General features: G+C 43.9%; 3 protein-coding genes, 3 long non-coding RNA genes and 2 pseudogenes across 16 annotated transcripts in view; 4 read left to right on the top strand and 4 right to left on the bottom strand.

Moving 5' to 3' along the window:
- The window catches only part of MELK (maternal embryonic leucine zipper kinase), a 98,610-nt gene extending 21,907 nt beyond the window's left edge, over window positions 1–76,703 (top strand). For 2 of the 4 annotated variants that reach the window (XM_060609305.3, XM_060609307.3), the window contains exons 8-18: window positions 2,042–2,140; window positions 23,204–23,272; window positions 24,865–24,963; window positions 36,107–36,193; window positions 43,938–44,069; window positions 47,909–48,031; window positions 52,957–53,188; window positions 56,526–56,622; window positions 58,237–58,405; window positions 66,985–67,088; window positions 69,464–69,991. In XM_060609305.3, the coding sequence (XP_060465288.1) occupies window positions 2,042–2,140; window positions 23,204–23,272; window positions 24,865–24,963; window positions 36,107–36,193; window positions 43,938–44,069; window positions 47,909–48,031; window positions 52,957–53,188; window positions 56,526–56,622; window positions 58,237–58,405; window positions 66,985–67,088; window positions 69,464–69,641 (1,389 nt within the window). In that variant the 3' untranslated portion in view covers window positions 69,642–69,991. Of the gene's footprint in view, window positions 1–2,041; window positions 2,141–23,203; window positions 23,273–24,864; window positions 24,964–36,106; window positions 36,194–43,937; window positions 44,070–47,908; window positions 48,032–52,956; window positions 53,189–56,525; window positions 56,623–58,236; window positions 58,406–66,984; window positions 67,089–68,421; window positions 68,508–69,463; window positions 69,992–76,436 lie in introns of those variants that run through there. The other 2 variants (XM_060609308.3, XM_060609309.3) reach the window with 2 other exon arrangements.
- LOC132663761 (14-3-3 protein epsilon pseudogene) lies at window positions 20,371–23,052 on the bottom strand (annotated as a pseudogene).
- A 36,393-nt stretch (window positions 76,704–113,096) lies between the features above and the next one.
- Window positions 113,097–195,671, top strand: LOC132663206 (uncharacterized). 3 transcript variants are annotated; one of them, XR_009602977.3, is made up of 5 exons: window positions 113,097–113,666; window positions 122,702–122,917; window positions 149,724–149,957; window positions 188,802–189,460; window positions 190,888–195,671. It is a non-coding gene; the product is annotated as an uncharacterized LOC132663206 (long non-coding RNA). The 3 variants fall into 3 exon arrangements; XR_014135964.1 differs by having other exon boundaries at window positions 188,802–189,085; XR_009602976.3 differs by having other exon boundaries at window positions 188,802–195,671.
- Window positions 195,672–196,350: 679 nt separating this feature from the next.
- PAX5 (paired box 5) lies at window positions 196,351–390,834 on the bottom strand. 4 transcript variants are annotated; one of them, XM_081790913.1, is made up of 11 exons: window positions 389,949–390,255; window positions 376,437–376,602; window positions 370,805–371,002; window positions 363,084–363,148; window positions 359,288–359,416; window positions 326,718–326,893; window positions 287,771–287,827; window positions 281,638–281,767; window positions 242,826–242,927; window positions 209,382–209,468; window positions 196,351–203,223 (listed from the first exon to the last, which is right to left on the bottom strand). In XM_081790913.1, exons 1-11 carry the CDS (start codon window positions 389,992–389,994, stop codon window positions 203,147–203,149), a joined length of 1,233 nt encoding a protein of 410 aa, XP_081647039.1. In that variant the 5' UTR covers window positions 389,995–390,255; the 3' UTR covers window positions 196,351–203,146. The 4 variants fall into 4 exon arrangements, with proteins under 4 accessions (XP_081647039.1, XP_081647040.1, XP_078292803.1 ...); XM_081790914.1 differs by lacking the exon at window positions 389,949–390,255 and adding an exon at window positions 382,389–382,550; XM_078436677.2 differs by lacking the exons at window positions 287,771–287,827; window positions 389,949–390,255 and adding an exon at window positions 382,389–383,608 and having other exon boundaries at window positions 196,359–203,223.
- Window positions 354,177–357,547, top strand: LOC145713028 (uncharacterized). The gene is made up of 2 exons (XR_014135965.1): window positions 354,177–356,260; window positions 357,289–357,547. It is a non-coding gene; the product is annotated as an uncharacterized LOC145713028 (long non-coding RNA).
- Window positions 390,835–426,943: 36,109 nt separating the features above from the next.
- On the bottom strand, window positions 426,944–428,065 carry LOC132663819 (large ribosomal subunit protein uL11 pseudogene; annotated as a pseudogene).
- A 3,737-nt stretch (window positions 428,066–431,802) lies between these two features.
- The window catches only part of ZCCHC7 (zinc finger CCHC-type containing 7), a 253,514-nt gene continuing 108,600 nt past the window's right edge, over window positions 431,803–576,716 (top strand). The window contains exons 1-2 of one of the 3 annotated variants that reach the window (XM_060609299.3): window positions 431,803–431,916; window positions 436,736–437,366. In XM_060609299.3, coding sequence (XP_060465282.2) covers window positions 436,757–437,366 — 610 coding nt within the window. In that variant the 5' untranslated portion in view covers window positions 431,803–431,916; window positions 436,736–436,756. Of the gene's footprint in view, window positions 431,921–435,127; window positions 435,230–436,735; window positions 437,367–576,716 lie in introns of those variants that run through there. The other 2 variants (XM_060609300.3, XM_078436676.2) reach the window with 2 other exon arrangements.
- Window positions 434,363–512,022, bottom strand: LOC132663204 (uncharacterized). The gene is made up of 4 exons (XR_009602975.3): window positions 511,810–512,022; window positions 491,406–491,579; window positions 487,254–487,373; window positions 434,363–434,762 (listed from the first exon to the last, which is right to left on the bottom strand). It is a non-coding gene; the product is annotated as an uncharacterized LOC132663204 (long non-coding RNA).

The raw sequence follows: 576,716 nt of genomic DNA on the forward strand, positions 1-576,716 counted from the left end.
TCAGATGCTTAACTGACGGAGCCATCCAGGCGTCCCAATGCTAGATGCTTTTTATAATTTTCATTTAAATGAAATCCAAAAATCCTTTGGAGTGAATACTGTTATTCATTTCATTAAAGTAAGAAGTTGAAGAAACTGAGGCTCAGAAATTGCCTTCACAAGGTCACACACCTGGTAAACAACAGGTCAAGATTTGAACTGAGGGAGGCTTCACTGCATACCTGTACATTCTCTTTCTCTCTCTCTTCTAAATTATATGGTAATTTTTTTTAAGTAGGCTCCACACCCAATGTGGTGCTTAAACCCACGACCCTGAGATCAAGAGTCACATGCTCTACCAACTGAGCCAGCCAGGCACCCCAATAATTTTTAATAGAAGTTTAAAAGCATTTTTAACCGCTTTTATTTTAATTTTTTAAAAGTTTATTTATTTTGAGAGAGAGAAAGAGAAAGAAGTAGGGGCAGAGAGAGAGAGAGAGACAGACAGACAGATAGAGAATCCCAAGCAGGCTCCATGCTGTCAGCACAGACTCCCCCCTACACTGACTTGATCTCATGGTCTCATGAGATCATGACCTGAGCTGAAACCAAGAGTTGGATGCTTAGCCAGCGGAGCCACCCAGGTGCTCCTTTCCTTATCTTTTTGTTTAACCTCAGATATAACCTCTCTGTTGACCTCTTCTTGTGGCATTTGATGAGGCCATGCTAGCCCAGTATTTCCTGTGCAGCCTTTTTGCTTTGAATTGAACACCCTGGTCAAGGGTGCCATACTATCCAGGCTGAATTTATAGATCAATTATTTGACATCTCTGAGTCATAAATAGTTAATTTCTGACCTCCTGCAACTGGGAAGAAAAAAATGAGGTGTTTGCCTGAAAGTAGATCATTCACTTGGGGCATCTTAATAATTTGATGTGACTTGGTAGACAGGACTAGGCATTAGATTTGGGTTACTTAGTATAGGTATTACTTAGATGTGATGCCGCTTGAGTTATTTTAACTCTTGTTTCTCTCCTCTTCCTACCCCTCCTGCCTTAAAAAAAAAATGCTGCTCTTTTTACCTCTTAAAATTTTCCTAAGGCTCAAGTGATAGTGGGAGCTGGGATTTCTCCTCAGTCAGCAGCCGTGTCATTATTGACTAAGGCCAAATACCACTTGAATTAGTAGTTCGTGCTTAGGACTCACGGGACACATGGATATCTTATACAAAGGTTAAGCTCCTTTCTGGGATTTTGAGATTTGTAGGGGTGTTTGTGCTGGCAGGCTAATTTCTAGCTTCTATATTTGAGAAGTCAATCGTTGAACTTTATTAAGTTTTCTTTACGTAGAGAGGAATTTACAGCACAGCTTAGTTACATTTGTAGGTTATCAGTAGTAAATTTTAAGGCTTGTTTTGACATCCTCATGCATGTTTATATAACCCTCAACAGCACTACAGAATTGTCTTTCAGAATCAGAGACCTGGCCTCATCTCCTTTCTTTTTTTTTTTTTTTTTTTTAATTTTTTTTTTTTAACGTTTATTCACTTTTGAGAGAGAGAGAGAGAGAGACAGAGGGTGAGTAGGGGAGGTTACAGAGAGAGAGAGACACAGAATCTGAAGCAGACTCCAGGCTCTGAGCTGTCAGCACAGAGCCCGACGTGGGGCTTGAACCCATGAACTGCAGATTCATGACCTGAGCCCAATCAGATGCTCAACCAACTGAGCCACCCAGGCGCCCCTCATCTCCTTTCTTATCATACCCAATCCAGCCCAGCCAACTGGGAATTATTTTCTATTGAACATTACAGTCCAACACTGGGAGAGAGTGCACTGAACTAAAAGTCGGGAGACCTACCTGGGTGGCCTGCCATTGACTGGGTGACTTTGAACAAGCCTTCCTTTCTGGGCTTTAGGTTCCTTGTCTGTAGAACGAGCAGGTTGAATTGGATGATCTCTGCACCATTTTTCAGCTCTGTGAAGATTCTGTTAAGTGTACTGTCGCTTAATATGTCTGTAATATGTTCTCAATTTTTAAAAAATTATTTCTTTCTCCCACTCAGGCAGATGTTTGGAGTATGGGCATACTCTTATATGTACTTATGTGTGGCTTTCTACCATTCGATGATGATAATGTCATGGCTTTGTACAAGAAGATTACGGTGAGTGTTACAAGGCATGCATAGAATTTCACTGTAACAGTTCTGTTAACTATTTGCTTCTATTTATAAGGCAAAAACAGGCAGAAGTAATGTATGCTGTTAGAAGTCAAGATGGTGGTTACACTTTGGAGGAGGGGAGTGATTGGAAGAGGGGTATGGAGGGGGATTCTGTTCTTTCTTGATCTGGATGTTGGTTATGTGTGTGTATTCAATTTTTGAAAACTTGCCATGGTGGACCCTCAATACGTATACTGTTCTGTATGTATATTATACTTCTGTAGTAAAATGCTTAACAGAACAAAAACAAATGGGAACACAAACATGGAAGATGATTTTTCTGGTAACAGTTTTTACTTTGTATCCTGAAATGATACCTTAGTAAGTTACTGTGTTAAATCACATTTTTCTGTTGGGTTCTGATAAAATAAGAAACTGCTTCTTTTTGAAGGTAACATTTGGCTTTAAGGTTTAATAAAACCATAGTTAAGAGTGCTGTAGGCTTTGTTAAAATCATATATATCAGAGACAGAAAGATTTGTGGTTGTGGGGCTTGGGGATGGAGTGGCAGTGGGGAGTAACCCTTAATGAATACAGGGTTTATTTTGGGGGTGATGAGAACATCCTGGAATTATATGGTGGTAATGATTGCACAACTTTATGAATATAAAAACTAAAAATCACTGAATTGTACACTTTTAAAGGGTGAATTTTATGTTTGTGACTTAAATTCAATGTAAAAAACCTCTCAAAACCATATATACCAAGGAAACAGTAAAATTCATTTTAAAGATTTAACATTCAAAGCAAGCTAACACAAGAAGATATGTAAAGAGGAAGAAAGAACACCATTTTGTATCCCTGGCAAACCAGGATCAGACCAACAGAGCAACTTCCCTGTGTGTGACTTGAATTCAGTTCTGTTGAACAAATATTTCCTGAAGGTCTTCTTTGTATAAGATACTGGAAGGCATGAACAAGAATCTGTGAAACTTGTTCATTGTCCACCAGGGCCTGATTTCTTGTTGGAGACAGATACAAGGTTATCTAAAAAGGACACAGGGTCAGGGATGCCATATTATTACAGAGATATAAATGAATGAGATACAGGAATGGGTGAGGGGTTTGGGAGAACATGTTAGAGGAAGTGAGGTTTGAGCAAGGCTTTCATAAGGGGTAGAAGTACTTCAGAAAGGGATGTGGGAGAGAGCATGTTTGGTAGAGTAGACAGTATGAGCAAAGACAGAGGATAGGAGAAGCATGGGGGAAGATGGTCGGATATTTTATGTGGCTGGGCCACTGGGTCTCTAGCACCCTTTAGGTAGGGAGACTACCTAAATCAACTCGCATTTTGGGGACACAGTACACTGAATTGAAAGTGGTAATCCCAGTTGGCTCATTGCTTGCCCTATAGAACAAGTTTAAAGGCACTGAGTTCAATATTCAATTTTTAAATTTACTTAATAGTTATTTCCTATATCCCCTTCTCCCAGAAAAACCTTTAAAATCTATGCCAAAATTAGAAATGGAATTGTAGTAGTTTCAACTCCTCGAAGGCTAGGAGTTCTAATTCTGCAGAGTCAAATGGAAGTTAGGTCGACATAGCTGTTACCACTGCTTTGGGGAACTGTGTGCATATGCTTCTTCTTGGGAAGGAGAGATGGATGAGGCAGGAGGCTGGAGGCCAGCTTCCTGGGGCTGGGTGGGATAGCCAAGACAGCCTGTATTTCCTCCCATCCCCTCTCAAGAAGCCCCCGCTAAGCTTCGCAGGGTAGCAGTTGTTGCTTTGGCTGAACTCGCTCACTGTGGCCACAGTTCTGACTACAGAGAGCCACACCCTACTGTGTCAACAGCAGGATACGGGAGAGAGTAGTGTTAGGATCGCTTCGTAGCCTCAGCTTGCTTTAACAGAAGTAGAGTGGGAAGGAGGCTGGTCTTTGGGCAGTTCAGCAACAATTTTCCAGTTACGCTTTTTTAGAAAAATATTAGGTTGGCCTCTTCAATTATTCACTCTTTTTGCTACTCTTTTCTGTAAAGCAGAGCTATGTTTCTCGCTCTGAAAATAATTTTAGTATTATAAGCTACTAGTATATTTTACTACACTCTTTTTTTGGGCATTCCATGACAGAGAAATAAACTGACAGACAAATTTCTCCAAAGATGAACTGGAATTGGATCTGTTAGGTGGTGTAGCATGAAATCTTACACCTTTTAGAATTCTAGAAAGTGTGGGGACACATAATCATAGAATTGCACTGTTGGAAAGGATCTTATAAATCATGTTTTCTCACCTCTGCTTTTTGTTTCATATTTAAATCTTGACTAAAACATCTGCCTTAGCTTTGTCCATGTAATTTCTCTCAGGGTGGGGGAAGCCTTAGATACTGGATGTAGAACGGTGGTTCACAACACTGGCTGCACATTAGCCTCACTTGGCTGCTTTAAAATATATTGGGTCCAGCCCCCAGAGCAATGAAATCAGAATCTCATTGGTATTACTAAAATCCAGGATCTCTGCTTTCTGTCTGTGGCCAGAATTTGGCAAGTTACTTTGCCTTTCTGAACCTTAGTTTCTTCCCCTATAAAATGGGTAGAATGATAGTTTTTACAGTATAGGGTGGTTAGGGTTAAATGAGTTAAGCCATGCACAGTATTTAGAGTAGTGCTAAGTAAATGTTAGCTAGTATTATTAACATACCTGTCTAAATTTGGTTTGCCAGTATTTTGTCCAGGACTTAAAATTTGTTCAGAGATTAAGATGTACTTTTCTTTCTCAAACTGTTTTATTTGTTTGTTTTTGTTTTCAATGTTTTATTAGCCACATAAAGTTAATTGAAGGGTTTTCTCCCATTTACTGGTTTTTTTTTTTTTTTTTTTTTTTTTTTTTTTGGCGGGGGGAGAGTTTAAAATTAGTACTTTTAGTTCCTTTGGTGTCTTATGGAATGTGCTTGTAAGTCCATCTCCACCAGGGTCTTCTTTATGGGAAGCTTTTGAAGTAGCGTGTAAGTCTGATCAGAAACTTTCCAGTGGCTGCTTTTTCATCTCACTCCAAGTATAAGCCACAGGTTGCGCTGTAGGCTGTAGGCTTCAACCCTTGTGAACTGGCCTCCTATTAACCTCAGTGCCCTCATCACCTACTATTCCCCTCCTCACTTGCTCCGTGTACCTGTACTCCTTGTTTCTTTTCTTTCCTCAGTGGTTACTTGAATGCGCCAAGCATGCACCTGCCTCAGGGCATTTGCACTTGCTCTTTCTTTCACCTGAAATCGTTTTGTCCCATATGGTTGCTTTGTGCTCTCCTTTCCTTCAGGTCTCTATTTGAATGTTCTTTAATTAGAAAGGCAACCCTACACTGTATATTAACTAACTTGAATTCAAATAAATAGATTTAAAAAAATAGAAAGGCAACCATTCATGTGTGTTTGTTTGTACTTTTGTTTATTTATTTTTTTTATTCATTCATTCAGTGTTCTTTCAACTTTTGAAACAATTAAATATTTATTGAAAACCTAATCTGTGCAGGCATTTTCTAGATACTTGGAATATATCACTGAGTAAAACAGATGGAAGATCCCTGCCTTCATGGAGTTTATATTCTGGTGGTAGGGATATAGAAAAAAACAATAAACACACTAAATAAGTAAATTATATTAAAAGATGCTACTTGCTTTGGGAAAAAGAAAAAAAATTGAGCAGGGTAAAGAGTAATCAGAACAGATTCGGGAGGTATGGAGGAAAAGGGGGGCAAGTTGCATTATTAAATATTAAGTAAGGTGGTCAGAATAATCCTCACAGAGGTGAGATTTGAGCAAGACTTGAAGGAGATGAGAGTGTTAGTCAGTGGATATCAAGGAGGAGAATGTTTCAGGCAGAGGAATTGGCAAAGACCACTAGCTAGAAGCACCTACTGTAGTCCAGGGAGGTCAAGAGCGCTGGTGTGATGGACTGAGAAATCAGGAGAGTCGTAGGAAATGAAGTCTCAAGAAATAGGATATCCAATTGTCATTGGGCTTCATAGCATGTCATAAGGACTTTGGCTTTTTCCCTAAGTGAAACAGGGAGCCATTGGAGGAATTTGAGCAGAAGGGTGATGTCTGGTTTAGGTTTTAATAGGATCATACTGGCTACTGTAGGAAGCAAAAGAGAACTAGGGAGACCAGTTAGGGTATTGTAGTAATATCCTACAGATAAGAGATGGTGGTGAGAATGGTTGGATTCTGGGTTTCTTTTATATTAAAAAAAAGTATTTAATTTAAAATGTAATTAAAAAAACTTTTTTAAAGTTTATTTACTTAGAGAGAGAGAGAGAGAGAGAGAGAGAGAGAGAGAGAATCCCAAATGGGCTCCATGCTCAGCACGGAGCCCAACATGGGACTCAATCCCACAACTGCAAGATCATGACCCTGGGCCAAAATTAAGCACTGAACCACCAAAAAATTATTTTCGCTTTTATTTTTTTAAATGTATTTATTTTTTAAAATTTATTTATTTTTGAGAGAGAGCATAAGCAGGGGAGGGGCAGAGAAAGATGGAGACACAGAATCCGAAGCAGGCTCCAGGCTCCGAGCTGTCAGCACAGAGCCTGACGCAGGGCTCAAACCCATGAAACCGTGAGATCATGACCTGAGCCAGAGTCAGATGCCCAACCAACTAAGCCACCCAGGAGCCCCCCCAAAATTATATTTATTTATGTATGTATGTATGTATGTATTTTTAATGTTTATTTTTGAGAGAGTGAGACAGAGCATGAGCAGGGGAGGGGCAGAGAGAGAGGGAGACACAGAATCAGAAGCAGGCTCCAGGCTCTGAGCTGTCAGCCCAGAGCCCGATGTGGGGCTCGAACCACAAACCATGAGATCGTGACCTGAGCCGAAGTCAGACGCTCAACCAACTGAGCCACCCAGGTGCCCCAAAAATCATTTTTAAATTAACAGAGTAAAATTTACTTTTTGTGTATGTGTACAGGTCTACAAATTTTAACATGTATCTAGACTCGTTTAACCACCACCACAGTCATGACACATGTTTAGACTAGTCCATAGTCTTTTGAAGGTATAGGTAACATGATTTGCTGATAGATAGGATGGGAGAAATAACCTCAGCGATTAGAAAGTTGGAGCTTCCATGTACTGAGATGGGGAAGACTCTTGGTAGAGCAGGTACAATCAAGAGCTCAGTTTTGGACACAAAAAAATGTGCCCAATTTGTCTAATTTCTCGAAGTTATTGGTATAAAGTTATTTACCTGTGACAGAGTATCAGAATTTTATGTACTTTTTCTGCTTATACTCATATAAGGAATTATGTATTTTATCTCTTTATGCTATTCCCTTTCCAGTTTTTTCCCACAGATGGGAGCATACAACAAACACTGCTCTGCATCTTGTTTTCCTCCCTTCACAGTGGGTCTTGGAAATCATACCCCTTCAGAACAGCTCAGAATAGAATCGAGGTATATACATGTACCTTAATTTTTTTAACCAGTCCTGGGTTAATGGACATTTAAGTAATTTCCAAGTAGTCATTTTTTGTACGTTGTGGATAGATCTGTAAGAAAATTCCCTGAAGAGTTTCTGGGTTAAAGGGTATGTGAATTAGTAATTTTGATAGATATTTCTAAATTGCTTCCTGATGAAGTTCTATCAGTTTTAACAATAGCATGAAAATGCATGTTTCTCTATATCCACATCAATAAAGTGTACCTTTTTTTTTTTTAAAGTTTCTTTATTTTGAGAGAGAGCAAGAGTGAGTGCATGCACAAGTGGGGGAGGGGCAGAGAGGGAGGGAGAGAGAATACCAAGTAGGCTCTGTGCTGTCAGCTCAGAACCCATCATGGGGCTCAGTCTCACAACTGTGATATCATGACCTGAGCCAAAATCAAGAGTTGGATGCTTAATCAGCTGAGCTACCCAGGTGTCACTGAGGCTAATTTTTAACAATAATGTGCATAAGTCTGTATTTCAAATAGTCTTGGTAATTTCAGGGTTTGAGACAACTTGTTGGATTTGTTTAGGTCTTTTTTTTTTTTTACTTTGTGTTTTGGCTGGTGGGCTCACACTAACCAATGAGGTGTTAACTCTGGTATTATTCACTTGTGCTTATATTCCTAGTCTTTAATCTGTGGGTTTTTTTTTTTTTTTTTTTTACAAGAATCTTTATAAGCCATTTGGCTGTTTTGTGAGGATTTAGTTTAAGTTAAGTACTATGATCTGTAATTAATTTAACTGGGCTCAGGTAAAGCACAGTACTTTGCAGTATATGGAGAGTGGTGCAAGATGGAGCCACTCTCTGATGTCACTCTCAGTCAAGGAAGAATTACCATATATTATAGGTTCTATAGGACTAGTGAAGGTGCCAGTGCCAAATGATATAGCAAATATTAATAAAGAGTAATTTTTGTTTTTAGATAGAATATGAATATAAATAGAAGTCCTAATACACTCTTCCCACATCTTACTGTATCTTTTTTGTATGTAAATTTTTAAATTTTCATTGCTTACAAATAGTATTTTGTCTTGACTTTTTTCCATACCATTATTTATTTAGTTATTTTTATTGAATTGTAATTGATGTACAATATTATTAGTTTCAGGTGTACAACATCATGATTTGACCTTTGTATACATTGCAAAGTGATCACATCAATAATTCTAGTTATCATCCATGACATACAAGTTAATACAATATTATTGCCTGTATTGCCCATTTTGTACATTACATGTACTTATATTACATGTACATTACATGACTTATTTTAAAACTGGGAGTTTGTCCTTCTTGATCTCCTTCACCCATTTTGCACTCTCCCTCAAGCAGCTCTCCCCTCAGGCAACCATCCATCTATTCACTGTATCGATGAGTTGGGGTTTTGTTTTGTTCTGTTTGTTTTGTTTTTTAGATTTAAGTAAAATCATACAATGTCTTTCTCTGACTCATTTCATTTAATGTAAAAACCTCAAGGTCAATGCTGTCACAAACGGCCAGATTTTATGCTTTTTTATTGCTGAGTAGTATTCCATTGCATGTGCATGCATGTGCGTGCATGCATGTGCACGCACACACACACACACACACACACACACACACACTCTTTATTCATCTGTTGATGGACACTTAGGTTGTTTCCATATCCCTGCTATTTGCTAATTGCAAATAATGCTGCAGTGAACATAGGGGTACATATAGCTTTTCCAATTAGTTTTGTTTTTGTTTTCTTTGGGTAGACACCCAGAAGGGGAATTATTGGATCATGCAGTAGTTGTTTTTCATGTTTTGAGGAGCCTCCATATTGTTTTCTATGGTGGTTGCACCAGTTTATATTCCCACCAATGCTGCACTTTTTTCTACATCCTTACCAAAATTTGTAATTTCTTGCCTTTTAGGTAATAGCTATTTTGACAGATGTAAGGTGATATTTCATTATGGTGCATGTGCACTTGAGACAGATATGTATTTTGCTGTTGTCGGATAGAATGTTCTATATATGTCTGTTAGGTATATTCAAATGTACCTAACAACAAATGTCTGTTGTTCAGATCTACAGTTTCCTTATTGAATATCTGTCTTTATGATCCACCCAGTGATGAGATTTGGGGTATTAAAATCCACTACTATTGTATTTCTGTCCATTTATCCCTTCATGTCTGTTAGTATTTGCTTTATACATTTAGGTGCTTCTGTTTTAGATGCACAAATAGTTCAATTGTTATATCCTTTTGTTGGGATTGACCTCTTTACGTAGTGTATCTTCTTACATTCCTTCTGGGGTGCACATGCCCCACCTTTGAAGACCACCATTCAGGGAGAATGGATGGTTGACTCTATATATTCTTTTTTTTTTTTTTTTTTTTAAGTTTAAGAGAGGGGGGAGGGGCAGAGAGACAGGGAGAGACAGAAAATCCTAAGCAGGTTCTGCACTGTCCATGTGGAGCCTGATGTGGGGCTTGAACTCACGAACCATGAGATCATGACCTGAGCTGAAATCAAGAGTTGGATGCTTAATCGACTAAGCCACCCAGGCACCCCGACCCTGTATATTCTTTAGTAGACCCTCAATTAATGTAATCCCTCTCAGCCAAGTTATTGAGTGTGTCAGTAAATTAGGGATTATTGTCCCTGGAAATTTCCTGAAGTTATGGCTATGCTAAGGGCAAAAGTGACTGTCAGTATAACCAGGGCTAGGATTGACATTCTTTTGTGAACATGGAGTCTTCTAAGGATACTTGGATTCATGATAATGACTGTTTGGGAATTTCAGTAAGACATTATGCCATAAAGGATCACTACAATGATTTTATCCAGGAAAAGGTTTGAATTCTCACCTTGGCTGTACAAAGTCTTAATAAAGATATCTGACTTTGAAAAGTCTAATTTCTATATACTCCATAGATAATACACCTAGTAAAACAAAATGAGGTACTGTATGGATTTACCAACTATAAACTTTAATTTTAGAATAATTATATCTCTTCTTTATAGTGATGAGTATACAGGCTGTAATCTTTGATTTGCAATGTTAAAACGATGTAATCCACATGTAAGGACATTACTTGGCAGGAGGGCATGCATTCAGCTCTTCCAAGTAATATCCAGCCATTAGGGGCAAGTTAAACAGAAGAGGTAGGTGGGCCAAGGATTGAGGGGGGGATATATTGTTGTCTTATCCTATTGGAAAATACTGGTTGATCTGTCAGGAAATTTTTCCTACGGACCCTGACTCAAGTAAGTAGCATGATGCAAAATCCTTACAGATATGTGAATAGCTGGGAATCTGTGTTGCAGCTTAACTTACTCCTTTCTAGGGGGCTAAAGGCAAGGAAAGGTTGGTTGAAACTTCAATCAGTCTTTTTGGCCAGGTGATATAAAGTAGAGGATGGCAAACTATGCTACAAGCCAAGTCTGGCCCACCACCTGTTTGTTTAAATAAAATTTTTATTGGAACATAGCCATACCTGTTTGTTTATGTCATCTGTGGCTGCTTTTGCACAACAGTGGTGGAGTTGAGTAGCTGTGACAGAGATTGTATGGCTCAGAAAACCAAAAATATTTACTATCTGTCCCTTTTCAGAAAAAGTTGGCTGACTCCTGGCTTAGTTGTAGTGACCTGTAGCAGAATGATCTTTCCCAGAGCCTGCCTGGTCTTTTCCTAGAAAATTGGTCTGAAATACCCAGGCTTGTAGCTTATCAAGAGCTGACATTTAGTTATTTTTTTTTATAGTGAGACATTTAGTTAATTGTTTTTATAGTGAAAAACAAAGCATCTATGGTAAAATGCTAAAACAGTACTAAGAAGTATATAGTTAAACCCCAAAACATTCTGCTCACCTAGCCCTCTGTTTTCTTCCACAGAGACAACTAGTTAGAAATTTCTTCTATACATTTATAAGAATTATTTGTATTTATGCAAATCTTTATATATCTGTATATATCCTTTGGGATTATATAATCTGCACAGTGTATGGATCTTGCCCCCTCCTCCTCTTTAATTTTAATACTTTACTTTGAAGATTGTTTCATATTGGTACTTAGCAGCATGTGTAGGTTTTCATTGTTTGTTTAATGGCTGCATAGTATTTATTGTGAAATTTCCTTTATTCTAAGTTTGTGGACGTCATTTAAAAAGTTTTTTAATTACACAAGTAGTGTGTGAAAACATTCTCCGTATAAAGAACTAAAACATCACTGGTAACTGAAGTTCTCTTGGCCTCTCACATAGGTAATTACAGTTAACACTTTGGTTCTTCCAGATGTTTTATTTCTATTTGTAGTCATTTATATTTTTTTCTTAACGTAAATTGTATCATACTGATATTATTTTATATCTTTCTTTACTCAATATCGTATGTGCCATTGTACATATAATATGAACTCATTTTTACAAATAGTTTAACCATTTTCTTGTTGAACATTTTAGGTTATTTTCTAATTTTTTCACTAATATAAGTGATGCTCAGTGAGCATCCTTGTGCATATCTTCTTGCATATACGTACTGAGTAGTAGAATTGCTGGATCCTAGGGTATGACATTTGAAAACTTAACCGATATTGTCAAATTGTGCTCCAGCCTTTTTTTCCCCACATTACACTTCCACCAGCAGTGGTTGAGAGTAGCTGTTTCCCCATGCTGTCTTTAACATTATTATTTATAAAAATTTTGGATATTTATAAAACTTTTGGATCTTGGTCAGTTGAATGGGTGAAAATGGCATTTGATTTTTTAAAATTTATGCCATCTGATGTTTTATTCATGGCTTTAGTAATTAGAGTTTGAACAGAGTTCCCATATATTCCTCACCCAGTTTTCCTATTATTAACATCTTACATTACTATGGTACTTTGTTACAACTAAGGAACCAATGGTAGAATATGACTATTCACTAAACTGTTTACATTATTTCTGTTTCACTAGTTTTTCCCTATGTCCTTTTTCTGTTCTAGGATTCTTTCAGAATATCATATTATATTTAGTTATCATATCTTCTTAGCCCTCTCTGATCTGTGATAGTTTCTAGGGATCTTTTATTTTTAAATAAATAATGACTTATTTATTTTAAAACAAGTAATTTGTTGTCCTAAGACTTCTTACTCAATAGTCTATCACTTTCCTATTGATTTGAAAGGATAGTTTTATTATATATTGAATTTCTACATTTACTATTTTTCATGGTTTTTAATTTTCTGTCTATTTTTGTCTGATACATAAATTATTTTAGTTGCTGTATCTTTATAATACCATTTCTTTAATGTCTTGTAGAATTAGCCTTTCCTTATTCTATTTTTCCTTGGTGTATTGTTTGTGCCACTTTGCATGTTTCTTAAATATCTCTAATCCAAATTGTCGATTAAAAACCTGAATAGAATAAGTGTTTTGAGAATTGGGTTTTGGTCTGTATAAGGTACACTTAACCTAGGTTTTGTGGTCTTATCCACAATGATAAACTGACTATTAATGCCTTACTGAAATTGAACTTTATTATGATGTTCCTCATTTACCAACTTAACTCTAAACTTGGCTTTTTTTTTTAAACCTGTCTGGACCTAAGTGTCCATACTGTTTATTTGCCTTTGCTTGCTGCTCTTTCAAGTTCACATTTATGTGGCAGCCGTGGCATCGGTACCCTTGATTATTAATATATTATTTCACTGCTACAAGGTGAATGTATCAACACGTAATAATCTTCAGTGTTCTTTACATTTATTTATTTGTTTGTTTATTTTAATCCTTTGGGAGGGTAATTTGATATTTTTGGTAAATCAAATATTTCTTCTGTGGAATAAATATGGTATAAAATGTCTAATTCTTGTTCCGTAGAGATTTAACCTTCCTAATTAATATTATTTACTAATGCTGTATATTCTTTGTTTCCCCTACTCTGAATTTCATCTTTTAGTTTTTCATGTATTTGCAAGTTGAAAATTGATTCAAATTAGGACTTTTATGCATTATTGTGGAATTTAATTTCACACATTATAGATTTTGAAATTTATTGTAATCTTGGCTCAGAACTATTGTTCCGAGGCGCGGTGTAATACAGTCTGCTGGTTGAATCTAATTAAGGTGTCGTATCACTCGCATGCAGTATGTATCTTTGTCTAGAATGTTCTAAAATTCCTCAGTTGGGAATAACACTTCCTTCGGTTCTTGGTCGATAGAAAACCCCAGCAATATTTGATATACTATATGTAACTATTTAAGAAGCAGACTTTGTTTATCTTTTGCATTTTTTGATTATTTTAACCAAAATGCTCAGTTGCGGTTTCTAGCATGATTACCGACAGATTGGGCATTAATCTTATTAATGTCACCTATATTCATTTACCATCACTGTGTTCAAAGACAAGCATGACCATACTCCAGTTTGGGGTACACAAATATTATAGAAGTATAAATAATTTAGTAAATGAAAGTTGAATAGCTTGCAAGTAAAATTGCTTTCTAACAAGTATAATTTATAATTTTAAAGAAAATGAGCACATTATCTTTTTATGAGATTATATTTTACAATTATTGAGTTGACTATATACTGTAATTATGTGTTGGAGAGATGGCCTGCTTTCTTACAACCATGTGAAAACGAGCAATTTCAAGCTGTCTAGAATTCCCAGGATTATCTTGCTTGGCCCACAGGGTTTTTTCCCCCTTCTTTCTTGGTTTCTGTCTCTGTTACCCATTTCTTGCTCTCATTTGCAAGGTAATCGTCCCTTAAATAAACAGGAATTCTCTAAAGACTGAGCAGAAACCAGGGTTAAGTTGCACAGCCCTGGCCGACAGGGCCTTTTGTGGACATGTTCTTCTCCAGCAGAATTGCTTGTCTCGAGGTCTTTTCTATTTGCTCTTTGCGTATGCTTCCAATATTTAAATAAGGAGCCTTTTCTCCCTGTTTACGTCTAGGCTTCCTTAGACTTTCCAGCACAGTACAATAGAATAAGTATTGTATGTCTCTCCTAGTCCCATCTCCACCCCTTTTTACAGTGTTTTCAACTTAGGCACTATTGACATTTTGGACTACATGATTCTTTGCTGTGGGGGCTGTCGTATGCATTGCAAGAAGTTTAGCAGTGTCCCTGCCCTTTACTCACTAGATGCCAGTAGTAACTCCCAAGTCATGACAGTAAGAAATGTCTCCAGTTGCTAAGAGAGTAGATCTTAAAAGTTTTCATCATAAGAAAAACACTAAGCAAACAAAACTAGTAACTATGTGTGGTGATGGGTATGAACTAAACTTATTGTGGTAATCATTTCATAATATATACATATATCAAATCATTATGTGGCACACATAAAAAAGTCTCCACACAGTGCTAGATGTCTCCTAGCAGTGGGGAACAAAATCGCACCAGCTGAGAACCAGTGCCTTATGATATTGAACAAATGCTTGAATTCCCTGGCTGAGACTTAGATTCTTCATCTGTGTTATGTGGTTAATAATCCTTGCTTACTGCACAGGTTAAAATACAATAAAAATGTATTTTAAAGGATCATGTACAAATAAGAGGTTGGGTTAGGCCTGGCAGCAGAACTCGGCTCTGAATTCCGTTTCTGTCATATCCCAGTGCAGAGAATGAAGCTAAGAATGTCAGGTCTTGGTGATGGGTCACAGGCCTCATGACTTCCAGTAGATGGTACTCTGCAGAGCTCTTCTGTCCAAACAGGGAAAGTGGGTGGGTACACTTCAGGAAGTTAAAAGGAGCAGTGCTTGACTAGATGATGTATGTGTTCCTTCCCAGGCTGTCTGGTGGCAGCTGCAGTGGGGCAGGGCTCCATTGGGAGGACATGTGGCATTCCTCAGAATGACTCTAGCCTTTTCCACGATACTGAGTATTTAGCACTCTGGCGTGCATGGTGTTTGGCCAGCCTACCCATCTCTGGTCCATTACTATTTTGGGCATCCCTATCTCCTTCCTATATATTTCAGGTTCAACAAACATTTATTGTGTCTAATGTGCAAGGCATTGTGTTGAGTGCTTTCACATATTCTCTTTTACTCCTTTTATAATCCTATAGGTGGAATTACTTGTTTCACAGGTAGTAACAACAGTAGTGGTAATACTAGTATTAGTAATAGAGGCAGCAGTAGTAGAAACTAACATACATGGAGTTCTTACTGTATGCCTGGCACTGTGCTCAGTGCTTTTCTGTATTAAAGCACTGAATCCTAGCAACATTTTTTTGTGTGGGCACTATTATTTTGCTTCTTTTTACAGGTGTGGAAACCAAGGCACAGTGAAATTCAAAGGCTCATCCACACGGCTAGTAAGAGGTAGATTTTGGATTCGAATCTAGGCAAATTGTCTCCAGAGCCTATTTTCTTAGGAAACAATGTCAGAGAGATTAAGTAACTTGTACAAGTTCATGGAACTACTATGAAGTAGGCTGGGATTCACATGATGACTCCGGTCCATCGCCGTTTCCAGCGTGCCAAGCACCACACTTATCATTCACCTGTTCTTGCCTCTTTCTGGGTAGGATAGCTTCTCTGGTGCTAACTTATAGCACAATAAGAGGATCTATTAGAAGTTAGGTCATGAATTCAAGATGGGATGATAAAAGGGGTGATAACAAGAGGCAGAGAGGAACTTGGAATCAGCCTGGTGGAGCTTTTCTTATTCAGTACTTTGGTCTGGAAGGTACTTTCTGAATTTAAAGTCATAACATTTCTTTTATTTTGATAGATCTGGTGATGGGCCTATTATCTGTGTTGGAGCAGACCAGAAAGGGCCAGAACCTAGAACCAGACTTATCCCCGGGGTGGGCAGGTGCTGGTGGGAGAGAAGTATGTGAGGAGTTAAACCCTTATAGATGGTGTATTAGTTTCCTAGGGTTGTTGTAACAAAGCACTGCAAGGTAGTGCCTTAAAGTAACAAAAATTTATTCTCTCACAGTTCTGGAGGCTAGAAGTACAAATCAAGGTGTCGATAGGGCCATGTTCTCTTTGAAGGTTCCAGGGGAGAATCCTTCTTGGCCTCTTTCTAGCTTCTGGTGTTTTCTGGCAATCTTTGGAAGTCCTTGAATTGTAGACGCATCACTCTAGTCTCTGCCTCTGTCTTCACACGGCCTACTTCCTTGTGTGTTTGTGTCTTTGTGTCCAGATTTTCCTCTTTATAAGGACACCAGTCATACTGAATTTAGGGTCTACTCCTACCCAGTATGACCTCATATTAATTTAATTACATCTGCAAAAGACTCTATTTTAAAATAAAAATGCATTCACAGGTTCTGAGTGGACATGTGTTTTGAGGAGCAACATTTAACCCAGTGCAGATGGTATCCAGGGAATAAGCAGCAAAAGGCTCCACAATCAGCTTGAGGGGAGACCCACCAGAGTACATGGGGGTTCTGACCAGTGAGTGAAGCATGACAGAGAATATCTAGGAACAGGTTGTGATCAGAGATTCAGCTAGGTCAAAACCATTTATTTGATCAGTGTAAGCAGATAGGAGAAGCTTTACCCTAGGCCGGTCTCTACTTTCTTTAGGACAATGGCAAGAGCAAGCCAAACTGTTTGAGAGAACAGGCAAATGATCAGGTTGTTAAGAAAGAGAACAAGTTAAGACACCCAGGATTTGAATCATGAGAGGCCTTGGTCTCAGGAATAAGGAAAAGCTCAGGCATGAGGGTGGGACCAACTAGGTCAGGGCCAGTCCCTCAGCAATTGATTTACTGCTCAGTCCTAGAGAGTTGGCAGAAGCAGCTAAAAATCCCCACTTCCTAGGGATGGGCCTGGAGGCCAGGCGGCATGGAGCAAGGAGTGAATGAAAGTCTTTATCAATGTAATTTGGAAACAGATTGTCAGTTTTCAACACTGGCTAGTGTTAAGGTGCCCTAGTAAGGTGGAAGTAATAGTGGGCTCTCTGGATGATACTGAGTGCTGGACAAAGGATCTTGAAAAACTTAATGATATTAAATGTCATTTGTAAAATGAAAGAAAGCTCTTATCCTTCCTGGGAAACACTTTGTAAGGTTAGCCTCTCTGCTCTCATCAGAGTAGCTGAGTCAGAGACTGAGTTGTTTTGACATTGACACCTTTTCTTTTTTTAAAAAAATTTTTCTTAATGTTTGTTTATTTTTGAGAGAGAGAGAGAGAGAGAGAGAGCAAGCACGAGTTGGGGAGGGGCAGAGAGAGAGGGAGACAGAATCTGAGAGGGAGAGCTTCAGCACAGAGCCCGATGCGGGGCTCAAACCCAGGAACCCTGAGCTGATGTTGGATGTCTAACCGACTGAGTCACCCAGGTGCCCCATCGATACCTTTTCTTTTAAAATGTATTGCTTGATAATGCTTCTTTGGAACTTTGATTATTTCTTTAATACAATTAAAATCCAGCCTGCCATGTAGTTCTAGGACTCTGAGCAACCCATATTGTGTCTGTTTCTCCTCTTACCTTGGGGTTGGGCTGATTTCTGTGAGGATTGTGTCCTAGACAGCTTATAAGAACAGAGAACCCCAATGCTTGTGCTAGTCAATGGCTTCTCCATCTACCTGCCTCTACTCTTCTAGCCTTATTTAAACACTAGGCTTTATGCACGCACGTGCATGTTCATGTGTGCTTGCCTTTGTCTCCCTGGATGTATATCATGTTTATTTCATTTTTATTTTTTTTTTGAAAGAGAGAGAGGGCATAAGTGAGTGAGGGGCAGAGAGAGAGAGAGAGAGAGAGAGAGAGAGAGAGAGAGAGAAGTGGGGTCCACCTGAAGCGGGCTTGTATTCACCTGAACTGGGGATCAAACTCACCCGATGTGGGACTTGAGCTCATGAATCGTGAGATCATGACCTGAGTCGAAGTCAGATGCTTAATGACTAAGGCACCCAGGTGCTCTTGTATATTATATAACTCAGGATCCTTTAAAAAAATTTTTTTTGACATTTATTCATTTTTTGAGAGAGAGAGACAGAGCATGAGCGGGGGTGGGGCAGAGAGAGAGGGAGACACAGAATCCGAAGCAGGCTCCAGGCTCCAAGCTGTCAGCACAGAGCCTGATGTGGGGCTTGAACACACAAACTGTGAGATCATGACCAGAGCTGAAGTCGGTCTCTCAACTGACTGGGCCACTCAGGTGCCCCTCTAACTCAGGATCCTTATTCAGTGCATTTTGTCTTCTGTCATTAGTTTTGGTGACCCTCTGGAATTTGCCAGTAGTCTATGTCCCTTAGTTCCCAAAATTATCATAAGCAATTCTGTGATGAATGTTACTGTTCATATATTTTATATACCAAATTGTTTGCTTAGGATAAATTGCTAGCAGTGAAATTGCTGGATCAAGGATATGCAGTTTTGAATGTTTTTTTAAATGTATTTCACAATTATTCTCCGGGAAAGCTTATATTCTCTAGTTGTATATATAAGCCCTCTTGTTCCTGAACTCTTAGTAATACTAAATGTTTTTCTTAAGTTTGTCAGTTTGATAGATAACAGATGGTACCGTATTCTTGTTTAAACTATTACTTTTTAATTACTTGATTATTTGGACATATTTTCGTGTTTATTGGCCATTTAAAAGTTCTTGTTTTAGGAATTACCTGTGAATAGTTTTTGCTCATTTTCCTTTGGAGTGTGCTTTTCATCCTCTTCCTTCATTTATTAAACAAATATTAATTGAGTACTTTTTCTGTGCCAGGGCCAGGTACTGTTCTTTGTGAGCAGCCCTGATAAGATCTCTGTGATTAAGGAGCTTACATTCTATTGTAGTGAGACAGAAAATAAACAAATATGTAATATGATGAGTGGGGATAAGGACTGAAGGTAAAGTAGGCATGAAAGGGAGGTAGCAAATGATTGTGGGGGATGCTGTGTTATGAAATGGGTCATGGGAGTCCTCACTGACACCACTAGTATATAATAAGTGGAGACCTGAAGATAAAGGCAAAAGCTCTGCTGATTTTGGGGGAAAGCATTATAAGACAGAGGAGACAACCAGTGCAAAGGCCCTGAGGTTGGACTGTGTTTGACATGTGACCATAGTTTGGTGAATGAAGGGGAGAGTTAGGAGGCGAGTCTGAGAGGCAGACTCAGCAGCAAGGAGTTGAATGGATATGGGGATGTAGAGCATGCATGCAGGGCTTTGGAACCAGAGTAAGGTATTTGGATTTTATTCTGAGTGATCTGGGGGAGCACTGAAGAGTTTTGAGTGGTGAAGTGGCATGTTTTAAGAGATGTTTTAAGAGAACATTGGTGGTAGTAAGTGGAGACTAGACTGGGAGGTGGTCAGTAGTGGAATCTGGAAGATCAGTCAGGAGCCTCTTGCAATATGCCAGATGGGAGACACTAGTGGTGTGGTGGAAGTGACAAGTGATTCTGGATAGATTTTCCAACATAGAACCAATGGATTTTGCTGATGGAGATGATGTGAAGTGTGAGAGAAAGAGGAGTTAAAGATGACTCTGGTTTTTGGCCATTTGAGGAGATGGGGGAAATGTGGGCAGAACAGGTTGGCTGGTAAAATCTTAGTGATTTGTAAGAGCTTTTTATGTGATGAAGTTTATTAATATTTAGTCATTTAGGTGGAAAAAGTTTTTTTTCCTCAATTTGTTGTTAGTTAACTTTGTTAGTGCTGTTTTGTTGTACAGAAATGTCAACTGTTAGTCTTTACAGGTTTTGGTTTTGCTGTCATGTTTAGAAAGATTCTAAAATAATCACCTAGTCTTGATCCTCTATGGTTTTGTATTTGCATTCACCCTTTAATCTGGATGGAGTTAATTTTGGTATAAGCTTAATTAAAATCTTAATTTTTTTTTGGCATTTTTAATTTAGGTTTGTTTTATTTAAGTTTAATGTTAATTCCATGCTGTGTTTCAGTAAGAACAATACAGATTCTGTATCTGTGGCTCCAGTCAGATATCCAGTAGTACAAATTAGCTTCAAGTTACACATACTGAACAAAAGAGGTTGAGCGAGCGAAGTAGGGAAGGGGGGGCCCAGGGGGGAGAGGGAAGGAGAAGAAACAAAGAATTGAACACGCATGCAGGCTTTTCCATACCACCTTCAATGCTAACCTGCTTTAGAGGGAGAGTAAAAGCAGGCAAGAATGAGCAGCCACGGATTGTTGAACTGTTACCAGCACCATGCTTTTCAGCAACATTTCAGCAGAGTTTGAAACACTTTTTACAGCAAAACCATTACAACTCTCCGAACAACTTTTAACCACCTCAAGCCAACACCCAATTAATTTTAAACATTGGTATAAAATTCAATTTAAACAATTAGAAAAAGGAAAAATAATACCACAATGCCTCATAGTGTGATTAACCTCTCTCTTAGATGCTCGCGTCACCTAGAAGTCTAATAGCTTTCAAATATCATTTCCATTTCTAATGGTGATCTTGCCCCACCTGGCAGGAGACAATACAGTAATGCTGAAAAAGCCTCTATGCAGTCCTGTTAGTGTCTTAAAGAACCTAAAAGCTGGGACCAGTAAAATCCACAGAAATTCACTCTTGCCTTTAAGAACTTTTGAAAACTGTTTAAAAAAAAAAAAAACAACAAAAAAAAAACCAACAGGGCAGGAACCTAAATTCGGAGACCAAATGTAAAAGTCAGATTTGGTGGTTCTCAGTGACAATGGGGGAATTTCCAATGGGGGTGGGATGGGATGGGAAGGAATGGGGTGGTCAGAGATGGTTTCTCTTGTTGGCTTTTATGTCTCACTGATTTTCATCTTCCACATCCTGCAGCGCTTCTTTATTCTGCTCTTCACCATCACCCTGCATGTCTGAAGTCCATAGTGTCAGATTATCACGTAACAACTGCATGATAAGTATAGAGTCCTTATAGCTTTCTTCACTCAGCGTATCCAGTTCTGCAATTGCATCATCAGAAGCTGCTTTTGCCAACCTGCAGACACGGTCAGGGGAATTAAGAATTTCATAGTAGTGGGGCGCCTGGGTGGCGCAGTCGGTTAAGCGTCCGACTTCAGCCAGGTCACGATCTCGCGGTCCGTGAGTTCGAGCCCCGCGTCGGGCTCTGGGCTGATGGCTCGGAGCCTGGAGCCTGTTTCCGATTCTGTGTCTCCCTCTCTCTCTGCCCCTCCCCCGTTCATGCTCTGTCTCTCTCTGTCCCAAAAATAAATAAAAAAACATTGAAAAAAAAAAAATTAAAAAAAAAAAAAAAAAAAAAAGAATTTCATAGTAGAATACGGAGAAATTGAGAGCAAGACCTAAGCGAATAGGATGCGTTGGTGGAAGTTCTGTCATTGCAGTATCACTAGCAGCTTTATAAGCCACAAGGCTGTTCTCCGCAGCTTCCTTCCTGTCATTTCCTGTGCAATCCTGTGCCAATCCTGGCAAATTCAGCCAGATACCTGTGGTAGTCCCCTTTCATTTTATAATAGAAAACCTTGGACTCGCCAGTGTTAGCTGCTGGAATGAGGTGTTTGTCCAGTACATCCAGAATGTCACAACAGATTAACTTTAGCTCAGTCTCAACCATTTGCCGATATTCCCGAATCATTTTTAGTGTGTCTTCTCCTCCCTTGTTTTCTTCTTTCTGTTAAATGCTGCTGATTATTCTCCAGGAAGCTCTTCCTGGCTCCAATCACATTTTTATATGCAACAGATAGGAGCTTTCTTTCTTCAACTGTCAACTCCACATCCATCCCTGCTACTTTCTTCATCGATTCCACCATTTCATCGTATCGCTCAGCCTGCTCGGCCAGCTTCGCCTGGTACACCAGATCCTCCCAATTATCCGTAGCGGAAGTGGCTCCGGAAGGGTCTGCGTGACGGCTGGAAGCGGATAGTGTCTCCGACTCTCTCAGTCTCTCGCTCCGTGTCTGGGCAGCAAAAATGGCGGCGCCTCCAAATCTTAATTTTTTTCAAATAATTAACCTTTTATTCTAGCATCATTAAACAGTTTGTTCTTTACTAAGAGAAATGATTGTATCATTGCCTCTGAATTGGGAAAGAGGGGTATGTGGCAAGTTGTGTAAAAAGATATTTTATTACATATTAGTGTTTGGCAAGCCCCTTGTCTTATCTTTGGCTGATGACTTGGTGCCTATAATTTCTGATTATCCTAGATTGTAAACATTTGTCTCCTGAGTCTCTTTGATCCCCAAAGAAGGTACTTGGCTTAGAAAACGGCTTGCGTCAGTTTCCCTCATTGCTTGTGAATTCTGTCCTGTGGATGAAATGTGACCTGTTTTTAACCACAGCCTATGACTTGCCACCAAATACTATTTTCTACTACTTAATTTTTTGTCAACTGATAATTGTTCTGAGATTATGAACTAAAATTTGCTCTAGCAATGCAAAAATTGACTACAATGTATACTTGTTGTCCATTTAATCACACTACAGATTCCAAAGCCCTCCACATTTATGTATTCCATACATTCTCTCTGCTCTAGTCCTTCTCTGATATGTGGATAATTTAGAGGGGACGATATTTAGTTTACTGAATTTTCTTCTTTAGGGTCAGAAACATAGTTCCTATGTTGTTAATAATGTTTACCAAATCTTATAGTTGGGTTAAGTCTTTAAGCTTGGAAGTACACCTCCAGCATTTTGTTACTTAGAAATTTATTTCAAGGCTGATTGAACCTAAATCTCTTAACTGTTTCTTTGTTTTTTTGTAGCGAGGGAAATATGAGGTTCCTAAGTGGCTCTCTTCTAGTAGCGTTCTGCTTCTTCAACAGATGCTACAGGTAAACTTGGTTATTTATACTTAAATAATAGAAGTCTACTGCAGTTGTTTGATCCAACTTTAAGATGTCTGTGGTGCTGCTGTATTGGGAAGACAACACCGTTTTCCTATTAGCTTAAAAAAATTCCATTCAGTATATCTACTGCCCTCTACTAGATGTTTTCTTTTCTTTTTATTTATTCTAAAGTTTATTTATTTAAGTAATCTCTATACCCAGTGTGGGGTCCGAACTCTCATGACCCCGAGGTCAAGAGTTGTATGCTCTTCCAACTGAGCCAGCCAGGTGCCCCTTTTTGAAAATGTATTTTTATTATTTTTTTTTAAGTTAGATGTTTTCTTAATTATGTTGCAAATGCATTTTCTTGTAGACCTCTACCATGTCTTTGCTGATGTGGTTTTCCTTCCTTTTTCTTGAGCATTGTCTGTTTTCTCTGACTAACTCGACCACCGTGTTCCATTTTCTTGCTCCCGCTCTTGCACATTAAGTGTATAGTAGATAGGGAATAAATGCTTGAATGAGCTGATACACAGTCAAGTGGACCCTATGACCTAATGCGATGATTCTCAAGCTTTAGCACGTATCAGAATTGCCAGGGGCTCATTAAAACACAGACTGCTAGGTGCCACCCTGAGAGAGTGTCTGATTCAGTAGATCTGGGGTAGGACTAGGAATTTGCCTTTCTAACAAGCTTCCAGATGCTGCTGATGCTGCTGGTCTTGGGACCACACTTTGAGAACCACTGATTTAGGGGAATGGCTTCTGAGGTCTAGGTATCTACCCTGGCAATCAATAGGCATGCCACTAACCTGGTTCTCATCTGTGAAATGGGGATTCTGACACTGGCCTTACTGCTATGTAGTGTTATGAGGGTAAAATGAGATAAATAGGAAACACTTTGAAAATAGGAGTACCTTATTAGTGCAATATTTTTTTCATTATTATGTATTCAGAGTATCTTCCAGTTTTTCCATCTATTAAGCCATCTCCAGTTTTTATTCAAAATTTACTTCAGGCTCACCCACCTTGATTAAGTAGGGCCAGACCACCAAATCTCCATAATGAGATTGAAAACACCTCATCTTTCTTCTGGACTCCAAAAAACTTAATCTTTGTTGATTAATTTTCCTCTCCTCACATTTGAAAATTACAAATGGAAAAGAAAGGTGTGCTTTTCAACTTGTTCTATGTGATTGTAAGCTCATCAGAGGTAGAGATTGCATATTCACTATGAATGCCCTGCATTGTGGCTGCTTGAATATTAAATTGGTGAATATTTCCTGTGAATAGGTTTTCCAGCAAAGACTATTACATCATACAATAGATTGACTGAACTTCATGAATAATGTCCATACCAATGAAGTTCATGTTTGTTAAACATTTATCTTCTAAGCCCGTGTTGGTTGCTATAGTTTTCTTGCCTCTATTGCCTTTTTTAAAGAATTTATTCCAAGGCCATTTTAAGGTCTTTGACAGCGTTTTTGTGATGATAAAGTTTACATCTGTTCTGATGAATTTTGAGTTCTCAGGAGTAAAGGAGTTCTGTGTTCCCTATTTGAAATGTTAACCTCTAGCTACTTCTCAATGGCCACTAGGTGGACCCAAAGAAACGGATTTCTGTGAAAAATCTATTGAGCCATCCCTGGATCATGCATGATTACAACTGTCCTGTTGAGTGGCAAAGCAAGAATTCTGTAAGTAAAATGAAGTCTGGTAGAATTTTTCAAAAAACCTTGTTTGATCTTTCTGTGGATTCAGGAACTACACTGATGTGGTTTAAATATAAAAGAAAATGTAGTTTGTAGACTTGTTCATCAGATTGGTGTTTGTGAAGCTTGTAACCTAATTATATATTTGCCTGTTAATCTCTAGGACAGTGGCTCTTAACTTAGGCCGCACATGAGAATCATTGGGACCTTAAAAAAAAATGTCAGGGCATCTGGGTGGTTCAGTTGGTTGGGTGTCTGACTTCAGCTCATGTCATGATCTCATGATTTGTGAGTTCGAGCCCCGTGTTGGGCTCTGTGCTCACAGCTCGGAGCCTGGAGCCTGCTTCCGATTCTGTGTCTCCCTTCCCTCTGTCCCTCCCCAGCTTGTGCTGTCTCTCTGTCTCTTTCAAAAAAAATAAATAAATATTAGAAAAAAAAAAAATGCCTGTGCCCCATCCCAGAACAATTAGTGGATATTTTTAAAACCTTCCATGTGTTTCTTGCCTGTAGTCAGGATTGTGAACAGTGCTCTGGAAACCAAAGCAAGTTGCCTAACTCTGCCAAATCTATTTATTTGTCTATAAAAAGCAGATTAAACCAGTTCTGTCTACTTCCCAGAGTAGTTATGAGGTTATAGTGGTTCTCAAACTTTTAAGTCGGAGGACTCCTTTATACTCTTAATATTTATTGATTGATTCATTTAAAAGTAACAGTAGCGAACCTATTATATTTTGTCTCAAATTAATATCTTCTGAAAAATAACCTTAAAAAATAAATGTAGCGAAAAGAGTAGCATCTTTGCAAGCTTCTTTGTAGTCTAGCTTGATAGAAGACATTTGGATCTCATCTGCTTCTGTATTCAGTCTGTTTTGATATGTTGTTTTGATTGAAGCATATGAAGAAAAAGCCTCACAGATATGTACTAGGAAAAGAGATAAACACTTTAAAAACTTTTTCAGATAATTAGGGATATTCTGTGATAGTCCATTAAAACTTGACAACTGGTAGTTTCTGAAAGGTTAGTTGATTGTGGAATATGAAAGCACATCAATGAAGCTGTCGTACTCTGTTCCATTCAAATCCATCGGTCTGTCCATTGGATTCCTTCCTCATGTAATATTATGCATTGGTCATTTGGAAACTATTGGTTCACTGAGTTATGCATATCTTCCAGATGTTAACACCTTTCAATCATACACTAGAAAAAAATCATATTCCTTTTTTTAAAGTTTATTGATTTGAGAGAGAGAGAGAAGAGAGCACACGTTCTAGTGGGGGAGGAGCAGAGAGGGGGGGAGAGAGAATCCCAAGCAGGTTCTGTGCTGTCAGTGCAGAGGCTGATGCAGGGCTCAATTCCACAAACCGTTAGATTGTGACCTGAGCCGAGATCAAGAGTTGGATGCTTAACCGACTGAGCCATCCAGGCACCCCAGAATCACATTCCTTAAAATCACTATTGATCTCATCAGAAAAGTCTTTAAGATTTGGAAAGCTGTTAAACTAATAGTGGCAGATACAAAGTTTCCAAAATGTTAATTTTTGCTTGAAAGCTCAAATTATATCATTGGCAGCAAATACTGTCAGTTTGTTTTCCTTGAAGTGGCAAATTCATTTTGTTCATTTTTGAGAAAATGCCAAATACCCAAGTCTAAATAATTATAGTTTGCCATTGTTCTTTCAAGTAAAAATGGTGTTTTATGAAGAAAACAGGTAATTCAACTCATAACTCAGTTACACAGGCACTTTTCCTCTAAGAACCATCATATTTTGGTATACATAAGTGCTTTATGCACAGTTCCCATTTTGTCACACAGAATATAAAAAATACATGTACTCAGTGTCCAAGATTTAATAAAATTAGTACTTTTTACTGCTTCGTCAATGATATTCTTTTTTTTTTTTTTTTTTTGAATGTTTATTCATTTTGAGAGAGAGAACGTGCATAAGCTGAGGAAGGGCTGAGAGAGAGAATCCCAAGCAGGCTCTGAGCTGTCAGCACAGAGCCCAACGTGGGGCTTGATCCCACGAAACGTGAGATCATGACGAGCCAAAACCAATAGTCGGATGCTTAACTGACTGAGCCACTCAGGCGTCCTACATTAATGATCTTCTTAATTGAAACTGACTTAAAAATTTTTTTTTTGAACTGTAAGTGCATGACAAAGAATATAGTATTTTAGTATAGTTTGGTGCCACTGCGTTGATTTGTACTAAGGCACAGCAGTGTTATTCATCATTGCTTTTGCACCATCACTGCAAATGTTAACATTGTGAAAAATGAAAAACAGTATTATTATAAAAAACAGTTTTGACCTTGGAGATCCTCAAGGGGTCTGTGGACTACACCCTGAGAACTAGTCTAATATATATATGAAATATATATATGTGAGTTATTTAAATAATTATTATATTAATATTTAAGTCTTTTTTAACCAATAGCAACTTGAACTTGGCAAAAATGTGACTATTGCAAAAGGATATGTGCTTTGATATTAACTGTTAGTATGTAAAATAAAATCTCAAAATTTAGTGACTTAAAATGATTATAACCTCTAATTTTGTGGATCAGCAATTTGGGTTGGCTCAACCAGGCAGTACTTGTGCCCGTCTTACCTGGGTCACTCATGTGTCTGTAGTCACCTGTGACTTAATTGTGGCTGTACGGTCCAAGCCTTACTCAGAAGATCAGCTGTTTGTGCTGGCTGTTTGTGGGGCTGCATTGTGTGCAGCAGGCTAGTTGGGGCTTCTTGAAATGGTGGCTGGATTCCAAAAGAGGCAAGAAAGTGGGAAAGCTCTAATACTTTTCAAGCATTTTCCAAGTCTCTGCTTGCATCATGTTTGCTTATATCCCAGTCACCAAAGTGAGCCACATGGCAAAGCCTGGAGCCACTATGAAAGGTGTACCATTCTAAGTCCAAACAATTCTTATCCCCTATGTATAGATAAGGAGATCAAGAAATGAAAAATAATGACTTAAAAAATAAATTTGAAAGAGTGGCATCGCTTTACATCTTTGCAGATTAAGTCTGACTTAATAGAAGACACTTGGATTTGTATCTGCTTTTGCATTCAGTCTGTTTGCATTCTGTTGTTTTGATTGAAGCATACGAAGAAAATGTAGCCTCACGTAGGTATGTGGTTAGAAAAGTATTTTAATACTTTAAAGGAGAAGTATTTTAATGGCCTTTTCAGATAATTTGGCATGTTCTCTGATAATCAGCTAAAACTTAGACAGCGTAGTGGGGTATGTGCATGGGTCAACAGAATAGCTTGGATGTTTCTCAGACATGTCACAGTATGGACTTGGTACAGCTGTGAGGTATTTGCTTTCTGGAGTAATCACCTTAATACATGCAGATACTCTTCCCAGTGGGCTACCTGGTCTTGGAAAAATAAATGAAGCTTGTTTTTAGCTTCTTCTTACTAGTTTGCCCACTGTTAGAAATCCCTTCTGATTCTCCTATGACTGTCAGCTCCTAACGTTTTTCTTCTCCATGTTCCCTTCAGTCCTCCAGGACATCTTTAGTATTTATTGAGCAAATGCAGTTAGAGAGGCAACTTAATTCTTTTTTTTTTTTTAAGTTTTTATTCACATTCCAGTTTGTTAACATACAGTGTAATATTAGTTTCAGGTGTACAACATAGTGATTCAGCACTTCCATATAGCACCCAGTGCTCATCAAACAAGGGTACTTATTTATTTTTTTTCAACGTTTTTTATTTATTTTTGGGACAGAGAGAGACAGAGCATGAACGGGGGAGGGGCAGAGAGAGAGGGAGACACAGAATCGGAAACAGGCTCCAGGCTCCGAGCCATCAGCCCAGAGCCTGACGCGGGGCTCGAACTCACGGACCGCGAGATCGTGACCCGGCTGAAGTCGGACGCTTAACCGACTGCGCCACCCAGGCGCCCCAAACAAGGGTACTTCTTAATCCCCATCACTTATTTAACCCATCCCCCCACCCACCTCCCTTCTGGTATCCATTAGTTTGTTCTCTGTAGTTAAGAGTCTGTTTCTTGGTTTGCCTCTCTCTCTCTCTCTCTCTCTCTCTCTCTCTCTCTCTCTCTTTCTTTCTCTCTCTCTCTCTCTCTCTTTTTTTCCCTTTGCTCATTTGTTTCTTAGATTCCACATATGAATGAAATCACGTGGTATTTGTCTTTCTGTGACTGACTTACTATGTTGTTGCAAATGGCAAGATTTCATTCTTTTTTTATGGCTGAGTAATATTCCATTGTATATATATATATATGTATATGTGCGTGCGTGTATATATACGCATGTGTGTGTATATATATATGTATATATATGTGTGTATATATATACATACGCATATATATATATATATATATATATACACACACATCTTCAATTGATGAATTGATGGACACTTGGGATCTTTCTGTAATTTGGCTATATGCTGCTATAAACATTGGGATGCATGTATCCCTTTGAATTAGTATTTTTGTATTCTTTGGGTAAATACCTAGTAGTGTGATTGCCAGATCGTAGGGTAGTTCTATTTTTAACTTTTTGAGGAACCTCCACATTTTCCACAGTGGCTGCACCAGTTTGCATTGCCACCAACAGTGTACAAGTGTTCGCCTTTCTCCACATCCTTGACAACACCTGTTGTTTCTTGTGTTACTGATTTTAGCCATTCTGAAAGGTGTGAGGTGATAGCTCATTGTAGTTTTGATTTGCATTTCCCTGATGATGTGCAGAGTTGAGCATCTTTTCACATGTCTGTTGGCTTTCTGTGTGTCTTCCTTATAAAAATGTCTATTCATTTTCTGCCCATTTTTTAATTAGATCATTCATTTTTGGGGGTTTTGAGTTTGATAAGTTCTTTATATAATTTGGAAACTAACCTTTTATCAGAATATGTCATTTGTAAATATCTTCTCCCATTCCCTAGGTTGCCTTTTAGTTCTATTGATTGTTTCTTTTGCTGTGCAGAAGCTTTTTATTTTGATGTAGTTCCAATAGTTTATTTTTGATTTTGTTTCCCTTGCCTCAGGAGATATATCTAGAAAGAAGTTGCTACTGCTGATGTCAAAGAAGTTACTGCCTGTGTTCTCTTTTAGGATTCTTATGGTTTCAGGTTTCATATTTAGGTCTTTAATCCATTTTGAATTTATTTTTGTGTATGGTGTAAGAAAATGGTCCAGTTTTATCCTTTTGCATGTCGCTGTCCAGTTTTCTCAATAGCATTTGTTGAAGAGACATTCTTTTTCCCATTGGATATTCTTTACTGCTTTGTTAAAGATATAATTGTGGATTCATTTCTGGGTTTTCTCTTCTGTTCTATTGATTTATGTATCTGTTTTTGTGCCGGTACAATACTGTTTTGATTACTGTAGGTTTGTAATATAACTTGAAGTCTGAAATTGTGATGTCTCCAGCTTTGTCTTTCCTTTTCAAAGTTGCTTTGGCTAGTTGGGGTCTTTTGTGGTTCCATACATAGTTTGGGGTTGGTTCTAGCTCTGTGAAAAATACTTTGGTAGTTTGATAGGGATTGCATTAAATGTATAGATTGCTTTGGGTAATATAGACATTTTAACAATATTTGTTTGTCCAGTCAGTGAGCATGGAATGTCTTTCCATTTCCTTGTGTCATCTTCTTCAATGTCTTTCATCAGTATTTTATAGTTTTCAGAGTACAAGTCTTTTATCTCTTTGGTTAGGTTTATTCTTAGGTATCTTATGTGTTTTTGGTGCACTTGTAAATGGGATTGAGTCCTTAATTTCTTTTTCTGCTGCTTCATTATTGGTGTATGGAAATGCAGCAGGTTTCTGTACATTTTTATCTTGTGACTTTAGTGAATTCGTGTATCAATTCTAGCAGTTTTTTGGTGGAGTCTTTTGGGTTTTCTATATACAGTATCATGTCGTTTGCAAATAGTAAAAATTTGACTTCTTCCTTGCCAATTTGGATGCCTTTTCGTTTCTTGTTGTCTGATTGCTGTGGCTAGAACTTCTAGTATCATGTTGAATAAAAGTGATGGGAGTGAACATCCTTGTCTTTTTCCTGACATTAGAGGAAAAGCTCTCATTTTTCCCCATTGAGGATGATATTAGCTGTGGGTTTTTCATATATGGCCTTTTATTATGTTGAGATATATTCCCTCTAAACCTACTTTGTTGAGGGTTTTTATCATGAATGGATGTTGTACTTTGTCAAATGCTTTTTTCTGTGTCTACTGGTCATATGGTTCTTATCCTTTCTCTTATTGATGTACTGTGTCACGTTGATTGATTTGTGAATATTGAACCAGCCTTGTAACCGACTAATAAATCCCATTTGATCGTGGTAAATGATTTTTTTAATGTATTGTTGAATTTCGTTTGCTAGTATTTTATTGAGAATTTTTGCATCTATGTTCAGCAGGGATATTGGCCTGCAGTTCTCTTTTTCAGTGGAGTCTTTATCTGGTTTTGGTATCAGGGTAATGCTGGCCTCATAGAATGAATTTGGAAGTTTTCCTTTTTTATGTTTTGGAATAGTTTGAGTAGTATAGGTATTAACTCTTTAAATGTTTAGTAGAATTCTCCTGTGAAGCCATCTGGTCCAGCTCTTTTGTTTGTTGGGAGTTTTTGATTACTGATTCACTTTCTTTGCTGGTTATTGGTCTGTGCAAGTTTTCTATTTCTTCCTGTTCCAGTTTTGGTAGTTTATATGTTTGTGGGAATTTATCCATTTCTTCTAAGCTGTCCAATTTGTTGGCATATAGTTTTTCATAATATTCTCTTTTAATTGTTTGTATTTTTGTGGTGTTATTTCTCCTCTCTCATTTGTGATTTTATTTATTTGAGTCTTTTTTTGATCAGTCTGGCTAGAGGTTTATCACTTTTATTAATATTTTTCAAAGCACCAGCTCCTGGTTTCATTGATCTGTTCTATTTTTTTTTTTTTTTTAGTTTTTATATCATTTATTTCTGCTCTAAAATGTATTATGTCCTTCCTTCTGCTGGCTTTAGTCTTCATTTGTTAATCTTTTTCTACCTCCTTTGGGTGTAAGGTTAGGTTGTTGAGCAGCAACTTCATTCTAACAACTATCAACACTGAGAGCCTAAGAAAAGCAGAGCGTGCAGGTGTGAGAACGGTGCAGTAGCAGGGCGGGGAAACTGGGATGTGCCCCTTGTGAGGTGGAGGGAGTGGGTGGTGCAAATGCCTGTGTTCAACCATTGGGGGTCATTGTTTCTCCATGTGTGGGAGGGCTTTGCATGTCTTCTCAGCCATAATCCTAATAGAGGATCCACTATACTTCCAGTAGAACAGATGCCTAAATGAAGAAGGTCTCTGATTTCACCAACACAAAAATTATTTTAAATTTGGGTGCAGTATAAAGTAAAATATATAGTTTTGAGTGTTCAAAGAATTTGTAAATTTTCTTATATCTTAGTATAGTAATTATTTTTTACTGAATACTTACTATAATCATATAGTGTGCTATTATAGTAAGAACTCTCTATGTATTATACCACAACGTAATACAGAGCCCTTAGGGTATTACCTATAAGAGTCAGGTGATATTCTATGGCTTTGTGTTTTTAACTCTTTTAACTCATTTAATCCACATACCAACCCTCTGAGGTAGATAGTATTGTTGTCCCCATTTTGCAAATGAAGCAACTGAGACACAGAATCATAAGGTAACTTCCCCAAGATCAAACAATTAGTAAGTGTAGAACCAGGATTTGAACCTAGACAGAAGGCCTCCAGAATGAAATGGATCTGGTAGGTCAAATAATTCAAATTTAGGGCCTGCATCCTGCATAGCTGTGGCCTTTGTGACGAGGACCAGGCCATGCGTCTGGTTTCTGTTGAAATAGCTATTGGAGCAGCGTCATGGAGAGGTGGCACTGTGGTGTGACAGAACAAACTCTGGGCTAGGAATGAAAAATGCCAGTCTTAGGCACATCACAGGAATTTTTCTGAGTATTTTCTCACCTCTAATGTGGGTATTCTAACATCAGTCTCTTGTGTATATTTGGGTTATATTTTCCCCTTTATAGAGTGCCTTTACATGTTGTGTCATTCATCTGTCTCGCCTGCCTTATAGTATTGCTTCAGGGATCAAATGAGTTATATACAGAAGAGCTATAAGGGTTTATTGTTGCTTTTCAAAGTATTTGCTTTTTCTCCCTCATTATTATGTTTTGTCAAGAGTGAATTATAAAAAATAATTCAGATTTACTTGGATATTTAATGTATAGGTGCTATTCTATAACTCTATGCATGATCTCCTTCTATCATTTTCACACATAACTCTAGTACCCAAGTGTTGTATCAAATAGAAGTTATATTCAGTTCCATTTTCTGCCCTACTGAACAGGAAATGTAGTAGGCACGGATAATCCAAAATAATTGGCTAGCTTTTGGTATTCATTTTTGTACTTAATTTAACTTGAGTCCGTGTGGCTGAGAATTTAGAGTACAGATCTTCCTTGACTTAAAGGGTTACACCCCAATAAACCTGTCGTAAGTTGAAAATATCTTAAGTCGAAGATGCATTTAATACACCTAACCTGCTGAACAGCATAGCTTAGCCTGACCTACCTTAAACATGCTCAGAACACTTACATTAGCCTACAGTTGGGCAAAATCATATAACACAAAGCCTATAATAAAGTGTTTAATATCTCTCGTAATTTGTTGATTATTGTACTGAAAGTGAAAAACAGAATGATTATATGGGTACAGAATGGTTGTAAGTGTATTGGCTCTTTACTCATGTGGTCGCGTGGCTGACTGGGAGCTACAGCTTGTTGCTGCCCAACATCACAGAGAGGATCATACCGTATATTGTTAGCCTGGGCAAACATCAAAATTCAAAATTTGAAGTATGGTTTCTACTGAATGTGTATCACTTTTGCACCATTGTAAAGTTGAAAAGTCATAAGTTGAACCATTGTAAGCCTGGGACCATCTAAAAGTATTGAGCCTCTTTGGAAAACCCAGCTCGAGACAAGCCATATCTATATATTTAATGTTTATTTATATTTGAGAGAGAGAGATAGAGACAGACAGACAGACAGACAGAGTGTGAACTGGGGAGGGGCAGGGAGAGTAGGAAACAGAATTTGAAGCAGGCTCCAGGCTCCACAGAGCCCGATGTGGGGCTCAAACTCTCGAACCATGAGATCATGACCTGAGCTGAAGTCGGATGGTTAACTGACTGAGCCACCCAGGTGCCCCTAGATAAGCCATAGTTTTAAGACTTGATGTCTTGTCTACCACACTCTTCATTCGTTCCAGTTCAAGAGTCCAGTAAAGAAGCTAGCAGCTTCTTCCTACCCTTCCCTCCTTTCCCACACACACCTGTGGTAAAGGCACAAAGTAGGAGGCTATGGGAGAGAGAGAAAGATTGTTTGTTTGTTTGTTTGTTTTTAGGATAGTAACTTACAATTATGGAGGGAACCCCAGAAATCTTTTCCTTCTCATTTGAGCAGTGGTGGCATCAACTGGTGTCAAAGAAGATGCCCAACTGGTGGTAAAGTGTCTGGGCTTCTGAGGTTGGGACCTTCCTGAAGGGGGAATCTATAGTAGGGGAAACTGCTAAGGTCAAAGCAATACAGTGAAAACTTACCTTAGCATTTTGGACTTTTATAGAGCCATTAGTATAAGCCTCTGTGTCTCCACATTCTCTGTAGCCCGTGAGGTTGTGCTTATACAACGTTGTTTCTAGTGTTCTTCTATTTTCATGATGGCAGCATGACTTTCTCTTGAGTCCGTTATTACAAGTGTGGGGTCCGGAACAAGGGAAGGTTCATGATATTGCTCTGCTTTGCGCTGGGCAAACCTCTCTTGGCATACTATGTTTGGTTCTCAGCACTTCACACTGAGGGTCAGTGACAACCTAGTGTGTGTGATCTAAAGAAAGGGCCAAGATGGTAAGGGACGTTAATCATTGGAATGGTGGTTAAAGAAAGTGGAAAAGAGAAAACTTGAAGAGGAAATGTTGTTATAATAGGAATATTCAAATTTCTGAAAAGCTCTTACACCGAAGAGGAAGTAAAATTATGATTGTTAGTAAAATTCGTTAACCACTTTTTGAGAGTCTACTCTGTTTAGATATTGTACTAGGCATTCCACGTATGTTGTATGTATTGCAAGACGAAGTTCCATTTCTATTTTATAGATGATGGAACTGATGCTCCGAGAGGTATAGTAACCTGCTGAAGGCCACACAGTTATTTAATGATTTCACAATTCAAACCAAGGTTTTTCTGATTCCAAAGCCTGTTAGCTGTAAGAGTGTATGGACTCACAGCAAATACAGATCATAGGGAGACAGACCTTAGGGGACAGGTGCGAGAAGCTAGCCATCCCTGTTCCCTGGAGAGGAGGGCTAGGGCAGAAAGTGAGAGATCACTTATTGGGACTGTTGTGAAGAGAATTCATACGTGGAGAAGATGACTTTAAAATTACATTCCTTTGAATCTCTTCCACTGTGATCTCCTGAACTCCTGTTCCAGGTCCACTCTAGGCCCATTTGGCCTTTTGGTTCTCAGTGATTCTCATTTGGTTCTCAGAACCTACTTCTGTCCCCTCGTGCATGGGTCAGCATACTTGGATAATTTCTATCCTGAAGCAAAATAAAGTTTGTACAGAGGCTGTTTTTTTAAAATCATGCTTTGCTAGTACCTTCAGCATAATGGTGATTGTGTGTCACCTATGGCACCATCACAAGGGCTTCTTGGATTGTTGTGGAACCCAAACACAGCTGTAGGTGCACTGTACTGCAAGTTTGAGCCACTCTGACCAGTCTGTTGTGTAGCTGCTGGTTTTAGTGCCTAGATGCTCTTTGCTGAAGATGCCATGCTGGCCTTACCATGTAGGGAAGGAGCATGTAGGGCCTTGGCTAGATAACAGTTTTAGCAATCGATCACACAGTGATGGAATGTGAAAGGCTGGGAAAGAACTCTTCTTCCTGAACTGCTTATTGTCATCTGTTGATATCTTAAAAAATTCTGGAGAATGTTTATTGTTACTGAAGAATTTGACGGACTCCTGTTTTTTTACATATTGGCATTGATTTTACAAGGCAGTTTTGCTAGTTTAAAAAGTTTAAAAACAAATATATTTCTAATTTTTTGTTAATAAAATTTGTATTTTTTTGTAGCTTATTCACCTTGATGAAGATTGTGTAACAGAACTAGCTGTACATCACAGAAATAACAGGCAAACAATGGAGGATTTAATTTCATTGGTAAGAAATATGACATGAATTTGAGAATAATATCTTTTGTTTTATTGTTCTTTATTGATAAAAGAAATATCCTGATAAAGTACATGGAAAATAGTATAGCATTTTTCAGACCTATGATTTTATCATGGATGTAACTATTCCACTCAATTCTTTTCTCATGTCTGCTGGAGATCCTCTTTAAAAATGACATTGATTGGGGCGCCTGGGTGGCTCAGTCGGTTGAGCATCCGACTTCGGCTCAGGTCACGATCTCGCGGTCCGTGAGTTCGAGCCCCGCATTGGGCTCTGGGCTGATGGCTCAGACCCTGGAGCCTGCTTCCGATTCTGTGTCTCCCTCTCTCTCTGCCCCTCTGCCGTTCATGCTCTGTCTCTCTCTGTCTCAAAAATGAATAAACGTTAAAAAAAAAAAAAAAAAAAAAAATAAATAAATAATGACATTGATTTGGGTTTGACTCTTGATTTTGGCTCAGATCATGATCTCATGGTTCATAGGATCGAGCCCTACATCAGGCTCTGTGCTGAGCATGCAGCCTGCTTGGGATTCCCTCCTTCCCTCCCTCCCTCTCTCCCTCCCTCTTTCCCTCTCTCCCTCCCTCTTTCCCTCTCTCCCTCCCTCTTTCCCTCTCTCCCTCCCTCTTTCCCTCTCTCCCTCCCTCTTTCCCTCTCTCCCTCCCTCTTTCCCTCTCTCCCTCCCTCTTTCCCTCTCTCCCTCCCTCTTTCCCTCTCTCCCTCCCTCTTTCCCTCTCTCCCTCCCTCCTTCCCTCTCTCCCTCCCTCCTTCCCTCTCTCCCTCCCTCCTTCCCTCTCTCCCTCCTTCTCTCTCCCTCCTTCCCTCTCTCCCTCCTTCCCTCTCTCCCTCCTTCCCTCTCTCCCTCCTTCCCTCTCTCCCTCCTTCCCTCTCTCCCTCTCCTCTCTCTCCCCCTTCCTCCCTCCCTCTACCCCCCCATGCATGTGCACTCTCTCTCAAATAAAGTTTAAAATAAAAAAATATGACATTGATTAAAGAGAATTACAGTGGGAAAAAAATAAATAGAAAAAACTAGTCCACAGAGAATTGACAGAGTTCTGATTTTACTACTTGAAATTCTATACATGGAACTATGGAACTATGATTCTGCTGTAGGAATAGTTAAACACAAAGCAACTTTCTTCTTACCCGAAAGCAACTCCATAGCATCACATCACCCCTAAGCTTGTGAAGCAAATACCATGAAATCATTATCAAGTTATTTCAGAAGCTTAATCTCTAGATCATACATGTGTTTTTTTCCTAGAGATGGAGGCACTCATAGTTGACTCCGAGTATAATTGAACCTGTTAGGCAGGGATTGAGCCCATCTTTTCTCCTGGTTCAGTACTGTCTTTCATTGTCTCTGATTTGTGGTTTGTTTTTTTTTCTTTCCTAATTTGCAAGGTAAAGACTTAAGCAAAATTTTTTTTTTCTAAAAAAAGCTTTGCTAAGCCACAATTCTTTTCAATGAGGAGGAGATATAAAAGATTTCTTTTGGATGACGTAATAAGCAAAGGTTCCGGAATGTGTATGCAAAACAGAATGATAATGTGTTTTGCATGGAAAATGCCTTTGAAGGAATGACAAGGATTGGGAATTGCTGCAAGGCCCTTCCTTAGTCTTTTATAATGAGAACTTGAAGTTTCCATTTAAGCAACTTAAAAATAGAAGTATGACTTTTTCTTTAGGATGATCTTTCATAGAAGACTTTCAGGTACCTAAGATTTCTTTTAAATTTTTCATTTTAGAAGTTTTTAAATGCCTACAAAAGTAGAACAGTTTAACATTGATCTTCCACATACTCATCATCCAGGTTCAACAGCTAATGACATTTTGCCAGTTTTATCTATATCCCAGTCCCCTCTCCCATTTGCCTTTTCTAACTAGGATATTTCAAAGCTCGGCCCAGACATCCTGTCATTTTATTGAGAAAAGATTTGGTGTGTGATCACAGACTTTTATTTATTTATTTTTAAACGTTTATTTATTTTTGAGAGAGAGAAGAGAGAGAGCCGAGCAGGGGAGGGGGAGAGAGAGAGAGAGAGAGACACAGAATCCGAAGCAGGCTCTAGGCTCTGAGCTGTCAGCACAGAGCCCGATGCAGGGCTCGAACCCCCAAACTGTGAGATCGTGACCTGAGCCAAAATCAAGAGTCGGATGCTTAACTGACTGAGCCATCCAGGTGCCCCATATCACAGACTTTTAAAATCTGAATCCTAAAAGTAATATACTTAGAATTTCAAGAACTATTGAAAAATTATCTTTAAAATAGTATCCTTTATGTGATCTTTACATAATTTTCAAACTTAAAAGGGAAATGGGAATAGGAATTATTTTCTTTACTTCTGACATAGGAAAAGTAGATAATGAAGCACGATATTGTTTTCTGGTGTTACATCTCTAAAGCTCTCAGTGATTCTGAAAGCTAGGCATGAACAACATCAAGAATGCTGTGAAAAAAAGGAATAGTTTTTCTTCCTTTGGACTCTTCTCTCATTCTTAAATGTCTGCTTATACTTACTTTCCAGTCCTAGGGATGAGTAGAATATAGGCTATTCATTCTAAATGTGAGATTCTCAACCTTGTGTGAATCCTCTGGGAATCTAAACTAATCCTGATGCCTAGGTCCCACCCCCGGAGATTACGGTTTAATTGGTTTGGTGTGTGTCCTAAACATCAGAATTTTTAAAAGCTTTCCCAGTGATTGCAGTATGCAGCCAGGAGTTGAGAAGTACTACTCTAAATTCTTGCTATTCAAAGTATGCTTTGACCAGCAGCATTAGTGTCACTTGGTGCTTATTAGAAATGCAAACTCTCAGAGCCTACTTCAGACTTATTGAATCAGAATCTGTATCTTAATAAAATCCCTGATACATATGTACATTAAAAGTTGAGAAGCATTGGTCTCAGTCAGTGGTTTTCAACTGGGAGTGATTTTGCCCCTCGGGACATTTTTGGTTGTCACAACTGGGGTGTGTGTACATGATAATGGAATGTAGTGGTTAGAGGCCAGGATGCTGCTAAATATCCCACAATGCACAGAACAGACCCTCACAAGAAAGAATTATCCAGGTCAAACATCACTAGTGTTGGTTGGAGAAATCTTGGTTTAGGTAGTCTCAGGGAATTCACATTGGTCCTAAGAACTTTCCAGTTTAAGGAGCCTCAGGAACAGCAGGTTTGAGATCAGCTGTGTCTGTTATACTTGTTTTTGGCACCTCAGGAGCTTTGCCTTTACTTTGGGGTCTGGTTAGACAGGACAGACAGAGATCAGGTTAGTGTGATCCGTCCTGGGATGGTGCTGCTGATCTTTGTGCAGAGAGAGAAACACTATTATTGTCAAACATTGGCCTCCTAGAAGTCCCGCTTTTATATTATATACATGAGCACTCTTAATCTGCTTTTTATATGCAGCAGTTAGAGTTTCACTGTGTCATGATTTTGGGCTATCCCGCTGTAGCCTGCCCGAGAGCTTCCAGTAGTGGTGCCAGAGCTTCCTTCCACCTGATTGCTTTCCTTACTGCTCCCCTCTTCTTCCAGCTGTGAGTGGCTGTGATTTGTGGGGGCAGCCAGTCATCTGGTATGGGGACTTCATTGAGGGTCACAAGTGCATATGAGAACCAATTCAGACCAAGACAGATCCCTTCCCCCATCCCTGTAGTGCAAATCTCCCTGTATTCTGGTGGCAGAAGTTTAAAGACCTCAAGGACCAAGGTCAAGGGAATGATAGTGAGCCACTCCTCAGTTTCTCAAAACACTCTGTACCAGTAACTTGCCTGCCCTCAGCCCAGGTGCCTGGGCAGTTCTTTAACATTTAGCCTGTGTGAGCAACAGCTGGGGATTTTTAAATGTTTTTTCTTTTTTTAAAAATGTTTTTAGTTGTTGTTTTTAGAAATGCAACCTTCTTCATAATAGGTAAACCTGTTGGAGCTGCCTAAAAGATAATGGAGACATTGGTTGTGTTAGACTTGTGGATTGACATCACCTGAAAATGTAACTAATGTGCCGATTCATCTGTTATTGAACACAGAACTCCCCTGTGCATCTGATTGCGACGAGTTGTATGCAGTGGCTATGGCCAAAAAAAGTTATAAAAAGGATGCTTTTTTTTGCTTAGGGGTAAAGAGGGGTTAGAGTATGGTTGTAAAACTCTGAGGCAGCTTTAGAAAACTCCATCTAAAACTGTCCAGGTATTGTTTACAGTGCCTGGATTGTGCCAAACCATTGTTGGTACGCAAATGGCAACTTGTTTCTGAGCCATTCTGTAATCAGTTTATGGCATCTCTTTCAAAGAGGTAGGGCTATCATACATGAGACCATAGATGTGGCAGGTGGGGAAAAAAAAATCTTGAATGTAGTTTTTGGAAAGTGGAGAGTGGTTATAACTAGATAGTTTTTACCCAGTTCCCAAGTACCTTCTCCATGAAACCTTATCTGACCTTCCCCTGATCCTGTCTGGATTAAAGGCAACATTCTGTGATAATTTATCACAGTATTTTATACCTCTTCCACTCGACTGATAGGTCCGTTATAGATTTCAAAGCATACATGATGACTGTGGCCATCTAAAATATTAACTGATAAAATTTAATAAAAACAGGGTTTTTATTTAGACCTTTTTGGTAGTAGACCTTTTTGGATCATGTGCCTTTTGAGGAGATACGTGCATTAAATATTATTCAATGTTGGGGCGCCTGGGTGGCTCAGTCGGTTAAGCGTCCGACTTCGGCTCGGGTCATGATCTCACAATTCGTGGGTTCGAGCCCCGCACTGGGCTCTGTGCTCACAGCTCAGAACCTGGAGCCTGTTTTAGATTGTGTGTCTCCCTCTCTCTCTCTACCCCTACCCTGCTCACGCTCTGTCTCTCTCTGTCTCAAAAATAAATAAACATTAAAAAAATATTATTCAATGTTATTAAAATTTAATGCTCTTATAGGGTAGAGTCTCCTAGTCTTATGAGTGCATTATTTAGAAACTTTCAGTTATACATAATGGATTGAACAGATATGTTTACATCCAACACTTGCTAAAACCTCACTAAAATAATAATAAAGGGGTAAAAAGGTAAAACATTTCGCAAGCGTGATTGGAATAAAAGAGGAGACAAAAAGTAATGTGAGTAAAATTTTGGGAGTTATAAAATAGGTAAGTGGAAGCTGACATAGCATTTTAGAGAAAGCTGAAAGCTAAGTGCCTGCACTGGGAAAAGAAAATAAACAAATTGATTAGGACCTTAGGCTCCAGAAAAGCTTAGGAATCAGAGGTACTCAGAACCTCTGAAGTTAGGGAAGTAAGTAGGGTAGAACAGGAAGATTGGTTGAAAGTCTGTATGAGAAACAATTGGACCCCTAAATCCCTTTCTTTACTTTGAGTTGTATGATAGCCACGTCTTCCTCACCCCAGCGGAAGATAGGAGATATTGACCAAGAGGCACTGTTGTACCACACACAGCTTGTCCATTTTGAAATGGACGCATGGGCACATGCAGTCCTCAAATTTAACAGTGAACCACTACCTCTAACCCCTTTCCCTCTTCAACTCTGAGAATGCTAGAACCAGGAATTTATCCTGTTTGCAGTGGGGGTGGGGAAAATATTGGAAGACTCATTTCTAGGGAAAAGCCAAGGGGGAGGACCTACTATACCTAATGGTTGGGAGTTTAGATTCCTGTCTGTTCATTATAGAGGGAAGCCCCCAAGCTGATGAGCAGCCTCAAACTACACACAGACCCTTTAATTAGCTGTGCTTTATAATTCCTCCCCTTTAAATAGAGACAGGCAGCCAAAGATTACTAGACATTTGAGGAAAGCCTCTAACATGAAAATCAGAGATCAAAACAAGTGGTGGGGACCAGGGGTGGGGGAAGAGGAAGAAAAGTAAAGATATTCAGAAATAGAAGATAATGCAGGGAGTGGAAGAAAATGGCTAAGAAATGATAATTAATATTCTCAGAGATAAGAGAAGCTATTTCTTTTTCGAAATAAGAATAAGATGACTAAAAAGGAACATTTCAAGAGATAGCTCTTGAAAGTTTAAGATATGACGACAGAAATGAAAAGCTTAGTAGAAATGATTGAAAATGAAATTAAAGGAAAATCTTTCAAAAGTAGAACTTAAAGACAAAGAGATGCATAAATAGAAGAGAATGGGTAAGAAAGGTCCAACATACAAATAATAGAAGTTGCAGGAAGACAAAACAGAAGGAAGAATGGAAGAAAGCATCAAAGAAATAATACAAGAAGAAATATTCCAGAACTGAAGGTTTCTAAGGTAGTAGAACTGAGTTTTTAAGAATGAAGGGGCTTAGCCAGGGTTTGGAAATGTGGATGAAAATAGATCTCCACAAAGTGGAATTTCAGAAAAGTGGGGGAAAAGGGAATATCCAAAAAATATCTAGAGCCAAAAACAATCCCCAAAAGATCATAAACAAAGGCTTGGAATCGGAAAGACTTTGGATTTTTCAGTAGTTATATAAGAAGTGAGAAGACCATGGAATAGTGTTTTCAAAACTGAAAATTATTATCATCCTAAAACTATATATTCAGCCAAACCAGAATCAAGTGTGAGGATGAAATGCAGTCAGTCACCAGGCATGCAAGATCGCAAAAAATTTACCTCCCATCCATCTACCTTCAGGAAGTTACTGGAGAATATATTGCACCCAAACAAGTGACCAAGAAAGAGGAATCCTTAGGATCTAGGAAACTGGTGACACATTGTAGAATAGAGGTGAAGGTAATCCCTAGACTGACAGTTAAGTTGCAGGTTGAGAAAGAAGCCAGTCCAGAGTGGAGCATGGAATGCACACATCAGGTGGAATGTCTCCAAAATGGCAGTGGAGTGGGGGCCAGATCGGCTGGTATACGTGGACATGTTGAGGGGAGGTGAAGAGTGCTGGAGAGTGTGCAGATGAATTAGTAAGACGAATAACTGCCTCTTTTTTATTTAACTTCAGGAAAAACCAAGATATTAAAGAAGGAAATGCGAAGATAGTACCCTGCATGGTTTAGGTGCAATTCCATATTGGTTGTTAAGATATTAGAATACTTATATCCTCACTGGTAAAGAACTGCTACGAGTGCCCTCCCCGTAGCCCATTACCTCCCTTAGGTCCCGTGGGCACCTCCCTCCAGTCTCCCCTGGAACCCAGTGATTAAAAGGTTAATAATTGTCATGGCACAGGTCCCCCAGGACCCTACTCACTCTCAGCCTCTGTTCTAATTGCTTAGAGTCAGGGTACCAATTAAATATTTCGAACATTACCCTTACTTAGTTGTGAATACTATTTACATAATCATAGTAGTATAAATATTGATTTAACTAAAAATTGTCATAAAATTATAGTGGGAGGATACAGGGAGGAAGAATGTATGGGGCAGGAAGGAAAGTTCTTATTTTCCATACTAGGAAATTCATAGATAATATCTGAAGCTGAAGAAAAATTTTAAAGCCATTAAATTTAAATTAAATTATAAGCAACATAGAAACATAGACCAAATAGCTTAAAGTATTTAAAAGTGGTTCCCTCTGGGGAGTGGAAAGTGTGTGTGTGTGTGTGTGTGTGTGTGTGTGTGTGTGTGTGTGTGTGTCTATGTCTGTGTGTATGAGAGAGTGAAGGAGACACGGTGCAAGGGACGGTTATTTTTTCTGAATGGAAAAAAGTTAATGTAAAATAAAACATTATTTCAAAAAACAACTTTCATCTTGTAAAGAACTTTGATTTTCTTTTTTCCAGTGGCAGTATGATCACCTCACAGCTACCTATCTTCTGCTGCTAGCCAAGAAGGCTCGGGGAAAACCAGTTCGTTTAAGGCTTCCTTCTTTTTCCTGTGGACAAGCCAGTGATACCCCGTTCACAAACACCAAGGTAAATGTTAGAACCTTTTGTGTGAACACCGACTGCTCTGGCCTCACGCCTGCTCCATTCATGAGTGGGTCCACCACTGGTGTCAAGGAGCCAGAGGCAAGACATTTTATGATTTAGATATTTTTGGTGAGGAAAATGGGAAATTCAGAACTTGAACTCTAAAAATTTCAAAGTTAACATGGCATGGAAATAATCCTCTCTTCCCCTTTGTTTTTCACAAAAATAATTTTTGATTGTTGTAGAAGAATTTTAAGTCACAGATAAGCTAAAGGAAAATAGAACTTATGCATAAACCTACTCCCTGTAGATAATATAGTTTTATTTGACTATGACTTTCCATTCTTTTTTGGTGTGTTTATTTATATAATTTATTTTAAATGTTCAGTTTTGAGAGGCAAAGTGTGAGCGGGGGAGGGGCAGAGAGAGAGGGAGACACAGAATCTGAAGCAGGCTCCAGGCTCTGACCTATCAGCACAGAGTCTGACACGGGGCTTGAACTCATGAACCACAACACCATGGCCTGAGCCGAAGTTGGACGCTTAACTGACTGAGCCACCCAGGTGCCCCTATTTATATAATTTATGTATATAATTAATACAAGTGCTTTTAAAGGACACTTGTATTATTGGGTTGGGGATAAAAATTTTTAAAAATTATTGGGAGTAAGATTTCTGAAAATAGGATGTATTGTCTTTTATATGACATGAAATACTTTAATGAATATTTTGATACTCATTTATGTTGATGGTTTAGGTTTTTGTTTTGAGCAATAGTTATAGCTCATATAACTCAAATACCTTGTATGAATTTGTTGTGACCATATTTTTTCTACTTTTGTCCTTTTTGTCTCATTTTTCTTTGTCATGAGTGTTTAGAATGATGGAGAAGCTTTACATTTTTGGAAGCACCATGTCATTCCTAAGAACTCCCATTAGTCTCTATCTTCTGAGTTTTTGTTACCTCCCATGGTTTAAAATACTGCCTTCCAAATCCTTTGCTGGATGCGTGTGGGAACTTTGGAATATAATCAGTCTGATTAATTTAGGTTGCAATTTAAATTATTCTAGCACTAGGAAATTGTACTTTTATTATTCTCAGAGAGAGAGGTAGTTAGCTCTCTTTATTTAATCCAGTATAGCCCAAATGACTATGTGTGAGGTGATTTTATTTCTCTGCCTCTCAAAATTATGTCAAAAGAAAAGCTACCTTTTTCATGATCTTGTGTTAAATCTCCCTCTGACCTCCCTGAATTCCTTTAATGTTTCATTTAGATCTCTCTCTCTTTTTTTTTTAAATGTTTATTTATTATTGAGAGACAGAGACACAGAGCGTGAGCAGGGGAGGGGTAGAGAGAGGGGGAGACATAGAATCTGAAGCAGGCTCCAGGCTCTGAGCTGTCAGCACAGAGCCTGATGCGGGGCTCGAACTCACAAACTGCAAGATCATGACCTGAGCCAAAGTCGGTCGCTTAACCAACTGAGCCACCCAGGCGCCCCTAGATCTCTCTTTATGGCACTTATCAATCATGTGCTGCAGGTATAGGGAATCTTATGTCCCTTCCAGACCCTGTCAGTCTCTGCCTCTCTCCTTTCCTCCCTAGTTGGTCTTTTGGCCAAACTAAGCACTAAAAGTGCCAGGAGCTTTACTTAAAAGTGTACGGGTTTGTTTTTTTTTTAAGTACCAGGAGCTACACTTAAAAGTGTAAAGGGATCTCTGAAGTGAAATAATGTCATTCCTGGGATGGTTTTCTAGTCTATTCTTGGAGAGTTTTGTTGGATTGGTGAATACACCATGCCCAGACAGATCTTTTACCCATGGACTCCGTGAGTTGTCCTGTCACTCATCCTGCCCACATTTCCAGACCCTTTAAACTTTCAGACTGAAGTGAAGATCTTGGGGTCAAAGAGAACACAAAATCATGAACTCTGTTTCTGATCAAGGTAATTGCAGAATGGCGTTAGATAAGTCTGTACCTAGAATAAACTTCAGCAAAATTTTTACATTTATGACACCTTTGTTAACAGTTCTGAGATATTTTCCTAAGCCATTGAATTTTCTTACATCTGGATTGGCCCAATCTCAATTCACCTGCTTCTAAGAATTATGAAGTATTCAAGTATCTGGGAAGATACTTACTCTTTTCTTTCAACTAATGAGCATTGACCCTGATCGTGTAATTATTTGGGCATTATTGAATCAATTTTTATGGTAGGTAGATATTTTAATAATAAGCAATAGTGTAGAAATAAAATTTTGGGTTATTTTCTGCTTTTTATGCAAATCATTAAAACTTGAAACATAGTTTCTTTGTACTGTTCTCCCCTTAGGTAGAATCACCCTTTTTTCTCTGAGGTGTTGTTTATAAGAAAGTAAGTAATCCTGAACTGCTAATCAACAGATGGCATTTTCAGCAAGACAATAATACAGTCTGATCCAGGAATCAGATTGGTTAAAGATTTGGTTTGGCTAAAGATTGAGAGGTCAAGAGGGCGAAAGTAAGAGGAAGAGAAGGAGGGAGTGAGTTGGGAGGGTAGGTGAGAGCTAGATTGTAGAGAGCTTTGAAATGCCATGTCAGAAGGGTTAGACTTTATGCTATATGTAATGGGAACCATTGATTTTTGAGCAAGATAGGATAAGTCACTTGACAGGACTGTAATTTTGAAAAATGTATCCAGTGGTATATAGACTTGTTCAGTTAGGGATGTGTGTGTGCTGTTACTCTCTATGGCAGTGCTCGGGATGGCCATCGTTCGTTACTTTTCTCCACTGAGCCTAGATTTAGCTTTAGTATTTTTCTCCGGCTAGCACTCCATGTAGCCAGTTCTAGTTGATGATAATTGGAGAACTCTGTCATCCCTGGTTGAGAGGGTAGAAACACTGGTGGCACAGACCATACTGTCTGTTTGAATAGTTCAGGTCTGAGAAGATGTGTCCTTGAATTAGAACAGTGGCAGTGGGACTGGAAAGTAAATGGTGACGTATGAGAAATTCAAGTAAAATTGTCTGGCTGGCTTAACTAGATGTTGAATTTCGGAAATGGAAGGAGGGAGAAATAAAAGATCCAATTACACTCCATAGTCTTAGAATTTAGGGTGTGTCTAGTATACCCTTAGTTTATGGAGGCGGGGGAGATAAATGACTGTGGGGGTATTGTTAGCACAGGACCCCAAATACTCTGTCCCCAGGAGACCTGTCTTAAAGCTAGTTTATTCTTACTGGGAAAAATTGCTACATATTCTGCATGTATTTGCAAAAAAAGAAACCTGTATTTCAAAGTCATTTCTTTTATGTTTTCTACTTTGTTAGAACGCTTTTTTTTTTTTTGAAACATTTATTTATTTTTTGAGAGACAGAGTGAGCAGGAGAGGGGCAGAGAGAGAGGGATTCACAGATTCCGAAGCTGACTCCAGGCTTGAGCTGTGAGCACAGAGTCCAATGGGGGGCTTGAACTCACAAACCATGAGATCATGACCTGAGCCAAAGTCGGATGTTTAACTGACTGAGGCACCCAGGCACCCCAGAGCTTTTTTATTTGTAGATTTGCAGTCGAGTTGTTTCTCTGGTGTTATAGTGATTATCTGATAATAAAGCCAAATTTATCTTTGGCTAAAGAGTATATATGTAAACATGTTCCAAGACATGTTTGAGAGTCAGAGATTCTCCTCATAATTTGTGTTGGCATTTTTTGACTTCCTGTTTTCTGTCCTGGACAGTGAGCTCCTTTAGTATACTATCTGATTTGTTTCTGCTTCCAGGGCCTTGCCCTGTGCCTTGAACATAATCTTTTAAAAATTGAACCATGATGGCGTTGTCTCTGAGTTCTTCTATTTTTTGAATAGTCAAAGAATCTGAGTCTAGAAGATATGACAACAAGTGATGAAAATGATGTGGCTGGATTGATAGACTATGACTGGTGTGGAGACAGTTCATCAATAGGTGTGACCACCCCACAAACACCACAGGTTGGTTATTTATTTTACTATTTAAAGCAGTGTATGTTGCCTAAATTATAAAAACATCTAGACTCTAATGTGAGTATGTATAGTAAGTCTGTGTAATATACGGTATTGGGTGTGTGCTTGCAAATTTAATGAATTCCTAAGCCATTGAAGACATTAATGAGAGATTTGTTGGAATATGAACAAAAGGGAAGCCATTTATTTCTAAGTTGAACAAAGCCAAGATTCCATTTTAGAGCACTTTACTGTTCCTCTTTTCGCTTGTCTTTTTTCCCCCTGCCCTCCCTTCCCCTCCCCTCCCCCTTTCCAAAAATGAAGTACAGCTTACATATAGTTAACTATTTGTTAACACTGTTTTAGTGTGCAGTTCTGTGTGTTTTGACAAATGCATACAGTCCTGTGACCACCATCAAAATCAAGAACAGTTCTGTTGCCCCCTCTCCTAGAGTCCCTCATTGTAGCCAACTCCCTATTCCCCCCAACTCAGAGTAGCAACTGATCTGTTTTCTTCTCCTTTTGATAATCTTTTTTTTTTTTTTTTAATCTTATTTGGCATTTGTTGAACTTATTAGATGTACAGTGAATGTTATTCCTCCACTCTCTCTGAGGGGGCCACGGAGAGTGCACTCTCTTTGACAGCAGTGAAATACAGGAGCAGGTGTGCATGTTTCTACTCAGGGAAGCTCACTAGAGACTTAGAATCCAAAGTTTTTACTGGGGCTGGTTACACAGGCTCTCTATGTTGGTGGAATTCGTCACAATCACAGAAATTCTAGACTTCTAGAAGAAAAGCTGTCATTCATCATAAATCACACTGCTTGTAGTCTGTACAGTCTGGTACAGCAGGGTTTGGTGCTCCAGCCATACAAACAAACTTATCCCAACAATGTTGGGAATTTTCTAAAAGCTGGGTTACCTAGCTTCCATCCAGGACCTGCTAGGCTAACTCTTGTGTGCAGCAGGGCCCCTATTACATATGTGTAAGAGTGCTACCATATATATACTTAGGAGTGGAATGAGTATCTTCAGCGTTAACAGATAATGCCAGTTTTTTCCCCAAAGTGGTTTTATTAAGTATACTTCAACCAGAAGTAGAAGACTGTTCCCATTGCTTTACATATTTATTAATACTTGATATTTTTGGCTATTTAATATTTTAATATTTAAATATTTGCTAATCTGGTGAGTATTAAGTTACATCTCCTACATTGAAAAGTCCATTCTTTCACCACCAGATCTACAGTGGTGCTTTGATCATATATCAAGTTGTCATAGGAGTGTATCTGTTTCTGGGCTATATTTTGTTTTATTGATTTTTTTTCACCAGTACTACACATCTTAATTACTTTAATTTTGTAATAGTTCTTCTCTCTGGTTGGCCAATTCTTCTTTAAGAATGTCTTGGCTACTCTTGTCCCTTTGCATTTCCATATACATTTTAGAATCATTTGGACAAACTTCACATACACTCAAAAATTGAAATTGCATTGAATTTAAGATTCAACTTGGGAAAAATTGAAATCTAGACCCTCAAATCCCCCTATCCATAAACATAGTATATCTCTTCATTTATTAGGTTTTAGTTAATTGCTTTTAATAAAGTTTTATAAATTTCCCCAGAAAGGTCTTATATTTTTATTAGATTTATTCCTAAATACTCTTATTTTTTTATTGCTGTTGGGAGTGGTAGGTCTTTTAAAATCACAGTTTTGTATCTGTTACTGGTGTATAGATATGAAATTGATTTTTGTGAATGATCTTATATTCAGTAACTTTCCTAAACTCTTAAATTCTTATAATGTGTCTGTGTATTTTTTTGAGTGTTCTGTGTACAAAAATATATCATCTATGGGTGGCAGTTTTGTTTCTGCTTTCTAATTCTTTTATTAACATTTTATTTATTTATTTATTTATTTTTTTTGAGTGATTGAGAGAGAGACTGTGAGCAGGAGAAGGGCAGAGAGAGAGGGAGACACAGAATCCAAGCAGGCTTCAGGCTCTGAGCTGTCAGCACAGAGCCTGATACGAGGCTCGAACTCATGAACCATGAGTTCATGACTTGAGCCAAAGTCAGATGCTTAACCAAATGAACCACCCAGGCACCCCTCTTCCTTTCTAATTCTTAAACCTTTAATATCTTTTGTTTTTTTTTATTACTGCACTTAGTAGACCTAGCAATATAGCAGACACTGTTTTTCCAAGTTGTAAAAAAGAATACTTCTTTTATCATTAAGTATGATGTATGTTCTCTCTTTCCCTCTTAAACCTTCCCCTTCCCACTCTCCCTCACTCTCCTTCTCCTTGTCAGCCTTCCTCTCTCCACTGCACCTCCCACCCTGTCTTTTTCTTTTTTTTTTTTTTTAAATTTTTTTTTTTTTTCAACGTTTTTTATTTATTTTTGGGACAGAGAGAGACAGAGCATGAACGGGGGAGGGGCAGAGAGAGAGAGGGAGACACAGAATCGGAAACAGGCTCCAGGCTCCGAGCCATCAGCCCAGAGCCCGACGCGGGGCTCGAACTCACGGACTGCGAGATCGTGACCTGGCTGAAGTCGGACGCTTTAACCGACTGCGCCACCCAGGCGCCCCCACCCTGTCTTTTTCAAGTTAAGACCTGTTTTTCATTTAGTTCTGGTCTGCTAAGATTTGTTTAAATTTTTCTTTTATAGTGTTTGTTTATTTTTGAGACACAGAGTGTGAGCAGGGGAGGGGCAGAGAGGGAGGGAGACACAGAATCTGAAGCAGGCTTCAGGCTCTGAGCTGTCAGCATAGAGCCTGACGCGGTACTTTGAACTCACCAATACGCGAGATCATGACCTGAGCCTGTGTTGGACGCTTAACCAACTGAGCCACCAGGCATCCATCCCTAAGATTTGTTTAAAGTCATGAATCTGTATTGTAGAAAATACCTATTGAGAAAATCATCTATTTTTGTTTCTTTCACTAGTTGATATAATTAACTACATTAAATAATGTAGTTTGTTATATGTTATATCAATAGTTATGATGTTAAGCCAGTCTTGTATTCTTTATAGAAGCCCAGTTTACTACCTTTTTAATACACTGCTGGGGTTAGTTTGCTAATATTTTGTTTAGAATTTCTGCTTCTTTGTTCTTAAATGAAAATGTCCTATAGTTTTCTGTCTCATATAAGTCTTTTTTTCTTTTGAAAATTTTAGTTTTATTATTACAGACATTATACATGGATACATTCATCTTGTAAAACATTTAGACAATATAGAACAATGTCAAATAATGCATGAAAGTCTTTCTTCTCCTCTACTTGCATTCTATTCCATCCATCTGATTTTGGTATTGTGATTATAGTAGTCTTCTAAAATGAATTGGGATGTGTTCCTTTTTTATTCTCTGGAATGGTTTTTAAGAGCTAGGGATTGTATTTTCCTTGAATGCATATAGGACCATGCAGAGAGTATGAATTTGGTCCCTAAAATTGCAAATTATTAAAGGAGAATTTTGCTTCTCCAGAGTTAAGCCTAGGACAGACAACATTGTTGTGCTGTCCTCTTTACAGGGCGGATTTATATTTAATTCACAGTTTGATTTTAGATTTTTTAAAATAATTTTTTTAATGTTTAATTAATTAATTATTTTTAACGTTTATTTATTTTTGAGACAGTGCAAGAGACAGAGTGCAAGCAGCGGAGGGGCAGACAGTGGGAGACACAGAATCTGAAGCAGGCTCCAGGCTGTGAGCTCTTAGCCCAGAGCCTGACGCGGGGCTCGAACTCACAAACTGCGAGATCATGACCTGAGATGAATTCGGACGCTTAACCGACTGAGCCACTCAGTCACCCCAATGTTTATTTATTTTTGAGAGAGAGGGAGAGAGAGAGAGGAAGAGTGGGAGGGGAAGAGAGAGAGGGAGACACAGAATCTGAAGCAGGCTTTAGGCTCTGCACTGTTAGCACAAAGCCTGATGTGGGGCTCGAACCCATGAACCATGAGATCATGACCTGAGCCAAAGTCAGAGGCTTAACTGACTGAGCCACCCTGGTGCCCCTAGTTTTGTTTTGTTTTTTAAGTCTATTTGTTTTGGAGAGAGAGAAACCACAAGTGGGGGAGGGGCAGAGAGAGGGAGAGAGAGAATCCCAAGCAGGTTGTGTCCTATCAGCAGGGAGCCTGACAAAGCCTTGTCGTGGTGGTCATGGGGCAACCGTGAGATCAAGACCTGAGCTGAAGTCGGATGCTTCACTGACTGAGCCACCCCACCCTGCCTTTCATTTTAGTTATAGCCCCCTCTGGCTTTTCATGAGCACTTTGGTTCTAACTTACCACCTTGCGTAGGCCTAAGGCTTCCATGGCTGTTAACGTCCATGCTGCCGGTTATCCCAGGTGGTAGGTAGATGGCCTTAGAGCAATGGACAGCTTCAGCCTTTATTATATCTCTGGATTCATGCTCCTCTTCTTAGTTTAGCCTCTGAGGATTTTCCTTACTTTTTTGCAAGCTCAACCATAAATCCAAAATGATTAAAAAATATTTTGTATGCAACATTTCTGTTAAGAGTATTTTAACATGGTTTTTCTGCTGTAATCACTAAACACTTAGTTTTTGGTACACATTAGAGACAAACCATGGGAATCTAGGCATGGGAAACAATTCCTCAGGGATTTAATTGTGACCATTCTCAGTATTGCCTGAGATCTGGGTGTGTTTGATTTAACACTCAGCCTAAAACATGTTGAAAATGATCTGTCAGTAGAACAGACTAAAGTGATCTACGTGTACTAAAGAGAATTGAATATACATTTTTAAATTTCCTGGTATTGCCAATAATATCCTTTTGAGAGTATTTCATTTTAGTAAAAATGGTGCATGGTAATTTGCAAATGATTAAGGCATGTTGTAGAGAAATTGACTTTTCTTCTTCTTCATTGTGCTTTATCCAGTAACTTTTTTTTTTCCAGTTTGCCAAGCATTGGACAGAATCAAATGGTCTGGAATCTAAATCATTAACTCCAGTATTATGCAGAGCATCTGCCAATAAATTAAAGAACAAAGAGAATGTATATACGCCTAAGTCTGCTGTAAAGAATGATGAGTGCTTTGTATTTCCTGAGCCAAAGACTCCAGTTAATAAGAACCAGCATAAGAGAGAAATACTCTCCACACCAAATCATTACACTACACCCTCAAAAGGTATTTGCTATATACTGATCAGTGGTAAAGTACCTTCAAATTCTATTCTTACCATCTAAGCACAGAATAGGTCGGAAATGGCTAGCATTGCCCTCAGGAATTTATGCTTTTTTTATCCTATATTATTTGCATTGGTTGAAATGAAAACATATTAGTCAACTTCTATTGATATTTTTTCTCTTTTTCACATATGTAAAGTTGAAGTATAGCATCATAGAATATCAAAGCCGAAAGGCAAGTTAGAGCTCATTTCATCCGAACCTGTTTTTTTTCACAGCTGAAGAACACAAGGCTCAGACGAGTGATTTGCCCAAGGTCATATATCCAGATTTAGACTTTGTTTTCTCCTTTGCCCCCACTTATGGTGACTAAAACTGAAGTCTCTGCTGAGCCCTGAGATCTCACTCATCTGGATCTCTAGTTCTGGTATCTGATCCTGCCCTTGCTCATATTTCAGAAGCACTCATAGTCATGTCCTTCTAGAGATCTAGATCTGCGTCCAGATATTACAACTTTCTCATTGTCCTTGGTTTCCTTATCAGCTCAGTCATCACCAATTATTTAAGTGGTTTCTTTTATGACACCTCAGTGTTTTCTTGCTGGCCTCATTTAGGCACATTCTATTTTGTCAGTTCCTAGAACTGAACGCAGTTTTCTAGTGCTGGGTCTCATCAGGATAAGACTGTAAGCATCATGAGAGTAGAGATTCTGTCTGCCATTTTTGCAACATGGCATAGTATATGGTAGGGGTTGTCTTTATTGTCTGGTACTTAGTAGGTGCCCAGTGCCTGGTATATAGTGGGGCCATATCTGTTGAAAGAAAGAATGAATTAGAGAGAGCCTGAAGGGGTTTTATTTATTGTGATCTAGTCTATGTCACTTTTTAAAAAATTGTTATTTTTAGAGAGCATGATCGTGAGTGGGGGAGAGGGGCAGAGGGAGAGAGAGGGAGAGGAAGAGAGAGAGAGAGAGAGAGAGAGAGAGAGAGAGAGAGAGAATCTTAAGCAGGCTCCACGTTCAGCATGGAGCCTGACACAGGGCTCGTTCCCACAAACCTGGGATCATGACCTGAGCCCAAATCAAGAGTCGGATGCTCAACTGACTGAGACACCTAGGTGCCCCCAAGTCACTTTTTAAAATGACTCCTAAACCTTTTTGGCCTTTTTTTCTAGCAATTGTAACCTACTCTTGTTTTATGTTAAGAGTCTAATGAACCCAAACTCCAAGACCTTGCCATGTGAAGTGCTGCTAAATCATGTCCTGCCATTGTGCTTCTAATTTGCTAATGGGCCTGATAGCCAGTTCCAGAGCTTTACTTCTTGTAAAGATATTATGATCAACTTTGTCAGAATATTTACTGGAAGTTCTGTTATTCTGTTAATTGCATTCTCTCGTTCATCAGCTCAAACAACACTTTCCCCAGAATTGTGAAGCTAGCTAGTTTGGTGTGATAAGTATGTATAGCTGCCTGGGGTTATTATGAGGGTTCAGTGAGGTAACATTTGGATATTAAGGTCGGATGTTACTAGTAGTAGCTGCTATTGCATTTTTTTCCTAATGGGGTATTTCTCTTCTGTTACTTGTTAATATAGCTACAGTATCGTTTGTGAATCGGGGTTGGGTAGGGAGATAAGATGGACTTTAACTCATTGAGGGATTTTTTTTTTTTTAAATTTTAAATGTTTATTTATTTTTGAGAGAGACAGAGACAGACTGTGAGCGGATTAGGGGCAGAGAGAGAGGGAGACACAGAATCCGAAGCAGGCTCCGGGCTCCGAGCTGTCAGCACAGAGCCCGATGCGGGGTTCAAACCCACGAGCTGTGAGATCATGACCTGAGCTGAAGTCGGAGGCTCAATAGACTGAGCCACCCACGCGCCCCAGAGGGCTTTTTTTTTTTTTTTAAGCCTTTGATGCTTATAGTTCCTTCTATTATTGAGTATGTGTTTTTAACTTAAAAAAAAATTTTTTAATGTTTATCTTTGAGAGAGAGAGAGAGAGACAGACAGAGTGTGAGCGGGGGAGGGACAGAGAGAGAGAGAGAGAGGGAGACACAGAATCTGAAGCAGGGTTCAGGCTCTGAGCTGTCAGCACAGAGCCCGACACGGGGCTTGAACCCACAAACCACAAGATTATGATCTGGGCTGAAGTTGGATGCTTAACCAACTTAGCCACCCAAGCGCCCTGTGTGTTTTTACTTTTTATGTAATTCTGAAAGTTTTGAAACATGGATAGTTTGGAATTTATAATCTTAATGTATCATCAGTTTGCATAGAAAACTTCCTCTCAGTTTGTGAGAAAGATTGTGTTGGTCTAAAGTTATTATTGGCTATTTTTCTTTAAACATAAGAGCCACCTACAGAAGCTACTGGCTAAAGCCCTGATTGATAGCTTCCATTAGTGCTGTGTACTTTACTTTCTTTCATCTGAGTCATTTTTCACATAAGCATTAATCACTTTTCTTAATCTGGTACAATACAGTCAGCAATACTTCATCAACGAGTAACTATGTATAATAGTAGATACTCCTTGTATACAAAGATGAAAATATTTTCAGATACTATTTTCTTGTTCTCATGGAACCAGTGAAAATAGTCCTGATAGTCATAAACAAAACAAAACAAAATCTTTAATATCATCTTAAAAACTTGATATCATATGCTTGTTATAAAGTGTTGTTCCCTCTAAAGGGTATGTAACTTTTAGATCATAAACAAAAAGTTAACTAAATAGTGGTAACCAGATTTGTTATTGTGAATTTGTCACAAATTATCTGGATACAAATACCCTACTAGAATGAAACACAAAATTCTAGAATAGAATTTATATTCTAGAATATAAAAATAACAAAAGCTCACACTGTTTAAAGCTTTTGTCAAGCCTTCATGGGGACTGTTCTCTTTGCCTAACAGGAGTTGAATAGGGCAAAGAATTGAATGAATACCTCTCAATACTATTTTGAATTAAAAGCACAAATTGGATCCTTGTATAAATACAGATTGACTTTTGTTTATAGAAAGGAGAATCAGTAGTCATAAAATCTGTATTTATATGATCTATTTAAATTTGTCATATAATATTTATAATAAAATTTTAATCATGGACTCGGTTTTGCAGTGAAGGAAAAGAAGAGCCACACATGCAAAGCCAAAATGATTTTGTTTTTATTATCAATCACATGGAAATAATTCTTTAAATAAGTAGAGCCTTAACACCACTGGCCAAGTGATTACAGTATTTCTGAGTCAATGAATAAGTGATGTATGCATTATTGACAAAAATTTTGAAACCATAATATGTCAGCTACATATGGTTTGTGTTTGTTGTTTTTCTAATAGCCAGAAACCAGTGCCTGAAAGAAACTCCTGTTAAAATGCCAATAAATTCAGCAGGAACAGAGAAGTTAATGACAGGTGTCATTAGCCCTGAGAGGCGGTAAGTGTTCTGTTTTTTAGATTCTTTGATCTTTAGTATATGTAGCCAGATTTTCTTTTTTCACGTATGATCAGCCTGATTAAGGTAACAAGCCATTGTGTAAATTATGTCGGAGACTGCAGAAATGTCTAGCTGAATGCGGATGGCCTATGGCCATTACTGTAGCTGTTGTTGCTGCCTTCCTCATGGGGAAGAAATCTGAAACTCTTCAGCAGTAGGACTGGCATCTTAACGTACAGCAGCTTGGGAAGACAGTGGCTCTGGCCCCATCCACATAGTCCCCTTTCTGAGGCCCATCTTTTCTGATGCTTCTCCTGGTAGAGTGTAGACATCCACTGATAGCAGTTCTTCATATAGTAAAGATACCAACTGGTGTGTCAAAGAAAACTCATCCCTCTTGTATGGACATGGACAGTTTGGCAGCATTGGCGTCCCTTCATTGTCTTTATTTTTTAATTTTAAAAAATGTTTATATTATTTATTTAAGTAATCCCTGCGTCCTGTGTGGGGCTCGAACTCACGACCCTGAAATCAAGAGTTGCATGCTCCTCTGAGCGAGCCAGCCAGACGCCCCTCATCGTCTATAATAGCTATTTTTTTATTTTTATTTTTAAATGTTTTTAAAGTTTATTTTGAGAGAGAGAAAGATAGTGTAGGCACATGAACAGGGACGGGGCAGGGAAGAGAGAGAGGGAGAGAGGATCCCAAGCAGGCTCCACACTGTCAGCACAGAGCATGACATGGGGCATGATCAGACACTTAACCAACTGAGTCACCAAGGCACCCCTATAATAGCTATGTTTTATTTATTAAAAAAAATTTTTTTTAATGTTTATTTATTTTTGAGAGAGAGAGAGAGAGAGAGAGAGACTGAGTGTGAACAGGTGAGGGGCAGAGAGAGAGAGGGAGACACAGAATCTGAAGCAGGCTCCAGGCTCTGAACTGTCAGCACAAAGCCCGACGTGGGGCTCAAACCCACAAACTGCAAGATCATGACCTGAGTGAAAGTCGGATGCTTAACCGACAGAGCCACCCAGGCACCCCAGTGTAATAGCTATTTTTTAAAGAAGGATCCATTTTGAGGGCAGTTGAGGAAATTAGACTGTGAACTAGATATTAGACAGTACTGTGGCATTATTATCAATTTTCTTGATGGTATTGTGGTTATGTAGAAAATGTCGTTGTTTGTTGGGTATGTGTGCTGAAGTGTTTCAGAGTGAAGTCTCATAGTATCTTCAGATGGGTTACCTTTAGATGGTTCAGCAAAAATGTGCATATATTTAATGTATTCATTTATATATGTAGAGAAGGCAAATGTGGTGAGACATTAACAACTGTTGAATCTAAGAGGATATATATATGGGGTTCATTGTACTCTTCACCCAACTTTTCTGTATATTTTTTTTAAAAAAGCTAGGGGAAAAATAGTTTTGCCAAGGGGCAGTTGGCTGAGGGGAGGGGTGATGGCTGTGTTCCAGTGGGAGATGGCTTTTGTGCTTCCTGAGTAGTGAGCTGGACTGGCCTTGGCATTCGCCTTGGCATACTTGAACGGCTTGTGACAGCCCCGACTGGCAGGAGGCCCAGTTTTACTCATGGATTTTTTTTCTTTTTAAGATGTCGCTCAGTGGAACTGGATCTCAACCAAGCACACGTAGAAGATACTCCAAAAAGAAAAGGAACCAAAGTGTTTGGGAGCCTTGAAAGGGGGTTGGATAAGGTTATCACTGTGCTTACCAGGAGCAGAAGGAAGGGCTCTGCCAAAGATGGGCCAAGAAGACTAAAGGTAAGTGCACTGGAATTCTTTAGTATGGATTTCAGAAGCTGGCTGCTAACCAGACTATTTTTCTTTTCCAAGAGAAGTACTGAATGAATGAATGAATGAATGAATGAATGATTTTTTATTTTATGCGTTTTGATGCAGTGCGCTTTGAGAATGCAGAGGTAAATTATACAAACTTGCTCTTTCCAAGGAGCGAATAACTATAATCCAAATATTCAAGTGGAGAGATTAATCACAGAGGCAATATGGAGGCAGGGAAACATGGGGCATATGGAGGAACTGAGAGCTGCCTTAAGGATGGGGACTTGAGCTTAATTGTCATATCTCTGGCATGTAGAAGAGTCTCTGACACATGGATATCTCTGTAGGCCCTCACAAAATATTTGAATGCATGGGAAGTGAATTTGAACTTTGAGTGTGGTGTATGTGAAGAAAATACTGAGCAGCACACTGGGAAGGTAGGCTGAGAGGTCCTCACAGGCCTAAGAGGTTTGGAACTTTGATAGTCCTGTCATGCTTCAAAGGCTTAATGTGTCAGTGGTATGGGCAATATGTTCAATGGGGAAAGGAAAGGAAAAAGAAGTGATTAGTAGATATAAAATACTTCTTACTCTCTTGGATTCTCTCTGAGCATTCCTTCAAACATCTAATGAATGACATTTTTGTTTGGGGGAAGTAAGAGGTACAGGTATAAATAAGACTCCACTTGGAAATGACATAGCCCATGTCATTGAGGATCTCATAGAGTGGCAGTGAAGACAGGCAGGGATATTACTCTGTGCTGTAATAAAAACATGTTCCAAGAGGAGGGAAGAGGAGATGGTAGTGTTCTCTGTGATTTGGGGACTGGGTCTCTTCAGGTTTTGCACTGAGACTCTCATTTGGGACAAATCTGGGCCTGTTTGGGGAAGGAAAATGATGAGCTGTTGGATAGAAGTGTGCTTCCGGGGAGAATATTCAGATATGTCCTGTTTTAAAGTGGAAGAAGATAGGACTTATCCATTAATATCTGTTGCCTGTTGAACTTGTATAATGTACTGAAAAGTTTTGCATATGGCTGTTTATTAGGTATATTTTGTTCTTTTGTTCTAAGATTTCTGTAGATGGAGACAGTTATGAAATATTTCAAACACTGACATTGGGATCAAGAACACCATAGTGCTGGGGCGCCAGGGTGCCTCGGTTGGTTAAGTGTCCGACTTCAGCTCAGGTCATAATCTCATGGTTCATGGGTTCGAGCCCCACATTGGGCTCTGTGCTGACAGCTCAGAGCTTGGAGCCTGCTTCAGATTCCATGTCTCCCTCTCTCTCTGCCCCTCCCCTGCTTGCGCTCTGTCTCTTTCTCAAACATGAATAAACGTTAAAAAAAAAAAATTAAGAAAACCATAGTGCCATTTTCCTGAAAAACATTAGATAAAGAAAATTAAGGAAACATGTCCAATCATATACATTATTGAGAAGCTAAGCAGTTGTCAAATACTAGTGGATAATACCCTAAAAATGTTCACCTGTGTAAATTGGTTGGCCCCTGAATGCATTTTCCAGTAGGAACTGCTAAGATGTTAGTTGATTTTCCAGGGATTCTCCACTACTTCCAGGATGTAGGAGAAAAACCACAGATTGGGAATGAGAAGCCTGAGTTCTAGCTTCAGCTTCGTACTTTGTAGCTTGGATAAGTCGTTTTATCCCTGCCTGCCTCAATTTCCTTATTTGTAAAAACTGGAGATAATTTCTACCCCAGCACCTTCATAGAGCCGGGATGCATAAATAAAGCTGCCTCTGTGAAATATACGTGAAATGCTCTATTATATAAGGTATTCCAGTTTTTTTTTTAGTTTTTATTACTGAAGTATAGTTGACATACCATGTTACATTAGTTTCATGTGTACAACATAGTGACTTCATGATTGTGTACATTATGCAGTGCTCACCATGATGAGTGTGGTTATCATCTGGCACCATACTATGTTATTAAAATGTTTTTGACTGTATTCCCTATGCTGTACTTTTCAGAGAGAGAGCATATGCACAAGTGGGGAAATGGGGCAGAGAGAGAGAGAGAGACAGAGAGAGAGAGAGAGAGAAAGAGAATCTTAAGTAGGCTTCATGCTTAGTGTGGAGTCTGATATGGGGCTCTATCCCACAACCCTGGGGTCATGCTTGAACCTAAATCAAGAGTCAGATGCTCAACTGACTGAGCCACCCAGGCATACCAAAGGTGTTCCAGTGTTGAGTGAAATTATCATCCATGTTGAGCATTTTTAACCCTAATGTAGCAGAACCATAGTCCTCATTAACACACATCTAACATCAGAAACTTGATCTAACTTTGGATCTGTAACCCTTTTAAATGGTTTAAGTTTTTGCAGAACTGCAGGCCTCGCTTTAGGAAATTTGTTTCATTTTTTCTACCTACTTCTTTTTATTTTTTAATGTTTATTTATTCATTTTTGAGAGAGAGAAAGAGAGGCACAAGTGGGAGAGGAGCAGAGAGAGAGAGGGAAACACAGAATCTGAAGCAGGCTCTGAGCTGTCAGCACAGAGCCTGAAACGGGGCTCAAACCCACAAACCGCGAGATCATGACCTGAGGCAAAGTCAGACTCTTACCCGACTGAGCCACCCAGGCGCCCTTCTACCTATTTCTTACATTAAAAAATTATAAACTTAGAAAAGTTAGAAGGATGGTACAAAGAACACCTTAGTTTGTTAAGATGAAGATCATGTATAGTTAAGCCTCTTGTAGGCTTTTTTACAGATTGTTGAAAAAAATCTGAAATTTGAACAGATAAATTAGGATTCATTTTTTTAAATGTTTATTTTGAGAGAGAGAGAGAGAGAGAGCGAGTATGTGCACAAACGGGAGGGGCAGAGACAGAGGGAGAGAGAGAATCCCAAGCAAGCTCCATGCTGACAGTGCAGAGCCTGACATGGGGCTCGATCTCACAAACCATGAGATCATCACCTGAGCCGAAATCAAGAGTTGGATGGCACCCAGGCACCCCAGATTAATTCTTTATTTTACACAAGGAATCACTTAAATTGTATTTGGAAGTGTTCTGTTTATTATCTTGACAAAGCCAATTTAGTTTGGTGAAACAGCCCTGGATGGGGACCCAGCAGACAGAGGGTCCTTGTCATAGCTGTGCCACTTGTTCCTTTTATAACTTGAAGCTGGGTCCCTAAACTCTGGTCATTGAACACTCACCTGCAGATGGGCATATCACCTGCACTGCTATTTATCTGGTATTTTCTTTATACTGACTCTTAAAAAAAAAAAGATTTATAGAGGTATAATTGACCTAAATAAATGACCTGTACCTCTTAAAAATGTGTGATTAATATACTTTGGCATTATATAGACACCTGTGAAACTGTCAACACAATCAGGAGGACTAGCTTTTTAAAATCTTAAGTCTATTTATTTAAAATTTGTTTATTTATTTATTTTGAAAGTGAGCGAGTGAGTGCAAATGGAGGGGCAGAAAGAGAGGTGAACAGAGGACCTGAAGTGGGCTCTGTACTGACAGCAGAGAGCCCAATGTCTGGCTCAAACTCATGAACTGTTAGACTATGACCTAAGCTGAAGTTGGACTCAAAATTTTAATTTTTTTTTACATTTATTTTTGAGAGAGAGAGATTGAGAGAGAGAGAGAGAGAGAGAGAGAGAGACAGTGCGAGTAGGGGAGTGGCAGATAGAGAAGGAGACACACAATCTGAAATAAGCTCCAGGCTCCGAGCTGTCAGCACGGAGCCTGATGTGGGGCTTGAACCCATGAACTGTGAGATCATGACCTGAACTGAAGTCAGACTCTTAACTGACTGAGCTACCCAGGAGTCTGATCTTAAGTTCACTTTTAAAGAAACTATATGTTACTAGTTTTTGCTGATTATGTTTTTCTAAATCAGATTGGAACAAATATATAAATACTAAATAAAAATACAGTTGACCCTTGAATGACATGGGTTTGAACTGCATGGGTCACTTACATGTATATTGTTTTAAACAGGTATATTGGGAAAATTTGGGGGGGACTTGCAACAATTTGGAAAAACTCAAAAACGGCGTGGCCTAGAAATATCAAAAAAATTAAGAAAAAGATATGTAGATATTAGTCTATTTGATCATTTACCCTACCATAAGATATAAACAGATATAAAAAGTTAAAATTTATCATAACTTATGCACACAAACACATACTGTACATGGTGCCATTCACAGTTGAGAGAAATGTAAACAAACTTAAAGATGCAGTATTAAATCATAACTGCATAAAATCAACTGTAATATGCTTTACTACTGTAATAATTTCGTAGCTATTCTTCTGTTGCTCTTGCGGTGAGCTTGTGTTGTGAGTATCTGCTTAAAAACGCCGTGTGATGCTAATCGTCTCCATGTGAGCAATTGGTCCCTTCAGTGAATTGCATATCACAGTCAAAAATGATCTTTTGTGGTTCTTGCATATTTTTCACATTTAAATACGTTTAAAATGTATAAATCACGTGTAGCGCAATGCTGTACACCTTGAGTAACACCAGGGGACCTGTATGAAGTGCCAGTAGTGATGCTGGATGTGCTCCCGAGAAGCAGAGAGAAGTCATGACTTTACAAGAAAAAGTTGAATTGCTTGATATGTACCATAGATTGATGTCTGTGGCTGCGGTTGCCCACCATTTCCAGATAAATGAATCCAGTGTAAGGACCATTGTTTAAAAAAAAGAAAAGGGAAGCTCATGAAGCCATTGTGGCAGCTATGCCAACAGGCACAAAAACCTTGCATTTTTTGCAAAATACTTTTTTTAAATCTCGTATTGAAAATGCAGCTTTAACGTGGGTGTAGGATTGCTGTAAGAAGGGCATACCTATAAGCTTTATATGATTTGAGAAAAGATGAAGTCATGTTATGACTACTTAAAACAAAAAGAAGGTGAGGTATCTAAAGCTGGAGAATTTAATGCCAGCAAAGCATGGTTTGATGATTTTAGAAAGAGATTTGGTTTAAAAAATGTTAAGATAAGGGGCGCCTGGGTGGCTCAGTCGGTTGAGTGTCGGCTTGGGTCATGATCTCGCAGTTGACTAGTTCGAGCCCTGCATTAGGCTCTGTGCTGACAGCTCAGAGCCTGGAGCCTGCTTCGGATTCTGTGTCTCCCTCTCTGCCTCTCCCCCGCTCATGCTCTGTCTCTCTCTGTCTCAAAAATAAAGATAAACATTAAAAAAAAAAAAAAAGTTAAGATAACAAGAGAAGCAACTTCTGCTGACCAAGAGGCAGTAGATACTGGTTCCCAGATGCCATTAAGAAAATCATTGAGGAAAAAGAATATCTTCCTGAATAGCAGACAAAATTACCCTATTCCGGGAAAAAAAAAAAAATGCCACAAAAGACATTGACTAGTAAGGAAGAAAAAGAAGCACTAGCCTTTAAGGCAGGAAGGGATAGGCTAGCTCTACTATTCTATGCAAATGCAGTTGGGTTTATGATCAGCACTGCCCTTGTCTTATAAAGCTGCTAACCCCTGAGTCTTGAAGGGAAAATATGACCATCAACTGCCAATCTTTTGGTTGTACAAGAAGATATAGACAATAAGAACTCTCTTTCTGGATAGATTTCATCAATGAAGTCAAAAAGTACCTTGCCAGTAAGGGACTGCCTTAATTTTTTTATTTTATTTTATTTATTTTTAGAGAGAGAGCAGGGGAGAGGGGCAGAAGGAGAGAGAGAGAGGGAGAGAGGGAGGAAGGAAGGATCGATCTTAACTAGGCTCCATGCTCAGTGCAGAGCTGAACGTGAGGCTCCATCTCACCACCGTGAGATGATGACCTGAGCTGAAATCAAGAATCCAAATCAGATGCTTAACCGACCGAATCACTTAGGCACCCCAAGGACTGCCTTTTAAAGTTCTTTTGAACAAACTAAGGGTTGATGGCGGGTGGGAGGGAGAGGAGGGTGAGTGATGGGTATTGAAGAGGGCACCTTTTGGGATGAGCACTGGGTGTTGTATGGAAACCATTTGACAATAAATTTCATATATTGAAAAAAAACCAAAAAAACCCCAAAAAACAAAAAAAAATAAAGTTCTTTTGATATTGGACAATGCCGCTGACCACCCAGAATCCTATGAGATCAACACTGAAGGTGTCGAAGTGGTGTGCTTGTCCCCAGACATGGCATCTCTAATTCCTCCTCTAGAAGAGGGGGTCATAAGGACCTTTAAGGCTCATTACACACAGTACTATGGAAAGGGTTGTCAGCATTATGGAAGAGAATGTCATGAAGGTCTAGAAGGATTACATCATTGAAGATGCCATTGTTGTAACAGAAAAATCATGAAAGCCTAAGCCTAAAACAAATTTCTGCTGGAGAAAACTGTCCACATGTTGTGCATAACTTCACAGGGTTTACGGCAGAGCCAAACAGAGAAATTATGAAAGAGTTTGTGGATATGGCAAAAAAGGGTGTTTGTGGGGCTTCAAGATATGGGGAGAAAGTCAAGAGCTGATAGACACCACGCCAGAAGAATTAACAGAAGATAAGTTGATGGAGAGAAGTGATCTGAACCAGTGACATGATGAGGAAGAACGTGTAGAAGAAGCAGTGCTAGAAACCAAATTGACATTAGACAAACTGGCAAAAGGGTTTTGATAATTCAGGACTACTTTTTACTTCTTTTATGACATGGAGCCTTTTATGATATGGGCACTGAAACTGAAGCAAATGATAGGAGGAGGATTGGTACCGGACAGAAACATTTTTTAGAAAAATGAAAAAGCATAAAGTCAGACAGAAATTGCAATGTATTTCCAGGAAGTTCCACCAAGTGTGCCTGCCCCTTCTCATCCCCTTCTGCCTCTTCCACCTCTGCCACCCTGAGACAGCAAGAACAACCTCTCCTCCTCAGCCGACTCAACATGAAAAAGAGGAGGATGAAGGACTTTATGATGATCCACTTCTACCTGATGAGCAGTAAATAATCACCATGACATACACTTAATAAACTTACCTGTGGTGTATGTGTGTGTGTCATGTGAACGTGTAGTAACTGTATGACAAGAGCCATAGGAGACGTTTTTGTGCCATCATCATCACTACCTGAGTGTTCCTCATGTAGAACCTTGTGTGCAAGACTCATATGGAAGTGGATAGCCTATCTTTACTTAGACACAAGGTGAGTGGTATTTAATATAAAATTAATAATGTGTTAGTTTTCTTACTGTTTCGTGACTTTGTTTTCAAAGAATAACATTACTGTACAGTATGCTTCTCTTGTCTTTGGAGAAACTGCTTATCAGCCTACCATCACCAGTAGGTGTTTTTAAAAATATATGTAACAGTGTTTCTAATACTGTATTATGAATGTGACTGTATTACTGTATCCCATAAAATTTTATAACCATTTATTCATTAGTGTGTAGGCTAAGCTACTGTGAAGCAATCATATTGATTACACCAGGCTACCATGAAGCAGTCATACTGCTGGTTTTTCGTTATCAATGCATGAGTAAATAAATAAATACACCTGTAAATAAATATGAATTTCTTTTCCATATTATCTTTTCATTTTTGATATCTAGTGTTAGTAATACATGTAACATCCGTCATGTTTTGTATCATATAAAACAGTATTTTTGTAGGTACTAATAGAAGATAGAGGATTCATCTTGTAAACAGTGTAAACTTACAGTATTGATAAATATGGTACAGTACTGTAAATATATGTTCCCTTCCCTTTTAAAAAAAAATTTTTTTTAACGTTTATTTATTTTGAGAGACAGAGAAATAGAGCATGAGTGGGGGAGGGGCAGAGAGAGAAGGAGACACAGAATCTGAAGCAGGCTCCAGGCTCTGAGCTGTCAGCACAGAGCCCGATACGGGGCTTGAACTCACGAACCACGAGATCAGAACCTGAGCTAAAGTCGGACGCATAACCGACCTAGCCACCCAGCCTCCCCCTTTCCTTTTTATTTTTTTAACATTTTCTTTTCTCTAGCTTATTATATTGTACAAACTTAGAATATAATACACATAACATACAGAATATGTGTTAACTGATTGTTATGATATCTGTAAGGCTTTCGGTCAACAGGCTATTAAGTTTTGTGGGAGTCGAAAGTTACACGTGGATTTTTAACTGCATGAAGGGTCAGTACTCCTAGCCCTTGCGTTTTTCAAGGGTCAGGTATATATTCAAACCACATTTCCTGGGCCATTTGTTTCATCTCTCACATTTTACATCTTAGGACAATTAATGTTTCTGGCATAGCATAAGAAGGGAGAAACAAGTAAAGCTCAAACAGATAGATGTTAATTAATATTTATGTATTTCATTAAAAAAAATTGGTGGGAGAAGAGGATGAAAAGTTAAATAGGATGATATGGATGTACTTGCTAGTGAAAGTTAATTTCTCCAAGCTTTCCAGTGCCATCTTATTCCAGCTTACCAAGAATTGGTTGTAAATTCAGTATTTTTCTGGAAATGCTTCCATTTGAACTGGTGCTATAATGATTTTGGGATCTCTGAGTTAGGTAGGATGGTGTCTGTGTTGATGTAAAGATTTACTTCATACCCCTTCTTTTTCTTTTTTAAGCTTCACTATAATGTGACTACAACCAAACTAGTGAATCCAGATCAACTCTTGAATGAAATAATGTCTGTTCTTCCAAAGAAGCATGTTGACTTTGTACAAAAGGGGTAAGAAGCACACTTAAAGGCTGTTGCATTTATTTTTTTTTTTAAACATTTTTTTAACGTTTATTCATTTTTTGAGACAGAGACAGAGCATGAATGGGGGAAGGTCAGAGAGAGAGGGAGACACAGAATCTGAAACAGGCTCCAGGCTCTGAGCTGTCAGCACAGAGCCCGACGCGGGGCTTGAACTCACGGACCGCGAGATCATGACCTGAGCCGAAGTCGGACGCCTAACCGACCGAGCCACCCTGGCGCCCCAAGGCTGTTGCATTTATTACTTGATATCTTTTGAGCTTTGAGAAGACATGTATTGATTCTTCTCTTTTTAAAAAAAATTTTTTCCCACCTCATTTTCATCAAAAAAGCTCTTATGGCAGTGTCATTGTTCATAATTTAGCTTCTTTGGTTTTGTATGAGCTAGTGCCATATTGTCACCACTTTCAAAATTAGACTTTTCAAAATAGGAAAAATCTGAACTCCTTCCAGTTTTTTTTTTCCAGTCGAGACACCTCAGACCAATCAGGGGTTTATAGAATCCTTTCGTTTATGACTTGCTGTTGGACAGGACTGGGTTTTCACCATTTTAGGAAATTATTTCACCTTAACTCTTTCCCACCGTTCAGTGAGCTGCCGGCAAAGCCTCTGTGGCTGTGATCTCATGGTCTGAATGGCCAGACCTCTTCTCGTTACCTAAGATGTTCATATTTCTAAGTATTTCCAGTTATGTCTTTCAAATTTCATTATTGAGGCAGATAAAAAGAGCCACTAATTGATATAAAAAACATTTAACTAGATTTCAACGTTCAATAAAAAACATTTAACTAGATGTTCAGTTTAGAGGAAGATTTTAAGAAACAATCTTTTGCAAAAGTAATTTTACTTTTCATTATCTGTACATGTTGGTAAGCATTCCTTACCTGGACCCTGGCTTTCTTCTTTAGGCATCATCAGAACACATATAACTCGCTCTGACCCGTTCTTCACGCTTGCAGTTTAGCGGTGGGTCCAGAACCTCTAGCCAAATCTATATTAGAAAGCCTTCAATAATTCCTTCAGCATGTGATCTTTCTATCAGATCGCCAACTAGCTGTTAACCAATAATTTATCCATCTAACTTACTCATCAACAGCAAAGTGTCTGCCTTGATCCCTTTTTTTCCCTTTTTATCTCTTCTGTTTAACTTCTTTGTGACAAAGAAGAACATCAAAAGCTAAGTTTTTCAGGGATGTGATGTTACTAATCTCAGGTATATTCTATTATTATCTTTTTTCATTCATGAAGAATTGGCTTTTCTCTCCATATGACTGAATTGCCCTATGCTTCATCTTCCCGTCAGGAACCTTAACTACAGAATACTTCTTTTGGCATGTCTGATGATGACTGCTCATTTTTAAGAGATGAAGACCCCAAACACATAACTAAGTAAGAGAAAGAATGATATTTTGTAAAACCTCAAATACATAACAGATACAAGTAATTTCTCCACGCTTCTGTGGAACAGTACCTAATCACGCGCCCCACATATTTAGGGAACTGATATTTAAAATTGATCCTGTTGTCTATTATTTAGTAAGACAAATAAAATGAAAATATTTTGCAAACTAATTAAAAAGTTGATTTACATGAATTCAATTTATGTAACTTTGCAGGAACATACCTGATTCTTAAGTCTTAAGATGTCTTTAAGGCTTCATTTGGCCTGGGCTTTTCCATTTTCAGAATTGTTATATGGCAGTTCTAATTTCATTTATACACACACACACACACACACACACACACACACACCATGTGTTTCAACCATGGAAATGGACCATCTCCATGGGCTTTCTGTTATAACTCTGCCATAAAGTGTAATGATCATAACCTCTTATTACTATTAGAAAAACCTCAGAAACACACACCCTTCTGACAGGTTGGTGGCTTCAGCTTTATTTATATGAAAGAATTTTCTGATGAGGTGCACACAAAAAAATATTCTTAATCTTCCCCGTGCTTTCCTTTGTTGTGAACATTGTGGAAATGGCCTACTGTTCATGGATTACACTGTTGAAAGAGTTGCATAAGGAAGACCAGAAGATTTCTTGAGCGTAAATGGCATTGGTAGCTATGAAAGGAAGGCTTTTCTTTGGACAAGAGAAAGTTCTGGTAAAGCCTTTCATCTTTATTCTTTCTTAAGATCTTAGTTCAGCTTTTGCAAAAACACTAGTCATGCTCCATGATTAAGGTATAGCTAAGTCATTTGGAAACTGTAAGCAGTAAGATATTGCTTAATGAAATAATGGTTCGTTTTCTCCACTGGCCTCCTATGGGCTTAGAGATTTCTTATACAGAATATTCATGGTTCTGCTACTAACTGGCTTCTTATCTTGTTTTCATAGGTATACACTGAAGTGTCAAACACAGTCAGACTTTGGTAAAGTGACAATGCAGTTTGAACTAGAAGTGTGCCAGCTTCAGAAACCCGACGTGGTGGGTATCAAGAGGCAGCGGCTTAAGGGTGATGCCTGGGTTTACAAGAGATTAGTGGAAGACATCCTGTCTAGCTGCAAGGTATAATTGTTGGCTGGTTTACCCCTGCTGGATGAATGAATATGGGTGTGATACAGCCTGTGTGGAGAATGGTATGATTGGTTTGATTTTTAAAGTCCATTGGAACTCTAGACTTGTTTCTAAAGAGCTGTCTTAAAGACAAATATCTTTTTGTTTTTAAACAAAAGATATTTTGCAGATGAGTCTAAGGCAAGCCCATCTGTCATTATCTATTACTGTCTTTTTTAATCATGTGGTTTTGTATATTAATAACTGTTGACTTTCCTAGATTCACTTCCATATGTGAAAATAAGCTCTCAACTATGTCTCCTTTTAATGTGTAATTTCTTTCTGAATAAAATCATTTGTGAATATGGCAGGCTTCTCCTTTTCTTTGTATTTGGTTTTGATACAAATAAAACCTCAAATGGCTTCCTGACAATTAAGTAGAGACTATTTGGAGATGTTTTATCTGTTATCAAATATGCCTTGGGCAGAAAAAACAGATAAGAATTCATTTGCATAATTTTTTCCTGTCTCTGATTTAAGTAGGATTTATTGAGATCGTTAACTAAGTCACAGCTGTGGTTACCAGAGTTAAACAACACATTTAATATGTTGAATAAAAGAGTATTGACTTCAGTAAGTGTGTTCGGTCAACAATGATAAGTATCTGAACTATGAGCCCCCATGAAATGTTACTTTATGGTAATTTTCCTTAAGTCTCAATGTTGGCCCCAGATTTGTATTTTTATTTCATTTTATTGGTCTCTAAAGGCTAGCACTCAAGTTGTATTTGTATGGATTTTACCAATTAAACTAGTTGGAGAAAAAATAGCTGACTACTTCTAGTCCGTAGTGAGGGAGTATTCTGTCACTCATTTATTCAGTAAACATTTACTAAATGGTTTAGGTCCTGGGGCTGAAGATAATACTGTCTAGTAAACTCAAGGAGTTCAGAATCTATTAAGGGGAGATGCTTAAACTAGTATTTATAGCATAGAGGGGATGACCCACTTTGTCTGGAGGACTAAGGATGATTTTTTGGAGGAAACAGTATTTGTCTTGAAGGATATATAGACGTTCATCAGAAAGAGAAGAGGGAATATGACATTCTTGACAACAAGAAGTGTATGTGCAAAGGCATGGAAATCTAAAATGGTCATGCTGTGTTGAGGGCGGAGGCAGAAGGTGGTGCAAGGGGGAAATAGTAGGAGACGAGGGTTAAACACTGAGTTGGAAGTAAGTGACAAAAGAATTTGAAGGAACCTCAATGCTCCAATAAACTGTTTTGGCAAAGGGAAGCCGTTCAAGGGTTTTACATTTTTTATAATAGCTCTATTGAAATATAATTCACATATTGTAATATTCACCTCTTTAAAGTGTACAATTCAGTGGGTTTAATTATAATCACATTTGTGCAGCCATCCCCATAATCTAATTTTAGAACATTTTCATCATGTCAAAGAGAAACCCTGTATCCAGTAGTGGTCACTCCCAGTTCCCCCACCTTACAGCTCCTGGCACCCACTAATCTACTTTCTGTCTCTGGATTTGAGTATTCTGGACATTTCATATGAATGGACTCATACAATATGTGCCTGTTGCGTCTGGCTTCTTTCTCAAGATTCATTATTTTCTATCATGTGTCACTACTTCATTCCATTTTACAGCTTAATATCCCATTGTATGGATATATCACGTTTTGTTTATCCATTTATCAATGGGTAGACATTTGGTTTGTTTATACTTCTTGGCTATTGTGAATAATGTTGCTGTGAACATTTGTGTACAGATTTTTGTGTGGTCATATGTTTCCAGTTCTCTTGTGTGTATGTATACCTAGGAGTGGAATTGCTGAGTCATTTAACATTTTGAGGAACTGACGAACTGCTTACCATTTTATGATCCCACCAGTGATCTATGAGGGTTCTAATTTTTCTCCGTTCTCTATAACATTTGTTATTGTCTGCCCATTTTATTTTAGCTCTGTGAAGTGGTATCTCATTATGGTTTTGATTTGCTTTTCCCTAGTGACTAATGATGTTGAGCATCTTTTCATGTGCTTATTGGTCGTACATCTTTTTGGAGAAATATCTATTCAGATCCTTTGGCCATTTTTAATTGGGTTGTTTATCTTTTTATTATTGAGTTGCAAGAAGTCTATAGCTCCAGCTGTAAGTCCCTTATCAAATATATGATTTGCAAATTTTTTCTCTCATTCTTGTAGGTAGTTTTTTACTTTCTTGATGGTATCTTTTGAAAAACAAAAGTTTAAAATTTTCTAAAGTCCATCTATTTTTATTTTTATAAAACATAAGAGAAGAATCACTCTTCTATCCCAATGGCAGATGGCATGGTCTGGAACAGTGTTTTTCAAAAACTTTTCGCCATGAACCACAGTAAGAAGTCTGTTTTACTTTGGGATGCATTACACATAAATATATTTATAAAACACTGCTTAGCCTTACTATAAGCGTGATACTATTTTCTATTGTTTTTTCCTTTGTAAACATCTATCTTACAATTGCAATCCTTACATTGGAGTTTTTTAGTATATTTACTTTAAAAATTAAAATTAAAAACAAATTTTTTTGGTATTAATTCAGCCTAGAAATGCTGTTATTGGCTCCATCAGACTGGATCAAGTAAAAATAGATACCCTGACTGCTATTTAGCCTAAATCTTCCTTTTCTTTAAGGAAAAGAAATGTTAATGTTTGCCATATCATCTAAAATCTATCACTTAGCTCAAATATTATAGAACCACTTGGAAAATTAAAGGAGTATAGTTGTGAGTTGAGGAAATGAGGCTGCTTTTGTTCGTTTAGATTGTTGGTGCTAAGCTAAATGTGCATAGTTTTAGGTTGGCTTCACTTTCCGTTGTCCAGCCACACCTGGACTTCTTTGGAGGGTGTGTGTGCATTTTATGTCCAGAGGAAGGCAGTGTGAAGTGGGGAGGGAGCCTCTGAGGAACGGTTGAAGGAACTGGGAGTTTGGGGAACAACTTAGGGCACCAACCTCCGAATACCTGAATGTCTGTCATGAAGGGAGAACATGAGGCTTGTTTGGGTGACAGTGGCAGACAAAGTCCAGTGAGAAGTTGGAGGTAGAGGTTATATCTTACTCATCTTTGTGGTCTCCGTATTTACTCAGTATATACTTATGAAGTTGAACCATATTGAAGTTAAGCTTACAGTAAAAGGGCTTTCAGAAAAAGTCCAAGCTTCCTGACAAGAGAAAGGGTGCTAGGAATTTGGTGGTTTCCCTGTCATTGGAGGTGTTCAGACATGTTGGACAGCCATTCATAGGACAGGTTATAAAAGGGATTTAAGTATTGAACCGAACCAGTAGTCCTGAACCTCCTATCTGAACCTCTGTCTGTGATCCAGATGACAGTGTGGAAGATAATGAATCACTTGTTTGCATACTGGGAATAGAGTGACCGAGAAACTTTGGCAGCAGTAGTTTAGGTAATATTGAATATTTTACAAATTGGGAATGATAGAATGGTGAATGAGTCGTATGAGCAATAAAGGATTGTGTTTGTTGGCTGTGATAGGGAAAAAGAGAGTAATGATCATAGTACCTAGTATTGAACACCCACTATGTGCCAGCCACTGCACTGGATGATTTATGTCAGGCGTTAGCAGACTATGGCCTATGGGCCACCTCTATAGCCTCTTTTCATAGTTCTGTTGAAACTCATCTTATCTATGACTGTTTCTGTGCTACAGTGGCAGAGTTGAGTAAATGTGACAGACTGTATGTCCTGCAAAGAATATTTACAATTATAAAGTGTTTACAGAAAAAGTTTGCTGACCCTTGATTTAGATAAATGTTTTTAAATCTAAACATATGAACTCATTTAGTCTTTACACTAACTCTGCATGGTTGGTGGTATCCCTTTTTACAGAGGAGAAAGCTGAGTCTGGGCAAAGTAATAACTCTCTCAAGGTCGTAAAACCTGTAAGTGTATTGGATTTGAATCAGGCATGACAGGCTCCAAAGTCCATGCTCTTTCCTATACTAGAAACAGACGTAATACCTCTCTCCTGAACTTGTATCATATAGGAAAGTATTATTATATATGATACTTATCAAAAGATTGCTTCTTTCTATAGCAGCAATCTTACACAAACAGGTTAAGATGTAGGAAAACTTGGCTAATTCAGACCTTATTACAGTGTAATTTACTACAGCTGAGTGTGTTATGTGATTCTTCTTGGTGAAGGTAATTAGTAAGAATATAGTCTACTAAGGAAATAAGAACTGAAAGACTTTCAGCTTCTTGGTTCCACAGTGATTTTATGCATTTTTAAAGAGCTTGTTTTTGATTATTTTGTAATATGGGCCTGTAGAATTATATATTTTAAAGCCTTTCTGTAGGTTCTGGGTTAGGATCCATTTCCTTACATTTTCTAATTTCTGGAGGCTGCCCACATTTCTCAGTTCATGGCCGTCTTCCTCCATCTTCACACAAAGGCAAGTTGGGTCCTTTTTGCATCACATCACTCCCTCCACAGTCACGTTTCCCTCTGACTCAGAACTCTTCTCTCCCTCTTCCACTTTTAAAGACCGTAATGATTACATTGGGCCCACTCATGTAATGCAGGAGTATTTCCCTGTCTTTTTTTTTTTTTTTTTTTCAACGTTTTTTTATTTATTTGTGGGACAGAGAGAGACAGAGCATGAACAGGGGAGGGACAGAGAGAGAGGGAGACACAGAATCGGAAACAGGCTCCAGGCTCTGAGCCATCAGCCCAGAGCCTGACGCGGGGCTCGAACTCACGGACCGTGAGATCGTGACCTGGCTGAAGTCGGACGCTTAACCGACTGCGCCACCCAGGCGCCCCTCCCTGTCTTAAGGTTAGCTGTTGGCAACCTTAATTCTGTTTGCAAGCTTAATTCTCTTTTGACATGGAACATCATATTCCTAGATCCCAGGAATTAGGATGCAATGTCTATGGTGCAGGGGCATTCTGCCCGTCACAATTGTCAACTGATTTTTGACAAAGACACCAGGACAACTCCGTGGGGTAAAAGAACAAATGGTGTTCAACAAATGGTGTTCAGGGGCGCCTGGCTGGCTCAATTGGTAGAACATGCAACTTTTGAACTTAAGGTTGTGATTTCGTGGGTGTGGAGATTACTTAAAAATAAAATCTTAAAAAAAAAAAAAATGGTGTTCCGGTAATTGGATATCCACATGCAAAAAATGAAGTTGGACCCCTCACACCATATTGAAAAAATTAACTTAAAATGGATCAGAACCTAAATGTAAAGGCTAAAATGATAAAAATTCTTAGAAAAAAAATGTGGGAGTAAAAGAAACCTTTGATTAGGCAATGGTTATATAGATAAGATATGAAAAGCAGAAGCAACAAATGGAAAAATAGATACATTGGACTTCACCAAAATGAAAAACTTTTGTGCTTCAGAGGACACCAAAAAAAAAATGAAAAGAGAACCTACAGAATGGGAGAAAATATTTGCTAAATACATCTGATAAATGACTTGTATCCAAAATATAAAAGAATTCTTGTACGCCTGGGTGGCTCAGTCGGTTAAGCGTCCAACTCTTGTTTCAGCTCACGTCATGATCTTACAGTTTTTGAGTTCAAGCCTTGCAGAGGGCTCTCTCTCTGTGCCCCTCCCACATGCCCCTCCTCTCAAAATAAATAAATAAACCTTAAAAAAAAAAGAATCTGAAAACTGTATGAAAACAGCACAATGTTAAAAATGGGCAAAAGATCTGAACAATACTTCACCAAAGTAGATACATGGATGGCAAATAAATGTATGACAAGATGCTCAACATCATTTGTCTTTAGAGAATTTCAAGTTAAAATAAGATGCCACTACACACCTATTACAATGGCTAAAATCCAAGAAATGGACAATACCAAATGCCGCAAAGGATGTGGAGCAACAGGAACTCTCATTCATTGCTGCTAGAGTGCAAGATAACACATCCACTTTGGAAGACAGTTTGACAGTGTCTTATAAAGCTAAACATAACCTCACTATGTAATTCAGTAATTGTGCTCCTAGGTCTTTGCCCAATGGATTTGAAAACCTAGGTCCACAAAAACTTGTGTGTGAATGTTTATTCATAATTGTCAAAAATTGGAAGCCACAAAAATATTCTTCAATATGTGAGTGGATAAACAGACTTTGGTACATCCATATAATTGAATATTTTTCAACAATAAAAAGAAATGAGGTATCAAACCACAAAAGGACCTGAAGGAATATTAAATGCAAATTACTAAGCGAAAAAAAACCAATCTGAAGAGGCTACCCATTGTACGATTATAATTATATGGCATTCTGGAAGGGGTAAAACTGTAGAGACATTAAAAAAATCAGTGCTTGCCACGGGATGGGAAGTAGTATTGAATCAGTGAAGCATGGGAATTTTTAGGGTGGTAAAACTATTCTGTATGATACTGTAATGGTGGATAAGTACTATTACACATTTGTGAAATCCTATCAAACTTTATAGCACAAAGAGGAAACTCTAGTTTGTCTGAATCTGTTCAGGCTGCTTTAGCAAAGTACCATAGACTGGATGGCTTAAACAGCACTTATTTAAGGGGCTCCTGGGTGGCTCAGTCTGTTAAGCGTCCTACTTTGGCTCAGGTCATGATTTCACGGCTCATGAGTTCAAGCCCTAAATTGGGCTCTGTGCTGACAGCTCAGACCCTGGAGCCTGCTTCATGTTCTATGTCTCCCTCTCTCTCTGCCCCTCCCCTGCTCATGCTGTCTCTCTCTGTCTCTCAAAAATAAATAAACATTAAACAGCACTTATTTTTCACAGTTCTGGAGGCTGAGAAATCCCCCAAGATCAAGGTGCTGGCAGATGCCTGCTGCCTGGTTCAGGCAGCTATCTTCTCCCTGTGACCCTACATGGTGGAAGAAATGAGGAAGCTGTCTGAGGTCTCTTCTGTAAAGGCACGAATCCCATTCATGACGGCTCCATCCTCATGACCTAATCACCTCCCAAAGCCCTACCTCTGGACACCATCACATTGGAGATCAAGTTTTCAACGTATGAATTGAGGATGGAGGGCAGACACAAACATTCAGTCTGTAGTATTACTGTATGTGAATTACATCATTTGAGAAGTTGGGCTGTCTCAGGAAGGAATGTATACTGTGACGAGAAACTATTAAAAAATGTATGAAATAGCCTCACTGAAGAGGGTGGGGGGAAAGGTACAGATCCGAGTAACTTTGGAAATGAGGAGAGTGTGTAAGAAGCAAGACAAAAGGAGTCACACATAAACACTGATGACAAAATGGTTTCCCATGAGAAGACAGGTTAACAGTTCTGATACTTGTATACTGGAATTGAAGTAGATGGATGGTAAATGGTAGAAGCTAGATTTCTCACTGTTGGCGTGGGAATTTACAGATAAGCAAAGGAAGGGGGCTAGAATGATCGATGCCCATGTGGTGATGGATTAGGGAAGGAGACATTAGTAAGAACTCATTTACCTTAATATAGATACAGATGGTTGCATATAGAAATAGCTATAGATATGTATATATTTACAACTTAGTGTTTCTTTGTTCTGTTAGCTGAGAAGCTCTGAAAGGCACTCTGGTAGCAACAAGCAGACCTACTGCCCAGATCTTGGTTTTTCATACCATTCTCCAATAAAAGGTACTAGGACTCCTTGGAGAAATGGCTGACCCTAGGACTGAGGCAGGAAATATGCAAGATGGGTCTGAAACAGTGCCAGAAAGTAAGGAAATGCTGATAACAGCAACACTCACCTTGATGGGAATGTGTCAGTAAGTGGAGAGAACTTGGAGCTGTTGGCAGATTTTTAAAAATGTAAGATTTTTGAAATGACAGTTATTGTGAAAGCTCTGTTACGTCTGAGCAGAGAGATCTTGGGCAGTTGCTTGGCTTCGGGAAGCTTTAGGTTTTCAGCTGTTAAAGGGGAAAAAAAACTGACTCATAATACAGGATCTGTTCAAAGCCCAGAAGATGAGTTTCACAGCATCCTAACTGCACTCTATGTGGAGTGGTCTTGTTAAAACATAAATCTGTTATGTATGCCCATTCCCAGTCCTTCCACTACTGATCTTAATGCCTTCCAAATGATTAGCCCGTTGACTCAAGGCCATTTGTTGAATATGCATTCATTCTTGACTCACTTTTAACTTCATTTAGTTCAGTTATTCAGTTGACATTTATTGAAATTGAACTCCACAGTTGGTGCTAGGTGAGACATGGGAAAGAATACATGTATTGTACTGCCATCAGGGTGCTTAGGGTGTCCATGAGGAACCTGTTGGATAGCGCCAAGATGCATTGACGTTCTCACATGCGGTTTCGGCATCTCCTTTCCACGGGATCCTCTAAGCCAACTTCCCAAGAGCCACCTGTTTCTCATAGCATATGCGAAGGGTCTAGAGTATGACCTCTTGTTCCTACTTTAAGCATTTTGAAGACTTCTCTAAGACCAGCTCTGGCGTTTTGTATCACTGTGAGACTGTGCGCTTTAGCAGGAAGAACACTAGATTCTGGAACTCAGGTACATGGACTTCAGAGCTGATTCTGCTTATGACCTTAGGTAGGTTTCTAGCCATCTCTAGGTTTGTTTTCATAACCATGATACACACATGCAAACACATACAAACCTCTTAGGGTCTCTCCTAGCTGGTGCCACAAATGACATTGATGTTTGATGTGTAATTAGGAGTGACGATTTAAAGTTTCAGCTACGATAAGTAGCTCCAACAGAGCAGCTACAAACACCTCACCATGTGACATAAGTGTATACTAAAAATACAACAGTCCTTACAAAGGACACTCTGGCTTAGACAACACTCATCCTCTATATTTAGGTGTTTATTCTGCTGATCTGTTTGGTGTTCTGAATTCTCAGTCTGGTTTATACATGCTGAGAAGCCTCAGGCATTCACTTGATGGAGAGAAATAACTTGCATAGGAAAAATATTTAGAATTACTTAGCACAGAGTTAGAGAGTAGAAAGATTTAATTCCAAGGGAAACCACAAAGTTTGGTGGTTGATGGGAAATTTCTTGCATTTGTTCTAAAAGACATAAATCATCCAAAAGTCTCGTGTAGTCAGGGTGTACACAGAAATGAGAGTGATACACTTTGATATTTTAATGTCAGAGCTGCAAAAAAAAAAAAAAAGCCTTTGGAGAAGGGTATATCTCTCAGGATTTAATATTTTTATTTTAATATTTTAATGTATTTTAATGTTAAATTGTATTGTTTTGGGCTAGATATTAGAAGGAGGAAACATTGATTTATACACTTTCAGAGCTGAAAGTGGCCCTTGAAATAAAAGCCTACTGCCCTTCTCCCCACCTACCCCGTCCCTGCCATGTCCTTAGCTGAGAGGAGGATCTTTTTTTTTTTAGAGAGAGAGAGATGGAAAGAAATCATAGGGGACAAGTCCAGGGTGACAAGATCCACCATCCATCATTGCTCCTGACCACGAACAGTTGGAGCCTTTCTCTTTACTCTGTGGGTTTTTTTTTAATTAACCTTTTTTCATTTTTCCTACTTTAGAATTTCACAGTATAGTCCTTTGTTCATTCTCCTCTTTTCTCTCGATAATGAAAATGGATATAATATGAACTTAAACTCACTTGCCCTGGGTCATTGCCAGTGCTTAATAAAAGTGTATTAGTATTTGTAGTAATGATAATAACCCGCAGATAATGATGTCGCTAAAGACCAAAGGGTCCCCTTGCATGAGAAGCCCCCCCTTTCAGTCTCCTAGCTTTGCTGGATTTAACGGAGACCTTGACTGCTTCAGATAGTCATTGTCCCTTTTAAATTATCAAGGTTTCATGGAGACAAGCATTCTTCACTTAAGAGTTTTCCAGACTGTCTGATGTGCTGGGCTCTGGATAACCTTGTTCCTATGTCATCATATGTCATGCTGCCTCTCGGAAATTGTTCCCTGATGTTTGCAAAAATGAACTACTTAAGGGAAAACCAGAAGAAATTCCCTTTGTTCACTTACACACACACACACACACACACACACACACGCACGCACACACACTTCACTATTGGAAATGGTTACACTCAGATAAGTGAGTCAGGGTCATGAGGAGATTTGAAGGTGTGTGATATGAGGAATGGCAGAAGAAATGGAGATAGCCAGACTTTATGGAGACAAGACCAAGGAGCAGATGTGACAGGCATCTTCAAAAATCTGAAGATATGTGGAAGCGCATTTGGACTTTCTGGGTGGACCTATTGGGTATAAAGAAGACCAAAGGTATGGGTATAATAAGCTGGATTTGGTTTGATTCGAGGTAGGCCTTTCTTCTTAGTTGCCTAAGAAGGAAACATGCTTGCCCGGAAAGTGGCCAGTCCCCTATCCCTGGAGTGCTCAAACAGCAGCCTCCCAACTGGGACTGTTGAGGGTTATAAGGAGTAGGTGATGTTTGAAATAAATCCCTCAAGGTTCCTTTTAACCCTGAGGGGCAATAATTCTGTTAGGTTCTTGCTATGAGAATTGAGGATCCAATTTCTACATTGTGGAGAGGGGGCCCCAGGGTTTCTTGGTAAAATGTTCAAGTCTGGGATCTGGCCTTAAGAAGGGGAAAATGGCCCTTTCCAATGGCCCAGCATCTCCCCTGGCCCCAGGGTTATATGAGTAGATCTAAGCCCTGGACAAACTGCAGCCATTGCCAACTACATGTCTGAAGAAGAGCGGAAGGAGTTGAAGAGACACAGGAGAGGAAACAACAAATCATCAAAGTTAAGAGAGGAGGCCTTTGAGGGAAAGATAGACAGCAGTCCTGGAGGCTTCTGAGAGGACAAGAAGGCTAAGGAATGAGAAAGGGGCCTTGGATTTGTCAAGCAGGAACCAGGGGTAGGTTCAAGAGTGTGCTGGGACAGAAGCTTGACCTCTGGAACACAAGAGAATTGCTGAGAAGTAGAGGCAAAAAGTTCAGATGACATGTTCATGGATTTGGCTGCAAGAGTGATTGGATGGAGGCTAGACAGGTAAGACCTATGCAGATGAAGACTGAAGGCAGGAGGGAAGGAGAATGAAAATGAGGAGAAATAGCTGATGTTGGAGGCAGAAAGGATGCTGGGTAGGGGAGAAGGATAGAGAGAGAGTGAGAAATCATTTCTGTTTCTCAGATCCACAGATAGACTCCATGCAGATGGGTTTAGGTTTAAAGGGAAGGTGAGAAATCCTTTGGTCTAGGGGCACCTGGATGACTCAGTCGGTTGAGTGTCCAACTTCAGATCAGGTCATGATCTTGCAGTTCGTGGGTTCAAGCCCCTTATTGGGCTCTGTGCTGACAGCTCAGAGCCTGGAGCCTGCTTCAGATTCTGTGTCTGCCCTTGTCCTGCTTGCTCTCTGTCTCTCTCTCTGTCTCTGTCTCTGTCTCTTTCTCTCTCTCTCTCAAAAACAAATATTTAAAAAAAATCCTTTTGTCTAAAGAGGATATGGAGAGGCACCTGGGTGGCTCAGTTGGTTAAGCATCCCACTTTTGATTTTGGCTCCGGTCGTGATCTGTTTGTGAGTTCAAGCCCTGCATCGGGCTCTGCACTGACAGCGTGGAGCCTGCTCAGGATTCCCCTTCCCTCTCTGCCTCTCCCCCGCCTCAAAATAAAAAAATAAACTTAAAAAAAATAATAAAGAGGATACTGGAGTGTCACTGTGGAGGGAACTGCCCAGAGGTACAGCATCTGAGGGTACCATTGTCATGCTTCTTGCTGAGCTCAGTGACTGCGTTGGCTGTTCCCGGCCCCTGACACTGTTGACCATTTCCTCCATTTGGAACTCTCTCTGCTTTTGATTTTATTCTCTTCTGTTTTTCCAGTCATTCTTCAGCCTCATCCTCTGTCTGCCCTTTAGATGTTAATTCCAGGCTTCTGGTTTTGACCCACTTCTCTTCTTGCTCTTCACATTTCTCGTTTCTCTGTGGCTCATAGTGGCTCCCAAATCTGCATCTCTGGCCCAGACCCCTCTCCTCTCAGCTCCATCCTTCTCCTTACTCCACCTTCACCACATAGCTCCATTTGAATCTTCCATAGGCACTTAAAAGGCAACACTTCTAGACCCACCCTTATTATACCCCCAGACTCTATTTTTTTCCCATAGTCCCCATCCTTAGGGTGACCATACATCCCGGGTTGCTGAAATAGTCTCACTTGAAGCCTGTTGTCCCAGCATAATTATTAATAATCCGTCTTTTCCTTTCAGAAATGTTCTGGTTTGAATGATACGTTATAAGGTCACTTTACCCATTTTGGACAACAGCATGACTGCTTAAATGCCCAGGCCAGAAATTTCATGCTATCTGAAACCTCCTCTTGCTCAGTTCTCATGTTCCATATCATTTGCCTCATTCCAGTAGGCTCGGGCAGGGTCCACCAGATGACGGGGACAGTGTCTTATGCATTTGGATAGTCCAGTGCCAGGCAGAGAAACTGGCCTATAGAAGATGCTCAGTAAACGTCAAGTAAAGCACATGAAGATGGAGGTAAGGGATGGAATTAGAAGCCATAGACTGTTAGCTCTGGAAAGAGTGAGCTGTTAAACCTATCTACTCATTTTGTAGATAAGGAAATTAAGGCACAGTGTGGTGAATGGACTTGACCAAAGTCATATGGCCCATTAATGGTAGGGTCAGTCAGTGTTGGACTCCAGATCTGCCAGAACCTATCTAAGGTTCTTTTCTAGGTGGTTTAAATCTTCTTCATTAAGTAGAGAGTAGAGGGACAGCTCAGCAGTCTGCCTTCATTAGACCGTGTGTGTGTGTGTGTGTGTGTGTGTGTGTGTGTGTGTCCTGAGGGTTCGGGGATGTGGCATGGAGGGGAAGAATAGATATTCTTGCTTCCAGTAATGTTCAAAGGAGCTGAGGAGGCCCGTCAGGGTTTATTTGGGAGGCGCTACACTGCATTTCCGCTGGAGACATTTTCACTTTCTTAACATTGCCAGACCAGGTTAAAATAAAATCTGATCTGACAGTAGCTCAGGTGGTGTGTTTTGTTTTTGTTTTTAAACAGAGAATCAGATGCTGTGAAACACATCCTCAGTAAGGCGGGTAATGGGAGGCTATCATATCATTTACTGCTCAATCTGACACTTTTTTGGTGGGCGTGGGGGTTCTGGGAAAGAGGATGTCTGCCCACCTTCAGTGAAGTCATTCTCCCGTCTTTTAGTTCACCTCCAATTCTTCCCTTAGCCCAGTCTTGGTAAATGTATAATTTGATTAAAAAAAAAAATCTCCTTTTCTGAACTTGGCGTTCCTTATTTGTAAGTGAGTAGGTTAGGCTGGATACTCTCATAGCTGCATCTAGCCCTGAGTTCCATCATGTTAAGGCTCCACTGCCCATTGCTCGGAGCCGACTTAGACATTCGTATCTACCACATGTATTTCTAATACACACACACACACACACACACACACACACACACACATTTAAACTATCAAAATCTATGTCTCTGTTTTGTTCTTGGCCAGACTGAATCTCTCCCCTCCTCTTATACTTGATACTTAAATCCATCATTCCTTAAATGCCCAGTCCTCTTTCTTTATAAAACACTCTAAAACGCTTATTATTTCAACCATTTATATTTAACATTAAAGTTTAATCATGAAGTTGTTAACCATAGAAAATTATTAAATAAGTGAGTTTGGAATGAGCATAGAACAGCTGAAAAAAATGAGCGAGTATTTCAGAATGAGTACTTTGGAAAAGAAATTTATGCATAGAAAACAATGGAGAATTACAATTAAGAGCTCTGGGGATCTCAAACTGATGTGTCCAGCTATTACATAGTCATTTCAATTTAAATTAAAATTGTAACTATTTTCTAGTCTACTAAAAATATGAGGTGTCACATTAAGAGTTTTAATGGTGCGTTCTCTGGGGAATGCAAAAATGTGAGATTGTAGCACATAAATAACTATATAGTGAAGAGTGAATAAATTCTCTGCCAAAAATGAATATGATAAAAACAGAAATGACAGTGGATTATTTTATTCCCTCTAGTGAAGCGCAGCTCACACATTAGAGCAAAGAAACAGTTCACAGGGTGTCTAATTCCATATCACTTTGTCAGAGCTGATGAAAAGAACAACACAAAAAATTTTAACTGGTTGATGAACTCAGGCATAAATGAGGCCATATATTTTGTTCCCAAAGTAAAATATTTTTTTTTAGCCACAGAAAGCAGGTTGATATTAATATTTGATAGCCCTGATTCATAGAAAATTGGATTAGTCAAGGTTTTAACCACTGTAGAACATGTTTAAGGCAATCAAAAACTTCTGGAGGGGAAAAAAAAAGATTAAAGTCAAAGCAGATGTGGCTTCCTGGAGTAGGTTGAATCCTGGCACGCGCACGTGTGCGTGTGTGTTCATGTGTGTTCATGTATGTTAGAGTGGTTGCTTAGGTTAGAGTGTGTGGAAGGTCTGGTGATAGGACACAGAAGATTTGGGATTACTGTAGTATAGTGAATTATACACGAAAGAAGTGACATCTGGACATCTGGATAATGGAGAGAGTTAACTGAAGTAAGAACTAGGGGCAAGAGAGTTACTATAACTAAGTTTGGTTGAGCTTCCAGGTAGCTAGAATAAAAAGGAAATTGGTGGGTTTCATAAATCTTGTCGTCGTATCAATGTTTTCCTGTTCCTAAGCTCTTGGAAGAATTTGTTGTTTAGAGCAGTGGTTCTCAAACTTGAGTACACTTAAGAATTATCTGGCCTCTAGAGATTCTGTTTAATTTGTCTAGGACGGGACATGTGCATCAATATTTTTTTTAAAAGCTCCTCAGATGGGGAAAAAAAAAAAGAAAAGAAAAGCTCCTCAGGTGGGTTTGATGCACAGCAAGGCTTGTGGGTTAGTGGTGTAGAACCTTACGGAGAATAAATGAGTAATTGCTGTTCAGCAGAAGATGCAGAAACTCTTAATACAACCAATTATCATATTGATTCTTAATACAAGAGGAGTATTGATTTGTAGTTCAGTGAAGGCATCTCTAAAACAATTCAAATTTAGTTTTCCTGCCACATAAAATTACAGGCATCTGTACTTTGAGTAATCCATTCCTGAAAATCAGACATTTTGCACACACATGCTAACTGGGAGCCAGTTTTTATTATTTTAAATAGGAAAAAAAAATGCAATATGCTCCATGCAGTCCAAATCCCTCAATTAAATTTACTAAAACAATCAAATGCCTTTATAAATTTGAGTTACAAATGATCACATTAGGATATGAAAAGGCTTACAACATTCCATCCTGTCGTGAAATGATAAATAAGGTTTTGAGCAGTCATCTGTGCACGGTGACAAAGCTCCTTTTCCGGCCAGCTCCGTCAGAGACACACCTCCTTTTTATTGTTTCCTGATGTGCTGTTCGAAATTTTGTGAAACTCTGATGGTCTACCAATTGTAGTTGGAAGAAATTTGAGGCTTTTCTCAAGCATAAGGTCACAATGAGTTTTTGTGATAAAGTTTTCAATGAGTTAAAATTTTTTTCCTTTATGAATATTAGCTTACATATTATATTGAAAGATATGTAAATTCTATGATATTTGGGCATTCCTATTCCAAGAGGCATTCTACCAATAAAATGCTAAACAGGGAGAATTCTATTTAGAAATGTACTTAAGGGGCGCCTGGGTGGTTCAGTCAGTTGAGCGTCTGGCTTTGACTCGGGTCATGATCTCGTGGTTCGTGAGTTCAAGCCCCACGTCAAGTTCTCTGCTGTCAGCACAGAACCTGCTTCAGATCCTCTGTCTCCCTCTCTCTCTGCCCCTCCCTCCCCCCTCTCTCTCTCTCAAAAAAAATAGACATTAAAAAAATGTATGTAAAAAGTTCAACCTGGATAATCAGGGTTGAGAATTGAATTAGTGAGGATCTTTTTTGGCTGCAAGTAACATAACAGCCTCCCTCATTAAAGTGGGTATTCATGGCATGAAGCCCAGAGATGGAAGGTCACAGAGTTGGTCCAGCAACTTAATGTTGTAATCAAGGGCTATGGCTATTCCCACCTGCTTGATGCTTTACTCAATTCATGGTATTTGTGATGTCTCCCCTCTCAGTCACAAGATGACTGCAGCAGCCCAGATACCGTGCCTTCTGTCAGCAGAGTCCAGAAGTAGGAAGGGAGGGCAGTGAGAGAACTCATCTTATTCAGTCTGTCTCTGTATCAGGAGCAAAGTTCTTCTCACAAGCCTTGAAACAGAATTCTAACATCTCATTAGCAGAAATGGGTTATATGGCCATCCATAGCTATAAAGGAGGCTGGGAGAGTGGTTATCTTGCATCTGCAACCTCTATCATGCAGGGAAGATGGGGGAGAGGAAAGGCCAGTGGGAAGGTCAATAGAGTCCGAATTCTATCATTAATGAGCTGTGTGTCCTTGGGCAGGTCTCTTACCCTCCATAAATTGACAGGGTTTTCTGACAGAACATTTGCTTGCATTTTAAGACATTACTTGTAAAGGTTTGTCTTGATTGGAAAAGAATCTCTTTGGAGATAGGACACCTTGGCATATAAAAATTGCTAACAAGTTCTGCAGCAAAGAGAACAATTTAACTGTCCAACCCAGTGTTTCTAAAATGGATTTGACTATAGAACCTTTTTTTTTTAATGTTTACTTATTTATTTTTGAGGGAGGAAGGGAGAGAGAGAGATAGAGCACACGCGAAGGAGCAGAGAGAGAGGGAGACACAGAATTCGAAGTAAGCTTCAGACTCAGAGCTGTCAGCACAGAGCCCGATGTGGGGTTTGAACCTATGAACCATGAGATCATGACCTGAGATGAAGCTGGAGCTTAACTGACTGAGCCACCCAGGTGACCCTGACTATAGAACCTTTTATAGAAACCAGGAACTTGTGCATCCGGTATTCTATGGAACTCATCAGGAATCACGGCCCTGTTAGACTGAAGTTTCTTAAAAATAGGGTCTTCATCTCTAAATGTCCCAGAGTCTGCAGCAGTTTCCAGATACACTACTTATCCCTCAGGCAAGGCTTTAACCTCACTTCCTCAGGGAAGATATCTCATCCATCCAAACTAGGTTAGTATATATCCTGACCTATATTGGCATGTATCCCGTATAAATATATCCTGTCCTCCTCCTTTATGACACCTCAATTGCAAAAAATTGTGGTTTGTTATTATGATTATGTACAGTCTGTCTTGCCAGTGGACTGTAAGCTCCCTGAAAGCAGCGGTACTGTCTTATTTACTGCCTTGAACCCACTGCAGTGGCTAACGCATACATGCTCAATATATATTTTTGAATAAATGCCTCACACATGGTGGACTATGATCCCAGCACTGATGCCCCAACCATTCTCTTTTAGGATTGCTGCCTCCCACTCCATTCCATCTGTAAGGTTGTTCCCACTAGTGATTGGCTCAGGAGATGGGTCCCTGGGCCAGTAAGCCCTCTCTTAGGGCTTATAAAATTTGGGAAAGAAGAAGGGCCAGATTTATTTCTTCCCAACCGTTGAAAACATAGGTGGTAAAACTCAGGAACTGTTGACCACCATATTTCCTTCTGTTTGAACCAGAGAAGTGGAGAAGACGATCAGGGAAGGCAGAGAGAGAGAGAGATGATAGATAGATAGATAGATAGATAGATAGATAGATAGATAGATAGATAGATAGATAATACAGAGAGAGAGAGAGAGAGAGAGAGAGAGAGAGAGAGAGATACAGAGACAGAGAAAGAGAAGTCACTGATACCCAGCCAGAGAAGGGAGATGAAGACAGTGCTGAGCAAGACTGAGCTGCTAGGTTTTATACCTGGGACCCTGCCACCTTCTTATTCTTGGGTTTCATGAGACCTTCTTTAATACTTCCTCTTTTTTGCTTAAGCTTATTTGAGTTGGTTTTTGGCTTCTTGAGAATCCTAACTAGTTTAATTTGCCAAATGAATTAATTATTGAGTATGGATAAAGAAAGGAGATATAGGGCATTTGGGTTCATGAGTGTATATAAAACAGTCAGCAGAGGGACCGAGTTGAATTCAAACTTGGTGAACGAGGACGCAAGCAGAGCGTGCCAAATTCAGGATAAGGAAACATTCAATCTGTTTATGTACAAGGTGGTTTTGAGGATCAAATGAGTTAGGAGGCGTAAATGTGCTTTAAAAACTGAAATGGAATTTTTTCAATACACCCAAAATATGCAGCCGGGGGTGGGTGGAGGTAAAAGACTATAAAGAGCCCCAACCACAGGCCTTACCATGAAACCTGATGGCCATCATTCTGCAGCCGTCATCATCCCCTTGAATGCCTAGACCTCTCCTGCCTTCTCTGCAAAGAGCACTCAGCCCCACGCTGCCACAGCACCTGGCTCGTCTGCACTCTGCAGGTGTGTTCAAAGTCATTCCGCTTCTTATTCCTTGTCTGCCCTGCCTGGAGACACTCAGACTGTGTGAAGGACACCATCAGGGCCACTGTGGGGTGACTCTGGTGACTGAATAATGCATGAAACCAGCAGTGGCCAAGGGGGAGCCTTCCGAAGTGGGTGGTGGGTTGAGGACAGGGTCTGGTCTCCATCTGTGGGGACCCGACTTTCCTATCCATGGGGTTTTTCAGATTGATGGCTCAGTCCATATGGATGAGGTTCCTTTAGTAGGTTTCCTGGAATGTTTATTAGCCGTGCTGGAAACAGGTATGGACTGACAAATTAGACAGCAGTGCTTAACGGTTTGCAAAGGATGTTCATGTCCCTCCAGTTCATTTCATCTGGGCCTCACAAATGCTCTGGGAGATAGAGGGGTCAAGAGTTGTTGCCTCTCATCTGTTGACAAGGGAACTGAGACCCCAAGAAAGCATGACTTGCTCAAGAGAAGATCAATCTTCTGGGGTGACTTATTTTTTCTTAATGTTCCTAGATTAACTGAATTCACAGTATTTTTCTGTTCTTAAAGCAAATTGGAATGCTTTGCCTGCTCTCCTGTTCCTATTTAACGTTTTTAAAACTCGTGGTGAAGTATACATAACAAAATTTATCATCTTAACCATTGTTAAGTGTATGATTGAGTAGCATTAAGTACTTTCGCAATGTTGTGCGTCCATCACTTATAATTTCAGAGCTTTTTCGTCACCCCACATAGAAACCCTGTACATTAAACATTAACACCCCAGCCTTCCTTCCCGCCAGCCCCTGGCACCCATCATTCTACTTTCTTCTCCATGAGTTTGCCTATCTTCGGCCCCTCATGAAGAGGAGTCATACAATATTTATCTTTTGTCTCTGGCTTTTTTCACTCAGTGTAATGTTCTCGAGGTTCATCCATGTTGTAGCGTGTATCAGGCAGGATATCCTTCCTTTTTAAGGCTGAATAATATTCCATTGTAGGTGTATGCCACATTTTGTTTATCCGTTGGTCCATTGATGGATCTTTGGGTTGCTTTCACCTTTTGGTTCCTGTGAAAAATGCTGCTGTGAACATGTGTACAAGTATCTGTTAGAGTCCCTTTCAGTTCTTTTGGGTATATGCCTAGGAGTGGAATCGTTGGATCATGTGGTAATTCTATTTAACTTTTTGAGGAACTGCCATACTGTTTCCACAGCGGCTGCCCCATTTTGACATTCCCATCATCCTTTTCTATTTTTAAGCCAAAATTCATCCTCTGCCATGGCTCTCCAGCATCTCCCTTTCATCTCCACTCCCCAAACATCCACCCTGTGTACAAAGCGGATGTGCCTGTCCCACTTATTAGAGAAAAAAAAGTTGCATTAATAGTTAAAAGTGTGGTATTACGCTGGGTCTGGCAGTAGGTGATTGATGGCCTCCATTACACCCCATTAGATATTTTATTCTTGTTAAATGAAGAGCAGCCAACTTTGTCAAGTATTTTTAGTTCCCTCTGGTCTTATTGGTCCGATCTATTCTTCAGGACGGCCTGTAAATGGCCACATATGGCTGAATGTCTGCAGGACGGATGGCCGTGCAGCTGGCGTTCATTGGCCACCAATTTACCCCGGCCCCCTTCATTGTGAGCCTGACAGCGCCGGGGAGCCTTGTAGATCTAACCAAATATATCTATTTTCTAATTGTCTATTTATCACCTTCTGGGGATGTGTGGGCCTCCTATCTGAAGGCAAAGGGGGGATGGCCTTGAACAATGATCCTTGTCAAGGCTCTCGCTCGCTCTAAATTAGGGCCTAGTTGCTAAATAACTAATTTAGTCCTGCTATCAAGCTGAAAAAGTGGGTATTCAGCGCAAAGTGCCAGCTGGGGAATTGATTATGTCTTCTCTCAGCGAGTGTGATAAACCTGCCGCCGAGCCACTGTGGAAGGCTGGAGATGGCTCCCCCGGGGCAGCGGCATTTCATCATGGAGAATTGGCAGGGGGTGCCAGGCCCACTGCCCACGTGGCAGCTGAAGTCCGGGGCACAGGACCTGCCCCGTCAGAGTGCCCACGGGGAGTCTGGCCAGCCCAGCACCCTCCTGGTCTGTGGCTTCTGGTTGGAGCCACGGGGACGTTTGCATCTGTCAGAGACAGGACCAAGGTGAGAATTGGGGAGGGGAGAGGAAAGTCATCCTGACAGTCCCAATTCCAATTAGAGTGAGATTATGGAAGGTAGCTCAGGCCTGGGGTGGGGGAGGTGGGAAGAAATAAAAGGGAATAGGAGCTTCTTAGGATATGTATTAATAACCGCTGCCAGATTGGAACAGCCTGCTAGCTGAAAATAGAGAGTTATGGTTTACTGCCTGAGAAACCTAACAACAAAAAACAATAACAGCCGTCAATTACTCAGCCCTCCCTTGTATCAGGCACTGTGCCAGGAATTTTCAGATCTTTGATCTCTTTGAATCTTCTTAGTATCCAGACAGATCAGGGTTCCTAGCTCAGTGGTACCTGGAGAAAAGGAATTTCAGAAATGTTACCTAATCAACTTGTTGAAGGCTGAACTCTGCTGGTAAATCTTTCCCCAACTCACTTTTTTTTTTTTTTTTTTTTTTTTTTTTACAAATGCCCAAAATGCCTCTATCATTCCTTTACTCAACTGGTCTGGGTGCTGGGGGCCAGAGTCGGGATTCAGTCAGACCAGGCCCTGCCTTCATGAAGCTGATCTTTCAGTGGAGGAGACAGACCACACCAGTGGCTCTCAATCCAATCAGACCCAAAGGCCCCTGTGTAACTCAGATCTTTTGAATGGCACCTTTATCATCCTGAAATTAAATCACAGATAATACATTACACTTATTTGCATAATTAAAAATCAGTATATCATTTTCACTGTAACTTAATGGATAAGTGAAAGTAATTGTAATAAAATCATGTGTATTTCAGTGTTCATATGTTTGGTCATAAGTGCACCAGAAAGCATCATGACACATTTAGATGCTTATACTTACTTATAATGAATGTTTGAATTTAACAAAGGAGATAATGTCAAACTGAATGTTGATGACTTTTACTCTTTCTCTTTGACAATTTGAAATAAGGGCTAAAAAAAAAGATATTTGTCAATATATTTAGAATTGCTTTGAATGTGAAAGCTGCAAGTGCAGACAAGGTAAAAGATTCAGACACCATGAACGTTGGTATCATTTTCTGAAATGAGAAAACTCCAAATTAAAGAAAGTAAAATAATTTTTGTGTTTCCATGGTGGTTGTATACCTGGGAAAGCCAGTGTAAGTTAAGCCAAACATAATGTTCTTGTGTTTGTGTGTAAGATGGAGTTTGATTTAGAGAAATGTTTTTTAGATTTTGAGAAATGTTTTGATTTAGAGAAATGTTTAAATCTAGATGGAGTCTAGATTTAGAGAAATTTTTTTTTTTCTTTTTGAGAAAGAGAGAGAGCACAAGAAAGAGTGCATGAGTGGGAGAGGGGCAGAAGGGGAGAGAGAGAGGGAGAGGGAGAGGGAGAGGAAGTGGGAGAGAGAGAGAGAGAGAGAGAGAGAGAGAGAGAGAGAGAGAGAATCCCAAGCAGGCCCCATGCTCAGTGGGGAGCCCAATGCGGAGCTTGATCCCGTGACCCTAGGATCATGACCTGAGCTGAAATCAAGAGTCGGATGCTCAACTGACTGAGCTACTCAGGGACTCCAATGAGAACTATAAGTGGTGTTTGACCCACACAGATGTTATAAGTTTGTGACACAACCTGTGCCTTGCCTCCCGATCATTGGGGGTTGGTTCTGCCCCACTGAGAATCACTGGGCTATATAAAAGACAAGTAAATAAACAAGAAAATAATAAGCAGCAGTAACTACAATGATCAAAAGAAAACTGAGTGGTGGGTTAGAGAGTGTTTGAGTAGCTACTTGGATTGGGAGGTCAGGATTTCTGTTTTGGGTTAAGGGGCCCCTCTCAGCCCAGATGTTCATGGGGAGGAAGAGACAGAACAGGCATAAGCATCCTTTGGATGTTTGTTACTCCATGAGGGCGGGGATGGGGGAAGGAGGGTCAGGAAATTGGACTGGCTGGAGGCCCAGAAGACCCAGATTGGGAGCTGCTCTACCAGTTACTGAGTGACCTTGGGCAAACCATTTTTTTCTTCATGAGCCCCAGTTTCCTCATCTGTCAAATGGAAAGAGTGATGATCTCATTGCCCTCTTTCCAAGTTAATAAGAAGACCCAAAGTGATGGGAGCAAGTGCATTGTACGCCATAGAATTTGAACAGGCTTTAGTTTGCAATGGGAAACATTGGAAACAACTCAAAAACCTCCAAAAAGGAGGACTGAAAACAAAGGCATGACAAAATCACTTAGTTGAGCATTATGTAATCATTAAAATGTTGTAAAATAACAGTTAGTTCTGTAGAAATGTTCACATGGTGAGAAAAGCAAGTGACAAAATGATATGGAGAGTATGGTCCTTTGTAGTTAGAAGAGGAAGAGTAAGCAAACAAAAAACTAACCAACAAACAAACAAACAAAGAATTGGAAAGATATATACTGAAATACTAACTGATATTATCTCTGGGAATTAGAGTTGATTGTAATTTTCTTTTTGCTCCACTGTATAATGAACTGTATCATTTTTGTATTAAGAGAACAAGCCACAAACACAATTTTTAAGATGCTTGTCACACACCAAGACCCATGCTAGAATTACTGGTGCTGTGTCTGGGTTGGGGGCCAGGGTGCCGTCTTCTTTCTTGCATTTCACATGTGCAGAGAGAAAACACTGTGGCCACTTGCTATCCAGTGAAGCTATGTCCTCCCCAGAAGCAGCTGGCTCTCTTTTTGTATTACATTCTCTGCCTTCAGAGCTTGAGTCAGGCAGCTCCAGGGACTAACAGACAGAGCTTATGATATACCAGATTCTGAGCTAGGTGCCATTATTTTAATCCCGATAACCCTATGAGGTAGATATCGCCCCCATTTTATAGGTAAGAAAAAGAAAATTAAAGGCTAGAAGATTAAATGAATCAGTACTTGCCATATGTCTTCTAAGTGGAAGAACAAAGATTTCAACTCAGGATTTCTAGCTCTGAGCCACGGGCATACATTTGTAACCACTCGGGAGATTAATTATTGGCCAAGTTTCCATGTCTCTATACATGCAGGTGAAAAATGTGTCGAGCTTCCATTTTCTATTGGCTACATGTTGGTAAACACGCACCTCACAGCCTGGCTGGGAGATAGGGGATTGGAGAAGGGTCCAGTGCTCTGTGTGTACAGAGGACGCACATGGTTAACATGACTTCCTTTCCCTGGCTTGGGTCTGTGTCCGAATTACAGCCCTGCCACCAGGCCCCCTCTGCCCAAACTGGAACCCATCATGCTGGTTCCAATGAAGGAAACTAGAGACCTGGAAGGCAGCCCCTATTAAGCCCCAACGTGGAAGGGGGGCAGGGGGGGGGGGGTCTCTTGAATTTAGCCCAAGGCTCCGGTATCCAACTGCTCATCCACCCAGCCACTCACTCATTATCATCTCTGAGAAAAGGGAGATTTACCTTCTGTGCAAGTCCTTACTCACTTCTCATGTTATGAGGCTTTCTCTCATGTAATTTTGACCCAAAAGCACTATTTGGGGAGGACATATTCATCCCCAATAACTCCAGTGTGATGCTTCCAATGCTTATAAAGCAAAAATGGAGACAGAAACACTAAGCACAGATTTAGTCATTTTTCCTTATAATTGCAAGTATTGTACATTATAAACAAGCCTTTCAAAGATCACTTTAAAAAACAATACACTAAGTGTTTACTTTGCAGAGCTCGTAAATAGAGAATGGCTACTTGGGGCTAGGGGTGTCATTTCCAGTGACAGCATCATCCACAGATCCAAAACATCCTGTATCTTCAATGATTTGGATGGAAGTGAAGATGATGCGCTCTGGAAAGTGGTGTTAGATGACTTGAAAAGTGGCTCTAGGGGTGACAGAGATACCAGTGTGAAAGAGGTATGTGAAGAGAATGGATATAATTGTTTCATGACTTAAATGTGAGCCGGGAAAAAAAGCAATGTCTCTAAATAGCTTTCTAATTAATATAAGACTTGATGTCAACATGTTAATTTTAATGAACATATTGATTTATAATTACTACTTTCCTATATTAATATATTTTATGTAAATTACTTCACATGAAACTAAATTTTTAAGTTTATTAGTAGTTAGAGCTTTGACTATCCCATCCATATTGCTAGAAGCTGATACATGCAAGTTGGTCAAAGCTTTGTTTTGGAACTCTCTGTTGGCAAAAGGCCAACCTGTCTATACTCGGGTCGTCACATGGATAGGCATGTTTACTGTGGGCCTACTATGTGCCAGGCGTGGTGTCAGGCACACAGTGAGGGAGCCCTGAGGGAGGAGAAACCAGAGTTCCAAACCACCACCCGAGTCCTGAGGGTCTGTATGGGAAGAGGCCTGATTGAACCCCTTAATCTTCACCCTCCCAAAAGGTGAAATATATTCTGCTGTGGAGAGGATGTACCCAGCTGCTGGGGTAGCCTGTCTAACATGGTGTTGGCATCAGTGGGGTTAACCGTTTTTGCTCAATGCTCCCTAAAATAATTTTGCAAATCTATGTCCGTTCTTGAGCATTTTAATGTTGACTTCTAGAATATCGTAAACAATTTGAAATAATTTTAAATAAGCAGTTTTAAATAACTACAAAGGATATAATGTCTGGTGTATTATAAATATATAAACTGTGAGCTAAGACTCTCCCATTGCTGTTTAAATGTATCCAATAAAATACAAACATCATAGCAATTTGACACCCACCACCATCCTCTTAAAAAATACACGAATGAGCTCTTATTTAACAGTAGGAAATTGTATTTCCAATCCACTTCCCCTACAGAATTTTATTCTAATGTAATGTATTTTTATGCTTGAAAGTCTTTTATTGATTTTCCTATCATACTTCTCTGCAACAAAAAGATGTATATAAATTGAACTTTTTTATTTCCTAAGACCATAAGCCTGTAAGAATTAAAAAAAAATTCTTCTGGATTGAGTTATCATTTCAACTATTAGTAATACAAACCTGATAAAAATAACATGAATGTACTGCAAATTTTGATAAATAATTATTAAAGAGTTAAAAATTATTAAACAGAACAGGAAAAAATTCTCTTAATGGGGGCATATAGCCATGTTTTCTGTCTACTACAAAACTCCACGGAGAACCATTCATATAGACTGCGATATAGATGACAACCCCTGGAATTATGCAGTGAACAACCTACACAACTGTATGCGGTAGGCCTGGATTTGGGCAGTGGTGGTTATAATGCCTTGATTAAAGGTGACATTGAGAACACCATTTGTTGAAGTGTCCCTTTATATGATGCCCCAGGTTTTTTGACGAAAAGGACAATGCAACCATAATAAGCTTCAGGGTGAAAAGATACATGAGTCTGTTTGTACAGTAGAAGAAGGGGGATTATAGAAGGTAGGATGGGAATGGAAAGCTGGCATGATGTTTCCACCACAGGCAGATCAGTTTTAGGAAAGAAATTCATATGGAAGTGGGGAACCAGGAAATTGATTCCCTCAAAGTTATCTTTGCTGGATATGCCTTGGAAAGTTTTTATAGCCCCAGGGGGCTGTGAACCCCTTGGGTATCTCCACAGTCCAGCCGGTCACGCCTGCGGAGCTCTTTGTGGTGCTGACCAGACTGGAGGCTTTCTGCCCATTAACCAGCTCCTCTGCCTCGTGGTCTTGGCAGGCACTCTCAGCCAGGATCCCCAAATCCACTGAGCCCACCGCAAAGCCCAACCCTGTCTGTTGGGCCTGGTTGATCCTCATACCGCCCTAAGAAAGAGCATGATAATAGCTCCCACTTGTTTAGAATTGAATAAATTCCAGACAACATTCTTTGCATTTTGCTAATCTCCTTTAATCTTCCCTCAAACCCAGTAAAGTACGTTCTATTACCCTCATTCTACAGACAAGTGAACAGAGGCTTCCATCTATGAAATAACTTACTCAACATCACAAGTACATGTGGAAAAGGGTGCTTTCAAACCTAGTGCGGGTCAGCGAAGCTCTGAAGCCTGAGCCTTTTTCTATCCTACCATATCTCTTTGAAACATGAAAGGAACTGTTTTACTTAGGAGCCTGCTACGAGCCAGGTGCTTTGCACATTATCGAACTTAAATCTCACTACTATCCTGCAAGGTAAATACTATTACCTTTTTGTTGCAGATGAGGAAAATGAAGCCCAAGGGAATAAGCAGTAGAGCTGGAGTTGACCCTAGGTCTGTCCATTGCCTAAAGAACAGTCTTTTTCCCCTCCTGGAGGCAGCTTCCTGGGCTGGGCTGACGGCTCTCTAGCCACTGCCAATCCCATGACTGAACAGGTCCATTACCTTTACTATAAGCTCTTCAGTATGAACTACCTTGGATTTCCCTACAAAGAATAAGAGATATAAAAACAATAAAACCGCCTTTGGAAAATTTGGCCTCTGAGTCCATTTGGCCCAGCCCCACATTTCCCACAATTATTTAATTTAATTCTGAGAATGCTTTGGAACCCTGGCCATGTGCCAGGTACCAGCTAGACGCTGCTAAAGGCACTGGGGATAAAGGGAAAGGTGGTCCCTGACCTCAGCTGTTGCCACTTGACACGCGGTCTTGTCTTAAATTTCCACAAAGACGGCGGTCAATGTGGGGTTGCAGCAGGACGTGGAGGAGGAGTTGATTGTGATGGGGATTTCGGGAAGACTGTATGAACATGGCAGAATTTGAGCTGGGGTATCACTGCTGTTTGGTTAATTCAGTCAAAACAGGTGAACCAATCTGAAGAATCTAGAGAAGGTGGGGCCATGTCGTCTAAGCCTGGAGTGCCTGAGCCTGTCTTGTCTGCTGACTGGGAGTTCCTAGGTCATGTCTGTGCAAGAGCTCTAAGCATAATAGTTCCTTGGGCAATAGACTGCTAAGCTCTTCATGGTATTATTTTGTGAAAATAATTCCAGCTAAATACACTTTGGCTTCTCACAGGACTAGGGCAAGAATTAGCTCTTGACCAGGCTACTCTTGTCATTTCCCTTGCAAGTAGGATTACTCAGGGGTCCTGCTAAATGGAGCCACCTCAGGGCTCTGTGCATGGGGATTTCCAAACTTGACCTCCACAAAATCCTCTGCCCTAGCCTGACAGCCGCTGCAGGACCGCTCCTGGGCTGGCCCTGGGACAACAGTGCCTCCCTGGGGCCCCTGCAGCGGGAAGTAGGACCTCCTCACCAGGGCCCCTCTTGCCCGTTTCCCCCGAACCACACCCACACAAGTGAACCCCAGTCCCCTGCAGAGTGGACACCTCCAGTTACAGGGGCGGTGTTCTGTAGAGGGACCCCCATGACCAGGACCTGGGGAAGTGGGGGTCCTAGTCCTCAGGAGCAGCACCTCAAGGACCTAGCTGGGAAAGAGAGGCCAGTGCTTCCTCAGGCAGAACCCACTGTTGGAGTATATTTTTTCTGTAATCCTGGGATATTTGACTTCTCTGAGGAAAGATAAAGTGTTGGGCCACACTTCATTCCTAATTTCTTTCTGGCAAACCTCTAGTTCTGTCATGATGTTTTTGTTTTCCTTTTATTGCCATTAAAAGGTTTTTGTTGTTGTTGTTTTTTTTTTTTTTTTCTTTTTGGGCAACTATAGAGTTTGAAGGTAATGAATTCTGGTCATGCCTGTGACATTAGTGCCATTTACTGAGTTCCTACCAAGTACAAGGTACCTTTCCCGGATATCTCATTTCATTCTGCAAAGTAGGCAGTGTTGGCCCCATTTTACTGATAAGGAGACTGAAGCTCAGAAGGATGGGGTGGCTTACAAGATCACAGCTGGTAAGTGGTAGGGTGAGAATTTGATTTTAGAAAAGTGCCTGACTCCAGAAAGTGTGTTCTCTGCGTGGAGACTCTTGAGCTAGCTCCTCTAGGCCTGTCCCCTACCTGTCAGCACCCTCTAAGATATAACCCCTGTCACTAAACACAGCTCAGAGTTGGATGGAACCATGACTAGATGCACATGTGGCATGAATGCAGCATAAAGATCAGTACCCACCTTGCTGTGTGGCCTTAGGCAGGTCACTCACCCTCTCTGGCCCTGAGGTTCTTCCACTATAGGAAAAGAGCAAGGAATGGATGATTTCTCAGGGACTTTGTACTTCCATAGTCCTGCGCTTCAAATGCCACAGTAAATTTAGGAGCTTTGTGGAGCTGTAGCCCATCTGATATTCTCCCCAACTTGACCTTTTCTTAAATTCATTTCATTAATTCTCTTATTCATAAGAATGCGTTTTCATTTCATGGTTCCTATGTTTAGTGCTTTCTCCTGATGATGCTTCTCTTCCCCGGCATAATTTTTTGTTCCATTAATTTCCAAGGACCATTTTGCCAGATCAGAGTGTTAAGAATCATTCACACCTCTTCCATTTGTCTAACCAACCGCTCATCCATTTCTCTCCAGAAATAATTGTATATGGTTCAATAAGTTTATTGTTCAAATCTGTTTACACTTCAGGATGCATCTCATCAGGATTTGCTATAAAGGGTGGAAAGCCAGTTTCCAATTATCATTATTATATCTGTTTCTCCAAGTTCTCCAAATATACTTTTTCCTCATCTTCGGGAGCTATTTTTAATTTTTTAAAAAATGTATCTTTCTTTTATCCCAAAGACAGACTTTAAACAAAAAAAGCACCAATTCTTTTCAGTGTTTCTTTGCCTCTGTTTCCCTGACTCACCAGGGCTAGTGAATCATCTGGGTGTGATGCTGGGCTTTTTCTGGCTCCAGCCACAACTCCTGCCTTTATTTTGAGAAGTTCCCCATTAAGGGCACACCGGATCTTTGTGACTCTCTCAGGCTGCAGACACAGTGGGCAAAGGAGGTCTGAGAGGGAAAGGGGGGTGGGGACAAAAGAAAAAAAGAGAAGCAGAAACGGAACTCCAGGAGCAAGAACAGGAGAGAGAATTTGCAAGTGAAGACACTGCCTGGTCTCGGGACAGCTGGCAAAGGCAAACCAGTTCCCAAAGTAGCCCCAGAGCTTGGGGGTTTGAGGCCGGCAAAATGGGTTTCGAGGCTCTTCTGCCAATTAGTGGCTAGGCAGTGTGAGTCCATTCCGTCACCTCTGCCTTGGTGCCTTAACTGTAAAAGTGGGGATAATAATAGTTCTTGCTTCATAGGTTAATGTGGGGATCTATTCATATAGCCATTTATTCAGTTATTTATTAGGTTCCTACAGTGTTCCAGACTCTGTACTGATCAAGGAGGAGATAGTAGAGAGCAAACCCCAGACCCCATCCTTGTATTCATGGAGTTGAGCTCAGGGTGGGATGACATATTAATATGTTAATTACTCATAAAAAATTTACCAGGACTATGGAGGACCCATGATGCCCTTCGGGGAACTCTGGGAGCATACCAGTTGAGGGGAGGGGAGAGCCAGCGGGCAGTTGTGGCTGTGGGGTAGAGAGGATGGGGAGCCCAGGTCCCTGTGAGGCTGGTGGGAGAGGGCACCAGGCAGGCCTGTCCGTGATAAGTACAGTAGTGCCCAGCTTTGAGTAGCTGCTTCTCTGAGTACTTGAACTGTGCAGGCTTCCCAGGGACTGCAGCCATTGCCCCCTAAGTGCGAATGGAGCTATTTAATGCCTCCTGCCCAACCAAGGGATGCAGTGATAGACCCAGGAGGAAAGAGCTGGGGTCAAGGGTCCCAGTGGCTGGGGCACTAGAAATCTGGATCTACCTGAATGGGGGCCCAGCTTCAGGAGTGCCCAGAGTGAGGTGACATAAAGCAGGACCACGAGATTTTCTGCAGCTGTCCTCAGCTGTGGTTTACAATTTTTGGCCCGTATCAGAACCACCAGCAGAGTTTATTGCAGATGCAGACGTCTGGGCTCCGTTCCTGGAGGTTGTTTTATCATGTTTGGGCCAGGGGCCAAGAATCTACATTGTCATGAGAACCCCAGTTTGGGATCCCCCAGAGGAGCACTGCCCAGTGGAAGCTTGGCCTTCTGAACAAACTGGGGCCTTGTCCAGATTCCTGCAACCTCAGTGGACCTAGGAGGCTTCTCGCTGGAAAGGACTGTTCCCACTTTGGTTCGAATGTGCTAGTATTAGCAGTTTCCCAGAACCTGAAAACATTGAGCTTCTTGTCAAAGCCACATGGCAGCATGAAGCCAGAACTGAGGAACCGTAGCCTGGTCCCTAATTTCAATGAGCCCAGCCGGATGTGTCATAAGCTGTGGGAACGGTCCAGCAGGTCCACTGAACATCCAGATCCGGCATCAGTGGGTGGCAGACATTCAGGGAAGGTGGGACATGGACAGCTTCCTTGCCTCTGACGAGTGGTGAGCCACCACTGATTCGGAGAGGGACCCAGCCCTGGGAATCCTGCCAGGCCCAGGGTCTGTTCAGGTACAGGCGCTGGAGGAGGTGGAGGCAGAGAGGGACAGAGGGAATAGAGGACTCTTAGACCTGGTGGCAGTGTGACCAATTTATCCTGGTCTTTTCCTAGTTTTAGCCCTGAAGTCCCATGTTTTAGGAGATCCCTCAGACCAGGGCAAACCCAGATCGTTGGTCATGCTATTTGTGGATAAGGGAATGGCATTCTCCTGGGAAAGCTGGGTTTCTTAGTGGTCACCACAGACACTGTCTACCGTGACTGTGTGATCTTGGGCAAGTGTCTTAACTGCTCTAGGTTTTCATTTTCTGACTGTCGTATGGGAATAACATTCCTTCCTGCACAGGATTTTGTGAAGGAGTAAACGAAATGATGTACATAGAACCTTGGCACATTTATTCATTTGACAGATCTGTTTTGGCCACTGTTGCCATATTTCACCAAATTTCACTGAATCGAAGATGCATCAATTGTATGAGGCACAATGGTTGACCAATTAAGGAAAAAATGCTGCCAATTAAACTTTGACTTGCAGTGGATCGCAAGGCATATAGCCCATTTCCAGAGATGTGAAATGTGAGAAGATGCCCACCTGAGAATCTGTGAACCAGGTAGCACACTGGGAACCACCAAGGCCACAGGGGTGAACCAGGCTTTGCAGTCTCTGCCTTGGCTCAGTTTTCAGCACAGGGCAAGCTTCCAGGTGGAGATATTTAAACAAACAAAAACAAAAACTAAAACTAAACAAAACAACAACAAAAACCAACCCTGAAGTGTAATATGTCTCTGAAGAACATGGCCAGTGTTCTGTGTTCAATTTAAAACATCACAATGGGGGGGCGCCTGGGTGGCGCAGTCGGTTAAGCGTCCGACTTCAGCCAGGTCACGATCTCGCGGTCCGTGAGTTCGAGCCCCGCGTCAGGCTCTGGGCTGATGGCTCGGAGCCTGGAGCCTGTTTCCGATTCTGTGTCTCCCTCTCTCTCTGCCCCTCCCCTGTTCATGCTCTGTCTCTCTCTGTCCCAAAAATAAATAAAAAACGTTGAAAAAAAAAAAATTTAAAACATCACAATGGGGGGCGCCTGGGTGGCTCAGTCGGTTAAGTGTCCAACTTCCACTCAGGTCATGATCTCACAGTTTATGAGTTCGAGCCCTATGTTGGACTCCCTGCTGTCAGCACAGAGCCTGCTTAGGATCCTCTGTCTCCCTCTCTCTCTGCCCCTCCCGTGCTTGTGCTCTCTCTCTCTCAAAAAAAAAAAAAAAAAAAAAAATCACAATGGGAGTCACAGTTTCAGGCTATGTGGTGTGTGGGAGAGAAAATTCTCCAATAGAACTCTGAGTCTCATGTGGAAAAGAAGTTGATTCAGTTCTGACACCCTCCTGGCTTTGTCCTTTGGGGGCCCCCTAGATTACAGGGTGACAATGGCCTCTTTCCCAATTCCAGGAAGCACTTTCTACCAGTGAGACTGCCTGGCTGGAGCGAGCAGCCCGCACTCACTGCCAGTGCCAGACTGGGAGGGCAGCGACAGGTGTCAGAGCTTCACTGGGATTGGATGAGACCATCCTGCCTTCTCCACCTCTGCTGTTTTCCCTGGAGAAATGCAGTTTTTTTTTTCCTTCATTGTCGGTTTGCTTGATGGGGAAATTACATCTGCCAGACTCAAGAACTGATCCGTAGAACCGTAACAGCACCTCCACTCCCCCCCCCCCCCCCCCCCCCCCCAGTGTGCTTGATCATCTTCCAGAGGAGGCTTCTGGAAGGTCAGGTGGTGGGTCGTTCGGCCCTGTCATGACGGAGATGCCAGGGAGGGCACCTAGTCTCCACCTGGTAGCTCTGAGTTAAATGCTTTGCAGGGTGGGGGGGACCCAAGCTGAGATCGCTGTTTGCTAGGAGTGTGGCCCACGAGGCATTCAGGGACAGCTTTATGTAATCTCATTAGCTGATGCCGATGCCAGCAAGAGGGGAAAGTGCTCAGTGCGGGCTGAGGCCGGAGCCACACTTGGGTCCCTCCTGCTGAAAGTCTGGGGTGATGGCGGGAGCAGAGGGGCAGAATTAGAAACCTGTCCCAGGACCCTGGGACCCTGGTTGAGGGTAGGAAGTCATTCTAAGTTGGGATGGGACTGGAGAGTTGCCCTGGTAAAGATGCAACGTTTGAAAATGTACACTTACTGTGTTTTTTTTTTTTTCCTGACAAGTATTATTGTTTTGTTTTGTTTTTACTATAGAAAATCTGGAAAAAAGGCAAAGGAAAAATAACATAAAATGAAATAAAATAAAATAAAATAAAATAAAATAAAATAAAATAAAATAAAATGAAATAAAATAAAACCTGGCAACCCCACAATCTAAAGTCATCCTTCAAAATTCTGGTGTGTTTTCTCTGGGTATCTTTTTCTAAATACAGACCTAACCCATACATCTGAGGGGCCCCGGGCAAGAGTACTATTGGTATTCCCACCTACCACACGTTTAAATATTTAATGTTTAAATCATTTTTCTGAGAGTTACTTTTATTCTAAAATATGCAAAATTATTAGGATGAAAAGGCAAAACTCAAATTACAATTAGTAAATATTAAAAATTTAGATCAAAATTATTTTAATAAAGCTGAAATTTAGATTTAATTTTTAAACAGTTGATTAAATTAAATAAAATATTAAAAATATTAAAACTATGCTCTTTTAATGGCCAGGGTTCATCTAGTTGTCCATGTAAAGGGTTGACATCGCGCCTCATCCATTTTTGTCTAGATCTACATATATACAGATTTAAGGATAAAATGAATTATTTAGCATTGTGGACGATTTCTCAGCTGTTACATACAGCTGTCCCAGGTATTGTGCTAATTAGTGAGTATTTCTGGAACCATGAATTAGAACATGAAGAAAAGCAAAGAAACGGACCCTTGGCACTACAGGGAGATGATACTAGGCTATGCAAGAAAGGATTGCATTTCATGCTATCTGGGAGAAGGTATTTGATGAATTAATCTGTCTTTTCTCTTACTTAAGCACGTCCACCGCTCAAATCTTCCCTGTAGTCTGCAGTGGTGTCTGTGATGTCAGCAGCAGCAGTGTTGTGGCACAGGGACTCAGTCCTCTTTTGTTTCAAGGACGGAGGGCAAGAGATTGAGACACATCTCCTGGGGTTTGAGTGATGTTAGCGGACAGTTGATCTTTCTGGTTATGCTTTGCAACACCGGGCCCCAGATCCTAAGTAACAGAAGTGCCCATGTCTTCTGTAGTAACTGTTTATGTGTATGTGTGTGTTTAAGAAATGCAGAACAGCCTGAATTGTGGGACCCAAGGCAGAGACCACCCTTGCTGAGGTATAAAGTCCAAGGATATATATGTATAATAATATGTATATAATCGTGTGTGATTTCCCCCCAATTTTCTGTCATGAACACTTTCTTTATATTCTTCTGAAAATTTATTTTTAATATTTATTTTTAGCAATATTCCATAAAACAGACCTATCATCATTTATTAAACCAGACCCCCTACTGTTGAAATTTATGTTGTTTTCAATTTTTCTCTCTTATAAACAACACCACAGTGAACATCCTTACGCACATCTGGGGTACATTTCCGGAAGCATCGCTAGGTCAAAGGGGACGTACATTGTGTACACAGAATTAAATCAAGAGGGGCCCCTTTAGAAGTCCAATGGTGAATTGATAAGCTGTTTTATCCTTTGTTAAGGATTGGTCCCAGGAAGACTGACAGCACTAGAATTGGCCCAGGGAATGGCATATGGTGTTTTGGATCCTCTCTGTGTGAATCTGGGCAAAGTTCTTTCTGTCTGGGTCTCTGTGTCTCCATCTGTACAAGGAGAAGTTGAACTAGATTTTTTTCTCAGAGTCCTTGCGATTGGAAGCGCTCTGATTCTGGGAGGTTTTGCCTGCTGGGTGTGAGCAGAGCCCAGCTCAACCCTGTGGGACTCCATCCATAAGACCATCCTGCCCCCTGCTGGCCAGTTGCCAGATGCCAGTCCTGTCCCTGACTTGCAGAGAGAAGCCCTGGAATCTTGCTGAGCTCATAGAAAGTCAGCTACCCACTGTGAAAGCAGCAGGTTATGAGAGGTTGAGAAGTGGTTGCTGTTTTCTTATCAGAAATAACGTTCTTCGGGCTGTGCTTCCAAGTGTCTCATTTCATCTGTTTGTTCAGCAAACGTTTCTTTTTTTTTTTTTTTTTATTAAAAATTTTTTTTCAACGTTTTTTATTTATTTTTGGGACAGAGAGAGACAGAGCATGAACGGGGGAGGGGCAGAGAGAGAGGGAGACACAGAATCGGAAACAGGCTCCAGGCTCCGAGCCCTCAGCCCAGAGCCCGACGCGGGGCTCGAACTCACGGACCGCGAGATCGTGACCTGGTTGAAGTCGGACGCTTAACCGACTGCGCCACCCAGGCGCCCCATACGTTTCTAAGTTCCTCCTTGGTGCCAGGGCTGGGAACTCATTTTTGCCCTCGAGGAACACACAGTTGAAGAAGGGCAGAACTGGCCACATGTCACTACCATATACAGAGCAGAAAGAAGGATGTAGAGAAAATGCTTCAGCATTTAGTGATTTGGCTGTTTCTGGGTTCTTAAGCCATTGATATTCATTTATTTGGATAAGGAGCCCAAAGAGATAGCTGTTCTGGGTTGAATGGTGTCTCTCCTGGAACCTGTGAATGTGATATAGGGTCTTTGCAGATGTATTCGAGTTAAGATGGCCTCATGGTAGTGGGCCCTAGTCCAACAACTGGTGTCCTTATAAGAAGAGGAAACAGAGACACACGGGGGAAAAGGCCCTGTGACAACAAAGGCAGAGACTGGAGGGATGTGTCTACAAGCCAAGGACTGACAAGGATTGCCAGGAGCCACCGGAGGGAAGCCAGGGAGAGGCAGGGAAGGATTCTCCTGTAGAGCCTTCAGAGAGAGCATGGCCCTAGCTGACACCTTGATTTGGGACTTTTAGCCTCTGGAACTGTGCTAGAATAAATTTCTGTTGTTTAAAACCATCCAGTTTGTGGATATTAGCCCTGGGAAATTAATATCATCGTGACTCCCTGGGGATGAAAGTTGGCACACCCAGGAGGACTGGGGATCTAAGTGAGAGAGAAAGAAAGAGGGAGAGGGAGAACGTGTGAGTGGGAGAAGCTGGAAGGCCCCAGTTGTGGCCCCAGGCAGCTGCTGGGTGTTGGTTTGTTTGCCTAGAGAGAGAGAGAGAGAGGAGAGAGAGAGAGAGAGAGAGAGAGAGAGAGAGAGAGAGAACATGTGAGTGGGAGAACATGGAAGGGCCCCCAGTTGTAGCCCTAGGTGGCTGCTGGGTGTTGTTTTGTTGGCCTATATAGGAAAGCATTGGAATGGACCAGTTACATGGTTAAAATGTTTCATTTCCTAAAATTATTCTTTGGACTATGCCAAAACTTTTTATTTTTCTTCTTTCTGAGATCAGAACACTTTTCTTAAACAAAAGCAAATGTAGCACCCCATATATAAAAGAGGAGGTTTTGTGTGCCCGTTATAGGGTCCTGGGGCTTGGTGGGCACTGTTGAGAGCTCCTAACCCATGTCCAAGGGTGCTGAGGCTTTGCTTGATCCTGTACCTGCCCCTCTGGTGTTGAGAAGAGTACAGTTGATGTCAAATGGATAACAACCCAGAGGTGAGTAACTTTCTTCATTATTTAACAGGAAGATTTATTTCGCCCATAGGGTTCACAGAACTTTCCCATGGCCTCATAGAGAGTAAGTGTATTTGTTTCCTGTGGCCGCTGTAACAAGTTCCTGGTGGCTTCAAACAACAAAATTTATCCTCTTGTGGTTCTTGAGGTCAGAAGTCCAAAATCAATTTCACTGGGCCAAAGTCAAGGTGTTGGCAAGGCCACACCCCCTCAGGAGGCTCTAAGGGAGAATCTGTTGTTTGCCACTTTAGTCTGTGTGGTGGCCGCTAGCATCCCTTGGCTTGTGGCTGTCTCTGCCTCTGTGGTCACATTGTCACATGTCCCATGTCAAATCTCTGCCTCTCTCTTATAAGGACACTTGTGACTGCATTTAGGGCCCACCTGGATAATCAAGGATGATCTCTTCATCTCCAGGTCGTTAATTTAATCATATTGGCAAAGTCTACTTTGCTATGCAAGGTAAGATTTACAGTCTAATTCAGGAGTTAGGACCTGATATTTGGGAGGGCCATTTTTTTTTCTTTTTCTTTTTTTAAATTTAATTAATTATTAATTAATTAATTTTTTAACATTTATTTTTTGAGAGAGAGAGATACACACAGTGCAAGTGGGGGAGGGGCAGAGAGAGAGAGGGAGACACCGAATCTGAAGCAGACTCCAGGCTCTGAGCTGTCAGCACAGAGCCAGACTCGGGGCTCGAACTCACGAACCCTGAGATCATGACCTGAGCTGAAGTCAGATGCTTAACCAACTGAGCCACCCAGGTGCCCAGGAGAGGGCCATTTCTCATCCCACTATACAAGTGACATGTCTATAAGTGAGTCAGTGGCAGACACATACTCAGCCAGTCACCTCGTCTCTTATCCTCATTATTCCCATCTTCCCTCTCTGCTCAGTAAAGAAGCTGTAGAAGGAATTTGGAGCCCTTTTCTGGGTGACAGGTGAGGGAGGAGGCTGTCTGCCATCAGCCTTCTGTTGAGCTGGGGGCACACAGAAGGCAGAGCCATTCCCGTGGAGAAGCACAGAAGGAAGCCCAGCCAGGCAGCAGTGTCTGGAGGGGGCCTTTTGTAAAGGTTCATCTGACCACAGAGGAATTTGCATGAGCTAGATCCTGTGTCAGGAGCTTCCCCTCTGATGTAATCCCTCAACAACCCTCTGAGATATTACCTGTCTACAGGCTTCAGAATATCCATTCGGGTCTGAGTTTCTGTTGCCCTGAGCTAAGAAGCATGCTTTGAGCACAGGGTTAGAGCACTGGACTTGAGTCTGGGAGCACAGGCTGCTTTTCTAAGTTGTTTTATGGGCAACTCGTTACAGTTCTCAGAGCCTCTGTTTCCTTATCTGTAAAATGGGGCTGAGAATCCTTAACCCTGCTGGGTTGTTATGAGGTTCCAAGGAAATCATGTCTTGTACCCCCACTGCCTGCAGAGGAGGGGCTGGAGGTTAGGTTTCCATGGACTAGCAAGCTGTAGGCAGTCTTCTGGATGAATGAAGGTGAGAACAGGGGTTGCATGTGTGCCTATTCTGGGCTTGGCACAGATCAGATAAGGGCAACTGACCCATCTTGAAGGTGCCAGCAGGCAGGGTGGTGCATCCAAGGGGATCTAGCTCTAGCTGATGGCCATTTAGATAAATTCAACAGATATTCAGTGGGTAACTCTGACTGGGTGGTGGTGGCAAGGCATGGTAACCCCTACATCAGTGACCTCTAGGCCATGAGGAGGGATGGGTATGTAAATTATGTAAGAGAAATGTGTGGCCAGAACTAGGAGAGACAGAAACAGGTGAATGGCGGGGAGGGGGGATACTGAGAAAGAACTGATCAACTCTGACCTGGCACAGGGGCCTCAGGGAGGGCAGTGGGCTCCTAATCCTCTATGTGGCTCAGTTTCCATGGCATCTGCAGTTTGAGCCTCACTCCCACCTTGGGGAGACAGAGTGAGGATAGTTATTAGTACCATAAATAACTTTGATTCTTTTATTTATTTATTTTCTAATTTTTTAAGTGTTTACTTATTTTTGAGAGAGAGAGAGAGACAGACAGACAGAGCACGAGCAGGGGAGGGGCAGAGAGAGAGGGAGATGCAGAATCCGAAGCAGGCTCCAGGCTCTGAGCTGTCAGTGCAGAGTGGGGCTTGAACTCACAAACTGTGAGATCATGACCTGAGTCAAAGTCAGACACTTAACCGACTGAGCCACCCAGGCGCCCCACTCTGATTCTTTTAAAATTAAGGATGTAACGACCACTGTAGAACATGTTGAAGATGCAAATAAGCAAAAAGAAGAAAATTTAAAAATCACTTACAAGCCCATTGCCTGCTGACTCTCCATCGTCAATATCCTGGTGTATTTCCTTTTAGTATTTTGTTCTGCATAGATTTCATGCTACCTCCTGTCTTGTAGCCTGCCTTTTACCAAACTAGACAGTGAATAATTTTGTGTTACTAATGATTTTGGACAGTTAAATGTTAAATTGGATATATAATATTCATTCTTTAGCTAATTACTAAAAATCAGATACTTACATTGTTTCCTTTTTAAAAAAAAAAACTATTATAAGCAGATTCTGGAATAAAATTCTTGAAATTCTTACCTCTTTGTTCACTCAGTTAATTATTTCCACAGGACAAATTCCTGGGTTTGGAGTTGCTGTGTCAGAGGGGAAGCTCATTGTAACAGCCAAATTTGCCCTCCACAAAGGTCCTTCTGATTTATATTCTCAGCAACAGTGTTTCAAAGTGCTGGTATCTCCCCACATTCACCAATGCTGGCTTTTATCACCTTTTGATTTTTGTGAATTTGATAATCAAACATGCCCCCTGGCTGGTTTAATCTATATTTCTAAGATGATTGGGATTTGGAACATTTTTTCCTGGGTTTATAGGCTGTGTGTGTGTGTGTGTGTGTGTGTGTATTTTTCCTGGCAAAATGTCTGGTTTGTGTTTCTTTGATCTATTTGTAAGACCATCTGATATACCAGGACAGGAAATAGTGACCCTCTTTATTGATGAGGAAGCTGAGGTTCAATGAGGGTAAGTGACTTTCCCAAGGTCACTTGGGCAACTAAGTGCTAGAAGCTGAGCCCTCCATCCTGGGCTTTAAGTCACTCTCTAGCACTGCACCCACTGCGTCCACTGATAGATGACCCTCTCCTATAGTTCTGGGAGAAAAAAAATCAAGCCTGCCTTGTTTCAATTTAGTCTTGATTCTTAAAATAATCTATCCTGTAACATACAGTAGTGTTAGCAGAGAAAATATGTTCTGCCACTTACTGCTAAAGGAGCCGGAGTCCACAGTGGGCTGTGACCCTGTAAGAGCGTGCCCTCCATTCTGATAAATCAGGTCCTGGAAGGAGATTAGTGCTGACGGGTCTGGGGACAGTTAGCACGATTATTAACAGGACACCATGGCTGAAGACAGCTGGCTCAGCATGCACGTGAGCTCCTGGAGACCCCAAGTCAGGGCTAGACTCTGGGAGCAGACTGGACTGGGGGTTGTTCACCCACCTAGCCACACCCCCTAGGGATGGCTCTGCACTGCCCATTCACCCACCCCATTTGGCCCTGTTGGCACTGTGGCCACTTGTAGTGCCTGAGGTTAGAAAGAACTTGGTCCCAAACGTGGCTATACCATGGGTTTACCTGTGCCCCTAAGCACCTCCCTGCTTCTCTCTGCCTCAGTTTCCCCACCTGTCCAGCCAGGATTTGGGGCATAATAATTTCCAAGAGCCCCTCCAGATCTAGCTCCACCTGCCCTGTCCATCTGTTGCCTGGCCTTTTCCGTCTGATCACCTGAGAAGATGAAGACCCACAAACGTGCTCAGTGGGACCTTGCCATCCTCTCACCCAATTCCAGGTGACAAACTGCTTTGCACGAAAGGTGACTTTATCTTTTCCTCCAGAGCTTACTTTCTCTTTTGAGCTGTCTTTAAGCTGCATGGCTAGTCTGCGTGAATTACAAGCAGTCTCATTAATCTGGGGTCTCTCTCCCCACTCTTCATCCATTAGATGGTGTCGAAATTTGGGGTGGGGCTCACTTAGTGCCTTGACATAAGAGAGTTGGTGGCTGGCTGTGTGCTGAGAGACACCCATGCCAACTGTCAGTCCTTGAGACACATGGTCCTACAGGCATCAGTGCTGATGCCCACAGGCTGTGGTTATCCCTCCCTCCCAGGGCAGACCTCTCCGGAAGTGGGGTGGCCTCAGCTACACTAGAGGCCGCTGGGGCATGGGAAAATCCAGCCGCCCTCTCATGAGGCAGGAAGCTCCCCAGTCTTCCCGAGGCCCTCTCAGCTCAGGCACCCCACACAGCCATCTCTGCTCCATGCCCACACTCCCACGTAGGCGCTCTACCAGGCTTGTGCCTCCCTGGACTCCCTCTCGGAAGAGACCCAGGCCCCCCTCGCTTTCAGATCTCTGCAAATCCATCTGAGATTTCTGTTATGCCTTAACCACCCCCCCCCCCCCCCGGGTTCGGCTGGGTTCCTGGCCCTTCTAAGGACCCACCCCTCCACCATCTGACCTCTGATCCTCTTCTCTCCTCCAGCCCAGGGAGTTTTTAATATTCATTGGGGTGGAAAAAAATGACTGGCCAATGAGGCATCATTCTCAATCCTTTTGCCTTATACTTTTTCCCTCGTTCTTCGTAATTGCTCTCTGATTCTGCCGAAACAACCTTCTTGTCTGTGGTGCAGTGTGGGTGAGGCAAGAGCAGAAGTCATAAGGAAATATGGAAGCAGACGCCCCGATGCAAGGCCCGGATGTTATCTGGCCACGCTGAGACAGAGCACTGAGAGGTTGTGGAGAGTTAGCGGCAGATCTGTGGCTGACCTTGGTTTACCCACTCTGCCTTGCTCAGAGCCACGCTCACATGCTAGAAATCCAGCTTTTCTTCAGATGAAAACCATCCTTGTACATGGGCTTCCTAGTCCTCTTGCTTTTGCTGCAAGGCCAAGCCCCAGGCAGTCAGGGAGCTCCCCATAGTCCCGGCAGCTGCCCAGATCATGTGTCCCAAGAGGGTGACTCGGCACCATCCTGGCCTGCTGCCCCTTCTCAGAGCTCCTGACATGCCTCCCCTACCTGCCTCCAGCCTGCATCAAAGCATGGAGGCGAGTGTGCAGGTTGGGCTGTGGTAGGCCGGTCTCCTCTCCCGGCTTTGATCAGTTAGCATCTCCCAATTCAGCTCTGGGCCTCATACTTTGTTATTGCGGTTTTTACCCTTTATTGCTTACTTCTATTATTATACAAGCAATGCACATGTTATAACATAGGAAAATACAGATAAGCCAAAAGAAGAAAATAAAAACCATGCACAATATTGATATCAAGGGAAAACCCTTTGAACATCTTGGGGCCTGTCCTTATCTCTGCGTGCTTCTTTTTCATTCTGACAGAAAAGGGATCAGACTGTATACATTCTTTTTTATTTAATATAATCTTTAGGTCTTCACATTCTACCAAATATACTTCTGTGATATCATTTCCAACAGCGACATCATATTCCAGTAAGCTCTGAAATGTAGCCAGCCATCCCATTTACTGGGCATTTAGGTATTTCTAATTTTTTTATATTATTAAACTGAGCAATTTGAAATTTCTGACATTTGGTTGCCCCTGACCTAAGAAATGGCAATTTCAGTTGGTTTGACGTAATGTAAATAATACTATGATGAACATCCTTAAGACTAATCTTCGTATGTTTTTCAATGACTTGCTTGTATTGCTAGACATTTCTAGAAATGCATTTGCTGAACCAAAAAGGATGCATACTTTTAGGCAGACCTACCCTTTAGTACACTGACCTCCAGGTATGTGTCCAAAGCAGACAAGAGAACCAAGGGATGAGGGTGAGGAACAGTTTTAGGAGAGGACTGTTGGGTGTCCTGGAAAGAGGCTTGGGCTTGGTTTCAGATGATGGACAGAAGTCCCAGCTGCTTCCTGCACGAGGCTGTGACCCTGGACCAGTTAGAGACTCACTCTGGAGAGCAATCAGCAGGGTTTTAATAATGGGACAACTTGTGTTTGTGTCAACAATATGGGTGGTTTGCCTAAGGTTTGGGCATTCCGAACTCTGTTGGACTTCTGTCATCCTTTGAAACTCTTTGCCTGAGCTTAGGACTCTCTGAGCCTTGAGATCAGAAATCCCCTTTTCCTGGGAAAGGTGATATAGAGATGAGGGCTTTTTAAAGGACTCACAATCACCTCCATGGTTTTGAATGTTTAAAAATGCAGCTTGGCCTTGAGGGTGGACCCAGGCCTGGCTGTGGAGGGAGGTTCTGATGGATTCTGAGGCGGCAGGCCTCCTGAACCATTGAAGCGTGCAGGCTGAATTTTAAAAATAATTGTCCTTTTTAATGATGTAAAACATGTCATCTAGATTAAAAAATAAACACACTTTATTACTTTCCCAGTCCTTTCTTCCTCCCTCCCAGGGCCAGATGGGGATTGCTTGAATATTTCTGGCGTATTTCACATATTTAATAACGCCCTTGGAGGTTCTTCCAGATCTGATGAAATGTGGGATTGAACTCTGCCCATAGACACTGTTCACAGAAAAGAACGCTGGTGGTAGGGGTGTGTGTGTGTGTGTGTGTGTGTGTGTGTGTGTGTGTGTGTGTTGGGGGTGGGGACCCATCCTATTTTGGAAGCAGCTGGGTCTACAAGTCAACAATTTTGAGCAACAAAGCAAATTGTTTCCCTCCCCGCCCCCCCCCCCCCCTTGTGCCTTTTGAGGGCGTGGGGTGGGGAGACAGGAAAAAAGAAATCACTGCAGCTAAGCAGACTAAGCTTCTGGAGAGAGTCAGGCCTTCCCTGACAGCTTTCTGCTAGCTCTCTTGAGCTGCAGTGAATCCAAGAAAATAATTAAAGCTTTAATTTATTTATACATCTTCTCTATAGATATTATAGATCCAACAATTGCCGCCTCCTAATTTATGCGCGCGGAGCCCCCCCCCCCTTCCCCCCCCCGGAGCCCGCGGCGGCCGAGCGCGCGCGGGGCCGCCCGCAGCAGCAGCGGCTGCGGCGGCGGCGGCGGCAGCGGCGGCGGGCCGAGGCCCCTTCCGAGCGGCCCGGCGCCGTCAGCCCCGCGGCGGCGGCCGAACAATGGCCTGCGGTGGCGAGCCCGACCGGGCCGCCTCGGAGCGGGCGCACCTGGGTGATGGGCACCTCCCGAGACTCCCCGGGCCTGCGGGCCTGACAGGCGCGAGGCGGCTCCTTAATAGACTGCGGGAGTGTTCTCCGGGAGAAGTCTGCGGCGGTCCCCGAGGAGAGATCATCAGGCAGAGTGGTCCCCGGAGCAGGATTTATTAGCAGACAGGATGGGGAAGTTGATTAGCCTCCGCGGCTGAACGGACATCCTGTCAGACAGGCCTCTTAATCCAATCACTTACCTGTCGAGGGGGAGCCTCCCTCCTGCCGCCAGCCGCCCGCGGGGCCCCTGCTAACCTGCCCGCCGCAGAGCGGGAGCTGCGGGCCTCGGGCGTGGGCCCACCGAGGCGACAAACGCGCGAGGCTCGCCGTCTCGCCCTTGCCGGACCTGCTCTCTCAGTCACTGGGTCTTGCTGTCGAGGCAACCTCAAGGTGCGCGCCCTGGCGGTGACCCTCTCCTGCACGGAAACCTTACCTTCGGTGGCTCCCTATTCCCCACTCAGGAAAATACCTGCTCCTGGGTCTTGCCTCACCTGACCCTGAACCCCCTTTCCAGCGTCATCCCCCACGACTCCCTCTCCCTGGGGCCTCTGCTCTGTGCAAACCCAGCTACCCTCCTCCTTTTTCTGAATCCTGTTGCTTCCCTTGCTCCAGTCATGGGATTTGGCTAGAATGCCCTCCTTCTTCCCCGCCTTCCCCCCCACCTCCCCAAATCCAACTTGTCCTTGGAGATCTGACTCACAAGCCTCATCTTCCCTAATTACAGCTCTCCTTCCTCCGTGCCCAGGTAATCTCTCTCTCCTGTAAAACTTTGTGCCAGGGTAAGCACTCTAGCCCCCCAGTCCTGCCTCCACCAACTTCCTAGCTCTGTGACCTTGGCCAAGTGACCTCACCTGTGCTTCTCTCTTCTGTAAAACAGCATGATAGCAATAAGTTCCCCATAGGTTTGTCGTGAGGACAGAGGTTTGTGAGAGGACGTGTGTAGAAAGCTGCGTGTAATGCGTGGTGCATAGCAGAGCTCAGTGCTCAGCATGTGTCTTAGTCTGCGTCGGGTAGTGCTGGACCTATTACCTCCTTCACTGCTCCAAGTTCCATTATGATGGGGGCCAGACCTTCACCATCTCTCGCCCTCCCCTGTCTCTACCTGCCCCCAAGACCAAGGACAGTGCTTTACGGATAACACGGCTAAATGTTTGTTGAGTGAAGGAAGGAACCACTGCCACACTGCAGACAAAACATTGTGAACCATTTCAATGAGTGACCCCAGGAGGCCCCATCCTGGTTGATCTGACCACAGCAGAAGCAGAAGGCTGAGGGACAGGGCCCCCATCTGCTTTTGTGTGGTGGGCATTGAGATGTGTGTGAGTTCTTGTCAAGAGTTTAGGAATTCAGACCCTATTGATCCACTGCATCTTCAAAGCCATCAATCATCATTAAGAAACAGGACCTGAGCCCCTGGATGGGGTGGCTGGTACTGGGTAATTTAGAGGATTTTACACACAACACACACACACACACACACACACACACACACACACACTTGGCTAAAGAAAGTCAGCTAAGACAAGCACTGAACAGTTAGCAGACAGGCAGGGGAAAACCTGGGGAACTTGTAGAGACCAAGGGTAACCGACCAGGAAATACAACAAATTCTACTTCCTAGTGGAATGACAGATTTTTGTGGTTGGTTGTAACTGTCTAATGAGCATTTCACTGTGGTAAATGTGGATGCTGAGGTCTCACCCTAGTCCTGCCACCTCCTACTGATGGCTGCCTTTCACAATTCGTCAGTTTTGCCTGGGTCAGTGTCAAGGTCACTTGTCTGTGGTTTGGGCCATCTTCCTTATTTCCTTAAAAAAAAAAAAAAAAAAAAAAACAACAGAATAAAACAGAATAGCATTTTCCTGGCCTGATGACTGCATCAGGCAATGTTCCCATGCCTTGATGTTTTTCAGATTTCTAAACATGCCCCGTGATCTTGATGTGACAGAACACACCCCTGGAATTCAGAGCACCTTGGGCCTGGTCAGGCCCTGCTACTGACTAGTCGTGTGATCTTGGTGGGGAGGCAATCAATCTCACTGAATTTCAGTTTTTTTGTATCCATCAAATAGTGTAATATTTGGCTTACCTTTATAGGAGGAGAAATTGAAGTTTACAGTGAAGTAATTGATAGGAACGTGATTTGAAGAACACAGTACTATACAAAATTAAAGCAGAATTGCTGTCATAAAATCATTCCTAAAATATCGATTGCCCTCAATGCTAGGTGATGGGAAAGTAGAGGTGGTCAAGCCTCAGCCTGTCCTCAGTGGGTTCACCAGTAATGTGCTAGGAAAGGGCAATGAAACACCCCCTTCCCGGTCCCTGGGGCTGGCAAGGCTTCACAGAGGGAAGGGATTAGAATAGTTGAGGAAAAGGATCACAGGCAGAAGGACAGGAAGTTGTGGGTGGGAAAGTGGGAAGATGAAGTGGGAAAAGCAGATGGAAGCCAGATATGCAGGGCCTCGTAGCCTATGAACGAAGCTCACATCAGGGAAATGACAGAGTCAGGCGCGTTCTGGAGTTCTGGGAAGATGGCAGCCTGTGTGGAGCATGGGCTGTGTGGAGCCTGAGATGGAACATGGGCTGGAGAGGAGACAGGAGACATGAGGCAGGGAGGGAGCTAGTGCAATGTCCAGGGGAGAGATGGTGAGGCCTGAGAACCTAGGAAGTCTGGGGTCTACCTGCTGACCCTATGGCCTGGGCAGAGGGTAAGAGGGAGCAGAGACAGGGGTGAGGGTGGGTGAGGTGATTAGGGAATCCTATGGAGTAGAGCTGAGGAAACTCTCCTGCATTATAAACTGAGGCTGGGAAGAGGGAAGGGGAACACTCATCCCAGCCCCTCCCACCCTGAGTCTCCCTCTGCCCAGCCTGTGGGCACTTTCTTGTGACTCTAGAACCCTTCTGGATAGGCAGGAGTGGGTAGGATGTGACGCCAGTGAGACCAATGTTGCTCAGGAAAAAAATCCTGTTGTTGAGGGAAACACTTCAAGTTTCCAAGATGATTATGGCTTTAAATCAGAGCCATGTGCACAATGTAGATTGGGTGTTGTGAGGCACAGGTCCCAGTTTCTCTGCCTCTTAGGGGTTAACTTCTCCATATAAGGCAAGGGGCTGTGGCCCAGCTCTGAGGAGAATAAACCATGATTTTCCTGAGTCACTGAACCATCATTTGAGACCAGGGGCCTGGCTCCTGAATATTCTGAGGTCCGGAAGTTGTCCAGTGTGAACTTGGGACTGTGGGGGCTCCTTGGTTCCCTGTGCAGAGCCCCCTGCTGCTCCTCTGTGCCCCTCCCCGTTCCTCCCAGGGGCTCTGGGCAAGAGCAGCAGGCAGACCCCTGTGCCTGCTTACAGCCTGAGTGAGGGTGGAAGACGAGCCAGTGTTCTGAACAGGAGGAGTGGGGAGAATGATCACCACTCTGGTCTCTCCAGAGTGTGATGTTGGCTGGCTGTGCTCAGGAGCCCTGGCTGTGGGAAGAGGAGGGAAACCACTGGTTGGGGTTTCAGGGGAAGGGTCAATATTTTAGTAACTTCCGTATCCTCAGCACAGACTAGGTACTCAGCAAATGTGTTGTTGGATCAAAGACTCGCTGAGGAGGGGTAGTGTAGGTAGCAGAGCAGGAGAAGGGCACTCCAGACTGAAGAAGCCGCATGAGGCCTGGAGGTAGTCATGGTGGGAGATAGGGCTGAAGTGCGAGGGTCAGAGAGCTCAGGGGTGGAGGCACATAGGAACCACCCTGTTCAAATTCTCTCCTCATTTTGAACCCATTCTAGGGCAGCCTTCCAGGAGATATTCTGGCTGCCCTTGAATGCCTCTGGAGGCAGGGGGCTCATTCTTCCCTTGACATTTCTTTGTATCTTAGAGCATCTCTGACTATGAAAAAAATGAATTCTTTTTAAAACTAAGTGGGCACTGATTCTTTTAGGGGCCCTACTGTTCCTTAAACTGCCTGCTTCTTTGGTGCCACATTGCCAAGGGCCTTGAGTGCCAGGCTGGTGGTGGTGGGGGGATGTTGATCTTTATTTTGCATACAGAAGGAGTCCTGGAGGCCTCTGAGCAGGAGGACTGTGAACAGGCTGAGCTTTACACAGGAAGACAACCTTCCTGGCCAGGCTGGGGCTGGAGCCCTAGAAATAAGGCAACCCGATGTCTGTCTCTCTGTACCTATTCATACCCATGGCATTAATTAACAGACTTGAGGGCAGATAACCAGTGATAACCATTTCTCTTGCACAGGTGCAAGGCCAGTGGCCATGGATGGGTATGGATTGAGAGGAAGCACATGTAAAAGTTAGTATGTTAGGTTTGTCCCAAATCTGGGCATCACGGAAGTCAGTGCCCCCCCAAACCCCACTGGGCCCCTGACATCTGTCCTTCTGCAGAATCAGAGATGGCAGGCAGGTGTAGGAATCTGGGATCTTGCAGTGAAGGGCATCTCCAGTTCTCCTCTGGACCTGACAGAGACAGGGGGCTGGAGGGCTGTAGCAGATGGCCATGGTGAGGATTGGCACTTGGTGGGAGAGGCGGTCAGCCCTCCACCCTGAGATCAGGGCTTCCCCCACCCCAGGATCCCTTCTGACCTTTGTGTTCTCCAAAAAAAAGTCAAGGTGATGACAAGACACATCTATCGCATCTCAGCCATCATTGCAGTTGAAAGATGGGCCCGGAGCAGGTGGACTGCTTCAATTATGATGGATGAGGACGGTGACAGCTCTCGGGAGAGCCACGGGAACCTGGCAAGTGTTCACTCAGCTATGACTCCTCTGGTAGCAATTTGACAAGATCAGAGCACTTTACAGAAGTGGCAAGTTTGGGGACCTCGGGGTTTGCTTGGCCCGGGGACTCTGTCTGCGGAAGCCCTCAGCCAGCAACGCAGGGCAGGCTGCCCTCCAAGGAGGACCAACCCTAGGGAGGCAGGAGCAGCTGGTGGGAGGGGCTCTGCCTCATGAGGCCTCAGGGCTCCGGGCCTGGGCCTGGAATTTGCCTGCTTCAATCCCTTCCAGCTGCTGACTGGAGGACTCCAGCATAGTTACAGCCACAACCTCCCAGACCAACTGGGCATCTTTGAGCCAGGCCGTCTGCTGGGTCCTGGGGGACAACGGTGGACAGTGAGATTCACATCCTGCTTCATGGCACTTTCTGTGTAGACTTTAAGTGAGGGGAGGGTCTGGGACGAGACAGCCCCATCTGTTACTAACTGTGAAGCTCCTTTTTGAGCTTCAGTTGAATCACCTCTTTTTGGGTATGGTGGCTGGGGCTTCAGTGAGATAACTTTCAAAAAACGTCCAGCTTGTCACAGGTGTTCAGCCAGTGCTGGTTTTCCTCCCTCACCGAAGCCATTGTCCTCTGGTGCATTTCTTTATTCATTCAGCAAACTGGCCAGAGCACTTCTGTGTGCCGGGCATTGGGCCTGGGCCCAGGGAATTCGCTGTGGTCCTATAGATGAAGGGCTCATGTCTTGATCTGCTCAGGGAATGAGGATGCGGTTGGATCGGGCAGTCCCTTGGCCTCACCACCCTTGGTGGTTGCTGGGTGGAGGTGCCCACCTTGCAGACTGATGGCCAGCACAGCCCTGGCTGCAGTGCTCCTGGACACCTATGCCTTCCAGGTACCAATAGGCTCCTCTGCATCCGTTCTGCTTGGAAGTCAGTATCTGAGAGTTCCTCACACCAGAGGGTCATCTCCCTAGAGTTGGGGGGACCCCTGGTGTGGGCATTTCACCTTAGAGGTGGTTCTGTTCCTCCAATTCTTATTAAGTAACTTCTGTCTGCCCTGGAGGTAGGGGTAGGGACTGGGGAGGACTAGATAAGACTCGGGTCCTGCCCTCCAGGGGCTCTCAGGCTGCAGAATGGGAGTGCAGCATCAGGCACTGAAGACCATGCATGAGCTGGTAAGGTGGTCCAGTAAGGCATGGGCGAACTCTGAGGGGGGTGTTGTCCGTTCTGGCAGGGAGTCAGGGAAGGCTCAGAGAAGGGGCATTTTCTCTGGACTCAGAGGGATACCCCTAGAAGGAGCTGAGGAAGCTCTGCACTCAGGCAGGTAAAGCCTCCTGGGCAATTCTGCTCCCCTAAGCCTCAGTGTCTCCATCTGCACAGTGACAGGACTGCCTCCAGGGGTTTGAAGGCCCTCCTGGCATAGACATTGGTGGGTTCATCCCATCACTTTCTCCTCAGAGTATATTCCCAAGGGAGCTGGCCTATATCCTCCTCAATAATTTGGGAGTGACTTTACTTGGGACTTCCCTCTGCACCCCAGACATACCCACCCCGCACCCTGGATATATGCCATAGTCCTTTTCGCTTGCTTTGGAAGATTCTTGGTGTAGTTATGCCCCCAGAGATATTGAATTACTACTTTTATGTGTTTTAACAAATGCTTGTCATTTTGGCTGGATAAGAGGAGATTTAATGATGATGACAAGAATTTTTAAATCGCTCACTAGCTGTGGGTCTTTGGGAAAGTCACAGCCCCTCTGGGCCTTAATTTGCTCCTCAGTAAAACAGGGGTGTCAGTCCTGCCCAGCCCCATCCTGGGATTGGGTAAAGTGCCATCTCCAGGAAACAGAAGAGGAGACCTGGGGAGGGAAGGGTGGTGGGGACAGATGGAACGAGGGGCCAGCATGCCAAAGGGGCTCTGGCCTGCTCTTTTAGCTTCTTGTTGGCTGCAGGTGGCTGTGACAATCTGAGACTCCTTGCAAGTGGTGGGAGGGGTGGCTTGCAATGTTTGCCTCCCTGGCCCCTGTGACCAGATAAGGACAGGGCTGGTTTCTCTCTCAGGCCACTCAGAGTACTGCTCATCGGAGACCAGATCTTCATCAAGCTTGGAGGAGCCCACGGAATCAAGCCCACAAGCTTACTTGGGCTCTTACCTCCTTCTCCTCTTGTTGCCTGATCTTTACCCTAACAGAGCAGAGCTTTGTTCCTTCCGGGCCAATTGAACAGACCCAATTCATATGCCACAGACTAGGTCTGCAGGCTGAGAGGATCTGGTCACACTCCCCCTGTGCCCACTCCCTCCCCACCATGTCTCCGTCTACTAGCCAAAACTCTTCAAGTCCTTCTGAGACCGAGTCTCTTTCAACTTGCCAGGTTCACATTTCATGTTTCAAAGAACACAGGCTTAGGGATTCAGCTGACCTGGGTCTGATACCTGCCTCTGCCCCTTGCTAGCTGGGTGACATCGGGCAATCATTTGATCTTTCTGGGTCTGTTTCCTCACCTGAAAAGTGAATAGGGCCTATTTCAGTGGGTGGTTGTGAGGAATAACAAGAGAGCATATGTGGTGTTTGAAGAACCTTTATGGTGTTTATACTCAGTCAAGTATCCCCCTTCCCCAAGAAGTGCTCCCTGCAGGTCCCAGGGCTGCACCTCTGTGACTGAGCATATGACCAAGTGGAGCTAATCACAGTCCATCCTTGGGATTTCATACTCTAGCTGGGGAAACCAGGCCTCTTTCCTCTCTGTTGTAAAGATATAAGATGTAATCTTTAAGATGCCTGCAGACATGGCTCTGGCCTTGGGGACAGGGACTCATCAGAAAAAAACAAGCTGAAGAGAAGCAGAGAAGTGGGGAGAGAGAGAGAGCCCTGTTTGCACCTGAATCCCTGGCCCAAATAATCTGTCCGTCCAGCATCAACCCTTCTGTCCTGCAGTTGCACCACTTGAGTGAATGCCTATAACAATTCCTTTTTGGATTAAGCTGCTTGGAGCTGGTTTTCTGTCATTAGCAACCAAAGGATCCCAATTCATATAAATATACATAACACAGAAGCTGGTTATACAACAGCTCAGTAAGTGGAAGCTCTCAGAATTAACTGAAGTCAGGCCCTGTGTGGCTTGACATTGGTGCTGAATTTCCATCCTCGTTGACCTCTGGCCACCTTGTCAAGAGGACTTGTGTATCCTCCCTGCCGCCCAGCCCAGACTCTAGAGCTGCCTCCGCAAAGCACGAAGCTGGCAGCAGCGCAGGCCCATGTAAAACAGCACCGTGGACAGTGGCAGCCCAGAATGCAGGCGCCTGCCACAGGACACAGACACAATCAAGCAGCCGACATCCTTCCCCATGTCGCCGCCTGATAATGAACAAGTAATTTATGTCCAAGAGTCAGTGGAGCCTGTCGCAGGCCAGGGCTGAAATGTTACTACGAGGGATTCCTATGAAGGTCATTGCCCTGCTCTTGTTGCTGTTAAGGGTTGTCTGTAAATGGCGTCCCCTTGGAGGTGTCCCCTTGTTCTCCTGGCTTCTTTGGGGGGAGAAGGGTGCACCTATGAGGAGTTGGGCTGGGAAAAGCATTGGGCTTCTTTTGAGCCACGCCCTTGCAGTGGCCCTGGGAGCCTTGCAAAGTTTGACTTTAAGTGGTCCGCGGATGAGAAAGGGAGATCCAGGGCAGAATGGTGTGTGAATGGCTGTGTGGGACCTGGGAATGGGATCTGTGAATGGGGAGGGCAGGAATTGGGCATCTCTCTTTGAGGACAAAAAATGGCTCCTAAGACCTACCGTGTGAATTAATTTGAATCAAATGTTAGATATGATGGGAATAGTGTTCTGGGGACAAGGTAACAGAGTATCTCTTTAAGAGCATGAAAAAAGGAGGGGTGCCTGGGTAGCTCAGTCAGTTAAGTGTCCAGCTTCGGCTTAGTTTGATCCCCACATCTGCTTGGGATCCTATTTCTCTCCTTCTCTCTCTCTCTGCCCCTGCCCTGCTTGTACTGTCTCTCTTTCTCAAAATAAATAATAAAATAAACTTAAAAAAAAAAAAAGCATGAAGAAAGGAAAAGGGATAAAGGAGAAAAGATAAAGCTGGGCTAGTGAGTAGGTGAATCACTCAACCCCTTCTTATGGGCCTTAGCTACCCTGCCTGTTCCTGGACTAGAGAGTCTTCCCCATCTGCAATGGAGGCAGAGCATATTTTAACAGTCCCATTTCATGGATGACAAAACTGAGGCTCAGAAGTTAAGTCATGTAGCTTTTATGTTGCAGAGTTAGGCCTTTAGCCTTTGAATAAGCCAGTGCTCCATTCATTGCCCAGCCCTGTCTGCTATTCACAGAAATTGTGGGACAAGCAGTCACATAGGGTCCTCCCCAGCAGAGGCTCAGAGGCCCCCTGTCTTTCCATCATTTCAGAGCAAAGGCCCCTCTGGAAGCTGAATGGCTGACTTCTGTTATAAGAGGGGAAGGCACCCCTTGAGAAAGGCCCTTGTCTCCTCAAGGTTTGGCTGCTTGTGTGTGCAATGCCTCAGCTCAGCTGGGCCAGCTTCCATGGAGGGTCTGCAAGTGAGATCAGTCTCTGGTTCTGCACCATGGGGTCCCCTGTCAGAGGCCTCCTTTCAGCTCCATCCCCCCTTTCCACATTGGATGCTGCGGTTTCTGGCCTGAGACATGATCAGTGCACCCTGAGCTGAGTGCTGTTTTCTTTTCCTCCCAGGTGAGGACAATGTTTAAATTTACTTGAAGGTCCTATGAAGGGGATGAAAAACAAATAACAGAGTGGGAACTTACCTACTAGAAAGAGAACATGCTAACTCAAGCCCAATGAGCCCTACTTGCTGCTCACCTCACCGCCATGTGGCCTGCGCTTCTAGAAAATCTCCCTAAACCCGGCTTTTCCTGGATGTCTTCTTGGCAGAACTCTGGGAGGCAGGTAAGACCTGGATTATCAAGACTGCTTCACAGATAAGGAGATGGGGCTCAGAGAGAGAGAGAGTGGAGGGGACCGGAAGCTGGGCTGTGGGCCCTCACACAGGGCCTTTTCTTTTGCATCTCTGCTCACCCCAGCCCCAACAGCAGGTGCAGAAAGGGCTGCCCAGATGCACAGGGCTCTGAGGCACCCAGTCAGATGCTCCCTGAGCAGGGCTGGGGGAGGCAAAATGTCTCTATAATGAGCACTTTCGTCTGCAAGGGCATCTCCATCACAAACTATTGGTTTTTATTTTTAATGGAGAGATTTGTAAAAGGGGTGCATATTTATTTTGAAATATTGGGAAAGTAAAGATGGAAGGGGTCTGATCTCACCCTTACCTCTCCTGTCTGGCTGACAGTCCTTTCCTTGCCTATATCTCACCACCGTGCCCTTCTCTATTGCTTGCTAACCACTTGTACCTCCCGAGTCAGATAGACTGAGGCCAGTGTTCAGCCCCTCCACATTCTAGCTGTGTGACCTGGGGAAAGTTACCTAACTTCTCTGAGTCTCCATACCTTCAGCTATAAAAGGGGGATAACAATTAAGGTGACTGTTGAGGTCATCCAGACTGGGACACTACGTCAGGACAACAGGCATAAAGCAAGATTGTTCCAGCAAACCAGGATATGCAGATGCTTAGTGCTAAGAGGAGTTACCTATTCAGGGGTTGTTAAAAGGATGAAATGATAAAATGCACAGATTAATGAGCATAAAGCTGAGAGTTCAAGTTCTCAATATAAGACAGCTTTCCTGTTATTATTTTGCATTCTTTCCATGCCAGGACATGTGGTGACCTTTTTTTGTTGGTTATTATTATTGGCATTTCATTTTTATTTATTATTGGTATTTTTAATAATTTATTGTCATGTTAGCTAAAATATAGTGTATACAGTGTAGTCTTGGCTTCAGGAATAGATTCCCACGATTCATCACTTACATACAACACCCAGTGCTCATCCCAACAAGTGCCTTCCTCAATGCCCATCTCCTATCTTCCCCTCTCTCTGCTCCCATCAACCTTCAGTTTGTCCTCTGTATTTAAGAGTCTCTTATGGTTTGCCTCCCTCTCTTTTTGTAACTTATTTTTCCTTCCCTTTCCCTATGGCCTTCTGTTAAGTTTCTCAAATCCCACATATGAGTGAAAACATATTATATCTGTCTTTTTCTGACTGGCTTATTTCACTTAGCATAATATTCTCCAGTTCCATTCATGTTGTTGCAAATGGCAAGATTTCATTCTTTTTCATTGCCAAGTAGTATTCCATTGTGTGTGTGTGTATATATATATATATATATATATATGTGTGTGTGTGTGTGTGTGTGTGTGTGTGTGTGTGTGTGTGTGTGTGTATATATGTATATACACACCACATCTTCTTTATCCATCCATCAGTTGATGGACATTTGGGCTCTTTTCATAATTTGGCTGTTGTTGATAGCTCTGCTATAAACATTGGGGTGCATGTGCCCCTGTGAATCAGCACTCCTGTATCCTTCCTAGTAGTGCTGTTGCTGGGTCATAGGGTAATCCTATTTTTAATTTTTTGAGGAGCCTCCACGCCATTTTTTCAGAGTGGCTGCACCAATTTACCTTCCCAGCAATAGTGCAAGACAGTTCCCCTTTCTCCACATCCTCTCCAACACCTGTCGTTTCCTGAGTTGTTCATTTTAGCCACTCTGACTGGTGTGGCATGGTATCTCAGTGTGATTTGTGTTGAGCATCTTTTCATGTGTCTGTTAGCCATCTGGATGTCTTCTTTGGAAAATTGTCTATTCATGTCTTCTGCCCATTTCTTCACTGGATTATTTGCTTTTGGGGGGTTGAGTTTGGTAAGTTCTTTATAGATTTTTGATACTAACCCTTTATCTGGTATGTCATTTGCAAATATCTTCTACCATTCTGTTGGTTGCCTTTGAATTTGGTTGATTGTTTCCTTTGCTGTACAGAAGCTTTTTATCGTGATGAGGTCCCAATAGTTCATTTTTGCTTTTATCTCCCTTGCCTTTGGAGACATGTCAAGTAAGAGTTGCTGCGGCCGATGGTGACCTTCTTTTGAGGGAGAATAAAATGTCTGAGCTGAGACTCCTCACCTTCTGCGCATGTGTAATTCCACACAGTGTTCAGTGTTGGCATTTGATTCTCTTTTAAGGCTGGGTGTTGGGAATGATCCTGATGGCTCTGAAGTGCCCCTGCCTGGAGGCCTTGGGCTATGATGGGATGAAGTCATATATGGTCACTGGCCAAGATCCTGGAGGGCATACATCTGAATTGGGGATGAAGGCCATGTTTGTAGGAGTATTCCTCTGTCTTCTGCTAAAACTTGTCATTGCTTATGACAGGATGTAGGTTGTGAGGTGGGCGGGTGGTGGGAAAGACCGTGCTGCTCAGTTAAGCCTAGAAAATGCTTCTGGAAAGGTCACTCCTGGGAGTTGGTCTTGGGGGCTGGGATTGGATAGCCCTGATGCCATACCCTGGAGAATTCCAGGGAAGCTGCTGAGGGGTCCCGGTAATTCAGAGAAGCCACAGAAGAACAATTAGGAATCCTTCATCCCTGGGTGTTGTTAACCATAGTTACCATCTAAGGCTGGGCCTTCCAGTCCGATGCAGGTATATACGTGTGCTCTAAGGGAAGGCATTTCATAGCTCAAGGTGGATACACCCAGATGTAACTTTTTTTTTCTTGTAAGTGCCCCAGTTTCCTCGCTTGTGCTTCTGTTCTGCCTGATGCAAAAAAAAAAAAAAAAAAAAAAAAAAAAAAAAAATCAATCTAGTGATTTCTTATGGAAGTCATTAATATTCAGGGACTTCTCAGTGACTTCAGGTTTTAGAGCTTTGTCATGCTCAGGATTGTTCCCTCATCAGGATTTTCTGTCTGACCCACCCTGTGGGTTGAGACTAAGTGGTGAGAAGGCACTGTTACTCATCCTCTATCTCCTTGGTCCCTTCTGGCCCGTGTAGACAGGTCCCTTTGGGCTGAAAACCCACTGAGTATGGCTGCAGCCAACTCTGAGGGTCATTCTGGCCACAAAACTCTGATTGGCTCACAACCTTCTCTTCCAGCCAACTTCAGTGCCCACTTTGGGAGCCGTGAGAATTTTCTGAATGTCTTGCTCTGTAGTCTGGGGCTTCAGGAAACCGTGGGGTTGGGGGCAGCACTGGCTCTCTCATGTCTAGGTCTACCACATCACCCACCCTGTTCTCTAGCCACTGCTTTCTCTCCAGCGGTGGGTGCAGGCACACAGGCTCTCTGCTCTGGGGTCTCCACACTTGTCTGGGGGCCTCTAACATTTTCTCCCCTCCTGTGAGATTTCATTTGAAGAGGGTGGATGTCAGGGGTCTGAGTGCCTTTTCTCTAATCTGGGTGGGCAGGTGGATCCTGCCTTGTCTATCCTACACTTGGGCCGTAGCTCCTGAACTTAAAACCTAAGAACTTGGGACTTTTGTTCTTTGGTCCTATTCAGACAACTACCCTCTGGGGTAATGATGAGAGTGGAGTGGGGCATGAACGCTCTCATGTGGGGTGGGGGCCATGGAACTAAAGGAGTACGAGGGAGACAGTAAGAACAAACTGATTAATGTCTCAAATTCATGTCTTGTCACAGGGATGTTAAAAATAGAGTAGTATTGCATATACTCTTTTATTAACTTCTTTTATACATCATGAATATTTACCAGGGTCATTATATGTTCTTTTGTAATATCATTTTAGTGACTGCACTGCATTTCATTGTGTACAAGTCTCCGAATCAAGCCATTTCCCTTTTGTTGGACGTTCAGGTTGTTTTTCACCTTTTTTAGTCTCAGAAAAAAATGCTGGGACAAGTTTCCTTGGACATAATCTTTGTGCACATCTCTGTTTCCTCAGAATACATAAGGATGTTTATTTTAACATAGCCATGGGAGGATATTCCCACCTCATCTCAACACAAGCTCTTGTGCACATCTCCACAGACACACATGCACACACACACGCACGCACATGCACAGGCACACACTGCCGCACACAGTCTTGAGGTTGTGTCTGGCACAGCGCTCGGCACAGAGCGGCTGCTCCAGTGAAAGTGTTCATGGTTCTAAGGGAGCGGGAGACACGGGGCTATGGAAGGGGGGGTAGGGGGAAGGGATTGTACATATTCTGAAGAAGATGCCCGGAACTTGGCTTTGAAGGAGCAGCGGGGTAGAAAATAAACAGAGACAGAGAAATGAGTAGTTCAGGCAGAGGAAATGGTGCAGGAAAAGGCCCAGAGGTAGAAAAGTGTGTGTTTAGGGAAAAGCAAGGAGTCTTGTTGTGGAAGGGCATGGGGGGTGCAGATGTCCAAAAAAGACGGCTTTGAATGTGGCAGAGGAGAACCCCCAGTTCTTGCCCGATTATGAAAACTCTCCAGCCGGGAGCGATGCAGGTGCGCCGGGAGTATGGGTGAGTATAGTTGTCAAATAAAACACAGGATACTGTTAAACTTGAATATCAGATATAAAAATGAGTCTTTTTTTTTTTTTGTACAAATATGCTCCAAATAAGCATGGGGCACGCTTATCCTAAAAAATGACTCATTATTTATCTGTAATTTGGACTTAACCGGGCATCCTGTATTTTTATTCACTAAATCTGGCAAGCCTGTGTGTAAAGAATGCAGGAATGCCGTAGCGTCAGAGGCGTCATTACCATTTTTTGGGCCATTGCTTCATGAGCAAAGACAGATCGAAGTGTGTGAATCCCCACTGCACCTAAATGCAGATAAACATGACGAACGGTAATGGCTCCAGAGGAGCCAACGGGAGCATTTCCAGGAGCAGGTGAGCGATGGGCGTGCTGGAAACGAGCATCTGGGCGCTGGAGCTCAGGCCCCACCTGCCGTTCCTGCAGTGAGAGCTTCCCAGGGAGTCTCTTCTGAAGGAGCGAGGCTCTGGTCTGGAGAAACAAGGCTGGAAGTGGCCATTGGGTCCCAGGCTAGCCTACTTAAAGTCCATTCTGCTCATACAGGGCAGAGTTTTAGCAATATTATGAGAGGCTTGTGTGGGGGCTTGCCTGGAGCCCAACTTCTATTTGGAACCCTCTTTCTATGGTGATAGGAACTCTGTGGTCCTTGACTGGAGGGGAAGATGGAGGCATCAGAAATGTGCCCCCTTCAACGCAACACTGGCTGCAGTGGTCTCTGGACCAGGAGAGTCAGGGGAGGGAAGAAAGGGGAGGGCATGCGTATTATTCTCTCCAGCAGTCAGACCCTCAGGGGAGCAAGTATCATTTACCATACACCAACTAAGAGCTAAATTCTTCCGGTACATTATCTTAGGTAATTTTACAACATTTGTTTGTGTTAGCCCATTTTACAGAGATGGAAACTGAGGCTCAGGGTGGTGAAAGAACCTACCTAAAGTGCAAAAACAGCAGAGCCAGGACTTGATCTATGTCTACATAGCTCCAAAATCTTGGTTCTTTTTTTCTGGGTCACACTAGCAATAACTCCCACCATGTGCCTCAGGACTAGATGTCAAGATCCCACATTCCTGACTCTCTGAGCTGCCCATAGCTCCTGATCCAGACTGTTCCAGCATGTACTGGCCAGTCATTTATCTACCAAGACTCTTGCTCTGTGAATGCCAAAACTGGTGGCTCTTATCATGTGCCCAGGAGGAGCTCAGTGTCGCTCCTTCTTTTCCCAAAACCCCTTTCACCTCTGACTACTTAGTCTCCAGGCTTTCTGAGCCTCAGTTTGCACCTGTTCGTGAACCTTCTGGAATTATTGGTGACCCCTAGGGGAGAGCTCCCAGGGTGAGGGATGGGGCAGGAACTGAATTGGTTCTCTCTTCCTCTTGGCTGCTCCAGATGTGTCCATAGAGAGGAGAGAGGTGAAAGCCTCACAGGCTACAGCTGTCCAGGCAAGAAGAGCTGGTCCACTTGCTTAAATGCTGATCATTCTACACTGAGCTCATCTGCCTGGACTGTTTGATATCTGATGCCTCAGTAGGCATCAGAGTTCTCACTCCTGTGAAGTACTAAGATAGTTGTCCTGATGGGGGCAAGGTTGCCAGATCAGATATAGGATACTTAGTTAAATGTGAATTTCAGATAAATAGCAAATAACTTTTTAGTATAAGTAGGTCTCAAATAACAACCATCTTCCCAGTGATCCTGAGGGCCTATGGCTGATCCAGAAAGGTGACTGGGGTTGTTGCCTTTGTCCCCAAATTGTCCCAAAAATATACTAAAAATTATTCATTACTTATTTGAAATTCACATTTAGCTGGGTGTCCTTTCTGGAAACTGTAGATAGGTGGGTGGTCCTCCTTCCTTATTAGTTCAGGGACCCAGGCTCTAACACTTTCTGGACCTGTCACCTTTAACCCGTGGCTGTCAAGGTTCATGATGCTTATTTGCATGAGACTGATGGAAAAGGAATACGCATGGAGGATCACATGGGGTTTATATGTGAATAGACCACATGGTTCTGCTGTCATGGTTCTGCTCTCATTCCATTCACCAGAACCAAGGACATGGCCATGCCCAACTTCAAGGAACTCTGGGAAATGTAGTCTAGCTCAGTGCTCAGGAGAAGTGGAAAGAGGTTTCACAAAGAGCTGGTCAGTTTCTACTATTAGAAGGGGCAAGGGGTGCTTTTAAAAGAAGGAATGCTGTCTTCTCTAGGGTCATCTTTTTAAGTCTACAGTTTATTTCAGCAAACACTCACTCCAGGAGGGAACAAACCTGTGCCTGTGTTTGTTGATGATAATTCTTCCCTCTGCTTCCCTGGCAGCAAACAAACAAACAGAACATTTATTTCCTCTGTATTGAGAATAGTTTTCTCTAGACAAAGGCTTGGTAATGGATTATCAAGTTTTATGTTCTTAAACAAGCAGCAGGAGGGAGAGTTAAAACTTGAATCTTGGCATCCGACAGAACTGGGATGGATCCTGGTAGAGCCTGGTATCATCTACTAGCTGTGGGACCTTGGACAAGTTACTTAACCTCTAAGGGCTGAAGTTCTACTATCTGTGAAATGGGGCTAATGGCATTTATCTAGTTGGTTTCTATGAGGACACAGCATGGTCCAGCACTTGGCGTGTGACTGGAGCTCAACAAACAAGAGTGACCTCCCTGCTCCTGTCCCTTCTATGTTCCTGTACCAGGGCCTTGTCTTGATCCTGAGCTGAGCCTGTCTGGGGGACTGATTGGAGGGTCCTCCAGGAATCTGACTGCAGCACTGCGGCAAATCGATAAACTCAGCTTGGCAATAAGGCTGGAGTCATTAGCAAGGAGTAAATATCTGTCTGAGGACTTTTATCCTGGTCTAAGTCCACCATAGACTCATGTGCAGGAGTCCACATGGACTCCTGTGGGGAGGGAGCTGCACTGGGTAAGCATGAAAAGGACTGTTCTAATCCAACCTCTGCAAATCACTGGAACACAAGCCTCCTTGCAGCAGCAGAGTGGGGAAGAGGCAGTCCCCAGAGAGACACAGACTGGCTGCGGACTACCTACGGTTCCCAGCACATCTGTGGTGGAGAAGGCCTGGTGGAGGGTGGCTTACAGGTGGCCCCAAAACAGGGGTGGGGTGTTCTCCTATGATTTGGTGGACGCTGAAGGAGGAGATGAAGCAGTAGCTGATAGGACTTGCTGATAAAAATACATGAGCTTTCCGGGACCAGTTAAGGAGGTACTGAAAGCAGCTAGAAATTTGGAATTATCAGGTGGAGGGAGTACAATGAATCAGTGAAACATTGGCATCAGTAATGATGTGATTCTATTTTAAACCCAGAGCTGGCATGGCTGGGCTAACCCAGGTTACTTTATTTTCGTCAAAGAATACCTCCCCCCAAATGGTACATATATACAGTGAAATAAACTATTCAACTCTAAAAAAGAAGGAAATCTTGCCACTTGCAGCAGCTTGATGGACATGGAGGGCATTATGCTAAGTGAAATAAATCAGACAGGGAAAGACAAATATCATATGATCTCACTTATAGGTGGAACCTGAAAAAAAAAAAAACCCAAAATAAAAAATGATCTTGTAGATACAGAGAACAGATTGGTGGTTGACAGAAGCAGGGGTTGGGAAGTGAGAGAAATGCATGAAGAGGTCAAAAGGTACAAACTCCCAGTTATAAAATAAATACGTCACGGGGATATGATATACAGCATGGTGACTATAGTTAACAATACCATATTGTATATTTGAAAGTTGCTGAGAGAGTAGATCTTAAAAGTTCTCATCGCAAGAAAGAAAAATTACAACCTTGTGAGATGATGGATGTCAACTAGACTCACTGTGAGCATTTCACAATCTATACAAATATCAAATCATTGTTATGTATCTGAAACTAATGTAACATTATATATCAATTATATCGCAATAAAATTTTTGTAAGTAGTTTGAAGGAAAAAAAAGAAAGAATAGCTCCCTCAACCAAAGCTGATTGTTTGTTGCATGAGTGTGTCCCCCTTGACTCCCAGCCCTCAAATGGTTTGCCTTCCCCTTGGGGGTCTCTGCCCTGCAGAGATGGTTTGCCAGCTTTGATTCAGACTCAACCTCTCCATTCTTTTCCTGCTTGCACCCCACAGCCCTCCTCACGGAAAGATTGTCTTCTGGTTTCTGAATCGTTCATTTCGGTTGTATGGCTCTTGCCTGGCAGAGCTTTTTCTGCTCTGAAAAACTCCGATTGCAAATAGTTCAATAATACATGTCCTCCCGAGTTTTAAGATTCGGGCTTATGTAATTGGAAATCTGGATGTGAAGCAAGTTAAAGTTGATGCCAGAAAGACAGTGAAATAATTAATCACATTGCTCTGTTTAATAGATTCAAGGGCACAGGGACAGCTTTTCAGCCAGGGTGAGTCCTCAGGAGTGGCCCTCACTGTCATGGTGATCTTGGCAGGCCCTGGGGAGAGGGCCCCAGAAATCAGCCTCAGGGGTCAGAGGATGGGGCCTCCTCAGGGTGTGCTCCCAAAGCACACCGCAGCCCTGCTTATAAAGGTGTCAGGCGTCTGTTACCCTCTGTTCATCCCTCCCTCTGCCAGCAGCTCCCTGTCCCTGGATTCTGGCATGGTGTGTATTTCCTCATGCACACGCAAGCCCGGTCCAGCCTGCCCAGCTGACTCTCTAGATGCAGTGCTCTGATTAGAATAATCCCTGTGTAGCTCACCAAGGACGTTTACATCCACTGCCTTGTTCTATCCTCACAACGCTCTGCGAAGCAGGCAGAGCAGTTATTCTTTCCCTCCCTACTCATCCTAAGGGAAAACGGAGGCTCTGCTGGGTTCTGGGGGAAATGGTCCATTTCACATCTATCTTCCTCAAAGTTACGCAGCCGGTTGGGAGAGCCGGGTCTTACATTCTCCTTTGGGTGACTTCTCAGCCTGTGCTCTCTTGGCTCTGCCTCACTGGCTGTCGGAGGGATCAGGAGCACAAGGGCATCCTTGAGGCAGGCGTCCACCCGAGGGAGGCCGCTCCCAGGGCAGGGGCCAGCCTCGAGCTAGAGAGCTGTCATTATTTGCACATATGTAACGTGCCAGGCGCTATTCTAAACTACATTCACACATTACTTTGTTTATTCTTCAAATCACCCTCTGACATAGCTGCTGTTATTATTTCCATTTTATAGATAAAGAAATGGAGGCACAAGGAGGGTAGGACACTGGTGCAAGGTCACACAGCTAGCAAGTGGTAGTGATGGGATTTGAACGTGTGTTCTTAATCACTGTATCCTCCGGGCTCCTTGGAAGCAGATGAGCAACGTGGAGGCAGGGTTGTTCTCTCACATGACTTGGTGCTTCAGTGTCTAGCCTGGAGCCTGGCACGGAGAAGGGGTTCATGAGATGTTTATTGGAGAACTGGAAAGCCCAGCTTGGTGGGGCGCTCCTGCCTCTGGACTGGCCAGCTCCTCACCGTCTTCACTCATTTATTCTTATCACAAGTGTTTCCTGATCTGTCAGGCCCTGTCCTGGCACTGGGGACACAGTGGTGGCTGAGCCGGTCTCTGCTTCTGTGGAGGCAGGTGGGGTCCGGTGGGCCAGTTGATAATAAAGGGGTGTGGTAAGTGCAAAGATGGGAGCACCGTGGGTGCCGAAAGAGGGCCATCTGACCCAGCACGGAGGGGGCAGCCAGGCAAGAGGACAGTGGGGAGAGGACAGTATGTCAGGTGGAGGCGACAGTATCAACAGGCCTGGGGGCAGGACACAGTGTGGGGAGAGTAGAATGCACACGAGGCGAAGCTGCTGGGGGACAGAGTTCAGGGCTGGGAGTGGCAGGGGACGACCTGAGATTTTCAGGGTGAGTGACGTTTTAGGAAGCTCTAGAGAGAAACGGGAGCACACGAGGTCAGCAAGGACAGAACGTGGCATGGGAATTCGGGCAGTGGCGGTGGTGGTGGGGAAATAGGGGGAAGACTGGGGCCTGGCTTGGCTTATGTTTGTCCCTCCCAACCCCTGCCCAGGCCCCGGGCCAGTTTTACGGTTGTAAGTGAGCTCTGGCAAGGGGCTGAAGCCATGGATTTGAGACCCGCAACCAGCGCCTGCCTTTCAGACCCTCGTGCCCGGTGAGAGGAGCAGCTCTTCTTTCAGGGTTTTTGGAACATTTTGCCTTTGTCTGTCCCAGGTGACTTCCGAAGTGAGTGCCCTGAGGGCGGGAGAACCCAAGGCAGCCGAGATAATCTCTGAAACCAGACTGATGTGGGTTTCAATCTCAGTCCCACCACTTAGAAGCTATGTGACGTTGGAGAAGTAATGTCCCCTTTCTGAGCCTCGGTTTTCTTATCTGTAAAGGGGAGGTGATAATGATGCAGCTCATATTGCACTTATGAGGCTTTTTAAAAAAAGTTAAAAATCTATTTGCGGGGGTGGGGTGGGGTGGGGTGGGGGCGGGGAGAGAATGTGCAAGAGCAGGGGAGGAGCAGAGAGAGGGGGAGACAGAGAGAGGGAGAGGGAGGCAGACTTGATTGGGGCTTGATCTCATGAACCATGAGATCATGCCCCAAGCTGAAATCAGGAGTCAGACACAGTTGTGGGCTTAAATGAGCTCTATCTGGGAAGTGTCTGGATGGTTGCAGGTCACTCCCAAGATCTTTGCCATCATGTCTTCCTGTTTGGGCCAGCACATAGTAGGTGCCCAGGAAGTAATTAAGAGGTTGCAAAGGGATGCTGTTTGCCTGGTTGAGTACCTGAGGCAGATAGGCCAGGGTGACCGGGGCTTCTGAGGTGGGATGTCTTCCAGAGCAGGGTTGTTGGGGTTGGGGGCTGGTGCTGGGGGAGGAGCAGGGTCTGATATCTCATCCCTCTGAGATGAGCAGTCTCTGATGGGGCTGGTCCCCTCTATCCCCCCATGGTCCAGTGCCCCAGTCCTTCCCCAGCAACTGTGTGGGGAGGGAGGCAAGGCTGCGCTGCACCCCCTTTCTACAGAAAGGGGAAGCAGAGGCACAAAGAGGCAATGAGACTTGCTCAAGTTTCCTCTGGAGGCAGGAGGGAGGTCTGGGTTCCTCTGTGGGGATCACAGAGGACCTTGAAGTCACCTTGTGGCAGGCTAGCGCACAGAGAGCGGGTGTACAAAATGAGCACTCCTGCCACCTGTAGTGAGGGATTCACTGCTCAGGTGAGGAGGGCCTTGCTCGAGGTGATGGTGAGCTCCCAGCTTCCCAGCATGCTGCGAATGGACTCTAGCCATCCTGGGGAGGGAGGAAGCCCAGGCCCTCGTCCTGCACAGCTGGCCTGTGTGTGCTGCGAGCTCCCAGAATAGCAGGAAGAGCATGATGACCGGCTTGCTTGGGATCTGGAAGCTGAGGATGATGCCCGACTCCCAGCTGCCTGGGCAACCTTGGGGACTGGGTAACATTGACGACTAAGAAACAGGGCTTAATCACAGGATGGCAGAGGGTGAGGCTAGCATGTGTGTAGAGGGGCTGTATCTTCCTAAATTCCTTGAGGGGAGGAGGGTATTCAGCTAGCCTTGGTCTCCTCCTGGGTCCTGTGGGGAAACCTGGTGGGGGAGGAATGACCCAGGGATGGTCCATCCCAAGGTGCTCCCTGAGGTCTGAACTGGAACCCACCTCTGCTGAATCTGGCTCATCTATCTACCCACAATTAGTTATTCCCATAATAATCATTAACAGGCTGAGTCAAGCACTGTTTAAGTATATCACATATATAATCAACCCAGTCAATCCCTGTTTTACAGAGGGGAAAACTGAGGCACACAAGTATCAAATGGTCCAAGGTCACACAGTTCACAAGTAACAGAGTTGGGATTTGGAGCCTGTTCCTAACCCTCACAAGTCACTCCCTCCCACCCACCGCCACAGAGGGCCACATGGATCAGACAGAGCTCTTGTCCTGAAGCAGCTCATCATCTGTTTGGGGACCAAGAGAAGAACAGGTGAAGTACTATGGGCCTTCAGAGAAGGAAAGAGTACCATGGTGACAGGTGTGTGTGTGTGTGTGTGTGTGTGTGTGTGTGTGTGTGTAGTTATGGAGCAGGTGGCATGGGCACTTAGACACAGAAGTGGGGAGGGCATTCCGGATAAGGGAACAGCATGAGCAGAAGTATAGAGGCAGTAAAATGCTGTGAATATAAGCCTGGTTAGGATATTGGGAGTGCAAAATATTGTCATAAGAAATAAGATTGGGGGTGGTTGGTTAAAATTGTGGAGGACGCTGATTATCAGTCTGTGAATAATGGGATTTGTTCAGAGAGTACTTGGTAATGACTGCAGGGCTTTAAGCAGGAGAGTGTTGTGGTCTGAAGTGTGTTTCTGGAAGGCCAATCTGGAAGTGATGGGTGAAGATGAATTAGAAGGGCACAAGTGTCAAGATAAGAGAGAGGTGGCCTGAATGTGAGCGAGGAGGAGACTGGCCCAAGAAGGGCATTGAGATTACAGTCAACAGGGCCAGAGCAGGAAGAGCTGGGGACTCTGGGTTGTCAGCTCAAGAAAACTGAGAGGTCAAAGATGCCACTGATAGAAAAGGGGGAACAAGTTTGGGGAGACTTGATGTGTCTCTGACCAGAGCCATCCACTCAAACACTACCTGTTCAGTCGGGCTCAGCTTTCTTTCCTTCCAACAGTGATTACTTTATGGGAAATCATCATAGTCACATATTTGTTTTTTGTGTTTGCCCAACTAGCCTGTAGGAGAGCCTTGTTCACAGCACTATTTCCAGTACCTAGTACAGTCTGGCACATAGTAGGTGATCACTAAATATTTTTTGAATCAAATAAACGGATGAATGACATGTGTTGTGTTTGAAGGGAACTGTGGAAAAAGTATACAGCTGGACTGAAAATCAGGAAGGACATCTGAGCAAACAAGAAGCTCCCACACTTGGGGTCAGCAGCCCTAAGCCCAGAGTGTCTGAGACAGTCCAAAGAGAGAATGGACAGAAAGCAGAAGTTGAGGATTAACCTTGGGTGGAGGGCTGTGAGGAAATTCGTGTGTGTGTGTGTGTGTGTGTGTGTGTGTGTGTGTCTGCGTGTGGTCACTGGGCTACCAATTTTGGACAATGGACACCTGACTGGACTGGTTCACTGGTTGTGCCCCAGTGCCTAGTACAGAGGCTGGCACCAATGTGTTCGGTGTTTGTTGACTGAATTAATGTGTGAATGTGCTCTTCAGCCCTGAGTGAATCTTCCTGTGCATTAAGAGGCTAGAGCAGGAAGCAAAGGTTAGCCTGTGAACTGGGGTCAGTAAGGTTGCCTCAGATGCACCTGTGGTCTTTCCGGATTCTGGGCAGGAATAAGTAGGTCCCCGCTTGGAGTGCTCCCATTTGGTCCCCACCCTGTGCTCCCAAGTGAGCAGAGCCTGGCCAAGAGTGCAGAGGTGGAACTTCCCCGTGGGTGGCCAATGAGGAGGTGCACTACATTAAAGCCCCCCCCCCCCCCAACTGAGCTGTTGGCCTGCTCCGCCCACCGAGGAAGCCCCGCCCCAGGCTCTACCCAGCAGGGTGTGGTGGCCAGACCGCAACTCTTCAGCGCCCTTGGTCCTTTTTCGTTTAGAGAGAGGCCTTCAAGGATTAGTTTTGTGAGTCTGGTTCCATTCTTTCGTTCAACAAAATATCAAGCGCCGTTCTAGGTACCGAGGATACTGCTTCAGACCCTTTCCTTAGGGACTTTACAGTCTATAAGAATGGAAAAAAGAAGTAAACCAACTCTCAGCTTACTCTACAGTTACCCACTGTTGTAAGTGTGACAAGAAACAAAATAATGGGGGCATAATTTATATTGAAGGCAACATTGGAGCTGGCCTTGAAAGGATCTCATTCAGTAAGCAAAAGATGGTTGGACGCTGGAGAAAGGCCTGGAGCTGAAATAAGCTTACTACATTGAGGGCCCAGCAGCCAGGCTGCAGGGGAAAGGAGGGGAGAGGAAGGCAGGTAATGCTGGACTCTGGCCATTTTCAATTTAGATTTTTTCCAAAAGATACTAGGAAGCCACTGAAGATTTTTACAGGGAAGGGCCATGTATTTTTAAAACGTTCACTCTGACTTTGTGTGTAGAATGGATTGGGGAAGAGGAAGAAGATTTTTATTGGGGGTCTGATTTTCCTGTTCACTATAACTGGTAACTAAAGGGCGTTTGAGACAAGGCAATGTTCAGAACCTTGAGCTGAAGGGTTGTGCATCGGAGGAGGCACAGATTAGCCCTAATCCTCTCCAGAAATACATGTGTTCACCAGGTGGCCTTGGGAAAGCAACTTTCAGGATTCAGATCAGCAGTGGAGGGAGGAGAGAAAGGACATGGAATGTGTCACAAGCCACACACGCCTCCCACCCAGGTGCCTCCCACAGTCAAGTGTGTTCCTTATGTGCTTTCTGAGGCCAGTTTTCCTTTCCTATTACAATACTGCCACCCAAATTTCCTCTCTAGTCCTGGTTAGTTGTGAAACAGAACTCAGGTTTCTGGGTTCCTCCATTCCTGTGCTATGGTGTTCTGGTTTCTGAGAGTCATTTGCCTACCAGAAATCTGGCTACCTGGATCCATAGCTGAAGCAGAGTCCACACAGTCTGCACAGCAAGTGAAAAATGTTCTGTGTAGCCGGCCAGCCATGGTTGGACAGGAGGTTGCACTGAAGATCTTCTAGACTGTGGAGACCACAGGAGCGGAGACGGACTGTTTCTACCCATCACTACATTCCCAGCACCCAGCCTGTAATGTGATAAGTCCTTAATACATATTTGTTGCATAGAATGATGCTTTACCATGTTTTTTTCAAGTCTAAGGCATCATCAACTATAAGAAGTACTGTGATTTCATTTATAACTTTGCAGGAAATACAAAGAAGGGGCTGATGTTAAGTATGCACATCGGTTGTAAGAGGCATCCTGACAATAGGAATGCTAAAAGGGGAAAAGACAATACATGCATCCTAGAGTCAGGCACTTGTGCGATAACAATCATCCTTCCCTACACCGACTCTTGCGGCCAGTTCAGCTGTCGAGAGCCCACTGTTTTTCATTCCCCTGCCGGTGCTTGTTTTTATGTAGACACATCCCTGGGCCTGTGGATGTTTTGAGCCCAGTTTTCCTTTCCTCCGGGAAGTATCCACCAGCCCCCAGTTAGCAGTTGTGCATGGATGAGCCCCCTGTGTCATCTCGCCATGACTTTGTGAAGGACCACCCCACAACATATTTTCTTCGGAGTTTATAGGAATAATGGAAGTGACACAAAACTGCAGCCAGACTCAAATGAAAGGACAAATGTAGTTGGCCAAAATGAACAATTATAGGAAACAAAGGGAAAATAACGATTAAAGATCTTTCATTACAGCCAGCTAATTATCATGAGTTCTGGACTTAACTGTTCAGGCATAGAATTAAAAACCTTAATTATATTGTCACCTTTGTCTCTCAGCTCCCATTGCCACAAATGAATCCATTTACTGTAAGTGCCGCTGATGAGCAGAAATTGATGGCAGTCCCAGCGAGGTGGGAGAGGGGGCCCCGGCGCGGTGGTGGGGGGTGTGCACCAGGCAGCACTACCAGGCCCGCACAGCTGGGCGGCAACTGCATTCCAGGACATTATAAATTAGAAACACTTTTAATGAGACAAATACAGGTTTGATGGATTTTATGATTTCTTCTCCCCTTCAAACCGCTAACAATGGTCCTCCTCTTTCTTCCTTTCTATTAGAGCCGGCCTCTTGTTAAGTGATTGCATTAATGGTCTTTGGAGACAGTCTGAGTGTGGGAGGACAAGGGGGACTTCCCTTGCGAGGGTACTGGAAGGCTCTTCTCTCTCAAGGAAGACAATTCCCAGCTGTTGTTCCAAATGGGGGCCTTTTAAGGCCCGGAGCAATGAGTGGAAACGTGAGCTTACTTTGCGAGTGAGCGAAATTGGAAAAGAAAGATGCAGGATGGTTAGGAAGATAAAATCCTCAAAACTAGCCAGTTGCTTGGTTTGAGAAGCCGGCCGTTTCAGTGAGCGAAGCCAGGCATGGCTACAGGAGGTGGTCAGGTGGTCAATTTCTTGACTTCAGGGTGAGATGGGGTACAGCTGGGAGTTAAAACCTTAGAGTTATAATCAAGCATGGTATAGTGGTTACGGACACAAACTCGGAAGCCAAACTGCTTGGGCCTGACTCCAGGCTCTACCACATTCTGTGTGACTCTGGGCAAGTTACTTAACTTCTCTGGGCCTTGATATCCTCATCTGTAAGGTGGAGCTATTGATAGTCCCTACCTCATCGGACTGTTATGAGGTTTAAAAGAGTTAATATGCATAAAGCACAGAACAGCACCTGGAGTATTGTAAGAACTACGTGTCAGATATACCAAGTGAAAAACAGCCCTGAAATGCAAGTATTGTCTTCATTTAACAGCAGTGTGACCTTGGACATGCTACTTAACCTCTCGATTTCTTCTATAAAATGGGAGGAACGGCCATACATACCTTGGACATTTCCACCGTGGAGTCAATGAAAACACAGGAGTGTATTAGCCACTACATACTGTCACTGTGTTAGCCCCAGCTCTGCTATGAGCCTGCTTGGATTTCAGAGCTGTGGGGAGAAAAGGCAGGTACACAGTCATGGAGAAACTTGGCGTAAAAAAAGCTGAAAGCCATCCGCTACTCAGTGAGCCACACTTAGTGGCTGTGGGTGTCTGGGGCATGCGGGGGTTTCTGCGGGACAGACACCGGGGGCACAGCAGATCAGGCGAGGCGGCTGTCCTGACTGGAGACGAGTCGAGGTCTCTGGCTCTCCTGCGCGTGTGGAGAAGGGGTGCAGGCCTGCCCTGGCACGGTCACTCCTATTTCCCATCTTTGGAAGAGTCGGGAGCCTGTGTTGCCATGGTGACGTGGAGGCATTAATGGGTTGGAACTCTTCACAGGGCTGGTGGTGGCGGCGGCAGCTCCACGGTGCGAAGATGCCCAAAACAAAAAGGGGGTACCTCGGCCATGCAGGGTCACAGCCAAGTCCAGCTTGGGGGATTTCCAGCTTTGCCGCCCAGAGAGCAGGAATGAGATTCACTGCTGAGGGGCTTTCCTCCTGTATCTGGGCACCCCCTCTGCCTCCGCTGGCTAGGATACAAGACTAGGATAGGGGAGGTGTCAGGGGGATGCCAAACAGGCTGGGCAGGGGGATGGGGGGTGTGTAGAGAGAGGCAGGAAACAAGGGACAAGGGAGGAAAATGCCCACTCTGGGGTGAGTGTATGGAAGAGGCCCCCTCCTGGCCACCCCACCCCCACCCCGGCCCATTCCTCCATTCCTCAGGTGAAGATCCCTGACAGCCAGGTCTATAGGTGACCAGAGGCTTTTAGGTCCTTTATCACATGTGTTTCTCCCCAAACCCTGAAGGTAACCAAAGCAAAGTTTATTATCCCCATTTTACTGTTGAGCAAGCTGAGACCCAGACTCAGTGTGGTGATGAGCCTTTCCTGGAGCTGGGATCAGACTGGGATCAGATCCTGTGTCTGTTTTCCTTATAACCATGAGAACTGGCAGGACTTGGGGTTTGGGAGGTAGGCTGATCCCTATGCTGCCTTCACTCCAGGCCTTTCTGTCTTTGTGGCCCCGGCTTTCTGCGCAGAAGCCCAGGACCCTTCTTCAGCCCTTGGATCAGGTCCCTACCAAGCAGATGAAAGCCTCAGCTTGCAGTTACTCCGTTGGCAGGCCCAGCTCCGCCCCCTGAGCTGCATCCCGCCCACTGACAGGGGTTGTCGTGCAGAAAAGCTGGGCTGGAAGGCAGAGAACTGGCTCTTACCCTTTCCCCCCCACTGAACTCCCTGTGTGCCCATGCGTCAGCTTCTTGCCTCTGAGCCTCAGCTTCCTCGTCTATAAAATGGGGCAAACGTGACTTGCCTCTCACCTCACAGGTTGGCTGTGGATGTTGAAACACTTAGGTTGTGAAGAGGCAGGAGTTGGGATGGCACCAGGTATGGAGGGTTGGCTGCTACCACCGTGGCCCCAGAGGGCCTGGCCCTGTCCTCCTGAGGATTCTTCCCCATTGGGCTCTCCTCTTCTCTGCCCTACACTTTCCTGTTTCCCAAACTTCCAAGACTGTCGTACATTTGTATCTCTTCTCAAATGGTTCTTCCGTCTATAACTCCGCCTTTCCTGTCCCCAGCCTATCAATGCCGACTTCCTCTCTGGATGCTCTTCTGATTCCCCCACCTCTCCCCAGGAACTGTCTCTCCTCTGTGTCCCACTATACTGCAGAATCATCTGTCAGGACAACCGAGACACTGTATAGCCCCCATTTCCCTACTAATAGCTCCTCTCCTTGGCTAGACTAAGCTTCTGAAGGACTGGTGTTTGCTGAAAGCCCAATGGGGGTGGTCCTCACTTTACAGATGTGAAGGTTGAGGCTCAAATTAGGCAAGTGTTTCACCCAAGTGCCCGCTGCAAGCTGGAGGCAGAGCTCACCGTCTCTGGCCCCTGGTTCAGGGCAGTACTGCTTCCCCTTATTCATGTGGGTCTCACAGTCAAAGCCAGGTAAGTTGGTAGGAGTCTACATTTAGTCGCAGATAATAGAAGTAGCCTTAGCTGTTTAAGAAGAAAGGGATTTAAGACAGGAAACTAGGTGCTTACTGTTCGTTTGGAGGGCGAGCGGAGTAGACCCTTGGCCGGGTCTGCAGAAATAACTCCCAGAACAACACTGCAGAACCGGCCTGCCAGAGGAGCCCCACCTCTGCCAGAGTCAGGAGAGTGGAGGAATGTGCTGGATCCATAGCTGCAAAGCAACGGTGCCTTGACTGTGCTTCTTGACGTATGACAGCTCTTGCAGATAATGCAGCATGAGCTGAAGGGGCAGGAGCAGCAGACACGCAGCCCTGCCTCCCCCTCACCTGCCACATGCACTACTCAGGTGCATCTGATTGGCTGAACCGAAATCACATCTGGACCCTCAGCTGCAAGGGCATCCAGTAAATGCAGCTTTGGGCCTTCTTGGCTCTATAGCCCAGGAAGGCCAACTGGAAGGGACTGGAAAAGATGTTGAGCACCAAGCCTCTGCACCCACCCTGCAGCCACGAGGCTAAGCTAAGGCCAAGAGTCCAGGTCCAAATTGGACCAGGAGGCTTATGTACCTTGCAAGAACCTGCCCTTGGCCAAAGCTCCCACAGTGTCCCTGTCTTAAGAAAAGAAGCACTGTACTTTGAATTCAGCATCTTGGGATCCTGAGCTCTATCAGTAACTGGCAAGTGACCTTGGACAGCTTACCCACATACATACACGTACACACCCACATGCAACTTTCAGTGGGGCGTCCATGAAGGACTGATGGGGAACAAACTCTATAGCTTAATCTCAGGTCGAGCCCGTGTATTACAGTCACGAAGATCTTGGTCTCAGAGATCAGGCCCCTGACCATCCAGGTCACCATTCTGTGGGCCCACCTCATTCTGCCGTCATCAAAAGCCAGGGCCCAGGCATGGTGAAAAGCACAGGTGTGAATGCACATCTGGTTGTCAGCCAAGCACCCACCCTTTGTACTACACCAGAGCGACTTCAAAGCTGGGGCTGGGGCTCGTGGCCCCCCTCCTTAACCGAGACAGGAACTGGTGTACAGAGAGATAGGGTGAGGAACATGCCCCAGCCTGAGGCCAGAGGCAAAATTCTCTTCTGCCACATGGTAGCCTCTAAGCCTCAGTGCTCCCATCGGTAAAATTGTCTTCCTATCAGTGCCACCTCAAGGGTCATGAGAAGGATTAAGAGACACAATCCACACCCAGCAGGCAGTACAGAACCTCGCATTCAAACAGGCTCAATAAACATCTGCTACACTGTCGTCAGCTTGTGGGCTTCAAGCCACAGTCCCTACTGATGTGTCTTAACCAGTATGTCATCATTCCTCTGTCTCTCCTGGGAAGGCCACTGCAGGGCTGCCCCTGAGCCAACAAGCATGTGTTGATCATTTAGAGCCTGACAAGGGGCTGACCCCGGGGTCTGAGGAAAGGAGTGAGCAAGTGAGCAAACTGGACCACAGCTTCTCGGCCCTTGGCTACACACTGAGAAATACCGGTGCCAGCCCCACTGGCAGAGGTGGGATATAATTGGTCCAGGCTGGAAGTCAGGCACCGCGTTTCATTTGTTATTTATTTTATGGCTTCCCAGTGATGGCTTCGTGCAGTGGGAGCTGAGACCCACTGGGCCAGGTGTCCTGATGTGATCTGCTGGGTTAGGACAGAATAATAATGAGCTGTGCATCTATCTTACCAGTGTCTATGCTTTGCCTCTCTGAATCCTTGCAGGATAAGAATTAAGATCCCCATTTTATGGGTGAGGAAATTGTGGCTCGTGGAGTTTGGATGACCCTGATCCACGGGCCTGGAAGATCAGCGAAGAGACAGAGGGGGTAACTTTTGCGGCCTTGCTTTGTTAATATCCCCAGGAAGAATTACTAGCAATAGAGAATCTTTCTCGAGGTTCAATTCTAGCCTTTTTGCAGGAGCTGAGTTTGGGGTATCTGCCAGAGCCATGCTGCCTGTCCGGCCTTCCTTCCTCTGATCCCAGCCAGTCCTTGTCTCCTACTGTAGGGGACATGGAAGGGGCCTTGCCGGTCTGCAGGGCAGGCTTCAGCCTGTCCAGGCCCAGGTAGACAGGTCTGATGTGGGGATGACAGGACTCCTACTTGGAGCCTAGTGTGGTTCCTTGCAGGGGACCCATCTGTGTGGTGGCTTCCGGAACTCAGCCAGCCCAGAGAGAAGGTTGTCACTTGGGCCTGGCCCTCAGATTGGCCGCTAGGTCCTCCCAGTGAGGATTTCACCTCTCTCCCAAGACTGGAGCACATTCATCACCCCAAGTGTCTCAAACAGTGAAAGAGATGGGATTATAGATGGCACCAGGAGAAAAATGGAGATTTAGCTCCCGAGTAAATGAATTTATCTATTCCCAGACCCGGGTCGGACAACGCTGGCTGGAGGAAGTCATTTATCTCTTTGAGAGATGATTTTAGAAATACAGTCATGGACGTGTCAGTGCGGTACTTTCCAACTTCAGGGTGAGATGGGAAGAGCCGAAGTGTCTTCTGCCACTGGAAGACAGCAGGAGGCCCCGCGGTGACCAACTGCTCTGCCTGACAGCGGGGTCCAGGCATCGGGTGCTAATTACCACATCCTCTTCTCAACTGGAGTCTGTGTTGTTCCCCTTCACTTCCTTTTGATTATCTCAGGGCAATTTTGAGAGAGCCAGGGACGAATGTAAGCAGAGCTGGTGCGCACATTATTACGGCCTCTCTCTGGGCTTAAATGGCTCTCTTGAAAATAGGCCTTTTTATTTATCTTCTCTTCTCCTCTCCTTAAATTGTAGCCCAGCCCTAAAGGCGTGGATTGATTGTGCATTTCCTTTGCCTTGGAATGAGCCTGTTTATCACTTCTGTGGGTCTGAAAATAGGAGAGGAGGTAGGGGTGTGGGGGACATGGCTCCTCCCACCACCCTCTCCTGCCTGCTCAGACCAAAGGCAGCTCTGCCTCCAACTTTGAGTTTTAGAGAAGCCACGTGCAGTTTGCACTGGGGACTGGTAGGTGCAGAGTTCCTGCGGTGGTAACGGGAGTAGTTCTAGTTCATTTCCTTCAGAGCAGATGGACCTCAGCCCCACAACAGGTGCTATTAAAGGCCAGTCTAGATGAGGGAAGCAGCCCCAGAAAACCTCCCGGCCACAGGCTGCAGGTGGAGTCAGAAGAGATGGGCTCTGCACCCAGGACAGGGGGCACTATCCTGCCAGTGACCTAGGAATTTTGTCCCAGGACAATCATCTTCACCCTGACTTCTGATCTGGGAGTTAATGCCAAAGCTGCGACCAGAGGCTGGGTCACTGACACTTTCTACAACATCCTTCTAGTCTCTCCTAACCTTGACTTTGTCAACACTTTAACTCTTTTGACAACTTTTTTGGGGAGGATTGTGCCACACACTGTGCCTTGGCTTATGCCTGTTGCTGATTCAGGTGGTCCTGCATGCAACATGCTACTGTGGCACAGGGCACCGTGGGTGGACTTCCAGTGGGAGGAAATAATGCCAGCTAACCTGTACTGCTACTCTATATGAGGCCCTGTTCACAAGTGCTTCACATCTGTCGACTCATCCTCTCAACAGCTCTATGATAGCGTATTATCTTCACTATACAGATGAAAACCCTGGGGGGACAGAAGGGTTTTGTCCTTTCCTCTGGTCACACGGCTAGTGAGTGGTGAAGCCAGGATCAAACCAGGCAATCTGGCCCCTCAGCTGGAGCTCTTAATCACCTCCCCAGGGAACCTGTGCTGGATCTTGGGGAATGTTCCTTGGGTGGCCGGACTGCCACTGCCCCGGGCTTGGCCCACTTATTTCCACCTGGCCATATTCTAGCCTCTCTACTGGATGCCATATTTGTAGTGTGGCCATCCAACACCCTCTGCTCCAGCCTGCGGTGACCATTCTAACACAGAGAGCTCTTCTGCACACCAGTGCCCTCAGGTCCCTCCCCACCTCCCTTTTATGGCCCCCAGTCCTCAGATGCTGGATCCTCCAGACCCTTTTAGTCTGGTCTACCTTTCACGGGTTCTAATCAGCCAAATAAGAGGATCCACCAACTTTTCCAAACAATGGATTTCCCTGCCTCGGACGTTCTTCCTTCCTGGTACACCTGTTCTCCTTCCCCAGCTAGCTCTTTCCTCCATCACACCTTCCCAGACCCTGAACATGTAAGCACTAACCAACTGGGTGCCATGTGTGACGGTTGCTTTATTTGTAAAGGAAGTTTTATTGTTTTTTTTGGTGGGGGGGGGGGAATCTTAAAAAGAATTCAAGTGTATTCAAGAAAATTTGAAAAATATGGACACTCTTTCAGAAGAAAATAAAAACAACCTGGGATCCTGCATCTGCTGTCAATATTTTGGCATGTATGTATTCAATCTTTTTTTTTTCACTTTTTTATTGTGAAATATTTCAAATACGGACAGGATAGAGAATAATACCTTTCCCTGGGCATCCACCACCTCCTTCATCAATCCAGTAATTTTGTTATGCATATGTGCAAATTTAGTTTTAAATACTTTCGGATGATGGTGTACAAAATATCCACACTGTTTTGAAAGCTGCTTCCTCCCCATCCCCCACTTCATAAATCACACATACTTTCCCATGACTGACGAGTATTCTTTGAAAATATGTGCAATAGCTTATTCAGTTAACCAGTCCCCTATTTCTGGACATTTGTAGGCATATATAACAGCATATAAAAATATCAATTTTAATGCATCTCGGCGAGCATTGAGTATTACCATTTTTAGAAGATATTGTCAGTTATGAATGAAAAGAATGAATGATAGGAGCTCTTTCTTGGGAGTGATAGGGTCTCCTTGAAATGTTGTCATCACATTGCCTTTCTCCTTGTGGCCAGCTCAGTTGCCACTGCCTGGGTGAGTAAGTACGGCGGTGCTTGGGGTGAGGTCAGAGCAGAAGGCTGATTTCTCGGGGTGGCTTTTAGTCTGCGGCCAAGTCTGTAAAGTGACCATGCAGCCAAAGTAATGACCCTTCTGTGGGCCAGGCTAATGTGCTCCTCCCTTGCTGCTTGGATCAATACCATACTTACTGCAGATTAGCTAAATGAGCCAGCGCAGCTGGGAATGAGCTTCTAGAGACAATTACTATGGAAAATGCAGCCATATTTTAGTGGGCACCACATGCAGGGAAGCTTTTTGCAAATATTAATATATATTTGCTTGCTTGACAAAAACAGATCAAACCAAAGTCAAGAAATTAATCCAAATGATCGGACTGTAAATGATCCTTGTTGTGCCAAGTGTGGTGAAACCTTGACCTTTTCAGTGGTTGCTGTTGTTCAGATTGTGCTGGAAATAACCAGCCTGGCAAAACTGGCTGGTGGTTGGCCCATGCTCAGGTCTGCAAGTTCATCTCGGCTAGAAATAGTGATGATGCTGACAATGAGAGCCATTCATATTTGCATAGTACTGCCTCACTCTTTCTTCACCGCAACCTTGGAACGCTCAATAAATGCTTATTTAATAAATCCACTCATTCATTTCACTAATAATTACTGAGTAGCCTATGGGTAGCCTGGCATTGTTCTAGGTGCTGGGGAAACAGTAGTGAACAAGGCGGGGTCCTTTTCAGTGGAACTTGCAGCCTTGTGGGGCAAGACTGAGGATAAACAAGAAGAGAAGCAAATCACCGTTGGGGGAAGTGCCGCAAAGAGAGGGAGGTGGTGATGCCTCATTTCAGTGGGTGGCTGGCGAGGGAGGCTTCTCTAAGGAGGCGACATTTAAGTTGAAATTTGAAGAATGAGAAGAAACAAGCCAGGGGTGAGCTGGGGCAAGAGGGGCCGAGGGCCCAGCTTGTACGAAGGGTGAGAGCTGGCAAGGAGACGGAGACCAGCAGTTCAGGGAGCGCAGAACGGCCGTGCGGGGCTGGGGTGGCAAAGAAAGGGAAGGACAGCATGTCCTCAGGCAGCCAGCAGCCAGCACACACGGGGCCCTGTGAGGCATGGTAAGGAATTTGGATTTTGTCTTAAGGGGGCTGGGGTGGGAAGCCATCAAGGGGCTTTATAAAGGGGAAAGATAAGACCCAATCTACATTCTAAAAAGCTCACTCTAGGTCCTGAGTAGGGAGTGAAAAATACCCTCTATTCGTTTGGCTAGCTGGTTCCAGAAGAACAACAAATGTAAGCAGCCGGGCTGGCCAGATGCGGGGAACCTCAGGTAGATCCTCTGAAGGGCTTTCTGGGATTTGAGGACCTGCCAAAGCTGCAGGCTCTGGTTCTGGCTTTTGTCCGATTTCAGGTCTCATCTCAGTTTCTCTTGCCTGTGGGAGGGTTTGTCACCGGCATGATTCTCGGCCCAGTTAAATGAAAGGCAAAGAATGGAAGGAAAAGGGAGAGCTGGGAACCCTCGAGTGGGTGTAGCAGGAATATCTGTCGTGCCCTCCCAGGCTGGGGTGCTCCAGTGTGCTAGTTTTCACCCCAGAGAAGAGCACGGGAGCCCCTTCCCACTCCCTGCTTGGGGCCCTGGGGCATGTGGGGAGGTGTCCTCCAAGAGGGAGCCCCGCAATGAGTTGGGCAAAGGCTCTCCCTTGCTCAATCACTGGGCTGTTGGTGACCAGGGTTCAGGGAGTGGATGGCCTGAAGTTTCTCTCTCAGGAAGAGTGGAGGGCTTCTGGGCAGAGCCACCTGGCCCTCAGGCTGCGCCTGGGTTCTTGCAGTCACCACCCAGCACTGCCCTGGCCACAGCCCACTCTTGGGCAGCCATCTGTGATTGGCTCTGGTGTCCTGCCTGGGACCCAGCAGCTCCCCTCTGGTGGCTCCCCAAAGTCTCCTCAGTTCCCACCACACCTTCCTTACTGCTCCACATGGCTATCAAGTGGAGAACAGCTGCAATGCCTTTCTCGTGTTTGCAAACAGGCTTCCATTCTAGACAAAGAAGTCTGGAGCGTGGGGAATATGAGGGCAGGAGGATAAAGATACCAGTTCCCTTTAAGCTTTTAGCAAAGTATACAGTTAAACAAGCACTCAAATGTTTAAAGGGTCAACACTGAAAGACTGGGAGTAGAATGTACAACTTCCAAAATGATAGTAGGGAAGGGGCTAGAGAAAACATGGCCAAGTAGGTGGTTAGATGCCTTATGATGTAGCAAGTGATAGAGAACGGGGGAGAGCTCAAAAGAGAGAAAGAAAGAGAACAAGTTGAATTTCATTTCATAAACAGGTTGTACATTCTTATCCAGCCCCAGGAAACCTGGAGGCATAGTCTCTCAGGAGGTTGATGGGTGTGGGGAGGCCGTGACAGGCATCTCTAGTGCCCATGTGTGCCAGTCAATGACATACACATCTGTTACTCCACAGTTTTAAAGTCCTTGGGGGCAAGGTCTGACCCAATTCGTCTCTTTATGTTCTCAGAACAGGGAGGTCCAGCTCCTGCAGAAGGACTATGAGTGTGTATTATTGTTATCCAATGCATGCTTCCTTTGGGCTCTTTGGCCATCTTCTGAAAGCAGTGAATTCTGATCCCACTCTGAGGGTAAAGGAAAAAATGAACAGAGAAGCTCAGGGACCCATGCGAATGTGAACCTGCCATGGATGAGACCAAAAGACAGAAGACTCTGGGTTTGGGGGCATATGAAGCTTTCTTATCACACTGGCTTCCTTTTCCAGTTCCTTCCCTCCCCTCTTTTGACATTTAGTTAGCAGGTTGAAACAAAGCAGTTCCCTGAAAGGGATGTGTGAATTTCCCCTTGTGAGTATAAGAAACTTGAGGGCCTCTATTAAATTCTCTCAGCCCCAGAGCATGGGGAACCATGTGAGACCTCTGACATCCCAGAGCTGTGGTGACAATGGTAATGTCCATCGTTCTCAGGAGCCTTCAGGATGAGGCATCGCAAAGATGGCTCATACCCAGACCGGTGACCTCCAACAGAGACACGCCAGGAAGGTGGAAGGGGCCGTGCGGCAGGATCATGTTCTGGACTGGAAAGTACGTCTGCTCATTACCTGACCTTTGCTAAGTACACCAACTAATGGAGCGAGAGACGTGAAAGATCTTCACAGGCCATGTGGAAATGTAATTCAAACCCAGCTCGAGGAGGTCACCGTAAGTTAGATTAATTTTCATCCAGCCTTTCCTTACAAAGCTAACCTTTGCCTTACAGAAAAGTTCTTTAAAAAGAGATAAGTCAGTGTTTATTCGGCATTTGAAGGAGTTTTAATCCTAGCAACCCTGTTGGAAGTGTCCCCTTTTTGGGGGGATTCAGGCCAGGGAACTGTTTATTGATCCTTTACGTCAAAGATAATTGTCCTGGGTTTGAAATCTATCAAGTATTGGAAATTCAGATTAAGCCATTTGTGAAGTTCTGTTTAACGAGGGTTATCAACTGCGAGAGTCATTTATTAGCAGCATGTGTTGGCCTCCTGGCCTCCTCTGCCACTCCTGCGGGAGCCGAGGCCTCTCTCCAGGTGCCCTGGGCTGCGGTCGGTGGGCCCTTTCTTTCGTCCGGGCACCTCTGCCCCACAAATGATGGCACCTGTCACTCTGCCAGTCCCCCACCAGTTCTCTCTCCATCCTGACCCTTCCGTGTCTTCTCTTCCCCTTTCATCTTCCACTCTGTCTCTCCTCTCCCCTCTCTGTATTTCCTGTCCCTCTCTTCTGGCTCCCGTCCTGTCTTTCAGTTTCCTGCCTCTTTCCCACTTTGGTCTATATCCGTCCCTCTCTGCTGTCAGCGTTAAGACCAACAAGCTTTACCAAACCATCTCACATCAGAGGCCTCTGAGACTCTCTAAATCCTTCAACATGCTGCAATTTGACAGCAAGAGATCCTGTTATCGAAGTTTATCACCCATTTTTTGTTCCTAGCACTTTTTATTTTGGCCTGAAACTATCTTTCACCTGCTACAGGCTGCCTCCTAAGCACTGGGTCTGGGGCTGATGGTCAGTTTCCCATACCTCTTCCTTGGCTCTCTGGGTTCTCTGGAGTGTGACCTTGTGTTCTCTCAGCTCTAGACTGGAAAGTTCTACTGCTCATCGGAAGCCTCCCTTCCTTTGGAGCACTTTAACTATCTGTTCACAAGATTTTGTCAGTCGTGAGGTTTCTTGTAGGAGATAAAGGGCCAGATTGGAGAGATGCTTGGAGAGAGATGGTTGACTGGACCTGGAGAGGCATGTGGGAACGGGAGACACTGGTGAGGCATCCTCTTTCTCCTCTTCCTCTCCCTTCCCTTCCCTCTTTCTCCTCCTCCCTCTCTTCCCCCTTACCCTCCCTCTTTCCCTCCTCCTCCCTCTCCTCCCCTTCCACTTCCTCCCCCTCCTCCTAGCCCTCTTCCTCCTCCCCCTCCTCTTTCCCTCTTCCCTGTTCCCCTCCTTCCACTCCCCCTCCGCCTCCTCCCCTCTCTTTTACATGTCTCCCAGTCAACCCTCAAATCTTTGTTCATGCCCAGTCCCCTGTAAAGCCCCATATGACTTTCTTGCATGTTTGTCTTCATTCCTCTTTCTTCTACTTCTCTCTGCCTTAGACTTAGGAGGGAGAATTTCCCTAATGAATTTTTCAGAAAGCTCCCTTCAGCCCTCTTGCTGCTCCTGGCTAGCCACTCTTCTGCCTTTTGGTCCTTGAGGACCAACCAGAGAGCCAGTGTGTCATTTTTAAGAACCTTGGTTTGTTTTAAGGCAAGGAATCAAGAAGGCCACCCCCTGGTGGCAGTGTACAGGGAATGGGGGCGGGGGTGAAGACGGTAAGGATGACAAAGCATCTGGGAACCAGGCTGTAGAACAAAGCTCTACGGAGCTGGGATGCCTCCAGGGTGGGTCCGTTGGCAACAGAAACCCAAATCAAAAGAACTTGAGCTCTGGATATTTCTTGGCTCCTGTAATTGGCTTCTAGCCGTTGGATCCAGAGCCTCCACGGCGTCATCAAGACACCACCTCTCTTGAGAGGCAGTATTGCCTAATGGTCAGCCAATGCCTGCATTTGAATCCTGTCCCTGCCCCTTATAAGCTAAGTGACCATGGGCAAGTTACTTAACATCTTTGTACTTCCATTTCTTCATTTGTAAAACGGGGATAAAAACAGTACTACCTTACAGGGCTGTGAATATGAAGTAGGTTAATGTATGTAAAATGCTTACACACGGTAAGTGCTCTATAAGTATATGCAGCTGTGTTAGTGTCTTGGGGCTGGCAGGACAAAGCATCACAAACTGGGTGGCAAACAACAGCAACGTACTGTCTCGCGGTTCCAGATGCTGGACATCTAGATGTCGGCAGGTCCACAGTCCCCCTGGAAATGTAGGGGAATCCTTCTTTGCCTCTTCCGAGCTTCTGGAAGTTTGCCAGACATGTTTGGAGATCCTTGTCTTGCAGACGTGTCACTCCAGCCCTCTGTCTTCATGTGGAATTCTCCCTGTGTGTCTTCACAGCATTTTCTCTCCTTGCACATCTGTCTCTGTGTCTAAATCCTTTCCTTCTCATAAGGACATCAGCCATATTGGATGAAGGCCCACCCTCATGACCTCATTTTAACTTCATTACCTCTGTGAAGACACTGTTTCCAAATAAGTCACATTCAGAGGTACTGAGGGTTAGGACTTCAACATAATTGGGGGGGGGGGGGAGCACATTTCAGCCCATCACAGCAAGTATTATTCTCTCTTGCTCTTGCTTTCTTTCTCCATCCCCTTTAGTTTCCTCGGTGTTGGCTTCGTTCAGTGACACATTTTCCCTAGGCTTTGGCAAAGATGGTCATTGCACTTCTGGGCTTATAGTCCACCGTCTTAGCACTGTATCATCTGTTCTAATAGTTTCAGCGAAAGTCCCTGATTGTCTCTGTCTCTGCTTGGACCGTGTTCCTGCCCTGGAGCCAAGTCCCTATGACCAAGGGGATGTGGCGCTCACACTGGCCATCTCTGGAGCCAGGGGTTGGGGTCCTGGCCATTGAAACTGAGTAGATTATGAGTTGGGAGGTGGTCACCCAGAATGAGCTCCCGGATCGTGCTTCCCAGAGAAGAGGTGCCAGGCAGACATGAGAAATACATGAGCTTAGTGCCTTGAAAGAACACAGTCAAGAGGCCTGTAAACTTGTCTCCCATTCTTTCAATGCTGTTATCTGAAGTCAGACTGGGTTTATTTGGGGGAAGATGGTCAAAGAACTGGGGAAGACCAATGGACAGGAGGACAAAAGGCAAATCTGAGCTCAGCGTGAGGAAGTGCTTCTGATGCACAGAGCATTGCCTTGGGAGGGGTCGTCATCCTATTCCCGGAGATGAACAAGAGAGGTCGTGCATTTTATTGAGAATGCTGTAAACACAGTTCACACAGGGCAGAGGGAGTGGACTTTATCAGTGAATTTCAAACATTCATTACCGTGACCCACGGAAGTGGATTTATATTTTGAACCAACACACACACTCAAAACAAAAGTTTCATAAAGCAATTTTATCTTTACTACAAGCAGTGCACTCTGACCTAGTCCCTTCTCTTCTATTTCATTTTAAAAACACTCTTACCTCAGTAAATTGACTTCCCAGGCCGGAGTTTGGAAATCTGGACTAGATGACCTCTGAGGTCCCTGGCAGCTCTGTGATTCTGGGACTCGATGACAGGTGCCATTGGGCCAAGAGGGAGGAGACGTGGTTTGGTATTACTGAACATCACCAGTATGATTAGTGGTGACACTGGGACTGGGGCGCAGCTCTCTGGACACCCAAATTAGTGTTCCTTTCATACAACCTGCCGGCTGACTTCTAATTGTTCTTCTGGGCCTTCTCCTCCATCTTTGGGTGACGGCCCTGTCGGCCTATGAAATAGAGCATTTGTGACCACATCAGCCCTTTGCCCAGACACCTTCAGGAGTTCTGCCATTGTCCACAGGGTAGAAGTCCAATGTCTTCATCTACTGAACACCCTGATTCTCCCAGGAATCTCTCCCACTGTTTCCCAAAGCTCTATCCCTTTGAGCTGCCCCTCCCCGCCACCCAGGCCTTCAATCCCATCCTGCTCTGGGCCTGGGTGTCCTTCCTCCCTTTTCCTTGTCCACATTCTCCCTGCCCTACCAGGAGCAGCACCATGCCCCTCTTCTGGGAAGCTCCCCTCTTCTGGAGGGGATGAGCCCACATTCCTTAGTGGAGTCTGGGAACCAAGCCTTGTAGACCAACACGAGGCCCCTGCTGTCACTCTGAGTAGCACAGAGAGACGCTGGAGGGCTTTGAGAAGGTAACTGGACTCATGCTGTGAAAGCATCGCTCAGGCTGCCATGTGGAGAAGAAAGAGTAGGTGAATGAGGAAGCAGAGGGAGAGCAGGGAGCCCGCTTTTCCAGGTGAGAATGGAGGTGGCTTGGACAGGCTGACAGTGTGACAAGTGGTCTGATTCTGGACAGATTCTGAAAGCAGAGCCGATTTGGTTTGCGGACAGATTTGATGTGGGACTTGAGACAGGTAGAGGAAGCAAGGGTGATTCTGAGGATTTTAGTCTGAGCAACTCAAAGGGAGGAGCTGCAGTGAACTGAGACGAGGAAGCCTGGGTATAGAGGCGGCCAGCGGGGAGCAGGTGCTCCGCTCTGTACAAGTTAAGGCTGAGACCCCGTTAGCCCTCCATAGCTGAGGCAAGTGACCTGCACACCAGGGACCAGAGGGCAGGGCAGAAGCACTCCAGGGCTGGATCAATCGGCATACAGACTCTCTGTTGGTGGGGTGTGTGTGCACACACACGTGCGTGTGAAGGATGTGCAGGAGAGGTTGGGATAACCCATGATGGCTGTCCCGGACTCAGGGCTGCCTTTTCCTGGTGTGTTTGAGGCCAGGCGCCAAGGGAACATTTCAGGGGCTGCCCATGCCCCCCTAGAATGCCACGATGGGCTCAGCAGTGATGGGCCCCTGTCCCTGAAGTGAGGGACTGAGGAGTGGTTTCGACATTGTGGGGTGGAACAGGTTGCCTCCAAGGTCCCTTCCCAGTGTGATTCTGGGATTTTCTGCAGCACCAAGGGCTCCTCCCCCCTCACTCCTCTGGGTTCACACACCTTGCCCTTGCCCTGCCTTGTGTCCGGTTTGTTCTAATGTGGAGATGTTCCTGGTACTTCCCTCGTTTTATTCTCAGTCTCCTCAAACTTTTGAAAGATATTAGTAGCGTGCAACCTGAAGAAGAGAGGGATGCTGACAAAATGAATTCTGACAAAGATAATTGCGTGAATCCTTTGTAGCTCAGCCCTGAACATGGCTCCACACTGTCAGTTTTTATTCCATTCAAATCTGGAGTCGAACGTCCGCCTGCAGGTGAGGCAGTGCTGGGAGATGAGGAGGACAGGAGAGGGGGCGCAGGCCAAAGGCAAGATTTAACCCCCTGTGGCAGGAGCCTTCTGGGGGCAGTGCCACAGCCCCATGTCCTGGGGGCTTCCTTTGGCCTGGGGACCACGAGAGTCTCTGGGATGAGTGGAAAGACAGACAAGTGAAAGGCTTAGGGGACCACCACATTGGCACCACCTGCCAGGCTGAGAATCGCAGCCTTAATGAACATTGAGTTTCTTGATGAAACGGGCATAGGCTTGTCCCTGGTGGGTGAGAAGAGGGAGCCACTGGCAGGAGGGGGGGTCATAGTGACCTTGCAGAATTGCACTGCAGCCGCGGTCCTCAGGGTTCCCTGCTGTCATAGCTGACTGGGGCCACCACTGCTATAAAGCGTGTCTCTCATGTCCAAATGCTCTCAATCCAAATTTCCCAGCTGTTGTTCATTGGACTGTACCCCAACACCCAGGCTTGTGGTCTTTTTTTGGATCAGGAGCCAGTGCTCTCAGGGTACTTGGTGCACATGTCCCCAAGGATGGGCCAGTGGTTGAGCCTTTATCTGTCCTGGCCCCTTGGCCTGGAGTAACCTTCCTCAGTGTCCCAGTTTCCACCCTGTGAAATCCAAGTCACCCATCAGCACTTTACTCTGGGCCTCAGAATCTTTCTCAACACAGACTCTAAGCAAGTGCCACTGAACAATGAGCATTGATAAGAGAAATGAAGCATATTTAGCATCCCTGATCTAGAAAAAGGACCAAAAACTTAACCAACATTAGTGTTTTAGTGATGTTGGAATTTAGTTTACATGTAACCTATGCTGTGGGTATCAGAAGTTGGTCTGGCCCCTGTTCTGACAAAGTTTTTCATAATTGTTTGGTGATGAACATTTGATCATTCTGTGTGATATTCTTAAGACCACTGAGACGAAAGGGGCTGATGGAGAAGCCATCCTCCTGGGGGTCACGCTGAACCACTCCTTTGCTGGTTAACACTATGAGAAAAGCATATGGACAAACACCTGAGTTCTCCGAATTAGAGGTCCAAACATCTAGGTGATTATGTCTTATCAATCACTTGAGTGAACAAATCAGTCAAGCCAGTAAAACTGGCCCAAACCCTTATCCAGGCAATTTTCATAGAAATCGGCCACCCGGAGCTAGCTAGGGCCTTTCCTTACTTCTTTATTTGGGATGTTCTCCTGGCCACTATTGCCCAGAATAATATCGCACAGAGCTAGGGGTGTACTGGGAGGAGGAAGGTGTTTAATACAGCTGAGTCACCTGAGATGGCTTTCTGGCAAAATGAGAGTAGTCGGATTGGAAACGTAGCAAGTCAAGGTGCACTGTCTATCAGCTAATTCTCGCAGCTGTGGGGTCCTTTTTTTGTAATGAGGGCTTGTGCCCAGTCACATTCCAGAACATTCTGGAGACTTGGTGTTTGATTCCACAGCTTTGAATGAGCACCCATAAGAGGTTAGACTTGTTGGAGATCAAAAATATGGTCTAAATGTGTATCAAGGGACTCCTTCCAAAACTAGTTATCACCTGGTTGGTGCCAGGCACTGGGCAGGTGAACTAGGTGAGCGGGAGTCAGCTTCTGCTCTCAGGAACCTCACATACTAGTAAAGGTTGAGCCCGGGATGCGCAGAACTGTAAGACAGGCAGAATGCCCAAATAGAGATGCAGAAGCTATTTCATGGGAGTCTGGGGGAGGGAGAGCCCAACTCTGGGGAGTGTATGTGTATGTGCATAGATCTGGGAAGATTTCAAGGAAGTGGCGGCACTGAGCAGAGCCCTCACAGCTGGTGAGGGTTTGGAAATGGAGAGGAAAGGACACCCTTCTGTCCTTTACTCGGGACCTGGCACACTGGAGATGCCCAGGAAATGCTTGATAACGAACTGCTGAATCCCTGAACTTCTAGTTTTCTCCTTTGGGCCCTTTAGGCCATCATATGGTATTTACAAAAATCAGTTCTGGAAGCAGGATGGGCAAGACAGACACAATCCATCACTTTATCAGAGCTCTGTTTTGAGACAATGAAAGCCTGATCAAAATCATTTGGAGGCAAGGTACAGAAACCTACTTGGAGCTCAGGTAAAAAGAGGAAGTTAGGAAAACACTAGAGACTCTATGAGCATCCAGTTGTAAAAAGTGTGGACCTCACAGGAACCAGAACGACCTCAGGTGTCTAATTTTTCCACTTGGTCACTTGTCCATTCTCCCCTCTTCCACAGAATGCTTGGTTTCTTTTCCATCTCTTGGACTTCTATTACATTCTGTTGGCTCTGCAGACTGGCTTTTCTCCTTGTTCATCTTCTCACATATAACCCATCAAGACATCCCCAAAATGGTACCTTTAGCCCACAAGCCTCCAAGGCCTTCTCACTCCATTCCCTATGGCTCATTGGCCAGTGTCAGTGTCCTGGCTCCAGAGTCTCAGGAGACAATCTGCTGGTGTCAGCTTATGTTAGATATCTGCCCAGTCAGCTGGGAGCAGGGACACAGCCATCACACATTGTGGATGTCCCCTTCCCAGCTATTTTTCCAAGAAAAAGGTAAAGAGGAAATGATGGGCTTCTCCAGCAGGAAGAGTATCCATTTCCTGGGCTGTTGCATAGCGTGGGCTTCCACACCCAACCTTTCATGGACTTGAACTACACAGAGGGTGGGTGCTATTCCTACCATTATCAGTGTGATTGATAGTAACATACCATGAATAGCTTAGCAAATGCAAGGATAGTTGTCTTTGTCTAACACAATCTACCTGGCACCTTTTCTCCCTAGAGTTAATCAGGCAATTTTAAAAGAACAGTTTATGATGGCACTGAAAGAAGGAATCATGGGAGATATTTCCCCCTCCTCACTGCCAGGCCAGCTTTTAAATGTTGATACCTGCTCTCCTAGGCTCCTGGGTGGGAGCTGATGTCTATGTGCTGACTGCCCCAATGGAGACACAGCCAACATTTGGACCTCAGAGTGCAGATTCCTACAGAAATAGATATTAAGTGTTTGTTCTGCGCTCAGGCCAGCCCATAAAGCCTATGTAATAAACCTTTTGTGGACCCTAATGGCCATTTAATACAAGCTTCTCTACATTCATGTGATGGAAAACAGATCTAGAAGCAAAACTTTTCTTAGAGCTAAAAGGAGACTCTTAGTAATCCTCTGCAATCCTGCCTCCTGCGGGAGGCCCAGGAGAGAAAGGAATGTATTCAAGGTCACACAGCTCTTCAGTAGCTGGACCGGCAGCTGAACTAACAGTGGAGCTGCATCACTGGTAAGTAAACAAAATTCCAAGTCCCTAGAACTGTGTAACAAATAGGTGGTTGTTTATCTTGAATATTGATGTTTGAGAAAAAGCAGGTTGAATTAGATCGTAGATGATTGTCAGATACCTTCATGAAGTACCAAAAGATTTCCAAATACCAAGTATTTTAAATAAATTCAATGTTATAATGCATGAAAACCTTCTCTCTCTAGATAGATAGATACAGAGATAATTTTATTATATAAAGTATGTACAGACATAGATTGGTAGATAGACATATATATCTGACATATATATACAGAAAGGAAACAACTAGTGCTTTATTTTGTCTGTTCCTTTTAGAGGCTGAAATTACATTTCCTTCTTATCTAGAGGAATGTAGAGCAGTGTTGCATAAACATAGAACTTTCTGCAAATGATGGAAATGTTCTGTATCCAGTACAGTAGCCCCTAGCCACATGTAGCTATTGAACGCTTGAAGTATAGGTAGTAAAAGAGAGGAGCTGAATTTTTAATTTTATTTAGTTTTAATGAATTTAAATTTAAATGTGACTAGCCATTCATGGTTAGTGGCTATCAGTGGACAGTGCAGCATAGCATTACTATCAAGCTTATTAGCCAAAATACACTTGGAGCTCTCAGGTGGACCAAAACGAGATAGAACGGGGAGAACAAAAGATAACAGAGATGAAGAAAGATGTTTAATTAAAGGTGACTGGATGAAAGTTAGGGAGAATGCATGTTTATGTATGAGAGGGCATCTGAGTTGGTGTAAACCGAGTCATTAACAGTAAGAGGCAAGGACAGGGGGGCTGCTGGATATATTCAGTATTCTTGCGTGGGCTTAAATGAGCAAGATGGTGAAACAGCAATGATTAGACAGTTCCTGTCTTGGCCACCAGGGGCCCCCATTGGCTCAGCACAGTTTGGTTGCTGAGGTGAGGTGTGTGTGATGGGAGAAGGAAGGTGAGACTCAGAAAAGAGTGGGGGTAATGGCTCATCAGTCTGTGGTAAGCACTGCTCCAAGTACCTTACAAATAACAATCCTATGAGGTATGTCAGTCCCATTTTATCACCCCCATTTTACAGATGGGCAAGTAAGGCACAAAGGAGATAGGTAACTTAGCCAAAGTCACAGAGCAGTGAAGTTCATAGTCAGAAAGTAAACTGAACCACCTGGTTCCAGAGTCTGGGTTAACTATTATGCTCTGCTATTCCCACGAGGAGCCTGCCTCCACATGGTTCTAGGCCAGCCTAGAATGTGTAAGTATATTGGCACTCAACTGGATTATCTTCATTCATCCCTTAGCATTAAGCTGTTGTGGGGGTACATGAAATATTGTATTCTTTTTACCATTTTTTTTTTTTTTGCCTATAGCCACTTCTCATTCATTTATGCACTCATGTATTTTTTTTAATGTTTGTTTATTTTTGAAGGAGAGAGAGACAGAGTGTGAGTGGGGGAGGGGCAGAGAGCGAGGGAGACACAGAATCCGAAGGAGGCTCCAGCCTCCGAGCTGTCAGCACAGAGCCTGACTATGCACTCATGTATTAACAAGTAAACAGGAAAGATGATACGAGCTGAGGATAGGAATATGAAGGATCAAAGGAGCCTGTCCTTGGAATTTACAGCTCAGCAGGGGCGACGTAAAATGGGCAGAAATACCTGCCACACAGGGTATGAAGGGCTGACTGTCCAGTATGAAGGGGCAGAAACAGAGGAGAGAGGGCATCCCGACAAGGTGGATTGTTTCAGAAGGCTTCTTGGAGGAGGGGGCCCTGGAGCTGAACCTTGAGGACCAGTAGCATTCAAACACGTCCACGTGTCTCCATTTGTGGTGTCAGTGCCCTCCTGCCGCGCACTGACAGACTTCGTTGTTGCTGGGAGGATGACCTGTGAACTCAGCCTCGTCCGACCCTAACGGTCCCTGGTGCCGAATCCCTCACTGTCACAGCCTGGTGTGCTGGTAGGAAGCACACTGCCCGGGCTCCTCCCGCCTCCACCACACGCTGACCTCTTTCCAACTCGCAAGAGCGGCGAGAGCTTCCCTCCGAGGCCCGACTTTCAGCACAGGTCTGGCCCGCACTCCGGGCGCCTGGATTCCTCAGAAGCCGGCTCCCGGGGCCTGTCCAGCAAGGCTTGGAAGCCCAGGTCCCCGCAGACCTGCTAGTTAATGAGTTCTGCAAAAACTAGGTCTGTCTGTAATCGAAATGGGAGTCCAAGCCTCGCACGGTCCCTGAATTAATTCAGTCGTGTTAGAAAAAGAGCCAGGCAGTGCTTCCGCCGCTGTCTGCAGGACCCACGGAGGGGTTCCGTGTGCTGTTACTTCCATTTTGGGACCCGTTGTTTTTCATCACTTCAGCACAATCTGGAAAACACTCTCCAAGTCTATTATTCCTGTCTCCTGCTGCCACACCGAGGCAGTTGTTAACAATGCCCTCTGCCCACCCCAGACCCCTCCTCTATTTAAATACCAGTCTGATGGGCAAAGAGAGCATTTGATGACTGCTCCAGACTAAAAAGTTCCTATTATTTTATTCCCTTCTTACTCTCACTCAATTTCCTTCCAGATGGGGACAGGTGGGTATAAAATAAATGGGGCTGGAATTACAATTACAAGAAGACAGGTTCGGATGCAGCGGGGAAATTAGATGTGGCTGGGAAATTTGTCTAGGGCCCGATGGGTATGTCCCCTGGGGGTTTGCAGGCCACCACTACCACCACGCCCAGCCTGGCTGTGCTCTGAATGGTCTGAGAATGGGGAATCAGAGTGACCAAACTTCCTCCCCCGACTTTAGAGTGGTCTGAGTATCCTAACTACAAGAAAGCAGAAATTCAGCAAGGATATCTTCTCTCCTGTCTTTACTCAAATACCATCTCCTCCGGGAAGCCTTCCTGGATTACCCCTCCTCTGTGCTTCCCCCTCAAACTCTGTTTATATCTCCATTAAATGTGTTATTGGTCTATGGTGCCCTTCTGCATTATGAGCCTGTCTCCACTGTCAATGGCTGGTGGCTTCCTGTACAGAAGAGGCTTTGGTGACAAGTGTGTTGGAGAATGACTCTTCTCTCCCCCTTGCTTGCTGTGTGACATTCTTTATGTCTCTGGTCCTCAGCAACTTCGTTTACAATATAGGTGACAAGACTCACCTTACAAGGCTGTTATGAGGAGTAAATGAGATACCAGCCCTCTTCTCTCTTCCTCACAACCCTTTGTATCCACTATTATTAGGGCACTGGGGTTCTGGAGCCAGACTGACCTGGCTTTGAATTTTGGATTCCACCATTTTCTAGCTGTGTCTTCAGTTTTGCTGCAACCTCTCTGCGTCTCAGTTTCTTCATCTGTAAGATGATGATGATAACCCTGTCTCATATACTTGTTGGGAGGGTAAAATGGGATAGTGCGTGTCATGTGCTTAGCCTAGGTCTGGCACAGAATAAACACTCGAAAGGTTAGCTATTATTATTGTTATTGTTGTTATTAAAATTGTGAGCTGGTGGGGGCAGCAATACCAGCCCTGTGGTCAGTGAGTGTTGAGTATGAAGAAAAGGAAAATGTTTTCATCCTAAACTGGGGAGCACTGTGCAACTGTAATGCTCAATCATGTTACCCTTTGTCAATCAGGGATGATTGGGACGTGATGCAGGTAATCAGAGAATATGGTCCTGGAGGGGTACCCGGGGGTACCTGCCCCTTCCTGGTTGTCACAGTGCCCCTCAGCCTCCCAGCTCTTCTAGCCTCTGCCAGATGCAGGGGAGCTGGAGGTAACAGATACTCACTCACTGATAGCCAGAAATTTAACCCAGAAGGAAAGAAAATCCATGACTGCCAGCTCACATGCAACCAGGAGCAATTGCTAATGAGTCAAGGTCGATGGCCGGACAGACAAGAAGAACCAAGGGAAGGGTTGGCATCTGCTGAGGATGCTGATTTCCAAGCTCTGTCCTGTGGTAGAGCAGCAGAAATGTGCTTGTGGAGTCCTTGGCCTTCCTTCCAGGCTGTGGTGGCCTGGGGCTGCCCAGAGCCGTCCCTTGGAGCCGTGGGCTGTGTCCGTGTTTGTGTCCATGCCTGTGTCTGTACCTATCATAGCTAGAGTTTCAGAAGGGCTTATTGTACACTAGTTTACATAGACCAGACTATGTAATATTCAGTCTTACCATGACATAGATACTAGTTTCCTTACCATGAAATGGGGACAACAGGCCCCACGAGCATTAGTCAGCCCAGTTAAGTTATGCTGTGGTAACGAGCACCTCTCAGGTCTCAGTGGCCTGAAGTGTCCCCGGTAACATTGCAAGTCCTTCCTGGATCAGCCACGGGCACTGGGTCTGTGCCATTGCCATTGTTACCCTGGGGCCCAGACTCCCAGAACAACTGTCGTGTGGAATGCTACTGGTCTCTTGACAGGGGGTGAGAGTGGATCATGCACCGTGATGAGGCTTCCTCCTGGACGGTACTGCTGCTCACGTTTCATTGGCCAAAGTGAGTCATGTGGCTACCTCTAACTCCAGGGGGTGGGCATGTATAAGACTACTAAGTGCCTGGAAAGAGAACTGGAAGTATTTGGTGAACAGCAAAAGGCTGCCATGTTACTACTGTCTAATGTGGTTTTGGGATTGATTGAATGAGTTCATATACATCATATACTTAAAATAGTGCCTGGCCCTCAGAAAGCCCTGCATGGATATTAGCTAGGAACAACACTACTATTTCTGTCATTTGTTTTAAAGATGAGTAAATAGCACAGAGAGGCCAAGTAACTTGCCCAAGGTCACACAGGTAGGGAACAGAGATCCCCTAGGGATTATATTCCTAACTGTACAACCCCGCCCCCAGAGCACCAGGCCCACTCTGAGAGCCAAGGGTGGGTCAGGATGGGCACGATGTGCTCTCAAAGAACACCCAGTCTATTGGAGGAAGAAGAGGGAAGCTATCATTTAGTGAGTGCCACAAACACAGTCTCACGGAATTCTCACAACAGCCCTGAGGTAGAGATTATTATTCCCACGGCTGGGATGGGGAGACTGAGGCTCAGAAATGTGAAGTGATTTGTTAAAAACTAAAGGCTAGTGGAGGGTGGAACCAGGATTCATGTCCCACCTTTTGGATTCTAAAGTCTGTTGGACTCTAAACCACCATGGCACATGGCCAGTGGCTTCTCGGATGCTTTCACAGGGGACAGCATTGGCTGTTGGAGGGCACTTGGGGTGAATTCAGAGATGAACAAGTCCCATGGTATTGACTCGCTGAGGAAGATGTATAGGGGAGGCTCTGTGAGGATCCCTGAGGAAGCAGACATGGCTTCCAGTTGGTGAAATCAGGCAGGCTTCAAGGAGGAGACAGCATTTTCCCTGGGCTTTCTGGATTGGATGTACAGTGATGATGGGGAGGAAGTTGCAGAGGAGGGAGCCATGATCTGGAGAAGCAGGACTTCTGTTCAGGTTGTTTGGGGAGCCAGACTGTGGGCTGTTTGGGGGAGAAGTGAGACCCGGCATCAGATCTGATGACAGTGGGATGAGCACTGATGGCTGCACAAACCAACTTCAGGGCCACTATCTATGTTGGAATCACAGAGTAGAATATGTCTCATGACATTCCGGCAGATGGCAGCAAATGTCTGGAGGAAGGGGTACTCTGCTGGCCATCTCTGTGCCCAGATGTTTTCTCTCTACCCTTCTCCTTCTTCTCTGTGCCCTAGAAGGCCGAAGTCCGTGGCCTGCATCCACCAGGCTTCCTCCTCTCTGGCTTCCTATGTAGCCAGTGGGAGGCGCCAGCACAAGATAGTGGGGTGGGGGGTGGCAGAGAGAGAAGCTGGGGTGTTTATCCCCTCAGCTGCCCCCCCTGCTGGCTTGGTGGTGGCTGTGCCTATGAAGGTCCACCGCTCCTGTCAGGTACCCCTTACCATAGATGCAGCCTCCTGCTGTCCCTTCTGGCCCAACAGTGGTACCACGGCTCCCTTCTGCTGCTAGGGTGTTCCACCATCCCATGCTGGTTTTTCTTACCCCTGGCCACACCTTAATAAACAACCTTTTCACTAAACTCTCTCCAATCAACTCTTTGGAGTGAACCCTCTGTCTCCTTCCAATACAAGTCTCTTTCCTAATTGACACAAAGATGTCATGGGACTAGCCACAGCTTCAAAAGCCTTCTGACCTTATTCTATGGCATTTGGGGAGTTATTCCCAGCAGGGGGATCAGCGAGCAACCCAGACTCCATCATCGATGCAGTGGCCGAAACAAAAGTGCAGGGATAGAGCAGGATGTGGTGACATTTTCTGCCCTTCTCCTTCTCCTTCTCCTTCTCCTTCTCCTTCTCCTTCTCCTTCTTCTTCTTTTTTGCAAGACTCCTGGCACCTAGTAGCACCCCTGTGAATGTTTGTCATACTGAGATCAATGAATTCTGCAAGCCGGAGCAGCAGAGGCAGGGGCTTAGGGCATTGGTAACGGTGACCCCCAGGTGATTGTCCCTCGCTGCTCTTCCCTGTAGGTGCCCCCTTAGACTGTGAGCCCTCTGAGGGCAATCTGGGCCTCTTCCCTTCCCACCTGTGCCAGCACAGCCCTGTGGAAGCAGACGGGGGTGGCTGGCGAAGTGACCTGAGCTGAGTTGAGCTGGCTTGAGTTGGCCTTAAAAACCCCTTTGGGGCAGACCCCTGGTTTTCACTGGAAGATGAGAACCTGAATCGGAGAGAAGACTGACTTAAAAGGATTTTAGAAAACACCATTTTATTCTTTTTCAAAATGTACAGCAAGTAATCAAGAACATTCCTCCTGAGTCCAGTGCTATTTCCTCTTCAGTTCACTGCCCCTCAAGCCAAATCCCAAGTCTGCTTTAATGAATATAGAAAACTCACTTGTCATTAGTTGGACAAAAGCTAATGGACTGGAGTCCTTGAGGACAGTGGGTCTCTTGAGCAAATTAAACACTCCCCTTGCAATCTTGAAGCCTATGTTAAATTGTTTATCAAACTCTGCTTTCCCAGGTAGCATTCAGGTGAAATTTCTGGCCATTAAGTCAGAAAATTTTATTGAGCTGGAGACAGTCAGAAGGAGGTAATTTCAAAATGGTTTTGTCTTAAAGAGGAAAAGGCATATTAGTTAGAGTCTGGGGAATGATCCATGAATACACTTCACCTATAGTATGGCTCTTAAACCCTCGCTCATAGCAGACATTACTAGTCAACCACATACTCTTTCCTATTCATGCAAAACAAAACCCACTTGCAAACCAGGCCCTAGAAGTGGATCTCCATGATTTTGGTAGTCAGAAAAAAGATTCTGGAAATCATATGGCAAAGGAATGAGCACTGAGCCTGGTATCAGGAACCCTGGCTCAGTTCTCTTGTGGTCTTGCTCTCTGAGTCTGGTTCCCCCTTTGCTCAAAGAGGAATCCCTCCTTGCCTACCAGCTGTGGCTGCTGTGATGATGGTCAAGGTCACGGCTGAAGGATCTTGCAGGGCTATGGAGTGCTGTCGTGCCAGCTGGATGGTTGTGGTTGTTCTGGGCACTGCCATTCACACATGCACAAATGAACTCTCCAAGGAATAGAGGTAGTTCTTGGGAGGTTTCCTCCTCATGCAGCTGTTGACGTTCAGGTTCTGTGTGCTGCGTAGCCGCGTGTGGCTGTGGGGTGAGGGATGTGACTTGGGAGGAGTTCTTGGATCCAGGGACCCCAGAGCAGGGTCAGAGAAGCAGAGTAGTGGAATATACCACCTAAGTGGCAGCAATTCACGCAACTGTTTATTCATTCAGTCGTAAACATTTTCTGCCAGAGCCTGAGCTGGGCTCCGGTGACTGACCAGCAGCTCAAGTTGTTGTTGGCTGACATCCTTCGAGGGTCCTGCAGTCTCATGGGTGACAGGGGCCTGAGAAAGGGCATGGCTCTGGAGAAAGGCTGTGTGTCCTTGGGCGAGCCTTTCACCTCTCTGAGTCTCAGTTTCCTCATCTGTGAAGTGGACGTAGTATCTCCTCGGAGGGTTTATGTGAGGGTTTAATATTCCACCCAGGGGATTAAATGAGATCGTACACCTGGAAATGCCTGGCACATGGTAAGTACTCAAGGAACGTTAGCCAACTGCCAGGCATCAGGGCCAGTGACACCTCAGCAAATGCTTACGGAAATGGAATTCAGAGATTTTCGGAGTGCTGGAAACATTTTTGTATTTGTGCAGGGAGAAAACAAATATTATTTTCCCTAAAACTATGAGAAGGATGCTAAAAGAATGAGGCTGTTGGAAAAAGAATAACTTAATTTGCAGATATAGCATCAGTTTTTTTTCAATTTGTAAGCACTTGTCTCTGTATTTGGGAGGAAAAATGAATTCATCTCAATCAGTCAGCCTGTTCCTGGGTGGTTTGGGGGGAAGCCACCGTCTCTCCAAGACCCAGGAGGCTCTGTGCCGCCTGGAGCAGAGTGACTGGAACATGGTTGTTTTCATGGTGAGCTGGGACTAGAACGTGCTCAATCATAACTGTGCTCTTTTTCTGTGCTCCCAAACCAGGCACAAGTAGGAAGCAGCTTTGCGAAGGTATCTCAATCCTGTGTTGGGGAGCTTTCACAGACGGTCAAGGAGGGCATCCGATGGCTGCTCCTGGGGCCACAGAACGATGGCTTGGGAATAACCCGGGAAAGGCAAAGAGTAGATGGTAGGGAATTCCAGGAAGCAGCCACTGTTTCTCTTGATCCTTCCTTCTTATCTTTGTTTCACAGTACGTAGCCTGAATTGCCCCCTGAGTATGCCCCTGACCATGGTCATGTACAGAAATAGGACTTTGTTGGACATGGATATTGCTGTAGAGGAATCTAGAAACCGGGTCTCCAGTACTCACCTGTCATTCCTGCCCTGGCCCATGAGTAAACGTTAAAACCAGAAACTTGAAAGGTAGGAAGGTCCTAAACATAGATCCCCTTTACAACAACTTCGTATGTCCCTTTGTGATCTTTCTCCTTTCTCTCCCCTTTTCCAAACATTTGGGCTGCCTCAGATTCCACTGGGATTCTTTAAGTTAGGATTTTCCACCATGAGCTGCACTTCTGTAAAGTGAATGTGCAGCTATAACAGTAGCTAAAGACACGAAGACATGAAAATGACCTATATTCCCCAGTCCCTGGCCGCTGACTGCTGTGTAGTGATGGGTAGGTAAGAACACTTAATGAGGCTGAGGTGTGTGGCCAGGGTGGGTAGGAGAGGGGGACATTCAAATGGGGCCAGTGTGTGCATTGGTCTCGCCCTACCTCCTTGATAAAAGGAAAATAGGGATGGGATGGAGGAGGGTGGGGGAGGAGATTCTCCCGGGAGAATCCCACCCCGTAGGCGTAGGCGTTTGTGCTCAGCCCTGCCAGCTTCCCACCCCCACCGCCCCCAGGATGGAACAAGCTCTGATTGTGTTAAATGTTGACTATTCTCGTGCCACGGCCCCCGCAGGGACAGATTCTGGCAAAGATGATAGATAGACCTTGGAGCAGGAAAGCAGATGATGTTTGAAAGCACAGCGCTGGGGGAGAACCAGTCTGGGGCTTAGAGAAGAAAGCACGTTTTGTTGTTTTTGTTTGTTTCCGCTGGATTTTGTTCAAGGGAGGTGGAGGGGACATTACAAAACACCCTTTTTGATCTGCTGTGGAAGCTCAGGCCTCGGGTAGCTCCCTGTTAACATCCTATGCCACAGTGTCAGAAGCCCTCACTCTGGGCCGGGCTTTGTGGGGTCACTGGGGATGCAGACAGAAGTCAGCTGTGGCCGCTGGCCTGAGGGCCTCTGTCCGGGGGAGACCGAGCATGCACAGACAGGGATGAGGCAGAGTAAGTCATTCTCTGATAGAGGTGGGTACAGGGAGCTGGGGGATGGAGGGGAGGGGACAACTGATGTGCTTGTGTGTGTGACTGGCAGAAGAAGACAGAAAGGCTCAGGGAGGAGGAGATTTCTACACGTTTGGCCTGGGAGGTCTGGGTGATAAGAGGTTGCTCATGGATGGTGGCCAGTGCAAGGGTCTCCTGTGGAGGAAAGACAGGAATAAAAAGTGGAAAGGAAGCAGGAACCGGTTCATGGTGGTCCTTGAGTGTCAGGCCTCTTTCAGGAGGGCAATGAGAAGACATGAAGTGGTTTTCATAAAGCGAGCAACCAGTGCAGTTGGAGTTTTAGGGGAAGGGTCTTCCCAGATGGGAGAGAGGGTAACGGGCACAAGAGGATGGCCAGGGTTCTGAGTCTGAGGGGGCTCCATTCATTTCCTCCCTTGCCCTTGGGTCCCAGGCTGTCTTTGTAAAAAGCCATGGGGAGTCCAGGAGAATTTCCAGGGGGCAGGGAAGTACTTACTCCCAGACAGAGTGGAGTGAGAGCTTTATCCTTAGAGCATCATTACTGAATCTACAGGCTGGGATGGGGAAGGCAGTGAGTGGAGAACTGGGGAGGTAGGAAGAAAGGAGATGGTGTAATCCTGTATAGGTGGGAGCACAAGTTTTGAAATCAGACAAACCTGGCTTCTAATTCCAGCTCCACAGCTGTGTAACTTTATATATGTTATTTAATATTTCTGTATCAGTCAGGATAGTCCAGGTTACACTGCAGTAACAAACAGCGCCAAAGTCTAAGTGGTTTTAAATCACAGAGGTTTATCCCTGGTTCATGTTACAGTTTCATTAAAGGTTTGCTGCAGGCTCTACTCATACTAGTAACTCCAGAACCCAGGTTTATGGAAGCTCCTTTTCATTACTGCTTCTACAATGACTAAGGGAACGTGGAGCAAGCATGGTGACTCAGTTACTAGTTCTTAAAATGAGCCACCTCACTTCCACTGTCATTTTATTGGCCAAAGTTTGTTTGGCTGTGCCTAACTTCATAGAGTGTGTGGAAATGAGAATTGGAATAGTGATGAAATACTGATCGAATTGGAATAGTGACTTTACACATGCACACAATAAGTCTCAACTGCCTTATCTATAAAATGGGAATAAAACTACCAGCCTCAGTTAGGCATTGTGAGTCTAATGAGAGAATGAATGTGAAGGTCTAGTCCTACTCAAATAATAACAGCTGGGAAAAAAAAGTGTGGGTAAAAACGGTTTGAAAAAAGGGAGGCATTTATTCCTTTGGAGTTTCCTAGACAGCATGGCCTATTTGCCCAGAAAAAGGTGCTGTGCCTGGAACAGCTATATCTGAAGGTTTTGCTTTGCTTGTGATCCCAGGAGTCCCTGGTGCTCCAGGAACTCCTGCTTATGAAAGGCTTCCCCATTCTCTATGAGTCTCAGGGCTGAGCGGGGGTGTTCTCAGAGGCACCCCCAGGCTTTCTCTCCAAGCCTGTGCATTTCAAACACCGACCTAATGTTTTTGCTGCTGCTGCTGAGGCCCTGTGGAAATGGCATTTCTATTCCAAGAATCAGTTCCCATTCATCACCGTGAAGCGCGATACCTGGGGGGAAATGGTAACTGAGACTTTGTGGGTCTCCAAAGACAGGAATGTGTCTGCACGAGCTGAGTAATTAGAGCAGTTTTCTGCACACGTGCCTAATCTTTATTTAAGACATTTCACTTAGGTACACATCTAAGTTATTCAAAAGTCAGTTAGATTTGAGACATGTATGTCATCCGACAATCTCTCTTCTCTATTTTCGAATAGTTAAATAAGCACCAATAACCATAATTGCAAATATTTATTGGGACTATGTGCTAAGCAACTGTACTCTGCACCTTATCTGAAATAACCATTTGATTTTCATAACAACACTATATTCTTTCTGGTACCTGACCTAAGAAACTCATATGACTCCCAAGTTGTTTCCACATGGGATTCTTAAATAATCTTTAAAAGGAAAGTGGTGAATCAATGAGAGTATTTGGCCTGTGAGACTAAGCAAATAATGGCAGCTAGCATGTATATAGAGCTTATTATGTGCCAGGCACTATCCTAAATGCCTCTCACATATTAGCCTACTAATCGTCTAAGTAATCCATGCAACAGACATTATTATTGCCATTTTACAGTTGTGGTAAGTGAGGTTGGTCAAGATTACATAACTCTCTAGACATAAACATAGCCAACAGGTGGTAGAACCAGCACTTGAAACCAAATAGGCTCTTAACCACCGTATCGTACTGTCTCTTAGGACCTAGTAACCTCAGTGTCTTTGAGCTACTGTGAGGACTGTCACATGGAAGATGATGACAGAAAGGCTGTTCACTCACTTTTAGATCAGCAGAAGCAGGACCAACGGTGTCAGCCACACAGGCAGATTTGGATTCCACCTAGGAAAGAACTGTCCTGCATTAGTGTTGCTCAAAGATCAGAGTTCCTGGTAGGTAGTAAGCTCCCCATCACCAGAAGTCCTCAACAGACTGGATGATGACCTCTCCCAGAGAGGCACGAGTGGAATCCTTCCTTGGGCTGTAGGTTGACCCAAAATGGCTCCTGTGATCTTTTGACACAATGATTTACTAACAACTGTCAGGACATCTGAGTATGGCAGGAAGTTTTTAAACGAATATATCCTCTTCCTACTTAAAATTGGAAGCAGATGATGAAGCTACATTAGTGGCAAATACAAAGGCCCAGGATACTTTTCCAGAGCTCAGTAGTATCATCAAATTAAACTCATAGCAAAGCTACTCTGACACATGGTAATGATGCAAATAATTGTTGTTACCTGGATGATCAATTAACCTAAGTTCACTTCATTGACTCTAAGCAGTATAATTTTCATTAGTCAAACATGCATTTTTATGTTTTTCTTTTCTAGCTTTATTAATCTACCTGACTTTTAAAGCAGTGCTGAATTCGGAAGTTTTTCTTGATGCGCTGTAGGGTTTGTAGGGTTTTATCTTTCTTGGAGAAGCCGTTAGAGGATGGGAAGCTTGGAGGTGGAGGATCACTCCTTGGTTGGATAGGAAGAGCCAGGCAAAGGCCAAGGACCTGCCTGGTGATCAGGAGCTATGGGTAGGGAAGACCTGACAGGAACATGGGTCAGAGCTTGGGAGTCTGGGAGGAGCAATCAAGCTCTCAGCAGAAACTACAGTGATCCCACAAAATGGCCCAGCCCCTTGGGACCAAAGTCCAGGGCAATGGTCAGAGGTGATAAAATAGGTCAAATGCAGGAGGAATGGTGTGAATAATATGTGGTCCCTGCCTCAGCATCTGGGCCTTTGTCTGGATCCCCTGAGGGCAGGAGCCAGTTCCACATGGGTGGGCATAGGTTCTGGATACAAGGGCAAGAAATTGTAATGGATAAGCAAAAAGACCCAGTACAGGGGTCCCAGGAGCTCCTGGTAGTAAATCCAGACCAATGTTTGCAAGCAAACCTCCTCCCTCCCCAAGATCTTACCCCCATGGGGGTGGTGGTTGGGGGCACAGGGCCGTGATTCCAGTCCCAGCACTGTCCCAACAGTGCATAGCTTTGGCAACATCCCTTCTTTCTCAGGCCTCAGTTTTTCATCTCTACAGTGGGAGAATTGGTCCAGACATTCCCTAAGGACCTCCCAGTTCTAAATCATGATGGGAGTGGCTCTCAAACATCTTCTTCCCCTTCTAAAGGGCTGTCGGGAAGATTAAACCAACCATGAGTCTTTTGCTCTTCTGCTTAAGAATTGAGGATTTCTATGAACTAGAGTTTTTGATGTACAGTCCCAAGAGCAAACTGGTTCAAGAGGGAATAATAAGCTCTTTTGCCTTGGAAGCTCCTACAAGTAATGATGGATGTCCCGAAGGGATGGTACATCCAGGAAAGTGTCCCCAGCCCCCCAGCAGAAATCAATCTCCCCATCCCCTGAATGCCCAGCATCTCCCTAATAGCATTTTCTACCTAGTATTTTGAGCAACTGCTTATGGGTCGTATATCCACCAACTAGGTCCTAAGCCTCCTGAGCTCAGCAACCGTGTACCTAGTAGGCTCTCGGGCAAGATTTGTGGTACAGCTGATGGCTGGCTGGATGACTGGACATCTCTGATTTCAACCAAGTGTCCCACCTCATTTTGTTGGGAAGATCTACTAGGATCTGCACTGCTTAAATGCACAGAAGCCCTCCTACTCTGGCATTCCTGAAAATAGAAAAAATCCACATGGGTAGGAGGGGGGTGTGCTAGGTAGAAACTATCCAGGCATTCCCTGGAATGCAGACTCCTAGAAGCTTTGTTTCTTCCACCTGTGATCTTAATCCTGGTGACACTCCAGAGCAGACCCCTGGGGGTGGCACCTAGGCTGGCCTGGGGGCTTCCAAAAAAGGCTCCATGCCATCTTCTTATGGTTGGAGGCCCAAGAGCTGGGGTTTGGTGATATTATGCTCTAAATAATAAAAAGTAATCATTGATGGTGAGTTTACATTTTGGCAAAGTCTGTGCTCAGCCTTTTACCTACTGAATCCTCGTCACAACTTTATGATGAGAGAACTATTGTCACTCCCAATTCTTAGAGAACTAAGACCCAAATCCATACAGCGAGTGATACTTTTCCTCTGGCACCTCACATGAATCCTTCTCATTCCTGTCTCAGCCTTGAGCGTCCCTTCCTCAGACCAGCCATCCAGATCACTCCTCAATCAAGAGGTCCCCATGCTACCCCATCATTCTATATCCAAAGTCCTCAAAGTTGAGCATGTAACAGAGTCTCCCAGAGAGCTTAAGACATACATTGCTGGGCTCCACCCTAGAGGTTCTGATTCAGTTCTCCAGCAGGGCTGGCTCATGCCTAGGTAAACCAGCCCCAAATTTCTGATTGTGTGCAAAGGGGCTGTTCTGCCATGGTCCGGTCATGTATATCCTAGAAACTACCTGGAACCTAGAGAGGCCAAGAGGCCCGGTGAACAGTGGGGATAATGTTATAGTCACAGCCTCCAGTTTCTGACTACCCACATGTAGCAGGGCAGCTGAAAGCCCAGGAGGAACTGACCCAGCACAGCACCGGCCCATCTGGTACTTGGAGCTGTGTAGGCCCAGTCAGAGGGCCCCAGAGACCCAGGTATGACCAGAGAGGACAGCTGATGGCAATGGGACTGCTGGCTGCATGTTGAAGCATATAGCCTTGTAGATTCTCACTCCTGAAGAGGAAAGCACAGGAAGAAGAAAGCGGAGAGGAAGGACAGAAAGAGGATAATAGAAGCACATCGCGCACTGTGCTTCTCTTTGGCAAACCAAATGCTTATTGAAATTAAGATAAGCTTGACAGACTTTTGTTAGCAGTTTTGGGGCCTATCTGAGAATATCTTGCCTTGAGAGACTTCTATTAGAACTGACTCCACAACTAATAATGTAGTCTCTGTCACTTAACTCAAAAGTCCCTCCTGGACCCGCACAGTGAAGCGTTAAGGAAATGAAATCTTTTTTTTTTTTTTTAACATATACAGCAAAGTTTGATTTGTTGAGAACATTTCTTCAACTGACAAGTTACAAGCCATGTCTGAGAGGCCCACTGGGAACTTTCAAATTTTGAGCAGCAGTTTCTAATCACTGACGATCATTAGCATTTTAGTGAATAGATTTTTGATAAGAAAAATCTTTGCTCTGTGGGTAGAAAAAAAAAAAACCTGACATTTGATAATGCAAACAGAGTAGCAATTTTAATTAGGCCTGCAGTCCTTCTTGGTGTGGCAAACATTGCACAAGATCCAGATGTTTTCCATCTTACAGGATGTGAACTTAAGGCTGTGTCAAGCCACTGGTGCCGGGCGCTTTGCTGATTGGATCTCCAGGGTGAACATAATAACCACTATTTACTGAGCACTTACTACATGCCAGATTCTCTGCTGTTTCATATGCATGATCTCAATTGGTTCTCAAATCTATCTGATGAGATAACTTATTATTTTCATTCCCATTTTACAGGTGAGAAAACTAAAGACCAGAAAGGTTCACTAACCCAAAGTCACCCAGCTCATTATTGGTGGAGATACTAACCAAAGTCTGTGTGACTTCAGAATCTCCATGTTTACCCACTAAGCCATGCCTCCTCTCAGAGTCATGTGACCTCTCCCAGCCTCAATCTGCTAGTCTGTGGGATGGGGGTGTGATCAGTCATATTTCCTTCACTGGACTCTGGCAGAACTCTGAGGAAGGGATGGCTGTACTTAGAACATTTTTTCCTCTCAGGGAACTAGAACCTAACACTTTGTTTTTTCCATTGATCCTAGCCTTACCTTTTGGGGTCACCCAGAAGAACCCCGATTCTCTTTCCTGGTGATATTCAGAAATTTGTAATCGGCTCTTGCTGGGCCATTGGATAGATAGATGTTTAGCTTTTCAAGAAACCACAGAACACTTTTCAAAAGGAGCTGTACCATATTACACTCCAAACTGCAATGTGTATGAGTTAGAGCTGCTGTATATCCTCTCCAGCATCTGGTGTTTTAGCCATTCTAGGTGTGCAGTGCTATCTCACTGCAGTTGTGATTTGCATTTTCCCAATGACTAATGATGTTAAAAGACTTTCCATGTATTTCTTAGTCACTTGTATATCTTCTTTTGTGAAGTGTGTTTTCAGACTTTGTCTTTTGTTCATTTTTTTAAAAATTGTGCTGCTTGTCTTTATTATTGAGTTGTAGGGGTTTATGTATTCTGGGTACAAATCTTTTGTCAGATAAATATGTTGTGGATATCTTCTCTCATTTTATGGTTTACCTATTTCTTTTTTTTTTTTCTTTTATTTTTTTTAGAAATAGAGAGCAGCACAAGTAGGGGAGAGGGGCAGAGGGAGAGAGAGAATCTTAAGCAGGCTCCATGCCCAGTGGCCCCTCACAGAGCCTGATGTGGGGCTCGATCTTACAACTGTGAGATCATGACCTGAGCCGAGATCAAGAGTTAGACACTTAAGCACCGACTGAGCCACCCAGGAGCCCCCATGTATTTATTTTCTGAATGGTGGTTTTTAATGAGCAGATGTTTTAATTTTAATCACATCAATTTTCTCACATTTTTCCCCTATGATTTAGACTCTGTGTACTTTCTAAGAAATCATTAGGTTACAAAGATATGCTTTCTGCTTTCAGTTTTACTTTTAGGTCTATAATCCATCTTAAGTTTATTTTTGTGTACGGTGTGACACAAGGTCAGAGTTCTTTTTTTTCATATGGATATTCATTTGTCCCAGCACCATTTGTCAAAGACTTTTTCCTTTCCTCATTTAATTGTTTTGGCATCTTTGTTAAAAATCAAATGACAATAAATGTACGGACCTATCTCTGAACCTTCTATTCTGTTCCATGGATTTGTGTGTCTATCCTTTCACCAAAACCATACAGTTTTGATATTTTTAGCTTTATAGTAAATCTTAAAATCTGGTAGGTTAAGTCTTCTTATTTTGTAATTCATTTTCAAGGTTGTTTTGTCTATTATTGGTCCTTTGTCTTTCTGAATGTTAAAATCATCTTGAGTGGGCTTACAATGGATCTTTCAATCAATTTGAGGAAAATTGACATTATGATAATATTGAGTCTTACAATCCATGATTTTTTCATTCAATTTTTAATTTACTCAATTTATTTAGGTCTTTTTGATTCCTTTTGGTATTATTTTATAGTTTCACTATAGAATAATTTCACATCTTTTGTTAAATTTTTCCCTAAGTGTTTGATGCTTCTGAATGGTATTATAAATGGTATTTATTTTTAGTATAATTTTCTGATTGTTCATTTCTAATATATAGGTGTGCAGTTGATTTTTATATCAATTTTATATATTGTTACATCTTAAATTCACTTATTAGTTCTAGTAGTTTTCCTTCTTTCTTTGTAGGTTCCTTAGGATCTCCTATGTACACAGTCATGTCATCAACAAATAGAGACACATTTAGTTCTTTCTTTGCACTCTATATGCCTTTTATTTATTTTTCTTGTCTTATTGCATTAGCTAAACATTTTCCCTTTAATGCATCTTAAGAAAATCTTGATTTTGGTAAAAGTCAATCTTTGCACAGGTCTCAGTGTTTTTTGCCTTCATAAAAAAAAATCACAAATAATCAGTTGCAAAAATCTCTTCTACTCACAGGGGTAGTATTTTTCCAGACTTAAGAGCAAACTCAAGAACTTGGCTGTCCTTTTTCTTCTTGACATGGGATGAAATTTAACTTGCATAGTAGTTTTTAGAGCTGTTTGCCGAATGTTCCTAGTCTTTCCACTTTCTGGACACAAGATAGCACTGCACTTCTTTGGTAGCTCATGGTTAGGTGGAGCTGTGTGACTGGTTTCAGCCAATATGTGAGTGCTGAAATGATATGTGTCATTTCTGCACCAGGGCATTGAACTACTAATCCAAGAGTCTCCAGAGCTCTCTTCTTCCTCTAGCACATTAACAAGTGATGTTTGAGATGGAAGCCACTCCATCTGCCTAGATCTCTGAATGCCTACAATGAGCGGAGTGTCCCCAGTCCTCCCCCTCTCCCGTTCCCTCCACTACCACTGACCCACAATGGACATATGGCTTAAGGTAGAAATAAAATTTTATTGTTTTGAGGAACTGAGACTTTTTTTTGTTGTTATAGTAGCATTACCTAGCCTATCCTGACTGATACAACTTGCATGAAGTTTTAAAGAGAGATGACTAAGCAAAATGATAGGTGGAGGCAATGTAAGAAAACACATTGTTTTAGTTTTCTTTCAGTGAGACAAAGGACATATACTTCCAGAGAAACCAGCAGTGAGCCAAAGCCCAGAATCTTATGTGAGTTTTGAATACAACCAGATCCCCAGTGCCCAGCACATAGTGTACATTCAAAAGAGGTACTTGCTTGCATTCAATTAAGCCAGAGTTCTCCCTTCAGCTTGTGCTTGGAAAAGTAGAAGCATGGCATTTTCCTTCACTTTCCTGCACTACTTTCTTGCCTGCAAATGGGAATGGCAAAAACAACTTGTCCGCGAGAATTGTTGGGAAAAATTGTGCTGATTACAAAATGCTTTGCAAAATGTAAAATCCTATCTAAGTGGCAATTTTCTCCATTGCTCTGCCAATTGTAATAAATAAATATTGTTTTTAAAGCTGGCTCCTGGCTTGCTTTCCAGTGACCATCCCATCAAACACTCTAACATGCCTAGGGTTATTGTCCACTCTGGATTTGCATGTGTGTGCATGGCATTTGTGTAATGCTGTTTACAGAGGAGTTGAGTAAGCCCATCTTGTAGCAATAAAACTTGAGAACAATGTCATACTCCATTGGAGAGGTGATGGGTCAGAAAAACTCGCTCAGGACAACTGTGCTATATGCTCCCCAAGGGCACAGGAGCTTGTTTCAAGTCATTTCTGTAGCTCCAGTGTACCTGGATTAGGGGATGTCCTCTGTGGTTATTAAAATTTTTCAGTTCTTTGCCCAGCTTGGATTGAGACCCTAGGTTCCTGGTTCATATTATAGCACCATGGGCAGAGTTCTAGAACTCCCATAAACTATGTAACTGCTGACCACATGGTAGGACCATGTTCACTGACCACCTACTATTGACCACATGCTAGGAACCATGAGGGATGTAAAGATTGCTGACATAGTCTCTGATCTCAATGAGCTTCCAGTTAGTAAGGGGCTAAGGGAGACATTCATTCATCCATTCATTCGTTCACCTGTGCAGTCATTGATCCTACTAATACTAATTCCATAATATTGACTGATATTCCAGGTACCATTCTAGCTACAAAACAGAGTCTCAGCTCTCATAGGAGCATATATTCTAATAGGGGGATATAGACATTTATCAAATAATTACAGTAACAGATACTTTATTCTAAGCTGTGATAAGCACTGTTGAAGAAGACTTTAGAGTGCTGTAAGGACAAGAAAACAAGAGGAATAGACTTTGTCAGGGAGAATCAGCCAAGAAAGACTTCTCTGAGTAAGTGACCTTTGAGTTGAGATCTACAGGATGAATTAAGAGTTGCCCAGTCTGGGTGTTGGTGGGGGGAGGGAAAAGCCAGGCAAAAAAACCACTACATTTAGTACAAGACAGACTATATGATGAGCTACAAAAGAGGGAGAGAGATAACATGCTAGAGGAGGTCCCAGAACAAGTTTAATTATTACTAGGGGAATGAAAAAGGCTGCCTACAAGAGGTGGTGCTTGGGCTGGGCCTGGAATGACAGGAAGGACTTTTGCAGGTGGAAGGAGAAAGTACAAGCAAAGACCCAGAAATACAAAGAGTAGAGGGTGAAAAATCTAGGACAGATTGTGAAGAGTCTTTAATGCAGACTAAGGAGTCTGGTCCTTACCAACTGTTGGTGGTGGAGAGTCACTGAAGGTGTCAGAACAGGACAGTGATGTAATCAGAGCAATTGAGTGAGAGAGACTTCTTTGTCTCCCTGGAGACAACTTTGTCTGTAACCCAAAAGGATCTCAGAGCCCCTGGCCTCTCTGGAGCCCAGATACCCCCTTGGGGTTCCAGTGGTCAGCTCTCTCTCTGCCCACAAGGAGAAACCTCAAGGTCCTGAGGATACAGTGCAGGAGAGGCATGGAGTGGGGGACATAGGGTCCTAAAGCTAGGACCTTCTTCCCTAGTGGCAACAGAATGTATTTATGAGCACTGTTTCCAAAGTGACTCAGAGCAGAGAGCTGTGTGTGTGCCAACCATTGTGTGAAACAGGCTGACATGAGAAAGGGCCTTGTATTAGTTTTAGGACTCTTTTATGTGCAAGAGAAAGAATCCCAATTCAATCTAAAACAAAGACTAAACAGAAGTAATTGAGCCATGGAACTGGGTAACTTCAGGGGATTGCCCTGGTTTCAAGTACAGCTGAATCCAGGGATTAAACCAAGTCATCAGGATTCTCTCTCTCTCCATCTCTTGGGTTTGTTTCCATCTGTCTTTGCAGTTGGACTTCCTTTATGCAGGTGAAGAAAAGAGCTGTTGAAAGTCCTAGTCTTACACTCCAGCAGACAGAGGGAGTTTCTATGTCAGTACGTAAGTCCCAGGGAAGCACTCTGATTGGCCCTGATGAGTCACATGTGCATTTCTTGGACCAGTCACTGGTGCCACAGAGAGGAGGTACTATGGTTGGTACCGTCCTGAGATTGACTGGCAACCCCAGCCAAATCACGTACAATGGAGGAGAGCACAGCCCCAGTGAAAGCAAAGCTGAGCTAACAAAAATAACCCAGAGCCATTATGGTTCTTTCCTCCGGTTGTCCACTGTAGAGCAAATCATAGGAGAGTATATTCATCCTAGAAATCTGGGAGGCTGAATCATTTAAGGAGAGCATAATACTAATTATATATATTTAAATGAGATTTTGAAGACAGGTATAGTAAATAGTTTCCATATGACAAGATTAATTAAAGTTGTGGAGTTATTTTTTTTTTAATGTTTATTTATTTTTGAGAGAGAGAGAGAGAGAGAGAGAGAGAGAGAGAGAGAGAACATGAGCAGGGAGGGTCAGAGAGAGGGAGACAGAATCCCAAGCAGGCTCCATGCTGTCAGTGCAGAGCCTGATGCTGGGCTTGAACTCACAGCGCAGAGCCTGATGCCAGGCTCATATCCATGAATGCTGAGATCATGGCCTGAGCTGAAATCAAGAGCTGGACGCCCAACTGACTGAATCGCCCAGGCGCCCCTGTGGAGTTGTTTTCAGTAGGGTTTCAGTTGCTCCTACAAGGGGTTTTGATGCAAAGGGTTTGATGGTGCTGTTATTTTGGGGGAGGAGCCTCAGAGGGAGTTCAGGTGACCTGGGCTCTGCCTCTGGGCCTGCGCACAGCTCACTTTGTGATTTTAGACAAGTCCTTTCCTCTCCCTGGACCTCAGTTTGCCCAGTTTTACAATGAGAGCCATGGTGTCTGCTGGCATATCTCATGGATCTACCACAAAGCCATGGATCTATCATAAAGCCCACTCCTGTACTATCCGCTCTCTCTTAGTTAAATCACATTGCAGGAGAGACCTGTTGGTCCCACAAGCACAGGATGCCCCAACAAGGAGCACATGAATTCTGCCCCTGCCAGCTTCTATCTGAAGACTTAGAGAGGCTTGTGCTGGGATTAAGACTGAACCAAAGTTCAGTATTCCTGAAGTGCCGGGCCCTGGTCCTGGCCCCGCTGACAGGGGCTCACAAAGAGGGCATTTACCCAACTATGACTTCTAAGAAGCAGATACACAGAGTCATAGAGACTCTGGGCTAGAAGTTCCCACGAGGTCCCTGAGCCAAGACTGCTGTCCTATGCTGGAGGCTCCTCCCCAGTAGCCAGGAGAGTGCTCCTCCGTTGCTGCTGCACACCTCCCATGACATGGGCACACTTCCATCTAGACCCCTCTGAAGTCCAATCTGCCCTGAAGCTTGCTACAAGTCTCAGTGGCAGAGGAGAGTATCCCAGTCACAGATTTGGGGGACAAAAAGCTCAGGATGTCCGGAGCACTGAGCAAGTACGTGGCAGGAGTAGGAGACGAGGGGCAAGAGAAGGCAGGCCTTGAAGACTAAAAAGGAAGCTGAATTCTGCCTCGAGGGCAAGGGGATACCTCTGGAGGACATTAGGTGAGAGAGGAAGTTGACCCTTCGGAAAGGCCTCTAAATTGTGGTTTGGAAGACATTGGGGCCAAGCTGGTGCCTAAACCCAAGAGAGATGATGGATGTCCACACTATGGAGTTGATAGAAGACCCGAAGGCTGACTACGTGGCATTTGGTGACCCAGTAGTCATAGGATGGCGCCCAAACCAGAGGACAGAAGCTGAGATACCATTGGCTGGGATGGAAACCCAGGGAGGCAGCTTTGAAGAAGGACTAAGTTCATTAGTAGACACAGGGCGTGTGAAATTCCTGGCTGGCCATCTGGAGGTTTCAGGGATCGTAGTGGAGGTTGGAGGTTCAGACCAACTTCTCAGATCCCAGAAGACCCCTGGAGGCCTCAGCAATGCCTTACCTACCCCGGATATCTGATAGAAAGATGGAGTCCAGTTCTAGCTGAGGGCCATCATTTCTGAACAGGGATTTCAGTGCCTTTCTTCCTTTGGGAAGGGTCTTGATCACAGAGTCCTGAAGGGCTCCTGACTCTCTGGGATCAAGGAGATCCTGCAGTTTCCCTTCCTCATGACTGCTCCAGGCCAGCTTGGAAGGTGGGTGGAGGTTGCGGGGGAAGGAGGGCAGGCAGGTGTGCAGGTGTGCAGGCTGCCCAGGGTGGAGGGACAGGGCTTGCACCAGTACAACCTGTGAGTGTGCGTTCCTGTTTTATTAAGCATTCCTGGTGAAGTATTTCTCATCTGCAAGGGGCCACACCAGAGGATCTTAGCACTCACCTCTGCTTAAAAATGGAGACTAGTTCCTTGAGTCTGAATTTAAAGAAACTTCCTGTCAAAGCCATTTAAAAGGCTGAGGAACTGCTGAGAGGGGAGAAGATTGGATCAGAAGCCTGTAAAAATGAGTTTAAATAAAAGAAAAAAAGGAAACAAAATGAGTATACAAGCAGTATGTATTTGTGAAATAGAAAGTGCAATGTGTATTGAAGAAAAGGAGAGTGTCCTTCCTGGCCTCCCTACTTTCCTTTAGGTGGTTGCTGGGGTGGGGGGGCGCTGGGTTCCCCACCTTTGGTCCTGGAGGTTTGGCCCAGTGGGGTAGGGAGGGAGGCTGGGGGGCAGGCAGGGTTGGGAAGGCCACACCTCCTGGTGGGTGGCATGAGCCCTGGATCTGTAGCCTGTGACGTCAGGCTCTGGCTGGACTGCCCCTCTCTGGCCTTGGCTGCTTCCTCCGGAAAATGGGGCGAGGTGCCCGTGGGGCCTCCAGCCAGGGGGCTGAGCTGATGATGGGCATGAGGGAAGGGATCAGGGAGCTGGCTGGAAGCTGGTAATTAATAAATGAAATGCCCTGGGACTGCTGCCGAGCCGCCTCAGATGACATATCTGTCGCGGGCTCGGCAAACCATTAAATGACCATTTTCTGACAGAACGACTTCCCCGCTTGCCAGGACATATTTTCTCTTCTTGCCCTCTTTTCTCCTCCGCTCCCCTCCCCCATTTCTCCCTCACCCTGGACTCTGCCCTCCCTGCTGTGCCACTGTCCTGGATGCCTCTCTTTCTGTCTCCGCACGTGTCTCTGGCTATCTCTCCATCTCTCTGCCTCTCCCTATATATGTGTGTCTCTGTGTGTCTGTCCTCCCCTAGTCTCTCAGTGTCTCTATCTCCCTCTATCTCTGTGTGTCTCTGTCTCTCCCCTACCGTCCCCCCCCCGCCCCCCCCCCCATCTCTTCTCTTTGTGGCTGCCTCTCTCTTTCTCAGGTCTCTGGCCTTCTCTTCTCCCAGGCTGCTCTCTCTCTCCCCCACCTCCCCTCTCTCTGCTTCTCCCCGTCTGTATAAGGTTTAACTACCCCCCCACCCCCCCTTGTCTGGCTCAGCCTACCCCCTCCCTGCCTCCCCCCTCCCCGGCTGCCTGACGGCTCCAGTTCATTTCTGCCTGTTTAATTGGGCCCCGGATGAGTTTGGTCGACAGGGCCATTCATCATGTGGCCGCGGCTGGCGGCGGAGCCCGGGGGAGCGGGGCTGACAGCTCCGCCAGGCTGGGATGCGGCCTGCGTCGGGAAGTTCACATATTTGGGCATTAGTGCAGCTATTAGTTTAACAAGCTTCGTTTATCCTTGTCACTACCACTTCAGCTTCCCATGTAATCATTTGAAATGTAGATTACAGCCAGACAAATGGGACAGCGCAAGACGCGCAGGGTGGAGGGAGTGACACGCAGCTCGTTAGGGCCGCCTTCCCAGCCCCATCCCTTTCCAGGCAAGTCTTTGATTAGCTTAATATTCACATGATTTCAGTGGGAAGCGCCAGTCACCTGTGCCAAGCCCCCAGTGCTGGGCCGAGGTGCCCAGGGTGTACCTAGGTGAGGGTCCAGGTCCTGCCAGGATGGGGTTCCTCTGGTTCAAAGACTACCCACGCTGCAAGGAAACGTGGTGGCCAGGGCCTCAGAGTCTGCCCTCCCAAAGTGGTCTTCCAGGATGAGGTGGCTTCCAGACCCAGGCTGTGCCCTCCAGCTCTGATTTTGGCATCGTAGGCTATTGTCTTCTTGTGTGACCTAAACAAGGTCTGTCCTTCTCTGGGCCTTGTGTCCCCATCTGGAAAGTGAGGGTTCCAGATTGGATTGGGTGGGCCTGCTTTTCTCCATTCTCCTGCCAAGACCCCTCACCTTGGTTCTTTTGAACCCAGTTTCCAGTCATTTCTGTTCTTTACTCAGTAGATTTAGGGCTCCTTTCAAAATGTAAACCTGGCTCTGTCTGTGTCCTGCTCCGAAGGCCCTCATGGCCCTCAGAATGAAGGCTGAACCCCTTCCGAGGTCTTGGAGCGAAGGTGGGGAAAAGGGAGGCTTCGGTATCTCCTACTGCCCGCCCTCCAGCTTGACCTCCTCTGTTTATGCACTTCAGTTCCCTGCAGGCCTGGAAGTTGTCAAATGCCCTGAGCCCTCTCTCAGCTGTGGGGTTTTGTGCATGCTGTTTTCTCTGCCAGAAATACCATTCTCCCTGTGCCCCCTTCCCCAACCCCTTTTCTCAATCCTCTTTCTTATCCTTCTCATTCTTAGTTTAGATGTTCCTTCCTCCAGGAAATCTTGTCCCCCGCCCCGGGGTCCTTCTGCCCAGTGCCTGCCCTATGTGCGTCTCAGAGCCCTACCTACAATAGCACTTAGCACGTGCAAACTGTCTGCTTGTGTCCCCCACTGGACTGTGAATTCCATGAGGGCAGGGCCTGCCTAGCACAGGACCTGGCCCTGGAAGCTGAAAGAGTAGGTGGACCACCAGCAGCGCTGTGCCTGAGCAGCCTTGGACAGAGAGGCCCTCACACACCAACATTCCTCGTGCGGCAAGTTCATTATGCCTAGGCTCCTTCTTCCTGACCCCCTGTCCCCCATCCTGCTGACACTGCCCACCTCCCTCCACCCGCACGCACAGCTCCAGAAGAGTCAGAGTCTGGTTCCCTGGGAGGACCTCCTGAATCAGTCAGGGTCCAGGAGAAAATGGTTGGCCCTCTCAAAGAGTTCAACCGAGGAGAGTTTACTGACGGGACTCTGCAGAGCTGTGAGCCGAGCTAGGGAAACCAGTATGGAATAGTGAGGCATCGGTGGGGAGCCATCACACTTTAAGGCCTGAAGGGCAAGGGCGAGGGAGTATTGTTGCCAGAACCTGGAGAAAGCAGGAGCCGCGGGACAGGGGCTGTAAGAAGATGTAAACTTTATAAAGCAGTCACCATAGAGTTGGGGTGAGGCAAGGAACGACCAGGGGTAAATCTTCTGACTCCTCACTCTTCTCTGCCTCTACTGTCTGTCTGGTGCCTCCCAGAGGGCCAGGGGACTCTGAAAGCTGTGGTCCACGGAGATTAACCTCCTGGGATACAGAGCAGGGAAGAGAATAAAAGAGGGGGATGACCTGGTAGAGGTGGGGGTATGGGACAGATAGAGAATACCCCGCATACCCCCCAACATTGCCACAGGCCAGCCCCTCTGCAGAGAGGCCAGAAGGGCCCTAAGCAGACTCGCCTCTGGAGAAAGTGGAGATATCCTCTACAGAGGGCTCCACAGGGCATGGACATGAGTGCCAGCTGCCTTTTACATCATCCCTTCACTGGGACATCTCCCTGCTCAACCCAGCCAGGCCAGGGCAGTCCTAAACGGTTTCTTTTTTCACCTCTCCCCCTGCTGAGCAGCTCGTCTCTGTTTTCTTCCTGACACCTTCTGAATAATGACACCAGACCTTGAAGCCAACGAGTCGTGAATCAAAGTGGCTTCTCGATATCATAAAAGAGATGTTCTAAACCCCAAACATAAAGATCGTTTTATCTTTATTAATAGTTTAATGCATCTGAGAAAGCTATTTGACATTTTTTACACCTCCAACTCTTTCCTTCATGCATTGCTGGTCAGATTACACCAGGGTTCAGCCACTTAAATCCACTTAATAACTGACTAAATTCTACACTGAATTTACATTGAGCTACAAGCTGATTCGCAGATATAGGGGAAATTTCTAGCAAAAACAAATAAACAAACAAAAAACCCTACACCAATGTCCTGACTCCAAAGTTGTAAATCTGCTTTAATAATGAAAAAGGAATTAAAGTATTGGGATTGATGTCACATTTAATAGTACTTCCTGATGAAGACTCTGCAACACAAAGTGAAGAAATGTATCTCAATTAATAACTGGGAGTATTTTCTTCATCTATTTAATTAAATTATTGCACTTGCAAACACATAATGTGGAATTAATTAAAAACACATAGAATTTGGGAAATGGAGACTAATTCAACTCCTCCCAGTTGCTGTCAGGCCCAGTACACATCAGTGCATGACACTGAGAGGAGAAAGGTTTGGTTACTAATGACATCTGAATTGGAATAACATCTAATTAATTGGCTAATTGTTTCTATCATACACACCGCCGCCACCATGCCATTGCCACATCACAAAAACGTATCCAAACACATATGACTACACTTAATATATACATGTACACACACTGGAGCCCAGCACACACCTACAAACATACAACCCCACATGCTGGGCACTTACATGCAAATATTCTCTCATAGGAGATACACATGTGTAAATTTATATATCACACACAAATACTCCCAAGTAAAGGTTAGTGGAGAAGAGAGAAAAACCTATTCTCTGCTTCTCCCCACCTTCCCAGAAAGGAAAAAAAAAAATGTAACTGTCAGAAATGTGATAGGACTGTCGAAGACATATAGAAAAAGCTCAAACAAACCATGTAAGTTGTGAAACATAAATCCCAATTCTATTTGTTCTGCGACATTGTATAAACCACACATTTTTCAATAAGATAGAAAATTAAAATCCTCACCAGGTTCAGAATTGCTTGGGGAAGTTAGATAGAAAGCCTACTGTCCTGGCAAAAGGAGAAGCAACTGTTGGCTGGTCAAGTACTGAAGGATGCTTCAGGACCACGGACAGCAGGGCCTCCCTTCCTCCTCATTTTAGAGCCGCTATAAATGTGTTCACACACCCAGGGCTGTGATTGGCCAGACATTCCAAAGGCATAGTCTCTACTTAAAAGATTACTCAATTCCTTGATTCCTTCAATTTCTGGGGAGTCCTTGAGCATCTCTAATCTACACATAGCTCCTGGGGTGTGCCTTCTACTCCCCCAAATCTGTAGTCTGTCCTTTCCTGCCCCTCCCCCACCCCACTGAAGTTCACTTGATTCATTTAAATGTTTTAGTTCCAAATGGCTTAACATCTTCCTCACAAGGAATTCTCCCCAATGACTATCAAATATTAAGTAAAGCCAGTTAACCCCACACCCTAGAGAATTGTATAATGTTACTATATTCTGTTCAGAGAAGTTTTATTTATCACATTTGGTTTCCCTTTCCCTAAGCCAATTTGTTACTCATGAAGAAATGTTTCAAGACTTCTTGAAAAGCTCATTGTTTTTAGTGTGTTTTCTGTGGAATGTCCCCAAGCCATTTGAAGACTAAATAATGACATCCTTTGGTTCGTTCTCATCCAAACATCATTCTTCCTCAAACAAGCTTCCTTGATCAGGCAGACAGGCTTCTCTTTGCAGGAGCCTCACTCCCCCCTCCCCATGGTTTGTCCCTCATGGACCTCCAAGCCACTATTTTTAATAGTTTCCCCCAGACACTTTCTGTTGACAAGCAGTCTGCTGCCATGGCAGCCTGACCCTTCTTTGGCTTAGGGGTAATTTTCAATGACAGGTACCTCATTGTAGCCAGAGTTCTACAGTTTCATTCTTCACTTTCTTCCCAGCCCTTGGGTTGGTGCCAGTGTTGATTGAGATCTAGCTCATTGCCTAAGCAGGATCAAGTGCCTGGGGGCTTCAGCCCTTTTGTGGGATGGAGATTACCACAGGTAAGGCCAGACCCAGAGATCCCTCAGTCTCTTTGATCTCTCATCTTTGACTCTGAGTCCTTGTGGTCAATGCTTGGTCCCTTGCCTTTGATTCATTTAGAATCACAGACTCATTGTCACTTTGAGATGGAAGGGCTGGAGAGCATGTCATTAAACCTTATGTCCTCCACCCCATTGTGCATATGGAGAGCCTGAGCCCCAGGTAAGGACCTTCTGACAGGGGTGTGAGAAGATAGGACAGGAAGATGCCATTTCTCTCAGTGGGGGTAGAGGGGGTGTCCCAGCCAGTCCCTCTTGAGTTTCTGAAGCAGAAACTCTGGGTCCCCTACCATCTTCATACAAGTCTGCCCTATCTCCCATCTTCCTTCAATTTAATTCAGTGAATGCTTATTCAGTATGGACTAGTTGAATAAAAAGGAAGGAATCTCTTCTCTGAACCAGGCAGTGTGCTACAGGCAATGGAGACAAGGTGGTGTGGCAAAAACTTCTGCTTATGTTCCAATCCACTCTCTCCTCTTCCCATAGCAATAGAATTTGTAGCTGGATAAATAGGGCCACTCAGAATAAAGATCACATTCTCCAGTTTCCCTTGCAGCTAGATATGGTCATGTGATTTAGTTGTGGCCAATGGGATATAGGCAGAAGTGTCAGGTACCAGCTTCCTGGAACCTTACTTAAGAGACAGCTGGTTCTCTTTTGTCTCCTTTATCCTGATCCCTGCAATCCTGATGCTGCCATCTTGGACCTTGGGGCTGAGGAACTAAAAGGAGGTCTCTGTGGGCCTCCTGCTGCCAAGTTGCCTTATCAGCCCTGATCACCAGCCTCCAGACTCCATATGTGACAGAGGGTAATCTTCTGCTTGTTTAAAACACTGTTATTCTGGGTTTTTCAGTCATTCATAGCTGATGTATTCTAATATGGGTAGTAAAATAAATACTTAAGGGTTTTTAATTTTTTTCTATTCTTTCTAGCTTTGCCAAGAAAACATTGGGCTCTTTCAAAAGGAAATTTTATTCCTGGGGGCTCAGTCAGTTAAGCGTCCGACTTTGGCTCAGGTCATGATCTCACAGTTCGTGAGTTCGAGCCCTGCATCAGGCTCTGTGCTGAGAGCTCAGAGCCTGGAGCCTGCTTCAGATTCTGTGTCTCCCTCTCTCTCTCTCTGTCCCTCCCCTGCTTGCACTCTCTCTCTCTCTCTCTCTCTCTCTCTCTCAGAAATAAGAAAACATTAAAAAAATTTAAAGGAAATTTTATTAAGAAACTAGATTCTCTAAAAATATTTTAAATAAAGTGATGTGGGGGCGCCTGGCTGGCTCAGTTAGTTGAGCATCTAACTCTTGATTTTGGCTCTGATCATGATCCCATGGTTGTGGGATCAAACCCCACATCAGGCTCCATGCTCAGCATGGAGTCTGATTAAGATTCTCTCTCTCCCACTCCCTCTGCCCAACTCATTCTCTCTCACTAAAAATAAAGGCAAAATTTTTAAAAAGAGATGTGTATATACATATGATGTCTATATATGCATAAATTATCTCTGGAAGAATAAAAAGAGACTGTAGTCATGGGAAAGAACTGGGGGCTTCAGAGGTGGGAATGAGACTTACTGCCTACTTTTTTGCTCTGGATTTTTTCACACAAGTATGTGTTATCTTTTTTTAGTGCTAAGACCTAAAAATGAATGAAATACCATTTTATACCTTGGAGGCCCCCAGTCCAGTCACTCTCAGAGGAACCTTTTCAATGTTGCCAAATGGACATCCATTCAGCTCCTCTTTCAGCCCACCTCCTCCCGGGACAGCTTAATCTCTCTGTGGAAAATGAGGAAAACGACAAACACGCCAACCTCCGAACCTGTTTGCACATCTGGGGAAGATAGAGGCCCTTCTTCCAGGGCTGTGGCAGCTACACCTGGTGAGCTGACACATCCTAACTGCTCAGCAAAGGTGATGATGACTGTTACCACATCCTGTGCCTGCTTGTCATTCCTGGGTGTCCCACAGCACCTCACAGACACCACTTGCTCGTGCAACCATTGTCCTGATATGGTTTGCCTCCTCACTACCAGAGGGGGAGCTCCATGAGGGCAGGGTTCATATTTCATTCATCTCTGTCCCCAGCCGCGGTGCCCAGACCAGACCCTGGCATGGAGCAGAAATCAAGGAGCATTTATTGGCTGGAGGAAGGAGAAAACAACGGGCAGTTCATTTTAAAAATGTAGACCCTGATGGTTCCCGGAAATTCCAGTTGATTCATGGTTTTTGACTGGAATTGTAGTTTTCCCTGGATTCAACATTCAGCTGAACCCAAGGAGTGCCAAGGTGAGGCATGTTAGGATAAGGGAACCCTGGAACTCTGCCCAGAGGTATCACCCAGGGAGTACTTTTCTTAAGAGGAGTAACAAAATCCTCTTGGTGTCTCCATGAGGACTTCACTGTCTGTGGCTGGACCAGGGCACTGACCACTCACAAACTCAGCCCACAGCCAGAGTGCAATGACTCTCAGAGACTCTGCTCTGGGATCACAGAGCTTGGCTTCTTATCTTGACCCCACTGTTCACCAGCTGTGTGAGCTGGGGCAAGATATCTGAGCTCTCCAGGCTTAGTTTCCTCACCTGTAAAAGTGAGGATCCTAACAATTGTACTTATCTCATAGGGTTAATGTAAGGATTTTAATGAGATAATGCATGTGAAATCCATTTATTAAGGAGTCACAGTTCTTTGAGGTATGAACATGGTTTAACTTTCCCCCCAGCTGCTCCAGCTGTGCTCTATGGAACTATCCCCTCCCCCACCTTTTCTGGTAGGGGAGCAGTCTCTTTACTGACATCTTAGGCATATTTTAGAACTTTCTAGTAAGTTCGTTATTAGAACAGTTTCATTCCGGAATTTATCACTCAGTCCTGTTCTTTTTGGAACTTTAGTCTCAAACGTAACTCAATACTGATATTCTACCCTCATCCTCCCAAGTAGACAGCATCTTTATTTAGCTCCCATAACCTGCAGAGAAACTGTATTAGTTTTCTATTGTTGCATAACAACCCCAAACTCAGTGGCTTAAAACAACATAAATATATCATCTCACAGTTTCTGTGGGTCAGGAGTTTGGTCCTTCCCTTGAAGCCTCACCAGACTGAACTCAAATATTGTCTGGGGCTGCAATCTCATTTAAGGCTTGGGATCCTCTTCCAAGTTCACTGATTATTGACAGAATTTGGTTCCTTGTGGTTATACAACTGATGCCCTCAGCTCCTAGAGGCTGCCCACCGTTCCCTGCCACATGGCCCTCTCCACAACATGACACTCTGCTTCTTCAAGGCCAAAAGTAGGGCATCTGCTTCTCTGACATCTAGATACTCTTAAAGAAATCACCTGCTTATGTCAGGCCCACCAGGGTAATCTCCCCTTTGATTAACTTAAAGTCCACTGATTAGGGACTTTAATAACATCTGTAGACTCTCCTCACCTTTACCATAATTTGGAAAGCCTGTGTGCCTCCCCTCCCTGACTCCTGGATGTGGGAGATCTGACTCTGCTTCTTCTCCTTCCTCCAGCCCCACCAAAGGTGGTCATCACACACCACATGACACAGCCTCCAGCTGACAGCCTTCAGATGTCCCCTCACCAGGGAGAGGCCCTTTGGGGCAGGGTTCCAGTAAGGCGTTGTAAAGGTGACAAGTAACTATAGTGCCCCCACAACCCATAAGGCTTACCCATATTTTTGTCTGGTTTCCTTTCCCCTTCTTCAGTAAACACAGGCACAGGTCACCAAATCTTCAGGCCATACAAGGAGTGAAATTCCAGTCTTCGTTTCTTGAAAATGCATCCAAACTTCCAAGGGATGCTCTTAAAGCCACTTTCCCTTGGCTTTGGAGATAGGAAGCAGCAGTTCTGCCCCAGGACACCTGAACCTGCATTTTGCCCAAGCTGGCCACCTGTTTCTGTCTCAGTCTTCTTATATTTGTACTGGAGGGATGAAGGTAGGAGGATGTTACTGATAGTCATTCTTTAAATTGTCATCTCTCAGGTAGCACTGTAGAAGGTGACTGGACCCAACTGGTAGAGGCTCCAAGAACTTTGGGTTTCAACTTTGGGTCTTGGCTGTGCAATGTGGGGACAACAGGAAAAATTCTACTAAGTGTCAGCACCTGATAAACAGTGCTTAATAAGTGCTAATGGGTATTATTGATCAGAGCTCAACTCGAAGAGTCTTGCATTGAGAAACAGGGCGGACCAGGAGTCAGAGTGGACCAGGAGCAAAGCTGCAGATGACAAGCGGTGGGACTCCTTCAGTACCTGCAGGCCAGGAATACACTTGTTCTCCAAACCTGGTGTCAGTTGGAGTTCAGGCGAGGGTAGGGCAAAGGTGAGGAGCGGAGAGGGCAGGACATATTCATGCCATCCTTTTGCTTCAGGCTGTTCGTCCTTCACTGCCTCAGAGGTGGCAGGAAAGAGCTGAGTGAAGCTGAGATTGAAATGCTCTGGAATTCGTGGCGTCATGAAGATACAGCCTGGCTAACTATCCCCAGACCCATTTCCTTTTTTTCTTCAGCACACAGGTAGACTACATTTCTCAGCCTCTCTTGCAGTTGGGTCAGGCCGCAAGACAGAGTTGTGGCCGATAACATGTGAGTGAAGATGTCTCCCATTTCCAGCCCTGCCTGTGGAAATCTTCCAAGGCATGATACTCCAGATGCTTATCTTTTTTGCAGCCTTGATGCAGACAAACAACTTTGGAGGCTACACATAAAGAGGGCAGAGCCAAAAGATACAAGGGACCTCGATCCCTGAGTCACTTTGTGGAAGGCTGCCTCCCTACCAGGAACACCCACATTTAACCGTCAGGTGAGTGAAAGGTGTATGGTTTTGTGTGGAGACACTTCAGTTATAGGGTATGTTTGTTGCATCAGCTGGCACTGCCTTATCGGACACACGAGTTCACAGAGCAAATGAGAAAATTAGCCTGCATCCACACTGTCCACACTGTAAGAATTTCTACGAGTTTCAGGAATGTATCTGCCATGCTCTACAAAGTATGCACAATGTTTTAATTCCACTTCACAGAAAGGTTTTCTTTCCAAACCCTCTTCAGGGGCCTTCCCTATTAAAAAGTCCCATTTATAGAAACTACTACTTAGCATTTTTGGAACTTGTTATCCTATTCAGCAGAGTCTAAGTCAGGAGGCTTTGAACTCGGACAATTACTGCTCTTGATTAACAACAAGAACTGATGAGTTGGCCTTTCCAGTGTGCTAAGCAAACTCAGCCAAGCAGAAAATATCACTGAAGGGGAAACAATGGGAAGTGATTTTCTTGGTTACATTATGAGCCGTCGTGATATTTACACATGTTTGTGGATAATGTGGGAAACTCTGCTGCTTGCGTGCCCTTGCAGATGACACTGTTGGGCTTGAAACACCATGTTTCCCACTTGATCTGGGCTGCAGATGTCATCCTGCAGGCAGCCAGCCTAGTGGAAAAACCACAGACCTGGGAGTGGGCAGGTGTGGGTGCAGGATGCCTGAACCGTGTCTTTGGAGCACCTGTTCCTCCAGGTGTCCCTGGGGCCAGCACCCAGGCCTGGAGCCTCATATTGTCAGACAGCCCAGTGGCAGCATAAGTGTCCATTTCTTTATACCTTTGACACAACTGGGTATTTTAATTTTTTTTAATGTTTATTTTTGAGAGAGACAGACAGACAGAATGTGAGTGGGGGAGGAGCAGAGAGAGGGAGACACAGAATCCAAAGCGGGCTCCAGGCTCTGAGCTGTCAGCACAGAGCCTGATGCGGGGCTCGAACCCGTCAACTGACAGATCATGACCTGAGCCGAAGTCAGACGCCCAACCTACTGAGCCACCCAGGCACCCCAGCAGAACTGGGTATTTTAAAAGAGATCTTTGTGAAGTTGAGTCATGTTGCTTTTAATCCCAGATTGCACATTTACTTATATTTAATATGTCTGCATTTGTGAGTGATCTATGTAAGTCCTTTATCCATTTCTCCTTTGGGGATAGTAGTAGTCTTCATATCATTGCATACAAAATTTTCATTTATTAAGGGCATTGCACCTCTTCATGTTACTTAGGTTTATTTTTCCAAGTTATTTGTCCTTTTTTTGTTCATTTTTTGTGCATTTAAAGTTAAAAAAATTAAGTAGCCAAAATTCTATTTTTTCCATCTTTTTAAGCTCCCAAAGTCACATTTCATAAGGAAGTTTGAGATATATTCATCTATAAACCCTACTAGATTTATTTTAAATATTTAAAACGTAACTGGTTAGGGACCCCTGGCTGGCTCAGTCAGTAGGGTATGCGACTCTTGATCTCAGAGTCGTGAGTTTCAAGTCTATTTAAAGAAAAAAAAAAGTAACCTTCAATCCACCAGGGGCTTATTTGAGTGGAAGATGTGAAGTAAAGATCTTCCTAGGGCTTCACTAGGTTCCTTGATAGTTCATTTCTGCATTCTACCTTTGTCTCAGTCTGCTCCAAGTCCTATAACAAAAATACCACAGATTATGTGGCTTAAACAACAAACATTTATTTCTTGCAGTGTGGGAGGCTGGGGATCCAAGATCAAGGCATCAGCAGATTTGTATGTGTGAGGGCCTCTTTCCTATGTCCATAAATGGTGGGAGGGATGAGGGAACTCTCCAGGGTCTCTTTAAAAGAGCACTAATCCCATTCATGAGGGCTCCACCCTCATGACCTAATGACCTCCAAAAGTTCTCTTCTACTAATACCATCATACTGGGGATTAAGTTTCAATATAGGAATTTTGCCTGGACACAAACGTTCAGTCTGCAGCAACCCTCCTCCTGAGTTTGGTAGTGAGCCTGGCTCAAAGAAGCTTCCGCCTAGAGTTTTACCTTTGGATGTAAAAATCTGGCTTCCTTACAAGTGAGGAAAGAGGTTGGCAAACTCACACTGGTCATTTAGAAAAAAAATTTTGCACAGCACATGTATTCCTCACATCTTCAAAATAAATGTTATGAGATTTATACCCATTGTGCAGAAGAAAAAAACCAAGGCTCCTAGAAGTGAGGAGACTGCTCATACCAGCAAACTGACTCCCAAGATCTAGAGCTGAGAGCCAGCCCAGGCACTTAGGAGCCTTTATCCTTCTGCCTTTTTCACAGCCCTGATGCAGCCTGATCCCTCCACGGATCACCTCTTTACCCAGCACCTAGCATGGTGGGAGTTTAGAGAACGAATGGGCCTAAGGCTTAAGTCTCACATGGCAGATCAGCCATCCCCCTCTCCTCCTCTTTGTGATGGTCACTGAGGCTGCTGAAGGCTGCCTGAGCGTACTCAAGGTTGGCATTTCCACCCTCCTAACTGGAGGCCTCGCCGTGGCCTCCTTTCTGCCGTCAGGTGGGGACTGCACGTGCCCGGGTTACTGCATATACTGGTGTCCCATAACTGAGGAGGGCAGGCTTGAGGCCCCTCTGTCCCAGGGGAGCCAGGAACGAGGGCCGTGGCATCAGAGACAGAGGGGCCTGCTCTGCCTCACCAAAGGGTCCAAGTTTCAGTTCCAAAATGCTGCCACTTGTCTTTGAAGCTCGAGCCCCTATGCCTCGAGCGCTGGGAAGAAAGGAGCTGGGCCAGTGCTCCGCTGCACCAGCATCCTTCTCTCTCCCTCAGGAATCACCTTCGTCACCATCCATTGCCAAAATGAATGGAAGCCGCACAGCCGGCTTTATTAAATATGAATGAGTCACAGCCCACGGCCCCCACGCGGTCACTCACCCACTCCATCTCTGGCAATTACCGCGTCGCACACACTGTGCCAAGGGGCGCCGCGGTCCCTGCCTGCCCTTGCAGACTGACACTGCCCAGCAGGGGCAGGGCTCAGGTCTGCAGCTGCCCCTGATGGAAAGCCACTCCTGGGCTCCTATGCAGTCCAAATGCTCCGCTCTGAAGCTATAGGGACAGGGCACCTTCCGCAGAAGGATCGTGGACGCTTGGGCTCTGAGGTCTGGCGGGGGATAGCCTGTGACTTTGGAGCCCAAGGTCTCCTGGCAGGACGGACTCCTAAGCTCTGTCTGCATGTCAAGGGTGTGTGGGTAACAGATATTTTAGATTTCAGGCAATTTTAAGATCCAGCCTGGATCAAGGTTAAGAGCATGTGTGCAAGGGCACACGGTCACCGAGCACACATGCAGTGTGTGTTCACGTTCCCCGCACAGGAGCCCAGTAGATTGTGAGTTTCATGTCACTGGGGTCCTTGTTAACCCCGTTCGCTGCTGTGTCCTCGGTGTTTGTTGAATGAATAAATGAGGCAGGTGTTACCGACCATTTTGGAGCTACTGAAGTTGAGTTACGGAACTCACCAAGGTTCCACGGCTGTGGAATATCAGAGCTAGGTGTCAAATCCGGGGTTGGGCTCCACCCTGCCAAGTGGCTGGCGGCTTGCCTGGGAACCCCTGCCCTGCCCAGGCCATGGTCCGATGCCTCAACACAGCACTCTAGTTGCATAGGTTTGTTTGACCCTGGTTTCATCAGGAGAGCCAGTAAAGTTCCCCACAGCCCATGTGGCTTCGTCAAAGGTTAAAAACAAATGCAAGTTGTACAAAGTTGGAAAAACAAATGAGATACAATTCTTTTCCTGAACTTAAAAAATTACTTTTATTTTAGGAACCAATAAAATTATGGCAAATATTTACAAATAATTATCTCACATAAAGGTTACATAAAATCAATCCTTCACAAGTAACAGTCACTCATGAAAAGACACACAGATATTGAAACTACGCCAATCTTATTGCAAGTTTCTCCAACTAATCTAAAAGAAAAGTGTTGCAGTCAACCATTTAACTTAGAATGAAACCACAAATTCCAAGTTTGACAAGAAAAAAAAAGGTAAAAAATGAAACCAAAATCCCACCCCTGTTTTCTCCCAAGTCCCACCCCAAGCCCCTGCCCTCCTCCCAACAAAAGAAAAATATGTCCAACATCTTTGGCAAATCGGCACTGCTGTAATTACATTCAAATATTATTACACACAAAAGCAACACACGTCACTAAGAAAAAAAAAACCACCAATATTTCAAGTCAGGTATTTCTACTAGAAAAAAAGAATACAAAACATACACATTTTTAAGAAGCATTTTTTTTTTTCAATCTGTTGGAGACAGATCATCTCCTACTTTCAAAGGCAATTCAATTGTGGTTTTTTGTTTTTTTGTACTTTTTTTTTTTTTTTTTTTTTTTTTTTTTTACAAGTAAGCGTCTATGCAGGCATCACAAACTTTGGCGGATATAGTAGATATGTATTTCTTTGATGCTGGAAGGTCAGTCCCTAAGACAAAGTCAACTGTCTCAAAGAATGAAAAGCTAAATCCATGTGTCTTCCTGGCAAAGAGTTCCATTTGCAATGTAATCTGCATTTATTTCTATAAATAGTCAATGTCCAAAGGCCACTAGAGGGTGAAGAACCAGGGCAGCGTCTTCTAGCAAGAGTCAGGGCAACACCCAAGTCAGATTTCCACCCTCCGCCCAGACTTAGAGGCCCAGCAGCTGGGGCCAAGGAGGGGGCCCTCAGTGCCCACAATACCCCACTCTGAGCTGGTGGCTCGGGGCCAAGGGATGGGCTGCTGCTGGGTCTGCTCACCATCTCTGACCAAAGGCGAGGAGAGCAGGCAAGGATTGGCATGAGGAGACTCAGCACTATCTCTGAGTTTCAAGTATGTCTGAGGTACAGGGGTGCGCGTGTGTATGTGCATGTACACACTCACATGCACACATATGGAGGGGAAGGGCTGATCCAGAGGCTTTGAGCTTTGCAGGGCATTTCAAAAAGACTCAGGACTTATTTATTTTTAGCTTTATAGCAATTAATTGGCTATTGATTGGTTGGAATGTTCAAGTCTCCATTTCCTCAAATACAATAAAATAGTTTCATTAAAATGTATTCATGCTTGAAAATAGGGAGCCATTAAATGGTTTCCTTTCTGTTCCACTCCAAGGGAAATGCACCGTTTGTAAATCAAAAATCCATCATCCAAAATCACTTGTTCTTAATGGTGCTTTTAGAGAAGATGAGAGACATGGTCGTAAGCATGGTGCTTTGGGGGATAAGGGTGGCCTGGTGGCCATAGTTGCAGGACTGGGTGGGCCCGCAGTTGGGACGGGTGAGGCTCAGCTTGGCCCCCTCCAGCCAGGCCTCAGAGTCAGGGAAGGGGACACAGAACTCCCGGTCTCGCCCTTCCCCTGCTACTTCACACTTCCTTCCGCATGCCATGCTCAGAGCTGTCTAAAGCTGAAAGGTGGGATTCCTGCCCACAGGCCAAATACACTACCTGAGACTGACCCCATTTTAGAATTCATTAAGATTTCCTCAATAAATATATAAACAGCTGCATTTTCTCCTTATGCCGCTCAGGGGTCTAAGATGTGGGAAGAGGAATATCTAGACTTACTGCACGGTGGTTACATTTGCCCCTAACTCAGAGATGGGCTAAATGGGACCCCTGGGAACACGTGGACTCAAACTCTAGATTGGCAGGGACATGATCCTGACGTCTCCTTTGATCCTGGGGTGGGGGTGGTCCAGGAACGGGACCCCAGTGTTGAGAAATTACAGTGAATGCAAGAAAGTCTGGTGCCTGCCTGCTCCTGGCAGCAGCCCATGTCAGAGACACTGCAGACCCCTCCTCAGGAGAGCGGGCAGGCTAGGGACTTGCTTCCAGTCCTCCCCACAGCCCCTCGGGACCTGGCCGCCACTCTGGAGGTGCAGCCATGAGCTGACAGTGGGGAAGTGCAGATCAACACCATGGCTCCACCATGAATATGCAAGAGGGAATCCTGAGGTAAGGGGACATCAGGGGACAAGGGGCTGAAGGGGCTGCTGGGAGGTGGGGCAGACTGCAGGCTAGGAGTCATGGCCTGACTGTCCAATTTTCCAATAATGTGTTTTGTTACCTTTTAAGAAATGCACTTGCCTTGGACCTCTCTGAGGCCAAAAGAAGTAAAGGAATAAATTCTCCAGGAGCACCGATGTGCGTGCCTGGAAACCATCAGAGACAGGCTCCTAGATGGGTGACAAGGCCAAGGCTGCAGAGCCAGGTTCTTAGTGGGGCCACCGAGGAACTGGTCTAGCTGAGTGCTATGGGATCCACCCACACCAGCCTGGGCCTGGCCTATCCAGGGACCCGGATTTTTCTCTACCCTCGGAGCAGCTGTGTCTCAGACATATCTTGTTTCTAGGTATTTGTCAGGAGCGCTTGGTTTGTTTTTAAGATTTGCTCCCCATAGCTTGGAGCTAAATTCTAGCTGAAATGTCATCCAGAAGGGGGTAGCTGGTGTCAGAGGCTGCAAAAGGCAGGGCAAATTGCTCTGGGATGTGACTTCTCATAAAGGGATTTCACCCCTCAGTGCCCTGTGGCCACATCTGGGGCTCTTCCCTGCACAGAGGAAACGCCCCAGCAGCACTGACCTCCTCTCAAAACCAACAATCCCTCCACCCCCCACCACCTCCAACTGTTCTACCGCACCCACCTTCAAAGCCCAAACGGCCTGCAAGAACCCAGGTAAGGAGGGAGGTGGAAAGGACTGGGGTGCCTGTTCCTGACAGCGACTGGCCAATCTGAACCGCATCTTCCATCTCTCTGGGCTCCCATCTCCCCCCAAATCTTCAATGAAGAGCAAGGAGGTGGAGAACAGGGGCGCCTGGGGGCTCACTTGGTTAAGTGTCCACCTTTGGCTCAGGTCATGATCTCACGGTTTGCAGGTTTGAGGCTCCGCATCGGGCTCTCTGCTGTCAGCACAGAGCCTGCTTCAGATCCTCTGTCCCCCTCTCTCTCTGCCCCTCCCTTGCTGTCTCTCTCTCTCTCTCTCAAAACAAATACACTTAAAAAAAAAAAGGAGGTGAAGAAGAAAGGGAGCACTGGACAAAAACTGGGGGCCACAGGGGCACCTGGGTGGTTTGGTCGATTAAGCGTTTGACTCTTGGTTTTGGCTCAGGTCATGATCTTGTGGTTCATGAGTTCGAGCCCCACACTGGGCTCTGTGCTGACAGTCACAAAGCTAGTTGCCAGTGAGTGGGTCAAATTTCGCCCATATTTTTTGGCCGGAAGAGCATTTTAAAAGCTTTCACATTTGAATGCCATTGAATGGGGTAAGCAACCGGGTTGTCTTAGGTCCCACCACCCCATGCTGCCTCATGCCCTGCCTGAGTGGCAAGATTACTCCACCTGCCTGACCTGGAAAGTAGCAGTTTGGGGCCCTTGAGATTGTGATCTGTGTTTCCCAGGCCTGTGAGTACCCTAATGGGCCTGCTAGGGGACTCCTGTATATTGTCACAGCCAGGCCTAGAGTCTGAACCACAGCGGGAAGGATAAAGAAAAGAGTGAGGGACATCTCATAACATCTCACGACAGACATCTCATGCCACTGGAAACTTAGACCCCAGAGGTCAGATCTGGTCCCATGTCCAGGCCCTGCCAGGGCTGATGGTACAGTCCTGGACAAGATCCAATCCCATCGGAGTCTCGGGACACAGCAGGGAAGGAGTCTGATGAAACCTCAGAAGCACTGATGTGAGTGAATCTGGGCAAAGACTTTGTAGGTCTTGGTGTTAATGGGAATCAAGTCAGACCAGCAAAACTACCAGCCTGCAGGCCCTTTGGTCAGGCCAGCCTCTGGGTCCCTGTTCTTTCTTTCCTCATTGTGGGTCTAGGGGGTTTCTAAGATATTGAAGGGTGTGTCTAAGTCATAGGCTCCCATGACTGGAGCGCAATTCTGTGGAGGGTGAACGGGGCCTGGAGATCTGAGAATTCACTTCAGCTCTGTCTTACCGTGGAAGCCCCAAATCTCAGTTTTCCCATTTGTAAAATGGGCATTGTGATCTTTGCCCCAGAGAATGGTCAAGGATGGCAAAGCACCATACAAATGTCAGTTATGAAAAGGCTAACCCTAACTAAGGCGCCTTGGGAAAGGGATGTTGGATTTGATATGTCATCAAATTTTCAAGGCTGGAGCTAGACTAATGGTATGAAACTTTTTCATAAAATTCACAAGGTCCTTTTCCAAAAGTCAGAGCTGGAACATAGGGCTGAAGGTCCCTAGGCCTCCAGCCACGATGCTGGTGAAAGCCCCGACCTTGTGTTTTTCATTCAGAATTCTCTGGCATTTACTCAACGGCTTGTGTCCTTCGGAACCGTTCTCTCTGAGCTCCCGGGCAGCTCAACCAGCGCGGGAACTCTGAGCTGGGGAGAGCAGGTACATGTGTGAGAACATGCGTGTGCGTCCATGTGCTCTTGTGCTTCTGCCTGGCAGCCCAGGAATCAAGTGCTTGTCTAATAAATACCAATGCGATCTGAAGACCAGCAGCGCTTCAGAGAGGAAAGGCATGGAGGGAGCTCATCACAGGACAAGGAGAAAGAACAGTATGGGGCCAGATGGGCTTTAGTGTGCGCTTCAGGCTGTTGGTTCAGGGAAGGCTGACCTCCCAACAGCCTGAGACCACAAGGAGCGACAAGGATCCAAAGATGAGGATGCAAGAGGTCAAAGGCCTGACCCCATCACTTCCTGAAGAAGGGAGGGAGGAAGGGAAGGAGGAAAGGAGAGGCCAGCTAACATACCTTCTCCTACCTTGTCTGGCAGGTAGAGGCTGGAGCTCGTTCATCCTGTTTTCAGAGGTGGGCTCTGCCCCAGCTGCCTCCCTTCTTTGCCCAGAAGGTTCCAAGGTGGTGGGTGTGCCTGCAGTGAGCTCACTGGCTCCACTTCTGCCCTGGGTGCCTGGGCTCCCTCAGCAGTGCTAACAGCCCAGGACACTCCATCTGTGGCAGTGGACCCAGAGCAACCTCCCACTGCCCTCACTCTCAACTGCCCTCCCCAAGGATGGGAGGATCACCTTGTTCCTGGGGTCAGGGGGCTGAATGCCAGCTCCACCTCTGCCAGTCACTGCTTGGGGACTCCACCTTGTTGAGCCTCAGTTTCCTCTTCTGTCCTACCGCCTCGTAGGATGTTGGGGAGAAAACACTTGGTGGTGGCCAGAGGAGGTCTGTTCTATCTCCCTGCATGGTCCTGGGCTTCCCCAAATGGGGCCTCAGTTTCCCCTGAGGGAAGTTGGACTAGGTCTTCCCCAAGGCTGATTCCCACGCCTCTGGGTGTTCTTATTTCCTATTTGGTCCAAATATTAGCAGGACTCGGGTGCCCACCCTGTATGGTTGCTCAGAAGTGGAAGACATGCCCCAGATGACTCTGTTACAGCCCCAGCATCCTGGGAAAGAGGAAGGCAAGGAGAGAGCTGTAGGATGACCCTGCAGGTGACCCTGCTATACCAAGGCAGCTGAGGCTCAGAGAGGTGAACGTCTTGACGTCCCACAGCAAGGAAAAGGTACGGCCAGGACAGGACCTCTCAGGCCCAATAACGTCAAGTTCAGGCTCTCTCCACCCCAGCTCTTTGCCAATTTGGTGACGTGCCAACATTGGGGACACTGTCACATGAGATGGCAACATCCATTGTTCTCACTGTAATTCAGCCCAGATTCGGGTAGTGCCTCACCTTGCTGTTCTGAGTTGGCAAAAGAAACTATTCAAGGAATTGAGGCCCTGGGAGAAGAGATGGTGGCCCCTGGTACCCCTATTTCAAAACCACTCCCAGTTCAGACACCAGTTCCTCACTGCCTGTCCTAATCTTCCCAGAAGGCCTTCCTCTGTCCCCTGAATCCTCCCAGGTGGGTTTTTCTGATCTCACCAGCCCACAGCGAGTTCTCCAAGCTCCCCTCTCCAGGCTCCTGGGGCCACTGGCCATGGCTCTGACCATCACAACCCCTTGCATCAATAGGTACATACCCACTGTGCAAGGTTAGGCATCTGCTCCCACCCCAGCACCTCTATTCCCAGCTGCATACTAGGCTCCACGAGGGTGGGGAGGGGTTGATCAGGAAGTTCTGGCTGACTTCTGTAGGTGTTTGTGGTCCTCAGTGCAGGAAAGTCCTTTTTGTTAATCATTGTCTACATGGCAGGGACAGGCTTGCCCAGAATCCACTCTCTGGCATCCTGGAGGGTGGGAGAAATGTCCACGGTGGGTGTCCGGTGTGATATGAACCTGGGAATTCCTTAGAAAACACATCCCAGTTCAGTTCAGTGGTTCCAGGGCCTTGGGGTTCCCGCCTAGGACTATGGTCTCCTGGGTCCTGTCCAGCCCTAGCATTCAAAGTCCGCAATGCAGTCAGCACCTTGGACAGCATCTTACTTTAGAGTAGTAGCTGAAGACTCTCCCAGACAGTTCTCTTTGAGTCCTTTGATATGGAAAAGAGCTGCTCACACTGCATTGGGCCCAGGGAAATGAAGTCAGAAGCCAGGGCATCTCTCCAGAGTGTGTTTCTCCTGAGGAGGTTCTCAGGGGGGAAGCTTGAAGCATAACTAGCCCGATGAGACTCCTAGTCCAGACGTTAAAGAAGTAGCAATGAGCAGGAGGCTGGGCCCTGAGGTGGGCATCCTTAGTCTCAAGGACAACTCCAAGCCCACCCTTGGGGGGCAGCCAGAACAGAGGGGATACTCTGCACACAGGTCTAAGATTTCCTGTGACACATCGGGAGTACTGGATGCAAAATGGGTGGGCTGTCTGCTCAGCTGGACCCTCAGGCCCACAAAAAAGCAAGAAGGTATTTACATGGGTGCTGTTGAAGCGACAAAAGCAAGCTCTCCTTCCCAGGCCTGGGGCAGGAAGACAGGTGGATGGTCAGACAGCTGGGGACTGGCAGGCGAGGCTGGGGCTACAGTTGTCTGAAGAATAGTCCGTTGGTTTGCAGAGACCCAGCTGCTGTTGGGAGAAGCTCACTGATTGACTCTTAGAAATGGACGCATGTCTACAAGTCCAACAGCCTTACCATGGAACCCCAGAGTCCCTGGCAGGAAAAGGTTGGGAGGGAGTTTCAGGTGAGTGGGGGTTGCTGGGGGATGGTCTCGTTGGGCCCCTCTGGCCGTCTTCAGAGGGGCTGAGAGGCTATCGCCCTCAGTGATATGTGTTATAAGTGCTTGGCGCCTGCCTGGCTCCGAGGGTCAGTGACGGTCATAGGCAGTGGCGGCTGCAGGTGGGGCAGCCCCTCGGGCAGCGGCGCTGTAATAGTATGGGGAGCCTGCGAGAGACAGAAGAGAGCACAGAGTTCGAGGGTGACCTCGTGCCCCATACCTGGGGTCCCCTTTCCACCAGTGTCCCCCACCCCTGCCCCTTCCTCCCTCCCAGCCAGTCCAGGCCAGTCTGTCCCAGTCTGTTCCCCAAATTGCAAACCTGATCAGGGTTGCTTCCTGCTCACAAGATTTCAAGGCCTCCTCACCGCCTAGAGCTGGAGTGGGCAGACTGGGGCCCTCAGGTCAAATCCTCCCTGCCGCCTATTTCAGTAAACAATGTTTTACTGGAACTCAGCCTTGCCCACAGGCTGCAAAGCCTTAAACTATTTATCATCCAGCCCTTGACAGAACGAGTTTGCCAACTTTTGACCTAGAGGATGGAAAGTCATCACTTCTCAGTTTGCCCTGTGGATACGTCGGGACCTAGCTCCGCCGACCTCTCTGGATTTACCTCCTACAACCACTGCTTCCCACTCCACACCGCTCACACATCACACTCCGGTGAAATCAGACTCTGCAGGCATCTCACACAGACCCTAATGCTAATAGTAACTACCCCTGGATGAGCATCTCTTCTGCCCCACACCGCAGTGTCCTTCACATGTGTTGTCTCACTTCAACCTAGAGGGCAGGTGAGTCAGCCCATTTTATCATACTCTCTGATGCCTTTTCCCATCCTCTGCTTCCTGAAGCCCCTTGCCCCGAGCTCACACTCTGCCGCAGCCTGGACCATGTGCTCTTATCACCTCTTCAGTTGCTTCTTTCTCTGCCCGTGGATAGAGAGCCCCACAAAGGCAGAGGCTGGACGCTGCTCTTCTTGGCGTCTTTCTTTAGTCCCCAGTGTGTAACCTGGCACATGGCATGTGCTCACAGCCAGGTTTGTTGAGTCAGTGAACAACAGCACTGAGTAAACGAACGACAGTGAAGACCCCTGCCCGGTCATTCATTTATTTTCTGGCTCTACTGCAGCAAGGGGCAATGCTGCACAAATATCACACACAGACCAATGTTCAGAGTCAGGAGGGGGATTTGAGCTCCGAGAGAAGAGCTCTGGGGAATTCAAGATTATTCTGGCAGGGTCAGGCTTCCTGGAGGATGTGGGTTGGACTGGGTTTGGAGGACAGGAAGATATGGACATGGGAAGACTGAGGTATGTGAGTACGTGGGAGAAGGGCCAGGTGCTGCCCGTGACCTCCAGACAGAGCCAGTGTGAGGGCCAAGCTGGATTCCTCCCACTGTCTCTAGGCTTCATTCTGTGACTACATGCTTTGGATGAGGCTTCCAGGAGGCTTATTCTGTGCCCTGACTCCTCCCCAGGGATGAAAGAATCTGAGGGGAGTCCAGCAGATTCTCAGAACCACAAAGGCTAGGCTGTTGCCTCCTTCTACAGATGAGGAAACTAAGCTCAACAAACCAAAACCATGTGCCCAAAGTCACAGGGCCTCTCAGTGCCACAGCCTGGCCTGGATTCAGGACACTTTCTACCACAGTGCAATTCATGGCCTACACGATGCTGGAGGCTGTGTTTATCCAAGTGGACAGCAGTAGGGGTCCTCGTTGCCATCGTAGATCAATACATCTCTTGGGGTGGGAATAGTGAGCTTCTTAATTCCCCAGGGGAACCGGCCCGTATTTATTCTGAAATCTCAGCCAAATCCAAACCAATCCTGGCAATTCTCCCAGATACCTTAACTGAGCACCAAGGCCTGGAGGTGGCTAGTCAGGCTCTATCACTCTTGGCTGAGTGACCTTGAACAAGTGGCTTCCCTCCCTTGAGCCTCATTTTTGTCATCTGTAAAAGGGGGTCACAATGGAGCTATATGAGGGCACCATGAGAAAAGGATGTGAGAGTGCCTTGGAAATAGGCACTTTTCTAAGCCCTTTATAGCCATTAACTCTTTCCATTTCCAAAACCATTCCATCAGGGAGGAACTAGTATTGTCCCCGTGTAGTAGATGAGGGAACTGAGGCGCAGAGAGAATAAGCAGCTTCCCCAAGATCACACAGCTAATCTGTAATCAAGAGGGCAAGCTGGGGCAGGGAGGCACTCTAGCATGTGCCACAGTGGCCCTCCAAACCCAGTCCTAACTAGCAGATACACTACTTCCTCCCTTTGCCTCCCTGGGAGGCAATATGGCTCAGGCAGCAATGACAACAGAGGAGGAGCAGGCAGTGCCTTGCTATGCTGTTCCAGAGGCAAAGACGCCAATCCCAGCCTACGTATTCCCAGAGATGCATTTTCTGATGCCTCCTCTGTGACCTTCCTAGTTGGAGCCCTGACTCAGAGACACCTGTCAGCCGGCCTCCTCTGCTCTCTCTTCTGGGATGGGGACAGCATTAAGACAGTCACCCACAGAGCATCTGCAGTGCTAGCCCTGCCTGCTGCCTGAGCCCAAGCGAGAGGAACGTGTGTGTGTGCCTATGGTGGGGGCATCCCTGCACGCCTGGGCATGGCACGGGAGCAGGAAAACCACAGGAGCTGTCCTCGCAAATGGGCCTCGAGGGACAGGAAATGGAAGTAAGGCTTCTTGGACGATCCTGGCTCAGCCCTCTGAGCTCCCCACTGGCTACCTCTCACCCTCGGCTCTGACTCACTCCCTTCTCAAAGCCTAATCTCTTGGCCAGCCTGTCCTGCAAAATCAAAACTGCTTGCATTTACCATAAGAAATAAAAACAGCACCTTACAAAGCACTCTGTCTTTCTGGTGCCCATTAGACCTCCTTCTAGAATAAACTTGTCCTTTTCTTCTGCCATTTTTTCTCTCTAATTCTCATTATCATCAATTTACTTCTTGGCACAATCATTTCAGGCTCCTGCTCACTCTCTCATCCCCTTAGAGTGGCCACAGGCACACCCCATTCTAATCCTAATTGACCATCGCTTTCTTCCCCACGGCCTGCCTCTGTGCCTTCCCAGCCTGATCACCGTGCCCTGGCTGGGCCTTGTGTGGACAACCTACAGGCAGTTCCTGCAGAGGAGGCTCAGTGGGGAGGGAAGTTCACCTGAGCAGTCAGTGTGCAGCTTCATTAGGCAGCACTGTCCCTCCACTTTGGTGGTGTTTCTGTGAAGGGGGCTTCAACCAGGCTGGCCAAGGTTGGACAGTGTGGGCAAGGGTGTGAGTGCGCATGCGTGTGCGTGTGCATGTGTGTGTGTAGGGTCTCACCTGTTTCCACAGCTCCCATGGATCTAGCAGGAGCACCATGGAACCGAGGAACAAGTTTCCACACCCCTGGTGCCCTCCCCAGAAATAGTCTAGCTCCCTGCTGCAGTGGGATTCTTTCAGCTTAAAGCCCTGAAGACGCTCTGGGTAAAGGGAAATCTGGGAGATGTGAGTGGGCCTGGAGCTTATTTGCAAGACTATGGTAGAGGGAACCTGGCATCTCACCCATCTTCAGGAAAGTGGGATCCCTGCTCATTCAGGGCTGTGGGCCTCAAGAGAGCATCATATCAGCTCCTTGCTTGCATGAAGCTGCCACTGGCAATCACCCTCACTTTACCCCTGAGGCAGCTGAGGCCCAGACTGGTTGATGACCTGACCGTGATTCCCCAGGTCATAGAGCTGGATGGTGCAGGGGCCACCTCTCACGTCTGTAACTGCCCAACATTGTTTAAGCTTTTCCTGTATCTGCAGGGTCTCCTGTGGTATGAGGCCCGCCTCTTTGAGCTAGAAGTCAGAACTCGTTCTCCCAGTCGTGTGCTGCTAGGGCACAGGTATATCACCTAGGTTCTGCCATTTAGACTCCCTGGCAAATGGTTTTGACTGGAAAGGGAGCAGCCTGAGGAGGTGAGTGGGCTGAGGGACTCGATCTGCTCGGATCGCCCAGCAGCCTGGCTAGTGCAGCAGCATAGAGCACAGGGCCAACCGGCAGCAGCAGGAGGCTAGAGCGGCCCTGGGAGTGTGGCTGCGTGTTGTTCCTGGCTGTGTGTCCCGACCTGTGTCTCTTTGGTCCTCCTGGAGGTCTTGGAAGCCCACGATATCCCTCAACAAATTGGTTTTCTGCTTAAACTAGCCAGAGTGGATTCTGTTGTTTGCAACTGAAATTCTGACAGGTGAATACAATAACATGGCTTTCAAAAATTGACCAGAGCTATTCTCATCACATACATAGTCTGTATTTAGGACCCGCAAAGCTTCCTATGGAGGGATGAGGCTGAAGTACCGTTGGGACGTAACTGGTCAGGGGATGAGAGCGCCACATCACACGCTGGTTACGAAAATAGGCTCTGGGCTCCGCGTAACCTGAGTCTGAGACCTCATTCTGCAACCTGCATGCTGTGTGACCTCAGGTAAGCTAATTAACCTTTCTGAGTCTCACTGTCTTCATATGTATGTGATGAGATAGTAGTATGTGCTCCCTTGGGCTGCTGAAATGATAAAATAATGTAACCCACATGAAGAGTTTTTGCCTGGTGTCCACACAATTAGCAGGTACTCATTTAGATGGACAGGATTTTGTTTCTTCTTCCTTCTCTCCATACTGGTTCTGGTCCCTCTCAAGGCACTAAGCACCTCCCAGCACAGACACACTTGCCTGAGGCTCCCTCACCTCCAGCCTGGGAGCGACCTGACACAGAGTCTACATCCTTTCCATACCAGAAACACAGCCCGTGCCTGATAACTGGGGATGTGAACTGGATTTCACTTGAGCTTGAGCAGCTAAGGCCTCAGATGCGGTCTAGTCCCACCCTCCCCTTGCCATCCTCTTGGGCTCCAGACCCATCCCTCTGCCCCTACCCCTGCTAGAATTCTGGTTCAGGGAGACCATGGTTAGCCCTTGCCTCCTGAGACTGACAGCTGGGCCTGAGGCTGAGACCCAGGTCTTTCAGGGGGTTTGTTTAAGGAAAAGCATTAGGTAAGTGGAGACATGGCTCCATACTTAGAATTAATTTTTACCAAAACCAAAAAAGAAGTCTGAGACATAGTCCACAGATGAGCCCCTCTGGGAGGCCATAAAAAAGACCCTGGTCTTCTATGAGTGACATCGCCAGACATAGGGACCTGGAGTACTAACCGGCATTGTTCTTTATTGTACCCACAAGTTTTGCATAATATGCCAAAATGCTTTGGGCAGCCTGAGGCCCAAGTACATGAAAGGGTGGTCTATGTGTCTATGTCACGTGTCTGTCCTAATCACCTAATCACGATCGTGACTTCAAGGCCTCCTTCAAAGACCCATGACCTGGCAATTTGAGTCTGAAGGTACCAGGTTCTTGCTTTCTTGATGAAGTCTGTTTTCCAGTCCTAAAATAAGTTAGGATCCAGGAATTAATAGGTTCTGATTTAAGCAGGCCTTAGTAAGCTGGACGGACAGACCTGGATGGTCTCTGAGGCTCTTCCTGACCTGTGTAGAAATTCCTCAGCTGACTGCTGGGGCAGGATCAGTGTTGTCACTTGCAGGCTCATTGGCTAGCGCTGCCCCCACGTGGTGAGTGACATCTGTCAGCCCTGGGCCCTGGTTTCATGCTCCAGAAACTTGAGCTCCCATTATCACTCACCAGCTGGTTTCATGTAAGTTAATTTCAACAAAACAAAAGGCTCTCCTTGGCTTTTTGAGGGCTGAGTTAGCCCTGCTTGATCTTTGGAGTGGCCCAGATATCCTTGATGATGTACACAGATCAGGCTGGCCCCAGCAATGGATAATCTGGGCTCCAACTGAGCTCAGAATGGCATGACTTGGAAGGCCTTCAGCCACAGGGCAATCAGTTTCCAAATGGAGCTGGCTCTGCTGATGTCCATGGCAGACATCACTAATCAATCACTAAGCCTCAGAGTCCTTATCAAGATGGGTAGCCACTACCAATCAATCCAAGTCGGCCTCCTCACTGCCTCTTAGAAATTTCTCACTGGAATATTCAATGATTCTTAAGAAATATGTTACTCGTGGGCAGGCAATTTTTCTACATTCCTCTCATTTCTTCAATGCCCTTTTTTTTCTGTTTCCCTTCTCTGCCATTTTCCCTTATCCACCAAAACCTCTGGGGGAGGGATAAGGGTACATGGTGGGCTGCAGTGTGTTTACTGTCTGAAGCTCCCATCACAACCCCCAGACTACCCATCCCCAATCAGTGACCAAAACTCAGGCTGTCAAGGACCCTGGCCCAAAGAGGAGTCCTAATGGGGCAGCTGATGACCCAGAGGCCCCATAGGGCCTCTACCAGTACTCACCGAGCAGCCCCGGGTTGGGGAACCTCCAGGAGTCGTTGTATGAGGGATACTGAGGGTGGCTGTAGGGGCTCCCGGAAAACTCACTCCCTGTATGTGGTGGGTGGGGAGAGAAACAGGAACCAAATGTCAAATCAGGTTTGGAAAATGCCAATGGCATGTGCCTCTTACGTTAACGGCAGGTATTTTTTGTAACCAATAAAGGCAAGTCTGGTCCACATCCTGACTCAGTGGACAACTATCATTGGTATTGTATTTCCCCCTATAACATTTTTCTCAGCAGTGGGAGTACATACTGGCCTCTAAAATGTGTACTGTGAAACTACTATGAGCCAGGTGTTCCCTGGGGTTATTGGACCATTTTACAGGTGAAAGGGTCTCTCACAAAATGACTTTGACCCAAGTTCAAAGCTCCAGGCTGCCTGGTTCTCAGCCCTGACTGAGGCACTCCAGTGCCCCAGTGTGGATTCGATTTCACTTCCCATGTGTTTCCCGAGTGGCTCTGAACTGAGAAGCCAAAGGCAACCTCAACTGTAGTCTGGCCCTCTGTGTGGTAAACCTAGAGGTGGCTGCTCCGTGGGCCTTGGTCTAATGGGGAGGATGAGACACAAACTCAGACCCAAAGCCAGGAGAAGGCAGATGGCACTTGACTGAGATGAAGGGACAAGCCAGAGGGCTGGGGAGCACAGAAGGGGGAGTGGGTGGGGGCCTTGCAGGCACTGGAAAGGTGTGCTCAGGCAGGAACTACAAGCTGGGCCGGGGAGCAGGGGGGCGGGCAGCGCTGGGGAAAAGGGCATAGCAGGCCTGGAGGACGGCTCCCTCTTACCCAGCTGCTCATGGGGCAGTGGTTCTTGCATCCAGCCCTTCCCTGTGCTCTTTCTTCAGCCCCACAAGAGCCTGTTTACCACCAGCCAGTCATAGGAAAGGAGTTCAAAATCCCTGCCCTCAAACCTTGCTGTCCTGGCTCTGTAGCAGGAGGGCCCTGCACGTCTTGTCCCTGTGGCTGGGACTCCAGAGGGCCTGGTTTGGGCCTGATGCATAGCAGAGACCTCAATGCCTGGCCCAGGCTGTTGGTAGCTGGCCGTTGACTGGCTTTTTAAGCCACTGGTTACAGAGTTGTGCACCCCTCCCTGGCAGTGGTGATGGGAGTTATACAGCCCCGTGAGACCACCCTGGGCCCAAACATGCTTCCATGGAGTCTTCTCAAGGATGCCAAAGGGCAGGGGCCTCCAGAAGGACCAACCAGAAGTCAGGACCTGGAGCACTGCTCTTTCCCCAGCAGCCAGGCCCAGATGTAGGGTCCCTGGGGGCTCCCCCAGGTTGGGCAGGAACAATAAAGGAGGCCTGCGGGGCCAGCCGCTCCCACCCCTTGGGCCCAGCTAGCCTCCTCCCCATTTCTACAGGCAACCACAGGCAGAGCATGCGACAGACACACACACACACACACACACACACACACACACACACACATGTGCTCCTCCTCAGGCCTCTCTGGGGGCCACTCCCAGCCTGACAGGCTGAGCCTTCCAATTCTCTGTTTTTTATGCCTCAGTGGTCAGCGTGTCAGGTTCCGGCGTAGGGAGGGAGAGCATGGTGACAGTGCTGGGCCGCAGCAGCCCAGCCTCCGCATATCCATCAGTGCCTCCTCCTCCTCCTAGGGGGCAGGGTGGGGGATCAGAGAGACCGAGCAGCCTGGAGAAGGGGGACAGCCACCCTCCCCTCAGGGCTCCGGGCTGCCCCATCAGAGGCACTTCCTGACAGCGTTGCGCCTGGGCCCAGGGCATCTGCTGGCAAAGGCTGTCTCTGCTTCTCCATCCAGCAGCATCATGCCTGCCGGCCAGCTCAGCTCCAAGGCCACCTCTTCCGGGAAGCCTCCTGGATCTCCAGCCCCCGGGAGTGCAGGTCTTGGGTCCATTCGGCCGGAGTTTACTGTGTCTGTGTTATCTGCCCTGCACCCCCCACCACCTCCACCCTGTCCCCAAATTGGCTCTCTGATACCTCTTTCTCTGGGAAGCTGCCTCTTCAGATGCACTCAGTTTCCCACAGCACTTACATGGGAGTTTCCTGTGATGCGGAAGTGTCTGCCCTGCAGGTCTGGGTGTGGTTCCTCTCTACACCTGTGTGCTGCCTACCCCCCCGTACCCCGCCCCCTGCGTGACGCCCCAGCCACCGAAAACAGTCCGTGTTCCATGAATCACTGCTAACTCGCCTGCCTCTACCTGTAACACAACAGTCTTGCACATATGTCTGCACGACTCTCTCCCTCACTGCCTTCTAGGCTTTTTCAATTTTATCTCCAGACCACTGAATTTATTTTTTTTTAATTTTTTTTTAATGTTTGTTTATTTTTGAGAGAGAGAGAGACAGAGAGACAGAGCACGAGCAGGGGAGGAGCAGAGAGAGAGGGAGACACAGAATCTGAAACAGGCTCCAGGCTCTGAGCTGTCAGCACAGAGCCCAACGTGGGGCTCGAACTCACAAACAGTGAGATCATGACCTGAGCCGAAGCCGGACGCTCAACCGACTGAGCCACCCAGGCACGCCCAGACCCCCGAATTTAAAATGGTAACTCCTCCTGCCTGATCCCTCTTTCCTGCTTTATTTTTTTTTCCCCCATAGAACTGATCACAATCCAACATATCTTGTTTTTTGTGCTTATCTTTTTAATTCTGCCTCCTCCAGTATGAGGTAAGCTCCATGGGGGCAGGAGTTTTGTCTGTCAAATTCATGTCTCCATCCCAATGTCTAGTACAGGACCTGGCATCTAGCAGGCATTGAAAACTATTTGTTTGGTTTTTTTTTAATTTTTTTTTTTTTAATTTTTTTTTTTTTGAGACAGAAAGAGAGCATGAATGGGGGAGGGTCAGAGAGAGGGAGACACAGAATCTGAAACAGGCTCCAGGCTCTGGGCTGTCAGCACAGAGCCCGACGCGGGGCTTGAACTCACGGACCGCGAGATCATGACCTGAGCCGAAGTCGGCCGCTTTAACCGACTGAGCCACCCAGGCGCCCCAATGTTTATTTATTTTTGAGAGAGAGAGAGAGAGTGCAAGCAGGGGAGGGGCAGAAAGAGAGGGAGACACAGAATCCGAAGCAGGCTCCAGACTCTGAACTGTCAGCACGGAGGCCGATGCCAGGCTTGAACCCATGAACTGTGAGATCATGACCTGAGCTGAAGTCGGACACTCAACCGACTGAGCCACCCAGGCGTCCCTAAAATTTTTTTTAATGTTTATTTATATTATTTCTGAGAGAGAGATAGACAGAACGTGAGTGGGGGAGGGACAGACAGAGAGGGAGACACAGAATCCGAAGCAGGCTCCAGGCTCTGAGCGGTCAGCACAGAGCCCAACGCGAACCCACAAACCGTGAGATCATGACCTAAGCTGAAGTCAGACACTTAACCGACTGAGCCACCCAGATGCCCCTGAAAACTGTTGAATGGCTGAATAGGTACTCCCCGGTCAACTAGGGACACAGATGGTGGCTCCCATCTGTTATTAGTACTGACGGCCAGGATTCAGGCCAGTTTATCTGATCCACTGTCAGGTTCCACTCACCACACTATCCTGCTCCTCAGCAGAAGATGTGAAACCCGAGGGACGCCCTGCCGGTCTGTTGAGTAGGGGCACGGTGGGCGTCCTCGGCAAGCCCTGCTCTGTGAGATGCCCTGGGAAAGTGAGCATTCTGGGGGAGGGGTCATGAGGCTGACCTGTGGGCGTGGTCAGCCTCCCCGACTCATGCTCTGTCTCTGGGATGCTCCGAGGTGCCACTCAGAAAGCTAGTGTAGGGAGCCCTCAGCCCATGAGATGTGGGGAGGCTGGGTCCTCAACCACCCAGGAAGCTGCCCATCTATAAACCTGGCCTCGCCTGGCCCCAAAGACGGCTGGGAAGCAGCACACTGCCTAGGTTCAAGCCCGCGTGCTACCACTGAACCCTCAAGTCAGTTTGGCACAGAGGCTGGGAGCAAGGGCTCTAGAGCCAAACTGCCTGGGTTTAAATCCCGAGTCGGCCTCTTCTGAACTCTGTGATCTTCGGCAGAGTTAAGATCATTCAGCCTCTTCATGCCTCAGTGTCCTCCCCAGTGAAGTAGGGGCAACTAACAGATGCCCCTGATCTGGTCATTGTAAAGACTGAATGGGTGCTACACAGAGAGTGCCTGGTGCACAGTAAATGCTCAGCAATGATGACCATGACCTGAGACCGGCCGCCAGAGCCTCCCTGGCATCCAGAATCTCATTTAACCCTCCTGACCATCCTGTGAAGCTCACAGGTGGGTGCAAATGTCTGCATTTTACATGTGAGGAGACGGAGCCTCAGGAAGGCAGGGGTGGGGGGCGGGCTCCCAAACGGGCGTCCTGCCTTCCAGCCCAGGACCCTCTGCCTACGTGACCTGCCCTCCCATTTTGGCCTCTGTCTCTCTTGTTTTCGAGGCCCTTGTCAGCTGAGTTTCATTTTCACTTCTCAGGAGCCATGGTGCAGAGAAGGAGGCCTTGTCCGTAGGGCTCACTGAGTCCCACCTGCTGCTGGCTTCTCCGGGTCTGGAGGCTCCAACCTCCTGCTTCATCTCCCTGCTTAAATTCACCACCGACACGACACCCCGGGAGCATTCACCTTCTTTCCTTTCAAACTTCACAACAGCAGCTTAGAAGAGGGAATCTTGCCCAACCAGGAGAAGGTCTGGGGAAAGCACGGGGGGTACTTTCTGGCATGCAGTGGGGAGCATGTGAGCCAGGATAGATAGGATGTTGATATGCAGAGGGGAGGCAGGGCATCCCAGGCACAAGCAGAGGTCTGGGGTGGGTCTGGTCAGAGTGTGAACCTCTGCATGGCCAGGTCATTGTGAGGCCCTGGCGGAGGCAAGTCGCAGAGCAGAGCTGGTGGGGCAACAACGCTGTGCTTTTCTCCCATTAGAGCCGGTACCCGGGGAAGACCAGGCAGTGCCAGAATCTGGAGGACAGCGGGAGAAGGGGAGCCTGCGGTCAGGGAGACCAGCCAGGTGACGGCAGCCGCAGTCCAAGCAAGCGGGAACAACCACATGGCTACAATAACCATAGGTACAAAATGATGCTCCTTGGGGCAGAAAACCGAAGTCCCCAGTTCTGGCTCATCCTTAGGACCCTCAGCTACCCTCCGGCTAGCTGGCCAGAGACACAGATCACACAATAAGCACCTGCTCAGATGGTAGCTACCCTTGCAGTGAGCGTAGCTGTCACGTATAAACACGTTGAATCACTATGTTGTGCACCTGAAACAAATGTAACGTTGTGTGTCAGCTACACTTAAACACAAAACTGAATTGAAAAAAATAATAAAAACCTTCTCTTATGACTGCACAGCACAAAGGACAGCATGGGCCCCTTGTCTCATTCCACTAACTTACCCATGCTTTTGGCACCTCTCAAAAATACCACCCCCTTCAACTGGGAAACCTTTATTTTTTATGCATTAATAGAAAAGTCCCTATGAGGTGGAATGGGTGCCAGCTCATCTCATGTCCAGGTGGCCGTCACTCAGGGGCCAGTGACACCTCCATCCGGAAGACACGCGGCACATGGGCCCTCCTCAGAGACAGCTCCTGGCCTGTCTGGAGGTGGTCACAGATAAGCCCCCAGGAACTCTCACCAACCAAACACATCATCATCTTCTCCATCCCGGACCTCCTGGGAGGGAGCAGTCCCAAGGGGAAACCAGGATGGAGTGAGAGCAGAGTTGGAGTCAGCACTGCAGGTTGGGCCCCTGACGCTTTGTGGGAGCAGAAAGTAGGCAGGGGTGAGGAAAGGTGGGCCCACAGGTGGGTGTGGACATTCCTGTGGGAGGGCCGGGCTCTGCACTCAGCCCTTCCCTTACTGGCTGCGTGGCCTTGAGTAAGTGATCGAACCTCTCTGGACAGTCTCCTCATCTTGAATATGGGCCTAAGAAAAGCACCTGTATCATAGGAATGGTGAGAGGGAAACAAGATAATGTTACTGGGAGAACAGAACTTTCCTCTACCCATACCTGGGAGACTGAGGAGGCTGGGGAGAGAGGGAGGAGGAAGAGTCTCTTCTAAAAACCGAGAAGGCCCTGAAAGGAATTTTACAACATTCACTGAGTTCTTGAATATGCAAAAGAAAGCCCATACTGGTTTAGGAGTGGAGTTTAGAGACCCTAGTGCTGTGCATGAGAAAGGACCTGTATCATGGGAGGTTCTACTATTGAGAGGGATAAAGGGAAAAGAGAATGTGTATATCCCATCACGTGTATGTGGAGGGTAGGAGGGTGAAGAACATTTAAGTGGGGGTCTAGATTCCCATTTTAAATCATCCGTATTGGGAGCTGGAACCCCTCCCCTCCCGCAGCCACCATCTCAAATACATTTAAGCCCACCGCATATCCCAGTGCCTTTCACGACTAGGTTGGTGATTTCTCCGTACGTGGAAATCAAAGGAGGTGGCTGAGTGCTGTGGTTTGGTGGCCAGCAGGGTTGACACGAAGGACGTGGTCCAAAAGCAACATAGATCACAGAGCCCAAGAATTCTGTGACGTCAGGAGGCCTGGGCCATCGTGTGCAACAGTGAGCCGCCCCTGGAAATGTGGCAGAAGTCTAAGGGAGGACAGGACCTTTCCACGAGGCAGGGAATAAGGGTTCGAGTCAAGCTTACTTGGTCTCCAGGTGCCAGAGACACCAGCTGGCTGTTGTTGGCATTCTGCACTGGGTAAGGCAGTGGTGGGGCCCGAGGGGGCAACTGCCTGGGCAAATGCAGGGAGGTGGGACCAGGCAGATGGGACATGGTGGGACTCTGGGGCACCTGAAGCAGATTCCCCCCTCCTCGGCACTGTCAGAAGGACCAACGACAGAGGGCTGGCCCCTTTCAGGCTCCCACCCAGGGCCACACCCAAAGTTATGCTCCACCTTCATCCCTGCCCAGAGCTGTCTACCCTGGAGAAGACGACAAAAAATGGCCTTTAGAGTCAGACAGACCCACGGTCCAGGCCAGACTCTGCCACCCACAGGCTGGGTAGCCTTGGGCACGTGAATTTCTCTCCTGCGCTTCAGCTTTCTCATCTGTAAAATGGAGGGAAGGAAAATCTCTATTTCTGAGGCTTGTGGAGATTGGCTGACTTAATGGTGACAGATCTTTGCACACCCTCCTGTGGGGAGGATCCGGTGCCTCCTCATCACTGTTGGTAGAGAAAACAAATTCGGTCGTCCCTGCTCCCACCCCAAACCCTCTGACCACAGCCCCGACTGCTGAAAGAGGCCCCTGGCACACATCAAAAGTCCTTCCAAAGCAGAATAAAGGTGAGGAATATATGTTCTTCCCTCAAAGACTCAGAAAGGAAGCAGAGGCTTGAGACATTTAGGATAAATGGTGGGCATCCCCCCAAACAATGCTGTCTTCCAAGTACAGAAGAACTAGCGATAAAAATCAATGAGGTAACTAGTAGCGAACATGTGTTTTCCCGGAGAGTCCAGAGCCAGGAACATTGTCAGCATCAGAGATGTTTTGTTTCTCCTTCGCTAAAAAGCTCAGAGACGGCAAGAAAGTCGAAGTTTCCTAAAATTCTCAGAAGTGACAGGTAACCGGCTCAGTGTAGCTCTTAATTAACCCAAAACGACACCTGCCAGATGATGGGGATTTGCAGAGCTCGCCGGGGGCCGACCCCATCTGCAGATGGTGGGCTCCCACCTCTGCTCGAGACCTTGGCTGGCTGTAATTAACATACGGAAAGTCTTTCAAAGTGACTTCGCGGCCAAGTTCTATTTCTGAAGGATTGAAACTGGGCTTTGAGAGAAAATCTTTGCAGAGGAGGAGGAGGAAGGAAAGACTTGAAAAGGACCGTGAGATTTCTCCAGCTCCTCCCCATGGTTTTGTAGAACCGCATGATGTGCCGTGGCTTGAGGGGCTTGAGGGTCAGTGGGTACTCGGTGCGTTGCTGTCTATAGTCAGATGATAACTGCAGCATCCCACACAGGCACAAACTCTCAAATATATATACATATATTCTATAATTGTATATACACTGTATTACTATACTAGGTATTACACGTGTAACATACATGTGTATACACATAACCTATATATATATACACATATATACATGAATATAGACATGTACATACATACACATGTGTATACATGGATGTGCATGTTGTGCACACACACTGAAGTCTGGGGCTCTGTCAAAGCCTCCCTGAGTGATTTTGACCAAGCCCCTTCTCACCAAGCCTCAGTTTTCTCACCTGTAAAGAAAGTGTGTGCCGCAGAGATTTAAATAACTGACCCCAAAGGGTGTTCAGCACTAACACTTTCCCCTTTCCTACTCTCACTGCACCCACCCCCAGATGGGCCCCCTTGAAGGCCAAGGCTTCTCAATCTCCCTCTCTCCAGAGCAAGACCTTCGTGGACTCCCAACAGGGAAAGGAAAACCCGAGCCAACTCAGTAAAGGTCAGCCCTGTCAGCCCAGACAGCCTGGTACACAGAGCATCGATCCATTCCTGGGAAAAACCTCTTCTCCCACCAGCTCAAGCCAGCCACGAAGGCCTTCAGAAAAACAGAGAAGAGAAAAACCGAGAGAGAGGGCAAGCGTGAGAGAGTGAATGCTGAATGTGTCTCACTTCTGTTTCTCAAGAGAGCCGTGGGCTTTGCAATCAGACGGAGACTGGGCTGGAGACCAGGGCCGAGCCCTGGCTCTCTGCCACTGACTGGCCTTGAGGCAGCTGAGTGACCATTCTGAACCTCAGCTTGGTCCTCTGTTGTGCCGTTAGCTCGATTCCTGCTGTCTACCGCAAGAACCTGAATGCAAGGGCCCTTCAGGGAACTCAAGGGAAACAACCCCACTGTCGCATTACAGCACCTCCACCGTGGGCTACAGGGTGCACAGCAGACCCCACCAGCTGGCCATTGTCAGAGGCAGGAACTGGGGCCTTCTGGCCACGTGGGGCCAGTCAGAATATACTGATGGTCAGCCCAGTGTTTTAAAGGGGCAAGTGTGTCATCAGTCACAAGCAATTTACAACCATTGTCTTGTCCCCCAAGGCTGACTTCCCATCTTCCTGTAACCTGTCTGGGCCCCTGTAGACATTTCAATCTGAGACACTTGGCTGTGCTATGGCACGTTTTGAGCAGTTCTGGGTCAATTTTAATCTGCTCACCCGCTGTGGTATTATTCCAGAATTCCGTCTCCATGCCCTCATCTAAGCAAACAACGGGCAAGACAATGTGCAATGTGCAAATTGCTCTTGCAGCCTCTCTAGGGCACACCTGATTTGTGTGTGTGGGGTGGGGGAGGCAAGGGAGTTCCCAGTCTCTGGGGTGCCTCACCCGGGAGTGCCCACAGGCAGCACAGTTGTGATGACAAAGCCGCAAGACGATGACCAGAAGCTCCATGGTGCCATTCAAGACCCTGTAGGGTCTGGTCCCACTGAGCTTCTGAGCCACACCTCCCATTCCCCGCTTGCCCCAAAGACCAATTGCCAGTCCCCTGATGCTCCACGGGGCCCATCTCCATCCACTCATGCTGTGCCTTTCATCTGAAATACCACCTTCCTCTTCCTCTTCGTGTCTAATCTCCCGACTTGTCAAGACCCAGCTCAAATACTGCTTTCTCCAGGAAGCCTTTCTGGAGTGATCGTGCCAGCTGAGAGCATTCCCCCACTTTCCTCTGAATCCTCAGCCCCATGGTCCAGAGCACTTCCTGCCCAGACTTAGGGTAGTTGTGACCCTGTCTCCATTCGTCTGTTGGGGAGTCCACCTCCTCCTCGAGGGCGTGAACCAAGACGATCACCAAGTGATCACCAAGTGATCACCAGGACCAGCAGATCCTGGCAACCTTCCCTGCCCCCAGCACAGGGCCCCACCCACAGCATAAATGCACCACTCCTTCCTTAGGCCAGCTCCTATGGGTGTCAGACCTAACCGGGTCATGGAATCATGCTAGAAAAGCAGTAGTAAAACTCTGGTTCTTGGTCTTTGGTAGAAGCATGAGACAGACAGAGGAAGACAGCAAAACACACAAGGAAAGGGAAGTGGGCTACATTTGTTGCAGGGGCCAGGGTGCAGGTCCCGTGGGGGAAAGGAGCCCCGGATGGGTGCTCTCCTGAGGGGCTGGGCTCCCACCAGGCCTGGCCAGGCCTCTCTGACACACAACAATGGCACTGAGTTTGGCTCCCTGCAGGAGGGTCTAAGAGAAGTGTGGTTCTTGCTATCATATTGCTTTGGTGTTTTTAAAAGGCAAGAGCAAAACCCACTGGTAGTTAGAGCTCAGAAAAGAGCAAGAACAAACTGCATTCCTTGGGGCTGCAGCTGGGCTGGATAACTAGGAAGGTTTTTTTCCTTACCACTCCCTTGGCCATCGGAAGATGCTCAGTCTGGAAACCTGAAGGTTTTCTTCGAGTGACCTTGCCAGAAGCCCCCATTCCGTGACCTAAACTTCGAGGCTCCAGATTCCGCAGAATTCAGCTGGCGTTAACACTGAATCGTATCCACCTCCCACCCCAAATCCAGTTCACATATCTGTGATGGATGTCTAAAAAACTCATTACGATTTTGGTAAATCTATTCAATTCAGCACTGACAGTGGCCCTACTCCATTCAGAGCTCTGTGCTTAGCCCCCGGGAGGGTCTCATACTCCAGTTCTCAGGAACTCCTTGCATCTAAGGGGTTCTTAGACCCTGAACTAGAAATTTGGGTACAAGAAAAGGGCAACGTGAGTTTAAAATCAGAGAGGAAGTTAAAATTTATTCTAGCTGGGGTATTCACGAGGGCTTCCTGTAGGAAGTGGCTGAGAAGTGGGCCTCAGTGAACATTCATGCTTCATCATTTAGTAGGTTACCAAAACCTGTCTCTATGTACCTCCTGCCAGCCCTGGCTGCGTTCAAAAGAGTCAAAGTGTGAGGCCCGCATCACCAGGGAAGGGAACCTGGGGGTGAGGTCAGTCTCCCAAACAGGAGGCCAGTTTAGCAGGACGCAGCGTGTCCTGGCATGGGACAAGCCACAGAGGCCCAGCGAGGCAACTGCTAATGTAGCACACTGCCCAATAAACCCCAGACACTTTTGGGGCGCCTGGGTGCCTCAGGTGGTTAGCCCAGCTTCAGCTCAGGTCGTGATCTCATGATTCATGCATTCAAGCCCTGCATCAGGCTCCACACCAACCATGACAGCCTGCTTGGGATTCTCTCTCTCTCTTCTTCGCTCTCTGTCTCTCCCAGGCTCATGCACTTGCTCGCTCTCTCTCTCAAAATAAATAAATAAACTTAAAAAAAAAAAAAAAAACCCAGAAACTCTTTAACTGCTTGGAAACACATCGCGATTTTTGGGGTTTTTAAAAATTTTTTTTTTACGTTTATTTATTTTTGAGAGGCAGAGAGAGACAGAGCACAAGCAGGGGAGGGGCAGAGCGAGAAGGAGACACAGAATCGGAAGCAGACTCCAGGCTCTGAGCTGTCAGCACAGAGTCCAACACGGGGCTTGAACTCACGGACTGTGAGATCATGACCTGAGCCGAAGTTAGATGCTCAACTGACGGAGCCCCTTTTATTTTTTTGTAATTAATTGTAAACGGCGGGCCTGATGTTCTGCACAGGCCCTGACAGCAGCAATGGCTGCCACACCGTGTTGATAGCAGAGGGGATGGGAAGACCGTGGGCTTGCAGCCAGCCAGTCCCTGTCAAAGCCCCTCGGCCACTTAGCTGAGTGGCTTGGAGAGGTCACCTTACCTCTCTGAACCTGACTTCCTCATTTGCTACATGGTATTACAACACTAAATAATATTGGTGCATGTCAAAGTCCTGTGGGAATCAAAAGCATTCTACAGAGGTGAGGGGCTATTTAATGCTTAACTCAGTCTTCGGCACACAGCACATGCTCTGTGTGATTGTTGAAAAAAGGGATGCACTCATGCTTATTTTCTGAATAAAAATTGTATTTCTAGGTAGATTCCTCATATTTCAACAAGTGCCCCAAATACTTGATTGCAGAGAAAGTTTTAACCTAAGAGTTAGGCCCCTGATCTCATTCTGTCTCTACCACAGTGTGACCCTGAACATGGCTCTTTCAGGTTCACCTAGCCTCAGTTTCCCCAAATGGACAATGGCGGGGTGGGAAGGAGACAAGACTGGGTTCCAATCTAAATACTTTTTCTTCCCAGACTCCTTTGCTTGCTCAAATGATGAGTTTAACGCCGTGCCCTTTTCAAGTGTTCTATGAGGCCTTTTTGGGGGCAAATGGACAATTTCCACCAGGCTGTCTATAAAGCTGAAACGAGTCCCCAGCCCTTATTATCGGCTCCCAGACTCAAAAAATGGCTCAAGCCTCCTCCAGGTCAGAGGCCATCTAGCCTCTGGGCACATTCCCAGGGCTTTCAGGGACTCTACCTCTCAGCCCAACGTCAGCCCAAAGCTGACTTACTCTTCTGTGGTCTAGACCTTGGCCTGTCCCTCAGAGCAGCCAGGGGTCCTCCCTGGAAGAAATCACCTCCCCCTGGCTGGGCCCAGCTCCATGCAGAGGCCCACGCATCCTGCCGCTGACTAATGAGAGGGAGGTGATGGTGTCATACCTTGCTGGGAAGTCACAGTGCTAGTCCCGACCTGAGCCGCCTGCCATCAAATTTTAATGCTGCTGCTGACATATTTATGGAAAGCCTCACCAAGTGTTTGCGAGGAGACCAGACAAGATTTACCTTCACAATTACTACCACGATGCGCAGGCTTTGCTGTGCCCTGGGAACTCAGTAGCACAGAGGCCCTGAGCACCACCGCGCCCGGAGGAATACACTCAATTCCACACACCTTTCCTACCCCCAGCACGCAGGGCCTGGGGAGGCAGAGATGAATCAGACACGGTCCCTGCCCACCAAGAGCCCACAGTCTGCAGGAGGGGGAAACATACACATAAATTACATGGGTCCTGGGTGGTTGGGGACCAGTTCAGGGGTACAGGTAGAGAGGCAGAGAGGCAGGCTAGGCTGAAGAGGGGGAAGGGAGTTACTTCGCTGTCAGAGGCAGGGTTAGGATTGAAGCCAGAGACCAGGGCTCTGAGGGGCCATTCAGCTGCTTCACCTCTCCTGGTGGCTTCTCTGCCGGGGAGGGCTTCCCAGGCTCTCTCTATCCCTCCCTCACTGCTGGCATCCAGACTCAGCAGCCCCATCCTTTGGTATCCGTGCCCCCCGCTGCATCCTTGGGTGCCCTCTCCTGTGCCCAGGAGCGGGATGCAGCCTCCCAGCTCCTCACCCCTCCTCATTGCGTCAATCCCCCACCTTTGTCTTTCAGTTGTATTGCTTCCCCAGAGCGGAGCTGCCCCGGGTGCAGGGATGATGTGCAGTGACCCAGGCCAGTGGTTCCCGAACCTTGCTGCCTGTTAGAATCATCTGGGAGTTTTGAAAACCCCAGGTGACCAGGGCATACCTCATCCCAGTTGAATCGGCCTCTCCGCGGTGGGGCCAGATAGCAGGATTTACCCAAACTTCAGAGGTGACTGCAACGTGCAGTGAGCAGGAGCACCAGTGGATAGCGACTTGAATGTAGCCACGTCAGCATCACTGGGGAGCTTGTTCAAATGCAGCCTCCTGGGCCCTACTCTGGGCTTACTGGACCAGAATCTACTCTGGGAGATGATCCCCAGCTGGCCTTGTACAGTCAAGTTCGAGAAGCACTGCCCCACATGAAGGAGTCGCCCAACAGCCCCAGGGGCACACAGGTGTCTAGTCCCCAGGTCCTAAGGAGGCCAACCTCTAATTACACTACGAAGGGCTTGGCTGGTGTGGCTGAAGTCCAAGCAGGTCATTGGGCAGCCATCACCACTACTCAGTGAGCTGATAAGGCACAGGTTCTGCGGGGGGAGCTGAGTCAGGACTGCCCCTCAGGCCAGTCTCACAACTCTAAGGACCAGGAGGGAGTCTCTTCTCTACCCCAAACTCAGTTCAGGCCTCAGTTTCCCCAGGAGTGTACTGAGTGGATCAGCCCTGAAGTTGGCTGTGCTGATGGAGATCTCTTCTTTCTTAAATTCAACCGACATGTTCATCTGTGTCCTCTGTGACCAGCCCACAGACCTGGCTGAGAGGCGTCTTCTGGGGGGAACAAGCTAGGGGGACAGGAGAAGAAGGGAGAGATCTTTGGGGGCTAAGGAAGGAAGAGTCGAGAAGCCTCTTAAGGGAGCAAATGCAGGGCTAGGTGGGGGAGCACCACAGATGTGCTGGGACATCCCGTCTGTGTTGACCTTGACACAAGGCACACAGCAGCTCGTCCACTTATCCACTGACTTATTCCTCAGCTATTGACTGAGTACGCACTAAATACCTGGCACTGTTCCAGACACCGAGGATACAGCCATGAACAACACAGATAAAAGACCCTGCCCTCACAGAGCTCATATTCTAGTGCTACAAACAGACAATAAACAAAACAAAATAAGTAAAACTACAGCATATAGCATGTGTTATGGGGAAAACATAAAGTGGTAAAATTTTAGATAGACCGGGTAGGGATGGCTTCACCAGAAAGGTGACTTTTGAATAACAAGCTGAAGGAAGTGAGAATTAGCTATGTGGATATCAGAGGGAACAGCAAGTGCAAAGGCCCTGAGGCAGGAGCACAGGCAGTGTGTTGGAAGAGCAGTGAGGAGGTCTGCATGGCGGGAGAGGAGAAGCGAAGGGGAGGAGGTAGAAGATGAGGTGAAGGAGGGAAGTGGGGAGGGAGAGATGATATAAGGATTTTGGCTTCTACTCTAAGTGAGCAAAACAGGGACATGTCCTGACTCAGACTGTAATGGCTTACTCTGGCTGCTATGTTGGGAATGGACTAAAGGGGCAACATTGGCGGTGGGGAGGCCAGTAAGGAGGCTACTGCAAAGGTACTGAAAGACTGCCCTATCCACAGAGTGGTCCCTTCTGGCCACTTGGGGAAGAAGTGCCACGAGGCCAAGAAGGGCCAGGCTGTGGGGTCACGCAAGCAGATGGTCAGCTGGCCAAAGCCAAGGACACTCGGAGAATAAGGCCAGATGTGGGCTGTTGGTGGAAGGAAAAGTACCTGGCTCTGTATGACCTCGGGCCAGCCCCTTCCACTCAGTCTCTAACAAAAGCGATAACCAAGGGTACCCACGGGGTTGTGACAAGGATTCCAGGAGAGTATGCATGTACCAGCCGTGGGTAAACTGAGAAAGGCTGAGGGGGCAAGAGGCATTCCTGCCGGGTCCTGCCACATACCAGGAACGCAGCAGAGCGTCGCACCCCAATTCTCCACTAGGGGGAGCCTGGGCAATTCTTCCTAGAGCAGAAATGCAGTTTGCAGGCATCCATCCGTTCTCATTCAGGGAACTTAGGATGTCTCCAGGACGGCCTCTGGGGTGGGAGTGAGTGTGCCCCTGAACTGTCCTCATAGTGCCTGAGACCCTGTGGTTGGAAGGACTTGTTCTCTTCAAGAGCCCAATAGCAGCTATTGAGAGATTGGTGCATACAGCCCTAAAGTTCCATCAGGCTCATGCCATGGGCCCCCAATAAACAAACCAAAGACTGGATGGAAAGAAAAATCCACATGGAAATGAAAGTCACAGCTGGCTGAAGGTGTTTGGTCTGAGGTACACAGGTTGGATGACCTGGCACATATTTGCATATTTTAGTTCATCCTGGCACATATTTGCATATTTGTTTTTTTTTCTTAGTCCGCGTGTTATTAAATGTGGCTTCTAAACCTTTATTGAGCATCTGCTCTGTCCCAGGCTCTGTGCTGAGCAGTGGGTGGTGCTGGGATGCGGCAGGGACTCAAGCTCATGAGCCTGCTTCTGCCCCCCAGACAGCCAGGAGCCAGCTGGGGTTTTGGATTTCTCAGCATCTCTCTTACCTCTGTGTTTGTTTACCTGAAAGCTCAAAAGGCCCAGTGAAATTCCCTTAAAACAGACAAGGGGGCAGGCAGCCATGTAAGGATGAGTAGGTTGTTCACTGCCTAAGAGCTACCAGCTGATGGACTGAAATCCATCCCGCTGTCCACTCACCAAACCCTGCCATTTGGCATGGGGCTGCATCTGGCTGATGGCGAGGAAGGAGCAAGCTCTTGAGAAACAGCATGAGGGAACTTCAAGATAAGCCTTGTGGCTCCCCCTCTTTCTCCTGCAGTAGCTTCTTCATTCTGCTGTCACAGATCAGGAGGAGAACATAAGAATGGATACTGGGGATCCCAAGCACAGTCACACCCAGGCCCACCTGGTTCTCTTCCTTCACACGTTTATTTAGTACTGAGGATGTGCCAAACCCCGTAAGAGCGTGATTCACCTGCAAGGTGGTGTCCTGGTGTTTTTCTCAGAAGTAGACCCGGCTCTCGGCGCCCTGCGCCTTCTCCTGTTAAAAGGGCTCTGGAGCAAGCAAGACTGGACTGTCCTGGCCCTGCCACTTGGGCAGGTTCCTCTGTATGAGCGGAGGCCTCAGCCTCCTCCTCTGTGAAAGAGGGTAAGATCAACACCCACCCCATGGGGTTCTTGTGAAGGGCAAGCAGGCTGGGAAGTGACCAGCACACGGAGGTTCTCACTACACATCAGCTACTAACTACTAGACAGCAGGGCCTTCTCCCTCTCTCTTACCCTCACGACAGCCCTGAGAGGAACACCATAAAGATGTCCCCACTATAAAGGTGCAGAGACTGAGGTCCAGAGAGGGGAAGGTGACTTGCCCCAAAGGCTGGTAAACCTGGAGGCAGGACTGAGGCCCAAGGGTGTGGAGTCCGGTCTAGGACACCCTGCCCAAAGCACATACCGTCTTAGCCCCCCCACCCCCCAGTTCTCCAATATGGCTGAAGGAAGTCCATGCAGAATTTGCACAGAGCTGTTCCAGGTGTGGGGGAGGGGCAGTCCTACGTTAAGTCAGACCGGGAAGACAAAGAAGGGAGAGCAAGGCAGGATTTGAATTGGCTCCTTGTGGACGTGCACATGGGGGAAGGGGCCCAGAGTCCCCACTCTCAGAACCCGCCAGCAGGGAGGGTCCCTGCGTCCCAACGGGGCCCTGAGTCAGGGGGCCACAGCTCCACCCTCCCTCTCTCTCATTGCCCCAGTCAAGCCCAGGCTGGTGGACCTGAGCGTTGGCCAGCCTCCCCCACCAGCCCACCTGCCTACTTGCCTCCTTCGGCCGGCAGGCACGGTGGCAGGCCCTGCCTGCTCCCTGGGGAGCCCGCCGCCAGGCCTGATGGCGCTGACGGAGGGAGGGAGGCCGCCAAGCTGTCAGTCTGGAGGTGCCCCTCGGAGCCCCTCCCGGCTGGAGCGAGGAGGGTGGGCCGGCGCTGGAGCCAGGCTGTCAGGGCCTTCACGGAGACAAGGCCGGAGAGGCGCTGCCTGACAGCTCGCCCACCGAATTAGGACCATTTGCATGCTAATTTCCAGCACTCTAACGGGCTGGCAGGCTGGCTGGGGTGTGTAGAGTGTGCAGAGAGAGGCGCCACAGCCTCCCTGCCCGCGATGGAACAATGCTTGACTGATCTAGCTGCGTTAACGAGCAAATTATGGTAATTTTGTTATTACAAATGCATAGAAATTTCCAAAGCGGGCAGCCATTCAGGGCAGCTCCCTGCTCCTCCCCACTCCTAAATACAGAGTCCCCTGTTTGTACACATGGGTCTGGCACCCACTTCAGGGTGAAGACTTCCAGGGACCAGGCTTCCCTCGGAGCCCTCCTGGGGAGGCCCAGGGTCAGCTGGCCACAGGCCAGAGCATCCCTTCCTGTCAGCAGGCGAGCCCTCGGCTCCTGCATCCCCCAAACCTCACCTTCCTATCCCCCCTCCCCCCCTCCCCAGGGTCCCTGCTTGGTCTCGGCCTAGCGATCCCACAAACTGCCACAATCAAGCTGGTTTCTTTCCATTCTGAGTAGGTAACATGGGTGATATGCCCCACAAATGCTCCAAGGACTTGAGAAATTCAATTATTTCTGTGCCCACTCTGTGAACTGGGCTCAGCACCCAGGAAGAACTGAGGGATTGTCTGATGAAGAAAGGAAGGAAGGAAGGAAGGAAGGGGGAAAAGGAGGGAGAAAAGGAAGATCAGAACTTATCCCACAGTTGAGGACCATTAAGAGACCCCACCCGCTCAGCTCGCTGGCGGTGTAATTAATCAAAGACCTCACCGGAGGAGTTTATTTGCCAACTGGCAACCCCTCTTGGCATTTATAATCGTCCACTGTCAAAAAAAAAAAATCACAATTTGTCCCAGTTTTTCTGGTGATCTTCTTTTTGATTAAAAGTATGTTTTTGGAAGCATGCTCTGGAACCTATCCAGACAGAAACTGTTTCCAAGAAAGTGAGCTCCCTGCTCCAGCAGCGAAGCATGGGCAACTCCAGGTGCAGAGCTGGGCACAAAGCATGGGCTCGATGGTGGGACCCCGACCAGCAGTCCACTCATGGAGGGGGGGTGTGCAACAGCAGCCTCGCTCCCGGGCCTCTGCACGAGACCCACCTATTGTATAACAGGGATTTCAGGTTTGGGCCGATGCTATTGAAAGGTCAAGAAGCTGTCTCAAATCCATTTTGGAAGTCAGTGGGGAATAAAGCATCAATTACAGAGGAGCACGACACTGAGGAAGGTCTGCTCCAGGTGGCCAAGGAAGACTGAGCCGGCCAGGACTCACAGGAGAGCGTCAGAGGTAGAGACCTAAATGCGAGCAGAGACTTTATAACCTCAGCTGGGGTCGTGGCCAGATTTTTCTATTTGTCTGATTTTCTAATTGGGTCACAACTTCCAGAGGGACACTGAACCCAGGAAAAGAAAACAATCATTTCTTTTTTGTCTAGCTGCTTGACTCTGGAGGAAAAGCAGAGAGCGGGAGGAGCCGGGTCCTGGCCTACAGGTCCCAGGCAGAAGCTCTGATGGGGACAGGGACGGGGATGGTCCGGATCCCAGGAGATGCTCTTGCAGCTGGCCAGGTCCCAAGCCGGGGAAAGAGGTGGGCTCAGGAAGAACACGACAAGGCGGGAGTAGGTAAGAGTCCTGCTTTGAGTTGTTCTAGAAGCCAGGTCATCCCGGGCCACCCCAGGAATACCAGGCCTGCCTGAGGTCAAGAGACCAAATGCTTTCTTTTCATTGCTTCAGGGAAGCGCTGAAAGGTGGGGAGGGCATTAGTATTTCCCCAGTGGGAACCACAGGGCAGGCTGCTACCACGGCAAGGGCCAGCCTGGCTCTTCCTCTGATTTGCTGTGTGACCCTGAGCAAGTGCTTTTCCTTGACCTCGTCTGCACCCTGGCAGGCTGATTTCTAAGGGTGGGTCCAGCCCTGTCCATTCATGACAGAGGGAGTTGTAGCTACAGAATGTACTACGGTCCTCTGTGAGATACGTGCTAGAACAGACCCCTGCCCACACCACAGAAACACTCCCCGATCTAGACCTGTGCTAACTGCCTTCAGTGCTTTTCCTACATGCAGATTCCACCAAAGCCAAGGGCAGGGTCCCCACTGAGTCATTGTCTTTGCTGCTGCCCCCAGTAACCTGCTCCATACCCCACCACAAGATCCTAGGTAATGGTGGATGATACCTAGCTGGTCTCCAGGTTCTGTTCCCTTGCAGCCATTGTCCCAAGTGTCTCTGGCTTCTTCCCGGGGAGTTCTGTTTCCAGAAATCCCCTACCCAAAGCACTCTCAGAAAGTCTGCCATAGACAAAGCCCTGATGGAAAGTTCCAGGGGCTGTGGGGATTTGCTTCAATCCAAGACTCCTGGGTACAGACATGGTACCTCCCCTTACCCAGATCTGCTCATGTACACCCTTCTCTAAAAGCGATTTCTAACAGTGTTTCTGAGAGTCAAACACCAAATTGCAAAGTCCCCTTGTCATCTGGACTGGACCACGTGCTAGCTGTGTGACCGTATGCAAACCACTTTTCCTAAGCCTCAGTTTTCATCTCTGTGAAATGGGGCTACAAACTGTGCCCTCCTAACACTATAGTACGGATCCTTTGAGATGATGCACGAAAGAGGCTTGTAAATTGTAAAGATCCGTCCAGATGGTGATTCGTATTCTTTGCATTGTTGTGAACAAGACCTCAAAATGGCCACAACTGTCATGCATCCTGCTCTGGCAGGACAATGCCCAAGGCATTTGTGACCTGGGATTGCTCTTTAGACAAAAGGACATGATAACACAGTTGTCATTTTAGAATTTCCCTTCCTCCCTCTTTCATCTCTCTTGCTCTCTTTTCCGCTCCTTCCCTCTTTCTTTCTCTCTTTTTTCCAACCCTGGATCTAAGTCTCCCTGATCTGGGTCCTTTATGTGTGTCGTTGCACATAGACTCCTTATAAAGAAAATTCATTTGTTCAGGGTCACCGCGTGGTTTTTCATTAAAAACAAATTACCCGCATTCAGGGAGGACATCTGGGCTTCGCGGGTCCCATTAATGACTATATTTCCAGCCTCCCTGGCCCGGTTGGGCTCCCCTTGCCTGTCACCCCGCGTTCCTGGCCCCGGGAGGACAATGAGAGTGACAGTCAAGTGAAAGGGAAAACATGAGGGATGAGGGCGAGAGGCGAGTCCCCTGAGAGGGGAAGGAGGGAAAAGTGAAAAAAATAAATAACTCAAACAGAGGGTAACAAGGGCCATTGTCTCGGCGTCTTCCAGCGAGAAGCCAGAGCAAATATTGGAAGAAAGAGTGGGGGCATGGAAGTCAAGCTGAAGCCCTGTTTAATTACACACATTTGGGCCCTAAGCCCCTGACTCTGGGTCGGACACGGTAGGGAGGGGCATGTGCCCAATTCAAATGAATTCCACTCATATCCATCGAGCGCCTACTGTGTTCAGGGACCACGTAGGTGGAGGATTCCAAGAGGAGCAACCAGGATATGAGAGCACTCAGTCACCACAGCTCTGACGAGGTAGACCATGGGCAGTACCCTGGGGTATGCTCAAGGGAGAGATGAGGCCCGGGGGTGTGTGGGGGGGGGGGTGGTGGTAGCAGGCTTCCTATAAGACAGAGAGTTAGATTTGAGGTCTAGGAGGACAGGTCAAACATGCACAGGGGAAGGTGGGGAGTAGAGGGAATGTACTGGAATCTGAAGTGTGGTTCCCTGGTGTCCCAGCTGGGAAGAGCCTCATCTGGACCATAAAAAGGTCTCTGGGTCAGAAAGGCCATCCACAGCCCTGACGGACCACCAGGAAAACCACGACTGTCTCCAGGGCCCAGAGCCCATTCCTTCTCACTCTCCATGGGCACCAGGAGCTGGGTGAACTTGAGACATGAGTGCCAGTTTCCAGGCCCAGACGCTCCCCTGTTGGCTGTGCACTCCTGGCAAGGCATGCTACCTCTCTGAACTCAGCTAGCATGCCTCTGAAGTGGGCCTAAACACTCCAACCTCACAAGGTGCTTTCAAACTGCAACTAGGGATAACAGATAGGGCTCCTTTTATACCACCGCGCAGGCTGGCGGGAAGGCTTGCTGGTGGAAATTAGATTATGGACGTAAGCAATTCGGCCTCATTAAGAAGTATTTTGGAGGGCAGAAGCCAAGGCCTACTGGCTCTCCCTGCCCCCGAAGGCTCAGAGCACTGTCCAGAAGTTCTGGAGAGAACTTCTCTCTTCCGGAGAGAAGTCCCAGGTGGAGTGACTCACAGACTTGGAGAGGGTGGTCAAGCCAGCTAAGGGCTGACAGCTGATGAGGTCTTGTAGCTGTGGGCTGCAGATTCCAGCAAATCAAAGGGAGGAAAACACAGATAACTCCCAGCAGATTCAGTCTGGTTTGGGGGAAGGACTCTAGCATGTGTAGAGGCAGAGCATACCTTTTGTCCTTACCGTCCCCCACCTGCAACCCATTCATTTTCTCCCTCCTCACTCCACATTCCATTGGCTAACATATGCTTCATCCCCAGTGACAAGCCAAGCCAGAGACTCATCTCTTCCTAGATCCCTCTCCTGACCCAGGGTTAGCTACACCTCTAGCCTCTTTCGTTCTTTGATGTGGACAGTATTTCACAGTTTTAGCCAAACTCTGCAAAAGCAGCTTCAGACATGCCCTCCCCACTCCAACCCTCCTACAAAAAAATTCTGGAGCCCTCCATGCCTGACATCCCCAGTCTAGGCTGTACCCCCCTTCTCTGTGCTCCCAGAGTCCCTGAGTTTACCTGTTACCACATTCGTCCCCCTAGACCCTTACTGACTTGCCCATCTGTGCTGTAGACTAAGAGCTTTTCATGGACAACAGTCATGGATTTCACCTTTATATCCCTAGGCTCATGCTTGGGATGTGCAGATAGTCAATAAATGTTGGAAGGGAGGCAGAGAGGGATGGGGGAGGAAAGAAAAAAGGATGCATGGATGGATGGATGGATGGATGGCTGCTGGCACCAGCTCAACCTGATCAGCTCAAGGCCCCACCATTAATTTTTATGTTCAATACGGCTCAACAGGAAACCAGGGTGTCTCATGACTCTTCTTCCCGACCACGTACCTTCCTATGGAAGCATGTCTCCAACCCACCTTACGGCACTTCACACATAAAGGTACCACAATGATGATACTTTTCAGTAAAAATAAGAAAGGCTTACTTTTATAATTCCGTCTTGGAAATTATTTGGCCACAGTCATTTATCTAATCTATGGGTGGCTACGATTTCTCAGCAATCAAGACACGGAGTAGGGAATTCTTGCAAAGTGAGAAAATCTAACTTAAAAATTATTTTCAAATGTCATGAAATTTTTATGAGCACTAAATGTAATAGTTAATGAAGTTAACATAATGTTATAAGTTGTAGACACTAAACTTAACATTTATTAATGCCAGTTTCCCAGCTTCATTTTTGAGTTTCAGAGGCAAAAACAGTTTGGGTCAGGTCTCATATTATTGTAAATTCCCGAAAAACTCTTAAGCTTTTAGTCCGGGACCTCTCGGGGACCATGCCATCCCCTATTACTGTCCCGTGGAAGTCCCGGCTAGGATGTCAATCTCCTTCAGGAGTTTAAGTCTGATTGGGGCTAAGGTACACTCACAGATAATGTCATAAAAACTAAAAGGAAAGTTGGCTGGAAGAAGTTAGCTGAGCTTCAAATGGCTAGACGGCTAGGGGGCTTGTCTGAGCCCTGGCCACCGTGGGGCGCTGGCTCCTTCATGGGGAGCCCTTCCAAGAGGCCTCTCCCTTGCCCACCCAGCTGAGCCAGGTCCAAAGCACCTTTTCCTCATTTGCCCCTAACCAGGACTCAACCACTTAACCAGAGAGAACTGTCACCCAGCCCTCTCGGACCTTCAGGCAAGAAGTGATACTGGGAGGCAGTGGAACAGAGTGGCTTAAAATCCCAGGGGCTCGAGGCAGGCTGCGCTGCCACTTCCTGTGGGCCAGGTGCTCAGGATGACCCCCTGTCGCTGCTCTCCAAGGGCCTGTGCCTACGTGAGCGGCAGCCCTTGTCCAATCCTGAGGGTGTATCTCCTAGAATCTGATTCAGCCACCAGGATTTAGGAGGATGAAGTCCCCAGGCCCAGGGAGGCCGCCCATTCTCCTCAGGACACTCACACTCTAGGGCTTTGCACCTGCACTGTTTCTGCACCAGCCTGGGAACCCAACCTCTTAGGGCAGGAAATGCCACCCACTGCTCAGATGCCCTCCAAACACTCCATTTCTTCTAAAGCCAATCCTGATCGTATTCCCCGATTTCCTAAAAAGGCATCATAATCCAGTTTTTTTGTTTGCTTGTTTGTTTAAAAAACACATGAGGCACATGAGGGGGAAACTGGAAGTCAGGAGCCCAGACATATGGTGTCCTGTACTCATGACTGCCTCTCAGTAACCGCCATCAGAAGGAGCAGAGTGGGGGTAAAGGTAACAAGTGCACGAGACAGAGTAGCCGCAGGAGGTGAGATGTCCCCACCTCTTGCTCCAAGCTCCCAGTGCTGGACATTTCCTAGGCAGCCAGTGAGCTCCTGGCTCTGGGCAGGGCCCTCCTCCCTAGCTAGGATTGGATTTCTCACCTGTTCCTGTCATGGGCTATGTGAGAAACGCCCGTGATGTGTTCCCTCCGCCTCCTCCCATGATCCCCAAAAGGACACTCTGTTGAGATGGAACGAGGGGCACCTGGGTGGCTCAGTCAGGCATCGGACTTTGGCTCAGGTCATGATCTCGCAGTATGTGAGTTCAAGCCCTGTGTCAGGCTCTGTCCTGACAGCTTAGAGCCTGGAGCCTGCTTCAGATTCTGTGTCTCCTTCTCTCTCTCTCCTGCCCCTCCCCCACCTGCACTCTGTCTCTGTCTCTGTCTCTGTCTCAAAACTAAATAAACATTAAAAAAGTTTTTTTTAAAAGATGGAACAAATCACGGTGGCCTTTGCTGCTTCTAAAATTTGCCCTAAAATTCTAGATTCTAAAGTCTGTAAGAACCCATCCCAGCGTGTGGAGGCCTTGAAGGCTAGTCTTTGTGTTAGGGGAGGACCTTCCCTGGGGAGACAAGGATTCCCTGTGGGTGAATAGGATTGGCACATCCAGAGGCCCCCTTCCTTCAGCTCTACCCCTTGGAAGTCATTATCAAATGACACATGATAGCCCAGGGCCACTGCCTTGTCACATCACAGACCCAGTCCTGAGCGGGACTCGGAAGCATTTGCTGCCCACTTAGAACAGAGGTGGCGGTGCTCAGCCAGGCTTCCAGTCCAGCTGGGAGGTGGTACCGGCAGGCAGGGATGTCACAGACTTAGAAGCCCTTGAATGGCCGACCAGAAAGGCCCTTAGAGAGCATCTTATCTAATCTCCCCACCCACCGCCTCCCGTTTTAAGAGAGAGCCAAGGAAGCCCCAAGGCCATGTCCTAAGGTCACACCGTGAGTACTTGGAAGCTGGAATCAGAACCCAGATCTGTGAAATTCCAAAAAGACCTTCATGCTTCTGGCATGTTTTCCATCTGAGTCTTTGATTTTGCAATTCTTCTTTCCCCAATACAACAAAGAGATCATTAGGCTCACACTGGGTATGAGTTTCTCCCCAATCCCAGCATCACTTCAACGCAGGGTTCCCAGGAGCTAGCTAGCTAGACTGTCCAGATCAGACCACTCCAGACCCCTCAATGCTCCGTTCTGTGAGGGCACAGCCGCCTCACCCTGACTCCTATCCAGATCGGCTTGAGCAGAGCCTGCCATCTGTCAAGGCTGCTGGCTGCACTCTGTCATGCACTCCAGGTTTCCAGGGGGTTGACGTCTGGGTGCTGGAAGAGGCCCTTCTTCATTCAGCTCGGCCTGTCCTTCCTGCTTGTCCCTGCCAGCACCCCAAAGTCTTGGTCACACCCAGCTCCTGCATGGATGCCCATGCTCTCTGGTCCTTCTGTCTTCTCACGCACTCGTCCCCCACCCTACAACACCCTTTCAATTTCTCAGACTGCAAAATTACCTTTCAAGGTCCAGCCCAAGTGGCCTCCTCTGGGAAGCCTTCCCTGATTTCCCCCACCTGGCCCCATGGCCCCAGCAAATTCAGCAGCACCCTCCTTTGCATTTCCTCAGCACATTCCTACATTTTAGCTCCTGACACAGCATGCAGGGATGACTTTTTATATCTGTCTCCCCAACTAGTCTGTGAACTCCCTGAAGGCAGGGACTGTGTCTGCAACACCACACCTAGCCTAGACTGGCACTTCCAGGAAACGTTTGAAGAATGAACAAATGACTAGCCGGCTGTTGTTTCACACTGGTTGTGCCTGGTATTCCCCTCCCACCCTCCACCCCTCACCCTCCACCCCCAGTCAGTTCCTGGTGTGGTAGAGTGACTAGAGGCCACTAGAGGGCAGTAAAGAGTCAGGAAGGAGCAACAGGTGGGCGATGGGGAGCCCAAGGTGAGCTTTGAAAGGTGTGGAGGGAGCTTCAAAAGTACCCAGGCCACAGGACCACCAGAAGCCCTGGTGAGGGAGAAGTAAGAGCTAAGGCCCAAGGCCATTCATTCTCTGAGCAAGCACTCTCCGAGCCTGATACTTAGGCCTTGGGGGGCACTGGTCCAACCCCCCACCTTGATGCTCCAGTCCCTCCACCACCAGATCCTTGCTGGCTTCTGCTAGCCCCTTCTCTCCCAAACCTGCCCGTGTGCCTATCTTCAGTTCTAATTCTGGGGAAGGGTCTTCATACAAGGCTGAAAAGGGATCCCTCTGGCTCCCATTCATGGTCCCAGCCATGACTTACAGAATTGTGCAGTGTATTTTACCCGTGGCCCACGTGCCAAATGAGGCCCAGAAAGTGGAAATGTCATGTCAGATCACACAGCGAGTTCCTGGCTGACTCTGGCCACCATCCAGGCTTTTGCCTCCCTGCCTGGTGCTGGGCCCCCCCTCCCCCAAACCTTGGCTTCCAGAGAGCAGGCCTGCCCAGCAGTGGAGGCTCAAAGTCAGGGAGGGGCTTGCTACAGATAGGGAAAAGAAGCCCTCCTCCCCTACTCTCCTGCCTCGTATGGCTGGTGTTTCGGTAACACTACAACCATCATTTCAAATGATTCTCGAAAACAGCAGGCAAGGCAGACTCAGGTCATGGGGCTTGTGCGTAGTCACATAGATAGTGGTGAAGACACCCTCCTTCCATGGTAGTCCTCACTTTTCTTGGGGAACTCTCTCTCTGTCTCTCTCTGGGCCAGGTGTTGGCCCTGGTGTTCCTGACCTGCTTTGACACCCGCAGAGGACCTTGCCTGGATATCTGCTTGGCCTCTAAAAGTCGAAAACTTGAATCCTAATCTTGCTGGTCACCAGCATCCTCCTCCTCAACCAGCTCTCCTTCCTGCCAACTTTATTTACTCATTTACCGGGGTAGCTGTGCCATGCTCCACACACGTGAACCCACTCCAGCCACTGGGCTCAACCCTGCCCCACCCCCAATGCCCCTGCCCTCCTGCTCAGATGGCCAAGGATACACTTGTCACAGCCCAGCCTAAGGGCTCCCTTCAGCAGGACACCTTTCTCAACTGAACCACCCCCAGGTGTCTTTCTGTTTTCTCCAAGGTGGCAGCATTTAGGGTCTGCCCCCACCCCTGCTTGACAACACTCTTGTCTGTGACTGGATTCTCTTTTGTTCTCCAACTGATCCATGGGCTCCATTGGGCCATGAACTCTGCTGGAGAGCCCTCAATCTGATGTCAGCCTGAGTCAGGCCAACTTTAGGCATGCTAGCTAGGTGTCTCTTCTCACCGCCACACCCAGCTCAGCCCCCTGTATAAACAACAATCATCATCATCATCATCATCAACACTTGCATGGCACTTAATATGTACCAGGCAAAAATCCAATAACAGTGTTTACATGCATTACATCATTTAATGCTCACTCTTATTCCCATCACCCCATTTTACAGATGAGGAGGAAACCAGGGCACCAAGAAGTTATGTAACTTGCCCCAAGTCACACAGCTAGTGAGAAACAGGATGGTGATTCAAAACTAGGCAACCTGGGGGTGCCTGGGTGGCTCTAAGCATCTAACTTGGGCTCAGGTCATGATCTCACGGTTCGTGAGTTCGAGCCCCGCATCGGGCTCTGTGCTTCACAGCTCAGAGCCTGGAGCCTGCTTCAGATTCTGTGTCTCCCTCTCTCTCTCTGCCTATCTCCTGCTCGCTCTCACTCTCTCTCTCTCTCAAAAATAAATAAACATTAAAAAACTTAAAAAAAAAACCAATGGGCAGTCTGGCTCCAGAGTCCATGCTCTTAACCACACAGCCTCCCTGCTTCACCACGTGGCTGCCCCAGCATCTTTGGCTACAAATGCTCTGGCAGTGGGTTGAGCTCTCACTGGCAACGCAGCCCAAAGCGCCCCCCCCCCCCCCGCTTTATATTTCAACTACTATTCCCTGAGTGCTACCACGGGTCAGGCACTCTGCCAGGAACTGGGACACAGCAGTGAACAAAATGACATAGCTTTGGGTACCACACAACCCCTGTAAACTGCACAGACCTGAGGGGAAAGCAGATGAGGAAGGAGTAAACCACTAATTAAATTCCTTCAACTGTGCTTAGTATGACGAATGAAAGGAACACGATGCTTTGTGACAGGAGTGATGGGGTTCCTGGTTTAGATGGTGTGGTAGGCAGAATGATGCCCCCCCCCCCCCCCCCCACCAAAGAGGTCTGCATCCTAATCCCTGGAACCTGGGAACATGGAAAGTTAGATAGCAAAGGAGGATTGCTAAATAGCTGGCTGAAGATCAGGGGAGTGCCCTGGATTATCCAGGTGGGTCCAATAAAATCCCACGAGTCCTTAGAAGTGGGAGAGGGAGGCTGGAGAGAGAAGCAGGAAGACGGCGTCACCATGAAGATTTGGCTCAGCGTCGCCAGCTTTGAAGATGGGGCACTGTGGCCATGAGGCAAGGAGTGCAGGTAGCATCTGCACTCTGGAAAAGGCAAGGAAACGATTCTCCCCCAGAGCCTCCTGGAGGAACACAGCCCTGCAGATGCCTTGACTTTCACCCGTTGAGACCCACTTTGGACTTCTGACCTCCAGAACTGTAAGATGGTGAATGTATACATCATATTCTTTGTGGTACTCGTTACACTAGAAACAGGAAAGTCATGTGCATTTGTTACGGGGAAGGCCCCTTGGAGGAGGTGAAATGCCTGGTCCAGTGACAGCGGCAGAGAGGGCTGAGAGGAAGCTGCACCTGCACCTCATCCCCTCGCCCCAGTCCACCAGGCACTATGCCTGCCCACCTCTCACTGTTGTTCCAGACCTCTGCACTGGCCTCAGGTTCCCGTTCCATCCACCCTCCCCTCCTTCCTCATGAAAATAAAAGGCATCAGCGAATTGGGAGATTTCACTGAAAAGCACCTAAGAAACACTGTGCACCTATCCATGGCAAGGAGAGTGCCCAGGACGGGAGGAACCTGCCACGCGCCTTCTAACACCTCCAATCGGCTTCTTGTCTATTGCAGCCCAAGGAAGGCAAACAGGACGTGGTCAGGATTTCTGGGCACTCTGGCCTATAGCTCCAAAATGGGGCCGTACATGGGGGCCATCCCTTACCGGTTCCTCTAAAAGCCCATTCCCTTGCTGCTGAGACTCACCGGAACCAAAGGGCAGCGAACACCCTTCTTTCTCACCTGGCCTAGAAAATTTAAGGGTTTCAAATGCCATGTCGATCGATATCTGTTAGGTTGTATAAATATCTCCAGGCAGGAATCAACTAGTTATACCCATCAGGACACTGTGGAATCTTTGGTGCAAAACTTCTGGCATTTGCTAGGACTTGATGAACAATAAAACTGAACTGTTTCCGTTCTAAGCTGATATGTGCCCTCTTTGCTTTATTCAATGTAGGGGATCAACAAAGGGCGGTACAGATTTTGCAGACCTGCAGAAACTGAATCTCCAAATACCGGAGAATATCAAGAAGGCCCGTTTTGCAGACATGGGGGTACCCCGAAGCCAGAAATGTCAGACAACACTCGGATGGCAGAAGCAGGATTGCAACAGAGTCCAAGCCCACAATCTGGAATTTACAGAAAAACGCAATGCTGACTTTCTTCAGGGCCACGAGGTCAATTGCCCAAATGTACTCTGGAGGCAGTCCCTCCTCACTGTGTCCTAAAAGCAAACCTTCCACATGAAAGTCTTCCCTTAAAAAGAAGAGGTGGCAGCCAAATTTCCTAAAACCTAGAATGGAAAAAACAATTCAGAAGATTTCTGGTCTCCCTCTGGATTCACTGCTAGGCGAGGCAGGAGGACAGTTCCATAGAGTGAAACAGCCCGTTGCCATGTTACAGCCTCAGACAAAAGCAGGATAAACAATCTCCTTTTTTTTTTTAATATTTATTTTGGGAGAGGAGGATTGGAGACAGTCCCAAGCAGGCTCTGAGCTGTCACAGCAGAGCCCAATGAGGGGCTCAAACTCACGAACCATGCGAGCATAAAGAGTCAGATGCTTAACCAATTGAGCCACTCAGTCACCTCTTCTCTCTCTCTCCCTCAATCTCTCTCCAAATGTTAAAAAAAAAAAAATCTTGTAAAGCCTTGCTCAGTTTGGAGAAACAAACAGTACCGACATGCCCCCTGGGGGCCTATGACATGGCACCAACTTCAGCACTGCCACAATCAAATGAATGCCTCCCAGATTCAGAAGTCCAAGAGATTACGAATTTGAAATCTGGACAAATACAAAGTTGAAATCCTCAAACAGGTTGTGGTGTATTCATGCCCTAATCCCTGGAACCTGTGAATGTTACTTACATGGACAAAAAGGAGGAGTGGGGGGTTCCCTTTGTAAATATGATTAAGGACTTTAAAATGGGAAGAGTACCCTGGGTTACCCAGTTAGGCCCTAAATGCAGTCACGTGTGTCCTTCCAAGGGAGAGGGAGATGTGAAGGTGGAGTGAGGTGGCCACAGGCCAAGGAGCACCAGGGCTCCAAGGAGCACCACATGAATGGATCCTTCCATAAAGCCTCCAGAGGGAGCACAGCCCTGAGCTCCAAGACTGTGGGACCATCCATTTCTGTTGTTTTAAGCCAAGGTTTGCTGACTCGTCACAGGAACTGATACACGGTTTAGTATTAATTTTCTCTGCCTCCCTCCCTCAGCCACCACACACAAACGGGCCTATTATGTGCCAGGGACTGTGAGGGGTACAGAAGACAAGGCAGAGGGCCTGGCCTTTATGAGCCCACCATCCAGTAGCATAGCTGACAAGGCCACAAATGTGCTGGGCTATGAGGCATAACAAAGCCAAGCATCCAGCATTATCCCCCAGGGGACGGCCACGCTGGAAGGTTTCATGGGGCAGGTGATGTTTCCGCTTGTCTCTGAAGGGTAAAGCTGGATCCTGACAGGTGGAGGCAGGAAGTAGTCTAAACCAAGGTCAAAGAGTGACACTGACTAATAAGTATGTGAGGCATGCTAGGAACCAGTGGGAGGTCAAAGAGAGGACAGGCTGGGAGACTTGACCAGAAAGGCAAGTTGAGGACAGATTGTGTGATGCCTGAATGGCAGGCCTAAGACCTACTCTCCTGTAAGGTGAGCTCTCTTTGTGCCAGCCCTGAGAGCAGTTCAGCAAACACCATGCATGTGAGCCAGCGCCCATGAAGCCACTCAAAAAACGGATTTGGTGGGGTGCATGGGTGGCTCAGTCAGTTAAGCATCCAACTCTTGATTTTGGCTCAGGTCATGATCTCACAGTCGTAAGATTGAGCCTTACATTGGGCTCTATGCTGAGCATGGGACCTGCCTGGGATTCTCTCCCTCTCTCTCTCTCTCTGCTTCTACCCTGCTCCTACATGTGTTCACCCCCTGCCTCTCTCTCTGTCTCTCAAAAAAAAAAAAAAAAAAAAAGGTTTGGCAGTCATGTTGGAAACAGAGCTCCAAAGGCGTGCCATAGTTTGGACATTGAGGAAAAAGAACTAAGGATCGTGCCCACTGAGCGTGGAGTCCCAGCCCTGACACTGGGTCTGAAAATGAATGAGTGCTGGGGGGTGTATGAGAAGAAAAAGCATAAGGAGAAGAAAGGGAGAGAGGAGGAGGCAGACCTGGGGCTTCCTGCCAGAATGTTTGTGTTCCTCCCTCCACATTGTGCACCCTCCCTCTGTGCCAGGAAACCACGCCAGCAGGCCAAGCCTCTGATGGTACCTGTCCAGCTGCTGCCAGCAGGTTTGGTTAGACTGTGCCTTTGCTCAGGCCTGTGACTCCTGCTGCTGCTCTTAATAGGTGAGGAACCGCCATCGGTTCCCACGGGGGTCTCTGCCAGGTCCGTGCCCATTTGGATCTTGAGCCTAGTAATTAGGTCTAGAGGAATCACAGGGGCCGGGGGGACAGCTCTGTTTGGATAGACTCAAGAAAGCTCAACTGCTTCTCTGAACTTGGCCTCTTTGGGGTCTGCAGTGGGGAGCCAGTGAGGCCGGCTGGGAGGCTTCAGCCTTACCTGCCAACGTGTCCTCAGGAGAGGGCCTGGGGCGGCTGCCTCCCCGTCTGCCATCAGTGAGAAGCTTGTGTTGATGGAACCAGAGCACACAGAGGAGCACGGGACAGAGGAAGGAGTGCTGAACCGGGGGGCAAAGACCCAGACCCAAACCCTCCCACCTGTAAGCTATTTGGCCCTGGGCAGTTCCCTAACCGCTCTAAGTCTCTGCTTCCCCTTTTGGAAAATGGGGATTCGATTCCTACCCAGCCCACTTCACAGGGCTGGAACAATAAAAGGTTCCTGGGAAAGCATTTTGCCTTTTATAAAGTGCCATGTTAAGTATGAGGGGCCGTTAGCAGAGAGGACTTGGGCTCCATCTCCTGAGAGTGGGGCTGGGCAAGAGTTTGGGTCCCACCGCCTCTGTCCGCCTCATGCACAGCACTTCCCTATGCTCTGAGGGGCTGTGGGCCCCTCCTCACAGCAGAAAGACAGAGGCTTCTCGCAGGTGTGAACCTGGCAGGCCTCCCTGGCACTGGCAAGGCCCAGGGCAAGGGCCCACACAAAGGCCATTTCCCATATGTCTCATATTTAAAAGTCATAAATCAAGCTAACAAACCGTTAAATGAAATATGCTCTGTCCTCCTACCTTGTTAAATACATCTCTGTAGCAACCTGGAAGGCCAAGAGTGAATTCAGAACTCTGGGATTCCTTGGTATCCGTGCCAGGACCTGGCTGAGTGGAGAAGCCTGGCCAGGCGCTGATCTGCCCCTAGCCTCACTCATCATCCTACGGGGCTTCACATGCAGATGTGAACATCTGATCTCACATTCAAGTTCTGTCCACATCCCCCACCAGTCCTCGGGCCCAGGGTGCACATGCCCGTGACATGGGCTGGGGAAGAGGCTGGGAGAGGCATGGGGCTATTTGGGCCGGACCACTAGGGTGGGCTAGAAGGAGGGGCTCAGGCACCAGGTAAATGACTCAGAAAAAGAGACTTAAAAGAAGCGTCACAACATCCAACCCTGTCCTGATTTTTCCCCTGATTTTTTAAAACATTTTTCAAAAAATGATACTTTGGGTTTCCCTACTATGCTCATGCCCTTTAGTACACAGCCAGCCAGCACCGTGATGATGTGCTGTCCTTCCCCATACCTTTCTACAAGAGGAGATGCAGTGGCCTCCTTGCCAATGTCTTTAAGGAAACTGACACATTGCTGGCCCGAGGGGATAAGGTTTCAGTGGCCACAGGGTATTCAGCTTAGAATCAAGTGACAAACCCATCAGCCAACATCCTCAACCCCAAGGAGTCAGGCTGCTGGGAGCGCCTGGGGATGGGGTCTCCTGGCGTTTGAGTCATTTAAATTGGGTGGGGGAGGATGGAGGAGGATCCCTACTGAGCACTGACTGGGCAACCTTTGGCCAGGTCCTGCACCCTTCTGTTCAGGCTATCTGTGTGGCCAACAAGGGACTGTGTGAGTGACAGTCAAGGCTCCTCTTGCTTCTCCTGAGTTCACCGCTGGCCCCACCGAAGGCCCAGTTGCAGAGAAAGAGGCTGAGAGCGCAGACCTCTGCCTGATTTATTCAGGTCCACTTCTCAGAAGCGCAGAGGTCACCCAGGCTGTTTGGGGGGATGCCCCCCCCCCCCGAAACCCCATCCGCTGCCTGCTGTGGAGACGCCGACAGTGCAAACTCACCAGGCACCATCCCTGTCAGCGTCGGTGCTGAGTAGCTGCCTTGTCCGGCGGGGGGGACGTGCGGAGGGTACCCGGGGAGGGTCGTGCTCGCCAAGTCACGGCCTGAGGAATCAAAGCAACAAATCACGGGGTGAGTGTCTCTGTGGCCAGCCGCTCATGTCCACAGCTCCTGGGACATCTGCACATTTGTCACGTCTGGGCGCTGAACGCCAGCGTGCGGCACCCCCCCCCCCATCACTCATGCATGCACATACACACATGCACACACGCACACACGCACACACGCACACCCCTCCAGCCACCCTGGCTCCACTCAGCAGGAACCCGGGCCAGCTCTGCTGCTTCCCTGGGAAAATGGAGCTCAGGCCAGCTCACTTTGCAAGAGCTAGAGTAGCACTTGGACTTCTCCCCCTCCACACCTTTGCTTCTGCTGTGCCTCAGCACGAAGCACCCTCTCCTCCAACCGCGGGCAACCCAACACCGCCCACCTTCAAAGCCCATCTCAAACACCTCCCTCCTCCTCCTGCTCCTCCTCAGACCCCTGACTGAATTCCTCCTTCGGCCTCCAGCTAGTCAGTCACTCAACAAAGGTGCAGGAAATGTACTTCCTCACACCAGACACTGTTCCGGGCCCGGGACGTGGAGATTCAGGCCTCGGCTGTTGCAGGCAGACCCTCTGTGCTCCTCTCCCTTTGCAGGCTACCAGCTCCCGGGTGGCAGGGCATTCATGCACCACAGAGGTTGGTGCCTGGTGGGCCCTGAGTAAATGCAGAATGAATGGTGTGCAAATGTGCTGGATTTCACGCGATGCAGAAGAAACCGCAGGCAGCAGAACTCGGCGAGGGAGGTGCCACTGAGGTGCGCCTGCCACTTAGGGAAAAAGAGCCACAGCCCTTTCAGGCATTGCCAGTTACGTGAACGTGACAAGGTGTTCATGCGTAAGGCAGTACCCCGGATCTTGGGCGATCAGACTGTTCTGTGGTTATATGTGTTAGGCCCTGAGGACAAAACCCCACCCTAGTGGGTGGAAGTAGGTTGCTCCTGGAAAGAAGGAGATGCACTGGCCTTAGCCATCCCGGGAAGCAGGTGGGAAATGAGGTAGCCTTGGGACAAGGGAGGGAAAGTGGAGCCTTGACCTCCTCTGAATGTGGACGCTGAAGACTGGGTGGGGGCTCCTGACCATGAAGAGCCAGACCAGGTACCAGGACCCTCCCCTGGGGCCCAGCAGGATGGTGCAGGCTCTACCACAAGTAGATGGCTCTGAGTTCAGCCCCATTAGCAGGTGGCCCAAGGGGAGGGACCAAAGAATCACTCCCAACACTCCCCAAAGAATCCAAGCCAGCACATGGTATGAGCCGTGAATGTTCCCCAGATAAACCAACAGCCTTTCTAGTGCCAGTCATTCAAAGACTGTCCGGCCAGCAGCCAGAGGCTGCCTCATTTCACAGGGTTCTGCTTACCTTCCAGAACCTTATGGAACACCAGGCATGTGGCTGCCCCTTTCCTCTGCTCGCCACCACCCTGGCTTTGGACTGGGCATCCTAGCTTGTGACAAGCACTGCTCATGTCTCGTTGTATGAGGCATTGTAAGGGGAGCAAATGAACTGCACACATGACTCCCCACAAGAGCTGACATTAAACAGAAAACTGGAATTGGCAGAACTGACCGTTTACAAAGTGATTTAAGGAGGTCCCCCCACCTGCCCTCTTATACCTTCCCATCTCATCCTCCTCAAACCCAGCACCCACAGCCCTCTATGGCAGCTCCTCTCTCTAGAGTGTAAGCTCCAGGGTCAAGTCGCTAAGGTCTTTGTGCGCTAAGGTCGGATGGCATAGGTCTGCAAAAATCTACTGTCTCATTAATCAAACGAGGTTAGAAAGAAATATTTGTTAAGTGAATGAAGGAAGAGGTCCTGTTGGAGCAGCAGAGCTCTCTGGAGCCTAGAACAGTCCCTCCATTTGTGGTCAAGAATCAGTGAAGGGAGGGCCCTTGAAGCTCTTCTTGACCAACCCCTGTTGCCATTCTGCAGATGGAAAAGCTGAGACCCACGGTGGGTGGGGGGCAAATGGCTCAGGTTCCACAGGGAGCAGATGGCAGAGCAGGGACCTCAGCCCACATTTCCTAACATCAACCCAGGACCCTCCTCTACCTTAAGCAACATCGTGGTGGGGGTGGGAAGAGCACTCACACCCAACACAGAGCCCTCTCCACACTGTCACGGAGACTTGGTGACCCGAGGGCTGCTGCAAAGGAAGAGGAGTGACCATAAGTGTCAGACTAGTTGGTACAAGATCAAAATGCCAGGGGCCAGACAGTGAGACATATAGAGAAAGCAGCCATGGCTGGGCTGTTCCGATGGGTGTGGAGCTCTGGTCCCCAGCACCACCCCCAGGCTCATGCCCCCTGCCCCCGATGATGTCAACAAACCATAAACATTTACATTGAAATTATGAATGCCAGTCTCTGGGGGCGCCTGGGTGGTTCAGTCAGTTAAGCGTCCGACTTTGACTCAGGTCATGATCTTGCAGTCTGTGGGTTCGAGCCCCACGTCAGGCTCTGTGCTGACAGCTCAGAGCCTGGAGCCTACTTCGGATTCTGTGTGTGTCTCTCTCTCCGCCCCTCCCCCACTTGTGCTCTCCCTCTTAATAGTAAATAAACATTAAAAAAAAATACATACATACATACATACATACCAGTCCCTGTTCTCAGTCTCTGAAATCATTAGCTCATTTAACCCTCAGCAACCCTAAAAGGTAAGGTGCTGATACTTCTCCCATTTCACTGGATAATGAGACAGAGAAAGGGCAAGTACTTTGTTCAAGGTTGCACAGTAAGGACCAGGATTTGAAGCCAAGTGGCCCAATGTCAGAGGTCACACGTTTAGCCACTCCACTTCACTGCCATACACATACACCTGCTATGCTTCTGACCACGAGTCCAGAGGCTCCAGGTATCTCTCAGCTGGGACACCCAGGCTGAGCCTTGCCTTCGGCACACTGTCACCATTGCTTATTGGCTCTATCATGCAAAAGAAAATTCAGCTACACAGATTTTGTGGATATATGTGTAGGGATAGGAGCCAAGACCACATCAGAGGGAGGCCAAATCTGCCTCTTGAAAGACAGTGGGCGCTGGGGCGCCTGTGTGGCTCAGTCAGTTAAGCGTCTGACTTCGGCTCAGGTCATGATCTCATGGTTCATGAGTTCAAGTCCCACAGCAGGCTCTCTGCTGTCAGCACAGAGCCCACTTTGGACCTTCTGTCCCCCCTCTCTCTCTGCACCTCTCCTGCTCATGCTCCTTCTCTCAAAAATAAATAAACATTAAAAAAAAAAAAAAAAAAAAGAGGGCATTACCCTGACAGGAGGCCTCCTGTGCAGGTAGTGCATGGGGGCCAAGCCTCATGAGGTCCACATCCCACCAGGTTGCCTGAGATTTGGAAAAGAGGGTCCTGGGCTGAGAATGGACTTGCCCAAGGACACTCAGCTGATTTCAGAAAAGGCTGGGACTGGATCACAGCTCTCCTGCCTCCTGCGATTAGGTTCTTTCTTGAACAGAGGCTGTGCCTTTAGTCAGAACCCCAACAGTTTCTGCCACTCTTACACATGCTTTAAGACCTTGATCCCTAAAGCAGAAAATGCAGTGCCTCACCAAAGCACTTAACTCAGGAAGCCAGATAAAAAAGTAATAAAATGAACTGAAGGAAAGAAGGAGGAAGGAATCGATAAAGAAAAAGCAGAAAATAATAATTAGGAAAGTGAAAAAAGCAGACACAACAATAAATACAACCAAGAATTGTTATTTGAAAAGACCAATAAGATAGACAAACCCAGGGCAAGATCCAAAAAGGAAGACACAAACATCGAGATAAGGAATGAGAAGATACAACCACAGACGTGGAAGAGATGATATTTAAAAATATTTTTTAAATGCAAAAGATGCTCTACATTAATAAATGTGGAAATCTCAACAAAAAGTATATTTTTCTAGGAAAACATGAATTACCAAAATTAACTCAAGAAGTAGAAAACATTGGGGCGCCTGGGTGGCTCAGTCAGTTAAGCGGCTGACTTCAGCTCAGGTCATGATCTCGCGGTCCGTGAGTTCAAGCCCCGCGTCGGGCTCTGTGCTGACAGCTCAGAGCCTGGAGCCTGTTTCAGATTCTGTGTCTCCCTCTCTCTGACCCTCCCCCATTCATGCTCTGTCTCTCTCTGTCTCAAAAATAAATAAACGTTTAAAAAAAAAAAAAAAGAAGTAGAAAACATGAACACCCCAACTGCCTTGACCGAAACAGAAAAAGTTGTGTTTTTTAATTTATTTTTTAATATAAGATGACTTATTCACTTAGCTTTCAGGCAAGTTTCTTGTTTGTTTTGTTTTGGGGAAGTTCTTTGAAACCTTCAAAGGACACATACTTTTGTTATTAAACTGTTCCAGGATATATAAAACTAAAGGAAATCTTCCCAATTCATTTTCCCAGCTAGCATAATCCTGCTATGAAAACTTAACATAGGTGTACAAAAATGAAAATTAAAGGGTAATGTCACAATTTATTAATATACATGCAAAAAATCTACTGTCTCGATAATCAAATGAGGTTAGAAAGAATAATATACCATGAACAAATAAGGTTTATTCCAGGTATGCAAGGATGATTCAGTATTAAAGCATTGGTTGGGAAATCATAGTAACACATCAAAAGTTGAAAAACATATGATTATATCAAAGCTGATGGAAAGCTTTTCTTATGTGGAAAAGGCATTGGCTAATAAATTCAATACTAATTCCTTCCGATACCTCTCGGTAAGTATACTTCTTTGATCTGGTATTGATCTTAAATCTTGAGTCAACATCATACTTAATTGGTGAAATACTTGAAACATTCTTTATTAAAATAAAAAAAACATGTCAAGGAAACCTGTTATCACTGAAAACTGTTCTGAAAGTTTTAGCCAGTACAAGAAGACAAGATAGAGACACAAGGATAAGCACTGGGAGTAGGGGAAACACCAAAATTTCAGTAGCTGGGTATACCGTGAGCCTGGAAAGTCAGCTCATCTGAACCAGTGAAAAGGTTTGGCAAGGCAGCTGGGTAATGGATGTCTAGAATCGGACACTTAACCGACTGAGCCACCCAGGCGCCCCAGCGCCCTCTGTCTTTCAAGAGGCAGATTTGGCCTCTCTCTGATGTGGTCCTGGCTCCTATCCCTACACATACATCATCTTGAATGAATGGTAATCTCACACCAAAATGTAGGGAAAACATAATATGAAACTATTTTAGACCAGGTAAATTTAGTTTTATGAAAAACAGAAAAGAAACCCTTTGAAGTTCTTCCTACTAGAGGCACTGAGTGCTTCTTTGCCCTTTCAGTTTGGGCTCAGTCACGTGCCTCACCTTGGCCAATGACATGTTAGTAGACACTCAGCAAGCAGAAGCTTATTATATGCTTGTGTGGCTGCGTGTGCGCCTGTGCACTTCTGCCATCGCCATGAGAATAGGCTCGGGCTAGCCTACCACAAATAGGAAGGGAACGTGTGGGCAGACCTGGACCCAGTCTACCACTGGAGCCAAGCCCAGCCTTGATCAGCCAACCCCCAGCCAACCTCCAGGTACATGAGCAAGAAGAAACGACTGTTGTTTTAAGCCTGAACATTGGGGTGGAGTTTGCTAAGCAGCAGTATTGTGGCAATAGTTGATTGATACAAGACTTCGTAAATGTTAACTGTTCTTGTTTTCATCATTACTCTGCTTGAGAATACTCTGCCTGGGACTTTCTAAGGACATCTGTCTAAATCTGAGCAGAGGATGGACACCATCTGGTGGGAACCCACAGAGTAAATTTAACCCTCACATTTGCTTTGATGCCCAAGAGGACTCTTCTGGCACTGAGCTGGGCATGTCACCACAAGACCAGTCAACACAAGACAGCTAAGAGGCTACTGCTCTTTAGCTCTAATTCAAGCCTCTAGACTCAATGGAATACCAGAATTAATGCTTCTGAATTCAATATAAAACTTCAAAACACATAGTTATGTCATTTTTTTTTTGCCAAGGAAGAAATGGCTTATATCATTTGCAATAGCACTGAATATTATTGATAGCATATAATATATTTGCAAATAATTGATCTGGGTTCTTAACATAACTGTTCTTATTAATGGCACATAAGTACATCCTGGACAATTCATGTGTTGCTTCCTCTTCCCAGACAGAATAATCAAGACTTGGCCTTGTTCACTATTACCAAAGAGTCCATATGGATCTTTCATCAAGACAAAGGATGTTCTCTGAATTAATTTAAAATAACTTGTCTTTTTCAACCCTGAGGGAAGGAACCTACCCCTGTTATATGAACGAGGAAACTGAGGCTCAAAGATGAGTCTGACTGACCTACAGTCACAGAGTAAGGGGTAGAACAGCTCATGACACATGACTTCTAGTTAAATGCTATTTCTGAAGGATTACTCAGAATGTACCCCCTCAAGGAGACAAGCCCTCCTGGAGGTTAAAACAGTCTACAAAGTCTTCATAATTAAAAGTGTGATACCAGCACATGAATAGACAGAAAACCAATGGAACAGAATAGAAAGTCTAGAAATAGACCCAACTATTATATATGGAAATCTAACATATGACAAAGGCAAGGTCTCAAATCACTTGGAAAAATATGGGCTTTTTATTAAGTGGCGTTAGGATGACTGGAGAGCCATTAAAAAAGAAAAAGATAGGGGCGCCTGGGTGGCTCAGTCGGTTAAGCGCCCGACTTCAGCTCAGGTCACGATCTCACGGTCCATGAGTTCGAGCCCCGCGTCGGGCTCTGGGCTGATGGCTCAGAGCCTGGAGCCTGCTTCTGATTCTGTGTCTCCCTCTCTCTCTGCCCTTCCCCCGTTCATGCTCTGTCTCTCTCTGTCTCAAAAATAAATAAACGTTTAAAAAAAATTTTTTTTAAAGAAAAAGATAAAATAGACGGACTCTTCATACTATATACCAGAATAAACTCCATATGATTCTGAGATCTAAATACAAAAACTAAAACCATGCAAATACTAAATGAAAATATCGGTGAATTCCCCTCCTGTTTGTAGGGAGAGGCTTTCTAACCATGACTCAAAACCAGATGCACACACCAGCTACAAAAATTAACTCAAAATGGGTCAAACACCAAAATGTAAGAGCTAAAACCATAGCACTCACAGAAGAAAACAGAGGCATACATCCTTATGGCCGTGGATTAGGCAATCGTTTCTTAGATGTGACAAAGACAACAAAATAAAAATTAGCTCCACTGAACTTTATAAAAATTTAAAACTTATGTGCTTCAAAGGACATCATCAAGAAAGTAAAAAGACCCAGAGAATGGGAGAAGAATATTCGCAAGTCCTATATCTGATAAAGGACTTGTTTCTAGAAAATACAAAGCATTCTTACAGCTCAATAATAAAGACAACCCAATTTAAAAATGGGCAAAGGATCTGAATAAAATAAGATATACAAATGGCCAATAAATACACGAAGAGACATTCAACATCATTAGCTATCAACGAAATGCATATCAAAACCACAACGAGACACCACTTCATACTCACTAGGATAGCCATAATCAAAAAGGTTATGACAAGCATTGGCCAAAGATGTGGAAAATTTGAACCATTATACACCTCTGGTGAGAATGTAAAACTGTGCAACCATTTGGAAAAGCCTGGCAGTTCCTCAAAACATTAAGTGTAGAGTTACCATGTGACCCAGCAATTCCACTCCTAGGTATATACCCACGAGATATAAAAAACTGTGTCTCTACAAAAATGTGTACATGAATGTGCAAAGCTGTATTCTTCATAATAGCCAAAAAGTGGAATCGATAGCTACTATGCCTATGTATCAAGGACCTGTAAGAATTAAAGGGAAAAGGCCAAAAATCCCATGGAACATCGGGCAAAATTCATGAACAGAAAACTCACCAGAATATATATATACCCGTATGTACATTTACCCTTCCGACATGGAATCCTACTTCTAAGGATCTACCTTACACATACACACACCTTCAGCAATGCACAAATGCATATGCACAGGTTAGTCACTGCAACATTATCTGTAATTACAAAATACCAGAAACTATATCTAAAGGCCCGGACATAGAGAAATGAGTGAATAAACGGTGGTGCATATACACGATGGAGTACTGTGCAACTGTACAAAAGATGAGGTGGACCTGTGCCAGGCACAGCTGAAGCCCAGGAGCGAAACGCTGGCCTCCCCAGGTCAAAGTCCTTATGGAAGTTCAAGTTCAGGTTCTAAATGGCCAATGGAAAGCCTTGGAGGGACAATGGTAGGGAAGAGAGAAGAGTAGATTACTAATCCTGGAGGTGCATGAGATTGGAATGCTCAAAATACAAAGAAGTGAAGGGAAGGTATGAATTCTCAGGATGCATCTGCATCTGGGGAGAGGGTGAGACTAAGGCAGGCCTGGCCGACACTGTGGAGGAAGTGACCTCCAGAGGGCAGACCCATCCCCAGGGAGGAGATGCTCAAGCCAGCACTGAGGGTGTTGGGCTCGAATGGGCCAGAAAGCCATCTGCCTTTCACACAGGCCCCCCAGGTGCCTCCAGAGCTGCATCTAGACTCCTCATTGGCAGCAGAGGGGGGCGGGGGAGGAAGGGGGTTGGAATTTGGAGTCACACAGGCCTAGGTTCAAATCTTAGCACCACCGGGGCACCTGGGTGGCTCGGACGGTTAAGAATTCAACTTCAGCTCAGGTCATGATCTCACGGTTTGTGGGTTCGAACCCCGCATCAGGCTCTGTGCTCTTGCTCAGAGCCTGGAGCCTGCTTCGGATTCTGTGTGTGTCTCTCTCTCCCTGCCCCTTCCCTGCTCTCTCTCTCTCTCTCTCAGAAATGAATAAACATTAAAAAAATGAATTTAAAAAAAATCTTAGCACCACCAATTACTAGCTGTGTGAACTTTGGCAAGTAACAATACAATCATTCGAACCTCGGTCTTCCTTTTATAATTGGAGAAAGAGAGTATCTATTGGGAGTGAAACAGTGGTCCTTGCTGTGAAAGTGTTAAACATGTCTGCAAATACTTTGCCACCCTTCTCATAGGACAGTGGGGTCTACATCCCCTTGCCTTGAATCTGGGCCACCTTGGTGACTGGTCAACCAAGAGAACAACAGCTTCCCTAGAGGTTCCTAGGAGTCAGGCCCTGGGCACCTGTATGTGCCTTATGTCAGTCAGCACTCACAACGATCCCAGAGGTGGGTGCTGTTATTATCCTCATTTTATAGATGAGGAAACAAAGCCTCCAAACAGTTGATGTGCCCTAAGTTCCCACAGCTGATAGTCATGAAAGCTAACATTTTTGTAGCACTTACTATAAACCAGGCCCTGTTCTAACACTAGGTGGTGTTCTAAACACTGTTCACTGTGCTTTTTAGATCTCAACTCCTTTAATCCTCAAAAATTCTGTAAGATAAATTCTATTATTATGCCCATTTTATGGATGTGGAAATTAAAACAGAGAGATTAGTTACCTGTCCAAGGTCCCACAGCTAGTAAGACATGGAGCCATATCCACGCCTAGGCATTCTGGCACCAGATTCCCTCACATTGCTCCAAAATACGGGGCACTTGTGCTTTTCCTGCCTCCAGACTGGAGGTCCCCGGAAGCAAGAGCTGCTTGAGTCCCTCCTTCCGCTATCCTGGCCCAGCACATAACAGGTGCTCAGAAAATGTCTGGCAAGACGAAATTAGTCAAATGACATTGGTTTTACCATCTGAAAGAAACTTTGGATATCTCACCAACATCTCAGAAAGCCTTTCATCATGAACTCCACAGAATAACCAGGCCTAATGTATCCTTTTTTTTTTTTTTTTTTTTTGCTTGGATACAACTTTTTCTTTTTTATACAGCCCATTTCTAGGTAGGCTCTATGTACACTAATGGGGGGAAATGTGAATCCAATTAACTTCAAATTTAGCTCGTAATGAACTTATCTCATTTTGCTACCAGCTCGGTTCTCATCGTGTGGCAGTAATTAACCACTGGGGGTTGTCACTCCCAGACACATGACACGGAGATCCTCCCAGCCCCTTGCTTCAAACCCTTCCAGAATTCATTACCCTGACAGTATGAAAACCCTTCACTTTGAATACCACAGGGCACCAACCAAACTCCCCCTCTATCTACCTGACTGAGTGAGAGAAGGAAAGCCACTGAGAAGCATGAATTATTGGGGACAAGATGGCCGGTGAGAGCAGGATGCTGATAATGACTCGATGGCCAGAGAGGGTCCACCAGCCTTGACAGCCCTGGGCCAGGGTTCCTGCCAGAGGAGAGGGATCTCCACACACAAGCTATGAGGAATATGGTAGAGCTGGTCAAGAAAGGCAAAGTCCCAAACTGGCCGTGCCATTCACTGGGGACTATGAATGCCCAGGAAACCTGGACACTCCAGACAGGGGCAATGGTAATTTGATGTGTGACCACAGGTCAGCTCCACCTCCTCTTGGGACTCTGGCTAATTTTCAAAAGAAGTTGGAACTCTAGTATTCTCTTCATCTGGAAATCTCCTGCCTTTGTGGATGTTGACATTAATCAAAATACACATCGAGGGCCAAAGAAAACCTGCCCAAGGGTCATGTTTAGCCCTCAGACTGCCACTTTTCAATGCTTACCCAACCTCCAGCCCTCAAGTCCTGTCTGAACCCCCCACCGTCATCATTCCCACCAGCATCACCAGCTGCCAGGCCTTTCAAGGACTTAAGCCCTTCCTGGGTGTCCAGGTAACTGCCAAAGAGGTAACCATCTTGCAGGGTTGAACAGGCCAGAGCACAGAGTAAAAGCATTGTAAAAGTGATTTCTGGGAAACTGGGACATGAGCCCATGGGCTGCCTAAACCCCATGCCATCTGCCTTATTTCTCTGGTGACAGTCCCGACCTCCCAGCCATGCCGGCTTCAAAGACCCCCACCCCCCTGCTCCCTCATGTCCAGTCAGGCCCCAAGCCCCTCCTGACTCTCTATCCCCTCAGTCCCCTCTCCTCCATGGCCCCAACCTGCCCTATTCTTCCCTTTTCCCTGTTTCCTGGCAACCCCAGCCCTCCTGCCTCAGCCCTGCTCTGGACTGCCTGTCAAGGCTCCTCTGCCAAGCGCCCCACGTCCAGCCACAGAGCCACTTAGCTCACTCTGAAGGACACTTGGAATCACCAAGGAACTCAGGCAGTGAGGGCTCCGAAGCCAACGCTTCTGATTCTGTCTCAGTTCAAACCATTAAACCAAATCTTGCAGACACTTCTACTTCTCCAACATTTTCCCAGAATACCCTTCCTCAGAGTCACAGAACCGTAAGAAACCTTTTTGTGTATTAAGAAACATTATTTAAAACTCTAAAAAATGGTCATAAAGATGGGAAGTAGAGCCTTTCAATGTCACGGGCACTTTTTAACAGGCACACCCAAGGATCGAACCTCTAAGAGAATATGCCCGTGTTTGACAATTCTTTACTATTTGAACAGAGCTCAGACACGGGAAGTTACATATGTATGTTTATGTGTAGATTTCTATTGAGTAGAAAAGATAAACCTAAAGGTTTGGGGGTTTTTTGTCCTGTAGGACATTAACCAATTTTGTGTCTAATCTAGCAATTTTATTCCAGCAATTTTTTTTAAATGCTGCCCTTGATAGAAGATATAAACCCCTGATCCTCAAATGCTCTTGAAACCACTTTTTACAGGTTCCCTTGTTAATTTACGAGCTGAATAAAACCTTCACATAGTCATTCTGTATTTGTACATGAGGCATCGTCTTAACTTTTTAACGGAAAAAGTCAACTGCGCCGGAGTGACATGAGCTGAAGATCTTCAAACAACATCAAAGCAGATGACAGTACACAACTGCCACCTAAGGGGAGGGGGAGGGATCAGCCCAACACTGCGGATGCGGGGTACGGGAGGGGGTGCGTCCTGCTCCACACACCCCTGCGTATGAACACGCGGCGCGTTCGCCACCGGGCCTGCTTGCTCCAGCTGGCGTTTGAAATATGTGACAGTTTGAACAGGGCTGCTCTGAAGTCTCCCTTTGTTTGGACCTGCCATGAGTATGGGGTGCGCTGAGCCGGGGAGCGCAGAAGGGGGGTGTTTCACCTGGAGGGGAAAGGCCGTCCCAGGGCTGTAACAGCCCAACCCGGCCGGCAGGAATGGACATGCACATCACAGAGGAGCCACGTCCAGTCATTCTGGCCTCTCCGAATAACAGGCTCACTAGTCATTGGATTAGGTGCTGTTATTTACTTAAAATTTTTTTAATGTTTATTTATTTTTGAGAGAGAGAGACAGAGTGCGAGCAGGGGAGGGGCAGAGAGAGAGGGAGAAGGAGAATCTGAAGCAGGCTCCAGGCTCCGGGCTGTGAGCACAGAGCCGGATGCGGGGCTCAAACTCCCGGACTGCGAGATCATGACCTGAACTGAAGTTGGCCGATTAACCCACTGAGCCGCCCAGGCACCCCAGGTGGTGTTATTTACTAACCCTACATTTCTTTTCCCAAAAATTGCTTCATCCCTACTTTTCACTATTCCCGACTGGCCTTCCTCTAACTGCCCTGGCTGGAGATCTAATCTGGCTTTGTAGAGCAGGGAAGACAAGTTGGAGAATTCACTAGCCAGGGTGCTGCTTACTTTGCAGTCTCAATCCTCCCCATTCCTTCGTTTGAACCAACCCCATCTCCTTCCTGGAATCCCCATGAATTTCCAGACTCCACCACTGTGTTTCAGTTTTGAGAGGGTGTTTGAATAGTATCTGCCTGGGCATTTTAGAGCAGGCACTGGGGCTCGATCAATATTTCCATGTCGTTTACGACACGATCAGCCCCGAACTAGCAACTGTTGATCCAACGTAATAATCCTATGAAGGTGGGGTTCTAATGAGGCAAGGCTGCCAAATGGCTCTGCCGTGCTTGTGGCTCGCGGCCTCCCTGCCAGGATAGGCACGGCTCCAGGGACAAACGAAGGCCAGTATTTACAGCAGGAGGATGGTGAGGGCAACTGCAGGCCAGCTCCTGTCTTCATTTATTCATTTGTCCACGCATTCATTCGTGCGTTATCTGATACCTCCTAAGTTCTAAGCATGTTCCTGAGTGCTCCAGAGGACCCTGGAGAGCATAATAATAGTAATAATAATATCCATAAAATAACTGTACTTTATCATTTATCCAGCTCTTACCATGTGTCAGGCACCATTCTAAGTGCTTGTATGCATTATCTCATTTAAGCATTACAGACACCCTGGGAGATAGAAACCTTTAAAATCCCCAATTGGCAAGTAAGACACCTAGCTGGAAAGAGGTAGGGCTGGATGTAAACTGAGGCCATCTGATGCTAGAGTCTTGGACCTCTCCCACCCCCTCCCCACACTATTCTGCTTTAAGAGGTGAACTGCAAAATACAAAACACACCTCTCCTTTGACCAGCAATTCTACTTCTGGAACTTTACCGCTGGAAATGCACAGAAAGGTACACCAAGATTTACATGTAGTGGAAGGAAAAGAGATGGGGCGGGGAGTTGGGGAGGGGGGACTACCACAATGGCTGGGTTCGATAAATTATGATGTTTCCCTATGGTGGAATGTTACAGAGTTTTGAAAAATGAGGTAGATCTGAATGTGTGGAAAGAGCTCCAAGACACATGACTGTGTGAATAAAACAAAGTACAGAAGAAATCTGTGTAAAGTATGATTCCACATGCGCTAGTAGAAAACAGATAAAAGTTATATGCTGATAGATGCATAAAAATGTTACTGAAGTATACACAAGACACTTAACTTTGGGGTGAGGGGCTATGGATGCGAGGACTGAGGTTGGAGGAAGGAGATTTAGTTTTCATTTTATATTTTTTTGTGTGGTTTGAATATTTAACCATGTGCACATATGACTTTTTATTCGAAATTACTTTTTGACTTAAAATTAACTTCTTCTTAGGAACCAGACACCGTCTGTGCCCCAGGGGCCCACTCACAGTCTCAGAGGAGAGATCGTAATGAATCCAAGATGCACAAAGTACACAGATCTTCCCTGTCCTGTGCTCCTACCTCAGCAGGTCTCAGCCTAGAGCTGTCTCGGAAGGAATTTCTTCCCTTTGAGGACAGCATCATGATGGCAGGAGCACCTTGGCCAAGTCACATATTCACAGCTCATGGTCCCACCAGGCTCCCCTAAGCCAGCATCCAGCCCTCACATAAACAGTAAACACCGTGATGTCCCGCCATGCTGAAATGTGCCATCAGGCAATCTCAGCCCCGACAATCTGGCTGTGAGTAGCCAAGGTGGACACAAAGCCTGTCCCTAGAGTCCCTCTGGGCACCAGCTCTAGGGGGTCCAACCATTTGCACACAGTTCCAAAGAGCTCAGTGGCTTGGTTTCCCAGCCCCCAGCAGAATGAAAAGGGGGAGAGAGACTTCTAGAGCCAGGCAAACTGACATTAGAAGTGACAGGTGACAGGTGAACCAGCAAGGGTAGAGACAGGAAAACAATATAATTAGACACAAGCAGTCCAAACCTCAGCAGTCTGGGGTGCTCGGAGGAAGGACACGCGGCCTGCTCACAGATCTCCAGAGGCTTTGCCACCCCCTTGGGCGAGGTTCAGTAGTGCCAGTACTCAGAGATGAACCTGGGTGCTGTCACTGGGAAGGGTTAGCCTATGTCACTCCAGCATGATCATGTGCATCTCTTAGCCAGGAAACTGGTATGACAAGTGTTTGGAGAGTTGGCCTGGGACCTATATAATCATATGGAGCAGATGGAGAAAAGCCCGATTGTCCAATTCAGTCTGGGATGTGTCCCCGGAGAACCCTTGTACAGTGCAGGGCAACAGAAAAGACCGCCAGGAGATTAGCTTGTTGATGGAGACCCACCAGGCCTCCAGGCCTGGTTACGGTACGTACGTGCCTACCCAAGCTTGATAGAAAATACTGAAAATGTACCTTTGCCTCATAATGTTTCAGAGTCATGGAGTCCCATGGCGGGGCTAACATGTGGAGGTGTCCCAGTCCTCCCCTGCCACACGCATTCCCGATTCAGGGCTAACGGTAATCTCATCACGGTTTCCCACCGCCAGGTTGCTAATGCAGAACACAGTTCCCAATTCTAATGGTTGGGAAAGTCTGTCTTCCTGAGAGTTGGATTCTACATAAACTAAGATGACTGTTCAATGGCAAATAGATCGAAGGAGGTCAGGAAATACACAGAAATCATCGAGTCTCCCTGAGGTGACCTTCCAGACTGGGGGACATTACATCTCTGTAAAGGGGGCAGCGTGGAATGGTCGTTAGGGACAGGGGGCGCAAGCTGCCAGTATTGATGCAGACCCTGGCTCCACGCTTGCCGGCTGTGTGATCTTGAGAGTTGCTAGCCTCTCTGTGTCTCCATTTTCTCATCTGTAAACAAACATCTGCCTCATAGAGTTGCTGAGCGGATTAAATTAACAAATGTATGTAAAGCCCCTCAATAATGCCACTCTCGTTCCACGGCTCACCCGAGAGTGCAACCAAATCAGTCTCTGAACGTGTGCTCTGCTCACATCAAGCGGCTGTCACATGTGCCATGGCTCCCCACTGCTGACACAGCCACGAGCCATCAGCTAAGAGCACAGGGTCCCGAGCTCTGCCTCTTGCCAGCTGTGTGACCTTGGGCAGATGCCCCAAGCTCCCTCTTCACATGTTGAAGGAAGGTGGAACAGCGCCCCAACGGTTCCCCTCTAGTGGGGCGACTGTGCTCACCCAGCAAGCCCGATGCCTGGCCTCAAGCCCCTCACTGCCCACTCCCCATGCCATGTATACACTGCGCCTTCCTATCGCCACCTTTCTTTGTGCCGCACTCCCGCCCACTGCTGCACCCACGTAAACCACCAGAGACCGAAACGTGAAAGGTGACGGGTAAAGAAGGAAATAGTACTTCACACGAAGGAGGAAAGCCTCAGAAGCACTCACCCACCCACCGCTGTGTGTGCCCCCGGAATCACTGAACATGCATGACGTGGACAGATGGTAGAAGCTAACTCAGTCGAGCTCTATTTCCCAGACACTCTTCCAAGTGCTTTGCGCACATTGTCTCATTTAATCATCAAACAATCCTACAAGGTAGAAAGCATCATTATTGTTGGTGTTGTTGCAAGGCTGAGCCTAGCGATTAAGAGCACAGACTCCACGAACATGCTTCCTGGATCCAAATCCCGCTCTGCTCCTCACTGGTTGTTGTGGAACATTGGGCAAGATACACCTCTGTCTTCTCATCTGTACAATGGGGCTAATGATAACACCATCTCTTGAGACTGCTTGAGAGGACTAAAAGAGTCAGGACAAAAAGTGCTCCCAAATATCAGCTAAGTCTGTTATTACCTCCAGTACTCAGAGGAGGCAACCGAGGCTCAGAGAGGTGAAGAAACTTGCCCAAGGTTGCACAGGTAGAAACTGGACCAGGTCGAGGTGGTGGGGGCAGGGTTAGAATCCCAGGCAGCCTGTGCTCTTAATCGCCAAGTTCCACATCAAGAATGGGTTTGAAATGAAGTCAAGCATGGTTGAGAGGGACCTACTGGATCTTCCTCAGGGTAAGGTCAGGGCTGAAGGATCAAGTTGAAAGCTCACTGAGGCACAGCCAGTGCCTTCAGGCAGATCCTCTCCTCTCTCTGAACATTTTCATCTGTGAACCTGAGTCCCAATCCCAGGCCAGCTACCTAGGAGATCAAACAGTGCCGGAGATGTGAGGAATGCCTATTACCAGGTTCTCTGTTTCACGTCTGGCTGACAGCCTGTTTATTTCAAGAAACGGTCAATAGGTGAATGTCTAAGCCAGAAAAGCCTCAGATAGGCTTCTGATCTCTTCTAAGGGACTGAAGCCCATCACAACTCCTAAACCAGTGCCTCAGCTGATCCGCTTCTGGTCCAGAGGGTAACAGGATGGTGGATGTCACAGGGATCCAGGCCTGGAACTGAGAAAGCCCAACCAGACAAGCCTCCCGCCCCTGCAATTGTTTCCCCAAACTAAACAGTGAGGCCAAGCATTAGAGGCAGGCTGGGCAGGTGCACTGCTTGTCAGGGAAAACCAAACCCACCCCGCAGAGGCACCTCCCAGGGTGCATGGCAAATTAATGTGCTGCAGAGAACACGCATTAAATTGCGCTGCTGGCGCTGCAGGCTCAGAGACTGCAGCCCAGCCCTCCCTGGCCCTCCCTTCCCAGAGAGGCTGAATCAGGTGCCAGGGCTTCCGAGAGGCTCCACACAGCTCCGGCTCTTGCTCACAAGCCATTGCCGGTTCTGGGATCATCCCTGCCCTGCCTCCTTCAGGGGCCACCGGGAGTCCTAAAGGGGATCGCGGAAGTGAGAGTGCTTCACATAACACGGAGAGGGAAGGGGCACTACTGAGTGGGATGCATTATGTGGGGACAAGTGCAGGAGTCAGTCAGGCCTGGGGTTCATTTGCTAGTTATTTGCCCTCTCAGTGCCCACAGCTGGGGAAACTGAAGCTATCCGAGTCCTGCCCAAGACCCCATAGATGGCAAAGAGCAGACCTGAGATTCACTTCCAGCAGCTGGACTGCAGGCTTCCTGGAGAAGGCACTGGAGCTGGGTCTCAGTGGGTACGGTTCCTCCAGTGGGGTTGGGATTGGGACTCAGGCTGAGTCGTGGTGAGTTAGGCAGTACTGGTATTGCCGTTGCACCTGTGGATGAATCTCGAGGAGCCGTGTGCTCGAGACTGGGTCTGAGCTTCCTCAGGCGCAGGCAGAGGTTGGGGTGAGGTGGGCGGGCAGCCGGGGTGTAATATCAGAGGCCTGGGGTCCCCAAGGCGGGAACTGAGAACCAGGCTGAGCAAAGGGCACACCCGTTCTGTGAGCTGATTTCACACTGGCTCAAGACCACTCTGGCGGTGGAGAGCACCAGAGCCCAAAGGACGCTACGGGTCAGCCAGTGCAGGGGGTTCCAGCTGTGCTCCTCTGGTCCTCCTGGGGGATCTTCAGGGCCTCTGGGGCTCCCATTAATCAGTGAACCCTGCTTCCAACTGGTTCACATAAAGGGCTTCCCATGAAGGTTTTATCTGAACAAAAGCCTTCTTGACAAAAATTTTAAAACTTAACAATTGTTGGGAAATCACAAATGGCCTGCTCTGCAGGTGAGTGAAGAGGCCCCCTCAAGGGCCAGGCCTTGCCCAAAGAGCCACGCACAGCCAGGCCTGGGCCCTAGAACCACCGTGGTCCCTGATCCCAATTTCCTTTTCTCATTTCTCTATTCATTTCCTGCCTCTTCAGAATACCCTCTCAGAATACCCCTCAAGCTCCAGAAACTGATTCTCAATTTTTTTCCTTCCAGTAGTCTAGGGCATGAATGTTCCTAATGAAGTAAACAGAACGCTCTCCTTGGTGAACGTGTCTAAAGACACGGGCACCTTCTTGAGCTCCATAGATGAGGCTGGGGTCAGCAGTGACACTGGAGCCCAGGACAGGGCTGAACTCTCCTGGGGGGAGCGGGTGCAGAGAGTGGACTGGGGCCCAAGGGGTGTGTGTGTGTGTGTTTGTGTGTGTGTGTGTGTGTGTGTGTGTGTGTGTGTGTGTGTTAGAGACAGAGAAAGAGATTTTGTCACATCTTTATATTTATTGACCTTTATGGTCAGGAGCACGTAGGGGGAACACACTCAGGAATCAGACTTCACAGGATATTCCACTGACTTCCTCCCTCTGGGCCACCAACAAATGATCGTACCTGGCTGAGCCTCGCTTTCCAAATCTGCAAAATGGAGTCATAACCCTTGCCCTGCCTCCGTGGGTTCCTGGGCTTTAGAGGAAGGAGAGAAGGAGGGAATGAGAAGAGGAAGAGGAGGAAGAGGAAGGCAGAGCCTTCTGGTGCAAAAAAGAAGAAAAAAAAAGGAAACATTTTCATGTGTAACCCAGCGTGCCATCAGCTTGAGTTTTAAAGTAGGACGGGTCAGTGCTAAGTCAGACGGGTCAGTGCTTGCCACCTTGGCCGGGTCACCCAGGAGATGGAGCCTGGACTCATGGCCTCTCTTCCCACCCCAGTCCCAGTCCCCAGGTCAAGCTCCTTCAGGCTCCAGCCTTCCCCACCAAAATGAACCTCACCGGGGCAGGAGGACTCTGAGAATTAAAACACACAATCAAACAGCTTCTTGACGGGAAACGCTTTGGAAATTTTCGGCTCCATTTACTTCTCAATCTAATTTTGTCCTCGGATGCACATTATGCTCAAGATGGGATCTCATGTGGTTTGCCTGGCGCTCCGCACACCAGCAGGAGGCAGCCGGCGTCTCGATTGCTGCTCTCGTCTCTCGCCGCCCGTGAGCGGCATAATGAGGGCACCCAGCAGGCTCCAGAGTGGCCCTGGGCGAGAAGGCCCCGCCTGGACACCCCGGCACCCACGGCACCCACAGGCCCAGCCCCTCCCACCAACACTCCAGGGGGAAGGTTGGGGGGGCACAACAACCAAGTCGCAGCCCCTCTGTATCCACAGCCAACTCTGGCCACAGTTCAGACTCCCATGGCCACCGCACCCACAACTGTCTCCCTGCCTGGCCCCAGCCTCCCCCAACATGCCAGACCCTCTGCTTCCACCCTAAGGCTCCCCCATGGCCTCTGGATCAAATCCAAACTCCTCGCTACCCTCTGTTCCTACTGGAGTGGTGTAGCCTCCACCCCGCCCCACCCGCACCCCTACACAGGCCCTAAACGGCTTGTTTTTCCCCATCTCACCTCCACCCTTTGCAAATGTTGCCGCCCCACCCTGGCAGCATCTAGTAAACTCCACCAAAGTCACCTCCTGCAGAAAACCTTCCCCGATGCCCCGCCCTGCCCACCCAAGGTCACACACTCCCTCCTTACTGCTCTCAAGAGCCCCTGGGCCCAGCTCCACATCACAGCACTGGTCGGACGGCCTAGGGTGGCTGTTTCCACACCTACTGAACCCTTCCCAGACAAGGGCCATGTCCTATTCACGTTTCCCCATGGTGCCAGCACAAAGCTCAGCACAGAGCTGAAGCCAAACATATGTATACTGGTCCGTTCATTCGTTCATTTGCTCAGAAAACATTTTCCAAGCCACTCTTCTGGGCCCAACACGTCAGGTGCAAGGGATTTTGTGCCTTGTTTCTTAGGAACAGGAAGCTTTCTCTTCAAGCCTCAGAAGTGATACTTTTGATCCTCTTCCCTGAAGAGAAGACACCATCCCAAACTCAGAAGCTACCCAAGTTGTAACCAAAGGAAATGCCTCCCAGCCATCCCAGGGTTGGGGCTGGGCCTCAGGGCCCTTGGGTCTTCCCTTTCCCTATTCCTTCCTCCCAGGCCAGCCACTTGCCAAAGGTCATTCAAGTCCAGAAAAAACAGCCCAACCCCACAGCCTCCCAGTCCAGCTGCCTCTCCTCACCAGGGCTTTCCTGGCACCCAGTACAATAATTTCTCCCTTTCTGTCAGTGGTTTCTGGCCTGTCTGCAGATGGCCTTGAGTTTGAACTTAATGCCACCTCAAATCCTGTGGGAAGAGATGGACACATGTCAATAAATGACTCCAAGAACAAGGCCCTCCTAACTGCCATTGTCCCCCAATTCTTCAAGGTTTTTGGCCACCTGATACCACTGAACACCCCTCTTTTGGGAATTTTCTACCTTAAGAATTTAGTCTCAGGTACCTGGGTGGCTCAGTTGGTTAAGTGTCCAACTCTTGATTTCGGCTCTGGTCATGATCTCATGGTTTGTGAGATCGAGCCCGGGGAGATAGAGCCCCACACTGAGTGTGGAGCCGTTCGTTTATTCGTTTTTGAGAGAGAGATCATGAGTGGGGCAGAGAGATAAGGAGGCAGAGGATCTGAAGTGGCCTCTGCACTGACAGCAGAGACCCGGATGCAAGGCTTGAACTCATGAACTGTGAGATTGTGACCCGAGCGGAAGTCGGATGCTCAAGGGACTGAGCCACGCAGGTGCCCTGAGCCATCCAGGTGCCCTGAGCATGGAGCCCGCTGAAGATTCTCTCTTTCCTTCTCCCTCTGCCCCTCTCCCGCTCCTGCTCTCTCTCTCTCTCTCTCTTAAAAAACAAGTAAAAAGGTTTAGTCTCCTCAAGGCAGAAGCCAGAAGCCTGATCTCCCAGCCTCCCTTGCAGACAGGGCACAGGCACCTTACTGGCTCTACCAAGTAGACACATGGTATGGGTTGTTAACTCAGAAGCTGGTGACACAAAGAAGCAGGAGCCCATGCGGTCCATCTGCTGAGGCCGAGGTTCCGGTGGTGACATCCAGTGTCCGGTGACAGCAGTGTGAGCCGAGTGCTCTGTGTCCACAGGCCAAGGTGCGGCATCTCGTCAGGCGCAGTCCTGATGTGTGGGCTCCTGGCTGTGAGGCCTCTAAGCCTCTTAAATGTCCTAATATCCTTCGGAAAATCCCTCTTCTGCTTAAGCAGTCAGAGATAATTCTGTTGGTCTCAATTAAGAGCTGTGACTGCTACAGTCTCCAAGATAGAGGGCTTTGGTGGCCTGCTTTGTCCTTCATAAATCACCTCTTCCCAGGCTTCTCCATGGCTTCCTCTCTCCAGACATCAGTGTTTCCCCAGAGACTCTTCCTAGATCTCCACTCCTCTCTACGCTTCCTGTCTACACATCTTCACTGGGTGACTCATCTCCTCCATGGGCATGGTTTCCAAATCCTCATCCTCGGCACTGACCCCTCCCCCACTTCCCTCTGGGGGTTCCTGCCTGGGTGTCCCTGGGATACCACAAAGTCCACATATCCAACCCAGCTCCTTTTCCCATTGTCTTTGTCTCAGCTGGTGCCTCCGTTATCCACACAGCCCCCCAGACTCCAACCAGGGAAGCCAACCTTGACTTCTGCAGCTCACCTGTCCCCGACATTTGAGTACTGCCAATTCTACTCCTCAAAATGTTTTCTCCATTCTCATCGCTGCTGCCTGGGTCCAGGTCCTCATCCTTCCTCTCCTGGACTTTTACAACCACCTTCGATGGGTTGGGCTTTCTTGCTCAGACTTGTCCTCATTATGTCCACCCTCTGCCAAGACCCCAGAGAGATTTCTTTGAAGATGCTACTCCCAACTTAAAGCCCTCCGAGGCCCCCTAGCATCTGGAGGTTATGACCTCAGGTCACTGGTAGCCTCCCTGGTCCCACCCCTGCTCCACGGCCAGCGGCACGTCTCACCACTCCTGGAGCAGTTGCACTTCTGATGTCGTTTTTGCGTTTATCACGTTCTCTCTGCCTGGTATGCTTTTCCTTCCTGCCCTTGCAGCCTGGCTAATCCCTGCTTGTTCCAATCAACTCAAGTTTCACCTCCTCTGGGAAGCCTTCCTTGGCCACCTCCCCGCACAACCTCAGGGAGGCATAGGCAGCCATCCTCTTGCTCCTGCAACACCTACCACATTCTTCTCCTATTGTAGTTTTTACCTTTAAAAAACATTTATTAAGCACTTACATGCATTATCTCACTTAATTCTCATAACAGCCCTACGAGGAAAGTGTTGTTCTCATTTTTCACATGAGGAAATTGAAGCTCAGAAAATAGAAGGGACTGGGACGCCTGGGTGGCTCAGTTGGTTAAGCGTCCAACTTTGGCTCAGGTCGCAATCTCGCAGTCTGTGGGTTCGAGCCCCGCGTTGAGCTCTGTGCTGACAGCTCGGAGCCTGGAGCTTGCTTCAGTTTCTGTGTCTCCTCCTCTCTCTGCCCCTCCCCGATTCATGCTCTGTCTCTCTCTGTCTTTCAATAATAAATACACATTCAAAAAAATGTTTTATTAAAAAAAAAAAAAAGAAAATAGAAGGGACCATCCCAAGACCAGCAGCTGGACAGGGGTGAGTCCAGGGCTCTCTGACTCTGCTCAGAGTGCCTAGCAGCCATGTCCTGTTGCTTCACCCAGGGAGTTGCCCTCTGCATCTGCAACCTGGCCAAGCCACTTTGCCTTACTGAGCCTCGGTTTCGTCTTCTATAACATGGGGATCAAGCCTCTCCCTTCCACCCTCCCAAGGATAGGAGTAAGACCTGAAAAATAGCAGATGTAAAATCACTCGGTAAACTATAAAGGGTGATACACCCTTTGCAGTAATGCAGGAAGGTATTAGCATACTTTTAGAGTTTGCCCACCTTAGAATCAAAGCCCTGCCATCTCCTCCTTCCTCTAGGGTGGAGAGGACTCCCATTTTCCTCTCCGGCCCAGGTTGCCCCTGGGATATTTAAAGGCATCATCCAGCTGTTCCCATCCCCCCTCCCAAAACACAATTGTGACAGTCAAGCAAAGAAAGGCAAGGGGAAAAATCCATAAAGGCTCGGCAAAGCGGCGGCCGGTGGAATTCTCCAGCTCCTGACCACCAGTTAGTGACGTCAGGATTTATAACTGTATTAAATGGTGTGACAGGCAGCCTTGATATATCAGTTCCCCCTTCTTCCCAAATCACAGACAATAAAAGCTTTGGCAGTGAAAGTCATTCATCATCATAAAGACCTGAGACATCCCAGTCATCAATTTCACTCACATCCTTAATACACTGGAGAGAGTGCAGGAGTTGAGCACCTCGAAAGGGGTGGTGGGGGGAGGAAAAAAACATGAAGGAAGATTGAACAGGAATAATTACAAAGGTCAAAGAAGGGATTCCTCCGGTGGGGGGAGGGAGGGGGGGCATGGGCTGGGCCAGTCCCTACCAGAGGTGTGCTTGGCCCACGGAGAAGCTGGGCAGTTGCTGGGCAAGTTCTAGGCAGTCTAGACCAGCATAGATCAGGCTTAGTGAGCCTGGGGAAGGGCCCAGCTAAAATGGGCTGCGGGACCAGAGGGGGACAGGAAGCCAGACCCTGGGCTCTGTGGCTCCAGGCTGGATTCTATGGGAATCTTTTACTCCATCAGTCTCATTAGTACAAAAGAGATTTAGAGATAATAATAAAACCACAGGTTTTTTGTTTTTTTTGTTTTTTTTTGTTTTGTAACCTACCCTCTTATTGGCACAGATGGCTATTTGTGCCAGCTATGGTCTTCTTTTGGGCAACACCTTTTGACCAACTATACAGATTGACATTGCTGGTTATAAAAGATACTGTAATCCTACCAGGCCAACTGGGAAAGAGACACGTCTCTTGTTTGTGGTCTGTTCTCCAGATGAGGCTCTGCCTGACTCAGAGCTCTGCTGGCCACCAGCACCAGGTTAGTGAGAAGTGGTGTGGCACAGTGGTCAAATGTGTGGCTGCTGGAACGTGACTACGTGCATTTGAAACCTGGCTTCACCACTTAGGAGCTGTGCAACACTAAGCAAACTTCTGTGCCCTGTGCCTCAGTTTTTGCAGTAGTAAAATGAGGGTAATACCTCTTTCATGGGGTAGTTACGCAGACTAGGCAAGTTAACATACATCAAGTGCTCAGAATGATTTCTGGTGCCTGGTGAGTGGGAGACAAGTATCATCACCCCTGCTGGTGACTCTAGCCTCCCCAGGGATGAGCTCTGGGGAAAAGGCCCTTACCCTCACATGACCCCACCCTACACACCCACTCCCCAGATAGACTATCTGACCACCCTTCCCTTGAGGTGTGCTTGTGACACCTTCGCAGACCTGAGTTAAAAGACACTTAAAAAGGAAGCAGTGCGTTTGGAAAGGTAAACATATCTCTGGATGGGCAAGTTGGACAGACAACAGGTGCCTGTTAAGGATCCATGCCCAAACCAGCCTTACCAAACATGTATAGAAGATCTAGGGTGGGAGTAGAACTTCTACAGCCTCTTAGTTAATGAAAATAAGAACTAATTGAGATAAATTAGAGACAGATTTTTTCTGGGCTGTGAACACTGCAGTGGGGGGGATCGGGGGGGAAGGTGGCAGACGAGAAGTTTATGCATTTGAAGAAAAATAATAATTGCGATAATACGTTACATTCAAATGTGCCTTATGCCTATCAAAGTGATTCCAGTGTGTGAATAATAATAATCTAGGGGGTTGATAACCTTGGTAATAACCTAGGAGAGTGGAGTTTGGGGCAATTAGTAACAATCAATCACGTAGACAACTCATTTGTTCATCCATCGTCCATCCATTCAACAAATACTTCCTGAGTACCTACTATGTTCAAGTTCCATGCTAGGCTATTCCGGGGAAGGCAGATATCATTCAGAACCTCAAAGTCTAAGGAGAAAGTTAGGCTGGTAACAAAGAGTGATAAATCAAGGCACAACATTATAACAGGTGGGCTGGTCCCCAGAGGCCAGGTGAGGCCACATCACTCTGACTGTGGGGTAACCGAGAGGACTTCTTGGAGAAGGTGGCACCTGGGGACTACTCCCTGCAGACACTCCCTGAAGGCATACAGGCAAAGACTGCCAGCAGGCCTGCTAACTCCTCAGTTCCTCAGTAGGTGTCATGAAAGCCTTTTACAGGCAAAGCCCTGCATCAACTCACATTTTCCTTCTTGACGGGAGACAGGACCTGAGCACCTGGCGCAGTCAAGGTGGCATGGGCTCCATGAAGTCCTAAGAAAGGGCACAGATCCTTACAGCTTATAGTTCGTGTGCACTTCACCACAGTGCTGCAAGAAGGGATGAGCCCAGATTATAATTCCCATCGGCAGATGTGAAAACTGAGACTCAGACAGGTGAAGGATGTTCCCAAAGTCACCAAGGAGCATGGCAGAGGTGGGATGAAGATCTGTGACCCTGACTCCAAGTCAACCCAGTGCTCATCCTTTCACAGCACATTACTACTACCTCTGAGCAAATGACAAGCATTCTAAGCCAGAGGAACCAGCAGAAGCAAAAGGCTTCGAGTGAGACCAGGCATGGCTGAGTTGGATGCTAGTAAATAGATCAGCCTGGATAAAGGGTTCCATTGGACAGCTTCACAGATGAAGTAGACAGATGGCAGTGACCAGGCAGGCTGAGAAACAAGGAGAGGAAAGGGAAACAGTTGCATTCTGGAAGGATGAAGGCTAAGCCTGGCACGGAGGAGAAGCACTAGGTAGAAAAAGAGTCGAGGGATATGGATTCCAGAGCTGTCTCACTTTGGAGACCCTGAGTTCTCAGTCCCCAGTGTTCCTATCTGCTCACCCAGGAAGTTGCACTAGATGATCTCCAAGGGCCCATCCAGGACCAAAATTCCAGTCTCTTGGCCCTGGGCACCTGGGGAGGGCACGATTGTCACAACAGTGGGTCAGATGGAGGAGACAGAGTGAGGACCAGCAGTGCTTACAGACATGGTGGGGACAGGTCAGACAGAAACAGAGCAAAAGAGGTACCTGATTCCCTCTCAGATGATGGGTTAGGCCAGGTATGAAGGGACGTGGAGTCTTCAAGGAGACCTTTATAGTGAGCTCAGGGGAGGTAAGGGTAGGTATGATGGACATCTCCCCCACCACCAAATATGCCTACATCCTAATCTCTAGAACCTGCGACTATGTTACCTTACGAAGCAAAAGAAACTTCGCAGGGGTGATTAAATCAAGGATTTTGAGACGTGGAGGAGATCCTGGATTTTCCAGGTGGGCTCAATGTAATCATCAAGGGTCTCTATACAGGGAGGTAGAAAGGTCAGAGTCACAGCGAGAAGAGGTGACAGCGGGAGCAGAGGTCAAAGGGGAGAAAAGATGCTACCCTGCTGGTTTTGAAGATGGGGTAAGGGGCCATGAGCCAAGGAATGCAGGCAACCTCTAGAAAAAGCTGGAAAAGGTTAAAAAAGAAAAAAGAAAAAAAAAAAAGATTCTCCCCTAGAGCCTCCAGAAGGTAATGCAGTTCCTTGATGCTAGGACTCTTGCCCCCCCAGAATGGTAAGAAAATAAATTTATGTTGGTTTAAGCCCCAAGCTTGTGGTAGTTACAGCAGCAAGTAAAAACTAACAGAGGAGACCAGTGGAATATCCGGAAGAGGGAGCCATCAGGCCTGCTCAACGCGGGACACATCCCACCCTTAGTAAGGTCTTCCACCATCCTCTTGTCATGGCAGACCCCTAGGCTCTCTGGCTCCGGCTGCTTTCCTGAGCTCCAAAATTTTATTTTATTTTATTTTTAATCAAAAATTAGGGGCGCCTGGGTGGCTCAGTTAAGTGTTCGACTTCAGCTCAGGTCATGATCTTGCGGTTCATGGGTTTGAGTCCCATATCGGGCACTGTGCTGACAGTTAGAGCCTGGAGCCGGCTTCAGATTCTGTGTCTCCCTCTCTCTCTCTCTCTCTCTGCCCCTTTCTCTCTCTCTCTCAAAAATAAGTAAACATTAAATTTTTTTTTTAATTTAAAATCAATACTTACACAGCATTTATTGTGCTCCAAGCCAGGGTTTTTGTGTGTATGCCTTTGAAATATCAACTCATTTTATCCATATAATGAGTTTCTATCGCCATTTTATAGATGAGGAAACTGAGGCACACACACTCACACACAAACAATTGAGCACCTGAGGTCACCAGTTCATAAGTGGCAGAGCTGGGATCCAAAGATAGGCAGTCTGGCTTCAGAGTCTATATGAGAGATTGTGCAGTGTGATCAGTTTCTGCAGACCCCAGTGGCTGCTAGTTTAACTGTGCTGCCGTTAAATGTGAGAGAGCTCTGCTTGGATACCTCTGATGACGTGGAGCTTACTATCTACAGGAACCATATCATACGGAAGTAAGGAGAAAACCAGCTTTGTTACTTACTGGTGTGTGAATTCAGGCAGTTTCTTTAACTGTTAGTTGGGACAAAAATAGTACCTGTGTTCCACAGAATAAGGGATGAAATGAACCAAAGCACATAACAAATGCTCAATAAACATTAGCTATCATTGTTATTATCTCCTGAGGCAGCCTATTCCAGTTTCAGAGAGCTCTAACTATTAAAAGTTCTTCTTTGCACTCAACTAAAGCTTGCTTCCCTGTGGCTTTCCCTGATGTACTCCCAGCAACCACGCCTCTCCCCCTACAGCCCTGAGCACAGGGGAGGTAGCAGCCAGGCCCCAAGTCGGCTGTCGTAAGCCAACAGCGCTGGGGGACAAGGTACCCTGCCTGCCCTCCTCCCTGGACACTATCCTTCTCTGTCTGAAGCCCCAGTATTGAATACTGAGAGGGATTCCCCCTCCCTAGCTCTGAGAATATGATTCTCTAGCTTGTATTGCTTGAGAAAAGTTAAGAACATTAGAGAGGATAGAAGTTCTGTCCCTATCGACATGTTGGGTATCCATAAAACGTGAAATACAATTTTCAAAAATTGAACAACAGTATGAGGAGTAAAACCCCATTTGTAGGAAATAAGCTACATATATATATATATATATATATATATATATATATATATATATATACAGAAAAGCTTCTGGAAGAACATATACCAAACCATCAACTCTGATGGCATCAGCAGAAGAGGTTAGGAATGGGGTGAGGGGATATGGTCATATGCAGCTATATATACACACTTTCATGCCATTTGGCTTTATTGTACCATGGGCACGTGTTGTGTTGTGACTAAAAAGGAATTAGGAAAGGGGGACTGCAAGAGAACAAGCCAAGCTTCAGAACAGAAAACAGAAGCCTGGAGTGCTTGGCTCTCCCAGAACAGCCTAGACATGGGCCTCTCCACAAAATGGTCCCCAAAGCCCACAGTCAGAGACAGGCCATCATTCCCTCTTCAGTGCCTTCACGTATCATGGCTTCTCCCATGGGATCTCCCTTGTTTTTCTTGTTGGTTTTGTTTTGCTTTGTACGTGCAACCACCTTTGCCTCCCCCATCAGACTGTAAGCATGTTGAGGGCAGGGACTCTATAACCCTCATGACTCAGGCTAGGCTACAGTCTGACAGGAAGGAGGAGTTGGTTTTGATGAAGAGATAAGTGAGTGAGTGAATAATGAATGGCAGTAATCTGCAAATTGCCAGGCACTACAGTCTGGTTTGCTTTCTCCTGCAGATAATGGCAAGGCGGTGGAGATCTCTGACCAGGAGAACAAGCTAATGAAATCGCTATTTTAGGAAGATGGATCACAGCAGGGTGGGCTGGGAAGCCGGAGGCCCAGAGACCTGCTCGAAGGCTATTTGGAAAGGTCGGCTTCCAAGCTGCCCGCAAGTGTAAAAATCTATGAGTGCATTACCAGGACGGCCATCCAGCTTTGTTTATTTTTATCCTACGAAATACAAGGTCAGAAACAACCAGAGTCCTTTCTGCTGAAATTATTTTTTTTAATTGACACTGCACTTTCCACAAATATTAATTCGTTTATTCAACAAATAGTTCTTAGGAACACTATGCTAACCTGAAAGCAAATCACATTTTCCTTTGATGTGCATTTTAATTACGGAGATGCTTGAATTTCATTTTGGCTTTAAAATGATCAGAGCTTCAGCTTCTCTGAACCTCTGAGTATCCTTTTAAACACAAACATTCCAAAATTCCAGGTTTCTATAGAATCTACAACTCTAAGTCTATTTAACAATCCCATACCAAATACTTTAAACCCCAATCGTATTCGCCTTGAATCTTTCTGGAATGCAAATAGCCTTGTATCTACGGGGAAGGTTCCAGTCTCAGATGCTGAGTTTTCTCTCTGGGTCGTGCTCCCCTGAAACACAACATCTCGTTTGGAGAGAGTGTGACATCACTGCGCTGGGATGAAATTCCATGTTGTTGCACATTCTCGGGACCTTTGCACTCAGTCCTCCAGGCCTTCCCCACTGCATGGGTTACACGCTGAGCTGATATTTGGGGAAAGCCATTCCAGGCGGGCAGAACAGCCTGACCTAAGACCTGGAGTCGGAAACAGGCAAGGCCAGTTGGACACCTGTGGCCAGCCCTTTCTGACTTGACAGAAGGGTTTTCTGTTGGACAGAAGTAGGAGCAAGAGGAGACAAGGAAGGATGGGGCTGGAGCAAAGTCAAGAACTCGTAAATTCACAGGGGCTACAAACATGGTAAATTAGTGAGCTGTCCAGGAATCTGGGGCAAACAGAAGACTCACGTGTAGGGGGAGCCACTTCTCCGGTATACTGAGTGTAGTAGTATGGGGATGTGGACCGAAAGTGGACAAGTTTTTCAATTAAAAAAATTTTTTTAACATTTACTTATTTTTGAAAGATAGAGACGGAGCACAAGCAGGGAAGGGGCAGAGAGAGAGGAAGCCACAGAATCTGAAGCAGGCTCCAGGCTCTGAGCTGTCAGCACAGAGCCCGACACGGGACTCGAACTCATGGACCGCGAGATCATGACTTGAGCTGAAGTCAGACGTTTAACCAACTGAGCCACCCAGGTGCCTCAAGTTTTTCAACTTTTTAAAGAAAGGTTAGACATTTTAATCTTTATGTTAAATCTCCTGATTTTGAGGCGCTTTTAACAATTTTTTTCAAAGTTTATTTTTGAGAGAGAGAGAAAGAGACAGAGACAGAGTGTGAGTGGTGGAGGGGCAGAGAGAGGGAGACACAGAATCCGAAGCAGGCTCCAGGCTCTGACCTGTCAGCACAGAGCCCGACTCAGGGCTTGAACCCATGGACCACAAGCCTAAGTGGGACACTTAACCGACTGAGCCAGCCAGGAGCCCCAAGGCACTTTTAATTTAACGTTTTGATAGTTATATATTGACAACATTTGAAAAGTTAAAAACGTAAATGGTATTCAGTAAAAAAGTCCTCTTCCCACATCCAGTTCACGGCTCCTGCCTAAACACGGTTATTAAGTTCCTGAGTATCCTTCCAGGGTTTCTTTATGCACGTGTGCACAAATACAAATGCATTCCCATTGTCCCTCTGTTCTTTACACAAAAGGTAGCATTCTGTACACAGTAGTCTTGCTTTTCTCATGAATAATGTATCTCAAAGCTCCTTCCCTATCAGGACATAGAGAGCTTCCTCATTCTTTCCTATAGCTGCACAACGTTCCATTGTACGGATAAGCTACTCTTTACTTAAACAGTTCCCTACTGATGGACATTTGGGTTGTTCTCCTCCAATCTTTAAAATGTTAGTCTAAGTTGTTTTTTTTTTTTAAGTTCAAAAGACACTATGCGGACCAAACAATCTTTGGGCTTCACAGTGGGTACACAGAACGCCAGTTGAGGGAGGTGCTGGGCAGTGGCTGGGTCTACGAGTTCATACCATGGATGTCCATCTGGACATCCTTCAGGCCTGGGTTGTTAACGGGAATGGAAATCACTTTCAGTGGAGAACAGCTGCAGGTACGTACTGTTTGAAGATTCTTTGCCTTTGAGGTAGCAAAATCATCATCACCAGAGGTGACCAAGCCCTGATGTAGAATAGATCCTCGGGGGGCGGGGGTTGAAGGGATGGGCTACTCAACCTCTGAAGTTCATTTCCACTGACTGCAAGAGTCCCCAAAGCCTGATTATGGGCTGAGCCCAACTAACAGCAGAGAAAGAACCAAGAAATGGCCTCCTCCTTTCCACATCTCATTCACTCATTCATTTTACAGCTAAAAGGCATTTACCGAGGCTGTATCTTGTTAGGAATACCTTGCCCCCAAATCTTCCCAAAGCCTCTCATCACTGGGATCTCAGATCAAATGCTACCCGTTAGAGAGGCTGTGCTCCACCCCCCCCCCCACCCCACTCACCAACCATCTCTCCAACCAGCTAGTTTCTTCAAAGCACATGCCATTACAAAATGAAACTGCACATTTTTCCCCCCGTTTGCTGTGAATTGTCCAGCTTTTCCCAGCAAGCAAGCCCAGTGAGGGCAGGGACTGTCCACCAAGATCACCATCGTTCTCCCAGCTGGGCACAGAGTGAGTCCAGTGAACAGTAACTATTCACGTTACACTCTTTTCCTGCGCACACAACTTTGACATCCCAGCATCTTCCACAGGATTCCGAGGAAAGCTCCACGGCTGAGCCTTTTGTTGTAAGATGTTATGCTGTACTGTAGCTTTAATTATATTGTTTTGAAGCACCTTTGGCAAACTGGATACATAAGGAATTTCTCATATTTTAGTTTTTGTTATTTATTACGATCTCACTCTGAAGGAAGAGATATTTAGTTGAGCCTAGTTGAGCCTCAAAGGCTCATAAAAAACAGATCTAAGAAGTGTTCCCCATGGAAAGATGAACAAATGGCCATTCAGAGTGGCTTGGTGCTGGCCAGACATCTTGGTACAAGAGCTCCGAAACATACTAATAACTACCATTTGTTGAGTGTTTACTCGTGCCAAGCACTGTGCTAAGGTTCCGCATGGACCATTCGTGCTATCCTCACAGGAAGCCTACAGTGAGTTCTGTTTGGGCCTCATTTATAGATGGAGAACTTGGGCATGGAGGCTGGTAACCTGCCCAAGGTCAACCAGCTAGAACACGGTGACACTGGGCTTCAAGCTAAGCAGTCTGGCTTTCCTGCTGACATTCTCAATTACATGCTAGAAGAGGCACCCTCTGGAACTTTAAACTGGGATTTTGTTTGTTTGTTGTGTTTTGTTTTTTTGTCCATCCCATCACATAACGGCAGCAGGCCACAAAGGTCAGGGCCCTGGGCGAGCCCTAGTTCCGGCTCTAACTCACAGGATGTGGCCCTGAGCAGGGCACCTCCCCTCTCTGGACCTAGGTCTCCCGAGCTGAGCTGTTGGGTGAGCAGCTGGACTGCACAACACTCCCACCCTGCCCATCTGTGGTCGCGATATTTGTCCTGAGGGAGGCTGGGAAGTGCCAACACTGGATCCTGGGCCCGCCAGATTACCTTCTCCCTCAACTCCCCACACACACTCAGATGCCCCCGTGGTGGCTCTCAAACCCTCTCCCCCCACTGCCTCATTATATCCTTGCAACAGCCAAAGGAGGCATGCAGGGCAGGAACTGCCATCCCCTTTTCATTGATTGGAAAACTGAGGCTCAGAGAGGACAATCTATTTGCCGAAGGACAGGACAATTAAGGGGGGAAAGTCCAGGCTTACGCCCATTCCTCTGACTCTTAATCTAGTGCTCTTTCCTCCAACCCTCAGCTGTTGCTCAGATGAAAAAGGCAGAAGAGGGTGGACCTTCTTGGGCTTCCAGGTTTGGGATATTGAGGCTCCAAACATTGAACCTGGGGGCACAGCAAATCAGAGCCGGTGGTCCTGGGGACTTGGTGGCATTCTGTCTGTCCTTGTAGGCGCCTATCTGCTGCCCCACTAGTGGTGTCTTTTACTTAGAGGGGACAGTGCCCAGGGGGAGCCTCATACCCCGACAGGTATCCACCACGCCAGTGTTGCCCAAACTTATTTGATGAGAAACCTCCCTCAGTCTCCTCCCTCCATTCTAACTGCTGATGCAAAAAGACAGTCCTCAGGGGAAGAGGCCAGCAAGGACACAGGCTGGCCCCATTCCTTTGTTCTTTCAGGCAAGGGTCAGGGGGGCACAGTGGAGGGCAAGACTGCCAGGCCCTTTACCAGTAGGGGGGTGAGCAGGGGGCCTGGCACCCCAGCCGCTGTCCTCCCTGGCAGGTAGGCACAGTGGCTGCCCCATGGGCAGGCCTGTGGCCCAAGGACACACCTGCCGAGAATTAGTCCCAATCAGGACGGCCCCAAACTACTGATGATGCAGGAGCAAGCTGGCCATGTCACTGGTTTGCAAATGGTGAGCCACTTCTGAACCGTGGCCCGGGCTGGTAGAGCAGGAGTTTAAGTTAATATTTAATGTGGCATATAAACGATGGAGAGAAATCGACTCATTCTCTAATGAGACCTTCCCTGCACAGCATGGAGTATAAGGGCCGAGATGGAGCAGGACGGAGGCCACCTCCTCCCCTGGCCCCGCACTCCAGGCTGGCACTGCCCAGCTAGAGTCCTGGGCTGGCTCACAGTCCAACTGAGCGCCAACTACGCTCTGGGCTTTGTGGGGAGGGGAGAAGGTAAGGCGTGGGGCCGGAAGACTCAAGGTCTCCCTGAAGAGTTCAGAACTGTGTCAACACATCCATGAACACAAGGGAATAAAGTTACTGCCATCCTAACAGCTCCTGGAGGCATTCCTTCAAGGTGTTCTAACACTTCTCAGTAGGGTCAGCAACTGCCCCCTAGAGGGTGCTCTGAAAACTTGTGGGGGCTTTTCTATAATTGAGAGGCATCCCTGCCTTGCAGAGGAAGAGTCCCCACAGCGACGTTTCCTTTCATCTTGCATTCTGTCATGTCCTGCCAAACAGGACAGGTGAAAAATCTGTTTATAATTATTTGAGTCTAGCACTGAACTTCATTTACATATAAATGTGAACTTGCAATCTCCATGGTCTTAATATACACTGAATTTTCTAGGAATGCAACTACTGTGTAAACCGAGAAAAGCTCATATCTTATTTTACTTGGAATTTTGCCAAGAGTTCCTCACCTAATTCATAAAATCAGGCTCGCAGTATGAGTAAGTAGGAGTCCCTAAGTCTGCGTTCAGGGCCGTGGCATTCATAGTGATTCTGTGCATGGGGCAAGCCCCGAACTACTTCATTATTTCTTGCAGTTCAAACACGCAGGGTATTTGCTTATCAAAGTACATAGTATTTCATTATAAACAATTTCGCTTTCATTCTTCCTATATCTCATGATTAAGGCTTTATTTTGATTTAACTTGAAGTCAGATGTGATCTTAATTTCCGGAGAGTAAAGGGGCATTGTTAATATTTGCTATCCCAGGGCGCCCGGGTGGCACAGTCAGTTGAGTGCCCGACTCTTGATATTGGCTCAGGTCATGATCCCCAAGGTTGTGGGACTGAGCCCTGTGTCAGGTACTGTGGAGCCCGCTGGGGATTCTCTTTCTCTTTCCCTCTGCCTCTCTCCTCAGCTCATGCGTGCACACTCTCTCTCTCTCAAATAAATAAGATGAAAAAAAAATACTTGCTATCCCAAGGGGATGTTAGGTGGGACTGGGAAGAGAACCCCAACACCACAATGCCCCATAAAGCAGGAGAAGAGCTGGAGATCTTCTAAAGAATCCTCATTACACAAGCCTCTGACCTGCTTGTGTGTGCCTCTGCCTCTGTGTGTATGTCCTTTGTATTTTTTCACACCAATGGGATCATACTTAACATAGTATTATACAAATTGCTTATTTATTTAAAAATTTATCTTGGAGGGGCGCCTGGGTGGCTCAGTCGGTTACGCGGCCGACTTTGGCTCAGGTCATGATCTCACGGTCCATGAGTTCGAGCCCCACATCGGGCTCTGTGCTGACAGCTCAGAGTCTGGAGCCTGCTTCAGATTCTGTGTCTCCCACTCTCTCTGACCCTCCCCCGTTCATACTCTGTCTCACTCTGTCTCAAAAATAAATAAAACATTAAAAAAATTTTTTTTAATTTATCTTGGACCTTTATTCATTTCAGCACAGACAGCTCTACTTAATTATTTTTAATTGGTTTGCATAGTATTTTGTGTTATGAAGGAGCCATAATTTATTTAACCAGCTCCTATTGACAGACACTGCCTTGTGGCCATTTGTTTGCCGTTATAAATAATTCTATAATTATTATACAGATAAAGGTATCACTGTATATTCATGAATATATCTGTGACTTGATTATGAAAGTTCTGGGTTAGAGGGTAGGTAGGTGCATTTACATTTTTGATAGATATTGCCAAATTTCCTTCCAAAACAGGTTACACTGATTTGTAACAGTGGATGAAAATATTTGTTTCTCATACCTTCTCCAACACTTGCCCTCCAGAAACATTTCAATCTTCGGTAAGCTAATTGACTTTTTAAAGTGTCTCATGACTGTTTTAACTTGCAGTTTTAAAACTATGAGTCAGGTATGTACCTTTTCATGTGCTGTTGGACATCTGTATTTTTTCCAATGAATTTATCCAGTCTTGACCTGTTTTTCCTACTGATTTTTTTCTTATTCATTTCTAAAAGCCCTTTACGTATTAAGAAAATTAGCTTTTGTCATCGGTGTTCCACTTTTTCCCCCTAATTTTGTTGTCTTTTGAATGTTTTTACATACAGACAAAAGACTTACATTTTTAAAAGTCATTTAGACTAGTTTTCTTTGTCTTTTATATTTGGAACAGATTTTAAAAGGCGTTCCCTGCTCTAAGATTCTAAAAAAGTATCCCTCACTTTTTTCTAGTTTATTATGGTTTCATTTTTTACATTGAAAGTGTAGATCAACTAGGAATTTATTTTGATATAAAAAGTGAGGTATGTATCCAACAAGCCTAGTTGTCCCAACACCATTAACTGAACGATTTATCTTTTTCTCTACCTATTTGAAATATTACATTTATAAATACCCATATCTATTTGGATCTATTTAAGGACTCTCTAGGCCATTATATGTGTCCATAACTTCAGTTTCATTACTAATAGTTTTAGGGGTGTTTGGCTGGCTTAGTCGGGAAAGCAAATGATTCGTGATCCTGGGGTCGTCAGTTCAAGCCCCAGACTGGGTGTAGAGATTACTTAGATAAATAAGTAAATAAATAAACTTAAAAAAACAAAAAATAGTTTTAAGTGCTGCTGCTTTATCATAATGTTTTTAAATAGGCTACAACTTTTGCTCATTTCCCTATTTCAGAATTTTTTAGCTATGCTTCAGTGCTTATTTTTGCAGTATTTGGTATCATTTTGACATGTTCCCCCAAAAATTCTGTTGCTATTTTGATTGGGATTCCTTTGAATTAGTAGATTACTTAGAAGAAACTGACAACTTTATGATATTGAGTCTTCCTCCCCAAGAACAAGTTATCTCTCTCCATTTATTCTTTTATGTCCCTTGGTGGAGTTTAAAGTGAATTTTTCCTCAGCATTGGTTTTTTTGGTACTATTGTTAAAGGACTCTTCTATTATTTTTCTAGCTAGCCATTGTTTACTCACAAAAAAAGCTAATGATTATATTTATAATTAGAATACTTCCAATATTTCAACACCAAGCATACCGTTATGCAAGATCAAGCAAAAGAAAGACATGGGTAAACTTTTAAAAAATAAACTAAATTTTGAAGAATTTTAATAAAGTAAAATAGCTCAGAATTGCACACGATCACGATGTGGCCCTAGATACAGTAAGAGCTCTTCATTTAATGTAACCCTGACTTTCCCCTACAGCCTTTATCTGCCACTGCATATCTTTCTTTCATAGCCCTATGTGGTCCTCCAGAGAAATATCCCTTTGGCAATGAACACCCAGGACAACACACCTTTCTGGAAGGGCATGCAAAAGAGCTCACTATCTCTACTTTCTGCAGAGCAAGGCAGAAAATATTTCTTCCAAAGTAGCCATCCACTACCTGAGTGCTTTTAAAATTCTGCAGCAGGTAATTTCATGTGTTTTTAGGAAAGATGAAAGTGAAAAGCAACACAAGTAGTAACAATGGGTCAGAGACTAGAATTATCTCCAAAATTAATTTTTTTTTTTTTTTTTTAAAGATCAAGCATGATTCTGACTTGGGTCTGGAGTACAAACAAGTCTTTGGTCAAAGGTTTACCTGAAAACCCAATCCACACCCAGACCCACTGCCTGGGTCAACTAAACCTTCTGTGACATCAGGGGAGAGGACCTCATGGGACATCTGTGCTGTTAGTAAAGCCCCACTCTAACGGAGGCTCCCCACCCTCTATCCCTGTCCCAGTGTTGACACCTCCCCACCTGTGCTGGTTCAGCTGCCCCCAGAAGCTTGCCAAGATCTGCAAACAGGGCCTCCACTGCTTCTGTCTGAGCCCCACGAGCCTCAGTGCCAACCTATCAGCACAGGTCTCAGAGCTGGGTTCTCTCTGTCTCGGAACCTACGTGACATCAAGCCCTCTCCCCTAAAACTCAAACCTGAGCACAATCCCCAGCTTCCCCGACACAACCATAGCCCGCCTGCACTTCTAAGAAGCCCTTGTCTCTGTTACTTCTTACCGTGCCCTGCCTACCAGCCTCCAGGGACATCCTGCTACCCCCCGCTGGACCCCAAGGCTCTGGCCCAAGTGCTCCCCTTGAGCCTCCTATTATCTGTCTGTATAGTATCTGAGACTGCTTCCTGCCTGCCAGCTCGGACAAACTTCCAGGGTCTGTCCCCCCATGTTATCCCACTGCTGCTGGAGCAGGAAGAGGTGTCTGCCTAACTCAGCCCTTGTGGTCCAGCCTTTTCTGCAGCAGCAAACCCAACAATGTGACCGGCCACCACGAGAAGGCTCTGAGAGGAATAACAGCAACATGTATTGTGTGCTTGCCGTGTGCTAAATAAGAGTCTAAACACTTTATATGTATTAATGAATTAATCCTCACAATAACACCATTCCCACTGTAGAGATTTTTTTAAAAACATAGCCCGGAATCCTTATACATTTACCCAAGATTACACAGTTAGTCAATGGCAAGTTCAAATCCAGCAATGTGCCTCCAGGATCCAAACTCAATCTTTACACTGACGGCTAAAGAGGCTGGCCCTGGGCCTTCCAGAAAGGCAGCTACTTTGCATACGCCAAGCACCTTCCAGCCTAAACCTCTTACCCTTCCTGACTCAGTCTCTGCCTGGAAACCCGAAATACCAATGCCAATCTGCCAGGAGTCTGCTCCTTCTCAAGTCCTACCATGCAGGGTTGCCCTTCTCGTGAGAGGGATAAATCCCAGACCTCTGAACCTCCTGGCTGTATCCACAGGAGATCCCGAAGTCACCACGGCCCTTCTTGTCATGGGCCTTTCTTGCCACCTGTCCCAACCCACAGCCCATTTGACACTCACTCTCCGCTGGCTTTATCAGAGCAAATACAGCCATGATTCATCACAGCCGCAGCTCTGGGCCCCGGCAGTATCCTGCCTGACCGATTCCAGGGCCCCAGAACCTTACTAAAACAAAAATGGCCCGTCAAGTCCAAAAGCACCAAGCCACTCTTCCCCCCGCCCATGCAGGCACTCTCAGTCTCCCTCTGTCAGTCTCTCTCTCTCTCCCCCACCCCAGGTGCCCTCACCTGTCACAATGGGGTAGGACTGTGGCCCGGGCACGCTGCTCCCAATGTCGGTGGGAGTGGGGCTGGTCAGGTTGGCCTTCATGTCATCCAGCCCTCCAGCCAGCGAGGCCATAGCTGAGTACTCAGTGGTCTGAAAGAGGAAACAAAACAGAAATGTCTCAGCATCAAGACTCCAAAGCCCCCCAGCCAAACGCCACCGCCACATTCTGGGCTTCAGCCACCTCGCTGGGCTAACCCAGGCCAGCGCCAGGGCCCACGGGGGGCTCGCAAACCCCCCAGTGTTGAGAAGGCAGATTCAGCTCAATAGAGCAAGACAGGTATCCAGAGTCGACAGTTCTCCCCGGGTGAGGAGGGAGGTGGGCAGGAGTCAGGTGCAGCTTCACAAGAATTCAAACCTAGCTTCTTGTGGCCTGCAGGTTCCATTTGCCCAGCCCCAGTGGCCACCGACAATGTCTTGAATACAGGGAGGGAGATATCAGTAACTAAAAGCAAGGCGGAAATAACAGTCTTGTTGCCAAGAGGATAGAAAGAAAAGTTTCTGATTTCAATGCTCTTAAACCACAGACGCAGAATCACAGACACAAGGTTAAAAGGACTTTGAGACCTCATCCATGCCAAACTCTCAATTCACAGATGACTGAACTGAGGCCCAAGGCAAAGAGGGCTTTGTCCATGGCCAATGGGGCAGAATCCCAGTCCAGGGAGTAGTCCACCAGAAACTCTCACTCAAAATCCAATACATCAAACCAAATGAACCACAGTTTGGCAAGTGTGTTGAATTCCGGCAGCATGTAAACTATGTGCTGCAAATTGTGAGGTGCACACATCTGACTTAGCAAGTCCACAGCAGCCATGGGCACTTGGCCCAGGGTCATGCTCCTTCCTTTAAGCCATTTCATGAAATCAGAGCTTGTGATGACTCATTTCCTTGACATCCTAGCCACTGTCAAATGGCCTCCAGAAGATGCCAACCTGGGCCTTCCCACTCAGAGACAGACCAAATTAGAAGTGTGAGTTCCAGGTCTCTTCCTTCCACGCAACCCCCAGGCCTAGTTTCGGATACAGAAAATATCTGCAAATGCCCAAGCCAAAGAATTTGGTTGTGTATGCCAAACTCTTGGCATGAGCAGTTCCCTCCAGGACGCTGGCATCGCAATGGAGGGCACATCCTTGTCTGTCCAGGGTTACATCCTTGGCAGGCAGGGACAGGGAAGGAAGCCGCCTTCTGAAAGGAGACACAGGCACCTTGGGGAGGATGCTGAGGACTGAGCCACAGGGAAGGGAACCAGGGGAGCCACTGAGCAAGTGGCAGGCAGAGGGGACTCAGACTCGGGTACATTCCTGGTACTTCTCTCTGCATCTGAACTAGAAAGTACTTCCTGGGCAGCTCAGCCTGGGGTGGTGGGCAACAGTGAGTCCACGAGGGTGCAGGCCCAGGCACCTGCCGTGAGTCTCACCGAGGACAGCTCTGTCCAGAGCTCTGGGGCTCTCAATCATCTCCAGCAGAGGCTGATTCGGAAACATGCAGAGAAGAGCACAGGCTTCTACAGGAGAAGGACATGATAGGGACACGCCTCCCCGACTATATCACTATAAAGCTGTAGTAATTAAGACAGGGTAGGATTGGCACAGGGACAGATAAATAGATCAATGAAACAGAAGCGAGTCCAGAAACTGATCTGTGCATAGATGGAACCTTGATATATGAGAGAGGTGATGTACAAATCAGCAGGGAAGGATGGACTCTAATAAACAGTGCGGGGGTAACTGGTTATCCATTCAGAAACAAGGGGGAAAAAAGAAATTGGATCTTTACTTTATACCAGACACAAAAATCAATTCCAGGTGGATTGGAGACCTAAATGGGAAAGGCAAAGGCATCTAACGTGGTCGGCTCTAGGTCCAGTCAAAAATCCTTGGGAACAAACCTGCCCTTCAAGAGGAAACAAGTGGTTCTGGGATGCTCACCACAGGGTGGATCCTAGTCATCCTGCCACCCTGATCCAATGCCTCCTCCTCCAGGAAGCCCTTCCTAACTACCATTTCTTAGGAGGCAGGAGCCCTGCCTTTGCCCCACTGGCCTCACCATGAGGTGTCAGGGCAGTAAGAACCATAATCTTCACAATCACGTCAAAAGCTCACATTTATTGATCAATTGCTCTGTGTCAGGAGCTTTACCTGAATCTTCCATTTAATCCTCACAGTAACTCCACGAAATAGGTTCTATGTTATCCCCATTTTACAGATGACGAACTGAGACTTGTTATAGAAAGGAAGTAGCTTGCCTAAAGTCACACGGCTTCTAGGTGCCAGAGCCAGGATTCCAAACTGGATCAATCTGACTCCAAAGTCTTGACAGTTACTCTAATGATTTCCATACCGTAAGTCCTGTCCTATAAACAGATGTGAAATCAATTTGCTAGTGCCAATGTTTTAAAAAAAAACGAAATTAGAATGGACTAGAACAGAAAAATACCCAAGGTTCCCACACACAGAAAGAAGAAGCCCTGTTTTATAAATCTTTGTTTCACATAGAAGTGGAGATGAAAAGATCTTTCTTGCTTTAGGTCAGGACCAGCAAAGTCTTCATTCTATGCAGCAAGGAGCTGTTGGGAAAAGGTCACTGTCTAGACTTCATTCCCTGTAGAAGGAGACTTGGTCATGACATTAGCCATTAGGCATTTGCTGAAAAAGGACCTTGGAAGTAAAGCTCACTGGAACAGCTCCTTCAGCGTATCGCCATGAGCAAAGACAGGAGGTCAAAACACTTCTGTAAGGGTCTCTTCTGAGATGGTGTCTTCTAGGGTTCCCGGGACCCTGGGGTAGGGGACAGGGCCCCTTCCTGTCTGTGTTACCAAGGGCGCTGGTGGAGGCCTGAGCATAATGAATGTTCAGTATTTATTGAGCCTTTCTTGGGCACAAGATGCATGTGAAGCCCAGACATGCTCTTTGACTTTCATCCACAAACCCCAAGGGAAAAGATATGTGGCCCCAGAAGCTTTATCGAAGGGGAGCAGGAACACAGAGACATTAATTGACCACGGAGCAGGAAGCGGCCAGGAAAGGGTTCTTGCGTGGGCTTTATTCAGCCCGGGTCTGAGCTGTCCCAAACCCTCAAGGCTGATAAGAGCTGAAGAAAGGTTCAGAGGGAAGAGGACAGGAGTGGTCTGAAACAGGGCACATGACAATAGTTGAAGGAAGTGAAACTGTAAGAGGCAAAGACGGAAAGGTAGTCCGGCTGGGATCCGCCTGCGAAGGGTTTGCACAGTGAACACATGGGTGAACAAATGAATGAGTGACCTTCAGGCAGTCCAGGCAGCAATCTCAATGAAGAGTCAGCATCCCTGCGCCCCTCCCCACCCCACTGCCAGACCTACCCTTCCTAGATGCCAGGCTGGGCAGCTGGGTCTGCAAGGGAGAGTCTTTATTTCCTCCAAGAAAGCAGAGCCCAACCTGAGTTTCAGAAAATCGCAAGAGGGTGGCCAATAGGGATATTTCTTCATTTCTTTGATGTCCCGTTGGAAGGGTCTTTTTGCTATTTGATTTTGTTTTAGTCCATAAATTCATCGTCAGAGTTTGCCCGGTCACTGGGCACCAGGGTGGCTCAGTCAGTTGAGCGTCTGACCTTTGGTTTTGGCTCAGGTCATGATCTCACAGTTCATGAGCTCGAGTCCCACGTCAGGCTCTGCTCTGACATCGCAGAGCCTGCTTGGGATTCTCTCTCTCCCTCTCTTTCTGCCCACCCCACCCCCTGGCTTGTTCTCTCTCTCAAAAATAAATAAACTAAAAAGCATTTTACAAAAAGATAGCCCAGTCACTTTGACAGTTGAGTTTGGATCAACTTTCCAAGACACCAAATCTTTAACTTGTGTTACACATGTGCTAGGAGGTCTCAAAATCCAGTCTCCCAACCACCACTGGCTGCCAGAAGGTAAAGTGAATGTCCCTAAAGAGTGGGGACTCTGGGGACAGGGGACTTAGAAACCGGCCCTCAGCAGCCCTTTGCCAACTGTCCCTCCAACCACCACCACCTTGCAGGTCTTGCCCCCTGCCTAGTCTCTCCTCTTTGGTGGGACTCACAGTGCTCACCCTGCTCCTGTACGAGCCAGGGGATGCTGCCATTTAGGTTGGTGTGTACTTTTTCCCTAAGTCCTCATCACTGCCTGTCCCTTTGAGCTGCTATGATTTTGAAAGGAAGCTGCACTCTCTCCAGTCTCCTGCTTCTTTGTTACAGTGGCTGCTCTACAGCCTGCCTCTGCCCGGAAGACTTGTCTCACTCAGTCACTTACAGAACTCCTACACTGTCCACAAGACCCAGCTCAAATGTCACCTCCTCAGTGAGGCCATTCCTGGGCCCCACATGCTACAATGAAATCATGACTCCCTTGTCTATGCTTCCACACTTGATGGCATTTTCCACAAACCTCCATGATCACTTTTCACCATGTTTAATGGTTGTTTGTCTATCTCTTTCTAGGTTGCCTTGAGAGCATGGAACATCCCTAGAGCCCCTGAAGTGCTTTTTGAATGAATGAATGAATATATGATCCAGTAGCATGACATCAACCACAACACTCCAAAATTAACTGAGAAGTGTTTCAACAAGAACTCCAAGTGATATGTCAACCTTCCCCTGCCCCCCTCCCACCTCTCCCCTCATCAAGTCAGGTGACCAGAAAACAATGCCCTTGTCCACCCTTAAACACTCTGGGGAAGTGTTTTCACTCATCTGTGATAACATATCAGGCATTCAACATTTGTTAGAGGAAACAGAAGCACCATACAAAAAAAAATTGTTAACCTCCGAAGACACTGCCACTGAATATTCAAAGTCCTTGCCAATCCCTCCTGCAATTCAGTACCCCAGAAGCCAGTTTTTTCTCCTGATAAATGGTTAACCTGCCTGTGGCTGAACAACAGGAACACTGGAAACCACTATATATCCCTTTTTGCATTGGCTGCCAGGAAGCTCAGTCTATTTCAGTGTTAAACCACCACAACCACATCATTGCTTGCACCTGGTGTTATGATCTTCCCTTTTTCACTACATAATTTCTGAACTTTCTTTTCAGCCTTAACTTACTAATTTAGATACATGTAATTGTTTATTTTTCAGGACACCTCAAGTCCTTTGTGAAAATGGAGGCTGGGAGAGGTAGAAAGAATGACAGAAAAAGAAAAAAAGGAAGATCAGGAGAGAAAAAGAGAAGAGAGAAGGCATTGTTGGTGCCTCTGGGAACAGTGACAATTTACTTCTGTTTCTCATAGTTATTTGGGAAGCCAAGGGCTGAAGATGACTGAACAAGGGCAGTCACATACGCGGAAGTGTGCTGGTGCGCCTACATTGGCAACATAGCTCTGCTCTCCTCCCCACCACTGACAGTCACAAGGCAACAGCTGCGTCCCACATTTCCAACTTCTCTGAGCTCTTAGGGTTCTTTCTTAGAGTATTATTTTGGGCTTCTGCTCCCTTCCCACCAGGGCCCCCTGGTGCCATCCTTGACTGTGACCCAGAAAGATAAATGAACCGAAGTCGGCAATTCACAGACTGTCCACTCCAAGGCAACCAACTGGGATAAAACTCTCTGCCTGCTGCCACAGATTCTTGGGAGGGCTCAAGGTCAAGCCCGCCAGGGATGCACACCCTCCTCACAGCGGACGCCGTGCTCCAGATGATGGAAAGTCTTACACTCTCCCGTGTCTGAGCCAGACGGATACTCGGGGTCATCTTCCCCAACCTGGAAAAACTGAGGTTCGGGGAGGGGAGCGGACTTCCTCAGCTCATGTTTATCTGTATCACTCATAGCCTTTGACCCTGTGGTAGAAAGAACAATGAACTAGGAGCAATAACACAGGGCTCTCCCCCCAGCGCTGCCTCTTTCTCACCTGTGTGACCTGAGGCAGGCCAGGCCAGCTCTCGGAGCCTCCTTGTCCTCATTAATAAAAGGAGATTTCAGTCGAACCCCTTGCTGCCTGCCTGCCAGGGCGAGCACGAGGATCTGAAGGATAAGGACAGGGACGGCACTTTGGAAACTAAGCACCACAAGGGATAAGGAATCCTAAAGGGGACTCCAGGAGGCACGTGCTCCCGGAACGTGGGTGCTGGGCGTCATTTGGGTCCCTAGGAAATTACCTGGAAAAGGACTGCCTGGGGCTGCACCAAGTATTGTCTCATCAGCACGGGGCACCACTGCCATAGCATGGAGGAGAGAAGAAACACAGACACGTGAGAAGGAGGGCAGCACGAAGAAGGGCAGGGCATGGGGACAAGGCTGCAGGGCTGGCTACCTCTGGTGGCTACCTCGGCCAGAGAGGCTTCCCCGTCACCTGCTGAGCTCCTCCAGGCTCGCTGCCGAGCTTCAGATGGCCTCGGCAGCTGGGCCAGTGCCAGGCCAACTGCTCCCAGCCTGTGGGACCAGACACCTGCCCACCTAACACCTTCCCAGAGGAGGGCACAAGCTGGAGTGGGGGAGGTGTGTCCTCGGGGCCTGGCCCGATGACCTGAGATTGAGGAGGCAGAGGGGTCTGGATGCCTAAGGCAGCTGGGGTGGAGCCCGGCCCTGGGGGCAGGTGTCTCCCTTCCCGGGCCTCTGCCTCCCCAGCTGCCTGAGGACGTGCACTTGATCTCCACTCCCCCTGCCACCGCCGATGCTCTTTGCCTCTATAACTGGCCACATGACAAGGTGTGGGTGCCCTGTTCAACAGATGAATTCCAAGGCAAGAAAAGAGAGATGGAGGGGATCTTATAGGTTAGAGAAGACTTGACACGTATCAGTGGGTCGCAGTGTGGACCCTGGTTCCAACAAATAAACTGTAAAAAATACAGCTGTGAAAGAATTATTATGACATATTATGAAACTATTGTAAATGCAAACACAAACTGTGTATTTGAAATATTTGAGGACATTACAGATTTGCTAACTTTTTAGATGTGATCACGGAGTCATGGTTATTATGCTTGTTAAGGCCTCATCTTTTATTATTTATTTTCATTTATTTATTTTTTTTGATGTTTATTTTTGAGAGAGAGAGAAAGAGACAGAGCATGAGCAGGGGAGGGGCAGAGAGAGAGGGAGACACAGAATCTGAAGCAGGCTCCAGGCTCGGAGCTGTCAGCACAGAGCCAAACACAGGGCTCGTACTCACGAGCCATGAGATCATGACCTGAGCCAAAGTCGGATGCTTCACCGACTGAGCCACCCCGGCGCCCCAGGCCTCATCTTTTAAAGTCATTCTAAAACATTTGCAGATAAAGTGAAACGATGTCTGGAGTTTGCTTCAAAATAAAACTAAGAGTTCACTGCAGTTACCCTGTAGTCTATGTACGCAGTGGATAAATGTGGTCTATCTGCATTTATGCAGCGGAGTACTGTTCAGCAGTAAAAAGGAACGAGGCTCTGAGGCATGTGATACAGGTGAGCCTCAAAAGCATGCTACGTGAAAGACGCCAGATGCTAAGTGGGACGTCCAGAACTGACAGAGCTACAGCCACAGAAAGCAGAGCAGGGGTCAGCTAGAGCTGGCGGGAGAACAGGGGTTGATTATGAATGCACACAAGGGATCTCCTTGGAGTGACAGGGTTGTTCTAAAACCGGGCTGTTGGTGTTGGTGACACAGCTCCATAAATTACTAAAAATCGCTGACTTGTATACTTCAACTGAGTGAATCTTATGATATAAAAATTCAAATTCAATAAAGCTGTTACAAAATAAAGCAGAGTGTGGGGAGAAGTGGGGGTACCTATGGAACAGGTCTAGCCATGAGTCGAGAATCGTTGAATCCAGGGGCAGGATGCTTATAGGTTAATTAGACTATTTTGTCTACTTTTGAAATTCTCCATAATTAAAGTCAAAAACCCGAAATAGCACGTATTTGAGTCATGACCCCACTTGCCAGCACCCATCAGCTGTCCAACAAACACCTGCAGAATAATGAGAGCACCCCAGAGGATGAGGAAACGGCCAGGAATTTGCTCTCTTGAAGTCTGTTCCTTCATCTTCAGGGACTCCAAGGTTCCAAACACAGGAAGCATAAGGCTTCCGGTGTGCCTGGCCCTTTCCAGCCTGCAAAGTCCCTGCAGGCCCATTACGTCCTTGGGAATCCTGGGGTGCAGGCAGACACAGGGACGGGGCTCAGAGAGGGGAGCCCAGGTGTGCCAGCTCCAAGCTCAGTGCTGGCCTGTTACCCCAGAAGCGGAGTTGGGATTAGAGAAGACTTTACTACCTAAGCCCTGAGGAGAAAGCTCACACACTTGCAGGGGGACGTCTTCCTCTCTGCAGTGCCCCACCTACAGGCTGAACTCCACTCTTCCAGCTAGGGAGAGAGCTCTGAGTCTGCAAGCAAGGAGGAGGAAGGTTCCACACTTTTAAACCTGGGCACACAAAAACTGCACCTGCACAACATATGTTAAGGAATAGTTCTGTCTTGATTATAGTGGATCAGACCAATTGGCAGGGAGCCTGGAGACCGGACACTGCCTTGGACTCCCGTTCGACCTGAGGCAGACCCCGCCCTACTCTAGGTCTCAGTGACTCCAGCTGTCAAATGAGGGAGATGGACCAGAACTGTCAGGGCCGCTCTGCCTTTGAGGCCTCACCCAGGGTCTGTGCTCCACGCAGGTGTGGTCCTCGACGTGCACATTGGGTTTCACCTTGACGTGGCTGAGGTCAGGCTTAGCCCACATTCTATGGGTCAGTGAAGGCGTTGCCCATTCTACCCAGGTCCCTGAATCCAGGCGCCTGGCAGTCATCAGGGGAAGAATATGGCCTAGGAAGCCCACCAGCCCTGGATCCAGGAAGATGGGCCGAGTTTGTGCTATGTGGAACTAGGCCAGGCACGTTCTCGGTCCCTTTTCTCATGTGTTACATGAGGATATATGACCTTCCTCACAAGGTTGTGAGAAGGCACAAGGTAGGTGATAAGAGTGTCAAGGCCTTGAGGGCAGTCCTTTTTATTCTCATTTTTTGATTCCTTGGGGCCAGACGTGTAAACAAACACTTGAAAAATGCCGAAGAGGGCAATAGGAGGGATCCCGTGTTGGGGGTACCGTTCTGTATCTTAAGTCTCTCAACACCACTATCCCGATGTGATATTGTACTATAGCTTTCCAAGATGTTACCACGGGGAGAGACTGGAAAAGGGTATACAGAATCCTTCTGTGTTATTTCTTATAAGTGCACGTGGACCTACAATAATCTCAAAATCAAAGTTTAATTTAAAAGAGAGTAAAAAATAAAAAACAAGGTTTTAGCATTCCATCCCCACTAAACCTAATAAAAGATGAATTCAACTTCTGGGGCACCTGGGTGGTTCAGTAGGTTAAGCATCCGACTCTCGATTTCGGCTCAGGTCATGATCTCATGGTTCGTGGGTTTGAGCCCTGTGTCCGGCTCTGGGCTGACAGCACAGAGTTTGCTTGGGATTCTCCCTCCTGGTCCCTCTGCCCCTCCCCCACTCTCACGTGCACTCTCTCTCAAAATAAATAAAGTTAAAAAAAAGAAAGATGAATTAAACTTTTAAAAAATGTTTGCTACAAGCGAACATAAATGATGCTTTCAAGAGTACTCCATAACCTACACTGGTACTGTTAGTATTGACTGAGGGAACGAACTGCCAAGGATTCTGAATGACCTGCCCCTTCCAGGAAGCTTTCCCCGATTTCCCCTCTTGTGTGTTCCTAGAACACCAAAGTGGTCATACCTCTGTCACGACCCTTATCACTTTGCATCATACACCTAATTGTTTAGGGCCCTCATGCCCCAACTAGAGTGTGAACTTCATGAGGATAGAACTATGTCTCCCTCATCTTAGTGACAACAGCTCCTGGCCCAGTGCCCAGCTCTGAACAGATGTGACATAAATGCCCGTGGAACCAAATGAACTGGGACAGGTACCCTGGCCCGGCTCTGCCGACAGTACCAGAGGTGCTTCCCAGGGTCACTGAGAGGATAAGTGATCTCAGGGTGCTTTTATTTATCAGAAAGTACTAGGGCGTGGGTGAGACATGCCCTCTATTCATTTGGCTCTCCAGCTCTGTGCCCATGCTTGCACCACAATGGATTGCAGTGAAACCAAGGGGCTTCCAAGAAGAGACCTGCGAAATGTAACTGACTCATCTCTCCTTATTCTGTTTGCAGCCTGCCGGCACACCCCCCACGACGCACTCCCAGGTGACGTGGAGTAGCAGGGAAAGCCCCAGGGAGGGGGTTGAAATGAGATACTGTAGTTTCTGTCCAAGAGAAACTTTCCCAGCAACGACTAACCGGGAGGTCCCCTATTTCCTCCCTGACCACTTAGAGAATTTTATGGGCCCCAAATCTCAGGGCCCAAAGGAGCTTGGGAATTATGACAAAGGCTGATCTTTTATCTGATGCTTGAAACCCACTAGTGATGGAGAACTCACTGCTTCCTGAGGCAACCACTCCAAGGCCACCCAGCTCAGCCTTGAGGAAGTGCTAAAACTGTCCCTTTAGGCCATCGTACACTGGTCTTGGGGCTCCAGTCCCAACAAATGTCCTCTCGGACCACGGGTGGCAGCGTCCCTCCCTCCTGGGTCCGATGCAGGGCTCACAGTCGTCCACTCCTCCTTCTGGACATGTTCTCTCTGACTGGGGCATAAGAAGCTTCCTTCTGCTCTTCTGGTGACCTCATCACCTGGCTGACTCACGCTGTTCTCAATCAACTCAGGGCTCACTACAAGTTCATTAGAAATGGAAAGCGAGGGGCGCCTGGGTGGCGCAGTCGGTTAAGCGTCCGACTTCAGCCAGGTCACGATCTCGTGGTCCGTGAGTTCGAGCCCCGCGTCAGGCTCTGGGCTGATGGCTCAGAGCCTGGAGCCTGTTTCCGATTCTGTGTCTCCCTCTCTCTCTGACCCTCCCCCGTTCATGCTCTGTCTCTCTCTGTCCCAAAATAAATAAAAAACGTTGAAAAAAAAAAAAAAAAAAAAGAAATGGAAAGCGATTGTGTATATGATTTTTTTTAAGTGTTCCTTTTCTCCCGCCTCTAACCACTGTGCTATTTGCAACCAGAATGCTCTATGCTTATAAACTCTCTCTGGCTTCACGCTGCCTCCAGCTAATATTGAGCCGAACCATACCAGCCCCAATCCAAATTCCAACGGACCTTTCCAGCTTCAATTCCAATCCACCCGACTTCCAAAACAGCGTCCGCTACTCCAACCACACTGCACACACTAATCCCTCACAGTCCAGGTCACTGCACCCAATACCTTTGCTCACAGGGTCTTCCCATCCCCACCCCAGTCTAAATCCTTGTCCTCCAAGGTCAAGATCAAATGGCATCTGCTTCTGATGCTTTCCTTAGATTTTTGGTTGAAATAGATCATTTCCTTCTCTGAATTCCCAAGGCATTTTCCCTGCACTTCCTTTAGGACATTCATTCCATGCTACTTTATCCTAGTAATTTGGGACCCCGTCTGCTTCCCCACTGAGATGCCTATAGGCAGCATTCTGGCCTGGTTTGAAGCTGGATCCCACCAGTAGGCAGAGGGAGTGCCCTCTCTGTCACTCAGATAGGACCTATCCTGAGTGAAACTGAGCAAGAGAGGGCGAGAAGGGGCAAACAAATCTATGGCTCACCCTGAACCTTAAGAGTTCTGCCAGAAGAGGGGGAAGAGAAGGCCCTGGGCTCAGAGCATTCCAGCTCTTGCCTTCCCAAATGCAAGAAAAGAAATGACAAGGCTTGGAGCACTAAGCTCCACTTCTGGAATATGAGAGCCAGGATCCAGAGGTCAAGGCCTCCTAAGTGATAAGAAGATGTAGTGTAGGGGGAAGGAAGGAAGGAAGGAAGGAAGGAAGGAAGGAAGGAAGGAAAGGAGGGAGGGAGGGAGGGAGGGAGGAAGGAAGGAAGGAAGGAAGGAAAGAAGGAAGGAAAGAAGGAAGGAAGGAAAGAAGGAAGGAAAGAAGGAAGGAAGGAAGGAAGGAAGGAAGGAAGGAAGGGAAGGAGGGAGGAAGGTTGGAAGGGAGGAAGGGAGGAAGGGAGGAAGGAAGGAAGGAAGGAAGGAAGGAAAGAAGAGAAGGAGGGAGGGATGGGAATCATTCAGGGGAGGAAGGAAGAGGACACCCTGACCTGGGAGCCCCAGGTCCTGCTCAGTCTCTGCCTGTGTGATGAGCAGCTCCAGATCCTGACATGAAGAAGAAGAGAGACAGTTCCCAAATCAGAGCTCCATCTTTAGGCAGCCAAATCTCATGGACTTCTCCCAGGTGGTCCATGGCGTGGGGGGGGGGGGGGGGGGGGCAGGGGGCGGGGCTCAATGTCCCACTCTGCTACAGGGCTAGGAAGGGAGGAGGGCAGAGAGACTCATTACCCCCCAAAGGAATGCAGGTCTATTGGCTAGCGAGGGCCCTGAACGGGGGCATGCAAAGGGAGCCCTCTCCCCATCCTAAAGTACCTGGTATGAGAGTGGAGGGGGCACCTCGAGATGCTCATAGTGCACTTTCTTTCAGACTGACTTCCCAGCTGCAGGAGGAGAGAGGTTATCTTGGGGCCATAAAGAAAGGAGATTTCCCTCTGGACTGCAAGATCCATAGGGTGGGGGCAGGGAGGTAGGCCTGGATGCCCCTGCCCAACACCACCACCTCTGTCCTGCTGCTGCTGAGTGGTGACACACGTGCATGCACACACACACACACACACACACACACGCACACACACACTCCCCAGGCCAGAGGCCACCTCTCCACCCCATCTGCTCCCTATCAGACAGAACTTTCTAAAGGGTGATATTCTGCAAAGGCAAACACGGGCAGTCTTGGGAGGGAGTGCCCTCTCTGTCACCAAGGATTGCAAGGGCCAAACAGAAACCATGCAAGAGAAGCACCAGGAAAAAAAAGAAAAAAAGGCTGAGAAGACCAAGACCCCTTGGTTTGCAAGTCTAAAGCCTGTACCGGCTCTCACCTAGACCCTTACATGCTTTTCATAACAGTCAGAATAACAGGACTTCCCCGGATGCTTGCTACACATCAGGTGTGATTCCAGGTGTTAAGACACATTCATTTATTTCATCCTTACAACAACCCTGTGGATATTATTATCCCCCCTTCCGCAGATGATGAAAGTGAGGCACACCCAATCACCCCCTAGCAGTGAGACCCCAAGTCCAAGATCTTAAAGTGCTATGTACCACCTCTCTGCCAACTGTCATCAACCCCACCCTGGGACAGATGAGAGAACACAGGGCAGGGGAGTCGAGTGAGCTGGGGGGGGTGGGGAGGGGGAATGTCAGACTAGGTTCTGTCCATGACTCCGAGTGCCTCATGAGGAGGTGCTTGGGCCCAGGGAGTGAGATGCCAGCTCTTAGACCAGGGATGGTTTCACACGCTCCAGTCCTTTCAGACACCTACTTGGTCTTGACATTCCCCCTCCCTGAGTACCCTTTCCCTTCCTCTCTGCCGATCCTTGTCTATCCACCCCTTGAAACCCTGGCTCAAGAACGATCTCCCACAGGAAACGTTTCCAGATGGGTTCAGCCACAGACGCCATTAACTTTATTCTTTCTTTTCCCCACTTAGACTCGGAGGACAGCCTACACGATAAACTCAGAGGACAGCCATGCTCAGATTTATATGTCAGAATTAGCAATTAATCTTAACATCAGTGGGAAACAATAGAGAAACAAACAGAAACGTGACATTGCCAATACTGTTAAGGAAAAATCAAGCATCTGACTGCTTGGCCCAGGCACTGTGTTCTTTATGGAAGGTAATCTGGCTTTTAGAGAGATCAGAAACTGAAGGCAGTAGACACTAGGCTTAGGTTTTAGCTATTATGTCCGAGGCCAAATGTTAGCTCATGTAGATGATAGAAAAAAAAACTAGCACAGTGACAACAGTGATTCTATTTATTTGCCTTTTTATCAAGGTTAACTTAGAGCTTCGCTTTTAATTATTGAAAATAGGTTCGCATTTTGCAGTTGTGTGTTAATTTCACAAATCTTGCATTTTGTACCTGGAAACAAAGCATAATAATCATTCTTCTGCGTTAATACCTATAACTTACTTAAATAAGCAAGCCCTTGGCCTTGAGACTGGACGTGTAAACAAACACACTTCTGAGAGCTTGGTTGGAGTTTGATTTTTAACAATTCCTTTATCTCTCTGTTACACAGATATACATTAAATTTAGCCTCCTCGTCTTATTTCCTTCGCCTCTCTCCCACAAATCAAACCTCAAATAATATAAAACTGCTGGCCAGGAACAGGCTTCACACAAACAAAAGCTTTCAAGGCACCTCTCCCTGTCCAACCATCTCTGCCTCCTCTGCCTGCTCCAACAAAACAGCCTCTCTCTGCCCAACTGCCCTGGAAAACCCTGAAATACCTCATTTTCATTGCTGGGAGAGGAAGAGGCTTGATCCCCAAATAAAAGAAAACTTCAGCAATAATAGTAAGCTGGGAAAACCCGGGCAGACTTCTCCTCGCAATCCGTGTCAAGCTCACAAAGAGAAAAAATCGTACCATCCGACATGGTTGGGAGAGTTTAATCCAAAGCAGTGCTAATTAATATCCCCGGCTTTCCAGAAGCCAGTGCCACATACAGCTGCGAGGGCAACAAGGCTGTTCTCCCTTCAATTTTATGGGAAGAACATTTTCATTACAAAGCCTCCTTCCAGACCCTCCTCCCTCAGCCAGATTAGCCTCGAGAAGGGAGCGGATGATCCATATATCAGAACTCTTTCTCTCCCCATTAATTTTATTATTTATATCCCATTTTAGAAGTTTATTGGTGCAAATCCTGGTGCACCTGGCCAGAGCCCTTCTGACAGACAGTGGTACCTTCACACGTCTCCTACTCAGGAGCAGTTGATGCACTGGTCACCAGGATGCGCCAACTTTTTGAAATCTGCCCAGGAGAGAGAGCGGACTCCAGTGGCATTTCCTGCCTCCCCGTTGCAATACACACGCCATTTCTTAAAACGAACGTTGAAGGGTCTAAACTCACTCACTTGTGAAATATGTGTGGACTTGATGGCTTAGCATGAGCTATGGGTGATCCCCAGAGTCCCCTCAAAACCCTGAGGGATGCCCTTCATGCCCCCACCCAAATCAAGCATCCCCAGCTGACCCAGTGGAGCTCACCCATTTTTAACCCAGACTGCCAGACCATGGGCAGGCCTGACGAGGCCACGTGTCTCACCATTTTATTCTGAAACCCCACGTGTTCAGGGCTGTCTCTTTCCAGCCTCCTAAAGGGACCCCAAATCCAATCTAAATGTCTTGAATTTACCTGTTTGTCTTTTATACATATAAATAGCTGCATTTCCATTCTCTCTTTGTTTCTCATTTTCATTTGGTTCTAATATCTGCATGTAAATGTCGGAAAATAGCATCTGTAATTGGAGATTATGAAGTATGGCCAGCTCCTGACAGGCTGCTAAGGAAGATGGATTATCCTCATTTTTCTGTAAATTTTGTCAATTTTGGAATTCATAAGCTATCAACACTGATCAAAATGGGACTTCACAGCTGTGTCAAAAAAAAAAAAAAGAAAGAGCAAGAGCGAGAGAGAGCTCTCGAAGGCAGGCGGTTGTGCGCAGGGGCTGGGCGGCAGGCGGCCGGTGGCGTTGGCGCAGCAGATTGGATGCCGGTGGTGTCGCCAGCGGCCACCTTTCTCCCCTGCACCCTCCCCTCCACACTGGCGGCTCCCTCAGCAGAGGGAACCCCGGCACTCGGGGGTGTGGGCCTGCCTAGTCCCCTGGCTAAATCAAATAGCTAAATCACACAACTGGAAGGCCGCAAATCCTCCAAGGCACCCACTCAAACCTGGGGCTTGATTTATTGCTGGGCGCTGCCTTTCGTATTTATCCGGAGGGGTCCGCAGGCTCCCTCTGCGTGGGCCTCGGAGATGTACTCCTTCCTGACCATCACGGCACACTTGAGGCAATTGTGTTGGTGTCTCTGTCTCAATTTTCCCATTACTGGGAGTAAGTACTGTTGGGACTCTGTAATAGCCCGACTGCAGCCCATATCAATAACAGATGAGGTTTAATCGTCCAACACAGAAATTATTTAGGCGCAGTAAGGACATTCAATGTCATTTGCATAATGGCATTTCTATCGCACGCACCTAACCCGTCTTGCATAAACAAGGCCTTGGGACCATAAATAATAATAAATCATGACGTCTGCACGCCTCTTGCGGTAATAGGAGCCACTCTTTGTGGAAATTATTTCAGCAGGAAATGGGCACTGTAATTTTAAAGACATGTGGCGCTGTGAGGCGCGGTAAATCACACGGGCACGTGATCCCCAGGAGCAGCCAGGGGACTGTACAGAGCCTGCAGCGACATCCCCGGGGCAACTGGAGGAGGAAGGCCTGTCTCGAGTGGGAAACATTTGGGGCCTCTAGAACAAACACCAGGATGTGCTGCTGTCCCAGTAAATGGCAAGAAGGCAGGGTGCTCTGAGCTGGCCCTGGTAGAATTGGCTTTGGGCCTGCAGAAGCATGTAGGCCTCAGGGCAGAAGCCGTCTTCTTCCAGGAGAATAGAAGCTCCCTGAGGGCAGCCATTCTTCATTCTTGTCCTTTCTGCTTTTCCTAGACTACCACCTGGCACCCAGCAGGGTGCAAAGAGGGGCACGTGGCGGGTAGGGTTTCAGTAGGTTAAGGGTCTGACTTTGGCTCACGTCATCATCTCACGGCTCATGAGTTCAAGCCCCGCATCAGGCTCTCTGCTGTCAGCACAGAGCCTGCTTCAGATCCTCTGTCTCCCTCTCTCTCTGCCTCTCTCAAAATAAATAAATGAATAAACTTAAAAAAAAAAAAAAAAAAGAAGAAGAAGTGTAAGGAGAGGAGAAGATAGTACCTGGGCTCAGGTGGTGAGCAGACACAGAAAGCCCTGAAAACAGGGTAAGGGGAGATAGATGGAGACACTTGCCCAGGGGAAATTAAGGCAGGAACTGCACAGAAGCACTGGTCCCACTGATCTGGTGAGTGTGACAGTGAAAATGCCCAGTAAACTCTAAGCTGTGCTATCAGGCAGCTGTGGGCTGAGGAGGGCATAGGGCCAGAGCAGCGAAGCCTACAGACTCTGGCGGGGGATGGGGGTGGGGGGGCACAGACACAACTGACTTAGGACCCCAGTTCCACCACCCCAGACCATTTCCTCACCTGGAGCCCAGCTTCCTCACCTGCGGAACCAGCCCAAGAGCAGTATGTAGCTCACAGAGTTGTTCTGAGGGTTACATGTGACTGAGGTCACGTGTACACGGCTCCTAGCACCCGATCAAGCTTTGCTATCATCATTTCTGGTACCACTGCTATTTTTCAGGAAGCGACAACAGAACTAAGTTGCAGAACAACTCTGCCTCTTACTAGCTGTACGATTTGGGGTTTGGGACAAGCTACCCCCTCCCACCCCCCACCCCGGCTCCTGGCCTCAGCTTCCTCTAGTCTGTCCAAGGAGAGCTTGATAAGACGGTCCCGCCCACCCCCTGGAGAGGCCAGAAGACTCAAATGGGTCGCGCCAAGAAGCTGGCTATTAGTGTGAAGTGCTATCTGCATGGGAGGGGCGAACATTAACAAAAAAAGAAGAGGAGAGTTCCCAAGGTCTGCCCGTGGTCATCGCCAGCCACCCCCACTGGTAACAGTGGTTGCTTCCCAGGAGGGGAACTGGGGGAGGGGGGAAAAGAGTGGGGAAAGGACTTTCTTTTCACTGCTAGCACCCTGAAAAGCTCACCTTTCCGGAAAAGTTCGGACAGGATACACACCAAAGCAACCACAGCGTGGCCTCTGGGAGGGGAGAGAAGGGACTGACATGGAGTTGTTAGCTCAAGCCTTCTCTGTACTGTGTGAATTCCACTAGACAAGAAGGACTGCTTGTGTCCTGGGTTTGTTTTTTGTTTTTTTTAAATGTTTACTTATTTTTGAGAGAGAGAGAGACAGACAGACAGACAGAGTGCCAGTGGGGATGGAGCTAAGAGGGAGACACAGAATCAAAGGTAGGCTCCAGGCTCGAGCTGTCATCACAGAGCCTGACGCGGGGCTTGAACTCACAAACCGTGAGATCATGACCTGAGCTGAAGTCGGACACTTAACCGACTGAGCCACCCAAGTGCCCTGTGTCCTGGGGTCTTTAAAGCTGGTGAAGTTTCATACCGCTATGCCTTGGCACATGCTATTCCCTCTACCTGAATACCAAGAGCTATGGAAATGCTGCCAAAAAGAGCCAATGCGGTGATTTAACAATAACTGCATTTCTCTCCCAGAGGAACTTAGAGAAACAGCAATCATTTCTCCACTGAGTCTGCCTTTCCAGCTCCGAGGCCTGGGCTGTGGGCTGCACTGTGCGGGGAATGATGTAAATCACAGTCACCCACAGCCTCTGGGTAGAGTAGTGGCTCTGGCATCTGCACCGCCACCTTCAGCTTACACATTTACCTTACGCTCACCAGTGTGAAAACTGCTCAAAAGCCAAATAAAGTCTGGAGTTTAGCGATTAGTAGAAACCAATGTTGGTTTCTTTGTTTTGGCAGATGAACCATGGTTATATAAGGTGTTAATGACAGGGGAAATGGGGTGAGAAGTTTATGGGAACTCTCTGTACTACCTTTACAAATTTTCTAAATTTAAAAATTATTCCAAAATAAAAGTATGTGTAAAAAAAAAAAAAGGCCAGACCTTACTCATAAGAAGAGAAATTAAATTAAAGCCATAATGTCTCCTTTTTCATTTATAAGATTAGCAATAAGGGGCACCTGGGTGGCTCAGTTGGTTAAGCGTCCTGCTTTGGCTAAGGGCATGGTCTCACAGTTCATGGGTTCGAGCCCCACATCGGGCTATGTGCTGACAGTGTGGTGCAGGCTTCAGATCCTCTATCTCCCTCTCTTTCTGCCTTGTCCATGCTCACCTGTGCTCTCTCTCTCTCTCTCAAAAATAAATAAACATTTAAAAAAACAGATTAGCAATGACTCAAGATGCTGATGCTACACTATGTAGGCAGACTGGGGAAACAGGTCTCACTTCAGGGGATGAACCTCTTTGGGGAATAGAGGCTGTATTTTTCAAAATTCACAGCACACACACACACACACACTGATCTGGCCTTTCCACTTCTGGGAGTTTATCCTGCAGACATAGTCCCACCTGTGCAAAAATAAATGTGGAGAGGATGCTCAAGGCAGACTTTTTGGAAAATGAAAAAGATTGAAAGTGACCAACAGGTGACTTGTTATATAAATTATGATATTCCATACAGTGGAATACTATGTAGCTGTTAAAAAGAATGGAGCAGCACTCGATTGATAGGGAACAATCTCTAAGAAATAAAATCGAATCGAACGATGCATATAGAATTCTACCATTTATGTTCAAAAGGAAGGAGTTATAGGGGCACCTGGGTGGCTCAGCCGGTTAATTGTCTGACTTCGGCTCAGGTCCTGACCTTGTGGTTCATGGGTTCCAGCCCCGCGTCAGGCTCTGTGCTGATGGCTCAGAGCCTGAAGCCTGCTTCAGATTCTGTGTCTCCCTCTCTCTCTACCCTTCCTCCTCTCACACTCTGTCTCTCTCTCTTTCTCAAGAATAAACATTAAAAAAATTTTTTTTAAAGGAAGGAGTTATATATATTGTAATACACTTATTTATATACATATATCTTACCTTCATTCAAGTACTCTATGTAAATCTCTAAAGAACACAGAAGAAACTGTAACAGTGGTTCCCTCCCAGGAGGGGAGCTGGGTGGGGGGAGAAAAGAGTGGGGAGAGGACTTGCTTTTCACTGTCTACGTTTGGTATCGTCTGAAATTTTCACCATTTGTATGTACCACTTATTAAAATTTTTTGAATAGAAAACCAATGTTAGGTAAGTGGCAATGAGCACAGGCCGCCTGGACCTTAACAAGGCCATGGCTGTGCCTGTGGGTGCCTTAGGGCCTCGTCTGTCTTGAGGGGCACCCTGCACACCTCTGTGTCACCCAGCGTGTCTGGCACCAGTCTCCCTGGCATTGTGCTCAGCAGCTGGCAGCTCTATCCATGAATTCATGTGCCCACCGTGTATCTAGAATCCTGGTTCACCCTTCCGCTCAGGGAAAGGCCTGAGGCTCTCCTAAGTCAGACGCACGGCTCTAGACAGTGTCTAAGCTGGAAGGGATTTGGGGTGTCCCCGCTCACCAATTTTCAGGAAGTTGAGGCCTGATGAGAGGAAGAGCTTTGCTCGGGTAGGTGGGCCCAAAGCAGAGCGCAGGTCTCCGGAAAAGTGACATTTGCAGTTGGGAGTGGGAAAGAGACGGGCTCCGTCTCTCTGGCTCTCCATTGCTTCCCTGGCAAAATGGGAGTAGGAGCTTCCGTCTGCCCTTCACATCCCAGAAGTGTTAACAGGGATCAGGTAGGGTCCCAGATATGAGAGCAATCAGAGAAATTCTGAGCAGAGAAAGCCCCACCGGGGTGCGGGGTAGGCCTTGAGGAAACTCCAGGATGGACACATTTGATACATTTACAGCTCCTATTTGTTGCACATGCTGTGCTTAGCCGCTCATGCACCTTTTATGCTGAGCTTTGATCCAACTCAATCAGGGAGGTGCTGTCATTATTATTCTTCCTTTCTGTAAATGCAGAAATTGAGGCACGGAGAGATGGAGTGAGTCTCCCATGGCCACACAATAAAATTGTAAATGAGATCACGCAGCTGCAGTCGCTGATGCTGGGGCAGAGCTTTAGGCAGAGAAGCTGCTAGCAGTAGCAAAGGCTGGCTTCTCCCCCAGAGTGCATGGGCACAGTAGCACGGGTTGCCACGAGAAGTCCCGGCCAACAGGCAAGGCCTAGTGGCTGGACAGCTACCTTCAGCACCGCGAACTCTACCCCAGGGAAGTGGGGATTCCTGCAAGTGTCCTGGCCTCTCCTGAAGGAGTGGAACACCCACTGACCTTTCTCTCCCAGCCTCCTCCTCTGCAGCCAGCCCTCGGTTCCCCCCACACAGGGCCTTCCCTGTCCTTAGGCTTCCCCTCCTCCACCGCACGTGCCATCTCAGCCAAACCCATCTATTCTTCTCCATTTCAGTCCCACCATTCCCCACCTCAACTGGTTCGCACTCTTCCCCCCGCCGCCCCTGACATGAGCAGGATCGTCTTGCCTTGTGGATCTCTGGTCTGTCTGGAGGATGACTGAATATACCACCCCAGGGACACTGCCCCGAGGTAGACACAGCCTGAGGGTAAGCTCTGGTAGACAGGGGGAGTCTGAGGTCACCAGACCTTTCCCAGTGTCTGGCTGGCTCCCAGCATCCAATCCATGTCCCGTCCTCTTCTATCCCTCATTTCAAATGGTTATGCCTGGCCTCCAGAACATGAGCCCGGAGTTTTACCATGCAACATTTCTTTCAAAAATCAGAACTTCATGGTGAGATAAAGCTGATGTTCCTTGCTGACTTCAGCTCTACTGAAGACATTGCTGAGGATTTGTGGATTAGTTTGACGTTCACACACACACACATACACACACACACAGAAGCCACATCTCTGCAAGCTATTTAATACCCGAAGAGAAGGCCTAAGGATCTCTGTGTGAGGATTCAGGGTAAAATAATGCTGCGAGAGAATTTTCATAATGAAATCAGAGAGGATACATGAAAGACTTTGAGAAGAGTTAAAGAGTCCCCAAACAACTGCTCCTATTAGCAACTGTTATTTTAACTTTATTCAATCACTCATTCTTTCATACCTCATCACTTTGCAGAAAAGATTTAAGGCAGCTCACAATGATGCACAAAATACAAGGAGGCGAAGAGGGCAGAAAGGGAAGCAAGAGGAGAGCACAGAATGGGACCAGTAGTAGTCAGCTGGAGCGAACAGTGAAGCATACGACATGCTTGGCCCGGGCTCTGCACCGCCCAGAGATCGTCGCTTAAACCTCACACAATCTTATAAAGCAAGAACTCACTCCTCTCATTTTGTAGTAAACAAACTAAGGCTTAGCAAGGCCAGGCAACCTGCTCAAGACCACACAGTTGGTAGGTGATGGGGTTGGGACTGAACCCAGACAGTCTGGCTCTACAGCCCACGCTCCAACCCAAGACTGAGGCTACAGGCATTTGAACTTGCGACAAGAGGGGCCACATCTGGGCCTCCTCGCTGCCATCCAACTGGAGAGAGCCGGTGTGATACTTCACAGAGTCCATGAGACACAAACTGTCCATTGCTCACAGGTTCTCTTACTGACTCTTAGACCAAGCAGGGATCTCCCTGGGCCCTCCCTAAAAACCAAGCTGAGAAATTGTGAATGCCCTCCAGACCCGGGGACAGTTGCCAGAAGTTGTTTCTTAGGATATGCCTTGTGCAGATTCAGGCATCACCCCAAAGAGTAGTGCAGTAACTCTAAGGGAACCATGCGTGTGGTTTAGTTACCCAGTTGAATGGCTTGAGCTGGGAATTATTCAAATAAATGGAAGACTCAAAGATTATACGTTCTCCAAGCAATCCTCCCTAAATATTGCTTCTCTGAGCCAAACTAATAACAACGGGAAGCACTCTGATTCCTAACAAGTGGCAGGATGGAAGCTATTCTGCCCACAGCTAAATACAGACCCAGCTGGGAGTGACACTGAACTTGCTTATGAAAACTGAAGGGCTGGGCGGGGGCCTGGGGCCAGAGCCTTGCAGAAGTGAACAGAGCAAAGATGCAGTGGCAGGGACAGGAAATCTCCTTAGAAAACTGTTTTGGATCCACTCCAACACACAGATATCTAGATGGTGGAGACCCCAGAGTTTTCCTCCAGTTAGCGCTGACACGGGTTAGGTCCCAGAAGACACTGGGGGCAGGTGTAGCCACACTTCCATCTCTGTCATTTAAAAAAAGGCAGTAAAACTGCCTTTGGACAACTAGCTATGATCAATGCTGCCTCCTGTACCTTCCAAGATGAAATCTATGCCAAGATAACCAAATCAAGTAGCTGGTTAAAAGGGATTGCTATTTGTAAATCTGTTCAAACATGGGAAACAGGCTTGTATTTTAGAAGACTTGGCCCACAGCCATTCATTCTGGCAAATGGGATCAACGGATCTGATTGTTTGGGCCACTCCTTGAATGAGACAGAAGACCCTGTCTTCAAATCCCAGCATGACCACTCACTAGCTGCATGGCCCTGGGGAAGTTACTCAGCCATTTTGTTCCTCAGTTTCCTCATCTGTAAATTAAGATAATAGAACCCCCCCCCCCCCCCCCCGCTTCACAGGGCTGTACAAGGGATGAAAGGAGTTAATGCATGGTTAATGAGTTAAAACCAGTGCTTAGCACAACATGAGTGCTCACTTATTATAAAGCAGTGTGGTCGTGGACTGGAGAATATCCAACTTTGAGTTGTCTACACCAACACACACATACAATACACACACCATCAAAAAAAAATTTTTTTTTGAAGAAGAGTGCACAGGAAACTGTGCTGCCCCATCACAAGGCCCACAAGGTGCCCCTGCCCACTTTCCCTGAGCTTCAGGAACCCTACGATGACCAGCAGTGTTGCTCTGAGCATTCCTGAATATGTCTATGGGAGCACAGATGGCCAGCTTGAGTTTTTAAATCAAGTAGGTGTTATGGGAATCAGTCCAAGATCTGGAGAAATACAAACAGTTAACCTCAATTTGTAGAGCTAGGAAAAGAAACTTCCCCAGAACCAGCCAGAACCTGGGTCCATATTCACCAGGTTAAAACCTCTAGAGATTAGGACCCCAAATCTGCCCTAGCATAGGATCTCATTGCCAGTTTTAGGTCCTCCCATAGACTGTCTAGTCTTAGTTAAGCTTCTCCGAGGCAATGCAGGGTTGTCATTCAAGGTTGTGTGTAAACATGTCTGAGTTATTTTGCCCCCCCAGCACAGATGTGGATTTCTGACTCTAGGGAATGGAAGAGAAAACTGGGTGCTATAGTGGTGGGTCACAGGTTCACCAGGGCCCTTTGTGGTTAAAGTCTGGTTTAGGATATTAGGATTTCACTGGTGAGCTATGAGGCATCCCCAGGAGACACTTGAGGCAACTTATTTACCAGTAGGCAGGTCCCCAACGAAATCTGAAAGCCCCATGGCCCTCTTTCTACTTCCTAGCTCCTAACCTCCCAAACCACAAAGACTAAGTGATGAGGTAACCATGCCCAGAGTCAAAACAGGAGGGAAATGGCTATCCAAATATCTAGCCTAGACTGGATCAGAAGCCTGGAAAAAGCTTATTACCAAGAGAACCTACAGTGCTGCCCCCCAAAGCGCAGAGAGCAAAGGATTTCTCTACTTTTACTCCAGGTTATAATTTACCACCTGGATCTGTTCATAAGGAATTTTTTGAGGACAATCTGTACAAATGGATACACCTATTCCCGAAAGAATGTCCCAGAGGGAAGCAGTGCCCCCTTTCTAGCAGCTCCCAACGCAGCCCCCATCGCCCACCACCAGCCCTCACACTGGGGCACCCCAAAGTGAGGAGCCCTGAAGTTGCAAATAGGATACAAATCACACCGTAACCAAACCTACCACGTGTGTCTTACCAGGCAATAGTAACGTAAACATGTGAGATTTCACTGTGTATCGAGTACCATCCTCTCGGTTTCCTCATCTTTTAAAGGAGGAAAATAAACACCAGCCAGAAGGGGTTTGTTATGAAGATTAAATGAGAGAATTCAAAGTATTTAACTGACGCTTGCCTAGATATTATGTTATTATATGCTATACTATATTACATTTCATTATATCATATTGTGTGTGTTCCTCTGTGTGTGTGCGTGTGTGTGCACATGTGTGTGTGTGTTTAAACAGGCTTTCCTGGGGCGCCTGGGTGGCTCAGTCGGTTAAGCAGCCGACTTCGGCTCAGGTCACGATTTCGCGGTCTGTGAGTTCGAGCCCCGAGTCGGGCTCTGTGCTGACAGCTCAGAGCCTGGAGCCTGTTTCAGATTCTGTGTCTCCCTCTCTCTGACCCTCCCCCGTTCATGCTTTGTCTCTCTCTGTCTCAAAAATAAATAAACGTTAAAAAAATAAATAAATAAATAAAAATAAACAGGCTTTCCGGAGTCATGACACCCACCCACTCACACTCCAGCCACCTGCAACCACTCCCCCTTCCCTAAACTCCATAAGCACAGGTCTCCGGCTTTTGGTCTTTCTCTTCTCCACCTGGCACCCTCTTACACTCCTCACCACCCATGTCCTGGGCAGGCCTCCAGACTGCTCTGTGGGGGCAGCAGCCTCGTCTGTATCATTCGGCCATTCTCTGGGGGTGTAATTAATAAAGATAAATAGCACGGGCCAAGAGCTGTCCAAGACTATGCACGAGCCTCCCATTCTGTCCTCACACCAACTCCGCAGAGGGCACGCTAGCATCTCCGTCTTCCTCTTTGGGATGGGGAAACCGAGGCTCAGCATGGTTGGGCAACTTGATCAGACCGCACAGCCAGTAGGCGCAGACAACTCCAGAACCAGGCAAACTCCAGAGACCTCAGAATGAACCACCTTACCATGCGGCCAACACAGGTGACCAGCACAGTGCCACCTGAGTTGCCAGGTAGGCTGAGCATGAAGGCGGGTGGCAAGTATCCCCAGAAGTGTGGTCACAGGCACTGCCAGGCCCAGTCCTTCCTCCCAGGAGGGACATTCACAAGCTCAGAAGTTTCAGAGTCTGGATTTGAATACCCCCTTCTCTCTTCAAGACAAATCTAGGAGACCGGAGGATTCTGTCCTCTGTTGCACCAAGTGGGAAATATTAATTTGCTTGTTTATAGGGGAAAATTCTTATAATACAACCCAGAATTAATAATTTATTACAAAGATTTCTTAACTCCTCAGGCAGAAGTTCTAAAAGTGATACAAATTGTTATTTTGATTACTTTAATGGGATTTTCCCCTCAAAGCCTGAGCTCATTTGCTGGTGTAATTTGGAGTTGGGCAAACAGTAAAAGCAGAGCCTGGGGAAGAGAAGTTGCCAGCACCTCCACAGTGCACTGCAGACCACAGCACCTCTGGTGCATCTCTCAACCCTCCCACCCGACAAGCTGGAACTCTGCCTCTCTCTGCAGCAAAAGCCCTCCTGCCTCCTCTCAAACTCCCATCCTGTTCAGCCAGCCCGGATCCCTTTGCCATCATAACCCCATCTCTGCCCTGAGGCTCCTCTGCTGTGGCAAAATGCCCCTTGATGATAATGATAAAAGTAACACTAATCGAAATCACATTTATGGAGGGTCTGTTATGGGCTGGACCCTCTGCTAAGTTCTTTTCATGTCCATTTCATTTAATTTGCATAATCCAAGTGACGCAAGAGCTGTTACTATACCATTTTATGTATAAGAAAACTGAGGTTAAAGCAGTGGTAAAGCCAAATTGGTTTAAAGTAATAACTCTGCACACAAAGGAAGAATAGCTACTGCTTGTTTTGGGAGTGATGGTGACCTGTGTGCTCAAACTCAGGCATAAAAGAGAGAATCACACAGTCTCTGGAGGTAAGCCTACAATCACTTATTACCATAATGTCCCAAGAGGTTAAAAACTAACATAAAAGGGTGCAAAGTCCCAGACAGCTCCTTGGGAAGCCTGTGCTCTCTTGCCACAGCACTGTACTTCCTCCAGCAGTCCTCCACATATTGGTCCCTGAGGTCCTCTCCAGTGGGGAGCATGCCTCCCTCCTCTCCCCACCACTTTCTGCACAAGGCAGAGGGGTCTGCGTGCTCGCTGTGCCCAGGCACCAACTCCATCCAGGCCACAGCTCCACCACAACACCCTGCCCCTACTTCTCGGAACCCCTTGCCGTCTGCCCCAGCCAGTCCCTCCAAAATGTTAAGGAACTGCCTACCTCCCTCCTGACAGATGTCCCCTTCCTGGGGACCTCCACTGACATCTTCATCTTTCAACCTCAGTGAGCACACTTCTTTGACTCCGTTGATCTAAAACTCCATTCGCCTGCCCCAGCCCCATGGGTGGCCACAGGTCATTTAGACCTGTCATTTAGATCCTGTCCACCTCCCAGATCTCAAATCTCTAAGTGTCTTCGGAACATACTCTCATCCTCATGAGCCAGCACCTGCCAGGAACCCCCAAAACTTACAACAGGTGCATAAAGTGATCTGCCCTCTTGGTGGCCCGAAATGATAATAACATGGCCAATTCCCTGACCTCAACCCTAGATTTGTCTATATTCTCTTAAAAGCACTGACACTGAACTGGAGGATGTGATCATCTTCAATAAATCCACACTGTTTTGTTTCATAGCCAAGTTATCAGGAAAGGATCAACAAACCATCTTTTCTCCCAAATGGGAGAGAGGACAAGCAACCACATCTGTCACAGAATGCTGACGCTCAGAGCTGCAAGGGTCATCTCTTCCAAGCCTCCATCTGATGCTTGAAAACCTTCCTCAGCCTTTCCCCCAAGTGTTTGCACTGCCCATGCCAGGTACTCCCAGCGACAGGAAACCCACAGCCCAACCCACATTTGGGCAGTTCTGTCTGTCTGGAAGGTTTCCTTTGACTGAGTTGAAAGCTGTCTCAGGGCATCTGGGTGGCTCAGTCGATTCAGTGTCTGACCTCAGCTCAGGTCATTATCTCACAGCTCGTGAGTTTGAGCCCCACATTGGGTTCTTTGCGGAAAGCTCGGAGCCTGGAGCCTGCTTCGGACTCTGTGTCTCCCTCTCTCTCTGCTCCTCTCCCACTCATGCTCTGTCTCTCTCTGTCTCTCAAAAATAAAAATAAACATTAAAAAAATTTAGAAAGCTGTCTGTAATTTCTACCTAGGTTCTGGGTCTGCCTGCTGGACCCACAACTAAGTCTGCTCCCTCTCCACAGGAGCCCTTCTGAGATCAGACTACACTCTTGCGTATCCATTGCATTTTCTCTTCTCCAGGCCAACCAGTTCCAATTCCTCAAGTGCCTCACAAGACAGGTTCCCCATAAGAAGGTGGGAAAACAGGGGAGTGAGTGTGGGGGGGGGGGTAGGATAAATGGTGCTTCAAGGTATAGGCCCTGGACTCTGACCGCCTGCCTTTAAGATCCGGCTGCAGATGTTCCCACCTATGCATGGGTCTTTGGACAAGCTGTCCTCTCTCTTCTCGGTTTTCTCATCTGTAAAATGGGAATGATTTTACACCACCTACTTCATAGAGCACGGAGAGGGTGGGTAAGGGGCTACACAAAGCGTTCTGCACAGTCCCTGGCACATGGTGAGGGCTTAATAAATGTTAGCTCTTAGGTCTAGTCCCTTCCCCAACCCGGTCACCCGCTCTGGTCATGTTCCAGTTACACGCCATCCTTCTTAAGGTGGGGCACTCACCTGGAGCCCCACACCACAGGCGTGTCCTGACCGAAATAAAGGAGAGCCATCCAGAGACCGCTTTCACGCTGGCAGACACATCACTGAATCCACAGACAACTAAAACCTCTGGATCTTTCTCCCCAGAGCGGCTCTTTATCTTCAGGTCCTCTTGCCTCAGTTTTCTGAAATATTACTTACATAACTACGAAATTATTATTATTTATGAAACCACTGATCCCTTCCTATACCGAGGCCTATCCACTCACTGCTAGAGCTATAACTATTCACTGACTGCTAGTTTTAGAAAATACAAGTCTAGAAATTCTTCTTGCATTTGTTAACACTGGCTCTCTAAGCAGACACAGATTAAGCAAGGTGTAGGAAGACAGCCGTCACTTTCTTTAGTGTGATTCTGTGTTGTTTGAATCTTTTGCAACACGTATGTGCTTCCACCCTGCCTTATTGGAATTTGCTACTCTTTTTGTAACTTCTTTCTTTTTTAATGTTTATTGATTATTGAGAGAGAGAGAGAGAGAGAGAGAGAGAGAGAGAGAAAGAGAGAGAGAGAGAGCCAGAGCATGAGCAGGGGAGGGGCAGAGAGAGAAGGAAACAGAATCCGAAGCAGGCTCCAGGCTCTGAGCTGTCAGCACAAAGCCCAGTGCGGGGCTCGAACTCACGAATAGTGAGATCATGACCTGAGCAGAAATCAGACACTTAACCGACGAAGCCACCCAGGAGCCTCTCTTTTTGTAACTTCTTGACTTACATGCTTAGCTTATTAGTTTTATCTTCTTTTTAAAATAAATTGCATTTAAAGCTATGCATTGCCCTCTAAGTACCACGTTAGATTCACTGCACAAGTTTTGATATGCAGTGCTGTTGCTGGGGGTTGGGTTTTTGGGGTTGTTCAGTTATATTTCATAATTTCCATTAGGATTTCTTTTTTGACCCATGGAGTTTTTTTAGAAAGTTGATTTTTTTTTTTTTTAATTTTGAAACATACAGAAGATTAGAGATCATAATCTGCTTTGGACTATGAATTTTCAATTTTAGCACACTCTGATCAAAGAACATGGTCTATGACGTGAATTTTTGGCATTGCTGAGATTTGCTTCCACAACCAGCACACAGTCAATCTCTGTAAGTGTTCCTTACATGTATGTTTGAAAAGCATGTGCAGTCTCTAATTGTTGGCCTTTTATGCGTCTATTTGGTTAAACATATAATTATGTTGTACAGAGCTTACAAATATCCCTGCCAGTTTTTTGTCAGCTTGACCTATCCATTAATAAAGAGGGATATGTCGGGGCACCTGCGTAGCTCAGCTGGTTAAGCATCTGACTCCTGATTTCAGCTCAGGTCATGATCTCACGGTTCATGGGATTGAACCCGCATCAGGCTCTGCACTGACAGCGTGGAGCCTGCTTGGGATTCTCTCTTCCTCACTCTCTTCCCCTCTTCTGCTTACACACGCGCTCCTGCGCTCTCTCTCTCTCTCAAAATGAATAAATAAACATTGAAAAAAGTTCACTTCTAAAAAATAATAAATGAAAAATAAGAGGGATATATTAAAGTTCCCAAAATATATTATCAGATTTTTAAAGTCGGTTCATTGACATTTTTTTTGTTTTAAAAGTTTTGAGACTCTGTTGCTAAGCACATACAGTTTCAGGATTGCTGTATCTTCCTATGAATGGTTCTTGACCCTCTTTGTCTTTGCAGATACTTTGGACCTTAAAGTTCATTTCATCTGAGAGTGATAATACTCTATCACATTTGATTTGGTTTGTATTTGCCTGGTCTATATTTTCCTATCTCCCTACTTGCAACCTTTGAGCACCATTTTATTTTAGGTTAATTTCTATAAACAGCATATTTCTGGGTTTTGGCTATTTTTCATATCTTCTGTATTATGTGACAAATTCAATCTACTTATATTTATTGAGACTACTCAAATAATTGTATTTATTTCTACTATCTATCATCTAATTTTGTATTTTTAATTTACCATGCTTTTTTCTTGCTCCTTTCTTCTCTCCTGTCTTCTATTGGATTCACTGAGTATTCTATACCTTCTCTTTTTTTGCCTCATCTGGTTCAGAAGTCCATTACTATGCTTTTAGTGATTACCTTAATTTGTTCATCCGCATCCTTGACATAACCAAATCTAAAGCTTATCTATGTATCTATCCTCCTCCTGAGTAATACAAGGATCTTAGAATTGTTAATTCCCATCAGCCCATTCCTAATGTTACATATTATTATTGTATTTTTTTCTATTGGTTTTTAAACCCACCAAAACTAGTCATGATTTTTACCATCCAGTTATTTAGATTATCCCTTATTTAGAGACGCCTGGATGGTTTAGTCAGTTAAGTGTTGGACTTTGGCTTGGGTCATGATCTCACGGTTTGTGAGTTCAAGTCCCACATTGGGCTTTGTGCTGATAGCATGGAGCCCACTTTGGATTCTCTGTCTCCCTCTCTCTCTGCCCCTCCCCCTGCTCACACGTACTCTCTCTTTCTCTCTCTCTCTCAAAAATAAGCAAACATTAAAAAAATGTTTTTAAAGATTATCCCTTGTTTATCAAGGTGTTTGGCGGCCATTGCTCCTTAGATCCCATCCCTTCCTTCTGGGTTTCATGTTCTCGTAGTTAACATATAGTTTGGTCTTGTGTGTTTTTTTAATCCACTATGACAATCTTTGTCTTTTAATGGGTATATTTATTTATTTATTTATTTAAGTTTATTTATTTATTTTAAGAGAGAGAGAGTGCATGTGTGAGCAGGGGAGGGGGAGAGAGAGAATCCCGAGCAGGCTCCACACTGTCAGCAAGGAGCCTTATGCAGGGCTCTGAGCCAAAATCAAGAGTTGGACTCTCAACCGAATGAGCCACCCAGGCGCCCATTAATGGGTATATTTAGACGATTCACGTCTAAAGCAAACAATGTTCTTGTTGGATTAACATCTACTAAGTTTGTAACTATTTTTTATTTATTGAACTTGTTCTTTACTTCATTCCCCTCCCTTTTTCTTCTTTCTCTGGGTTTAATTAAATATAGTCTATGATTCCATTTTATCTGCTTCACACTACTGAAATGTACACTTATATATGTTTAAGAGGATAATTTTTACATTATGTGTTTTTCCCACAATTAAGAAAAAAATTTTAAGTTTAAAAAAAGAGCTTTAGTGGTTGTCCTCGAGTTTTCAACATACATTAAAAAAGTTCACCTTAATTAACACTGTATCTCTTCAGGTGTAGTACAGGTACCTTCTAACAGAGTAGAGTATTCCCAATTCCCCCTTCCTGCCCCTTGTGACACTGCTGTCATTCATTTCACTTATCCATATGTCACAATCACCCCCATACATTGTTACTATTATCACTTCAAACCGTTACCTTTCCGATCAACTAAGACTTAAAAAAAAAATCAAGTAGTTTATTTTTTTTTTCTTTTATTCCTTTTCCCCTGTCCTTCTAGAAGTAAGGTAGCTTTTCCCTCTGGCTTTCCTCAAGATTTTCTTTTTGTTTTTAGTCTTCTGATGTTTGAGTATGATATGTGTTGGTGTAGATATCAAAATATCTTGATATTCTCCAAGATTTCTGCATCTGTGGTTTGGTATCTGTCATTAACTTTGGAAAGTTCTCAGCCGTTACTACTTCAAATATTTCTTCTTCATTCTCTCTCTCCTTCTGGTGCTCCAATTATGCATGTGTTACTCCTCTTAAAATTATTCCACACCCCTTGGATGTTCTGTTTTGGTCATTTTGTCGATGTTCTTGTGTTCTCTTTTTTCCTCTCTGCATTTCGGCTTGGGAAGTCTCTATGGACACCTCTTCAAGCTCACTGATTCTTCACTTGGCTGTCCAATCTGCTGAGCAGTCCATCAAAGGCATTCTTCATTTCTGTTATTGTGCTTTTTCTTGTTAGCATTTCTCTTCAATTCTTAGAGTTTCCATATCTCTGCTTACATTACCCATCTGTCCTTTTGTGCCATCTGCTTTTTCCATTAGAGCCCTTAACATATCATAGTTATTTTAATTTTTTAAATTTATTTGTTTTGAGAGAGAGAGAGAGAGAGAGAGAGAGAGAGAGAGAGAGAGAAGGGGAGGGGCAGCCAGAAGGGGAAAGAGAGAATCTCAAGCAGGCTCTGTGCTGTCAGCACAGAGTGGGGCTCAAACTCACCAGCCTCACGTGAGATCATGACCTGAGTTGAAATCAAGAGTCAGAAGCTTAATCAACTGAGCCACCTGGGCATCCGGTATCATAGTTCTTTTAAATTCCCTATATAAGAATTCTAAAATCCGTGTTACATCTGAGTGTGTTTCTCATGCCTACTTTGTCTCTCAGACTGTGTTTTTTCTTGCCTAACTTTTTGCCAAAAGCTGGGCATGAGAATTGGGTAGCAGAAACTGAGGTAAACAGGTCTTTAGTAGAGGCTTTATGTTAATTTGGAAGATATCAGCTGCAACTCTGTATGCTCCTATCTCTGCAGGTTTCAGTAGCTGTTTGCCCTTCCACCTCAGATCTCTGATGGGTCAAGAAAAGGTGTTGATTTCAGCTTGCTCAGCTCTACTTGTTTTGTAAATATGGGAGCAATGACTTCCTAGATCTTCATATGCCAGAGCTAAAACTGGAGGTCTCTCCTATCCTTCTTCCTGGAGTACCTCATTATCAGATCAGTAAGAGTGTCTGAGTGGTAAGCCCTCTGTGTATTTGTCTGAAAATGTCTTTATTTGCCTTCACTGTTAAATGATCATTTATCTGAGTACAGATCAATTGTTATTATCTCATAACACTTAACGATATTTTCTACTATTTTCTGGCTCCTGAAAAAAAAAGTGTTGTCAATCTAAAAGTTATATTTTCTCTCTAGTTGCCTTTATAACTTTCTTTGTCTCTGACATTCTTCAGTTTCACTACCCCTTTGCCAAGATGTACATTTATTTTTACTTAACTTGCTGGGATTTAGTCATGCTTCTTCAATCTAACGCCCCATGTCTTACAACAGTTCTATTCTATACATTCTTTAGTCAATATTTCTTCAAATATTGCCTCACCTCTATTTTTCCTATTTATTCCTCCAGAGCAACTACTAGATATAGTTTGGCCCTTCTCGTGAAACTCTGCTTTATCTGTAACCCTCTCTTTAAGACTTCTCAACTCCTTAGACTTCTAGCCTGCATTCCCAGCAATTTCCTCAGCTCTGTTTCCCAAATCACTAATTTTCTACTCAGCTGTGTCTTACCTGGTATTTAATCCATGAATTGAAAATTTAATTTTGGTAACTAATAAAATTTTTATTTCTAGAACATGCATTTGGCCCTTTTTCTAATCTCCGTTTTCCTATTCCATGGTGTTTTCTCCTTTTGTAGTATCTCCGGTCCTTTTTTCATCTCTGTAGTCATTTCACAGTCTGTTTCAGATTGTCTGTTATTTTAAGTTCTTGGAGCATTAATTCTTCTGGTTATGTCTCCCATACGCCCCCTCATTTCCTGGTGTGGTTTGCAACTTTTTTAAATCGTAAGCTCATCTTCAGTAGTTATCATTCACTCTGTAGGCAAGTTGTACAGACTGGACTGTGGAAGGATCCAGGTGAGAGTTTGTCAGGTGCTTCTCCTAGGCATCTCAAGGATTTCACTGATAGGAGCCTGCTTTTTATATTAACTTCTCTACTTGAGTTTCTTGGGAATAATATAAAGTGGATACCACCCTTCTATGTGGCACAGCCTTGGGATTATAACTTCTCATGGGAAACCTTTGCTGTGCTTGGAGTCCTGTATGGAATCAGGGTTTCCACTGTTTTCATCAGTCTGGAGGTGAAATGGGCCCACTGCTCACTTCATGGAAAGTGCCATCCTTCCAGGTTTCAAGTTTTTTACAGACAGTTCACTTCCAACTCCCCTATCACGTAGGTCTCAGGCCAAATCTTCTGTCTCAGCACCAGCATCAACACCCCCAGACCCTGTTCACTATGAACTATGTCCAGGACCAGTAAGTACCCTGAGCCACTGGGATATTAGCTCATGCACTTCAAGTTCTGGCTCTGAGCTCCCTCCTAATTTCCAGCCCCCAAGGACTTCCCTCTCTTTAATGCAACATCAGATATATGTCAAAAATATTTCATTCTTATATTTGATCCAGTGTTTCTATTGTTTAAGAAAGAGGTGCCTATAATAGCTGAGACCTTGTTATCAGAATCAGAAATCTGTGTTCTTTTTTTTATAATTTACAAAACAACAAAGTGTGCGTCTGTGTGTGTGTGCTTGAGAGCTTTGTAAACAGCCAAATTCCTTAAGCCAAACTTCCAGTGCACTCTCAAAACAAACAAGCTATGAGTAGAATATTCTGTTTGTTTTCTTTTTTGCCTTTTTTTTTTAAAATTACAAATATTGCTTAGCCTTGTGTAGGGGGAAATATATCTACCCCCAAAGTCAATTTTCACACAGCACCTTTGGTTGCATCTATCGCTGTTACTTTATGCCACACGGCACAGCACAGGTGGTCAATGTCACTGACATGGCGTAGCCATAAAAATTTCTTGGATGAATGAATGAATAAATGAATGAAAGAACATCCCAGCAAGGCACAGGCAGCTCTTTGACAATTTGCTTGTAATCTTTAAACCCCACGATACACAGAATTTGACTGTCATCTAAAAGAGTGGAACAGACGGGAAGAAAAACTGTAAACAAGTCAAAATAAAAATAAGAGATGGGTTTCCAATTTGTTTTCTATCTCACAGAATGTTAGAGCTGGAATGAATCCCAAGGATGACGCGGTCTAATCCCCCACCCCAAATGCAGAAACCATAACCCAGAGGGAAGTGACGAGGCCAAGAGGCATCACGAAAGCCCGGGGGCCTGTCCCACACTTTTTCACTATGGCAACTTCCTCAGTGTTCCCTCAGACATTCCTCAATCTCGCCAAACAGACCCAATGACTTTTCTTGGGAAGCCACCCTTCCGCTTGACCCACAGGAACACAAAGAATACTCAGAACATTCCGTTGTTTAGGAAATATTTTAACAGCTGTTCAGGAAGAAATGGGCATCCCTAGGCAAGACTCTAAGGGAGTAGAGCAAGTGAAAAAGGTTGAGGCCTCAGAATCCATGTAGTTTCACTCCTGGGTCACTTTGAGATGACAACAGCAGAAGGCTAAGGGAGAATATGGCTGGTCTAGAGGCACCAAGAACCTCTAGGGATCTGGGAGCAAGAATTCCAGCACAGTCTTTGTTATTAACTCATTCCAAAGGCAAGATGACATCCAAGTTAAATCTTGCTTGCATCTCAGTGTTCAGAAAGGGGTTTTAGAGACGCCTGGGTGGCTCAGTCGGTTAAGCGTCTGACTCTTGGTTTCTGGCAGGTCACGATCTTGCGGTTCATGAGTTCAAACCCTGCATTGAGCTCTGTGCTGACAGTGCGGAGCCTGCTTGGGATTCTCTCTCCTCCTCTCTTTCTGTCCCTTCCCTGCTCATTCTCTCTGTGTCTCTCTCTCTTTCTCTTTCTCTTTCTCTCTCAAAATAAATAAATAAACTTTAAAAAAGAAAGGGTTTTCTGCCCTCAGGGAAGAACTGGGAAGAAGTGGGAAGACAAGTGCCCTTCTCCTTGCTGCTTCCATCCTCTCCACTCTTATCGCTCCTTCCATGGTAAGAGTCACTCCTCTGACCCGTCAAAGCCCAGGACATTTACTGGGCCACCTCCACCATGCCTTGAGGTCAGAAGTCTTCCTCTGGCATCAGGCTTCTATGTACAACTAGGTCAGAAGGTGCCTGCTTCCCATGGGAAGGCCTAGCCATGCCCTCTCACTTCCATCCTGTCCATCTGCAACTGCGTGGGTAAGCCCTCTGCTTCTTTCATCTCTAAAACTTATGATTCCTCCCCCCTTAAAATCCCCAAGTTCCTGCACAGCAAGCCCAAATGCAAAGTCAATGCAAAGAAGTCAAATGCAAAACTACTAAACTCTCTTTCTCGTCAAGAGCTGAGTTGATGATGAGGTACACTCTTATAGCCCAAACCTTCTGCTTAGGACATTTTCCCTGAGGTACCCTTGGGTGGCGGGAAGTCACAAAGCCCCAAGATAGTGGCACATCTTCCAAGCATCAAATTGGAAAATCTAGGAATGGTGCCCCAGAATGTCTGGGATTTTTCTTAGTTTAACTTAGGCTACTGGAAAAGCTGCATTCTCAAGCCCTATGGTCACAGCAGCCAGGCCCATGCAGAAATGCACTGATTAGCGTGTGGCCGTCACATTCATCCGTAAGACAGAGCCCTTTGAAACCTTCTGCGGCACCTCTGTGGGTGTGGTTGAGGATTGTGCCCAGGGCCTCCACAGGGCCCCCACTGGAAACCCATGCGGCCATTCCCTTCCACCCTGTCCGAAAAAAACATGGCTTCCTTTGGGGGAATTGTCCTATTTTCCCCTGGTGGATAATGAGAAGCACACAAGTGACTGCTTCCTGCTTTGCTTTGACCATCAGAAAGCTCACAATCAAATCTGAGCTCAACTCTAGTAACCTGGGGGCCTGGCTGCAGAGTTGGGGGGTTTGGGGTTAGGTGGGAGGAGGTAAAGGAGCAGAGAAGAAAGGGGAGAAGCAATGCATCACAGGGCCACACAGTTCCCGGTCAGTGCCCCAAGACTGGAGAGAAGGCCAACCCCAGCCAGGGCTGACAACTATCTCCAGGGGACCAGTGACTTGGTCTGCACCTGGCAAATAAGCCTCCTGGTCTCCCAACCCTCCAAGTCTCCTCATAGCAGTAGAATAACCTTCTAATCTGTATTGGATTAGATCCTGATAGTCCCTGGTTTACAAATTACAATCTTCTCTTTGCTCTCAAGACAAAACCCAAAGCCATGGCCTTAGTCCACATCTGGCCCCCACCACCTCATTACCTGCACCACAGGCCACTTTCTGCCTCTCATGCTTACCAGCCCCACAGGACAGCTTTTGGTTACTAGACCACCAAAGCCTTTATATAGGCTGTTCCCTCTGCCTAGAACACTGTTCCCTGCCACACTTCCCCTTCTTGAGCTCAAAGGTGCATCCTCAGAGAGACATTCCCTGATGCCCCTCCCCCCATATAGATGAGGTCCCACTCTTTACTCTTTGGTCTTTCTCTTCAGAGCACCTATCATACTCTGTGATACCTGGTAATGACACCATTTTTCCTGGTAGAATAATGTTGTCAAAATTTGTCTCCTTTGCTATAGGGTCAATTCTGGGAACGATGTTTGTCTTTGTTGCTGCTCTGTCCCAATGCTTAGCACAGTTCCTGGCACAGAGGGGGTGCTCAATAAATATCTGCTGAATGAAGCCAATAAATCAATCAGGAAGTGTCTGCACATGCAGAGTAAAGGGCTCTGACCCCAGAGGACAGTCTACACCTGCAAAAAGCAGGGAGCAGAGAATGGGGCAATCTTATGAGCTACATCATTTAGGGCATGTGACTTTCTCTCTGCCTCAGTTTCCTCATCTGCCACATGAAGATCCCGCTCTGCTTTGCAGAGCCATTGCGAGCTAGACTCCCCTGCTAGCTGCTGTGGGTTTTAAGTAGTGATCCCTTTATCTTAAGTTATGCATCACTCTCCCAGCCCCTTGCAAGCTGGCACCTGTTGGCAGGACACAGGTCTGTTTAGTCTCTCTACCCTCCTTCCCTGAGGGGCCTGGCTCTGAGCTCTTGGGCAGAAGATGCCCAGTACCCTGTGTGCGTGGTGAGGCTGGCGGCAGCCACCACTATCCAGATTTCCTCACCAGAAGCCTCCACCCTGCTCTGTTCACGAGAGGAGCTGGCTTCATCGCTAGCCTCCCGAGAGCTTGCAGCCTCCAGCCCCTTGCCACTCAGGGCCACGGGTCCCGGGCCCCAGGCTTGTCCACCCCCGTGAGGATTCCTGAGGGGAAACATCCCTTGAGTGCCCCTTCCACCCGGCAGCTTTAAAGGTCTCCTTTTTTCACCTTCCCACTCACCAAACCCCTCCTGCTCTCCGTGCCTTAGAATTATTCTTTCAGGTTGGAAGAGACTTGACATTTAGCTAATCAAGTCCTCAGTGGATTCTTAAACTTCTAATACAGCAAATATGAATAAGGATAGATTCTACTTACATGCCTCTGGTGACAGGAGGCTCACTACTTCACAAGGAGGCCCACTCCACTGGGTAGGAAGCTTGGGCTATGGGAAAGTTCTCTTAGCCTGCCTCCTTCCCTGCTCACATCCCCAAGTCTTCCCTTCTTCAGACCAAACAGCCCCAATTTCTCCAGTCATCCCTCCTAGGAAAGAGTTTTCAATCGTCTCTTCTAAATGTTCTCTACTGTATCCGCAAAGAAGGAGTCTGGTTCTGAGCACAGCCTTAGCAGGGGAAGGCTGGGGTAAGCACAGCAAAACCAGATCAGAGTGGAACAGCACAGCCACTGCCCTCAGACTTCTGTTCATACCTCCAGAAACCACACTGGTGCCTGTGGCGGCCCCACCACTTTCTAACCAAGCCATGCTTGGCTCCCAGGATGAGTAGATTGAACCCCCAGGTGTGTTCCCAGGAAACTGGTCACCTGTAAGAATCAGTGGGCAGCCTGACTGTGTTGCAATGGGAGCGACCCGGTGGCCACCAGCCTGGACTCTGGGGCCAGGGATTTGGGCTCCAATCCCGCCCCGGCACTAACTACATACCTTCGGCGACATTACTGCTAACCTCACTAAGCCATCCTGTCTGCGCAAAGGTGATAATAGCGTTGTCGTGACTTTGTAATGACATGGGGCAAGGAAAGTGCTCCTCAGAACACAGCCAGACACATGGCAAGCAATGAATACATCATTGTTACAACCATCACTACAGTAATGATTAGGACTTGATGCTTTCATGAACTTAGACAAGAAGCAACTTAGTGCTGGCTGAACTGGATCAGTGAAGGCCACTCCTGGTGGGCCCCGACAGGGTAGATTTAGAAACAGACTGAAGGAATAGTCTATGCAGGGCAACAGTGAGCAGGAGCTTGGAGTAAGACAACAACAGTAAGGGACACCTGAGTGGCCCAATCGGTTAAGCATCTGACTCTTGATTTCAGCTCAGGTCATGGTCTCACAGTTTGTGGGATCAAGCCCCTCATCGGGCTCTGTGCTGAGGGTGCTGAGCCTGCTTGGGATTCTCTCTCGCTCTCTCTCTGCCCCTCCCCTGCTGGCACACGCACACACCCTCTCTCTCTCTCTCAATAAACAAATAAACATTTTTTTAAAAGAATAACAACATTAAGAAAGTAATAATAATCGCAGTAGCTGCCACTCTGCGTGCTCGGAGCTATCCCTGCTGTTCACGCACTCATATACATGCACACGCGTGCACCCCACACACAGGCCCATGGTCCGTGCGCCCTCAAACAGAGAAGGAGCCCAGCCCACAAGGGGCAGTGAGAGGTCAGGCCTGGCCATAGCCAGAGCATCCTGTGGGCAAGCAGAGGGGCATGGCGGGGGGGGCGGTGAAGGGCCATGACAGGGATGAAGGGCCCAGGTTGGGGTCTCGAGTCGGGGAAAACCACGAGGGACTCCCAAGTGAGGATGGGCTTCAGAAAGAGAGATTTGACAGTAGCAGCAGGGACAGGGCAAGAGGCAGGAGTCCCAGGGAAGGTCGCCTCCAGATGAGCAGAGTACTCCAGGCCACGGACGCAAGGTTCTTTGGGGCCCACTACCCCCACAGCGAAGTCAGACGTCCTCACCTCCACATGCCAGCCCTCTGGGGTTTGGCTGACCCACTATTTCTCCAGTCCTCTTGTCCAGACTGCCTCTCACCCATCCTCCATTCAACTACCTAGACCGGCCCACAGTTCCCTGCTATCTCACACTGCTTCATGCCCTTGCCCACATTGTCCTTCTGCCTAGAATGCCCCCTCCGGCCATCTCTACCATATCTAGATTCTGCCCATCCCTCAAGACACAGCACTAACGGCACCTCCTCCAGGAAGCCTGCCCCCTTCCTCAGCCCAGCACACTGGTCTCCTCAGTCCCTCCTCTCCGTACCTCACCTCCTTCTGATGGGCACGGACCCACTACAGAGGAAAACGAGCTCCTTGAAGAAAGGAAGCATGTCCAGCACCTCATCTTTTTCCCTACAGTCCCAGCCCTTTTTCTGAGTCAGGTAGGTGTTCAGACCATCTCTGATGATCAAGCTCAATTATGCTCAGAAACTCAGGAGTAGGACACCCACAGGAATAGGCAATGCTCGGCCCAGGGCCACCAGCCTGGAGAGAAACCACCATTCAGGGGGCAAAGCAGTGTAAGCAAGTGGGAGGCATTTCTGGTGGCTTTCTCTTTCAGACAAGGGATAGGCCCTCTCCCAGTTTAACCCCCCATGACCTTTGAACTTCCCGGGAGGTCAGCAGCACATCCCCTTCCTCAGCTGTCTTTCTGTCTCTGGCCCGATGGGAGGGAGGGCCCTGGGCCGGTTCCATTTTGCGCCCGTATTGATCTGTTGGCAGCAATGGGCTGGATAATTAGCCAGGAATTAGGGTTTCTATTACAGCCAGGAGGCTGCTCCAGCTGATTTATCACCTGAATAATTTACTGTGATTGAAAGGAAATTAAAATGAACTCCATTTGACAACTGTGAGCTTTTATGGGCTTTAGTGAAGGCTCAAAAGCCAGATTAATAGCCTGGTGTTGGTTAATAGTCTGCCGAGAGTAAATACGGCAGGCTGAGCTCCGAGGCGGCCTTCCTGCCGAGGCCGGAGGAGGGACCAGCTCCCGCTAGGAGCAGGCAGGCGACAGCGTCACCGCGAGTTTTACTGAAACAGATTCCACTGTTCAAAACGCACTCACCACCAGCACTTGTTTCTTTCCTTTTCTTTTCTTTTTTTTTTTTTTCCTCTTCCCCTTCAGGGTGATTTTTACTCACTCCACATGCAGGGAAAACAGAATTGCTTTTTCAATAACCATTTTGAAAAGGAAGTGTTTCATTGCCCCAGAAGTGTGTACACATTACACCCAGGGCCAAGGGTTTACTAAGTTTCCATATAAAAGCAGGAAGCCTGCCCTACCCACCCAGGGCAGATCTGGGTGGCAACAGCGGCAAGGTGGGTGTGGGTGTGACTGGTAGGACCCCAGCCTGGCCTCGACGAGGAATGTTCTTCCCATGAGTGGTTGGGCTGGGTAGGCAATTCAGGAGGATTTGACCACCAGAGCCCATGGGGAGGAAAGACTCTGAGGATTCTGGAATGACAGGCAGACTCCGGCTGCCAAAGGCCAGTTCCCAGAACCAGCCAGTTAGAAAACGTTCCTAGAATCTTTTGGGGACAGGGAGGCCCATGCAGCCATCTAGCACAGAATGAGGACAGAAGACCCCGAAGTCAAGTTCCAGCTCTGTGGCCTCAACAAGTTCTGGAAGCTCCCTGGGCTGAAAATGGGGTGAATGGGAAAAAATGTTCCAATCTGTGAAATGGAGCTTACCAATCTTGCCCACACTGTTCAGCAGGCACTTAAATTGTGAGTCCAAGGGAAGAATGGATGTGAAAGAGCTTTGAAAACAGTACAGTACAGTACCCTGCTTAGGTGGGGACGGCCACTGTTGTTGGGTCGCTGCTGTGCTATTGTTGTTGTTGGCAAAATCACAATTACGGCCACCACAGATAAGGAACTGAGGTCCAGAGAAAAAGCCACCTGCCCAACAGGGTGGAGCCAGGACTCAAGTCGAACTCCCTCAACCCCAAAGCCAGATGAAGCTCTTTCTTCCCCATAGGCTGCTCAGTGAAACTGACAGCAAGACCCCACCAAGGCCACTAGGCCATGGAGACACAGGTCTGCTCACATATAGAAGACACGCCACCCTCGGCTGCTGGAGCTCCAGGCCCCCTTCTCGGTGCCACCACCGTGCCATGCTGCTCTGGGGCTCACAAGGCAAAGCAGAGAGTGGGCACGAGGGGGTTTATACCCTTGCGTGTCAACCTTGTACGGCAACTTGTACCCTTGACACGCACTCTTTCCCGGTCTGTGGCCCCTTGCTTTGGCTGTCATTTGTCCAGTGACTGGGAACCAGGAGCGAGGGTACGTCATTCATAGTCCAGTGCCTGTGTGTGTGCCTGGCAGCCCCGTGGCCTCACCTTCCATCTCTCCTCATTACGGCACATTACGGGGAGGTGAAGCAGATTAACCAGAAAGCACTGAGTCAGTCATTATCCCGCCACACGCTCGCCCGCAGGCCCCGCCTCAGAGCCCACACAGACACAGGCCCGCGGTCGTGTCCGCGCCATTCTGAAGGACACTGCACAGCAAGAACGTTAGGAACAGGGCCCTTGCAGAGTTTGTAACTCGGTCTCCTCCCCACCAGGCTGCATCTCTACAGGGGCCTATCAGGACCTGTCCCTCAATGTTGCCTCCTCTGTAACTCCTCCTCCGATGCTCCCAAATGAGGCAACTTCCCCATTCATCAGCGCCCGCAGAACCTTCTCCCTTGCCTTGCAGGTTCTGGATCCATGTCACATGGCCCCTGAGAGAGTGTGGGCAGACAGAGTTGACGCTTGACTCATCCCTCTGTCCCCCTGGGTGCCTGGCACTGTGCCAACCTCACAGGCAGCATGCGAGAAATATGTCGGATAAGTGAACATATGAATGTCTAAGCAAGTGAGGAAATACACGGATGGCTTCTGGACTCCTCCCAATTATGATGCCCTGCAGTCTCTGCCCAGATTTCCTGGGCATTCGAAGCTAAAATGATGCAGACTCTGAATTCCGTTAAGAATCGAGGGAAATCCAGTCTCTAACACTGAATGCCTGCCTTAAGTAAACAGAAACTTAGTACAAGTGCTGGAGGCTTCATGAAGTAGAGACCAGGTTGAGTGTAGAGGCCTGGGCCCTCACTCTTCTCCACTCACTTGCTGGGTGACCCTGGACAAACCCTGTCCCCTCTCGGGGCCTCTAAAAAATGAGGGAGTTGAAAGCTTGCCTCTGTACCCTCTGCTAGTCTCTCAAATCATGTGATCTTGTCGATGGTTAGAAGATACATTTTCTCCCCAGTTCTGGAGGGAAAGGTAGGCTTCATCCAAGGAAGGCTCCTTTTCTTTCTCCTCCTGTGTCAGATGGAAAGTGGCTTTGGCCACCTCTCAGAAGGGCTCTAAGCAGAGAGAGAGGCTGTTTGTGATGGAAACAGACTCTTTACCTGAAAGCTCAAGGTCTAAAATGTGTGGGATCAGCTCTGTCCAGCCCACAGGACCACCTCACTCCCAGGGGACACTTTACGTGTAGAAGAAAGACCAAAATCTTGACCACAGCGTACGAGACCTGGCCCATCTCCCCAACACTCCCACGCCCCCACGCCCTGAAGCCCAGGCACAGTGGCTCTCTTGGCCCTCTTTCCATTCCTCACCTTGCCGTGCCCCCTCTTACCTCAAGGCCCCTGCCCTTGTTGTTGCCTCTGCCAGGCACATTCCCCCCCACCCCGTGTCCCTTCTCCTGTCCTGCCCTACCCTTCAGGGCTCAGCATAAAAGCATTTCCCCCCAGAAGCCATGGTGGCCTCCAGGCTGGCTCAGCTTGTGCTTTATTCTTTCAGAGAACCTCAGCACCTAGCACATCTGTAATCCATGACCTTTGGGGTTATTCTTACTTATGGGATTCTTCCACATATCTATAGGTTCCCTGAGGGCAGGTCCAAGCCTGTCTTGTTCACTGACAGTACCTAGTGCCTGGCTCCATGCTTTGCACACAGGTGATACTCCTTGGTGTTTGTTGAGTGAATACATGACTTGCCGTGTGGCTTTCAGACAAGTCTCTGCCTCTCTGGGCCTCGGTTTCTCCGTATGAAAACAAAGTGGCTAGATGGTCTGTGAGAGCCCTCACAAGAACTGCTCAGACAACTAGACTGTCATAGGATGGTCGCCCTGGAGGCTTTGCTCACTCCTCCCTACTCAACATCCCCTCTGGTCCCTTTCCCCTCCGTGGGAGCTTGTGCACACAGCCTATAGGGTTTTGACTGGCTCTATGGGAAAACTTCAGAAGCCCCATCTAATTAGCATGTAAAGGAAGCTCAGCGAGGCCAGTCCTCAGCACCAGGATCAGCTAGCTAGGTCTCTGACTTGCCCACCAGATGGGAGCTCTCGGCAGGCAGGGAACATATCTGAGCCGCCTATGCCTGCCAGGTAACCAGCCTAGACTGGGCGTCAGGAAACAGTCTCTCGAGTTGCATCTGGTACTTAGGGACCTTATCCAGGCCCCAGAAGCCTCTCACTGGGCAGATCTTTCTGGTCCCATAGCTAAGACAGTGACTGCTTGTCTGTCCACGGTCAGCAAGGGGTCATCCTTCTACTTCTCTCCCTGTCTTGCAAATGACCCGGCTGGGAGTTTGTCCAGTGAGACACTTCCCCATCTCCAGACTCTTGGATTCGGTCTCTAAAAGCATGCCAGGGCGAGCTGACACGTGGGCTGACGGTGGGGTACACGCTGGCACCACTATAACGTGCTTTGTGACCGTATTTCCATCTTTATCCTGACTGGCAGGATGGTGACCCAAGACCACCTCCAGTGGCCCAGAAGGTCATGACACCAGCTCTGTGCCGAGAGCCTGGGGAAAGGACGCCATTCAGCAAAAGCAGAGCAGCCAGACAAGTCATGTGACCATTCCCCACCCCGCCCCCACCCCCCCACCCCACAGGCTGGCAAGGGAGACAGAGGCACCAGGGCAAGAAGTTGCCAGAACCCCAGACAAGTCCTCCTGACCTTAGGGGACGCTGCAACCGTCCAAGTCGGGCCGAGAACAACGAGAAGCCCGCCTCTGAGTAGAACCCGGCATTCCCGCCCACACCCCGCCAAACGCCTTCGGGAGGGCCCCCCCCAGGTCTGCGTCTGGCTGAGGGGTACGGCACGCAGGGAGCCGTGGGGCGTACCTGCTCGGGCTTGATGGGCTCTGTGGTGGTGAAGATGTCCGAGTAGTGCTGCCTCTCAAACACGCGGTCCAGCACCTCCAGCTGCTGCTGCGTGAACAGTTCTCCCCGCATCTGCTTCCGGAGGAAGTCTCTGCCTGGCAGTGAGTGGCCGTTCGGCACCGGAGAGTCCTGAATACCTTTGATGAGCATGAGAGAGGAAGGGGGGGGGGGGGTGCAGGTTACACAGGTTGCTAAAAAAAGTCACGTCAGCCGGTGAGAGAAGACAGCCTGAGAGACCCACAAGCCCAGCTCCTTCCCTCATGAGAGAGGAAACAGACAGGGACTCAGACAAGGGGGCCCTCAGTCAAGGTTACCCTGCTGGTTAGTGCAGAGCCAGCCTCCCGTAGCCACCTGCCAGGCACCATGTGAAGCCTTTTCTACATGCATCATCTCACCTAAAACTCACAACGACCCCAAGGTAGGTAACGTTATTTTCCCCATTTTGCAGATGAGAAAATTGAGACCCGAGGAATTAAAGTCATTCACCTGAAGATTAGAGCTCAGGTTGACCGGAAGGCTTAAGTACCAGGTGCCACTTCCTCTTCTATAATGAAGATTCCCCCACCCCGTTTTGTCCCAGAGCCAAGGCCCTTAACCCAGAACATCTGCCACCACATCACATGACCAGTCAATAAAGCACCGTGCCAGGACGGCTGTGGGGAAGGACACCACTTTCGTACAATTCTGATGGGAGCCCACCGGTCACACACCCACGATACACAACTTGACAAAATCCATCAAAGTCACAAATGCACATATCCTTCGATGACACAGTTGCGCCTCTGGAAATTTTTTTTTACCACTAGACTCACACGTACAGGAAGTGATATGCGTGCAAGGTTCTAGTTGCAAAAGACTGGAAACAACACATGAATTTATTTGCAGGGGCTGGTTAAATAAGTTACGGCGTGCTCACACGGTGAGCCGCTGCAAAAGCGAACAAGGACTCCCACTGTGAACTGATACAGAAAGATCTTCGGGATACACCGTCCTATGAAAAATAAACCAGGTACAGCACAGCATGTATAACGTATAACCTTTTGTGTAAAAAATAAGAGGAAGAAAATAAGACTTCCCATGCATTTTGTGTATGCATATACAAAAGGAACTCTGGAGGGCACCATGAGAAACATTTAGAGCACTTACCCATTCCTTTCCGGGAGGTAGGAACTAAGTGGATAGAGGTGAAGGGGGGGATGCTTTTTTTGTTTTATGTTTTGTGTTACTGCAGAACTTTAAAGGTACCACTTACTCAAAAACACGAATTACCAAGGGTTAAATTCTGTATGTGTTCTATGTTGTTAGCTCTCCACACTGTCACCATCTCTGGTGACGATGTTTACATTTCAAAGAAAATATTATGAATTACCAATAAAAAAGAAAACGGGAAGAAATATTTTTTGTGAGCCTTGAGCTTGAACCACTCAAAGTGAAAGACACAGCAAGGAGGGCAAAAGTTTCAAGCAAGGAAATGGCCTTGAGGGCCGTGCATCCCCCAGGGCCCTGTAGGACCCGGTTGCTCATGCAGGGCTGACCAGAGGTGAGGCGTCAGGCCCAGAGGTGAGGCATCTGCCTTTGCCACTGGGGAGCCCAAGGGAAACCAGCGCTTGTCAGATCTCTCACTGGCCCTCACACAGGCCTTGCCTGATTCTCTCCTACATCCCCCTCTGCCAGCACATGCTGCCCCAGACTTCATCCATCATGTCACAGCCCCACTCGTGTGAGGAAGGAGGCCCAACCAAGGAGCTTGAAGCAGTAGGAGGCTGTGTCACTGAGATGCGCCAAAAGCTGGTGTCTCCCTAACTGTCCTATCTGGGGGCAAATGCAATGCAGGGTCTGACACTTGAGCGAAGTCACCAGCTTTGGGTGTTCACACGAATGCTGGCTTTCCAGTGTCCTCCATGGAGGCTGACAGCTCAGAGCACCTTCCTCTACGGGAAGGGCCTTCAGAGGCAGCTCATAAAGCCCCTTGAGAAAACAGATCCCAGCTCCATTTGTATCCAAGAGGATACCACAGGCTAGGCTACAGCCTGAATGACCACATACCCCAACACATGGACCACGATGAAAGCTGGGCTCTCTGGCTGATGTCCCCAGCCTAGAGTTGAGGCACCTCCACTGGCAACCTGGGACATTAGTCTTCCACAAGACCGGTCCCTCCCTGTTCCTGTCCATAGGACATCATCCTCAGAGTCCCTTTTTCCATCATGGCCCATCCCCATGGGGGCTATTCCTACAAGGACAGCAAGACTAGCAGAATGTGGGAGCTCACAGCCCTGTCTGTGCTCTCCCATTGGTTGGCATCTGCCAAATAACCCTATTATCAAAGGATCAAAGATACATGTACGTGCGCGCGCACGCACACACGCACACACACGCACACACACTCACGAGGACAGCTCATCATGCTCCTCCTCAGCTATTGCTCTGGCCTGTCATCCTGGCCCCAGTCACTCCTGCTCAAGTATGATCTTGCCCTGGGTCCCCAGTGCTCCCGTCAAGTTTCTCCCTGTCAGAGAGGAACCACATCTGATCGTAAGAGACGTCTCTCTGCCCACCAACTTCACTGATACTCCCCAGCCCCATCCTGCCAGCCAGGCCCCAAACTCCTCATGAAGGCTCCTTCCTGATAATTCCCACCCAGGTCTTGCTCTGCCCCCAGTTGGACAGTGTCCACCTCTCCCCCCCCCCCCCCCCACCAATTCAGTCTGCTCCACTAGATGTGCCAGCCAGGCTGTCCTCCCACAGATGTCCACAGGCTCGATCCCTCCCCTGTGGGATTCATAGGCTGGGTTCTTTGCACAGCCCATAGTTCTGGAAGGGCAGAACTTCACCCCCACTAAGGGAGCTGAGGGTGGCTCTGCTGAGGACCCCTGTGGGCAAGGTCACCACCTGGTCACTGAGTAGGTCCCGGCACAGAGTAAAGGGTCAGGGCACAGGGCCAACTCAGGTATATGCACTGGGGGTCCTTGGAGTCCTATCTCCCTGAGGACAGCTCAGGTACTCCAGGCACAGACAGCCTGGCGGGGCCCTGCCCATCTAGGAAGACTCACTACATCCCACTCTGGCTTTCCGAAAGTCAACCATAGCACCCATGGGCCAAGCCTGGGAGAGGGTCCTGGCTGTCCTGGTGACCCAGACACTCCTCGTGGAAGACGGCAAGCTGGAAAGACCACCTCTCCAGGCATGTGCCCTGACCTATGACCCTGCTGCTGTCCTTGCCCCTCCAGCACCCCTGCTTTCTCCATTAGGAAGGGAGGCGAGGTAGGTCTACCCTGTCACCTAGTGCAGATGCCTAATGTCTGTCATTTCCTTGGGAGGCTGGGGACACTTCTACACATATAATCACCCATTTAACAAGTATTGATGAAGTATTTACTCTGCACCAAGTGATGTTTAGAAAAAACAACAGAGGATCCAGTGATGACTAAGACAGGCCCCTCTTTCCAAACTAGAAAGGGCAGCCACTGTAGCCAAGTACTCCCACAGACATATGGCTACAAACTGTGATTACTGCCAAGTAGAAAAAGGGTCCAGAAACATATGCATAGGACTATGGATAATGAATGGGGAAGGGGTGTGACCGCATGGGGAGGAGCCAGAGAAGTCTTCCAAGGGGAAGTCATGCTTGAAGTGAGAGTAGAGGACAAGGGTCAGCAGTGCAAAGAGGGTGGGGGTGGGGAGGGCATGCCAGGCAGAGGAGACCGCCTACAAAGGCTTAGACATGAGGAATCGAAAGGCCGGGGGAGAGATGGTGAGGGGAAGAGACCCCAGGGGACCATGGAGAGGCAGGCTGGGGATGGCCTAGCAGCCCCGGACCCCACAGAAGGCCACGGGGAAGATCTGAGTCCTGCTGGGGGAGCAGTGCAGGGACCACAGGAGGGGCTAGGGAACAATCACCCTCCACACTTCTCAGTCCCAGGACCTGAAATGCTAGTTCCTTTAGATCAGGCTGTTCTTTCGAAGCCCTGCTCCCAAGACTCATCTTTTGGAAAGACTAGGGGCTGGCCACGTGAAATTTGCACTTGTGGGCATCTGAATATGATGCTTGGAGTCAGGCTGTCACCCACAGGTCGCCCACCATGCTCCTATGGAAGGTAAACCGTTCCTCGTTGACATGTGTACCCTGTTACTAGGACAGACACAGCCTGTGAGCATGCGTGCCACCTCCTCCAGGATGCCCTCCTTCCTGCCCCAGCTGCTTCATCTCCCACTCTTTGGGCTCTGACCACTTTCTCCCTTTTCTCAGGTGTCAAGGCCCCTGGGCTCTTTACTCTGACACTGCGCTATTAGCCGCCTCAAGGGGAAGCCCCAGTTAATTCATCTCTGTCTGCTCCATGGGGAGTATTTATGGGATAAATGAACAAGTCAGGAATACCTGTGACAACCACTCTCATTCCGCAGGTCTGGTCTGCAAATGTCAGCATCCCTCTCTATCTGACCTCATTCATTCGATCATTCATTCTTCTCTTAACCAACCTCAGTGAGCAGGTGCCGTGCTAATGCCGGCATACAACGATGGGCAAAAGCCGCCCTGGCCCTGCCCTCATGGACTTATGTTCAGTGGAGGAGGGAAATGTTAATTGAAAAATAATCAGACCAGAAAAGGCGCACGTGTCAACCAAGATAAATACTCTGACAAAAAGATGCATAATTCTCTGGCCAGGGACACAGCTGACCTGCCTCTGGGAGCCACACGTAGTGGGTACACAGTGAGTATGAGCCAAACAAACCAATTGTATGCTAAGAGACAGCTATAAAAATGAATATCCGAAAATCATCCCTGGCACAAGGGCAGGTCTGAACCTCCAAGCCTCCAGTGGAAGTTTCCATAGCATTTCTCATCTGTGCTGCAAAGATGCTGTCTGACTTCGTTGGGGAATGTGGTCTTGGAGACAAGCTACAGAAATGCTCAGACCGATTTTATTCCAGGGAGAAAAATCTGAACTTGCAATGTGAATGGTATGCTTAAATATACGGATAGACATGGGCAAAGTACAAAGGTATACAGGGGGCATGGTATCTTTAAATCTTTTTTTTCTACTCCAAATCAAATAATATGTAATAGACCCAGTGCTGGGCTTAGTCAACCATGGCTCGTAGAATTAACATTCTGGAAGCTAGCTTCAGGGGAGCAAGGGGCAGGAAGCCCCGTCTCGGGGAGCAGAGAAATGCTGGCTTTAAATTTCAGGTTAAACCAATGTTATTCACAACCCGGCTTTGAAGCTAAAAGCTTTACACAATCGGGTCTGGTCACGAAAAGGGGGAGGAAGCAAAATAGCCTCAGATTCCCATCTGTCAAGAGAAAGCTGTCTCTTGTGTGTCTTAAAAGATCATAAACCCATTGCGTTTTCTTCAGAGCACAGAAGACTCAGAGGTTTTGCATTTTTCTTGAAGGGTTCTGGTTTGTTTCTTTAAAAATCATCATGTACTTTATGTCTGCAGATGCTCACTGGGAGGAAAAAAAAAATAAAAACAAACAGGAATCTCCATAGTCCCTTCTGGTATCATGGCCTTTGGGATGTAACTGTAGCCAAAGGCCTAGGAGCCCCAGGAAAAGAAGCTGGAGCCCTTGGGTCAGTTTTCAGCCTTTCTTGGGTCCTCTTTCTCTACAAACCCAGACAAAGCCAGAGCCCTTAGTGAACCTCCTCTGTCCTCACCGCTGCCCCTCTGCATGGCAGGGCAGTGGCAGGGCCCAGTGGGAAAAGGGTTGAGAGCCAGCAGACCTAGGTTCTAGCCCCAGCTCTGCCCTTACTTGCTGTGTGAGCCCAGGCAAGTTTCTCGCCCTCCCTGGGTCTCAGGGGCCCCATCAACAAACTAAAGAGGCTGAGTCAGTCATTTCTAACCATTTTCTCCTCCAAAATCCACCCAGATTTTGTCTACTAAATAGTATTAAATAACCATTAACTTATTTTCCCATTTTGGTTGTTTTGTACAGTCTTTTCAGGGTATCCCCGTGCAGTATCCATTCCACCCCTAAACAACTGCCCACAGCTAGCCAGGGGATCCCATTCTCTTTGCCAATACTTGGTTTAGGAACAGACATGTGAAGAGCAAGGGGCTGCTGGGAGCTTCTGGGAGGAAGTCAGAGAGAGGAAGAAATCTCTTCTGCACTAGGACACACTTACCCTTAATCTTTTTGAATTTGTGAGAATAAGTCCCAGATCCCATTACTGCTGTATGCACTACAATGCCCGCTACCCTTACCCCAGGGCCCAAAGTCCTCTCCCCATCTGGCCTGCAGGGTTCCGTGGTAGTGACACCCAGCCAGTCTGTTGCCTCTGGCCCACGCTGATATTCTGACACCCACCACGCTCCCAGGCCTGCCTCCCCCAGTGAAGATGGGGCAGAGCTGGGTCTTGGCGGATCAGGCTCAGAGAGGTTGAGTAACAGAGAAGTTGAGTAACCCCACTTAAAGTGGGGTCGCTCAGCTGGGATGTGTACCTAGGTCTCTTCTCTGCTGTGTTCTTTCCACTTCCCTTTACCCTTCAGGTCAGCCACTAAAACTAATGCCCTCCATTTCCTCATCTGCAAACTGTCACAAAGGTCTGCAGGACAATCCCTGGGGCTTTGGTAAGGATTAATGAGATAATCTCCAGGAACGTGCTTAGCACGGTGCCTGGTGCAAAGTTAATGTCCAAAGAGTGTTAGTCACTGTCACCATCACTTTCACCAGGGAAACGCTTCCGAGGCTTCCTCAAGACAAAGTCCAAGACTTCAGGGCCTTCATGATCTGCCCCTGCAGCCATAGGCACCCCTCAGTCACTCCACAATGTCATCCCAGCAGGGTACGCCTCATTCCTCAAGTGTCCCTTCACGGCACTCCCCGATGCCACCATTCGCTCCGTTCCCTCCGCCGGCTGGCCTTCACTCCTGCCCATCAAGGCTCAGCCTAAAAACCACCTCCTCTCTGAAGCCTGCCTCCAGATCCAAAGGCTGAACTACCTGCCCTTTCTTCTGGGTCTCCTCAGCAAGCTGCACAAGCCACCACTCTGGCCTGGATTTTGCTCCTTACAACACATCCTGTGAGGCTGGTCCCCATTTCACAGCTGGCAAAGATATGAAGTATCTTGTTCAAGGCCACAGAAAATGCTTGCATACCTATTAACATGTCTTAGAGTGAAGCCAGGACTATGGTGGACGTGGCTCACACACCAGGGAAGCCTGGGCACCCCAAACTCAGGCCCAGACGCAAATCCTCACTCTGTATCTTACAAGCCTATGATATTTGAGAAACTTCAATCTCTTGAATCCTCGATTTTGCCGTCTGTAAAATAGGACAATAATGAGACCTGGGGTTGACAAAAGAATGGGATGAGGGTACGTGTAAAATGCTTAGCATAGTACCTGGTACACAGTAAGTGCTGAAAAAACATAAGCCATTTCTAGGATTATTCTTTCTTTCCTTCCCTGCTAAGAGTATGAGCTCTCTGAGGACAGAGGCCACGTCTGACTCACCTCAAGCACAGGAGATGCTAATCAAGGTTTGTTGATTGAATGCATAACCTAGGAAGACTTGAGGGGATGCAGGCCTGAATGACTTGGGGAACTCGGCAGCAGGACAGTCTCTGGCGTCATCAGAGAACTCGGGAGAAAACCTTCGGGAGTGACCTCCATGACATCAGTGATCCGGAGAAGGAAAGAGTGAAACGACTAAGGCCTTATGTTCTAAACTACTTCTAAGAAAGATCTGAGGCAGTTCATAAACTTTTAAATTTTAAACTCAGCTGAGCTCTAAGCTCCCAGCAACAACAACACAACGCCATTAATTCTTGTACTCTGCATGGGGGTGTCTGGATGCTGAGGGTGACCCAGAGACGACTAACAACAGGGAGGGGGTCCTGCCGGAGGGGCCATCCGAGCCAGACCCCAGATAAAGAGAGGAGACAAAATGAGAAGATGAGGGGGATGGGATTCCTGGCACAGACAATAAGATTCAGCTGAGGACATTTCTAGAGCATCTACTATGAGCCAGGCCCTGTGCTGGGGACCAGGATGGCAGGGCTGGAAATATCCCGTGGCAGCGCCAAACCAAAATCGATGTTCTGAGTGATTGTATAAATACCATCTTAAAGTGGGGCCGCAGACTGAGAAAAATCAAAGTGGCGTGGAGGAGAATTCCATTGGAACTACCATTATTCAGCCATTAGTTTCACTCAATCTTTCTTCTCAGAGAAGGAAAACGCAAAATTGTAAAATTGCCAAATACGTTCGGGTTCGACCAGAGTGAATCTGATTGTGCCGTGTGTTACCCAATGTGTCATAGGCTGTCAGTGAGCGAAAGGCCCCAAGGGACCGACAATTCCACACTCCAGGATGGCAAAGGGATTTGTCCAGGGCCAGAAGGCAAGTCCAAAGTGAGCTGAGCCTGGGAACACAAGACTCCTGATTCCTGTTCCAAGCCTCATGGACCCATTCATTCCTGAGCAGCATGCACCAAACTCCTGTTGGCTGTCTGGCCATGAGTGTGCCACCTGAATTAGAGAGGGGTTTAAGTCACCCTCCTTCCCTTGAGTGGACGAGGTAGAGGAGTGAATAATTCCAATGTAGTAAGTGCTGGGAGCCGAAGAAGCGGAGACAGCCCCGGGAGCCAAATGGTGGTTGGCAGTCCTTATACAGAGCTTGCTCCGTGCCAGGCACTATTCTAAGCACCTTACCCACTTAGTCCCCATAACAACCCAATAATGTTAAGTCTGCTATTTCCCCCTCCCATTTTACAGATAAGGAAACTGAGGTGCGGGGAGGTTAAGTAACTTGCCCATGGCCACACAGCTAAGAGATGGAAGAGCTGGGATCCAAACCCAAGCAGTCTAACTCCAGAGTCTGCTCCTAAGCCTATACTAACCCACTCCACTTAATCCAGACTAGGGGCAAGGGTGATCCAAAAAGCCACGTGGAAAAATTGGAGCCCAAGACTTAAGAAAGAATAGGAAGGAGTTAGCCAAAGAAAGGGGTGGAGAGAGGAAGGAAGTGCATTCCAACTAGAGGGAACAGCATATGCAAAGGCCCAGAAACACGAGAAAACACGGTGTTTGGGAAATGGCTATAATTCAGTAGGACTGGAATGCAGGAATTGGGGGAGGGGGAAGAGGGCAAAGTGTGCAAGGCTCTCTCCTCTCTGTCTAGCTGCTCAGCACTGCTATCCATTATCCAGACCCTAATATATACTGTGATGTACAAACAGCACAAATACATAATTGAAGCTCTCATGGTGTTGGTACGAAGAGATGGGATTTCTTTGTGCTTAATTAAATCAAGATGACCTCAACGAATAGGCAGGAAGGAATACCCAGTGCACTGCCACAGGACAAGTCTGTTTTCTCTAATCCATACTGTCCAAGTCCATTACCTTGCACAGTAGTACCTAATTCCTCCACCTTACAGAAATAGGCACACTAATTAGGGAAGATGTTAACCACCACGGTGAAAATATTCCAAAGCGAATGAAATATTACTAGCAGCAAAGGGTGATTTGTTTCTATGAGTTGTGCTTTTAGATGAGATTAAAGAATGCTAAAGGCTTCATTTTAATTATACCTGGAAGGACTCCTTGTGCATGCGTCCCCTTTTTTGGCTTTCACACACACAGCAGTCTGTCCCCCATCCCCGCGGCACAGAAATAAATAAATAAAAGGGTTTAAAAATCATATTTACACTGATATCTTTGCATTACCCCCATTTGAGTTTTTAAATTACTGTCTTTATTTTTTTCCAAGGACAATATAACTAAAAAGAAGGTTCATATTTTGAAGTGTATCTATCTGATCATTGCACAAATGTTTTCAAGAGAAATCACTATATTTCTCCAAGATGGGTATGGGTTTTGTCATAGATCAAAGTGAGAGGGAGGAAAAAAAGATAAATCATCAGAGATCCAAAAATACTTTTCATTTGGAGAAGATATCAGGCCATTTCGATGGGGCTGATGGAGTCCCTGTTCTGTCTCCATTACCCGAGGCAGGCAGCCCCAGCCAGGAGCCAACTACTGAGATTATATTCCCCATAAGATGGTCCCCGATATATATATATATATATGATCTTCAACCTCTATTGATTGACCAATTTCACAAGCAAAGACTGGTGAAATGAAGCTGAAATGAACATCATGCTTTAACTCATTGAACCTATCAGGCCTGAGTTAATCTCACTGTCCACTGTCTCTGATAGAATTCAATTGATCAATCATGTTTCGGTGATAGTACCATTTCACTGGCTTATTGCTTCTTCATTTCAGAGCTTGACCTGTTAGATATACTCGGACTGGCTCGACTCCTCTTGGATACACAGAGATCAGCCTCTGTCTGCCAATGTGTGTCATCTCCTGTCCCAGTTGAAAAGAACTCAAGAGGCTTTTGTGTGGATCTGTGGTGTGTTTTTCCACCAAACACATGCACGTCGATGGTGGACTCAGGATGGCATGGAACTGAGCAAGCACAAACTCTAAGAGGGCTCTGCATTCTGCATGGAACCACCGTCAACTGCACTCAGAAGGGGCATGTGCTTATGTTATACTGGAAAGTGCGTGTGCCCACACCGGGTAAGGCACATCCAAAAATGGTAACCACAACAGCAATAGTAACAGCCGCCACTCGAGCATATGTTCTCGCCGACCTTTCACATTCCTCAGTTTATCTGCCTCTCACAAGAGCCGAAAGAGTTGAGCAAGTGATTATCATTCCCATTTTACAGATGAGAAAATGGGCTCACAGAGGGGGAAGGTGGTTTGCCCAAGGTCACACAGCAGCGTTATCAGGACAGGTGAGACTAAGAGGCCTAGGGACTCAGCTCCTGAGTGCCTCTGCCAACCTCCGGGAATTTCAGGATTGCCAAGACATTCTGGGCACACCACTGTCTTCGACTACTTGGATGAAAGAAGCATCTTCAAATCACATGTCTGAGAATTTTAGAGCTTAGGGTGGATCCTAAGATTGTCTGCAGCTTCACGTACAGCTTCGAAACTGAGGCCCAGAGGGCAGTAAACAGTTGTCCAAAGTCACTAAGACACTCAGCAGCCTAACCGGAACTCAAACTTGGATCCCAGGGGCTCAGCTCAGGACTCTGCACTTTCTCCGGACACCTCTCTGATTTGTGCCAAGCCAATGGGCTCCTACCAACAGAGAGAACCTCATTCTCCACTGTCAACATGGCCCAATGTACTGTTATGGTTCCTTCACGGCATTTAATTTAAATTTCCCAACTGCAAGCCAAGATTCTGTGCTGTGGGAAATCAGGGGACAGGGGCTCTGCCCGGCTGTCTGCCTGGGGGAGGTGGTTCTTGGAGCCACAAGGCTGAGCCCAGCATGCGGGTCTCTGGAGGAGGCCAGGGCAATGACAGTTTGCAAATAAGCCTTGCATCTGCTCAGAGCTGGCAGAGTCGGCAAACACACTAATGGACTTTTCCTCTACCCGCGGGGAGCTGGGGAGAAGCTATAAATAAAGTAGGCGCCTCTGGGGGGAGCCATTGCTGAGGCCTGAGAGAGGGCTGAGACTAGGGGCTCGCTGAGAGTGGGGGAAAGGGCTTTTGGACCTCTCCCTGCAGCACACTGCCTCTCTTACCCACCAGATGACAGTCCACCTTCCAGTAACCCCAAACCCCACATCCCAGATCCCCCCAGTCTGTTTTCCAAATAGTTGGGCCCTTGTGTGATCATATTAATATACTTAAAATTCATGCCTGGCACAGAAGGGTTATGGGGTGGAGGGGTTCATATGGTCTGATCTGGCCACAGTGTAGAGACCTCATCAGAGGGAGATGTGACAGAGGCTCCGGGGCCAGACGATGGTCCCAGCCCAGGAGAGAGCTGACGACGGGAATGACTACCCAGTTCAGAGCCAGGCTCAGGAGACGATCAGGAGCGAAAATCTGACGAATTTAGCGACTCACTGGTGGCAGGGGGCAAAACACACCTCTGAAGTTCCCGGTTAGACGTACTGGGCTGCCATCCACTGATGCCCCATCTCACTCCCAGCAAAATCCACAGTGGATCATGGCCTACAAGGCCCTTCAGCATCTGGGTGCCCTGCCCTTCAGCCTGGCCTTCCTGTCTCCCCTCCTCCCACTCTCCTCCACTCGGTCAGCTCTAGCCACACTGGCTTCCTTGCTGTCCCTCAGTTATGCCAAGCACACCCCTGCTTCGGATCTTCACATCCGCCCTTCCCTCTCTCTAGAAAGTTCCTCCCCAGACGTTGGCTCACTCCTCCCTCCTCAAATGTCATTTCATCATTATGACCACCCTCCAGAAACCAGCATGTACTCCCCACCCCCTCCTCGCCTCACTCTCTATCCCCTTACCCAGCTTCATTATCCACCAGAGCACTTAGCAACATGCTGTTTATTTTCCTTATTTACTTATTCTCTTTCTCTTATTAGAAGATGTCACTCATGAGGGCAGAGGTTTTTGTCTATCCTGTTCATCACTGTGTCCCCAGTACCTAGAGCACTTAGCAGGCACAATATAAACACTTGTGAAATGAATGGACAAAAGTGGACATTTCACTGAAAGTGACAAAATAAACAAGTACAAAGAAGACAGCCGCTCCTTGATGACCTGTTGGTAAAGGGTGGTCACTGGCCCACTCGGGACATCCGATGCTGCCTTCCGTGCCTGGCCTGGGGCCTGGGAGACAGAACCCCCTGAGGCAAGTCAAAGGGGGCCACCATGCCATGTTCACCATGGAGGCCACAGTGCCCAACACTGAGTCAGGAGCCTTTAAAAAGATGAATGACTCCCTAGGAGAGAGGCCCAGGCTTGGAAGTGTTTAAATGACACAGATGGTAATGTGCAGGCACCAGCTCGGGCTACGCCACTTGCCAGCTGTGTGACCTCCTCAGTTCATCCGTGCAATGGGCTCAATAAATTGTGCCGAGTCCAAGCACTAGGTCGGAGCGAGCAAGCGGCTAGATCCCAAATGAGATCGCAATGTTGGCACAGCAAGCATCTCCTGTCAGCTGATGAGGACAGGGAGTGAGGACAGGAGAAGGAAGCCATGTGCTTAATTAAAAGGACAAGATATGTACAGAGAGGGATACCGGGCTAGGCTGCATCTCTTGGCTCAAGCATTCGACCATCTTTTCTGGTGCTCTGAGTCCAAGCTTAGCCCCATAAGGGAACCCAATCTCAGCCCTCAAGGGAGCCATCTTCCGGCAGGGAGACAAAGCCTAGAGATGCAGCTATGACACCAGCCTGGGAAAGTGCCCTAAGAGAACCCCAAAGGGCAGGCGGTGGGGGCCAAGAGACAGAAGTCATCTGGTACTAAACGGGGGGTCAGGGAAGGCTTCCTGGAGGGAGCAGGTGGCATCTGAGCCAAGATTTGGGCTTGGGAGGATGAGGAAGGGGGCAGAGGATATCCCGGCAGAGATACGATGTGAGGAGGCTGTGCCACTGACTGAGGGCTCCTGGGAGCTTGGCACCCATGGAGTAGGGGCTTATGTTTCACAGCCCGGATAGAAATCAGCTCATGTTTCTGTCTCCCAAATGCCAGGTCTTGCACAAAACAGGTGCACAATACATGCAGATAGTGTTTTTTACCAGAGTCACAGAACTTCCCAAAGGAAGGGAGCCCAGAGACAAACTGTTTGTTCCAGTGGATCTCAACAAAGATGATCAGGTCAGAGGAAATTTGGGTAATCTGTGCGTTTTTGTTACCAGGGAGGAATTACGGCATTTAGTGGGCAGAGTCAGGGGGGTACCCAGCCCCGTTCAGCACAGTGAAGAGTTGCCCTGAGCCCACATGTCTTTGGAATGACCCATTCAGGTTGGTGAAAACTTTTTTTTTTTAAGGTTTTATTTTTAAGTAGTCTTTACACCCAGTGCAGGGCTCAAACTCACAGCCCTAGGATCAAGAGCTGCCTGCTTCACTTACTGAGCCAGCCACATGCCCCAAAACTCTCTTTATAAATATCTGAGCCATTAACCTAACTGTTTTACTTATAGACACAAACTTGTGTTTTAATTTACACTGACTTTTCCGGGAATGCAACCATCACATAAATTGAGAAAAGGTTATGCTTTGTTTTGGTTGGAATTGTATCCAGACATGTTCATAGTTTCAGAAAATCAGTTTACTGACTGCAACACCACCAGAAGAATTTGCTTTGCCAAAAAACACAGCTGCCCACATTTGTAGCCGCTGCATTCGTGGTGATTCTCTGCATAAGTGCAAAGCAACTGACTACTTTATTATGTCTTCTGGCGTAGTCATGCCTGAGCATTTACATAATGAAATACACCATTTTATTATGATTTTATTTTTCTTTCCCCCTTTTGTCACAATTGGGGCATTGAATTGATTTTTTAAAATTATGTGGGTAGGTAGCTTATATTGTTTCTAAATTTCATTTTCACATAGCAAAGGAAGCACTACAAAACATTTGTTTTGTTTGTTTAAGGTTTTTTTTTAATGTTCATTTATTTTTGCGAGAAAGAGAGAGAGTGTGTGCCAGGGTGGGGTAGAGAGAGATGGAGACAGACAGGCTCCAAGCTGTCAGCACAGAGCCCGATGTGGGGCTTAAACCCACAAACCACAAGATCATGACCTGAGCCGAAGTTGGACACCCAACCCACGGAGTCACCCAGGAACCCCCCAAATACTTGTCTTAAAGAGGGGATGCCAAGTTGACAGGTATTCACTGCATATGCTTTCCAAGGCCCCTCCAGTTCTGCCTGTTAGGACTATCCCATGGCAGGGACTATCTTCCTAATCTGTCTTCCTGAAAAAAGGACGTATCTAGGGAAAGAAAGAGTTCTCCAGACACCTTTCGAGAGACAGGAAGACGAGTGCCACAATTAACTCTCAAATAAATGTACTTCCTCAACATGAACAGTGAGAGCTTGCTCCTAAAAGCCAACACCGGGAACCCCCCCATCCTTTTTAGAAACCCATTTCCCAAACACAATAATCCAGCTAGAACAGAGCCAAGAGGAGACTAGGGTTCCACAGAAGCTTCTCCTTCCTGCCTGGGTCTCTAACAAAGGAAAGAGCAAAAGGCCAAGGGAAGAAAAGACACCTTGAGAAATCAGTGCTCCTGCTGTCCTGCAAACATGCAAAATGGGCCTGGAGTTGAGAGCGCTGGGGAGGTGGGACAAAGCCGGGGTGAGGGTGAGGTGAAAGAGTAGGGGAGTGGGGGAGGAGGCCCATGTGCTCCCCCTGCCACAGGCAGAGCAGGTAAGTGCACAGGCTCTGAAACAAGACTGCCTGGGTCTGATTCCCAGCCCTGCAACGCGCTAGCCTTGTGACCCTGGGCTGGTTATTTCATCTCTCATTTTTTCCATCTGCAAAAGGAAAACAGTAATAGCACCTGCACTTCTCAAGGCTGCTGAGAGCACAGTGCCTGCCACATAGTGAGTGCTTCAGTCTCACTGCCAGCCTCATAAGGCTGAGAGAAAAAGAACATTTGCTCCTCCACTGGTCACACTGCAAGACCAGGGGGCTGGGGGCTGGGGACAGAGACCTGTGTCCTTCCTGGCTCACACTCATCCTCAGCTGGCCCTCACAGATGATCAGTGGCAACTCCCCCATTTTACAGATGGGGATACTAGGGCACAGAGGGGAGGAACATGGACATCGCTCATATGGCAAACTAGTGCTGGATTCCCAAGCCAGACTCCTTCCACAGCATCGGGCTCCTTCTTAAACACTCTAAACACCAGTCTGTACATCTGTGAATAAGAGTGATTGTCACAGGGTGGCACTAGGGATCACTGAATGCAATGACAGAGGGAAAAGCCCTCAGCAAGCCTTCATCAAGCTTAGCTGACTCGGAATTCTGGCCATTATGCAGCACACAGTAGGTTCCTGGTGTACTGATCGCATGTACTGCATTATCCTCTCTCGCTGACCAGTAAGCTCCCCAAGGGCAGTGACCCGTTAGTACCAGGGTACCTAACACATGGTTGGCTCTCCGTACATATTTGTTGAGTGAATTAACGATAGCATGCCTGAAAAAAGAACTGGAAAAGGAAAAAAAAAAAAAAAAAAAAAGGAGAGAAGGAACTCTGGTGTCTCTAACCAGGGGGAAAGAAAGAGATTACAAGAAAGAGAGAGGTCCAGTCTCTTATCCACTCCTTCCACATCTGTGCTCTGTGCCAGGCTCCATGGTGGGTGCTGAGGAGAAATGGAAGGTGGCTCCTGTCCTTAGAATTCATGGTCTGAAGGGGGAGATAGTAGAAGGCTGCAGAGGCTCAGGGGCAGCCACCCGACTGAGTCTTCTCTGTAAGAGCAAGGAGGGCTTCCTGTGGGAGGTGCCATGCCACAAAGCCCGGGGATGCAGACTGGGGATAGAGGTGGAGAGAAAACCATCTCTCCAGGGCGGAGGGTATAGAGGCAATGCCCACACATGTTGGGCGGAAATCCGGCCCTGAATTTGTCAAGCCACCGCACTGGAACGAAGCAGGAATGCCTTTCTGCTTTTTTTCTACTTTCCACTCGTGCAAGAGACAAAAAGTTGATGTCAAAGCCTCACTCCGTCAGACCAGAAGCCCCTAGGCCCCAGGGGCCGAGGGAAGAAGGGGCCGCGGGGACACCCAGGAAGGCTGGCCGGTAGGACAAGCAAGCGTCTTGCCATCCCAGGTCTGCACTGTGGTCCAAGGGGAGAGCGGTGTGCATCATCCACCTCGGTCCCAGGCGGCCCGGCAGCGCGGCCTCTCCTCCCCAGGCTCGGGGGTACGCAGCGTCCCCGGGTTCCTGACACTCGCTGGGCCGGGTCCCCGCCGCCGGCGCCCCTCGCCTCCGCGCGCATCATCTGCTCCGCTGCCCAGCTCGCGGCTGCCGCCGCTCCCGCGCTCCCCGGGGCCCGGAAAGCTGGCATCCGTTGTTACCATAACAAACTCAATTGTTCTCAGCAGGGCCCCGGCAAATAAAGTCATTCATTACGGGCCTCTCCCGGCCGCCGTGGGCTGCGCGGCAATCAGCGGGCCGCTCGCCGCCCCCTCGCGGGCCGAGACACGCGCCAGCGCCGTTACCTGCCGGGGCCGCCACGCTGTGCCCCGCGGCCCAGCCGAGGCCGCCGGCGGGGGGAGCGCCCGGCCGCCGGGTAGTTTTATCGCCGAACGTCAATTGACTTATACTGATTGGCTTCCTGCCGCCAAATGTCAATTAAATTGCAAATGCTTGGCGGAGCCGGGCGGCGGGCCGCCTCCTTCCCGAGGGCGCCGCGCGCTCCCTTCTTTTTGCGCCACGGCCTGAATCTGCGGTTGAATTTATTTCTCCTTCCACACCGCGGAGGAAAATCCCGATGCCCTCCCGGGAGAAGTGTACCCTCCGTTCCGGGCCGAGGGGGACCGGACCAGGAGGGCGGTCTGGCCTCTCTGTCGCAAGGCGGCACGACGGAATCTCTGGAAATTCCTCAAAGCTCCTGGCGCAGGAATCCTGGTGCGACCTTGAATAAACCCCTTCCCGCTCCGCTCAGGCCTGGCTCTCTTCCACCTGCCTTGGGGGCTCGAAGGAGACCGCAGCCGGGGTCCCGCGTCTGGCTGTGCGGAGGGCGCAAGGTCCGGCGGAATCACTAACATTCACCTGGCGCCGACCCTGGGTCGAGTCGTGTATGGGCACCGTCTAATCTTGTCAACAACCCTTTGAGGCAGATATTACTATGATGCTTTTTTTACAGGGACGAGAATGGAGGCGCAGGTTAGGGAAGTTGTCTAAGCTCTCCCGGCCAAGGAGCCGCCGCTCGAAGATTTGGCAGCCAGATTTTGGAAGCATGTAGCATAATTATTGTGCGCTGTGCTCACGGGGAAGGGCTGTGGAAAAATGAGAAAGGGAAAGGAACAGGGCGCTGACCTAGACCTGGGCACCTGCCACTGCCAAGAACTGTGCCAGGTGTTTTGCACTCTTTACGGAATTCTCACAGTAATTGTATGACCTAGGTACTACAGACCCCACTTTACAGATGGGAAAACTGACCTCTGGAGGAGTTAAGGAATTGTTCAGTCTGGGAACAGGCTCATGAACTGAATTATAGGAACCATCTCATACCTACATAGAGCTTTACAGTTTACAAAGTACTTTCTCACGCATTGCTTCTCACCGAGTCTGCACAAGACCTTGAGGAAGGCATTCTGTTCTCTTTTGCCAAGAAGAAAACTGAGGCCCAGAATGGCTTGCCCAAGATCACCAGCACTCAAAGCAGCACTTAAACCCTGTCCCTCCAAGTCCAGTGCTCCACGCCCTACCTCAAAGAGGCCTTGAGGTGAGGGCCACCCAAGTGTGGGCTCTGTTCTTGCCCCCTCTCCCATTCTGCAGGGAGCTAAGGAGGGACAAAAGTCATAACTGGAGTCAAGCTGGAAAACGCTTAAGGTCATGGCAAGAGCAGGAAAGGGGGCTCTCAGGAAAGAAGGCATTTTCTGTAGGGACCATACATGAGGCCCCCAAAGAGATTTTGTTATTGTTACTCCATTGTCTCCCATAAACGCCCTCCCCACCTTTGCAGCTTGTCTACTCCTTAAGGCTATGTCTTGGGAGAGAGGTTTGCAGGTTCTTAACTGATAAAACGTGCCAGCATTTAAAAGATACAAACCTGACCAATCATCCTTTTCAGAAAAGAGATGTTAGCAGAACAAAAGTACTATTCAAGAGTGCTGGATGGCGTTGTATCTCAGACAGAAAGGAAACGGAAGAGAGAGAAGATGAGGAGCAGGGAGGGGGGCAGTGGAGAGGGGGGGAGGAGGGAAAAGGAAGGATCCAGAGTTGGAAGGTTTGTCTGGGCTCAACTGAGGACCCAGAGGGGAGGGACCTGATGGAGATCACACAGCAAGACAGTGGCTGAACTGGGGTCAGGAACCCAGGCTTCTCCACCCCATGTCAGTCTCATCCTGCCTCTGCAAGCTGTCCTCATCCACAACTCGAATTATTAGCCTTTTGGAATACAGAGCTAAAGTTCTGCCAGTGTAAATTCTGGTGGGTATGTCTTCCTTTTTCTTTGGACCCCTTGCCTGAATGGTCCTATCATTAATCCTAGCAATATAAATAAAATAATTATTTAAAAAAAAAAAAAAGAAAGAATGGGAACACAAAAAAGCTGGGAATTTAGAAAACTGTCAACAAGGTCATCAAGGAATCTGAATTCAGGGTAACAACTCTGCTTCGATGATAGAAATAATAATAGCGATTTTGAAACTTGCCACATGCCAGTGCCTAGTGAAATATCACAAGTAACATTTTTTAATTGCCAGGAAAAGCCAAAATTATTATCCCCTTTGACAGGAGAGGAAACTGAAACTCAGAGAAGATCCTTGTCAAAGCTCGCACAGCTGGTACCCGGAAGGGCTGGGTCCAAACTCTAGTCCACCCGCTGCACTACCCAGCTGTGGTTTAAAGCCTATGTGTGATCAGCCAATTATTGCGCTTGAAACCGACCAACTTGAAGGTGTGACAAGAAAGTGTGCACAGCGGTGCTGGGGGAAACCTCCGAAGTGGGGCACCTAATTAATAAAGCAGGCTCTGAGCCAAGGTCGCCCCCTGTGCTCAGACTGGCAGGAGGATAGGATGGCAGAAACGGACGGGGTGGCGGGCGGGGGGGGGGGGTAGGTGGAATTGAGAGCTGGGGGAGTTCCCACTGATGCCATCCTTTGCGACACCATATGAGAGGAAGATCAGGATGGCGACCACCCAGGTGCCAGTCCCAACACTGCCACTGTTGAATGTTGGGGCTATATGACCTTGGACAACTTCCCCAATCTCTTTGAATCTCTATAAAACAGGGATGATAGGAGTACCTACCTGGTGCCGTGGTGGTGAGTATTAAATGCATTAATAATTTAAAATGCATACAGTAAACAGTAAGTGCTACCCATTAGAGTTGTGCCGCGTTGTAGTTGCGATTTGGGGCCACACACTGGAACATATGCTCAGGTGTGGCAGGCAGGATAGGGGCTGAAGGCACCAGCATGCACATATGTGTGTGCATGCGCATCTGTACACGCATATACGTGTATTTAGACCAAGGAGCTCCCTTCCCTTCTGGAATGGTTGCCATGAGATCCTTTCTATGGGGCCAGACAGCAGCGGCTGGAGGACAGAGGCTTTGGGGTCAGGCAAGAATGGGTGGATGTTTGATGTGCAAGGCTCTGGGTTCTACACAGCCGCCAGCATCCACCGACCAGATGGGCTCCAGGCTTCTATGTCATCCAGAGTCCCTATTCAGTACATATTTGCTGCCATGAACCAGTCCCTGTGCTGGGTACTAGGGCAACAGTGATGAGCACTGCAGACACAGTCTCACAGGGCAGACAATGACCAATGTGGTATTTTTATCAACAGGCAGGTTCTGTGTGCTGAGGGTGGGGCCAGGGGAGCCGGCAAGAGTGAGCACCAAGGAAGCCCTCGCTTAGGAAGTGATATTCATGCTGGATCCTAAAGATTTGGGATGTCACCTGGGTAAATGGTGGGCAAGAAGGGACAATTTCCCAAGCAGGGAGAACAGCACCATAATAAGAGGCATCCTTTATTGAGCATGTATCACACACAGAGGCACTTTACATGCATTACCTCATACGATCCACATAACAGCCCAATCATAGGCATAATTTGTGCCCTCATTCTATATATGGGGAAACTCAGGCTGAGGCTCAGGTCAAATAACTTGCCCAAAGTCACATGCGTAGGCATTGGTGGAGTCAGCATCAGAGCCCCCACTGCCTGATCCTACAACCCATGCACAGAAAGCTTAGGCTGCAAGCAGGAAAGAACAAGACATGGAAAGAGGTTTGGTGTGGCTGGAATAAGCATGAAAAAAGGAGGGTGGAGAGAGATGAGGCTCCCGAGATGGGCAGGAGCCTGATCACAGAGGGCCTTGCAGCCTTTTTAAGTCTGCTGGGCTTCTGAGAACAACAGGCAGAGCTGAAGAGCAAAAGCCCTTTAGGTGAGTCACTGATCAGAACTATTTCAGAAGTGCATCTGGGGCTGCTCTGTGGAAAGTGGACTGTTTGGAGAAGTCAGAGACATTGGAGGTAGGGACCCACTAGGAAGCTATAAGCAATAGTTCAAATGAGAGAGTGCTTGGACTGAGGCAGTAGCAGTGGAGATGGAGAGAAATGAGGAGATTCAAGAAAAACAGTGACCTTGAGCAGCGCCTGCCATAAGGCCTTTTTGGTGGTCACAGGCAGAGGCACAAACTTTCTACACTGTAAGGATTTGCCTCTGGCCAACTTCAATTCCAGGGGAAATAATAAATAGCAATCCTCTTTGTCCTACAGGACCAAAAAAGATTGCAAAGTCTTTTCGAGGCTGCTACTTTATCCAAAAAGTCTGAGGGAGATGTTACTATAATCCCCACAGATGGGAAGGGACCTGCCCAAGGTAATACAGCTGAATGATCCTGAATTTAACTCCATCTCCCTCCCGTGTTCCCTCAGGCATACCACAGAATGTCAGAGCCCAAAAGACCACTAAAACTGCCTGTTCAAATCTCCACATTTTGACATGCAGAAAACAAGACTCAGAAAGAAGTGACTTGGCCTGGGTGGCTCAGTCAGTTAAAGTCTCTGAATCTTGATCTCAGCTCAGGTCTTGATCTCAGGGTCATGAGTTCAAGCCCTGCACTGGGCACCATGCTGGGTGTGGAACAAAGAAAGAAGAGGAGAGAGAGAGGGGGGGGGGGGCAGGGGGGGAGGGGCTAGTGAGCGAGGAAGGAAGGAAGGAAGGAAGAAAAAAAAGAGAGAAATGACTTGCCCAAGGCCACACAACCAGTAAAGGCTTAGAATAGAACCAAAGATTTGACTCTCAGAAAGGTTTATATCTAGACATCTGCACCATGGAGTTGAGGAAAGACCAGACTGATCTGCAACAAGGATGGTCCAGCCTCTGCCTGCCCTGACTAAACGCTTTGAAAGAAGTCTCTAGGAAACAGTCAGCCTACCTGGCCACCGCCACCCCCCACTGAATTACAAACTCCCACATGGCCATTACACACTGCCCTGTTACCCCTCTTGTCCCCAACCCTGGACAGCAACTAAGCTGTCTTGGGTCAATGGTGCCACCTGGTGGCTAGTACAGGGAAGTGCCTGACCTTCTTGTCGCTTTTCATCCTCCTCCTTGAGTTTCTCCAGGGGCCATGGTTTTGTTTCCCCTCATACATAGCTCAGTTCATTACACTACAAGCAATCTCTTTCTCATATGCATCTTCTCTAACACCTTTAAGCCCTGGTCTCTCAGTTCTTCTCAAATTACCTTAGGACACCTCCTTCTCCTCCATTTTAGTCCATTAGTCCAAGGAAAGACTAGTACAAGTAATAAGCTTGTACCACTGAAGAGGAAAACTGGACATTCCAAAGTGAAACTGTACACACACACACACACGCACATGCACATAGATGCACACACACCAGTGCCCAACCACTGGCATTCCAGAAACATCTAGAAGCGCCTATGGAATCAGAACAGAAATCTCCCGTCTCAATTGCCTTTCAGACCTACTTTTCCTCAAATAGCAGGAGTTCAGATAAATACCAAACCTACTACTTTATTTCATTTTTTTTTCATTCCTATTCAATATTATTACCTGGGTTTTTTTTTTTTCCCACCAAAACTATGCCCAGCGTGAGATCTCAGGGATCTGCCAGCTAGTGCAGAGCTGAGCTGGGTTGGGGAGACGTGGTTGGGTCTCAGAATGCCCGCTCTCCAGTCTCATAGGGAGCACTGGGTGGCTGCTTTTTACCCTGAAGAAAGCCTGCTGGAGGGAGGTCAGACCTCAAGCCCTACAGACATTCTGCTGGCAATGAAAGAAACCTCAGTAGCTGCGCCTTTCTGTGGGAGCTCACACTTGGGAGAGGAGTAAGCACTGCATACCCAATGTGCTACAGGAGGATTTCCAAAGCCCAGCATGTCTTGTTACTCCCCCCCCCCACCCCAGCTCAAAGACCTTCCATGGCTCCCCCTGCCTCCAGGAGCTAAAAATAGGGGGAACTGATGGTACCTTTCCTTTTAGTAAAAACTATTTAACTGCTTTCCCTCTCTGTATAAGCGATAAGTAAGCAAGCTCAGAGTCCCCAGTAGCCTGAAGCAGAGATTCTCAAAGTATAGTCCAGGGACCCCTTGAGGGACCCCAAGACCTTTTCAGGGGGTCCTGTGAGGCCAAAACTATTTTCATAATAAATCCAAGATTTTATTGGCCTCATTGACTCTCACCCTCTCACAAGTACACAGTGGAGTTTTCCAAAGGCACTAGGATGTGTGGTATCACAGCAGCTTGGATAAGGAAGCAGATCTGAGAATCCAGCTGTCTTCTATTAAGCCAGACACTAAAGAGATTTGCAAAATCATAAAGCAATGCCACTCTGACTAAATTTTTTGGTATGGAAAATATGATTCTTTCTTATTTCAAACACATTACTTATGTTACTTGTTTATTACTATTTTCTTTAATTTTTTAATGTTTATTTTTGAGAGAGAGAGAGAGAGAGACAGAGCACAAGCAGGGGAGGGGCAGAGAGAGAGGGAGACACAGAATCCGAAGCAGGCTCCAGAAGCGGGGCTCAAACTCACAAGCTGTGAGATTATAACCTGAGCTGAAGTTGGATGCTTAACCGACTGAGCCACCCAGGCACCCCTATTATTTTTTATGAATTAGTAAGTAAGTATTTAAACTTTTATGTTTTAAACTAAAAACCTTCTTGGGGTCCTTGATAATTTTTAAGCATTTAAAGGGGTCCCAAGACCAAAAATTGGAGAACCATTGTTCTAAAATACTGCAACAGTATTTGAGATGGGACTAGGAGAAGCTCAGAATCTTGGTGCCACAAAAAAAAAACCTTAGGAATCCCTTGATCCCATATCATAGATGAGGAAATAGGCCTAGAGAGAGGAAGGGATTCCCTCCAAGGTCACCAGTAAGTTAGCCACAGAGTCAGGAAAGGGGCCCAGAGGTCCTATCCCCCTCCTTCCGGGCTCCTGCACCTGCCTTATAAGCCTCTAGTAGTTTGGAGCCCTGTGAAGCCCCGAGCCTCAGACTGTGGCCAAGGTTTAACCATATTCCAAAGCCAGAGAGAAGGGACTGTGGGATTTTCTGCCCCACAGGGCAGCAGACACAGATCGGGGAAGAAAGCCAGTGGGAGCCCGTCCACTGTGGAGACTCTATCCCTTAAGCTGTCCCCTCAGCTGACCCCAGAACTCTTGTTCTGGCTGACCTCAGAACCAGCTCCCTGAACTGAGATCCCTCACACTCTGTCACCCTATCCTTTACATTCCCTAGGGTTCTCCAGAACACCAGACCACAGACCATGGGAAGGGGAGCTGGGGGGTGAGAGGGGAAGGTGTGGGCAAAGCAAGCGTGAAAACAGGGGCAGGGAGGGGTGGAGGGGGTATTCAGTGGTGCTGGCTCTCACACAGGCTTTCACTCACTGAATCAAAGTGAAACTCAGGGACCCGGGGGCCAGGAGGAACTGAAACTCGACCCCCCACACACACCCAAGGGACAGGCCCTAGGCACTAGGGAAAGGCCCAAGGAGCCCTTCCAACTGGCCACCTGGCCTCAGGTCCTCTGCTTTACCAAGAAAGTCTCTGACACTTCTCAGAGTGCCAATGATGACACAGCCAGAAGGATACGGAAAGTGGCCAGCCAGGTTGGGAGATGGAAACCTGGGTCCCTATCACCACTGCCACTCAGCACGCCCTGCACGCCCGGAGGCAAAGCCTGGGACCTCTGTGCCTGTCTCATCTGGTAGGTGTGGACTGAATGACCTCGATTTCACTGCTCTTCTGGGCTACGGGAGGTGTGGCTCCTTGACCTTGCCCTACTGCCGTGCCTTACCCCACTCACCACTGGCCTAAGAACCTGACTGCCTACTTCCCTGACCACACGCACATGTGTACACACACAGACACACACACACACACACACACACACACAGAGCTCCATTGGGCCAGGTCATGGTGCTGCCCCGCACAGGCTTTAGTTACATCGACTGGACTCATGCTTGTTCCTCCAAGTCCACTCTAGGACTCCAGAAACTCAAAGGCCTTCAGGTAGAGAAAAACAGAGCACGAATAACTGAGAGCAAGTTGAACAGGGAGCAGCCTGAGGCCCGCAGGCCCAGCAGCCACAGACGGTCATGGCTACGTGGGAAAGTCTGCCCAGTGTTGCCAGATTGGAGTTTTGGGGTTTTTTTTCCCCCAAGAAAAGCCAAACATCCACATATGAAATCTGATTTTTAAATGTCGGTAACTAATCAAAAATTACTTTAACTCCAAGGCAAGCCAAGTAAAGCATGACTGCCAGGCTGGGAATTGCCACCTGGCTTCTAAGCGATCCCCCTCCCAGTGGGAACCTTGGTTCTGAGCCCTGCACAGATAGACAAAGAAAGAACTCAGAGAAGGGCCCCCTGCATGGGCAGCCTGAGGAGACCTCCAGGGGGGCACCTCATGGAGGGCTGGGGAAGGGAGGCCTGCCCTGGTAAAGCCCCAGGAAAGATGGAGACAAAATGCTAGTCACTCCTTTCCCTCTCTGCAGAGGCTCTCTGGCTTCCAATGCTCCATCCTGGGCCTGGCTGTGAAGGACTACTGGTCCAACACTGAAAATCCCTGCAGGGAGTGGGCTGGCTCTGGGAACCAGGCCAGGCCAACAGACCAGCCTCAAGGACAGCACTCCTGTGGGAGGGCCCCCTGTGTGGATAATGGCCTGGAGACAGGAAAGCTCAGAGAACGCACAGGGAGCAGAAGCACAGAAGGGACAAGGAAGAAGAACGGGAGGCAAGGCAGGAAGGGCAAGGCTCATTGTCAAGAGTTGAGGTTCGCCCTGGGGATGAGTCAGGGGTCAGAGCCCCTCTGTCCCAGCACAGGCAGATGAGGTTCCTGGTGGCTTTCAACAGTGGGGGCAGCAGCCGGAAAGGAGAATGGGAGAGAAGGGACAGAAGAAACTGAGAGTTGCCACATCAAAAGGCAGCTGGATACCAAGGATGTTCTGAAGAGTCCATTCCCTCCCTCTGGGTTTTCCAGATTTTTACCACGTGACCTGGTCAGACCCTTTCTCTTCTCCAAGTCTGTTTTCTCCTCTGGATAATGACTGGAATGACATGTCCCAGATGTTCTCCAAGGCCCTTCACTCCAACAGGGGAGCCCTGAGGTCCAAGCTGATGACCCCACCCCCAGCCCTCCCAGGCCCAGGTGCTCTGCCCTCTGCCCTCCATCTTGGAGCCTCTCTTGTGTACCTAGGGCCACTCTTTGTGGACTGAGACTTAATCCTTTTACTCTTTTCCATCAGGGGGCTGGAAGACCAAGGTCCTGAGGAAAGGAAGCAAAGGAAAGCAAGTGGCCCTTCGTCTTGCTGCTGACACCTGGGGGCACTGTTGTTCAGTCTCGATGCCACAGCAGAGGCCTTACAAACAGGAAGACTGCGGTGGGCAGATCCCTAGTTTCAGCCACCAAACAGAAGGCTAGCGACTGCTTGACTTCAGCCTGTGACTGGCCTCACACCCTCCAGCCCCACTTTCCCCGTGGCCATTTATTAAGCACTTACTATGACTGGCCCCTGGGGCTAAACCCTTTGAGGGTATGATTTCATTTTATCCTCACAATAACCCACAAGGCTTGTGCTACGGATATTTTCCAGATGACAAAGTGGAGGGTCAGAGAGATTAAGTCACTCGCCGAAGATTTCACGCCAGGAAGTCCTCATGTTGCTCTGTCCCTGGCCTGTGAGCCTGTGTCCTTGCCTCAACACCTCACCATCTCATCGTGGGCTCTCCAGAGATGAGCGATCTGTGGAATCAAGGGCTGCCGATAACTCTTTTCACGCATCCATTCCCTTCTGGCAAATCCGAGAGGGGTCTCTGCACCTTCGTCCCCAGCCTTCCATCCCAAGCCAGGGAGCAGCAGATAGGATGGGAGTGTCCAACAAGGAAAAGGGTCCTGATAGAAGAAGATCAGGGTCTGCCCGTGGTGGGGGAGGGGGTCGGTCTGTGAGCTTCTGAAAGCCCTTCCCTCCCTGCGTGGGGTCCCATGGAGGTCTGCAGAGCAGGGATGAGCTGGGGCTCCCAACCTGGGAGAGAGAGGAGCAGAGAGTTGGCAAGAGGGCGAGCAAGAGTGAATACAAGAAAAGAAAAAGTGACTGAGCATGTGTGAGAGAAAGAGAGAGGAACGAGAGAGACAGAGAGGTGTGTGTGTGTGTGACAGTATGTATGTGACAGTGTGTGTCTGTATGTGAGAGTGTGTGACAAAGACAGGGAGTGTGTATGTGTGTGAAAGAGTGTGTGAGAGAGAGCGGGTGTGCAACAGCGTGTGTATGTGTGAGACCGTGAGTGACAGAGTGTGAGTGTGTGTGCGTGAGAGAGAGAGAGAGAGCATGCACACTAGACCAGACAGAAGCAGACAGAAAAAGTCTATTAACAGGACACAAACAAAGGCAGATAACACTGGATAAGATGCACCCCCGAATGAAAGACATGAGGAAGAGACAGGCACCCCCAGAAAGGGGTAGAGATAGTCATGACAGGAGCCCCTCCTAAATGCCCCCCAATCCTCTCCTTGAGAGTCATGCTGGACTTGGCATTTCTTGAAAAGGACAGGCCACCTAGGGATTTTGGATGCCTTTCCTGTGCCCTCTTCAGGCAGAGAGAAGCCGGGGGACAGAAGGCCAGAAATTCCACCTGCAGTGTACCTCTACTGCTCACAAAGGAGCTGTGGCTCCCACAGTCCACACTGGTCCTGGACTGGGCAGCCTTCTGAGCTAGTGAAAGGGATTCTCGCTCAGCTGACCTTGGTGTGCTCATCAGAGCTTTTCAAATTCTGGGGGTTGGAAAGGAGGGGGGAGTCAAGGGGACCTTAATGGGGGCCCTGGAGATAGATGGTGGACAGAGACCCCACCGGAGATCCAAGGCCCAGGAAGAAACACAGGGTCTGGGGCTGCCCTTTCACCCATGGCCACTGTTCACAGCCGCTCCTGCCTGGCCCAGTCCAGCCTCCTAGTGGGGGAAGCACCGCATCAGGCTCTGTCCCCATGGCCCAGTGGGATTCCTGAGGCCTACACCAGAGACTTCACGAAAGCTCTCAGTACCAGCCACAGAACTCCTGAGCACCTCTGGGCACTGTGCCTTGTGCCAAGGAGCTGACCAGGGAGAGAAACGCATGCGATGTGGCCTCTGCCCAGTCAAGTCCATGTGGACGGCCACCTCAGAGTCAGGTGGCAGAAGGGAAAAACAAGTAGGGAAAACTACTTGCAGACATAGGAGGTCACAGAAGCACCTGCTACCCAGATTGTAACAGGTCTCAAAGTCATGGGATCCAAATCAGAATGCCTTCTTTGGCTCTTCTGCCTCTCCTTTGTCTAGTCCCTGATCACACATCTGATGACAGGGAGCTCATTCCCTTCCCAAGCTAATGCTTCCATCCTTGGCCTAGCCTGGCTGTTATCTGAAAGCAGTTCCTTGCACTGAGCTACAATCTGCTTCCCGTAGCTTCCCTCAGCCAGCCCCAGCTCTGCCCTCAGAGGCCCCAGGGCCTTCTCTGCCACCTGAGCCGCACACAGCTCATCTGAGATCAGGACACAGCAGCCACATCCCCAAAGCTGATCTTGGAGGCAAATGTCCCAGGGGAGAGTCCTAGAATTTCTAGACCAAAGGGGCCCCTGGCAATCCACTAGTCTAACAGTGCCCTAACTTTTTTGTTTTTGCTACAGAAGTCTTTATTCAAATAGAGCTTTCTGTGGAAGCCCAAAATACCAAACAGAAACCCTCCTGGTTGAGGAGATTGCCCACTCCCCCTCCTTACTAACTGTGAACCCTCCACAAGCACATGACTGACCCATTCCACCAAGAAGCACTCTTCTTGAGCAGCTACTATGCGCCAAGCACTTGCATCAAAGCCATATCATCCGATACAGTGGCCACTCAGCACACCGTGAGGCTACTGAACGCTTTGAAATGTGGCGGGTGTAACTGAGGAACTAAAATTTAAATTTCATTTGATTTTAAAAACAGAAGCAGGGGCGCCTGGGTGGCTCAGTCAGTTGAGCGTCTGACTTCGGCTCAGGTCATGATCTCGCAGTCTGTGAGTTGCAGCCCCGCGTCGGGCTCTGTGCTGACAGCTCAGCCTGGAGCCTACTTCGGATTCTGTGTCTCCCTCTCTGTGACCCTCCCCCGTTCATGCTCTGTCTCCCTCTGTCTCAAAAATAAATAAACGTTAAAAAAAAAAAAAAAAACAGAAGCAGTATAAACTATTTTTCCCTTGATAAAGGGCCACCTCCTAGGAGGAGCCTTCCTGGATCCCTTTGGTCAAAATCTGCCCCTCCCTGCCTTGCTCTTCTTCCCCTCTGGTGTCACCGTCCATCACAGCACCATCTTACACACTGACCATTGGAGGGACTTTGGGTTTGTCAGTCTTGACCCCAGTCTGTGAGCTCTAGAGGGCAGGCCCTTTGTGACTAGACTCTGTAACCACCCACCCCTGTCCTGAGGCCTGGGCATGAGAGTGGCAGCAGGAACTGCCCACAGGGCAAAACCGAAGTCCTAGCTGGAGATGACTGCAAAGTAGAATCCACCTTGCAGAGCCTCAGTCGCCTCATCTGAGAAATGGGGGTGAGGATTCCTCTTGGCCTCTTCCTCTTGGCCCTTTGTGCCTCTCTTCCTCATAGCTCTTCCCTCAGGCTGTCAAGGGCTCCTGTGAAAAACAGTGCCGTGGTCTTCCGCAAGAGGCCAGCCCTCCAGTGCGCCCAGCAGTGCTGGTTTCTGACTTTTTCATCACGCTCTCGGCAGCATCCAACCTGCTGACCAGTCCCTTCTGCTTGAAACTCTTCCTCACACTGTCCCCAGGCTCTGCCCAGCCCCAGGCTGCTCTACCTCCCAAGCATCTCTTTGGAGGGACTGAGGGTAATGAGAGCTGGGGGTGGGGAGGGGATTCCAAGGAACTGGGGCCTTCAGGGCCTCTCCAGCTGCTCCCAGCTCCCCAGGCCACACCAGCTGTGTGGCTTTGACAATGTCACAGAACTCTTTGGGGCCTCAGTTTCCTCCCCTATAAGATAGGGGTGACAATTTCTGCCTCTTTAACTCCCCCTGAAGCCAATGCCAGGATCCAGGGAGATAGGGAGGGAGAGAGGGAAGGAGGGTGGGAAAGGGTATCCGGGAGCACTGGGGAGTAGTCCTTCAAGGCAGTTTGCTGATGTGAACAAGGGCACTTCTGCCCACCTCTCTGCTTTAACACACTCCTGGTGCTGCCAGGGGAGAAGGGGCTCTGGTTGCCATTTGGGGCTCCCACTCTTCCCAATCCTGTCGGCTTCCAGGACCATCAAATCATTGTCCCTTAGCCCCCGGAAAACGGACTAGATCACTTCCCAGGTCTTTCTGGAGATCAGTACTTGGTCTCAAAGAGTATCCAATCCTACATCTGATTCTTGATGCTCTCATACAGCAGCCCCAGCCCATGGTCACCTAGGCTCTACTTACATACCTCTAGTGACAGGGCACTCACTACCTACCAAGGTAGCTCCCTTTGCCTCAGACCACTCTCATATCTACAAGTTTTTTCTTACACTGAGCTGAAATTCTGAATCTGATGCAGACTGGCCTTGAAGGCCAGACAACAAAGTCTCATTCCTCTTACCTTCCAGGCCAGCTCTCCAAATATTTGAAGGCAACAGTCCAGTCCTGCTCATTCTTCTCTTTGTTGTATCGAAACAACCCTAGAGGCTCAAGGTGTTCTCCAGGGGCTGTAATATCCAGATCCCCGCCATTCCAGGTGACACCCACCCGGACACATCTCAATCTGTCACTGTCCTTCTTAAAGGTCAATACCCCAACTGGGCCACAGTCCTCGAGAAATGATCTGATGGCACAGAGCAGTCTAGACCAACAACACCTGCATTCTGACCACTCGATAGCTTTTTTAATTTCTAAATGTTTATTTATTTTGAGAGACACAGTGCATGCGAGCACAAGGCAGGGAGGGACAGAGAGAGAGGGAGAGGGAGAATCCCAAGCAGGCTCCGTGCTATCAGCACAGAGCCCCATGTGGGACCCCATCTCACAAACCTCGAGATCATGACCTGAGCCAAAATCAAGAGTTGGACGCTTAACCGACTAAGCCACCTCAATGCCCCCCACTCGATACCTTTTAAAGCAGCACGAGAAGCTGAACAGTGGCCGATGAGCAGAAGCTAAAAGCCAATATAATGCTCCACAAACACAGTAAAACAGCTGCCCCTCCCCCCAGTGCTCCACAAACACAGTAAAACAGCCCCCACCCCCTGCCAAATCAGGACCTGTTTGGTGATAGACATCAAACTAGATTTTTTTTTTTTAATTTCTCCAAAAGTCTGTGCCGGGATCCCTCGGCCTGTGAGGGAGTCTCACACAACCTGCCCCTCCACTGTGATCAAACACAGCCGGGCCCCAGCTTGGGCACATCTGCTGTGAGTGCAGGTGACAATGGCAGAAAAGATGACAGCACCAACCCCATAAACCAACAGAGATGGTAGGCCCACTGCCTCCTGCGGTAACACAGCACAACCGCCCACTGAGTTAAAGACTTCTGACATCTGCTCCGAGTGTCTAGAACAGGGGAAAGGGGTGAGGGAAGTTCCAAAGCCGTGAATCATCCCCCCACCCCCCGGCGCCCCCACAGCTCCAAGAGGAGGCCAGAGATCCAGCTTCCACACTGCCCAGAACACGAAGACCACAGGCCAATCCACCGCTGGACCGACTCAATTTTCTAGTTACAGATCTTAAGTACTTAGGCATGTGCTCACGAGAACACACATCCCTTACAGGGAGCTGAGAAAGGGAATTGTGCTGAGGAACAGAATAATTGAATCAAGATTTCTGTCACGCAGCTCTCAGGCCCTAGACCATAGGCGTTTTTTTTTTCCCCCTCTCCTGGAGAAGGTCTTACAGACTCCCAGGGGTTCGTTTCTCCTCTCAAACCCATTAACGTCAGCTGCACTGGCAGCCCATCAGGGAACAGAAACCCAGGTTAAGGTAGGCCTGTGTGCAGGACAGAGGTGGCCGGCTCCCGGGACCCAGGCAGCAGGCATACACAGGGGTTCAGAAAAAGCAACTGGGAAGATTGTCATCTTTGTAATCCCCAGGAGGCCACTGCACTCCTTCCTTCCAGGCCCAAGGGCAGAGATGAGATGATTAACTTCCTCAGCCCCCCACCATCGCTGCCTTCGTCGTTGGAGGCCTTCTGGGAGAGCCAGCTGGGAGAACCCACCTGCTGACCCCCTCCGCCCAGGTGTGCGGCTCTCACTGCAGGGCACCCAGCACGCCCTCGGCTCCCAGGCTCCCCAAGAAAGGAGACAACCGTGCCCTTGGGCATCAGATCTGCACACAGGTTTCTTACAGACCACAAAGCTCAGAACACAAGGACTCTGCCAGGCCCTCTTTCCTTCACCCAAGGGGTGAAGATGAGGGCAGACTAGCGAGAAATCCGCAATCCCAGCCAGTACCCTGCCTGCCTCTCCCAGGGCACCCAGCCCCTTCCCGTGTCCACCCGCCCTGGGGACTCCCGGTGCTCATCAGGCATCTTTGTTTCTACTCCTCACTGACGGCCCCACAGCAGATCCCGTCCGGTCGGGTCGCCCCGGACAGGACCGCAGAGGCATCTCTTACCTTCATCTCTCTTGCGCTTGTTGGTGTCTGCGCTGGGAGACGTGATGCCCAGAATACCGCTGATGGAGTACGAGGAGCCGGCCGAGTCCGTGCTCACCGACGACACCTGCGTCACGGAGCCCGTGGACACTGTGCAGAGGGAGAGGGGCTGGTCAGGGCCCGGCGGGAGGGCTGTGGGGGGCGGGCGCTTTGCCGGGCAGCCGGCCAAAACAAAAGCACTCACCCTACACTGGGCTGGATGCCACTGTTTGCGGAGCAGCGGGAGCGCGGGATGCAGTGAGTGTTCGCGGAGGACACCCGCCCTATGGCAGCGTCTACACCTGGGCGATGGGGGCAGCCCTCGGGGCATTTGCCCCGGTTTTCTGCTGCTGGGGGGATGCAAGGGGGAGCACGGGCAGCTAGGAGGGCTGACGGTGCAGAAAGGCACACAGGACAGCGTGAGAAGAGCAGTAGCTCAAATCCTGTCCAAGAATGCAGGAAGCAGGGAACGGCGAAGAGAGATGGGGGAGCTGGGGCCTACCACCAGCCAGCCTAGACCACTCATTAGGCAGCTTCATTCCCTGCTTACATATCCACCCACCCACACGGACATAAATACCTGCACACTCATACACTTAGCCAACAAAACTCCAAATGGCAAACTGTTCCTTCTCTTTATAGTTCCTCACTGTCTTTTCTCCTTCTAGTTTACCTGGATTTTCACATTCAATATTAATTATGTAATAATGATAGGCTATATAATAGAATATATATTGTGCACATATAATATATACTGATATGTATAATATCATAATGATAACTGATGTTTTCTGAGAACTTACTCTGTGCCAGGCATCATTGAGGCATTATTTTATTTAATTCTAAGAACAATCTTGTAAGGGAGGTGATGTTGTTATCTCATTGGAAAGGTAAGGGAGGGGCGCCTGGGTGGCGCAGTCGGTTAAGCGTCCGACTTCAGCCAGGTCACGATCTCGCGGTCCGTGAGTTCGAGCCCCGCGTCAGGCTCTGGGCTGATGGCTCGGAGCCTGGAGCCTGTTTCCGATTCTGTGTCTCCCTCTCTCTCTGCCCCTCCCCCGTTCATGCTCTGTCTCTCTCTGTCCCAAAAATAAATAAAAAAAAAAAAAAAAAAAAAAAAAAGAAAGGTAAGGGAACCCAGGCTTCAGGAAAGGTAAGCGACTTGCCCAAGGCCACAGAATCCAGAAACTGAAGTCTGAACCCTTACAGTAATCTGCCCCTCGTTAAGTAATAATGAAGAACAATAATACGCTTCACATTAATGCCTTGCTTTTCATTTGACGGTTGCAACAATGTCAAGTGCTGTTATTTATACTCCTGGGTCAAAGGAGGAAACTGAAGGCGCCATAAAGTGAAGTGATTCGCTAAATGTCATCTAGCCAATAAGCAGTAGCACCAGCACTTGGCCTCAGGTCTACTGACTTAAAGTCTTGATTTCCCCTGCCCAGAAACGTGGGCTGAGCTCAGTGACTTATTGTGACTAAGGCCAGGTCTCTACATTCCTAAGGATAAGAACAGGGGAGGGGAGGGGAGGGGAGGTTTTGCGCAAGTTTCACTTTAACTCCTAACCCCAGAGTCCAGGGGAAAAGAGCAGCCAAGTCGGCAGGGTCCTCTCAAGCTGTACAGCTGAATTTCCATTTCTGGGCTGTGGGAATTCTCTCTTGGTTCATTAAAACCTACAAACCAATCTCTGACACATTTCCTTGGGCTATAACTAGCTGGAGGCAGGTGGAGCCGCCTTTGACTCTAAAGTGTAGGAAATTACTAGAAATGGTGGTGTTGCGTGAGAAGCTGTTTGTTGCTTTCCTGGGAGCATATCCAGCTCTTGCTCCTACAGACCTAGAGGGAACAGGGCCTTTCTTCTTATATCTGAGTTAGATTTTAGATCTTCCTTAGGAGACACAGAAGTAGAAATCGTTAACTTCTCTTTTCCTTCACCAGAAGAAGCTCCTCAAAATAGATTTATGCAAATCTCACAACCTTTTCTGTATTAAGGTGCAAAGAACAGAGGAAGAAAGAAGATCACACGTCATTTGGTACTTTAAAAACCAACAAGCACATATAACCAAGGCTCGCCATGTTGCTGACAGAGCCAGCGATAGTTCTGGTTATCTTGTGATTGTGCCAGACTCCAAAGACCCAGGTTCCAATTCTGGCTCCGTCACTTATGAGCAATGTGACCTTGGGCTAGTTATTTAATCTCTCTAACTTCCATTTCCTCACTCCTCAGTAAGTCTGTAAACGATAAAGGCCTGGACACATACAAGGTACATTTTTTTATAAAACTTTCCGAGACAAAGCATTCTGCTGACCTACAAGTAGAATTATTCCTCTAACCCAATTGCAAGAATATTATCGGGTATTCTTAGTCTCATATTCATTGCTCCGTCATCCGAAATAGTTAAAGCTACAAGGGAAATCTCAGCCACAAACATTTCCCCAGGAGCCCTCCTCAACCCTCTTCACACCAGCTCAACAGAGCTGGTAACAGTTCCCTGCCTTTGGCTCACACAGCATCCTGTATTTCCTTCTTGAGCCTTATCTCAGTGTTTTGCAAACTTCTCTTCGTTACATTCCCCTATTAGACGGAGAAGCCCATGAGAATGGAGATTCTGTCCTGCCTCCTTTATAACACTAGTCTCCATGCAAAGCAGGGGCTTAGCAAACACTTTTTGAATGGATTCCTAAATAATTATTTTATGGAAGGGAGGAACTCTCTCTTACCTTTATCCACAGAGGCAACCATGGTGGATCAGAAACCTCAGGGAGCACCTAGTTTGCGCACATCAGTCCGCAAATGGGGAAACTGAGACTCGGAGAAGTAAAGGGACGTACTCACTGGATGAGTTAATGGCAGAGCTGGAACTATAAGCCTGCCTCTGCCCATCCCCCATCACTGCGGGGGGGTTTCTTCAGTTAAAGAGGGAGTGACAAAGGTGGGGAAACATTACACAGTCTGAGGCATTATTAAGTGACATTGACCGGGACTATCAGAGGCTTACTGAACTGAATGGTCAGCACTTTCTTATAGTAGAGTAACTTTCCCCCCAGAGGTGTTCCCTTTATCCCAAGTGGAGAAATAATATGTCTTAAATAGACACATGTCATTTTCATCTCACAGTCTTTTCGGGGAAAGGACAGGCAAGCGAAACTTCTGAACTCTTTAGTAGTTGGAAATAGGACCCCCAACCCTTATAAGTCATGCTCACTCAGACTATCTCCCATGAGTATCAAAAGCCCCACTGGCAGTCCTCGACAGTTCATGGAGTACACGAGATTGAAGTGAGCGAGAGAGAGAGAGAGAGAGAGAGAGAGAGAAAGTTTGGGAAGTTTTGCCACATCTTCACTCAAGACTGCAAGTGCACAAAGAATTGTAGAAGGGCTGGTTGATAGAAGAAAAAAACACATTCAAAACTACTTACTGACTAATGATGCAGAAAATGTTATGAATAAGTATCCCTTTCTTGATTTATTACTTTAATTATCTGACATTCTATAGACCCCCATTAGTGGATTTTTTTTTTTTTTGGCTTAGATTTCAATTTTCTGTCTCATGGTGAAAGCTATTTATCATAATAATCAGTAAAATTCAAAACCTTTTAGCAGTATTTATAAAATTCATTTACCAGGTTCAGCCCTTGGAGAATGACAAAGAAGGCGCATTAGTACGTGTGCCGAAGTGTTTTATGCAGAATTATCTGTCCATAAGAATGATTAAAAAGTTCTTTAGAATATTTGGAGCCCATTAGATTTTTAAATTTTTTTAAGAAGTTCTTCTTACCTATGCTGTGACTGGAAGCTGGGACCGGCTGGTTCGGGGGTTGTTGTACTTTTGTCCGGATGATCCTGTGGACAGTTGGGGGAAAAATTAACGGCTATTTACCACCACGGAGAAGAGATCTCAACCAGCTATGCACGGAAAAGGCCTGGCAAGCTGGGGCAGACGAGGAGGGAGGTTATGACCCCAGATTGGGAGTGTAGGGGGTTAGCAGCACTATGGACTAGTCCCAATTCAGCCCCTAACTCCCTGGGTGTCTTTGGGTAACTTGTTCCCACCCCTCTCTGGGCTTCAAGTACCTCTTGTGTAGAAAAAGGATGACACATTAATGTTACAAACAGACATTTTTTTCTCTGGAGCAGCTCCAGTTCCATAAGGAACTCCCTGAGGGACGCTAATAGGGACTTTCTTCCCTTTCCTGGACCTCTGCCCACCCCGCCCCTCGGTGGAATGAAGGGACTGAACCAGGTGACCTCTCTGTTCCCTGGGGGCCCACGTGCTCTGGTTTCTCTGCAGGAGAGAGCCACAGGAGAGAGCCACGTCCCCACCCATTAAAAATTACCAAAGGAAGCAGATGCATGTTGCTCTGAAATTAGAAAGGGTTAAAGTGCTGCCGGGACAGGCCTGGCTTTGCTAAGAGGAAGCCTCCAAAGCTGCCGTGTACAAAGCCACATGGTTAGGCTCCAACAAGGCCAGGAGCCGGGGGTGTGCTGGCCTGTCTTTCCAGAGACCTTGCCCTAGTTCTAATATGATGAACTTGATTGTGACCCTGGGCAAGTCCATTCTGTTGCAGGCTTCATACAATGAGGCAGTTGGAACAGACCACTCTAATTAAATCCTTTTTTGGGGAAAAAAATCTTCAAACAAAGCCCACTGTATGAAAGGGATAATAGTGGTACTGCTTTTCCTTTGCCCCGGCAGCTCTGATGTTCTTCTGTAGGACCTTGGGCTCTGAGAAGCTTAGCTTATAAATTTCTGTCTAGAACAGCACACTCATATGGGTCTCCCCCGTGAGACCCCAAGCCCTGTGTGTCATAGCGCAACCAACCAGGGCTGGGCCCAAAGTCCCTGTGGGATCTGCACGAAAGCTCCTTCCCTGAGAAGGGAAGCTTCTCCCTTCTCATTAGGGAGAAGGGTGGGTGGTAACAGAATGTTCAGCTTCTTTGGAGACGTTCTACTCCAGCCTCCAAGGATCACCTTTTAAAAGAACAGTTATTAGGGTTTTTCTTAATTATAAAAGTACTTTGTGCTCATTGTAGACTATTAGGACGAGAAATACAAAGAAGGTATCTAAAATCACATTTCGATGTACCTCCTTTATGCTAACATTCCTACGCATATTAGGAAATACCCATTTCCTTTAACAAAATCAAGATTAAATCGCGTCCATGGTTTTGTATCTGGCTCTCTTCACTCAGTGTTAGGTGAGAGGCTTTTTCACATTCCAGACCGTTATTTCTGGAAGTTCAAGTTTCAAGCTGCACTGAGTCTCCAGCTTGTACAAATGGAGAGGAGTAAGGATACCCTCATTGGGTTCTGGTCTCTGCCCTCAGAGATCTCACAGCTCAGTGGCGGGCACCGAGGCCCCTCAGCATGCTCAGCTGAGAGCCTGAACGGACATTTCTGTTCACACCACACAGCCCAACCACAGGTCCCCTGGAGTCCAGGCCCCTGGAGCCCCCAGGGCCTTTTGCCTTTTTCTTATGAGTCAGCTTAAGTGTTACTTCAAATGCATTCAGGGTTGGTTTGTTTCCTCCAATATTCAAAATTCTTATTTTAACTAAACAAACATGGAGCATATTGACAAGGAACTGGGAGTGAGATAGTCTTTTGGACCACCTGGAATTAAGTTAGAATCTGATCTAATTTTTGTATTTGTGTGTATGTCACCTTTTCCAAGGATACATGTGTGTTTGTCTACAGAGATATAGCTCAATGTGAGTATCTGGCTATACAGATATAAATACAGTTTACCTATATTATGGGTTATGTACATATAAATGTATGGTAAAATATATGAGAACTATTTCTCATATTTATTTCCTATAAAGTCCTAGCTTTGCAGAGTATTGCTTGGCCATTAAGTTTGTACCTAGGCAGAGCAAAGAAAATTATGTTTTCCTTATTTTTCTTTTAAAATATTTATAAGCCATTTGGTAAAACATTATTAATTGTTACAAATCATTAAGAGGCCACTGCAGCATACTGATTAAAACCACAGGCTCCAGAATCAGACCACTAGAGTCTGAAACCCAGTTTTACGATTTGCCAGCTGCATGACCTTGAGTAAATTAACTCCTCTGTGCATCAGTTTCTTCATCTGAAAAATGGGACCAAGAATCATTCCTACATCATAGGGTTATGATGAGAATGAAACTAATCAATTACTTAGAATAGCAGCTGTTGCACAGTAAGTTTGCTATAAATGTTAGCTGTTATCTTCAGCAGTATCTTCAGAAACATTAAAGACCAGCTTCAACCTTAAAAGGTTCATATTTTCTACAAATACCTTAAAAACACATGAGATCCCCTTGGGAACTAGGGAGGGGAAAGTAGCCATCCCCACACCCTATTTTAAGGCTATAGAGGAGCTGTCCTTTATAGGCAAGACCAGAATTGTAGGGAACCCTCCAAAGCTGTCCCCAGGGATAGAGATTTTGCCCATCTGCTTGCAGCAGCTGCCAAAAAAAAAAAAAAAAAAAAAAAAAGGAACAAAGAGCATTATCTTCCACTGAGAAGAAATGGTGGTGGGAAGGACAAGACTAATTGAATCATAGCAATTCTAAAAAAAAATTTAAATTAACAAGCAATCGTCAAGACGTGTCACAGTAAGAGTCATACTCCGGACCTCTTCTAAACCAGAGACAGTCTGGTTACCTGGCAGTTAACACTAAAGGGTTTTGCCTTTACTTCGCTGAGCATGAGCATGATCCTGGGTGCCATGTGAACATCCTAGATGGTCCAGCAGAGAAGGGAATTCAACAATCCACCAATTCCTGCAAATGAGGACACCAAAGCCCAGAGTGCTGAAGTGACTTGCCCAGGGTCACACAGCAGGTCAGCCCAGACTCCCAGCTCCCATGCTCGAGCAATTTCCTTTGCACCACATTCAAAAGAAGTGGCCCCTCTGCTAAATATTTCCTATAGGAAACATAAAGTCTATTTGGATTCCAAATCCATTTAGAAACTGAGGGACTAAACTTCAAGGGCTTCAGGTATTACAGGCATTTGTAAGGATCCTATTTCAACATCACCCTCACTTCTTTGAAAGGCTAGGTCTTCTCACACACATATTCCCCCATCCCCGCCCTCCATTACACAATTACAGTGAAGGAGAAAATCATGGTGCCTTTAAAAAGGAAATAGGAAGACAGGGCTGAAGATATACCCACATCTACTGCACTGGTCAAACTGCCATTGGTGCAGTAAGAATCTTGGGTCATCAGCTGTGCTAAGAATCCCAAACCAAGGGTCCAACTGGGCCATGCTGGGAGGGGGCCCACAGGTGACACCCAGGCCAGCAACTGATGTGGAGAAGAAAGAGGGGAATGGGTAAACACTCTCAGAAGTCTTGCTGCCCAAGTTCAGATTAAGAGTAGACTTTACAAACTGTCATCCCCAGGCCACATCAATTCCTGAGTGAGTTTTGTTTGGCCTGCACAGTCATTTGTTTTATTTGAATTAGTTGCCAATAATTGTAGGGTGGGAGCTTTTACATAAATACACGGATTTGTAGCTTCCCTTGAAAAATCGAAACACCTAGCAATCCTGATCCCACGTTCTCACATGACAACAACCAATCGTTGCTAAGTGGAACCGTCCTTCTAACTGGGAGTGCCACTCGCAGTCCCCACCACTTGGCCCCTGATTTAGAGATCCAGGACTGGATCGGAAGGAAGGCTCCATTACCGACTTCCGTCAGCTCTTGGACAGTCACCTCCCACTGACACTCGGGCTGGATTCTAAGAATCCTTGGTGCAGGTCGTGCAGCACCCCCAGCCCTTTTTTGTCCTTAGGAAACCACATAAACATGATGGCTCGTGTCCCAGCAAATCTCCCACATGCTGAGCAGAACAGGTTCCGTGTCGCTGAATTCTGTGTCAGTCACGGGTTCCCAGGCTGCTCTCCCAGAAGACAGCAGAAAGGCATACACTGGTAGGGGTGGATAGTGGAGACCACACTGCTGCCACCGGAATAGCTACAAATCCAGCCACCATTCCCTCCTTAGCTGTGTGAAGTAGGGGAAGAGTGAGAAGTTGCCCCCGGGGAGGCAAGAGCTGGGAGAGGAATCTGTGGACGCTCTTAGATCATGATCATGACGTTTGCGAGACAGTTACTTGGAAACTGCACCCGTTTGAACGCAGCTTTGGAGAGCAGCTTTGCCTTCATATGGAAAATAAAACTGCACGCAGGGATGGCTCAGGTTTTCTTGGACGAGGCAGGGGGAGGCGGGTGGCGGTGGGAGGGAGGCACCAACAGTGTCCTTGTTCATCTGCATTGCTGGCTTGGTTGGCTAAAGACACAAAGAGCTCTGAGTGAAGTGCCACAGTGTGCCCCCAGAGAAGAGCCCCCAGCAGGGTGCCCAGGAGAGGGCTGTGGGCCACAGAGGGAGCTGCAGACAGGCAGCAACGTGCAAAGGCTGCAAGGTGCGTGGACATGGTAGGAATGACCGTTTTACTCCTCCTTGCCTCTTTGCTCTCGGATCCTCAGTTCTGTCACGGGAAGAATCCTACAGGGCAATGGTGGAAAGAGACAGGCCCTCCTCTTACTAACATCAGGGGACCCGGACTCTACTCCCATCTCTACCTCAAAATCATCATTCCTCTACACCTCTCTTCTGGGCCTCAGTTTCTATACCTGCCAAAGAACAGAGTTAAGCCTCGACGGCTACAGGAGACAACAGACCTGAAAACACCTCAGAGGCACAGCCACCGCTGTGGACACACAAGAGCCCCTGAGGCTAGCCACAGCCCCAGCAACCAGCAAGCAGCCGTCCAGCGCAACTCCAAGCACAAAGCACCAGCTGGTCCACGGCTTCCCTAGACACTCGTGCAAGTCCTGCCTCACAGCCTCCACCGCTCCGTTGGGCCACTGTGCTCTTTTCACTTCGTATCTTCCTTTCAAGTAACTTACGTTTTGACTTAGACTTACTTTATGAGGCAATACGAGTTCTTTACCGTAAATGGGAGGGATACTTCATAAAGTTCACACTCACTGGCTTGGTGTTCCAGTTATATTTTTCTAAAATACATTTAAAGCAAATTCATCATAAATAGATGACCGTTTTCATCCTTGTATTACAGAAGATATAAGCTGGAGCCCTGCAAATGAGTTATGCTCGTCCTGTAAGGCATTTTTTTTTTCACTGAAATTCATCGCCACCATTTAATAATATGGAGATTTGGAGGGCACCTGGGTGGCTCAGTCGGTAGAGCGTCCGACTCTTGATTTCGGGTCAGGTCACGATCTCCTGGTTAGGAGACTGAGCCCTGTGTCGGGCTCTGAGCTGACAGCACAGACTCTGCTTGGGATTCTCTCTCTCTTCCTCACTCTCTGCCCCTCCCCTGCTGGTGGACTCGCACACTCGCGGGTGCATACACACTCTCCCTCCAAATAAATAAATAAACTTAAAAAAAAATCCTGGAGGCATTCGGCTGGAGCTGAGAAGCACCTACCCCTTCAGTAACTCTCGTGCTGTCTGGTTTCCCCCAGACCCCACCTTTCCCTATCACCTCATACCTAGCCTTCTTCACTTGTTACATTACTGCCTGCCAACAGCAGGCATTAGGAGCTTGGGACCCCCACAGGCAACCCAGGGTTATCTTTCAAACCACCAATTACATGTACACCCTACATTGGGAAATCTGCGGGCCCCCAAAGCCTGACCATGGGTTTGGTGGAGGTTCCTCTGAAGAGAAGGCTTCCGTTCCCCCATTGCTATAGGCATTGTATGCCTTACTCCACACAAGGGCTCTTGGAGACATGGGAAAAAGTCATGTTGCTCTGTGTGACGGTAATCCTGCAACGTGCCAGAAGTAGGGGACTCCCAAAGCACACTGGAGCCCCTCATAACCCAGAAGAACAGAAGTTATCCCCCTCCCCACCCCAAGCCCACCACAACCGTTGCTATCTCCTCAGCTAATTCAGGTTGACCAGAATTCTCGTGCATGCCTGAATGCCATCCTACGCAAGGAGGCCCTCTAGAACAGAGACTACGAGACAGTGTACCTGGTGCCCCTCTCTGTGGTCTGTACCTCACATGATGTCAGGACCAAGATAAAGACTTGCTGAGAGAAAGGAAACAGGCTCATGGCTTATGAAATAGCAGGTCTCAAAACATCAAGAGATGCACTTACACAGTGATTCTGTGCATTCGAGTCATCACAGAAGGAACAACCATCAAGCCCAGAAGGGATCTCAGGGACATTCTAGTCTGACCACCTCTTTCTGCCGGGGGGTGAGGGGTCTGCTATGCCCGGACAGGCTCTGCATGGACAAGGGTAGTGTGTGACCTTAGAGAAATGGGAACCATTCAAGTTTTCAGTCAGCTGGTTCTCTTTTCTTTGTGGAGTTTAGAGAACAATCATTTCTGTTCACCTCACAACTTCATCCTTGACTTCTATAGGTTTAACGGATTTGAGACTTTGCCGTTTACAATAGAAAATTTTCTTTTAAAAAAAATTTTTTTTAATGTTTATTTATTTTTGAAAGAGAGAGACAGACAGACAGAGCATGAGCCAGGGAAGGGCAGAGAGAGGGAGACACAGAATCCAAAGCGGGCTCCAGGCTCCAAGCTGTCAGCACAGAGCCCGACACGGGGCTCCAACTCACAGAACATGAGATCGTGACCTGAGCCAAAGTCGGGGGCCTGCCCAGCTGAGCCACCCAGGTGCCCCTATAATAGAATACTTTCTTTCAGAAATTTTTGGAAGCTCTGAAAGCTCCATTAGATATATCCTGGATCACACTTCAGAGAAGGTGCCGCTGTGGCTCCCAGGAAGATCCCATGCCTGGTACTCATGGTATTTCTCTGGTTCTTTCTCTCCATGGGTGACATTGAGGGAAACTGGGGAGAGAGCAGCTCCCTAACTCTACAGCATCTTGGTGTCCTGGACGTCACTCTTGGAGATCACTGACCTACATCAGGACCACCAAGGTTCTGGGCTCTTAAAGAGAGGAAGAGCTTTGTCAGGGTGACACTTGGAGTTTGTGGCAGAACTGGGACAAGGAACCAAATCTCTCAACTTCAAGTCCAGGCTCTGTTTTCCACATTCAACGGCTCAACCTCTGCCCAAACTGGAGGCAGGGATTTTCTTCCTTGGAAGCTCTGATTTATATCAGCCAGTGCGGAGACCCTGAGCACGGGCTGACAAAGAAGTGACATTTGTCAAGGCCTGATCAGAACAGTTTGCTGCTAAGTGTCCCACACACAGAGGCGGCGGTAAAGGGAGAGTAACAGAAATCACTCTGGGCTCAGAAGACTCTCAAGCAGCCTGGGTACTGACATGGCCTTCCCTCCCTAAGCCTAGGACCCCTGCTTACTTTGGAAAGATAAGAAGGGCAACAGCGAGATCAATCTAGCCCCATTAGCACCCCTCTGTCCAATAACCCCTAAGGGGCCTGGATGAATGGAGAGACCAGACTTTTAGGAAAGGCACTCACAGAGCCTCCAGGATGCCCCATTCCCCCCAATCCCTAGCCCCCCACAGGCACCAGCCCCTCACCTGTTGATGGAACTGACACTGGGCACCGTGTCATTGTCACACACCCGTTCCGCCAGCAGCCGGTCCCTGATCTCCCAGGCAAACATGGTGGGATTTTGGCGTTTATACTCAGCAATTTTTTCCACCACTTTGGGCGTGGCGACCTTTGGTTTGGATCCTCCAATTACACCAGGCTTGATGCTCCCCGTCTCATAATACCTAGGACCCAAGCAGAAAGGAGCTTAGCCATGAGGAACCAGCAAAATGGATGTTTGCAACAAAATAGCTACTCTGTCCAGAAAACATCCAGATCTGTGCTGTCCAATTCAGCAGCCCTAGGCTAGCCATATGGGGCTTTGGAACATCTGAAACATGGCTCATTTGAATTGAGGTGTACCGTAAGCATAAAACACACACAAGATTGTCAAAATTTAGTATAGAAACAAGAAGGTAAAATATCTCATTAATAATTTTTATACTGGTCATAGGCTAACGTGATCACATTTTTCATATACTGGGTTAAATAAAATATATAAAATCAATTATACCTGTTTATTTTTCCTTCTTTAATATGCTACCAGAAAATTTTAAATTTCAAACGTGGCTCGTGTTATATTTCTATTGGACAGTGCTGGTCCAGACACTATGCATTAATTAGTTAATTAACTATCACATTTATCTATCATTTTACAGTTTACAGAAAACTTTGAAGTCAGCTTTCCCATTTGATCCCCACCACAGTTCTAAAGCACATAAATATTTTGAATGAATAAATGAATGAATAAGTGCATGAACAGGTCCCCAACTACAGGTATAAAACAGAGATCCATGAAGGTTAAAAGGCTTGCCCAGGGTCACACAAGGCCCATTGGCCAAATCAGGACAGTGGCCTGGCCCCCGAGCTAAAATTTCCCCCAGAAAGTTGGCTTGTACCTTTAATTTACCAGTACTCCCATCCCCTAGCAGATTCCATCTGCATTCTGTGACACTATCCCTTAAGTGCAACTTTTTTTTGCCATAAGATTACAATGATAGCCCTAGCCTAAAATGAAAGGAAATGTTGGATTCCAGAGTTAACTGGAAATATGTGTTATATACAAGTCAAAACCCAAGCAATCAAAAAAATAAATAAATAAAAACCAACCACAAGTCACCGCAGCTCTTCCAGAGACCTCCCCTGAGGTAAATCGCTGTTTCTAAGGACATTTCCATGCTATCAGCTCTTCCTCGTTAACACAAATAGGATGTCAGGGTTTTACAGTAAAACCGAGACCGGGGAGAAGAGTGCCGTGAAAGATCATTTCAAGGGAAAAAAATGACTTGATTCCTTTTCTGAATCTGAGCCTTCACTGGATGTCTCTCAATATTTACAGAGGAATTCTTGACTTCCCCTTGCAAAAGAGATTATCTTGTAGTTGAGATTTTTTTTTTAGCTAAGGAGACATTTTAGAACTGACTGGTAATTTTTTTTTTTTTTAGGTAAACTCTATGCCCAATGCGGGCTGGAACTCACGACCCCAAGATCTAGAGTCACGTGCTCTACCAACTGAGCCAGCCATGCACCCCAATGACTGGTAAATTTTCAACCTAAAGAGTTTATAATAGGTAAGGCAAAGAGACGATTCTCCCATGGGATGGGTGGGAAGTGTTACCCAAGACCCAGTGACTAGTCACATTTAAAGAGATGCTGAGGGGTGCCTGGGTGGCTTAGTCAGTTAAGCATTCGACTTCAGCTCGGGTCTTGATCTCTTGGTGCAAGAGTTCAAGCCCCACGTCTGGCTCTGTGCTGACAGTTCAGAGCCTGGAGCCTGCTTCAGATTCTGTGTCTTCCTCTCTCTCTCTCTGCCCCTCCCCTACTCATGCTCTCTCTCTCTCTCTCTCTCTCTCTCTCTGTCTGTCTCTCAAAAATAAATAAACACTTAAAATAAATAAATAAAGAGATGCTGAAAGTCTCAGCCTGGGGAAATCTAGTTAGGGCCAACCTAATGGACATTCTAGAAACAGATGAAATAATTTGAGAGCAGTGATATGGACATGGAAATTCTGTTTTTCATTGAGAAAAGTGAGTCATGTTTAAATTTGGACAATAAGGCAAAATTCAACCTATTCCCCCCTTCTGTAATTACTGAAAAATTATTAGTCACAGTCTTTAAGAAACATCCAAGAAAACACTATTTTGTCAGAAGTTTAGAAAGGCAGCTAAATCAAGGCACACAGCAATCTCTGCAGCTTCCAATTATCCTTCCAATTTTACAATAAAAAGTCATTTGTTACTATCAACACAATAACTCATTATTCAGCACAGGACTCTAAAATTTACAGAGTTCTGCCTCAAATTATCTGGATCTCCACGTCAATCCTAAGGGGCCAGCGGGGTTTTACGGAGGGGAAACTGATGATTAGAACAAGTGCCTTGCCCAACTCCCTTTTGGAAGCCAGAGGCGGTCCCAGCTTTCAAGTCTGACTCTGGCCTCTTCCCACTAGAGCAAACTTCTGCTTTGATTGTGAAAATTAAAATGATAATGGGGATGATGACAATTGTAGGAAGCTCTACTGTTTACCAGGCATTTCGCAGACCTCTTTTCACTCACTCATTCACTCACTCACTCCTCTCTGGGCACCTGTTAGGACAGGCACTGGCTTGCGGCAGCAGTTACAGACGCAAGGACAACCCTGGGCTAAGTACTCCAATTGTAATCACTCGAATGGGACTGCACTGTTCCTGCCGCAGCTGAGAGAGCAGCGGGGGTGGCAGGATCTGGGGCCCTCCACCCAGCCCACCTGAGCAGTGCCAACCATAGCAGGCTGTGGTGTTCACACGAAGAGGTCTCTGTCTGCCTTTTGACTGACACATCAGCCTGGCCCTTAGAAAGCAGTCCTGGCACCCCAGGGGAAACCCCAATTGGCAACTGTATAAAGTGAGGAATCAGACAGAAAAACTGCTCTTTCATCTCAGCAAAACAGCCATGCCACCTTTTGGCTTACACACGACAGACAAACGGCAGCCACCAACACAGTGTAGTTCCGTGCAAAGAACATTCGTTTGGGAGTGAGGAGGTGGGCGTGTTAGTCAGTGGCTCTGTGTGACCTTGGCCAAATCACTTAGCGTCTCTGGGCCTCCAAGTGACCCCATTTGTATAATAAGGGGAGGATGTTTACCCTGCCTGCCTCCCAGGACACGGGCAGAAATGCAGAATGGTTAAGAAAAAGCTTTGCAAAACATAAAAAGCACGTGTTGCGGATTAAAATCCTCTGAGTGTTTATTACTGTGTAACATACCACCCAATTCCAAACGGGCTGAACCTCCCAGCCAGGCTCCAGTGAAAGAAGACAAGAGCCAGGCTTTCTGGGTGGATTTAAATGGGCGTCACATGCCACTAGGCTGTGCCTCTCCAGCCCCTCCTGAGCCTCGAGCTCTGTGGACTGAATGCCCACACTCCTGGCAAATCGCCACCTTCCCAAGACGACGAGGGTCTCTACCTGCCTTGTCATGCACCCTCTGAAAACCACGACCACCACACACAACACACTCTCTATAATCTGTCGCTCTGAGTGCACCCATCAAATTCTTCGGTAACCGAAAAAATAAAATAAAATAAGTGGATGAACAGCCCAGTTCAGAAATTCCCAGTCACACTGTTTTAGGGCTGAACTTGTTTCTTAAGAGGCAGTTCTAATTAGAGTGACATTTTGTCCACTGTGGTTCTTAGTTATGAAAATAATGAGCTATGAAATTCCAATTTATTGTTGACAACTTAAACGGCCAGGCACCAGAGCGGCGCATAACTTCCGAGTGCCACTCTACCTAGTGACAAATCTATTCTGGGCCTCCGGAGGCTGCCGGCTGTGCCTGGGAAGGTCCTTGTCCCCTTTGGTCTCCAGGGGAGATTTGGAGGGCTTCGGGGCACCAGAACATGAGGACCTGGCATCTGGACGTCCCCTCTAAGAAGGGCTCGGCATCTCGTCCTAAGAAGATTTCAGATAGCTAGCAAAATGTCGGCTCAGCAAAGATGTCTCAGCAAACACAAAGGAAGGGCCTTCTTTTTTCTCTCCCTCAATGCAATGAAGAGGCTTCCCAAGAAGATAGCGAAGATCCACTTGGCTCTCGAAGCCTGACGCTGGGATAATCTCAAATATTTCCTTCCTCTCTCTTTTTTTCTTTCCTTCTTTCTTGTCTTCATTTCTCTATTTCTGTCTCTCTCTTTTAAATGGATGATTCCCTTTTCTCTGCATCTCCCTCTCCTGTATTTTTCTTCTTTTATTCTCACTTTCGTCCTCCTGCCTCAAACCACTGTCTAACAAGAGCACCGTGCTAATGTCCAGCCTTCCTCCTTGAACTCTGGCTGGGGCTCATTCGCTGCTAAGTGTTAAACAGGAGTGGAGCCCAGAGCCTCCCTGGCTGAGGAGACCCGAGGTAGGTAAGGGATAAGGAATTAACACAAGGATCAAGGTCCCCAAAGGGGACGCCAGACCCCTGGCCTTGAAACCTCTTCCTTTGGCCTCCAGCAAGGCTCCCCAAGGTTAGAAACTGTTATTCCTTCCATCTAAAAGAATTTCTTAAATTCCAGCAGATGAAAGGGAGAGAGCAAGCAAAAAGTCACAATATCACTGACATACTGCAAAATATTTATTTTCTCTTCAGGCATCTGTTCTCAAATCATAATGCAAGCTACAGGACCAAGGTTATTTTCTGACCCAGGGAGAAAAATCCTGAGACAGCTCTAAACAACTAAACTTGAGAACACCCGTGGCTGCCAGAGCAGACTTCGAACAACTTCACATGCCCCGAAACAAGCCTGTGGCTTTGGCTTTGCAGTATGGTAAGGTGCCAATGGTCTAAGAATCCTTGAGGCCTTTTCCCAGTCTGAGTACTGACTAGCTGGATAGACCTGGCTCAGGCACTTGGCCTCTGTAGATTTGTTTCCTTCTCAAAACAAGCTTCCCTGGACCATACTGAAGCTCTCCTGAGAAAACACACAGGAGTGCTCAAAGGCTGGGCTCTACAGCCCTCTGGGAGAATTGGCATTATTCGTATTTTGCTTGCTGCAAATCTACGGGTCAAGTGGCAACTTTCAAATGTCAGATTTGAGAGTTAGCGTTTGAGTTTTTTTCCCTCTCTAATATATGCTTAAGATGCCTGTCACTACAAAGGAAACAAAATGTGTAGAAGGAAAATACTACAGCCCAACATAATAAGGCTGGTGATAACCAAAAACTGAAAATGACAGCTGACTTTTAAAAATGGAATGTGCTTTTTGAAGACATTAAAATGAAACACTGAACTCTAATAACGTGATTTTATAACTTGTGGGTTTTCCACCCAGCCCTGCTCAGGCCCCAGACTCACCTAACATGTGTAGGGGAAATTCCCAAGAACCTCTTATTCTTGGGTTCTTTGGAATAATTCACCAGGCTTTCAGAAAACATGTCATTCCTGATTGAGTCACCTCATTCCACATGTCACTTGAAACAGGGGTTTCCCAGGACTACTTTGAATTGAATGGCTTGAGCTTTGCAAACTCTTAAGTATTATGCATGTGGGTGAAGTGCCACCATGATTTTCAATATGACACCCGCACGTTGGACAGCTACTGGGTCATGTTTTAGGTTGTTATTTGAAAAATCAAGGGAAGCCTGCAGCTTCTGCCTTTACCTGCCAAGAATTTTGCTGACACAACCATGGCTGACTCGAAGCTGCCTTGAGATGTCGCAGGGCCTGACACCTTGATGAGCAAGTTCCACTATCCTTTGGCGGACTACATCCGGGAGCGGCCGTCCATTCACAAAAACCCCCCCAAGCTGATTCACTCCTCCATGTCCTGAAACAGATCAAAAACAAAAGCAGAGAGAAAGGGTGGTTAGAACCAGTCACATGAGAGAAGAAGCGTGTTGTAAGCGCCCACAGCCCCTCTGATCGGAAATGGCCGCAGGCTGGAGATCTTGAGCCTGGAGTCTGATCGTGCAGGCTTCATGAGCCCCTCAGATTGCTTTTTAAAATTAACCTTTGCCTTTGTCCATCTTCAGCCAGTTGGGCTATTGATAACAAGCATCCCCATCCTTCAATTTTTGTTGTAATTTGCCTTGTAATTTTTTGTTAACAATGGACTATGTGAAAGACCCCAATCTATACTGGAGACCTAACTTATTACATGCATGATGCTGAGGTCTAAGAAAGATCCTGGGGAGAAAATGTTTTAGAATACATCAAATCTAAAGAGATTTTTAAAAATATAACTATTTTCTTTTTAGCAAATATCTGTAAAAGTGAAAAGAACTACTCCAATAAACCTAGATCTCAGGGGGAAACATGGGTTTTGGGTTTTTTTAATCAGCAATCTGATTCAAAGGCTAAAGATTTTTTTTTTTAATTTAAATAGTGTCTGCAGAGTACTGAAACAAAACCCAACCACTGCCTTGATAAAAATCTTTTCTTTAACAAGATGGGGCTCATCCCTCAGTAAAGGCAAAAAATAAACAAACAAAAAAGGTGAGGTTGACATGCAGACTGTACCCTCTCAGAGCACACAAAAGAAATGGGTCAGAGGATCACATTCCACTCTACCACATCAGGATTTGTTATAAAAGAGTTTCCTTGGAATTGCTGAAGTGTTTTGCAAATGACAAGCAGCTTTAAGTTGGTTCAGGGGAAATAAAGAAGCTGGAGAAGGCTTCCGAGTCCCAGGTTTTACAAGGGCTCTGAGATGGATTTTAAGTAAAAGGAGTCCAGGAAAGTGTCTCCTCCACCCAATAAGCTCCCTCCTCTTACACCAAAGTCCATCTGGAGGGAAACAGGAATCCAAGTAAATGAATAGCAAAACCAGTAAACACAGAGTGATCCAGTATAGCACCACTGTATATAACATCCAGTATGTAACATCATTGACCTTGTGGCTGTTAATCAGCCACTAACTGACATCACTAAGGACAGCCAAAAGCCAAAAGCCAAGTCCAAGCATTTATCAATGCTGCTGGCAGCTCAGAGGCCAATGATGGGGAAATCTCTATCTAAACCGGGACTTGCCTGGGACTAGACTGTACCAGGGAAGCTAGGGCATCTCAGATGTCACCCATGCACACACACACACACACACACACACTCTCTCTCTCTCTCTCTCTCTCTCTCTGTCTCTGTCTCTGTCTCCAGCTCTAAAACATAAAATAGCCACCTCATTTCAGCAATCCCCCACCAAGCACTCAATTACTATCTAAGTTCATGAACAACATCTGAAATAAAAGGGGGGGACACTCATAACATAACCTATTTCCTAAAAACTGCCAAAGCTATTCACTGAAGTTTCCCATGAGGGTCCTAATTGAATATTTCCCAAATTTCCAAGCTCAGACTGATTTCAAGAAAAAACATAATTTTATAGGTAATGACAGTACCTAATTCTAATTCTTAGCTGAATTTCTCTCTCATTTTTGAAACGAGCTTTCATTGGTTTTGATTGTTCTAAAACACCCCAAACGTAAGAAAAAGGAAAACCATCCCCAACAGGATTTTGCAGTTAGAAAGAAAACTGCGTAGTTCACCCAAAACAGAAAGACTGCGGCCACCCCTGGTTGAGGGCCTTAAGAAGGCTTTGTTCTGGGGTTGGGAGCATCTAATAAAAAAGGATTGTACAGATCTTTAAAGAACAGGCTGGCCTGAAGAAGAAAGTAAATTCAAAATTGGTACAAGCCCATCTGAGAGGACAAGAAGGAAGCCAAAAGCATCCAGCACTTTTGAGATAACCTATAGCCCAGGCATTGTGACCCATTTGCAATCGCTTATTCCCTATACCACTGGCAATGTAAAATTTCTGCCCAAAACAGAGTGGCAACCTTCAAGAGGACTTAACTTCCAAGAGCAGTCCTGCAGGACATTTGTGAGCTTCGGGGGCCGTTTGCACCAGGGAAAAACCCCCAGGGTCGGACACTCTAGGTGGCAGCAAGGCCCCAAACTCTCTACTTTTGACCACAAAGACAAGGCTACCAATGTTCTTCCAGAGTCCGATCCAATAACCACAGCTGACCTCAGACTCAGGATGACCTTGGAGCCCCCAATCTCCCTCAACTTTCTGGGAAGACTCCCAAACTCACTTAGGTGAGCCCTTTCTGCCTAAGTCACAGTCCTATCCAACAGAGAGCATTTCAAGGGTGGTGGGAAGGTAATTTACCTGCTCAGAGAAGACAGTGTCTCCCATTTACCCTGAGATTAGAAAGAAGTAAAACCAGAGGCCTGAAAGAGGGAGGCAGGATGGGGAAAGAAGAGAGGAAAAGGGAGGGGAAGGATGCAATGCATAGGAACTAAATGACACAGACAGCAAGGACAGAGAGCCCAGAAGGGAAGCCTCAGGTTAGAAAGGCAGAGGAAGAGAAAAAGGAATGGATCAGCTAGTACAGGCAAGGAAAAGAAAGGTGAGTGTGCTGTACATGGGAGGCAAGAAGACCAGAAGAGAAAATGGAGGAAGTCCAGTAAAGGGGTATCTGGAAGACAGGGGACTTCTTTGGAGAAGAATCTTTGTTTTCTGGGACCCCGGCTCCGGCCCTGCATCTCCTCAGAGGACCCAAGTCCCAGCCTCTACTTCCTATGGACCTTAGCTGGGTGAGGGTTCACCTCCTGAGCGGTGCATGTTCTCAGCTACACTTCTCAAGGCCAAGTAGAAATTTCAGAGAGCCTGGCACAGAGACAGATGCAAACAAATCAAGGCAAAGACCAGGAAACAGACACACAGATACTGACCCCACAGGGAAGACTATTCAGGGTTTGGAGGAAGGTGAGGGGAGAAGGGTTGAAGATACCCTGAGGCCTCTGTGGCTCTGGTCTGGAAGGGCTGGCCTCCACAGATGCTCCTTAGGCCCTGATAAGGACATACTACCCACCAGGGACCCTATCCAAATCGTGAAGATCATGGCTGGGTAAAGAGTCCTGAGGAGAGGGTCTCTGCTGACTCAGAGGGAAGACTGAACTCCAGAACCCCACAGGGTTATTGAAATTCCTCCTAGTGGCACCAGAGAGGATAAATGAAGGGGCACACAGACATGCAAACAGGGACACAAGGAAAGACGAGGGATGAAATTTCCTTAATGGGTTCTAACCGACAGACAGGCGCTGACACAGATGGACAGTCCGATCATGAGTACAGGTATAGTGAAACCAGACAGAGAGAGTGTCTTGCACATGTGTGTACTCACTCAGGCCACTGCCCTCTCTCTGGAATCTTGAGTCCCTCCCTCTCCCCTTCCATGAATCCAGGATACCCAAGAATCAGCTCCAGCTCTGCCCATGTAAACTTCCTGTCAGTCCTTTTGTCTATCTGGCTTCAATTATCATACTCTGTAAAATGGGTGTAGCAGAGGGTTTAGATGACACTTAGGTAGGAGATTGCCCATGGAAGTGCTTCCCCCTACCTGGGGGAAGGAGACATCTATGCAGGGATGGTGGGAGGCCATTGTGCTGATGAAAAGGATGAGTCTAGAATAGGGAGTAGGGGCAAGAGAACACAGAAGCCAATTTCCCAGCAGTGCCTTGCCCTCCCCCAATACCACCTCCCCACAGATGATGTCCTGCTCCACGGGGAATGGGGGAGATGGGGGAAGCAGGGGGAGAAGCTGACCCCCCTCAATAGCCAACAAATTGGGGGCCAGGGTGGGCCTACAGTGTACAAGCAAATAGCTTTAGGCGTCAGAACCAAGGCACTTCCAGAGAAGCCAGCTCTGAAAGCTAGGCTGGCTGGGGCCCAGCCCCCCACCATGCAGCCGGGATGATTGAAAATGGGAGGAGGGAGCACTTCTCGAGGAGGGGGCAGATGAAGGCAGGGACAAGGAGGGACAGAGACACTGGCATTTTCGGTTGGCTAACCAGCACCTGGAAGGAGCTGCCTTCTCCACCCTCATGCATAAGCCAGGAGACCACTGGTTCTGATGCTATCTCCCCAAGGGCCGGCACGACTTCTGGGGCTCCTGGCTCTCCGCAGGAGGCAGCGAGACTCTGTAAATTGTGGCTGGCGAGGAGAGAAGTGCAGGGGTCAACCCTCTCCATTTTGTCCCCCAATCGCCCCTTAGCTGAGCTAAAGGCTTGTCCACCTCTCAGAGTATTGACCCCAACTCATTTGTTCTCTCGCTCGCTCTGCGAGAACAGATCCTCCCCAGAGCATGGCTCAAGTCTGCCCCAGAGAGGGCTGCCAGGGACGCTGGGGTCACCATGGACTGGAAACCGTTTTGGCACAGGCCCCAAATGGTGAAGAATCGTTTGGGGTAGGACCAGCGCAAGCCGCTTCTGTTCGCAAATCTCCTCGCTGCTTTGGTGGATTACCTTGCACTCGGGAAATTGACACAAAGAGAAACTGACCTGCCCGCAACCAGCCCCTGCCGGTTATATCAGCATTTCCCTGCTTACCAGGCCACTCGGCCCTCCAGGGCAGAAACCAACAAATCCGCCTCGGAAGCTTGCCTTCTCTCCAGCCGGGTCTGTGCTGCCTTTGTTAAATAGGGGACTCACGGCTGAGTAAGCAGGATCCTGGGCTGTCTGAAGGAAACCTGGCTTGGGTAAGCTCCCAGTCCGGGAGCAACTCCCTGACCTGCTGCCCGTGGGGACTCAAGCAGGCTACCCTGCTAGATGCCGCCAAAGCCTGGCGCCTTGCTCCGGCCCAGCTCTGCAGTGAGCAGAAGGGAAACGCGATTCGTTCCACTTGGAATTTCCTTGAAATCTCTGAATCTAATCCGGCGTTAACTCACCATGAGAGAAGCGCTCATCTCACAGGAAGCTGTGCTAAAGGGTGAACTGGCAGATCCCGAAGGGTCAGGCAGCTGGGTCAGCCTCGCCTGTGCCCAGAATGATGACCCTTCCCGTCTCCTACAGAAGCCACGGTTGGGGGGGGGGGGGGGTGCCTGTTATGACTAACTGACCTCTGGGGTTTTTTTTAAGGGGTGAAGCCATCATGAGGCAAGTGTCCTGAAGAGAAGGACTTGATAGTGTCTTTAAGGGTCTCTGTATGAATCGGCAGCTTCTAAGCTCGCATGAGGGAACGCCACTTTGTTGATTTTTCAGATCCCACTCCTCAACTCCAGGGCGCCTTTAGAGCTCTGGACTTGGTGTCCTTGCTTACTTCTCAGCCTTTTCTTCCACACATACAAGTACACAGGTGCTGGTCAGGGCCCCAATTTCCCTCCAAGCCTCAGTCCCTTTTGATGCCCCACGGCTGTAAAAGGCACCACCCCAGGTTGGGGTGTGGGGCACTGTCTGAGACTTAGACTGACCTCTCCTACAACTTCGTGCCCTCCAACTAGCCAGGCCTGGAGCCCTCTTCAGGTCCTAGCCAGGATTCTCCCAACACGCGGGGATGTTGCTGCCCGGAGCCCTTGGAGAGGCTGCAACTCGCTGCCTACACTACGCGTTGCTGGAGGCGGGATTCCCCGTACCAGGTGCTCTGGCCGAGCTCTGGGTCGGACAACCAGGCGCGTCGTTCCACATGCCCTGCCTGGGAGCACTGCACTTTGCCAACTTGACTGCGCTGCTACGGAAGTCCTGAGTCCTCCTGGCCCTGGTACCTGCCCCGCGGTCCGGCACACCCAACCCCGTCCCGGCCGGAGAGTGAGAGAAGCGAGCTCGCCGCCTACTTACTATGCATGGATGCAAACGGGTCGTGCTTACAGTGTATTTCCATCGGGGCGCTCCAGACTGCAGGCCGGCCCACGCCGCCGCCTCCTGGCGCCAAGGGGCTGCCCAGCGCGGCTAGGGAGCCGAGCCGCCAGGCCGGGTTCTGTGCGATCTGGGTTCGGAAAACGCTGCTGGAGCTGCCGGGCCTCTCTCAGAGCCTCTCCGCTGGAGATCGCCGAGAGCTGCGCCTAGAGGCGGGAAACGGTGCTAGTGCCGTCCGGCTGGGAGCGGGGCGCCCAAGTCCTGGTGGCTTCCCTCTCGGGCTGGCTCAGGCAGTGGCTGCGGACTCGGGCCGAAGTAGCTGCGGCCAAGCAGCCGGCAGCTTCGGGGGCATAGCGTAGGGGCCCGTCTCCGGGACGGCAAAGAGCCCCCGGCCTCCGGTAGGAGCGGCTTTTGAGGAGGCCTTCGGGACACACGGCCCTTGGCTTCACTCGGGGCAGCGAGGCCCGCGGACTGACAGGCTGGTTCCGCGGCCTCGCTGCCTCTGGAGTCTCTCCCCGACCCTTCGGTCTCCACCGGATCCTTTCTCTGCTTCTCTGAATCTCTGGGGCTTGGAGTTGCAGCCCCAGCCTCTCTCTACTCGGCTCTCCGACGTCTCGGACGAAGTTGCAAAGAACTTCCTCTCTGGCGGCGCTGGGGCCCCGGCGGGTTCGGAGACGCTTCCGTCACTGACGTTGGGGCCGTGACTCCTCAGTCCCCAGGAGCTTGCAGCTCTCACACCCCCGCAGCTTCTGCCTTCAAAGTTCCCCCGGCCCCCGATGCTCCCCCATCGCTGGGACCAGGAATGGGGACAACAGCGACAGTAGCCTCCTCGCCTGAGTATCTGCCTCACGCCCACCAACTCTTCGAGCCCCGCTGCCCTCTCTCAGGGGTCTGGTTCCACTGTTTTCCAGTTGCCTCTTCCGGGACGGCCGCCGCGCCTGCCCCTGGCGTGAAGCGAGGGACCGAGAGAGCGGAAGGTCCTCTCCACCAAGGCCGCTGGGACTGCCGGTGCTGAGATGGAGCCGCTGTCGGCTTTGACTGCCCGCGCTGTCGCCGCCGCCGCCGCCGGCGCTAGCCCTCCGCCTGCTCGGCGCGCACAGTGCGCCACCGCGCCGCCCCGGAGCCGCTTTCAGGACCCGCTGCGTGTGGACAGCGCCGCCCGGGGCTCAGCCTCCCTCCGGGCGGGGGCGAGGCGGGGGCTGACCTGCCAATCACGCTTCATCAAGCCAATCAGAGCTGTGGCAGCCGGCCCTGGCCCGAGACAGCGTCCCATTGGCTAAGCAACCGGCGGGCTCCGCCTGATTAGCGGACACCTGGGCAATAGGAGAGAATGGGGGGCGGGGCCCAGGCGGCGGCGCCACGTTCATTGACAAACGCGCGGGGCGAAGGCCTAGCGGAGCGCGCATGGGGGGAGGGGTAAGGGGATCTACACAGGGCCTGGAGAGTCCCGCCGAAGATCCCGCGGGAGCCTGACCTCCCCGCCGCAGTGCTGGGAACTTGGAATGCCCTAAGAGATTGGGGCGGCCAAAGTGGGGATGGGGAGGTGAACGGGGAGGGTGGAGGAATAGTCTCCTGAAAATCTACACACGGATATTAGAGGAAAAATCGGAGCGCAGTAAAAGATCCGGTTTTCAATCTAAGCACCACCAGATTCGCAATAGACTCGTAGTGTGAGCACATCTACCCGGTTCTGAGCTCAGTTTCTTCATCTGTAAAATGGGTAGAGTTGGCTTACCTAGTTTTTAATGGAACTCCTTCCAGAGGAAACATTTCACAATTTTAAACATTTCAAGAGCCTACTAAGCCGCTGCCGCCGCCACCTCGTCCACCTCCCTCCCTCATTTTACCCCCAGGACACCCCAATTCTGAGCTAACAGAAATGCAGAGACGTTGAGAGGAAAGAAATCTCACACCCCTTTAAAGTTAGTAATCAGGGTGCTCCTGGGAGAGGAGACTAATTGAGGCTTTGGACCAGGTTGTCCAAGCACTGAGCCCTGAGCCTCTGTTTCCAGCTTCAGACCAGGAACTGCCAGATGCTTTGGGGGCTAGTGATGCGCAGCTGAAGGATTCTGTTTCCAGGAGTAATACTGCATCTGACGCAAGACTTCTTGGGAACTGAATGAAGCCAGTCCTGTTAGTCCAGTGCTAATGAGGGTCCCTGAAGCAGGCAGGTGGGCAGGCGAGTTCTATCTGCAAGGGCTGCGCCAAGACAGGCGTGCTACACCAGGCTGCTGTAGAGAAAACTCCTCCTTCCCTTTTCCGGGGAATTTCTTGTTGCTTTTAAGACAAAATGCGTGCATTTCTAACAGACTCTCCTGGTCCAGAAGACAACAAGCAAAGGAATGGACTTTGAAAAGGAAGCATGTGACAGACATTCTACACCCAGGAGGCACTGGCAAATACACTGAAGATTCCAGCCCCAGCAGCTCATGGAAGTGGTCCCCAAACCCACCATTTGTAATTCACAAGTAATGATCCTCTGATATTAAACATAAAAAGGGGCTCTGAGATAACTTCTCCAGACCTAGGCTTGTAAGGAAGACAGAGCACAGATTGATTGCTCCTGAGAGGAATCCTGGTTCATTCTCTGCCTCAGTCTCCCTTCTCTCTACCTCTGCGCCACTTCCCTACACTGAGTTAGCCTTCCTTCTCACCTTCTGTTACTGTCCCAGACACAGCTGCCCCTAACCGGTAGATAAGTTTCCGGTGCTGACACCATCCCCACCCCCTCCAGGGCACAGCTGCGCAAAACGGCCCCAAGCGGCCTCTTGGGGCCCAGAAGGCTGCGGTGTGCATTGGGGTGGAGTGGCTGCGTTGTCTCTCCTTTGTCTGGGACCGTGCAGGTCCCGATCCTCACCACCTCCCCACCATCCCTCTCCCACCCCCTCAAACCTGACCCCGTCTTGAAGCAGAAACCCCCATCTCTGCAAAAGCAGAGAGGAGCTACTCATCCTGGTTCCCATGTTCTTTCCACCCGGTGGCGCGAGGTGCATAAAAACTGACTAAAATTTGAAGTGGTGGCTCAGCGTTCCCACCGGAGAGGCGGGAGTGTGGGGACACCCTGAGGGACACCTCCAGCCACACTCGTTGAGTCCGGGCCTAGAACCACAACTTCTAAAGTCTTAGAGCCAAAAGGGCCCTGAGGCGTTGCTTTCCCCATTTTTCAGATGCATAACCTGAGGCCGAGGAGGGATTTGTCCAAGGTCACGTAGAAAGTCTAAGGTAGAGGAAAGGCTGTGGGCTGGGAACCTCTCTCAGAAGAGAGCCACTCTTGGGATGGCAGGGAGTTTGGGGGAGAGGTGAGGGTGTGGATGCTGCCAAATCAAAGAACCCAGTTAGGATATGCCGGCACAAACCAGTTTTCTTCCCAATACCTGTGCAGCTTGGACAGAATCTTGGAAGTACTGCCGGAGAGGGATGGAACCACAGATATTAACTGAGCAGGAATAGCTTGGACTCCCACTTCACACAGAGGCGTGCTGCTTCAGGACAGGCTTTAGCTGGGCTGCCTAATTTGTTGGGCGACAGGTGCCCATGACAGAGGAAGTTTCCCTCTGGGTGGGGATTATTCACCATCTCCAAGGCAGCCGTCTTCTGGGAACTTCTAACGCCAAGAGGCACCACCACCAGACCTAACATCCTGGCCACCTAGCCCAGCCTTACAGGCCACCAAACGATGGCCCCGACAAGTTATAGAACTAGTTCAAGATTACACAGCAATTCCATGAAGGAGCCGGGCTTCGGCGCCACAGTCGTGCCTCCGAGGGCTCATGAGCCCACGGGTCTGAGTGAGACTAGTAGAGAGACAAGCAATGAGAGATGGAAAAGACTAGCAGGGAGTTGGTCTCAACGATGGCACTGAATGAGGTCGGGACTTGCTGTGTCCAACAGTCACGGGGTTACGATCCCCAACGGTACAACTTTGAGCAGGGCGGGCAGGCCCTGTGCTAAGCACTGGAGGCAGGAGACTGGGAAAGGAAACCATCCGGGAAGGAACTCAATTTATGGAAGTTGAATCGCCTTTGAAAATTCTGCTGTTGAAAAAAAAAGCCCATTGAGAATGTATGAGAGGCCAAAATACCTCCAGAGGAGCGTCCACCTCGAGATTCAGCCAGCAACCTGCCCTCACTCAGAACATACTCTCCCTTCCTCCTCTTTCTCTCTGCCCAGTCAGCCCCACCCGCCACGCAGGAGTTGGGACGTAGGAGTCTGGGCTTGGGACTGCTAAAGGGCTCTAGGGGCTTGAAATCTACTCCTCCAGCCCATCTCCCTTCTCTTGTTTGAGGTGAAGGGAGGCCTACAGGGCTCAGATTAGTTGCTCAGTTTGAGGGCGTCAAAGATGCCGCTGCTATCGCTGTCTTAACTCACTAGGTCCTCTCTCTCGAACCCTTATTTTATTTTATTTTTTATTTTTTAGTAATCTCTATACCCAGCATGGGGCTCCAACTCATGACCCTGAGATCAAGACTCCAGAGATCAAGAGACACATGCTCTTCCAACAGAGGCAGCCAGCTCCCTCCCACCTCCACCCTCACCCCCACCTACCCTGGGTCTAATCCTCACTTTTAAAGTATCAAAGAGAGAAAGCAACTGACCCAGGTTACACAGCTAGTGGTGGCAGAGTGAATTCCTGTGTGATTCCTGCACCTGGATCAGGGTCTTTCTGTAGGAATCACTTAAGTATGTGAAAAATAGAATTTAACAAAATTTTTCAAGAACCACGTAAACTGCCTTTGTCAGGGTTTGTTTTCATTACCAGTGCACCCTGAAGGCCAGGGGTTCTGGAACTACCTTCCTCTCTCCCAAAGTCTTCAGGCTACAGGCCCCTTCTCTTAGGGCTCAGCTTCCCTATGTGTCTAATGGAGAGACCCCTGAGATGAGGCCTCCCAAAGTTGTGAAAGATGAAGATCCATGGCTAGGGAGTATTATTATCATTCCACCACGTTCATCCCAGAGCTAGGGTGCTAGATGCCAATGCCCAGACAGTGCTCAGCCTCTCCTGGCCTTCCTGGCCTTGGACTCCTTAAGCTAGTTTGGCCAAGAATAGTTTTTCTCCACGGGGGCCTTTGGAGGGTGGGGCTCCATCTCCTCTCCCAGCAAGAATGAGAGGTCTAATGGCAGAGAAGTCACCTGTCAGTCCTACTCCTTGTAGTACTTCTTGTAGTACCTACTCCTGTACTTCTTGCTGTATGATGTCAGACAAGTCCCTGCCCCTCTCTTGCCGTCAGTTTTTCCTTTTTGGTACCACAATGATCAGAGGCTAGACAGGAGGGTCCTTAAGTGGCTCCCTGCTCAAGGCTGACCTCACCTGATCTTGGAATTAGAGCAAAAAGGGCATATACTCCTTCCCCATTGTACAGATGGGGAAACTGAAGTCAAGAGAGGGAATGGAATACAGTTGGAAGGAAGGAAAAGGAGGTCAAGTGGCCCATAAAAGGCTTCGAAGTTGAGAAATGGGAGAAGCCCACACAAATCCCTTAGAACTAGACCTAGATGCCCCGAGCCTGGCCAGCTTCTCAGCTGTCTCCTCTCCCCCCAGTTGGGGCGCAGGCTGGTGCAGACAGGCGGAAGTGCAGTGTCACCTGAGATGTCCACCCTTGCCAGAGGAGGCGGCCCTTACCCCAGCCCTAAGGAGAAGATGGGGCGTGGCTCTCCAGATTTTAAAACTCGGGCCAGACTAGGGCCCCCCAGCCCCACCCAGGTCCGCCTCACTGAGGAATGAAATGCTTTATTGATTAAACGATTATTCAGGCGATTGAACTAATCAAAGAGCCCATCGACCGCCCTGAATTACATTCTGGGTAGACAGCTCGTAGGGAGAGGCTGCCTTGCCAGCCACCCAGACCCTCCCTCGGAGCCTCACATGCCTCTGACCCGTTCCCGACATACACACAACACCTAGTCCTCATTCCGACGCAGGCGACTCTCTGAGTCCTACCCTCCGAGGGACCCTAGTGGGGAAGGAGGAAGGGGATGGAGCAGAGGGGGTTTCCGATTCCTTTCCCTTCCTGATGCACCTTAACCTTGGGGAGTCCGCTTTAATTCCCCACCTCTTAGATTTCTGTCCTCATTTCTCCTGTTACAATTTTGGAAACCTATGTATGTGCAGGGAGTTGTCTGGGTTTAGAGTTAAAGTCCACCTCTCTCTCTCTCTCTGTGTGTGTCTCTCTCTCTCTCTGCTTTTTGACCAGTATTTAAGGCTGAGATGGAGGTACGGCCTCAAAGATCCACGAGGATAATGGAAGTGGAATTCTTGCCCGCAGGACCAAGAGTGTGTTTGGGTGGGGGGGTTAGTACACTTAGCCTAATGCGTAAAAGAGGCTCCTATACCCAGATTTAACCTCAGGGCAAACTGAGGCCTCCTGCTGCCTGCCACTTCCTCTTAGATATAAACACACTCTGCTACCACTGCCTGGGCCTGTGGGTGGCACACCAAGCTCTGTGCCAGGAAGGCCCGTGTTTATACAGGCACCAGAGTTGGATGCCCAGGCTAGGCATACATGTCCACCCACTGTGCTCTCCTCCACTGGAGCAGCACCCACAAGATAAAACCCGTGCACACAGCGTGCGCGCAAGAGCACACACACACACACACACCATGGTCAAAGGCTTGTCTAGGAAAAAGTGAAGGCAGGCTGGAGGTCCCTAGAAATGTCACAACTAGCCTGTAGGTTGCCTGCTGTCACCCGCCAAGGTTATGCCTGCCACAGGAGACACTTTCATACAAATGGTAGACTCAACAGAGCCCACAGAGTGAAGCAGTGCACCCCACACACCCAGGGACGGCCCTCCCTGAAATCACGCCTCCATTCCGGGTTCTTCCAACATTATGTGACCACAGCCTGACCATCCGCAGGCTTAGCACAACAGAACCCCACTGCCCTAGATCCATCTCTGTGCCTCCAGGCAGGCATTCTTGTGTACATTGGCATGTACACGGTGAACAGCTGTTGGCATCCAAAAATGGAGGAGTCAGCGTAACCACCTCATTCTCACTGCCAAAGGCACTTGGGATACGACAGGTAAACACAAGCCCTTAAAGGAGTAGATGTACACTGAGACACTTCTCCAAATTACATACACTCGGCTCAGACACACATTTTGGATATGCAGAGTACAGTACCCAGAAATATCAACTCATAAACATGACTAACACCCATTAATATAAGGATACGCATACACACAGGCACATAAATTCTTAGGCACACAGACATTTTGAAAATACACATACAGGGACACACAAACTCACTGTCACTCACGCACACTCTGAGCCCCTACGTAAACACACGGACCCAAACGAACTTTCAGACCCCCAGATAGACATACAGTAACAGAGAAAAACACAAACTCACAGATACTTGGACGGATGCAGAAGTGTGTGAACAAATTGGTGAAAAGACATAAAAAACGCGCCGCAGACAGACACGCAGTCAATCCCTGAGAAAATGCGGCTCACTCCCTCCCCCAGGGCCGACGTGCGTGAGGACCAGAGCCGGCTGGGTCCTGGAGTTAGCATGCTTGAAGCCCGGATCGCAGTCCTACCTGTCCTGCCGGTCCGAGGAGTCGGGTAATTTTTCTCTAAATCCATTTTGATTTTCCAGAACTTGATGAAGTGGACAGGGGGAAAAAGTTTCCACTTTTTGTGTGTGCTTCTTTTTCTTTCTTTTTTCTTTTTTTCTTTCTTTTCTTTTCCTTTCTTTTCCTTTTTTCCCCTTTCTTTTTCTTTTTTCTTTCTCTTTTCTTTTTCTTTCTTTCTTTCTTTCTTTTTTTTTTTTTTCTGGTGCCAGGGGCCGCTCACAGGTCGGAATAATTCAAGCCTTCCGCTCCCCCGCCGAGCTGGGGTAGCTGATCACTGAGCTGAAACTAAACGTTTTAGGTGGAAAAAAAGCGTCCGAAGGCACCGTGAAATGATTAAGGAACTAAAGAGCTTCTCGCCATGTGAGATCATGTCCTGTTCTCGCCAACATCACAAGATGTCCCCAGACACGCCGCGCCCCCAGCGTGCCGCCCCGCACTGCCGGCCCCGAACAGGGAAAGGGTGTCCGCGCTGTGCCACCGGGCCTGCTCAGCTGGCCAGACGGGGCGGGCCGGGCCGAGCCGGGCCGGAGCAGTGCGGGAGGCCGGGAGAGCAGCAGTGCCGCTGCCGCGCCGCCCTGGACTTTTATAGGGGGTTGGGGGGAGGGAAGGAAGGGTTCAAACGGAGCCGGGCGCTAGCCCGCGCGCCCACGAGAAGGTGCGGACCGAAGGCAAGCCGGGAAGCCCTGGCCTCGTGGCCGCACGTTCTACAAACCCCTGCGTCTCGATGTCTCGATGTCGCGGCCCTGTGCGGGTGACTCCTCTAGGTGTGAGCCCCGCCGCGTAGGCGGGTGCAGGCCGGGTTTTTGTTTTTTAAAAAATAACCACCTCGCCAAGCAGGTGTTTTTGAAGGGGGTGCAAAGGCAAGCAGCGTCGCCAGGCGTAGAGGGGGGCGTTCCAGTTTCCTCAGATTCACCCCTAGGGCGGCGCCAGCCCCCAGAAATCCTACCCCCACCCCAATTTGCAGCTCTAATAACATTGCCGGGTCCTTGACTTTAGGGTAGTGCCAGAACCCTAAAGCCCCCAGGTCCCCACTCAGCCTCCTGGTCCCAGAGCTCCCTCCCAAACCATGTCCCATTCTGGCCCGGAGCTTATAGAGGTTATAAGATGGAGATAAAATCCGGGCCTCGGCTTTGGAGCGCCCGAGCTGAGCAGAACCATCTCAGAGGTCCTGGAGATTGGCGGGAGTCCTGGACACCTTACCCCGGCCCATAAATAGAATCCCTTTGCCCTCTAGCCCGGAGACGTTGCGGCGGGCCCGGCCCCGAGACCCGGGACTTGATTCCAAGAGGGGAAATCAGCCCGAGAGAGACGGGGCAGTGGTGTGGCACGTCCAGCCCGTTCTCTTCGGCCCAGGCTTAAAACTTCACTCCCCTCCCCCCTCCCCAGTCCCGAGTCCAGCTGCAAGGCTTGGCCACTGGAAGTCTGTGGGGCCCCGCTGTGGGGTGGTCGCAGGGGCAAGGTTCTTCAGGGCGGGGGAGCGCTCTGCAGGAGGACTCTTGGCCCTCCGGACAATGGCAGTTTCGGAAAGTGAATCGCCCTCAGCAAGAGTGTTGTTTGTTTTTTGGAGGGGGTGGTCACGAGGCTGGGCCGCAACCTAGGGGGAAGAGCCCAGAGCTCGAGAAAAGGGGGGGTGGGGGAGGCTGGCGGGAACCGGACATCTCTTATCCACTGAGCCGATTTCGCCACAATCGGAAACGTGGCTGTGGATTCCCCGGCGGCCCCCCCACCAAGTAATCTGCGCAGTCCCCCTGCGCCGCCTCCTTCTTGCACGCTTCGAGTCCGGGTCCCTGCCCCGGCGATTCGATTTTTGGCCCTCTCCGAGAGCTCGACTCTTCCTTCCGCTGTCCAGCCCCAGCTCCTGCTTCCCGCCCTCTCGCCTAGCCCGCGCGGGGTGGCAGAGCCGAGGAGGAGCGGCCTGTCCGCGCCTAGAGATCAAAAGCCCTCCCGGAATTGACATTTCACCCCAGGCTGGGGGCGGGAGTTGTTGGGGTTGTTTTCGATTTAGAGGGTTTGTTTTGTTTTTATTTGTTTCCCGTGAATTTTCTTTTCATTATCTCTGAGAGAGTCTTTTGTTTCGGGTGTTTTGCGTGTAGTTTTTTCGTGAATTTCATTTTAAGAGGGTTTTGCTCTGTGAGTCCTGGCCTTTCTGGTGGCCTTTGTTTTCTGTCTGGTGGGTTTTAATTTTACGTGTTTTGTACTTTGTCCTAGGAGGTTGTCCTTTTGTGTGTCGTTTGGAAGACTGTTGCTTCTGCGCGGTGTTTTGATGTGTTTTGATTTTGTATTACTGGGTGTTCGTCTGTGTGTTTTGTGTTAGGTGAATTTTGTGTTTGTATGTGTTTTGTTTTCTTCGATTTTGATTTTATTTTTTAGGAGCCGAGCGTTTGGATGGGGGGTTGGGGTTATGTTTTTGTCTGTGGGCTTTAGTTTTTGTATTTGTGAGATGCTTTGGTGAGTTTTGCAAGTGTGTTTTGGCTTTGTGGGTTTTTGGATTAGGGAGGAGACACTGGCCACTACTCTGTTCCAGTCTGCACCCAGGAAGGGCGGAAGAATAGGCCAAGCATCAGAAATGATGGGTTCACGGTGCTCCGCAAAACCTGACCTCGGCGCCGCCGCGTCGTATTCTGCGCGCTCCAGACCAACGCGAAACAAATGTGCGTTCCCGAGGGGGCGCCCGCCTCTAGTCATAATCCTGCGGGTTGTGCGGGGCCAGTGCCAGGCTCAGAATTCACAGAGCCCCCCCTCGCGGGGTACCCATCCCCAGCCGCCGTTCCCTTGAGCACCCTGTCCGCTGTGGGTCGATCTCCCCTCGCGCCTGGCCAGCTTGCTCCGGACCTCCCTGACTCCCGCAGCATTGGACCGAGGGGCGGATCCCCACAGAGGAGCAAGTGGAGAAACTCTTCGGACCACACGGAATTGATGCTTCGGCCCTCGAGATACTTGGCAGATGGTTAGGGACGCGCGGAGTCTAGAGGCAGATTTGCGTCGGAATCCCGGAAAAGTCCCCCATATTACTTGCCCGCAGCCCTAGTGTCCTAGGAACCCAACTCCGCTCAGCTTTCGGTTTGGAAAGGCTGTCCTGGTTTGCAACCACGGACACATAAATCCACACTCGAGCATACGCATACACAGCTAGAGAGCGAGAGAGCGAGCCAGCGCCTTGGTAGCAGCGGCCTGCATGGCGGTACCGGCGCTGGCATCACTTCAAGGAGAAGACAAACTGTAGTGGCCGGAAATGTTACAAGGACAGAATAAGGCATTCTTTCTGTCCACGTCGCCGGAATTTCTCCATCCTCGATACACCTGGATTTGTTTAATGCTACACCCAGGAGAAAGGGAGAGGGAAATTTGGAGAGGCAGAGAGACATGCTGGCTAAACCCGCAGGGAAATGCGGGAAGAATCTATAGAGACAGAATTATGTTGAAGGAGAGACAAGACCGTGAGGAAGGGCAGATTGGAGGCCCAGGAAAGGGGCTGGTGTGGAGGCTCCTCGGGGCCCCAGCGCTCTGTATTCTGTGAGAGCGAGAAAGCAGAAACCGAGAACAGAGAGTGACAGGAAAAGAAAAGAGTCGCAGAAGGGGTTGGCCTAGGCACGCTGCGAGCTTCCCTCCAGCTAAGACACTGAAGTCTAGGGAGGGGGAGGCCAACGACGGGAGGAGAGGAGCCTAGCTCGGGCTCTTCCACTCCGCCAGGAAACGCCCGATGACCCCAGGGCTTGTGGGCCGGAACTGGGGCCCGGTTCCGGCCCAGCGCCCCCAGAGATCCCCAACCCGGAATCCAGCATGGGAAGGTTGGACCAGCGCGGTCCGCCGCTGGGCCTCGCTCTGTAAGAGCCTAGGGAGACGCTGCGGAGAACGACTCTGACCCTAGGGCTCTGGGCTGGGGCCTGAGCTGAGGGTGGGTGGGAGCCGACGTCCAGGCAAGAGGGAAGGAGGAGGCCCCGCCCCAAAGCTGGGGGCCGGGATCTGGGAGCGGCAGAGGCCGCAGCTGGACTTGCAGGATTCAGGGTCCTTGCAGCGCGCACGTGGCACCGCACCTTCCGCGGGCGGTGCCCCTAATGCCCAGCCCCGCCCTGCTTCGTTTGCCGACCCTGGATGGTGTTGGGATTGAGGGTGGACACCGAGTCGCGGCGAGTAGGTCCCTCGCGATATAAGCTTGGGGCTTGCCTAGGGGCGGCGCTCGGGTGGTTGGGGCGCCTCTCCACTGGCAACTCCCTGGGTGCAGAGCGCAAAAAGCGCGCAACGCAGGCCAGTCGCCGCCGCAAGTTTTCTAGCGGTGTCCGCAGCAGAAAGGGGCTGAGGACGGGTTTGGGTCAAAACACCCATTTCTGCTGCCAGCGGGGTCCTCTGCGCCCAAAGGGCTTTGAGGTCTGGCTCCTGGTTCTCTAGGGCACCATGTACTAGCGGCTCGCCACCCAGGAATATTCGGGTAGCGCTGGAAAACGCGATGGGGCTGTGTTCGGGGAACCTGGCGCTCGTGGTGGGTTATCGCTATTGTTGTTTTACTTTACTGCTTTTCTTGTTTTAATTAAAGGTGTTATTGAGAGAAGCCTCGGGGAGGGCAGACCTGGGTCGTTTGGCTGGTTTCATTTCAACTCAATCCAGTAATCCAATTCAGTTCCACTATTGGTTTCTAGTGCACAGGTACACATGGCAGACGTCATGTATATGGCGTATACATATGCACAGAGACGAGGTTTGAAGGAAACTCTAGGAGAATTTTGAGATAAAATTTACTCTCTTGGAGTTACACTTGCAATACGTGAGTATGGAAAATCGGCAGTCAGTTGTATTTAACATTTGCCAACATTTTCCAGCAATCCACTATTACCTAAGAATTCCAAACGAGGCGTTGAAAAGATTTACTGGGCATTCTGTTTAACATTGAGAACAAACGTTAAGTCAGTTCATTTCTTATTATATTTCCCCTTAAATTTAACAATGTCATAATTTGTAAATAATAAAATCTTATTTTGCTTAAGAAAGTTAATACATAGGATGTTTTATTTCTATCAATATACGATGAACTGTTAGCTCTCCCTCCCCTTTTTCTTCTGCTATTTCTCCGTGTAATGTGAGCTTTAAATATTCATGCGCCAGCCTAGACTTACATCCTATTTAATGTTTTAAACCAATAACATTTAAATGTGATATAATTTCATCCCGTGAAGTATTGGAACATAAAGGAGCCTACTTCACAAGCGATTTTGAGTGAGTGCACAGGTTAAACAATCTTTTTAGTTTTTGGACATAGATCAGGCTATTAAACGGAAGTGAAGCGCGCCTGTAAGTAGGCCCTTTAATGTTCTCACTTACTTCATTCTCCATTTTTCTGTAATAACTTCGGAGCTATGGCAGAGGATCACAGTAGGATTGGAGCGCTTTCCCTGGAGCCTGTAGAGTGACCTTGCAAATCGCCAAGCGAATACCCCAGACTCATGGCAGGTTGTGGACTGCTTTTTTTTTTTTTTTTTCTTCCTTTTGAGGGGCAGTCAAAGGGGTAGAGAGGGGACTGCAGGATATAAAGTCTGGATTTGAGAACATGCCTGTAATAAAACCGAGCTCTAAAAACCCTTCAGATTTGCTGCTGCTGACCTCTTATTAGCAACTTGACCAGCTATTCTTTGCTGGTAGCTTTCTCCAGGACTTAGCCCAGAGTGAGATGCAAGAGGAGCTGGCTGGATTTGGGTCCAGAGGGCCTTTGAGGTGAGCCCTGCAGCCAGCCCCAGTCTCTAGTGACCAGAGACACTTCCCAAAGTGTTTAACTTCTCCTTTACTTAATCCTGGAGGTGGGGGCCAGACCTTCAGACATTGAATGGCAACTGGCTAAAAAATTGGCTACAAAAAGAAAAATTAAAAAACTGTCCCCTCATTTACTTTCAATCAGATGAAAGCCATTTGGCATATCAAGATGGTATGAGGAGGTTATGAAACATAGAACAAGAAAGTTGTTTTCCCCCTAAATCATGAAAATATTTCTAATGGGAAATCATGACACTATTTTCCTTATAATCACCTAAGTGTCCATCTATCACATAGGGAAACTAGCAATACACTACTACTTGAGAATCCAAAATGGGGCGTTGACAAAAATTGGAGGTCTAGAACAAAATATCCCTACTAAATTCATACTAAAAGAACCATACCAAATCACTCATACTAAAAATGCTGCTAAATTTTCAATGAAAGCAATTTTTAGGACAAGCGTTGGTAATGTTTTGGAGATTGGTAATGTTTATAATGTTGGTAATGTTTATAAATTCTCCCAGAAAAACAAGTAAGGACTGTCTATTCCGAGTCTTTATTTGCAGTGTAAGTTGATATGTATATATAAAGGTTTGTGGATAGGCAGGCTAAGAGCCCCAGACGGGATTCTTGTTAGGCACAAATTCTTACCCACAAGGTGCGAGTTGGAAATAGTATGGTGAATTGAAAGGGGGACCGATTTTTTTTCCGAGTTTGGTACAGCAGTTGGTGTCTCATTTCTCATGCAATTTGCACGTAGACTCGTGTACCCCATGAAGTGACAAAAGAGAATTAGGCAGGGATGAAAACCTGCCGGTGTCTGCAGGCGGTGCCTCAAAGCGCTCCTTTGGATACACGTTCCTGGTGGTGGGGAGTTTGCTGCCTCTAAACCAGGACTGACCTTTTGTCTTTTGACCTCTGATGCATGAAATTAGGTAGCAAAAGAAGATGCGAAGAAAAGGATACAAAAACACGGAAAAACAGCCCTCCCTGACAATAGTCATTGTATCAGATCATAGAGGAGCTGCCCAGCACAGCCCGAAGCGCTTGTTTTTAAGGCTTCGGGTCTTCCTGGCCACTGGCATTCCTGTTCTCCTTTGTGGGAGATCAGCATTTGTTGGGGGAGGGATTAAGCACTCTTTTTAATTAGGCTCAGAGCTAGGTTTTGTGTGGGCTCCTTTCACCAAAGCCTGCCCCCGTTTAGCGAGTACTTGGTTCCTCCATTTCCTCTGAGGCCCTCGTTGCAGGCTGGATGCCCGGGTTGTGCCATCGGTGGCAGCTTCGGAGACACCGAAAGCTCTGTCCCTAAAGCCTTTTTGGCCACCCAGGGGAAAGCTGCTGCCCAGCAGGCATGGGGGAGGGGGAGCAGCGTGCTTCTGGGGCCAGAAGGGCCACATGCTCCGAGTAGATAGCCCTCCCTTCTTTCTCCGGACCCAGTGGGAGTATCTGATGCCTGCAGTGCTGGGGTGCCCTGTCCCCTTGGCCTAATGGGCCAGCCCCGTGCCCTCCACTGTCACGGGTGTCAGGGAAGAGGGCAACAACATTTGCAGAGACACCCTCAGTGAGTGCACACAGCAGTCATTTGACCCTTGAAGCCATCCTGGGAAAGAATACTCAGCCCTGTGTCAAGAGCCAGGGCATAACGTGGCTTGAGCCCTTGTCCAGAGGGGAGACAGATCTCTACTTGGACTGTAAAGAGTGTGAGGATGGGGGTGAGCAAAGAGGGCAGTGGGAAAACAGCAGGGTGATGAAGCCAGACTCTGGAAAGGCGGAGGAGGTTGGAGGAGACCTCTCTTGGGGGAGCAACCTAGAGGATGTTGAGGGGTGAGTAAGACTTCACTGCATAATGACTGGGAGAGCATGATCAACATTCCCATTTTGCAGATGAGACTACTGTGTACCAATATATCAGTAAAATGCTATGAAAAGAGCTGACCAAGGGCTTGCGTGGGGGGACAGGAATGGTAAAGGCTCCTGAGAGAAGGAGTTCAGCGTGGTTTGGGGAATGGAGCAAAGTAAGGAGGAGGATGGATAAGGTGGGCAAACTCCTGCCATACATCCCTTAAGATGGCCAGAGTAATGGCAGCAGATATTCTTCCCCTACTGGAGGAGTGAATGGACCCCAAGGGTCAAAGGGAGTTCAAAGAAAAGCTACAGGACCAAAGGAGACATACACAAGAATGCTTAACCTGGAAAATTTGTAAAGTTCGGAAAAAACGCCAGCCTGGGGACAAACAAAAGAATTTCAGCCTGCAATGTTCCTCATCCATTTTAGTAAATCTTCCAGCTATGGGACACCCTCCCAGAGCTACCACTGGTGGCCACCACTCACTGCTCAGGCCACATAGCCCTGAGTTCTCCCTTTCCTGTTTCCCTGTGCAATGGCAAATGAGTATGTGTGTCCAGTCCTCCCCCTTCTTCCTAGGCTATGAGCTCCCGTGGGCAGGGCTCCACCTCTGGGACCTTGGCTCTTCTGGCAGTATGCCATTCTGGTTGTTAATAACAGTAACTTCTCAACTTCAGTGTGAGAAGGATTGCATGCAGATCCCTGGGCCCCAACTCTGGAGAGCTTGCTTTAGTGATATGGGACAGAGCTTGGAACCCAAATGTTTAATAACTTCCTCGGGGAAATCAGATGCAAGAGGTACCTGAACCATCCGTTGAAAAACACTGACTTAAAAGCTTTTCCAGGGCAAGGACTGAATCCCTATGATTTACTCATTCCTGCCCACCCCCCACTTCACCAGGCCTCCACCTATCCAAACATTGAGAATTTGGAGCTGGTAAGGATCACAGTACTTAGATGCCCAAAGTGCCAGCAAGTCTCTTTGCAAACCATCCCCAATGTGTCCCAAAAGAACCAAAGAACTGTCTCCTCCTCCCATTTTTTCATTCTGTTCCATTCAACAAAAAGAGCCCAGTGCTTAGGCTTAGAGAGAGACAAGACTCTCTTGCCGTCCAGTTGCTCACAGTCAGGTGAGAGAAATAAGCCTATAATATAAGGTAGAACCTGATGGAGCTTTTAATTGAATACAGTTAGGAAAATGAAGGAAGAGTCCTTTCCTACTAGGGGGAATCTATGAAAGTTTCTTGAAGGAGGTGGTATTTGATCTAAGCTTGGAAGACTGAGTTGGAGAAGATGGGGAGAAAGGTGTTTGCTACAGGCCAAGGGTTCAGTCTGACCAATGGCTTAGAGGCAGACAATACTTGGCCTGTTTAGGAAGTGGAAGGGCAGGAGCACACAGTGTTCCCTGGTGACCAAACTAGGGAGCTGAGATAATGGAGTCCCCAAGGAGAAACAGTTAAGAACTGCATTAGAGCAACCTTGAGATTTGGCCCAATCACCTACCACTCCCATGGGAACATATCACCTTCCCTCCGAACTTTGCAAGACCCTCTTTCTTGCTGAGCCTCTCTGGTTGAGCAGAGGTTACTACTACCTGCTTCTGTGGGGTTTTGTGTCTGTATTATGCCTAGAGTCACTCCCTGAGTGAGTGTATCGGAGTCCCTCTGGGTCCCACACCTCTGCAAATGCCTTCGTCACGCTATCATAGCAATTTGTCCTTGTGCCTTTCTCTCATGAGAGCAGGGACAGTATCTTATCTGTCTCTGCAACCCCAGAACAACACAGGACTTGCACATAAATCAAGAGTCTGATGAATGAATAAACGTGGTGAAGGGATGATCCTCTTTAGACTGGGCCTCTGTAGTCCACAACTCTAACTCCTGCTTTACCACATCCTAGCAGTGTGACCTCGCCTCTCTGCCCCTCAGTTTGCTAACCTGTGTGTTGGGGAGATTAACTGGCACCCACTCAACCCACCTCTCTGGGCTTTTGTGAATATCAAATGACAGAATTGCTAGGCTCTTATCTCATGAGGTACTGTTAAGATGGGTTTACATCCCCCAGTGCTGTTTAAAGAAATTTTTTTTTTTTGGTTGACTAAGAATATTTCTCCTTTGGTAGAGGAGCCAATGGCCCAGCATTTGACAGGAGCTGTGAGTGGGGGTTTGTATAGGAGGAGGCAGACAGTACTCACATGTTTAAAAAAATTGTGCCAGTCTTTTCAAAGTATCCTTTGCCAGCAGGCAAAAAATTCAACTCAAGCACATCTCAGAGCCATTGGTTAACAGCTGTCATGATACCACTGCTAAATTTCTGAAAAGACAATGTCGGATCTAGAATTGCTGGGGAAAAACACACAGCTGGGCAGAGCTGAACGGGGAGGAAAACCTCAGATCCTACAGGGAAAATGAAAAGGCATAATTGCAGTCAATAGTGCATTAATGAGGTGAAGTCTACTGTATACACACACACACACACACACACCCTGTACATTATAGAATTTCACTCTGTGGGAAAGAAGGCGCAGAAAGATGAGTCATAAGTCATGTGTTCTGTCAGATTCTCCACAAACCCCCAATCCCAGGAGTCTTCCAGTGAGCATTCTCTTCAGAGAGCAACTAGAATAGGCCAGATTCTCTTAGATGGTACAGCTAGTAGTTCATCAATTAATGTATTACTAATTAAATCAGTAAATAGTTCATTAATAGCATGGGCACTTGGAGTAGAGGACCTCATTTCATTATATGAATTGTATCTAGCCTGGCCTGTTTATAGCATCCCAATAAACACTCAGCCTGCGCTTGAATACCTCTAGGGACAGTGAGCTCACTAGCTCTTTTCATTGTGGAATGGCTGCCAAGAATTCCTTTCCTTCATTGAGCACACGTCAGCTTTCATGTAATTTCTGTCCATTGGTCCTAGTTCTGCCCTCTGGGGGTCACTACCCTCATGAAAGAACAGACAAGGTAACACAGTGAAGGTTCCTGTGAAAATATCAGCTTAGACAGTGCAAGGGGGGTTTCAACATCCTCCCTATGTCATTGGATGAATAATCCCAGCCTAAAAGCGTGGTCTTATAATGTCAACTAGGGAAAGCACATTCAGGAGTAAAGCAGGGGGCGCCTGGCTGGCTCAGTCTGTGGAGCATGCAACTTTTGATCTTGTGGTTATGAGTTCAAGCCCCACATTGGGTGCAGAGATGACTTAAAAATAACTCTAGTGGCACGTGGGTTGTTCATTCAGTTGAGGATCTGACTCTTGATTTTGACTCAGGTCATGATCCCAGAGATGTGGGATGGAGCCCTGAGTCTGGCTCCAAGCTGAGTGTGGAGCCTACTTAAGATTCTTTCTCTGTCTCTGTCTCTCTGTGTCTCTCTCTCCCTCTGCCCCTCCCCTCCCACAAGCATGCTCACGAATGCACACATGCACTCTCACTCTATCTCTAAAAACAAACCAAAAAAAAAAGATTCTTTTTTTAAAAAATTTTTTTTTAACATTTATTTATTTTTGAGACAGAGAGAGACAGAACATGAACGGGGGAGGGGCAGAGAGAGAGGGAGACACAGAATCTGAAACAGGCTCCAGGCTCTGAGCTGTCAGCACAGAGCCCGACGCGGGGCTCGAACTCATGGACCGTGAGATCATGACCTGAGCTGAAGTCAGATGCTTAACTGACTGAGCCACCCAGGCGCCCCCCAAAAAAAAGATTCTTAAAAAAAAAAAAAGAAAAAGGAGTAAAGCAGGAGCAGGATTATGGGGCTGAGAGGCCAGTCTACAGAACATTTCTGAAAACTCAATTCCATGGCTGCATCCCCACGGGCTACAGATTCCCATGTAACTTTATCTTTAAAAGGACATTGGTACAATCACCACTGTGACACCACAGACTGGGCCTGTCTATGCTAAGAAAGACAGCCCTGAGAAGCCATTGAATCCAACCTCTTGCCCCATTTGACAGATGGACACACTAAGGCCCCGAGAAGGAAACAGACTTGCCAAAGTTTCCACAGTGAGTTACTGGGAGGGGCAGGACTGATGAGAGCTCCTGACATTTCCTGAGTGCTTACTACTTACTGCTCACCATGCTTTACAACATTGTCACCATGAGTTAAGTAAAGCCACAGAGACTTGGCCAGGACCATCCGGTTAGGAAATGGCAGAGATGGAATTTGAAAGTCAGTTCTAACCTCACAGTCAAATTATACTACTTCCCTAAAACCCAGGACTCCTCCAGCCCCTACCTTTACCCTCACCCAGATTCTACCCCTGTGTGTCCTTCATGATGCTGCATTGACTCTCAAAGAAAAAAGATCCAACTGTATGCAGTTCCAGAGGATTTCCAAAGTGATTCTGGGTCACCCTACACACATTATCTCAGGGGAGCCTGACCACAGACTCAGGTTGCAGCCTGGGCAGGAATTAGCGTGCTCATTTCTCAAAGCAGGAGCAGTTGGGGTTCCTTCAGTCTCACTGGACCTTCTCCACCACTGTCTATACATCCAGAGGGAGGTCCTACAAGCTGGGAAATGCACAAGGTAGGAGTCAGGACCCAAGCTCCACCAACAGAGAACAGACATATGGAAACTGGCTGAGGAAATTTTTTATCCAAAAGAAAAAGGAGTGCATTTTCTTTCTTTATATGTTTTAAATAGAATGATGAGATAATCCTGGATTTTAAAAAATCAACTCTGGTGTTTATATTTTAATTTATTCCCAGAAGGGTAGGAGGGTCTGGAAGAAATGCAATATGTGCTTCTTATTTTATCATTTTCTATGATAAACCACATTTAATCCCTTTCTTCACTGAAAGGATTTACAAAGGATATGACAAAATGTACCTATCTGTTGCTTTCATTGTATTTTTTTCCAGATTTTTTTTTGTGGTTTACACTGTTATAACAATAAAGGAAATTAAAAGGGGAGAAAATTATCCATAATCCTACCATCCTAACAAATGAACTGTTCAGCTTTCCTTTTATGCCCTTATTTACATGCTGGCAAAATTTACATAAGGATTTTGTTAGTGTGGTTACAGCTTGTATTCAGCTTTCTCACTTAACAATTTATGATTATAATGCCACATGGTCTTCATAATTATTTTTTTAAGTTTATTTATTTATTGAGAGAGAGAGAGAGAGAGAGAGAGAGAGAGAGAGAGAAATGAACATGCAGGGGAGGGGCAGAGAGAGACGGAGAGGTAGGATCCAAAGCAGGCTCAGTGAGGTCAGCACAGAGCCCGATGCGGGACTTGAACTCATGAACCCTGAGATCATGACCTGAGCTGAAACCTAAGAGTCAGATGCTTAACTGATGAGCCACCAGGCGCCCCTGGTCTTCATAATTATTTAAAAAGAAATGGGGGTGCCTTGATGGCTCACTCAGTTAAGCGTCTAACTATGGCACAGGTCATGATATCACAGCTTGTGGGTTCGAGCTCCGCATCGGGCTCTGTGCTGACTACTCAGAGCCTGGAGCCTGCTTCAGATTCTGTGTCTCCCTCTCTCTCTGCCCCTCCTCTGCTCACACTCTGTCTCTGTCTCTGTCAAAAATAAATAAACATTAAAAAAAATTGTTTTAGGGGCACCTGGGTGGCTCAGTCAGTTAAGCATCCGACTTCAGCTCAGGTCATGATCTCATGGTCCGTGAGTTCGAGCCCCGCATCAGGCTCTGTGCTGACAGCTCAGAGCCTGGAGCCTGTTTCGGATTCTGTGTCTCCCTCTCTCTCTGACCCTCCCCCCGTTCATGCTTTGTCTCTCTCTGTCTCAAAAACAAATAAACATTAAAAAAATTTTTTTTAATTAAAAAAAAAAATACATGGGTTTTTGGTTTTTTTTAATGTTTTAATAATTATTTTAATGGCTGCTTAATACCCTTTTTAAGTAGATATATCATTCCTAGCATTATACTTTCAAAAAGACTCAATTTTTCACTATCACAGATAATCCCAAACTTCACGTCTTCATACTTCTGTCTCCTTTTTTTTTTATTATTTCCTAAAATCCCCAGATCTAGATTTGCTGGTTCAAGAACTTGCCCGGTTCTTGATATATATGGACAAATCACTTTGCAAAAGGCTTTTATAAATTTATTTTGCCTCCAGTAATGGATGAGTATGAGTATGATACTTTCGTACTACCCAAGGGAAATCTTCTGAAAAACAAAAGATAACTTGATAAGCAACATTTTCACTCATTAAAATAAATGGTTTGACAGAACTGTCATTGGCTCTCTATTCTCTTCTTTGTTGCTGTCATAAATTAAATGCTCTTACCGAGACTTTGGGGAAAGCAGCAAAGCAATTATTATACCCACTTTATAGCTGAGGAGACAGAGTCTCAACTCATGGTTTTGCCCAAGGATGCACAGAGAAAAATGGTCTTGCCTTTGGCACTATGAGTAACTGTAGTGAACCAAAGATGATTTCATTGGTTTCTTATAACCTCCTGGAAGATTCTCAGGTTTGTTTTGTTTTGTTTTGTTTCGTTTTGCTTTGCTTTGTTTTGCTTTTGTTATCCCTGGGGTTTGGGGAGAAGCTAGGACAGTACATTTATATCAGGTAAGTTTGTAACTTCATAAACCTCCTTGCCTCCAGTTGCTACTGAAAGCATGGGCTCTCTTTGGTTTTTTTTTTTTTTGTTTGTTTTTTTTTAAATTTTTTTTTTTAACATTTATTTATTTTTGGGACAGAGAGAGACAGAGCATGAACGGGGGAGGGGCTGAGAAGGAGGGAGACACAGAATCGGAAGCAGGCTCCAGGCTCTGAGCTGTCAGCCCAGAGCCCGACGCGGGGCTCGAACTCACAGACGGCGAGATCGTGACCTGAGCTAAAGTCGGATGCCTAACCGACTGAGCCACCCAGGCACCCCAGCATGGGCTCTCTTTGATGTATTCTTGCCAGAGAATCTTTGAACTCCTGAGCTGGGAGGGATGTTAGAAAGAATCTCATACAGCTGATTCATTTTAGAGATGGGGAAACTGAGGCCCAGAGAAGAGAAAGGACTTGTCCAGGTCCATTCAGGGAGTTGGCAGCAGACTCAGTATCCACTCTCTCTTCTACCCTCTGATTTAAAATGTGGCCTAGGGGTGCCTGGGTTGCTCGGTCCATTAAGCATCTGACTCTTGATTTGCGTTCAGGTCATGATCTCATGGTCGTGAGATCAAACCATGTGTGGGGCTCTGGGTTGGGCCTGGGCCTAGAAACTGCTTCAGATTCTCTCTCTCCCTCTGCCTCTCCCTCCCTCCCTCCCTTCCTCCCTCTCTCTCTCTCTGTCTCTCTCTCTCTCTCAGAAAAAAAAAAAAAAAAAAGTTTTCCTAGAGCACATTAGTGGGGTCACTTGTGTTTTGTGAGACAGTAAAATTGGATATTTTGAAAAGGATTGCAGGGTCAAAATCACTTGGGAAATACTGGATACTTTGTGTTTCTTTTGGAGCTCTCTGGTGACATGAGTCTGGTAACACAGAGTTAAAATTAAACAGGTTTACTTATTAAAGGACTTCCCAAAATCCTTAATACCCCAAATGACATTTGTTTATATTTATTTATTTTTGTTCTGGTGTTTCGGGGTTTCTTTTGAGCAAATATTTCCTTTTTTACTAGATTTTATTTTTAAATTTAGTATTTTATTGACTTCTTTGTTTGTTTGTTTGTTTGTTTGTTTGTTTGTTTTGACTCACTAATATATACATGTGGCTCAAATTCAAAAGGTACAAAAAGAACCTGAGGAAAAGTCTCTTCCTATCTCTGTCCCTCAGCTATCCCCCTCCCCCCCACCCCCTCCCACCCCCGTTCCCTCTCTTTGAACCTGCCAGTATATGTTCATATGTGTAGCCCATATGGGTACACTTAATATATCTTGGTGATTATTCCCCATTGGTACATAGAGAGGTTCCTCATTCTTTGCATTTTTCCCTTTGTAGTATGCATTTGAATGTCCCATTGGAATATAGTCTTCACCCTTGAGGGGCACACAGTCCCCTGGGAAAATGAGGCTCATTATGATCACTGCAAAAAGGTAGGAAGTGCTCACAGAAGAGTGTATGCAGTTGTGTGGCCATGTAGAAGAAGGAGGAGGTCACTTAGTAGGGCTTGGTTTGGAGCAGGAGCCTGGACCTGAGAAGGGTACCTGCTGCAGGTGGGTCTTGGCAGAGGGAGAGGGAGAGTGACAAGCAGTTATTCGTCACATTGACCTTTGTTTTAAAACAAAGAAGGCCAGTATGCATGTTCTGGCCAACCCCAACATTTAGATGCTGAGCACAAAGGCTTGATTTTTATTAGCTATATTTGTTGCCCATATAATGGAACCGATCTTAAAGTGGAAGTCAGACGTGTATATCAGATATCATTTGGAGTAATGAGTGTATTTTCCTAATCTTTCCAACACCGACCTTACAACTCATCTCCAATAGTATGCATACTAATTAATTTGTTTTCCATATAGTAATAAGATTAACAGCCTTGCATTTACACGGGGTACTGAGTCATGTTCAAATAAAACAAGTTCTAATGAGAAAAATTGGATGCAGCAGCAAATCGTGTCCCACTCGGCAATCCAGGTTTATGTGTGTTTGTCTGTCTTTGCTACACGTATTTTTGTCAGGATCTCACTGTAAACAAGACGATTTTTTTTTTCATCGTTGGGTTAGTCTGAGTAAATTTGTTTAATGAACAACAAAGTCATTGTAAACATTGCACAAAGCTGAGTGCCTTGCCGCGTGGCGAGGAATCTTTTAAGCTGCTTCAAAAAAACACAATGTGTTAACCACAAAAACAGTATTGGGGGTAACACTATTAACAAATCAAGGCTCCTAGAGATGCAGTCTGACTCAGTCGTCTCCTGGATAACTGAGGAGTGTGTGGTGAAATGAGATGTCACCTCGTACAGATACTCTGCCTTCTCTACTCTGGGCCTCACCTCCTCCCTCCATCATGGGAGACAGTTGTCGAACCTTGTGAATGTCCCACGTGCTAATCATCAGAATCAACAAGGGGCTTTAAAAAATTATAGATGACCAAGCTGTCCTCCTAAAATCCCAGCCTCACTAAATTCCAATCTCTGGGGCCTGGGGTCCCAGAATCTATATTTTTTAAAATATTTATTTATGTTGGGGCGTCTGGGTGGCTCAGTCAGTTAAGTGTCTGACTTTGGCTCAGGTCATGATCTCAAGGTTCATGGGTTCGAGCCCCACATTGGGCTCCGTGCTGACAGCATAGAGTCTGCTTGGGATTCTCTCTCTCTCTCTCTCTCTCTCTCTCTCTCTCTCTCTCCCTCTCTTCCTATCCCTCCCCCACTCATGCTTGTTCTCCCTCTCAAAATAAATAAATAAACTATAAAAAATACTTTTAAAATATTTATGTATGTTAGGGGGAAGGAGGGGCAAAGACAGGGGGGACAGAGGATCTGAAGCGGGTTTTGTGCTGACAACAGAGAGCCCGATGTAAGGCTCAAACTCACAAACCTGAGCTGAAGTCAGACATTTAACCAACTGAACCACCCAGAAGCCCCCCAGAATTTGGATTTTTAAAAATAAGTTCGCGGGGTGCCTGGATGTCTCGGTCGGTTAAGCGTCCAACTTCAGCTCAGGTCATGATCTCACAGTCCGTGAGTTCGAGCCCCGCGTCGGGCTCTGTGCTGACAGCTCAGAGCCTGGATCCTGTTTCGGATTCTGTGTCTCCCTCTCTCTCTGCCCCTCCCCTGTTCATGCTGTGTGTCTCTCTGTCTCAAAAATAAATAAACGTTAAAAAAATTAAAAAATAAATTAAAAAATAAAAATAAGTTCCCCAGCTCATTAAAAAAAATTTTTTTTGATAAAAATAAAAAAAAAAATAAGTTTCCCAGCTGATTTGATGACCAACTTGGTTTGGACGCACTGGACTAGAGAGATTATCATTAAGATCTTTCCCAGCTCTTATGTTCTCCATGATTTCATGACCATAAAAACCCATGATACTAAAAATTCATCTTGAAAAATACTATTCCTCTTGTCTGGGCTGAGGAAGAGAACTGCTCAGGGAGTCAGAAACCTGAATTTTAGTCCTGGTTCCCCTCAAGCTCCCCACATGACCTGTGGAAAAGTCACTTTACTCTGCCCCTCATTCGCTTCATTCACAGAACAAGGGCATCGGATCCTTCTTCTCTGACATTCTGGAGCCTAATTTCTGACTGCTTCGGCATTCATCCATTTGTGCATAAAACGCCATCCACTTGACTTTTGAGAACAGAGATTGGTATGAAGGCTTGATTGCAGTCATCCACAGTAGCTTACTCATTCTTTTTGAGACCAGGGTAGTCTCTCTCGGTCCCTCCCTCGTGATGGGTTTTGCCCCAGCTGGCTCTTTTTCAGAGGAGGGCAAGGCTATGTCCTGGCTGACAGCCAGGCACTTCCAAGACCCTTATTACTTCCCCCCGTTTCAAACTCAATTCATTCCAGCTTTCGTTGATCCTTTGGGCCCATAGTTGTGCAAGATACCTCTATGCTATATACCCCACCATTCCCAACCCAGAGGCCCCAAAGCATCTGAGGAATGAATGAATGAATGAATGAGTGATTTGAAGTCACACGAGGTGGCTCCCAGCTCTAACATTCAGTGTCTCTGTGCCTCTTAGTCTTTAGTGGGTTCTGTGCTCAGTGAGGTGGAAGAGGAAGAAGGCATCCCAGGTCTGTGTGGGAGTGATTACTTCTGCCTACACATTGAGTTTGTCAGTTTTCTAACTTCATATGAATGGGATCATACTGGATATATTCTCTGTGTCTTGCCTCTTTCGCTCACCATCGTACTTTGTTTTCTGACAGGGGTGGGAGTTGCCAGAGCTCACTTTTAATTATTCATTAAATGGTCTTCTGTACTTTATGCATTTTTTCAGGATCTGGACTGTATTTCACAATACAAGAAGAAAAATTGAAGGAGCCCAAGACAGTTACTATTCAATTTTATCCTCAAGAGACAATCTAGACTGTTGTAGAAAAAGGGTCTTTTCGTCTTGGGGAAAAGTGACTTGGGAATTTACAATGATTTTTTTTTAATTTCTTAAAATGTTTATTCGTTTTTGAGAGACAGAGAGAGACAGAGCACGAGTGGGGAAGGGGCAGAGAGAGAGGGAGACACAGAATCCGAAGCAGGCTCCAGGCTCTGAGCTGTCAGCACAGAGCCCAACGCAGGACTCGAACTCACAAACTGCAAGATCGTGACCTGAGCTGAAGTCAGACACTCAACCGACTGAGCCACCTAGGCGCCCCTACAATGATTTTTACAAATTTTCACAAAAGTTTAGCCTCAGAGCTTCCAGTTACCTTTCTTTTTTTTCCCACCCCTTAGCAAACGTTCCAAAACTTGGTCAACGGCAGCTCTACCCCCAATTCCTCCATCACGCACCACCCCACGTGCCTCCCCAGCAAGTCCACTGATCTGTCTGAGCTTCCATTTCCTCCCATGTAAAACCATGGCGTTGCTCACATCTGCTGGTGGTGTGGGCTGTGGGCTGTGGGGCACATAAATCAGTATCGGGACCCGACTTGCTATACCTATGACAGGGTCTGAATCTATACATGTGGCAAAGTAACAGTGTGGAAAATGGGGGTTATAGGCTTTGTGTCGATAAACCTGAGAGAGTGGGGGGAAATCATTTTCCATTAGGAGACCCAGTTCAGCACCACTTTGGTATTACCTGCCTGGGCTGCGTTATGCATTGCTCTGTGGGGAGTCAGGGTTTAATGAAGTAGGATAAACCACACATGCACATTAGTTAGCCTCAGCACAGGCAGGATTAACTTTACACTCCATTTGCAAGAGCAAAGCTCCTCTCCTAGAGTTTGTTATAAAGGGATTTAGAATTACAGAATGATAGAGCTGGAAGAGAGCCCCTAAGACATCATCATAATCCTCCCCCGTCATTTTACAGAGGGTCAAAATAAAGTCCAGACAGCGGAAGGGACGTGCCCAAGGTCACCTACTGAATTAGTGGCAGAGCTCAGGTAGGAACCGGGGTCTCCTGCTCCCCAGCCCTGCGTCCTTTCCATTTTTTTCTTTGATTACTTTACCGTAGCCTTGAAACAAAGACAAAGTAATGCGTTTCTCTTGATGGCTTTGCTCTGCACTCATTCATACATTCTTCATTCAACTTGTCCTTCCCTCTCTATACGTTCTTCATATTCAGGTTTCATAGGTGTACAAACAAGCCAGGTCATGCTGGGGATGAGGAATCTGTGTGCTCAGGTTGCATTAGGAACATCGTGAGATCCTGGGTCCCATTCCAGGAGCTATACCCAAACCCAAGGGCTAAAGGCAAATAGTCCTCACAATAACATCACTACCACCAGCAGCAGCAGCTAATGCAACACTCATTAGGTGCCAGGCTCTGTTTTAAGCACTTCCTATATTTTAATTCATTTAATCTTCACAACAATCCTATAAGGCAGGTACTGCCATGTGCACACTAGTATCCTCATTTTACAGAGGAGGAAGCTGAAGCAGAGAGTTAAGTAACCATCTCACCATCACACAGATTGTAGATAGTTTAGTCAGTTTCAAAGCAGGCAGTCAGGCTGCAGAGTCTGGGCTTTCCTAATGCAGTTCAATCTGCCTTTGTTCATGGTCCACCTTTCTGCTGGATGCCACCCTCCAGTACACAAATACCGTTCCCCTCCTCTTCTTTGTGGCCTTCTGCTCTGCCTTGTCCAGTTTATGGCTCCTTGAATATTCCCGGAGCTTTTACTCATGCACTTTCCTTTTCCTGGAAGACCCCTTTCCTATCTGTACAAGTCAAAGATCTTCAAGGCCCAGTTCAGATGTTCCCCACCCATGAAGCCTTCAGGTCTAGAATTTCTCTCTCTTCTCTGTCATTCTTAACCTTTCAGAAAGGTGCTGAATGTTTTCAAGAGAAACAGGTGCTCTTCCAAACCCACTCTTTACCCTTCTCCCCCCCCCCCCCCCCGTTTTTGGTACCCTGGCAAGCTGACTTCTGTAGACTTCATCAACTAAGATTTCTTGCCCTTCGACTTCCTTTTGGGTTCAGCCAGTGAGAGGCACCAGACAGGAAGCAGAGGATGGGAAAACAGAGAAGTCAGAATACTTATTCCCTTGGGGCGCCTGGCTGGCTCAGTCAGCGAGTGTGGGTCTCTAGATCTCAGGGTCATGAGTTTGAGCCGCACATTGGGTATAGAGATTACTTAAATAAATAAATTTTAAAAAATATGTATTCCTTTGGTGGTGTGAAAATAACAGCTGGTGCAATGGGCTTAAAATAATGAAAAGCAAAATGCTGCTTGAAACCCTTCTATAGCTCTCTGATTCTTTAAGGGAAAGTGTAAACTCCTCAGCATGATATTCAAGGCCCTTTGTGGTCTGGGCCGTGCTCAGCTCTCACTTGTACATCTCCCTCTGGACCTGTCTGTGACACACCGTACCAGAGGCTTTGCATTTACTCAGCTGAGCCAAGCTCCCTTACATCAGTGTGGCTTTGCCCTTTCTGTTCCCTTCGTCCAACTTGCCCTTCCCTCTCCATTGCTTCCAGAAAAACTGCTCGGTGTCACCTCCTTCGGGAAGACTGCTCTGAACCATGCCCTCTCCAACCCCATGAGACTGTGAGCTCCTCTGCAGTGGGAACTACTTGTTTTTGCATTCCCACTGCCTAACACAGGAATGCCATAGAGAATTACAATTCTAACAACTCTTAGTTGAAGAAGGGGCCTTTGGATGTCCCTTATTTATATTCAGATCCCTGAAAGGGAAATTCAGGGAGTGTGTGTGTGTGTGTGTGTGTGTGTGTGTGTGTGTATAAACACCTACATATATGGATATACCCATAGAATAAGAATTGAAATAGAAGTCAGGGGACTTGGGCTTCAGCCCCAAATTTGTCAGTGAAATGGTTGAACATGTAGGCTCTGAAGCCTTATTACTGAGTTTGAATCCCAGCTCTACCCCTTCCTAGCTGCTCAGCCTCGAATAAATTGATTAGCATCTGTGTGCTTCAGCTCCTCATCTGTAAAATGGAGGTGATGGGGCGCCTGGGTGCCTCGGTCAGTTAAGCGTCCGACTTCGGCTCAGGTCATGATCTCACGGTCCGTGAGTTCGAGCCCCGCATCGGGCTCTGTGCTGACCGCTCAGAGCCTGGAGCCTGTTTCAGATTCTGTGTCTTCTTCTCTCTCTGCCCCTCCCCTGTACATGCTCTGTCTCTCTCTGTCTCAAAAATAAATAAACGTTAAAAAATAAATAAATAAAATGGAGGTGATGATATTGACTACCTCATAAGGTTGTCACGAAGCATAAATGAGGTAATATATGTAGTGTGCTTAGACTAGTGCCGGGAATTTAGTAAGTATTACGTAAATGTTTATATATTATTATTACCTCAGAATCTTGCTTCATACTACCCCTTCTGCCTGGAATGTTCTCTGACTTTTTGCATACCCAGCCCCTTCTCATCTTTCAAGTCCTTGCTTACCGGTCATGTCCTGGAGAGACCTCCCTTAGCGACCTTATTTAGAAAAGATCTCTCACCCGCCCCAGTTATTTTCAATTGTAGCTCATGGTTTCATTCATAGCATACAACATAATTTATAACTGACTAATTAACTTACTTAATTGTTTGTTCCCTCTCCCCCTCCTCTAGACTGAGAACTCCAGAGGGGCAGGCTGGTTTTGCACAGCATTCCGAGCTCTCGGCACAGAGCCCAGCAGAATATAAGTTCTTGATAAATGTTTGGTGATTGAATGCCTGGACTATTCACTAAGTGACTGTGAAATGCTCATCCTCTCTCTGGCCTCACTCCTGCAGTAGATTGTAGGATCTGAGCTAGAAGCTTCTAGGGTTCTTAGAGTCTAAGATCTGCATGCTGGGCAACAAGATTCTTTTTTTTTTTTTTTTTTTTTAATTTTTTTATTAAGTATACTTTACACCCAGTGTGGGACTTGAACTCACCATCCTGAGATCAAGAATCCTATGCTCTACTGACTGAGCCAGCCAGGTGCCCTTGGGCAACAAGATTCTTGAGGGAGTCTGGCTGGCCGCCGTGTGTGTAAGGGTGGAGTGGGATGGGGAGGGAACTAGAAGTGTCCCATCAGCATCTGAAGCTGATGTTGGCCGAGGTGACTGGTGCTGCCCAGGATTCAGCTCTTCTCCTTTCAAAAAGGAGATCCAGTCAAAAGCCCTGGATCCACTCTAGGCTCAGCATCTAATTTGTTGTGTGGTTTTGAGTAAGCCCTTTCTCTCTCTAGGTGTTCCTCACTGCTTGAGAAGATTCCTCAACATGCCCTGAGGTAGGTGTGCTCTGAAAATCAAAGCCTAAATCATGTTTTGGCCACTTGCTTCACACTTTTAAAATTGGAATCTCTTCACTCATCCATCTTTCTAGACCTTCTTTTCACAGATATCCATTCCCACTTGAATACCTTAGTCACCCTACACCGAGTTTCTGGCATGTCTACAGCCAGTGGGGCACATCAGGGCTTTGCAGCAGGGAAGGGTAGTCTCTCTCTCTCTTCTTTGGTTTCTAAAGCCATATGCAGTGGTGGAAAAGGGAGAGGGGTGGGGGATTGCTCCCCAAGTCCTGTTTAAGCCTCACCCTTTACCTGTGTGAGCTGGAGCAAGTTGCTTAACTTCTCTAGGTCTCAGTTTCCTCCTCTAAAACATAGGGGCAGCCACGCCCCCTTTGCACGGTGTGTTATAACGATTAAAAAGTAAAAAGTAAATAAAGGTCTGGCAGAGTGCCCAGTAAATGGTCATGCCAGGTGGCTGTTCTCCCTAACTGGGAAGATGCCCATGTTTTAGTAGATTTGTGGTCACTTGGGCTGCTGCCTTCAAGGAACAGTGAACACTGGATCATCCCTAGGTCATCCGTAGATCTTTTGCTCTGGGTCTCCAGTGGTGGTGTAAAACCCATCACTTGAAGACACAGCACCCTGGTGACCATTCTGAACACATTCAGTGGAGATTATTGCCAGGCTACTCGAGAGCAGAGACCTCAAAATGCAAGGCATGCTCGAAGGCTGTAGGGTTCTAAGGTCCTGAGAGGAAAAGGAAGGTGAGGGGAACACAAAGACTGCCTTCAGTCCCCAAAGTACCATGAAAAGAGAGTCATCAAATGCCCTTATTTGACAGGGAGGGTCAGGAGAGCTTCTGACCAGCCCCTGGCACTAGGGGCTGCCCATATCATATCTTGGAGAGAGGAGTCAAGGATGAATCAGTAGCATTTCTGAAGATTGCCTGAGGGAAGCACTGGAAGCCAGTAGAGACATCAGGCAATGGGGAAGGGGAGAAGGAGAACTTCAGGGACAGGGAGGGGAGATAGTGGGGTGTCCTTGATCCATACTATAGTTGGAAAAGCTACATAGGGTGGGTAGGAGCCAAGAAGGCTGTCTTCTCCATCCTGAGAACCAGGCTGATAATGGGGAGGATATGGAGAAGCAGATTTGGGGTTCTCAAGGGAATATTTTTCTACCAACTAAATCTCTGTTAGTCAGGCTTATTTGGGGGTTGCAAGTGACAGAAGCCCAAGTCAAGGAAATTTATGAGAAAAAGAGACCACTTTGGTTCATGTGAATGGATAGTTCAGGGTAGAGCTTCAGGGATTTTAGGAACTTGAAGATGGTGCCATTGGGTGTCTCCCCTCCCTATGCCAGTTCTTTCTCTAGCTAACTTCATTCTCCCGCTGTGCAGATGGGCATCATAGACATAGTTGCAGATTCCAATCTTACCCAGTCCAAGCTTAGCGACCCCCATTGAAAAGCGCACATACAACCCTAGGAAAGGACTCTAACAGATCTAGCTTGCGTGCTATGTCTTCCCTCAGCCAATCTGCTGAAAATACGAACTACGACTGTCAGGTCTGATCACACATGGAACCATATCAGTTAGGATCCAAACAGGAAACAGAACCTGCTCTGAACGAAGGGAGTTTATTGGTTATACGCAAGTGATGGGAGAGCTTCAGAAGCCTTCCTGAGAATGACGCAACAGCTCCAATATCACCAATAGCTAGGAGCTGTTGTTAATCCTAAATTGGAGGCATAAAGAGAAAAGATGGTATTTCTGGGGTCACCCAGCGGAAGTTGGGACCATGGTGGGTCTGTGAACCAGAGCTGGATCGAGCCGTGGAAGAAATGTTACTGCAGTACAGGAACCTGGCCATCTCCCCCTCTGTGGAGGGGGGAGCAATACTTTGGCTTCTCCCTTTCCTCCCTCTCCGGTTTCCTACCAGTGCCTCCCGTTGGTCACACTCACCCAAACCCCAGCCGAGAGCCTGGGACTGAGGACCTGTGGGCCCCCCCTGCAGTACAGAGAGGGACGAGAGAAAAGCGAGGAATGGATGCGAGGGAATACAGGCCAGGGAGCAGCACATCACCTCTGTCCTGTCAGAACCACATGGAATGAAGAAGTAGCAGTTCCTCCAAAGGAAGCTGGGGCTGTTCGTAGAAAGAAGAAAGGATGCTGAACAGTATTTGCCGCATATGAAATGGGTTGCTTTGTGAGGTACCGAAGGTGTTCAAACAGAGACTGGTTTCTCACCTGTCAGGGATCTTCTAGGGGCATATATGGGAAGATGGATGAGACTGTCTCTAAAACCCTTCTGGTTCTTATCTTGTGTATTTTCTACAAGGTTATTATTCTTATACTTTTAAGGTTTATTTATTTTTGAGGGAGAGGGAGCACGAGTGAGGGAGGGGCAGAGAGAGGGGGACAGAGGATCCGAAGCAGGCTCTGTGCTGACAGTAGAGAGCCCGATGAGGGGCTTGAACTCACAAACTGTGAGATCATGACCTGAGTGGAAGTCGGACGCTCAGCTGACTGAGCCTCCCAGGCGCCCCTGCAAGGTTATTATTTTTAGACATGCTATTTCTCCCATAAGCCCAGGCCACTCATTTGTGTGATGAACACAGAAAAACAAACTTGTACACTGTAAGCAGATTCGATCTGGAACACACTGAGGAATCTGGCACCATCAAGTGGGCCACTGATTGTATATCCAGCTTACATCTGGTCCTTCCCGTTACATATTTGCTCCTGTGCCAGAAGTATCGTTGCCAGAGATGGTGAGACACTTAAAAGTTTACTTTTACCTTTTGGCAGAGTCAGTAAGCTGGATTATTAAAGTTTTGTCTTCCCTCTTTGAAACTCCCAAAAGAAATGAAATCACAGGAACAGATCTTGGCATAGAAAGAAAATGAGACAAAGAATGTAATCATAATACTAGTGAATGGTTTTCAGACTGACATCTGTACATTAAGAATATGTAAAAATACCAATTTCATGCTCTGACAACTTATTCTGCATCAGGGGTGGGGTAACGCCTTGGGAATGCCAAATGTCAAAGCATTACATAATGTCAGCTATTCATGTGCTCCTTTGACGAGAGATCACTGGGAATGGGAATTCCTTAAGGGAGCAATGTCTTAAAAAGAGGGAGGGGAGAGGGGAAGCAATGAAGAAAAGAAAGAAAGGAAGGAAAGATGGGACAAAGGAAGGGAGAACCTGTCAAGTCAGAATAAAAGAATGTGCAATGAGAAGTTAATATATATATTAAAAAAAATACATACAATCCCAAATCGAAGCTACCATGTGTTTAGATTATTCCTCTCTGTTTTGATTTTCCACAGAATATCCATGTCTGATTTTCTTTCACATGTGAACAGAGGGTTTTTTTTTTTTTTGCCTGAATTCTGACAACATTGACAGAAATCTAAGTGTAAAAATTCATTCATGATCCTTTTGCTCCAACATATCAAACATGTTTTTCCTGTTCCGTTCTAGTTCTTGTCCAAATGCATACTTTCATAGAGTGGCCATCAAAATATAAGTAAAAACTCACCTGCTTTCTAAAATTTTATTGTAGCCATTTCCCTATATTATGAGATGGATTTTACAATGATTGCTTTAATTACTTAAGAACATTCCAAAGCATACTCGTACTATAATTTACTTGTCCGTTCTGGTGTTATTGGACTTTTAGGATTCCTCCCTACTTTTTAATCTTCGTATATTCAATATATTCAACAAACGTTTATATGACAGGTACTGTGCTAGACAATAGGGATTATCTGGAAGGATTCTGCTTCAGGGTCTAGGGAAGGAGACAGACAAAAGAATGCACAATTACAATTCAGAACTCTAGCCCCTTGCTACCCAAAGTGTGGTTCACAGACGGGCAGCATCAGCTTCAGCAGGGAGCATGTTAGAAATGGAAAATCTCAAGCCTCACCCCAGACCTACTGAATCAGAATCTGAATCTTAACAAGATCCCCGGGTGATTCGTGTGTTCGTTACTCAAGAAACTGACAGTTCCAATCCCTTCCGTCTACCTTGAAAGGTCACTTTATTGGTCATTTCCAGTCTTTCTTGCCTTTCCAATCTCTTCTTCACTTTCCAACAGCCATGTTGTCAGGTATCTCCTACTTAAAAACATCACAAGAGCTCCCCAAATCTTTTTTTTTTTTAAAGTAAGTTTACCCAACATGGGCCTTGAACTCAAGACCTTGAGATCAAGAGTCACATGCTCTTCTGACAGAGCCAGCCAGGCATTCACTCCCCCCCAATATTCATGCTACTCCCTATCTCTAGTATGCCCCTTAAAGACTTACCGCATGTTTCTCTGTAACCTCAAATTCAAGCACTCGGGCTTCTGTTCCCACCTCTTCACTCAGACTGCTCTGAAGATGGACTCTGGGCACCTCTTACTGCTGTGTCTGGTGAACTCTTTAGTTTTTACTTGGTGTTATCTGACACCACAGTCAATCTTGTCTCCCAAACTCTTCTAAAAGTCACCACTGCCTTCCAGTTTTCTCCTACTTCTCTTACCATGTTATCCTGGTATCTGATCTTTCCCCCTTGATCCTTTGCTGCTGGCTCCTTGGTCTGCCTCTTAAACTTTGGGGTCCAACTTCCAGAATTGTGTCCTTATCTCTTCTCACTCTATATATCATCCCTAAATAAGCTCATTTCCATCCAACATTTTTTTTTAAGTTTATTTATTTATTTTAAGAGAAAGAGAAGGAGAGAGACAGGGAGAGAGTGCGTGTGCACACATGTGAGTGGGTGGGGGCAGAGAGAATGGAGAGAGAGAATCCTAAGCAGGCTCCTTGCTAATAGCATGGAGCCCAATATGGGGCTCGATCCCATGAACCGTGAGATTATGGCCTGAGCTGAAATCAAGAGTTGGACACTTAACCAGCTAAGTCACCCAGCCATCCCTCCTTCCAATATTTCAAATGTCATGTCCAACTGAAGATTCCCAAGTATACAACTCATATACATGTCGTACTCTCTTTTGAGCACCTTTCCTCTATGTCCAACCACCTTCTGGACTTTACCACTTGGATGTCCAAAGGTGCCTCAGTATCAATGAGTCTAAAAGTGGTTCCCTTCAAAAAAATCTGCTCTTCCTCTGGTTTCTCTGTCTCAATAAATGGTTCTACCCACTACCCAATGACTCTTCCCCTTCTCTACATTCAACTAACTGGTGTGTATTTTTTTTTTTAAGATTTTATCTTGGGGTGCCTGGGTGGCTTAGTTGGTTAAGTGTCTGACTTCATGATCTCATGGTTCATAGGTTCGAGCCCCGCATCAGGCTCTGTGCTGACAGCTCAGAGCCTGAAGCCTGCTTCAGATTCTGTCTCCATCTCTCTCTGCCTCTTCTCTGTTCATGCTCTCTCTCTCTCTCTCTCTCTCTATCTCTCTCTCAAAAATAAATAAACATTAAAAAAAAGTTTATCTTTAAGTAATCTCTATACCCAACATGGGGCTTGAACTGATGGCCATGAGATCAAGAGTTGTGTGCTCTACCAACTAGCCAGCCAGGCATCTGTGCATTGTTAATTCTACCTCTCCCACATCTTTTGAGTCCCCCATTGCCATTTCCCCAATTCAGTTTCTGTCACCTCTCCCCAGTGTGACTGTAACAATTGTTTGACTGGTTGCCCTGCCTCTGCTTCCACCCTCCTTCTCTCATCCATTTCCAATCTAAAGTGATGGTATTATTTGTAATATGAAAATATAATCTTATTATACCCATGCTATGGCTGCTAAAGCTTTCTGAGGATGTCCAGACCTATTCAATCAAAACCTCAGGGAGGTGGGAGGAAAACAGGATTTTTGTCATTCTACTTTCCCTTGGTTGCAAATTACTGGCCAACAAAATAACATCCTTGGCTCTGCACTAACAGCCTGAACAGAATCAGCAGAATCCTTGAGAATTAAAAGAATACCTGCTCTGTGCTGCAAGGTCCCTGATGGATTTTAGATCAGCACAGTGCCCCCTTGGAGGAAGGCTACTGAAACTAGCCTTAGTAGTTTTCCTACTGAAACTAGACGATTTTTTTTTTTTTTTTAACTAGCACATTGGCTCTGTCTGCCCAGGTAGCGACCAGAAGATTCTACTATTTCCCCTTTCTCTGAGTGCATCTCTCTACACTGTGGTAACCCCATCCAGTGGTGTGTTGGTAAATGTCTTTTATTTATTTTTATTTTTTAATTTTTTTAAGATTTTATTTTTAAATAATCTCTATACCCACAGTGGGGCTCAAACTCACAATCTTGAGATCAAGAGTTGTACCCTCCACCAACCAAGACAACCAGGCACCAAATGTTTAATAACTGGCTCTCAGGGGGAAAAAAGTCCCGATTTCAAGCAGCTACTAATTCCTCTGGCAAAAATATTCCCCCAATAGCCAGTTTCAAATTACCAGGGTGATGTCATTGGGAAGAGCAGAGCAGTAGCATATTCTACTGTATAGATCGGATAGACATAAACTTCTGGAACAGCAAAGGTAATATAATAATTAGGAAGTAGTGAATGTTGAGTATTTATTACCATTTTAAATTATAATTCACTTAATTGTAAGTTTACATAATTTAATTTTTAACAGTGACTATGTTTAACAACCAACTTGCAAAATTCTTGAAAATTTGACAACTGGCTCTCACGAGCTGGTATGAGCCAGGTCAAGCATATTATTGCCCCATCTCACCATGACTGGGTCACTCCACTTGGTCTAAGGCAACATTCTCCTAACTGGTGTCTTACCTCTAGTCTCACGTTACTAGCAGATTAGATAAAACATGCATTTGACCATGTTACCTTTCCTAAAACCTTCGTGGGTTTTGCTTATCCCGAGAAGAAAGCCAAATTCCCTATGTAGCATACATAGGTCTCTGAGACCTGGCTTCTGCCTTCCTTTAGAGCTTCCCAGACTATTCTTTCATGGTACATTCCCCCTTTCCCTACATCCCCCAACACGCTGTGCTCCAGTTAGGCAGTTCACGTGCAATTTCACTGACACATGAGGCTGAGTCTTGCCTCTAGGGCTCTGCTCCGGCCCAGCCTCCTTTCCAGCATGCTCCTCTCCTGTCCTGGTTTTTCCACAAGTGCTTTCGCCACTTACTCCTCTTACGAGATTCATGGAGTTGCTTCTGGAGATGTTTCTCATTATTTCAGTTATATATGAATCCTTCATTCTTGCGTCTCATGAACTTCATAATACATCTGTCTTAGAAGCTAAGAGCAGGACTGGGACAGAGCAGGAGCTCAAGTAGGTGCCTAGTAAATGAATAAATGAATGAGGGCCAAAGAGGCCGAAAGCCTAGTTGGAAAGATAGCGCGATGAAGGTCAGGAGGCTGGATAGGCTAGTCCTTGGTCTTATTTAACCAGAAAAGCTATGTCTTCCTACAGAGATAGGAGATCTCAGCGTTGGAAGGGAATTTACGGGTTCTGAGGCTCTGGGGAAGAGGCAGTTCCTAATTCTGACACATGCTACAACATGGATTAACCTCGACGACATTATGCTCAGAGACAGGATGCTAAGCCAGTTACAGAAAGACAAATACTATACGATTCCACTTATATGAGGTACTTAGAGGAGTCAAATTCATTCACAGAGACAGAAAGTAGAGTGGTGGCTGCCGGGGGCTAGGGGAGGGGGAAACGGAGTCAGTGTTTAATGGACACAGAGTTTTAGTTTGGGAAGATGAAAGTGTTCTGGAAATAGATGGTGCTGATGGTAGCATGACAATGTTAATATATTTAATGCCGCTGAACTATCTGCTTAAAAATGGTTCAATGGGGGCGCCTGGGTGGCTCAGCCGGTTAAGCGGCCGACTTCGGCTCAGGTCATGATCTCTCGGTCCGTGAGTTCGAGCCCTGCGTCGGGCTCTGTGCTGACAGCTCAGAACCTGGAGCCTGTTTCAGATTCTGTGTCTCCCTCTCTCTCTGACCCTCCCCCGTTCATGCTCTGTCTCTCTCTGTCTCAAAAATAAATAAACGTTAAAAAAAATTAAAAAAAATGGTTCAATGGTACGTTTTTATGTTACATACATTTACCACATGTTTTTTAATTTAATTTAATTTAATTAATTTAATTTAATTTAATTTAATCTTATTTTATTTGAGAGAGAAAAAGCACACTTGCACCAGCTGGAGAGGGGCAAAGGGAGAGAGGGAGAGAGAGAGAGAGAGAGGGAGAGAGAGAGAGAGAGAGAGAGAGAATCTCAAGCAGACTCCACACCCAGTGTAGAGCCAGATGTGGGATCATGACCTGAGCCAAAATCAAGAGTCCGACACTCAACCGACAGAGCCACCCAGGCACCCCTACCACATGTTTTTTCAAAAGAAGTTTCCTAGATCTGAGTTTAGGGGGCTAGAGGACTGAGTAGAGTGGGAGTAGAGCAGTAATGAAACTCATCTTATGACTGATTTCCCTCCCTTGCTCCCTCCCTCTCTCCCTAGAACAGTGATCCTGGGCCAGGTCCTGGTTTGGGGGCTAATGCCTGTGTGTGGGGACTCAGAGGTGAATAAGACAGAGTACTTGCCCTGGAGGAGCACTTGCGGCAGGTAAGTGGGGGGGGGGGGGGGGAAGAGAAAGGGATGTATGGGAGCCACGTTCACAGGTGGGATGATGAGGGAGACCATACAGCACGACCCTCAATTTTCCCACTCCTCTCCTTCCCCCTCCGACCCCAATAGTGTGCATCTTTCTGAGAGGAAACCCCGCACTCTTCCTGGTACCGAGATTAGATGAGAGCATTTAATTGCATTAGAAGAAACATCTGGCTCTAATTATGGAGCTTTAAATGGGGCCTTTATATTTGACACTTGGAATTAAGACTAGTGAATCCTCCAGATGTTTTTGAAATAAACTAAACTATCTCACGGACAACAGGAAAGTAATTGGAAATGAACCCAGAGAGACCCTGAGCATAAGCGGTCTGAGGAATCAGTTTAAACAGATTAGAGCCCATTGTATCACTTGCAAACGATCTTTTAACACTGAATGCATATGCGGAAGAATCTTAGAATCTGGGAACCCAAAGGGACCTGCCTTTGCAATAATTAAGTCTGGCTCCTTGTTTTGTAGGTGAGGAAATTAAAGTGCACAGAGATAAATGTTCACACAGTAAAACCATGTCATACCCGGCCCTACACCCTTCTCCTTTGCTTCCAGTGTAGGGTTCTTTATTTCCTGCTCACCTTTTGCTTTAACACGATGTTCTAATGTTTTTTTGTTTGTTTTCTTTTATTTGTTTGTTTTTTCTTTCTAAATGTAGGACTTTCTCTTCCAGGACTGCAATGAATCAGTGAGGTAGAGGTGAGTCCTTCAAAATGATGGAGATATGTCGTTATAGGTTGAATTGTGTCTCCCAAAAAGATATGTTGAAGTCCTAACCCGTGGTATCTCAGAATGTGACCTGTTTTGGACATAGAGTCATTGCAGGTACAATTAGTTGTATAGATATGGTCACAGTGGAGTAGGGTAGGCCCCTATTCCAATCTAATATGCTGGTGGCTTTGTAAGAGGAGGAGAGAGGCACGCGGGGAGAATATGGCCATGTGACGACAGAGGCTGAGATTGAAGTGATGAATCTACAGGTCAAGGAGGATCAAGCATTGCTGAGAACCTCAGAAGCTAGAAAGGGGCAAGGAAGCATTCTTTCCTAGAGCTATCAGAGAGAGCTGGTTAGGAGCAAGATTAGGTTTGCTACTGAAGCTAAGTTGGTATCAGTTGAAACTAGATTGATATAAATTTAGGTGTTACCTGTAAACCTCACGGTAATCATTGAGACAATAACTAAAAAATTTACAGAAAAGAAAATGAACAGAGAATCAAAATGGTATACTAGAATAAATAAAAAACAAAAGAAGGCAGTGTTGGAGGAATTTAGGAACAAAAAGATATCAGAAATGTAGAGAGCAAATAGCAAAATGGCAAAAGTAAGACCTGCATTGTCAACAATCACTTTAAATGTAAATGGATTAACGGAGCACCTGTGTGGCTCAGTCCGTTGACTGTCCAACTCTTGATTTCAGCGCAGGTTATGATCTCATGGTATGTGAGTTCAAACCCTGCATCAGGCTCTGCACTGATGATATGGAGCCTGCTTGGGATTCTCTCTCTCTCTCTCTCTCTCTCTCTCTCTCTCCCTCTCTCTCTCTGCCCCTCCCTTGAGCACTCTGTAAATAAATAAATAAATAAATAAATAAACACCTTAAAAAAGTAAATGTAAATGGGTTAAATGCACCAATTAAAAGACAGAGATTGGCAGAATGGCTAAAAAAATATATATGACCCCCCATATACCACTTGTAAGAGTAGCATAGACTCATTTTTGAACCAAACACATAAATACAGGGATTGGGTCTCTTTTTCTCATCATTTTTCCATGAACGACACATAGTAGACTCTTAATGAACATTTATTTGAATGAATGAAACAATGAAGTTATTATCAATCTTAAAATTTGTAAATCTGATTTACAAAAATTGCATTATGTTTTAGTTACCATTTATCTGGCTATTAGGAAGATCAATTATTATCCCATGGTGGCTCAGTTAGTTAAGGCATCCGACTCTTGGTTTTGGCTCATATCATCATCTCATGGTTTGAGAGTTTGAGCCCTGCGTCCAGCTCTGTGCTTACAGACCCCCTTGCTTGGGACCTCCCTTTCTCTCCCTATCTCTCTGCCCCTCCTCCGCTCCACTAGCACATGTTCTCTCCCTCTCAAAAATAAATGAACTGAAAAACAATAAAAATAAAGGAATTATCTCATGTTAACCAACTGTTTTTATTTCTCTGTCTACAAGTACCTGTTTGAATCCTTGGCTCTTTTCCTATGGTGACATTTAATTTCCTAATTGATTTGTGAGAATTCATTATATGTTATGGTTAATATCGTTTAGTGTATGTGAAAGAAGTATTTTCTCCTATTCTGTGGTTTGCCTTTTAATTTTTTAATGTTTTCTTTCTCCTTAAAGTACTACATTTTAAAATGCTTTTTCTAATTCATATGTAATTTGTCAGGAATTTATTTTTTGAATGGAGGTAGGCTCTAATTTCATGTTTGCAGTTTTTTTCAGCATCATTTATCAAATATTCCATATTTTCACCGATTTGAGGTGCGATCTTTATCACACACCAACATACACACTGACTTTTGATGTTTATTCTTCTTCAATACCACATGAGATCCATTTTAGTCCTGATAGTCTGTGTTTACCTGTTGGTCCTCACTTTATTGCAGTACTCTTTGCAGCCTACAGCTTTTTTTTTTGTTTTTTTTCCCCAGAGATATGTAACTTTTACCCTCTACTGCCTAGTAGCTCCCATCATTCCCTGCCCACTGCTTTCCTGGTCCCATTTCACACAATTCTATCCTGGTCTAATCTGGTCAATGTTTGCCCAGGTGGTCCTTGAAGACAGGAAACTGGAGCCTTGATAACACGACCTGAGCAGAATCGGAGTTTGGGTCTGCTGAGCAGCCTAAAGCTTTTTTAGGGTACTGTTCGGTCAGGTATATAGATTCTTCCCTGTGCCAAGAAACTGAGGCAGATGATAAAAACTCTGCCTGTCCCCCAATAGCTGAGCACAGGCACAGAAGAGACAAGGTTAGAGAGTAAGTTCTGAGAGCAACAGCACAGCAGGGGAAAGAAGCCTTTTCGAGAGAGAGACGCATTGAACATTCTGACGAAAATGTGTAGTAGTTCTAGGATTTTAATGTCTAGTAGCAAAGCAAGAATAGGGATTGCCAGGGTCATGCAAATATAGTTGTTGAAGATTGTACAGAAAGTGTGAAGTGTGAGGTATTGCAGATAGGGAGATTAGCATCTTCTGCAATTAATAGGTCTGATGCAAGAGAAATACGGCACAAATGCACACAGGAATCAGTCTTGAAAGAATATCAGATCCAGAATGAAGGCAGAGGTAGAAGATATGGACTCTATCAGAATAGAGACAGTCATTTTAAGCCCCACCTTGCTAGTGGTTTCACCAATTTAGTAAGAAACAATGGATATTAATGGTTGAGACACAAAGCATGACATCTATAATTTATTTTATATAATTGTGTTTAAGTTGATTGTTGTCAACTGTATATAACTCATTTGATAGGGCAATCTTGATTATTCTCAATTAATTTTTTTCTGTTGTCAATCTAAAGTCCTGAGTAAAATAATTCATTGCTAATGTAGTTACAAAGACATGTCTGGACTGAAAATTGCAGGCATGATTCTGGAGTCTGGGGCAGGCAGGTAAAGAAAGCAGATCCCTCATAGAATGAGACATGAATAAGGCTAGTCCCTTTCTGGGTATGTGTGTCCCTTCATGCATTAGAATCTGTGGGTTTAGGGCTCCTGGATGTTTAAAATAAAGGCATACCTTTGGGAGTGTGCTGCTTCTCAACGCATTACTGATGATATGCTTGAGATTTCTTGTATGGAATCTAATGATTCTTAAATAAATTAGAATCTCAATGGGCTTGCTAGTCAATGGTCCTTATATACTCACTTAGATCTGAGCCTTGAGGAATACAATTCTAACTAGGGATAATAACAAATGAGTATAGAATTCTTGAAATACTAGCTCCGTATCCTAGGATTTTATTGTAATGTGGCCATTATCATTTATATAGCTTAATTTATAGCATATATATTTTTAAATTTCATGATTTTATAAGGAAAAGAGGTCTCTAAGAAAAATTAAAAGCCATCTATACGAAGGTCCAAATTTTCAAGAATGATTTCATAGCCTGGATGAAAATTGCGTGCTCCCTCCATCACCTTGCAATTTGAAGAACTGCAAAATCATGAATAATAAAAAAGGATGTTAAACTTTTCAACAAATCCAGATGGGTACCAATGTCATTGAGAATTCCCAAGAATCACCTTGATTGCTGCTTCAGACTCAAAGCCTGTATTGAATATCACTTCCCAGTTGCAAGGCATGGGCTTTAAGTGATAACAGTTTCTATAATTACATTTTAAAATTATACAGACATTAAGTTTGTATTTGTGGCAAATGCGAAACATCCAAACTTTAAAGGGCAACATTCACTCATTTCACTTGCCAGCCTCTATTTCTGCCTCAACCTTTCAGACTTCGGTACAACAGAAAGAATGCTGGATTGTGAACTGGAAGCCACTGTTAACACAAACTTTTGCTGGGAACCTGCAAGTTTCTTTTTTTTCCAAGCGTTAGTTTTCCCTCCTGCAAAATGAGGGCATTGTACTAGATGTCCCCTTCAGTCACTGTTCTAGGGTTTCTTTTTTTAGGGTAGGAAGAGAAATCACCAATGAAATGAGCAGCCAAAGTACTCAAGTTATTTTTTGCAGGGCATGAGGCTGGGTAGAAAGAAAGCTCATTAGGTGGCATGGAAATGTGTCCATTTGTGGGTCCTGCTTACTCACCTCTGTCTCCCTTTCTCCCTGCCTCATGATGTGTCCTGGACACTCAGAGCCACTGGTTGTTTCTCAGTGCAGGAGACTCACATCTGTCAGTTTCCTCCCCTTATCTTGTTCCTTTGCCAGAAGATTCCCCTGCCTTCTCTATCTAGCAAATTCTGACCCATTCTTAAAAAATTTTTTTTAATGTTTTATTTATTTTTGAGAAATGAGAGACAGAGCATGAGTAGGGGAGGGGCAGAGAGAGAGGGAGACACAGAATCCGAAACAGGCTCCAGGCTCTGAGCTGTCAGCACAGAGCCTGTCACGGGGTTCGAACTCGTGAACTGTGAGATCATGACCTGAGCTGAAGTCAGACGCTTAACCGACTGAGCCACTCAGGCACCCCTCAATGTGTCCTTGTTTATTTTATTCCTCATTTTTCTATTTCTTTTTGGTTGTCAAATGATCCTTTGAAATATTTTCCTTTGTGGGGCGCCTGGGTGGCTCAGTCGGTTGGGCATCCGACTTCGGCTCAGGTCATGATCTCTCGGTCTGTGAGTTCGAGCCCCGCATCAGGGCTCTGTGCTGACAGCTCAGAGCCTGGAGTCTGTTTCGGATTCTGTGTCTCCCTCTCTCTCTGACCCTCCCCTGTTCATGCTCTGTCTCTCTATGTCTCAAAAGTAGATAAACGTTTAAAAAAATTAAAAAAAGATATATTTTCCTTTGTAGTTCTTAACTAGCTGGGCATTCCACTGCACTACTAGTGATGTCATCTGTGACGTCATGAGGGTGGCGGCCACCAACATTGCAGCCTACGGATTGGTCAGTCCCCAGGATCTCTTCAATAGTTCCAGAGAATTCTCTGGCTAAAGATCTGTGCCACATCTATTGGGCAATGTTTACAATCTCATCAAAAGTGGTATTTTCACTGTGCTTAATGTGTTTCTGCTTCTTTCTGTTTCTTGGCAGTTTCTTGAGGGCTCTGATGATCAGGGCAGAGGCAGAAGATACCACTTCAATCTGGGTCTGTTCGTTCTGAATGGTCAGTTTCACTGTAATCCTCAGACCCTTGCAGTCACTGGTTGCCTTGGTGATGTCATCACCAGTCTTTTTTGGAGATAGACCCAGGGGCCGATTTTTGGAGCCAATGCAGATGTGGTATCAACTTCCCCACTGGTGCACCTCAGGTATATAAGTGACTTTGATCTTGTGGGGGTTGAACTTAGGTGGCATGATAGAGGTGGCTGGTGTCTGATAACCCAGAATCGGGATGGCCTCCTCTGAGCCAAAAGCCACAAAGTATTTTATTCCTCATTAATGAATATTTATGCCGTTTCCATTTTTCTTACCACAATCTTTGTACATACACCTAAGGACATAGGTAATTTATAATTTTGATACTTCAGATAGCTTCCCTCAAAGGCTTTTCCAATTTGTATTCTCATCCACTGTGTATGAGATTGTTTGCATTTTTCTGATTATTAGTGATGCTGAACACCTCTTATCATTGTTCATGGCTGTTTGGATTTCTTTTGTGAATTGCCTGTTAGGATTCTTTGCCGTTAGAATGCTGGATTGATGTTTTTTTTTCTTACTGACCACTTACTTGGCGTCCCCCTCTGCAGAGGGAGGCTTTCTCCGCTTCTAAACGCCCAGCTGCTCCCTCTGCTGCTGTCCCACAACATCGTTCATACTGCACGCAGGCCTTCATTTAGCGGACACTCCATACTAAATCCACTTATTCCACAAGTGTTCTCTGTGAGCCTACTGAGTGCTTGGCCTTGGGCTAGGTGCTGGGTGTAGAGATAGAGGTAGGTCATCATAGTCTCCGCCTCAAAGAGTTTAGTTCTGAAAGGCAGCTTTGGGCATAGAAAAGAACATCGTTTTGGATTCAGACAAGACTTAGGTTTGAATCCCAGCTGTATGATTTACAGTAAGTCACCTGACCTTACCAAGTTGCAATTTCCATACCAGTGAAATGGGCTAACACCTCCCTCACAGAGTCATTTCGAGAATGGGAGAGAGGATAATATATTTGGAGTGACAAGCAAGGTCCTCTTACATAGTAGGCTCTCAATGAATGGATAATAATAAATACAAAAGCAACTGTTAAGTGAGTGGTCAAAATGATTAGTTAGTTCTCAGGGGTACTAGATATTACTGATAAACTGGAACCAAAGAAAAAAGGCAGCTCCTCCCTCTACAATGGAAGAGTAAAGACAGTAATATGCGACCCTCACCCGGACCCTGCTACAGTACATCCCCCATCTTGTCTGCTCTCTGCAGCAGATTTCTGCTTTGTCCTGGACCCTCGTCCCAATTCAGCTGCTCACTGTTGATGTAGTACTGCCACCGTCTTGGGGGGAAAACAGGTGCTTCCTTCCTCAAATAAGTGGGCTCTCTAGAACATTCTCTGTAAGACAGACTTCAGGGTATTTTGCATATTGCTACCCATGATTTCAAGAAGTGTGGACTAGAGACTGCAGGAGGTGGAAACAGAACTACTGTGTGTGTGATTTGGGGAGAGACTCAGAGACCCAGACTATAGACACAGCTCTGCCTCTGCTAGGTTGCTAGGTGACTCTTGGCATGTTTCTTCCTTTCTTGGCTTCAGTTTTCCCATTACTGTAATAGGAGACCAGATCTCTCAGTTTCTAAAAGCCATCTAAATGAGAACTCACCATGTCAAGGCAAAAGTGTGTATATATACACTACTCTCCTCATCTACAGATCTCTGTATCCTTGGGACCCCTGCAGCTCTTTATGCCCGTCTTAATGTCATAGAGCACTACACTGCATCCCACTTATCTGGGGACATGACATGGTTTCCCCACTGATCTGACAGCTGGTGAATCCACATCTAGTTCTTAGTTTGCCTTCATTTCTTTAACACCTTTAATGAGTGCTTGGGGTCTGCTAAGTACCATGTTAGCTTGTGAAGATACAAAGATAAAATGTCAAAGCTTCTGCCTTGAGAGAGTCCACAATCCAGCTGGGAGACAACTGTAAGGCAAACACAGTATAATTGACTTGATGGAGATTTGTCCAAATTGTAGGGAAGCCTAAGGGAAGGAATGCCTATTCTGTCTGGCTGGTCTTCTTCCTGAAGACCCAGGGCTTGAGTGCAGTAGGGTATGGTAGGGGTGTATTTAAAAGACAAAGACAAGGACTTTATAGGCACTGGGAATGCCTTTTGCAAAGGCACAGGTATAGGAGAGCATAGTGTCTTCTGGTGACTGCTCAGGATTTAGCATGGTGGTCAACAGGGAGGCAGATGTCAGTTCATGAAGTGCCATCCAGAGGACTACAGGTTTTATGAAATAACCTAAAAGGAGTATCTAAAGCATTTTGACTAATGGTAAGTAGTAAATCTTTGTTGAATGCTTGAGTAATAGTAGGATTGGGCATGGTCACTCAGTGCATTTCCTAACCTTGTGGCCCTGGGCAAGTTGCTTAACCTCTCTGAATGTTTCCTTTTTTGTGAAATGGGAATGAAGAATCAACCTCAAGGGAAGCCTGGCTTGCTCAGTTGGTAGAGTGTGCAAAGCTTGATCTTTGGGTTGTGAGTTTGAGCCCCACATTGGGTGTACCGATTACTTAAAATAAAAATAAAAATCAACCTCAAAAGGTTGTTAAAACTTATTTATAACTTTTTAATTAGATGGTTATTTATTTTGAGAGAGAGAGAGAGAGAGTGCATGCAAGTAGGAGAGAGGCAGAGAGAGGGAGAGAATCCCAAGCAGGCTCCTTGATGTCAGTGCAGAGCCCTATACAGGGCTTGATCTCAGGAACTGTGAGATCATGACCTGAGCTGAAATCAGAAGTGGGATGCTTAACTGACTGAGCCACCCAAGCATCCCAAAATGTTGTTAGAATTTAAAACGGTGTACTGGGGATTCTTTGCTATGGATTCTCTCTGCTCTTCCCCCACCCGCATGCTCACTCATGCTCTCTCTCTCTCAAAATAAAAAAATCAAAACTTAAAAAAAAGCTCTTAAAATTTAAAAGGGTTTAGGGACGCCTGGGTGGCTGTCAGTTAAGCCTTCGACTTCAGCTTAGGTCATGATCTCCCAGTTTGTGGGTTCTAGCCCCACCTTGGGCTCTGTGCTGACAGCTGAGCCCAAGCCTGCTTCAGATTCTGCCTCCCTCTCTCTCTGCCCCTCCCCTGCTTGAGCTCTGTCTCTCTTTCTCTCAAAAATAAACATTAAACATTCTTTTAAAAGGGTTTATACGTAATACACTTATAGATAAGCCTGGCACTTGACAAAAGCTTAACACTTTATTTTTTTAGAGATAACTTCTCTACACCATACACATTACCTAAACAATTTAGTAATCTCTGTGATCCACTTCTAAGCCTTTTTCCTGCTCTGCAAAATGGTTCCTCCAAGTTTACCTTTTCATTGTAACCTGTCCTTCTTCCTAGCATTTACCATGTTAATTTAATTTCTAATTATTTTCCTGATCACACTCTTAGACTACACCCAAATTGTATTGTTTTCCCAGCTAGACTCAGCTCTAGGAGACCAGAGACTTAAATTTTTTTTTTTTTTTTTTTTTTTACCACTACATCCACAGTTGCTAACACTGCTTCTTAACAGATGCTCAAAAAATGTTGGGAAGAAGTACCAATGTCAAGCTTATCTTTCAGGACTGTTGCCCAGGACCAACCTATACAGTGCTTTGCCATTGTGTAAAGTTGTACAGATGGGTTTATTATTGCTAAGTATTAAAATAAGGTGTGAGAAGAGGAACAGAAGACAGAGGCTTCTAACACAATCTTGTAGCCTCTGAAGGCTTCCAAAGGACGAGTATGAACTTCAATCTTTATCAAGAATGCAGCTCTTCATGAGCGCCTGGCCGGCTCAGTCAGTAGAGATGTTGACTCTTGAGTTGAAGACCAACATAGAGCGTAGAGCTAAAAAAAAAAAAAAAAAAAAAAAAAAAAGGCATGTCTTCAAGACTCACAAAGAGTTAAATCTGTTGCCTCGAATTCTAGGAAAGAGAGAGCCAGAATCATCCCAATACTAACTAAATTCAACTTCAAACTAGAGGTGGAAGGGACCTGCCTAAGATCACCTAGCGTTAAGGCCAGACTCTTTCAAAGAAGGTTCTCTTTCGTCGAGGTCCCGCTGTACGCTGGGGAACCGGCCTCCAGAACCCGTCCTCCCTACCCTAACCCACTTGGGTCTCAGCTCACCTCCCACGCCACGTGGCACAAAGAGGTTTCCCCGGAGGTCAAGACAGCAGGAGGCGGAGCCCGTCCGGAAACCCGCCCAGGGGCATCATGGGAGATGTAGTTTTCCTCTCCGGCACAGAAAGGGTGCGAGGTCTTCCCTGATTTTGCCTACTAAGTAGCATCCCCTGCGTGCAAGTCTTTAAAGCCAAGTGTTACCCCATTATAGATGTAGCCTAGGTATCTTTGAAAGAAGTCACGAAGGGGAAGGGGCAAAGCAAGGAAGGCAACTCAACACATTATCAGCAGGGAAATGAAAGGGTTAACAGTTATTACGCATGCGCACAGAGGGCTCGCCGGGTAGGCGGGGACGGAAGACAACTCCCGGGAGCTGTGTTTTCCCCGGAAGTGCCTTCCCTCCTCCCGGGTCCGCGCGGACGCGGTTTCCTTACCTCATTTGTCCTCGCCCCTCCCCATCCCTCTACGCGCTTTGGTTCCTGGTTGGTGCTTCCTGGTCGCAGCCGCGGCAGTGAGTATGTGTGTGACGGACCCCCAGCCGCCCGCGGCCGGGGGACCCCTGCCCGCCCTCCGCCTCTCTCGCAGGGCTGTGGAACTAGCTCGTGTCCCCTCCCCGGCCTCCGCGCCCCCCGTCTGTCCCTACTCGTGGCAGGGTGCAGCTCGTGGCCCCTCAGTCGTGTTCTGCCTCTTGCGGCTCGGCTGACCGGCTGGGGTGTTCGCTTCTCCCTACTCGGCCAGGGGCGAGGTCGTGGTTCAAAAAACCCTGGGCACCCATGGCCTTGGTGGGGGTGGCGTTTCTACCCCATGCCTTTTATCCTCCCCCAGGTCCCGTTTTTTTTTTTTTTTTTTTTTTTTTTTTTTTAGGGAAGCCGGTCAGTCAGTTAAACGCGGAGGTCCTGCCTCACTGAGGGAGCCCGGCCTGTGGGGGACCGAATAGCCCAACTCCAGCCTCTGCTGTCAGAAGCAACAGCTTACAACTGTGGGGTCAGAAAATTTTAGGGGGTTGTGCTACTTGTCCTATGTAAAACAGGGGGATTTGGACTGTGTGCACCAAGATTTGCTATATCCCTCACATCCTGTGAGCCCGCAGTTAACTTCCAACTTTAAAAGCTGCAGGTGCAGTGGGAGAACTGGCTGGGAATCAGCAGGCCTCGGTTCTAGTCGTGGCTCCACCACTGAATCGCTGGTGACTCTAGGAATCTCATGTTTAGGCTGAATTTACCTCCGTTTCACATTACAGGGTCCAGTGAGGAGATCTTTAGGCTCAATGAATCAATAAGCTTCTCAGAGAGCCCGTTTCTGTATACATAAAATGAGAGCGTGCAAGTTAGTGACTGTCCATTCCAAAGCTCTTGACTTTGTGTTTCGAATACTTTTGCTGTAACATACAAAGACTCTGAAATGGGCTGTGTGTATATTTCAGACAGGATTACCTTTGGGGGACAGTTCAGTATTGTTGCTTTCCAGAATCTGAGGGTAGGGGATGAACTGAGGAAGACCTGGAAGTGAGGATTATAAAGTGGCTACAAGAGTAAGGTGCTGTGTAGTAAAAGGAAGAAGGTTTGAGAGAAAGGTGAAGGAAGTGTTTTGAGATAGGATTAGTTATCATAAAAAGACTATGTATACCAAGAACAGCTAGACTTGTCTGAATAAATTTAGCATAACTTTCTCCCACCAATATCTTGTATTGTCTCTCTTTTTTTTTTTTTTTTTTTGTGAGTGTCGTTTCACATATTTGAATTCTCTACCCTAGTCAGATTTGCTTCAGAGTGAAAATTGTATTTGAAGAATAGGTAGAGATTTTCATTCTAGACTGAACTTAATAATGTTTCAAATCTGTCACTGTCAGGATAGCTAGCAGAGTATATAAATATAATAGAGTATGTCAGAAATTTTAAGTTGAAAATCAACTATGTCTATTAATCACTTTCCAGTGAACATTGGACTTAAGAGTAATCTGTGATTTGAATGTTGAAGTGGATACCTATGTCATCAAGAAGAAACATTTAGGCTAAAAGTTCTTTGAAAGGAAATAAGAGCAAAAGGTCTGGAATGACCAGCTGGTAGACTGTTAGAGCAGAAAAGTATTGGCCTCAAAAATACTATAGTAAAATATAAAAGCTTAAAATAAGCCTTAAGTTGTGTAGCTTAAAAATTTTTAGTGAATGAAAACTACTCCCACTTTTGAATGGTGAGAGTCTTTGCAGTGATTCTCTATGCCTGTTTTTTATTAGTTAAACCATTTTAATTTTATGAATAAATTTTATTCTCAAACTGGGTGTTTTAGGTTTTAAGAACCATCTTCTTTGGTCATGGGATTGCTGTACTCTTGAGTACCAACTTGCAAGGTTCTTGGATGGTAAAGTGATAATAAATTCACATGTATGCTTTTCCTTCCAATTAAAATGCCTCTTTCATAGTTTTTATACTCCACTGGGAAGTGAAATGGATATTTTTGAGATAAACTTAGGTGTTAGAACCAATGCAAATATAGCTTTGAAGGAAGCTTTTTTAAAAAAATTTTTATTTGAAGTTATTTTGGAAAAGTGAAAAAAAAAGTCTTAGTGAACACTTGGCTAAGAGTCAGGGAAATGTGAATCTGTCCCACCTATGTTCTTAATCAGCTGCATAACCTTGGATAGGCTTCCTTATCTCTTTAGGCTTTAATTTCCTTATGTGTAAATTGAGGAGGTTGTGTGAGATAATCAGGAAGGTCTCTTTGAGGTTTAAAATTTTGTGGCTCTCATAGGGACCTTATGTTATCTAGTTAAGTATGCTTGAGATCGTATATAATGATTAAAAGCTGAGAAAGTCTTCTAGTTCAAGATGTGTGTGTGTATTTATTTATTTCATATTTGTCCTGCGAGTGTATACTTAAAATTAAATGCATTTGAATGTGATTAAAGTAGTACATAAACATAAACCAAAATAGCCTCGGGCAAACCTTAACCCTGGCATACATAAGCTACATAAAGAGCAGAGCAAGTTATGCTGAGCACAATTTTCAAGTACAGAAGATACAAAATCCTCTTAAAGGCCATAGGGGCTAAATTGTTAAATTCATTTTTCTACATTTCAAGGAAAGAGATAAACCCCTAGACCCAAGGAAGTCAGTTTTTATTATATTTCTGTAGTTTATTTTTGGCATACATTCACAGGTGTGCCCGTGGCTCTTTTCTTAATCCCTTTCCTTTGGGATGGTTCCAAGAGTAGTACAAATTTGTAACTCTGTAATTTAGCTCTTTTAATTTTTTCTGTGCTGCACTGGAATTATGTTATTTATGTTTTATCAGTATGGATCCAGTGAGGATTTTGAAGGAAGCATAATTCCTTTGACTTCTTTCAGAATTAATTTACCTATTAAATAAAAAGGAAAGAATTCATCTTTTATTTGAATTGCTCTGAGGCTAACATTTCAATATAAACTGATAAATGCTATGAGCATTATTATTCAGACAGCCACATTTAACTTGTATGACAACAACAGCATAGCAACCTGAAGGACAGTGTAAGAATGGAACAGGTGTATCGTAACTTTTAGAAGAAAAAGGCATTTAAAAGTTGGTTTCTTCCCCCCACCCCCACCTTTACTGAGGTATAATTAACAAATAGCATTGTGTAAGTTTAAGGTGTACGATATCATGATCTGTTGTATGAAATAACTACCACATTGAGATTAATTAACACAGCCATCACCTCACATACTGTCTTCCTTTTTTTTCCACCAGTGAGAACATTTTAAGATCTACTCTTAGCAGATTTCTAGAATACAATACTGTATTGTTAACTCAGAAGTTATCATTTTTACTCCCAGCTTTGTTGAGGTATAACTGAACATATAACATTGTGTAAGTTTAAAGTGTATGACACGGTTTCTTTATTTCTGTGAACAGAAAAACTCCATTGTAAGGAGTGCATTTTGGGCTTTTGTTCATTTGCTTCTTGGAGTCAGCTGGTTATATTACCAAAACTACCATCAGAACACTGACATTTGGGGCTGAAAATTGGTAAACTAAAAACAGCTGGTCTTTCTGAATTGCATTTGTATAGCTAAAAAGGACGTGGAAAGAGTAAATTTTCATCGTAATTGTTCTTTAGGCTGTCCCTGATTTTTGAACAAAACCTGAGTTATTTTTCCAGAGCTCTCATTTGGATCAGTGTTCCATCAGTACCTCATTGAAACATCTGTGTAGATTTTGGGTTGATAAGAGAATAGTTGGAATAGTTGGAGACAACTGTGAACTTCGTCCCACCATAATTTCCATATTTTAGGCCCATACTAGATTTATTAGTACTGAAGAGCAAATGCCAGATAATATTATTCTTTTATTTATTTATCCGTTAATTCAACAGACATTCATGCAGGTCCTGCCAAATACCAGTTACTCTGCTTGGCTTTGGGGATCCAGTGTTTAACAAAGTGCATATAGTTTCTGCTCTCCTGGGCTATGTCGTCTGTTTTTGTGGGAGATTTACATTGAATTAGTAATTAGAACTGTGGTGAGTGTTTTGAAATGTAAAGTGCTATGGAAGCCTATAAAAGGGACACTTAATTTAGTCTGGTGGGTCAAGGGAAGCTTCTCAGAAAAGTGATGTTTAAGCTGAGTGGAAGGTGAATAAGATTTAATATGCCACAGTAGGAAAATAAAGTGCTCCTGTAGCTAGGAGTTTGCCTCAGTTTTAGGTCCTTAGTGTGTGTTTCATACACATCTTTATTGCTAGTACAAAAGTAAACCATGGCTTATCACCTATTTTTATGTATTCTTTTAGTCAAGTTAAGGTCATGAGATTAATTTTTTGATTGAAAATAAAAATCTGCACTAAAACAGTAAATGATTGTTTCCTGTAGTGGATTTTCATTAAAGTTGAAGTGATATTTCTATGTGAGAATGCATATCTGAAAAGATGAGAGGAAGAGCCAGAACCAGGGAAGAGATGAAAAATGGACGGACTAGTGAGAATGACTTAAAACATTCTTGTGATTTTTAACATTTTAGGGGAAAAAAATGTTTGGTGTCTGAAGCAGTGGATGTCAACCTTTTTTTTCTTTCTGTCACACCTGCAAAATATTGTGTTTCCACTAATAGCTGTAAGTCAATTTGTTGGTAGTAATTTTCATTTGGGAGGGGTGGGCATTGTTAGAGTAAGTCATAACAGGATTTGGAAATCCTTGAAAAAAAGGTACTCTAAGAGGAAAAGGTATTTTAATATGTCACTGAGAACAGTGATGGCTTTCACAGAAGTTAGCTCTAAGGTGATATTGTTATGCACTAAACAGGCATGATCTGAGCTTTTAAAATACATTCTTTGTATGATTTTCTCTTTTACAGCATCAAGATTACTGACTTTCCATGATGTTTGGTGGTTATGAGACTATAGAAGCATACGAAGATGACCTTTATCGTGAAGAGTCCTCTAGTGAACTGAGTGTTGATAGTGAGGTGGAATTTCAGCTCTACAGCCAAGTTCATTATGCCCAACATCTTGATAATGTCATTAAAGAGGAAGAACATGAAGAGAAGAACTCTGGGAATTCTGAATCATCCATTAGTAAACCAAATCAGAAGAACTTAATTATCCTTTCGGATAGTGAGGTCATCCAGCTATCAGATGGGTCAGAGGTCATCACTTTGTCTGATGAAGATAGTATTTACAGATGCAAAAGAAAGAATTTTAGAGTCCAAGCAAAAGAAAAAACCCAAGGTCCTCCTGCATCTTTTCATTCTAATAAGTTGACTGATAAGAAATGCAAGAGGAATATTGAGAAGCCTAAATCTGAAGAGCTATCGGGTACAATCCGAGAGGTCATGATTATAGAGGTCAGTTCAAGTGAAGAGGAAGAGAGCATCATTTCAGAAAGTGATAACGTGGAGAACTGGATGCTGCTGGGATGTGAAGTTGATGATAAAGATGATGATATCCTTCTCAATCTTGTGGGATGTGAAAACTCTGTAAATGAAGGTTAGTATCATGTTGGCCATTTTGAAAAGTAGTACCATCTTTAATAAGGAAGACTGCTTTTCCTAGACAAAAGACCAATAGGGTCTGCTCCATTTAATTCCTCACCTTTCAGTCTTGTTTTTTGGCTTGTTTCTCATGAGACTCTTACCAGTGGCTGCTCTAATAGTGGTCTGTGTGAACATCAGAAAGAGTATGTCAGAATATCAAAGACACTCTGCTTCTACTGTAAGCAAATTCATAGCTGCTTCTTCCTGTTTGGCTAGAGCCAGTTCTGGACCTGAAATCTTAGTCCCCCTCTCTCTCTACTTGGTATCACAGGTGAGTACTCCATCCATCTCTGACATTGGTCCTGTGTTCTCATTTGGCCAACTCTGTTGGGACTGCCTCTTCCTAAGTGATTTGCTTACCTAGGAATTAGCCAGGTAGCAAGCATGGGGAATGCTTGATACACAGAGGATATGGAATTAGTATTGAGATTTTAGGAACTCTACAGTCACTAAGATAGACTCTGAAAAGCTGTAAGTCTACAGTAGATTATAGGAGAAACCACATCACCAAAGATTGAAATTTTGGTGTGAGCTTTGTCTTCTCTGTCATATATTGCATCTAATCTTGATGCTTATTCCTTTACAAAGTCCCTTTTGTTTCTCTCCCTGTATGCCTAATGCTAGACTCTTGCAGTGAGTGATTTCCTAAATGATCTTTTATATCTTCCCTGCACACTGTTGTTAAACTAGGAGTCTTGAAAGGCCCTTTTGCTCATGGTACTTTACTTTGCTCCAAAACCTTTAATAGTACCCACTTGTTCTCAGAGGAAATGATGGCATTGAATGTAGATCATGCTTTGGAGCCCCAGTACTTGACCCCTTTTTAAAAATTTATTTATTTATTTATTTATTTATTTTTATTTTTATTTTTAAATTTTTTAAGAGAGAGCACAAGTGGGCGAGAAGGGGCAGAGGGAAAGAGAGAGAGAGAGAGAGAGAGAGAGAATCTTAAACAGGGTTCTTTCTTGCTCAGTGCAGAGCTTGATGTGGGGCCCAATCCCACAGCCCTGGGATCATGACCTGAGCCGAAATCAAGAGTCAGACACTCAACTGACTGAGCCACCCAGGGTTTTTTTGTTTTTTTGTTTTTTTGTTTTTTTTTTTTTTTTAGGAGACAAACTGTAGGTTTCCAGGCCATAGGATTTCCTAACTACTTAAATTTGCCCTTGTGGGAAAGCAGCCACAATACCTAAAAAAACAGGATGGCTATTCCAACAAAATCTTATTTATAAAAATAGGTAGTTGGCTCAGTCTATAACAGGCCAGCCCTTAGAAGTTGACAGCAAAAGGAAGAAATAGAGTAGTAGCTAGAACATGTAGTAGAATCAAGTTTTATCAGAATAAGATAGATCTGAAAATGTTTTTAGGTAGAAGGGAAAAAACTTTTTTTTTTTTTTTAAATTTTTTTTTTCAACGTTTATTTTATTTTTGGGACAGAGAGAGACAGAGCATGAACGGGGGAGGGACAGAGAGAGAGGGAGACACAGAATCGGAAACAGGCTCCAGGCTCCGAGCCATCAGCCCAGAGCCCGACGCGGGGCTCGAACTCACGGACCGTGAGATCGTGACCTGGCTGAAGTCGGACGCTTAACCGACTGCGCCACCCAGGTGCCCCGAAGGGAAAAAACTTTTGAAGGAGAGATTAAACCTGTTTGATAGATTGAGGTAGTAGGGACCAAGGAAGAGATGGGATCAGGTGTGTATGTCTGAATTAGCCTTAAAAGGGAAGAGGCACACCAGTAACTTCTAAAGTATCAAATAGAGAAGTAGTGAAAAAAAATAAATTCAGATGGATGGCAGATTAGGGGATATATGAGCATGTGTTTGATTTTCTTGAGAAAATGAAAGGAGAATTGGGAGTGGAAGTGGGCAGGGAGTACCTAGGAGCTTTGAGTGCGGAAAGCATGTTTAAGTGCTGTGGGAGATTCTCTTAGGCAGTGGTTCCCAGTATTTTGAAGATGACAACCTTTTTAACTTCACAACGGTTTGTGAAACCCTCCCCCCACATCACTGTAGTTATGTTTATAGTGCTTGTTAGTTGAGAAAATGCGTATTAGCAAAAAGCTGCTGTTTTAGTACTTTCTCACATGACGTTGTGTTTTATTAACCCCAGTATCTGCACATTGGAAAAATGTTAATACATATAGGTGTATATTTCTTTATATAATGCATGCCTCTGGGTATCCATTGTGATAGCTAATTGTGCAGCTCCCCGGGAGTCTGAAGCTCATAGTTGGAAAATCATTGTGCTGATAAATCAATAAGCAAATAACAGGATTACTTAGAAGTAGTATTCATTTAAAATTGAAACAATATGGACTTGCAGTGAACTCACTTTGAAGGATTTCATAACTTTTTCCAGTAATACTTGGCAGCCTGGAGCAAGATTATGGAAACCAAATGATCCAGGGTTAGGTGTACGATGGGTCAAAAGCATTTAGCCTGTTCTTTCTTCAACCCTGACATTGCACCTGGTTTCATCAAACACTAATGTGTTGATCATGATCAGCCACTTTTCTTGAACTCAGATTGTCCACCTTGCTGATTTTTCCATTTGGGTATCTTATCGTCATTTCAGACTTAACATACTGAAAAGTTTGATAAATTGAAAGGGTTATTTTTCCACAGAAAGAGGAGCAGGTTAACTGGGAAGTGATTAGCAGTTCTCATTTTGCCCTGAGAACTAAGGTTTTTCAGGACAAAATGAAAGAGGTTAATGAGGGGTAGTGAGAATGGGGGTATAGGGTAGCTATATGGAGTGTGAGCCATATGGAAGTGAGGATTCTAGAAGGAAGGGAATGATAGATTTAGTCAGGTATGTTTTACAGGAGAGAAGAAACAAAGGAATCTAAAGAGATCTCTGGCAAACAATTTTAGTGTTTTCTGTTATTAGCAGATGATAAGAAGCATGGCTGTTACTGCATTTTTGGAGGAGGGGACATTTGTGTTTATTATTAATTGTGGAATTAACATAACAAAATTAACTATTTTAAAGTGTTCAATTTAGTGGCATTTAGTATATTTACAATGTTATGGAACCATCATGTCTATCTAGTTCCAAAACATTTTTAGAACATTATGGATCTCTTTCTTCCCTCCTCTCCCTGATCCTGGCAACCACTAATCTGCTTTCTGTCTATGGATTTACCTATTCTGGGTATTTCATGTAAATAGAACCATCTAATTAATATGTGACTTTTGTGTCTGGCTTCTTTTACTTAGCATAATGTTTTAGAGGTTTATACATATTGTAGCATGTATCATACTTCATTCCTTTTCAAGGCTGAGTAATATTCCATTGTGGTGTTACACCACATTTTGTTTATCCGTTCATCGGTAGATAGACATTTGGGTTGTTTCCACCTTTTGGCTATTATGAATAGTGCTACTGTGAACATTCATGTATAAGTATCATTTGAATACCTATTTTGGGTATTATTCTAGCCATATACCTCAGAATAGAGTAGCGGAGATTCCTGTTTACTTTTGAGGAACCACCAGACTGTTTTCCACAGTGGCTGCACCATTATACGCTCCCACCTGCATTGTGTGAGGGTTCCACTTAACTGCATTGCTTTTAACAATGATTTGTGATGTTGTGTATTTCTGTTGTGATGTGCTGGTTTACTCTGTTATTTCTTAGTTTTTTCTCCTAGTATTTTGTTTTTTATACTTTTTACTTATGTTGTCTTATGTTTTTCTAGAATGGCTTTTTTGGTATCACGTTTTTCTTGTATCTTTTCTTCTACTTACAGGTTTTAAAGAAACTGATTCTTGTAAGTGTGTATTCTCTTAAAGTTTAGTGTGTTTATGTGTATAAATTTATAACACCTTTTCTGCAACATTAGTAGCATTACTAATGTTTGGTACAAGACCCAAGTAATTCCAAATACTGTACTTCTTGATTCCCTTTGACATTCATTCAGCATATACTCCTCTTATCCATATTGAAATTTATCCCTTTGCTCCTAGGATGTGTTTTTTGTTCCAACCAAATTGAAACAAATTCTGCAATTCTGCAAATTAACTTGCTTGACTTTTATAAATTCTGACAAATATTTAAATGTATATCTCCTGTTTTATTTCCTTGATCTGCTAATGCCGTAATCCTATTTCTTTTCAGTTAATAAACAATATATTCTGCAGTGATGTTTATCTGAGTGCGTTGTTACTCTCTAATCATTATCCTGTTTGTGAATAGATCTGAGTTCAGTTTATATAATAGTCTTTAGAGAGAAGATTAAATGTTGGTGGAAATTTGTAGAAATTCTGGCATACTTTTGAAATGATTATTAAACAGTAGCAGTAGCTATTTGGTGTGCTGCTCTCCCTTCTCTCCAAACCCCCAAACTATGGCATGTTTAATTTTACTTTTAATGTTTATTTATTTTTGAGAGAGAGCGTGAGTGGGGGGAGGGGCAGAGAGAGAGGGAGACACAGAATCTGAAGCAGGCTCCAGGCTCCGAGCTGTCAGCACAGAGCCTGATCTGGGGCTTAAACCCATGAACTGTGAGATCATGACCTGAGCCAAAGTTGGATGCTTAACCGACTGAGCCACTCAGGTACCCTAAACTATGGCATATTTAAAATATCACTATGACAGAAGGGATTGCAGGCTCTTGAGGGCAGGTCTTTTCCATACTCAGAAGCCTCCTTACAATATTTAGAGTACTTCTTGGATATATATTAGTTCTGTATTTATTAGTTCTGTATAGCTAAATGACCAAATATTTATTGAGCATCTACTCTGTAGAATACATAGAGGGGATTTAAGATGATAAAAGACATAGTTTTAGCTTTAAGTGGCTTAGTGTTTCATTGAAGAGACAAAATTTATGTAATACATGTATTATAAAAAGAAGCTGACACTAAGAAGCTAAGTAATTTATGGAAGTCTCTCCTTAATAGTGGGAGTTAAGTCTCTTAAAATCCTGATGGTAGATTAGTTGAAAACTTAACTACCTTAATAAAAATAGAATTAGTGAATTTGAGGTAGTGAATGAATGAAGGAATATGTAAGTACATACATATTTCCCATTTACTATTGTTAAATTTGTAGTAATGAGTGCAGTGCCATTCTTGCTCTATGGAAACTTCAGACTGTCCCCCACTACTTCAGTTTTACTTACACATTTGTTTTGCTTTAATACACAATCAGGCAGGGGCACCTGGGTGGCTCAGTTAAGTGTGTGGCTTCGGCTCAGGTCATGATCTTGCAGCCCCATTTCGGGCTCTGTGCTGACAGCTCAGAGCCTGGAGCCTGCTTTTGATTATGTGTCTCCCTCTCTCTCTGCTCCTTCCCCACTTGTGCTCTCTTTGTCTCTCTCAAAAATAAACATTAATAAAAAATTTAAAAACACACAATCAGGCAGATAATACACAACTAGGAGGCCTTTTTTCCCCCTACTGTTCTTCCTCTGAATGTTGGATGCGTTTCTGATTTTCTGATTTGAAGTTCTTTTTTTTTTAAACTTTTTTTTAAGATTTTCTTTTTATTTTTCCTTCTCTTTTTTTCACTTTTTAAAAATTGTTTAATTTTTTAAATTTAATTTTTTAAAATTTGCATCCAAATTAGTTAGCATATAGTGCAACAATAATTTCAGGAGTAGATTCCTTAAGCCCCTTACCCATTTAGCCCATCCCCCCCCCCCCAACGCCTCCAGCAACCCTCAGTTTGTTCTCCATATTTATGAGTCTCTTCTGTTTTGTCCCCCTCCCTGTTTTTATATTATTTTTGTTTCTCTTCCCTTATGTTCATCTGTTTTGTCTCTTAAAGTCCTCATATGAGTGAAGTCATATGATCTTAGTCTTTCTCTGACTAAATTTCACTTAGCATAATACCCTCCAGTTCCATCCACATAGTCGCAAATGGCAAGATTTCATTCTTTTTGATTGCCGAGTAGTACTCCATTGTATATACATACCACATCTTCTTTATCCATTCATCCAGCGATGGACATTTGGGCTCTTTCCATACTTTGGCTATTGTTGATAGTGCTGCTATAAACATGGGGGTGCATGTGTCCCTTCGAAACAGCACACTTGTATCCCTTGGATAAATACCTAGCAGTGCAATTGCTGGGTCATAGGGTAGTTCTATTTTTAGTTTTTTGAGGAACCCCCATACTGTTTTCCAGAGTGGCTGTACCAGCTTGCATTTCCATTTAAGATTTTATTTTTAAGTAATCTCTGCACCCAACGTGAGGCTTGAACTCACAACTCTGAGATCAAGAGTCACATGCTGTCTCTACTGAGCCAGCCAGGGCCCCTGGTTTGAAGTTCTTGATTAGCTTCCTGAGGTCCCATTGAGGCCTTAGGGATGTAACACTTATGTAACGTGCTCAGCCTAGCCTTCCTCAGTACATGCAGTTTTATGATGAGGGCTTTGCTTATAATAAATTCATGCGAGATCATCGGCTTTCAGTGCTTGTTGTATCTGGCTTCCTGCTCTTTTTACTGAGGGATGTAGGAGTTTATTTCTAAGGTATAGGCTTCATTTCCTTCACTCTTTACTTTTTCCTAAGGATTTATATAACTGCCTGTTCTATCATTTGTTTTCCTTTTTGAAATTCTCACTCTTTACTTTCTTTCTTTTATTATCTCCAGTACTGTGACTTGCAATTCTCATATATTAGAAAGGTAGAGCTCCTGGTTGAAGAAAAGATGCGCCAAGGGAAATTAGCATGTTTCTTAATTTGTGAAGAGGATGTCAAGTTTGGGAAGGATTATTACGTAAGATAGCCAGATGATGGGGAGAGACAATAAGTGCTATAGGAATTGTAGAGGCGTAATCAGCCACTTATTTTCCTGCATAGAGAAGGGTTATTAATAGCGCTGGGAGTAATTAGTAACTTTTTGTTAGTTTTTTGTTTATTATAGAAAATTTGAAGCATATAAAAATAGAATGTTACAATGAATTCAGTGTCTCATAGCCTAACTTATGACTAGTCTTTTCTCAGTTATAACTGCATACTCCTGTATTATTTTGAAGCACATCATAGCACATTTTGTTCATTCATATATATGTGTATCTATATTTCTTTTTTTTTTAAGTATTTATTTTTTGAGAGAGAGAGAGAGACAGAGCATGAGCAGGGAGGGGCAGAGAGAAGGAGACACAGAATCCGAAGCAGGCTCCAGGCTCTGAGCTGTCACACAGAGCCCCATGCACGGCTTGAACCCACAAACCATGAGATCGTGACCTGAGCTGAAGTTGGACACTCAACCGACTGAGCCACCCAGGCGCTCATGTAATATTTTTCAATATGTATTTCTGAAAGGAAAAGTTTCTTAAGAAACATAATCTTATCATTATCACACCTAAACAAATTACCAGTAATTCTTTTATTATTAAATACCCAGTCAGCATTCAGATTTCCTTTCCTGGCTCTTAATTTTTTTTCTTACAATTTATTTGAATCAGATCCATTTATTATAATTGGCTGATAACTTAAGTGTCCTTTCTAGATTCCGCTTTTATTTCTTTATTCTCTTTTTTTTTCCCCTTGTAACTTATTTGTTGTATTGGTTGTCCTGTAGAATTTTCTGTAGTCTGAATTTTATGGTATTGTTTAACATACTCCCCTGTGTCCCTGTGTTTCTTGATTAAATTCCGGTTTCTCTCCCTGTGGTTATGTTATCAACTAGATACATGGATAGGTTCATTTGTCTTATTTTGCTTTGGATATGTTTAATTTTTAGTTTTGCTGTTTATAAATTTAATTTGTTTTATAATTATAAAGATGTTTATAATATCCAGATTTAAGTCAATAAGACAAGGTAAAATATATTCAGAGAAGTCTACCTTCTACTTTCTATTCAAGTCCTCACCCTGTTCTTGCCATTCCCCTTATGGGTAATTATTCAGAGAAAATTGATGGTATGTCCTTATATAAAAAAAAAATGTAAGCAAATATGTGTATGTCTTTGAAATCTTTCTCCCCCTTCTTAAACATTAGCATACTATTCACAATTTGCTTTACCCTCCCCCTACCTCCTCCCGTTGGCAATATAGCCTGGAGATCAGTCCATTGTACAGTATATGTAAAGATAGTCCTCATTTCTAGGACTCTGGACTATTTTGGGTTGTCTGCACTACTCCGAGCTGGATACATTAGGCATGTAACATACTTTTTAGAAGTGAATGAATGGTGATTTAAAGTATTTGATGAATGAAATACTTTTGCAGTCTTAAAATGTATTTTAAACACGTGTAACAATCTAGTTGCACTTTCACAAGCTTGCTTTATATTTATTCCTGGTCTTAATGTTTGTTTTTCATTTAGTAATTTTGAAAGATTAAGCAAAAAATTAGATTCGGATTTTTTTTTTCAATTTTTTTTTTTTAACGTTTATTTATTTTTGAGGCAGAGAGAGACAGAGCATGAACAGGGGAGGGGCAGAGAGAGAGGGAGATACAGAATCTGAAACAGGCTCTAGGCTCTGAGCAGTCAGCACTGAGCCTGACGCGGGGCTCGAACTCACGGACTGTGAGATCATGACCTGAGCTGAAGTCGGACGCTTAACCGACTGAGCCACCCAGGCGCCCCGAGATTCGGATTTTAAAAAGAAATAACTTTTGAAGAATGAAGAATATAGTATTTTTAAGAGTTGAAGAAGCTGTATTAGTTCCTAGTATGTAATTGTTATGTTAGAGAATTTTATGTTAATATAGAGCTCATTCAATATGTACAACTTGACACATCGTTTCTTTATCAACATTTGCCACATAGTGGATATCTAGCAAATCTTAGTTGAATTTATTTATTTTTTTAAACTTTTTAATTTTGAGAAAGAGAGACTGAGCGTGAGTAGGGGAGGGACAGAGAGAGAGGGAGACACAGAATCCAAAGCAGGCTGCAGGCTCTAAGCTATCAGCACAGAGCCCGATGTGGGGCTCGAACTCATGAACCTGAGATCAAGAGTCTCATGCTCTGTTGACTAAGCCAGCCAGGTGCCCCAATCTTGTAGTCGTTTTTGTGTCAGGTCCCTTTACTCCCCCAAAATATGCACATAAAAGTTTTGGTACCATTTCAGAGGATGAAGAACTCATCTAGAGGTAATTGCTGAATCCCTGGCATTTATTAAGCACTCAACCAAGACTTGATAACTAATTAAAATTTGAGTAGAGTGGGTTACCTATTTGAATTTCAGTTTTCTGGATAAGTCATATTTTATTTTATCTGGGTCTGTACAAATGCTGTTTTTTTCTATCTGGATCATTTTCTACCTTGCCTGGCTGATACCTACTCATCCCTTGGGTGCCAGTTTAAAATTTAATTCTGAATGAGGTGACCTATAGGCCCTCAATTAGTGGTAGTTATTAGATCTGTTATAGCTCCTCAGTTGACTGGTTGTGACTTTGGGTAACTTAATTTCGATATTGGTAAAATAATGATTTTGTTTCATTAAAGTTATAAAGCTAAAGTGAGACAATGAATAGACTAAATTAATGTAATAGGAAAATATTTTGAAAAAAATTCTTCTAACTACAGGATCACTGTGGCAAGCATGGGCATATGGCTTCCACTTGGTATTTTGAATTCAAAGTTCTCCACTTTTTGTGGACCCAAGTTGCTTTTGAACATGTCTCTAGTATGGCACTTTCCTTAAATAAATTTTATTTGATTTGGTGACATTTTAGTTAAACTAAATCTGAAATCTTAAAATTTGTCCAGTAGTTACCTACTGGATACTTACAATGTACAAGTTACTGTACCATTTGGGTGTTGAGATTCAAGAATTGCTATGTAGTCTCTGCCTTGAGAAGCCGTAAAATGCCTGATGATATGGAAAGTTCACTGGAACACCAGAGTTAAATACATTTCTACAGATACAAGAGATGCTCCAGCATAGTAGACAATCATTTCCAGATTCATGTAACAGATCAAAAACAATTACATGTATAGGCAAAGTATAAGACTGAATTGCAAAGTAGCCTTTTGAGCTGGGTCTTGAAGAATGGATAGGATAGGTTAAATGCAAGGGGGAAGAATAGAAGCAGAAAACCCTCATAGAAATTTAAGACTGTATGGTACCCCAGATGCTAAATTAATGGTTTAATATTTGGGTTGGTATGATTAAATATTTTAATAGCATGCCTTTTTAGTAGCTGTCTCAGCCTAAGTGAGAAAGGGTATTTGTGTTTCATATATGTTCTTCGTATGTGTCAGAATGCTTTTGGAAGATTTTTTTTTTTGGTCATTATTTTGTTCCACCTTTTCTGCTTGTTTATTACTTGTGTATCTTCTCCTTTCCCTTCAAAAAAAATTGGATGTTTTATGCAACTTTATGGCAGGTAGAAAAATTCTCTCAAATGGGCCAGGTGCTGTAAGGTTAGCAAAGGACATGACCAGCTATTTAAAGTATATATTTTATACAGGGCTGTTCAAGGTAGAGCATTTCTTAAAATAAAACTGGCTCCTCATAGCTTGTGTTCTTTACTATCTTCTAACATAGGGAAGGGACACATTCTGTTCGTTTAGGAACATTCATAAATTAAACTTTACTTTCAATACTCTTCAAATCTTTAAGGTAGTGTCCCTCCCCCCTCTTGCGTTTATCAGATAACAAGTCAGCTTAATTTCAATAAATAGTTTCTTGAGAGACCTTTTAGAGCATAAGGGTGGGTTGCCATTTGACATATTTCTCATCGATGTATAGTTTAATTTCTGCCTTATAATTGAAAAATGGCCACATGCTAGAGTTCAGTGACTGAGGGCGTCAAGGAGCTCCCTCCCTGATGTTTTCAGCTTTTGTAAGCCTGAACTACACAATTCGTAAAGCTGCTTTTGAACTGTGTCTCTAGTTGTAGCATGTCACCTTACACTTAACTATTGTAAGGGCATCTTTTTATTTAATTTCTAATTAGCATAATGACTTGAGCTGTGTTATTCACTGTTCCATGGTGAAGTTGTCATAGGGAGAGAAGAAATAAAAATGTTCAATTTCAACTTTACTTGTGAATGGAGTGAAGTTTGAAAGCCTTTTATGGCTATTGTTCAGCGGACTGAAAATCTCATTAGAAATTCCAGAAATGCTAAGGCAGCTTTGGGTTGGATTTTAATAACATTTTGGAATGTTGATATTGTATGTTGCTAATTTCTGTGATTTCCCTTTTGATCAGCAATTTAGGTATGCATTCTTCCAAAGTCAGTTTATGACTTTGAGTCTAAATTCATTACAGTAGCTTTTCTTTTCAACAGCGATAAGTACCTAGGAAGCGAATTAAAGTTTTACCCTTTTTTTGACATTTCTTTTAGATACTGATTTGATTTTCATATAAGATATACTAAATTTATTGGAAACTGCTTAATAGGAGAATAACATATATATTTATTGAACTAATGACTAAGTTTAGTGGCCATTCAAATATTACTCATTATCCACTGTTTTACATTTTTGGGGGGGGGGGGATGGAGAAGCATAAAATTAGATGGGCAGGCAACATTTTCATTCTTATCTGCAGGTCATAGGAACTTGAATCCTGATGTCTGGGTAAAGAGTATTGAAATGTAATTTTCACGTAGCTGTTTGCTATAAAAGTAATGTGTTGCATATAGTGATCACTTGTCTAAGAAGTAAGTGTAATTTATAGACAGTAAATTTTTTTATGGTCAGAAAGTAAACTTGACGTTAACTACATGTGATCAGACTGTAAAACATCGTTCAAAAGAAGTATAGAATGGAGAGCATTTACTCTTTTTTCCCTTGTAAGAATAAAGACCATTCAGATAATTCATGTCTCTAAGTAGGAGATCTTGTTTTTAAGACTTTGCTAAATTTATATTTAATTTCAAAGTAATTTACTAATCTCTTGCCAACACAGTCTTGGTTATTAACACTTAATGAAGTAAAGTATTAACCTAATGGAAGTTTTTCAGCCAAAATATTTTACCCTTTCAATCATTGTTTATCTTTGTTTTGTTAGAAATTATTGTCATGGTTAAGTTTTTGGCATTTTGAGTTACTTGCCAGATTGTTGTTGATTCTACTGGTAATAAAGAAATAAATACTTTAATTGAGCATGCACCATGTAGAAGGACACATTTTTCTTTTTAAATTATACAAATATGCTTAAGAATATGTAAAGGAATAGCTTTGACTTGTTTTTTAGCATTTGAATCTTGCTCTGATAGCATTAGCTCTGGATAGATGTAATTATGGGGATAAAAAAATAATTGTTGTAATATAGATTTGGATTCAAATATAAATGTAATGTAGTGATAGATTATTTAATAGTGAATCTTGTCTGTTAAGTGTGTAGTTTTTATTTCTATGATATTTTTACCTTAGAATTTCAGCTTTTGACATAGTTTTGAAAATTGGCTAACCATGGACTTGAGAGCATCTGCTGTTACTTTCATCTTTTGCAAATACATTTTAAGGGAAGACAGCATAATTCTTTAATGAGAAAATAATTTGTACTCCTACCTTTTGTCTATATATATAGTTAACTTATAATTACCTCAAGTTGAAAGAATGGCTATTTAGAGCTATTTATTGAAAGTGTTTTTATTGGCAATTCCCTCGAAGTACTGAGGTCACATTTGGTTTTGCTTTGTCACTCAATAGTGCCTGTACAGAAGAGGAAAAGCCCAGATTTCTAGAATACTTTTCAGTACTGTGTCCATATTTGTAGTTAATGAGAAATTCTAAAGATGTAGGAAATAGACTGGTCATGGCTAATAAGTTTGTTAAAGTAATGGAAAAATTATACTTAGAAAAGTCAGGTGAGAAGAATTCAGGACACAGAGGGAAATGACATATAAATTTAACCGAATGAAGGAGGTTTTAAAGAAAAAAAATGCAACCCCAGTGATCCTGTAAGTTACTTTTTATATTGTACTAGTCATTTATTAGTGTTAAATGGTCTGATTTAAACAAAAGTGAGCTTTTGTGAATGGTTTTATTTAGAAATAGCATTACTTTCCACTTTTAAGGAAGATTTTAATTACCAGTAAAATTTCAGCATTCTAATAAGTACTTGAAAAATTACCTCACTCCTATATAATTAGTATTTTGCTCTTCATTCCATCCCCTCTATCTACTCCAGCTCTTTTGGTTTGCTTTAAAAATGGTATAAATTTTGTGGGAGAATAAATGTGGCTTAAGTATTGCTGTAAATGTGTTGTTTTAATCTAGTATGATTGGTTTTTATGTGTATGAAGTACCTACCTCAAAAGGTGCATAGTATTCAATCTAAATGTTTCTGGAGAGGTGAGTTACTGGTAAAAATTCATCAGGTCCTAAGTTGTGGAATACTTGTATTGGTTCTTAATACTATGACTGTTTTGGTTGTTGTAGAAGTCCCTTAATTCTTCTGTTTGAGATGTTGTAGTTCGGGAAATTTTTTTTATGATTGTATTTAATTGATGAACTGCGACGGTTGTATCACAGATCATCTGATTTTCAAGCTCGTTTGGTTAAACTAACTTTGGCATATAGTTCTTTGCAGGGCCGTCAAAGGGGAGTTGTGTTGAGCTTGTGTGATTGTGCCACCACTTAGGTACCATCAGCAGCGAAGGGTCTTAACTGACTTTTCTTCCTTTTGTTAAATCGTTAAGTTGCTTTAACATTATTTAAATTTAGAAGGGATAGAGTTGTGAAGCATATTTGATTTGCTGATTCTCAATTTTAGCAATAAGAATCTTTTCCTTTAGATCTGTCACAAACGTGTGTTTTGATTTAAGTGGGGAAAAACTTAATCTTTATGATATAATTTGGATGTAGTTATTATTTTTTAAAATTAGTAAAACTAATAAAGTTTGTTTGGAAATCTCAAAAGATCTTTAGTCGGGTACCTGCCACCTCAGCAGTCCCTTTTTATCTCTGCAGATTTCCTTGCCTATTGTGGCCGTTTGCTCTAATTTAAATTTCCCATGGCTTTGGGTTGCAGACTTGGTTTTCTGCAAGAGTGCCCATGCTTACATGGTCATATATTCTGGGGGACTTTTCCACTTTTTCTTTTTTGTTATTTTGTTGATTGCTAAAGGGAAAGAGGTTTTGTTTTGTTTTGTTTTTGACTTGTTTCTTTGTTTTGATCTTTCTTCCTTAGCCCATCTATTTGTGTTTTGTTTTGTTTTGTTTTGCAGATTGGGAAGAATTATTGTGTGGACTTAGATCCATGGGGACTAGCAGGGAAAAACTAATTTTGTTCTTGGTTTTGTTTTCTTAATAACAGTAGCAATTTAATTTTTGAGCCATTGAGAAGCTCAAAAGATATGTTAGCTTTATGTATGAAATTGATAGAAAATTATTAATCCCCAAATTTTCTATTTACAATCGTTCCACTGTTGGAATAAAAATGTTATAGTTGAACTAAGTAAATAACTAGAAATACTAATTAGCTGGAAGTAGCTGTTAAAAATTTTAATTTAAATAATTACTGTATATTCAACAGATATTCATAGGAAATCAGTTACTTCTGATATGTGATTTATCTTACATTCAGTTTTTCTTGTCCATGGTAATGTATACATTCAAATAGATGTATGAATATACATTTGCTTGGGAACACACATTTTTAACCTGACTAGATCTTAAAAGTGCCTGTTCCTTCAAAACATGCTTGTTTTTCAAATGTGAAGTATTTTGTTTAATGAAACAACTTTATGCTGCTGAATGTTAAGTCCTTGGAGAAGTGCTGTGGCAATTAAATATTGAGTGATTTGTTACTGCTGTAAGGGAAAAGAGAGATCTCTAGTCCTAACATCTCCTCAAAATATTTTTTCATTAATATCTGAAGACTTTAAAAATAGCAAATTAGCGTGGTCAAAGTTACTTCTATTTTACATTAGTTTTTTGAGGGTGCATCATACAGTAGCATTATTTAGCTGAATTTTATATCAACAAACTCCTATAAGGTAATTAAAAGGTTTGTTTTAGCATTTAAAAATTGTAATAATTTCCTAATATACCATGAAAAATGATGTGATATACTATTAATAGGCTAAAAGAACTTTCTAATGTTGATAGAATGAAAAAACAATTAATTTTGATATGCATAATTTTAGGGTTTTTTTTTGTTGTTGTTTAGTTGATTATACACCATGGCAGTGAGGTATCTAGAATTCCCTTTCTGAATGTCTGTTAAGTACTTTGGGAATTGGGGTGAGGGCAAGCCTTTTTTTGGTGTCTGCTAATTGTAGTGTTTTCTTGTGGATTTTAGTGCTCCTAGAATATGAAACTGATTGGTACAATTTGTTATTACCAAGAAACAAGTAACATTATTGAACTTTTGTTTTATGTAACTGATTTTCTAGGTAGTTAATACTTCACATTTTGATTTCTATCATATGACTCTCAAGCAGCAATTTCTTTTAAAATCTGTGAGAGTTTCAAACTATGAAGAAAATGTATCCTAATAGTCTAATTAGCTATGTTTTTCCATGGCAGTTAATCTTTTTAATTCCTACGCTTTCATCATAGTTATAGAGGCTTCATAAGTTTGTAAAATTATTCTTCCTAATTCTGATTAGTATTTTGAAAGGTATTCTATAAGTTTATACTTGATATTTATATGTAATTACTGAGAAACATAACCTCTAAAATATATTCACTTCTTATATAATTTATTTCTCCTGTATTATATATAAAATATATATTTAGAGGTATTTTTAGTATTCCTATCGAATCAGGATATAATCTGTGATATGAAAAGTTATCTGAAAGTGTGCAGCTTTAAAAATAACAAAGAATTCTTCTGTTAGCACATTTTACTAGTTTTACAAACATTTGTGTAAAATGTCACTAGTTTTTGAAGCTCATGGCACATGTTTTATTGTGTGTAGCTTTAGTAGGAGAACACTGTAGAGCCAAACTTGAAATTTATTAAGGAAAGAACAAACTGGTAAAGTGTTTTCATGCTATTAAAAAACTTCACAGACAGTCGTCAGACAACTTTTTTTTTTTTTTTAAGGTCATCATTGCTTGATGCCCTTTTTCCAGTCTTTATTTGAAACTCTCATTTTATAGGTTTTCTTGTTTGTCCTTTCTCTCCCTTTTTCTTTTGGTAGTGGTGGGAAGATTCTTTTAAAACTGAGTGGCTAAACATGTAACTATTCAAGTATAATGGAAATACTTTTATTCTTGATATGTTTTTAGGCCAGAAAATGTTGTGAAGGTAAGCCAATGAGGGTGAAATTACACTGTATAGTGTGGAAACTTTAGCTTTAGTTTTCTGTTTAGAAAAGTAGACTCTGATTAGGGCTTTAAATAGGGATTGTTTGTGAAGTATTTTGTAGTTCTCATTGTGTGGTAAGTTTGAGGTGTTTTTGTGTTTCAGTGTTCTAGTTGATTGTTGGTATTTCCTGAAAAATCTTATACTCTGAAAGAGAGAAGATAGGGAATAAGAACAGAACAGCCCTGGGGAGAAAGAAAACTTTCCCCAAATGCTGCCACCTGACAGGTGGAGAATTATATGCCCTTACAGATTTTCAAAACATAGAGGGCTGGAACACTGTGTTTCTAAGAGTTCACTTAAACTTTGACATATTCACAAAGTTTGATTGGGATGAGTATTAAAACTTTGACTCTGGCTTTATCCTAAATTAATTTAAGCCTTTACAAAATTAATGAAACAATGCCTTGAGGCTAATTACTAATGATCAGTGAAGTCATCGTGTTTAGTTAATAGTTCTTTGTAGTATTGTTTGATTTTATTCATTTAGCTTAATATGATAAGCTAAAATTATAAGAGTACAGAAATTGAATTATGTAAAAATAATTTTGCTGTAGAGGCAAAGGAGTCTTGGTATGTACTAATTTTATTTCTTTGTGGTATAAGGACTTCTGTTGGCTTTTAATATATAGAAAATGTAGACCTTTTAATTTTAAATACTGCCATAAATTAACTGGAGTTGTACTTTTTTAAAATTGTAAAAACTTGAGGCAAATATATAAAATATGCTAGTGCTGATTTGTTAGATTTTCAGGGATTGGACTTTGTGAAATAAGAATAAGGTCTGGAATTTTATGTTAATTAAGGAAATATACTTAATTTAAAAGTACTAATATTAGAGAAATCTTAGAAGAAACCTTAGACAAATACTAGGAATATTAGAGAAATACTAGAGAAATCTTGTTAAGTATAGTAAATCCATATCCATAATTATTTTAAATGATTGATTAGAAAGGAATGATTAAGAGATGCTAATATACTCTTTGCTGGAAGTCAAACTGTTTTGGAAAAAAAACCACGAAAGGGAAGAAGTAAACTGCTTTCAGTCATATTTATATCATTTTGACATTGTATGTTATTCGTGGATTCATGTCACAAAAGCCTGCAAAACTTCACACAGGAATTAGGTGTTTTAGATCAGTAGGCTTGCTGAAAATTATTTTGTGATAAACCTAGAAAAATTTATATATGGTATTTTTCTCATTTATCAGTGATTCATCTTGGTGCTTTGTCTAAACTTCAGTCTTGTCAATTTAGACATAATATTAGATGTTTTAGAAATGTATTTCCAGTAATATGTTATTGCTTGGGTATATCCTTGTTCCAATTACATTTTGTCCATTTGTGACATTTTATCAGCCAGCTATTACTATTTTATTGTTCTTTTTGCATTGTTGTAAGGTACAGACTTCAAGTCTAGAGTAAGAGCTAGGGTATGTTACAGTGTGTATGACCATTTCTAATTTGACCTGTTACTGTAAAGAAGGCTAACAAGTGTGTATGACTAGCCCACCCCTTCTGGAGCAGTTGAAAACAGGCCTCAGAAGACTCAAAGGAATTCTTTTAACTCCTAGCAGGGCCACGGGGTCAATGTCAGATTTAGTCATGCTGTTATTTTAGCCCAGTGGTCCAGAGAGATGACTGAAAAGTGAGTCTTTTATTTCTTTTTTTGTGTGGTTATTAACAGGATTAAATGTAAGCCATTGTGTACTTAGTACCAATTAGTTTCTCATCTGAGAGGTTCATTATGATTTTTTGTCAGCCTTCGTCTTGTAATATTTGTTTCATTGTTTGATTAGTTAAGGGGCTGAATGGACTAAAGAAAAGTTTAATAGCAGTGCTTTTAAATTCATTGAGAATTTTAGTAAGTCAACTTTTCAGATATGTAGACCTTGATTGAAAAATGGACCACGTTGAAAATTGGCATGGAAGAATGTGGAGTTCAGTAAATTGTTAAAAATTTTCCTTTTCCAGTTGTATTTTTCTTCAGTCTTAAAAACAGACTATATTATATTAAATAATGCTTTCATAGTTTTCGAAGTCTGCTGTGTTCTTAAACATATTTCTAAAAATTATCTTCAGTTTGCTGTGAATATGTAATTACTGCTTGGGAGGCACACACATCAAAACACTCCCAAATTTAAAAACTCTTTCAATTTGTAGATTAGAAACAAAGATTGAGCTATTAAAAACAGAACATAAGAATTCTAGACTAAAGAACATAAGAATTCTAGACTGAAGAATTCTTAGAGTAAACTAAATTGTTAGGTGAAACAAGCCTTAATTTAAAGGGAAACAGCTTGAAAGTTGATTCTACATGCTGTTCTAAATAAATGAAATACATAGTTGTGAGAGAGAGGAGGAACATGCCTAACCCTTAACTGCTTATTAAAATTGGTGTTTTTTTTTTTTTGATCCTTGACTTAAAAAAATTCTTACTAAAATGTTTCCTTGAGTAACAGTCCTCATTTAAAATATTGAAATATTTCAGTATAATTTTGGATAAAAATTGTTCTTACAAATTGGATTGGAGGTGCTGATTTCAATTAGAAGTAAGGAATATAACCCACCATTAAAATAGGATAATTATTTTGTTAGTAGGTAATTATCTGGGACAGTAGGTCTTATATCCTGTTGTTGAAGTATACAGTATACATTTTCATATGCATTCACTTTTAAATAAAAAAAAAGGTTTGACATCAAGTTTTTTTATACGTTAAAAATTATAAATATTAATTACATATTTTTATTTTTTTAAAGTATGTAAAAATGTGATTTTTATTTTTTATGAAAATAAGACACCAATAAAAATATAAAAAATACAGGAAAGTATGAAGAGCATAAAGATAGCCACAATCCAGCCTATCAGATAGACCCACTAATAACATCTTCGGGTAAAGTTTTTCTCATGGGAATATCCATATAAATATGTGCATATATAGAATCTTAAACTGCATGTACAGTTCTGTATCTTGTACTTTTCACTTAATACCATAAGTATGTTATCATTAAAATATTCTAGGAAAATACAAGTTTTAATGACTGCATAACATTACAACTATATGCATCATAATTTATTTGACCTTTCTCCTCTATTTTGTGGGGAGGGCAGCATAAAAAATACTGCAATAAATACCTTGAACATTTATCTTCGTGTGTGTTCTTATGTTCTTATGTAGTTCAGAGTGCGTGATCCAAACCCATCACTTTCTGGGGAAATCTCTTTGAACATCAGCCCTTAACGACCATGTTATATGCCTTATGGTCAATACTAATTTCAAAAGTGTAATTACTATTTTAACATATTCTTTTAGCTTGATTTATCTCATCTTGTTTGATGTGCTATATATAGATATAATACCTTTAGTTACTGATAAAATTTTTTTCGTACCTAGATTATTTTGTTGTAGGAGTTGGTTATATAAGATTTTATGATCCAAATAATTATGGTGCATATAGATTCTGATATACAGAGTATTTTTTTCTCAAATCGGTTTCAGACATAGTGAATTTATAGTGCTTGCTTCTTAGTATTTGTATATCCAATTTTCTGAGAAACACATTTCTTTTAAGTCAGTATGTATGCTATTTTTCTTACTTTTCTCTTTAATTGTAATTTGGAAAAGGATGTAGATCCTCCAAATGAGAAACCTTATTTCTGACCATATTACCATGACTGTATGGCCATATTACCAAATTATACCTGCTTTATTATTGCCTACCAATCAGTCTGTCTTTACTTTCCCTACTTCTGTTTTTAAAATAAAAATGTGTAGTAGCTGTATTAAGTTACTGGAAGATTCTTTTTTTTTTTCTCTCCCTCACCCCACGTTTTAGGTATATGGTGTCCATTGGAAGATGCTTAATTAATAGGAAATAGGTCAGTAGTAACTTCCTCTGGTGATTTGTTGTTCATCAAATATGAAACTAGTTTCTTTTAAGAGAGAAATGCAGTTTTTGCTGCTCAACATTCCCACAAGATCTTTGAAAAATAGGAGAGAAGTCTTTAGTATAATGGCCTTATAATATGGAAAGGTGTAGATTTTAAAATAAAAATTTATTTTATTATTTTGCATTTGACTTCAGAGGAAGTTGAAGTATGTATGTTAAGTTGAAAATCTGACTCGATATCAAGTGCTCTGATGGTCATATAATTTAAAATTAGTGAGTACCTGTACTGATTGACCTTTTTAAATTTTTAAATATTTAAAACGCAGTGAATAACATCAGCAGTTTGCAACTTCTCTTTTAAAGTGGAATTAACTTTAGGTAGCTAATAGAGTAGGTTCAGAATTTAATATTCAGGTAACTGTAGGAAGTAAAGGTGAGGTAAGGGACACGGTGTCCTACAGATAATTCTTTAAGACTTCTGTTTCTTTATCATCTTTTAATGTAATAGTTGCTGTAGTAATATATCTGTTTCGTAAGTAATCGTACCGTTAATAACATTTAGCCCCATCCCTTGTTATTGCTACCTCAACACCTTTAAATTAGGCTGTTTTAAAAACAGTTTAGTGGAAGTTTGGGAATTTAAGGTAATAGTATCTAATCTTAAATCTACTACAGAATACTCTTTCTTTGTAAATAAAGTTCTAGGGATAATGGACATTGTAATGTAATTGAAAAAATATTTTGTCTCATAAAAGCTACTTTTATTTCATGCTTTGTTTTTCTGTCTAACCAGGTGAGGCCTAACAAATACAGAAAAAAAAAAAAAGGCCCCACAAAAACACTTTGTTGAAAGTTTTAAATATTGTCTAACATAGAGATATGGGTATGCTATTGTATTTATTCCATAAATTGCAACACAAAGTTACAAAAAAAAAATAAAATAAAACTCCCAAATATCTAAATCCTAAGAAGATGAAGCTGAGTGGAGAGTAGAGAGTGAATAGGATATAGAGATCTAGTATTTGAGTCCGCTAGCTAAATTTTATATCCAAAGCTTTAACCTTTTGGGCTTTTCCATTTCCTACAATGCAAATGACTTTCTTTTGTAAAAGGCATGACAATCATGGTAGGATTAAAAGTAATAGCTCATATAGCGCTTTTTATTAGCATCTAAGGAACCATCTGTATTTGAGTTACTATATAGAGACTTAGAATTGATTATTTTTTTATGGCCTTTTAATATAGACCAAACCTTTGTGGCTTTTGAAAGGAAGAGAAAGCATTATTTTATTTTAACTTACTGTATTTGATGAGTTTTATTTCATTTTGCATCAAAGGTACTATATAGATCCTTATTCACAAAATAGTCATTTATATATTGTGATTTTGTTGGTTCAGCGGGCCCATTGACCACTTAAAAACATTTAGGCTTTAAAATCATTACCATTTATCAGTGAATTTTTGATACATTGTAACATATCAGAGTTTCATTACAAAGGAATTTTTGCCTTTTTTTGGTAAAGCTGGTGTATAAGAGCACTGATGCTAATGATGTGTATATTTGTATCTTTACTGACTTTTTCCTGGTATCTTAAACTATCTGTGATGGTCTCTTCATATGGAGAAGGAAGAAAAAAGGCTAGACTTTGTTCTGTTTTTTTAATCTTCTAAGCATGTTGTAGGAATTGAATTGTAAAGTCTGTAAACTTTTGATTATTTATGATAGTGATTGTGAACAAAGACCTAAATAATCTGAAACAGCAAATAATAGCCAAAGGAATATAATCCATATCTATTAATTCAGCCAACAAGTAAATAATCAGGGCCTTGTGTGTAAGGTGTGCTGATCCATGTAGAGATGATACCAGGTATAGACCCAGACCTCAAAGATCTGATAGTTTAAGAGAAGAGACAAGAGATGGGTAGAATAAGAGAGCTGTTGGGGTACAGAAAAGGAAAGACTGCTTTCATGAGGGAAGGGGTATGTGAGGAAGATAGAATATGTTGTGTGATTATGGGAACGGCAAACTTTTCTTTGTGTTTTGAATAAGGCAGTGTTTCTCAGACTAGGTTCCTCAGACTCCTGGGATCCATTTTCAAGGGATAGTCTTGGAGTTTTAGAAGAACTGTTAAAATTTGTATGGTCATGTTGATTTTTTAAAAAAAGTACCAGTTATAAAGATAACACTTTGCAGTGATAATTCACAATTGAAAGACATTTGCTGTAGAATGAGACATCAGTTTCTTAAGTCAGTGTTTCTCAATTTGGGATTTGTGGACTGATTTGAAGTTGAAGAGAACTTTTCTACAGTGGTTTATACCACTTTCTTGGAGAGTTTGAGAAACCAAAAAAAAAAAAAAAAAAAAAGAAAGAAAGTTTAAGAAACAAAGGCTTGACCAATATTTTGTGCTCTTTGGGCCACATTCAAATTGATGGCAGGAAGTAGGTAGCCCAGAAGTATGTGGGTAGTAAGGGGATCCACTTTGGGATTTAGTTTTTTTCTGGAGACAAGGCAATTCAGAAAGGTAGCTGAGAGAGTTCACTGTAAATCGCAAAATTCTTTGAGCTTTTTGTAAGCCACTACCATTTAGGATTTAAATTGGTGGCAGTACTGATGAATGGGCACAGCGTATGTGATTTTAAATAATAAGGACTGTGAATTTATTAAATGAAGGGTAAAATTCCTAAATATAGTCTGAACATAAACTAGACCTGTTAAAATGGTTTCTGTGGTAAGCCTTCTATTCTTTTTTAGTTCTAAAGAGTACCTTATACCGTAGCCAAAGCCTTTGTGTAATTGATTATTTTGGGAGTCCGATTTTATTATCTGCTTATAGTTTTGCAATAAGTTGACAGTTTAATTTCATTAAAATTAGTTAAACCTACATTGTTTTGTAGAGGATAGAATAGAATTTTATTTCATTAATTAGGGAGAAACGCATAAGGAATAAACAAGTACTTTAGTTTGTTGTCTTTATAAAGAAATTTGGGTAAATTGAACATGGTAAATTTAAGAATATCTGTATCAAACATTGCAAAAATTTTGAGAAAAAATACTAGAGAATATTTCCCTCTTCTTTTTTTTAGGGATAAAAATAACTGTGTCCCTCCACCCCTAAACAAACAAACAAACAAACAAACAAATAAAATTGACCAAAGTAAGAATTAGATGATGACTTTCAGTTCCTTATATTTTTCTGAAACTTATCCGGACTTTTAGATTGGGAAATTCCTGAGAATACTGTTATTACCTGGAGAAAAGACTATTTGCTCACATCATACATTGAATAATTTTGGTTCTCTGTAGCTTATTTTCTTTAGAGTGCTTTGCATGTAATATGCTACTTTGAGGACATTGTATTACCATTTGAGGTTCTTAATAGTTCATTTGTCAGCTTGCCTTTATATAAAAATATATTTAATTCGCTTTGACAGATACTTTAAATAGCAAGTGGGAAACACATAAATTTAGCATTGCCATGTTCTCTTTTGTTTTTGCCTTTTCTTATTTTTTAAACTCTAAGCAATTTTAAGGATTTCTCATAATTTCCTGTGCAGAGAAATTCCCTGAAACATTAAGAAGCTGCTAAAAGACTCAAGCTCTGAAAGAAGTCCCAAAGATACATCACTGCTTGACTGCAAACATTTTTAAGAAGTCACTGATTATAATGAACACAGCCTTTAATGGCAGTTTTTCCTCTCCTTTTCAGGAGAATGTGACAGTGTGTCATTAAGGTTTTAGAAATGAATGCTCCTGAGGAAAGGAGGATCCCCAGGACTACAATGATGCCCAGTATGTGGCCGTGGGATTCTCAGTTGGGCTCTTTTTAGGTTTTTAATCAGGTTGGAGAAGGGGGATGGAGAGGAAGGGAATGGGACTAGACTGGAGCTTTGGGACACCTGTACACCAGTACAGTTTACTTTCTCATTGATCTCTTTAAATGTTGAATTTGTAGGGTCTAATGGAGAAAGGTAAACCAAATTCTGAATATTTCCAGGGCCAATAAACAAAATCAGCCCTGCTTATATTTGTAAGCACATAATTCTTTTTTTGCATTTAACTTAAGCTGTTTGGAAATATTAAATTTGAAATTTCATTATATTATAATTCTACTTCCACTGTAAGGATATTGTTTGAACCCATTGTACTTATTTGTATGGTGACAGTAATAGCCCTTGGTACATTCTGTAGGTCAATCAGATTGTATCACAAAAGAGGGCAAATAAGAAATGTGTGCCAGAATCAGCTGTGTTTCAGTACAGGAACAGAAGAGCATATTTTTGCATCAGACATTGGAATAACATCCACAAAGCATTTCATCACATGTATACTGATCTTTTTAGTGAAGCGTAGAGTAGAAAGAGGAGTTACTATACAACGTACAACCATAATTCCCCCCCTTTAGGTTTCTTAAGAATAGCAAACACTGTAAACCTTATATTTAATGCATAAAATTTAACATCTATGAGGTTTTTTTATGATTTTTTTTGAACATTCCAGTGTGCATATAGGGCTTGGTAAGTTATTTTTCCTGTTTAACAAGTCTTAACAAAGTAGGTTTTTTCTTTCCTGTGAATTGCTGTAGCATTGGAATTTATAAGGACATGATTATTTATTGTTTTCTTCATTTTTTTTCCAGCTGAAATCAGAAAGAAATTTTTAGAATACCCCAAGTGTGTTTTCAAAGAGTAAACCTTTTTTCTACCTAAAATGGTTCTTCTATCCTTCATTTTACTTGGAATTTTTTGACATTAAAGCTGATACTGGAAAAGGAAGCTTTCGTTTTACTTTATGACTTAGCTATTTAGGTTTTATGCAAAATTATAAAATCTTCATATGTTAAATCTTAAAAAATTTTTTTTTCCTTTGATTCTAAGGTGATGGTGGAGTTCTTCTTCTTTTTTTTTTTTTTAACTTAGCTCCTGTGGGTTGTTTCTTGATAGGCTTCCTGCTGGATCAGTACTGCATTAACAGTTCTTTGTTTTGGCAGTGTATATCCTCAAACAAAATAAAAACTCTCTTGAATTCCCTCCCTATTTTTAAATGAAAAATTGAGACCAGCAGTATTCCAATCTCTCCTGGGAACATAGGCTTAAATTAGAGGAGACAGACACAGTGATGGTAGTATACTCTAGGAAGAGTTTGAGAATTTCTGAGTATAGGTTCATGGATATTTATTTATTTCACTGAATTAATTAATCTATTTATTAATTTTTTAAGATTTTACTTTTAAGTAATATCTACATCCAACGTGGTGCTTGAACTCACAACCCTGAGATCATGAGTTGCATGCTCTACTGGCTGAGATAGCCATGTGCCCCGGGTATTTATTTTATGTTTTGGGTTATATGTATAGCTCTTGAGAGCTCTGAAGAAAGATTTCTAAATACGTACATAAGGTTAAACAACCTGTCTTGAATTATGTACAAAAAATAGTGGCACCTGAATTTCCCCTCTTCTCCTTTTTGTCCTATTTGCCTTTCCTTATTTCTTTTAAATAAACTTTTATTTATTTTATTTTCATTAAAAATTTTTTTAATGTTTATTTTTGAGAAGGAGAGTGTGAGCGGGGGAGGGGCAGAGAGAAAGGGAGACAGAGGATCTGAAGCGGGCTCTGCACTGACGACAGAGAGCCCAGTGTGGGGCTCAAACTCATGAACTGTGAGACCACGACTCAAGCCAAAGTCAGACACTTAACTGACTGAGCCACCCAGGTGCCTCTAAACTTTTTATTTTAGAACAGTTTTAGTTTTATAGAAAAATTATGAAGATGGTACAGAGAATTCTTATATGCCCTACACCCAGTTTCCCCTGTTAATAACATCTTACATTAAATGGTGCATTTGTTAAAATTAGTGAACCAACATCGATTTCCTTAGTGTTAACTAAAGTCCATTCTTTTTTTTTTTTTAATTTTTAATTTATTTTTGAGACACAGAAAGAGCATAAACAGGGGAGGGTCAGAGAGAGGGAGACACGGAATCTGAAGCAGGCTCCAGGCTCCGAGCTGTCAGCACAGAGCCCGATGCAGGGCTCGAACTCACGGTGTGAGATCATGACCTGAGCTGAAGTTGGACAGTCAACCGACTGAGCCACCCAGGCACCCCTAAAGTCCATTCTTTATTCATATTTCTTTGGTTTTTACCTAATGTTCTTTTTCTGTTCTAGGATCCCATCCATCTACGATAGCACATTACTTTTGTGTGTCATGTCTCTTTAGGCTCCTCTTGGCTGTGACAGTTTCATAGACTTGTCCTTGTTTTTGATAACTTTGTCAGCTTTGAGAAGTACTTGATCAGATATTTTGTAGACTGTCCCACAATTGGGATTTGTCTGATATTGTTATCATGGTTAGGTTGGCTTATAGGTTTTTGGGAAGAAGACCACAGAGGCAAAGTGACTTATATATGATCTCTTACTGATGATATTAACCTTTACTTGGCCAAAGTAGTGTTTATCTGGTTTTGCCACTGTAGAATTACTCTTTTGTTCCCTCTTTATCATACTTACTTCTTGGAAGGAAGTCCCTAGGGACAGAGCCTACATTTAAGGAGTAGGGAGTTAATGTTCCAACTTCTTGAGGGTGAAGTATATATATAAATTATCTGGGATTCTTCTGTGTGGGAGATTTATCTCTTCTTCCTTCTTCATTCATTTATTCATTCATTTATGTCAGTTTGGACTCATGGATATTTTATATTTTGGGTTATAATCTAATACTACTTAATTTTGTTTGAATTGTTCTAGCTTTGGGCTTTGGGAGCTCTTTCATTTGGCTCCTGTGTCTCTGACATAATGCTATCATTTTTTTAAAAAACACATTTTTAAAAAAAAATTTTTTTTTTTAACATTTATTTTTATTTTTGAGACAGAGAGAGACAGAGCATGAACAGGGGAGGGTCAGAGAGAGAGGGAAACACAGAATCTGAAACAGGCTCCAGGCTCTGAGCTGTCAGCACAGAGCCCGACGCAGGGCTCGAACCCACGGACCGCGAGATCATGACCTGAGCTGAAGTCGGAGGCTTAACCGACTGAGCCACCCAGGCGCCCCTAAAGAACACATATTTTTAAGTAATCTATATACCTGGTGTGGGGCTTAAACCTACAACCCCGAGGTCAGGAGTCACATGCTCCACGACTGAGCTGGCCAGGCACCCCATAATCCTATCTTTTTAAAAAAATATTTTTGAGGATTGCCTGGGTAGCCTGTCAGTTAAGCTTCCAACTTCAGCTCAGGCCATGATCTCATGGTTTGTGAGTTAGAGCCCCATGTCGGATTCTGTGCCGACAACTCAGCCTGGAGTCTGCTTCCGATTCTGTGTCCCACTCTCTCTCTGCCCCTCCCTGCTCATGCTCTGTCTCTCTCTCTCTCTCTCTCTCTCTCTCTCTCAAAAATAAATAAACATTAGAATTTTTTTTTCTTTTTTTAGAGAGACAGAGTGAGAGCACGCGAATGAGAGCAGGAGAGAAGGGCAGCAGGAGAGAGAGAGAGAGAGAGAGAGAGAGAGAGAGAGAGAGGGAGAGAGAATCCCAAGTAGGCTCCATGCACAGCACAGAACCTGACACAGGGCCTGATCCCACGACCCTGAGATCATTACCTGAGCCAAAATCAAGAGTCAGATGCTCAACCCACTGAGCCACCCAGGAGCCTGGATCCTATCATTTTTTTTAAAGCACTTCCTTTCTGGTACTACAAGATTCCTCTTGTAGGTTCCTCTTGTGTATTTCTGAGTCACCCAGGCGCCCCTAGAATTGTGTATATTTAATTGCATGGTATATAACAGTTAACTAGTGACTGTTGATCTCAGTTTGATTTTTTTAAAAAGTTAAGAATAGAGGCACCTGGGTGGCTCAGTGGGTTAAGTGTCTGACTCTTGATTTTAGCTTAGGTCATGATCTCATGGTTCATGAGATTGATCCCTTGCTGGGCTCTGCTGACAACACCAGCATGGAGCCTACTTGGGATTCTTTCTCTCCCTCTTTCTCTGCTTCTTCTCCAAGTGTGCTTGTGCACATGTGCACACTCACTCTCTCAAAATAAATAAATAAACCTAAAAAAAAAAATAAAAGAACAATGATGATAACATTTTGTAAAGTAATGAGTTAATGAGTTTGGGTTCTGTTTATCCTCTTTAGATTTTATTAAAGTATAGAGAACATAGAATTAAAAAATTAGTGTAATGTGTTTAGGTTTTGGAAAAAAATGAAATTCATATAATTTTGGATGTAAACAGGTGGTATTTAATATTCTGTGGATCCACATTTGTGAGTGTTCTAACTACAGTGGATATTGGGAGCTAAATAAAAGATGGCCATTAGGATGACATTTAATTAGTTCACTTAGCAGTAACTAAGCCAACCAAATTGATTTTATTAGTATATGATAATGCTTTTATAGTTTTATTAGTTTTAATAGTAATGTTTTACTATTAAATGTATTCCAGTACATAGTTTGTATTCTAATTTTTCTTTTAAATATTTTTTCACATAAATATTTACTATAAATTCAAGTTCAGTGATTTGATATCTCATGTTACCAAATTGATAGCATTCAATTTTTATAAGCTAGCTGTTGGTGTTCTGAGAGGTTGGATATTAAAATGTGCTTTATTGGGGCGCCTGAATGGCTCAGTCAGTTGAGTGTCCCACTTCAGCTCAGGTCATGATCTCATGGCTGTGAGTTCAAGCCCCACATGGGGTTCTACTGACAGCTCAGAGCCTGAAGCCTGCTTCAGATTCTGTCTCCATCTCTCTGCCCCTCCTCCGCTCGTGCTCTCTCTCTCTCTCTCTCTCTCTCTCAAAAATCAATAAACATTAAAAAAAAAAAAAATCCTTGTTCTCAGAGAGCAATCTAATAAATTTCACCAAATTCCAGAGTCTTATCTAACTGCTTAAAATATACAGCCTTTGTTCTCTTTAAGTTCTTCCAAATAACTTCATCACCTGGTAATGGTTAAGAATGTGAGTACAAAGAATATTCTGTTCTGGCATTGCCTGTCATGCAGTGTAGATGCCCCATCAGTTCACAAATATTTATTGACTACTTTCTTTGTTAAGATTAGAGGTGAATAACACTAGAGTTTCTGACCTGTCAGAAATAACACCATCTGGTCTACCATCCATCTGTAGCAAAATTACCCCAACTTTGTTATGTTTAGGCTCTCTTTATTGGCAGTTTGGACACGTTAGTTTGTGAATTAATTGTTTTGTTTTATTTTGGTGGGAGACATGCTAAAAGTCTTGGTTAAGGTAAACACGAGGATCAGGTAGGCTTCGTCTTAAGAGTTCTTGATGGATCTCTTTGCTTTAAGCTATGATTTGCCTTTCTTCCCTTCTTGTTTCCTTCCATTTTTTCTTCCTCAGTAATAAAGGTAAATTTCTTTGATATTTACATGAATTCGATTTTCTTTTGATTTAAGCCATTTTCTTGAATTTTCTCTAAATCCATACATTAACATTAGATAAGTCACTTATTTATTTATTTTAATGTTTATTTACTTTTGAGACAGAGACAGAGCACAAGCAAGGGAGGGGCAGAGAGAGAGGGAGACACAGAATCCGAAACAGGCTCCAGGCTCTGAGCTGTCAGCACAGAGCTTGACGCGGGGCTCAAACTCACAGACCGCGAGATCATGACCTGAGCTGAAGTCGGACTCTCAACTGACTGAGCCACCCAGGCGCCCCTATAACTCATTTATTTTTAGATGGTCATTGTGGTTCAGTATATTTTGGCTACAAAAAGGCTGTTTTAGCTTTTCTTGGCCTGTGTTTCTCAATGTTTTCTCTCCTGACCTGTGTTTAATTCCTGAAGGAAGAGACCACATTTTATTCCTCCCTATAAGCCCAAAGCACATAACGGAGTACCTTGTATATATTACCGACCTTCAATAAATACTTGTTGAATGGATTCTCTAAATGGAGTAAAATTTTTTGACATTCTTTTTCATAGGATGGATAATCCAAATGACCATAAAAGAAGTTAAAAATATCTTGTATAGGGGCACGTGGGTGGCTCAGTCAGTTCAGCATCTGACTTTGGCTCAGGTCATGATCTCACCATTCGTGAGTTTGAGCCCCGCATTAGGATCTGTGCTGACAGCTCAGAGCCTGGAGCCTACTTCGGGTTCTGTGTCTCCCTCTCTCTTGGCCCCTCCCCCACTCATGCTTGCTTGCTCTCTCTTTCAAAAATAAATAACCATTTAAAAAAGTTAGATACCTTATATAAACACTTTTAGCTTTTGCTTAAGCTATTGAATTTCTTATGGAATAGATAATTGTTAAAAAGATGGCCATAATTCTATAAGCTGAGCTTTGTTTCTCTGGTAACTGAAAGAATTTTGAGCTTTTTAGTTGGTTAATGGGAATGGTTAGGTAGATATGCCTTCATTGCCATCTTTTTTTCTCAGCATTTGTCATACAGTCACTTTCTTTAGACTCCAAATTAGTTTCTGTTTATTTATCATGTTACCAGTGTTCTTTCATTAAAACCTTCCTTTCTTCGGGGCGCCTGGGTGGCGCAGTCGGTTAAGCGTCCGACTTCAGCCAGGTCACGATCTCACGGTCCGTGAGTTCGAGCCCCGCGTCAGGCTCTGGGCTGATGGCTCAGAGCCTGGAGCCTGTTTCCGATTCTGTGTCTCCCTCTCTCTCTGTCCCTCCCCCGTTCATGCTCTGTCTCTCTCTGTCCCAAAAATAAATAAACGTTGAAAAAAAAAAAAAAATTTGTTAAAACCTTCCTTTCTTCTTGTATTAACAGCTTTATTGTGGCAAGGCATTGTGATAAGTAAATAAATTTCCTGGCCCAAAGAGTTTGTAATTTGGTAAAATGTTTCTCAAAATGTGGGCTGTGGACCTCTGTTGTTCCTGCAAGGTCAAAACTATTTTCATCATAAGATGCTGTTTTCCTTTTTCATTGTGCTGATATTTGCTCTGATAGTGCAGAAGCAATGGTGGGTAAAACTGATGCGTCAGTATGAATCTGTGCTGTGGCACCAGACTGTATGAGGAATCATTGTATTCTTCACCACACAAACTCAGTTTTAAAAAAGAAAGCCAGTTTCATTTAATGTCTTTGATGAAGCAGGAAAAATTAATAAGTTTAGGGGTGCCAGGTTGGCTCAGTCAGTTAAGCATCTGACTTGGGCTCAGGTCATGATCTCGTGATTCATGAATTCGAGCCCCGCTTCAGGCTCACTGCTGTCGGCCAGAGCCTGCTTTGGTTCTTCTGTCTCCCTCTCGTTCTGCCCATCCGCTTCTCTCTCTCTCTCTCTCTCTCTCTCTCTCTCTCTCTCTCTCACAAAAATAAATAAACTTTTAAAAAAGTAAATTTAGGGGCACCTGGGTGTCTCATTCGGTTGAGCACCAGACTGTTGGTTTCAGCTAAGGGCATGATCTCACACTTTGTGGGTTCAGGCCCCACGTCTGGCTCTGTGCTAGCAGTGTAGAGCCTGCTTGGCTTTCTCTGTCTCTCTGTGTCTCTGTCTCTCTCTGTCTCTTTATTTCTTTCTCTCTGCCCATCCCCTGCTTGCACTGTCTCTGTCTCAAAATAAAGCTTTAAAGAAATTAAGTTTTAAGTTTATAATACCTCTGCCAGTATTTTGTATTGATGAATGGGGAGTGCTTGTGTTGTGGCCTGAAGTATTATTGTTGTCTCAAGGAAGAGCACGTGTACTTTTGTGAGCTGAACTAGTTTCTATTTGCATTTGTACCACAAAGAACAACTGACAAGCTACAGTTGTTCAGAATTGGGTATTTTGCAGACATTTTCGTGAAAATGAATGGATTAAACATGCCACATAAAGGAAAATAACCACGAGCATTTGTTGTCAGTGATAAAATTTGAGCTTTTGAGTGAAAATTAGAATTTTGAAAAACCTTTATCTATAAATGGTGAGTTTAACAAAACTTCCCAATTCTTTTTTTTTTTTTTTTTTTAATATTTATTTTTAAGAGAGAGAGAGAGAGACAAAGAGACAGCATGAGCAGGGGAGGGGCAGAGAGAGAGAGAGGAAGACACAGAATCTGAAACAGGTTCCAGGCTCTGAGCTGTCAGCACAGAGTCCGACACGGGGCTCAAACTCAGGAACAGTGAGATCATGACCTGAACCGAAGTCGGACGCTTAACTGACTGAGCCACCGAGGTGCCCCCAAAACTTCCCAATTCTTTTTTTTTTTTTTTTTTAACGTTTATTTATTTTTGAGACAGAGAGAGACAGAGCATGAACGGGGGAGGGTCAGAGAGAGGGAGACACAGAATCTGAAACAGGCTCCAGGCTCTGAGCTGTCAGCATAGAGCCTGATGCGGGGCTCGAACTCACAGACTACGAGATCATGACCTGAGCCGAAGTCGACCGCTTAACCGACTGAGCCACCCAGGCGCCCCTAAAACTTCCCAGTTCTTAAAGATTTTGCTGATAAGATCAGTTGTGATATTAACAAATATGATTGTTTCTTGGATTATCATATAATGAAATGTGTCAACATTTAGAAGATCTCCATAACTCAGTGAACCAGTATTTTCCACATGACCAATGCATGATGTTACAAATTTGTGCATGGATTAAAAGATCCTTTCAAGATGCAAGATAGACCAGAGCATTTTAATGTTAGCAGAGTACATAAAAGTTCATTGATTGAGTTTCATATTCTGCATTGCAACCCAGTTTTGTTAGAGTATCAAAGAAGAATATTCACAATAACCTAAATAGGCTATTAAAATACTCCCCGTTTATCTATGAAATCTGATTTTCTTTATGATGTTTCATCCAGAACACCATACCACAACAGATGGAATGTGGAAGCAGATATGAGAATATAGATACATTGTATTAAATCACTCATTAAAGAGTTTTGTAAAACCGTGCCACTCATACTCAGATTTTTTTGAAAATGTAGTTGTTTTTTTATAAAAACGTTATTTATAGTAACAGTGAATTTATTATGTTAAATGAATTTTAAAAATTGCTCAACTTTATTTTCATGCATGTTAATATTGGTAAATAACCCACATAAAAATGGCTTTTGAAGTGCTCAGTAATTTTTTTTTTTTTTTTAACGTTTATTTATTTTTGAGACCGAGAGAGACAGAGCATGAACGGGGGAGGGTCAGAGAGAGAGGGAGACACAGAATCCAAAACAGGGTCCAGGCTCTGAGCAGTTAGCACAGAGCCCGACGCGGGGCTTGAACTCATAGACAGTGAGATCGTGACCTGAGCCGAAGTCGGACGCTTAACCGACTGAGCCACCCAGGCGCCCCAAGTGCTCAGTAATTTTAAGAGTATAAAAGGGTCCTTAGACCAAAAAGTTTAAGATTCAGTCATCTAGTATAAGTACAGATAGGACAAATACTCGAATATTGAGTATTTGAATATGATAATGATTTGAACATGATAATAATTGTGAATGATTTAAAATTCTTGTGTTCAGAGAAGACAGGTAGTTTATTTCTTGCTTAGAGGAAACCAAGAAAACTTCATGAAGGATATATGTATTAAATTAGGTCTTGAAGGAGAATGGGTAGCCTTTCTGGAGTTAAGGGCAGGAGAAATAGGATATTTAAGACAGGAAGAATTGAATGAATGCTGTTTTTTTGTTTTTGTTTTAGATATAGATATCTATATACAAATGTATGTATGTGTAAAGTCTTAATATAGCATTACTTTTCATCACTGTGAATTGGCAAATTGATTTGTAGAGTATAAGGACTGACCATTTTCAGAGAGACTTCTTTGTAATTTTAATTTTTTAGTTTATTTATTTATTTTGAGAGAGCATGCCCTGGCGGATGAGGGCCAGAGACAGAGAGAGAGAGAGAGAGAGAGAGAGAGAAAATCCCAAGCAGGCTCTGAGGTGCCAACACAGAGCCGGACACGGGGCTAGAACTCACAAACCGTGGGATCATGACTTGAGCTGAAAGCCAGAGTCTGATACTTAACTGACTGAGCCACCCAGGCGCCCCTCTAATTATCTTTTTTTGTTTCCTATCCTTTCTCCATGCAAGTCAAGCTTGGGAAACTTAGGCTAAATGCAAAGAGCTAGTGTTTCTCTTTCAATCTGTAATTGCAAATACATAACATGGACGTTGCCTTTATTGGCTCTATCCTAAATAGAATCTCATGATAGAGTTTTATGAAAATTTCTTTGTATTTGTCTATTCCTGTATGCTTATGTTGTTCTTTGTCCTGCAGTTTTTCCTTCTATATTGTGGTTGTAAATTTCTTTTTTCATTGTGGTTGTATATTTCTTTCTTTTTGGCTTTTGTACCTGTCTTCCTTATTGTGCCTTTATTTGATTCTCTGAATTAAAAGCCTTTGAATTAAAATTTGAGTCCCTTTTACATTTTTCTTGTTCTGTGTTCTTTCATTATAGAATTAGAATAGATTAACATACTTATGTATATATTAGATGGGCTGTTTTCTTGTTCTTTATCTTAACCTAAAAATTGGAGTAGTAATGTATTTTACATTTATTTCAATAAATATTCCCAGAAAAAAATAACTCTCTCCTCAACAACAGAAAACCTTGATATGTGTGTGTGATATGTGTGTGTATATAAACATGTATATACTCTGTGTGTGTTTGGGAGTGTGGGTGTGTAGACTTTTCTCTTTTCCTTTAGCACTACAAGCTTGAGATTTTTCTTTTACAGTGCTTATTTAGGGGTCCATTCAACTTCTTAATGTTTTACGTATTTAGTAGATGCCTTTTGAAGGTTGTGTTACTAGAAATTGAATGATATTTGTATTCCCTAAGAAAACAAGGACTTTTTTTTTTTTATAGTAGAAACCCCTTTTTGTCTGGTACTATCAGTATCTATAGTCATATCCCTCAATAAAATGGAGAAGTATGAAAAATGACATATATGAACATAAAATAATCTTTAAAGCATACTTTAATATATAGACTCATTTGCCAGTCTTTTGGTAGAAAGTCATAACTTTTCTTGAGTATCACATTCACTCTGCTGACTAAAGTTTTTCATTGTATTTGTTTCATAATCCAGTGTTTTGGAACATGAATGCAGACTCTTCTTCCTGCTCCCCAGTGGTATTAGTCTTATATAATATAGTTGACTTGTCTATACCTAATTTGACAGTAACTTTTAGCAGCTCAGTTAAGTTGTAGCCCTTTCTTTTTCAATCATTTCATTGCCTTACTTAACACTTACAGTAAATATCATAGAAGTACAACTGGCAAAATTAGCTTTGGAATAAACAGCATATATTTCAATTGGTTACAGCAGAAGCGAGTGGGTGAACTTGAGAGTGGCTATTATTTAGTATTCTGTAGCATCAATGTATTTTACAAAACAGATTGAGAGAATTGGTCATTTTAGTGGGTTAAGTAAAGATTTGTTAAGAAAGCATTTATTGTAAGATTTTGAGTCTAAGTAATGTCCTTGGACAGAAACCTAATTAAAATGATAAAAGGAATGGATAATTATAGCTATTCCCCCTCCCCCACCCCTTTCTATTATGCCCCATATGTTCAAGGGTGCTAGAGTCCCAAGGAAGTTGTTTGGTATTAAGCATGTTAGCCCCACATTGGACGAGAATTTGTGGCAGGTCAAATTTGGTAAGGGAAAAGAAGAGAAACAAGTGCTTAAAAAAATATTTTGATTGTGGATGTTGGTGGTTAAGGAAAAGAGGATGTAGGGGAAATGTATAAAGAGTGTCTGGAGGCAATGTATAAGAGAGTAAGCATGTCTAACAGGTTTGCAAGTTACTTATATGACATTTCCCCCTTGAGACATATACTGCTTTGTTTTGTTTTTTAAATTGTAGAGAGAGAGCGAGCGCAAGCTGGGGAGACGGATGAGGCGGGGCGGGGAAGAGAGAGAGAGAGAGAGAATGAGAATCTTAAGCAAGCTTCACGATTACCATGGACCCTGACTCAGGGCTTGATCCCTTAGCTGAAATCAAGAGTCAGATGCTTAACCAACTGAGCCCCCCCGGGTGCCCTAGGTTTATCATGAATTTTATATTAATGAACATAATAGGTGCATGTATTTAGCTCATACGGGGACAAATATTTTCTCTTTTTGGAGTGGATTGACTAACATGTTGTTTATTACAAAGATACATAAATTATAAAATTACTCTGGTAGCCTTCCCCTCTTAATGATTTTCCTTAGAATCTGTCATTAGAAGAATGATTTTGTACAGAATGTATGAAAGATCAAGGAATATGGGGCAGCTTACAGTTGTTTACAACTTGGTTTGCAAATGGCAACAAAATATATTAGTTTGTCTGCTGAATAAAATTAAGCTTACTTTTCTTTCTGCAGCGTATTAATTGTATTATAGTATGCCACAGCCACTTTCAATGCAATCCTCCTAGTCTTGGAACAGCAGCCAATTCCAGGAATTAAGAGAATTAGGTTACTTTGCCTAGTGGCACAAAACATACCCAAGGTATTAAATCATTCATTGGCTTGTCTGTTTGGGGCACAATCAGAAATAAAGTTTAGAGATAAAAGTTGATTTGCATGCTGTTCACATTTATTCATACAACAACTTTAACAGGTATATTTTTCTATTTCTGTCTGACTCATGTAATCCTTTTTGAAACAGATTTTCAATTGCAGTTATGTCCAGAGGTGTAGAATTTTAATAAAATTTTAGGATGAAGACTAACTTCAGGATTCAACTACAATAACTTGATGCTATTGGCTATGAAAATATTTTAGTGTATGTTTAAAATACTGAAACAAATATTAAAAATATGTGCTTATCTAACTATATGTAGTTAGATGGCAATATGTTACTTAAAATTTTTGAATGATTTATTTATTATATTAAGTAATGTAACAAACCAGTTTGGTAGAGGAAGAAATGATTTCATTTGAACTTTAGTATTTCCAAAAAATGATGTCATTTTGTACTCCAAAAGTGACAGAAGCTACGATGAGGTGACAGTATGAGAGGACCTTTTAATTTTGTTGGGAGTGGAATTGGGTCAGCTGTTATAGCTGACATTAGTACTGTGTCTATAATTTTATGAAATTTGAGAGAAATTATTTAAATTTTTCACTCTCAAGCTCTGAGAGTCTTGCAGAAATCTTTGCCATTCTATTCCTGTAAGCTTTGCTATTGCATTTTGAAGCTACAAGAAGAGTATGGGGCTACATCTTTGGCTCTGCAGAATCTCTGATTTCCATTCTGTTCTAAAATATCCCAAGAATAAGGGGGGAGAAAATTGCTTTAGAATAAGCAGAAAGACACCAGGAGACCTAATTAATCCTTAGGGTCTCTGGCAAGTATGAAAAGGAGTAAAGATAAAGAATGCAGTAATTAATTAGAAATAACCTATTTGTAACAGGCTGGAAACTAATCTTAAAAAAAAAAATTAAACTTCTTCCAAATCAGTAGTATTTAAAGAGATTCTCTTAAACGTTAAACATTAGGGCCTGCTGTGGTATACCTTATATAGACTACTGCTTTTTTACCTCACTTTGACCTTTATGGCTGCCATACACCCAACTTGAAATATCTCATTGAAGCCTTTGGAAATAGTGTTTGAAGAATGTTGCAGCTGGAAGGATCTAAAATATCTAGGCCAGAATTTCCCAAATCTTGTTTTATGCCAGGATTTAACAGTATGTCCCCAGGCTCTACCCTGGACCTATTGAATTAGAATCTTTGTGGGTGAGACCCAGGATTCTGTTTTTTAACAAGTCCCCCAGTGTTAGGCTGGCACAGAATGATTGGAAATCACTGCTTCAAGGCCAGTGCTCTCATTTTCTAGATGAAAAATCGCAGGCTCAGAGGAGATAAGTGACATGTCAATCTGTATTCAGTTTGGTCCTTTTCTCTGCATGGCAGCTACAATTTACAGAGTATTTTGAGGTCAGATCATGATAGCTACAGAACTCCTTTAGTTGGTGGACCATGCTCAAATGCCTCTTTAGAGCTAGCACTTCTGCATGTGACCCTTCAAGACATTGTCATGGCAGACATTTCTTTTGCTATAGCAGTCAGACATTGAATCCTTGGCAGGAGAATGAATGATCCATGAATCTCTTCCTTCACATTAATATCCTATGACTGATAACAGATACTTTGGGATGTTGTGGAGATGTCTTTAGAAACTAGCTCTGAATAAAAACCTGTAAGTGAAGTGTCCTATACATGACTGTTAGCACAGTGGTACTTTTGTAAAACAACAACAACCAACTCTGTTAAGGTATAATCGACATACTGCACACATTCAAAATGTACAATTTGATAAATTTTGGTATATGTATACATATAGGAAGCCATTACTGTAATCAAGGTAGTGAACATATCCAAATCTTCATTCATTTCCTCTTACCCTTTGTAATCCTTGTCTCTTGCCTCACCATACCTTACTTCACCTCCACTGTCATAGTGGTTTAGTTTTGCTTTTTCTAAAATTTTATGGAAGTGGAATCATGTAGTAGGAACTCTTTTTGTTGGGGGGAAGAGAGCTGGCTTATTTTAGCCAGCATAATTATTTTCAGATTCAACCATAATATAGCAGTTATCAATAGTTATTTCTTGGTATTGCTTTCTATCTATTGTATGGATGGATATACCACAGTTTATCCATTCACCTGTTGATGGACTTTTGTATTGTTTCCAGTTTTTGTCTATTAAAAATAAAACTAAGAACATTGTAAAAGCCTTTATATGGACATATGCTTTCATCTTGAGTAAAAACCTAGACGTGAATTGGCTGAATCATATGGGTATGTGTATTGATTTTGATTCCTTATAACTTTATAGTTCCTGTAAAAATTACTTATTAGTTCTAGAAGTTTTAGAGTAGATTCTGTTGGATTTTCTGTTGTTGAACATGTCATCTGCAAATACAGTTTGACTTCTTTCCAATCTGGATGACCTTTTCTTTTCTCCTTATTGCCCTGAATAGAACCTCCAGTACAACGTGAGTAATTCTGGTGAGAGAATTGTCTGGTTACTTGTTACTGATTTTAAGGGGAAAGTATAGTGTTTCATCATTACATACACTGTTAGCTATAGGGTTTTTGTAGATACTTTTTAATGGATTGAAGAATTTCCTTCTGTTGTTTGCTAAGCACTTTTATCAGGAATGGATAATGGATTTTGTCAAATGCTTTTATGTGTTATATTGAGATGATCATGTGGTTTTTGTTAATATGATGAATTACATTAATTCATTAATTAATATTACTTTTAATTTCCAGTATAGTTAATGTACAGTATTATATTTCAGATGTACAATATAGTGATTTGACCATTCTGTACATTACTCGATGCTCATCATGATAAGTATACTCTTAATCCCTTTTACCTATTTTATCCATCCCCCCAACCCGTCTCCCATCTGGTAACCACCGGATCTCTATATTTAAGAGTCTAGTTCTTGCTTGTCTTTTTTTTCTTTGTTTTGTTTCTTAAATTCCACATAGAAGTGAAATTGTTTGGTATTTGTTTTCTCTGACTTATTTCATTTAGCATTTACCCTCTAAATTTGTTGTTGTAAATGGGAAGATTTCATTCTTTTTTATGGCTAATATTGTGTGTGTGTGTGTGTGTGTGTGTGTGTGTGTGTGTGTGTATGTGTATTGCATCTTTATTCATCTATTGATGGACACTTGGGTTGTTGATATATTTTGGCTGTTGTAAATAATGCTGCAATAAACATAGGGGTGCATATGTCTTTTCCAATTAGTGTTTTTGTGTTCTTTTTTTAAAAATAATTTTTTTGGGGTGCCTGGGTGGCTCAGTCGGTTGGGCGACCGACTTCGGCTCAGGTCATGATCTTGCAGTCGTGAGTTCGAGCCCCGCATCGGGCTCTGTGCTGACAGCTCAGAGCCTGGAGCCTGTTTCGGATTCTGTGTCTCCCTCTCTCTCTGACCCTCCCCTGTTCATGCTCTGTCTCTCTCTGTCTCAAAAATAAATAAACGTAAAAAAAAAAAAAATTAAAAAAAAATAATTTTTTTAATGTTTATTTTAGAGAGAGGGAGAGGGAGAACATAAGTGGGAGAAGGGCAGAGAGAGAAGGAAACAGAGGATCTGAAGTGGGCTTTGCTGACCACAGAGAGCCTGATGCGGGGCTCAAATTCACAAAAAGAGATCATGACCTGAGCCAAAGTTGGATGCTTAACCGACTGAGTCACCCAGGTTCCCCAGAGTTTTCATATTCTTTGGGTAAATACCCAGTAGTGGAATTACTAGATCATGTATGGTAATTCTAATTTTAATTTTTTGAGGAACTTTCATACTGTTTTCCACAGTGGCTACACCAGTTTGCATTCCTACCAAGTGTTCCTTTTTCTTCACATCTTTGTCAATACTTGTTGTTTCTTGTCTTTTTTGTTTTAACCATTCTGACAGGTGTGAGGTGTATCATTGAGGTTTTGATTTGCATTTCCCTACTGATGAGTGATATTATTTTTTCATGTGTCAGCCATCTGGATGTCTTTGGAGAAATATCTGTTCATGTCTTCTGCCCATTTTTAGGTGGATTATTTGTTTTTTGGGTGTTGAGTTATATAACTTCTTTATATATTTTGGATACTAACCCTTTATTGGATGCAGCAGATATCATCTTCATTTAGTAGGTTGTCTTTTTGTTTAACAGAAAGGTTGTGCAGAAGCATTTTATTTTGATGTAGTCCTGATAGTTTATTTTTGCTTTTTTCCCTTGCCTCAGGAGACATAGCTAGAAAAATGTTATTATGACTGATGTCAGAGAAATTACTGCCTGTGCTCTCTTCTAGGATTCTTATGGTTTCAGGTCTCACATTAGGTCTTTAATCCATTTTGATTTTACCTTTGTGTATGGTGTGAGAAAGTGATCTAGTTTCATTCTTTTTTATGTAGCTGTCCAGTTGTCCCACCACCATTTGTTGAAGAGACTATCTTTTTCCCATTACATATTCTTGCCTCCTTTGTCCTAGATTAATTGAACATATAATCATGGATTTATTTCTGGGCTCTCTATTGTGTTCTCTTGATCTGTGTGTTTATTTTTCTGCCATACTAAACTGTTTTGGTTACTATAGCTTTGTAGTATATCTTGAAATCTGGGATTGTGATGCTTCTTACTTTGTTCTTCCTTTTCAAGATTGCTTTGGCAACTCAGGGTCTTTCATGATTGCATACAAATTTTAGGATTATTGTTCTAGTTCTGTGAAAAATGCTATTTGTATTTTGATAGGGATTGTATTAAGTCTGCAGATTGCTTTATATAGTATGGACATTTTAACAATATTTGTTATTCTAATACATGAGCATGGGATATCTTTCCATTTGTGTCATCTTCAATCATTGTTCTATAGTTTTCAGAGTATAAGCCTTTCACCTCGTTGGTCAAGTTTATTCCTAGGTATTTTATTGTAAATGGGATTGTTTTCTTAATTTCTCTTTCTGCTACTTCATTATTGTATATAGAAATGCAACAGATTTCTGTATATTGATTTTTTAAAAATTTTTTCTTGTACCATTTATTTATTTTTGAGAGAGAGAGAGAGAGAGGATGAGAATGAATGTCAGCAGGGGAGGGGCGGAGACAGAGGGAGACACAGAATCCGAAGCAGGCTCCGGGCTCTGAGAGGTCAGCACAGAGCCCCACGTGGAGCTCGAACTCACAAGCTGTGAGATTGTGACCTGAGCCGAAGTCGAACTCATGAGCTGTGAGCTGTATATTGATTTAGTATCCTGCAATGTGACTGAATTTATCAGTTGTAGTATTTTTTTGGTGCAGGCTCTGGGGTTTTCTATATAGAATATCATGTCATCTGCAGATAGTGAAAGTTTTCCTTCTTTACCGATTTGCATGCCTTTTATTTCTTTTTCTTGTCTGATTGCTGTGGCTAGGACTTCCAGTACTATGTTGAATAAAAGTGGTGAGAGTGGATATTTAATTGATTTTTTAAAAATATTAAAGCACCCTTTCTTCCTAGCAACAACCACACTTGGCCATGTGTGGTTTTTTATGTATTGGTGAATTCAATCTGCTAAAGTAATGTTTAGAATTTTTGCATATATATTAATGAAGGATATTTGTCCATAGTTTTCTTGCAGTTCTTTATTTGGTTTTGGTATCTGAGTAATGCTGACCTCATAGAAATAGTTGGGAAATATTTCCTTCTCTTATACTTTCTGAAAGAGTTTATGAAGGATTGATATTACTTCTTTCTTAAATATCTGGTAGATTTAACCAGTGAAACCCATCTGGGCCTTCAGTTTTCTTCATGGGAAGTTTTTAAACTACAAATTCAATCACTTTAATAGACCTAGAACAACTCAGGTTATTGGTTTGTTCTTTAATAAATTTTAGTGGGTCTTGTTTTCCAAAGATTTTTAAAAATATGTTGCTGAGTTTATTGGCATAGAGTTCATAATATTCCTTTATTATCTTTATAATATGTATGAAGTCTCTAGTGACATCACCTCTCTCATTTTTTTTTTTAAATTTTTTGTTTTTTACATTTATTTATTTTTTGAGAGACCTAGAGCACAAGTTGGGGAGGGGCAGAGAGAGAAGGAGACACAGAATCCAAAGCAGGCTCCGGGCTCCAGGCTCCGAACTGTGAGCACAGAGCCCATCGTGGGTCTCAAGCCCACAAACCGTGAAATCATGACCTGAGCCGAAGTCGGACGCTTAACTGACTGAGCCACCCAGGCGCCCCTCATTTCTTTTTATACTTCCTGGTCTGTCTAGCTTGAGAGGCATTACTTTTATGGATCTTCTCAGAAAACCTGCTTTTGAGTTTTTTGGTTTCTTTGTGTTTTGTTTTTGCCTTTTTAAAATATGTTTTTAATTTTTTGTTTTTATTTTGATCTTTATTGCTTTCTTCCTTTTTTTTTAGAATTTATTTATTTTTGGGGCACCTAGGTGGCTCAGTTGGTTGAGTATCCAGTTCTTAATTTCGGCTCAGGTCATTATCCCAAGATCATTGTGACCGAGCCGTGTGTTGGGCTCCACACTGAGTGTGGAGCCTACCTAAGATTCTCTCTTCTCTTTCTCTCCCTCTGCCCCTCTTCCCCATTTGCTGTCTCTCTAACAATTAAGAAAAAAAAATTATTTTCAAGCAATCTCTACATCCATCATGGGGCTCAGACCCACAGCTCTGAGATCAAAAGTCACATGCTTTTCTGACTGAGCCAGCCAGGCACTCCAATCTTTATTATTTTCTTTTTTTCTGTTTGCAGTGGGTATTATTTCCTTTTAATTTTCTAGTTTCTTAAGGTGGAAGCTAAGGTTGATTTGAGACCCTTCTTTTAGTGCTGTGAATTTCCCCCTAAGTTTTATTTTAACAGCATCCCTCAAGTTTTGGTATGTTGCATCTTCATTTGCTCTCTGTTCAAAATATATTCTAATTTCCTTTGTGATTTCTTTTTTGAAGTATGTTAATTTCCATATATTTTGGTATTCTAATTTAATACATTGTATTTAAATGACATACTTTGTCAGACTTAAATCCTTGTATTTTGTGGAATCTTGTTTTATGGTCCAGAATATAGAATATCTTGGTAAATGTTCTTAGATAATTCCATTAGGACAAATTTGGAAAAACTTTAGCCATTATTCCAATTTTTAAAAAATATTTCTCCCCACCTTGTATATTCCCGTTGTACATGGTGTTAAGTTGCTTGGTGTTATCTGACAGTTCACTCATGCTGTTTTCATTATTAATTCTTTTTTTTCTGTTTTATTTTAGATTGTTCTTACTGCTGTGTCTTCAAGTTCACTAATCTTTTCTTTTACAAATCTAATCTGCCACTAATTCCATCGTGTGTGTGCGCGCGCGCATGCGTGTGTGTTGTGTTTTGTTTTGCTTTGCTTAAGTAATATTACTTAAGCCCAAAGTGAGGCTTGAACTCATGACACCTAGATCAAGAGTCTGTACAAACTAAGCCAGCCAGGTGCCCCTCCATTATGTTCTTAATCTGAGATATTGTAGCTTTCATTTCCACAAGTTTTATTTGAATCTTTTATATCTTCCAGGTCTGTACTTAATTTTTTGTACATAAGGAATACAGTGATTACAACTGTTTTAATGTTCTTGTTTCCTGATTTTCACATCTGTGTCAAGTCTGAGTTGGTTTCAATAGATTGATTTTTCTCCTCATTATGAGTCATTTTCCTGATGCTTTGCATGCCTTTCCAATCTGATTAGGTGCCAGACGTTAATTTTAACTTGTTTGGTGCTGATTATTTTTATGTTCCTATAAATATTCTTGATCTTTGTGCTGGGACAAAATGAAATTACTTTGCAATTGTGTGATCTTTTTGAGTTTTGCTTTTAAGATTTGTTAGTTGGGAACAGGGAAGTTTGGTCTAGGGCTAATTATTCTCCACCACTGAGGCAAGGCTCTTCTGAGTGCTCTGCCTAGCACCCTATGAATTGTGAGATTTTGTAGCCTGACCAGTAGAAGGAAACAGGCATTATTCCCTCCCTGTTTGAGTGCCTACTGCTGTTTTATCCAATTCTTTTAGGTGGTTCTTTCCCCAACCTCAGATAGTTTTCTTACATCTGTGTGGAATATACTCTGCTAAATACTCAGAGACACCCCTTAGAGATCTGTGTGATTGTTTCCTCTTCATTACTTTATCTTTTGAACTTATCTGCCTTGATCTCCCTGGGCTCTCAGCTCTTTCTTTTATAAACTCTTGGTATTTGTCAGGGTCTGCCTGGGTTCCTACTTTCTGTGCTGTGGCATGGAAACTCTCTCAAGGCAATAAACTAGGGCAGTGGTAAGGTTCACCTACCTGTCTCTCAGGGATTTTATTGTCCTTTATTGCCTGACATTTAGTTTCTTATCTTTTTTTTTTCTTTTTTATTCTTTTTTTTAAACATTTATTTATTTTTGAAGGTAGAGAGACAGAGCACGAGTGGGGGAGGGGCAGAGCACCAGTGGGGGTGGGGTGGGGCAGGGAGAGAGAGGGAGACACAGAATCCGAAGCAGGCTTCAGGCTCTGAGCTGTCAGCACAGAGCCCAACGCAGGGCCCGAACTCATGAACCGTGAGATCGTGACCTGAACTGAAGTTGGATGGTTAACCGACTGAGCCACCCAGGCACCCCTGACACTCAGTTTCTTAAACACTGTTGTTGGCTATGTTTTGTCTGTTACCTTTTCTTTATTTCTTTTTGTTGGTTTCAGTTGGGCTGGTAAATCTGATCAGAACCCTGTTTATTTAGTTGGATGTAGAAGCCTGGTACTCACTCTTGATTTGTGTGTAGTAGTTTCTTGTAGACTGTTACATTTATATCCCAAAAGGCTTATGTGTTTGGATGCCAAAAATCTTAGTTTTAAATCTGCTTATTGGGGAAATGGAGGTTTACTTTACATTTGGGATCTCCTTATATTTTGGCATATTCTGGCATACTCAGGATGTCTTCCATGATGCCTAGTAAAATTAATTACATAAACAAAATGCTCAGTATGTATTTGTGGATTCAGTCTAATAAGTTAGTTTCTAAAGGGTTAGATCCTTACTATATCCTGAGACATCATTCTAATCCTTTGCACTTTGTGTAGCAGTTCTTTCAACTGTTGAAAGATCTAATAAGTTCCTGTTATGTTATTGTGTTAAGCAATAGTTTGTTCTTAATGGTAAATGAACTGGAACGTCTACCTGTAAGTTCCTCTGTTCATCAGGAAACAAAATATAAGGATCCTGCTGATAGCAGATTTTAAAATGTCTCTATTAGGCTGTAATCTATTTTTATGTTCTTTTTTAAATTTAATCCCAACTCGGGAAACCATCCCATTGCCGTGAGGAAGGCATTCATTTGTTGACAAAAATTCTGATATTCTGGCATAAGCTTTTTCTAAAAACACACATATCTTATTGTAAGTACAAGACTAATTATTTCACTAGGGAGACCTTCCTAGTGGGGTTGAGTTGTCATCCTACGAGATGCTTGTGAGACTTGTAAGACTCCTACCGGTTTTGCCAGACATGTATCTGCCAGCTCCTCTGACCTAGATGGAACTCCAGTGGGAATTTCATTATCGATGCTTGATTTTAAGTCTGATTCCCCTGTATTCCAACATTGCTGTGATTTAATGGTCTTCGGCAGTTCTTTAATATAAGCTTGCTATTTTTTTTAACTCATTGTCTAATGACTTTTTAAAATGAGGTTATTGTTTCTGAAGAATATGTTTTTATTGTGTGTATGTACGAACATTACTTTGAATACAAAACGATGATAAAATTCCTAACTTCTGAATCCTACTTTTCAGTTCTTTTAATTATTGCTGTGTTCTTTTTGAAAAATTTTGAGGGAGTAGAGTATGGAGCAGAAGTCACTGTGGCCCCTGATCTGTCAGTTTGTTTGGTTCTACCTTCCTGGTGCCCTGTTAGTTTTACCTTTCTTGCCAAGTTTAATGAGCATATTGGTAGTAGCAGTTTTTCTGATGTCTCTGTCAGCCTAGTATGTAAATTTGTCATTTTGAGCAGTTGATAAATTAAGAATAAATTTATGTCAGATATACTCACAATTTCTTTCCTAAGAATTATTTAATGTGTTTATTAGCCAAATAAAAAAGGCTACAAATTTAACATTTCTAATTGAATTGTCCATTTCAGATTACATTACATATGCCTCTAGCTTTGCCAGTTCTGTTTGGTTAAGGTCTCTTTTTGCCTGAAGTGAGGAGTTTAATCTGGCTATTCACCTTTGTAAAGAGTGAAGCATGTATTTTCCACCAGTTGTCTTATAAAGATGTCTTTGATAGAGGTGTGCACACTTAAAAAAAATTAAAGCGGATAGGTGCCTACCACTCTTCTCAAGCAGGAATAAAAACAAAAACACTTGGGGAGGAGGAGATTTAAGATTATAAATGTTAAGTATTGTCATGTAGGTCTGACTTTTTTATGGAGTTAAATGTTTCTTAAAAATGAATTTTTGAGATTGTAAAATCTCATTGATTAAAAAAGCTTATAAATTATCTGATGTTATTTGGTGATATTAAAGGTAGATGTGATATTACTTCTATGGTTATTTAGGAAACAGTCATTTTTAAGAGATGTATGCTAAAATATTTTATGTATAGTCCTCATGGAGTGGAAGTAGATTGTTGGTGGTAGAGAGAATCAGGTGGCAGAATTCTAGCTCCTACATATTGTATTGCTGTTGAGTTGTTAGCATATTTGTAAATGCTGTGTTTAAAGTCATGTGGATTTTAGTAATAGACAAAATTGTAAAGTTAATGCAGGCCTCTATTTGGCATCCTCTTGAGAGACCTCTTCTTTGGAGACCCTTTATTTTTCTATTAATGATATTCAGTTCCTCAACCAGAGGACTGAGTTCTACAGACTAGTAACTAATAAGTTTTTCTAATGTCTTGGCTTATAATGGCTTCAGAGGTTCCCTTTTGAATATTATTTATATTTGATTCACAGGAATGAATTTTTTCAGGTAGAAAAATTATTTTAGGATGGGTACATTCCCATTTTCTCTTAAATCATACCAGTAAGTTGCCGTTTACTTTGTGGGTGATGTTGACCTGGTTGATTACCAGATTCATTAAATCAAAGACATATATACACTTAGTTGTTTAATGATGTGATACTTCCATTTTATCAGCCTTTTGTCTCTTAAAGTTCTAATGTACCTTCTGTATCAGATAGTTTAATGAGTAATATAGTTTAATGAGTAAATGAGTAAATGAGGATTAGAAACAAACCACATGGAGAACAAGATGTTGTGTACCTGTTGTTTTCACTGATTTGTTTTTCTCTTTTCTGTTCTTACTGTTTCATCTATCATCTCTGTGCAGATAATTCAAAAATCTGAGTTACAGTTATGACCCTCCAATTGTTCCTTTGAGATTGCCCCATTTGGGTGTCTTAAAGTTATCAAAAACGCAGCTCAGCTCATTGTCTTTTAAACTAGTCTTATAGTACGTTGTCCTAAATATGTCAGTAGTGCCATCATGTCCCTAGTCACTCAGGAAAATCATAAGTTACTATACACATTTATGAGAATGCTTTAATAGTATTCATCTATTAATTCAGTAAACATTTCTTGAACTACTACTATATGCAAGGAACTGGAGGTACTACATAGATAAAGAAGATAGCTGTCAAGGAATTTGTAATAATGTTGGGTAGAGACAAATAAAACACTGTGCAACTGATTACTAAGCACTGTGGCTAATGTTCCCACAGAGAGGGGGAGGCACCTTCCTAAGGATGCAGTATAGGGAGGAAAGTAGGAGAAAAGCTTGGGTTACATTTTTTAAAGACCACATAATTGTACAATAATGTCAGCTTGGGAGAAATGTTCAGAGGCATGAATTTTTCAGTAAATAATTTGTCAGTATATGAAGTTTTAAAGAATGATGCATTTTTTTTTTTTGATGTAGCAGTCTAATGAAATTATCCGAAATCAAGAAAAAGCTTTATATATAAAAGATTTGTTTGTATAAATCTTTTTATTTTGATTTAATTGTAGGTTCACATGCAATATGAAGAAATAACAGATCATGTATACCATTTACTCCTTTCCCTAGCAGTAACATCTTCCAGAACTATAATGTGATATCGCAGTCAGGATATGGATAATGATACAGTCAAGATACAGAGTAACTTTGTCACACAAGGATCTGTTATTGTGTTGGTCTTTTATAGTCCTCTTTTCCTGTGACATCCCTGACCCCCGGCAACCACTAACATGTTCTCCATTTATACGTTTTTGTAACTTCAAGAATATTATGTAAGTGGAATGAGACCGTGTGTGACCTTTTAGGATTGGCTTTTTCCAGTCCCTGCAATGCACCCAAGTTGTGTATATTTTTGTTACTGTTTATTGCTGAGTTGTATTCCCAGATATGGATGCACACAGTTTAACCATTCACCTGCTGAAAGACAGCTGGATTGTTTCCAGTTTTTGGCTGTTATGAATAAAGCTGCTGTGAACATTCATGTACATGTTTGTATGAACCTAAGTTTTCATTTTTGTGGGATAAATGCTCAAGAGTTCAGTAACTCGGTTGTACAGTAGTGTGTAATTTTTTAAGAAACTGCCAACCTTTTCCATAGTAGTTGCACCATTTTACATTTCTGCCAGTACTTAAAAGTACAAAGGATGTATTTGTTATTTCTAAAAATAACAAAACGAGGTGTTCCTGGTGGCTCTGTTGATTAAGTGTCTGACTTTGGCTCAGGTCATGATCTTGCAGTTCACCCCATTAGGCTCTCTGCTGCCAGGGCAGAGCCTGCTTAGGATTCTCTCTCTCCCTCTCTTTTTGCCCCCTCCCCCTCAAAAATAAATAAACATTAAAAAAATAAAATAAAATAGGGGCACCTGGGCGGCTCAGACAAAGCATCCGACTTTGTCTCAGGTCATGATCTCACGGTTCATGAGTTTGAGCCATGCATTGGGCTCTCTGCTGTCGGCACAGAGCCTGCTTCAGATCCTCTGTTCCGCCTCTCTCTGCCTACTCATTCTCATTCTCTCTTTCTCTCTCAAATATAAATAAGAACAGTTACCAAAACAAAAACCAAAAACAAAAACAAACCATTAAAAAATAAAATAAAAATAACAAAACAACATAAATATCTACCAAAAATGTAATAATTATTGATTATATATCTGTAGCATAGAATACTCTGTGGGTCATTAGAAATTTTTATATAGTGTTTTTTGTTATTATCGGAAAATAGTTATCTTCAGTAAAAAAGCAGAATCTAAAATACTATTACCTCAAGTAATAAATGCATAGAAAATAGAAAAATAGTTCATAATTAATAATTAGAATAGAAAATGTTTATGATAAGTATCTGTTGAAGGATATTTGTATTTACCTTGGTTCTTCTGCCATTCCTAACAGCTGATGGTACCATTTAGGAACAAAAGAGGAAGAGAATATATTCTTTCCTAAATAATGCTTGATTATGGCACTATCAAAGAGCTTGGGGTATTCACTGTCAAGGAAAACAGCTTTTCATTAAAGTCAATATAACAACCTTAAGAATACCTAATCCTATGATTTACTGCTATAGTCAGGGTACTTGATCCAGTCTGTTTTTCTTATCATCCCACCATGGGAATATATAAATGTCCTCATTCTTTAAAGTTCTTTTCTTTTCTCCATACATATGTGAAAATATATGTATAGACTGTAACTGACTTGGAACTGCATCTCTGAGCTGAGGACTCTTGCTTATTTTTCTGTTCGACAGCTCTATCCTTCATTTCCTGTGATTTTCAACACCCTTTTTGCTTCTGCTAGTTCAGTCCTTCTCCTGGAAGTTCTTCTCTCCATTTTTGAGCCTGTGATCCCATCTCTCACAAAACTATTTTGTATTTTCCATTATGGGTAAATAGAATTGTCTGTCTTGCAGACACCACTTTCCGAGCACCCTTTCCACCCTTTCCACTAAATTCCGCCAGTATTTAATATTAAATAAATTTTAAAAAGTAATTTCTTACTTTTGTTTAAATACTGTTGTTGTAATCACTGTTTTTCTGTCTTTTATTGAAAATGTAAAGTATTAGGTTGAATCATGTGAAACTGATGTAGTGGTTGCATATGGCAATTTCATATTCCTTACATGAATATCTCTTTAGCTTTATGGGTTAAATACCCTTACTACATTAGCCTGAAAACTCAGCCACCCATTCCATAGATTGTTGCTTCAGTGCAAAAATGAGCACCGAGTTGTTTGTTTGTTTTTTTTTTTTTTTTTTGGACATCTGTTATCTATGTAGTACATTTCATTTTTCTTTTCTCTATTTTTTTCTCTCATTGTTTTATTTTATTTTTAAATACGAAATTTATTGTCAAATTGGTTTCCATACAACACCCAGTGCTCATCCCAACAGGGAGCACCGGGTTTTAAATAACAATCTGTCACTGTTTTGGGGAATATAGAACATTTTTATGTTGGTGGTTTAGTATCTAGCCTTTTGTAGTCTTCATCTTGGTATAGGCATAGTTTTCAACAGTAATGCTTCTAAGTGTCATTCACTACCTTCTGCCTCTGTGTTTAATCTGCCAGTGTTCAAATAACATTGCAGTGTCCCTGAGTTATAGAGTTCTTTTAAACCAAAGCCATCTGTGGGAAGAACCGAAGAGACATAAGAAATGTAAACCCCAAACAGTGCAGTATAGCTCTGAGTGCTCTAACAGGAGAATGCTTCACCTTGTGCTGCTGCTACAGTCATTACAGAGCTAAGGCCTTGGGCCAGTCTTTCTCTCCATGTTGGCTCTGTGTTGGGACAACCCAGAGAATTTTAAAACGCTGATGTCCAGGAATAGTGATTAAATTGGGGCCTGGGCAATCATATTTTTAAAAGCCACCTCTCTTTGATTCTAATGGTCAGTTTAAGTAGAGAGCCTCTGTTTTGGACCAATTTTGAAAGCAGAGTCAGGCCAGAAATATCTACTGACTCAGAAAAATCACTGTAGTGACTCAAAGGCTAATCTTGGTGCAGTATGGGAAATACACCTGGATTGTTTTTTATTATGTTTTTCCCCTGCAAGTTACATCTAAAGAGGTAGCTGTTAAAATGGTCATTTTCTTTTTTTCTTGTTTTGTTTTGTTTTGTTTTGTTTTGTTTTTTAATGGTCATTTTCAACAAGAATAGCAGTATGTCATTAATAGAGTTTAGAAAAGTATAAATGCAGATTTTGTGAAGGCTGAGGCTAACTTAAAACACAGTGATAAGACAGGTGGTCAAGACTGTCAGCAGCAGCAGTGGTAAGTCATGTTGATGGCATTTTCACTTGATGAGATGTGATGAGAATGTCACATTATCTTTGTGGTCTTCCTCCATAAAACCCATAACCCTAGCCTAACTGTGAGGAAAACAGACAAATCCCAACCGTGGGTCATTTTGCAAAGTACCTAATCAGTACTCAAAATTGACAAGGTCATCAAAAAAAAAAAAAAAAAAAAGGAAGGAAAGTCTGAGAAACTCATAGCCAAGAGGAGCCTAAGAAGACATGACAACTAAATGTAATGTGCTATCCTGGATGGTATCCTAGAATGGAAAACAAATAAAAAGTAATCTAAATAAGAATACAGGTTTTAGGGGTGCCTGGGTGGCTCAGTCGGTTGAGTGACCGACTTCGGCTCAGGTCATGATCTCACAGTTTGTGAATTCAAGCCCCGCGTCAGGCTCTGTGCTGACAGCTCGGAGCCTGGAGCCTGCTTCCGATTCTGGGTCTCCCTCCCCCTTTGCCCCTCCCTCCCCATCTCGTGCTCTGTCTCTCTCTCTGTCTCAGAAATAAACATAAAAGAAAAATTTAAAAAAAAAGAATACAGGTTTTTAGCTAATAATAAGGAATCAATATTGGTTCATTAATTTTGACAAATGTGCCATACTAATGTTACATGTTACTTTAACAGGGGGACCTGGTATGGGGCACATAGGAATTTTGTTATCCTCACAATTTTTCTGTGAACCTTGAACTCTTCTCACCCTAACCAGTAATTTAGTGACAATGATGCCTTGATAGTTAAGATACCATGCTGATGAGTGTATGATTTCTAGCTAGCTGTATTTATTAGCCCCATGACAGGTTACGGATATGTCCGTCCAAATCCATCACTCCTAATAGAAAAGCAGCATAGATTCACACCATAAAGAGTAGAAGAGTAATAATTATATCTTTGTAATTTAGAGCACATTCCAGTGTTGCATACTATTTCTACCACTACCCCCCCCCCCCACCAGAAAACAAAAGAAAGAGAAGAAAAGAGAAAAGGTAAAACTGAAAGAAAGAAGGAAGGCAAGAGGAAAAGTAGAAAGAAAAGAAAGAGAAAAGAGAAGGCACATTGGTTGGCACACATGTCTGTGTAGATTGAAGGTTGTAAGGATAAAACCAAATCCTAAATAAGAGGTAAAAGATGTAAGTTGGTATTGGTACATGATGTTGGAATAATTCACAATGTTATAAGCAGTGGTAATTAAGTTTAGCTGTTGCAGCGAAAGTATTTGAGTTGACAGGTATTAAGCAGTGAAAGTAAATTTTAGGTTTCTGTGGAAAGAAACTACTGACAGCTGTAAGATTTTTTTGGATGTCTGTGAAAACAAATGTTGAAGGTGTGTTAGAAATGTTAACATTGTCGTGTAGGGGAGCATAAGTGGCTAAAATGGACTGGGCTTTTTATAAATAGGGTGAGTTGACTGTTTTTGTGTATGAAATTAATGATCTTTATACCAATGAGTGAAGTAAGTCATTTTATTTTGCAAAAGCAGTGTAATGTTTTTTTATCTACAATTTCTTGATAAAGTGTTTTATTTACCTTTCTCCTGTTTGACCATCATATTCTTGGTAGTATGTGGTCCTTGTTTCTTTGCCTTTGCTGTGATGTAATTTGTTTTTGCCTTAGCCTGGGGTGTATCTTGATCTTCAAAATAACTAGGCATGCCATTTACATGAAACAGATAAGCATACACATGTAAATCTTCATTGATTCTCTGAGAGGTGGTGTGTGTTTTTTCCTTTTTCTTTTAAAAAATATTTATTTATTTATTTTTTGGCTGGCAGCCTTAATAATGTTTTCATAAAATATGATGGATTTATAAATCTGTTTAACATGCCTTTCCCTTTTTGTCTTAGTGCTTTGCTTCTAAGTTGCAGATGCAGTGGCTGAACAATACGCTGTGTGGTGTGACAGGTAAATTTCCCAATTTACCTGCCGTAATAGTGTGCTGTGTAATGCTATTCAATCATCTCTGAATTTTACTTGCCTGATTAGTTGAGTGAAGCAGATTTTCAATTTAAATGTAACTTCATCTGCTTGATTAAAAATGTAACAGAACATTATCTGCTGCAAATAAATTTCAGTGGAAGAGATGATTTTGCCTGTTTAAAAATAACATCTGTTTATATTGGCTGGAAGCAGACGATTAATACTTCTCTAATTTCGAGGTTTACCAGTCCAGCTCACCTGTCTCTTTGCATGGATAGTTGAAATTGATGGCTGTCGAGTATAAACATTTACCTGTTGATGTTTAGTTGATGGATTTCTTTTTTAAGGATAATACAGAATCCCATCATTGGGCATTCATTTATTTGCTGCTCATCAAGATGATTGACAGTTTTGCCAACAACATGGAAAAAGGATCTTCCTTCATGATGCATACGAGAAAAATTTTACCCCTCAGTGATGAGTGCCCTACAGAAAAACAGATTTTTGTGAATTCTTTTTCATAGTTGGTATTTATTTGAATTCTGAGTTTAGAGTCCATGAGTATAAATTTCAGTCAAGTGTGTAGTAAATGAGGGTAGGTAGTACTCCCTACTGGCATCTTTCATCACCTGATTATGTGTGTAGGCTGTAAGGACAAGAGGGAGAAAGATAGGAAAAACCAAAAAGGTTATTTTTTTTTCCCAGCGCTTAGCATAGTGTTAGGCGTGTAGTAGACCACTCAGTAAATATTTATTGAATTTGACTTAAATATCAGGAGGAGGGTATATTTGATATACTACAAATATAACAAACTAGATTTAGTTGGCTTAAATAATTTAAAATCATAGTAAAGAGAATTATAGAATAAGAGTTTGTCCTCTCTTTTTTTAATGAAAACTTTCCTTGTGGAGTTTATTAGAAGTACGTTTTTAAATGCAGAATTCTCCCATAAGTATCCTCTAGAAAAAAAAAAAAAAGACATTGTTCACTGTTAATTTTCCTGATAAGTAAAATTGAGTTAAAAAATAGATGTAAAAAATATAACACTAGGAAAACAGCAGTACAATTTGGTGGGTTTTAGTATATTTAGCACATAGTGTAAACAGTATTTGTTTCTCAAAAATTGGTATAGTTCCCCAATTTCAAAAAAATACTGTCTTCTGTTTTTGAATGCTGTATTTATTTTGGCAGCTTATTCTGAACATGTCACTTACTTATAAAGGAATAATTTTGTATTATTTTGGTAACACTTTTGTTCTTTATCATAAAGCAAACAAAAATATTACGGGTGTGAAAGTTATTGAATTGATATATTGAAAACTCTTGTTTCAATTGTAAAATTTAGGGGTTGTAGGCCATTATATATAATCTAAATCAAAATTGTGTAGTTTATATTTTTCAGGAAAATATTTGAGGAGATGTGTATCAAAATACTTTTAATCAACTAATCAAGAGAATTAATCAGTCTTTTCTCCCAAACATAAAGTGTAAATTTTAACCTCTAATCCATTCTGCTGATTTGGACATTTTGGATTATTTGGTTTTTTATTTACAAAAAGTAAATATTTGGGAGTTGAATTTGAGTCTTTTCAAATCCGTCAGGTTAATCCTGGATATTTAGCAGAAATTTTTTCCCTGATGACTTAGGAGAATAGCTCAAACTACAAAAATGCACAGATACTTAAATCTAAGCACATATATTCTAACACTGTAACAGATTGCTTTAATTTTATTTAATGTTTCAGTTAAATGTGAGATATGTAGGTTTTTAAAAAACTGAATGAGGTTAACAAAGAAATATAGAATATGTTATAGCTTTCTTTGTTATTACCTTGTCCTTCCTGTTTATTCATGGTTTTGCAAAAGGTAGATGAGGGTTTTTTTTCTGTTTTAGTTGTTCAGAGGATATTTAATGAAAAAGAATGAACTTAGAAGAGCAGAGTGTATACCTAAAGAAGATGCTACTACTTGAAATTGTATTAATCTTTAGGGTCTTCAGAGATTTGCTTTAAAATGTTAAACTTTGTCACAAATCTTAAAAGGAGGTGAAATGACAACAAATGTTTACAGCAGCATTATTTGTAATAGTCAAGACATGGAACTAATCCAAATGTCCATCAGTTGATGAATAGATGAATAAATTGCAGTATATTTGTACAGTAGAATATTATTCAGCTATAAAAAGGCATGAAGTACAGATGCCTGCTGCAACATGCATAAACCCTAAAACGTTATGCTAAGTCCAAGGAGTCAGGCTTAAAAGGCTACACATCCTAGGATTTCATTTATGTGAAATATCTAAAATACACAAATCCATAGAGACAGAAAGTAGATGAGTAGTTGCCAGGGGTTGTATGGAAGACGTACTGGAATTTGATGGTGGTCATGGCCACACACCTTTTTGAATATATTATAAACCACTGAATTTAGGGGCGCCCGGGTGGCTCAGTTGGTTAAGCATCTGACTTTGGCTCAGGTCATGATCTCGCGGTTTGTGGATTTGAGCCCCACATTGGGCTCGGGGCTGACAGCTCAGCGTGGAGCCTACTTCTGATTCTGTGTCTCATTCTCTCTTTGCCCCTCCCCTACTTGTGCTCTGTCTCTCTCTGCCTCTCAAAAATAAATAAATGTTAAAAAAAAAATTAAATTTATAATTATAAACCACTGAATTTAAAAGGGAAACTTTTTTTTTTTTTAATGTTTATTTGTTTTTGAGAGAGAGAGAGAGAGAGAGACAGAGACAGACAGACACAGAGCGTGAGCCTGGGGGAGCATAGAGAGAGGGAGACACAGAATCTGAAGCAGGCTTCAGGCTCTGAGTTGTCAGCACAGAGCCTGACGCGAGGCTCGAGCTAACCAACATGAGATCATGACCTGAGCCGGAGTCGGATGTTTAACCACCTGAGCCACCCAGGTGCCCCAAAAGGGTAACTTTTATGGTATGTGAATTGTATCTTAGTTAAAAAGGAGGGGGGTGAAATATATAAACTGCTGGTTTATAGAGAGATTATTACCAGAAGAGCTTGTCATTCTTCATTTTCTTTAATATGTAAAAGTAAAATCTAGGGCTAAGACAACTGAACCTATTGATAGGGAAATGGGCTGGCAGATTGAGGCTGGCCTTTTGGGGAGCTTTTTTTTTTTTTAATTAAAAAATATTTATGAAGTGTCTGACTTCAGGTGATAATCTTCCAGTTTGTGAGTTTGAGCCCCACATCAGACTAACTGCTGTCAGCCTGTCAGTGCAGAGCCTGCTTAGGCTCCTCTGTGCCCCCCCATCTCCTGCCCTTCCCCCACTGACACACTCCTCTCAAAAGATAAATGAAGCATTCGAAAAAAAAAAAAAAAGAAGAAGAAGAAGAAGAAGAACTTGATTTAAAAAAATTATAAAATTGTTGGGGCACCTGGGTGGCTCAGTTGGTTAAGTGTCTGATCCTTGGTTTCTGCTCAGGTCATGATCCCAGGGTTCATAAGTTTGAGCCCCACATAAAGCTCCTCACTGACAGCAGGTGGCCTGTTTGGGATTCTCTCTCTCTCTCCCTCTGCCATTCCCCCACTTGATCTCTGTCTCAAAATAAATAAATTTTGAATATAAAAGAAGGAATTCTAAAAAAGAAATTATAAAATTGTTGGGGCACCTGGGTGTCTCAGTCGGTTAAGCGTCTGACTCTTGATTTCGGCTCAGGTCATGGGCTCACGGTTCATGAGTTTGAGCCCCATGTGGGACTCTGCACTGACAGCAGAGCCTGTTTGGGGTTCTCTGTCTCTCTCTGGACCTTCCCTGCTCACTATCTCTCTCTCTCTCTCTCTTTTTCTCTCTCAAAATAAATAAATAAACAAACATTAAAAAATTTTAAGTTGCAGTTATCAGTCTTTTATGAAACCTTAAGAATAATATTTTAATTTTTATTAATCATAGAGGCATATTTTATTTTTATGTTACAGTTTCATATTAGTGTTATCTTTACTTACATGTTTTTATATATCATTTAAAGATTTATAGTTAGGTGTAGAAATTTTAAAGAAATGTAAAAGCCTTGCAGAGAATCAGGCTGTCTGGAAATCATGCGATTATTTGTAAGGTTTCAGTGTACTCGTTTCAATTTGAGAGACTGACAACTTTTCAGGTAGATTGTAGATACTATGTTAAGTTACAGAAACTTGCCCTGCTGGAAATATTTAAGAAAATAAGAGTAACTTTATATTAAAATTAATGTAGATATTTATGAAGTATAAGTATATACTAATAATAAGTTAGGTTGATTAAAACTTCTCTGAGTACTTTTTGCATTAAAAATCTTACATTAGCATTAGGTTTGTAAGATGTTCATATGATCAAAATTAGGCATTTCTAAAATTTAATGAATAGCAGTACAATGTGTACCCTTTGAAATCATGAGAACATTCATTTTGTAATGCAGAGGAGAGAGAATAGATATTTGAATATAAAATATCAGTTCAGCTTTCAAAATCAATCCACTGTAAAATATTGGTTGCCTTAGAGGTCAGTCATACTGAATTGTATGCTCTATTATTTGAAGTGTGGTTTGTTTTCAACCTGCTGCGGAAATCCTGTTCCTTCAGTTATATTTTAGGGCTGCTATGTGAGTACATTGCTGGGTTGGCTCTAGGTTTTTGGAACTTGGGTCCCATAGACATTCTTAGTAACGTGCTTTCACAACTTTTGCTTTTATATTCAGCTGAAACAAAAAAAATTGTTGATATTCAAAGTGTTTTGACCTACAAAATAGCAGGTTTTTATGGTTCAACCAAATAGTCATTTGCTTCAGATTACTAGGCATAGGAGTATAATTTCTGTATTAATAGTAAATATTTATTGTACTTTTCTGAGCACCTTATATGTATTAACTCATTTTATCCTCACAACAACCCAGTGAGGGTTGTTATCATCTCATTTATAGATGAAGAAGAAGGTCTGAAGAGATTAATATCCCTAAGTAAAAGAGAGGCAGGCTCAGGATTTCAGCCCAAGTAGTCTTACTCCAGAGCCAATACGCTTACCGACAATGTTCGGTTTCCTTCTGCTCCTGCTCTAGCCCCTTCTTTACCCTCTGGTAGTTTTGTAAATTAAAGCCGAATATTTCTTTCTCTTGCCTTGAGCCCTCCTTTCCCTACCCAGTGTTAATTAGGTGTTGGACTTTTATCGCATTGTATTTGTTTTGTAACTATGTCTTATTCCAGATGTGTTTTGTAACTATAGGAATAGATACTTAAGGAGTCTTTAAGCAGAATTTACTATACTGATGTTCACACTTGTACATATTATTTTGTGAATTTCAGAAGCTTTCTATGGTCTGTATCAGCTCAGTTAACACTTGATGAATGCTTTTGTGTCAGATCTTATTATGTAGCAACTTAATATGTGTAATAATGTTAACTGAACTGATAAATCTTGGAATCAACTTAGTCTGTATCATCTGAAAATTCAGGCAGTGTTTTGATCACTGGTAAAGTACGTTTCCTGTTTTATTCAGTTCGTAATGGCAGTTTTTCAGGTTCCCGTTATTGGCTTCCATCAAGGCAACAAGCATCCAAAAAATATGCCAGAGCTGGGAGAGCAAGAGATACTCTGTTTTTTACTCCTAGAGCCTGGTCTCTTACTCATCCTGAATCCCTTTCTACCTCTCTTTGTGGAATTCTTTTCTGTACTTGGTATTAGAAGGGAAATAGTATCAATACCCTAAAGAAGGCAATGTGATATGATATTATATTTAAATCACCAGAGTATATCCAAACTTCCTTAAAAATTATATGCTCTGGGGGCCTCTGGGTGGCTTAGTTGGTTAAGCATCTGACTCTTGGTTTTGGCTCAGGTCATGATCTCATTCATGGCTTATGAGTTCAGGCCCTGCCTCGAGCTCTGCATGGACAGTGCGGAGCCTGCTTGGGATTCTCTTTTTCCCTTTCTTTCTTCCCTGCCCTTGTCCCCACTCACATGGCCACACTCTCTCGCTCTCAAAATAAATAAAACTTAAAAAAAATTGTAGTCTGTTGCAGTGGTGTATGAATCTGGTTTGCTAATGGCACAATTTGTACAAAGTGCATTAACAAGCATCACATTCTTGGGCAGATAAGTATCTGGGTTGTTTTGTGGGTTTCTTACATTATATAGCGTGACCATAGAGTAGACCTCTTGGGCCCAAGCAGCCTGAAATTTTGCTTAAGGGAATAAACTAAAACTGAAGGGTTCATTTTTTTTTTTATTAAAAAAAAAAACAAACCTTTTTTTTTTTTTTTTTTTAATGTTTATTCATTTTTGAGAGACAGAGAGAGACAGAGCATGAGTGGGGAAGGGGCAGAGAGAGGGAGACACAGAATCTGAAATAGGCTCCAGGTTCTGGGCTGTCAGCACAGAGCCCAATGCGGGGCTTGAACTCACAAACTGTGAGATCCTGACCTGGGCTGAAGTCGGACGCTCAACCGACTGAGCCACCCAGGTGCCCCTGAAGGGTTCATTTTAAAATATGGAATAGCTGAGGTCAAGTTGAATAATTTTTGAGTTTGAGAGTGAATTTTATTGAATTACTATTTGTTCTAGCTTTTTAGCATATAAAGCTGTCTAGTGTTAGATTATCAGTAGTTTCATAACAGAGACCATTAACATAGTATTGGGTGAGGAAATGAGTTCTCATGCTATTTTTGGTATGCCAGAACCCAAGGAAGTAGCCATCTTATACAAAAATTTAGTGCTGATTTTATTGTTTATACTATTGCTGTTAGATATTTTTGTTACATATAGCTAAATAAACCTTTGATTTAAAAGCTAGAAAAATGAATTATGAGTAAATATAACTTAGACAAAAATTTCCATCATGAGGTATATAAGAGGATAAGTAATCGAAGGGGGTAAATGAGTGAGATTGAGGTTAAAGTGACCTATGCATAAAGGGTTTAAAACTGGTTGGGTAAACGGGTATATTCGTTAACTTAGGGAATCTTTTATAAATACTTTATTGTAAAATTTAGAAATAGCAATATAAAATAGTATCAGTTTATGGTGTTGGAGATATTGATGGTTTTCCCAGTGAGCACCTGATGTCAGATGCTGTGGTCCTGAGTTAGTCCTCTTTCCTAATTAATCATCAGCTGTTGACATTTTTCCCCTTGGCCTCAAGGATACTGCCTATCTTGGTTTTTCTACCTCGCTGGCCATACCAAGGATTCTTTGGTTAGTTCAGCGCTTCTGTGGGAAATGCTTGGTTGAGAGTAGAGCTTAAAAAGCTAGTTTGTCTTTATAAATCTTGATTCTGCTGCTTATTATGTGACCTTGGGCAAATTACTCACCTTCTTGTGCTTCAGTTTCCTGATCTGTAAAATGGAGGCTTACTATGAGGATTAAATACCTTAATATATATAGTAAAGCTTTTAGAATAGTATTTGGTGCATACTGTAAGTGTTAGCTATTGTTATCTTTCTGACCTTTAAACACTATTGACCTTAGGTCTTGATCTTCAGGCCTTTTCTCATATATTATTTCCTACAAGATCTTTTAATTTCTGTGGATTTCCTTCCTCTGAAGGCTAGACTTATTTCCTCTTGCTTTTTTTCCAGCTTTATTGAGGTATAATTGACAGTCTTGTGTACTTAATAGACACCTTAAGAAATCACATGTAGGGGCGCCTGGCTGGCTCAGTTGGTAGAACATGCAACTCTTGATCTTGAGGTTGTAAGTTTGAGCCCCATGTTGGATGTAGAGATTACTTAATTTTTTTTTTAAATTTTTGTTTATTTATTGAGAGAGAGGGAGAGCATGTGAAGGGGAGGGGAAGAGAGAGAGGGAGACAGAATGCCAAGCAGGGTCCATGCTTTCAGCACAGAGCCCAAGACACAGGGCTTGATCTCACAGACCATGAGATTATGACCTGAGCTGGAACCAAGAGTCGTTCACTTAACCAACTAAGCCATCCAGGTGCCCCTTAAAATAAAGCCTTTAAAAGAAAAAAGATATCACATCTGAGGTCTTGATTTGGCTTTCCTCTTCCCTCCTCCTACCCTAGACTTTTAATCTTAGCAAATGGAAACTCTGTTTTTCCAGTTGCCAAATAACACTAGAGTCATCTCTCTGCTTTCTCGCACACTGCACATTCAGTCCATCAGTAAAAACAGTTTTGGAATATATCTAGAATCTGATCATCCATAACCCATCCTGGATGGGTATCATCTCTTGATGGATTGTTGCAGTAGCCTTCCAACTGTTCTTTCGGCAGATATTTTTGTCTTCTTATAGTCTGATCTCCATAATGCAGTCACAGCAGCCCTTCTGGTCAGGTCATGTGAGTTCTTTTTATTTTTTTTATTATTTTTTTTATTTTTAAAAATTTACATCCGAATTAGCATATAGTGCAGCAATGATTTCAGGAGTAGATTCCTTAATGCCCCTTACCCATTTAGCCCATCCTCCCTCCCACAGGTCATGTGAGTTCTTAAAAAAAATTTTTTTTAAAGTGTTTATTTGAGAGAGAGAGAGAGAGAGAGAGAGAGAGAGAATGAATGTGAGCAGGGGAGGGGCAGAGAGAGAGGGAGACACAGAATTTGAAGCAAGCTCCAGGCTCTAAGCTGTCAGCACAGGGCCTGATTTTGTGCTCAAACTCATGAACTGTGAGATCATGACCTGAGCTAAAGTCAGACGCTTAACCCATTGAGCCACCCAGGTGCCATTGTCATGTGATTTGTTTACTCAAAATGTGTCAGTGAAATCTTACATGGTGAAATTCAGAATCCTTACTTTGTTTTGTTTTGAGTATTTTCTTTTCTTTATTTTAATTTTATTTTATTTTGAGAGAGAGAGAGAGAGCATGAGCAGGGGAGGGGGTTGGAGAGAGAGAATCTTAAGCAGGCTCCACACTCAGCACAGTGCCTGACACAGGGCTTGTTCCCACAACCCTGGGATTGTGAACCAGAGCCAAAGTCAAGAGTCAGATGCTTAACCGACTGAGCCGCCCAGGTGCCTGAGAATCTTTTTTGTTAAATGTACTTGCTATCATTTTTTTCAAGGTATTAAAAATCTGTTCTAAACATACATGTGCATGTTTAGTTTCATATGGTGTATTTTTACTCTTTAAATTTTCTTTCTCTGTCCTACCTCTTGTGGGTAGCATGTGAATAAATCTTGAAATTTGGGGCAGGAGAAGTGGGAAACGTTAATCCACTTCTAAGGCTGACATCATTTTGAAAATAACTGATTCTAAGGATGAGCAGAATATATTTTATTTAATAGTTCTGAGAGATAGATTTTCATAAACTTTTATCCAAAGTAACTAGATTCATACATTCAGTATAAAGGGTGTTATGAAAATGTAAAGTTCATTAATATGCTGTATATTTTTATCCCCTTGAATGTAATTTAGAGATTATATACTGTAATAGGATTTATGACATTATACTGTTTAATCTTTAGGGTGTTACAAACACATCAGGGACAGTTGGCAGTAACTGAAGTTTGCCTGAATTTTAAGAATGTATTAGTATTACAGAATATCATGAGTTATACTTTAAAATAAATAAAATTTATACTCTTAGAATATTTGCAGATTCAAAGACATTTTTTTCTGCAGGCCAAGAATAAAATCTTTAAGAACTACCAAGATGAATTAAAGATGAAATGATTTATTTCTAAGGTTAGGCCTTAATTAATACATGGGGGATGATCTTGGCATTCCTTCAAAGTATTTGTTTGTGTATCTGAGTTTGCACCTCCTCAGTAACCTAACTGGGATTTATAAAATGGAACAATCTCTTTTCTCCAATTTGGCACTCAAAAGGAGCTCTGACTTATAAAAGGTAAGTGTATTTTTCTCAGGAATAGCCTACCATTTTAAAATAAGACAACAGAAACAATGGCTCAGTGAACTTTCCTCGGTGCTTTTTTTCTTTGCATACAGTAAACACATTGATATAAAATGTGTATATTATTTGAGTCTTTAAACCATTGCTTTTTTTGTTTGTTTTAATTCCATTGTTTATCATTTCTTGTATGTTGGATTTGAATAGTTTAGATTGTAAACTTCAAAAAGAGCAAAGCATTTATCTTTCAGCTTGTGGTCTTGATGTATCATGCACAAGTAGGTACTTACACGCTGTTTGATGTCACTGTTTCCACTTTGGGAGAAGAGAGGATCGATGGACAGAAATGAGGAAAATGGAATTTTAAGATCTTTGGAAATCATATTTTTCACACAGTTGCTCTTCTTTAAAAGATGCAGGTGGTAGTTTTACAGTCTTTTTGTCCTATTTTGAATTGGGGGTTTGATACATTTTTTGTCTTATGTGTTATATCTACGTACGTTGAAAATGCTATCAGACACTGTTATACATTTTGCTTTCTCTTTTCAAACATATTTTAAAGATCTCAACAGGATAAAGGACTAGTACTATTTCTTTTGCTCATGTTTCATCTGTAAATTCAGGTTTTTGGCTTTTTTTTTTTTAATTATTTTATTTTATTTTATTTTTTAATTTTTTAACGTTTATTTATTTTTGAGACAGAGAGAGACAGAGCATGAACAGGGGAGGGGCAGAGAGAGAGGGAGACACAGAATCTGAAACAGGCTCCAGGCTCTGAGCTGTCAGCACAGAGCCCGACGCGGGGCTCGAACTCACGGACCGTGAGATCATGACCTGAGCCGAAGTCGGACGCTTAACCAACCAAGCCACCCAGGTGCCCCTAAATTGTTATTTTAGAGAGATGTAAGCGGGGGAGAGGGGCAGAAGGAGAGAAAGAGATTAAGCAAGCTCCATGCTCAGTGCAGAGCCTGACGCAGGGTTTGATCCCACGACCCCGGGATCATGACCTGAACTGAAATCGAGAATTGAGTGCTCACCCGACTGAGCCACCTAGGTGCTCCCTAAGTTCAGGTTTTATTCTGGTGTCATGTTTTTTCTCTCTGAACCTTTAGCAGTGCTTTTGGCGTAGATCTGCTGGCTGTGAATTCTCTTAGTTTTCCTTCATCTGCAAATATTTTACCCTCATTTCATGAAGGGTATTTTCCCTGCATATGGAATTCCAGGTTAACAGTTCTTTTCTGTCAATCCTTAAAAATGTTGTTCTCCTTCTTTCTGGCCTCTGTGGTTTCTGATGAGAAATTCTCAGTCATTCCGATTTTGTTTCCCTATAAGTAATGCAAGTAAGGGTGAAAATTTAAACTTTCAAGCTACTGTTTCCTCAGATATTTTTTCTGTACCACACTCTCTTTTTCTTCTTGGATTCCAGTGGAATGAATATTAGATCTCTTGTTACTGTCCTACAAGTCCCTGAGGTTTTTGTTTCATTTTTAAATATTTTTTTCTCTCTCTTCAGAATGGGTATTTTCTGTTGTCTATGTTCAGTATCACCTATTCCCTCTATCATATTCATTTGGCTGTTGAGCTTGCCCAGTGGGATTTTCATTTTGGTTATTGCATTTTTCAGTTTCTAAATTTTTCTTTTTGTTCTTTATGTCTTTTATTTCTTTGAAGATATTTCCCATCTTTCTGATCATTCTAAGGGTATTTGTTTTTACCTGTTGGAACATTTTCATAGTAGCTTCTTTTTAAAATCTTTGTCAGATAAATCCATCAGTGTTGGCATCTGTTATATGTCTTTTCTCATAAATGGAAGTTTTCTTAGTTCTTCTTGTATCAGATTTTTTTGGACTGTATTTGGGACAATCTGAGTATTACTTTGTAAGACTGTGTTTTGTTTAAATCTTATAGTGAATGTTATTTTTGTTCTAGTAGGCAATCAGTCTGGTCAGATTTGGGCTGCAAGTTCTAACCAGCTTCTTGGGGGGTCATAGTTCTAATATTAGTTCCTTCTACAAAATCTTTGCCTTACCATGAATGTGTCCTGCATGTGTGCCAAACAGTGGCCAATTTGGAAACTGGTTGGTTGCCTGCCCCTATAGTTTCGTTCTCAAAGTGTGCGGTATGTTATTTTAACATTAGCTCCATGTATGCACAGTTTAGGGGTGAGCTCAGAGGTTCATAAGCAACATCATGGGGTTGCTTCCTTGAGCTTCTCCCTTTTTACAACCTTTTTGGTACTTTTGGCTACCTGGACCGCTCCTCCTTTTGGTCATCCAGCCCCAGAGGTAGAGCTTTAGGTACCCCCTCCTGCTGCATACTTCTTGCAACTGTATCTACATTTGGAGCCAACTAACAGGAAGAAAAAAGGTAAGCAACAGTTCATACCATTTTCTTGATGAAGTCTTCCTCAGAGTTTAGACTCCAGAGTTGCTATACCTGTCACTGCCTCTACCACCATTACAAGACTGCTTGGGGCCTAGGATACAAGAGAATGCTGAAAAGCATACAAACCTGGGGAATTTTCTCTACTCTGAGTGATAGATTTCCTTTCCTGCACCTCAAGCTGCAACTAAGAGGCTTGTCCTGGAGTTCCTTCTGTCTGCCCTTCTCTCTGTTTGCCCGAGTGCCCACTGGCAGGTTTCCCCTTTTGAGTCTAGGCCAGAGGAGACCAGAGAGAGGGGAAAATGGTGAACTCACCACTAGTTTGCTGCTAATTTGAATTCTGATCTTCCCAATCGGCCTGCTGATATTTTCAGATTCCTTAAATAGCTGCTTTATGCATTTTGTCTGGGTTTTATACCTACATTCAGTGGGAAAAACAGGGAAGAGTATGCTTATTCCATTTCATCTGGAATTGGAGCTCCTCATATTTTTGAAATCACCAAAAAGTTTAGAACAAGTGAAGTAATTCTAACTCTAGGATGTGGGTTTCCTCTTAGTCTGATTACATGCTGAATGTGTTTTAACAGTGTAGGTGAGGGGGCATCTGGGTGGCTCAGTTGGTTAAGCGTCTGACTTCAGCTCAGGTCATGATCTCATGGTTTGTGAGTTCAAGCCCTGTGTCTCTTTGTGCTGACAGCTCAGCCTGGAGCCTGCTTCAGATTCTGTCTCTCTCTCTCTGTCTGCTCCTCCTCCATTCATGCTCTGTCTCTCTCAAAAATAAATAAACATTTTTTAAAAATAAAAAAAAAGCGTATGTGAAAAAACTAACCTATATATGGGTTGAATGTGCAAATTTATAAAAACATTTTGGGTGCTGGAAGTCATTGGGATTTTTGCTTTTTTTTTAATTATTTTTTTAATGTATGTTTATTTTTGAAAGAGAGAAAGAGAGCACAAGTCAGGGAGGGGCAGAGAGAGAGGGAGACACAGAATCTGAAGCAGGCTCCAGGTTCAGTGCTGTCAGCACAGAGCCAGATGCGGGGCTTGAACTCACAAACCATGAGATCATGACCTGAGCCGAAGTTGGGGGCTTAACTGACTGAGCCACCCAAGCGCCCCAGATTTTTGCTTTTTTAAATAAGCATGGTACCAGGGCACCTGGGTGGCTCAGTCGGTTGAGTGTCAGACTCTTGATTTTGTCTCAGGTCACGGGCTTATGGTTCTTGGGATTGAGAGTCCCATGCTGGGCAAAGCCTGCTTGGGGTTCTGTTTCTCTGTCTCTGCTCCTCCCTTCTGTGTGTCCATTATTTCTCTCTAAGTAAATAAACACTTAAAAAAAAAAAAGTTAAAACATTAAATAGGTAAGGCACATAAATCTTTTCCTATATAAAAAGTAATTTTAGGGGCACCTGAGTGTCTCAGTCCGTTGAGCATCCCACTTTGGTTCAGGTCATGATCTCACAGTTTGTGAGTTCAAGCCCCACATCGCATTGGGCTCAGTGTGGAGCCTGTTTCAGATCCTTTGTCCCCCTCTCTCTCTGCCCCTCCCCCTCTTGCCCTCTCTCTCAAAAATAAACATTTTTTTAAAAGCTAATTTTATTTTTATGTCTTTCTAATTTGTCACAAAGATTCCAGTGTAAATATCTAACAACTATTTTCTAGCAAGATTTATTTTTGTTTGTTGTCCAAAAGTACAGTGGGTTTTGCTTTTTTTTATCACCAGTGCGTTTTGGGAAAGTTTACTGAAAAATTTTCTTACGTTTTTTTTCTCTTCTCTCATTATGTTTCTTATCTTTCCTTTTCTGTCCTTTTTGTGTGTTTTCATTACTATGTTTATTCAGACTCCTTCCTCCCTTCCCCTCCCCCCGCCCCCATCCTGCTAAAATAGATGATAGGAATTATTTGGGGGTGTTTCTCTGAGAGTTTAAACTGACTGGGAAAGTAACCTATATTCCCCCCACCCCAAGCTATCCCCTTGGCTAATTAGAATTCCAAAGGGCATTAATAACCATTTAAATCGGATTATACCTACCATTGCTAAAGGTGAGATTCAGCTTTAACCCCCTGTTGACAAACCCAACACCTGTCAAAACTGGGTAGGAATTCAGCATTTTGTTTTCATTTCTGTCCTAAGGAAGAAAACTGCAAACTCCTGACACAAAGGTGGTACAGACCACTCCACCTGCCCACTTGTAGCAGTCTAGTTTCCAACAGTGTAAGGAAGTTCTGCCGTTAATTCAGCCATCGTTAGAAGGCCAAAGCTAAATAAATAGCACGTTCTTGTGAAAATAACATTTGCATTGTTTGTGAAAACCCTTTGGGGCAGAGCTGTAGAAAACCACGTAACAGTAAATGTAACAGTAAATAATGGTTTCATTAAATGTAAAAGTGTTACAAAGTGCCAAAAATTCTCTTCTTAGCGATCGACTCTTGCAACAGTAATTTGACAATAGAAATCTCCCAAGGGGCATTAAGCTGGTGGAAAAACAGCTATAATTTCACAACTTTAGATAAAAACAAGTGGAGATTGAGTGACCAATCTTAAAGAGTCAAAAGAAACCAAAAAAGAAAAAAAAAAAGGAAGAAAGAAAAAAGGGGAAGAAGAAACCGTACAAGTTATTCAGTTCAGATTCCTTCATGTAGGTTCTGTCTTTCTCCAACACAGTGAACATGGTCACCTCATAGTAGTCTCTGTGTAAACATCTCAGTAACAGCAAGTATTAAAAAGGCAGTGGACCTGGAATCAGATGACTTGTCATTGTCAGGGAATCTTGATCTGAAATTAATAGCTATTATTTGTTTATTCTCCTTTTACCCCCTAGCCATAGAGTATTATTTGAATATAGCTGCATGTTTGCTTATTTTCTCCACTCTACATTCCCTGACTCTGCCACTAGATCAGGTATGTGTTTTTTTAATTTAAAAATATATTGGAGAATAAGATAATAAGCATGGCTGCAGGAGAGCACTCTGCATAATACATAGTTGAAGTTGAACAATTTTAAAGCAGATAAAGGAACCATGAGATGAAATGCGTATCTTTTTCCACATAATAGGCATTTCTCAAAGAATAATTCTTTTCACTGCTAATGTGTGCGTCAGCTTTCAAAAAGTGTAGATTCAGGAGCTAAGTAAGAAAAATTAGTTGATTTGAGAAAAAGACATCTACTGGAATCTGCACAGCACTCCTTCAACAAAGATATCTATTAGTCAATAGATGTCATCCTCTACACCTGTCTAAAACGACTCATTTCTTTTCCTGATTACCACTTATAGATTTTTCTCTTTTTAAAAAAACTTTACACAAAATGTAAACTTCATACATTGGGATTATTCTTTGGTCTGGATCTTTTCTTTGAATCAAATAAGCTTTGGGATGCTTATTTAGATGTTCAATGGAACAGTGTGGAGAACAGTAATTGTGTTTGGGCTAAAGAATTAATCCATTTAGTCATGGGAAACATTACTTAGCTTTTCCTTAGCAGCTGAATTGTGGTGCAACTTAGGGGCTGTTTTAGGATTTTAGCCTCAAATAGAAACTTTTAGAAATGAGAGTTTATTTGTATTGATGAACATATGCTTTTGGATAATGAGCCATTGAACTGATTTCAATGAAAGTAAAATTGTTTTCCAATTCAATTTTTATTTTATGTTTAACCATGAATTGAAAGCTATATCTTTGTATTGCCCAAATTATTAAAAAAAAAAAAAGGATCTTTAAGTTAGAAGAATAATTCTAATGAAGAAAATGGTTTAATAAGTCATAATTGGTATGGCTTCAGAAAGGACTTGTAAATTCAGAAATTTCTGATGGTTAGTTGCTATTACACTTTTGTACTGTGTCAACCAGGCATTGTAATAAAATTACTTTGATCAACTGTAATTATTCTCTTAAAATAGAAAAATTTACTACATTTTGGGTACTATTAGGGTAAAACAGGTTGTTTGGAAGGTTCTTTTCCATCTCAGGTTCTTTTCTTATGTCATGTTATTTTTTAAAAGTTACTAGTTTAAATGATCGGGTAAGAGCGAATTTCCCAACTGATACAAGCTACCTGCATATACACACCTGTACTGTAGTGAGCCAAGATCTGCAGCCTAAAGAAAAATCTAATTATTTTCTTTTTAACTTTGTGCTTATTGTAGCCCATCTGTTTATGCTGTTGGATTTTTCCTGCATTTCATATAATAATATTTTATATGCACTACCAATTAACAAATATTTATTGAACATTCACTATATATAGAGTTGAACTATACTGAGATGGATAGATACATATATTAAGACGGAAAAAGAAACAAGTTCTGGTTTCAGCTCAGACCTTCAAATCAGGAAGTTAAAGCTGTTTAACTTACCTCCAAACCTCTTTATAAGCTTCTCTCTAAGAATTTGCCCTTTGAGTGTGAGTGTATATGTGTGTGTGAATACTACTGAACCTTTTAAACTCTGCAGTAGAGTTTTCTTTTAATAACAGCCTTGTTGAGATATAATTCACATACCATATAATTTACTCATTTATAGTGTATGATTCAGTGGTTTTATCTTACTGAGTTGTGCAACCATCACCATAATTAATGCTGAAACATTTTTTTTTCTTTTTTTTTTCTTATTTATTTATTTTTTTTTTAATTTTTTTTTCAACGTTTTTTATTTATTTTTGGGACAGAGAGACACAGAGCATGAACGGGGGAGGGGCAGAGAGAGAGGGAGACACAGAATCGGAAACAGGCTCCAGGCTCCGAGCCATCAGCCCAGAGCCCGACGCGGGGCTCGAACTCACGGACCGCGAGATCGTGACCTGGCTGAAGTCGGACGCTTAACCGACTGCGCCACCCAGGCGCCCCAATGCTGAAACATTTTTATCACTCAGAAAGGAATCCATGCCCATTGGTAATCGTTCTTCATTATCCCCAAAACTCTCAGCCCAAGGCAATCACTGATACTTTTTCTACCTCTTACTGATTTGCCTATTCTGGACATTTCACATGAGTAGAATCTACAATATGTGGTTCTTTGTGACTGTTTTCTTTCACTTAACGTTTTCAAGATTTATCCATGTTATAACATGTGTCAGAACTTAATGCCTTTTAATGGTCAAATAGTACTCTATTGTATAGGTATAACACATTTTGCTTATCCATTATCAGTTGATGGACATTTGGGTTGTTTTCACTTTTTGGCTATTCAGAATAATAGCCAAAATGGCTGTAAACATTTGTGTATAAGTTTTCTGTGAACATATCTTTTTTAATTCTTTTGGGTGTATAACCAGGAATGGAATTGCTAGTTCTTACTCATTTCTCTTTTATAGAATGCATAATTTACTCTTAGCTAAATGTCATTTTCCTCTCTTTCAATTTTACCAGATCTCTCCAAATCAGGCCCTACTTACTTCTCTGACCATCCTACTGTTTCTATCTGAGGAGTTGTGTTTGTGTGTCAAGGCATGCCTCAAATGTATCTCCTTTGTGAGATCATTTCCAGTCCTACCCACCAAATAATAATTTTTTTAAATTATTTATTTATTTATTTATTTATTTATTTATTTATTTATTTATTTATTTATTTATTTTGAGAGAGAGTGTGAGCACTAGCAGGGTAGGGACAGAGAGAGAGGGAGAGAGAGAGAATCCCAAGCAGGCTCTGCCCTATCAGCATGGAGCCCAACTGGACCCCATCGAGGGGCTTGCGGGGCTCAAACCACAAACCCCTGAGATCATGACCTGAGCCGAAATCAAGAGGCAGACACAGCTGACTGAGCCACCCAGGTGCCCCCAAATAATTATTTTTTGAGTTAATCTTTAGCACTTGACTCATATTGCTGTTGTATTAAATTTTATGATAGTTCGATAATGTGATTATGTGCCTAAGTCTCACTATATTTTGAATTTTTGAGTACAGGGATTGCCAGGAATCTTTGTTTCTTTGATGATACATAGCAAAATGCCTGGTATGCGGCACTTAATAAGGGTTGTTAGATAAAGTTTTGTAGTCTTTCTGCTCAGTTTCTCTGTGATAAAAAGCCATCTTACGTACTAGTGATTTTCCTGTTCCTCACATGGGCATTCAAAACTTTTTGGTTTCTACCTTATCCACCAAAGCACTCATTGTTTCCCCAGATTTTCTTCCTTTTCAGCTTTCTCATTTCTTGCTGCTTCTTTCCCTGTGCAGAATGTTGTTTTCTATCTTGTCTCATCCTTTGGATAGCCTTGTTACTTTTCAAGCTATTTGTGAATCTAGTCATCAGACATATTGTTCATCTATATTTCTAGGGTCAGCCTAAACTTTGGAATCTATATTATGCACTTACCTTGCTTTTTTTGGATTTTAGGCTAAGGAACAGAATGTTCATTTAAGCAGTCTTTAGTTTTCAAATCCTATTTTACAAATTACTGTTACAAATGACGACTGCCAACACCTATGTCTCTAATTCCCTAGCCACCCCAAATAATTCTTCCCTCCTTTGTATTACCCCATACTGCTTTTCTTCCTTACCCCTGTTAAGGTGCCCTTCTTTTTTCTTTCGTAGGTATATACCCAGCTTTTCTGGTAAGAGTAGGACAGGATAACTGCTTCATCCTTTGCTGAGGATGGGCTCATGGGTGAGTTGTTTTGTGGAAAGCACTCATATGAAAAGCTATGTTTGTCAGAGAGGCACGTAGGTAATTCAGTACGTTTGGTGCCTCATATTTCCTGGGCAAGGCATATTGGATTTCTTTTTTTTTTTTTTTTTTAATGTTTATTTATTTTTGAGACAGAGACAGAGCATGAACAGGGGAGGAGCAGAGAGAGAGAGGGAGACACAGAATCTGAAACAGGCTCCAGGCTCTGAGCTGTCAGCACAGAGCCCTACGCGGGGCTCGGACTCACGGACCGTGAGATCATGACCTGATCCAAAGTCGGACGCTTAACCGACCAAGCCACCCAGGCGCCCTGGCATATTGGATTTCTACTTTTCTGCAGGGCATATATTTATTTATGACACTTTAAGGATATATTTTAGTATGCATTGATAGAAGCAATGTTAACTAGGTAGTCAAACCTGGTAAATAGATGACTGTGTGATAATAAAACCAATCTAGTCTTAAAAAGAGAGTGGTAGTCATTGAGATACCACCTCACGTAGGTCAGAGTGAGTGACTGAAATTAACAAATCAGGAAACAACAGATGCTGGAGAGGATGTGGAGAAACGGGAACCCTCTTGCACTGTTGGTGGGAATGTAAACTGGTGCAGCCGCTCTGGAAAACAGTGTGGAGGTTCCTCAAAAAATTAAAAATAGAATTACCCTACAACCCAGCAATAGCACTACTAGGAATTTATCCAAAGGATACAAGAGTGCTGATTCATAGGGACACATGTACCCCAATGGTTATAGCAGTGTTTTCAACAATAGCTAAATTATGGAAAGAGCCCTAATGTCCAACTGATGAATGGATAAAGAAGATGTGGTTTAGGGGCACCTGGGTGGCTCGGTTGGACATCTGACTTTGGCTCAGGTCATGATCTCACAGCTTGTGGGTTTGAGCCCCGCGTTGGGCTCTGTGCTGACAGCTGAGAGCCTGGAGCCTGCTTTGGATTTTGTGTCTCCCTCTCTCTCTCTCTGTCCCTTCCCCGCTCACGCTTTGTCTCCCTCTCTCTCAAAAATAAATAAGCATTAAAAAAATTAAAAAAAAAAAGATGTGGTTTATATATACAGTGGAATACTGCTTGGCAGTGAGAAAGAATGAAATCTTGCCATTTGCAACAACGTGGATGGAACTGGAGGGCATTATGCTAAGTGAAATAAGTTAGAGAAAAACAGATACCTTATATTTTCACTCATATGTGGAATTTGAGAAACTTAACAGAAGACCATGGCGGGAGGGAAGGGGAAAAAATAGTTTCAAACAGAGAGGGAGGCAAACCATAAGAGACTCTTAAATACAGAGAACAAACTGAGGGTTGATGGGAGCGGGTGGGGGAAAGGGGAGAATGGGTGATGGGCATTGATTGAGGAGGGCATTTGTTGGGATGAGCACTGGGTATTGTGTGTAAGCGATGAATCATGGGAATATACTCCTGAAGCCAAGAGCACACTGTATACACTGTATGTTAGCTAACTTGACAATAAATTATATTAAGAGAGAGGGAGAGAGGTAGTTTTATGTAAATCTGTGTCAGAAGTATCAAAATTAACTTATCTGGGGTTGATAGCTTCTATTTATTTTTGTTAGGCTGGCTTTAGAAGAATGATATTGGCAAGGCATGAGAATTGTATTATTTTCTAAGGTGCCAAAGGCAGCTTAAGACAATTTTAAAGATGAAAGAGACACTACGTGTTGTATAAAACGTAGATGGAGAAATATACTATGATAGAAAGAGTGTTAGAAAGTTTATGGGCTTTGGGTTCAGATAGACCAGAGATTTCTGTTTCAGTTTGACATTGTGAGCCTTAGAGTTTCTCTGCTATAAAAAAAATGGAGATGATAGTACAAAAGGTTGTTATTAGGAGCGAATGAGAACTTGTGACGTGCACTTAGCACAATACCTGCACGTAGTAGCTTCTCATGAATGTTAATATTAAGTCAAGTCTCTTCTTATCCTTTTGTTTCTCTCTGCCTTCAGGAATTTCCTTCTCCTTCTTTCTGGTCAGTTCAAATCCGTCAGTCAACCTGACATCTCATCTCCTCCATTGAAGCTTTTCCTGTGTAGTCTTTGTGACCTGATTTTCCTCATCTTTAAAATGCAAGAATTGAGGGGCACCTTGGTGACTCAGTTGATTAAGCGTTGGACTTCAGCTCAGGTCATGATCTCACAATGAGTTTGAACACCTCATAAGGCTCTGCACGAGTGGTGCGGAGCCTACTTGGGATTCTCTCTTTCTCTCTCTCTTTCTCTCTCTTTCTCTCTCTCTGCCCATCCCCCGCTCTCTCTCGTTCAAGATAAATAAATTAAAAAAAATGCAAAAATTGAATTGAATGTCTAACCCCTTTCTGCTCTTTATTATGATTCTCAGAATCAGACTCAGACTCAGACATTGATACTGCTCTTTGAACTCCTTTGGCACTTAACTTGCCTATATCACGTAAGTAAGTACTCTGATCTTGTACTTGGTGTTTTCATCCAGATGTGGATATATTGGAGGCAGGTTCTGAAAATTGGCCAAATGCCACTCTATCTGTATTGACCACTTATACCGTAGTGTCATTTGAATATATAGCGGAATGTTATTCTTGTTTTGTTAGGTCATTATTTTTTTAAATTTTTAAAAATCTTTATTTCTTTTTGAGAGAGAGAGAGACAGAGTGCAGGTGGGGGAGGAAAAGAGAGAGAGGGAGACACAGAATCCGAAGTAGGCTCCAGGCTGAGCTGTCAGCACAGAGCCCAACATGGGGCTCAAACCCACTAACCGCAAGATCATGACCTGAGCTGAAGTTGGACGCTTAAATGACTGAGCCACCCAGGCGCCCCTTTTGGGTCATTATTTTTAATAAAAAAATTGGATGATGGTTAGAAGCCAGATTGGAGTACCTGATTCCACTGTGATTTAGAAGATAATACAGAGGTCCTATGAAAGCCTACTTAGTAGGTGGTAGGGTAGTGTAGAGTTTAATAGGGCCTTGCAGCTCAGGAGCAAAAATCTTAGATCATACAGGTAGAGAAGCAATGAAAACAGGTGATGTAGGCTAGGGAATTGAATTATTTGGAGTAATGGTATTTGGGAAACACATCTGAATAAGTAATAGTGTGTGAGGTTAGATTAATATAGATTCTAGAGGCATTTGGAGGCATGGGGTGGGGTTTGGGTTTGCACAGACATCATACTCTAAATGGTGTATTTATTATTTTCATGGAACATTTATTCTCAAAGGGAAGATTTATTTTGGGTGTTGTCCTGGTTAACTTCAGGAAGGCTCCTGTGTGAAATTATGCTGGAATTGGTTTTAAGGATGTAAATCCTGCAAATCCACAGCTTGAGTAACAAATTGAATCTCTAACAAATACAAGGAATTTAAGGGAAAAATCCCACTTACAAAAGAATACCTAATATTATATTACAAGCAGTTATTATAGGTACTGATTCTGTATCCAAAGAATATCTTTTTATATCTTTGGATCATTGTCACTGCCTACTCACTTAGATGTTGCAGAACTAGAACTCAGAATTCTTCGATTCTGGTATCTTTTATAAAGGCAAAACCCTTAAAAAGCATACCACATTGCACACCTAAATGCAGAATTGATTTTGATTGAAAAATTCGGTCAACAAATACCTGTTTTTTTATAACCCATTATAGGTATGGCAGAAAAAATGCATTGTTGTTTTTTTGTTTGTTTATTCTCTTTCCATCTTCTTCAGATATATGAAAAATACCAAGAAGTAATATTTGTGATCATGCAGACCAGTGTGTTTTGTGTCTAACATAGCAGTTAAGCAAAGGGGAAGGTGACTCTATTCTGGGCTAAATATGGAATGTTGCTGGAAAAAGAAACAGCTGAGTTTGAATCCTGGAGAATCTGGTATAGAGAGACGTTGTGTGGAGGAAAGGGAATGGCATTTTAAACCAGGAATAGTGGTAGTGACGTGTACCATGAATTACGTAGGAGAGACATTACCTACAATACTGTTCATTTAGTCCAAGAGGAGCAGCTTCCACCAGGTTGTTAATAGATAGTATTGAAAGTAAAGAAAATACTGCCATAATGATTGTGAAATGATTCAACAGGGCTTGATGACTTGATAAAGGGGTTGATGAAGAGAGGAGTAAAAGATTTGGGATTGCAGGTTTGGGTGATTTTTTCAATGACTCTGCCACTGACAAATAGGGAAGTTGGGAGAAAGAGCCAATTGAGAGATAAGGTGAAGAAATTGTTAAGGTAATTCAAAAAATAGGATTAGAATGTTTATATCAGGCCTGGCGATATAAGTATTTGTAGATTTTTGGACATGAAAGATGTCTCTGAAATCATCAGTTTTTTTAAAAAGTTTATTTATTTTGAGAGAGAAAGAGAGCGTGAGCAGGGGAGGGTCAGAGGAAAGGGAGACAGAGAGAATCCCAAGTAGGCTCTGCTGTCCGCGTGCAGCCCCATGTGGGGCTTGAACCGACGAACCACAAGATCATGACGTGAGCTGAAAGCAAGAGTCAGACACTTAACTGAGCCACCCAGGCGTCCCAGAAATCATCAATTTTATGGTTATGGCACACCCAAATCTTCTGCTTTTTGTGTCTCTGGGTCATACTGTCCACTACAGAAATAGGTTTGTTATGCATTTTGAATGAACAGTGAAAGAGTGAACCATTCTTCTTTACAAAGCTATTTATTAGAATGGAATCTTATCTGTAGATGCAGCCACTTTGCCAGGTCTCTGATAGGACTAATAATAATATTGTCTACTTAATTTATTAAGTGTTTTGCCGAAGGATATCCAAATGAGCAAATGTAACTTAAGATTCTATAGCAAGTAAAAGAATATTTGGTTGAAAGGAGACCTAATTTTAAGAAATAGGCATTTTTTAGTGGTATAGTGATTTTTTGAGACTTCCTTCCGTAGAATTCATACCTTATAGAAAATATTGTTTCAAAATTTCTATTATTTTTTTTAATATCTAGCTCTTTGTTTCAGTATGAACAATTTTAGCCTGTAAAAATTAAATATATTAATCACTTTTAGTAGGTTATTATTTAAAACTGAGTATTTAAAATTAATTTTCCCCCTACTGAGTTCATTTTTGAGCTTCTGGTTCTTTTATATAGGTATTTGATTTATAAATGTGATAAATATTTGCTTTTTGGTTAATAAAATTTAGTGTTATGATCATTTAAATATCAGTTAAGAATAGTAAAAATCCTCTCAAAATAATCTGGGATATTGTTAAATGTGTAAAACAAAATCTGTAGGCTTTTTGTCTAAGTAGAAATTTAAAAATGTGTAGAATTTACTTTTTTTTTTTTTTTAAAGACAAAGCCTTTGTTAATGATATTAGGTAATTGTTAGGTAATTATTAAAATTTATTTTGTTATATATTGTGACATATTAAGAAAATTTGAGCGCATGATGTGCTTGTTACTTGAATATATAACACTATTTTATGTTGGTTATGTTTTATTAAGAAGAGGTCACTCGGTTGTATTTTATTCTTAAAAGGAAGGAGAGAAAGCAACCCAGAACAATAATAATCAAAGCCAAGGTAGAGCAAGTTGTTAAACACTTTAGAATTAGACTTTTTTTTCCCCCTTCTAGTGTGATACTTTGAAGGCAGCTGCTACAGATAAACTCTAGAGCCCCAGATGGTGGTTGCCTAATCCTCATGAGAATTCATGTCCTGGAAGCAGCTCTTATCTCTCCAGACCTGACATTGTCTGTGAGCTTTTGCTAAGGAGGGAATAATATAAACATGCTATGCATGAGTTTCACTTCTTGAATATGTCAAAGACACAGGAAGTTATAGTAAAGTATAACAAAACAGACTTCAGATTATTGAAAGTGTTGTTATTTAAAGCACTTGATGCTAACCTGTGATGAGTGATGGAGTGTGGTTTGGGAGGAAAGACACAGTGAACATTTTCATGAAACAAAATGCCACTCCTTCCAATATCGTGAATTCAGAGATGTAGAGTTGTCATTAAGTGTGCAATACCCCAAAGAATTCATTGCTATGTGATTTGCTCTAACAGTTTAAAATAATTTATCCTCTAAATGACTGTTCTGGCTTTTATTTTCCACCTAGTAGTCCTCTTTGTTTGGAAGGTTAAAATAACAGTTCTACTATTCTAGATTTACTGTTGTGTTTAAAAAATTTCCGAGAACCTGACCTGTGAGATCTGGGTCCGTGACAACTAGAAATGGCTGTTTCTTTAGTGTAGCAGCCAAATATTCTGAAGTGGGGTTGTAGAGACTTTATCTCTTCTAGGCAGTGTCTCATTGAATATGTGAATAGGAATGTTAACACCGTCATCCTGAATAATTGTTGCATCACCCATCACTTGATGATATGACTCTGTGTAGGCAATATGGAGGCATTTTCTCTCTGAAAACTATAAAATTTGTAATTAATCAAATGAGAAACTACAGTGTCCTTCATAAAATAGCCTTAGCCTGTTTCTTATATCTCTTTCCTCTGGATACTGTGTTCTCCAGCCACTCTTGACCTCTCACTAGCTCCAGGGTGTATTGTGTCCTTTTATGTTATCATGCTATTTCTCATTTAATTTCACCTTCCTGAAGGGGCCCTTCCCCAAAGGAGCTTGTAGTTAACTTAGGAGACCCAGCTCAAATACCACTTCTTCAGTGAATCTTCCACAGATTGAATCATTTCATTTTCTTTTCTCCCATAGTGCTACAACAGCAAGAGTAATCTTTCTAAAATACAAGTTTGATTTTCTCAAAAATGTTTTAACTGTAATTCATATCAAACCTGTTGCATCAGCCTGGTAGTCTCTGTCTTCTTCATTCTAGTCCGCATCTTACTTAGCCAGTCTCACCTCTTTCCTCTTGGCTACCTACTGCCCTGTCACAGAATGACTTGCTGTTATTTCTTTCTTTGAGCCTTCTTCATGTTCTGTCTTTGCAATGCAGTGCCCCCATGTCTGTCCATTTTAGTCTTTCTCATTTTTTTCTTTTCTGTTCTTTTTTTTTTTTTTTTTTGTACTTATTTTGAGAGAGAGGGAGCACGTGGGACAGAGAGAGTGGGAGAGAGGGAATCCCAAGCAGGCTCTGCACCATCAGCAGCACAGAGTCCCGATGGAGGGGCTTGAACCCATGAACCGCAAGATCATGACCTGAGCTGAAATAGGAGTCATATGCTTAACCAACTGAGCCACCCAGGCACCCCTAGTCTTTCTCATTTTATAAGATCTTGCTAAATGTTGTCTTCTCCATTAGCTGCCCCCACTCTCACCGCATTCCAAGTTAGTAGTGATGTGCTAGATTTGGCTGAGTACAAAAACTAGTCAGAAAAGAGAAATACTGATCCTTTAAGAGTTTATAGTTTAAAAGGAATGACTACCATACAAGGTAGAAAATGTTAGGTGCCATAAGAGAGAAAGCATTCAGTTGCGGGGGAGGCATATTTTAAGTAATTTGTGTTCATCTGTCTCCTCTGTTCAGTTGGGATCTCTTGGTGGTAGAGCCAGCTCACCCACACTTTGCATACTCTGCAGCGTCTAGCACAGTATTTCAGGGAGGAGGGAGAAAGGAAATAAATTGGAAAGATTAGTGAGAAAGAACTGAGTAAAACCTTTCCTTGTGTTGTTAGGTAGGACGGCTGATAAGGTGAAGGAAGAGGGATCAAAGACCTATGTTAAAGCTTTTCACGTCGAATTAATTGACGATTCACCCTCTGTGTGTTTGTCATATTTTCTTTGTTTTATAATTCTTTTGCCTACGGCAAGCCAGAGTAGTCTGAAACTTCCTGCTTACCACCTGTATCCTTTCGCTGTCTACCCACCGAGCTCATTTTCTATTGCTTCCTGTTGCTGTCACATTTGCCTCACTCCCCCCTCCCCACCCACATTCTCTTTTTGGGGTTCTGTTTCCTGTAGTACATTAAAAGGCCAATGAAAACATGCCCCAGATGGTGCTGTTCTTTATCATGATCTCTTGCCACTTTGTGTTCCTATTTAAAAGAACAAACAAAAAGCAAAACAAAAAGACACATGCTGCTGGTTTGTAACGCAGCTGGCTCTGATTTCTCTTATTCTTGTCTTTGCTGTTCTCTCTCAGTCTTGGTTTCTACTATTCTCTTTTCTTACTTCACTCTGCTCTCCTACTTGTCCACCACCATTATAAAATCCTTTTTCTTCCTGTCTGACTAGGTGGTATATTCTCTACTCTTCCTTCTCTTAATCCTCTTTTTCTGTTTTTCTAATTCGATTTCTGTCCATCATCTTTTCTTTCTGTTTTCTTCTCCGTTTCCCCTTCAGCCTTTATTATCTTCAATTCTAATTCCTTTTTCCATTCTTGACTATATCACGTTTTAAAAGTTAAAGAAAACAAACCTCGAAACAAAAAAATGTAACTCCCCAGCTGTATCCAGGCCTGATTTTACACTTCATTTCCATATTCCCTATTGCTTTAATTAGAACCAACTCCATGCTTCCCCTTCATTCATTACTTTTTGTTCTTTTTCCTATATTCCTTTCCCATAATAAATTTTAAAAAGTAATAATGCTGGCTATTCTCCATGATTTCCAGTTCCTACTCTATGTGCTTTCTCTTTTCCTCTTTCTGTTTTTCTTCCAGTGATTATGTGTGTATATGTTGTGTGTGTGTGTGTGTGTGTGTGTGTGTGTGTGAGAGAGAGAGAGAGAGAGAGAACGAGAGAGGAGGCTCTAAGATGAAGGTGTATGGCTAATGTGCAGCTACAGTATGGAGTCTTGCAATACTGGTTATTTTACGTCTTAAGAAGCCTTAGTGGTAAGGTTCAGAAGCAGGAGCCAAATCAAAAAGAGAGAATAAAGAGTCATATAAAACATTGGAGGGTGTTTATAGCTGTTTTTGTAAATTATGCTTTGTGGGAAATGGAGTTGGAAGTGTAACTGAGGTAAAAGAAGTAGGATAAGTAGACCAAACATGGACTATGGGGAGCTCTCTGCTCAAAGATCTGTATATTTTCTTCCCTCCCCCTCTGACTGCACCTACCACCAAGTTCTGTTCATTAGAAATGTGTGTGGTTTAACTGGTCTTTCTAAAAATGCAAATTTCCTATGATATTAAGTCTCATTTAGACTTTGTGTGAATTAACTCTTAATCAGATTGTGAATAGGAATTTGAATTTTATTTGAGTGTGTGTGTGGGAAGGCCAGTGGAAGGAGGGCAAGCTCTAAGGGGTTGTAGAAGGCACTGTGGGGGACAAGAATATCCTTGCCTTTTTTTTTTTTATAACTTCTGTTTTAAATTCATTGCATTTTTTAACTGACAGAGGTATTCTTGATGCTCTAGCTTAATTCTTTTATTTTATAGGTGAAAAAAACAGTCCAGAGAAAGTTGACTTTTTTTTTTTAGGTCTTTTAGCTTGTGGTGATGGAAAAGGGACAGTTTTATCCATTGTTCTCTTTTATAGCATCATATTATTTTTGTACGATAGCAGATTCCTAGCTGTTCCTTGACTTGAAGTGGGAGGAACAAGATCAAAGAGAAGAAGGGACAAAAGGTAATATGTATGTGTGCCCTATACCTCCTCCTTTCTTACTCCCTTTATTATCACCATATTATAATATTCTGGATTTCCAAATTTGGAGAACAGATCCCACTTGAATGACTAAAGATCTGCTGGATTGCCAATGAAAGAAAACAAAAGTGCCAGAACTTTATTAAAGAGGAAAGCTAATAACAGGTATATTTGAAAGTCGTTTTCTGCTATTTTATGTTCATGAAAAACATAACTTCTGAGATAACAAATTCTGTCTAGAAATTCTGAATGAGCGGGAGACAAGCCAGAACTGACTGGAGATTCAAGTGGTCCAGCATTACTTGAGAAAGTTGAATGTGTTTAAATCAGCAGGTCCCAATGACATGCATCGTGGGGCACTTAAAGATTTGGCAGATATCATTGCAGAGGCACTAGCAAATTACCATGCACAGGATGTGAAAAGGGCAGAGTAATGGTAGTGCTTCTAAACCACCACTTTTGTTAGTCTAGTGCTCTTCACCACCTCCCCCCAAAGCCATAGAAACAAAGAAGCTATACAAAACTCACATTATTTGCATTGCATTGGCCCTTGAAAACACCATTTACCCAGCCATACCCCATTTTCATTTGTTATTTTCCCAACTTATTCATTCCAAACATAAATCCAGTATGGGTTTTAAGAGCCCATGTAATGTCTGTGAAAGATAGTAGAAATAGGACCTCCATTCTCAAGTGTTTCTAGAATTCCTGTTTTCAGAGTGCTTTTAACAGACTGCCTCGTTTGATCCTCCCATCAACCCAGAACGTTTCTGGTGTACAGCGTAAAGAGAAAGGTTTACATTTATCTTTACACAGGTTCGTATTATTAACCCATACCATCTCCACCTGTTTGTTTACATTATATATTCTGCCTGCTTCCACAAAAGGATTTGGGATAGGATACATATACACTAGGACAGTTAAATATAAAGTCATAGAATAAAAGATAAATTTCCCTCTTCTAGGAACCTGAGGTAAAATGATTATTATACTTAAATTAAGTTCAGCTCTCAGCTTTGGCAGCCAAAACAAAGGGAAGTAATGATGAATTACATGGTTTTTGTTTAATTAAAGAGAAGCACATTATTTTTTATTTTATTTGATAGTTATTTATATACACATTGTATTATGTCTATAAACTCCTGTAGGGTAGTTTTTACTACCCTATGTTTTTTACTCAAGACAGTGGTTAGCATGAGTGAACAAGTGGTTAAATAGGATTTCTCTTGAAGAAAGTAATGTTTTTTGATACTGAAATCTAAGAGAAAACTTGTCATTTGAATTCTTAGACAAGAAACACTGAGTAATATAAATTATAGACAACTATTTCAGCCAGCATTTTACCAGGTATGTAGAACAGTTCTTTGTAAAGCTCTTGCTTTTACTGAACCCCCCCTAAAACAGAGGGGTAAGTGGGAAGGGCAAGGTGGTATTTTCAACAAATCATCAGCTTCAGAGTCAGATGGACCCAGTTCAAATCTCTACTGCTTTGGGCTCTATGACCTTGGACAAGCTGCATAACCTGGCTGAACTTTCATTTCCTCACTTGTCGAATAGGCTATGAATACTTTATTCAAAGGGATTTTGGGTTGATTAAATGAAGTAATCTAGGTGAACTACTCAACAGTTTCTTTTTAGAGAAAATAATGTGAGCTGAGCCATTTGTGCAGCCGTTTAGTTGTTTATTAGTTCCTTCTCAGTCCTTTATTCTGTAGTTGTCATATATAATACTTGTGCTTTCACTACAAAGCCCACAATAAAATGTTGCAATTTTTACTTTATTATTATTTTTTAGGTTTATTTATTTATTTTGAGGTGGGGGGAGAGGCGGAGAGAGAGAAAGAATCCAAGCAGACTCCACACTGTCAGCGTGGGAGCCCAAGGCTGCGGGGCGTGGCTCCCTCCTATGAACTGTGAGGTCATGACATGAGCTGGAATCGAGTCGGACATTCAACCGACAGAGCCACCCCAGGCTCGCTGCAATTTTTACTTTAAATAGTCATGCACATTTTTTTTTAACGTAGGAGGAAAAATATGTATATTTCTAATTTACCTATTTATTTACTATATCTAGCCCTCTTCATTGCTTCCTGAAAATCTGTGGTAACCTCTGGGTAACATTTCCCTTCAGCCCAAAGAACTTCCTTTATCAATCTTAAAGTGCAGATCTGCTAGAGATAAATCCTCTTAGTTTTCATTTACCAGAAAAAGCCTTTATCTTCCCTTCATTAATTTTTTGGGTATATGTTTATTGGGATATAATTTACATACGGTAAAATTCACTTTTTTAGGGGCGCCTGGGTGGCTCAGTCGGTTAAGCATCCGACTTTGGCTCAGGTCATGATCTCACGGTCCGTGAGTTCGAGCCCCACGTCGGGCTCTGTGCTGATGGCTCAGAGCCTGGAGCCTGTTTCAGATTCTGTGTCTCCCTCTCTCTGACCCTCCCCTGTTCATACTCTGTCTCTCTCTGTCTCAAAAATAAATAAATTAATTAATTTAAAAAAAAAAAAGAAAAAAATTCACTTTTTTAGATAGTTTGATGAATTTAGACAAACATATGTAGTTTTATAGCCACCACTACAATCAAGGTGAAGGAAATTTCTGTTATCCCACAACGTATCCTCTTGCCCCTGTAGAGTCAGTCCTCTACTTGTACCCACATCTCCTGGTTGCCACTAATCTGATTCCTATCCTGATAGTTTTGCTTTTTGCAGAATTGCATGCAGAAAATTAGGCAGTATTCAGCCTTCTGTGTCTGTTTTAGTTAGCCTAGTGCTTTCGAGATTCAACCATTTTGTTTGATGTTATTGCTGACTGGTATTCCATTGATCCGTTGCATCATAGTTTCTTTATTCATTCACCAGTTGATGGACATTTGGATTGTTTATAGTTCTTAGCTATTATGCACAAAGCTGCGTTAAACATTTGTGTATAGGTCTTTTAGAGACCTCTCTTGGGTACAAACACTTGGTAGGTGTATATCTGTATACACATTATAAAAAAAAAATTGCCACACTGTTTTCCAGATTGGCTCTACCATTGTGCATTCCCAGAGCAAGATGAGAGTTGCAGTTGCTACACAGCCTTGGCAGCACTTGCTATTGTCCTGTTTTAAAATTTTAGCCATAGTTGTAGGTGTGTAGTGATCTATTACTATAATTTGGATTTTGCCAGTGACAGTTAATGTTGAACTTTTTCTTAATGTGAGTATTTGACATGTGTATATATTCTTCGGTGAATTGTCTCTTCATATCTTTTATTCATTTTTAAATTGTGTTGTTTGTCATATTATTGAATTGTAAATATTCTTTACAGATTTGAATAAAAGTACTTTATCAGATTGTTTTGCAGTTATTTTCTCCCAACCTGTTGCTTATCTTTTCATTTTTACTTATTTAAAATTTTTTAAAAATTTTATTTATTTTTGAGAGAGAGACACACACAGAGTGCCAGCAGGTGAGGGGCAGAGAGAAAGGGAGATACAGAATCCAAAGCATGCTCTAAGCTCGGAGATGTCAGCACAGAGCCTGATGCAGGGCTTGAACTCATGAACTGCGAGGTCATGACCTGAGCTGAAGTCGGACACCTAACCCACTGAGCCACCCAAGGGCCCCTATCTTTTCATTTTTATAACAGTATTTTTCAGAGGGCAAAAGCTTTAAACTTTGATAACATCTCAGTTTTTCCTTTATGACATGGGCATTTTTGTGTCCCATGTTAAAAAATAATATTGCCTAACCTAAGATCATAAAAGTTTTCTTCTAGAGATTTTATAGTATTTCCTTTTATATTTGGTTTATGATTCCATTTCATTTTTGTATGTAATATGAGGGAAAAGTTGAGGTTGATTTATTTGCATGTCTTTGTCCATTTGTTCCAAGGCCATTTTTTGAAAAGGCAGTCAATTGTGCATTGATTTATCTTGGTACCTTTGTTGAAGTCCACTGACCATATAAGTTGGTGTCTACTTCTATATCTTCTACTGTGTGAAATTGATCTACATGTCTTTGCATAAACCAATTTCACATTATCTTGATTATTATAACTAGACTAAAGTCTTGAAATTATAGAGGATAATTCTTCCAATTTTGGGTTTTTGTTTTAAAACTGTGTTGCTTTGTCTTTTCATTCTATTTTAGAATCCTCTAGTTAATTAAAAAAAGAAACCTGCTGAGATTTTGATTTGAATTTTGTTGAATCTCTACATTAATTTGGGGAAGAAATGATATCTTAGTGATGGTCTTCTGATCCATGGATATGGTATATTTCTCCTTTTATTTAGGTTTTCTTTAATTTCTGTCATCATTCTTTTGAGGCCTTCAGTTTACATGTCTTGAACATTTATTGGTAAATATATCTTAAGTATTTTTTTATACTGTTGTAAGTGGTACTTTTTGATGATCTTCTTTGCAATTTTTACTTGATGGTAAGTATGAGACTTAAAATGGCATTTTGTTTAATTGCCTTTTGCTTTGCAACCTTGCTAAACTCAGTTGTTCTAGAAGCTCTTTTGCAGTTTCTTTAGAATTTTCTATGTAAACCATCACTTCATATGCAAATACATTTCTAATTCTTTTCAATCTCTCATTTATAATTTTTTTATTGTACCTGTCCAGACCTCTAGAAAATATCAAATAGAAGTGATGAGAGTGTATATTCTTATTTTTCTCCTGATCTCAAAATGAAAGGGTTCTCTTTTACCAATGCTTATGGGGATTAGCTGTAAAATTTTTGTGGGTGCCCTATATTAAATTAAGGAGTTTCCTTTCTATTCTTAATTTGTTGAGGATTTTTATTAGGGATGGCCGCTGAAGGTTTTTTTTGTTGTTGTTGTTTGTTTTTTTTAAGAGAGAGAGCAAGTTGGGAAGGGGGCAGAGGAGAGAAAGAGAAAGAGAGGGAATGTCAAGCAGGCTTCATGCTCAGTGTGGAGCCCAACACAGGACTCAGTCCCACAACCCTGGGATCATGACCTGAGCCAAAACCAAGGGTTGGACGCTCAACCTACTGAGCCGCCCAGGCATGCCTAGGAATGGATTTTTTACATGATTTTTCTGTGTATGATGGCCACATGTTTTTTCTTTTCAAAGGTTTTGTAGACATCATTTAGGTCGTGGTTAAACGGTAAAATGCGTTGTTTAAACCATCCTTGAATTTTTGTAAGGTAAGCTCCACTTGTTTGAACAGGGCACCTGGGTGGTTCAGTCTGTTGAGCGTTCGACTTTTGATTTTGGCTCAGGTTATGATCCCAGGTTCGTGGGATCAAGCCCCACGTCCGAATCTGCACTGAGCACAGAGCCTGCTTAAGATCCTCTTTCCCTCTGCCCCTCTCCCCTGCTTGCGCATGTACTCTTTCTCTAAAACAAACAAATAGAATCAACTTACTTACGATGTAAAAGGGTTTTTTTTTGTTTTTTTTTTGGGGGGGGGTTTGGCATCCAAATTCATGAGGGATATTTGCTGTAACATTTTTTTCATCTAATGTGGGTGTCTGATTTGGATCAGGATAATGCTGGCCTCCTAAGATGAATTAGTATGTGTTCCCTTCTCTTCTGTTTCTAGAAGTATTTGTGTAGAATGGTGTACAGTGCTGAAATAATTTGGGCACAATTGTGTAGAGTTCACTAGGGAAATTCTGAGCCTGGAGCTTTCTTTGTAGGAAAGTTTTTCACCATGAATTTAATTTCTTTCGTTGGTATATGGACAGTTGAGTTCATCTTTGTTCTTAACTAAATTTTGGTAGTTTGTCTTTTAGTAAATTGGCTCATTTCGTTGTCAAAATTTTTGTCATAATTTTGTTTATAGCATCCCCCTATTAAGCTTTTAATGTGTGTAAGACCTAAAATGATGTCTCCTCTGTCATTGCTGACAGTGGTAATTTGCATCTTCAGTCTTACTTTCCCAACTGGTTAGTTTAGATCTTTCACATTTTACTGAAGTTTTTTCAAAGAAGCAGCTTTTGATTTGTCCTTCTTCTAATTTCTTAAAAAAAATTTTTTTTAACGTTTATTTTTGAGAGAGAGTGCGCGTGCGCATGGGGGAGGGACAGAGAAAGAGAGAGAGAGGGAGACACAGAATCCAAAGCAGGCTTCAGGCTCTGAGCTGTCAGCACAGTCCATTATGGGGCCCAAACCCATGAACCTCAAGATCATGACCTGAGCTGAAGTCATATGCTTAACCTACTGAGCCACCCAGGTGCCCCTTTCTAATTTCTTAGAAATTAGATGGAAGTTCATATCAATGATTTGAAACCTTTTTAGTTTTTTTTTTTTACTATTAATATTTAATACTTTAGATATTCCTCTGAGAACTATGTTATTAACTTCATCATCCTAGTTTTCAGAGGTTATCTTTTCATTTTTATTCACTTCAAAATACATTCCAATTTCTCTTTTTTTTTTGTTTCTTTATCCAATGAGTTATATAGAAGAGTTGTTTAATCTTCAAATATTTGCAAATTTAATTTCACTGTGGTAAAGACAACCTTTGTATTATCTGAATTCTTTTAAAATTTATTGAGATTTGCTTTGTTCCAGAATAAAAGTCTGTCTTAATGACCTAGGTACATTCTTTTTCAAGTCCTTACTAAAAGATTCTGTGTTTGCTGAGCAGAGTATTTCATAAAATACACTACATCAAGTTGCTTGATAGTGTTCAAGTCTTCTGAATCTTTACTGATGTTTTTTAATCTACTTTTTTATTAGTTATTGAGAGAGGAGTGTTGAAATCTTATTATCTATACAGTTGTGGATTTATTTTTGTTTTCAGTTTTATGAATCATTAATTCACTTATTTTGAACCTCTCTTTTTAGGATTATTATGTTTTGTTGAATTGACTCCTTTGTCGTTAGTAAAGGTCTCACTTTATTCCTGGCAATGTTCTTTGTTCCAAAATCTACTTTTTCTGGCATTAATGTAGCCAGCCACTTCAGCTTTTGTTTGATTCATATTTACAAATGCGACTGTTTTTTTTTTTTTAATCTGTATGTGTCTTATATTTAAAGTGTTTTTCTTGTAGGTAGCACATAATTTTGTTCTTTCCCTGACCTCGTAATTTTTCCACGCACAAAAGTAGATTAGCATTTAGCTGGAAACTTGATGAAGCCACTCTTCAGGGATGTGGAGTTTTCTCTCTTTGTAGCCCCTTCCTTTCTGGCATTTTTTCCTGGAAGTTCTAGCCACTTGACTTGCTGAAACTCTGTGGTCTCTCTCTTCAACTCAGTGGGACAGGTGGGCTCTGGTTTGGCCATCTTGGCCTCCACTTTGCCCTTGAAACTTCAACGCAATAAGCTTGGGTTACTTTAAGATTCATCTTGTTTTCCTATTCTCCAGGATCTTTATTCTGCCCTGCCTATTATTCTGTGTTGTGGAACTGTGTAAGTTTGCTTTCTTTCTTAAAGTTATGTTTGGTGTATATGGTATTCTCATTTAACAATTTTCTTTCTTTTACAGTTTGCCAGGTGTCTTTCTATTGTGTTCTGTCATTTTGGTGATCGGTCAGTGGTCATTATATTATTTTTCTTTCTGTTCTATGTCATTTTTCTCTGGCTGCCTTCAAGATTTTCTGTTTACTTTTTTTTACTTCTTAGGAGTTTGACTATGTGATGTGACTAGTTGTGATTCTTTTGTATTATCTTGGCTAGAAATCACTGAAATTTCTTAAATTTGGGAAATTTTTTATTTCTTCCAATTTTTTCAGTGCTCCATTTTTTACTTCCATTTATTCTGAGATCCTAGTAACACATAATGTGTTAGACCTCTTGCCATGTTCTACTGGTTATGTTGTTCTGTTTTTTAAAAATCTTTTTTTCTTTATCTGTTGGTCAGGTTGAATAATTTCTGTTGCTCTATCTTCATGCCCACTGACTTTTTTTCTTTTTTTTTTTTTTTTTTTTCAACGTTTTTTATTTATTTTTGGGACAGAGAGAGACAGAGCATGAACGGGGGAGGGGCAGAGAGAGAGGGAGACACAGAATCGGAAACAGGCTCCAGGCTCCGAGCCATCAGCCCAGAGCCTGACGCGGGGCTCGAACTCACGGACCACGAGATCGTGACCTGGCTGAAGTCGGACGCTTAACCGACTGCGCCATCCAGGCGCCCCCCACTGACTTTTTTTCTATCACCTTCAAACTGCTGCTTGGCTTATTCAGTGATTTCTTTTAAAAAATTTCAGACATTATATCTTTCAGTTATGAAATTTCCATTCCTTTTTTTATGGTTTCTATTTCTCTGCTGTGTGGGAAGGTATGGGGTAAGGAAGCATTCTGTAGTCGTATGATTAGGTCTCAGTCTTGTGGTGAGCCCGTGCCCCTGGACTCAGGACTTAATCAGTGCTTCTTAAGGTTTTGTTTTGTTTTGTTTTTTACCCCCTTATGTGAGACAGGAAATCTAGAGGGGTCTGGAGTTGGGTTTTTCTTCCCCCAGCTAAATTAGGTTCTGATAAAACTCCCAACAGGTTAAGCTCTGGTAGAATGGTTTCCCCTGGGGGCAGGCCTTGTTAAGAACGGAATGCTGTGGCGTATTAAAAAGTCCCCCCCCCCCCCCACCAGAAATACAAGGGAATTTTTCTCTGATGTGAGGACCTGGTAGAACTCCTGGTGGTAAAACTCACAAAACTATATGCCCCCCCCCCCCCGCACCACCACTTCCCCTGGCTTGATACACTGGACTTTTTAACTCTCACACTTTACTAAACTGAGTCTCAAGCAGTTTGTCAATTACAGTTTAGATTTCTTTCCTGCCCTGTTACTGGTTCTGCAGAGGTTTCTGCACCCAGTAAGTTATGCTTCCCTGTATCTGCCTATTTGACTTTACAGTTTCTGGGGTAGTGATCTGCTCTTCACTTCTTTAATGGATCTAAGAAGAGTTGTTGATTTATTGGTTTCTTCAGGTTTTTACTTGTGAGGATGGAGTGATGACCTTTAAGCTTCTTATATGCAGGATCATAAAGTCTGAGAGCATATTTTGGCTTACCTTGAGTATAGTGATAATGGCTACTTTTAGAATCCTTATCTGCTAATTCCAGCATCTTGGTTATCTGAGGTCAGTCTCCGTCTATGATTGTCCTTTCTCTTGAATTTAGGTAACATTTTCTGTTTCTTCCTACACTTAGGAAATTGGGGCTGTTTTGTTAAACCTCGTGAATGATACATTGTAGAGACTTTGCATTCTGTTATGTTTCTCTGAAGAGTGTTTGTTTTTTCCTCCTCTGATTTCTCAGAGCTGACAGCCATCTTGACTGTATTTAAACTTAATACTGTTTTTTTTCTTACTGTTGACCACAGGTAGTGTCTCTTCAGTTCTTTTTGCCTTAGCTGGGCTGTTGGAGTGTGTTCCATGTATGCGTAGTTCAGCAGTCGGTCGTATATTTGGGTAGACTTTTGGGGCCACCCCTCTCTGACTCTAGTGTCCAGATTTCCCCTCGCACTTTCCGGCTACTGTGGTAGCGCCAGTCTCTGACCTCTGATTCTTTAACTGGTAAGAATGCAGCTTTCTCTCAAAATCTTAGCTCTCCTTTCTTTCCTATCTACACCACCAACACTGTTGATTGAGAGTAGCTTCAGGTAAAGAGCTATAGTGCTGTTCTTGTCTTCCAAGTGTCAACTTCCCTCCATTTTATGTCTGCTTTTGCTTGTTCTTTAATGCCTTCATATACAGTCTTTTTTATTCATGATTCTGTATTTGGGATTTCACCTACTTGCTACATTTTATTTGTAACCCCCAGATCAATACTTACTGCACTTTCAGAGACATGTGCAGAGCAACAAAAATTTTAGTCTGATGCATGTGGTCCTGGCTATGGACAAACAGGAAATGCTCCACCTTCGTATTTAAGCTTTCCTATAGTAGCAACCAGGGGATAGAGATGGTAGGGGGCTTTGTAGTACGGTGTGGGAGCCAGTGGGACAGAGTTTGAAACCTAATTCTGGTACCTGTGAGTGAGGCAGCCTCAGGCAAGTCACTTAAAATCTCTGAACCTTGTTTTCTGTTTTGCAAAATAAAATAGAATCTACCAGGATGAGTTGTTTTTAGGATATGAGATTATAATGTGTGGGAGGATGTGTGTGTGTATTTCCCCTAGGAGCAGTGGTTCAGTATTCGGGAATTCATTGTGGCAACTTTATAGTACACAACTGGTGTGAATAACTAGACTAGGGTATAACTGTTCTTTATGTTTTGTATAGAGTTTATAATTGTTTTCTACAAGGTGACTGGTCTGAAGTGAGCTTAGTCATTATCAGAAGCAGAATTCCATTCCACTTTCTTTCATTTTTTACCAATTGTAAAATGTTGTATATAAAAAAAGGCAGAAAATAAATGTCATTATTGCTGCCACCAAATGGAGATAACCACAATTAACGTTTTGCTATCAGAAATTCCATTCTTTCATCTATATAATAGGATTCATGTGTGTTTATATGTGTATTGCCATTTTTCTGATTTCTGGCAAGTTGTTTAACATCTCTCAGTCTCAGTTTGTAGATCTGTGAAATGGGGCTAATAAAATTACATACTGTAGGATTTGGGGGGATAAAATATGCGAAGCACTTAGAACTGTGCATGGAAGCCGGTTAATTGCTATAGAATTAGTAACAATTATGTAACTTTATAAAAGTGATATTTTACCATAACTCTGCCATTATCAGTTGAGTATGCTGACCAAATTGTATGTTATTGATAACTGGGCATCATTGTTATGGGTGAGAGTCTCAGTTGTTAGGTTTGATGGGACCTTTGAAATAAATATGATCCTTTTGACTTTGGGTCCTTTATAAGTGTCTCAAAGAGGAGCTTTTTCTAATTTTTTGCTTCTACTGTTTGAAGTTTTGTTCCTTTTGACAATTAGTTGCATTTCTTTTTACAGCTGTCAATAAATTCTTCTGCAAGTTTTACATTCTCATTTGCAGCTTATAGTTTGCTATCTATGGAGAAACTCCATAACTAAATTTGTTGAGGTGACATCCGAAATAAAAGTGTACATTAAATATGTGACTTTGAGAACACCAATATCTGCCTTTGCAGATTTTTATTGCATTTTAGAAGAATTTAAGAGCCAGAATTTTTATTTTTAAAAGCTTTATTTTATTAGAAAGTATAATAGTGTCTTTTTTCCCAAACTAAAGTAATTTATTGAAGTAGATTATGCCAGCATGATGAAAAAAATTCTTGTTAGAATTTTCATTAAGTAGGATAATTTTTGTCTTAACAGATGTAAAAAATTAATGTTGTAAGGAATAGCCTCAGTTTATTATTAATACAAAGAATGTGAATAGCATATCTTGAATATAATTTTATTTTTTAATCATAGTTTCTTTTTTTTCAGTTTATTTTGAGAAAGAGAGAGAGAGTGTGTGTGTGTGCACATGCGTGCACACACGTGCAAGTGGGGGAGGGGCAGAGAGAAGGAGATAGAGAATCTTAAGCAGGCTCAGCACTGTCAGCACAGAGCCCAGTGCAGAGCCTGAACTCATGAACCGTGAGATCATGACCTGAGCCGGAGTCAAGAGTTGGACTCTTAACTGACTGAGCTACCCAGGGTCCCCTTAATCACATTTTCCTGTTTTTGTATATCCGTCATTCTGTGTCTTTCTATGGTTGAGGTTTAATGAATAATTTTAAATTTGTTAAATGAACTCTTATGCTTTGGTACTCCTGGCCTGCCTTTCTGTGTCAATGTTGTTTACATTACTGTTTTTAGTGTATAATTTGCTGCTGGTGGTTTCACCAGTTTACTTTCTTTTTCAGCTTCATAATGTAGTTTCTTTTTTAGCTTCTTGAATATGGTTTGCTAGCTTCCTTCACCAGCCCTTTCTCACTTCCAGCTTAGTAAGCATGAGTGCTAGCTGGGATAAAAGAAGGGTTAGAGCAAGAATAGAAATGGCAGCATGCAATGAAACAGAATGAAATTAAAGGAGGAAGAGTAGAGGAATAAGTGAATGTGAAACTGATCATAGTGATTGATGAGTAAGAGTTGGAAATATCCTCAGTCATCCTGACCTTCTCTCTGGCACTTATATCCCATGTCCACATCATCAACATATCCTGTTATGTTCAGCCTTTGAGATATACCAAGTCAGAATCTGATCAGTTCTTACCATCCACACTATTATTTACCCCCATGGTTTAAACCACAATTATCATAGCCTAGACTATTGCATAGTTTCCTAAAGCTTTTTCCTCCTGTAATTTTCTATACCCAGCAGCTAGAGTGATCCTTTCAAACATAATTCAAATGATGTCATTCCTTTGCACAGAACTCTTCAGTGCCTTCACATTTCACTTAGAATAATATCCAATGTCCATTTTATGTAATGAAAGGCTATATGTGATCTGGTTCTCTGATACCTCTCCTATTACTATCACCCATTACTCTGCTGCTTCTTGAAAGCTGTGAGTACATTCTTGCTTCAGGACTTTTACGCTTAGCTGTGCTCTTTCCTGGCCATGTTCTCCTCAGTATTTGCGTGGCTGTCTCCCTTTGTTTAGGTCTCTGCTCAAATGTCATCTTACCAGAAAGGATCTCTCTGTCCTTTATAAGATCGCGTCTCCTCCCCATCATTGTCTATCCCCCTTTCCCTATTTTCTTTTTCATGATGGAATGTATTGCTGCATTATATATTTTATATGCATATGTATGAATATGTTTATGTGTATAATGTGTGTATATTTATTTAATGGTTTTACCCTACCTGCTAAAGCAGAAACCTTTTCCTTCATTTCTTTATCCCCAGGGCCTGGAACAGTACCTGGCTAGACACTCAGTAAATATTTCTTGAATGCATGACTCAATAAATTGGATGGGATGGATGAAAAAGTTGTATTTATAAAAGAAGCCAATGGGCATATAATAGCATTTAGAACTCAGTAGAGGTGGAGAGTGTTTAAGTAGGAATGTCATTGGCAGAGAAAGTATTAGAGTGAACACGTTAGTTCTGAGGATTGTTTGGTACAGATAGTAAAATGTGAAGTTAGAAGGCTTTCTGAATTGCTGATCTTTTCTTTTAACCACATAAGAAAATTTGTTCTTTTTGCCTATTTGACTCCATGCTGTATGAGTAGGTCTTTTTTTTTTTTTTTTTTTTTTAACTCACAGCATGAGCAAGCTTGTTTTTTACCCTCTCCTGGCTCTCTGGTTTCTTGTCAGGGCCAATTTCTAGTCCTTTCCTGCCAGCTTGATTGTCTTCCCTCTAGTGGCTGGCTCTCATCTCCCTGGTTTCCTTTATGTCAGGGAGGGTGTTGTATGTGTGCACTTTATCCCTGAATGCTGAGAGAGGACTTGTCAAACTGACAGATAGGATGACTACTGGTTGCCACTTGACATGGAGAGTGGCACCTTTAAAAGCCTGTATTTGCAGTCGTGGGCCTTCAAGAGACTCAGTGTAAGAGACTACTTTATCAAGTAGAAATAACCATATTGGTGAACATGTAGTATTTATGTTATTAAAATATGTCCTTTCTGTAAACTTATATTTCTCCCTTATACTTTCCACACTAGTCTTAAATCATAGGTATTTTTTCATAGGGTAAATATGAGAAAATAGAAAACACCGAGATTTTTGAAGACTGGTGTCCAATAATGAAGTAGGCGTATTACTTCATTCATTTGTTCTGTATATCACATCATTTATCTGCCTCTTCTGTTTTGACACCTACAGTAGCTTCCTAATACCCACTAAAATATAACCCTTGAAACCAACATTTAATATGTTTCATAATATACTTCCTAACCTACCCTTTTTATTTCTCAGCTCCCTCTCAAATTCCCTATACTCTAGTCCTCTTGCTTTCAAAGAGTTCTTCGCAGCTCCTGGGATCTCCTTGGAGAGGTTGGAGTTGGGTTGGCAGGATTCTCTCTTCCTTTGACCAGAGCCTTTAGGGTGTCATCTCTCTTAGAGCACACGGGGCTGTCTTTAAAATAGGGATCTGTATGTAACTAAAAGAACGTTTGAAAGTCACTCCATTTGTCTGATCACATAATAGCCTGTGTGTTTGTCTCTCTGTCTCTCTGTCAGACAGATGCACACACTTGCTCAAAGCCCTATACTTCTTGTAGCTTTTCTTTTTTTCTGTAGTTTCCTCTGCCTGAAATGCTTATGCCACCGGTTGATCATATATATATATATATATATATATATATATATATATATATATATATATATATATGTATATATAGTGTGCTTTTGCTAGTTACTTGGAACACTGACAGTTTTACACATTTTAGTTGTAAAGAACTTCTAGTGAACTGGGAATTAACTATTTACATGATCAGAATCCTTAAGGATTAATACATATTTTGTTAACTTACAGTGTTGTATGCATCATGGACAAAGACAAAGAGATACTTTTCCTAAATGTTAGAAATATTAAATCTTGAATTTGGGCTAACAGTTTTTTTCCTTTTCTTTTTTTACTTATTTATTTATTTACTTATTTGTTTATTATTTAAAAACTTTTTTTTTATTTGAGAGAGAGAGAGAGAGAGAGAGAGAGAGACATAGCACAGCGGGGGAGGGGCGCGCATACACACACACACACACACACACACAGACACACACACACACACACACAGAATCCGAAGCGGGCTGCAGGCTCTGAGCGGCCAGCACAGAGCCTGACGTGGGGCTTGAACCCACAAACCGCCATATCATAACCTGAATAGAAGTCATACACAACTGACTGAGACACGTAGGTGTCCCTATTTATTTATTGGTAGGTAGTAATTTCGATGCCCAGTGTGGGGCTCAAACTCACAACCCTGAGATCAAGAGTTACATGCTCTGACTGAGCCAGTCAGGTGCCTCAAGGCTAAATTTTTTTCAATGAATATGTGCTTTTAAAATATTGAATAAGTTTGAAGATGATTTTGGCCTGCATATGGTTGTTTCATTTTTTTTAATTAAAACTTTTTATTTAATGTTTATTTATTTTTGAGAGAGAGAGAGAGAGAGAGACAGAGTGCGAGCTGGGGAGGGGCAGAGAGAGAGGGAGACACAGAATCGGAAGCAGGCTCCAGGCTCTGAGCTGTCAGCACACACCCCAACGCGGGGCTTGAACCCACGAACTGTGAGATCATGACCTGAGCCGAAGTCGGACACTTAACTGACTGAGCCACCCAGGTGCCCCTGCATGTGGTTGTTTCAACTATAAGTCTGTTGCTGTTGTTTTAATAATGCATGCTGTATATGAAGCCAAGACAGATTACATTTTGTCTTTGAAATTTTTTTCTAGTGTTACTATAAATTTTACAAAGCAGTTTTAAAAAAATTTTTAGTGATTATAGTTGACATCCAATGTCAACTATTTTTTTAATCCAAATGCTTTTTGCAATTCTTAGCTCCTTGATGGAATGGTGACTCAACATTTCCTTTTCTTAATAATTACTAGCAACTTTTAGTATTATAATACAGTCTTAAAATATATTTTTATGTGTATAATATTTACATATTATAAAATGCTGAGTTCTCTAAAGATGCTTTGATTCACACTAGAAGTATTTTCTTTGCATCTATTTGGCAGGCAAGAAGTATATTTCATAATGAGAATTCTTTCATTTCTACATACTTCTAAGGCTTCAGTTTTCATACTGAAAACATACAGTTTTCAACTGTAAAGCTTCAGTTTTGGAAATAGGATGTTAATGATGTGATATTAATTGTTCATATTTAACATTTTTCACTGTAGAGTATTAATATATACCATTGTTACCTAGCAGGTTATAAGGGATAGTTGTTGCCGATGTAAAGCATTCACAGTCTTGTCTGTCAGAAAAGCTGTAATTCTCAACTGGGAGTGCTTTTGTTCCCAGAAGTCATTTTGGTAATATTTGGAGACATTTTTGTTGTTGTTGTTACAACTGAGGAAAGACACTGTTAGCATCAAGGCATACTGCTAAGCATCCTATAATCCACAGCCCCCACAACAAAGAATCTTCTAGCCCAAATGCAATAGTTCACTGAGCTAAGTATCAGTCTTCTACCTTACCTAAAAAATGTTTATTTTACTTTTAAGAGAAGTATTTTTTATTTCTTTCTTTCTATACCAGCACACAGGTTCAGTCATTATCTTGATGATACCTTAAAAAGGTTAGTACATCTCATGTTAGAAAAGAACAGATCTTTAAAAAAAATAATAATTTTTTTTTTCTAAAAGAAAGTTATAACTGTGGAGTAGCTGTGTTTTGTTTTTTGCTTTCTTTCCTTTTTTTTCCTTTTTTGAGTTGCCTGTGTCATTGGCCTAAAATGAAAATTAGAGAAACTTAGTAAATATTCCTGCCAACAGCCTTGCTGTCAGCTTGAGGCAGCTGAGCCTTGCTTTAGGTCTCCATCTAACAAAATAGATCAGGTCACCTTATTGGAAGAATTACTTTCCCCTAAATATTAATATAGAAAGTGTTACTAATTTCTCTTCTCCCCTTACCACCTTGTCCCTCAAACACAGTGTTAACAGTTTCCATACCTTTATGTGAACTCCATACCTATACATTTAGGTAAATGTATGGAATTCACATAAAGTTAATATAGAAATGTTAACACTTTCTATATTCTTCAATACATTTCTCCATGCTCATATAAAGAACATTTAAGGTTTATGTTTTGTTTTGTTTTGTTTATTAAAGTAATCTCTACACCCAGCGTGGGGCTTCAACTCACAACCCTGAGAGCAAGAGTTGCATGCTCCACGAACTGAGCCAACCAGGTGCCCCAAAGAACATTTAAACCACACACAGTAGTTTGGGTTATTGTTTTTACATAACTTTTCTGATACATACTTTTTTCACTTTTACTGTGTAATATTCCTTGTCTAATTGATAGAGAGCTTGACTTTTTCATAGCTGAGTGATATTCTATAAAATATATAGAGTGCATGTTTCAGACTTTTTTGCACTATTCTCTTGGATATTCAGTTGTTTTCAGATTTGGGAGTATTTAAAAAAATTTTTTTTTTTTTTACCACATTAAACAATAATCCAAGTACATACATTTGTGCTGAGTTTTTTTCTAAAAATGAAATTGGTTTAGTAACATTTAGTCCAGAGAGGGAATAATGAGAATAATCACAAATTGTTTGACTTTGAACTTTTTTTGGAATTTGTTTTTGACCAACATTTAGTTTCAAATTGTACAATGCAATCAACCACGAAAGATCCTGACTCTATGCCATTTTGAAGGTAAATGTCATTTTTTTTAAAGTTTTTATTCATTTATTTTGAGAGAGACCGAGACAGCGTGAGTAGGGAAGGGGCAGAGAGAGAGAGAGGGAGAGGAGAGGGAGAGGGGGAGAGAGAGAGAGAGAGAGAGAGAGAAAGAGAAAGAGAGAGAATCTCAAGCAGCCTCTGCACCATCAGCACACAGCACAATGTGGGGCTCGAACTCATGAAACCACGAGATCATGACCTGAGCCAAAACTGAGAGTCGGAAGGGACGTTAACTGACTGAGCCACCCAGGCGCCCCGGTATATGTCATTATTGCTCAGCCTGGCCTGACCAATGCCTTTTTCTTGTTTAAGGGAGGCAAGTAACTCGTTTAGTTAAAAAAATATAGCAAAAAAACCCCTGTAGGTCCAGGGGCCATGGAAAGAAATGCTTATTTGGGTAAATATGTTGTTTTTAAAAATACTGGTTAAAATTTCTGAAACAGATTGTTCAAGGAAAAGAATAACTTCTTGTTAATTGCTTTTTTGATAAAAGGGTCATCATATTGTCTGGAAACTTTGAACAAGCTGTCACATTCAGAATGTGCTTTTTATTATTGGAAATATGTTTATCTGCCAACTCTACATATGTAGATGCTAACTAAATCTGTTTTAGATCACTGATCTGCAAGACTGAATGGTATAAGAATAGGCTGGATACGTGGATTTTAGTCATAGCTCTTGTTGACCAGTTGTACAAATATGTCAAATTTTTACCTCCTGGGATCTTTCCTTTTCCTACTGGAAGCTTGTTTCTAAAAATTTTCAGTTCTAAATGCTTTGATTTATTCTCTTGCATATTCTTTTAAAAAAATATGTGGCATATGGGGCACCTGGCTGGCTCACAGCTGATAGAGCAGGCAACTCTTGATCTCAGAGTTGTAAGTTTGAGCCCCACATTGGGTGTAAAGATTACTTAAAAATAAAATCATTAAAAAATAATTTATTTAAAAAATAAATAGATATATGTGTCATACCTCTGTCTTTAGGTTTACATTTCTCTGACTTAGTAAAGAGTAAACCAGCAAGATTGAGTAGTGGGAACTGGAGATGGGAACTGGAGATGATAGGCACTTTTACAAAAAATACTTTTAAAGTCTGTAGGTCCTTAAGCAATATTTGGTATGAAATTTGCTCAGTAGTGAGATGTGTGGGTGTGGGTGTGTGTGTGTTAAAATTCATCAGCCAAAAAAATTATATCCTAGATATTTTATCAAGAATCATTTATTCCCATTTGTGCCCCCCCCAGAAGACATTTGAGCCCCTATTTGCATATCTAAGTGGCAAACCTCTAAACTTAAATTATCCATTAGCTTAATATTAAATTGTACTGAAAAACCTATTAATGCATTTGAGTATACAATCTAAGTTTGAAATATGACTTATCTAGCAGTGAGCAATGCTGGCATTAAGTTAATCTTTATGTTGTTGGACCATTCTTATGGTAAGAGCACTTTTTAAAACATGGTATTGTTTCCAGATGTACAGAAAAGGGAACAGTGAATGTTTTATTATGTTGAATGAGTAGCACAATTTGAAAGTGCTATGCTTATGAAGCCTTCTTATAATAGCCTTTTCAACTGATTTCATTATGCTTTTATGTTTATTGAAAGTTTTTTAATGTCTTAACTAAGATACTTAACTATTTTTTGAGCTATATTTCTAAGCCTAGGTATTTCCCTGATCAGTATATGGATGGAATTAGTTATCTGACAACAAAATGCCTGTGTCCTCCCCTACTACCTCAAGATTCTTATTGTAACCTCTGGCATTAGTTTATCAAGCCAATGTTTATTTTCATAATTTTGTCTTACAATTCTGTACAGTGATTGTTGGAGGGGTGTGGTTAGTGAAAACATTTGGGGTGGTGAAGATACTATTCTCCAATATTAGCAATAATGAAGTTGAATTTCATGTTGTACATTCTCCTCTAGTTATTTGGGAGTTTGAATCCTCAAAGTCTTTATAAAGCTAATATTGCAATCTAGAGAGTTGAAGAAAGCGTTTATTTCTCAAGTAATCTCAGAAATTAGGGGTGCAGGAAAATAGAAACTTATTTTGTAGATTAAAGCTCTCTCTATATTATATTTTAATAACATTGATATTCTGCTTGCTTTATGAAACCTTTTATTACAAACAGTTATGAATATGAACATCTCATTTGACTACTGATGAACAGAGGGAAAAATCTAAATTAAAACTTTAAATACCACTATTTAATTACCCAAATGGCTTTGACTGTGTTAAAGACTGCCTGGGATTATTCTGTTTTTCAATTTGTTTTAATGCTTCCTTGGTAAAAGCTGATGGATTCCCAGGCCCATTGCTGTCACTGATGAACTATATAAAGATAAATGACATTATGGTAAATTCCACTTAATGACACATTTTTAATTTTCAGAACACAGACATTTTCAGGCTAGTGAATGAAGGCTAATTACCTCAAGATCAGAACAAAATAACTCCTCATTTCGAAAGATAATAGAAAAGAAATGTTGCAGATTAATGATGCTATTTATCTTTAAAGGAAAAAAATTTTATCTTTATCCAGATAGCATAGCTCCCTGAGGAGCATGGTTATAAAATGAATCTGAAGTCGCAACTTAATAGGTTATTAAAATTGTTTGAGTGCAGGCTCTCCTGCTTTAGTCTTTCCATAAATTTAAATTGAAGGTCTGCTGTATTCAAAAAGGAGCAGCTTGTTTATGAGGCCAGAGGGAGCAACATACGTTACTGACAAAAGATGCACTTAACCTCATTCTAATATCTTGCTTTTTTATTTCTCTGAATGAAACTCAACTATTTGAGAAAGTGTTTTGAAATTTGTTACCATTCTTAATCGATACCTAAGTAGGAGGACCACATTTCTTTAAGTTTAAAATAAAAATGAAATCTGTAAATGCTCAAAGCCTTTACTAAGTACATATAAATCAATTTGTAATCTGATTTAATTGCACATGTGTGTATACGTATGTATATTTGCAAACATTTTAATTTTGTTATCTAAGTGAGAGGAAAATATCTTGGCCTGTGAGGGTGTGATTTTGTGGTCACAGCTGGAATTTATGTAGGAATTGTTCAATAAATCATTATTCACAGTTAAAGGATTAGCAATAATCCTTTTGCTACACTCCCACACAAGTAACAAATAGTGAGTCAGAGAATATTACTTGATCATAGAGGCTTTAAACTGTTCCTGCCATCCTAAACTCCTGTGTTTTGCTTTAGGTAATATAACTATTATTTCTTTACTAACAAGGGCATATAGCATTTTCTGTAATTTTCATTCTTGTCTCTTAGATAATACATGATTTGCCTATATATTGATCATATTTCTGAGCCATAGAAAAATGAGTATGATCATAAAAGGAAATCAGTTTGTTTCTTGCACCCTCTAAGAAAAAATTTCAGTCTATTACTGTGAGATATGAATTTGCCTTTCCAGTCTTACTTGTTCTAAATAGTTAGAAAACATGTTTTATGTCACAGGGACAATAGTGTACTGATTGCATACAGTATCATTTTGACATGATATTTTCTGTTTAAGACATTTCTTAGAAAAGTCTTCGTAATTATAATTGTAGTATACATTTGATTTTATGTTAACTTTAATGAAGGCCTCTCTAAAGTGTTCTTATTTAGTTTTAACTCTGTAGTACAGTTAGGGGTAATTTCTAACAAAATAATTTTAAATTGTTGTATCTGAAATCAGTTAATCATATTGACTAAGAGCTGAGGTAAAGTACTAAAAAATGCACTTTATGTCAAATCCTCTATCTCACTGTTCTTAATGTTAGTACTTAATTATTGCTCTCTGTTTTAAATTTCCACTAATATTCCTACCAGGCTTTCTTATTTGTTGTTAAGTGTGTCTGTCTTACAGTGACTTGGGGAGACAAACTTAAGAATTCTGAGAGTTATTTTTTGTAGATTTCCTAGTATGGAAATGAATGTAATTGGTATTTTTCTTAACATTGAAATAATTTTCATGTGTAATGATCTTATTTCTGATTCTTAAAAACAGTACTTGTAAATGTGAAAGTAAATGTTTCTTGCATATGAGAGAAATTTCAGTAATTTATCATTATATACTCTAAAACTATTTTCAGTGTGGCAAGCAAGGGCTATATGCTTCTGTGTTATTTCTTAATAACTATTTGGAGGGTTTCTGATTTACTCCTTCTCAGTCATTTAAAAAGTTATACAGATTTTTAGGAACTAGAGCAACCTTTAAGCATATAACTATACATCACAGTAATATAAAGACAGGAACTGTGTTATTTGGCTCATTAGAACACTTGTTTTTAAACAAATTTAATTGATTAGAATGGATACTTAGAGTGTAGTTGTACATGTTCTCTATTTGGTTCTTACTGTATATCAAAAAATTATTTTGTAATCTTGTAATTACTGTCAGAATAATATACACTGAACTATTCTAGAGCATTAATAATATTGTATCCATGCCCCTATCTCATTTTTCTCAATTACTGCTAATTTAAAAAAAAACTTCTAACACTGCTTCCTCCTTCGTTTTCTTCAGTAAAGCTGAATTCATTCTAAAGACATTCATGCAACTAAGGCAGAGAAAATGTAAGGAACTGTCAGGGTTATATTTTAGAGTCAGTGATAACCTTATTATGGATATGAAAATGTCATCTTTCTTAATATATGAGTTATTGCTTCCAGTGATGATGATCTTGAATGAATATCTTATTTGGAAAATCTGTGTTTATGGGCTTTTAACAGTTATTCCTTTGAAAATTTTAAAAATTTTGAATCAAGTCATTTATTCTTTAGACTTAACCCTCTCCTTGTTTTTCTGATGGATTATGATACTACAGTTTAGCAGTGACCTGTAAAAAATTATATGGAAAAGGGACAAATTTAGGGCCACTGAATTGGTAGTCATGATTTCATAGCAAGGTTCCTGTGCTAGTTGCTGTGCTACCTCTTTAAAACTCTGGAATTCTGTTTAGATCTGTTTGTGATAGGTAACAGATAGATCTTAGTACAAAGATTCTTGTCAGAGCAAAAAATAAATCACTGTGGATTTAAATCCTCAAATCCAATCGGAATAATAAGGTCCTATCAGAAGTCAGAAAGCGTATTTACCGTCTTACTTTATTCCTGACTGATTCCCCAGTTTAATGATTAGGGCATACAATCAGGAATTGAGATCTAAATTTTAATTTTAGCACTAGCTCTGGTTTTGTGATCGTATATAAATTCTTTCCCCCTCTCTGAATCTGTTTTCTTACATGTATAGATGAGGAGTCTAGACAAAATCAAGTTATATGTGCAGAGATTTAGAGGAGGGGTGAGAGGGGAAGGTCTAGCCGGTCTCTTCTTTCCCCTTTTCTGCTTACCCACAGCCACTTGGTTGATTGGTTGTTTTCTTAACATTGGGACTCTGCTTAAGGTTTACTTTAGAAAAAAAGACACTTCTTTAAAAACAAAAACAAACAGAAAAGAAGGTTTTAAAACTTAGGTTAGAGATTGATGAACTGTGGTCCACTGTCCAAATCCATCTCAATACCTTTTTTATTTGTAAAGAAAGGGTTTTTTTTGGAACAAAGTCACACTTGTTCTTTTATATATTGTCCTATGGCTGCCTTTGTGACATAGGTGAGTGATTATGACAGAAACTGTATGGCATGCAAAACTCAAAATATTTATCTGGCCCTTTACAGAGAGTTTACTGACTGCTGGACTAGGTGCTCAGCAATCTTACACCTGTAAATTAGTTCCTAGAGATGGCTTAATTTCTGCTCCATGTAGTGCTTCCCAGACTGCACAGTAATTCTTGGCTGATTCCTCTTTTTAATTTTTAATTTATTAAAAAAAATTTTTTTACAGTACAGATGGGGAAGGGGGCGGGAGAGAGAGAGAGAGAGAGAGAGAGAGAGAGAGAGAGAATATCTTAAGCAGGCTCCACACTCAGCAAGGATCCCAATGTGGGGCTCGATCCCACGACCCTGGGATCATGACCTGAACCCAAACTGAGAGTCAGTTGCTCAGCCAATCAAGCCACCCAGGTGCCCCCAAACATTCAGTTTTGTATGAAGAACAGTGAAGACAGGAAGTCCTAAGTTAAGTAGAAAATTGAATATATAATGTGAACAAGTTGGATTTTTTTTCCTCTGAAACTTTTTCAAGCTTTCCCCCCTACATAAGTGGTAGAACCATCTCGTCAAGCAGTAGGTTGCTAATAACCTCAATATGTAAAAGAGATTAAAGCAAAGTTGCCTTGATTGACTCAGGAATGGGAGAATATGGAGCCTTACTTACCAAGTCCTAGCAAAGTAGCTACAGGGCACATCAGTGGAACTCTTACTGCTCTGTGGGATACGGTTTGAAAAATACCATTCTAAGCTTTTACAAAGCTGTTAAAGGTTTTGGGTGGGCCTACTGGAATTTTGGCAATGCAGTTAGCCCACTGGTGTGAAGGATAGAGTGGGGGAAACTTAAGGAAATGATTATAGTACTAGGGAATTAAGGACCTGAGAAAGCATAGTGGTAGTGAGAATAGAAAGGGAAAGAATAGGAAAGAGATTTTCAAAGAGAAATCACCCATAGTATGGTAGTTATGGTTATGAATGAGACCACCAAGAACAAATATGTGAATAAAGAATGGGTAAGGAAAACCTTTAGGATACTAGAAGAAGAGAAAATACCAAAGAATAGATAAACAGGCAAGGATAATACAGAGAGAGAAAATGTGGATCATTTTTATTTATTTATTTTAGAGAGAGAGTGTGTGAGCAGAGGAGGGGGCAGAAGGGGAGAGAGAATTTTTTTTTAATGTTTATTTATTTCAAGAGAGAGAGGGAGAGCACAAGCGTGGGAGGAACAGAGACAGAGGGAGAGAGAATTCCAAGCAGGTTCTGCACTGGCAGTCAACGTGGGAGCCTGATGTGGGGTTCAGTCCCACACACCATGAGATCGTGACCTGAGCCAAAATCAAGTCAGATGCTTAACCAACTGAGCCACTCAGGAGCCCTGAGAAAGAGAGAGAATCTTAAGCAGGCTCCAGGCTCCATGCTCAGTGGGTAGTCTGAGGTGGGGCTCAATCCCATAACCCTGGGAAAACTCAACAGTCTCACCCTCAAAACACTGAGCCACTCAGGTGCCCCCAAATGTGGATCATTTTGAAGGAAGGGTGGTCAATATTGGATTCTACAGAGGACATGGAAACTAATTTTGAAGTGAATCATTGGTTGGTGAGTGCACAATTCCTAAAATAGGAAAATACAGTTTCTGTGAAAAGATTGTATAATAATGAGTGACTAAATTAAGATGAGTCAGAGGGGTGCCTGGGTGGCTCAGCTGTTGAGTGTCCGACTTCAGCTCAGGTCATGATCTCGCGGTCTGTGAGTTTGAGCCTCGCGTCGGGCTCTGTGCTGACAGCTCAGAGCCTGGAGCCTGCTTCGGATTCTGTGTCTCCTTCTCTCTCTGCCCTTCCCATGCTCATGCTCTGTCTCTCTCTGTCTCTTAATAATAAATAAACGTTTAAAAAAAATTTTTTTAAAAAGATGAGTCAGAGTGGAACAGGAGTAAACTCAAGAAAAAGTAAAAAAAAAAAAAAGGATTTGTTGATTACATAAATACAGGAAATGAATGGGAGGAGAGTGAAACATGACTCCTAAAAATGGTCTTAGTGGATTTTTGAAAAATTTGGTTTAATGTAAACTAAAGTTTAGAAACTATCATAATGTGTAAAGTATGAAGCCAGTAGTCATTCATTTACTCATTAAATATGTTGAATTTGCCTTGTGTAAAGCACTGTACTAATTCTATAAAGGGAGAGGGAGAGAATCTTAGGCAGGCTCCATGCCCAGTGTAGAGCTCAATGTGGGGCTCAATTTCATATCCTGAGATCATGACCTGAGCTGAAATCAAGAGTTGGACACAACCAGCTAAGCCACGTAGGCACACCACTACAGTTCTTTGAGAAAATGTTCATATTGCTCCCTCTAGTACCTGTGGCCCGTATCAAGAATGTGGACTGTTGTCTTTCAAGGCTGTCAGCTGAGCTGGGAGTGGGGAATGGTATCCCAGTAAGTTAAAGTGACACAAAACTCTCTTACTGAATTTCAGCTGTTTTTTCTTCATTAAGCATTCCCCTGGTAGTTCTAAGCTTTTGATAAGATTCCATAGTTTTGAAAAAGTTGATTCTGACAGTTTTCTCAGCTTGTTTGTTTCTTTGTTGCTTTTGTAGAGGGATGGGCTTTTGGAGTTTTCTATTCCACCATTTAGTGGCATCATCATTTGTGATTCTTAGAGGGAAATTTATAGCATTATATACTAATAACAGAAAAAGATCACAAGGACACCTGGGTGCTCAGTCGGTAGAGCATTTGACTCTTGATTTCGGGGTTGTAAATTCAAGCCCCCACATTGAGTGTAGAAATAACTTAAAATCTTTTTAAAAATAAAGAGGGGGGGCGCCTGGGTGGCTCAGTCGGTTGGGCGTCCGACTTCGGCTCAGGTCACGATCTCGCGGTATGTGGGTTCGAGCCCCGCGTCGGGCTCTGTGCTGACTGCTCAGAGCCTGGAGCCTGTTTCAGATTCTGTGTCTCCCTCTCTCTCTGACCCTCCCCCGTTTGTGCTCTGTGTCTCTCTGTCTCAAGAATAAATAAACGTTAAAAAAAAAATTAAAAAAAATAAATAAATAAAAAAAAATAAAAAAATAAAGAGGGGCGCCTGGGTGGCTCAGTCGGTTAAGCGGCCGACTTCGGCTCAGGTCACGATCTCGCGGTGTGTGAGTTCGAGCCCCGCGTCGGGCTCTGTGCTGACAGCTCAGAGCCTGGAGCCTGTTTCAGATTCTGTGTTTCCCTCTCTCTCTGCCCCTCCCCTGTTCATGCTCTGTCTCTCTCTGTCTCAAAAATAAATAAACGTTAAAAAAAAAAAATTAAAAAAAAAATAAATAAAAAAAGAGATCACAAATCAGTGATCTAAGCTTCCACCCTAAGAAACATGAAAAAGAAAAATAAATTAAACTCAGAGTAAACAACCTGGAAGGAAATAAGAAAGCAAAAATTAATGAATTAGGAAACAGAAAAGCCATAAAGAAAATGAGTGAAATCAAAAGTTAGGCCTTTGCAAAAATATGAATAAAAGTGAGAAATGTCTAGCCATACTGATCAGGAAAAAAACAAAAAAACAAAAATAACCCAGACATAAACTAACATTATCAGTAAAGAGAGAAGGAACGTCACACAGATCCTACAGAATGTTAAAAGACTAAGGAGATCATTATGAAGAATCTTAATAAGTTTAGTAACACAGATGAAAAGAACAAATTTCTTGAAAGACAGGCAAAGTTTATTTAAGAAGAAATAGATAAACGGGGTGACTAGATGGCTCAGTTGGTTGAGCATCTGACTTCTGCTCAGGTCATGATTTCATGGTTCCTGAGTTCGAGCCCCACATCGGCCTTGGCTGCTGTCAGCTTGGAGCTGGCATTGGATCATCTGTCCCCCTCTCTCCCTGGCCTCCCCCCCCACCCCCCCGCACGTGGGTTTGCTCTCTCTCTCTCTCTCTCTTAAAAATAAACATTAAAAAAAAAGAAGTAGATAATCTGAATAGCCCTGTTACAAGAAGTTTAGTGTTTTTTTTTTTAATTTTTTAATGTTTATTTATTTTTGAGCTAGAGCGTGGGGCTGCAGAGAGAAAGAGACACACAGAATCCAAAGCAGGACCAGACTCTGAGCTGTCAGCACAGAGCCAGACATGGGGCTTGAACCCACAAACCGTGAGATCACGACCTGAGCTGAAGTCGGATGCTTAACCAGCTGAGCCACCCAGGTGCCCCAAGAAGTTTGCTTTTTAACATCTGAGTTAAAAACCTTCCCACAGAGAAACGTCCAGGTTCAGCTGGCCCTTAGATGGTAGATTATACCAAACTTTAAAAAAGAAATAACACCAATTCTATGCAAACTGTTTCAGATATAAAGATGAGGTAATGCTTCCTAAATCATTTTATAAGGTTTGTATTGCTGTGACACAAAAACTAGACAAGACATAATGTCCTTCATGAGCATAGACATAAAAGTCCTTAACGAAATATTAGGAAACAAATCCTGTAATATATAAAAAGCTTAATATGTCATGACCAAGTAGGATTTATTCCAGGAACATAAGGTTAGTTTAACATGTGAAAATTAATCGGTGGGGTGTCGAGGTGGCTCACTAGGTTAAGCGCCTGACTCTTGGTTTTGGCTCAGGTCATGATCTCACAAGTTGGTGAGTTTGAGCCCTGCACCGCACCAAGCCTGCTTGGGATTCTTTTTCTCTGCCCCCTTTTCCCTCCCCCACTCCCCATTGTGCTTTCTCTATTTCAAAATAAATAAACTTTAACAACAAAAAAAAGAGGGGCACCTGGGTGGCTCAGTTGGTTAAGTGTTCAACTTAGGCTCAGGTCATGATCTCACAGCTCTGTGAGTTCGAGCCCCTGAGGCCGGCGGGCTCTATGCTGACAGCTCAAAGCCTGGAGCCTGCTTCGGATTCTGTGTCTCCTTCTCTCTCTTCTCCACCGCTTGTGCTCTCTGTCTCAAAAATAAATAAATGTTAAAAAAAATTTTTTTAAAGGAAAAGAAAATCAGTGTTATTCAGTATATTAGCAGATTAGCAGAGAAAAACCATATAATCATCTCAGTAAATGCAGATAAAGCATGTTAATGAAATTTAACACCCATTCATAACATTAAAAAAACAACAATTTGGCAATCTAGGACTAAAGGGGGAGTTAACTTAATCCCCTACAGAACGAAAGACTGAATACTTTCACTCTGCAATTAGGAACTCGACAGGACTGTCCCTTCTTAGCAGCTCTGTTCACTGTTGTATTGGAAATTGTGCCATAAGGCAAGAAAAATAAAAGGCATATAGATTGGAAAGAAAAATAAAAAATAGTCTTTAATTGCAGCTGACATGAGAATTTACTTAGAAAATCATAAGAGATCTATAAAATAGTTACTAGAACTTAAAAAGCTTAGCAAAGTTGCAGTATCAAAAATTTGAAATACTAGTGATAGTTGTAACATAAATGTATAGTAAGATCTTTGCACTGAAAACTATAAAGCGATTTAGAGAAAAATTAAAGATCTAAATGGAGAGCTACATCATGTTCATAGATCAGAAAATTTAGTGTTTTTGAAGTGTCAGTTCTTTCCAGGCTTATCTATAGATTCAGCACAATACCACTCAGAATCCCCATAGGTTTTTTCTTTTAGGTGAAGTTGTCTAAGTTGATTATAAAATGTTTTTAGGAATGCAAAGGGTCTAGAATACAGTGATCAAAATAGTACGATATTGTTTTATTTATTTATTTTTTTTAATTTTTTTTTTTTAACGTTTATTTATTTTTGAGACAGAGAGAGACAGAGCATGAATGGGGGAGGGTCAGAGAGAGGGAGACACAGAATCTGAAACAGGCTCCAGGCTCTGAGCTGTCAGCACAGAGCCCGACACGGGGCTCGAACTCACGGACCGCGAGATCATGACCTGAGCCGAAGTCAGATGCTTAACTGACTGAGCCACCCAGGCGCCCCAGTACGATATTGTTTTAAAGACAGACATATAGATATATAAGACCGAATCGAGTCCAGAAATAAGCTCACATAAAAGTGGCAGTTTATTGGAGAAGGGGATAGACTTTACCAAATTGATGCTGCACCAGTTGGATTTCCATTTGCCAAATATGAAGAGTAATTCTTATATCACATGATAGCTGTTAATTTGCAACATATAATAGATTTAAATGTAAGAACTATTGAAGGTGTAAAAACAGGAGGCAATCTGAGTAACCTTGGGCTAATTAAATACCTTAAAAATAAGCAAAAAGCAGGGGTGTCTGAGTGGTTTAGTTGGTTAAGCATCTGACTCTCAGTTCATGATCTTGTTGTTTCTGGGAACCAGCAGCCCTGTGTCTGCATTGACAGCACAGAGCCTGCTTGGTATTCTCTCTCTGTGCTCCTCTTCCTCTCTCTCTTTCTCTCTCTCTCTCTCTCTCTCTCAAAAGAAATAAACTTAAATAAAAGGCACATTTTTCAAAAAGATATTTTAAGGAATTGAAAATGCAGGTCACAAACCTTAAAATATTTGCAAGGACATGTATCCAGAATATGTAATTAACTCTTACAACTCAATAATAAGAAGATGGACCACCCAAGTAAAAATGGTCAAAAGATTTATAGGTAGTATTTATTGAAGATACACAAATGGAAAAATACACTCATTAAAATATCAAAATCATTAGGAAAATGTAGCTCACCCTGTAAAGAGATAATTCTGCCATCCACTAGAGTAAGCTATAAATGGAAAGATAGACAATTCTAAATACATGGAGGATGTGAAGTAACAAGAGCTCACATACATTGCTGGTTAGAAAAAAATAAATTGTACAGTCATGTTTGAATGAGTCTTGTCAAGTTAAATATATACCATACCATCTGACCCAGCAGTTTTATAACCAGGTATTTACTCAAGAGAAATTAAAACGTATGTCCACAAAATGACTTGTATTTAAATGTTGCTAATAGCTGTCTTCGTAATAGACAAAAACTTGAAATAATCTGAATATCCGTCACCTGATGTTTGATGAGCAAATTGTAGTATGTCCATTCAAAGGAACAAATTACCGATATATTCCACAACATGGAATAGTCTCTAAAGCTTTATGCTAAGTCATGGGAGTAAGATACATGGGAGTCAGATGGTACATTATATAAATCTATTGTGTGATATTCTGTAAAAGGTAAAACTAGTGGCAGAAATCAGACCAGTGATTTCCAGGGTATAAATGGAAAGGAAACATGAAGCATTAGGGAAGTTTTTGTGAGCATGAAAATGTTCTATATATATATCTATATATGTGTCCTATATATATACCTATATATGTTCTATATCTATATACATAGATATATCTACATATTCTATATATTATATCTAACATATTCTCTCTATATAGCTATATGTATGTTCTATATATATGTGTGTGTGTGTGTGTGTTCTATATATATATGTTCTGTATCTATAAACACCTATCTATATCTATCTATGTATATGTATATATATATATATTTTTTTTTTTTTTTCTAGAGAGCATGAGTTGGGGAGAGAGATGGGAGTTGGTTAGAGAAAGAGAGGGAAGGGAAAGAGAGAATCTCAAGCAGGCTCCACACTCAGCGTAGAGCTCAATGTGGGGCTCTATCCCATGACCCTGGGATCATGACCAAGAGTTGGATACTCAACCTACTGAGCCACCCAGGAGCCCTGAAAATGTTCTGTATCTTAATTGTCGTGGATATTACAGGACTTTATATTTGATTTCTTAAAGACCTTTTGAATTGTAAGTTGTCAGTTTTACTTCATATAAACTATAAAGCTTATAAAAAAAAGGACATGAAGCCTACTTAAAAAAGAAATGAAATATATTCACTAGAAAATACTTAATCAATATTTGTGCATATTTTTTAAATGTTTATTTTGAGAGAATGGGAGAGGGGCAGAGAGAGAGAGAGGGAGGGAGGGAGGGAGGGAGGGAGAGAGAGAGAGACAGAGAGAGAGAGAGAGAGAGAGAGAGAGAGAGAGAGAGAGAATCCCAAGCAGGCTCCATGCCGTCAGTATAGAACCCAATGCGGGGCTCAATCCCATGACCTGTGAGATCATGGCCTGAGCTGAAATCAAGAGTCAGACACTTAACTGACTGAGCCACCCAGGCTCCCCTGTTTGTGCATATTTAAACCCACTCTCGTGATGATAGTCCAATTATTTTAAGTGTAAAATTGGGACTATAACATTGATTAACGGCTTGAAACTCCTTTATGTAAATAAATAATCAGTAGTAGGGCAATAGTTAATTAAGGTACATCTAAACAATAAATTCAGTAATTAAAAATGAAGGTATAGTAGAATACTCAATAAAATGGGAAAATGTCCTGAATAATATTGAATGGGAAAAAAGGATATACAGCAGAATCTCATTTTTCTTTTGAAAAACCTATTACTGTGCAGAAAGAAGACACGTAACACGTCAACAGTAGTTATTTCTGAGTGTGAGGCTATTAGTGACTTTTCTTCCCTTTATTTAAAAAGAAAACATTCTGAATTTTCTACTTAATTTTTTTTTCCTTCGTTAAAATGTAAGTACCATGACAGCCATGTAAGTGACATTCCTTTTTTTTCCCTTTTGCTTTATCCCTAGAGCCTAGAACAATGTTCCATAGACATTTATTGAATGAGTGAATGAATTCACTAAACTTTTGTAGCTACTGGGGTCTCAGCCTATATTTTTTTTTAAGTTGTGTTTATCTTATTTTTATATTTTATTTATTATTTATTTATTTATTTTGAGTGGGAGGCAGGCAGAGAGAGGGAGAGAGAATCCCAAGCAGGCTCTGTGCTGACAGCTTAGAGCCTGAGGTGGGGCTCTAACTCATGAACTGTGAGCTCATGACTTGAGCTGAAATCAAACCAAAATCAGGCACTTAACCAACTGAGCCACATAGATGCTCCTAGTTTTTTTTTTCTTTTTTTGATTTGTCTTTTTGTTTTAATTGTGTAGCAGTGATTACTGTGGCTTTGTATGGTATGTTTTGCAATTTCGTAAGACATGTCTTTGTTATTCATATCGAAATTATTCTAGGCTTTCCTTGTCTCTTTAATAAAATCCTACTGGGGTTTTAATTGGAATCTCACTAGTAATATAGATTGATTTGGTGGTAAGTTGGCATTTTTCAATGAGGAGTTTAGAACATTTAGGATGATAAAATGAACTATTTAGGTATTCTTTCATGACCTTCAGTAAGCTTTGTAGTTTTTTTTTTTAATTTTTTTTTTTAATGTTTATTTTTGACAGAGAGAGAGACAGAGCATGAGCAGGGGAGGGGCAGAGAGAGAGGGAGACACAGAATCCAAAGCAAGCTCCAGGCTCTGAGCTGTCAGCACAGAGCTCTACGCGGGGCTGGAACTCAAGGACTGCGAGATCATGACCTGAGCCGAAGTTGGACACTCAACCGACTGAGCCACCTAGGCGCCCCTATAGTTGTTTTTTTTTTTTTTTAGGTTATTTATTTATTTTGAGAGAGAGACCACACAAGCCGGGGTGGGGTAGAAAGAGAGGATCCCAAGCAGACTCCTGTACTGAAATCACAAGTCAGACGCTTTGGGCACCTGGGTGGCTCAGTTGGTTAAGAATCCAACTCTTGGTTTTGGTTCAGGTCATGATCTCATGGTTTTGTGAGTTCAAGCTCCATGTTGGCCTCCCTGCTAGCTGTGTGGAGCCTGCTTGGGATTCTCTTTCTTCCTTTCTCTTCCCCTCCCAACTCGCTCTCTGTCTCTCAAATAAATAAAACTTAAAAAAAAAGATGCTTAACCAGCTGCCCACACAGATGCCCTATGGTTCTCTTAATGTAAGTTGGCATATTACTTATTAGATATATTACCAGATGTTTTAATTTTGTTGGTATTGTTTTTTGGAACTAGTTCCCTTTGTGCTTTCCCCCCCCCAATATATACTATATTATAAGCCTCTAAATGCTTATAGTTATCTTTTATCAAACACCTTAACTAAAAGTTATACATTGTATTTTAAAGAATTGTAATTCAAAATTTAGATGATTAATGAAGACCAAAACTTTTTATGGCTTTAAAAAAAAAAGTACATAATTTCTGTGGTTGGAGAGGTAGCTGTTTTTCTCCATTTTCTCACCTTGATTGTTAGAGCTTCCTGAAATAATAATGGTCAAGTATTCATTATTTAAACTGAACAGATCCTGAGTTAAAAAGTTTTTTTTCTTAGTTTATTTTGAGAGAGGATCCTAAGGTGGCTCTACACTGTCAGCGCAGAGCCTGATGTGGGGCTTGATTTCATAAACCGGGAGATTATGACCTGAGCCAAAACCAAGAGTTGGACGCTCGACCAACTGAGCCACCCAGGTGCCCCCAGATCCTGAGTTTAAATAGATGTCTAGTAATACATTTTGGGGCATTTCACTTACTCCAGTGCATTCAACAGGAGTCCTGGAGAAGCTTAAGGATCAATACTGTGGTCTTTGTCGGCAAGTGATTATTAAGCCATAATTAATAGATGAGATGGTCTCATTGTTATAGGCCTTGTATCATACAGGAGGCAATTTATACTTAGCATCTTGCTGCTGTTATTTCTCTTTCTGTTCCCTTAGGATATAATTCCAGAGTCCTTTTTGTATTTGTTAGGCACATTTCTGAAAACAGCAGGATACTGTGTTAATAGTTATTTTGTTATGCTCTTTCTTTTGTTCAGTTGTTGATTTTTGTTTGTTTGTTTGTTTATTGCTTAGAGCATGAGCAGGGGAGAGGGGCAGAGAGAGAGGGAGAGATCTTAAGTAGGCTTCATGCTCAATGCAGAGCCTGACATACGGCTTGATTCCGTGACCCCTGGGATCATGACTTGAGCCAAAATCAAGATTTGGACACTCAACCCAACTGAGTCACCCAGGTGCCCCTTTTTTGTTTAGTTTATATGTGTTCTTGCTTGTGTTCATGCCTTATTTTTCTTAAATTTTAAGTTATTTTAAGAATAGGGATATGTTTTGTGTAAAATTCTGTTCCTGAGATCTATACTGAACAAATAGTATGTATAGTGCAACATGGAAAGGGAGAGGGAATTCTGAGCACTTACTCTGTGCCAATTCTGAATAATTCATAGTGCAGAAACCAAGAATCTGAAAGAATAGGTGGTCTGCCAAAATGTAAGAAGCTATGGAGTGTCCGTTTGATTTTTTTAAGTTCTGCAGTCTTCAAACTTGGCAATGCATTAGAATTATTTAGAAAGTATTTTTAATATATTTTCATCATATTTCTCCTTCCCTCACACTCCTAGAGATAGGGCCTTGGCATGTAGCTATGGCAGAGACCTAGAACTTCTTTTAAGCTCTCAGGTGATTCTAATGTGCAGCCTTGGTTAAAAACAGGAATCAGCAAACTATAGCCCACAGGCCAAATCTAACCCACCAGTTTTTGTACGGCCTGGTAGCTAGGATTGGTTTTAACAGTTTTAAGTGGCTAAAAAGAAAATCAAAGGAAGGATAGTTCGTGACACATGAAATTCACGTTATATGAAATTTAGTTTTAAAGTCCATAAACAAAGTTTTGGTAAAGCCAAATTTACCAAAGCCTCATGGTAAATTTTTGTTGATGTGTCAAGAAATAATCGAGAGACCCCTTCATAAAGGTATGTAAAATGTTCTTTCTGTGTAACAAACAAAAGAGCATACACTTACAGACAAAGAGAAATAAAAATCTCTGGGCTCAGTCACCTCCAATTTCAAACTATTTCATCCCTGCATCTTTTTTATTGCTTTAACTGTTAAGATTGGAGAGAATTGCTACATCAGCTTCAATAATCATTTGTTGATAGTGTGAGGTACTACTGGTTTGTTTTTCGTGTTTTGTAGTGACTAATGTTAATTCACCTAAGACAGTATTTCCAACTTGGTGATTTAGGGGTTTAAAGCACATCTCCATTCCTGTTTCATTTCTAAATTAAATGTATGTGGATTGCCATAGATAAGCTCTCTCAAGGAAAGAGCCTGTTTTCCAAAGTAATGTGATCTCAGATGTTAAAGTACATTTATATGTGAATCAAATTTTAAATTTGGAGAATATTTTTATAGTTATTTCATAAAACATTATTCTTGGAAGAAGAGTTTGGCCTCTGTCAGCAGGCCTACTGTCTGTTAGTAAGTTAGGCAGTGAAGTTCCCACTGTGCACACAGGTTTTCTCCAGATGTAGAGGGAGATACAAAACTAGTCCACAAAGACTGCCTTATTATTTATTTATTTAAACTTTACAGTTTACTTATGATGCCATGTTGTCCATCCTGCATGGTTCCCTTGATTGTATTTTATTCCTGTTTTTGAGATCTGGACAGACGTAGACTGATCAGGAAGTATGTCCTGATACAGCCCAGCTGATCTTCCGAGACCACCTTGACCTCATGATACTTGAGAAGGAATTGATTTAGGTGTATAGGCAAATATGTTGCTCACAATTTTGTAATGTTTTGTTGAAATGATAAATCTAATTACAAGTGATTCAACATTCATAACAGAGATAAACACTAAGAAATCAAGTTTTTAAGTTTGTTTTTAATGTTTATTTTAATTTTTTTTTTTTTTTGACAGGGAGAGAGAGACAGAGCATGAGTGGGGGAGGGGCAGAGAGAGGGAGACACAGAATCTGAAGCAGGCTCCAGGCTCTGAGCTGTCAGCACAGAGCCCGATGCGGGGCTCAAACTCATGGACCGCGAGATCATGACCTGAGCTGAAGTCAGACGCTCAACCGACTGAGCCACCCAGGCGCCCCTATTTATTTTTGAGAGGGAGATAGACAGAGTGCAAGTGGGGGAGGAGCAGAGAGAGTGGTAGACACAGAATATGAAGCAGGCTCCAGGCTCTGAGCTGTCAGCACAATGGCCAATGCAGGGACTTGAACTCACAAACAGTGAGATCATGACCTGAGCTGAAGTCAGACACTCAACTGACTGAGCCACCCAGGCACCCCAAGAAATCAAGTTTTTTAAAGACTAACCCCTCAGGTTTTTTCAAGTTTCATTACCTAAATGAAAGTCATCTTTTAAAATATTTCTTTCATTATATTTTATTAAAGTTATGAAGGCATAGCTATTTATCATTGCATCTTATGCATGATTCACATAAGTGAATCATTCAGAAATAAGTTTATACAGATTTTAGATACATGTAGAATATATTTGTGGAGAAGGCTTTTTACTCAAATGTTCCTTACAATCATTGTTGCTCTATTTCATTTTGCTGCTTTTGTCTTGTTATGTTGTGTAATAAAGTGAGAAAAAGACACTTGAGAGTAATATGTTTACCTATTCAAGGTAAATTACTTCTGTGAAAGAATTCACTCCAAGTAATTAAGTTTGATATTAGTACTAGAATTTATATTATAGAAAAAATGGGATTTAAAAAATTATATTGATATTTTTATAACTTGAATGGTAAACTAGATCACTTATTTGATCAAATGTATTCTATTCTTTGGCATATTTTATGTCATTAATGCATTTCATGTTTTGAGAAATGATCATTTTAAAACAAGTTCATTTTTACTATTAAAATATTAACATGTGGGGCGCCTGGCTGGCTCAGTTAAGAGAGCATGTGACTCTTGATCTTGGGGTTATGAGTTCCAGCCCCACGTTGGTCTTAGAGCCTACTCAGAAAAAAAAAAAAAAAAATCTTATATTTCTTATGTTGTCAATTGCAGAAAAAACAGACAAATTTTTTTCCACCTATTACAGATATTCTTTTCAAAATAGCATTTTCTCACACTGTTTTTGCTTTTAATCATTACTGCATAGGTAGTGTTAATGGCATACAACACTTCTATTAGATCTGAAAGCAGACTGTTCTATAACTTAAGTTGCCCATGAGATCAAATATCCAGTGCACCGAGTTGGGTTTTTCTGATGTTTTGTTTCGACATATTTCAAACCTGTAGAACTTAATAGAGATAATACAGTGAATTTCAATATACCCTTTGCTTAGATATTTAATAAGTGTTAACATTTTTTACCATAATTGCTTTCCCTCTTCTCCTTTTTTCTTCTCTCCTCTTCTGTACTCAACACACACGCGCACACACACACACACAAAATGAATGATTATTACATTTTAGGGATTAATTAGTTGAGAATAACTTGGAAGCATCATGCTGTTACCCTAAATACTTCAGAATGTATATCCTATCTTATACCGTCTTATGTAGCCACTGTATAGTTAGGAAATATAATCTAACATTGATAAAATCTTTTTAATTTAGTGTAGAGTCCAAATTAAAATTTCACCAGTTGTTTCAGTTATACCTTTCATAACAATCCGTTCCCAGCCTTCTGCCTCTCCTCAAACCATGGTCCGGTGCAGGATTAAGTACTAAATTGGTTGTCTTGTGAGTCTTCTTTACTCATGAATTGTGTGTCAGTTTTTCATATTATTGACATTTTTAAAGAATATTGGCGAGTTGTTTTGCAGAATGCCCTTTAATTTGGGCTTGCCATGTTTAGATTCAAGCTGTGTATTTTTTGGCAGGAATACTATACAAGTGATAACATGTTCTCATTTCATCACATCAGGGTGTTCATATTTCAGTTTGTCTTGTAATAGGTGTTAACTTGGATCATTTGATTAAGATGATTTCACTAGATTTGTCCATAATAAAGGTCCATTTTCTCCTTGTAAGCAGTCTGTGGGGAGATACTTTTAGCATTCTGTTTTCCAACTAATTTTAACCCAGTAGTTTTAACATCCGTTGGTGATTCTTACCAGAATCAGTTAATGCTGTTGTGGTTTAATTCACCAAGTTTTGCATGCACAATCCTTTTTTTTTTTTTTAATGTTCATTCATTTTTGAGAGAGAGACAGAGCACAAGCAGGGGTGGGGCAGAGAGAGAGGGAGACACAGAATCTGAAGCAGGCTGCAGGCTCTGAGCTGTCAGCACAGAGCCTGATGTGGGGCTTGAACTCATGAGTTGAGATCATGACCTGAGCCAAAGTCAAATGCTTATCTGACTGAGCCACCCAGGCGCTCCTGCATGCACAATTCTTAAGGACATTTTTAAAAAATACTTTATGCAGGAATTAAGAATTATAAACTTCCAGTTATAAAATAAATAAATCATGGGATGAAAAGTACAGCATAGGGTATAGTCAATATTGTAATAACTTTGTATTGTAACAGGGGGTAACTACACTTATCGTGGTATTTTGGAATGTATGTAATTGTCAAGTCATTAGGTTATGCACCTGAAACTAACAATATTATATGTCAACCATCCCTCAATTAAAAATTTAAAAATACTGTATATGCATGTGTAAATATCACATAACCCAAGTATTTTTAAAATTAAGAATACCTACAACATAATATTGCTATTAGTTTCTTTTTGCTGCTTTAAGAAATGACCATAGACTTCATTCCTTAAAACAATAGAAATTTATTCTATCATTGTCCTGGAGGCCAGAAGTCCAAAATCAGTATCCCTGGGCAAAAATCAAGGCATAAGCAAGGCTGCACTCCTGGAGACTTTAGGGGAAGAATCTGTTATGTGCCTCTTCCAGCTCTGGTGGCTGCTAGTATTCCTTGACTTGTGGTCACATCACTATAGTCTTCAAGTGCAACGTTGTCAGATCTCTGTCATATTGCCTTCTGTTCTGTGTCTCAAATTTCCTCTTGCCTTCCTCTGATAAGGATATATGTAATTGCACTTATTTTTAAATTTAAAAATTCTTTTTGAGAGAGAGAGAGAGACACACAGAGTACAAGCTGGGGAGGAGCAGAAAGAGGGAGACACAGAATCCGAAGCAGGCTCCAGGCTCTGCTCTGTTAGCACAGAGCCCAATGTGGGGCTTGAACTCACGAACCACAAGATCATGACCTGAGCCGAAGTTGGACTCTCAACCGACTGAGCCATCCAGGCGCCCCTGTAATTGCACTTCTGTTATATATTCCAAAAGCTAAATTTCCCCTAATGCAGCCCAATAAGCTCTTTAAGTTTGTTTGTGTTTATATTGTCTCATTTTACTCTTAACTTCTAAGGATAGAGATTAAAATAATTCCATATGTGCCATTGTTCTCAGGAAATTTTAAGCAAATGATCTGGGATAAATGTAGACTAGCAGAACTTTTCTCTTTTTTGGGTGTTGGACTTCCTGTTGGATTCTGTGATACATGCTTGTAACATCGCTTTTTAAAAATCGGTTACAATTAAGCTTCTTAATGAGGGGACTTCCTGCAAATAATTTTTTTTTTCTTAATTGTACACAAGGGTTAAGTGTGAAATAACAATTGTTTGAACTTTTGGAGATTGGGACATCTTAAGAACTGATTCTGCAGTGTTTGTTCATAAGTCCTGTATTACTTACCTTATTTATTGGCCAGGTCAAGTAGCAAAGACAGAAACATCCCCAACTGAGGCATTCACCCACCATCTTTCAGTACTGCAATGGAGGCAGGGAATTACTCGGAGTAGCAGAGTGACACTGTAGAAATGACAGATAATCGACAGGATCAGAATAGAGGATAGAGGCTTCTAATAATCTGGGCTCTTGGTTGCAAATAACAGAAATCTAATCCAAAGGAAAGAGGTAAAAAAGGAAGGGGTGGGAGGAGGATATATCTAGGCATTTATCTGGCCTTCGCATACCTGTATTATTCTAGATCTATTCTAGAAATTCAACATTAATAGTAACTCTTTCCTTATTTCTTACTTTTACTTTCCTTTTCTTAGGCTGGCTGTAGTTGGAGAAAAATGGTTTTTGGCAGCTTCAGACTTACTTACATGGTCCTTAACACCTATGTCTCAGACAGAGATAGTGCCTCTTTTCTGATAATTCTGGCAAAAATCTCTGGGAAGTTCTTCCGTTGGATCAGTTTGGGTTATTCCTGATCTCATCTGTAGGATCTGATGCTTAAATTGGTCAGGTTTGAATTGTGTACTGACTGCTCCACTGGGGGTGTGAAGAGGAGCGAGGTGGGGAGGAGTGATCATCACTCATCACCGTCCAAACCAAATAGAATGATTTTCGAATAAGAAACGCTGTCCTGTTACCTGAGAAAGGGAATGGGTGCTAAAGAGGGAAAATAGTTACGTTACGAGGCCAAACTCTAGCATGTGGTGACATCTGATGCAGAATCCTATATACATTGTACACTCAGTATTTTTTTTTAAATAAAATATGCTTGAATAGTCCTTTTGAAAACTTAAGGAGAAATTCTCTCAGAACTCTTGTATTTGACATTTAAGTTTCTCAGGGTACCCAGGTGGAAATATTTTAGCCATTCTTTAAACAATTAATGGGGCGCCTGAGTGGCTCAGTTGGTTGAGCGTCCGACTTCGGCTCAGGTCATGATCTCGCAGCCAGTGAGTTCGAGCCCTGCGTCGGGCTCTGTGCTGACAACTCAGAGCCTGGAGCCTGTTTCAGATCCTGTGTCTCCCTCTCTCTCTGACCCTCCCCCGTTCATACTCTGTCTCTCTCTCTGTCAAAAAAAATAAATAAACGTTAAAAAAAATTTTTTTAAACAATTATTTATTGAATGTCTACCACACTGTTTTACCTGCAGTATCATTTAATCTTTCCACAGGTTAGATGTAATTTAAAAAATAACTCTTATGGGGGGTGCCTGGGTGGCGCAGTCGGTTAAGCGTCCGACTTCAGCCAGGTCACCATCTCACGGTCCGTGAGTTCGAGCCCCGCATCAGGCTCTGGGCTGATGGCTCAGAGCCTGGAGCCTGTTTCCGATTCTGTGTCTCCCTCTCTCTCTGTCCCTCCCCCGTTCATGCTCTGTCTCTCTCTGTCCCAAAAATAAATAAACGTTGAAAAAAAAAATTTAAAAAAAAAAAAAAAAACTCTTATGTATAGAAGTAGATTTCAAGACAATTTTAAAGTGATTTTTTTTTTCATTTTTTATCTCAGTATGTCAACTAGTCAGGCTAAAGGATTTATGCAAGCCAAGGAACACCAAGTTATATTTTAAAACATACTTTAACCAAGGCTCACAGGCTATCTCCTTACCTTTTATTTATCTAAAGTGCTATGGGATTTTTAATGCCTACGCAAAGCATATAGTAAGCCTCATCTGGAAGACCCATGCATAGCACAGTGCAACTACTCAATTTATCTACCTTGGAAGGATGAAAGGCTAAGTTGAAAAATCATTTATCAGTTCCACTTCACTTGTTACATTTTTGCTTCAGAAACATTCTTCATCTCCTGAGTCTCATAATCTCTTGCCTTTGAGGTTGTTTCATAGACATGCTTTCACTCAAACGCCTTCAATTTGAACTTCTTCAAGAGGGGTGCCTATCTCCCAGAAGTTGCCTCCAGGGGCTGTTTTACAGCTGTTATTTCAGCTCCTCCCACCTCGCTTGTTGAAGAAAGTTCTCTCACCAACGGCATTTCTAATAGGAAACCTGTACTAGTCAAGCTGTACAGCAGCTTTTTGAAGATTGAGCACACAACCTAGAGTTCCTTAAAAAGAAGACAACAACGAAATCCAATGCCCAAGATACCCGTGTCCTTCAAAATGAACTCTAGATGCCCCAGCTTTTATGCTTTGAGTGAATTGTCCCACTGGAACGAGACTGTACTTTTGGCTGACGATGATAATAATTCTCTGAGAAATTCGCAGACCCTAATTGTGATTGATCTCTCTGCTGTTTTTCTAGCAAGATTTAAGTTTTCATGAATAGGTAGTGAACGTTACCCATATGTTTAGGGTTCTGTTTTCCTACTATACTCTTCCTTTCCCCCAACTCCTTCCCCTTGACTGTGTCATTTAGAAAGCTGTTCTTTGAAATTATCGTTGTTTATTGCTTCTTATTTAATTGTTCCATCTCCTCAACTATACTATAAACCTCTCAGAGTCATGAACCCTATGCCCTGTTTGGTATTTCCGTACAAAGATCAGGTAAATATTTCTTGGGGATATGGTACTTAGTAAAATAACCCCTAAGTTTTTAGCGTCTAGGTATCATGGCAGACACAAAGATAAATAAAACATGGTTCCTGCCTTCAAGGAGCTTTTAATATTACACAAGAGATGCAATATGCATTTAAGTTTAATAGAAAAGGATCATTAAGGAGTGGATAATCAGTTTCTCCTCAGGAAATCAGGGCAGGCTTCATGAAGGAGTTGGTATTTGGGTTGGTATTGAGATTGTTGGGGTATTTTCATGTAATCATCTGATGGCTGAATTACATTATGGAAGAGACATTTAAAGGCAAACAGTAGTCATCCTAACCCCTCACGTGTATAATTCTTAGTGGTTGGCAAAGCTCTTGCACACTTATTTCTTACTGGTGCATCAAAACCCTATGAGTCTATAAAGGTTATATTTTTATTGACATATAAAAATCTTACCTATTTAGTTTTGAGAGTTTGTTTTGTTTTCTGATTGCCTTGGTGGTCGGAAAACAGTATTATCAATCTTGACTTCTTCTGCCATCGTCTTTTGTCCTTGAGATTAGCACTCTAGAAGAAAGGAGACATTTCTTATTTTTAGCATCTGCTCTGAACAATTAGTACTGATTCTATCCTGTTTGACCAGATTTGTCAGTAACCATGTTGCAATACTATTATAACATTATTTTTGTTTTAAAAAAAAAAAAACACTAAAGAAAATGAAACTAGAACTTTTGCCTGTTAGTTTGAAGTATTCTTGAATTTTCTGTGTATCTCCTATCTGTTCATATGTTCCTGTGAGATATTTCTGGACAATATGCCTGCTAAGATAATGTGTAACAATGTTTAGATGTGTTATATCTTTCTAAATAATTTTTCTTTCCTCTAATAACACTGCATTTTATCTATTTGGTTCCTTTTTTTCTTTGTGTTCAAATATTCCTTGAGGAGAAAGGAAAATGTAAGAAGAAACCTTAGGTCAATGTAGTAATAAGTTTTTTTGTGTGTTATCAGAAAACTGCTTAATAATAAACTTTTCTCTAGCCACCTGCTTTTAAAATAGCCTTTATTAAAGGCAAAATTTGGCTTTGATTTTGCCAAAATCAAATTTCATTCTTTTGCTATTATTCAGAAGCCTGTGTGTCTCACCTGATTGATCATTCCAACTATTTCACTCTGTGCTTCAAATCATCAAAATCCCATTTGCCCCACTGCAGGGTTGGCATAAGAATGAATGTGATGGCAGCAATTAACATTATGATCGCAATGAAGACTTAAAAAGGAAGTAGCAGCTTCATTAATATCTAGCATTTTTTTTTGCCCATAGTCAACATCAGTAAGAAATAGTGGTTGGGAAACAAAAGCAGGAAAAGCTGCTTTTTATAAATAGTTTTGAAATTATTTTTGTTCTTCAGAGGAGTGAAAAGTAAGCAAATTCTATAGTTATTTTCTGTGTTGATTGTTTTCTACCATGTGGCTTAGGATTCTTAATAGTTGTGGTTAATTTTGCTTTTAAACTTTAGGAACAACACAACAAATTGGAAAAGTCAGTGTTCTACATAGATTAAAGAAATTCATTATTAATTAGAAAAAGCCAAAGGACTTGTAGCACACTCTTATCCACATACAGACTTAGGCATAATGTTTCCTAGTTGCAATCATTGTGTTATTGCATGCACTGCAGGACTTAATTTGCTTGAATTTGAAAGTAATTATTTAATGTCCTGGATTTCAATCCTTATTAAAAAGAACATCATCTAGGTATTTATATATAAAAGCAAAGCAACCATTCTTGGCAATTTACTATTTTTTGTAATTATGACTGTTATATATAGACTTTTTTTTTTTTTTTTTTTTTTTTGTCATTAGATTCTTATTGTAATGCCTTTGCTCTTTGCCCTGTGATGTTGCTTTGTTGGTTTGTTCATCTACCTTGTAGACCTTGATGACCCTCATGTTCTAGTCCTTTGGCTTTTTACTAGGCTGAACCAAAAGAAAGCACTTGGTTGCCAGCAAAAGAGCTGAACAAAGGCAGGAAGGAAGGGTTTTAAGCATGGGATACTGCCATAGAAGACAGCAAATACATTTCAGCTCGGTCTATGAAAACCAGCTTCTATAAGGCTGGGCCAGTTCACTGTCATTTTTATTATTGGCTAGCTCTTAGTCTCTGTACACTGCTGAAAAAGTTCTATTTTATCACAGAAAGGTTTGACAAAATTGGCCTGTTCAAATCCTTTAAAGTTGGGGGAAGTTGGTTTTCTACATCATATACCCATAATGGAGGCAATCTGCCTTTTAACTACATTATGTTTTATCTGTACCTTTAGTTCAGGGTGAGATTTATTTATAAAGCTTTTAAACAAAGACTTTTTATTTTCACTGTTTTTTCTTTTAATATTGATATTGAAGGAAAATGTATGGGAACCATTAAGATATGGTCAGTAGACATTAAAATAAAGCAGAAAGCATTTGATAGTTTCCTTGGGTATCAAAGTAGAAAAAGGCATACACCATATTTAAGTATGTCACCAGCACTATGGAATGGCAGTAGTGAGTTTTTCAGTTCTATTTTAGATTGTAAGAACTAGCAGATTTAAACTAATAATTGCTTTAAAATACAAGCTGTCCAGAATACTTCTGTAGTGAAATGATGTATTAAAGGCCCGTTATTAGAATACTGGTCAACATTAGCGCGAAGTTTTAGTTTCCCCATCATTTGAAGGCAGTAAGTTACTGGTGAGGTTTGGGGCCTAAAATCATTACTATGTCTTGCAGTATATATGTGAGTCTGTGAGTGTTACTTGTGACTTATATGAAGAGAACAAATATAGCAAAATCTTTAAAAATTCTTCTTACCTACCATTTTCCATGATGGGGATTTGTGTTCTGAAGGCTAGTTCAGGCTCTATTTGTTTTCCCATAGTAATACCATTCAGTGTATTTTTGCTTAAGATTATTACAAATTTAATCTAGTTTCCAAGAATATAAAATTTATATTTGTGAAGGTTTATGTGCCATTTATGTATTGTTAGAGAATTTGTTTTATACAGGTTAAAAACAAATTCTAACTATGTTAACCTGATTTTTATGTTACTGTGTTAGAAGGCAGATAAATAAAATTTCCTTTACACCTACTAATTATGGCTAAAAGCAAAAATTTTTAGTGTTATATTAAGGCCAGACAAAATAAAGTATTGATGTTTGAAAGGCTTATGAATAAGAAGTCTTTCAATTATTTTCACATCATTTAAGCATAAACCAAATGATAATTTGTTTACATTCACCAAATAAATTCATATAAACAGTCTTTACATAGTGGGAGAAAATACATTCTATACTTCACAACTCTTAAAATAAAGGAAAAGAAGCTGTAGGAGTAGCAGAGGAAGGGGTTGGGATGGGCAGACAACATAATTTCTTATAAAAGAGATGGAATTGAACAAAATCTGTTCTTCTAAGAAGCCATCATTTTGGGGATATCATTGTTAAGAAAAAGCAATCCAACTAGGATTAAACACATTTAATAAAAAATAAAATGTAGGTGCATAAAAAATAGCCAAAAGATATATATTTGTCCAATAGTCGAGATATATGTTCAGATTTTATTATCGATACTACTACAGCAATACTAGACTTGTAAAGTGTTGAATAAAATTTTATGTTTCTAAAAACAATAATTGATTTAACAGAATGGTTTGAGAAAATCTATCCAAGCTTCCTAACACACTTGGACTTCTCATTGCATTTTGTTAAAGGATTTATACACATAATAATTGTATATACATGACAATAGGTATCTGGGTTAAAGATGTTTTTTCTTGTTTTTGATATTAAGGCTTATTTAGGAATTTTGCTTCTAATATGCCAAATCTTCAGTGATTTAGATATGTCCTGATGATAGCTAAAATTTTTACTTTGTAACTGGGTATTTGGTGTGGTATTGGCCTGGCTAATGAGTGTATAACAAAATGCTATAAATGGAAAGCTATTTCTGACTTAAACTCTTGATTCTTCTACATTAGTGCTAGTAAAATTGATGTATTCTTAGTTCCAAGTAGTGGTATTTTATAATGCCATAGCAAAAAGCAAGGTTGGAAATGAGAAGTGCTGTCTCTTAGAAGTTCTCTCATATTTCAGCTAAAACATACTCAGCAAAAAAGATATGTAAATTAAAAGAAAATCTCCAATTTCCTATTCTGAGTAAAGCTTTGATTTTTGCTGATTCAGGAAGTAAGGTTGACATTGGAGCTTCTCATTTCATCTGGAATAATCACTTTTTCCTTTTGAAAAGTCTTTCATTTTAGCAGCAATATCTTCTAAAACAGTCCATTTTGCATGGATGAACCTGTTTTTCTCTAGATAACACAGAAAATACAACTATCATAAACGGTAACCTGCTTTCTATAGTATTGCTTTCCTGGGTGCCCAGTGAGATACTAAAGTGCCAGGCTGTTCATTCTGGAGATTTCACTGATTTTCTTAGCTGCATCCCTTCCCCCACTCCCCAAATAACAACCCCCAACAGAAGAATTTTATAACTTCCAAATTGACTACTGCAATAAAATGTTTAACCCCAGGGTTAGATAAATAAGATGCTGACTACCTAATGAAGGTGGCTAATATCAATAGAGCTCTCCCCTAAGCCAGTGGCTCATCAGCTTAGGATCATTCAGAATATATAATTCTCGTTCTTGAAACATTGTGCTGGGGTTTTTTTTTTTCCCCCTATTAAAATAGGTGGTTTGGTTGTTATCTTACTGATTCTAATATTTTTTCAAATTTTACCATTAGTATTTTTTTCTCCCATGTATCAAGATATGCTTAAAATCTGAATAAATAATAATGAATTTGCTTTTGTTAATAGGGTTAGGGCATAGGGTATCCGGCAGCATTCCAAATATTTGGCTGCCAAAATAAGGAAAGTATAAATAAACTGTTTATTTGTTTAAATTAGTATTAAGCAAAATGATTAGCAATTTAAAATGTTCTGGTGTTATCTACATACAATCCATTAAAATTTCCAGAAAAGGTCAAATTATGTATTGGTTGGTTTTCTGCCAAATGATTGAGTTTCTCTTTAGCGTCTATGGTAAATGGAAATTTATATGTGATGTTTTGCTTTGATTAGAGAGTTATAAATGGATCCATTGTGTTTCAGGTATATAATTTCTGTGCTCTATGTATGGGGACACTTCCTTGCTTCCCACGGTACTTGACAGCGCTCTCAAAGGAGCAAATGTATGCTTATGCAATCCTGGACACAATATGTATTTCTCTTGCTATTTGGACTGTTAATGCTGTGTGATACAAAGTACTTATATCAAATTTTGTATTCTGTGTAGATAGTGTTTTAAAATTTCTTCCTGATAGCACATCTCTTGTATTAATGCAATAAAGTCAAGATGACAGGATGACATAGTGAAGCTCTTATTAAAAACATGTTCTAATTGTTGCAGAGATATTAATGGAAATCTAGAGCTTCTGCCTCAAGTTATTTCAAATTGTGTATTTTATATTTACAGTTTACATTTACATATTAATTTTATCTATTAAGAGTTGCTTTCAAATTAAAAGATTTACATATGCTTAAACAAAAGCATGAAATTAGATTTGAACTCCAGAAGCCAATTCATTGTATCAGCACACTAAATGGTTTTGCATTAAGGAAAGCCAGATTCAATGACAAGTTTGGCCCCCATACTTGAAAATACCATGAATGAAAAGCAATCATGGGAGTCATATATGTATATTTATCTATTATGTAAAGAACATATTCCTTTGTCTTAGACAATCAGAGTGCTCAAATTATTATGATTAGCATTTATGATTTCCCAGAACATAGGGAAGAATTATGGTGGGAAATTTAGAATTATTTGAGTGAAGTTCATTATGTATAGATAACACAGCTTATAAAGGAATTGATGAATTATCTATTTGAAATTTATATGTATTTGTTTTTATCTTGATGTCATAGGCCTACCTTACAAAATTTAAGAATATTATGCAAACAAATTTTAAGATTTTAACAAGGCCTTCCTTGGGAAATTCTAAACCTTTGTGTAAAATTGGCAGATTATCTGGACAGTCTCACCCTGTAAAATTATTTCAGCATTGTGTGCTGCTGGCTATAAGAGCTTTGAAAACTCTTTAATCCAAGTATTCTTTTTTGGCAAAATATTGCCTTTTTTTTTTAATCTTATTTTAGAGGGGATGTCAACATCGCTTCCTCATCTGCTCAGTTTTTAAAACTACCATTTTGTGGTTCATTAATAGTAAATTATAAGTGCCACAGAAAGGACTGCAGTGTTCAAGATTCATGCTTTCAGGGTTAAAACTGAGTTTATATGCACACATACTACATACTTATAAAGCCATAGAACAAGTATTCAAGCTGCACTGTGGACTATACTAGAGGAGTTAGCATGCTTTCTTTACAGACATGGTTGATTGGAAAACAACAACAACAAAAATTATCCAGACGGGCTACTGAAATGCTTTTCATTCTTTGCTGTACAAAACTGTATCAGCAAAATGTTGATCAAAGTTCAGATGGGAACATTAACTAGTCTAGCTAGGTTTCCAGTGTTTTCATTTGTTAATTCACAGAGAATCGTACAATAGACTGGATTATTGCGTAGTATGAAGTTTGCCGTAAAACTGTGAGATATGACGACATGACTATAGCATTTGTCTGCTTTGTCTGCAAAGTTTCCATCCTGCATATCTTGACTGTCATTGTATTCATTTTGCAATCCATTAACCAATAAAGATTTACCTTAAATTAAGCATTTTTAGGTATGCCTATTGTCTCCCAGTGGTGCTTTGTACTGCCATATGGTTGCTGCTCAGCTTGACTTAACAATCTTAGTCTTTTTACTTCTTGTACTAGCTATTTTGCAAAGATAGCCTGAGCTTCTTTGTGGTACAGGTCAAGTACTTGTGGAGTGAACTATAAGGAAGCAAACTTGCATTGTGCTGGAATGTCTTTGTAAAAAAAGGCTACCCAGCCCATAGTTTTTCAATAGATATGTTTCTTATTTAGAACAACCTGGACTTTATACAAAATACAACATGGTATAATAACAGTTGTATTTTATTTTAGGCAGAGTGATTTAAAAAATGTATATGTATAGTTTAATTTATAAAGAATATTTATCTTTTTTAAAAAGATTACTTTCAAATAGCTTATTCATGTGAGTTCTTTAAAAGACTATTCTTAACGTATTAAAACATGATTTCATTTATAATAAACTTACTGAAAAGTGAGAGAGAGGGACCTTTAATCCTCATATATTAAGAGGTCATGAACGGTAGTGGATTATTTTTGCCGAGATTTTTTTTTTCTTTAAAACCTAACAATCTTTATCATTTTCACTTTTTTCTTTTCTTTTAAAAAAGGGGGTGGTGGTTGTTTTGCTCTGCTTGTTAGCTGTGACTGTGCCATAAGGGCTCTGCCATGATTGATCAGTGAGGGCCACTATTTTTTTCTTTTCATATATATTCACTGTGGACTAGAATCCAGTGTTGCCTTTTTCTGTTTTTCTTTTAGTGAGTAGTGAGGAATGGAGGGAAAGCATTCGTTCCATTGAATAATTTATAATAGCTAATTTCCCTGTAAGAACTCACCAAAACATGATAGATATATCTCACTTAGGAAAAAAGTTGTCTGTAAGGTGAATTGCATCCTGTTTGATATATCAAATACGTATAGGTATGTCAAGCCCCATTTTCTCAATTATTCTGCAGCATAAAATTGGAGACGCATTATTCTAGAAAACAGATTTTTAAGACAAAATCAAATTTAAGATCATTTTTAGAGGAAAAGAATCACTTTTAGACACAATAGTACCAAGATTATAAATACAAGGTAGAGAAGTTTATTTTATATTTGGTAGAGTAACTTAAATGTAAATATAAGCAGCCCAACTAAATAAGTCCGTTGTGTTCAGGCTGTTGTTCTCCTTGAAATACTCCAGTAGAATTACGTAGCTCTTCCCTAATGTTCAGTATTCTGCCTTTTAATATTTTTGAGAAGTAGCTGTTCTCAGAAATTAGCAAGTTGGAATAAGCAAAAGAGAGAATTTGACATGTAAATAGTTGAAAGTATAATTTAAAACAGAGTAGTAAATTATTAAATAAGCAAATAATTTTTTGGAAGACCTATAACAGTAAACCTAATTCAACAAATCATTGTTAGCACCTATCAGTGCGGTGGGTGCTGCTAAGCTGGGATACTGCCTTCGAGTAGCTCCTGGCTTGGTAAGGAGTTAGGCACAAAAATAGGTACTCACAGGACAAAGAGATAAGTGCCTTGATAGATGTAAATACAGGACATTGTGGAAGCACATGGGAAGGATTCCTAATTTAGTTTTGGGAAATGAAATAAGACTTCCTTGATGGAAAACTGAAGCAAGATCAGAAGGAAAATAAGCTAAATGGAAATGGGCATGGAGAGGGGAGAGAGCATTGCATGTTCAGGGAATAGCAAGTAAGTAGCCCAACTGCTATTGTTTGTTCAAAGATTTATGTATACTTAGGTATGGCTGAAGGGTAGGTTGTAATGGTGATGGAAAATAAAAATTAGTCTAGAGTGGTAAATTAGGACCAAGTTATGAAGGGCCTTGTAAGTTTGTTCAGAAAACTCAAGGATTTCTGGAAGAGATTTTTAGTAAGATAGTAACATGATCAGATTTACAATTTGGGAATAGTCAGTTTGTCAGGAGAGTGGAGATTTGCTGAAGGTTGAGCAGGTGAGAGTAATGTCAGCTATAAAGAGACTGCTTGCTTTCGGAAATACGTGAGAGGTAATGATACTCTTCCTCTAGACAGTGAATACTAAAGGAGGATCAAGTTTGAGAAAGGGAAGAATGAAAAAACTACAGTGGTAGAAATTGTGCTTCATTTAGAATCAGATCTGAATGTTACTTTGAGGTCCTCACTGTTGAACCAGATGATGACCTTAGGAAAATCATTTTCTCTCTTTACCCTACTTTCTTCATCTTTGGCATCAACATATGATAGTGCCTTTATTGTCCAATTCATTGTGTTTTTGTGGCCATGAAGACCAATGTGAACACATTGTGGAATACTTACTGTGCTATACCAATATAGGATATTATTTAGTGTAATGGAGAGTACATGTACTAAATACATCGCCATAATGCTATAAAACTGGTGTAGTAAACTGCACCAGGGTGGAAGCATCATTTGGGACAGGGAAATAATTTGTTAAAGTAAACCTTTTGCTGTAATGTATTTTTATAATAAAATCTGACCTAACTCCTTTTAGTAATTTAGGAATAAGGAAGGAAAGAGACCTATCTATTTTGTGCTAGGCACTGTATTTGTATATATTCTACATATTTTATATGTGCTTTATGTATAATACCTTCTTTAGCTCACTTAATCCCTCACACCTCACTTCATAACTTTGTGAGGGTACGTAGGTATTATTATTGCTCTTTTATAATTGAGAAAACGAGTGACATCAAGTTAACTTTTCTAAAGTCTCGTTGCTTAGTAGTAAGTGTCAAATTAAACTTTGAAAAGGGACCAGGGTAGAGAGAATTGAGAAGAAACTTTTTGAGTTAGATAGGTGTGATATTTCTGCATCTGAGTGTACTTAGATAGGATTTAAATCATTTTAATTTTTTCAATTTGTTAGAAAATTGAATGCCTATTATGTGCCTGACCCTATTCTAGGTGCAGTAGTGTCTAAGCCAGTATATTGGTTTGTTTCTGAACATGATTTTCAAGGTAGTAGTTAAGGGCATTAAGATTTCGAAGCCACTGGCCCAATTTTGGTAAAAAAAAAAAAAAAAAAAAATTTGGAAACAAGATATTTTGTATTTTCTTCATCATTTCACTTGATAAGATAGTCATAAGACTGAGGTATACTACAACAGTTTTATGCAAAAACAACTTTTTTCTCAACTCTTTTCTATAGGTATAAATCTATTAAAAATTAGTTTTTAATGTTATGATATACATAAAACAACATGAGTGATAGCAGAATATATTTGTGCAATGCTTTAAGATTTAAGTACTTAAACACTTTTTCTCACACAATCCTCACAGGTTTCACAGGAGGTAGAACAGGTATTAACGCAGCTTTGTGTTTGAGGAAATAGATTCTAAAAGGTGAAGTTTCAGATCTAATGCATTTCCAGTTATATCACCCTGCCTCTAGATGTGCAGTCTATTTACAAATTTAAATAATTTAAAATTTCAAGTTAAGATAATGTTACTGCAGCTTTCTTATTTTCCTACCTGGAGTATATCGGTAGAGATTCTTAGATTGTTTGGGAAGTTAAACCAAGTGGTCTTTATATTCTTTTAGACTTTGCAGTTATAGTTAATCCTGATTTCCTGCCCGATAACATGGGGGAGCCAGGAATCTCTCCTTGGCAGAACCAGATCTAAGAGGTTGGAAGCCACTTAGAAAGAATGTTCCATGAAAGGAAGGAAATGATCTTTTATTGGATACCTGCTGCATATAGCTAGGCACTGTCAGATGCCTTTATGTAACTCCACCAAAACACTGTGATGGAATCAACAGGCATGTCATACATAATTCAAGTAAAAGTTTGCTATTGTGAATGGCAGATGATAGCCATGTACTCTCCAAATTTTTCTGCTTTGGCTCTTCATATTTCTCTACCTGGAATGCTTTGTCTCATCTCAATGTACAAGAATTCAATTCAACCAGCCTTCAAAACTGGTGCAACTGATACTTTCTTTGTAAAAGCTTTCTCTACTTCCAACTAGTAATGATCTAAGCTTTTATAGCAATATATAGTATTCTTTTTTTTAACAAATAACTTCTCTATTTATTAAGTAATATCTACCCCCAATGTGGGGCTTGAACTCATGACCCTCACATGAAGAGTGCATGCTCTACGGACTGAGACAGCCTGGTGCCCCAAGATGTAATGTTCTTAATGCAGATGTCACTTGTAACATATATATGTGTGTGTGTGTGTGTGTGTGTGTGCGCGCGCATATAGTGTATATATATTACTTTCCTTGGTTTCTCTGTTGTAGAACACAGTCTACTCATACCCTTGAATATTTCCTTGCACCAAAGTCTCTACCCCCAATCTCCTATGCATCTACCTGGGGGTGGGGGTGGGGGGTTGGGAGGAGAAGCAGGGAGATTACTACACCAACAAAATTTCTGTTTCTTAGGAGCTTTTGTTAATGTGAGTCTTCCATGATGTGGCCTTATTTTGTTTTTTTGTTTTGTTTTTTTGGTCAGACTCGTAGATTGATATTATAGTAAGGTGCTTACTATTTGAGTTTTTCTGAACCTTGGATCATGTACTAATTAATATTGGAGCCATCTTACCTTCATTGTTTACCTGGGGTGATTTTATGAGTGTTTATGATAGAATATGAGAGAGATTTTAAAAGAAAGTTATATTAAAGATTTTTGAGAAATAACTTTACGAGTACATAGTCTGTTATCTGTATTGTTAATTTTATTTCTGTGTTTGTCACAGCCAAGTTAATCTTTTAAAACACTACCTGAATACATTTTTCCTCTACTCTAAAAACTCAGTAGTTCACTGTTGCCTAGAGAATAAATTTTAACTCTTGTTGAATCCCTCTGTATTTCCTTGTACTGTAGTTGGGTTACTCAACTGGTTTGCCTTCTACTTGTCTAGATTGTTGTTGTTCCCATTCATGCTCTGGTTGTCTGAGTTTTAGCCTTCTTTCACGTGCTGTTGGGCCCCCTTCCCCCACTCCTGATTTTTCAGTGTACTGACCTCATGTAATATCTGTTTTGTCATGGTATAGTTTGTTTTATCTTTATTCTTTCTGATTTTTTTATGTTTCTGAAACCTATCATTCCCGGCTTTACAGATAGAGCCATGTTTTACTCTACCTTGTCAGGGCCTGTTACATGGCATATAGAAGGCATCTGCTCATTAAGAATAGGAGTAATGAGGAGGATCATGCATTTGTTTTTGTCTGCCTATCCAAACACTTGTAATTTGACCCAGATATTGGACTACCTGAATACTTTGGTTTACTTCTACTTGTTACCGGGAAACTACCCTGACATATGTGATTGATAGGGTGGCCTCTTGGAGAGGAGAGCTGTCATGGACCTTTCTGCCGAGTTGGTGCTATGATCCCATTGACTGTAGTGACAGGATGTTGGGTAGCTTGGTAGTGGGAACTGCTGGAAACATCAGAGAAGCTTAAAAAGGGGAAAGGTACCCTCCTTCCAGTATTATATCTGAATCCTGCTCTGGATCAGGATCATTCTCTATGCCTGACCCTACCTTCTATATCAAATGTACAGTTTACCTTGTTCTCTCTAGAACCCAAATTCCCAAGCCCAGTAAACTAGAAAATCTAGCAGTAAGGAATTATTCCCAGCAAAGTAGGAATGTTTTTGTCTATAGATTTTCTAAGTGTTTAACACTTTGATTATCAGCTCAGATGCCACCTTTTATTCCTGCGATTAATCAAACATTTCTTTGTTTTTCTATAGTCCTCTTGGTTGGCAATATAGTCAGGGATGTGTAGAGTTTGGACTTGCTGGGTTTATCAAGTGCTGTGCCTTCTGAAGGAAAATGATGGCTCCATCCCTCCTTCTATTTAACTTCTGAGGACACAACACAGTGTTACAGAAAAATAGTGGGCTTTGGAGACAAGCAGACAAATTCAAGTCCCTATTCTTCTAACAGTGCAGCCTTTTGAGAGTCCTTATCCTCATAGTTAGCTAGACTTCTTCATTTTAAAAATTATTTTCTTGTAGGGTTATTGTGAAGATTAAATGAGTTCAGTTCTGTGAAAGAATCTGGCACAAAGCTTACTTAGTACATAGTAGTTTCTCAGTATGTGTGGCGTCCTTCCCTAGGATGATGTCCAGGTTTGTCCAGGACTTTCCCAGTTTTGGCATTGAAAGTCCCACGTGACCTAGGAACCTCCTCCTCTCCTTTCCTCTCTCTCCCCCACCCCCTTCTCTCATTGGACTTTTCTAAGCTTATTGGCCATTCTTTAAATAAGTGTGGCCGAGTTTTATAGATTGGACTTTTAAGTAGACCTAAATAAAGTTCCTTAGATTGTATATATATGTATCTGTGAATGTATTGTTTGTTTCAAGGCATGTTAGGAGGTTGTATTATATAGTTACTTGTTGATTGAGCCAACCAGACCCCTCATTTACTGGTTGGCCTGATCTGGGGACAGGGAGGCTTATGAGTTACTTGGTAAAGTGGCAGTATTATTGAAAGTGGCGATTTTGAGCAGCTGCCATTTGGTGAATTCAGATCATCTTAAGGAACTGTAGACCTTATTCACAAGCTTCCATTGGCCTAAAAAGTTTAGAATGAGTTCTTTGTATTTAAGTACTTCATCCTGTGAAACCAGCCCTTTTAAATTGAAGTTTTCTCTTAGTCCAGACATAAATTACAAAATGGTTCTTTGTAGAATGTTGCAATTTTCCACCTGTATTTAAATACTTATGTAAATATTGGAATAAGTATTCTAATGTCAATTTAATGTATTTAACAAAGCTACCTTGTTTTCTAATAAGACAATAAATTACAATTATGATTTTTCATTTTCTCTTTGTTTCTCATTTTTGTTCTTCCTTGTCTTAGACTCTAAGTTTTCTTTTTTAATTAAATAAATCAGATAGAAAACAAATATCTGGTGTTTTTGTCAATGTCATGGCCTTATGTCAAGATGTTGAAAGGTATCTCTCCAAATTATTGTTCTGCTATAGTTATTTCTTTCAAAGAAGGCCTCTTGTATAGCTATTTGTTGAATTGTGTACCTACTGAATTAGTCAAAGCTCTAGCTAAAACCATTTTTTTTCTTTACCTCTCCCCTCCCCCCAAACTTGCTTTTGTTATGTATTGGCTTGCTAATCCTTGTGTTGAGCAGTATCAGACATCACCTTTCTTGGGGGCAGTTAGTCCACTCTTCCGCTTTCTTTGTCAAAGGGCTCCCTTAATAGGAGAAGTCAACAGGGAGGACAAAAAGGATTGAAAGTTGTATTTAATCAGGGTCAGAGAGGTGGTGTTCAGAGTGACGGGCCCACAGGCAGGCTGGCCTTTTATGCTTGCCGACGCAGATGGTCCCAGAGCATTCAGCTAAGTGAAGAGAAAGCTGCCCAGTGAAAGCTATTGTAGGGTAGCATCGTTACAGTTGAGAAAGGTTGCCAGGGGTAACTAGAGAGTATCACCAGTATCGTGTGATCACTAGTCTGTGCCATTGAAAATGTTAGACTGAGGATTGTATTGGGTCCCTTGGCATCTTGATGTTCATATGTAAGCAGTATTAGCTTACATTACTGGTTTTAATTTAATTTTTCTGTTTTCCATCTTTGTTCTTGCCTTGCCTGTTTTAGTACGTAAAACATAATTTGTTTATATTTGTGATTTTTAAAAGTCTTCTCCTAAAAGGATATATAGTTATTTAATAATATGTCTTATAGTTTGGTATAAACTATACCAAATAGTGTAAAATTTTCAAGTAAGTTGGATTTATGGAAATAGGATCTTATATTTCTCATTTGAAGAGCTTGAAGTTGATTTTCCACTGCTCTGAAACTACTCTAGTATGTGTAAGATGGATAAGTTTTTTTCTCTACATGGTTTAAGTGACTCATAAAAGAATATGTTGAGGTATTTTTCTGAAAACAGTAGATGTAACCTTGAGTGAAAAGTTGTGACCAAAAGCTCCCAAGTATTTATGAAATTTATCTTTAATTTTTTGCTGAAGGCAAAAGTAAAAATATGGGTCCCAAATGAGCCAGAGCCAAGTAGCGTAACAATCATTGGTCTTAATTTAATATACTCTGAATATGATTTTAATAGCCAATTTTGAAATTCTTTAATTCAGCCTTTCTTGTCATCTGGATATTTTAAAGAAATTACATATAGTCACATAGAAAATGTAAACACAACAGTCTTCTGCACTCACTAGAGGAAAATGTGTGGAGATTTCTACTTAGTGTTAAAAGTGAAATTTGAAGTGTAACTAAAAATTCAAGATGAAGTAATAACAGCCTTGCAAATAATTGTTTTAACTTACATAACTTAGTCAACCCAATTTAAGTTAGCTTTATGCTAGACACAGCTGATTTCTGGCTTAATACCTCTTACCCACCTGTTGGTATAACACTGAATGAAGACAAACCTAATACCATTTTGTAATACAAATGTTAGTGTTTGAGAGCAAGTAATAATCACCAGTTGGATTATTTATATGATAGATAGCATTGCTTTTATTAGTATATTACAACTGGAGTCAGAGTATTTAATACCTGTGTTTAAAAGATCAGACTCTAAATTATTGTCAGACTATTACAGAAAAAACTTAAATTGTTATAAAGTGAGCTACTTGTTTCCTTTTTTATCTTAAAATTAGTCACTTCCTTAAGTAAAAGCAATGTCATAAAAAAGGAGTGACTAATGAAATTTAGAATAAGCATGCTGATGTCCACAATCATAAGGTATAGAATTCCAGGAGGTCTGTGGTGACAAAGCACTTCATTGGAAAATTCAACTTTTGTTATTAAAAATCAACAGAGAATGTGATTTCCCTTTATTTCCTAAAAAGCAAATGAAGAATAATAGGAACTATGCTATCCATTTATT

The sequence above is a fragment of the Panthera onca genome, chromosome D4 (genome assembly GCF_046562875.1).
Source record: "Panthera onca isolate mPanOnc1 chromosome D4, mPanOnc1 haplotype 2, whole genome shotgun sequence".
In the NCBI taxonomy this organism is placed as follows: domain Eukaryota; kingdom Metazoa; phylum Chordata; class Mammalia; order Carnivora; family Felidae; genus Panthera; species Panthera onca.

What these genes read in the sequence shown, in the direction of transcription:
- PAX5 (XM_081790913.1), bottom strand. Translation starts at nt 389,994, where the DNA reads ATGGATTTAGAGAAAAATTACCCGACTCCTCGGACCGGCAGGACAG. An exon ending in CAAGCGCAAGAGAGATGAAG is followed by an intron (nt 326,894 to 359,287) that starts GTAAGAGATGCC and finishes TGCTCATCAAAG; the next exon opens with GTATTCAGGACTCTCCGGTG. An exon ending in GCTGACAGGGATGGTGCCTG is followed by an intron (nt 209,469 to 242,825) that starts GTGAGTTTGCAC and finishes CACCACATACAG; the next exon opens with GGAGTGAGTTTTCCGGGAGC.